Here is a 576716-nt window from a genome sequence, read left to right as displayed (position 1 = left end):
ATTTGTAATGAGGTGGGTAGACCTAGAGTCTGTCATACAGAGTGAAGTAAGTCAGAAAGAAAAAGACAAATACCATATGCTAACACATATATACGGAATTTAAGAAAAAAAATGTCATGAAGAACCTAGGGCTAAGACAGGAATAAAGACACAGACCTACTAGAGAATGGACTTGAGGATATGCGGAGGGGGAAGGTTAAGCTGTGACAAAGTGAGAGAAAGGCATGGACATATACACACTAACAAACATAAGGTAGATACCTAGTGGGACGCAGCTGCAAAGCACAGGGATATCAGCTCGGTGCTTTGTGACCGCCTGGAGGGGTGGGATAGGGAGGGTGGGAGGGAGGGAGATGCAAGAGAGAAGAGATATGGGAACATATGTATATGTATAACTGATTCACTTTGTTATAAAGCAGAAACTAACACACCACACCATTGTAAAGCAATTATACTCCAGTAAAGATGTAAAAATAAAGAAAGAAAGAAAGAATATCCAAGCTATTCATCAAAGTAGAATAAAACATGGACATTTTCTTTTATTGAAAATCTGGTTTAAAGACATAATAATTGATGACGCACCTGAATTTTAATCAGTAATATTGAACTTCTTTTCTTACACTTATTTGACTTGTGCATATTTTCTTTGGTGACACGTCTATTTAACTCTTCCCCAGATTTTAGTTAAATTGTTTGCTAATTTTTCAGTTTTAAGAGTTCTTTGTATAATTTGGTTATAAGTCCTTTATCAGATATGTGTCTTGCAAATATTGTCTCCAAATTTGTGGCTTGTCTTTTATTCTATTAACAGAGGCTTTCACAGAGTAGAAAATTTTCATTTGAATAAAATCCAATTTATCTATTTTTTTTCTTTTGGGCATTATGCTTTCGTTCTCTTGCTCTATATATAAACTTATGACCAAACCAAGGACACTTAATTTTCTCCTTTCTTTGGTAGGAGGTTTATAATTTTGCATACTAGATTTATCTCTGTATCCACTTAGTTTATTTTTTGTGAAAGGTGTAAATTTTAGGTTGTGCTTCATTGTTTTTGCTTATAAATGTCTAATTTTTTCTAACACAATTTGTTGAAAAGATTACCTTTCTCCCATAAAAGGGATATGCCCCATAATTAAAGATCAGTTATCTCTTTTGTTTGGTTCTATTTCTTGGATCTCTATTCTGTTCCATTGATCATTGTCTATTCTTTTGTCAATACCACACTGTCTTGCTTAATGTAGCTTTACAGTCATCCTTGAAATCAGGGGTAAGACATCCATTTGCTTCTCTTTCTTCAGTATATTTTTTAGCTATTCTAGATAGTTTGACTTTTCATATAAACCTTAAAATCCATTTGTAGAAATCCATGATAAACCTTGCTGAGATTCAGACTGGGAATGCAGTGAATCATACATCAACTGGGGAAGAATTGAGATTTCAACACTGTTGAGTCTTCCAGACCATGAACATAAAATAACACTAAAATTATTTGGATATCTAATTTTTTATCACAGTTTTTAGTTTTCCATGTATAGATCCTATATGTATTTTACTAGATTTATATCTAAGTATTTCATTTTTTGGTTGGTGCTGTAACAAATGATATTTTTTAAAATTTCATATTCTAATTGTACCTTGCTATTATTTAGTAAATAAATGGGTTTTGTATATTATCCTTTATCCTTGGGCCTTTTTATAATCTCTTATTAGTTCCAGGATATTTTTCATCAATTTTTGGATTTTTCAGTCAATTGACTTACACAATATTTTTTGTTATTTCCTTTATCCTGATAGCTTTAATATTAAATAATTTTTTTAACATTTATTTTAAATTATTGATTTTAGCTCTTTGTTAATTTCTAAAATAAGAATTTGGTACAATAAGTTTCCCTATAAGCACTTCTTTTGATGTATTCCACAGATCTTGATAAGTTGTATTTTCATTTTCATTCAGTTCCATTTTTAAATATTTCCTTAAGATTCTTCTTTGATCCATGTATTATTTAGAAACATGTTGTTTACTCTCAAATTATGTGGGAATATTACACATATCTTTTTTTTTTATTTCTAGTTTAATTCCATTTATCCTGAGAATATGTTTTATACAATTACAATTCTTTAAATTTTTAAGGTGTTTTCAAGAGTCAATCAATATAATCCACCACATAAACAGTTGAAAGAAGAAAAATCATGTATCTATATCAATTGATACAGAATAAGCAACTGAGGAAAATCAATACTAATTCATGACAAAAACTTCTACCAAATTGGAATACATTAAATTTGATAAAGAACATAATCATAGCAGTATAACTCATGACAGCCAAGATTTGAAATAAGTTAGTGTACATAGATAGATGACTAGATAAAGAAAATATAAGATATATCTATATCTGTATCTACATCTATATTTATTCAGCCATAAAAAGAAGGAAATCTTGTCATTTGTGACAGCATGGATGAAACTGGTGGACATTATGCTAAGTGAAATAAAGAAAGACAGAGAAAGACAAATACTGTGGAATTTTATTTTTTTTTTAATGTTGAACACGTGGAAACAGAGAGGAGAAAGGTAGTTGCCAAGGATCAGGGGGTGGAGGAAATAGGGAGAAGCCAGTAAAGGGTACAAACTTTCCATTATGAAGTGACTGAGGTCTGAGGGCCTAACGTATAACATGATGCATAACATGATAACATGATGACTATAACTGATAATACTACATTGTATAACTGAAATATTTTAAGAGAGCAGAACTTGTGTTCTCATACACACACACACAAGTAAATATGTGAGGTGATGGATAAGTCATCTTGATGTAGGAAATCCTTTCACAGTGTATACTATATCAAATCATCACATTATACACTTTAAATATCATAATTTTGTTTGTTGAATATTACCTCAATAAAGTTGAAAGAAAAAGAATATCTTCAAAAAGAAAGCCTACATCTAATATCACACTTAATGGTGAGAAGTGAAACACCTTCCCACCAAATTGCGAATAAAGCAATTTTATCCTTTCTCAGCAGTCTTTTTCAACGTTGTTCTAAGAAGTCCTACTTGTTGAAATAAGACAAGAAAGGAAAGAAGGTATACAGATTGAGCCAAAAAATAAGACTGTCTATTTTTACAAATTACTTGATAATCTATGTAGAAAATTCTAAAGAATCTAGGAAAAAACACTTCTGGAAAAAAGTGATCATAGAAAAATCACTTATACTCCAAACTCCTTTGTTGAATCTATGTTTTCCTGTTGTAATATTGTCCTTCTGCTAAAAGAACATCATTTTTATAGTACAGTTCTGCTGCAGTTGAATTATCTCAGCCTCGTTATGGGTGAAATACCTTTATTTCACCATTACTTTTTAAATTTTGGGTTATTTAGTTGTTTATTTTAAACTCAAAGGATTGTATCTGTATTAGCATAGTTTATGCTATTTATGGTGTGTTGAACTTCTTGGAGAAATGTGTATTTATATTTTGCATTGAATTTCGATAATTTTTAGCAATATGACTTATTTATTCTGACTTCTCCTTGACCCTATTCCTACTCTCATCTCTTTTTGGTGATCCAATTGAATGAGTCTAAAACCACTTGATATTTTCCCATAGGAAAATTTCTTCACAAAAAGAGGAAAGATATTTGGAAGATAGTATAGGGGAACAGGGATATATGAAACAGTTGAGAATTTGAAAACTAATGTCTAATAATATTAAGTGATTATTAATTATGTTGTGTGATAATATTATGGATAAGATTTTTAAGGAACATTTATATTTTTAAAGAAAAGTGCAAAATATGTATAAAGCTAATAAACAGATCTGGGTTTTGCCTCAAATATTCTTCAGTATGAGCAGTGGATGAAAGTATAGAGAAAAAAAATATTGCCTATGATTTGACACCTGTTGAAGTTGTCATATGAATTCATTATTCTATTACTTGTATATCTGTATATGTTTAGGTTTTCTTTATTGAAGTAAAATGAATAAAATAAGCGAAAATAAACAGACTATTTCATTAGCCATGAATTCATTAATGTTTAAATAACAACTACAAAAACAAAGTCAACAACAAAACAAGTAATATTTGGAAAAATTAGAGATAATGGGAGGAGAGACATTACTGATGATCAGTGGAGTTTGCAAAATTTATCTTCTGTAACTAGCCAGAGATACCACTTCCTATCTTTGCTGACACTTTTTCAACTATTGTTTTCAATTCTGTCATTGAAACTTTTGTCATAACTTTACATTATAATCCTTGAGCACACGAAATCTCTTACTACTATTCAGGATACCAGTTAGTCTTGATGCATGGATATTATTCTAAATATATGGCAAAAGCTTTATACATTGCATCCCTCTCTATTCCTTCTCCACCCACATAATCTAAGTTACTATATTATCTGTTAGTAACTAACAATTTCTTGTATTTGTTTTAGCCTTTTTAACATTTCTTTAATATGCATGAAGTTTCATTTAATTTACAGTATAAATGGAAAATACTAGTTTACTTTCTTCTATGTGGTTGGCTCATTGTATAATTTATTTTCTTCTGAATAGAAATAACTAAATGTTCTCATCTAAAATCCAGTATACATTAAGACTATAACTAGATATTTTGATTTGGTCCACTGTTTTATTTGTCTTCACTGTACAAAGCCATGTTAATTTTTTAACAATGAGGTTTTTTGTTTTTTTTTTTTTGCGGTACGCGGGCCTCTCACTGCTGTGGCCTCTCCCGTTGCGGAGCACAGGCTCCGGACGCCCAGGCCCAGCAGCCATGGCCCACAGGCCCAGCCGCTCCGCGGCACGTGGGATCCCCCCAGACCGGGGCACGAACCCATGCCCCCTGCACCAGAAGGCAGACTCCCAACCACTGCGCCACCAGGGAAGCCCAACAATGAGGTTTTATAAATCTTCTGCTACACCATAAAAATAATCCATCTCTCACTATGTTTTTAAAACATTTTCAAAATATTCTTGGGCATTTATACTCCTGCATAAATCATTAGATCATTTTATCCAATTATAATTCTGTTTGCAAAACTGGAAATGAATAAATGAAGTAGAGAGGACATAAAACATTCTGTACTTTATGGAGTATTACACAAAAACTTTGAACCACAATCAGGTAGACCATTATTGGCTTTGGGACTATTTTAGCTCTTCCTAAAAGTCTTATAATGTTGTAAGGTGTCATTAAGGAAAGCCACTCTTGCCCCAAACAATGGTTTCAAATAATGTTTCTTTATTTCCTTATTGAGCAGCTTGAAGGATAAGTTGAATCCTCAGGAATAATGTCTCAAAACCCCTTTAAATATGTTCATCACGCTTTCTACAGTTTCTGTGTGTGTGTGTGTGTGTGTGTGTGTGTGTGTGTGTGAAAGAAAGAGTGAGAGAAACAGAGAATGGGCAATCATATGTGAACTTAAAAGAATAAGACATAAGCTTCTATTGAAATTGCATGGTACTGAATCAGTTAAGTTAAATACAGTTTTCATGCTATATAAACAGTAAAAAAATACATTAGTGTAACTAATGCTTTAGATATTGAATCCTGCATCAAACAAAATTTGTAGTACAAATGTTACAATTCTCTTGAATTTATCTGATAGCAAATACATGTGAAAACATTTTTAAGGGCAGTTTAGTCAACTAAAATAAGAAGATATTTCCATTCATGTGGTTAAAACAAAAGATTAAAGACTAAGTACTGCATGCTTATATTCATGAAATAATTATGTACTTGGTATTCATCATCTTTTCCAAAGTTTAATATCAAATTATATATTGGCCCATAGCCATAATCATGTTTTTTACATAAATTAATTGATGCACCAGTTACACCATGACTAAGATACAAATACAGGAAATTTAAAATGACCATTTCTAAATCAAAATATTTCTCTTAGCATATTTAATGCTGGAGACTATAAAGTCATTTTGAAGAGGGGACTTATAAGTCAAATATTTACTTGATAGGGGAAGCATATTTTAAATATATTCCAACAAAGTAGACTTTAAAATTAGTAATGCTTTATAAAATAAATATGAATAAAAAATAATTGTTCAAGACAGCTAGGCATTCTGAGATATCATGCAAAATATTTTTCATATACATGTACTTATACATTATTCAATTTTAATGTACTATAATTTTTTATGAAAATGTTCACATCCTACAGTTCCTTTGTAAAAAGTAAGATTTTGTTTGATTTTGTAAACTTTTGATATTTAAATCCAATAAAGCATATGAAAAGAACATCAAAATTAGTGCTATTTTGAGTGACATCAGCATCATGGCAGCATAAGACATCGTTTGTTTTTTTTCCCCTCCTCAACAACAGAAATTCATCATCCATCCACAGACAAAAGTGCCTTTGAGGGAGCTGAGGGATAAAACACCATATACCAAGAGACTCAGGATGAGTCCCAACTACCTATGAGTCAGGTAATAGACAGACAAACCTAGGCCCTGACTCTGCCCCCCACCCCAAGTGGCCCATGAACTGGCTCCAGCCCATCTTGGTCATGGTTCAGGAGCCCGAGGAGAACTCTGCCTTAGACAACTACCAACAGATGAGAGACAGCCTATGTGGAAGTCTAGGATTTCAGACGAGAAGTTCTAGCACACCATTGGAGAGAAAGAATGAGTTTGGGTGGATTGGGGTGAGTACAGAATCATGAGCTGTATGACTGGGGGGTGGGGAAAGACAGAGAGAGTGACAGATATAACTGTCAAAGGATATTAAAAGGAGATGCTAGAAGCATCACACTTCCTAATTTTAAACTACATTATGCAGCTATGGTAATCAAAAAAGTGTGGTGCTGGCATAAATATAGACATATAGACCAATGAAACAGAATTAGAGCCCAGAAATAAACCCCCACATATACAGTCAATAAATATTTGACAAGGAAGACAAGAATAGTCAATGGGGAATAGATATTTACATAAAAGGTTTTGGGAAAACTGGATAACCACATGCAGAATAATGAATTGGACTCCTATCTAACACCACTCACAAAAATGAAGTTGAATTCAATTAAAGACTTAAACATAATACCTGAAACCATAAAACTCCTAGGAGAGAATTTAAGGAAGAAGTTCCTGACATTGGTCTGGACAGCAGCTTTCTGGGAATGATACCAAAGTCACAAGCAACAAAAGCAAAAATAAATAAGTTGAAGTAATCAAGCTAAAAAAATTATGCACAGAAAAAGAAACTTAGTATCAACAAACTAAAACGGCAGTCTATAGAACAAAAGAAAATATTTGTAAGTCATATACCTGACAAGGAGTTAATATTCAAAATATATAAATAACTCATACAACTCAGTAGAAAAAATAGAATAAAATGGACATAGGATCTGAAGAAACATTTTTTCAGTGAAGATATACGAATGGACAAGTACATGAAAAGATGTTCAATATCACTAAATATCAGGAAAATGCAAATAAGATATCACATCACACCTATTAAACTGGCTAATATCAAAAAATACAAGAGATAATAAGAGTTGATGAGGATGTGAGAAATGTGATCATTTATGCACTGTCAATGGAAATGTAAATTGGTGGAGGCATTATGGAAAACAATATGCAGTTTCCTCAAAAATTAAAACAAGAAAGAGCATATGATTCAGCAATCTCTCTTCTGAGTATATACCCAAAGAAAATGTAAATAGTATCTCCAAAAGATATCTGCACTTCCATATTCATTGCAGCATTATTAACAAAAGAAAATATGGGAAGACCTTAAGGGCAATTTGCTAAATGAAATGTCAGAAAGAAATACAAATACTATGTGATATGACATATATGCAGAATCCAAAAGAGCTGAACTCATAGAAACAGAGAATAGAATGCCGGTTACCAGGGCTGGGGAGTGTGGGAATGGGGAGATGTTGGTCAAAGGGTACAAAGTTCCAAACTATGTGATAAATTCCGGGGATTTAATGTATAACATGGTGGTACATTTGTAATATGCATATATATTAGATAAATACACTGTACACCTTAAACTTATTGCTTTGTGTCAATTATGTCTCAATAAAGCTGGAAAAAATTAGAGGTAACTCAAGACAAATTATAATAGTATACATGTTATTATATATTTTAGTTTTATTGTAGTTATTGAAAAACCAACATTACAATCTGTAAAAATGATTTAGTTATCTTTATCTTACTGCTTACTATTACTAGAATCACATGAAAGTCATTGGAATCACATGAAAATCATTATGTGATATTAGAATCACATAAAAACCACATACATAAAGGTAAAATAATCATTGTGTAATGAATGTTTTTTAATTTAAAATGTTCATTATTTTAAGCACCTATATTTACTGAAGTATACTTGATTTACAATGTTGTGTTAGTTTCAGGTGTATAGCAAAGTAATTCAGCTATACATACATCTAAAAGAATACATACATATATATATTCTTTTTCAGATTCTTTTCCCTTATAGGTTATTACACATATTGAGTATAGTTCCCTATATTATACAGTAGGTATTTTTTGGTTATATATCTTATATATACTAGTGTGTATATTTTAATTCTAGATTCCTAATTTATTCCTCTCCCATCCTCTTTGGTAACCATAAGTTTGTTTTATATGTCTGTGGATCTATTTCTGTTTTGTACATAAGTTCATTTGTATCCTTTTTATTAGATTCCACATATAAGAGATATAATATGATATTTGTCCTCTTTAGGTCCATCCATGTTGCTGTGAATTGTATACCACATCTAGCACCTATATTTTTTATAGCATACTTTTCGTTGTTCTGCAGAACAGAAAATAAATTTATTAAATATTGTATTTATTATCAAATTTAAAAATAATTCTTTAGAGAGTACCATAGATATTTTACCATGATACATTATATATGCCTAGTGATTATTAAAAATTGACAGTACTTCAATTGTCCCAAAAGTTTAGTGAACTCACATGTTTGATTGTCATTTCTAACAATGATTTAAGTAGGTAAAAATCACATTTGTGTGTGTGTGTGTGTGGTACATGGGCCTCTCACTAATGTGGCCTCTCCTGTTATGGAGCACAGGCTCCGAACATGCAGGCCCAGTGGCCATGGCTCACGGGCCTAGCCGCTCCACAGCATGTGGGATCTTCCCAGATCAGGGCACAAATCCACATCCCCTGCATTGGCAGGCAGACTCTCAATCACTGTGCCACCAGGGAAGCCCTAAAAATCACATTTTTATAATTAAAATAGTATCTTGTGCAAATATTTATAAAATGGAATATAATAGTAATGAGCGTGAAGTTTCCAATAACAGAAAAATGAAAAAATTTTAGAGACTTATTTAAAGTGTTTCTCATCACTGGGGAAATATTAAAATATATCATTAAAAATTGAATTGTTCATTTATACTTAGAAAAATACCTCCAAATAAAAGTAATGTAATTATTTATTTGCATATTTTGATGAATGACAAACTATATTTTTTTTCTCTGAATTGTGAATATGGTGTTTACATTGGTTAGACAAACCAGTATTCTAATAATTAAATATGGACATTAAAATGAACATTACCCAATGCTAATAAAGTCCTGTGTAAGCACATATGAGGTAGAACATTTTAAATGTTTATATATATACATGGTGCTTAGTAGAGTACAAGGCACCACAGTATAACAGCAGAGAGTATGTTGATACTGCCCTCTCGAAATTCAAATTAATAGTAAGACATGTAAGTAAATAATTGCAATATACTGAGTCTAATTAAATAAAAACTTTGAAGAAAGTGATAATGTAAAAAAGAAAATAAAAATGTAGAGATGGATAAAGTTTTAGGGAAGGGATTTTGAGAAGGTGCTGGTTTTATCCACTCCCTTTTCCCAATTATCTACATCTCCTGAGTGAAACTCCTACTGTACCTGGAAGGGAGGTGAGTGAGAATGAAGTTTCGGGCTCTGTAGGTATCTGACCATACACAAGCTACTATGCTTTCTCTCCTGTGAACTGATCCCAGTGTTAGAGAACTTGTGGAGGAGGAACAGAAAGCAACAGGAGCAGATGAGATTTGTCAACAGATATTGTACAACCCAGAGAAGTCATTTTGCTGATCCATGTGGAACAAGAAAAAAACAGGGTATCATTGAAATTAGTATGAAGAGCCTATCTAATTCTGAGGATAAGAGTTCAGGTAGAGCAGGGAGCAGATAGAATTCTTCCTGAATCTTTAAAAGTCTCACAGTGGCCCCTGTACAAGGACGTAAGTGGGAGAATCTACTTCATTTTCTGTGAATTGTAATAAGATAATCCAACAACTGAATTCCTTGAGAAACTGAGAAAAAAACAATCAGTCTACACTCATACAGATTAAGAATTGATCAAATTATCAGAAGAGGACACAAAATAAAAATAAAACTGAGAAAAACAAAACTGAGAATATTTAAATACAATACTTTTGTTTGGTGTGTGGAATCAAAGCATGTAATTTCTTTTTTTAATTCAATACATAAAGTGAAGGAAACTATGGTATTCACTTTGAGATCGTAATCAGTGACCATGAAGATCAAGAAGATATGTTAGGTCTTCCCTGGTGGCACAGTGGTTGAGAGTCTGCCTGCCAATGCAGGGGACACGGGTTCGTGCCCTGGTCCGGGAAGATCCCACATGCCGTGGAGCGGCTGGGCCTGTAAGCCATGGCTGCTGAGACTGCGCATCCGGAGCCTGTGCTCCGCAACAGGAGAGGCCACAACAGTGAGAGAGGCCTGTGTTCCACACACGCAAAAAAAAAAAAAAAAAAAAAAAGATATGTTAGAGCATAGAGCCAAAATAAAATAAGGTGTAAATTATGAGGGAAAGGGGTTTCCCTGGTGGCACAGGGGTTGGGAGTCCGCCTGCCGATGCAGGGGACGCAGGTTTGTGCCTTGGTCTGGGAAGATCCCACATACCGTGGAGCGGCTAGGCCCGTGAGCCATAGCTGCTGAGCCTGTGTGTCTGGAGCCTGTGTTCCATAATGGGAGAGGCCACAACAGTGTGCTTACCACAAAAAAAAAAAAAAAAAATTATGAGGGAAATCATAGAAGAATTAGACAATAGATACAAAAGATTCTTGAAAAGATGAGTACCAAGAATTTCAAAAGCAGAAATTTAAAAACAAGAGAGAAAAGAGAGGAGAATACTATGTAAGAATTAGAAGAATATATCTCAACTGAAAATAGTTTTAAATCTGAAGGTGAATGTCTCACTGAGATTCTAGGGGACTATTTGAAAAACATACAAAGAATATACAATAGAAATCTCCAATTCAAAAGAAAGTGAGAAAAATATGATTCCTGGGAATCTTGTACTTCAAATATAAGTTATCAGACTTGGTTTTTGTTTTCTGTTTTGTTGTTTTTTTTCAAAACCAGAACATGGAAGACAGTGAAAGAAAATCTTAAGACTTCTGTGAGAAATATATTGCTTCTCAACAGTCAAAAATCCTACAAACATATGGAGGATGGGAAGGGGAGAAAAATTAGTTTCCATAATAGCCTGTCCTATACAAAGTCAGATTTAAGAGTGGGCGTGGAGGGCTGGGTTACAGTGTCTTGGTGGGAGAACAAGTGCAACTTACTGGAGAAAATAGTGGAAATGTTGTGTGTAAAGATAGTAGAGAAATTTTTGTCTAATTATAAGTAACCAGAAAGGAAAGGTAATCATGAATGAAATGAGAAGTTGTATTAGAGTTTTACAAAGTAACAAAGAGGAAAAAATGAATATCTATTTCAACAACAAATAGAAACGATGAAGAGTGAAAATGACTAAAATAGTTTTAAAAATAAAACAGGAAAAAATAAATATTTTAAAATCACCCATCATTACATCAAGCATGATTAAATAGTGCTGTTAAAATACAGAGGCTGCCAGATTGCTCATAAATAAAAATACAAAAATTATATGTATTTAACATAATGTATACATAAAGTTATTTAAAAAGTGTTTTAAAAAATTTCACGGAAAGTGATGCCAGATAACTAAAAAAGCAGTAGTGACAATAATAATATTAGAACAATATAGATTTTGAGTTTAACATGACATTGAATTGATAGGTATACTGTATAAGGCAGTTTCAATTTGCAATAAGTTGCTGTATATGACAGAAATTTAATGTCTAGTTATGAAAAAGCAGAAAAGATGAGACCACATTTATGATTGTAAGTTAAAATAAATTGCTAGGAATATGAAATATCTAATAGATATAAAATGCATTTTTAAAGTTTAAGAAATGAATAACAGAGTCATTAACCTCTTAAGGATTACACTTTCAAATATGTGTGTATGTATATTCAGGTATGTATATACATTCATATTAATATATGATGTTAAAAATCTACCAAGTACTCAGCCACAAATACCTGTAATCTACATCACAAGTAATGCATTGTTTCCTAGAAAACAACAATTACATTAATTGGCTTGTATTAAATGCATTACTAGAAGATATTAATTAAAATGGAGGCTGTAAAGCTGGTTAGAGATATACATATAAAAATTTATCAGCCCAAATGGCTCACAAATAACCTTGAAAGAACTTATAATACAAATACCATTAAATTATTTTAAGACTAAGAAATAGAAAATCAGTATAATTTCTTAGAGCAGCACAGTGCTACCATAACCTTATATGCATAATTAAAATCAAACTAAGAACCAGATATAAATATTGATGCAAAAACTCTAAACAAAATCTTAGTAAAAATCCAGTGAAAAAACAAAGATACAGAACCTAAGAATACAGACAACTTTTTTTTTTTTTAATGTGGTACGCGGGCCTCTCACCACTTTGGCCTCTCCCGCTGCGGAGCACAGGCTCCAGACGTGCAGGCTCAGAGGCCATGGCTCACGGGCCTAGCTTCTCTGCAGCATGTGGGATCTTCCAGGACCGGGGCACGAACCCGTGTCCCCTGCATCGGCAGGCAGACTCTCAACCGCTGTGCCACCAGGGAAGCCCCCTACAGACAACTTTTGCCATTACAAATTATCAAAACAATTTACTATATTAAAATTTAAGGGAATGAATCATATGCTTCTATCAATAGATGCTAAAAGTCTGTTAGTTAAGACCCAGCATTAAATGATAAATAAAACTCCAAGGTAAGTTAGAATATTATAGAGGGCAATGGCATTCAAGAAAAATCTACTTAAGGGGAAAAAAAGCAATTATTTAATTTATCAAGTTGTAAAAGTCTTATTACTTGAAAACAAGAATGTTATGGATAGGAGTTATGGCAAAAACCTGGGAATCTGGAGACAAGAAAAATGGAAATAACCAAAATGTTTCTTTAAAACACCTCATGTAATACATGATCCCCTTAGGTGTTTATGCGGTATGCATATGTGTCTGTATATATATGTGAATATATTACTGAAATCTTTCTGGATTTTAAAGATTTTTTTTAGAAGGACAACATTTGGTTTCCATGTTATTGCATAAGTAGAATTTTGCCAGGCAGAGAAAGATTTGAAGATACTGCAAGATGAAGAAATTTAATTTTAAGGATAGCCAGTTTATTTATTCAGTAGTACCTGCATAGTGACCTTGTGAATGACTTATTGTTCTAGGTACAGGGATTACAATGACCACATGTATCTCTTGTTTAGGAAGAAATTTAAGCATGCAAAAGTGCTAGCATACAAGAATACTGGTAGCACAATGTGTAAGGCCCTCTAACTCCCATATTTACTCACTGAAAGAGAAAGAATATTGAGCAAATAGGACCAAATTCCTAGAATATAATTGGTAGGTTCATTTCTAAGCCTGGATATGACTACGTTTTTGGACGTCTCTGTTTTGCACCAGTGGCAGCTGATTTAGGGCGCACACAGTGGCACTCTTAACCATTTGCTTCTAAGGGGGTTCCTTAAGGTGTCATTTGGTCTCACTCATGTGTTTCTTTCAAATATGTGTTGAGTGTCTATTCTGCCAGACAACATGCTGAGAAAAATTATTTAAAATCAGAGATTAGTTACTCTTGATTTTAGTTTTCATTTTAACAATATAGTGTTCTGTCAGGAAAACAAACCAGAAAACAAATAAATAAGCAACAAATTGATAACACAAGGATGTATAAATATAAAAAAAATGGTGATGGCTATAGGATGGTAGTAGATTAAATATCTACTGTGGAGATATTTAAACTGAGAAATGAACAATGTTATGTAGCAATGGTAGTTGAGAGTGCTTGAAAGGATACTTCAGGAGGAGAGAGCACATGCTCTGTGGTAGGAAAGAGTTGCTGTGCTAGATAATTGAGAGAGCAGAGTATGTAGAGTAGGGTAATTAAGAGAAAGAGGAAAATATGAGATGTAGAGATAGGCAGGATATTAAATTATGCATGGTCGCACAGGCCTTTCTTTACAAAATGGTTTAAGTGTTTAAGTTTTCACATCAAGCACAATAGGCAGTAATTAGAAGAAATTAGATTTATTTTATGAGAGGGACTTTTGTTTGGTTTTGACCACATGTTAGACCCTCCAATTAGATGAAATGTCTGCATTTAATTTCATAGAACAAGCTGATCTAAAATTAAAATATCCTTCTTTTGAGATGTCTTTGAGTGATCCAGTGAAAAACTGAATATATTAGGCCCAAGGCCATGAATGCAACCTCTGGATACAAATGTAAACATGAATTGTTTAGTAATCCATTTGATTTTTTTTCCACTGATTTTCAGCAACCTAGATACAAATGGGGTAACTAAGAGTTGGGATAATATTTATCCAATGGTTAATGTAAAAAATATTATGGAAATTTTGCTACACTTGGCAAGAGATTGAATGAAGTAATAGGCTGCAGAAGCAGATAATATCAACTAGAATATGAAATAAGTGAAGACAGGAAAGAATGGAAGTTGCTGTAAAATCAAGGATAAATGTAGTGAATACAGGTAAGGCAAATGATGGATCACAGGAGTTTGTGTTTTAAACATAGGATATTCAAATTTACAGTCAGCTGTGGAACAAGTCTGAGTGATGAGAAACATTTATCATGGGTCATGAAGGAGCACTGATAAAGCAAGATGAAGGTGATATCTCCCAAAATGAAGGTATGGAGAATATCAAAACTGCAGTGTCTCCAACATTGAATGTAAGATTTAGAAGAGGAAAGAACATGCCTATCCTAGTGATAAATATAGAATTATAGTCAAAAGCAGAATCTAGATCCAAACAATGTAGATTTGAATCTAAATCTCACCACACATTAATTGGTGATCTTGGGAAATTTACTTAACCTATTCTGAGCTTAACTTTCCCATCTGTAAAATAGGGATAATAATAGTATATATTGCATACTGTTGCTCTGAGAATTATGGATTTTTATATGGCACCTAGAAGAGTTCCCAGTATATAAGAAACACCATAGAGTGTTAGATAGATTAAAAGAAAAAAAAAAAAAAAAAACCTTTCAATGAAAGGTTTTGGGAAGAGTGATTAGTCGTGCTGCAGCATAGTGAACAAATGAGCCAGGTCATTAAGTTGACTAGGAAATATAGTCAGGCTAGTCCTGGAAGAAGCTCTTGATTGCTATTAAGAAACATGGGAGAGAGCTAGAGAGAGGGAACATGAAGAGGACAGAAAAGAAAATACAGTGTCATACAGCCAAGGGCAAAGAGCTTTTCAAGGCTGTGGGGTTTGCTTTTTCACTTCTGCTGTGTTGTGAGAAATCATAGAAGCAGCAACTCTGAAACATATTTGTCTCCTTTGCTGTTAAAAGCTGCTCTAAGATTTGATGCCAAATGCTGCAGCTTTCAAGCTGATGCTTCATAAGTTGTTTACTCCATTAGCTGAATTGTGAAACTTAAAACAAAATTGTATTGAGAATATGCTTCTCTGAAATACAAGCCACTTTAAGGTAGGTGAGCATGTGTGTGTTACCGGTTAAACTAACTTCTCTGTTGACCCTTATCAAATAATACTGAACTTTGTTTTGTTACCTAGGTGATAGATAAAACAAGAATTAACATCCAGATGGAAAGCTAATATTTTTAAAAACATAGTTGCTTTGTTGAAGGAAAAATATAATACAGAAAGACAAATTTTGGCAATAAACTAGGTGAGAATGAGGGAGACATGGAATTTTTAAAAATAGACTCCCAGCTATGTCTTGGGATATGATATGGTATCTAGGGGTCTGTATATTAGCAAGTAACAACAGAAAAGAAAACATCAAATAATTAGAGTACAAGATTAGAAAGCTTTTAGAAGTTAGTGAATTGGCCTTACTGATTCACAGGACCCATTTCTATTTACCAGGAGAGGCATATGACTCTGCTAACAACACTGTGCAATAATTTGATATTCCTGTTACACACAGAAAACTATCTGAAGATGAAAGAACATTCCACTTTGTCTAAATCTATTCAAAATGTTCATTAAGATGATGATGGAGAAATATTCATAGGAGCTTATAATACAGTAGACACATCTTTGCTGATAAATATTGATTTTCCTCATACTTTTCAAAACTGTGCTGTTCTGTATTTTTTAGACCATTGATTATTTTAAGTCCTGGTGTTTTTAAGTGTGAGGGAACCACATTAAGTGTGAGTATCACTGGATATTGGTGATGTATACCAAGCTATCTATATATTATCATTTCTCGCTACCTGCTTATTTATTCATTAGAGAATAAATGCTAGTTCAGTCTAATTAATTAAATATATGGTTGTTAAGGATTTACAGGTAGAAAGCATATAGGGATAAGCTGAATTCCCCTTTTTTCTTCTAAATTGATTTAGTTATATCCCTCATGTCCTACAGTAACTTTTTTCTTCTGTCTCTTATATGATAACTCTTGATTTCTCCTGTTCTATTTAAAACACAACTTTAAAAGTCTGTGACATTCCAGGGACTTCCCTGTTGGTCCAGTGGTAAAGAATCCACCTTCCAATGCAGGGAACGTGGGTTATATCCTTGGTCACGGAACTAAGATCCCACATGCCACGGGGCAACTAAGCCAACGTGCCACAACTACTGAGCTCACACGCCTCAGCGAGAGAGCCTGTATGCTGCAAACTACAGAGCCCACACAACACAACAACAAAGCCCACGCACCTTGGAGCCTGCACGCCACAGCTAGAGAGGGAAAACCCGCACGCCACAACAAAAAGCCTGCAAGCACAATGAAAAGATCCAGCATGCTGCAACTAAGACCCGACTCAGCCAAAAAAATAAATAAAACAAAGTTTGTGACATTCCCCTATGAGAATAGAATGAGAATGACTTGTACCTGAAAATTGCAGGTGTATTATAGTAAGTGAAAGAAGTCCATCACAAAATACCACGTATGGTATTCTTCCATTTATATGAAATATCCAGAATAGACAAATCCATAGATTCATGAATGCTTGTGACTGGGATGATAGGAAAATTGGGAGCAACTGCTGATGTGTATGATGTCTCCTTTTAGGGTAATGAAAATATCCTGATATTAGATATAAATGTTTGCACAACTCTGTGACTACAATAACTGACTTCTATACTTTAAAAAGATGTATTTTGCAGAATGTGAATTATACCTCAATAAAGTTATTTGAAAATTAAAACTGCTAGCCAAGACTAACCTCATTAATATCATTTTTATATCTTTATAGTGAACATCCAAACTGACATTTTGCTTGTTTTTCCTGTGCTTTAAAAATATTTTTGTGCAAGAGGGAAGACATATGGGAACATATGTATGTGTGTAGCTGATTCACTTTGTTGTAGAGCAGAAACTAACACACCATTGTAAAGCAATTATACCCTAATAAAGATGTTTAAAAAATAAATAAATAAATAAAAATATTTTTGCAATGTCAAAGAAAAATTGCACTGCCTGCACAGTCAAGTGAGATTAATCAAGACTGTTTCAGTAGAGGACAGAAGTTGAACTCAACTTCAATGAAACAAAAAGCAGGAAAGTTTTTCAGCACTGGGGTCAGGTATTAGAAAAGTACTGGAGGATGTCAGGGCAAAACTGTTCAATGTGATTAGGTCACCTGTGTTCCTACTAGTGATACTTGCCTTTTTCCTCTGCATGTAAAGTTTGTTTATTCAACATTTGTTTTAGTATTACCTGTTTACAGCTGGTTTAAAAAGTTGATTATAATATGCTCTGTTACTCCATGCTTCCTGTGCTTGGGTGTTAGTGAGTTCTTTGTAACTATGGATTTAGAGTTTTATTTATTTATTTATTTTTAAACTATTTAGCTTAACTGTCTCACAGCTCACTGATGCTCTGTTCTTTTTTGATATTGTTTTTTTATTTTGTATTACTTCTTCCTGTATTTTATTTTACATAATCTAATTGTTCTCTTCATGTTCACTAAACATTTCTTCTGCATGTGTTTAGAACTTTTCCTTTTGCCTTTCTGTTATTTATTTCCAGTTTGAATATATCATGAGCAGATAATATACTATGTATCATTCAATTTCTTAAAATTTTCAAGGTTTGTTTTATGAATTAGGATAGCGTAATTTCATATATGTTCCATGGGCACAAAAAAGAAATGTATATTCTGCTGTTGTTGGCTGCAGTGTTCTATAAATGTCAGTTCATATTGGTTGATTGATTGTGTTGATGATTTATTATATACCTTGCTGATTTCTAGTTGTTCTGGAAATTTCTGACTGATGGGTGTTGAAGTATGCACATATAATTTTGGATCTGTCCTGTAAAGTCTGTCAGTTTTCCATTACAAATTCTTTTGTTTGATGCATACAATTTTAGGCTTGTTATGTCTTCTTGAAGACTGAAGTGTTTATTGTAATTTGTTCTCCTCTCCTTTCCTGGAAATTTTCTTTATTCTGAAGCCTACTTTATCTGATATTAATATATCCACCCTCTTCTTCCTTTTGATTATATTTTACACAATATATATTTTCTAATCTTCTAATTTCAACCAGTCTATATCATTAGATATGAAAAGAATTTCTTGTGGACATGATATTGCTGGGTCATTTTTAGAATCAACTCTACTACCTCTGTCTTTAAATTTGTGCTCATATTTTAGGATAGATGATGGTTGTTGGATGAGATATTTGGAAATCCAATGTTTTAAAAAAAACAACTGGAGATTTTGTTGTGTTGAGCTTGTGTTGTGTTTCTTGGTCTATTTTCCTTGAACTTAAGAACTTCAGTGCCAGTTTATTAGGATAGACTAGTTTTCTGTGTCACTTTCTTTTCTTTTTTTTTTGTGGTACACGGGCCTCTCACCGTTGTGGCCTCTCCCATTGAGGAGCACAGGCTCCAGAAGCACAGGCTCAGCAGCCATGGCTCACGGGCCCAGCCGCTCCGCGGCATGTGGGATCCTCTTGGACCGGGGCACGAACCCGTGTCCCTTGTATCGGCAGGCGGACTCTCAACCACTGCGTCACCAGGGAAGCCCTGTGTTAATTTCTTATATATATAAAGTTTAAGCTAAAAATGATATCTTAAATACCTTAAATAAAAAGTATTTTATCAATCTTTTAGTATTTTAGGCAGAAATGAGATTTTAGCAATACCTGTGTCATCTGAACTAGATTAAGATATGCAGTGTTAACCACAATTTAACTTGGAAAAAAAGAATGATTTTCCTTTAGAGTTTAATCAAATATATTTTATATACACATTGTATACTATATTCCATTGTTATTAGCTCACTTATTATAATCATCATTTTCATCATAAATTGTCTAATTTATTTTAATGTTAAAAATAAACAAATTGAAACAAAATTTATTTTGAGTCTACATTTCCTTCCAAATAGCATTTTCTTTTATCACCTTCAGAACAAAAGTACGAGTGTGTGTCTGTGTGTGTGTATACATTTACATACACTGCATTTTGTATCTCCTTGTGTTAGGTATTATTTTGTGTTTGTTAAAATACGTTTGTTTCTTGACTTCTGAATCACTAATAATTATGATTCACTAACAATCCCACCTCAGTAGACACCTCTTCTTAATATCCTTCTGACCACCTCTTTTTTCTACTTGATCTATTTTGTTTCAGGATATAGCATGGGTTTTCTTCTATCATTAAACATTTTCTTTAAATTAGGAAAATTGAAATTTTATTTTAAAATATTAAAATTTTCTTTTTTTTTTAATTACTAAATTTAAATCCCCATACATATACATCCTCATTCTAAAATGCATACTAGCTCCTTTTTCAGTATCACAATTAGATATTAATTTAAAAAGCTCTTAGCCTTCTGTGTTACTTCATTCTCAAGGTCAAACAGGACTTTCATTAAAACAGTTTTATAATCCAGTTCAAAATTTTAATCTCATTAGAGACTTTAAGATTGACAATAAAATGTTGAGGCCTATCACAGATTTTAGATTTTTATGCATTTAAAATATTGTTATTTTTCCCTAAGTAATTAGTTAATAGATGTAATTATTTAATAGCCACATTTGACATATCCAAATAGGAATTATTTGTTTCTTCCATAAATTTGCATCCTCAAGTCACAACCCAATCTTCTCCATTACATTAAATGTCCAGGTCATGTACAAAGACTAAATTATTTTTAATTCAGAAATACAGAAATTATTCTTGATTACTTATTTCATTCACCACCCTTCCTTGTATCTGATCCAACAGCATGACACAGTTATTACGCATCTAAAGTATATTTATAATCATTATTTTTTCATATGTTTATCTCCATTCCCTTAGTTCTGATGATTATCTTATATTGTTCCACCTCCAAAACCATTTTTACCACAGCATTAAAAGTGATCTTAAAATACCATCGACCTAATTTCAAGAAGGTGGCCTAGAAGGATGTGCATTCACTCCCTCTTGCAAGAGCACCAGAATCAAAAGTAGCTGCTGAACAATCTTTGACAGGAAGACATTGGAACTCACTGTAACAGATACCCCACATTCAAAGAAAAGGAGAAGCCACAATGAGATGATAGGAGGGGTACAATCACAATCAAATCCCATAATCTCTGGGTGGGTGACTCACAAAGTGTAGAACAGTTATACCAAAGAAGTATACCTACTGGAGTGAAGGTTCTGTGCCTGATGTCAGGCTTCCCAACCAGGGGGTCTGGCAATGGGAGGAGGAGTTCCCAGAGAAACAGACTTTGAAGGCTAGTGAGATTTGTTTGCAGGATTTTTACAGAACTGGGGGAAAGAGACTCCACTCTTGGAGGACACACACAATGTAGTGTGTGCATCAGGGCACAAGGGGGAGGAGGAATGACCCCATAGGAGATTGAACCAGACCTACCTGGTAGTGTTGGAGGGTCTCCTGCAGAGGTGGAGGGTGGCTGTGGCTCACCACATGGACAAGGACACTGGCAGAAGAAATTCTGGGAGGTACGCCAGGCATGAGCTCTCCTGGAGTCTGCCATTAGTTACACCAAAGAGCCTGTAGTCTCTAATGCTGGGTCACCTCAAACCAAAAAAACAACAGGAAGGGAAGTCAGCCACACCCATCAACAGACAAGTGGATTAAAGTTTTACTGAGCTCTGCCCACCAGAGCAACACCCAGCTCTACCCACCACCAGTACTTCCCATCAGGAAGCTTGCACAAGCGTCTTAGATAACCTCATCCACCAGAGGGCAGACAGCAGAATCAAGAAGAACTACAATCCTGAAGCTTGTAGAACAGAAAAACATATTCACAGAGAGTTAGATAAAATGAAAAGGCAGAAAACTACATACCAGATGAAGGAACAAGAAAAACCCAGAAAAACAACTAAATGAAGGGGAGATAGGCAACCTTCCAGAAAAAGAATTCAAACTAATGATAGTGAAGATGATCCAAGAATGGAGAATGGAGACAAAGATCAAGAAGATGCAAGAAATGGTTTACAAAGACCTGGAAGAATTAAAGAACAAACACCTGGAAGAATTGAAGAACAAACAAACAGAGATGAACAAAAAAATAACTGAAATGAAAAATACATTAGAAGGAATCAATAGCAGAATAACTGAGGCAGAAGAACAGATAAGTGACCTGGAAGAGAGAATGGTAAATTCACTGCTATGGAACAGAATAAAGAGAAAAGAATGAAAGAAGTGAAGACAGGCTAAAAGACCTCTGGGACAAAATTAAACGCACCAACGTTCACATTATAGCAGGCCCAGAAGAAGAAAAAAGAGAGAAAGGATGCAAGAAAATATTTGAAGAGATTATAGTTGAAAACTTCCCTAACATGAGAAAGGAAACAGCCACACAAGTCCAGGAAATGCAGAGAGTCCCAGGCAGGATAAACCCAGGAGAAACATGCTGAGACACACATTAATCAAATTGACAAAATTAAAGACAAAGAAAAATTATTAAAACAACAAGGGAAAAATGATAAATAACATACAAGGCAACTCCCGTAAGGTTAACAGCTGTTTTCTCATAGAGACTCTACAAGCCAGAAAGGAGTGGCATGATATATTTAAAGTGTTGAAAGAGAAGAAACTACAAGCAAGATTACTCTACCTGGCAAGGTTCTCATTCGGATTCAATGGAGAAATCAGAAGCTTCATAGATGAACAAAAGCTGAGAGTTCACCACCACAAAACCAGTTCTACAATAAATACCAAAGGAATTTCTCTAAGTGGGAAACACAAGAGAAGAAAAGGACTTACAAAAATAAACCCCAAACAATTAAGAAAATGGTAATAGGAATATACATATTGATAATCACCTTAAATGTGAATGGATTAAATGTTCCAACCAAAAGACACAGGCTTGTTGAACGGATACAAAATAACACCTGTATATATGCTGTCTACAAGAGACCCACTTCAGAACTAGGGACACATACAGACTGAAAGTGAGGGATGGAAAAAGATATTCCAGCCAAATGGAAATCAAAAGAAAGCTGGAGTACCAATTCTCATACAGAAAAAAATAGACTTTAAAATAAAATCTGTTACAAGAGACAAGTAAAGGCACTACATAATGATCAAGGGATCAATCAAAGAAGAAGATATAACAATTATAAATATATATGCACCCAACATAAAAGCACCTCAATACATAAGGCAACTACTAACATTTATAAAAGAGGAAATCCACAGTAATACAATAATACTGTAGGACTTTAACACCTCACATACACCAATGGACAGATCATCTGGACAGAAAATTAATAAAGGATCACAAGCTTTAAATGACACAATAGACCAGATAGATTTAATTGATATTTAATGGATATTCCATCCAAAAACAGCAGATTATACCACTTTCTTCTCAAGTGCACACAGAACATTCTCCAGGATAGATCACATATTGGGTCACAAGTCAAGCCTCAGTAAATTTTTAAAAAGTGAAGTTGTATCAAGCATCTTTTCCAACCACAATGCTATGAGATTAGAAATAAATTACAGGGAAAAAATGTAAAAAAATGCAAAAACATGGAGGCTAAACAATACATTACTAAATAATCAAGAGATCACTGAAGAAACCAAAGAGGAAATGAAAAAATACCTAGAGACAAATGACAAGAGAAACACGAGAATACAAAACCTATGGGCTGCAGCAAAAGCAGTTCTAAGAGGGAAGTTTATAGCAATACAATCCTACCTCAAGAAAGAAGAAAAATCTCAAACAAACAAGCTAAACTTACACCTAAAAGAGCCAGAGAAAGAAGAACAAACAAAACCCAAACTTAGTAAAAGAAAAGAAATCATAAATATCAGAGCAGAAATAAATGAAATAGAAACAATGAAAAGAATAACAACGATCAATAAAACTAAAAGTTTGTTCTTTAAGAAGATAAACAAAATTGATAAGCCTTTAGCCAGACTCATCAAGAAAAATAAGGGAGAGGACTCAAATCAATAAAATTAGAAATGAAAAAGGAGAAGTTACAACAGATACTCAGAAATACAAACCACCATAAGAGACTACTATAAACAACTCTATGCCGAGAAAATGGACAACCTGGAAGTAATGGACAATTTCTTAGAAATGTATAACCTTCCAAGACGGAACCAGGAAGAAATAGAAAATATGAACAGACAAATCACAAGTAATGAAATTGAAACTGTGATTAAAAATCTTTCAACAAATAAAGGTCCAAGACCATTTGGCTGCACAGGTGAATTCTATCACACATTTAGAGAAGAGCTAACACCCATCCTTTTCAAACTCTTCCCAAAATTTGCAGAGGAAGGAGCACTCCCAAAGTCATTCTACAAGGCCACCATCACCCTGATACCAAAACCAGACAAAGATACTACAAAAGAGAAAAATTACAGACCAATATCACTGATGAATATAGTTGCAAAAAACCTTAACGAAATATAAGCAAACATAATCCAACAACACATTAAAAGGATCATATGCCATGATCAAGTTGGATTTATCCCAGGGATGCAAAGATTCTTCAATATATGCAAATCAATCACTGTGATATACCATATTAACAAACTGAAGAAAAAAAAATATGGTCATCTCAATAGATGCAGAAAATCTTTTGACAAATTCAACACTGATTTATGATAAAAACTCTCCAGAAAGTGGGCATAGAGGGAACCAACCTCAACATAATAAAGGCCATATATGACAAACCCACAGCAAACATCATTCTCAATGGTGAAAAACTGAAAACATTATTTTTTAAGATCAGGAACAAGAAAAGCATGTCCAAACTCGTTGTTTTATTGAACATAGTTTTGGAAGTCCTAGCTATGGCAATCGGACAAGAAAAAGAAAAAAAAAATGTATACAAATTGGAAAAGAAGAAGTAAAACTGTCACTGTTTGCAGATGACAAGATACTATACATAGAGAATCCTAAAGATGCCACCAGAAAACTACTAGCACTAATCAATGAATTCGGTAAAGTTGCAGGATACAAAATTAATGCACAGACATCTCTTGCATTCCTATACACTAACAATGAAAGATCAAGAAAGATAAATTAAGAAAACAATCCCATTTACCACTGCACCAAAAAGAGTAAAATACTCAGGAATAAATCTACCTAAGGAGGTAAAAGACCTGTACTCAGAAAACTATAAGACACTGATGAAAGAAATCAAAGATGACACAGGGCTTCTCTGGTGGCGCAGTGGTTGAGAGTCTGCCTGCCGATGCAGGGGACACGGGTTCATGCCCTGGTCTGGGAAGATCCCACATGCTGCAGAGTGGCTAGGCCCATAAGCCATGGTTGCTGAGCCTGCGCACCCAGAGCCTGTGCTCCGCAACGGGAGAGGCCACAACAGTGAGAGGCCCACGTAGCAAAGGAAAAAAAAAAAAGATGATACAAACAGATGGAGAGATATACAGTGTTCTTGGATTGGAAGAATCCAAGTTGTCAAAATTACTATACTTTCGAAAGCAATCTACAGTTTTAATGCAATCCTTATCAAATTACCAAAGACATTTTTAAGAGAACTAGAACAATTTTTTTTTTTTAATTTGTATGGAGACAAACAAAAAACCCCGAGTAGCCCAAGCAATCTTGAGGGAGAAAAAATGGAGCTGGAGGAATGAAGGTCCCTGACTTCAGACTATATTACAAAGCTACAGTAATCAAGACAATATGGTACTGCACAAAAAACAGAAATATAGATCAAGGGAACAGGATAGAAAGCCCAGAGATAAAACCACACAAATATGGTGAAGTAATCTATGACAATGGAGGCAAGGATATACAATGGAGAAAAGACAGTTTCTTCAATAAGTGGTGCTGGGAAAACTGGACAGCTACATATAAAAGAATGAAATTAGAACACTCCCTAACACCATACACAAAAGTAAACTTAAAATGATTAAACACCTAAATGTAAGACTGGACACTATAAAATTCTTAGAGAAAAACACAGGAAGAACACTCTTTGACATAAATCACAGCAAGATCTTTTTTGATCCACCTCCTAGAGTAATGGAAATAAAAATAAACAAATGGGACCTAATGAAACTTAAAAGCTTTTGCACAGCAAAGGAAAATATAAACAATACGAGAAGACAGCACTCAAAATGGGAGAAAATATTTGCAAATGACTCAATGGACAAAGGATTAATCTCCAAAATTTACAAGTAGCTCATGCAGCTCAATATCAAAAAAACAATCCATTCCAAAAATGGGCAGAAGACCCAAATATACATTTCTCCAAAGAAGACAGCAGATAGATGACCAAGAGTCACATGAAAAGCTTCTCAACATCACTAATTATTAGAGAAATGCAAATCAAAACTGCATTGAGGCATCACCTCCCACCAGTTAGAATGGGCATCACCAGGAAATCTACAAACACCAAATGCTGGAGAGGGTGTGAAGAAAAGGGAACCCTCCTGTGGAGATGTAAATTCATACAGCAACTATGGATAACAGTATGGAGGTTCCTTTAAAAACTAAAAATAGAATTACCATATGACCCAGAAATCCCACTACTGGGCATATACCCAGAGAAAACCATAATTCAAAAAGACACATGCACTCCAATGTTCATTGCAGCACTATTTACAATATCCAGGTCATGGAAGCAACTTAAATGCCCATCGACAGACGAATGGATAAAGAATATGTGGTACATATATACAATGGAATGTTACTCAGCCATAAAAAGGAATGAAATTGGATCATTTGTAGAGACGAGGATGCACCTACAGACTGTCATACAGAGTGAAGTAAGTCAGAAAGATAAAAACAAATATTGCATATTAATGCATATATGTGGAATCTTGTAAAATGGTAGAGATGAACTGGTTTGCAAGACAGAAACAGAGACACAGATTTAGAGAACAAATGTATGGACACCAAAGGGGGAAAGGGAATGTGGGATGAATTGGGAGATTGTGATTGACATATATACACTAATACATGTAAAATAGATAACTAATAAGAACCTGCTGTATAAAAAAATTAATTAAAACTCAAGGAAAAATCATTGACCTCTGAAATCACTTTAATAACTTTGTTACACAGAAAAATAAGTTTATAGTCTTTCTTATTCATTTAATATATGCATCAGGTACTTGGGGTGAGTGAAATGAGTGAAGGTGGTTAAAAGGCGCAAATTTCCAGTCATGAAACGTATAAGCCTTGGAAATGTAATGTACAGCTTAGTGATTATAGTTAACAATACTGTACTGTATTTTTCAAAGTTGCTAAGATAGTAGATCTTAAATGTTCTAATCACAAGAAAAAATCTTGTAACTATGTGTGGTGATGAAAAGTTCAAGATAAAATATCATATAAAATCTAATATTCAAAACTATATTCTGTATGATCCCAACTTGATAAATATATGTATATAAATATCCAGTGGGAAAAAGAGTAATGATATTGTTTCCTCCATGACTAAATGGCTTAAGAATAATTTGCATAAATGACACATGTTTCCCTGAAAAACCAAGAAAGCACAGGTTAGACTGCCTACTTATATTGGAAATTCTAATACATTATTGAAGTTGTATCAAAGAGTTCTTGTGCTTAGTTTTAAGGTGTTTGTAGACCAGGTTACACTCATTTATTTTTTTTTTTAAATTTTACTGAAGCTAGTATAAAACATATCTTAAATATATATATATATATATATATATATATATATATATTCATCAGACATTGCATATGTATTGGTGCTAATTTTAACAATCAAATCAGATATATTCCTTATATCATGAATTTTTCAATATACAATATATAATATACACATACAAAAACTACTATTTTTCTTTTATCTGACAATACTGAGTATAAAATTCAAAGTTGATTTAATGACTGAGGAAATAAAATACTGTCTTAACTGCAGCTCATTTATTTTGTTGTTTTTAATCAAAATTATGCACTTACGCATACAATTACATACTAGCTCCTTTTTCAGTATCACAATTAGATTTTGATTTCAAGAGTTCTTAGCCTTTTGTGTTACTTCATTTTCAAGGTCAAATAGAACTTTCTTTTTTTAAAATTATATACAATTTATTTGAAATTATGTACTATTATGTACATAACATGCAATATATATTCACATGTATTTTTATTCTATATATTCATGTTTTTTTGGTTTTTTACTTTTATTTTATTTTTTTCAACATCTTTATTGGGGTATAATTGCTTTACAATGGTGTGTTAGTTTCTGCTTTATAACAAAGTGAATCAGTGATACATATGTTCCCATATCTCTTCCCTCTTGCGTCTCCCTCCCTACCACCCTCCCTATCCCACCCCTCTAGGCAGTCACAAAGCACTGAGCCGATATCCCTGTGCCATGCGGCTGCTTCCCACTAGCTATCTACCTTACATTTGATAGTGTATATATGTCCATGCCTCTCTCTCGCCCTGTCACAGCTCACCCTTCCCCCTCCCCATATCCTCAAGTCCATTCTCCAGTAGGTCTGTGTCTTTATTCCTGTCTTAACCCTAGGTTCTTCATGACATTTTTTCCCCTTAAATTCCATATATATGTGTTAGCATACGGTATTTGTCTTTTTCTTTCTGACTTACTTCACTCTGTATGACAGACTCTAGGCCTATCCATCTCATTACAAATAGCTCAATTTCATTGCTTTTTAAGGCTGAGTAATATTCCATTGTGTATATGTGCCACATCTTCTTTACCCATTCATCCAATGATGGAAACTTAGGTTGTTTCCATCTCCGGGATATTGTAAATAGAGCTGCAATGAACATTTTGGTACATGACTCTTTTTGAATTTTGGTTTTCTCAGGGTATATGCTCAGTAGTGGGATGGCTGGGTCATATGGGAGTTCTATTTGTAGTTTTTTAAGGAACCTCCATACTGTTCTCCATAGTGGCTGAACCAATTCACATTCCCACCAGCAGTGCAAGAGTGTTCCCTTTTCTCCACACCCTCTACAGCATTTATTGTTTCTAGATTTTTTTTTTTTTTTTTTTTTTTTGCGGTACGTGGGCCTCTCACTGTTGTGGCCTCTCCCGTTGCGGAGCACAGGCTCCGGACGCGCAGGCTCAGCGGCCATGGCTCACGGGCCCAGCCGTTCCGCGGCATGTGGGATCTTCCCGGACCGGGGCACGAACCCATGTCCCCTGCATCAGCAGGCGGACTCTCAACCACTGCGCCACCAGGGAAGCCCCTAGATTTTTTGATGATGGCCATTCTGACAGGTGTGAGATGATATCTCATGGTAGTTTTGATTTGCATTTCTCTAATGATTAATGCTGTTGAGCATTCTTTCATGTGTTTGTTGGCAGTCTGTATATCTTCTTTGAAGAAATGTCTATTTAGGTCTTCTGCCCATTTTTGGATTGGGTTGTTTGTTTTTTTGTTATTGCGCTGCATGAGTTGCTTGTAAATTTTGGAGATTAATCCTTTAACAGTTGCTTCATTTGTAAATATTTTCTCCCATTCTGAGGGTTGTCTTTTGGTCTTGTTTATGGTTTCCTTTGCTGTGCAAAAGCTTTGAAGTTTCATTAGGTCCTGTTTGTTTATTTTTGGTTTTATTTCCATTTCTCTAGGAGGTGGTCAGAAAGGATCTTGCAGTGATTTATGTCATAGAGTGTCCTGCCTATGGTTTCCTCTAAGAGTTTGATAGTTTCTGGCCTTACATTTAGGTCTTTAATCCATTTTGAGCTTATTTTTGTGTATGGTGTTAGGGAGTGATCTAATCTCATACTTTTACATGTGCCTGTCCAGTTTTCCAAGCACCACTTATTGAAGAGGCTGTCCTTTCTCCACTGAACATTCCTTCCTCCTTTATCAAAGATAATGTGACCATATGTCTGTGGGTTTATCTCTGGGCATTCTATCCTGTTCCATTGATCTATCTTTCTGTTTTGCTGCCAGTACCATACTGTCTTGATTACTGTAGCTTTGTAGTATCGTCTGAAGTCAAGGAGCCTGGTTCCTCCAGCTCTGTTTTTCGTTCTCAAGATTCCTTTGGCTATTCGGGGTCTCTTCTGTTTCCATACAAATTGTGAAAATTTTTGTTCTAGTTCTGTGAAAAATGCCAGTGGTAGTTTGATGGGGATTACATTGAATCTATAGATTGCTTTGGCTAGTAGAGTCATTTTCACAATGTTGATTCTTCCCATCCAAGAACATGGTATATCTCTCCACCTATTTGTATCACCTTTAATTTCTTTCATCAGTGTCTTATAATTTTCTGCTTACAGGTCTTTTTTCTCCTTAGGTAGGTTTGTTCCCAGATATTTTCTTCTTTTTGTTGCAATGGTAAATGGGAGTGTTTTCTTGATTTCACTTTCAGATTTTTCATCATTAGTATATAGGAATGCCAGAGATTTCTGTGCATTAATTTTGTATCCTGCTACTTTACCAAATTCATTGATTAGCTCTAGTAGTTTTTTGGTAGCATCTTTGGGATTCTCTATGTATAGTATCATGTCATCTGCAAAGAGTGACAGGTTTACTTCTTTTCCGATTTGGATTCCTTTTATTTCCTTTTCTTCTGTGATTGCTGTAGCTAAAACTTCCAAAACTATGCTTCATAATAGTGGTGAGAGTGGGCAACCTTGTCTTGTTCCTGAACTTAGTGGGAATGCTTTCAGTTTTTCACTATTGAGGATGATGTTGGCTGTGGGCTTGTCATATATGGCCTTTATTATGTTGAGGAAAGTTCCCTCTATGCCTACTTTCTGGAGGGTTTTTATCATAAATGGGTGTTGAATTTTGTCAAAAGCTTTCTCTGCATCTATTGAGATGATCATATGGCTTTTCTCCTTCAATTTGTTAATATGGTTTATCACACTGATAGATTTGCATATATTGAAGAATCCTTGCATTCCTGGAATAAACCTCACTTGATCATGGTGTGTTATCCTTTTAATGTGATGTTGGATTCTGTTTGCTAGTATTTTGTTGAGGACTTTTGCATCTATGTTCATCAGTGATATTGGCCTGTAGTTTTCTTTCTTTGTGACATCCTTGTCTGGTTTTGGTATCAAGGTGGTGGTGGCCTCGAAAAAGGAATTTGGGAGTGTTCCTCCCTCTGCTATATTTTGGAACAGTTTGAGAAGGATAGGTGTTAGCTCTTCCCTAAATGTTTGATAGAATTCGCCCGTGAAGCCATGTGGTCCTGGGCTTTTGTTTGTTTGAAGATTTTTAATCATAGTTTCAATTTCAGTTCTTGTGATTGGTCTGTTCATATTTTCTACTTTTTCCTGATTCAGTATTGGCAGGCTGTGCATTTCTAAGAATTTGTCCATTTCTTCCAGGTTGTCCATTTTATTGGCATAGAGTTGCTTGTAGTAATCTCTCATGATCTTTTTTATTTCTGCAGTGTCAGTTGTTACTTCTCTTATTTCATTTCTAATTCTATTTATTTGAGTCTTCTCCCTTTTTTTCTTGATGAGTCTGGCTAATGGTTTACCTATTTTGTTTATCTTTTCAAAGAACCAGCTTGTAGTTTTATTGATCTTTGCTATTGTTTCCTTCATTTCTTTTTCATTTATTTGTGATCTGAATTTTATAATTTCTTTCCTTCTGCTAGCTTTGGGTTTTTTTTTTTTTTTTTTTTTTTTTTTTTTTTTTTGTTCTTCTTTCTCTAATTGCTTGAGGTGCAAGGTTGGGTTGTTTATTCGAGATGTTTCCTGCTTCTTAAGGTGGGCTTGTATTGCTATAAACTTCCGCCTTAGAACTGCTTTTGCTGCATCCCATAGGTTTTGGGTTGTCGTGTCTCCATTGTCATTTGTTTCTACGTATTTTTTTATTTTCTCTTTGATTTCTTCAGTGATCACTTCGTTATTCAGTAGTGTATTGTTTAGCCTCCATGTGTTTGTATTTTTTACAGATCTTTTCCTGTAATTGATATCTAGTCTCATGGCGTTGTGGTTGGAAAAGTTACTTGATACAATTTCACTTTTCTTAAATTTACCAAGGCTTGATTTGTGACCCACGATATGATCTATCCTGGAGAATGTTCCATGAGCACTTGAGAAAAATGTGTATTCTGTTGTTCTTAGATGGAATGTCCTATAAATATCAATTAAGTCCATCTTGTTTAATGTATCATTTAAAGCTTCTGTTTCCTTATTTATTTTCATTCTGGATGATCTGTCCATTGGTGAAACTGGGGTGTTAAAGTCCCCTACTATGATTGTGTTACTGTCGATTTCCCCTTTTACGGTTGTTAGTATTTGCCTCATGTATTGAGGTTCTCCTATGTTCGGTGCATAAATATTTACAATTGTTATATCTTCTTCTTAGATCGATCCCTTGATCATTATGTAGTGTCCTTCTTTGTCTCTTCTAATAGTCTTTATTTTAATGTCTATTTTTTCTGCTATGAGAATTGCTACTCCAGCTTTCTTTTGGTTTCCATTTGCATGGAATATCTTTTTCCATCCCGTTACTTTCAGTCTGTATGTGTCTCTAGGTCTGAAGTTGGTCTCTTGTAGACAGCATATTTAAGGGTCTTGTTTTTGTATCCATTCAAGCAAATCTTTGTCTTTTGGTGGGAGTATTTAGTCCATTTATATTTAAGGTAATTATCAATATGTATGTTCCTATTCCAATTTTCTAAATTGTTTTGGGTTAGTTTTTATAGTTCTTTTCCTTCTCTTGTGTTTCTTGTCTAGAGAAGTTCCTTTAGCATCTGTTGTAAAGCTGGTTTGGTGGTGCTGAACCCTCTCAGCTTTTCCTTGTCTGTAAAGTTTTCAATTTCTCCATCAAATTGGAATGAGATCCTTGCTGGGTAGAGTAATCTTGGTTACAGGTTTTTCTCCTTCATCACTTTCAGTATGTCCTGCCACTCCCTTCTGGCTTGCAGGGTTTCTGCTGAGAGATCAGCTGTTAACCTTATGGGGATTCCCTTGTGTGTTATTTGTTGTTTTTCCCTTGCTGCTTTTAATATGTTTTCTTTGTATTTAATTTTTGACAGTTTGATTAATATGTGTCTTGGCGTATTTCTCCTTAGATTTATCCTGTAGGGAACTCTCTGTGCTTCCTGGACTTGATTAACTATTTCCTTTCCCACATTAGGGAAGTTTTCAACTATAATCTCTTCAAATATTTTCTCAGTCCCTTTCTTTTTCTCTTCTTCTTCTGGAACTCCTATAATTCGAATGTTGGTGCATTTAATGTTGTCCCAGAGGTCTCTGAGACTGTCTTCAGTTCTTTTCATTATTTTTTCTTTATTCTGCTCTGCAGTAGTTATTTCTACTATTTTTTCTTCCAGGTCACTTATCAGTTCTTCTGCCTCAGTTATTCTGCTATTGATCCCATCTAGAGTACTTTTAATTTCATTTATTGTGTTGTTCATCATTGCTTGTTTCATCTTTATTTCTTCTAGGTCCTTGTGAAATGTTTCTTACATTTTGGCCATTCTATTTCCAAGATTTTGGATCATCCTTACTATCATTATTCTGAAATCTTTTTCAGGTAGACTGCCTATTTCCTCTTCATTTGTTAGGTCTGGTGCATTTTTATCTTGCTCCTTCATATGCTGTGTGTTTTTCGATCTTCTCATTTTGCTTATCTTACTGTGTTTGGAGTCTCCTTTTCACAGGCTGTAGGTTTGTAGTTCCTGTTGTTTTTGATGTCTGTCTCCAGTGGCTAAGGTTGGTTCAGTGCGTTGTGTAGGCTTCCTGGTGGAGGGGACTACTGCCTGTGTTCTGGTGGATGAGGCCAGATCTCGTCTTTCTGGTGGGCATGTCCACATCTGGTGGTGTGTTTTGGGGTGTCTATGGACTTATTCTGATTTTAGGCAGCCTCTCTGCTAATGGATGGGGTTGTGTTCCTGTGTTGCTAGTTGTTTGGCATAGGTTGTCCAGCACCGTAACTTGCTGGTCGTTGAGTGAAGCTGGGTGCTGTTGTTAAGATGGAGGTCTCTGGGAGATTTTCGCCATTTGATATTATGTGGAGCTGGGAGGTCTCTTGTGGACCAGTGTCCTGAAGTTGGCTCTCTCACCTCAGAGGCAGAGGCCTGACTCCTGGCTGGAGCAGCAAGAGCCTTTCATCCACACAGCTCAGAATAAAAGGGAGAAAAAGTAGAGAGAATTAGTAGAAGTATGAAGAAAGAAAGAAAGAAAGAAAGAAAGAAAGAAAGAAAGAAAGAAAGAAAGAAAGAAAGGAGGGAAAGAAGGATGGAAGGAAGGAAGGAAGAAGAAAAGAAGGAAAGAAAGGAGGGAGGGAAGGAGGGAAGAAGGAAAGAAGGAAGGAGGGAATAAGGAAAAAAGACAGAAAGAAAGAAGTTACAGTAAAATTAAATAAAGTATAATAAAGTTATTGAATTAAAAAATAATTATTTAGAAAAAAAAAGGGATGGATAGAACCTTAGAACAAATGTTGGAAACAAAGCTATACAGACAAAATCTTACACAAAGCATACACATACACCCTCACAAAAAGAGGTAAAGGAGAAAAAATCATAAATCTTGCTCTCCAAGTCCACCTCCTCAATTTGGGATGATTCTTTGTCTAAAGGAGGGAAGGAAGGAAGGAAGGAAGGAAGGAAGGAAGGAAGGAAGGAAGGAAGGAAAGAAAGAAAGAAAGAAAGAAAGAAAGAAAGAAAGAAAGAAAGAAAGAAGGTAAAGTATAACAAAGTTATTAAAATTAAAATTAATTATTAAGACAAAAATTAAAAAAAAAAAATGGACGGATAGAACCCTAAGAAAAATGGTGGAAGCAAAGCTATACATACAAGATCTCACACAGAAGCATACACATACACATTCATAAAAAGAGGAAAAGGGGAAAAAATCATAGATCTTGCTCTCGAGGTCCACCTCCTCAATTTGGGATGATTCATTGTCTATTCATTCATTCCACAGATGCAGGGTACATCAAGTTGATTGGGGAGCTTTAATCCACTGTTTCTGAGGCTGCTGGGAGAGATTTCTCTTTCTCTTCTTTGTTCTCACAGCTCACAGGGACTCAGCTTTGGATTTGTCCCTGCCTCTGCATGTAGGTCGCTGGAGAGCGTCTGTTTTTTGCTCAGACAAGATGGGGTTAAAGGAGCCACTGATTTAGGGGCTCTGGCACACTCAGGCCAGCGGGAGGGAGAGGCACGGTGTGCGGGGTGGGCCTGCTGTGGCAGAGGCTGGCATGACTTTGCACCAGCCTGAGGCCCACCATGCGTTCTCCCGGGGAAGTTATCCCTGGATCCTGGGAACCTGGCAGTGGCGGGCTGCACAGGCTCCCTGGAAGAGGGGTGTGGATAGTGTCCTGTGCTCGCACACAGGGACCTTGGTGGCAGCAGCAGCAGCCTTAGCGTCTCCAGCCCGTCTCTGGGGTCCGTGCTTTTAGCCGTGGCTCGCGCCCGTCTCTGGAGTTCCTTTAAGCAGCGCTCTTAAACCCCTCTCCTCGCGCACCAGGAAACAAAGAAGGAAGAAAAAGTTTCTTGCCTCTTCGGCAGGTGCAGACTTTTCCCCGGACTCCCTCCCGGCTAGCCGTGGTGCACTAACCTCTTCAGGCTATATTCAAGCCGCCAACCCCAGTCCTCTCCCTGAGCTCCAACCGAAACCCAAATAGGACTTATTGAAACAACTTCATAATCCAATTCAAAATTTTATTGTCATTAGAGCCTTTAATATTGACAATAAAAAGTTGAGGCTTATCACAGATTTTAGATTTTTATGCATTTAAAATATTATTTTTCCCTAAGTAATTATTTAATAGACATATTTAAACAAAGGCACTTAAACAGAATTTCTGACATATTGAAGTTCCTTTGGTTCTTAAATTATAGTTTAAAAATATGTAAATGATGCACACACAATGCTGAGACATTTTGCACTATGTACTACTCTCAAATTTTCTTACATTGACAATCAGCCTTCTATTGTATGTACCAACAAATTGTCCTAACATAACATTGACAATAATAATTTTTCAAAATTACCAAGCAATATTTAGGACCCTAAGTTGAAACTCCGCTGGATGCTGGATCATAACACCAAAAATATAAGGAGATGAACTTTCCATGTATGGCTCAGCATTGTTTAGAGTAATCAGGAACAGCTCTGTCTCAGCATACTCCTCTGCCTGGAAGCTGGATGTTGTTTTGTTCATATTTATTGTTAAGTGCATTCAATTTAAAAAATTTGAATGGTGAAACATGTCTATAATATTATCAAGAATTTATTATAAATGTGATCAATGTTTCTAAAGTTATGTGCAAGCTGCTATAGAAATGCATATTCAACTTAATGTTGTCTAAAGTTCATGCTGTCTATTTCATGACAGTAGTGCTTAGACCTTCACAAAATTAAAGTTATAATTAAATAGGATTTTACTATAGTTCTTTAGCATGAAATGAAGGAAAATTATAAAACCAGTAGCAGGTTAGTGTTAATTTTCTTAACAAATGACACAAGTTAACACAAGCAGAGCCTTCAAACACAGTACTCATTTAGCTAAGCCAAGTTTGTACATGAATAAATGAAAGGTCTTGTAACTCTGAGCCATATTCAAACTTAAGTGTTTCTTGACCTATAAAAACAGAGATTTTTTGTTATGTTTTATTTATTATTATTATTATACTTGCTACTAATTACTTAGGTTTTATTATGTTACAAGTTATATGTGAATGTTTTTCATTCTAAAAAGAATATGAGCAAAGACCCATTTTACAGAAATTAAGGGTTAAAGTGGTTAAGTTCCTTCCCCAATGACACACTGCTAGAAAGTGATATACCTAAGTTCAAGCACATGTTTCTATCTATTTCCAAGTCAGTGCAGTTTAAATGGTATAATATGCCTCCAAGTTTGACCTTATACAAACTTCCTCTGTGTATTATTATGTAATAAAATATACTTAAGCTAAAAACTAAAGCAAAATATATATTTATGATTATTTATATATTTGTCAATATTATAAACTTTCCTAAATATTATTGGGAAATGTTTGTTTTATTATTACAAAGATGAAACAAAACACTGTCACCCAAATGTTTGAAATTTTAAATACTCAAAATAATTTTAATGGATTTAATGTGTGAATTTAATATATGAATAATATGTAGAAAGATATGCTAAATTTATCTGGACCTCAACTCTACCACATAAAACTAAAGCATAAATTATTTTTATTTCATACCAAGCCATTATAAACTAGCCTGCTAAAAATATATGAATTTGAATTTTAATAATTTATGTATTCAAGGGACATAATAAATGCATGAGAGCAGGATGGGAATACATTTGTTTATTCCCATCCCCCCCTCAGGGATTGAGTCCTCTCTGTGTCCTTAAATTAAAACAAGGTATTTTCTATTTTCTTCAATTATTGCTTGATACTACTTAACCAATTAAGAAGCAGTGGAAAAAAGAAGAAGAAGAAGAAGAAGCAGTGAATCTAGGTGCCAATCAACTCAGTGGGAAATTGCTTTCACAGTATAATTTTTCTAGATGTTATGCAGTAATTACCACTGTAACATCAGCATTAATGGCAGGGATAATTTAGTTCTCTTACTGGCCCTAGATCAGGATAACCCTTTATACTACCTTCTTGTGTACATAGGAAGATATTTTCATGATTTTACATTTATACCAAATATAAGAAGTAAGCTGTTTAAAGTATAAAGCAATTTAATTTTTACAAAATAATTGACTGGAAATATGATGAGTTAAAGTTACTGATTGATAAATATAGTCTTGGGAAATACAGAGATTATATCTTTAGAGCAGAGATTTAACCTTCAATTTACAAAACATGGAGTTATAAAACTACATTTTAATCTCAGATAAAAAGGGGCTAGTGTTACAGATAAGCTATAGGCAAGTTCATTTTTATCATTATAAGTTACAGGACCATTTGCTACTTAGAAGAAAGAAGCAATGTATAAAAATATTCTATTAAATCTGTGGTATGACTCCAAATCAATTTTTGAAGGGATTTTCAAGACACAGTAACATACTCTACATTAAAATGACATGCTAGGGGACTTCCCTGGTGGCACAGTGATTGTAAATCTGCCTGGCAATGCAGGGGACAAAGGTTTGAGCCCTGGTCCGGGAAGATCCCACATGCTGCAGAACAACTAAGCCCATAAGCCACAACTACTGAGACTGTGTGCCGCAACTACTGAAGCCTGCATACCTAGAGTCTGTGCTCTGCAACAAAAGAAGCCACCGAGATGAGAACCCCACACACTGCAACAAAGAGTAGTCCCCGCTCACTGCGACTAGAGAAAGCCCGTGCACAACAAGGAAGACCCAACACAACCAAAAATAAATAAATAAAATACATATTTTTTAAATAAATAAAATGACACACTAAACAATATATTTTGAAGGAAAAAATTATATTTGAAACAAAGATATTTATTGCTTAAATTTGGCAGAGGAATGGAGCATTTAATCGTTTCTTCTTCATCCTTAACTTGGTTTTCCTTCCCATGTGAAAATTTTGGATAATTTATTTACTAGCCTTTTTTCTAAAAACTTGAAATTTAGGGGAAAAATTGTGCAGACAGTCAAAAATAATACTGCTTAGTGAGAAATCTACATCTAATGTAGGTTTCATTCCTACATATTTTCCACTATTTGCATTATATATCTTACTTCACCATCTATATCTATGAGGCTGATTAGTTAATTTCTCTTTATTTTTACTATCTCTGTTTTAGTCTGTGTCTTAACGGTCTTCCTTAGAGTTGCTAAGATTTCTTCTTCCTTGCCTCACTATTTTATTAACCTATCTGTATCCCCTCTTAGCTTATGATTGTCCTACAGTGCTTAAGCCTTGTCTGGCTACATTCTCTCTGCTTTTCCCAGTATTACTAGCAATTATGTAGATCTATGCCAGGATTTCCAAACATTGACAATGTTGACATTTTGGTCTTGATAATTCTTTGTGTGTGTGTGTGTGTGTGTGTGTGTGTGCAAGGAAAAAGGGAATACTATCTTGTGCATCATAGGATGTTTAGCAGCATCCCCTGTCTCTACCACTAAACGACAGTCACGCTTCCAAGTCAATATGACAACCAAAAATGTCTCAAGAAGCTACCAAATATCTCCAGGGAGAAAAAAGTCACCTCCAGTTGAGAACCACCGATGTATATGGTGTTATTCTTTTCTTGAAGTTCTTCTAGACTCTCGCTATGTTTGGTAGATATAAAGTTTTTTTCTTACTAAAATTAATTTTTAATCTGGAAATTCTAGTATTATTTTCTGCATGTTTAAATTATAGTGCTCAGCTAAAATACTTAGTTAAAAATTAGGTTAAAATAAACAGCTCTGTTTATGTAATAAGTAGCAATCATATATGAAAATATATCAGGCATTTCTTTAAGACTTACCATGTGTCATCCACTGTTCTGATACAGAAGCCAGAAGAAGAAATATCACACATTAAACCAGAAACAACTAATGAAATAGAGCTACTGAATGATACTTATTACAGTTTCACAAAAAAAATTAATACAGGTAATTAAGTGTATTTAAGCAAATTAGAAGATAAAAATGAGTTTCTGTCTTCCATTTCTGGCAGTTTGGCTGATTAGGTTTACTGAACATTTCCAATTGCAACAGCTAAAATGCATGATATAATATTTTAAAACCCCCTTTAAAATCCAATTGTGATTTTTCATAAAATTAAGAAAGGCACAGATACTAAAAATAAAGTGAAAGCATGAATCTTTGACAGTAAGAGAGCACCAACACAAATTCATGCTCTGAGTATTTCTGTTTAGTGCTTGAGAACTGGAGCTGCTTTTAACAATTGCACTAGCATCCAGAACATGTAATAAAGGTTATGCCCATATCACAAGAATGGAATAGGAGATTGCCAAATAAAATTGAGACTGTAATGCCTACAAGGAACCTAATGAGGATAAGAATTAAACTCTGATATGAGGTGGTTTAAACTTTAGAACTGTGGGAAAGGAAAAAGATATATATAAATCAGACAAATAAAAATCCACCATGAGCAAAGTTTAGAAGACTAATGTCTCCTTTTTTTCTATTTATTACCTGTTTCAGTTATTCAAGCTTTAGACATTTTTCCTACAAGACCAGTGATAACAGCAGCCTTGCTAACACTTCTCCTTAACACCATATATGCAATTCAATGCTGTGGTGATGTCCTTTACACTTAGAAATGGGACCACATCATGGTTAACTCTAATTTGGCTCCATGTGTTAGAGTGACCCACCCTAAAATTTCTTTAGGAATATACACTATCAATTTAATGGTATCAGTATTGTATATGGAGCATTGATATCTTTTTCCTTTAGTACATTTAAGTTTCAGTCTTTGCCTGAGCCCATTGAATTAGAGGGAAGTAAATGGTCATGAGAAAGATATAACCTGCTGAGTTGTGAACTTTTATCTTCAACCCTTAATTCCTACATACTTCAAAATCTTCCCAGTGAAACCCCAAACTTATTTCCCTTTCATATCTATTTTGAGGTCTATATCAGTTAAATGACTCAGCTATTCCTTGAAGGTTTTATTTATTTATTTTATTTGTTTAATATCCCTGGATATGGTGTGTGCTTCTTTCAACTACCAGCTATCCTAAGCCTTCTTTATTGGTGCATCCCCTGGGTGGCAGCCTAACCAAATATGGTTTAAGTGGTTCACATTTACCTATGATTGTATAAATAATTTTGTCTCTCTTGCACTTGATTCTTCGGGACAAAAAGTCTGAATGTGAACAAAGAATGATTTGGGAAAAGAAAAAGTGAAGTTATAGCCTTTGGAAAGGGACACCACTATTTTGTGGAAGTGGAGGAAGAACAACCACCAGGGCCCTGACGGGTGGAGTGGTGAATACTTTTGACCAGGGCACTATGTGTGTGGGGGTAAACGATCTTTGTTGGTCAGAGGTTATAAACTTCCAGCTATGAGATGAATAACTTTGGGGATCTATTATACATCATGGTGACTATAATTAACAATACTGTATTGTATATTTAACCATTGTTAAGAGAACGAATCTTAAATGTTATCATCACACACAAACATATACAAAGGAGATTTGGGGAGGGAAGGGAGGTGTTAATTAACCTTATTGTGTTAAACATTTCTAAAACATACGTTTATGAAGTCATCACGATGTACAATTTACACTACAAGTTATATGTCAATATTATCTCAATAAAGCTGCAAAAAAGAAAAAAAACAAACAACAAACAAACAAACAATCTTTGTCTTTCAGAACTTCCCTGGGAGTGTTCTTCCTAAAGGCAAGCACTTGGGCATGGCTATCCCTATCTTCCCATTTGGCTTCTGTCTCTGCCATCTTCTATCAGATAGTCCTGACAACTGTACAGCTCCTGCCTTCTGATGCTGTTGTGCCCTCCTACACCATCCTCTTTTCTAGACGTCAAATGAATGCAACCAGATTGTACTGACTGTCCTGATAGCTCTTCTCAAAACAAGAACAGAACCAAGTAATTTTAACTGAACTGAGAACTCCTAAATTTAACATTACTACCATCACCTACAACAACAACAGTTTTACATGGATTAAAAGGTTTTGTGAAATTCATAAAAATATTTCTTTATAGGAATTACTTTGTAAAATATGAGAACATTATGATATATATCATATACACAATCAAACATACATGTAAAAAGTTTTAAAGCACCAAAAACCCTTATGTGTCTTTTTTATTCTTCTATTAACTTTTTGGTGTGAGGTATAGAGAAAGTCACATTAACATAATAGAATGTATTTTCTTGCATTTTCCCACTCCCTTTCCTTTGGGGTTACCTGATAGTTATAAAATTATTTATGCAATATTATTACAGTATCAATGTTTAAATGTTTGCAACATTTTATTCTCTTTTGTAGCTATTATTTTATTAGTTGATAGGTCTTAATTATATATTTAAGTGTATTAAACATTCACTTCCTGTGTTTTTTTTATTTTTTCATTCATAAATTTACTGATTACATTTTATCACCAAGTTATCTTTTTCAAAAATGCCTCATGATTTATATATTTCTAGAACTTATTGTCCATGGGATCACTCTCTAATTAATAAGGAAATAATGGCTTTTCAAAAATTTGTGAAGAAAGTCTTATCATGCTGATGGGATGGCTTCTAAAGCATGGATGCATTTATGGCTATAGTAAATGAGAGGTAACTGCCTGAAAGGCATTGGCAGGAAATTTAGGAAGGGAATCAGAGTCTTATGGAGATAGGCAGAAGAGAATAAATGTGTTATGTGAGAACAGAAAACCCACCCTCTGCCTATGTTCCCCAAGAAGATTTAAAGGACTTTATTAATGAATTTTTAAATGTTATGATAAAAAATTAAGACCCTTGAGAAGTTCAGTGATGATTACTCTGTGTAAGCCACAATCGACAATAGAAATTGCTACTACTGAACTTGGCTCATTAGTGTCATAGGCAAAGGTAAGAATTTGTTATAGCAGAAGCCATGTATATATAAAATGTATTTTTGCACGTGTAAAACCTGTGTATATGTATAATTCTTAATATATATTTATTATACTTATTTAAATATATACCTATATAGATATAGGGATATAGTCAACTAAAGTAACAAAAGAGTAACAGAAATAAAATGTATCATTCTGGGCTTCCTTGGTGGCTCAGTGGTTGAGAGTCCGCCTGCCGATGCAGCGGACATGAGTTCATGCCCCTGTCTGGGAAGATCCCACATGCCGTGGAGTGGTTGGGCCTGTGAGCCATGGCCGCTGAGCCTGCGTGTCCAGAGCCTGTGCTCTGCAGCAGGACAGACCACAACACTGAGAGGCCCACGTACCACACACACACAAAAAAAGTATCATTCTATTTTTAAAATATGGCATACATTCTATGAAAATTTTCAACAAAGAATGCTCAAATAGCATTCAGACATTAATAACTAAAAATGAGATAATAATCTGTTTGATTTTGTTGTTGTTGTTAGAAATATTTTGTTCATCAAAGCTTTGTACTAAGCCTTGCTCTTATGGTGGATGATGCCAAGAAAAGAATGTGTCAGACACCTACTATACTGTAAAGACGTTCAACGTCTTTGAAAAGAGAGATAACTGAGTGTATATTTTCTCATTGCTATAGCAATGTTTCAATAAATAAAAATACTGAACTCATAAATTGTATATTTTTTATAGCCAAACACTATTATAATAATTACAACTGTGTTTATAAAACCTGATGAACTTTCAAATACAACCTATAGATTTATGTTGTTATTTAAATTCTCATCATTATGAGGGAGTCACAGTGTAGGGAAAAATATATATCCATTTTATTTTCTGTAATTGATTTATTATTGATTGAAAGCCGAATGCTTCCTGGCTTTGGAAACCCCATGTATCTCAAGCTCTAATGATCCTTTCTTATGCTGTAGAAATGATGTTATGAGTAAGTAAAATGGCAGGTACACAACATAATTATATCTGATAAAGATCATCATACGTGCATACCTGCATATACACCTGACATAATGATATATATTTTTAAAAATAATAGCTTAATTCATAACTAATTTATTGGAAGTAGTATTTTCTATAATTCATAGAAAGGATTATAAAACTGTTCCCATTTAGTCTGAGTAATTGAATATATTTTGCCTTCAGTTGTAACTATACTCATACTTCAATTTTCTAGGTGCTATTATTTTTTATTTCAATGCCAAAAATATTTATTTCTTCTACTTATACACTATTTTTCTTCAGAAATATTGCTGTTGCTACTCCTCAACAAACAGTAGTGTGACTTTTCTTACTATGCAAATATTTTAAGATGTTGAAATTTAGCATTCTTTATATAAGATTAAATTCAACTTCATATGGTAACATCAGCATGTAACTGCATGAATTAATGACTGAGGTTTATATAATAAATTATTTTCATTTTTAATCAACATACTTAATTATTTAAATATTTATACAGTGGCTAAAATGTATTTCTAAGCAGAGATAGAAATGAAATATGAAGTCTGAATAAGAAAGAATTTGAATCTTAGTTTCATTTACATACACATTGTATAGACTTGAATAGGTTGTCAACATTTTCTAGTATTGTTTTAATACCTAAATATGGAAATGATAATAGTGCTTCATTCAATAATTGTTGTGATGATTACATAAGGTAGGTATGCAATGTTATCAGAGCGTTAATGAAAGAAATGTTTATAATGCCTATCACATTGTCAAGAATATAAAGGACAGATACATTCTCCATTTGGAGAAAGTGATAATCAGGAGTGCAGGCAAATAAAAGAAAAAAATTCCCCAAATGTGGGTGAAATTTTTACAAGCATTCTTATTAATACACTTGAAAAAATATTGAGGCTAGCCATATATTTATATAAAAGTTGCATAATTTCTACACAACTTCACTTTAAATAATATATATATCTTAAAATAGGAATATATATAAATGAACATGTAGTTGACTCTTATTTTTATCATCTTTATATCTCTTATCTTTTACTGCTTTCATTATTTTCATATTAGTGTGGATCTTGTCCTTTTACTTATGTTTCTCCTGGATTTTGTTTTGCCATTTTTCTTTCACTTGACATTACGATATCATTTCCAGCTGATTCTGAAATCAACACTTACTTTCCAGAAGCTGTTTTATTCTATGAATCTAATTTTTAAATGTTATTTGCTAGTGCAATTGCTATGGAGAACAGTAAGGAGTTTCCTACAAATATAAAGTAGAATTAACATAAGATCCAGCAACTCCACTTCTGGGTATATTCCTAAAAGAATTTGAAACAAAATTGAATGTCAGCATGATGGTGGTGTGATATGCTTCTTTTGTCTCTCCCATTCAACCTACAACCTGTAAAACATCCTTAACTCAACAAAAGTATCTCTTCCCAAAACACAAGGATGGCAGAGAATTCCACACATCTGTACATCTAAATGTGGGTGGACTGGAACACATAGAAGAAGCGGAACCTAGGAATAAGTGGAGGCAGTGCATGTGATCCCAGAACCTAAGCTGAACCTGCAGCCCCAGAGAAACAGGTAGTTTCAGGAAAGATGATTCACACAACTCTGGCCTCCAGGCTGCAGGGCCACCCTTGGCCATAGGGAACCAGGCAGCAGTGAAAGTGTCTGCAACTTTAGCCTACCCTCAGCCCTCAGCAGTGAGGCATGCAAACTCATTCTCCCCAGGCATGTTAGGGACACCTGAAACCCCAGTTCTATCCTTTCCATCCCCCTACAACAACCAAGCCTGAAACCCAGGAGACAACAGACACAGTGGAGGCACTTGCTATCTTGGTGTCCAAGGTGGTGACATCAGAGACACTGGCAGTAGCAAGACACCAACAGTCACAGAGACACAAGTAGTGACAATGAGAGCACAAGGTGACACCTCTAACAGAGGCAGTGGAAAGTAGAAAGTACCTATTTTCAAATATAACCAGAGGCAAATCAGGTAAGAGGAACGAAAAATATGTACCTCTTACTGAAAAACAAAAGGAAGGCTGCTAAATACTAATATGCTGAATCATCAAAATCAATTTAATTTTTTTTTTCTCAAAAAGAAAGGTGTTCAGTACTTCAAATATGCTACCAGAGAAATAATTCATCAAGCACCATGAAGAACCATGGTAACACAATATCACACACGAAATGACAATTCTTCAGAAACCAAACTTAAAGTCACAGAATATTGTGATCTAACTGATAGAAAATTTAAAACAGTTGTCATAAACACAACAGGCTATAATAAAACTCAGAAAGACAGTTCAATACACTCAGAAATAAAATTAATGAACAGAAGAAATACTTTACCAAAGAAATTAAAACTCAAAAAAAAAAAAAAACCAAAAACAAAAACAGAAACTCTGGAGCATAAAACTCAAAAAAAAATTAGAAATCATTACAAATAGAGCATACCATACAGAAGAGAGAATTAGGGAGCTTCAGGATAGAAATTTAGAAATGATACAGGTAGAAGGGGAGAGAGAGAAGAAATTCAATGAGAACTATCTAACTCTATTAGGAAGGGCACTGTTAGGATAAAAAGTATCCCAGAAGGAGAAGAAAGGAAAAAGGGAGCAGAGAGTATATTTAAAGAAATAATAGCTGATAACTCCCAAATCTGGAAAAGGAACTGGATATACAAGTTCATGAAGTCACAAGAATACTTAATACCTCAATGTAAAAAGGCCTTCTCCAAAACACATTATAATAAAATTGTCAAAAGTCAATGACAAACAAAGAATTTTAAAGGTGACCAAGGAAAAAAGGATGATAACCTACAAAGGAACCCCATTAGGCTATCAGCAGATTTCTCAGCAGAAACTCTACAGTCCAGGAGAGAGTGGAATGACATTCTTTAAATATTGAAGTATAAAACTGTTATATAAGAATATTCTATCAAGCAAAGTTATCATTCAGATATAATGATAAATAAAGGCTTTCCCATACAAACATAAGCTGAGGGAATCTATCAACACTAGACTTACCTTACAAGATAAGTTGAAAGGTGCTCTACAACCTTAAACAAAAAGACTGTAGTACACAAAACTTGGTGTAAGATGACAAATAGACATACAGAATCAGAAAATTGATATTCTATAACATAATAGATTGTTAAACAATTATAACATAAAAGTTAAAGGGGAAAATAGCAGTAAAAACAATTATAGGTACATCAATTTGGTAACAAACTCCAAAATTAAAAGGGATAATCTGAGATAACAAAAATATAAAATGAGAAGAGGAAAAGGATGGAACCCAGGCAAACAAATGAAGATAAGATGCTAACAGCAGAAAAAAGACAATTTTATCTATGACATTTTATCAAATTTCATGTTAACCACAAAACATAAATCAAAAGCAAAGACCCAAAACATAAAAAAGAGGAGACTCAGAAAAAAATTACAGCAAACCACCTTACTAAAATGGCAGACAAAAACACAAGGAAAAATAAACAATGGAGATACAGAACAATCAGAAAACAAAAGGTAAAATTGTAGTACTAATGTCCTCATTCATCAATAATCACCATAAATATAAATGGATTAAAATCACAAATCAAAAGACACAGAATTGCTGGATGGATTAAAAAAAAAAAAAAAAAAACTATACCCTGCAGTCAGGAAACTTACCTCAGCTCTAAAGACAAATATAAGATAAGAGTGAAGGATTAGAAATTGATACTCCAAGCAAATGGCAGCCAAAATAAAGTGGGTATAACCATATTCATATCAGCCAAAATAGATTTCAAGACAAAAAACGGTAACAAGACAAAGATGGACATTATATAATGATAATAGAGATAGTTCATCAAGGAGACATAATAGGTATTAATATATACATATATACCAAATATAGGAACTTGAAAATATATAAAGAAATTATTAATAGACTTAAAGGGAGAAGCTGACAGCAACACAATAATAGTAGGAGACTTTAACCACTCAAAACAATAAATGAATTATCCAAACAGAAAGTCAACAAGAAAAGAGTCACCTTAAAAACACATTAGACACTGTGGACTTGATAGGTTTATACAGAACATTCCATCCAAATGCAGCAGAATACATATCCTTCTCAAATGCACATAGAATATTCTCAAGGATAGTCCATATGTTGGGTAAACAAGTCAATAAATTTAAAGGTTGAAATCCCCAAGCTTCAATTCTTACTGCAATAGTATAAAACTAGAAATCAACTACAAGAATAAAACTGGAAAAATCACAAAGATATGGAGACTGAATAACATGTTACTGAACAGCTATTGGGTCAATGAAGAAATCAAAGTAGAAATCAAAAAGTTCCTGAAGGCAAATGAACATATGACATATCAAAATCTACAGGACACAACAAAAGTAGTACTAAGAGAGAAGTTTATAGCAATAGAGTCCTACCTCAAGAAACAAGAAAAATCTCAAATAAACAATTTAACTTTATACCTAAAAGAACTAGAAAAAAAAGAATAAACAAAACCTTAAGTTGGTAGAAGGAAAGATATAATAAAATCAGACCAGAAAAATTAAAAATAGAGAATAAGAAGACAATAGAAAAGATCAACAAAACTAAGAAAGAGTTTGTTGAAAAGAAAATCAAAACTGTCAAACCTTTAGCAAAACTTACTAAGAAAAAAGGAGAGAAGACACTGATAAATGGAATAAGAAACAAATAAAGGAAAAATAACAGTGGATACCACAGAGAAACAAAGGATTATAAGAGAATGTTATGAAGAGCTATACACCAGCAAATTGGATGACCTACAAGAAATGGATAAATTCTTAGAATAATACAACCTTCAAAGACTGAATCATGAAGAAATAGAAAATCTGAATAGACCAATCACTAGTAAGGAGAATAAGACAGTAATCAAAAACTTCACCAAAAACAAAAGTCCAGGACCAGATGGCTTCATATGTGAATTCTACCAAATATTCAAAGAAGATTTAATACTTATTCTTCTCAAACTTTTCCAAAAAATGGAAGGAGAGGAAATTCTTCCTAATTCTTTTTACAAGGCCAATATTACTCTGACACCAAAACCAGAGAAAGACAGCACACACACAAAAATTATAGGCCAATATCTCTGATGAACATGAATGAAAATATCCCCAACAAAATATCAACAAACCAAACACAACAGTACATTTAAAAAAATCATGCAACATGATCAAGTAGGATTTATTCCAGGAATGCAAGTATGGTTCAACATCTGTGAATTAATCAATATGATACATCATATTAACAAAATGAAAGATAAAAAATAAGATCATCTTGATAGATGTAGAAAAAGCATTTGACAAGATTCAACACACATTTATGATAAAAACTCAATAAAATGGGTATAGAAAGAATGTACCTCATAATAAATAAAGGGTATATATGATACCCTTAATACCCATAATAAAGGGTATATATGACAAATATGTAGCTAGCATCATACTCAGTGGTGAAAAGCTCAACCTTTTCCCTAAGATCAAGAACAAGACAAAAATGTCCACTCTTGCACCTCTTATTCAACATAGTATTGGAAGTCCTAGCCAGAAAAATTAGGCAAGAAAAATAAGTAAGACATCCAAATTGGAAAGAAAGAAGTAAAACTATCAGTATTTGCAGATGACAGGACTTTATATATAGAAAATCCTAAAGATCACCAAAAAAATATTAGAAATAATAAACAAATTCAGTAAAGTTGTAGGGTATAAAATCAATGTACAAAAGTCTGTTGCATTTCCATATACTAACAATAAACTAACAGAAAGATAAATTAAGAAAACAATCCCTTTACAATCTCAAGAAAAAGAAAACTAACTGGGAATAAATTTAACATAGGAAGTGAAAGACCTGTATACTAAAAACTATAAGCCGTTGAAAGAAACTGAAGAAGACACAAATAAATAAAAAGATATTCTATGCTCATAGACTGAACAAATTAACTTTGTTAAAATGCCCATATTACCTAAAGCAACCTACAAATTCAGTGCAATCCTTATCAAAATGCCTATGACATTTTTCATGGAAATTGAACAAAATAATCCTAAAATTTATATGGAACTTCAAAGAACCCCAAATAGCCAAAGCAATCCTAAGAGTAAAGAACAAAGCTGTTGCACCACACTCTCTGATTTCAAATTTTATTACAAAGCTATAGTAATCAAACAGTATAGTATCAGCAGAAAAACGGATACATAGATCTGCGAAATAGAATTGAGAGCCCAATTATATGGCTACAGATTTATAGACAATTAATTTATGAAAATGAGCAAAGGACATTCAATGGAGAAAGAATAGTCTCTTCAATAAATGGTGTTGGAAAAACTGGACAGCCACAAGCAAAAGAATGGAACTAGAACACTATTCACACAGTACACAAATATCAACTCAAAATAGATTAAAGGCTTGAATATAAAACTTGAAACCATAAAACTCATAGAAGAAAACATAGACAGTATGCTCTTTGACATGGGTCTTAGCAAAATCTTTCTGGATATGTCTCCACAGCTAAGGGAAACAAAAGCAAAAATAAGCAAATGCACAACATTAGACTGAAAATCTTCTGCACAGCAAAAGAAACTATCAACAAAACAAAAAGACAACATACCAAAAGGGAAAACATATTTGCAAATCATATTCAGTAAGGGGTTAAAAGTCAAAATACATAAAGAACTCATTAAACTCTATAATAAAAAATAAACAACCAGATTTAAAAATGGGCAGAGGGCTGAATAGACTTTTTTCCAAAGAAGACATATGCAGGGAAAATAAGCACATGAAAAGTTGTTTAACGTCACTAATAATTAAATAATTGTAAATAGAAATCACAGTGAGATATCACCCCACACCTGTTAAAATGGTTAGTATCAAAAAGGCAAGGCATAACATGTATTGGAGAGGATGTGGAGAAAAGGGAGCATTGTGCACTGTTGGTGGAAATGTAAACTGTTGCCATCACTATTGAAAAAATTATGAGACACCTCAAAAATTAAGAACTACCATATGATTCAACTATTCCACTTCTGGGAATTTATCCAAACAGTACAAAAACACTAATTCAAAAGTATATGCACTCTTGTGTTCATCACAGCATTATTTACAGTATGGAAAACCTAAGTGTCAATCTACAGATGAATGTATAAAGAAGATGTGGTGTATATATATATATATATATATATATATATATATATATATATACACACACACACACACACATATGATTGAATACTACTCAGTCATAAAAAGATGAAATCTTATCATTTATGACAACATCGATGGACTTTGTGGGTATTACACTAAGTGAAATAAGTTAGATGGAGAAAGACAAATATGATCTCACTCACATGTGGGAAAAAAAACTAACAAAAACAAACACATAGGTACAAAAACAAGAGTAGTGTTACAGAGGAGAGGGAGAGGAGGGAGGGCAAAATGAGTAAAGGCGGTCAACTGTACCATGACTGATGGAAACTATAAGTAGTGAGCACACTGTAGTGTATACAGAAGTCAAAATATAATGTTGTACACATAAAACTTATGTAATGTTATAAACCTGTATTAGCTCAATAAGTACACATATAAAAATAGTAGTTAATTATTTGACTTTAAAAGAATCAAGCCTCATACAGTCTTAAGAAATATCTATGCTTTTCTTTGTATTTAATTTCAACTCAAAGGTTTGTTTGCTTTCTTGCTTTAAGAAAGTGGGGTATTGTAGATTCAAACAAGGAACTTTTTTCCAATCTTATAATTCTACTGAAAATTTTAATATTAAAATTTTACCTTTATAGACATATAAGCTAATATTTTTAAGTGTACAAAAAGAGATCTTAAAAAATAAAAACATTTTGAAACATCATTTTAAAAAAATGAAAGCAGGGCTTAAACAGGTATTTCTACATAAAAAAACATTATTCAAAATAGCCCAAAGGTGGAGGTAACCTAAATGTCCACTGATGAATAAATGAATGAACAAAATGTGGTATACACATACAATGGACTATTACTCAACTTTTAAAAGGAAGGAAATTCTGAACCATACTACAGCATGGATGAACCTTGAGAACATTATACTAAGGGAAATAAACTATTGAACAAGTACTGTATGACTCCATTTATGTGAGGTACCTAGAAGAGGCAAATTCATAGAGACAGAGGTCAAATGTTGGTTGCTAGAGGTTGGAGGATGGGGAAAAGGAGGATTTATTATTTAATGGGTACAGTTTCAGTTTTGCAAGATGAAATAATTCTGAAGATGAACGGTGATGACATTTGCACAACAATGTGGATGCAATTAATGCCACTGAACTTCACCCTTAAAAATGGTTAAGATGACAAATTTTATTTTATAAGAATTTTACTACAGGTACAAAAATAATAAAAAGTACTTAAAATAAAAAGACATTATTTTTTCATTATTTTAATTTTTCCAGTTGCTACTTGAACTGATTGATGAGAGTGACCATGACAAAGACTGCATTTTTTTTTTTTTTTTTTTTTTTTTGCGGTACATGGGCCTCTCAATGTTGTGACCTCTCCCGCTGCAGAGCACAGGCTCTGGGCACACAGGCTCAGCGGACATGGCTCATGGGCCTAGCCGCTCCATGGCATGTGGGATCTTCCCAGACTGGGGCACGAACCCGTGTCCCCTGCATCGGCAGGCAGACTCTCAACCAATGCGCCACCAGGGAAGCCCTAGACTGTATTTTATGTACTAATTAATTATAAGAATTGGAAAATCACAAAATTAAAAATTAAATTATACAATAAGAATCCAATTTCAATGTTTAGAGTACAATTGTAATTTGTTTCAAGAACAAGACAAAAAATATATAGTTGATTTGAAATATAGTACCAAAATAACGGATCTGAGATTCTATAAGGTAATTAAAAGTTTATGTTATTGCCTGAAAGATATGTAAACATCTCCATTTTATGTACATGATGGTGTCTAGGAGTCACGGAGCTCATTTCACTTCCTCTTTGTGCAATGCATCACAATGAAGAATTAATAGAATAAATATTTCAAAACTATCAATGACTGCCAGTGATTTTCCATGCATGTTGGGCATTTTGCTGTTCTGTACAAATTTGATGAAGATAACACCAAAGAGCAAATGATTTAAGTAGTTATGGCAAAAACTATGGGAGGCTTAAGTAGGGTAAAGGTAATCAACTGTAATACTATAGCATATAATTCTGCCTGACAGATAAAATATACATTAAGTTGCTATTTAATTGGTTCTCAATCTGATTTCTTCCTTACTAAGACTTTACCAGGTATATATTTTGTAGAGGAAATTTTCCTTTTATTTACTTTATAAAATTTTTATTAGAAACATATTTAGATTTTGCATCATCTTCTTTTAAAATAATATAAAAATATTCCTTATTATTTTGGGTTCTGGGGCCCAATTTCAACCTGTATGTTGGGGGAATATGAGATCTCTCCAAACTAATAAGCAATGCTCCATACACCAGCTGGGTGTCCTATAATTCAACTCAATTCTGATACTATCTACCTGGATATAGCCTCAGATGCCACAGGTTAAGGGCTCAGTCCCAGAAGAATGCCTCCCCCCATAATTTTTTATGCCCATTGCAAAGCTAGGTTATTACATGTGCTTCTGACCCCAACAGCTGCAAATTGGAAGTTTTAATGACCCCGTTCAACTCAGAATGCCAACTGCAAGTTCTGGTTGTTACCTGTACTTATGACTAACTGAGTATAAGTTACCATGATCTTCCCCCTGCTTGGGTTCTATTAATTTGCTAGAGCATCTCACAGAACTCAGAGAACATTTTACTTACTAGATTATTGGTTTGTTATCTAAGGATATAACTCAAGAACAGCCAGATAGAAGAGATGCCAAGGGCAAAGTATTTGGAAAGGGGAGCAGAGCTTCCACACCCTCTCCAGGTACACCACTCTTCCCAAAGATTCACATATTCACCAACGAGGAAGCTTTCTGAACTCATCCTTCTTGGGTTTTTATGGAGTTTTCCTTATATTGTCATGATTGACTAAATCATGTGCAGTTGGTGATTTAACTCAATTTCAGGCTTCTCCCTTCTCCCTGGAGGTTGGTGGGGGAGGGTGGTGCTGAATTCTAATCACCTGATTGGCTTCATTGGCAACCAGCCCCCCATTTTTAGGTGCTTTCAAAAAGTCACCTCAAAAGATACATAACAAAAGATTTCATTTTTGGCATTTAGGAAATTCTAAGGTTTTGGGAGCTATGTGCCAGGAACCTTCGGTGAAGACCAAACAGATGTGAAAAATATATTTTGGTCATCTGAATGATCAAATATGTATTTGTCTTTAAATCACTTATTATTCTATTCATATAATACATATCATTGTTTGTAGCATGAAACTATGATTAATTAAGGACTACTCAGATAAGATTCACTTTCTTTGGGTGGCTATATAATATCAGAAAGCATTTACTTATTTTTTCTTTTATAAACCATCTATGTACATTTATACTGATAATCTTATTTCAGGGAATTGTGGGTTAAAATGGAGTTTATCATCATGAAATTATCCCATTCTTTTTACTTATAATTTGATTTTAAATAAATTTAATAATTTGAAAGAAGAACCTCATTAACAAATGTTTACCTTACCTAATGATGTGATAGTTTTGTGTAAATTTAATATTTCTGAAATAATTAAGTTCAAAGACAGTATGTATAGAAATTTTCTATTTTACTGAAGAATAGTCACTCTACATTAATATACTCTTTACCACATTTCCCATCAACGCCTTTTGCATGAACTCATTTTTAGAGGATGATGGGCCTTCACTTTTCCTGTGAGATTGCTAATATTGTCAAGAAGAACAAAGAACTTTCACGTTCTGAGACCTCCTGGGACTACCTCTCTCTCCTTGTTTCATCAGAGGTGAGAACTTGTCAGTAACCACATTTAATCACAGGCCATATCAGGAATATCTTCTGGGACTAAAGTGAACCTAAAGTCTCACTCTGAACTCTTAAATAGGTTACTGGACTTTAGTGGTTGGTAAAGAAATGTGACATTCCTTCTTATTGTGGGAGTATTGAGCCATTATACGATATAGTTTTAAAATAGAACAGCATAGAAAAAAGGCTACCTTTTGAAAACTAAATATAAAATAAGTCAATTACATTACATTTTTAAAACCATACTAAATTATTCACTATACTAAAATATTTACATAAGGTGAGTCATTTAATTATCATAATAGTCAATGAGGAAGATTAAAAGTAAATGGAGAAAAATTGAGCCTAAAGAAAAGATTAAAAGTTATTTCCAACTTTTCAGGTAGCAAATGATCCAGTGTTTAAAACCAGGTCATTTAAACTGTATGGACATTAAATTTCTACTCTGCAGTATGGCTTTCTTATTTTCATGAATTTGGTAACAAATCTGAAAGTAATTAAAATTTGAATTAAACACAACTAATTTAAAATGTGACTTTAAAATATGAATTTTGATATGTTCAAAAGGGGTCCAAAATACAAAATCTAATTGTCTCAGGGCAAATTTTTTTGTCACCTTGGATTTAGTTTAATAAAAGGAGAGTGCTCTAAGATTAATTTTGGCCCAAAATACTCTTCAGATTATACCTCATTGTACAATTAAAAAAAAAATCACTTAGAAATATTCAAAGAGAGAAGCTAGAATACAAATCCCCTCTCCAAAAGGCAAAAATGATTAATTTAAAACTAATAAAATAAATTTCAGGACAAAAACTCAAACAAAAACTGAGATCTTATACTAGAAAAATAATAGCTTCATAAAATATTTTAAAAAATAAACATGTGAATTAGGATTTGAAACAAATTAGCTGGGAATGGATATGTCTATTTTTTCTTAGGTTTTATTTACCATTTTGTATACATGAATTACACATTCATTGTGGAATACATTTCCCAATTTCTCCCTCTTATTACAGTTATTATTTTAAATAAAAAACTGAGAATATTTTTAAGTTCCATTGCATACCTTGATATCAATGTGTTTTGATCTTTTGATCTATCAATTTCTATTTTCTTTTAACCTGATTATATTACCAATTGTTTATCTAGTTGTTGTTGCTTTAAAATTACTAGTCAAATATCTTCTTTAAAATTATTTGTGAAATCTGCAGATTTTCTTCTCCCCCAATTCACTGCATGTTTTTTAAAACTTACTAATACCTTCCTTCTGATTTGCTTTTTACTGTTTCTTTTTCTAATTTATTTAAATGCTTTAATTTGCTGAAAATGAAACAGGAAGAAGGGGGTAGGGCACAACCTTTAAAAGAATGAAATACCCATAGGACGAGACAAAAACTGGTTAGAACTAACTAGGTCCAAGATGGCAGAAGATTTGACCTTGAGCCTCATTGTACACTCATTGTAATACATTAGCATAAGCTAAGTGACATGCTGACCAGTGCTGTGACAGTTCTGAGGCCGAGGCTGACCATCAAAGATCAAAAACTGGGTGATGGCCCAATTCCTGGAAATCTCCACCCCTTCCCCAAAATAGTTGGAATAATCCTCTCACCCATTAGCCTACTAAATTACCCAGCCCATAAAAACTAACCAACCCAGATTTCGAGGCCTCTCACCTTCTGAGATGGCCCACACTCTATCTGTGGAATTTGTTTCTCTCTAAATAAATTAATTTCTTACCTATCACTTTGTCTCTCACTGAATTCTTTCTGCTATGAGACATCAAGAACTTGAGCTTCATTAAGTTCTAAGACCAGGGGTGTGATCTCATTAAAAAGACCATTGGGTTCAAGTCCCAGTCTGGGTTGCATGGTTTCAAAATGATTTAAGTACTTAACTAATTTAAGTCCCTAAGTCAAACCTAAGTAGAGCTAAGTATAAGTCAGTCCGTGATGAATATTATAATTTTCATTTTTTCCATTTACTTTTATCCACATTTCTCAAGATTTTTTGCATGCCTACAAGTCTCAAGTGGCTTTTTAAAATGTTTCTATCTTCCCTAATGCCTTTTTCTGTTATTTCCAGTACACCCTTACTTTTCTTGTACCTTTCTTTCCTTACTGGTGCCAGCTGAATTTTACCTTAAGCTGTGATTTTCTTTCTCATGTTACATCTAAATTCAAAAATGCAATGATTATTAATTAGGTCCTTTGATTTCATGGAAAACTTTTGTCACATTTTTACCAAAGATATGGTCATTAAAAAAAAATGATACTGGTTATTTAAATGTATTTACTTCTTACTAATTCCCTTCTTTATTTTACATATTCCTTTAGTGCCCATTACCTCTTCACTGCCAATCATTCATATTCCAAAGAGCAGTTTTCTTCCTGAACACATAATTTGCAAATTTTATATATTTGGATGAGCCAGGAGAATGCTCTAGAATAGGTAGGTGATCTCCAGGAATAAAAGGATGTGTGGGTCTCTCAGCCTCTATCTGTCTCTGTCTCTTGTCTCTCTTTTCCTGTCTCTCTCCATGTCTTTCTCTGTCTCTGTCACTCTCTGTCAGCATGAGTGTATGTGTGTTATTTAGCCTTACTTTCTGTTGATGACAAATATCAGCAAGAGAATTTATCAGCCACAATTATCTCTGTGCCCCATCATATGCATAATCCTCTGATTTCCTCTTTCACCAGCTCCTCCCTGCTCTTCCTCCAGTCAATCCATTCACTTTTATGTATGTGTTCAAATAACAGACCTTTGATTTTGTTTTTTAGGGTATGTATCTACCTTGGAGAATTCCCTACCCTCTCAATGTTTCATTATTTCTGAAGTGAAAAGTATCCACCCTGCATCATCTTGCATTCTCTAGTATGTTTTCTCTTCTTCATTGAACTTGGCACTTTTCTTCTTATTCTTATGTTCAGAACGAGAGCTTACCCTACTTTCCATTAATATGGAATTACCATTTCATGTTCCCCTCAGTTTCATTGGATTCAAAGAGGAGGAGGTAATGCTGTCTTTGTGGCATTATTTTAAACACAGAACTTTTTGTAACATTTAATTGCATCTTGGAATCACATTAATTCTACACTATTATTTTTGTATGTAAATATTCAAAATATATTGAACCCTTTTCATATAAAAAGTACTGTGATGTGAAAACTGAGTAAGACATTTCCTTAAGTTGCTCACAATTTACTCAGAGAGAAGAACATGTATTCTTCTAATCAGAATACATGACAGGGTGTGATAAGGTCTAAAATCATAATTGATTAAGACATAATGTGATTTGGTAAAATAAAAAGATGACTGCTGAAACTATCATTTTTTTCTGAGTTATGAAATTATGACAGCATACCATAAATATTCTTTTCAAGTTATACTCATTAGGTCTTAATATTTTTCACTATAGATTTACAGTGGCATGAAAAGACCTGCAGTTATATCTCTCCAAATACTGTAAATTATTCATGAATCAGCATTGTTCATGTTAAACTAAAGTGGTGAAATTGTCTGAAATGGCAATAATTAATACCTTACAAATCACAGACTTTTTTCTCTAGTCCTTTCAGTGTCATCTCTTTTACGTCTCAGTTACATTTTAATAAACCAATATGACATATTTGTGCTTTTACAAACAAAGGACAATGATCAATAATTGTTGACATTTTATGCTTCTCATATAATAACTAAATAGTATTAATTTTAACGAATGAAATTTTAAGTCACTTCATTTCATGTTACAGTATTTTTTTAAAAAGTATTTCTCAATTCTGTTCCCAGTGAAGGTTCCCATGAGCAAATGTCTATGTGTGGATCTTGCTTATAATCTTATTCTTTCATATGCTTGCATTACTGTCAAAAATGTATTTAACTGTCCTCTCTGAAGACATGTCCTATTACATACAAAAATGTGGATGTTTCCCCTGTTCAGCTAGTAAACATTTCTTTGTCTCACATAGCTTCATATTTCTGGCTAAATTTACATTTTTTTCCTAGGCAACATAGAAAATATCATGTATTGTTTTCTCAGTTTTCTATTACACACATCAAGAAATCACATACTTAGTTTCCAAGGTATTTTACATCATGTTTTATGTTAAATGGTACAAATTACTTTCTAGTTACATTATTATAGGAAACAAATTCTGATAAATTTTTTAAAATTTAATGTCAAAAAAATGAGGTGACTATAGAGAACAATACTTTTTAGTTAATAACAGCAGTTTCCAGAAGCCAATTCAGGGCTCCCAAGACACATTTTATCTTGATCAGTAACAATAATAAAAAAACAAACTAACAAAAACTAACAAAAAAACAAAAAAAACAAAAAAATATAAAACTATAGAGCGTTTCTCACATACTATACTTAAATGCTCAGGAGAGATTAGAGAAAAAAGCAGAAACTTTCCATGTCTTAGGAAAGTGTGGAAAATAAACACTAAAGTAAATATTACGTATAGTTAATCACATATTTACAATTGTGTAAAGAAGTGTCTTTTAAGCTGAAGCTGGAAGGATAACTAGGATTGAATGAGCAAAGATTTGGGGATTAGAGGGAATAAGCATTCTAGACATAAAACATATGAGAAAGTTGAGAACTGAATGAGAACATCAATTTCAAAGACCAGAAAGAAATTTAAAAACAGTGAATCTTAGATCAAGGAAGGTGATTGTTATAAAATTAGTTTAGATCAGATAGCCAAGGCCATTAACATGTGATACATATATTCATGGTTTTGGATTCTACCTGAATCATTTTAAGTGGGGAAGAGTAACATAATTCACTGTGCATCACTTCAATATTGTTTTATTTACTATGTGAATTATAAATTAGTAGGTGTCTTGGCAATAGTGTGGGCAAGCAGGTGGATACTAGAAAGTAGAATTTCTAAAAGTTCATGCATAAGTATAAATTTAGCAAGATGGAGATATTGAGATAAATATTCTAGTTTCTGTTATTATCAAACTTGGAGGAACTGCTTTACTGAATTGAGGAACACTAGAAAAGAATCAAATATTTTTGTACAGAAAAAAGGTCTTGGATTTTTCCAGGGACATTGCTATTCTTAGAAACAAATGAGATACTCAAGGAGAGATTTATTAAATAAAAATATTTATTGATTAGCCTTTGAATGTTGGCATTAATAAGATACAAAAAACGTAGAAAATAGTTATCATGCAGGTTATATTGAAGTAAGGGTAAAAAAACAACAAAAAAAAATATTAGTAGGGTAGAAGTCCTGTGAAGAAAAATTAGATAAGAGATTCAAGGGAATAAAAGATGATAGTAATAGCTATTTTAGAGAAGGTAGGGCAGAGAGGGTCTCTAAAAAGGCAGCTCAGTAATAGGCTGTGAGTCTGAAGGAGATGAGCATTCCAGGGAGCAATGTAAATTCCTTAAGATGGTAAGTTTGTGGATGGATAATAGCTGACTTCCAAATAAAGTTGATTTGGGAATTATTGGGTCATCCCTGATGAATTAAGTTTGGGGATTAAATGATATAACCCAAGGATGAAACCTAAAAACAGAATCCTGATAAGTTTTCCTATTTAATGCCATAATTAGTCTCAAAAACTGTTAAAGGTCTTTAGGATATGGATAAATATTATAGTTACCATCTCATTTAGGGTCCTGTAAGACAATTATGACACACTGAAAAAGAAGAGCTTTTTAGAATGTTATGAGCCAGGTTATTAGGGCACACTTTTCCTAAGTCATGATATGCTAAGTTTGATGTTAATTACTGATGTTATTTTGTCATGATGGTTGGTGATGTCCTGAGGCTGTCATGTATTGGTTTAAGACATGAGCACAGTTGAGATTCTAAACAGTTTTTCAGTCTCTTACCTTCTAGCAAGATGGAGGTCTCATTTCTATGAGACTAAAGGGTTTGGTTGGTTTTGAATTTCAGAGATCTTGAGCACACTGACCAGTACCACCATCAAAAGTCTCACAGCCCCAATCTGAACATTAACTATGGTAAAGAGGTTTTCCTATGCTGCTCTTTCAACATTATCTGAAATCTGGCTCTCATATAGTTAGATCTGGTCTTGATGTTCATCACAGTCTGAATATCTCACTGGTACTCTAACAACTGCATTTTTTATAGTCAGTTGCTTGGGTTTAGTCTCTAGCAATATTTTCTCTGAAATTCTAAGCAATCTGAGTCTCCTTCAAAACTGCCATAAAATAGATTTATCTGATGTTTCCAGTTCTCTTATCTAAGAGCCCATAAAAAATAAGTCAGAATTCTACCACCACCTCAAAATCCAGCTGCAGGACTGAGCTGTGGGGGCATGATATAGACAGAAACAAATGTTTACCCACATGTTCACATTCATTTCAAAGTCTCTCCTACTAAACAATTTGGATGTGTATTTTCTTTGGGGTCTTGGAAGATTTTGTTCAGAAAATAATTCTACATCTGTCGTCTACTTTTTAAATACTTTCCCTTAATCATTGATCTTTGATTCTAATTTTAGATTAATGTCAAGAAAAATATTATGAAATCATTACATGATATTTCCTTTCTTTCTTTATCTTCTTTATTTCTCCCACTCTTACTTCTGAATAAGATAATTACAGGTGTTAGACAAAATTTGCAGTTTTTTTCCAGGGCAGTGTTGTCAGAAAATATCAGCAAACAAATATGGTACATATTTTAGTTTCAAAAGTCACCATCCAAGTTTAACATAATGATGCGACATGCATGTAAGAAGGCAAAATACAATATGTGGTTTAGCATGGTTATAAAACAATATTCTCAAAATTGAAGAAGTAAATTAATTTTCATAAAAAAATAAGAGTAAGATATGAACATGTGGGCACTCTTTCCTGTCAATATTTGGCCTAAGTGTGACAGCCAGAGGTCACTAAGGAACACTCTTAAAGGCTATTAACTTGAGGGCCAAGAGAATTTGTACCCTGATTCTAAGTGAGGCCCAGGTAACCAGTAAAAATTATAGCAAACTCTCCCTGGGTATCATTGTGTAGCAACCTACACCAGATTGGTGTAGTGTATATTGATGTGAGTTCAGCTGTGAGAAAATTCAATATTCTCAAGCTATATTCCCAAGCTGTATTAAGCTCCAGAATGACATAGTAGAGCATCCAGAATTTCCTGTGACTCCAATTGTATTTAAAAATAGCTGAGAATTATGGGGGAATGTGTTATTAGGCATGTTAAAAGTCCTAAAGATAGAAGAAGAGTCTGTGCCAAGGATGAAGGAAGAAACTTGTTTTCAGAGGATCCACACCTCTACAAAGCTAGGACAGTGCTGAATTTCTACCTGCAGATAGTCCAGCTGCCATTTTAATTAGAATTATACTTATCTATGGTGAAGAGCATACAGAATGGATTTCACTTGAAATTAAGGGATAGCATAGCACTGGGACTAAATAGGACAAAATCTTGGCTTTCCCATTTCAATCACTATGCAGTGAAATTGCATAATATATCATTGTCTTTGATGAGCCTTTTATTCAATCACTCCTGAGACATTTCTAACATAGATCATATGTTGTATTAGGTTACAAAATCTAGAATACTTTCAAACAATAGAAATTAATTAGACTAAATTTATAAAATATCAAACAACTAAAACAACACATTGCAAAGCACAAGAAATGCAACATCTAGGAGCATATAAAAGCAATGATGTAAATATCAATATATATACTTTTATTATACTCATTTATATATGTAATCTATCTATCTAAATATTCATAATAAAGTAAATCTTCATGCAAATTGTAGTTACAGATTTTACAGATTATCTGGAAAATAATTTTAACACTGTGTTGAAATCCACATTCTTTAAAAACAACTTTACTCGCTAGAAAATGACCACTAAAACTTTTATTTAATCATAACAAATAGTAACATTGCTGATAGTAATAAGGTCAACCAGTTATTTAAAAGAAGGCTTGAGAAAGAGAATAGCAAAATAATTCTAAGAAAACAAAACATTTTAGATATTATTGGGTACATACAGAACCTTCATTCTTTACTATCACATTAGGTACTGTACCATAATAACAGATGCTTCAGCTACCTCTTTCCTCCTCAAGGAATTCTGTGTTTTAGAAAAAATGATTTCAATACCAATTTCAAGGGTGGAATTAATATGAAGTTATTCCCATTGCTTTCACCACTTATTGGTTGCAGAATGGATATGTGGCAGTTCTAGCCAATAAAATGCTCAGAAAAGTCATAGGGAAGTATGATTATTTTCTTTGTCAGAATGCCATTGATTCTGTTTGCGTTGTTTGGAAGTGTCCTTATCATTCTCCTACTATGTAGGGAGTTAAGGGAACATTGATAATGGCAAGAAGGGAAATAGCTCAGTTTCTTGATTAAAGATTTGAGTCAGTGAATCAATCAACCTGAATGTCACTAATTATCTGGAATTCTTAGGAGATATAGTATATTTTCCTTAGAATCTAAAAATTTTGGAAACATTGTTTATTTTTCAGCCAAAAATGTTCTAACTAGTTATCATCAAGGAGAAAATAAAGACCAAGGTAAAATTAGAGACCAGAAAAAGGTGATGAATATACACAACAGCCAAAGATGTATAATAAACAATACAAATGAACAATTAATTAGAATAATATGGAAATTGAAGTATACTACTTAAATCCCTAAAATTGAGATGAAGGGAAGAAAATAATCAGATATAGGAGGAATAAAAGAAAATTTAAATTTGATCATGAATGGATAGAAAAGATAAAATATTTAAACCCATAGAGGACATAATACCTTATATTGAAGAAATAACCATCACAAAATAATATGGTACATAGTTTTCAAGATAGTTGCCTTGAACTTATCATGTGATAGATAATACTGCTGTTATTTGAACTGCAGCAGAACATAAAAAAAATAAGTATTGTTTTCTGATATTTTATTCAGAATAGCATAATGAACTTACCATTCTATGAGTAACAACCTTAACATGTAACATCTGGGTTGGCAAGAACAAACGCCTTACAGAAGGAGGCAGAAAAGGAGCCAAGAAGAAAGTAGTTCTTCATTTTTCAATATTGGTATGATGTGAAAGCACCAGCTATGTTCAATATAAGAAATACTGAAAAAAACATTAGTCACAAGTACTAAAACAAACAAAATTATATTTGATTGCCTCAAGGATTTTTTTTTTTTTGAGTAAGCCTTACTGATCTGTAGACTGATGAAGTTTAATTTAGAAATTTCTTAGGATTTGCTAGCAAAAAAAGTTTGAACAATTTCCATGGCATGAATCTTACCCATGAAAAAAATGTGTTTCATGGTCAGAAATTGGCAGACTATGATTGAAGGTCATGTTGTGGTCTAACTACCTATGACTATTTTCTTTGTCTGTTCTTTGTTGTTTTAACAAAAACAAAAAAAATGCAAGCAGATTCAGAAGACTTCTTATACTCAGGATCACAATTCCACTAAATCACCTGATGGAAATTATGACCTGAATGGTGCAGGCAGTATGGTGATTATGGATAAAGCTGCAATGAGCTTCTACCTGGAGTTTTTCGTGTTTTCAATTCCTTGGGTAAATACCAGAGATCATGATTGCTGGATTGTATAGTAAGAGTGTGTTTAATCTTGTAAGAAACTGCCAAATTATTTTCCAAAGTGGCTGTATCACTCTGTATTCCCACCATCAATAAATGAGAGTTCTTGCTGCTCCACACTCTCACCAGCATCTAGTGTTGTCACTGTTTTGTATTTTGGCTATTCTAATAGATTTGTAGTGACATCTCATTGTTGTTTTAATTTGCATTTCCCTAATGACATATGATATGGGGCATCATCATATGCTTATTTACAATCTGTACATGTTCTTTGGTGAGGTTTTCGTTAAGATCTTTGGTCCATTTTTTAATTGCATTGTTTGTTTTCTTACTGTTGAGTTTTAATAGTTCTTTATCAATTTTGGATATCAAATGTGTCTTTTGCAAGTATTTTCTCTCATTCTGTGGTTTGTCTTTTCATTCTTATAAACAATGTGTTTGGCAGAGGAGAAGGTTTTAATTTTTTAATTTTAATGAAGTCCAGCTTATCAATAATTTCTCTCATAAATCATACCTTTGGTGTTGTATGTAAAAAGTAATCACCATACCCAAGGTCATCTAGGTTTTCTCTTATGTTATCTTCTAGGAGTTTTACAGTTTTGTCTTTTACACTTAGGTCTATTTTCCATTTTGAGTTAATTTTGTGAAAGGAGTAAGGTCTGTGTCTAGATTTATTCATTTATTTTTGCAAGTGAATGTCTACTTGTTCCAGCATCATTTGTTGAAAAGTTGTCTTTTTTCCATTATATAAATTTGATTCTTTGTCAAATATGTTTACTATATTTATATGTGTCTATTTCTGTACTCTGTATTCTGTTTCTTTGATCTATTTATCTATTCTTTCACCAATACCACACTGTATTTCTGCAGCTTTATATTTAGTCTTGAAGTTGAGTAATGGCCACCACTAACATGGTTTTTCTTCAACATTTTGTTGTCAATTCTGGGTCTTTTGCCTCTCCACATAAACATTAGAATCAATTTGTCCATATCCACAAAATAACTTGCTAGTATTTTGGTGGAGATTGCATTGAATTTACAGATCAAGTTGGGAAGAAATGACATCTTGAACATGGACTATATCCCTATTTATTTAGTTCTTCTTGATTTCATTCATCAGAGTTTTGTAGTTTTCCTCACATATATCTTGTACATATTTTGTTAGATTTAAGCCTAATTATTTCACTTTTGGGTGCTACTTACTGTATTTTTTAAAATTTCAAATTGTGTTTATTCATGGCTGGTGTACAGGCAAGCAATTGGCTTTTGTATAATTTGTGTATTAACCTTGCATCCTGCAACCTTGTTATAATTGCATATTAGTTCCAGGAATTGTTGTTGATGATGCTTTTATATGTTCTACATAGATAATCATGTCACCTGTGAACAATTTTATTTCTTCCTTCTCTATTATTATACATTTTTTTCTTGTCTTGTTGCATTAGCTAGTACTTCTAGTACAATGTTGGAAAGAAATGGTGAGAGGGGACATTCTTGCTTTATTCCTGTCATTAGTGGGAAGGCTTCTATTTTCCCACTTTTTTTTTTTTTTTTTTTAAGTCTAGAAATCGGTAATCACTCTTCTGGTTAAGCTAAATTTATTTTTTCCTGTTTAAACTTCAAACCACATAATTTATTTCAAAGAGTAAAATAATCCACATTTTATTTTGAACTATTTATTCTCTATATTGACTATTTAAGTCAGATTATCTCTTAAACTTTCACTTATTTTTACTTTAGACATGCACTAATATTAAGAAAGTTGAAGTCAACTAAGACACAATTTCATTTGTATACTAATGACTTAATAAAAGTGTATATGTTCTAGGAGGAGATCAACTGAAATATAGTTAGAAATTCATTTAAATGTCTCTTTTTATTAAAGATTATTGTCTGTAAACTAGAATCTCATACATTATTTTTACTTTAAATTTTTATTATTTCTCTATACCAAAAGAGTTTTTGGTATTTAAGTATGCTTTTTATATTTTCTTAAGATATTTAGCATAGGTTTGGTACTAGAAAGACATAAAAATGTAGGTTTTTAAGTACTTTAATTTTCTCCATTATGCTACCTAAGTGAAAGAGATTTAAGAGATTAAAATATACCTCCAGATCATTGAACAGACATACATACATGCACACACACAGGAAAAATCAGTTCTCTTTAATAAAAAATAGGAGGCCAGTGTTTGAATTTGATGAGATTTAAACATTAAAAAAAGGAAAAACTGGATTGAAGATCAAAGAACCGAGTCTAATACTCTATATCTGAGAACATATTTAAAAAAATGGTTCAGTGAGATCTAGTATAAAATAAGAAATTAGTTTCAGTTACGAGTAATCCTGGAAAGAAAAAAAAAAAAGAAACATATGTATCAGACTGACTACCATAGCTGGAGTGACATAACATTAAATGTTAAAATATCAAGTTCTGTAAAATTAAATAAATCAAAGCTCAAAGGTTTAGCTTCAAAATCCTCGTATATTGAGGCTGTTAAATTTGGGTAGTATTACAAAAAAACAGAGTTTTTTACAGTAGTGTTCAGAATTTCAATTTTTCTTTAGTAAGTTCAACATTTTTTGCTAATTTAAGCTAATGAATGTACCCTGCCGTATGAATCAATATCATCAAAATATTTTTTTAAAGCAACATTCTATTTAAAATTTAAGGAGATAAAACTAAGTCAATTGCATGAATCTGAGAACGTAATTCTTAAAAAGTAACAACAGAACATATTACTAAAGATTTATATATCCTCTGTGTAATTAATTTTTAAATTGTTAATGTGGCATTTAATGCCTGCAATTATGTAATTCTTCATGAAGGAGTGAAAAACTTTAAATAAGATTTCCTGGAAAGGGATTACTATAATGGCTAATATGAACTTTAATATAGAATTGGCCTAGTGGTCTATGAGACTAAACCCCTTTGAACTTGAAAAATATATTTTTCTTTAGTTTTATTATTTTTTTTTCTTATTTTTAATAATTAAAATGTAGCAGATATCATAGTACATGTGAGACACTGAATTTATATTTGTTAAGCAAGTTATTGAATCAACAAAGATATTAGTTATTTAGTATTTAATTTGTAACAATAAAGATGCCAATATTAGTTCATGGTAAAATTTTTACTAGGGAAAAAAAAAGATATCTGATGGAATTTACACATGTAAGAAACTCACAATATTTTTCTGAGTTATATCACATCCATTGCTTATTAAGATATCTTTTTTCTTATGGAATGATGTTTGATAACATTTATTTTTATTTTCCCTCCTTTTTGTCTTATTCACTATCCTAGAGCATAGTTTTACAAAGTATTTGGGAAGTATTTGTTAAGTTAGTAAAAAGTTAATAATTATGCTGAGCAGTAAAAGGAAATGGCAACGAAGAGATGGCCACTGGATTTCATCATGGAAATTTTCATTGACATTGGTAAGGGCAGGTTCAAGGGAGGTTTAAGGATGGATACCTAAAAAGAGTGGTTCTAAAAGTGGAGGTGAATATGAAAGGACAGAAATAGTAAATACCATTGTTAATAAATTTTTCTCTAATCGGATGTTATCTAGGAATAATATATCACTCTAAACTAATAGCATTAGAGAATAGCATATCACTCATATGTCTAAGTCTATATCTTGTGTTTTCTGCATAGCACATATTTTTTTAAAAAATATGTTTGAAAACTATTAATTCATCAATATGTCATGTTTCTCAGAATACTATAAATGAATCTCCTCTATGTTAATTTTTTCTGAATCTATAATAATATTCTCATTTAAACTTATAATGTGGAATATACATCTCCCTTTTGCTAATGGATTTGGGGAAATTAGTGGATCACTTACATAATTTTCTGTCTATATTTTTTCATTTTTTATAAATTCATTTATTTATTTATTTTATTTTTTGGCTGTGTTGGGTCTTCATTCCTGCACACAGGCTTTCTCTAGTTGTGGCCAGCGGGGGCTAGTCTTTGTTGCAGTGTGTGGGTTTCTCATTGCAGTGGCTTCTCTTGTTACAGAGCATAGGCTCTAGGCAGCAGGCTTCAGTAGTTGTGGCACGCAGGCTCAATTGTGGTGGCTTGTGGGCTCTACAGCACAGGCTCAGTAGTTGTGATGCACAGGCTTAGTTTTTCCACGGCATGTGGGATCTTCATGGACCAGGAATTGAACCCTCACTGGCATGTGCATTCTTAACCACTTCATCATAGAGGAAGTCCTCTGTTTATGTTTTTAAAAGCTATTCCTAGCAATGCATATTGAATATTTCAAGGGTCTTCATATTCCTTCATTTATCATTACATTCCTTTTCTCATGCCTATTGTCCTGTATTTTTATTATATTACACAGTTTCGTCTATTGTTAAGTGCATTATTAAATATTAGTATTTATATATAATCTATATATGTATACATTTTTAAATTTCCTATATATTTTTCTCTCTTATTCTCTTTACTATGTCTTCCCACTTTTTACATTTATTGTGCTACACATTTTTTAGTTTTATATATTTAATCTGAACATGAAAAAACAAATTTAAGGCTATTCATTATTTCTGAGCACAGCTAGTGACACATTCTAATAATTCTATTATGTAATATGATCAATAGTTCAATAATAATTAGAGCTTCATAGTATTTTTTCCTCCAGGGACTTATTTCTGAATAATTAATGATTTATTATCTCTTTTTCATTAAAATCAAAATGTTTTTGGAAGTATCAATTGACTATATTGAGATTTCTGTTGTAGAAATACATGTAACGTTTTTACCTATTCTATATCCATGAAAGAAGATATATATCTGTTTATATACCTATATATATCTTGAATTTTATAATATTCAAAATAAAATAAAACTTTGAAAAGTTTGATTTTATAATCATGAATTTCAAAGGCTTTTTGTAAACAAGGATGATATTATAAAGCAATCAGATAATATGCTATTACCTGGAGTCTATGGAAAGATTACTAGCTGCATAGGTAAACTATAGTGATGATTTCCAGTGATATTTTTATTCTATGAAGACCTTTAGTGCACTAATATACTCACTATAATCTCAGGGAATATGCTAAATTTAAATTGAAGTATTCAAATATTTTTGCTCAAATGAAAATATCTATTAGTCAGATATCAAGTGAAGTTAAATTTGTGGTTTTCTCAGTTGCAAAAACATTAACTTTAAAAATACACAAGAGCATGAGCAAAGTAATACTTTTTTATGTTATGGTTTGGTTTTGAGTTTTTGCTGTTTTATTGACTAAATGTTGAAGGACATCCAAGTGACAACAGTGAATAGTTTTTCAGTAACTAAAAGCCATTCTATAATATCTTTTTTCTGCCAAAAATTTTAAAAATCAACAATATGCCTTGAATACAAAATCAATAAGGAACCAATACACCAAGTAATATTTATGTATATTCACAATACATAATTCTGTTAAAATTTGTTTTAAGGATATTTTAATATAGATTTTTGTTCCCTGTTGAATCTCCCTGTCAAACTTTATCAAAATAAAGAGACTATGTATTGCAGCTGATAAGAAGAGTAGTTGAATAATTATATGATGACAAAGTTAATTTCTGTCATTTATCAGAGAGGTCTCAATATTTACCTTCATCTTGTTAACAGATGGCTGATGGGTCAAGAATGACGAGAACTGAGAACTGACTGTTGGTATAACAGCAGTGATATCACTGGTGACTTAACTGAGCAGTATCAGTTCAGTGCTGAATGTGCCAACCTCATTTGAATTGGTCAAAAATGAAACAATAAGAGAAAAAATAAAAGTAAGATAGCAGCTTTAAGAAGGGTTGATGTTATTTGTTTGTTTGCAAAGACAAGGAGAAAACAATGGTGTAGAGAATGACAAGGCTTGATTATGAGGTGATTTTTAATAATTTTAAGATATATACACAATGGAATATTATTCAGCCTTAAAATAAAGGAAATCCCACCATTTGTGATAACATGGATGAACCTGGAGGACATTATGCCACACACATTATGCCACACACAGAAAGATACTGCATGATCTCACTTAATTGTGGAATATTAAAAAGTCAAACTCATAAAACCAGGGAGTAGAATGGTGGTTACTGGGTGCTGGGGGATGGGAGAAACGGGGAGATGCTGGTGAAAATGTATAAATATTCAGTTTTAAGATGAATAAGTTCTGGGGATCTAATGTACAGCATGGTGGCTACAGTTAATAATACTGTACTGTATACTTGCAATTGGCTAAGAGAGTAGATGTGAAGTGTTCTCACCACATGCACGCAAATTAACTGCATGAGGTGATAGATGTGTTAATTAACTTGATTATGAAAATCATTTCACAATGTATACATATATTAAATCATCATGTTCTTTACCTTAACAAATCACATTGTACACCTAAAAATATACAATTTTTTTATTTTTCAATCATGCCTCAGTATAAGAAGGAAAACTTTTTAAATTAAACAACTTTTTATTGAGTAAGATTGAAAGTGCAAGTGGAATGAATAAAATGATGCTGCAGGAGACTACCTGGAGAATTGTCAAAGTGAAGTCCTTGAGCTGTATAAAGGAGATGCAGTTTTTACATACACATGATGGTAAAGAATTTTGTAGAAAAATAAAGATAATTTGGAGAAATATAGTAACAGGAGAAAAGTCAGAGTGTGGGCTCAGATGCAGGTGGACAGGTGTAGTGAATGAAGATTGCAGATGCTGTCTGCCGAGTCTTTTGCTTCTATGTAAAATAGAGGGTGAGGTCATCAGCAGAAGGTCAGAATGAGAACAAGGTGGAGATTTAAGGAAAGGAGATAATCCCTTAAAATATCCAGAAGAGTAAGGTAATAAAGAGAAGTATAATCGTAAACAGAAGTAGGATAGAAAACAAACTAGGAAAATTCTAGTCAAATATCTAGTTTGTTAATTAGAAAACAAACGAGGAAAATTCTAGTTAAATATTAAGGCCTCAACTTAGATTAGCTATTGTGATTTTAAAATTTGGCCATTACTATGGATTTACATTTTACTCTAGCCATATTCACCTCTATGGATTCAGGCATAGAGTTGTCTCTAATTGGATATTGGTCTAGCCAAAATAGTAAAATGAAGTGAAAGGTGACAAGGAACTCACAGTTGTATGCAAGTTTCTAATAGGGTTATAGGTTTCTGTGGTTGACATATCAGATAAGTAAGCTGGAGCCTTAAGATACAGTGTTCAGAGGTTAAAGTGACCAGAACTGAAATTATGAGAGACTGCTAGCATATAAGGTATCAACCTGGGAGTGAATAACCAAGGTAATCTAAAAAACAAGTGCAAAGGAAACAAACAAACAAAAAAACAAGGAACTGAGATGCCAAGTCATTGGCAATCTTATTTATGTGACTACAATCAAAACAGAGAATTATGATGGGAATGGTGTTAAAGAGAAATATTTTATTGTAAAATCTATTTATAATGGGATAAAATAGCATTTTTTTTCTAAATTACTTTTCTGGTATTAGTGTATCCAACTCTTGAAATATGGTAAACGTACTATGCTTTGACTATATTTTGCTGCAATATTTACAGTTAGATTGTAGTTGCCTTGTGGTAATGCAGTGAGAAAAGAAGCAAAAACAATGGTGATTTCCTCCTTCTTTTTTGGACACATGGTGTCCCTTTTCCTATGTCCTTAGCATTGAGACATGGCTTTTTCTCTTGGGGTGTTTGGTGACAGCTCTGTCACTGACCTCTCAGAAGTATAGTTTTTTGACTGTAAAAGGAACTCCTCATATTTCTGCTTACAATACTCAATTTTTTCAGTGCTCTGGATGAAAATAGATGAATTCTTCTGGATTTGTACTGTTCTTGCATTCTGAATATTTCCAGGACTCAGGCCAATTTTTGGATCAAATCTGGAGGTAAATAACAACAACAAGAACCTCATTGCTATACAGAACTTTCTTAGTTTTGACTTCCATTTTAATCTGCCTGAAATTATTTATTTTTCACAATCCTCAGATAGCTGTTCTTTGTACTCTGTCCAGAGCTTTCAATTGTCATTTGTGGGGAAACAAGACCCTGGTGCGTTTAAACCATCTTTACCAGCATAAGAATTCCAAGACTACAGTATATAATTGATAAAAAGAAACTTGTTAGTATTCAAAGGAAAAAAAATACAACCAATATTGGAAAGCAATCTAAGTTTTCAGAAAACAACTTTATTGATAAATAAAGTTATGCTATCTATGGTTAAAAAATGGACAGTGTTAGTAGTATAATTTCAGAATAGATTATGAATATGTATTATAGTTACAGTAAATTGTGATAAATAAAATGCAATAACACAATAAATGCAATTATCTCTGAAATTTAAACAATCAACATTTACTTATACTTGTTTTTGTATCACTATGTGCAAGATTCTAATATTTTCTTTACCCAAAATATTCATTAGACATTCAATCCATGTTTTTGGATCTTTATATTATTTCATAAGATCAATAAATAAAAGAAAATAGAAATATCCCATAATCATTTCTATAGAAAAAAAATATAACACAACAAAAATGTTTTACAATGTTGTGAGTAAAATTCTACAAAGGTCTCAGTAGAATGAAAGGAAAATAATACCTTTTGTGAAATAAAATGTTATTTATGTTGTATACCAATATTCATTTATTTCAGCACCTGATAATTTTATAATACATTTTTAATTAAAATATTGTGACTATACAGTTTAAATAAAAACAGCCAACTCTATTACTCATTTAGTGTCTAACTGCCAAGAGAATGCATATGTTCTGTTTGGGTATGTGTGTATTGTATGTGCATCCTCACACATGAAAAGGGAATACTTTGATGTTACAACAAAAATGTCCAATTGCCTCAAGGCAAAGATAAACAGTACAGTGACAGGACTTCTGTATCATTCAATGCCATATTTGCCTTGGCTGCAGCACCTCATTAAAAGTCATATAAATTATTGTCCACTTTTACTTCAGTGGTTGGAAATAAATTACTTGCACATCTCTTGTGGATTAAGTTATCTCTATGCATACATATAAATCACACAGAAAGAAACCAAATTACCCCTAAATGCTCATAGACTCATATTCCTCATTCATAATAACACTTATTTCATCTCTAGACATTTAATAGTGTAGTACAGTTAATATGTTTCAAAGATGAGCCTGTAACACTCAGGATTATTAACTACAAAAAACCTGAACAGCAATTCAAGTCTGCCAGTTTCCTGGCAGTACATTAGATCATTTTAATACAAGATATACCTGATAAGTTTCAGGCACTCTCTACTTTTGAAAGCAATTTTCTCTATCCCCTCTATCCAGGCCAATAAAAGAGTCAGAATTTTACCATAACTTTATTTTAGTTACTCTAGAGCTATCATGGTTAAATCTGCCTTGGTTCAAATATATCTTTAGCTGCTTAAAACTTCTGGTACATTTTCCAACTTTAAAACCCACCAAGTTCATTTTGAAAAAGTAATAGCAAAGATTTTTATTTGAAAAGTACCTCAAGCCATGACTTTGCAATTGAATTTCTGGCAGAATTATCAAAATTAAATTTAACATTAGAGGAGGAAAATTAAAAACTAAAACCACTTTTGAACATAATGCATGCATCCATTTTAAGTTATATCAAATGTAGAGAAATTAAATGTATTTAAACATATTTTCATTTTTCAAAATAGGCAAAGTAAAAAAGAAGATTGTTATGGAAGTTCATATTTATTGTCTATAGAACTGCTTAAATAACAAAGAATTAAGATAATAATAAAAATAATATTGATTTAATAGGCTTCTATAACTAGCACAGAGTTTGGTGAAGAGATGTCTCATATTGTATTCCAAACATTTCCTACTGTAAAAATAAAGTATAATTTTGAAAATCATATGCAATCAAAATAATTTATTATATAATGAGAAAAAGGCTTGAAATATCAATTCAGACTCAGGCACACTATAGATCTCACACAATACCAACATTTACTAATTCCCATAAGCATATATTGTAAAATGTTTCATTTTTCGAGGTGCTAATATTGGAAGTTATGGTCATTATACTCTTTATAAGTTTATCCTTTATCCACTATTTTTTAAACCTCTATATATAGAAATTATATTATGTGAACTTCCATAGTGTAACACCTAGTTATACTAGTCGTATATAAGATCACTGAATATATCTTATAAATATATCTTAACATATATATTTGTCTGTAATTAAACATACCCTATTTCACAGGTTCAGAAGCAGGTTTTTTGTATTTTACTAATTATGAAAATTATTGTGATTTTATGTTTGCCAGCCACTAAAAAGAAGAATAAGTTGTGAGGAGGGGTGTAACATTGTTAAGGTGGTGGGAGCAATCTGCTCTCAAATGTAAGCAATAATTGTGTGCACTATATAGAAAGACTTTAAAGTCATCGTTATAAAAACTAAAAGTGAGTATTTTTTGTTTGTTTTCACCATATATGGGTAACTCTAAACAATATCAATGATAAAATATTCCTCTATGACAAGACAGATTACTCTTGCCAAAAATGTAAAAAATATGTTTTTAAATTTCCTTTGTGGTATTTAAATGAATTTTTAAATAACATTTGCAATAAATCAATTTAAATATGAATGTGATATTAACCTGGAAGTGTAGATGAAATGCCAATATCCAAAATGATACTAACATTCATCAAGGCTGTAAAAGGCCTATCAGGGTTGTAAAGATCCAAATCAGTAGTACCTAATGCTGATAATTAAAGATGAATCAGTAAAATCTGTGCACATGAAGAAGACTGACTCAAGCTCTGCTTTTGACACTTAAGAAAACATGGGGGGGCTTCCCTGGTGGCGCAGTGGTTGAGAGTCCGCCTGCCAATGCAGGGGACACGGGTTCGTGCCCCGGTCCAGAAAGATCCCACATGCCACAGAGCGGCTAGGCCCGTGAGCCATGGCCGCTGAGCCTGTGCGCCAGGAGCCTGTGCTCCGCAACGGGAGAAGCAACAACAGTGAGAGGCCCGCGTACCACACACACACAAAAAAAGGGGTATTTCAGGGTTTGGATAAATATATGCCTTGGACTGTTACTAAAAATTTTGTCACTGTGTAGTATAATGTCCTTTTTATTATTATAGCAAAAGGCTGTTATAAATCTGTGTATTTCTCCAAAAGTTTAGGAGAAATTTTCCCTAATTGCTTAACATGCTATTCATAATAAATGTAATAAATAATTTATTATATGGTATCTTGGTCTTGAAATTCTGTTTCACACAGGGAAATACTTGGATAACATAAAGACTGAAAACCTGAGAGGTTTATAGTTTTGTGACTCCGAGGCTTTTGTACATCAATTTTTTTGTATCAAATAATGCTATTATAAAACATGGAAATACAATTACTTGTATTGTTGCTACAATAACTCACAAAGACAAGTTGAAGAAAAATTATAGCATATCCTCCTGTGATGATATTCTGACAAAATGGACACTCCTATGTGAAAAAACAGTCATCTTATAGAAATAAAGTTACATACAACTTCCAAATGTGATTCATAAAATTCCAAGAAGTAAATAGTATTTCCCAAATGAATTCAAATGGTAAAATCTCTCATGAAAAGCATTGAATATTCAAGAATATTTCTAAATATTTTCTGAGTAAGCAAGCACAATCAAGCATCACCGTTTTCCCACACCTTACTTCTAAACTCCTAGATCCTAACTCAAGCAATCTGAAGAAAAAATAAAATTATAAAATAATGGATATAATACCTAATTAATGCTAAAATCTTGTCAGAGGTCTCATATATTTGGTCAGAGTATTCAAATAATATTTGTTATATATGAAAAAGCACAAAAATTGGGGTAAAAATCTGTAGGTGGAAAACTAAGATGTCAAATCACAAAGTTTACAAACATGTTGACACACACACACACACACACACACACACACACACTAGAAGTAAGGTTTTTTAAAATGGACATAGTATTCTACATACCTTTAAGTACAACTGTGAAATCACAAAGCTTTGAAAAAGTTGACTTTTTAAAAACTAATTTTTAATATTTGCTACTTTTCTAATAAGTTCCTTATAATTCACAGAAAACTTAAAGAAAGAAGGTGTGTAAAGCATAGGTCAACCCAGTGTAGAAAAAGAGAGTGAGAAGATCCACAAAGTTGTCTTTGGAGGAGAAAATCAGAGTCAGACACACTCTATTTCCCAACACATACACGATATCAGTAATATATCCTGGACATAATTCTAAATTACTTTTTATTAATAACTCTAAGCTTCCACAATGTGGCACAGCATCAACACTTATATCTTTATTAATGGATATTAATGAATTAACAGTTTGATTTTTCTTTTTTTCACTTTTCATGTAGCAAAAGTGGCTGTGATGATCTTTACCTGGCTACATCTTTTACCTCTTTACCTTTTACCTGTTTCCCTGGCTACTTCCTAGGATACTTCCTGGAAGCAGAATTGGTGAGTTACATGGAATGTACTATTTTAATATTTGAAGAACATGTTGCCCAAATCATCCTCACCACTGAGCTTTTGGTAGTAATTTTATATCTAGCCTATCTGGAATGAACAGGAAGAATAATGAAGTTTGAATTATTTCACAACCTAATTCTGGAAGAATTATTTGACATTACTAATACTTATATCTTATTTTTGAACCATTTAACTATATTTTATTTTCAAATTGGAAATTATCATGAATATTCAGATCATTTTGCTGTACATTTTAATATAGTATAATAATTATTACAAGCAAAAGATTATGTGTAAAATGCATGTAAGTTATAAAACACTATATTGTATGAACACTCATGTACACACTACTCAGTTCAAGAACCATATGGCACCAATAGCTTATACCTGCCTGTAGGTACTCTCCATCATATCACTTCTCCCCAGATGAAACTATGTTCTTGAATTTTGTGTTTATCATTTCATTGCTTATAAAAATAATTTCATCACATTTTTATATAATCAGTGTATTGTTTTGTTTTGCTTTTTTTGAACTTTATAAACATATCAGACTGTACATAATATTCTGGGAGTGTTTTTCACTCAACATTATGTTTCTAAACACCCATATTGCTCTGTTTGACTGTAGTTCATTCATTTGCACTGCTATATTGTATTCCATTGTGAGAATAAGTTATTGGGGTTGTTCCCACTTATATTCATCTTATGGAGAAATTCTAAAAATATTTGAAAAATGGCTTCATCCTGCATATTTAAAATTTATATTTAAAAATTCAGAGATTAGCAAATTTTATTTTTTCTATGATAACTCATTTTCCATTCTGAAGTTTTTTTTTCTGAGAAAATTGGAATTATTCATAGAATTTCCATTTAAAACAATAATATCCTTGCTGAGTTAGAAGGTTTCTTGAAAAATAGCAGTCATTATGTGGTCCATAATATATACATCTCACAGATGTTCACATATTCCTTCCAAAGATGAGAGAAAAATGTATCTACTAATAGGCAGGCAAACTGATGTTTTTTGATTCTAAAGAGTAATTGGGATGTCTTCTTAGAATACAAAAATGTAAGAGAAATGGTGTCACACAAATAAGTAATATAACCCCTGCTAACTGGAGCAGTTAGAGGTAGGCAGAAATGAGGGCAGTGAGATTGATGGGCAGGCAGTGGGTTAAGTTAATAATGACATTATAGAATATGTTGGGTTTTGAGTTTTAATGAAAGAGCAAAGCAAACTAATTAGCTCAGTTAAAACTAGGGAGTGCCATGATCACAGTTCTGTAAAAAAACAAAACAAAATAAAACAAAACTATGTTTTATGTAAAATTGAATGGATTCGTACATTAAAAGACATAGGTACAGCTGTTAGGAAGATTTTGTAATGTTCAAAGTGGAGGATGATGATAGGGTGATACTGACAGAGAATCTCAATATCAGAAATATGCAAATCAAGTAAAATTACTTTTTAATTTATGCTTTAACTGAAAAAATATTACTGAGCAAGACCTTTTAATTTCACAGCAGGAGAATATTAGAAAGTATTATTTTCAAGACACGCTCTGATTTAGAAGTGCATTGCAGATCATTACATGGAGGATTGCTTCTCCATGGTCATTTTCAATTTTTAAAAAGAGGATCTGAAATATATATACAATAAAAGAAGTCTCATGATATTATAGTATTTCAGTATTCATTTTTTCTTGTGGAATATAGAAAAAATGTCTCAATGTTAGAAAGCCTAAAAGCTATAGTACAGCCACACAGATTAAAGAATCTGAGGTCCAATTTATGAGAATTAATGTTCCTCAGAAAAAAATTTATTTCTTAGTTTTCTCCCAATCTTCTTGAAGTATAATTGACAAAACTATACATTAAAGTGTACAACCTGATGATTTAATATATGTTTACATTGTGAAATGATCACCACAATCAAGTTAATTAACAGCCCTCAGAAGAAAAACTACAAGTTGCAGTTGTTTTTATCTTCAGAATTTATAATGATATCATGAAAAAACATAACAAATGAAATTATCCAATCATTTCTCACAGCAAAAGGGTATTATTGATGAGAGTAGTTATATATTCCAGTGATAAGTAAAGAATAAATAATGATTTGCACATATGTGTGTTGTTTTGGGGGAAATATGTCAATTTTTTGAACATTTGATTTAATGTTAGTTTTATTTTAAATAAGCTTTAACTACAAATGTTCAGTAGTCTAGTGCAGTATTTTCACTTGCTCCTTTTTCCTTTTTTTTTTTTTTTTGAAATCTTTTGGAAATATCCAAAATGGCTTTACACTCAAAAGCCAATGTTAAAATTACCATTAGGAATGTTCCTTCTCCTTCACCTAGGGCCTTGTCATGCTGAGACCATAGAGAAGGCAGAAACAGATCAAAGGCCAAGTGATCATGTTCAAAGGTTGATTTTTCTGCTAAGATGGAACCCCTTGTTTAAACGTATAATTTTTTTCTCCATACAAAAATCTGACTTATTATTTTTATCCTAAAAAACAAAAGAACATATATTCCCAATATGTTCAAACCTCCACATTCTGAAAAACTCTCTTTACATAACATCAGCAGCAACATCATTCTTTATTTCTTATTCATCCAATTTTTAGAATGATTGCTTACCTTTATTTTATTTACCTTTGAAAAAAAATATTAGAATTTATTTGATAAAATAAACATTTACTGATGTTTAGTTTTAAATGCTTGATAAAATTTGGGGATTTGATCAATTAAATATCACTGTCTATCAGTGAAGCATTCATGTTTTTTGAAAATGAAAACAAAATCATATTTTTGAAAACACCCTCAGCATAGCTGTAGGCTTAGAGAACATTTTATAATAATATTAATAATAAATGTAAAGCATATACGTAAAGCCTTATGGTTCTCTAGACAGACTATATTTATATGTTCTTATTTGTTTGTATACCATAAAATGTTAATTCTATTGCTTTGTTTGTGCATATTTTCTTTTCCATAAAACATAATTGTGTGCTGAGATTCTGATGGCAGAAGACTCTTATTTATATTAATACTTATTTTCCACGAGTATATGTGCTAGTCTATCACAATTTTACATTTATCTTTCCTCTCCCATTAAAAATACAGGATTTAATAATTATATTTTGATCCGATGCTTTAATAGTATTGCAAATTTCTGCCATGTGATAAATTTACTTTGCAACTTTCTTCCTTAAATTTACCAATATCTCATTTATTAGAGTATTTCACCTAGTTTAAAAAAAACATTTCACTTTCTTCCTTTTTCTTTTTGTTTTGTTGTTTCTTTTTAACATGATTTTCAAAGTTTTAAAATGAGACAACAATATTTCTTAAAGCACACATAGGATAGTTTCTGGTATCAGAGGTACTTTTACAACTTTAAATAATATAGTTAAACCTATTGATCCTTTAATTTTATAGAGTATTTCTTTACTCAGCACTTCACTTTCCTCCTTCTTTCTCCCAGCAAATACACTGAGAACATTATAATTAAGTAAATAATATTTCTTTCAGTATTTTTAATTAGTGTGCTTGAACTCATAGGGAAAGACATGCAGTCCTACAGCACATAGTCTATGCCACACTCTCCTACTCTTTAACCTGCCTTGCACTCCTGTTACCCCTTTCCCTGCTCTGATTTTTGCAGGGTTTTTTGGTTTTGTTTGCTTTGTGGCCTATTATAATTATCCTATTTGTTGTGACTATTGCTTATTTCCTTTCTGTGCCAATGGGATTGCAAATTCTGTGAAGACAAAATCTTAGTTGTTTTATTTGACTAACACATAGTTTGTGCTCAGTATTTTCTGAGTTAATGAAAGCATGAGTGCTCCTCAGACCTTCATCAAGTACCCTAAAATGTTCCTTTCACACTCATTTTCATCTGAACTTAAAAATGTACAGTGTTTAGGCTCAAGATATGGCTCTATTATACATTATTTAATCAATTGCATCTTAACGGCCACACACTAATTCAATCAATTATATATGAAATTGAATTCCTAATAATTTTCAAGCATTTAGGTAGATGCTGCCTCTACAACATAAGATGGCGTAATGTCCCTGTATTTATGGAATTTATATCAAATATGTAAACAAATTAATACAACTAATTACAATTGAAACTACAGCCACAGAGGATTTATATTGGATAGTGCGATGAAGAAAGGGAGGGGACCCCCTTAGAGGGAAGGTTGATATTAAATGGCCTCTCAGACATGTGAGACAAATTGATCTCGGGTGACTGCAGCCTGCAGAGGCTTGAAGCAGGGTTTCAGTTCCCACCCAGAGATTGAGGTCAGAGTGTGGCAGTGAGAGTGCTGAATACTAGCCAGTAGACCAGTGGTCAGTGACAAGACCCTGGCCCTTTGGTTTTACAGAAAAGAATTCAAACAAAGACGGAAAGTAGTGAAACAAGTAAGGTGTTTATTAAGAAGAAAAAGAGGATGGATGGATAGACACGCAGGCGGACTCAGAGAGAGAGTCATGCCCTTGTGGTAGTTTGAATCACTTTTACAGAGCATTTCCTCTGGGTTTCCTTTGACCAATCATTTTGATTTGCCTGGTTCTGAGGCCGTATTTGGTATATCTCAGGGTCCTCCAATGTATGTGTGCGCATCTCTCAGCTAAGATGGATTCTAGTGAAGAGGCCTATGGGTATCTTGGCATCACTCCCCTTTTGACCTCTAAGGAGCTTTATAGTTGGGAAGGTCTCCTTCACCTTAAGAATGAGAAATCTGTGGTCTCTTATCTCTTATCTGGGCAGGACTTACCTTCTCCTCCCTCCTACTATTATGGAGCTTCTGTCCACAGGGAACGAACTCCAGTGGCTCACCCTGAAACCTATCTATCTCCTGTCTCAACATGATTATGGGATTGAAGAGGTAGAGTGTAACAAAAAGAGGTTACAGATATGGGTAGGGCCAAATATTTAAGAATAGGACTCTTCAGATACCAACCAATAGTAAATGAAGCTGAACTGACAGAGAACCACTTTTTAATCTATATTTTTCAGAGTGTGTTGAACATCAACATTTCAATAAGATAAAAACAAAATATACAGGAAAAATCTAAAGTTAGTCCTATTTATATTAATTTAAATATTTTAATCTTAATGATATACAGTGCCACATGATGTTGAAAATTAAGGAGATATGAAACTTTTTCAAAATATTTATACTGTGCTGCTGTCCTTCGCTAAACCCAGTAAGTGTTATTTTTAAGAGATTTATTTTTAAGAGATCTACAGTCAGAGTCTTGCATGGAAAATATTTTCCCCAAAACACTACTATTATTTTATCTATGGTTACTTTTTATCTGGCAACTATAAACTGTCTCCATAGTACACAACATGAGTTAAAAACTGACATTTGTCAGCAAAATGTGATTTCACAGGGTCCATACTGTTGAATTATTATGATAAATGGAAAGCAATTACATTATTAATGGCTAGTGAATAGTAACTAGATTCAGAATAAACACTTCTTAAGTTATTAACAGATATTATATATGAATCCATTTGCTATAGAATTGTTTATCTGATATTTAGTCAAAGATATAAGCCTCTGGATGTCCAACAAATTAATAAAGTTTTATAAAATAATTCAAAGTCTTCCCAATAAATATATATCCTAATTTTTTTTTTTTTTTTTTTTTTGCTTTTTAAAGATGTTTCTCACAAATTAGTGAAAAGCTTTTTTACCAGTAAGAGAAAAATCCTTATTTTACAACAATTGAAAAAAACACCAGTGAGAATTTGGCAATACAACTGTGATAAACTCCAGAGTTCCTGGTTTCCAGATCTTTCAACTACACTCTAAAGTAGTACTCAAAGCTTTCAGAAAGAATATCAAACCTAGCCACTCCTAAAATGATACATAATGCCATTAAGATTGCTCCTGTAACTTCTCCTGTGCTCACACATGTACACTAATATAACTCAATCAAACATAAATCTTACCTTTCATGTAAAAAGAGATTAAGATTAAATACTATATATGAAATATTTTTTTTGAAACAAGATTACTAGTACCAAAGAAAGCAGGGTAGAACAAAAATGTTACCAATTAAAGAACAAATAATTCCTTTTTTACTTCAGATAACTTCAAATGTTCAAACAATATTTTATATATAGGCTTTATATAAGCCTATATATATAAAATATATATAGGCTTATATATAAGACTTTTATATATAGGCAACATATAGCCTATTTTTCTTTTATGAGAGAAATGTACAAACAATACTCTTAATTATACCCCTGCAAATAGGACATTTTCTTAGAGAAGGGGCACATTCCTGGCACACTGCCAGATGACCACAAGGAATGAACACAATTGAAACTTCTTTGTCCATACACACTTTACAAGTTCTTTCTTCTTGCAGTCTTCTCAGTTGTTCTTCCAGTGACAGACCTGAAACATCTGTTGGAATATACTTCATGTTCTTTTCCACAAATAAGTTCTTATGTAATGTAGAGTCAATTTCTTTAAGACAGTTCTTGAAGAAGTTGGCAGCACCATTTCCTTTAACTAAAATGGTATCAATCAGTTCTCTTGCATGCAAAGGTATCTGTGTTTTTTGTTTAATGATATCATGTTCCTGTTTATTAATTAGATTGGCCTTTAAAAGGTTATCCAGGATATGAAGCACAACCATCAATTGTTGAAAGAGAGCCATTCTATTTCTCCGAATAAAGGACAAATCATCTGATGCTGTTTCTTCAGTTTATCTTTCCTTCTCTTCTCTTTTTTTCATCTTCAGCATTAATAAGTGCTGACACAATATCATTAACTGTTTTGTAATTCTCTCCAGTTGCCCTAAACATTTTTTAAAAGAAAGTTTGCAAATATAAGTCCAAGTGATACACTTCCACTGATTTATGTTGATGTTAGAAGAGATTATAGAAGGCACAAGTCCATTTCTAGGAGAAATCAGTGGATGGAATGTAGTTTTGTTACATTTCTGATTTGAGTTCCAGTATCATGCAGTACAAAACCTGTGAAGAAAATATCAGAATTAAAAAAACTAATGAAATATCGGCTGTCTGGAATAGGTGCTCTAAGGAATTATATGAAGACAAGAAAAATATGTTTTACAAATACCAAATATCAGGATTGGCTTTCATTTCTAATAATAAATGTATTAGCAATAAAAGAATGTCTTTTTTTATTAAAAGTAAGAGAAAATAAAAGTAAGAGAAATTCTCATATCTAAACCCACTGTTATTATATTCTGTATAAACTTTGACTATAGACTGTATGAAAGATTATTTGGGGATTTGTTTTAGTGATTAAAATATTTCTGATTATCTATAATGATTTACTGTGACAGCAAAGTAATAACTATGTATTTCTTTTTTGAGTAGAATAGAAATTAGTGTTCTGTTAATGCTGTTATTGTTTAATATTTTGTCAAAAGTGTAAAATTACTTTGTTTATATCTCTAGAGCTGCATTTTGTCTTTGCTTTATTTCTGTAATTGTCTTATTTTAGTTCTGCTTCATTTTTTAAAAACCAGTGTGACTGGCATAACTATCTGAACTCTTTATAACATATTTGCTTACTGTCAAGATTTAGGGTATACAATATAGTAGTTGTTATTTATCATGATATTAGATGACAACTTCAGGGAAGAAAAACAACTAAGAATTAGTCTTGCCACACATTTAATATAAGCCTTGAGTTCTTTATGCTTTTCCTCCATCAATTCAGTATATGAACTACAGCAAGCTTTCTCACATAGCATAATGTGACAATAAGAATTATAGAAACTTTCAAGTTGTGGGTTCAATTTGAAATGTCTGAATCAGTGTCCCTGTGGGCCTAATTTTCTTTTCTACCTTCCCTTTTCTCTGCTTACATGCTTCCCCTAGACTAAGACATTTACAAAGTACATTTACTTGGTGAAAAGTAGCCCAAGAACACCACAAACTACACACATAAGGAATCACCATAAAGAGTTTTGTTTGTTCTCTGAGTGTCATGGGGCTCGAAAACTGTGGTCACATCAAAGTGAATATACCTAAACCACTAGTTTATCTTCCTGCACTACAGAAGGACTCACATTTTAAGAGTCATTGTCTTCCTTAGTTTGAATGAGCACTACATGTTGGAGATAAAGTCAAGAGATGTACACTCTACTCAAAGTTCTGTAATAACCTATGTGGGAAAAGAATCTTAAGAAGAATGGATATATGTATATGTAGACCTCAATCACTTTGCTGTACACTTGAAACTAACACAACATTGTAAATCAACTGTACTCCAATATAAAATAAAAATTAAATTTAAAAAAGAAAGAGATGTACACTTGAAAATTATTAGTGAGAAAATTTTAAATTTTATTTCCACTTTGATTTGTTTTCACATGTGTTCACTTTAGTAAGAACCATTGATATGGATGCTACTGATGAGGTTAAAATTTGACATGAATGTTGACCTCATTCATGAGTGTTGGCTACAGGTCTAACCTGTGTTCATACTGTGGAACTTTAACTGGGAGCAAAGCAGTGGATATTACCCTGAAAAGAACACAGTGTTCTCCTACCACCAACGTATTATTGGGCAAGGGTGGTCATAAGAAGGTACCACAATCTGGGTGTCTTAAACAATATACATTTATTTTCCCGTAATTCTGGAGGCTAAAATTCAAGGTATCAGCAGGGTTGGTTTCTTCTGCTGTCTCTCTCCTTGGCTTGCAGATGCCATCTTTCCCTGTATCTTCAGTGAAGACCTGTATTGTCTTCCCTCTTTGGCCTGTGTCCTTGTATCCTCTCATTATAAGGAGACCAGTCAGATTGGATTAGGACCCACCCTAATGACCTCATTTTAAATAAATTAACTGAAAAAATTATACTTTCAAAAGTAGTCACATTATGAGGTAGTGGGACCTAGGACATCAACATATGAATTTTGGTGGGAGTGGGGGCACAATTCAGCCCATAACACCCAACATTGGCTTATCATCCTATATGTATGGCCAGTATTAAATTATCCATTGAGTAAAGGTGTTGTAAGAATCGGAAAAGAAAGGATGGGTCCAGGAATTCAGAAAGGGAGAGACTTTTTGTTGAATTCTAGGAATAGAAGCAGAGTGTAGAAGTTCACTGGCATTTCTTCTATTTCCAAAAAATATATATAAATTCTGCATGACTGCTAAAATATTCTAGAGAAAATTGAAAGTAGTTCAGGTTTTCTAGGAAATTATAGTGATTTTCAATTATTATGATGAGACAAATATAATAATTGATAAGGCTGAAGATCATAGCCCATATGTTATAGGTCAAGCTTTTTGAACGGTGAACAAGGATACTTCTCAGAGTGGATGTGGAATTCAGAATTCAGAGGCTCTTTACAGAGGTCAAAAATACCACAGGGAGGGTTTCCCTGGTTGTGCAGAGTTTGAGAGTCCGCCTGTCGATGTAGGGGATGCGGGTTTGTGTCCCAGTCCATGAAGATCCCACATGTCGTGGAGCGGCTAGGCCCGTGAGCCATGGCCACTGAGCCTGCGCGTCCGGAGCCTGTGCTCCGCAAGAGGAGAGGCCACAAAAGTGAGAGGCCTACGTACCGAAAAAAAAAAAAAAACACAGGGAACAGTGGCTCTGACAGTCATATTAAATTGAAGAACTTAAGGTTAACTAGTTTACACAATTTTTGGTTTATAAACTTCCCTCCTTTAAGAGAAGAGTAAGCTATCCTTGCATACTTACCCTTAAATGTCCTGTTGGGGAAGTAAAATAAATATGAACACTTACAAGCACTGCTAAATATAAATAAAGTAATTTCGGAATAGCAAAACACACTCAAGATTAATAAAATGGGGACTTCCCTGGTGGCACAGTGGTTAAGAATCTGCCTGCCAGTGCAGGGGATATGGTTTCGATCCTTTGTCCGGGATGATCCCACATGCCGTGGAGCAACTAAGCCCGTGCACCACAACTACTGAGCCTGCACACTAGAGATTACAAGCCACAACTACTGAGCCCGCATGCTGCAACTACTGAAGCCTGTGTGCTTAGAGCCCTTGCTCCTCAACAAGAGAAGCCACCACAATGAGAAGCCCGCAACGAAGAGTAGCCCCCACTCGCTGCAACTAGAGAAAGCCTGCATGCAGCAACGAAGACCCAATGCAACCAAAAATAAATAAATATATTTATTTAAAAAAGATTAATATATTCTGACCTACCTATTTGTAATCAGTTGAAAATACCTAGTCTAAGGGATAAAAGTAATTTGAATGGAATGTGAATATTTGTAATGAGAATAGAAATAAATGTCAATATCTGTAATCAGAATAATTTTTGTATGTATATATAGATAATTCACTGAATATCTAGATGTGTTATACTGTATCACTATTCTTTTCTAGTGCTTTGCTGGTTGGTGAGAAAAAGTAAGGACTCTGGAACTAGACTGTCCTGGCTGAGCCTCCAGACTATTATTTAGGAGCTATGAGATCTTCTGTATGTTGGTCAAAGTCTCTGTGCCTTATGTGTAAATGGAGGATATAAGGATGAGTATACAGACATTATCTATTTCTCAGTGTATTTCTCAGTGTTTTATGAAGAATGGTTTTCTGTGTTCTCAAAACATTCTGTCCCAAAAGGCAGACACTTTTTTTTCTACGTTTAGCAATTTCCTCAAGGAAGGTTTGCTGACTGCCATTTCCCACTTCCCACTAAATCTGTGCTCATAACCACTGCATTTTCCTCATAGAGTATTTATCAGATTGAGTTGAAGTTACCTACTAACATGTTCATTTCCCTTATTCCCACAAGGGGAATAAGGCTGAGGAAGATAGACCCTGTGCCTATGTGAATTGGCTTTGTATCTGCAGTGATTTGCCACATGGTAGGCATTCAATACATAGGTGGTGAATAAAATCATGAGTGTTTGAAATACATTATAAAATAATTAAAAAATTAATAATTAAATAATAGCCTGAAGAAAGCAATTAATTTTACAGTCTAATGGTGTATATGTATACAGTACCTAAGGAGCAGTATGATTATTATCTTTCCCTCAAGCTGGAGATATTCTTAATGTGTTATTTTATTACTCAACTGAGTAAAATATTTCATGATCAAAGACATTAAATCATTACAGAATTTGGTTTATTGACTATGACTCAAAGATAATTAAATAGTTGACGGGTCTTACTAATTGAATATATTATTAAAAATACAACTGTAGTTATTTCTGGGTTATAACTGTCAGTTGCATTTCTATGTTAATGGTCTAGTCTGTTTTTTCTTTCCAAAAACCAGAGAAAACAAAAGCCTGATGGATAAGGATTATTTAAAATAGAACTCTCAATTGTTGTCAGCCCTCGTAATTATTTCAAATAATAACAAAATGACATTTTGTCATTTAACTAAGGTTTAAGGAACCCAGCACCATGAAGCAGGGACGAGGCTCTAATCCCTAGTCTTCCATCAAGTGGCTAGTAGACGTTTGTTGTCACAAAGCTGCTTCAGTTAACTACTCTAAATAAAGGTCCTCAGATTCTTAGCACAGCTATAAGTCATGGACTGAGATCACTGGTTTTTCAATATTTTAATAGTGGAAATCATTTTTAAAAGACAATTTTTGAGACATTTTATTTATAAAATAAACTGGAAATCTTCTTGTTAAATTGTGGTGGGTTCTAGAATTTATACAGTGCCTACATCCTCCAAAATGTCCTCTATGGAACTTCACATGTCTTCAAGAGGTGTAGTTTGCAAAACGGTGAATAGTTTACATTTGATATGCTTTTCATTATAAAATTCTATTATTTTATCCCCCTCTGTTCTTTAGATACATCTAACACCTTATAATGATTTAAACCAGATTATGCTAAGTATGTCCTGAAATTTTATATTTTCTGAAAAATATACCATGTTGTACCATGCACCATTATGTATATATCTTATGAATAAATTTATGTTTAATATATTATGGCTTATACTTTTATATACTTTATTTTGAGTAACTAGTATAAGCCTAGATGTAATTTAAATAGAATATTTTAAAATTTAATATGGAAATTTATAGGCATTTTTGAGCCTTATATAACAGAATATTATTTGGAGCTTTACATGTCAGAATTTGGCCTAAAGTCCAAAACTGATAACTATATACAATTATGCTCACATTTTTAAGAAGAGCTACAAGAGCAATCATCATATGATTTACTAAAAATGAAAAAACAAGGCCAGTGTCCATTATCTCAATAGCTTCTGTAAAGACAAGACCAGAGATTCCAAGGAAAAACTCATTGGTGATAATTTGTAGGAAAAGGTAATTCTGCAGTGTTTTCCCTCCTCTTCTATTGGAGTTTGGAATTTGAGGGTGTTATGAGAGGTCAATCTGACACAACATTGTTAATATCAGGCAATGTGGTGTGGCATAATTTGCCATGAAGACTACATAAATATGCCCACAGAACAGAATCACATGTTTGGATGCATAGAGATGGAGAATTTGGATCTAATCGGAGCTGTAAAAAGTGGTAGCTGAGTAAAAGATGCTAAGGCCCCATTTCTCCTCATCTGTAGCCCTAGAGAAGGCAGAGCAGTTTTTGTGCATGTTGAGTGTGGGGTGGGGCTTATCATTTTTCATATTATTCAACTAGGATCCGTTTATTGACTGATTGACTAACAAGTGTCCGTCAGTTTTCTACGAGCTGAAACTACAGCAGTTTTACTTTTTAACCAAGATTTTTACTTGGTTATGTATGATTACACATATACTTTGATATGAAGTGTTATATTTTCTTTCTTAATTTCATTATACATTTCCAGGAGGACTCTCATACTGTCTTTAATATATTTTTATGTTGACTTGCTTTATCCATATTCAATTATATGATTTCCAAGTAAGTATTCTGCCTTAAAATTGATAAGTTTATATCTTTTTCATTCACTTAGATTAATTCTATAGAAGAATAAAATAATGCCATTTGCAGCTACATGGATGGACCTAGAGATTATCATACTAACTCAGAAAGAGAAAGATAAATACCGTATGACATCACCTATAGGTGGAATCTAAAATATGACAAAAATGAACTTATCTATGAAAGAGAAACAGCCTCACAGACATAGAGAACAGACTTGCGGTTGCCAAGGGATGGGGGAGTGGTGCAGAGGAAGGATGAATTGGGCATTTGGGACAAGCAAAAGCAAACTATCATATATAGAATGAATAAACAATAGCACAGGGAGCTATATTCAATATCCTATAATAAAGCATAATAGAAAAGAGTATGAAAAAGAATATATATATGTATAACTGAACCACTTTGCTGTACACCAGAAACTAACACAACATTGTAAATCAACTATACTTCAATTAAAAATTTATACAAAATATAAACAATAATCTGAAACAAAAAATAAAATAAAATATCTTTGGTCTTCCCTGGTGGCGCAATTGTTGGGAGTCCGCCTGCCGATGCAGGGGACGTGGGTTCGTGCCCCGGTCCGGGAGGGTCCCGCATGCTGCGGAGCGGCTGGGCCTGTGGGCCATGGCCACTGAGCCTGCGCCTCCGGAGCCTGTGCTCCGCAACGGGAGAGGCCACAACAGTGAGATGCCCGCGTACAGAAAAAAAAAAAAAAAAAAAAATCTTTGCTTGCTAGGAATTTTATTTGATAGGATAAATTGTGTTTATTAACCTTTTGTTTGACTTTAAAATGAAGTAGATATGAAGTTCTTCATTGGAGAAGGTTTATTCTAGAAAGAAGAAGCTTTTGCTTCTCAATATGTCAATACCTAGCGATTACCACCAACCTAAAGCCCCCTCCTTGAAAACAGAGCCTAGAATATAAAGCTTAGGCTAAAATCTTACTACATATACAAGCATCCCAGCACTTAACAGTACTGTTGCAAAATTCTATCATCTGTGCAATACTGACTCTCCGAGTGACCACAACTTAATTTCATAATATCTTTCCCAAATTCCTTTTTTTTTTTATCTTGCTTTGAAGAGGAAAAGTTTGGAAGATTTCTCTATATTTTATAAGGCAAGAAAAGCCTCAAAAATTGTGTCATATCCAAAATCTAGATTTATACTTCCAGTCAGGGTGACCCTTAGAGATTTTACCTTCCACAAGGATAGAAGAGAACACACTGACTAAGCACTCAGTCATTCTAACTCATGGTTCAATTTTGATTAACTACCAGAAACAACTAGGAAAACTATGTTTTCATATAAAGTATTTTTTTATAATTAAAAATAGTGATATATTTCTTATTTTATATTTCTTTTTCTATAATGGTAATTTTTAAGAATTTTTAAGAACATAGTCTCATTCAATTTCAGTTAGAAATGGGTCTCATTTAGAAACTTCAAGCGTGATATGTGAAACTTCCCTACTACTTGGCAATTACTTCTATCTAATTTTATATAAAGTAGTCAATTTTATATACAAATATAATTTGAAGGTGTGGGCACAAAGTGAGTGGCAATTACTGATCCTCCCTCTTGGTCTGCCAATAAATGTTTACTTCAAAGCCTTGACCAAGAATCAACAGTAGGGCACCTCAAGACCAAGGTAAGCTTTAAAAGAAATTTCCAAAAGTAGGAAGATAGGTAAATGCACCTTAAGAAAAAATGAACAAGCTTCATATATAATTATTTTAAAATGCCATTTGCTTTAATATAAGCTATAAACCATATTAAAATGATAAAGGAAGATTCTGATGCAGTAATTGGCAGTCATTTAAGGAGATCACATCACATAGTAGGTAGCAAACACTAGAACAAGCCAAAACAAATAAAATAAAGCTAAACATTAAACTTCCACCATAATTTTGATGACATTAGAATCTGATTTAGAGCTTGTTTTAACTGCCTTCTACTTTTTAATTTGAGAGCTCAGACCCATTCTTCCCAGGATTCAATACAGCCTCTCCACTTTATTTTAGAGTCCATTTCTGACCCTTCTTTCTGGATAACACAAATTCTTCTCTGTTTATTATGTTATGCAATTTGGTTATTCTCAAGGCCAAAGCAAAATTTGCATGCCAAACCTCTAATCACTGGGAAAACAGAATTCTTCTCACTTAAAATCAGTTTTGTTCCTGTTAGTTTAAAAGTAATAGTAACAATTCCAATGATGCATACTGGCATTTCCTAACTCCTGTCTTAGGACTCATCCTATAATCAAAAGAGGCCCTGGTATAAAGAGGTAATCTTTTACTACACATGGTTCTCTAAGATACACCTTGTATGAAACTGAATCTTAACTCATTAACCCATTCTTATTCAAGCATAGAAATTCATGTTTGGTACCTAAGATGGTTTCCTCTTAGGTAAGGAAATAATTTCCTTACCTAAGGAAATTAGGTTTGTGTTTCACCAAATAATTCAAATATTTACTTAGTATGCTGTGAAATTATTATTGTGATAATCAAAATCTAAGCTTCAAATTCTGACTTTAGTTATAAAATTCTAAATTTTGTAAGAAATTAGTTTATAATCAAATCAACTTATCCATCGTATCCAGCATATTTTAGGATTTGGGTATTCTGATTAATCAGACATGGTTATTAATATAGCGTTAATATACAATCTTGTTTTTTTCAATCAAAGTGCAAAATAAACCACTAAAAATAAAATTTACTGCTCATAATATTCCTTTAATAATTAAGAGAATATCTAAAACCTTCAAGGTAAGCAAGATCAAGTTTAACACAACATTGATGAAAGATGTACATGTATAAAGGTTTTCACATGAAGAATGTCTGGCAATGAATTTCAGTTTTAAAATAAATGTAAAATTCATTTGGATTGTTAAAGGTGACTATAAGGGTGGGATATTACAGTATGACAATTTTTCAAGTGTCTGGAAAGATTTTTCAAATTAAGAAATGAATAATGGTTATTTTTATTTTCTATTTTAACTTTGAATCTTCTTTGCATTAAATTTATTAGGAGCATTCCCCTTATATATATGATCATGAGTAGAATGGTTTTCCTTTAATAGATATAAAATATCTACTTTATACCTATAATGATTTTAGGATGCTGAGGTTGCATTCAAGGAAATTAAATTATGGTGATAATTCAATTGAATTTGCCCTTAATATCAGTGATATGATATGATAAAAATAAGAAAAACCGACGGTTGCTTTCATTGTCCCAGCTCCATCAGCTTAGTAGTTCTTGGATATTTGGGCAAACAATGCAAACCAAAACTGGCAACTTGTTATCAGTAAGGAGTTGCCTGATTTAGAGCAGAGAATGGGAAAAAAACAGATGTCCCTGGGTTTTGTCAGAAGCAGTTGAAATTTCAGCATCAGGTGAACTGGGAAGACCCAAATCTCACCAAACTTGAAGCTGCAATCCTGTTTAAGACAAGCAGTAGACTGGCAGAAAAGTTAGCAGGAAAATGAGGGCAATGAAACAGCCACAGTAGTCTTGATAAACTCACTCATAGCCTGCCTGTCTACAGGCAAATTTAGAAGAGAACAGAAAGTGCCCTAGGAATCCACAAATGCTTTCAGAATGTGAGATCATATACACATGCAAAGGAGACAGGAGAAAAACTGGGAAAGTTAAAACCTGACAATGAAATTACCCCTTGGAAGGAGTGGGCTTAAAATATGATATCCACACACTCATACACACACATACAAATATAAAATTAAAACTGAAAAGATATCAAAGACTATCACAGGATAAACAGGCTTCATAAACAAGTTGCTAAAAAAACAAGCAAACAAACAAAATATCAACAGCAAACCCTGGTGGGGATCATAATCCAGAGTTTAAATATGTATTATCTAAATTGTCTACTTTTCAACAAAAAATATTGGAAAAATGAAAAGATATAGGAGATTTGTAACATACTCAAGAAAAAAAGCAGCTAGCAGCTAACAGAAATTATTTTAGAGCACAGTAGGCATATGCTGCATTTAAAAAAGAGTTTAAAGCAGATTTTACAAATATTTACAAGGAGATAAAGGATATAAAGGTTAAAAATTAAAGAAAATATAGTGACAATGGGACATCAAAGGAGAATCTCAAAGAAAAGAAGGAAATTTTAGAAAATGAACCAATAGAAGTCATGTAGTTAAAAAGCACAGTAAATAAAAATTTTAAAAGGTCAGATTTAAAGATGGCAAAAGAAATAATTAATAAACTTAATGATAGATCAAGATAAATTGTTCTATCAGAAGAACGAAGGATAAAACAACAATGAATGAAAGACTAGAGATTTGAGAGCTGTTTTCAAGTATATCAACATATGAATAATGGGGCATTCAGAAGAAGAAGAGAAAAAGAATGGAAAATAAAAATATTTGAATAAATAATGGCTGAACACTTCCTAAATTTGAAGAAAAACATTAATCTACAGATCTCAGAGCTTAAAAAAATCTAAATATTATAAGCAGAAAGTAATTCACATCTAGGCGCAACATAGCCAAACTATCAAAAACCAAAACCAAAAATAAAATCTTGAATAAAGCAAGAGAAAATTGACACATAAAGTACAGGGACACAAAACATGATTAATACCTGATTTCTTATTTTAAAAAATGAAGGCCAGAGGCATAACATGATATATTCAAAGTGTGATTGGATTGAATACTCTACCCACAAAGAAGAGGGAGCCATAATAAATAAAACAAAAACAAGATCCAACTCTGAGATCTGCAAGAGACACACTGTTGACTCAGGTACACAAATAGACTGAATGTTTTCGGATGGAAAAAAGTATACTAGGCAAACCAGCATTAAGAATGGCTGTAGAAGATAAAGACCAATTTTCCTCATTAATATAGATAAAAACTACAAGAAAATATTATCAAGCCTTATATAGCAATATATAAAAAGGAGTATATATCTTATACCTTTTTTTGTATATGTGACCGTGTATATAAATAAATGATGTTATCCCAGGAATGCAAGATTCCTTTAACATCCAAAAACCAATTAATGTAACGCATCATATTGATAATATAAAATGACAAAGTACATGATCATCTCAACAGGTGCACAAAACCATTTTCCAAAATCCATTCATAAGAAAAATTTGCAGCAAACTAGGAATAGAAGGGAATTTTTTATTCCTGATACAGAGCAGTATGGAGAAACCTACAGTTAACAACACCTTTGGTGAAAGAATGATTTTCTCCCCCCAGATTGGGAATAAGGCAAGTATTTCACTCTTGTCACCTCTAGCATTGGAGGTTCTCCAGTACAATAAGACCAAAAAAATTAAAGAGAGAGAGAAAATTAAAGAAACAAATTAAAATCATTCAGATCAGAAAGGAATAAATAAAGCTGTTTTTATTCACAACCAACATGACCCTGGATATCCAAAATTGTAGAGTTGTCATAAAACACTACTAGAAGTAATGATTTTCTTGTATCAGGAAGGTGTCAGGATACAGGATAGACATACAAAAATTAATATTTCTATATATGTGACAAAATATTTGAAATAAAGTTTTAAAAAGTAAAGTTATTACCATAGTATCAAATATGCTTAGCAATAAATTTAACCAAAGAAGTGTAAGGCTTATAGACTGAAAACTACACAAAAATTGTTGAAAGATATTAGAAGTGATCTAAATAAGTGGAGAGGCACTCCATGTCAATAAATTGGAAAACTTGGTGTTGAACTCACTTCTACAATAATGAATTCGGTAAATATTATTATATATACATCTTGTTCTAGAGCTTGCTTTTCTTCTTAATGTAGTGTAGATATTCAAATGTTAAAAATTAAGATCTGTAAAATATACATAAATATTGTATATTTGAAAATATATCATGTTTATTTAATTGGACATTTAAATTTGTTTTATTAATTGTGTGCACTTCTGATTTTATCTAAGTTATCTACGTGGATATATTATATCTATATGTATAGTAGAAATATAATATTTCTCTTGGGGCATATTATATATATATCAACATATATGTATATGTTCCATTATGACTTAAATATGTTTAGGATGTAAACTCTTGTTGGCAACTTGTTGCAACATATTTCCCCAGAATGTTTATTGCCTGTGAAAACAAATTTGGTGTTTTACCCACATACATTTTCAATATTTATTTGCATTCTGTTTTATCAATTTTTGTCTAAAATTTGTGTTTTGTACATCTAGTACTAAAAGACCTTCTTAGATCAAGACTGAAAGTATATGCATTGTATTTTCTTTCCTCTGGCATTGATATGCTTATATTTAACACATACATATATTTACTATTTTGGAAGCTACACATATATTAAAGATGTTCAAGATTTATTGCTTTGCTATTAGCCTTTTCCCCATTTTTATTTCCTACTGTAATTTACTGATTGGCTTTTAGCCAATTCACCTCTCTGCCTCTTCTAATAAAATAATTTAGAATAGTCAAATTATTAAATTTACCCAGCTGGGCAAATATAATACCTCTTATAATATAGATTTCTATTGTTTAGACATTGAATACAAATACCTAGACTTATTCACTTCTTAGGTGTTTCTTTCAATTGTTTCTTTTTTAAAATGATGTTCTACATATAAGGGGTTACTAAATCTCCAAGGTTTTTATTAGAAAATTAATATGGATATGTAGATATTCAGATTGATATATTTTCATATAACAAATCACCTTTCTTATTTTTATCACCAACTCATACATAATTATAATTCACCATTAGGAAAATTATCATAAATTTACTAATCTAAACATAGTTAAAGTCATTATGAATGTCAGCAGTACCCTATACCATGTAATGAGAAAACATTTTGGTTTTCTTTTGGTGACTAATGTTAATAATTCATTCATTTTTAATTTGTACAGCATTTCCCATTTGGCTTTGACATTTTTCATTACTAATTAAGAATTAATGTAAGGTGTGTGGGGAATTAGTAAGTGCTTTCATGATGCTGATGAAATTCATATATTTGCTAGGGAATTAGTTAACATTATTCTATCCACAGCGTGGATACATCCAATCTGCACAATTGTCCTCACTTAGGCACAGTCCTGAAACTTGTTTCCATTGTTTTTTATAAAACACAGTAAATTTGTGTTATAAAATTTACTTTGATTTCAAATTGACCACAATAGGTAGTATACTTCAAGTGTTTAAATATGTTAGTGATCTTTGGAGTTCAAGTATTTCTTCTTATGGCACTATTTTTATTATTTAATTCCAGATTTATTAGACTCAATTGTATTTTACAAAAGAGCATTTTATGAACAATGTAGTATGCAAAAACACCAGCCTATTGTGTATTTAAATGTATGGCTTATAATTAACTATACTTTTTAAAATATGGATGTAATTCCCTTCTATTTTTAAATAAGTTGATTATTCTTAACACGGAATCTCATACAGCTTTGTTTTACAATTAAGAGAATAAAAATTGTTCATGTTTTAATGAAATTTCTGAATACTTCTAAGTAATTTAATTTGATAAATAAATATTAATAAAATAAGCATTTTGAAAAGTACCAAGTTTAGTGTTTATATTGGATACATTTATGAATTCTCACAAATTAAAATACAATATTGTTATATTAATCTTATGAAGTCCTAAATCATGCAATGCCATCTATCTAAATAGAAAGAATTTTATTACATTTTATATTATTGTTTTATTTATTTCCTAGTCAAAAAATAAAATATGAAAGCCTGTCTCAGTGTAAAATTTGGATTCGTCATGATGGTGATTAGTATGTTTTGATAAATGAAAACTAACTCCTCATAAACAGAAAATAGGGCAGACATAATTTAATTATTTTGTTTCTGATATTATTTTAGCAACATTTGCTCACTTAACAAAATGGATCAGTTTCATAAATTGGTATGTTAATTTATGGATCTAAATTTTATATCAGTTCACAAATATAAATAAATATATAAGTATCTCTCTCTTTTTGTGCTTGGGTGTGTGTGTGTATTGTCTGCAAATCTGTAGATAACTAGCCATACCTGTAGCAGAAGACTTATATAAACTTAATACATAAATAGTGGAAAGGCTTTTTTTCAGATTTAGCAGTTTTTAAAACCCTTGAAGAGAGGAAGAATTTACTGACCGTTATGCCCCAAACAAAACAATAATCAAAATAAAGTCATTTGAAATGTCCTCCTTCCCCTTCCCATTTAGAGTATTACAGAAGATTATTAAAAATAACTTTTGCATTCCATATTGTATGATCTTATATATGAGGTATGTTGTGTTAAAAGATAAACTGAGACACATTGAAATTTTCAACAGTTTATTTTAGCAAACAATTCGAATGGGAAAGCACCAAACCGAAAGTGGTTAGGACCACTGAGCTGACAGGAGCTGGGGAAAGTGTTTTATAAAGAAGCAGGTAGGCAAAGCAAGGAGATCCTTTGATTGACTATAGTTTAAGAGATTGCCTTTAAGAGGTAAGTCTAGTTGACTCTTTCTGATTGCTTGTTCTTAGATTTTTTTTTTTAATTGAAATATAGTTGCTGTACAATATTATGTAAGTTACAGGTGTACAATATAATGATTCACAATTTTTAAAGGATATGCTTCATTTGTAATTATTATAAACTATTGACTATATTTTAGTTGAGGTATTCTGGTTTAGGTTTCAATTCGCTTACTTAGGCTTGCAAGGCGTTAGAGCCACCTCAGTCTGTTACTGACAAGTGTTGTTGGCCTTCCCCAATCAATAGAAATTGACAAGAGGCCAGACAAATTCAGGCGAGGCTTTATTGGAACCCCTGCTACAGCAGAACACACAACAGATTCCCTTGCTTGTTCACTCCCTGAGGGGGTGGCAAACTTGTTTCTCATATGGCGTGAGGGTAGGGATGTGTCCAGGGGTCAGGCCGGAGTGGTGGCTTAGGTTGTTTGCCCATCCCTTAGGTGGTGTTGTGTGCAGGAGGCATGCGCAGTACCCTGCTTTTTGCTCTGGGCTCTTCAAAAGTGGCAGTTGGGTTATTTTGGTCTCTTTGTATCTTTTGTCTGGAATTTGTCCCAACTGCTCATGCACGCTGGCTATTTTTTGCTGTATTTTTAAATACAGTTTCTTTGTATTTTGTTGCTGGAGGAGAAGTGTGTCCAGGTGCAAATATTGCAGCACTGCAGCGAAGGGTCCCAGGTTCCAGCCTGTCTCATAACGACTTCCTCATTTAATTACTTGAATTATTGTTATACACCATGACTCCCATGATTACTCCAAACGAGGTTCTTGAGATTGTGTAGTAAACACTGTGATATATGTGCTGCTTGGAATTTGTTTCTATATCTGACTTTTTAAATATTTTAAAAACTAATCTCTGAAAATGCATGAGAAAAAAAAAATTCTATAAGCACAGTGAGGCCACACTAGTAATTCCAGTACAAGTGTCATTGATTAAGAAAATGTGGAGCACGTGAGAGAATATCTAGGCTTAGAAACTAAAACAGGCCCAAAATTAAAGGATGATACTATTTCCTGTTGTTAATTTCTTGCCTGACATTATTATTGAAATAGTCTTTGTCACCTTCAAAAGGTGTTGGTTTGAAAGGTAAGTTCTAATTTTTATCACGAGGTTCTTAATAAGAAAAAATAGGAGTTAGCCACAGAAGTCACTCTATGTACTGTTGTAGTTGTTTTCAGATATTTCTGAGATTAAATTTCATTTTGTATGTTAATGGAGAAGGTGTTTCTCAAGCCAAAATTTTAAGATTCTCTGTTTACTTGTAGGGTTTATATTGAAGGAGAATAGAAAGGAAAATATAAAAGGAGAGGTGAGAGTTGGATAAAAATAATCAGTACAAGCAACCTCTAGTTAAGAATGAATTTAGGAGAGAGGGATAAAAAGCAATCATTTTGGATAAACTTTAATCTGGAAAACTAACCAAAATGAGGAGTGGTCCATAAACTGTTAACAGAGATTTTCAAGTAATGCTTAAGGCATAAACTAGAAATTACTCTGGATTAAGAAGGGGTATATTTAATACTGTTAAGGAAAAGACAAAAATCTGGTGCATATACCTTCCTTCTTTCCGGGATTTAGAAGTAAACATTATCTTATTAGAAATTTGCTTGTTAAAGAAAAGGACAAAGGTAGATAGTTAGGATTAAAATTGAGAGGATGCAATAGAAGACATTTGTAATTATCTACAGCATTTTGAGAAAGGAGTTAGTAACAAATGCAAAGATTGCATTCAGACAGAAGAAAGACACTTCTCCCTGTGGCATGGAGAAATAAAATGGGTATGACCATATAAATTGCATAATTGCAATATAACATGTTTTAGGAGATTACATAGATAATATTCTCCATTTTGTCTGGAAAAAGAAGCCAGGGCTTTCTGTTTTTATGAAAGGGATATGAGTTTAACAGGAAAGTGGCAACAAATAGGAACAGTTGTTCAAGGGCATAAAAGGAAATTGGCAATTGAGAACAAGTAAAACAATGGGAGGATTGAAAGAACATCTGATGTTGGTTTTAGGTAATTACAGTAAATGTTAGGATGCACTGGTAACTTGCAGCTAATTATTTTCCTGAAGATAGAAATTATTTTTCTTTGATCAATCAGTAGAAGTTCATGCCCATGATGTGAAAATTTTTGCATTCATCTATGTTACATGAGAACAGTTATAAAATCATAAAAAAAAACTAATACATTTAAACTATTTTTCTCTTTTTGTTTTTGTCTGGAATAATCCTACATAGTACTTTGTAGATTTTTAATACATATTAACTTTATTGCATAAAATTCTGAGGGAAAGATTTAAAACAATTTTAAAAACAATTTGCTCTTAGAATTTAATATAAGTCCAATTTAACCTACATCTTCCTTTAAACAAGCTTCTTAATATGGAAAGAATTTTCTTTTCCTGCTGTCATTTTGTATCAGGAGGGAAGTTGCATTAATTTAAGAGCAAATCCTTTTGTTCTGTTCAAGCTCCACAATCGAAATCTCAACCTGTGGATTACAACTATTTTTCCCTCCCTGAGACTGTTTTCTTATAATACAGAAAAGGAAATGAAAAGGAAATACAAAATCTCCAGCTGTTTAGAAGTGGAATAAAAAAAGAAAACAAAACTCAATTTGCTTTAGCTTAAAATGTATGTGTTTTCCTTGAGTGAAGATTAGGGCAATTAATTTTGGTTGTTCCCTTACCTGAAGAATCAATCAGGCAGTGAAGATATCATCAAGTACATCAAAGGTTTTAAAGAAAACACAGTAAACAAGATTTAATTATTGCACTCACCACATAGGGGGTGCACTCTAGGAACCTAAACTGTAAGGCAGATTAATTTTCTTTTATTTTTCTTTCCCTGTAGCGATTGCTATAGCAACAAAACTAAATTGCATGTGAGGTCAACATCTACAAACTTTTAAGGCAAACAGCTGCTACACTGTTCTCCCAGTTTGCAGCATGAAAGAAAGAGTAGCCATTAATGATTCTAGCCATAGAATGATTAATTCTACAAAGGGTCCAGTTTAATGTGTTCTCAACAGATCTCTTATTGTTTTGGAGAGAACCTTGGAAATATCCTCTTTGTTTATATGCAATCATGAAAATCATTGTTAGGAATAGTTTTTCTTCTACATAAAAGAGCACAATAAAACCTTCTCTACAAAGTTAATTAGATTTAGTAGATAGGATTATTTGTGTAAGGGATCCTCCTTTTATAAAACGCCCACTCTAACAAAAATAGGGCAATTGAAATTACGTTTTTATTATATGAAGTCTTTTGCTTTTTATCATTTTCTGCATATTTGATGTAGAAAATTAAGGGAAGAATGTCTATGATATAATTCATTTTATGAATGTAGAAAAGGACATAAAAATAATAGACTATAATAATGATACAATGGAAATGCTATAATTAATATGTTTGTGGAGACGAAAAATTAATATTGCCATTTTTATCTAATGCGGTATGTTTATTTTCTCTTACTCTTATCCATAATAGTTTTGAACATACAGAAAATATATGATTTTAATATAAACAAAAAATTTGAGAGAAAATCCAATTTTTATAAGAAACAGCATTCATTTTTATATATACATGTGCTTGTGGGTTAAAACCGATGGGCTTTTTGAAACCAAATGGATTTGAATATTATGGTTGCTTTCCTAATGAAGACCCTATTTAAAACAGATAGCTGTTGCATGTTGGAAAGATCTTTATTTAATATAAATAAACACAGATTTTGCATGTGGTATTTTATTAGATAATTTTTTTTTTTTTTTTTTTTTTTTTTTTTTTTTTGCAGTACACGGGCCACTGCTGTGGCCTCTCCCGTTGCGGAGCACAGGCTCCGGACACGCAGGCTCAGCGGCCATGGCCCACGGACCTAGCCGCTCCGCAGCACGCGGGACCCTCCCAGACCGGGGCACGAACCCACGTCCCCTGCATCGGCAGGCGGACTCCCAACCACTGCGCCACCAGGGAAGCCCAAATTTACCATATTTTTAAATGATTGTGATTTGTTGTAGATAGTCTGATCTCTCCGGGTTTACTTTTTAACATTTTCATATTTACTTCTTCCTTCCTACAACGCTAAGAATTTCTTTCTTTGAAGTGATAACCGTATCATATAGCATTCATATAGTTGGAATTAAATTCATCCCAGCTCAGATCTAAGAGAGGTCTCCACTAGCTTGCAGTAATAAGTATAAATCCACAGCTCTTGTCATGGATTTACCCAGTCAGTCCACAGTTTTCCTTTGAAACACAGTGATTGGTTTAGGTAAGGATGCCTATCTAAATTTAGTCCCATCACAGTGAATCACAGGTCTTTTATTATTATATTATTATTATTATGCGTTAATATTATTATTGATTTGGAAGAATCATCCTCTCTCTCCCTACTGTACTCTCTTCCTCCATCCCTCCTTCCCTCTTTCCCTCTCTCTCTCTTCCTGTCTCCCCGTTTTTCCTCAGGATGAGCAAAGAGGTAATGTCATTGTATTGATGAAAACCTCGTAATAAGTAAGGACAAATTACAGGATAAACCTGACATTGGCAGAAAGAAACAGCCTGGGAGGTAAAGCCCTTGAACTGCTTAGAATAATCTAGAAGCCTGGAGAGTTTTAACTTTCCATTCGAATGTCTTAATTCTAAATATTTTAGTACCATGTGTCATTAAATGCTCTACTTGTTTAATGTAGTTTGAGTTAGACTTTATGGTACTTAAAACATAAAATCCACACTAATATATGGCCCTTTCTGACTAACACATGATAGAGTTAATTCTTTGGTTTGAACTTAAGAAAATTTTTCTTAGATCATTTTTATACCATATGTCATTATGACATGCTATATACAATATTTTTTAAAAAACATGAATATATAGAATCAACACAAGAGATATTTACTCCTAAATTGTTTAACAGTACTTTTTATGTCATAACAAGGTTTATTTATTTTTTTGTTTGTTTAAAGAAAACTGCAGGAAAATGACCGTTTACTCATGGTAAATTGGTATGGACACTAAACATTTCTCTTATTCTCAAGAGCCGTAACATATTTAAACACATGTATTAATTTATTTGTAATATCAACTTATACTCTACAAAATTACTTTAAGTGACAAAATATTCTATACTTCTGTTTTTCCCAGAGAAATACAATACTAATACTTTACCAAAGTACAAAAAGTAATCAGATGTTTAAAATGGACCTGTTAATTAATTTTAATATTAAAAACCTTTATATGCAGATGATTTAAGGCTAGACCTCTGGTCAATCAAACAGACTTTATGATTCTTGTCTTATTGGAACTGACTGGCCACTAATACTTGAGATATTTAAAAACCCACAACATTATGTATCATCATATAATGCTCTGAAGGAAGTGACTGGTAAGCATGAAAGAATAGAATTAGTTGCTTCTCTGGAAGTTGGAGGTTAACACTCTTTCTAAAAGATCCTGTTTAGGCAGAGATATGTCTGATGAATTGCTGTTAGATAGTCAAGGTGAAGAAGGAAGTGGAGGTACTATAGGCAAAGGGACCAACATGATGGGGGCTCCAAGGTTAACAAAGAGAGAGCAAGAGCTTCTCTTAATCTGGAAAATGAACGAAGGAAATTAAAGAGAAAGCCTAGCAAGTAGTAACCAAGAGAGTTGCACTGAGTGAGACCTGAGAAACTGGCAGGAGCCAGATCATATAAGGGGTCATAGCTTCCTTAATTGTTTTACATTTTATTATAAATCCAGTACAAACTTACTGAAAGACTTCAAATTGTATGGTGCTAATATCCAAGTAAAATATGAAAACATTCATCAGCCAGTTGCTTAAAAAATAGAATTAAAGAGAATGAGAGATGAGGCAAAAAAAGATACAAACATCTGTTAGAGGGTACTAGGCAAGAGCTATAGATCATTAAGACTAAAATACTGGTGGTGGAAAATAATTAAATATGTGTGTATATGTGCATGTATGTGTATGTGCATGTGCATATGTATGTGTAATGAGGATAGAACTATGGAGATCTGGCTTTTGATTCAGTGTGAGATGAGAGAGATAGATGCCAAGATGGAGTCACTGTTTCTGCAGTGTGGAAGTGTGTAGTTGGTGCTGCTCTTTACAGAACTGGAGAAGAATGGAGGAAGTGCATAAATGGGGAGTGTAGATTGAGAGTTCAGGGCTCATGTCTTATTTGAATAAATGTGAAACACACCAGTTCCATGACCCCCAGAGATGTCAAATAGACCATTGCCTGCTCAAACATGGAGCACAGAAGAGAGATCCTAGTTGAAATATTAATTTGAAAATTGACAGCCTTTAGATTACTTATGTAATAAACTAATACTATCACTTTACATTATAACTAATATCATTTTACTTTTTAAATTAATATACAGTAAATTTGACTTTATTATAGGATAGTTTTAGGAATTTTTACACAAGTATGTAAACATCATACTTGTAAACATCGTTCATGTAAACATCATCATAATTATGACACAGAACGGTTCCATCACTTCTAAAGTCTCCCTCTTGTTATCTGTAGTCACACACTTGATCCACTCCTAATTTAATTTCTGTGAAAAATGTTCATATTTTTGTTTTAGAAGGCAATCAACAGGGTGGAATTTAGCTGACCCATTCTTTCCATGCTTCTGTGGGTTTTGGTTTTAATGTTAGTTCAGTTTTCTAAGACTTTGCAGTGGTATTCTGACCTGCTCCACATATTCACCAGCCAGTAGCCATTTTTGGGAACTGAGCCGCTCTATCTCTTTGTGCAGCATTAAGAGTATTTGATGCCATTTTAGGATTAGATTCACACATGCACCACTGGAAGTGCACAAGAGTTTACTTTCCCTAGGTCGTCCCTCCCTGTCATCTTCCTGGTACTACCTAGAACCCCTTTTACGTTCTTTGGCTACAAAACTGGGACTCTGTCCACTCCCTTCCTCCACCAACATGCAATTTTCCTTAACTGCATCTGCATCTTGAACAAGTGGCAGGAGAACAGAGAAAGAAAACATCATAGGGACTTGCCTTAATATTTGATACAGCTTTTTGAATTGAAGAGTTTTTTGCATTGAATTGAACTCCCTTAGTACAGTTTTAGGCCCTACAATTCCTGCAGGCTCTGCTGTCCTTGCCAGAAGAATCCTTTCCTATGCATTAAGCCTGAACTAGAGGCTTCTCCTGGCTCTCTGTCTGACAGTACTGGTGTCCAATTCTAGCTTTTAGACTGTCTTAGACCAGATTGAGAAATAACAGAAGGAAAAAACATAGGAGACTCACTGCTACTAGTGATATTTCAAATTCTGACCTTCTCAATCTGCCTGCTACTTTTCAGAGTCATTACTTAGCTCCCCCATTTGCTCTGTTTAGGTTTCATAACTGCATTCATTGGGAGAAAAAGGGTGTACTGTGCCTATTTGATCTTCAAGTTTCCTGAACTAGTAACCTAATTATTTTATTTTTACATCACTAAGCATGCTAGTCTGATATGGGACTCTCTGTGGCAAAGATCAAAACAAATCAGCCTTAATTATAAATATGCAAACCTCTGCACTTATCCTACATAATGCAAAGCCCTAAAGACAATTGAATACTTGCTTGTGAGAGAATATGGACTTAATGAAGGTCTGAACAAAGCAGCATCCTGATTCACTCAGGTATGCTCTAACATCACCAATTTGGAATTATTTGGAAAATGAGTTTTTAATAACAGCTATTTCTAATCCTTAATATATGTACCATTTAATTCAGCCTGTACATAATTCCCCAAACAAATTTGAACCTATCAGCCTGCAGTTAATGGAACACACAGCAGCCAAGAATGAGAATTTAGGCTAACAGAATGCCCCTGTGCTGTTCAGTCTATGAAATGCATAGCAGTTATAGCAGGATTAAAGGGTTTAGGACCCATTCAAAACTGTTTGAATAGCTAGAATTCTCCTATGTGGAAATTTTAAACTTAAAATTTAGTAGTATTAATATATTATACTGATAATATATTTTAAAGAAGAAATGATGAGAGCTATGTTTGTCATAACATAACCACATCCCTAAGGCAGTAAGAGATGCTAAACTTAACCAAGTATCTATAATTCCCTAGAGTAGTTATTATATTATGAGAACTATGCACTAGATTCACTTGCTTCTATAATAAATGTCTGCATTGTGATAGAAAAATGTAGCATAATTTTCTAGAAGATAAAATCAGTTTGACAGCAGTCTCAGTTTGTTTCGCATAAAATAATCTAACATGTAAAATATTTTCTAGCCAGCTAGGGTACCTCTTTTAAATTTTCTTGTTTATAAGTCAGCATCACTTTGGAGAAATAGAGACCTGCCAGTGTGCTTAATCCATGGGGTTCTCTGAACTATCAACCCGTAGTTGACAAGACACTCACATTAATGTGTTATGATATGTATCATTTCACAGACTTTTATAGTACAATGTGAAGCTAGAATAAGCAGAACATCAATTAGCATTTGTCTTTGGAGAATAAAATTGGTCTTTTGTCCTAAAGGTCATGCAATTTTGCTTTTATAGTAATATTTTGTAAAGTTTTTCATTATTTTTGGATTATGTGAGGATTCCTATTTCTAAAATCTATTTTTTTTTAATAAATTTTGAAGGAACGTGCATTTGATTTAGGAAAACACACAGCTTTAGGTATTTCAAATTGCCAGAAATATAATATAGGGAATTAGAGGCTTAAAATAATATCAGAACTGTTGAGGTGAGAAGATCAAAGAATTCATAAATCCTGTTCAGGAAATGCAGATATCACTAGGGACGACTGAGATAAGATGAGCTGCCCACAGCATCCAGCTGAAGGATTTGAAGAGTATGCCCATAGCTAATCAGCAAAACCTCCCGTCTATCATCTGTCAGAGCCAATGTGCTTAGTCACCACTGCTGCAGGGGCAAACCTGGCTTCTATTTAATTTCCCAAATCTTTGCACAAGTGCCTTTTAATGGCAGAATTTAAACTGCAAGTATTCAGGCAAGAGAACATTCCAGCTCCTGTAGTATGGGCAGAAGCTTATAAAGGCAGCAATTTTGATCAGTATCAACAGACCATGACCTACTACTCAGCATTCTTAAATATCCTTTTACTCATAATTAAACTTGAAAAAAATGATACAACATCATGCCTTTGCTGATTGCATTAGCCTCCTAAGGCTCCTGTAACAAAGTACCACATACTGATTGGCTTAAACAACAGCAAATTATTGTCTCACTGATCTAGAAGCCAGAAGTCCAAGATCAAGGTTCAACAGGGTTGGATCATTCCTCCTGAGAACTGTGAGGGAGAATCTATTCCATGTTTCTCTCCTATAATTACCATATAAATAAAACTTGCTCTAAGTCAACAGATGGCATGGTTATCAGAGCCTTCTAGCAACACATCTATGTCCAATCAAAGTATCTTCTTCAGTGAGATCAAAAGCCATTTACTGCTCCCCTGAGAAACAGTGCTATTTTGACCTTCAGTGGTTCTCTGCTTTTGGATATTAAAGTCAGTGTAGCCTTGGAGAGGAAAAATTCATGTAGTTGAGTGAATGCAGATACCTCTATACTTGCCATCATAGTTACTTTGTTCATGAGCTTTTTGAGCATATGCTAGGATAGCTGAGAAAGAGGCTGATCGACTTTCACAGAATAAGTCATTTTTCCTACCTGATTAATAAGGACCTCATCAGTATTAAGTAAGCATTCAAATGGAATACAAATCTCTTTATATGTTGTACCCTTTCTGACAGATCCAGTCACATACATTTTCCAGAACCCACACTTGTGCAATCCTCTGATCTTGTTCCCTCTAAACCCCAGATCATTTAGCCAAGTTATCAGCCATTTCAGATTAAGCAGGTAGATGCACCTATTTAACCATTTCCTCTTTAGGCAAAATGCACACCAGATATACATCTCAAGTTCTGTACTTAGGAGTAAGTTTCTTTCTCACTGTCTTTTACATCCATTCTAGATTGCAGGCATTCTAGATTAGTGCAGCAGTTCACTTCTAGATGATGCTAACAAGTGGATTTTAAATATTTCTCTCAACACCTGAAAATAGGTAAGTCTCTCTAAATGTGTGAATATCTTCTGTTACAGGTATAGGTCTATATATTTCTCCTTCCTTTTCCTGAGGTATCTGCCTTATAGAAATTGTTGTTGTGTTATTGATGCAGAGATATAACTTCACTGGTAATCATAGCTTTTTGCATTATGAAGTATTCTTTTTGTCTCAGGTAACGATTTCAGCCCAAAATCTACCTTATGTGATATTAAAATTATAATCCAAAATTTTAGTTTAATTTACCTCTATATATTTTCATATGTACAATTTAGTCTTTTTAGATTGTTCTCTTCTATAAAGTATCAAAATATGTTTTGCTTTTTTATTGTTGTATTTCTTAAATGTTTATGTTTACTTTCATTTATTTTTATTATCTATATGTTATTGCCTAACGGGGTAATATTTTTGCTATGTTTTCCTTTTAGATTTATGGGTTTATTTTTTTTAATTTTTGGCTGCATTGGGTCTTCGTTGCGGTGTGCGGGCTTCTCATTGCGGTGGCTTATCTTGTTGTGGAACACGGGCTCTAGGCACGCAGGCTTCAGTAGTTGTGGCTCATGGGCTCAGTAGTTGTGGCTTGCGGGTTCTGGAACTCAGGCTCAGTAGTTGTGGCACATGGGCCCAGCCGCTCCATGGCATATGGGATCCTCCCTGACCAGGGCTCAAAACCGTGTTCCCTGCATTGGCAGTCAGATTCCTAACCACTGCACCACCAGGGAAGTCCCTATGGGTTTATTCTGTTTATATTTTCCTCAGTTTTTTTTAGTTTTTACAATATAGCATGTCTTACTGGGGTTTATCACAGGAGAGCAAAGTTGATTTAACATTTGAAAATAAGTAAATATAATTTTACATATTACCAGACTAAAAAAGGAGAAAAGAAAATAAACATATGATATTCTTAGTATATGCTATAATTATTTTGGGTACAATTTAACATCCATTCTTGATAATGATACCAAACCTGGAAGACAAAGAACATCTATGAAAAAACTTAAAGATAACATTATATTAAATGGTGAAGATTAGTGTTTTCACCCTAAAATGGGAAGCAGACAAAGTTGTCCACTCTAACCATTTCAAATATTGTAGTGGAAGCTCTAGGAAGAGTAGAGCAAAATGCAAGAAAAGACTTCTGTTTTCCAGTTCAGCATGTAATGAGCTTGGAAGTTGCCAATTCATCCTAACAACAAGTAAGAAGCTAAACAAACTGAAAAAAATCAGCAAATATTCTAGTATCCATGACAAAGGTGAGGACACAGAACAAATCAAAGATTAGAGGGGCAGTCAGTCCAATATAGGGTGTCATGACTTACTTGAGCAGAGACTATGAGTGGAATTTGCACTAAAACAACAGTGGGGGTAGGAAAACCTGAACTGTAATTGAGGAGTTATTGGAGGCTCAGTGTGGACCACTCTGAGAATTAAAAACTCCAGGAGGACCAAGTCCTAGTGGGTCCCTGACAATTTTGTGAGATTTACCCCCAGGAGGTCTACCATATTCTCATAGTGAATGTCAAATAAAAGTCCCCTCATGCTTTTAGCAGGGAGGGGGGATAAGGAAACATTTTAAAATATACCAGAGTCCTCTTTTCTTAACAAGGCCTGCCCTAGGGAGAAACTAGCTAACTATCACCTAACTTGCTGAGGTATTATCAGAGCCTAACTCACATGCAAAAATGGAAATACCCAGCTCAATCTATTCTAGCCATCTTCTTCTATCTAAACAGAGAGAAAAGAAATGAGAAACACTTGTGAAGTTAATAGTCCAAAGGGAGAGGCTCACTTAAAGACTTAGAGCTAATCATAAGACTATAGATTGCTTTTGCTTCACCCACACCTCCCTGCCCCATGTAAAGGCCTATTGCAGTTATTATTTTTACCCAGTACCTTATGTCTGTTTATCAAGGAAAAAAAATATAAATCAGACATAGCAAAAAGAAAATAAATAAATAAACAAACAAATAAATAAATAAATTTGAAGAGACAGAGCAAACATCAGTGGCATGTGTGTTGGCATTATCAGACTGGGAATTTACAACAGTTATGATTAATATGATAAGGGATCTCATGGATAAAATAAACAGCATGCAAGAAGAGATGGGCAATGTAAGCAGAGGGATCAAAGTCCTAAGAAAGAACAAAAATAATAAAAAGCTAGAGATCAAAAACACAGAAATAGATGGGAAGAATGTCCTTGATGGGTTTATTAGTAGACTGAACAACTGAAGAGTCCCTGAGCATGAGGATATCTCAACAGACCTGCCTCTAAACCTGAAAAGCAGAGAGAACAATGTTGAGAAAAACAGAACAGAATATCCAAGGATGGTAGGACAACTATGAAAACTGTAACATATGCACAATAGGAATACCAGTGGGAGAAGAAAGAGACAAATAAGAAATATTGAGAACAATAATGACTAAGAATTTCCCCAAGTTAATTTCAGGCACCAAACTACAGATTCAGGAAGCTCAGAGAACACCAAGTAGGATAATTGTCAAAAACCTGCAGAGAAGCATATTATTTTCAAACTACAAAAATTTAATGATAAAAAAAATCCTGAAGAAAAAAAAAAAACAAAAAACACTTCAACTATAAAGGAACAAAGACAAGAATTACATCTCAGAAACCATGCAAGCAAGAAGAGAATGGAGTAAAATATTTTAAGTGTTGAGAGAAAAAAAACAACTAATCTAGAATTCTGTGCCCTGTGAAATTATCCTTCCGAAGTAAAGGAGAAATAGAGTTCGACAAACAAAAATTGAGGAAATTTATTGTCAGTAGACCTGCTTCAGGTTAAAGTTAAAAGAATCTCTTTAGAAAGAAGAAAAATTATATATGTCAGAAACTCAGATATACAAAAAGAATAGAAGAAGGAATATGTAAGTGCAAAATAAAAACTTGTATTTTTTTCCTACTCTTAATTTGATCTACAAATACAGTGTGCTCAAAATACTAGCACAACATACTCAATATATATTTTATATTTACATATTTGCTTATGTATGTGGGCATATAAGTGAAAAGATTCACAACAATGATAAAAGGGACAAGAAAGAGGAATTAGGATTATTTTGTTATTATAAGGAACTCACACTACCCATGAAGTGGCCTACTGTCATTTAAAGTGGACTTGAATTAGTTGTCAATGTATGTTACAAACTCTAGGGCAAATACTAAAAAAGTTTAAAAAAATAAGAAGTATAACAGATATGCTAAGAAAGGAGAGAAGTGGAATCTTATAAAATGTTCAATTAAAATGACAAAATGGCATAAAAAGAATGGAAGACAAAAGAAGAACAAAAGGGCAACAGATCCAGCAGGGAGAAAGTCAGTAAGAACATTGTAAAACTCCTCAACACTGTCATTCAAGTGGATATAAAGAACACCAATAGGTTACTTCATTCATCAAGAGCAGAATAAACATTCTTTTCATATGGGACATTTACCATGATAAAACACATTCTGGGCCATAAAACACACCTTAACAAAATTAAAAGAATAGAATCATACAATTCTTGCTTTCAGACCAAAATGGAATTAGGCTAGAAACCAGTAACAACAACAACAAAAACTGGCAAAAGACCCAGAACAACAAAATAATGAAGGAGAAAAACAAAGTTAAAAGACTGACTACTCAACATCAAGACTTACTATATAGCAGCAATAATCAAGACAGTGTGGTATTGACAAAAAATTAGGCAAATATATCAATGGAACAGAATAGAGATCACAGAAATAGAACCATAGAATTATAATCAACTTTGACAAAGGAGCAAAGGCAATACAATGGAAAAAAGATTATCTTTTCCAATAAATGGTGCTGGAACAATTAGATATCCACTTTTGAAAAAAATGAATCTAGAGACAAATCTTACACCTTCACAAAAATTAAGTCAAAATGAATCACAGGGGGCTTCCCTGATGGCACAGTGGTTGAGAGTCCGCCTGCCGATGCAGGGGACACGGGTTTGTGCCCCGGTCTGGGAGGATCCCACATGCCACAAAGTGGCTGGGCCCGTGAGCCATCGCTGCTGAGCCTGCGCGTCTGGAGCCTATGCTCCGGAACGGGAGAGGCCGCAATGGTGAGAGGCCCGCGTACAGCAAAAAATAAAATAAAATAAAATAAAAAGAATCACAGACCTAAATATGAAAAGCAAAACTGTAAAAGTACCAGAAGATAACATAGGAGAAAACCTAAAAGACCTTAGGTAAAATGATAACTTTTTAGATATAATACCAAAGGCATGATCCATCAAAGAAATAATTGATAAGCTAGACTTAAAATTAACAACTGCTGCTCTGCAAAAGTCAATGTCAAGAGAATAAGAAGACAAGCCACAGACTGGAAGAAAATATTTGCAAAAGACACATCTGATAAATGACTTTTATTCAAGTGTTTGTCGAATTCATGAAGGATACATAAGAAAAGCACAATTTGTCTTGAAGAAACTGCAAAAGAGCCTTTCTTGCTTTGTAAATAGCTATGTAGAAATTATAGCAGTTGTTTTATTCTGTTTAGAGATTAGAATATATTTGAAAGAGACATTTGTAGACCCCTACATTCCCAAAACCCCCTCTCCTACTCATATTGATTAAATTGTATTGAGATTTGGGATATTTAAACTGCATATAGAAAAATGAACATACACAAAAGAAAGCATTCAAAAGAAGAGAGAGAAAAAACATTGTGAGAAGAAAACACAAAATCAGAGGTAGAAACAAATTCAAATACATCATTAATCCAAAAAAATGCAAATGGATAAATATGTTAAGTTAAACAAAAGATCCCTGTCTTGCATTATATAAAAGCATCCACTCAATCTGTTATTAACAAACAAATTAAAAATGTTAAAGAAATTTAACTGTGGGAATGGAAAAACCTTGATAAATACTTTTCAAATAACACTATATAATGAAATATGTACAGTCCCTTTGCTCATTTTTAAAATCCAGTTATTTGTTCTTTTGCTTGAGTTTCAGGAGTTGATTTTTTTTTTTTTTTTTTCGGTACGCGGGCCTCTCACTGTTGTGGCCTCTTCCGTTGTGGAGCACAGACTCCGGATGCGCAGACTCAGTGGCCATGGCTCACGGGCCCAGCCACTCCATGGCATGTGGGATCTTCCTGGACCAGGGCACGAACCCGTGTCCCTTGAATCGGCAGGTGGACTCTCAACCACTGTGCCACCAGGGAAGCCCAGGAGTTGATTATTAACCTCTTATTACACATATGGTTTGCAAATATTTTCTCTCACTCCACAGATTTCCTCTTCATTCTGTAGACTATTTCCTTTGCTGTGCAATGGCTTTTTAGTTTGATGTATGTAGTGGTATATACATACATACATACAATGGAATCTTATTCGGCCATAACAAGAAGGAAATCGTGCTATTTGCGACAACATGGATGAACATGAAGGACATTATGCTAAGTGAGATAAGCCAGACAGAGAAGAAAACCAACTTGCATGAGGTATACAAAATAGTCAAACTCATAGTAGCAGAGTAGAATTTTAGTTGCAAAGGGTTGGGGTGAGTGGGAATAGTGAGGTATTAGTCGAAAGGTATAAAGTTTCAGTTCTAGAGATCTACTGTACAGTATAGTGCCTATAGTTAACAATATCGTATTTCATACTTAAAAATTTGCTAGGAGGAGAGATCTTATATTAAGTGTTTCTACCACAAAATAACAATAAAAATAAATAAAGATGGCAGTAGGAGAGCTTAAGAGGTGATATATTTATGTCATAGACTGTAGTAATGGTTTCATATACATATTTTGTAACTCATCAAGTGTGTATATTAAGTGAGTACAGGTTATTATATGTCAATCATATCTCAATAATATAGTTTAAAAAAAGAAACATATATGTATGTACATACCTATATTTTTTACCAAAATAAACATAATTTTTATATAACTGTAAAACAAACTCATAGACAAAAATGTTTTAGACCAACAAAGAATTATTACAAAAAGATAAAAGAAACACTTTATCAAAAAGATGTAATATATATCATATATAAAATAAAATAAAAATAAAATTTTCAGAATTTCAGCAGTAAATTGACAAATCTATAATATTACCATAAAGATAAAATTTAACATACAATTTTAGAAACTTGAATGTTAAACAGATAAAAAAGTATAGTCTTCAGGTGATCTAAACAATATGAGACAAAGAAAAGGGAGCTGAATGAGATCACAAGTTCCAGTAAAAGACAATTATTCCTCCCTTTAAAGGTCAGTCTTGAAGCATGAAGAAATTATGTGTGCCAAAGGAATCTACTTAGTACATACAATTTCTTCTTTCCAGTGGATGCTGAAAAAGGGTAATGAAGTGGACTTTTGAGAAAAGTTTAGAGTATGCCACTAAAAATAATTTATTATGTTGGCACATATGTTATTATATAGACATACTCTCGCTCAGCTTGATTATTCATAAAAAAATTAATTTTAATTGATTTTCCCAAGTATGAAGAACATACAGGAAGTTTAATAAAATGTGTTGAATAAATATATTCCCTATAGCAGAGCAGTGTCAACTGAAAGAGCTATTAATGGCCAAAGCTGATACAATTTGAACAATAATATAAAAATACATGATATTCAATTATAATCCAAAGAATAAAATAGCCATGAGTCCATAGTGATGTAAATAAATGATTGAATAAATAAGTAAATGAGAGAAACAAATATTCCTTATAGAATACAAAGAGGGATGGAATAGCTATTTTAAGTTCAGACAAAATTATTTCAGAACAGGGAATATTTTTATACATAAAAGGGATATACATAAAGATCTTCAAGAAAGCATAACAATTCTAAGTGCATATACATCTAAAAACTAAATTTAAAAATACATGAAGCAAAAAAAAAGATAGACCTGAGAATAAATATTAAAAAAAAATAAATTATAATTTGATACATTAGAAGTCCTTTCTCAGATACTATTTAAACTATTTTTATACTGTGATTTTTAATGAGAAATACATATTTGTTCTTCTTCTCATTTCTGGTAGAAAATACTTGGAATTTCCTAAGAGCAACAGAGTTGTCTCTGTTAACATTAATAAGATGACTTTTGGAAAGTACCTAAGGATGGACACTTGTTGCCAGAAGAACCAATCAGTGATTGGTTGGAACTTTCTGTCCCACCCCTTTGACCTCCAGAGAAGGGAAAAGAGATGGAGCTTAAATCAATTGCCAATGGCTAATAATGTAATCAATCAAGCCTATGCAATGAAGCCTCCATAAAATCAAAAAATGGGGTTCAATGAACTTCTGGGGAGAGTGACACCTTGGGAGAGTGTATGGAAGTTCTAAGCCCTTTCCCCATGCCTTGCCCTGTGCATCTCTTCCATCTGGCTGTTCCTAAGTTATATCCTTTTATAATTAATCAGAAATCTAGGAAATTGAATGTTTCTCTGAGTTCTGTGAGCCATTCTAGCAAATTAATCAAACCCAGGGAGGCATTTTGTTGAAACCTTCAAACTACATGTAGCCACATGGTCAGAAGCATAAGTGATAACCTGAGCTGGTGACTAGCATCTGAAGTGTGTGTGTGTTGGGAGTTGGGGGCAACATTCTTGTGAGACTGAGTCCTTAACCTGTGGAACCTGAGGCCATCTACAGATAGTGACAGAATTGAGTTGAATTGTGGGACACCCAGTTGCTGTCAGAGAATTGCTTGGTGGTATGGGAACCCTCCCCCATCACACACACACGTGCACACACACACACACACACACACACATTGGAATTGAATCCAGAATTATTATACAATTTACCTTGATCAGTGGTGTATATGCATCGATATATATATTTCACTTGAGTTTAAACTCTTGTAGTTTTAATCAGGAAGACCATAATACCAGTGAGATAATTATCCAGCAGCAAGTTGGGCAGAGGAAATGCTTATTTCTCCTACTGTGCCTACCAAGTAAAATGTTTCTGGGTTGCTTTGGAAAGATTATTGTGTGTAACCTAGCTAAATTCTTGAATATATTGGATTTCCTATTTGCCATGAGACCACAAGCCCATTAATTAACCTCTCCGGATTTTATAATTTCAGCTTTAAGTGAAGTATAATTATAACTAGCTCAATTACTTTAATGTGAGTAAAGTAAAATTATGAAGCACTAAAATTTGTAACCATTTGCATTATCAATATGTGAATAATATTGTTTAATAGTTCCTTAAGAGTTGTGAAGATAGTGAAGATAAGAACAATAGCTTTCATTGCAAATTAATAGCTTTATGGTTTTAAGCACCATTTATATGCTAAGAATACCAAATATGTATCTCTAGCTGTTACCCGAAAACTGGGTTTACCTCTTGGTGGGTGTGGAGCCATGAGAAAAAACCAAGTCAAAGAGTGGAAGAGGGAAAGATTAATTTCTTGAAGCAAGGAAGGAGAACACCGGGGATCCTTCCCAAAGCAGTGTCTCCCGAAACAGCAAAATTGGGAGAGTTTTAAGCTAAGGACCGGTGCATGCATATTCATAAAGGGCCTTGAGCAGGGGAAAATATAGCATAGAATTGGGGCAAAGGTTGGACAGAGTCCAGGCTCTAGTTGATTGAAGTCACAATGTCAACAGCATCATTCCTTAAATTCCAGTTAATCTGGTGGTTGAATGCACAAGGGGGATTAGATCCTGCAAAACAGCTCAAGAATGTGATTTGGGCTAATCTTTGAAACAGAACTGAGAGTCTTTACAACTGATATATTGTTTCTGATATGGTGAGTTATCTCCCTGGCTTAGTAATAGCTATTTGTTCTTACATTCTTTTGTTCTCTTGAAATCATGACTACTGAGACCTATTCTTCTGCAAGGGCAAGCTTCCTAGCCAGGCATAGATCACAAAACTACTTAGGCCTAAAATGTCTCTCTTTTGTTAAGAAAGACATGCCTGGTTCTCTTTCTCAGGGACCCCGTACTCTATCTGCCTACAAAACCAGGGGGTCTTCCCTGAACTATTGTCATACCCAAATATCAGCTTACTGTTTCCACCCACGTTTCTAACCTAAGGCTTCCAAACCTAACATGTCTAAAATCCCTCTCAGATCACCTCCCCACAATAGACTTTGCCTATCACAGTAAATGACAACTCCCCCTTTCCAGATTCTAGAGGCTAAATCCTTGGATTTGTCGACTAAAAAATATGCACAACCTAAAAGTTGAGCTACGTTTTATTTGGCAGGAATGCTTAGGACTTCAAGCCTGGGAGACAGCATCTAAAGTAACTCTGAGAGAATTGCTCCTAGGAGGTTAGGGAGGAGCTAGGATATACATTTGCAACAAATGGCAGGTAGCTGGGAACATCAAAAATTATTGTTAATTAAAGAAAACCAGATATCCCAAGTTAAAGAATTTAGCACTTTTCTATGTATGGGAAGATGTAAGAATCTGGGCTCACTGAAATAATTCCTTTGATATTCACCTTAGCTATCTGGGACCAGAATATTGTATTTTCACATCCTGGGTTTCCTCAGGGCTCATGTAGAGGGTGGCTGCAGTTTGATGGCCGCTAGGTGGCTGGTATTCTTTCCTTCCTGAGTTTCCCTTAGGGCTCACCAGCTCACTATCTGTGGTGGCTGCAATTGTTAATGACTGTGATATATTTTGTTTACTGATATAGCAGGAAATATTCCGTTTCTGAGTCATTCTGGAATTTCTCTCTCTTTAGCTCCAATTCCATAATCCTACCACTTCTCATTTCTGTGACACTGAGCAGAACGACTGACCTTCCCATCTGAATTGTTGTAAAAACTCCGTAAAGATACTCCCTAATTTTGTACTTTCTGACCTACTGGGCAGCCAGACAGTCATTTTTTTTTTTTTTTTTGTACGCGGGCCTCTCACTGTTGTGGCCTCTCCCATTGCGAAGCACAGGCTCCGGACGCGCAGGCTCAGTGGCCATGGCTCACGGGCCCAGCAGCTCCGCGGCACGTGGGATCTTCCTGGACCGGGGCACGAACCCGTGTCCCCTGCATCGGCAGGCAGACTCTCAACCACTGCGCCACCAGGGAAGCCCCAGTCAGTCCTTTTAATATGTCATACCTCAAGTCAAAACTCTGCTCCAACGGCCCCACATCACTCAGATAAAAATTTAAAACTTCTCCATGATATACATAGCCTTACACAACCTGGACATCTGTTTTCACTGGGGCATCATTCCTGACGTCTCTCCTTCTAGCTCACCCTCACCACACATTCTAGCCTCTTTTTATGGATCTAGCTCTCCTACCTCTGAGCTTCTGCACTGCTGTTTTCTTTGCCTGGAGTACCCTACCTGCAGATAGCCACATGGCAAATTAAATGTTCACTATCAGTAGGTCCTCCCACTAAATTGTTGAAAATGTCAACACTATCTTTATGGTGCCCCATCTTCAGTCTCTCCATTATTTTTTACTATGGAAGGCACTACCAGTATTGCTCTGAGTTTTCTTAATAAAGTATATTTTACTAAATAGTTTATTTGTTCATTTATTTATCCATTCATTTGTACCCTATTTTCTTCACTGGATTATATCCACAGCATTAAAATAGTGCTTGACACATAAAAGGTGATTAATAAATACCTGTTGAAAAATTAATGAGATAAAGGTCTATTCTATGTGAATATGCCTGAGTTTCATAATGATATTTGAAATTCCTAAAGCCTACATTTCTGACCATAGATTCAGGTAATGAAAATTTTTTTTTTTACTTTTTGAATTTTGTTCATGATGTTCCCAGTGAATTTAAGGTTCTTGCTTTGTTGCTAAAGAATTCAGAGATGAAGTGATAGTAAGAAGTGGATTTATTTAGAGGGAAACACACTCCACAGAGTGTGGGCCATCTCAGAAGGAAAGATAGAGCCTCGAAATTTGACGTGGTTAGTTTTTATGGGCTGAGTAATTTCATAGGCTAATGAGTGGGAGGATTATACCAATTATTTCAGTGAAGGGGCAGAGATTTCCAGGAAATGGGCTACTGCCCACGTTTTGGCTTTTTATGGTTGGCCTCAGAACTGTCACGGTGCTGGTGGGTGTGTCATTTAGCATGCTAATGCATTACAATGAGCGTATAATGAGGCCCGAAGTCTACTGGAAGTCGAATCTTCCACTGTCTTGTACCTAGTTTGTTCTAAACAGTTTTTGTGATGTCCTATGGCTATTTCATTCTTTTGAAGGTTGTGCCCTGTCCCCTTCCCTCCTGTTTCTTTTTCTTTTTTTTTTTTTTTTTAAACATCTTTATTGGGGTATAATTGCTTTACAATGGTGTGTTAGTTTCTGCTTTATAACAAAGTGAATCAGCTATACATATACATATGTTCCCATATGTCTTCCCTCTTGCGTCTCCCTCCCTCCCACTCTCCCCATCCCACCCTTCCAGGCTGTCACAAAGCACCGAGCTAATATCCCTGTGCCTTGCGGCTGCTTCCCCCCAGCTATCTACCTTACTACGTTTGTTAGTGTGTATATGTCCATGACTCTCTCTCGCCCTGTCAAAACCCACCCTTCCCCCTCCCCATATCCTCAAGTCCGTTCTCCAGTAGGTCTGCGTCTTTATTCCTGTCTTACCCCTAGGTTCTTCATGACATTTTTTTTCCCTTAAATTCCATATATATGTGTTAGCATACGGTATTTGTCTTTTTCTTCCTGACTTACTTCACTCTGTATGACAGACTCTAGGTCTATCCATCTCATTACAAATAGCTCAATTTCATTTCTTTTTAAGGCTGAGTAATATTCCATTGTGTATATGTGCCACATCTTCTTTATCCATTCATCCGATGATGGGCGCTTAGGTTGTTTCCATGTCCTGGCTATTGTAAATAGAGCTGCAATGAACATTTTGGTACATGACTCTTTTTGAATTTTGGTTTTCTCAGGGTATATGCCAAGTAGTGGGATTGCTGGGTCATATGGTAATTCTATTTGTAGTTTTTTAAGGAACCTCCATACTGTTCTCCATAGTGGCTGAACCAATTCACATTCCCACCAGCAGTGCAAGAGTGTCCCCTTTTCTCCACACCCTCTCCAGCATTTATTGTTTATAGATTTTTTGATGATGGCCATTCTGACTGGTGTGAGATGATATCTCATTGTAGTTTTGATTTGCATTTCTCTAATGATTAATGATGTTGAGCATTCTTTCATGTGTTTGTTGGCAGTCTGTATATCTTCTTTGGAGAAACGTCTATTTAGGTCTTCTGCCCATTTTTGGATGGGGTTGTTTGTTTTTTTGTTATTGAGCTGCATGAGCTGCTTGTAAATTTTGGAGATTAATCCTTTGTCAGTTGCTTCATTTGCAAATGTTTTCTCCCATTCTGAGGGTTGTCTTTTGGTCTTGGTTATGGTTTCCTTTGCTGTGCAAAAGCTTTGAAGTTTCATTAGGTCCCATTTGTTTATTTTTGTTTTTATTTCCATTACTCTAGGAGGTGGGTCAGAAAGGATCTTGCTGTGATTTATGTCATAGAGTGTTCTTCCTATGTTTTCTTCTAAGAGTTTGATAGTTTCTGGCCTTACATTTAGGTCTTTAATCCATTTTGAGCTTATTTTTGTATATGGTGTTAGGGAGCGATCTAATCTCATACTTTTACATGTACCTGTCCAGTTTTCCTAGCACCATTTATTGAAGAGGCTGTCCTTTCTCCACTGTACATTCCTGCCTCCTTTATCAAAGATAAGGTGTCCATATGTGCGTGGGTTTACCTCTAGGCTTTCTATCCTGTTCCACTGATCTTTCTGTTTTTGTGCCAGTACCATACTGTCTTGATTACTGTTGCTTTGTAATATAGTCTGAAGTCAGGGAGCCTGATTCCTCCAGCTGCTTTTTTCATTCTCAAGATTGCTTTGGCTATTCGGGGTCTTTTGTGTTTCCATACAAATTGCGAAATTTTTTGTTCTAGTTCTGTGAAAAATGCCAGGGGTAGTTTGATAGGGATTGCATTGAATCTGTAGATTGCTTTGGGTAGTAGAGTCATTTTCACAATGTTGATTCTTCCCATCAAAGAACATGGTATATCTCTCCATCTATTTGTATCACCTTTAATTTCTTTCATCAGTGTCTTATAATTTTCTGCATACAGGTCTTTCGTCTCCTTAGGTAGGTTTATTCCTAGATATTTTATTCTTTTTGTTGCAATGGTAAATGGGAGTGCTTCCTTGATTTCACTTTCAGATTTTTCATCATTAGTATATAGGAATGCCAGAGATTTCTGTGCATTAATTTTGTATCCTGCTACTTTACCAAATTCATTGATTAGCTCTAGTAGTTTTCTGGTAGCATCTTTAGGATTCTCTATGTATAGTATCATGTCATCTGCAAATAGTGACAGCTTTACTTCTTCTTTTCCGATTTGGATTCCTTTTATTTCCTTTTCTTCTCTGATTGCTGTGGCTAAAACTTCCAAAACTATATTGAATAAGAGTGGTGAGAGTGGGCAACCTTGTCTTGTTCCTGATCTTAGTGGAAATGCTTTCAGTTTTTCACCATTGAGGATGATGTTTGCTGTGGGCTTGTCATATATGGCCTTTATTATGTTGAGGAAAGTTCCCTCTATGCCTACTTTCTGGAGGGTTTTTATCATAAATGGGTGTTGAATTTTGTCGAAAGCTTTCTCTGCATCTATTGAGATGATCATATCGTTTTTCTCCTTCAATTTGTTAATATGGTTTATCACATTGATAGATTTGCGTATATTGAAGAATCCTGAATTCCTGAATCCAGGAATTGCATTCCTGGAATAAACCCCACTTGATCATGGTGTATGATCCTTTTAATGTGCTGTTGGATTCTGTTTGCTAGTATTTTGTTGAGGATTTTTGCATCTATGTTCATCAGTGATATTGGCCTGTAGTTTTCTTTCTTTGTGACATCCTTGTCTGGTTTTGGTATCAAGGTGATGGTGGCCTCGTAGAAGGAATTTGGGAGTGTTCCTCCCTCTGCTATATTTTGGAAGAGTTCGAGAAGGATAGGTGTTAGCTCTTCTCTAAACGTTTGATAGAATTCACCTGTGAAGCCATCTGGTCCTGGGCTTTTGTTTGTTGGAAGGTTTTTAATCACAGTTTCAATTTCAGTGCTTGTGATTGGTGTGTTCATATTTTCTATTTCTTCCTGATTCATTCTTGGCAGGTTGTGCATTTCTAAGAATTTGTCCATTTCTTCCAGATTGTCCGTTTTATTGGCATAGAGTTGCTTGCAGTAATCTCTCATGATTTTTTTTATTTCTGCAGTGTCATTTGTTACTTCTTTTTCATTTCTAATTCTATTGATTTGAGTCTTCTCCCTTTTTTACTTGATGAGTCTGGCTACTGGTTTATCTATTTTGTTTATCTTCTCAAAGAACAAGCTTTTAGTTTTATTGATCTTTGCTATTGTTTCCTTCATTTCTTTTTCATTTATTTCTGATCTGATTTTTATGATTTCTTTCCTTCTGCTAGCTTTGGGGTTTTTTTGTTCTTCTTTCTCTAATTGCTTGAGGTGCAAGGTTAGGTTGTTTATTCGAGATGTTTCCTGCTTCTTAAGGTGGGCTTGTATTGCTATAAACTTCCCCCTTAGAACTGCTTTTGCTGCATCCCATAGGTTTTGGGTCGTTGTGTCTCCATTGTCATTTGTTTCTAGGTATTTTTTTATTTCCTCCTTGATTTCTTCAGTGATCACTTCATTATTAATTAGTGTATTGTTTAGCCTCCATGTGTTTGTATTTTTTACAGATCTTTTCCTGTAATTGATATCTAGTCTCATGGCGTTGTGGTCAGAAAAGATACTTGATACAATTTCAGTTTTCTTAAATTTACCAAGGCTTGATTTGTGACCCAAGATATGATCTATCCTGGAGAATGTTCCATGAGCACTTGAGAAAAATGTGTATTCTGTTGTTTTTGGATGGAGTGTCCTATAAATATCAATTAAGTCCATCTTGTTTAATGTATCATTTAAAGCTTGTGTTTCCTTATTTATTTTCATTTTGGATGATCTGTCCATGGGTGAAAGTGGGGTGTTAAAGTCCCCTACTATGAATGTGTTACTGTTGATCTCCCCTTTTATGGTTGTTAGTATTTGCCTTATGTATTGAGGTGCTCCTATGTTGGGTGCATAAATATTTACAATTGTTATATCTTCTTCTTGGATCGATCCCTTGATCATTATGTAGTGTCCTTCTTTGTCCCTTTTAATAATCCTTATTTTAAAGTCTATTTTGTCTGATATGAGAATTGCTACTCCAGCCTTCTTTTGGTTTCCATTTGCATGGAATATCTTTTTCCATCCCCTTACTTTCAGTCTGTATGTGTCCCTAGGTCTGAAGTGGGTCTCTTGTAGACAGCATATATAAGGGTCTTGTTTTTGTATCCATTCAGCCAATCTGTGTCTTTTGGTGGGAGCATTTAGTCCATTTACATTTAAGGTAATTATCGATATGTGTGTTCCTATTCCCATTTTCTATATTGTTTTGGGTTCGCTACTATAGGTCGTTTCCTTCCCTTGTGTTTCTTGTTTAGAGAAGTTCCTTTAGCATTTGTTGTAAAGCTGGTTTGGTGGTGCTGAACTCTCTCAGCTTTTGCTTGTCTATAAAGGTTTTAATTTCTCCATTAAATGTGAATGAGATCCTTGCTGGGTAGAGTAGTCTTGGTTGCAGGCTTTTCTCCTTCATCACTTTCAGTATGTCGTGCCACTCCCTTCTGGCTTGTAGGGTTTCTGCTGAGAGATCAGCTGTTAACCTTATGGGGATTCCCTTGTGTGTTATTTGTTGTTTTTCCCTTGCTGCTTTTAATATGCTTTCTTTGTATTTAATTTTTGACAGTTTGATTAATAAGTGTCTTGGCATATTTCTCCTTGTATTTATCCTGTATGGGACTCTCTGTGCTTCCTGGACTTGATTAACTATTTCCTTTCCCATATTAGGGAAGTTTTCAACTATAATCTCTTCAAATATTTTCTCAGTCCCTTTCTTTCTTTCTTCTTCTTCTGGAACCCCTATAATTCGAATGTTGGTGTGTTTCATGTTGTCCCAGAGGTCTCTGAGACTGTCCTCAGTTCTTTTCATTCTTTTTTCTTTATTCTGCTCTGCAGTAGTTATTTCCACTACTTTATCTTCCAGGTCACTTATCCGTTCTTCTGCCTCAGTTATTCTGCTATTGATCCTATCTAGAGTGCTTTTAATTTCATTTATTGCGTTGTTCATCGTTGCTTGTTTCATCTTTAGTTCTTGTAGGTCCTTGTTAACTGTTTCTTGCATTTTGTCCATTCTACTTCCAAGATTTCGGATCATCCTTACTATCATTATTCTGAATTCTTTTTCAGGTAGATTGCCTATTTCCTCTTCATTTGTTAGGTCTGGCGGGTTTTTATCTTGCTCCTTCATCTGTTGTGTGTTTTTCTGTCTTCTCATTTTGCTTATCTTACTGTATTTGGGGTCTCCTTTTTGTAGGCTGCACGTTCGTAGTTTCTGTTGTTTTTGATGTCTGTCTCCTGTGGCTAAGGTTGTTTCAGTGGGTTGTGTAGGCTTCCTGGTGGAGGGGACTAGTGCCTGTGTTGTGCTAGATGAGGCTGGATCTTGTCTCTCTAGTGGGCAGGTTCACGTCTGGTGGTGTGTTTTGGGGTGTCTGTGGCCTTATTATGATTTTAGGCAGCCTCTCTGCTAATGGGTGGGGTTGTGTTCCTCTTTTGCTAGTTGTTTGGCATAGGTTGTCCAGCACTGTGGCTTGCTGGTCGTTGAGTGAAGCTGGGTGCTGGTGTTAAGATGGAGGTCTCTGGGAGATTTCCACCGTTTAATATTATGTGGAGCTGGGAGGTCTCTTGTTGACCAGTGTCCTGAAGTTGGCTCTCCTACCTCAGAGGCAGAGCCCTGACTCCTGGGCTGGAGCACCAAGAGCCTTTCATCCACACGGCTCAGAATAAAAGGGAGAAAAAGTAGAGAGAATTAGTAGAAATATGAGGAAAGAAAGAGGGAAAGGAGGAAAGGAAGGAAGGAAGAAAAGCAAAGAAGGAAAGAAAGGAGGGAGGGAGGGAGGGAGGAAGGAAGGAAGGAAGGAGGGAAAGAAGGAAAAAAGACAGAAAGAAAGAAGATACAGTAAAAATAAAATAAAGTATAATATAGTTATTGAATTAAAAAATATTTAGGAAAAAAAAAAGGGGGGGGACGGATAGAACCTTAGGACAAATGTTGGAAGCAAAGCTATACAGAGAAAATCTTACACAGAAGCATACACATACACCTTCACAAAAAGAGGTAAAGGGGGAAAAATCATAAATCTTGCTCTCAGAGACCACCTCCACAATTTGGGGTGATTCGTTGTCTAAAGGAGGGAAGGAAGGAAGGAAAGAAAGAAAGAACGAAGGTAAAGTATAATAAAGTTATTACAATTAAACTTAATTATTAAGAAAAAGAATTTTTTCAAAAAATCATGGACGGATAGAGCCCTAGGACAAATGGTGGAAGCAAGAGTATACAGACAAGATCTCACACAGAAGCATACACGTACACATTCACAAAAAGAGGAAAAGGGAAAAAAAAATCATAGATCTCGCTCCTGAATTCCACCTCTTCAATTTGGGATCATTCCTTGTCTATTCAGGTATTCCACAGATGCAGGGTATATCAAGTTGATTGTGGAGCTTTAATCCTCTGCTTCTGTGGCTGCTGGGAGAGATTTCCTTTTCTCTTCTTTGTTCTCAGAGCTCACAGGAGCTCAGCTTTGGATTTGGCCCTGCCTCTGCGTGTAGGCCGCTGGAGGGCGTCTGTTTTTTCGCTCAGACAGGACGGGGTTAAAGGAGCCGCTGATTTGGGGGCTCCGGCTCACTCAGGCCGGGGGTTGGGGGATGGGGGAAGGAGAGGCCCTGCGTACGGGGCGGGCCTGCGGCGGCAGAGGCGGCGTGACGTTGCGGCAGAGGCCGGCGTGACGTTGCACCAGCCTGAGGCCCGCCGTGCGTTGTCCCGGGGAAGTTGTCCCTGGATCCCGGGAACCTGGCAGTGGCGGGCTGCACAGGCTCCGCGGAAGAGGGGTGTGGAGAGTGACCTGTGCTGGCACACAGGCCCCTTGGTGGCGGCAGCAGCAGCCTTAGCGTTTCCCGCCCGTCTCTGGGGTCCGCGGTTTTAGCCGCGGCTCGCGCCCGTCCCTGGGGTTCGCGCTTTTAGCCGCGGCTCGCGCCCGTCTCTGGGGTTCGCGCTTTTAACCCGGCTCGCGCCCGTCTCTGGAGATCCTTTAAGCAGCGCTCTTAAACCCCTCTCCTCGCGCACCAGGAAACAAAGAGGGAAGAAAAAGTCTCTTGCCTCTTCGGCCGGTGCAGGCTTTTCCCCGAACTCCCTCCCGGCTAGTCGTGGTGCACTAACCCCTTCAGGCTATGTTCAAGCCGCCAACCCCAGTCCTCTCCCTGAGCTCCGTCCAAAACCAAAACCCGAGCCTCAGCTCGCAGCCCCGCCCGCCCCGGTGGGTGAGCAGACAATCCTCTCGGGTTGGTGAGTGTTGGTCGGCACCTATCGTCTGTGCAGGAATCTCCCCGCTTTGCCCTCCGCACCCGTCGCTGTGCACTACTCCGCGGTCCCGAAACTCCCCCCTCCGCCTCCCGCAGTCTCCGCCCGCGGAGGGGCTTCCTAGTGTGTGGAAACTCTTCCTCCTTCACAGCTCCCTCCCACTGGTGCAGGTGCCGTCCTTATTCTTTTGTCTCTGTTTTTTCTTTTTTTCTTTTGCCCTACCCAGGTACGTGGGGAGTTTCTTGCCTTTTGGGAGGTCTGAGGTCTTCTGCCAGCCTTCAGTAGGAGTTCTGTAGGAGTTGTTCCATGTGTGGATGTATTTCTGGTGTATCCGTGGGGAGGAAGGCGATCTCCGCGTCTTACTCTTCCGCCATCTTCAAGGTCCCCCCTCCCTCCTGTTTCAATGATGTAATTTAAATTATTAAATATGGCACTTATGTTGTTTACTTTGTTTTTAAAACAAAACAGTGTAAGTAGCCATTTTTAAAAATATGTGATTAACAAGACTCTGATTACTATATCAGTAATACAAATATTTGAAGTTAGATTCCAAATTTATCTACCTGGACAAATTAGTGAAGAAAAAGATACTATTAGGAAAACATTGTCAGCAGAAATTAAAGCATGAACTAGAAAAGTTTTGACTGGAATTTTAAAAATATAGAGAAAGGACACTGAGAATAGAAGTTGGTCTGATTATAGGATAATCAGAGTTAGATAAAACTTAGAGCTAAAAACTGAAATAATACAGAGGTATCATTAGCTTCATACTTTGCTCAGTGACCAATGGCCTGAGCAGTCCCCTCAGCTTAACTAAATTTAAATATGTTCTCCCTTACTATAGGTCCATGACTTCCCTTTTCTTAGAGCACTTACTTTAGAAAACTTGCAATTGTAAATTATTTCTTTACCTCTTTGAGATGTAAATATTCTAAAACTCTGTAATGTCTTTCTCAAGCACCTGGGAGATATCCCTTTGAAATGTAATCAACCACAAAAATAGCAACTTGGTTTTCCAGTCTCTGTGGGAGGGTAGGAGCCTAACTTTCCTAAGTGCCAATTAGCAAACACAGATGGCCTCATTACAGTGACCAACCTAACTGTAAGTCCTCTGGTGCTTTTCCAACAGCTCTCCCAATATAGGTATACCCCACTTTTCAAAAGATTGCTTAATACTACTTTCTTTTACAAAAGACCTTCATTAGTATCTATTTTCACTAACAGAAAGTGTCACCTACAAATTGGCACTTGACATCTACCTCCACAAGGACCAAATTATGAGCCACTGCAGCTGCTGACCTTCAACACCCCATGAAAGGAGTTCAGGTTGGGTATCAGGAATGATGCACTCTGTACTCTGGGAAAAATTAACAGAACAGGTCTTCAGATAGTTAAATATTTTCAGGAGATAATTTTATGAACCCAATTCTTGCACCTCCTCGTATCTAGAAAAGCACTAAAATCCTTGATGGTACATCTGCTCCTTGTGACTAGCAGTAACCTTCATGAGACTAACAGAAACGTTCTGCAAAAAAAATATGTATGATTGCATGTACTCCCCCTTCACCAAAATCACATATAATCTGACCTTCCCCTCTACCTCTTTGGAACAGTTTCTCAGAGCTATCTGAAATGCTCTCTCCTGTGCTATAGTTCTCATTTTATCCCAAATAAAATTTAAATCACAACTCTCAGGTTGTGCATTTTTTTTCAGTTGGCAAAAGAAATCTGAAGAGGTTTTTCGCTTTTACAAAAATAGGATAAAAGTGAAAATAGCGTTTAACGTTAGTTTTGCAGGGAGACTTTATAGAGGCATCACGCAACCCAAGGTGAAAAAGTGGCACCGCCAAACTCCTTCCCTGGAAACTACAATCAGCATCAAGCCACCATAGCTTTGAACTGTGTCTGTGAGCATCTGTGCTTTATCTCAACGTATGTATTTTGTGCATTCCTTAGCAAGATGTGTCCTACGGTAATTGCTTTGTCCATTTCAGTTTTAGAAAGGTTTCATAGAAATGCTCTGCTTTCAATAGTGAGGGAAAGCATTACTCAAATTCCCTCTTATCTTTGGTATTTGTTCCTTTTCAATTATTTGATAAACTTCAGTAAAGAAAAAAACATAATTTAATTAATTATTTGATTACCCTGGAGTAGAGATAACTTAGAAATAAGCAGAATAAGGCTTGTTTTTTTAAAATTTTTTGTTCAATAATTTTTTAAAAAAAATGAGTTATCTTGCATTACCCAAAGGTGACTAAAGTACCCCCCACTATGAATTTATGTCACCTAAGCATTTTTTAATGATAGTAATTTGTCATAAAGTTTCTTATTATTTCTAGATGTTGAGACATAATTATAACAAGTTTTTCCTCTTTAATATTATAGAGATTTACTTACATTGTCTGTAATCCTTTTACAACTTACAAGAAAAATAGTATGTCTGTTCCACTTGCAATTATCTTTTGTTAAAAATAGATACACATTTTTTAAACATGGCTTTCTAGTTATATAATATCACTTAATAAAAACTCCATCCTTCCTCCTCAGACGTTAGTCGTTTCTGAAATGAACTTTATGAGTAGATACACTAGCTACGTAAAAATACTTGATGGCATTTTTATTGACACTGCAATTTATAAATTAACCTAGGAAAAACTGACATTTAAGATATTGAGTTTTTTTATTTTTTGAGTTTTATTTTTTATATATATAGCACGTTCTTATTAGTTATCCATTTTATACATATTAGTGCATATATGTCAATTCCAATCTCTCATTTCATCCCACCACCAACCCCACCACCACCACCACTTTTGCCCCTTGGTGTCCATACGTTTGTTCTCTACAACTGTGTCTCTATTTCTGCCCTGAAAATCGGTTCATCTGTACCATTTTTCTAGGTTCCACATGCATGCATTAGTATACGATATTTGTCTTTCTCTTTCTGACTTACTTCACTCTGTATGACAGTCTCTAGATCCATCCACGTCTCTACAAATGACCCAGTTTTGTTCCTTTTTTATGGCTGAGTAATATTCCATTGTATATATGTACAAATCTTCTTTAGCCATTCATCTGTCAATGGACATTTAGGTTGCTTCCATGTCCTGGCTATTGTAAATAGTGCTGCAATGAACATTGTTGTGTATGTGACTTTTTGAATTATGGTTTTTGCTGGGTATATGACCAGTAGTGGGATTGCTGGGTCATATGATAATTCTATTTTTAGATTTTTTTTTTTTTTTTTTTTTTGCTGTACGCGGGCCTCTCACTGTTGTGGCCTCTCCCGTTGCAGAGCACAGGCTCCGGATGCGCAGGCTCAGCGGCCATGGCTCACGGGCCCAGTCGCTCCGCGGCATGTGGGATCTTCCCGGACTGGGGCACGAACCCGTGTCCCCCGCATCGGCAGGTAGACTCTCAACCACTGCGCCACCAGGGAAGCCCTATTTTTAGATTTTTAAGGAACCTCCATACTGTTCTCCATAGTGGCTGTATCAATTTACATTCCTACCAACAGTGCAAGAGGGTTCCCTTTTTGTCAAACCCTCTCCAACATTTGTTGTTTGTAGATTTTCTGATAATGCCCATTCTAATGGGTGTGAGGTGATATCTCACTGTAGTTTTGATTTGTATTTCTCTAATAATTAGTGATGTTGAGCAGCTTTTCATGTGTTTCTTGGCCATCTGAATGTCTTCTTTGGAGAAATGTCTGTTTAGGTCATCTGCCCATTTTCTGATTGGGTTGTTTGCTTTTTTTTAATATTGAGCTGCATGAGCTGTTTATATATTTTGGAGATTAATGCTATGTCCACTGATTTGTTTGCAAATATTTTCTCCCATACTGAGGGTTGTTTCTTGTCTTGTCTGTAGTTTCCTTTGCTTTGCAAAAGTTTTTAAGTTTCATTAGGTACCATTTGTTTATTTTTACTCTAGGAGGTGGATCAAAAAATATCTTGCTGTGATTTATGTCAAAGAGTGTTCTTCCTATGTTTTCCTCTAAGAGTTTTATAGTGTCCAGTCTTACATTTAGGTCTGTAATCCATTTTGAGTATTTTTGAGTACGGTGTTAGGAAGTGTTCTAATTTCATTCTTTTCCATGTAGCTGTCCAGTTTTCTCAGCACCACTTATTGGAGAGACTGTCTTAACTCCATTGTATATACTTGCCTCCTTTGTCATAAATTAGTTGACCATAGGTGTGTGGGTTTATCTCTGGGTTTTCTATCCTGTTCCATTGATCTATATTTCTGTTTTTGTACCATTACCATACTGTCTTGATTACTGTAGTTTTGTAGTATAGTCTGGGGTCAGGGGGTCTGATTCCTCAGGCTCTGTTTTTTTCCCTCAAGAGTGCTTTGGCTATTCGGGGTCTTTTGTGTCTCCATACAAACTTTAAGATTTTTTGTTCTAGTTCTGTAAAAAATGGCATTGGTAATTTGATAAGGAGTGCATTGAATCTGTAGATTGCTTTGAGTAGTATAATCATTTTCACAATGTTGATGCTTCCAATCCAAGAACATGGTATATCTCTCCATTTATTTTTATCATCTTTATTTCATCACTGTCTTATAATTTTCTCCATACAGGTCTTTTGTCTCCTTAGGTAGGTTTATTCCTATATATTTTATTATTTTGTTGCAGTGGTAAATGGGAGTGTTTTCTTAATTTTACTTTCAGATGCGTCATCATTAGTGAATAGGAATGCCAGAGATTTCCGTGCATTAACTTTGTAACTTCAGCTTTACCAAATTCATTGATTAGCTCTAATAATTTTCTGGTAACATATTTAGGATTCTCTATGTATAGTATCATGTCATCTGTAAACAGTGAGAGTTTTACTTCTTTTCCAATTTGGATTCCTTTTATTTCTTTTTCTTCTCTGACTGCCATGGCTAGGGCTTCCAAATCTATGTTGAATAATAGTGGCAAGGGTGGACACCCTTGTCTTGTTCCTGATCGTAGAGGAAATGCTTTCACTTTTTCACCATTGAGAATGATGTTTGCTGTGTGTTTGTCATATATGGCCTTTATTATGTTTAGGTAGATTCCCTCTATGCCCACTTTCTGGAGAGTTTTTAGCATAAATCCATGTTGAATTTTGTTGAAAACTTTTTCTGCATCTATTGAGATGATCATATGGTTTTTATTCTTTAGTTTGTTAATATGGTGTATCACATTGATTGGTTTGCATATATTGAAGAATCCTTGCATCCCTGAGATAAATCCCACTTGATCATGGTGTACGATCCTTTTATTGTGTGGTTGGATTTTGTTTGCCAGTATTTTGTTGAGGATTTTTGCATCTATATTAATCAGTGATATTGGTCTGTAATTTTCTGTTTCTGTAGTATCTTTGTCTGGTTTTGGTATCAGGGTGATGTTGGCCTCATAGAATGAGTTTGGGAGTGTTCCTTCCTCCTCAGTTTTTTGGGAGAGTTTGAGAAGGATAGGTGTTAGCTCTTCTCTAAATGTTTGAAAGATTCACCTTTGAATACATGTGGTCCCGTACTGTTGTCTGTTGGAAGATTTTTAATCACAGTTTCAACTTCATTACTTGTGATTGGTCTGTTCGTATTTTCTATTTCTTTCTGATTCAGTCTTGGAAGGTTATACCTTTCTAAGAATTTGTCCATTGCTTCGTGGCTGTCCATTTTATTGACATATAGTTGTTTGTAGTAGTCTTTTAGGCTGCTTCGTATTTCTGCAGTGTCAGTTGTAACTTCTCCTTTTTCATGTCTAATTATATTGATTTGTGTCCTCTCCCTTTTTCTCTTGATGAGTCTGGCTAACGGTTTATCAATTTTGTTTATCTTCTCAAAGAACTAGCTTTTAGTTTCATTCATCCTTACTATTGTTTTCTTTTTTTCTATTTCATTTATTTCTACTCTGATCTTTATGACTTCTTTCCTTCTACTAACTTTGGGTTTCATTTGTTCTTCTTTCTCTGGTTCCTTTAGGTGTAATGTTAGGTTGTTTACTTGAGATTTTTCTTGTTTATTGAGGTAAGCTTTTATTGCTATAAACTTCCCTCTTAGAACTGTTTTTCCTGCCACCCATAGGTTTTGAATCATCATGTTTTCGTTATAATATGTCTCTAAGTATTTTTTGATTTCCTCTTTGATTTCTTCAGTGATCTCTTGGTTATTTAATCACATGTTGTTTAGCCTCCATGAGTTTGTGTTTTTTTACTTTTCTTTTTCCCTGTAATTGACTTCTAATCTCATAGCATTGTGGTCAGAAAAGATGCTTGATATGATATCAATTTTCTTAAATTTATTGAGGTTTGATTTATCACCCAAGATGCAATCTATCCTTGAGAATATTCTGTGTGCACTTGTAAAGAAAGTGTGATCTGCTGTTTTCGGATGGAATGTCTGATAAATATCAATTATATCTATCTGGTCTACTGTGTCATTTAAAGCTTGTGTTTCCTATTAATATTCTGTTTGGATGATCTGTCTTTTGGTGTAAGTGAACTGTTAAAGTCCCCCACTATTATTGTGTTACTGTTGATTTCCTCTTATGTAGCTGTTAACAGTTGCCTTATGTATTGAAGTGTTCCTATGTTGGGTGCATATATTTTTATAATTGTTATATCTTCTTCTTGGATTGATCCCTTGATCATTGTGTAGTGTCCTTCCTTGTGTCTTGTGCCATTCTTTTTTTTAAAGTCTATTTTATCTGATATGAGTATTGCTACTCCAGCTTTCTTTAGATTTACATTTGCATGGAATATCTTTTTCCATCCCCTCACTTTCAGTCTGTATGTGTCCTTAGGTCTGAAGTGGGTCTCTTGTAGACAGCATATATATGAGTCTTGTTTTTGTATCCATTCAGTGAGCCTGTGTCCTTTGGTTGGAGCATTTAATCCATTCATGTTTAAGGTAATTATCGATATGTATGTCCCTATTACCATTTTCTTAAATGTTATGGGCTTGTTTTTGTAGGTCCTTTTCTTCTCTTGTGTTTCCCACTTAGAGAAGCTCCTTTAGCATTTGTTGTAAAGCTGGTTTGGTGATGTTGGATTCTCTTACCTTTGGCTTGTCTGTAAAGCTTTTGATTTCTCTTTCGAATCTGAGTGAGATCCTTGCCAGGTAGAGTAATCTTGGTTGTAGGTTCTTCCCTTTCATCACTTTAAATATATCATGCCACTCCCCTCTAGCTTGTAGAGTTTCTGCTGAGAAATCAGCTATTAACCTTATGGGAGTTCCCTTGTATATTTTTTGTCATTTTTCCCTTGTTGCTTTCAATAATTTTTCTTTGTCTTTAATTTTTGTCAGTTTGATTGCTATGTGTCTAGGCATGTTTCTCCTTGAGTTTATCCTTCCTGGGACTCTCTGTGTTTCCTGGGCTTGGGTGGCTGTTTCCTTTCCCATGTTAGGGAAATTTTCGACTATAAACCCTTCAAATATTTTCCCAGGTCCTTTCTTTCTCTCTTCTCCTTCTGGGACACCTATGATGCAAACGTTGTTGCTTTTAATGTTATCCCAGAGGTCTCTTAGGCTGTCTTCATTTATTTTCATTCTTTTACCTTTATTCTGTTCCATGGCAGTAAATTCCACCATTCTGTCTTCCAGGTCACTTATCCGTTCTTCTGCCTCAGTTATTCTGCTATTGATTCCTTCTAGTGTAGTTTTCATTTCAGGTTTGTATTGCTTATCTCTGTTTGTTTGTTCTTTAATTCTTCTAGGTGATTATTCCTTAATTCTTCTAGGTCTTTGTTAAACATTTGTCACATCTTCTCGATTTTTGCCTCCATTCTTTTTCCGATGTCCTGGATCATCTCCACTATCATTATTCTGAATTGTTTTTCTGGAAGGTTGCCTATCTCCACTTCATTTAGTTGTTTTTCTGGGGTTTTTTGTTGTTCCTTCATCTGGTACATAGCCCTCTGCCTTTTCATCTTGTCTATCTTTCTGTGAATGTGGTTTTCTTGCCACAGGCTGCAGGATTGTAGTTCTTCTTGCTTCTGCTGTCTGCCCTCTGGTGGATGAGGCTATCTCAAGATATTGCGTTTGATGCAAGGTCATGGTTTGTCTCTTATTCAGTCTAGTACAATGTCTTTTTTTAGTATTTTATAGTTTTTCCATATATATTTTGGAGACTTCCTATAAGGTTAACAGCTCAGTATATTGTTTTCTCATTTGCTCTAGTATATTGAGATTTCTCTTCTATTACATCTAAATTTTTGGTTCTTTGTTTTTTAATTTGTATACATGATGGTTTTTGATTTCTGTATGTTAAATCTATGGCCTGTTACTTTATTTTTTAAAATTTTCATTGGAGTATAGTTGCTTTACAATGTTGTGTTTGTTTCTACTTTATGGCAAAGTGAATCAGCTATAGGTATACACATATCCCCTCTTTTTTGGATTTCCTTCCTATTTATGTCACCACAGAACATTGAGTAGAGTTCCCTGTGCTATGCAGTATGTTCTCATTAGTTATCTGTTTTATACATAGAATCAATAGTGTATATATGTCAATCCCAATCTCCCAATTCATCCCACTGTCTCTTTCCCCCTTGGTATCCACATGTTTTTCTCTATAGCCTGTTATTTTACTAAATTAACTAGTTATTGTAATAATTTTGCCATTACTTCTTGGAATTTTTCTGGATACACATGCATACAAATTGGAAATAGATTGTGTTTTAAATGTGTTATGCTTTTCAAAGTTTATGCATTTACTTGCTTTCTCCTCTTAATTGCATTAGTTTAAATATCCAATAATATTTAAAGTATATGAGAAATCATGAGTATGTTTTATTACTGACAACATAAATTATATTTACTATACGTATATTATATATGATATTACATACTTGGAGATTATTTACCTACACTGATTACAGAATATATATATTTTTTAAACCAGAATATGCACCTTATTTTATCAAATAATTTTTCTATATCTTCGAAGAGATTAAGTGATTTAGCCTTAAATCTATTAATATTGTGGATATTTAAAATGGTTTCTTAATATTGAATCACATGTGTATTTTTAGAAAATATTTTGTTGTCATATTAGATTTTCTTTGCTAATATTGTATTCAATATTTTTGCATTGATATTTACAATTAAGCATCATATATTATTATTTGTTATAGTAGATTTACTGTTCGGCCTTGGGATCTATTTGTTATATGTTTCTTTTGCATCATATTCATAGTGCCTCTCTGTCTTCTGACATTCATGGTTTCTGATGATTAATCTACAAACATTTAATCCCTGTTCCTCATACACAATATTTTGTTTTCTTCTGGCTGTCTTTAAGATTTTTTTCATATCTTTGTTTTCTAGCAGTTTTAATAAAATATATCTAAGTATGGTCTTTGATTTTATTCTATTTGAAGTTTGCTGAGCTTCTTATCTATGTAAATTTTTATTGTTCATTAAAATTTGGATGGTTTTATTAGTTATATCTTTAAATTTCCTATTATTTTTCTTCTATTCCTCTGGGCTTTCAATAGCCTATATGTTAAATATTTTTATATTGTCCCACAGATTCCTGTTATTTTATTTTTTAACATTTTCCCTCTTTATGAATAAATGATTTTCATTAATCTGTCTTAAAGTTCATTTCTTCAAGTTCACTAATTCTTTTGTCATTTCTGTTTTGCTATTCAATACAGTGAGTAATCTTATTCCATATTTTAAGTATTATAATTTTCATTAGAATTATTTTTCTTATATTAAAAATGTTCTTTCAGAACTTTACCTTTCCATTCATTCTAAATGTTGTCCCTTACCTCAGGGAACAGTTACAATGGTGGCTTTAAAGTCTGTTTGGTAATGCCAATATCTGGGTCAGATTTGGGCAAGGTGCCATTATTGTTTTATCCATAGAAATTAGTTAAATGCTACTGGTTCTTTGCTTATTGTGTTTGGATTTTATGTAGACTCTATATCCTGTTATATTTCTTTGAACATGGAGTTTTCTATTTTTATTTATTTATTTTATTTTAGCAGGCAATCAACCAAGTAGGTTCAGATCACTGAACCTATTCTTTGGACTTTGGACTGTGATTTAAAATACTTTCAAGTTCAAAGCTCTACTGCTCTACTGCTTTGGGTCTGTCATTTGCATGACCCACTCAGTGATTTGAGACTTAGGCAGTGATTTAAATCTCAGTTCAGTTTCTGAGGATTTATACAGCTGACTTGGGGTTGCCCATGCAATCATGTGGGGATTAATACACAAAATCAGCGTGTCTCCTTCTCTGGATATCAACATTGTAAAATTTCTGTATATTTTCCAAACACCAAATTCTTTGTGTTAGTATGATGAAAATGTAAGTCTGATCAGGTGAAAGTGTAATGAACTTGGTACATCAGTCATAGTAATATCACTTGCTGGTATACATAAATTAGATAAGTAAAACTGTCTCTTTCAAATATTGCTGTGGATCTCAAAATAGAAGCAACTTAACTCAGTTATTTTCTACTATAAAATGCTGTTATGAGAGACTTTTGATAGATCTCTCATTTATATTCTTAACTTTCTTCATCCTTCAGTTTCAATATTATCAAGACTGAATACTTAGACAACTGAATTAATGTACATCATATTTCAGTCTAAATCTTTGAAATACATTGGCTCATAAAAGAGCAATATGAAAAAATATTTTCTTGAGTAACAATCAAGACTATTATAATATTTACATATTTTTAAGCCCCTTTTGAGATTTTTTCTCTCATATATATATATATATATATATATATATATACATATAGGGAAAATTAAATATTACTAGGTACTAAATGATAATGTTGAATCATGTTATGTCTTTCTATAAAATAATCAAAGTGATATGTATAAAATAATATATACCAAAATATACATAATTTATATATAAATACAAACATATAAATATATATAGATTAGCTTAAGATAAAGACACACAATCACATACACATTTCAGATACAGGTATATATGGTGTGTACTTAAAAGGATTAGTCATGAAATAATAGACAACTCCACTGGTATGGAAAAAAGGCATTTCCTTTTCTTTATTACTATAACAACACATTGAATTAAGAAACAAGACAAATGAGCAACCGTGTACCTTGTTTAGTAATCAAGGGAGAAAATATCTCATTTTTTAAATTATTGTCACCATATGATCCGGCAGTTCCACTCCTGGGTACAATATCCAAAGAAAACATAAACACTAATTCAAAAAAGATATATTTACCCAATGTACATAACAGTGTTATTTACAATAGTCCAGATATGGAAATGACCTAAGTGTCCATATATGGATGAAAGGGTAAAGAAGATGTAGTATATACACACTATGGGACATTACTCAGCCATTAAAAAAGAATGAAATTTTGCCATTTGCAGCAACATGGTTGGACCTAGCTGGGTATCATACTTAGTGAGATAAGTTAAACAGAGAAAGAAAACATCTTCTCTTGAAGGAGGTCTTTGTCTCTATGGTTCAGGCAGATGTTGTGGAACTGAATCATTATCCACATAACCTGCCTGTTAGTTGGTAATCTCTATGGTCATTGTCACCCTGCTGTACTAGATGAGGAAACTGGCATTTACCACATAGCACCAAAAAGAAAAGCTACGTGAATCCATGAAAAATACCCTCCCAGAGGTCCTCAAACATTATTCCAAAGTAATTTAGAGAGGCTTAAGTGCAAGTATAGCCTTTGCAGATCAAGTTAGATAAATATTTTAGCTATTTTGACATCATTACTACAGAAAGATGCGTATGGTCTAGGGAAACACCATATAATGCAAAACAAGTTAATGGATTTTTCAAATGGCTGATAGATGAATAATAATGTGATTTCAAATTATGTTGCCAATGACCTAACTAATTTTACTAGTAAATTATGATTTGTAAATATTTGTATTTTTATAAGTATTAATTATGAGTAATAAACTAAGGTGGCAGAAACAGATTTTATTTTACACCAGCTGCTTAGAATACCAAGAGAAGAGAACTATGGGAACAAATCAGATTTCCCAAAGGTATACAAATAATGAATCTTTTTGTTAAGAATGTCAAGTTTAATTTAACATTGCTGTCATAGTGTACTACTCTTCAAAGCTTATTTATTTGGGGCCTTGTGCCAGCTACCTGGATCTACTCCAATGACTACTGAGCTAAAATCTGGCTTGCCTAAGGAATGATTCCAGTGTATTCAAGTTTGACACACAACATAAACATCCTTCTGAATACAGTTAAACTGTTGAGCGCTATTTGAATGATAAACTTTGGTTCAATTTCTAAGAAGTAATTATGTGCTTTATTTGGGACCTATTGTAGGATTTCAAGTTTCTCTTTCCTCTTCACTGAACCTCTTTTCTCTTCATTGAATATCATCTTTATTCACTCTATAGAAATGACAAACAATGCTTCAAACATCTGGAACTGTACTACCTGATAAAATATGTAGCATCATCTCAAGTTGATTTGTTTCCTCTGTGTATGTTTGACACTACTTTTTCCTATCAATTAAAGGGAAAAAAAACTTTTCTGCACGTAATATAAGTAGAAATCATGAATGCAAACTAATTAATGAACTGAATTAATTTCTCAGAATACATGGGGAAAATTATAGATTTTGTATGTTATCAGAATCTAACTACAAATAAATAATGTGATCAGTAATTCAAAGTTACTGACACTGAAATTCTTTTAACATTAAAATATCATGACATTCAGCCCAACTGTAAAAATTTTCTTTCTTAAAATTTCTTAAAGCTGTTTTAGAAAAAGAAAATGGGGCTTGTTACAGGATATTATGTTTAAAATTATACATTCATCTATATACGATGTGATAATAACCCTATCACAAAGCAAACCTTCTCTCAAACCTTGAAATCTAGACTTATACTGTTACAGTCCATGTAGAGAAATATGGGCTAGGAAAAAGTATTTAGCATTTTAAAAATGTATTTTCCCTTCTGTTTTGACTCTTTTATTGTTGTAATGATACTCAATTCTGACTTGGTGTAGTGCTAGTCATAGAGTTCTCAAGGAGGTTACTCCAAAGGCTTCACACAATGTGAAAAAGGCCAGCTCACTGTTTCAGGGAAACATACTGGAGTCCAGTCTATATTTGAGTAGCAAGATGTTATTCACCCAGGTTCCTTTCAGAATGTCAAAGAAGCACAAATTTAGGGAGCTGATTTTTTGACTTAAAAATATGCCATCACAATAATACCTACCATCCAAAATATTAGAATTCTCAAACTTTAACAAGCATGCATTGAGTTTTACAAATAAGGACATACACTGTAAGTAATGACTTCATTGTGTGATATTGTGGATAATGGGAAATGACTCAATGTCAAATATCTCCCTCATTTTGTAGAAGTTGTATCAAAAGTGAGATCATTTTATTAAAATTTCATACAAGTGATTTCTTAGTTAAGTTTTAGTAAATGCCAAATAGACCAGAAACTACAACAGAACTGGATGTTGAAGAACAGAAAGCATGTGCAGAAAAATACAATAAAACCATTAAAGGTAAACTATTAAAAATATATTTTTACCTCTTTTACTCTTTGCACCAGACTGACCTTATATCCAAATAATAGATATTGTCAACAAGTATGTACAGAAAAAGGGGTATGTTCATGTTGATTTATACTTTACAGCATATTTTTATAAAAATATTGAATCAAGTATTTTAAGCCACAGTATTATGAGAAAATAATAGTTCAGTATTTTCCCTGGTAAAATTATGTTACAATAAACACTTACACATTTTGTGTCCTGGATTCTGAAATGACTTTATTTCCTGCTGCAAAACAGAGAAAATGTGGTTGATGATATCAGGTTTCAGGCTCATATTTTATATTGATTTATCAGAATAAGAAGCAGTAACTACAGTCCTGGGAGACCATGCTGCTCTGCCCTTCTGGCTTTAAATAAACACAAGATGAGGAGAAAATAGTAATATGAAAAAGCAAAAGACTCAGGGATTATATGGAACATTTACCAGATCTTCTCTAGTCTAAGACACATGACTTAGGAATATTTAAGAATGAATAAAGAATGTGAAATGAATTTGAATTTATTGAATATATTTTTCAACATTAGATGTCCTGATACTAGTAATGAAACTCTACAACAAACAAAACCTTTCTCCCTGCTATGCCTCATGCCCTGAGAAATGTAATTTCCTGCATAAGTAATCTTAATCCAGTAAAGATTTAATTTGGTCTTTTTACTTTATAAACGTAATTTACTTACTCAATAAAATGTCACTGAGTTTAAAAAGCAAGGGATATAGCAAAGATGTATTAAAATGTCTTAACTAAGTCTATTTTCTTGGTGCTGCATTATGAAACATTTTTCAAGTCATAAAACTAATCTATATACCTCTACAACTGCAGAAAATATAAGGAAAATATATTCTTCAATGGTTATTTCATTACCCTAATGAATTCAATAAATCAATAGCATGCTTCCAAATACTTAGAGAAATATTATAAACACATTGTAAAAATCATTTCTCTTAATTTGTATAAAACTATTATGTTTCATATATTATTACAAATAAATTTTGTCCCTGTAGCCAATGACAGTAATTATCACGGAAGATTTTTAAACAACAACAGCAAATCATGGATGGGAAAGATTTACACATAAAAATATTGAATAAATGTTTCTGATGTGGTTGATCTTTGTTTCTAAACCAATATTCCTTGATCTTTAGTGAAAGAACAGGAAAATGGAACCATAGTGGAAATTTCATAATTTGCTACATATTTGGCAAGCTTATCTGCTGAGATATAAAATGACCAGGCAGCGATGTTTTATCTGGTATACCTTTGAAGTGATACATTCATAGACATTTCAACAGAATTATACTCTTTGTTGAAAATCCTGTATTTAAAAAGATATAACCTTAGGCTTCTATAAGTGAACAATATAGGAAATGTTGTAAATTGTCACCATTTGTACAACATATTTCTCCAGAAATAGTTAATAAGACCCTTACTTTGGACTTCTGGTGAATTCTCTGTTTTTATAGCCAAACCGTGCTAATTATTATTATTAGTTTTTCAGGTATTTAAACCTAAAGCTGCTACTCTTTAGCCTCTGTTAATGAATATATTACCACAAATACAAAATCAAAGTAATTAGCCAAACTTGCTCTAAATAGCCTTAATAGTACAATAAATTGCCATGAGTTTGCCTTTAAACTAGAAATTTAACTTGAACACCTGCATTTAACTCAGTTTTATTTCAGGATGTTAAGTGCTGCTTATGGGGCGGGTTGGGGGGAAAGCAAAGCAAAGCAGAAGAAAACAAACAAACACACCAAAACACTTCTCCTTGATGATGGGGTTATTATTTATTACAGAAGCAGACTACAAAAAAGGTCAGAAAATCTTAGCTAATTCTCCAGACCAGAGTTAATATCATAAAGAGTTCTCATTCTGAGTGAAAGTGCTAAGCACCTCATTCCCAACGCCTGCTTCTTTCTCTTACCAAGACCAAATCACATTTCAAACTTTAGATATCACCTCCCCCAAAAGCCTATATTAACCTTAGTCACTCACTCAGTTTAGACTTTGATGTCTGCCTCTGCGATCTTAGAACAATGTGTGTGCCACTCTGATGCTACATATCAGTTAGGTCACTGGGATTTGACAGATATCAGACTAGAGCTACTTCAGGTGGTGAATTGTCTTCACTCTCTAGAGTCTAATGACCCAGTCCATTGGTTTTCCACAAATGTTTATTAAATGATTGAATTGTTAGCCAGTCTCTCCATGTACTATTTTAGTCAAGATTGTTTTTCTTTTTGCTTTACATTTTCTTTTGCCAAAGCAAAATAATATGCTCTTTCCTTGGGTTGGATAACTAAGCTGTATTCTTATTTCAAAATAGAATGTTTTTGTGTATTTATAGCTAAGTTTTAAATTTTTTTCAAGAGCTTTATTTCCTGTATTAACATGAAATAACTGCCAATAGGACAGTTTTTTTTTTCTATTAATGCAGAAAAAACCAATAGTCACACAACTGAGACATCACACCATTTATAGCTAACTTAAAATTGAAGACTTTTTACACTGAAAGCTTTCTAAAGGCATATAAGAAATCACGGTGATCTCACCAGAGCTCATTTTACAGTTTACTATTAAGAACTAGTTTTGTGAGATGCCCTCTAGGACAAACTATATTTTTCATTGGTATATATTTTACAGCATGTTTCCTTTTTGAATAACTACAAAATACATGATATATTAAATATTCTGATAATATCAACAGTTAATAAATGTGATTATTTTGTTCATCCACACATTTCTCAAGTTAATATTAACTCTGAACCATTTGTTTTGTGTAATTTCTACCAATAACTTGGAGGCCTCACATTTTGTGAAACAGGCTGAAAAATGTTACTTTATTACAATCAAATCAAAATTTTGGGTAGCATCTGTTAGTTTTAAAGTTACAGAAACAGTTCAGGAGGTCCAATACCTTAAAAAGAGTTATCTCATAGTGAGATAATGGAGAAGGAAACTAAGTCATCCAATTGTTAATTAAGTAAAGTTTGAACAAAATATGGACAATATTTCCAGAATAAAAGAAATTATTACATACTGAGTCATAATACAGTTGTCTAAAATAGGTTCACAAGAAAGCACATCATTGGGTATCAGAATAGTGAGGTAAAAGACAAAATTCTGCAAGCTTCTGGTAAGAAAAACATTACAACAAATATTTTTACATAAAGAATAAAAAACCAGAACTAGGGACATTGGAAGCTATAAGACATTGGAATATTCCTCACAAAATTATGGAGGAAAAATTTTTCCCACATAAAATGTTATACTCAGGCTTATTGATTCAGTGTGAGAGCAAAATAAATGCACTTTCAAATATTAAAAATCTTGAAATTTACTTTACCACCCTTTGTTAGTTTCCCTAACAAAACACCACAGACCGGCTGGCCTAAACAATAGAAATTTATTTCTCCCACTTCTGGAAGATCTCACAGTCTTGGAAGTCCAAGATCAACGTGTGAGCAGGGTCGGTGTCTGGTCAGATCTCTCTGCTTGTGTTGCCGATCTCCTTCTTGCCTTTTCACTCACATGGCCTTTCCTCTGTGTTCTCCTGGGGAGAGTTCTCCCTCTCTTCCTCCTTTTATAGGGTCAGTAATCCCACCATGAGGACCCCACCTTTATGATCTAATTTAACCCTAATTATCTCCTAAATGTCCCATCTCCAAATACTATCACATTGGGGGTTTGGGCTTCAACATATGAATTTATGGAGGACATAAGCATTTCGTTCATAACATCCCCCTCCTTTATTTTCATTAGGTTATTAGAAAATTCACTGAAACAAATGAGAGTTATCAATCATGGACTCTATCTTTTTTACATATCTGTTAATTTCAGTTGCCACTAGATAATTAATCTTATTTGATATTCCACTATGTCCTAGACTTAATGTATTTATTCCTGAAAGTTATTTGAAAATACATAGGCCAGGTCTACCATTGGATAATAATTGGCTTTATGTTGTTTGGGAAGTGTTTGTCAGGTTCCACATTATAACGTTTGTTCATTTTTTTTTTTTTTTTTTTACTCTGTGTACATTTAATTTTAAGAGTCTTTCTGGTGCTATACACAGTGGTATACACCTACATGTTTTCACAGTTTAAAACTTCATCAGTAAGACAGAAGACATGATGTCCTCCTCCTTTGCAATTTTCCAGTGTGTTCCTATTAAGGAGAAAGCATAATCATTTTAATAATCTAAGGGTCCATTGACAGATGAATGGATAAGGAAGATGCAGCACATATATACAATGGAATATTACTCTGCCATAAAAGAAACAAAACTGAGTTATTTGTAATGAAGTGAATGGACCTAGAGTCTGTCATACAGAGTGAAGTAAGTCAGAAAAAACAAATACCATATGCTAACACATATATATGGAATCTAAAAAAGATGCTAAAGAACCTAGGGGCAGGACAGGAATAAAGACACAGATGTAGAGAATGGACTTGAGGACATGGGGAGGGGGAAGGGTAAGCTGGAACAAAGTGAGAGAGTGGCATGGACCTATATACACTACCAAATGTAAAATAGACAACTAGTGGGAAGCGGTCACATAGCACAGGGAAATCAGCTCAGTGCTTTGTGACCACTTAGAGGGGTGGGATAGGGAGGGTGAGAGGGAGACACAAGAGGGAGGGGATATGGGGATATATGTATACGTATAGCTGATTCACTTTGTAATACAGCAGAAACTAACACAACATTGTAAAGCACTTATACTCCAATAAATATGTTAGAAAAACAAACAAAAAAACAAAACAAACAAATAACTGGAAAAATGCACCTTACATTTTTAAATTAAATGAATGTCAGACTATGGAACAAAATACTTCTTTTAAACAGAGTAGGTGAAAATAGAATTGTGATTCCTTCTAAATTTCTTATTTAAATATTTTAGTTTTCTTTTGTCTTTTTTCCTGTGTTCCCAACTCTGTTTTTTGTTAGTGGCATGTTATGTGGATCTGTGTATGCAAATGTAATGTGTATAGGGGAGTAAACAATGTGAGGAAGCAATAAGAAGGTGGAGTGGAAAGGGTGCAAGAAACAGACTGAGAAAAATCTTTTGCTGTAAGGATGCAAGACTGAAGAAAATTCTCTTGGGTCTGATCATAGAATGCCTTGTGGACAATTCATTGTAATCAATCTGCTCTCTCCTTAGACAGGTCCTAAATATGGAGTATTAAGCCTGTCTATGGAAGACACAGTTTACTCTTTTCTATTCTGCTCTCTGCTTAAAGAATACAATAATAGCAAGTTATACAGATATTTACATTTAAATCAATATGGTTACTTACTCTAAAGGTGATTTGTTAAGCATATGAGGTCATTATATGGCTTCAAACACAAGTTATACCACTCACTAGTTGTTTCATAACATCAAGTTATTTAAACTCCATGAGCCACAGTTTTCTCACCTGTATAAAGTGATAGCACTAGCAGTTATCAAATATACAGAGCAATTTAGCACAGTGCATGACATGCCACAGTTAAATATTCTAAGGTTGATTTATTTTAAAATAATATATATAATGACCAAAATGGTGTTTACATAAATAGTGTGCAGTAGAATATATATCCAATACTTATAAAATAGTTTAGAATGTGTAAATCATTGTATAATTTCAGTATTGCCAACAACAGATTTACCATGAAAATAGCAGTCATATTATTTAGCATTCTGGTTTTGTTTTTAAGCAAAAAAGGAACTAAATTATTTTTCTTTTCATCTTAGTGGAATGACATACCTTACATATTGTTATGTTGTTTTGTGCTATTGTGTTCTTTTTATTAACAATATTAAATACCAAATCTTTTTACTGGTGTTCAGGAAGGATAATATGAAGTTTCACTAGAAATTATTCTAAAGCCTGTTAAGCAACATTGCAATTGACATTTTAAGCACCATTTTATAGGTAAAATCAGACTGATAACTGTTTCTTTTGCATATTTCCAAGTGGTAAATGTAGTTTGGGAATATAAAAGCTCTGTCTTGGCTCTGAAATGTTACTAGAGATGAGATAACTGTCCAAATACTACGGTAAATGGAGAAATGCTCTTGAACTTGTTGTACGGCTAGAATTCCCTAATCAAACTTATTTTATCTTTAACCATAATAGAGATTAGTACCTTGAGTTACTTTGATCTTCTTTCATGTCACTAAAAACTTGAAAAGATTTCTGGATAGAGATATTATTGAAATTGAGACTTAATTGGAACTTAATCTCCATAATTATGCATAATTGCCTGTGTTTATTCTCCTATGATGAGGACACATTTTTCTTTAGCTCCCAGGAAGTGTGTGTTAAAGCTTCACATCACATATTAGATAATATGATTGCATACACTTCACTGATTTTATTTGGTTATACAGTATTATTATTCAAAGAGAGACACAAAGAACTTAGAGTACAATAGCCTCTGACTTTTCTACAACTTCAATAAAATCACAAGTAGAATTTCAAAAATAATATCATTTAAATATATTCATAGACTGGACAGAATTAAATTAGATTAACACTATATAAAATACATTGCCTACTACTGTAAGTCTCAGCTCTGAAATGATCAGTAATCAGGTGTTTGGGGAATAGGGATCAAGTGATATTTAATTACATTTTTACTAAATCAAATAAAATTAGTTAAGATATTAATTTCCCTGGAATATCTGGAGTACAAGCAGAGTGAGTGATTAATTTTGAAGCTGTTGTAAATTTATGATGACAGTGACGGCTTACTATCGACATACCAATTTAAAATGATCAATAGGTGCTCATATACATTTTTCCTATTTATGCTACGTCAGTCATTCTGTTAATTACAATTTCAGGTCTTGATATCAGTAGATAGGATGTACTAAATGTCCTAGAATGCCTTAGAACTAAGGGTAAATCGAAGCATTTTGGATAAAAATTTAAATGAAAAGATGTGAAGAGAAGGAGTTCTTAAATGGACCAGAGATAGCCAACTCAAAGATAAATAATAAAGATAAGTCTCAGATGAGCCAAGGAATCATTGTCTGTCCTTTTGGCGTCGTATCAAATAGCGATATCAGAGCAGACTTACTTTGGGTCTCAATTTTCAAATATATAGCATGTATAAATTTGAAATAGAATTTTCTGAAGTATCATTCCTTATAATATTGAATAAATTTGGAATACATTAAATGTTAAATATGTATTAATTGGTTTCTTTATCTTGCAAGCTACATTTTATTAAAATAAATCTTTGTTTTGTAATATGTACTTTAGTCCTGATATAACGAGTAATGGATTTTTTTTTTACTGTAAAATGCAACAGACTTTTTTTCACTGTAATCTCTGAACTCATTTACTACATAAGTAATTCTTAGCCCTGACCTCAATAAATAAAATCTAAGAATCTGTTAAAAAAATACCAATATCTTGATTCCATATATTTTCTTGTAAGATTATGACTTGATCATTGTGATGTAGAAACACTTTTCAGGTCATTCTAATATGCTCACTCCTATGATTATGAATCTCTGCAATAGATTATGAGCTTATTATTTGTTATCCATATGGGCACCAGAACATAGACCAGAGACTGTGAGAACAATATATTTTATTGTATATATGGACTTTTAAGTTCTGAGAAAATAGCTGTTGGTATATAGCTTTTTGAGGGAGCCAACATATCTGTGGTAAATTCCACATTTAAAAGCACACTATTGTGACCTTTACTTGTGAAAAATTAAAGGTGCAATTTTTTTCACCAGATGCATATAGAAAAATCACTTTTCTTTCTGATGATACAGGAAGTAGACAGAATTTAAAGTATCTGGAATAGTTTTACTTTTTCCACAGGCACTATAGATAATTCACTCCTATCAGCTCAAAAATTTTTTAAAAGATCAAAAACTACCTTCAGAATATGTATATAAGCTAGGCAATATACTAACCACTACTCAAATTTTATTTAACATTGGCCAAAATCTTAAAAATTAAGCATTTTTACTGCAGAAGAAACTAAGTTCTAGATACATGCTGTAATTTTCCTAAGCTTGCATATTGGCAAGTGACAGAATTAAATTTGAAAACAAGATCGGTCTGAGCTATTAATAGTATTAAAAATTTACCTACTGTACTTGCTGATACATTTGTAAGATCTTTTCCTATAGAGAAGAGAGTCATGTTCTCCTGCAAATGTCTATAAAATTGTGGTACTTTTAGAAACATGGCTAGAAGACAGTTTGTTCAGAGCAGAGCAAATTGTTCTAAGTTCTTTGTCTGAGAACCTTTTTAGAAAGATTCTTGACAGTTTAGAAGCCAAGAATGCATTTCTCAAGGACCTGGGAGCCATCCTTTCGACATGTTATCATCAAGGAAGATAGTACCTTTATCTCTCACTTTTTGTGGGAGGGCAGAAGCCTAACTTTGGAAGATGCCTTGCTCCAGTTGTAAAACTACCTTTTGTCATAAAGATATGAGAAAGCTTACTTCTTCTTTGGGCAAAGCCAAATATGAAACAAAGATGGCCTATTATCCCCCTACCTCAGGTCATAAGAACCTTCCAGTCCTTTGATTCAAAGCAATAGCCTTGAATAAAGTTTTCTTGCCTATTTAAATTTGTCCAATACAAGTTTTGATTGGATATTGTTTTTGTATTTTCACTTTACTTACACACACACATAGATAGATAAACTTGCCTTGACTAAGAACATACCAGAAACAACATAAAACATTTTCATTTTTGGTAGTGCATGTATTCCTTCTTATGGCCTTTCAATACTTGACTTGCATTCTAGTAAAATTATTTACACAGGACAGCACCTGAATTATAATTAATAATATCAATAGCCACAATTATAATAGTGTTTTAAGAACTGATTTTTAATCTATGAAATTAATTTTTATTTTCATTATGCTAGACTAGGAGTTAACAACCTAGGTTGTGTTTTAAGTTTGACAATATCTTTAAGCTTCCATACACTGCATTACCTCAGTAGATCTTGAAAATTTCAGGGGAGCTTTGCATTTATTTTAGACACAGACTCTATAAGTGATTTCCATTTATCATATATGTGTGATTATGAGACTAACAGACAAGAATTAAGTGTAAGAAAATACAGATAAGAAACAGTCTACTAAGATATAAAGATCCCAAATTTAATCATTTCTCTTATTCTTCAATTAGATCTCTCTCACTAGTAGAACAAATACTTCTTTCTGTGATCTCAGTATTGGTCTCATTGCACATGAAAGATCCTGAACATTTGAGACAAAGTTGTATGACATTCTGACTGCCTCATCATATGCCTGAGTATAGATCCAGGGACAGATAACTAGATGTAAAACACATTAACTGTGATTTGAGGAGGGCCAGGAGAAAATTTAGGCATATTTACCCAGAACAATAATACTTGAAAATGTACAAAAATTGTTAAGTTTTTTAAGCTGGGTGTGGGGAAATAGTTTCTATGGAATGAAATATTAATCCGTAAGATAAGACTCTAAAATGTCTGAAGGCATTAAAAATGGTTTAAAAAATTGTATGGCAAAATAAATCCTGTAAAGAAAGTTATAAGATCATATTAGGAAGGAAGAAAGTATTTTCAATAAAGATGAGAGAAAATGGTTATATTCCAGTATATTTTTTAAAAGTTCAAAAAAGAATAAAATACATATGAGAAAGTGAAACATTCCCCAAAAGAATTCCATACATGAGTATGAACTTATTTGTTCAAAAAATACCTTTGAGAGACTACTATGTGGATGCAATGATGGACAAGCAAATGCACAGGTTTTATCATTGGAAATATTACAGTCTACTGACCTGTTACAAAGAAGCACAGGAGTGAATAATTTTGGTTTATTTACAGGTGGGTAGCTCTTAGGGATTTATTCTTGTACATTCTCTAAGTGACTTCTTAAAAATGGTTTACACCATGAGGAGATATTTTAACAAGAATATAACATATAGGTTTGTTAAAACCAGAATTAAACTAAGTAAATTTTAAAGATCTTATTGGCTTTATTCAATGACTCATGAATCAGGCAGCATACAATCTAGCCAAGAGAAGGGAGCTCTGAGGAGCTGTACAGAATGAAAGACTTTTATAGCCAGAAGGCAACAGGAACAAGGAGGTTATACTAGGCCAAAAAGTGGTTTGGTTATTGCAAGGTTACTTTCCTTCAGGGAATGTCAGAAGTCTACCAGACAGATTTTGTAATAGTGCTGATCAGGTAATTCTTGGCTGACTGGTTTAAGATTCCATTTCTGGGGGAGTTGAAACTGTAATTAAGTTTAGTCTTGGTTTGGTTACATGGGGTTTAGAATAAGTAACTCGATTTTGGGCCTTTTTTTTTTTTTTTTTTAACAGATTGCTTATTCAAAATTACTACAACATTTCTCATTTAATTCATTAGTTATCTATATTCAGAATCAGTATACTTGTTTATTACTTCAGTAGAATCAAGAATAAGGATAGCATAGAAAATGTAATATGATATTTTCTTCCACCAGACTCTTCTCTCATACCTCATGTTATTCTGGGCAAAGACATTCTCCAAACTAAGAAGAATGAGGATGATTAGAAAATGAAAATAAAAGCTTTTGAAGAAAATCTAATACTCTCTACGAAGCTAAAGAATTGTTCAATTATCTTTAAATTTAATGGGGTACTGAATTGTCGTGGAAAGAAAATGGATCTCAGTGTTATTAGACATGCTTCAGAATGTTTGTCCTTGACATTATTACATAAAATAACAATGCAGAAATATAAAGTACATTTATTATCAGCAAATAAAAATTGTTGCCAGAGGTTGAAGTGTCCTGAGGAGGACTGTCTGACCTTCTCTTATAACTGAGGCATATCAGTAAACAACAACGATATAGATAAACAGTATCGTGAATGAATGAAAGTAAGGTATGTGAAGTTAAATGTACCTCTTTCCAATGGAGTTTGTGCAATTAAATATTAAGATATAGTACAATTAAATGCTATTTTTGCTAAGAAATAACCATTATTTCAGTAGGTTTTCAAATGTATCTGACCATTTATGTCTTAGTCACACAGTTTGGCAGCAGCTTTTATTTTATAATAACATGTCTCCTGGTCTTTTCCGTTATTACAGCATAGATATCATGATCAGGATATTATGAGGAACATTATTTGCACATCTTTTGGAATCAGGATCATCTAATATTTGTAGTGATGGCAACTAAGCAATATTAAAAATGGACTCCAGGAAACTGAATCACTAAACATTTTGTTTTAACAATGCAGGCTTACCATTCATGCTATTTATTTTACTGATATGGACACATATCCAGGAATTAGAAGAATGTCCTTTATACCTACTCTAATTTGGCATAAAGTTAGTTAATATAATCAGATTATTACATTTTTATTTTTATAAAGTTTATGACATGCTAAGGCAGGTAAATAAAGGCCTAAGGGCAAAAAATTAATTGTGATAATGCACAAAGATGTCACATATTAGTAATGATGTAGATAAGCCATCTGGCTGGAGTGGGGGTAATTGAATCATAGAGGAAAGCAAATGCAAGCATGTGGTAGACAAACGAACAGCCAGAAATTAAAAGTTTTATAGCTTATATGTTCATTATTTTACTATAGAAAAAATCTTCAGATAAAAGTAGAGAAAATATTTTTCCCTGGTATTGTTGCATATTTTTTCTATCAAAAAATATATATACATTTTATCTTTTCTCCTCTTTTCTTCTGTGACTTGAGCAGTAGTTTTAGGAACAGCACACTGAAAAAGAGCGTTTAGCTTATAAGCTAGAGAGTCCTAAGGAGGAACAACATCCAGAATAAAGCATAAAAGCAGAGAGTCAGGAAATACTGTAAAGCTATGATCTTCTCTTGACCAGAAGGCAAAGAAATAGATGAAGGGTCTGGAAAGGAAGTTTCCTTATCCCTTTACTCAATGAATTTAGCCGTATATTTCAAAACATATATCAAATACCACTCTCGTAGCAGTAGAGACTTAAACTCAACTCCTGTGGACGGCTTGATTTTCATTTATTTCACCATAAATGTCTAAGCTTTTTCTGTTTTGAAAGGCACAATAAAACCAAGGATATTGTGATACTCATTACAGAGTTAAGGGAGGAAGTAAGTTAGCCAGAGGAGGATGTCCAAATTGGCTAATCAAATAAGAAATTAATAATACTACCTTATATTTACTGACTGTTTATTATAAACCAGTCATTGCCTTAGGACATTTGCTAGTACTATCAAAGTTACAATTACACCTACTATAATTAAATATATAGATATATTAGGTATACATATATAATGGTTAATATAATTTTTATCTTTCATTTATAGATAAGGCTACTGAGACATAGACACATTAAACAAGTTACTGATATTTTGATTATGCAATGATGTGATTAAGATTTCAACCCAGAAGACTTATATCAAGGTATAAATTTCTAACTTACCACACATGAAAATAGATAATAAAGGTGCCTAAAAAATTAAAGAGGCAGCAGAAAAGGAAAGAAAATGGGTACTTTGAGAAGACAACTGAGATGATAATTAATTCATCAACATTTAAATGAAAAAGAGATTGTGTAAATGGTATGACCTAAGAGGTACCCAACAGATAACTCATTATAAAGTAAGAGTCAAATAAACACAAGTATTTTATCCATAATATGATCAATGCTTTCAGCCTGGAATGATTGATACAGTGTGTGGCCTCCCAATAAGAAACACCAGCCCAGCTTGTGATTTCATGTTATGACTTCAGAATCTAGGAATCACATGAAGAGCAAGTGATACCAGAAGGGTTGCTCTACTAAATCTCCATAGCTCACTGTGGGCATAATAAACACTTTTTTTTAATATATATATCTTTATTGGAGTATAATTGCTTCACAATGTTGTGTTAGTTTATGCTAACAACAAAATGAATCAGCTGTATGTATACATATATCCCCATATCTCCTCCCTCTTGAGCCTCCTTCCCACCCTCTCTATCCCACCTCTCTAGGTTGTCACAAAGCATCGAGATAATCTCCCTGTGCTATACAGCTGCTTCCCACTAGCCATCCATTTTACATTTAGTCGTGTATATATGTCAATACAACTGTCTCACTTCGTCCCACCTTCCCCTTCCTCCCCTACCCCGTGTCCTCAAGTCCATTCTCTATGCCTGTGTCTTCATTCCTGCCCTGCCACTAGGTTCATCAGTACCATTTTTTTTGATTCCATATATGTACATTAGCATACGGTATTTGTTTTACTCTTTCTGACTTACTTCACTCTGTATGACAGACTCTAAGTCCATCCACCTCATTAAAAATAACACTTATTTTTAAACTATGTAGTAGAAGCAGGTAATGAAGAGAGGTATCTTCCTTTTACAAACTGCTCTGGGAGTAAGAACATTGAATTAGGAATATTACACATTTTATGAGCATAGAGTAAATCAGGCTATGAATGAAGCAGAGAAAAAAGCATTGAAAAGCATCATGCTTTGGTGGTTATATGACAACATCCCAGCAGCTGATGGGTGACTTCAGCATATTTTGGCAAGATTGGATATTTCAGGACAGAAATGTTGGTTAAGATGAGTCATCTCAACAGATTACATCAGGAAAAGAATAAAATTAAGGATCTTTGAACTAACTAACTGAGAAGAAAAATTCATGAGTCCACAGGAACATATGGGACAAAAGTCATTTGGGACAATGCAAAAAAATGTCATTTTCATCCAAAAGCAATAAAGAAAATTCTAATCATATTATCTTCCTCACTAATGAATTTCTGAGTTTGAAAAGACTTTTAATTTTTCTGGACAAATGTCAACTGAAAAAAAAGTACAACTTAAAAGTTGAAAGTTATGTCTTATTCATTTGATTTTCTGAGGACTTCAAGCCCAGGAGACAGGACTCTCAGGTCACTCCAAGGGTCTGCTCCCAAGAGGTGAGGAAGGAGCCACCATATATAGGAGTTTTGTAACATAACCTAGGTAGTCAGAACATCAAAGAATTACTGTTAATTAAAGAAAACCAGACATTTCAAGTTAATTAATTTAGCACTTTTCTATGTATGGGAAGATGCAAAGGTCTGGGCTCATTGAAATCATTCCTTTGATAAATTCACCTCAGTTATCTAGGGCTAGTATCCTGTTGTTTTCCATCCTGAGTCTCCTCAGGTTGCACCCTGGGGGGTTGCTCTACTGTAGTGGCTGCTGGTTTGTTGGCTGCAACATCCTTTGTTTACAGATATGGCAGGTGGCATTCTTAGTCCACTTCTTATTAACTTATAGAAGTGAATGTATTGATATAGACATGGTCATTCTAAAATGTGTGGGCTCATTGATACTTAGGTATATTAGAATACAATTGGATCAGTCTGCTATTGAAGAATTTAAATTAACACCCCATTGAAATGTACTTAACCCATCCTCTTACAGAATTCCGATTTCTTTACTCTGGTGTTTACTTTCTAACAATACTACAATTTTATAAAGTTCATGTTTCATGTCAACTTTTAAATAAAACATAACCTACATATAGCAATATACACAAATCTTAAGTATACAGCTCGATTAATTTTCACAAAGTGATCAAATATGAGTAAATAGCATCCAGGCAAGAAACAAAAAGTACCAGAATCCTTAATGCACTCTAATACTCACAAGAGCAACCATTATTCTGACTTCTGATAGAATAGAAAAGTTTTGTATTGGTTTTGACCTTTATATTAAATAAAATAGTTTATATAAGTAGGATCATTCAGTATATACTCATTTATATCTAGTTCTTTTCACTGAATGTAATGCTTGAAAAATTCATTAAATCTGTTTGTTTGCCTGTATTTTTAATTCTGCATCTAATTGTCATATGGTATGACACTGAATGACCATGCCATAGTTTGTTTATTCCCTGTAGTGATGATGAATTAAGGTTTTTGAAATAGGTAGAGTAATGAGATAAATAAGAATTATTTTTATAGCATATGAGAATTTATAAAATATACATTAATAGATTAAGATCTCATAAATTTTAGGTGGAAAGAAAGAGCAGTATAAAAACTTAGTATCTATTTACTGAGAATTTATATTTTGCCCCTAAGTGTCTTTATACATTATCCTTATAATTCAGTACTTGAGATAATGGAGAGAACAGATTTTATCATAATATCCTATTTTTTAGGTGATAAAACTATGCCTTGAGAATTTTAATAAATTTTCATTGAAAGTGCATGGTATAGATAATATTCAAGCCAGATCCTTTATGTTACAGACAGTACTTTTAACAACTAAAGAATATTACTTGAATATACAGACACCACTTTCTTTTTTGCACAACTTTTGAATAACCTGTGATGTTCTTTATACAAGTCCAATTTCTTTATTAATTATTTCCTCACTAAAAATTAGACCCTGTGTTAGTCCCTAGGATAATTATGATGCAAAAATCATAGTCTCTGAACTATAGAAGCTCCTAATAATTTGAAGAGAACAGACACTTTGACATCCATTTAATTGTATGCATATGGTATTTCAGCATGGGCACAGTTACATCTAAATCAGTTTTTAGCCAATCCTATATGATGGACCAATTCTTTCCCAGTGACCCCCTTAGCATTCAGCATGATAAAATCATCTTTGAGTCTTTCCTCTATCTTCCCCTATACCTTTTGAGAAACCTCTGCTAAATCTATACGTTAAGTGCCTTGTTTTTGCAAGTTTATGTAAACTACTCCACAACACTGCTGCTTTGGGAGCCAGGCACCCATTTGTGTGGTTAAGCAGCCTGCAGGGGCCTTGGGCAGACACTACCCCTCCTGCCAACACATGGCCTAGAAAACACTCACAAGTAAATGTAAGCTCCTGATAGGACTCCCCCACTAGCCCTTGGGATGAGTGCTTTCCCCTGCCTCCCAGGGTCTTCCTCTTGTGTGCCCCTTAGAAAAGACCCCTGTGGAACTTACCAAAATCCAACTCTTTTTGGTCTGAATTGACCAATATCGCCTTAACCAGGAAACCCAGAGCACTCCCCCCACCAACCCTAATAAAGGCATGTACCTGTGCCCTGCCATACTCTCTGCCTTCACTCTGCCTTGACTTCTCCATGTGGCTCCTCCAGGCTTGCCTTGCACCACCTCCAGGACCTGTGAATGATAAACAAGCTTCTCTATTTCACTGTCCCTTGAAGTCTTTTGTTGAACAACAGCTCACCACTGGATATCCAGTGGCTCTACTTAACAAATGTTAATTTAACAAAGTCACAACACTTGTGAATTTTTTTTTTTTATTTTTCTATGTCCAGTTATACTGTCTGATTTATTACCTTATATTTTCCATCTGATATTTTTATATTTTGATAGGTGATAGAAATCTCTGATAAAAACATGGAGTCTGCAAAGAATAAATAGATATTGTGCTAAACCACTAAGTTCAAAGATTGTATTTGTTATCTTATCTCAACTAATACGAGGTCTTATCTCTCTGCACCTTTCCTCTCCCTTCAGAACAAAGGACAAAACAAATTATGTGACATTGAACTCCTTGGTACTCCTTACACAGGTGTCACACTTTTATTCATAATCTTCTATTATTCCATAAAGGCAATGACTTCCTGAAAAAAAATAAAGACAACTCCATTTTAACAAGGATTATTATGTGAACCTTGAAAAATACAGGCCCTTTGTTCTTAACCTTTATTTTAAAGGGAACAGCAGATAAATATATCCTATTGCCTATGGGTTTTGTTTCTCTGGAGATCTTTGACACTACAATAGAACAATTAAGACTTTACAGGATTGTCCCCAAGAGTAGACCAGTAAAAAAATGAAGAAAAAAAAAAGGAGTATATGATATTCGTAATTTATAATATAGACTAGGAATGCACGGTAACTATGTTTCTACTAATATGATTATGTTATTAAGTTAAAAGACTTAGTTTTACAACTAAGTACAACATTTTCTGCATCTCTTGAATGTCAAAAAAAATGATGGTTTTAATCTGTTGTCATTAGTAGCATCAAAAATAAATTAAAATCATTGGGAAATAAAATCATAGTTGATAATTTAATTATTTTTAAGTGCTGATATACATGTTGTTGTTTTTATTTATAATTTTAATAATATTAAATATCCTTTATATATTTGTGATTTTTTTAATAACACTGTAGGTTAAAATATTTGGAATTAATAAATTTGGGAATTGATTTCACGTTAATCTATCAATACTCATGTTAAACGTTTTACATATATTAAGTAATTTACTGTTCACATCAACCTGTAAGATAGAGTCTATTTTTTTCCCATTTTAAGATGGAAATACGTTGGCACAGAGTAGTTAAAACTTGGCTAAGCACTCTGAGCTTGCAAATGATCAAGGCAGAATGTGAGCCAATCAAATATACATAAATAATGCTATCATAAATAGTGTTTTAATATATTTATGTTAGCAAAGAACTTTGCAAATTTCGATATATTTTGGAATGTGAATTAAAACATATTTGAGCTGTTTCCCTTCAGTAGATCCTATCCATGTGATACTATTGTTTCAGGATTAGGACCACTAATCTTTTCACATTTAATTATTTTTTAAATCAATATTGCTTGCCATATGATATTGGATAAAATCTTGTTTAAAATGATCCAAGAGGTGACTGATCAATTAAGATACTAAAAGACAAAATTACATTTGCCAAGAGGAGAAAGTTATTGTTGCACTTTTTCAGATATTTGTTTTGGATTGAAAAATCCTACAAATCCCACTCTTCTTCCTCTGTAAGAATTTTATATACAAGATATTAAATCTGTATGTTAAATAATATATATATCGTTTACTACTTTGTCATATACAAGTATGTAAAATATTTTTCCAATTTCTGCATAAGGATTAGTAAATTTCTAACTAATAAAAGGGACCATTCCTCCACAACTGGATCATAATTCACACCTAGCCATCTGGCTAAAGAAAGTAGACAGAGAAGCTGAAAGCAAATGTAAAATGTTTAGTTTTTTCTTGTTACATTATACCAGTCAGCCTCTGCTAGTTATCTAGATTCTAATATATAAGAACCTAAAGCTCTTTTGGGGGATTCTCCATTCCAGGGGCTAATTGTGATTTTATGCTTATCATAATTGAGCTCCTGATGGGAGATCACCTTATGAAAGTTTATGTCACCAAGAAGTTTCTGTGCATTTGTGTTAATTTCCTAAGGCTGCTGCAAAAAGTACCACAGGCTGGGTGGCTTAAAACAATAGAAATATATTGTCTCACAGTTTTGGAGTTCAGAAGTCTGAAATCAAGATGTTGGCAGGGTTAATGACTTCCTAGGGGCTCAGAGGAATCTGTTTCCATACCTCTTCCTGAGCCTCTGGTAATATATAGTATATACGCCATATATAACCATATATGTGGTCATATAACTCCAATCTCTTCCTTTATTGTCATGTGACACTCTCCTTTATCTATGTCTTTTCTTCTGTTCTTATAAGGGTGCCAGTATGTTGGATTAGGGTTCACCGTATCCCAGAATGACCTAATCTTAATATACTTACATCTCAAAAGACCCTATTTTCAAATAAGATCACATTCACGTGTACTTGAGTGTAGACTTCAACATATTTGAGGGGGACACAATTCAACCAATAATCATCTGCCCACTTGCTCTCCAAAAGCCATGCTTTTCCCAAGTACAAAATACATTCAACCCATCCCAGTATCCCCAAAAGTCTTAACCCACTACAGCATCAAACTACAAAATTTCCTATAAGCATAATCAACTCAAAAAGTCCTGAATCTCACCTTCAAAATCATCTAAATAAGGTATGGATGAGACTCAATATTTTCCAACCAGGGGCAAATCTCTCTCCATCTGTGGACTCGTGAAATTTAGAAAACAGTTAATTTATTTCTAAAATACAATGGTTGGGTAGGCATATATTAGGCATTCCATTCCAAAATGGAGAAATTCAAAGGAAAAAGGGGTTACATGTCCAAAGCAAGTTGAAATCCAGCAGGGAAAATTCCATTAGATCTTGAGGACTGAGAAAAATCTAGGTGGCTCAATGTTCTGTGCTATGCGCAGATTGGGGAGAAGCCCCCACCTCCTCAGTCCTCAGTGGTGACCGTGTCTACTATGCCTGTGGTAGCAGTAGCAACACAGTTGGCCTCTGAACCACCCTCAAAGTCATCGTTTCCTTTTCTTGAAGGATACCACATGTTCACAGCTGAGTACAGTCAGTTTTCCATATCCACAGGTCCTGCATTTGCAGATTCATCCACCTGTGGAACAAAAATATATTTTGAAAAAATTCCAGAAATTTCCAAAAGGCAAAACTTGAATTTGCTGCATACTGGCAACTATTTACATAACACTTAATAGTATTAGGTACTATAAGTAATCTATGGATGATATAAAGTACATAGGAAGATGTGCATAGGTTATGTACAAATACTACACCATTTTACATAAAAGAGTTGAGAATCCACAGATTTTGGTGTCCAAGGGGTCCTTGAACCAAATATCCATTGATACGGAGGAACAGCTGTAGCTCTACTGGATCATTTTGAACTTGTAAAATATCAGAAATCTGACAGTCTTCCTATCATTTTGTCATATTTCTGCCCCCATCAGTCCAAGCTGTGTGTCAATTATATCTCAATAAAACTGGAGTAGAAAATGGCATCACTATTTTCTTTTTCTGAAATAAGAAGAGGGAAGGTTTACAATGCCCATCTGCCAGGTACTTTCCTTGTGTGTTTGTGCACATGTGCATAATATGTGTGGTATTCAGACATAAGCAGATTTTATAAGTGGCTGATTGGTCATTTTTTTTTTTTAATTTATTTATTTTTGGCTGTGTTGGGTCTTCGTTTCTGTGCAAGGGTTTTCTCTAGTTGTGGCAAGCGGGGGCCACTCTTCATCGCGGTGCACGGGCTCCTCACTATCGCGGCCTCTCTTGTTGCGGAGCACAGGCTCCAGACGCGCAGGCTCAGTAGTTGTGGCTCATGGGTCTAGTTGCTCTGTGGCATGTGGGATGTTCCCAGACCAGGGCTCGAACCCATGTCCCCTGCATTAGCAGGCAGATTCTCAACCACTGTGCCACCAGGGAAGCCCAGTCATTCTTTTTTAATTACAAACTAATTTTATAAATTTTAATCTAATTATAAATTCTGTGCAATATCCTTATATGAAAATATTTTACATATTTAATATATAATATAATTTGTGTTTCAATTTTGGTGAGAGTTAGTAAAAATGTCAAAGATCATTATGTACATAGATTTATTTCTTTTGTAATTTTAAAACTATAAATAAAGTAAATCTTGTGAATTATCTTCATGTCTTGTTCAAAATAAATGTAGCTATTTCTATTCTGACTTCAATAACAGTATTTTAAGCTATATTTATTAAAAATAAAGCTTAGTTTTAATTTACAGAATAAAATAATTTGTGAGTTTGTATATTCCATTCTTGGAAAAAAATTAAAAGGTCATAAATTTTTAAGATCATCACAAACATGTTATTTAGTGCTTACTAAGTATCAGGAACTGGGTTAAATAATTTATATGTATTAATTTATTTAATCCATACAACAGTGCTATAGGGTAGGTACTATTAATCTTCTGACCTTAGAAATAAAGAAATGGGAGTAAAAGACATTATGTAACTTAGCCAAGTTACAAGCTAATAAATGTCTGAATGGCAATTTTAATGTAGGAAGTCAGTCTTCATAGTGCATATTTTTAAAACCAAGCTATAAGGCTTTCTGTTAAATTACAATTTAGTTAAATTTAGCATCTATTTTAAGTCTAACTTTCAACCCCTGTTCATTTTCCAACAAAACACCTTTGGAATGAACAAGCTAGAATGTATGCTACTACATAACAGATCTTTTTATTTTTTTTTTTAATCACATTTTAACTGTTGAATCCCTAGTACTGAAAGCAAGGCCTAGTTCACAGATATTTATAGTTCCTTATAAATATCTGAAGAAATAAATGAATGAATGAATAAATGATTTTGGTTTCACTAGTATTCCTTTGCTAAACTCATGGAAACAACAACAAAAAAATGAAATGAAAAAAATCAGAACATGTAGCAGGAATTTTGACCAATGATCTATTAAGTTGTGAATGGAAGTTTTAGCATGCAAAGCAGGGATTGACAAACTATGGCCCACTGATCAAATACAGCTTGCTTTCTATTTTTTTTTTTTAATTAAGTTTCACTGGAACATAGCCACACCTGTAGTTTCATACATTATCTGTCGCTGTTTTTCGCTTCATGGCAGGTTGAGTAGTGATGACAGAAATGACATGGCCTGCAAAGCCCTAAATATTTACTATCTGGCCTCTTACAGAGGAAGTTTGCTGACACCAGATTTAAAACATAGATGAGGCACAATTTAAAACATTCTGAGGCACAATTTCAGAATGCAGCTGACACATTTTTATTCCTTTCTTGGTAACCAAGATCTTGTCAAATAAATGGAGAAAAGTGACCCCTTTGATGCAGAAAAGCTGATATATCAGCTAGGGCCATATATCTTTGTAATGCCCCTGATGTAACTTCCTTGACTGCTTCTAAGGAAAAAAAGAGAGTGAGTGAGAGAGAGAGAGAGAGAGAATTGAGAGAGAGAGGGAGAGAAAGCCTCAAAATGTAATATAATTGGGTATCAAAGTGGATTGAATTATAATGTCAGCAGTAAAATAAGGCTTAAAATGGGAAACAAACACAGAAATGCCCCACTGGCATTTTTACTTTACATAGTAAGGGATGTTAAATACAAAATACTTTCCATAATTAAAAGCTAACACTATGTACTATATGTTTAATGAGGTAGCAAAGTAAGAAGGCCTTCCTACAGTCAGGTAATTACACTGGAGAATACAGTACAAAATCATCATAAGAATTAAGATAAATGGCATAGCAATCATCAGGAAGGTAAAGAGAAATGGTAAGAATATACCCATCCTGGTAACAGACAACCATTGACCTAGAAAGTGTTCTTTTAAGAAGAAGATGCTATAACCAGCATCCAAGATGTCCCACAATGAGCCCTGCTTCCTGATTGTCACACCTTCTTGTTGTCTCCCACATTGTACCAGAGTGTGCCTGAGTGTCACCAGTGGAAGTGATGGTATGTCACAAATGAAGAAACAGGTATAGGTATAGGTTACCTATAGTCTATAAATTAAGTGGAGAATCAATATGAGAATCTTTCTTCAGAAACAGAGTTCTAAACCACTATGGCATCAACTGAAAACAAAACTGTTAATATTTTGTACAATGCTGAATATAATGGAAAGACTGACTTCAGTAATTTGTTGAATTGAAACAACATCACAATTGTTAAAAAGCACTTGCTTTGGTCATTGCAACCACACAGTTGTTTAATTTCACTGTACACATATCTGTGAAACTACAGAAAAATGAATTCTAGAAATGAATAGAACAATTTTCTTGTTGGTTTCTTTTAATATGGTCCATTAATTATAAATTGATAAATTAACTTTGTGATAAATTATAAAATTATAAAAATTAATGTTACTATGTATGTGTTTACAGACAATTCAGAATAAATATAGGGAAATGAAGTCCTAACAGATTGGTACTATTCAGAGACTAGTTCACACAGTTCACCATTTCGCTCATAACCATGTCAGCCATCATAATTGGGATTCAAGTTTGACTTGCTACAGTAATGGTAATATTAAAGATGTTGCCTTATTCCTTTGGAAAAGTAGAGACAAAATTTTTAACTGGAAAATGGCAACAACAAAAAATGTTGGTATGAATATTGGGAGAAGAGGAATGTAAAAATCATTTTCAAGAAATCCCATCTAGTTAATGAAAGTCATAACACAAAGATGGAAACAGAGTGCCAATCTTCAGAAAACAATTTACATAAGCCCTAATAACATTTGTAAGTAGCTGAGGTATTTAAAGTTTGTAGTACATCAGGTTTAAAAAATATGAATCAAATTTTATATGAAGCAGTACCACAGAATAAGTGAATGGAAATAGTTTGTCCTGATGGCTTCGGTTTATATGAATGCATGCACTAAAGTACAATATTCATACAGATTTATTATGAAACAAATTACTGTTACTACAGAACTAAATCCAGCTTAGAATAAAGACATATCTTTATTACATTGTCATATTTTGGCCCAAAGGTTATGGCATAAATTAAAGCTGAAATTAGTACAGCAGGGTCCAATTATTTTTTCTCAGCATGAAACTTTAGTAATATGGCATAGATTGACCTTATTCCACTATTGTTTCAAGATATCTTGTTAATATTCCTATTTGGCATTATCTCTTTCTCTTCAGCCTATTTTTTTTTCCTCTAAAAAGTATATTTTAGCTTCAGCTGCACCTTATTCAGCTTGCCATCTGTTGAACATTTGGATTTCAGCTGTAAATGCTGGCACAGTTATTCTGCAAGGAAATTTTGCCAAATGACCATTCTTTCTCTAGTCATTCCTAAGACCATTGTCATGTGCAGGTGCTCTAATTTTGGAGAAAACAAATTTACTATATTCAGAAAATAATGATCTCAGTAAGCAAATAACTTGTTACAATTAAGAATATTTACTGAATATTTCCAAGTACAAAGTATGTGTTGAAACTAATATAATTGTGGTTTTTCTTCTAACTGAAATCAGAAATAAAATATTCAGAAAAGAAATACTAATAAAATTCCCTAAAACATCAGTTGTGGCAAGACAGCTAATAATTTTCATGAATAAAATATTCGTCTTCATTTTCTGCTATCAAAAGAAACTTACATAAGGATTTTCTTCTCTCTCCCAATTGTACCTGCATATATTTTAGTGGAGGTGAAAAAAATGTACATTCTTTTTTTTTTAAACTTCTTTATTGGAGTACAATTGCTTTACAATGATGTCTTGGTTCCTGCTTTATAACAAAGTGAATCAGCTATACATGTACATATATCCCCATATCTCTTCCCTCTTGCATCTCCCTCCCTCCTACACTACCTATCCCACCCCTCTAGGTGGTCACAGCACCAAGCTGATTTCTCTGTGTTCTGCGGCTGCTTCCCACTAGCTATCTATTTTACATTTGGTAGTGTATATATGTCCATGCCACTCTCTCACTTTGTCTCAGCGTACCCTTACCACTTCCCATGTCCTCAAGTCCATTCTCTAGTAGGTCTGCATCTTTTTTCCCATCCTGCCCCTAGGTTCTTCATAATCTTTTTTTTTTTTTTAGATTCCATATATATGTGTTAGCATATGGTATTTGTTTTTCTCCTTCTGACTTACTTCACTCTGTATGACAGACTCTAGGTCCAACCACTTCACTACAAATAACTCAGTTTCGTTTCTTTATGGCTGAGTAATATTCCATTGTATATATGTGCCACATCTTCTTTAGCCATTCATCTTCCAATGGACCCTTAGGTTGCTTCCATGTCCTGGATATTGTAAATAGAGCTGCAATGAACATTGTGGTACATGACTCTTTTCGAATTATGGTTTTCTCAGGGTATATGCCCAGTAGTGGGATTGCTGGGTTGTATGGTAGTTCTATTTTTAGTTTTTTAAGGAACCCCCATACTGTTCTCCGTAGTGGCTAAAAATGTACATTCTAACTAGTATTTGAAAAAATACCTACTGTTTATGATTAGTTGCTTAATATAAAGGTCCTTTCTTTAAAATACAATTATGTAGTTTTATTTATTTCAGAAAATAATCTGGAGCTGTATTTACTGCTACAAAAAGTGAAATTTGTAAGTAAATAGATGTCAGTCACTACTTAGCCACATAAAAACTCTCCTGAGTCATTCACAATAATTTTAATTCACATTTGATAAAACTTTAAATTATTTAACCAGTGCAGTTTTATTATATGTTTATTCTATATTCATTTGATATTATTATTTAATAATTCAAATGTAAGATTTGTGTAATAAAAGTATTGTTGTGAAATGTAAAATTTTCAATTTATATTTCACGATTTCCTAAACATGTAAGTCTGCATATAATCAGTTTACTAAATTTTATTTAATAAATCCTAATTGTGCAGTAGAATATATGGAACTAATATTTTTTAGATTTTAGTAGCCCCAAATACAGCAGCTACTTCTGATTTTTTTCCTAGTCTGTCCTGTGTTATGCTATTAACCATCACTACGGTCTTCATGGAGACAAAGAACTAGGTCACAGGTGAATTCTATCAACTTGGGAAGCCAAAAAATTTTTATGAAAAACGTTTTTTACATAAAATTTGAAATAATAGATTATTTTATTTTTAAATGGAAACAGATCCCTTATAGGCAACAGCTTATTGTCACATAGAGATGATAAATAATTGAGAACTTGTTTTATCATTGTCCTAAGTACATTCCATCTACTAAGATAAAATTTGATTACAGCACAGTTAGTACTGAGGCATTCTGAGTGGAAAATATACTCTGTTACAAACCTTTTTTCCAGAAAAATAAAATTTCTCATGACACTTGTGAATAACAGCTATTGCTCTTTTGAAATCCAGTGGAAATTAATAGTTGTGCTAAACAGGAAATCAGCTGAGTAAAATGAGTCCTTAGCTGCTAAAAACATCAATTAAAAAGTCAGGGAAGTGATGGATTTAGCTATTAAATGCTGACAAGCACATCGTTTAAAAGTTGGAAGTTAAAAGTGTATTTCGAAATCTATGAAAGCAAGAACATAATGGGCCAAAAAAAATTGGAATGAATTACAAGGGAGAAACATTTAAAGATGAAACTGAGCACCTGTGAATTTGGGACTATTTGGTAAACATATTAGACAATATTGAACTCACATCCATAAAATTGATAAGACTTTGAAAAATAAAATGTGCTTTCCCCAGGATCAGAAATTCTGCTGACTACATGTTTTCATGTATGTTTATATATCAAAGATTAAGTTATGGGTTATGGATAAGAGAATAGACACATTTACTCTACTCTTCTTTATGTGTAAATTTAAAATACAAATACATACACAGAAGTAAAAATTATGAGCAAATGTCTGTAAGGCAGGATATTTTTCCTTCTTTCATCATACTGTATGCATATATTTACATGGAATTTTATTTAAACACTGAAAACTGTATAAACATCTTATTTTCTAACTAAAAGAATAGATCAATAATAATCAAAATATCTGTGTTTATCTTTATATACAGCACCTACAATGAATATTGTAACTTAGAAGAGCTAAATGGTACTAATGAAAATGGAACACATATTTTCTGAGGAACAACAACAAAAAAGAAAAGTTTCACTTACAAGGATATAAATATCAGAAAAATAAGCATTCATTTTCGACAAATTTGTCTCTGATTGCCTATAAAGATATTGTAGAGTTATGATGCTTTTAAATATTAACCAAAGGATTAGTTTTGATGGAAAACTTTATATATTCAAATACTTGGTCTTGGAAGATCAAACTATTTTATTTATACACTTTCCAAAAATACATATATAGTTCTAGCTATTATTTCTAAGAAACTAAGAACATCAAATATATTAACTGCTTTAGAAGAATATTAAAGTATTATTTCTATAAATAAGACAGATATTACATAAGTAATTGGGAGTTTACTCTTTTACGGGACTTTATCTTTGCATTAACTCTCAGTGATTATTTCTACAAATGTAACAAAGAGTGAAACTGCTCATCATTTACATGAGAAAAAATGAAGAATGTATGCTTATAACACTTAAAATAGGAATATAAAAAAAGAATACCTTTAGCAAAAAGCAATTCATGAATTTTTATACATTCATGCATTTTATTGAGAAAAATTTGTATGTAAATGTAAAAACATATAATTGTGCAGTATATTAGAAACTGATCCATAGCTGAGCATATATTTCAACTTATTTGTATATATATGTCCATATATATGTTGTGTGGCCATATATATATATAAGAAAACAAATATTAGCACTCCTCTATACATGGAAATATGCTTTGAATAATTTATATATGTGTATGTAGGCATATATGTATATATGTGATATGTATGTATATATGTTCACACATATCTACATATATGTATTCATGTGTAGATCGTGCGTACGTATGTGTGTGCATGTATAAGTATATAAGGAAAATTATTTTAAATTACATATGATCACAGACTAGTGGTTACCCATGGGAAGAAGGAAGGGGGAGGGGCAAGATAGGCATAGCAGATTAAGAATTACAAAATACTATGTATAAATAAGGTACAAATATATATAGTACAATGCAGGGAATATAGCCAACATTTTATAATAATCTATAAATGGAATATAACCTTTAAAAATTATGAATCACTGTGTTGTATACTTGAAAATTACATAGCAATGTACATCAACCATACCTCAATTAAAAAAAATAAAATAAAATACATATAATCAGTAGGGATATTGTAAATAATAGTAAATAACAAATAGCTTTTGGGAAGGGAACCAAAACAATTTGTCTCATTTGCCAGTTTCTAAATCAATCATCATGGCTGATGTCAAGCTAACAACATGATTTCAACTGACATACCTGATTCGTGAACTTTCAAACAATCAGTTTTTGCAGGGCGGTAAGTTCTTGTTCCAGTACATCACACTATGTAGTGTAGAATAAGAGTGAATAGAGGAATTTAGCTATTGCTTTTTCACTTTGCTTAAAATATTTATTATTATTAATATTAGCACATAAAAATAATATTACCAAGTAAAACACAATTTTAGTCAGCATAAAAAAGTGAATAGTACTTAAAACAACATAGAGAGCTTGTAATAAGTTTTGACTCTATGTTGCTTTGTTACTTGTTATCCATGTGTTTTTATTCTAAAATTGTAATTTTCCATATTTCATGTATTTTGTTTTCATTTCCATTTTCTCCTATATTACATTAATTTTTCCCCCCCAGTTTAAAAATAAAACAAATTTGAAAAAGAGCAATCTGGCTACTCAATTCTGGTGAAATACAAAACAAATAAGCAAAAAAAAAAAACAAAAAACAAAAAAACTTAATCTTAGCAGTGTTTCTTTTGGTGGCCTCATTAAAACACATTTCTCAAAAGATAGAAATTATTTTACATGATATGATTAACAGTATTTTCCTATTTTTCAAAAATACCATATTAATTTTTAGAACTTTAATCAAATTCAGGTTTTTTTCACATAATTTTTTCTTATACTTATCCTGTCCTACAGTTTGTCCATCATACAATTTAGCATAAATATCTTAAATCCTTTACTATGAAATTTCTGCTTAATATGTCCAATAATGAACATGATTCATGAGTCCAATGTTAGTAAAGAAGAATAAAAATTATTCTTTAAATAATCATACAATATCTCAGACTTCCCTGGTGGTGCAGTGGTTAAGAATCCACCTGCCAATGCGGGGACATGGGTTTTAATCCTAGTCCTGGATGATCCCACATGCCACAGAGAAACTAAACCTGTGTGCCACAACTACTGACCCTGTGCTCTAGAGCCTGTGAGGCACAACTACTGAGACTGCATGCCACAGCTACTGAAGCCCAACTTCCTAGAGCTCATCCTCTGCAACAAGAGAAGTCACCACAATGAGAAGCCCATGCACCGCAAAGAGTAGCCCCTGCTCTCCACAACTAGAGAAAGCCCGCACACAACAATGAAGATCCAACGCAGCCAAAAATTAAATAAATAAATAAATAAATAAATAAAATCATTATAAATAAATAAATAATCATACAATATCTCATGTTCACTAATATTTACCACCTTACATATGATAGCAAAAGATAGAAGGTAAATAAAATGTCAATTAAGTCATTCATTGCATTTTTAACTTCCTGCAATGTTTCCCAAATGAAGTGAATTTCTTTCTTCCATATCTTAATGGGAAAGACTATAACTCTTGATTATTCAGAAAATATTTTGTCAACAATTTCTACCTATATATGTTAATAGAAATGACCCCAAAATAGTAACACATATCATAACACAATGCAGCATGTACAAAAATGTGTTCACATGGTGTCAAGATTTATACATAAACTATTCTCAGATAAATTTATTAAAGAATCTGTGTCATTTTGTTCTTCATGATATGACCATGTTTCTTACATTAACTTGGCAAAGGTAGAGCATTCAGGAGTTAAAAAGAATGTTTAAAATATTTCAAATTTTAGTGCAATTAATATATAAATAAGGAAACAATTCAGACAGATTAAGTAATCTTTCCAAAGTCATAGAGATAGAAGTTACTCATACTCTATATTCCTGGTTGAGATCCCTTATCAATATCTTACCATACAAGAGAAATTTTGTATAGTTATGGTAGTACAAAGATTATGGGCATGCTCCCTGCTTTCTGGATCTAAGTTTCAGGTAAAAGAGACATGTAATTTTCATACATTTAAATTGGATAAGTAATGTAATTGAGAGTTGTACAAGATATTTTTTGAACACATGAGAGAGAGGGAAATTAAATCTTCATGAAAGTAAGATTTAAAATGAAAAAAGGCTTAATAGAGGATGTACTATTTTATCTAATTATTTCATATTTGAAAAAGTTCTACAAAAGTAATGTTTTATATGCAAAGGAGAAAAGTCTAAAAACCAAAACCAGGCAAGATGTAGTTGCCACACTTGTCTCAATCTCCCCAACTTAGTACATCTAAAAACTCAGGAAAATCATAAAAGGCTCAGAATGACAGGTGGAAGAAGGCAGTCCAGCCCAAGATCTTGGAACCCAAGGAAAAACAAGTCATTAAGTTCCATGTTTTGTTGTTTTTGCTCTTGTTCATATATTACAGTCTGGATGAAAGAGGTGTTGGAAGCCTGGAAACTCCAGCTGATGCAGAAAATAAAGCCCCAAGAAAAGCCTGTTTACTTTAGCAAAAGGACAAATAAAGGGACAGTCTACCAAACAGAATTTTTTAGACAATAACTTCCTAATGCTAGGCAAAGCCAAATTTCTCTCTCTCATCATAAGGGAATTCAACCAGGTTTATAGAATATGAATAACTTCTGTGTGCATGACTTTGGAAAAGTCCCTTAATCTGTCTAAATTGAGTTTTCTTATTTACATATTACCAATGAAGTTCTAAATAAAATATGGGCCAAAGAAGAAATCTTAAGAGAAATAAATATATTGAATCAGATGAAATTAAAATATAACATATCAAAATTTGTAGGTCACAACAAAGCAGTGCAGAGATGAAAATGTATGCCACACACTGTTTACCATAGCTTAGAAAAGAGGAAAATTCTCAAATCAGTAATTTAAGCTCTTATCTCAAGAAACTAGAAAAAACAAGAGCAAAATGAACGCCAAGAAAGAATTAAAAAAGCACAATATGGATAAGAGAAAAAAAAAAAACATATTTAAGAAAAGACAAAAATCAATGGGAAAAATATCTGGTTCCTCAAAAATAAAATCAACAAAAATTGAAAAATACCTAGTGAAACTGACAATAACTAACTAACTAACTAAATAACACAACTCATCAATATTAGGGGTGAAAGAAGGAATATCACTTTCCATCACCATTAAAAGGGAATATTACAAAAAATTTACAAGCATATGTTTAAGATACTGTGGATTCAGTTCCAGGCCATTTCATATATCACAATAAAGGAAGTCACATTTTTTTTTGGTTTAGCAGTACATAAAAAAGCTATGTTTACACTATACTGTAGTCTACTAAGTGTGTAGAAGCATAATGTCTAAAAAACAAATGTAGGTATCTTAATTTAAAAAATACCATATTGCTAAACAATACTAACCACTATCTGTGCCTTCATTGAGTCACTACACTTCGGCTGGTGGAGGGTCTTGCCTTGATGTCAGTGGCTGCTGACTCATCAGAGTGGTGGTTGCTGAAAGCTGGGGTGGCCATGGAAATTTCTTAAAATAAGACAGCAAGGAAGTTTGCCACATCAGTTGACTCTTCCTTTCACAAACGATTTCTCTGTAGCATGCAATGCAGTTTGACAGCATTTTACCCACAGTAGAACTTCTCTCAAAATTGGAGTCAGTGTCTGAAATGCTGCTGTTGCTTTATCAACTGCATTTAAGTAATATTCTAAATTTTTGTTGCCATTTCAACAGTCTTCACAACGTGTTCACCAGGAATAGATTCCACCTCAAACACTCACTTTCTTTGCTCATCCAAATGAAGCAACTTCTCATCTGTGAAAATTTTAATACGAGATTGCAGCAATTCAGTCACATCTTCAGGATCCACTTCTAATTTTAGTTCTCTTGCTATTTCCACCACATCTGCAGTTACTCCCTCTATTGGAGTCTTGAACACTTTGAAGTCATACGTAAGGGTTGGAATCAGCTTCTTCCAAACTCCTGTTAATGCTCATATTTTGACTTATTTCTATGAACTTAAATGTTCTTAGTGGCATCTAGAATGGTAATTCTCTTCCAGAAGTTTTTAAATTTACTCTGCTCAGATCCATCAGAGGAATCACTATCCATGGCATCTAAAATATATAAGAGTTGAAAGTCAAGATTACTTCTCTATCCATGGACTGCAAAATAGATGTCATGTTAGCAGGCATGAAAGCAACATGAATTTCATAGTACATCTTCATCAGAGCTCTTGGCTGACCAATTGCATTGTCAATAAACAGTAATACCTTGAAAGGAGTCTTTTTTTTTCTGAGCAGTACTTCTCAAGAGTGACTTAAAATATTCAGTACACAATGTGGTAAACAGACTTCTGTCATTCAAGCTTTGTTTTTGCATTTATAGAGCACAAGCAGAGTACATTTAGCATATTTCTCAAGGACACTGGGATTACTGAGATGGTAAATAGGCATTGGCTTTAACTACGAGTCATCAGCTGCACTGGCATCTAACAAGAGAGTCAACCTATCCTTTGAAGATTGAAGCCAGGCACTGACTTCTCCTCTCTAGCTAAGAAAGTCCTAGATGGCATCTTCTTCCAATATAAGACTGTTTCTTCTACATCGTAAATCTGTATTTTAGTGTAGCCACCTTTATTATTATCTTAGCTAAATCGTTTAGATAATTTGCTGCAGCTTCTACAGCAGCACTTGCTACTTTCCCTTGCATTTTATGTTATAGAGAGGGTTTCTTTCCTTCAACCTCATGAACCAACCTCTGTTAACTTCAAACTTTTCTCCTGTAACTTCCTCACCTCTCTCACCTTCCTTCATAGAATTGAAGAGAGTTAGGACCTTACTCTGGATCAGGATTTGGCTTAAGGGAATGTTGTGGCTGGTTTGACGCAGACCACTAAAACTTTTCCATATAGGACTTCTCTTTTGCATTTACAACTTGGCTAAGTTGTATTTGTCATGAGGCCTAATTTTCGGCCTATCATAGCTTTGAGCATGCTTCCTCGCTAAGATTAATCATTTCTAGTTTTTAATTTAAAGTGAGAAATGTATAATTCTTTCTCTCATGTGAACCCTTAGGGAACATTGTATGATTATTAATTGACCTAATTTCAATATTGTTGTGTCTTAGGGAATGGGAGTGGGCAGAGGCCAGCGAGAGAGATGAGAGAATGGCTGGTAGAGAAGCAGTAAGAACACACTTGACATTTATTGATTAAGTTTTCTGTCTTACATAAGCCTGGTCCCTGGGCCTCCCAGACAATTACAACAGTAACATCAAAGATCATTAACCATAGTTCACCACAACAAGCATAATAATAATAATAAACTTGAAATATTGTGAGAATTACCAAAATGTTACACAAAGACACAAAGTGAGCAAAGCTTTTGGAAAAATGGAGCTGAGAGACTTGCTCCATGCAGAGTTGTCACAACCTTCAATTTGTAAAAAAAAGTAATATCTGTGAAGCACAAAAAAAGGAGGTATGCCTGTAATACATTTAACAATTTAAAATAAATGGAATAGTTCATTGAAAACTGAAATCTACTCAAAAAATAGGCCAAACTTATAGTGCTATAGCCACTAAAGTAATATAATTTTTAAGTGAAATTCTTTCAAAAATGAAACCTTCAGTACAAGATAGTTTCACTGGAGAATTCTACCAAATATATAATGACGAATAAGCATCAATTATACACGGTCTCTTTCAGAAAATAAAATAAGATAAAACTCTTTCCAACTCACTTAGTGAATGCTAATATCAGACAGATACTAACTCTGTCAAAGCCAGTACAAAACAAAACTATAAATTTATATATTTAATGAATTTAGACTCAACAATCCTCAACAAAATATTAACAAACTTAATCTAGCAATGTATAAAGAGAATTACACACCACAGAAAAGTGGGATCTATCCAAGAAGTGCATGCCTACATTCATGTACATTCAAAAATCGAAGTAATCCATCATTCAAATGAATAAAGAAAAAAAAAATCATGAGAACCTCTTATTTGACACAAAGTATTTGACCAAATCCAACAACCATTCATGATAAAAACTGTAAGCAAACTAGAAGCATAGCTAACTTTTTAAATTTGATAATGAACATCTACAAAAACCTACAGCTTATATACTTAGCACTGAAAACTAAATGCTTTCTCTTTAACATAAGAAACAAGTTAAGGATGACAGGTTTTCTTAAGGATGACTGCTTTTCTTAAAATAGTACTAGAAATCTAGCCAGTGTAAAAGGTGAGAAAAGGAAATAAAAGGCATTACAATGACAAAGGAAGAAATTAAATTCTGCCTATTTGCAGATGAAATAATAATCTGTGTAATAATTCACAGGGAATCTAACGAAAAAGTTGTTAACTTGTGATTTCAGCAAGATCACAGATACAAGATGAGCATAAAAAAACAATAGCATTTGTACATACTATCAATGAAAAATTAGAAACCAAAATAAAACTATACCATTTTCAATAGTTAAATATGAAATAATTATCTATATGTAACAAAATATGGGCAGTACTTGTATGCTGAAACCTACAAAACACTGATGAGATAAATCAATGAACTTTTAAATAAATGGAGAGACATACTGTATTCAGAGATTATATTAGCTGTTTCCCTCTCAGAAAATTGCCCATTCTTAGAGGAAGATTTCTTGTCCAATGTTGGGTCTCCTCCTTTAGGACAGCAAAGAGAAGGCAATTCAGGGGCACAAAAACCTCTCCTCCTTCCCTCAGGTTAATCGCCTTCAGGACAATTCAGAAAATCCATCCATTATACAGGTTTCCCTCTTGCCATACCATCCTCTTCCAAATCATGCTTTCCTTGTTCCTCAAAGGTGTTCCTAAGAATACGCTTCAATAAACTACTGCAAGCAGGCCTCAGAGTCTCAGAATGTGTTTATCAGGGACCCAGACTGTGACCACAGTTCAATCATTCAGCATATGGAGGTCTGTCTCTGTTTTTGCCTCTGTCTCTCTCTGTATGTATGTGTGTATATTAGGCAGAGATATTAGGAAACATTTTGCAGAGACATTTCACAACGAACACACAATCATTATTGTTTCTCCAAACTTTCTTTGAACTCCTTAAGAAATCCAATATTCCATGATTCTAATATCAAATCAAGAATAAAATACCATTGTGTGATATACATTTACTGGTACTGATTCTAAGTTATGCTATCTAATTAATTAAAGTTGTTTTAAAGCATATTTTATGATACACTTATTTAAAACATTTCCAAAATGCAATACTCCAAACATTGCCCTAATATGAAATTACAACAAATAATATTTCATTTTTCTCTGATAATTGTAAATATATCAGATAATAATTGGATTTATTATTTTAATACAGTGCTCATTTTAGTGCTCTATAAATGTGAACAATTAATATGAAATTCCCATAAACCCTAATGGATCTAGAATATACTCTGATAATTTGTGTTGTTTATGTTGTTTTAAGTTGTAATTGAGAATTTAATTTTATAGTGGTGTCTCATAAAATATTGAAAGCAAAAAAAAAAAAATAATTGTCAGTGTAAGAAAACTAAAAAGTAATTTAATTGGTACTTGCTGACAAAATTATACATCTGTAGGAAAGTGGTCAACCGTAAAATACCTTCAATATTTAATTCTGGTGAGAACTAAATATAATTCTCTATCAGTATTCAAAATATCCAGTTTAAAATAAAATGAGGTAATGTGTCTTTGGGCTGATTATTGTTTATCAGGAAGATTCCACCAACTTGTGGGGCTTTTTTGATGCATTAGTCGTCATTGCTTTCTGGAAAGCTTAATCCCTGAGATGTAAATTTTAGTAAAACTATGTTTTCAAAGTTACTGTGTTTTAATTCTGTAATATGCAATCTGCAATTAATTTCATACAGTGTATTTTCCTCTCTGATCTTGTACTTTGCTTTTATAGAACACATATTCACATGTTCTTTATTTTTTTCATGACTTTGCTTAACCTGTTGGAGTTTTACTCAAGCTCCTTGCCTATAAAGAATGTAGTTATAATAACTCTTTTAACGCCCCCCACCTTTTTTGTTTTCATGTATTCTATCATCTGTTTCATTTCTGGTTCAGTCTTCATCCATTGACTTTTTTCCTGCTTCATTTCTTTTCATTTTTTTCTGCTTCATTGCAAGCCTGGTAATTTGGGGTAGTATGCCATACATTGTCAATTTTACCTAGTCTGGTACTGGACATTTTAATTTTCCTGTAGATATGCATGTGCATTTTTCTGTTTTTCAGTTAAGTAACTTGGAAACACTTTAATCCTTTTCAGTCTGCCAGTTAAGATTATTTTTTTAGGCAAAATCATAGAAGCATTTACTCTAGGTCAAACATCTCACCCTTACTAGCAAAACCCTTCTGACTGCTATACCTGAAAATTATGAGATTTTCCACTCTGGCTGATGAAAATACTAAATATTTCTACCCTTGTGTGGGATATGAGGAGTGTTTCCTTTAGTTCTTTCAGATTGTTCTTTCCCTGACTTTGGATAGATTTCCCACATGAATACACTGATAATCAATTTAAGGGTCCAGGGACCATCTATAGATATGTAGAGGTTTTAGTCTGCACAACACTTTCCTTTCTGTAAATCTATCCTGTGAACTCTAGCTGCCCTTGCTCTCCCCAGATGCCTAACTCCATCTCCTCAACTCATGGGGGAGTGGCAGGCTTTGCTTGTCTTTCCCTAATTTATGGAACAACCTATAAACTCACCAGGCAGTAAAGTAGGATAAATTTAGTGTAATGCTTTGTGGTTTCCTATTTGTAAGGAATTACTTTATTTCTTAATGTCCAATGTCTTGAACTACTATCATGTATTTTGTCTGTTCCATTTTTTCTTTCAAGTGTGTATGTGTGTCGGGGGTGGGGGTAACTTAGTCTTTGTTTTTCCGTCTTTGCCGGAAAAAGAAAACCACCCTTAGAGTGTTGATGCTGTATTTCCATGTTTCCTCTTATTTTTAAGAATTTTGAAATTTTGAATGTAACTCCTTCATAGTGTTTTCTCCACAGTATTTAAAAACTACTAATTTGATGCTACCTATAGTAATATCAATATATTTCTCTACTATTTCTTTAGTACTATCTTTCATATAGTACTAAATGTTGTATCTACAACAGCATTTTCCTGAAAATATAGTCTTTGCTAGCTCTCTCTAATTAGAGCATGTTATAGTTAATGGAATTTTCCTGCAGGAATAAGTAAAGGAAAATAAAATTATATACATTTTTGTTTTGAAAAATAAAATAATTGGTAGTTTATAGATGAGCTTAGCTCTTGCCATAATATAACTAACTCTGAAAAAAAAGGCAAAATAAAAAAGATAAAAATGAGAAGCCAAAAATATTATAAAGTTATATTTTATATATATGTGTATATATATATACATATATATATATGTGTATATATATATATATATATATATATATATATAGAGAGAGAGAGAGAGAGAGAGAGAGAGAGAGTGCATCCGGGTAAAATGCAAGGATAACATACCTTAAGAGTAAGCTCTGGACTGAAGGTTTTGCTGAAGGACAAAGGACATATCTCAACAAGCTTACTTCACAAAACTAAAAGCCAGGCCTCCAGAAGATCAAGATAGTACTCTGGTAATTTACCTGCCAGAAAAATTTCAACATTCTTTAATAAGAAGAAACAAAACTGAAATATAGTGATTAAAGTAAGAATAGTCATTGCCTTTGGTTGAAAAAGAATCATGTTTGGATAAAAGGAAGAAGGAACCTTTCAATGGTAATGAAACTTTCTACATTTGTCCAACATTTGTACACATTTGTCAAAGTTCATCAAACTGTGAATTTAAAAATCTCATCATTTGACATATGTAAATCATAATTCAATCAAAATTGTTTTGTTAAACATAAAACAAACTCAAAAGCAAATTTACAATGGATATGAGATTGACAAATTTACACGTGTCTGTTTGTGTGTGCGTGTTGAGCTAAAAGAATAGTTTGCCAAATCAAAGCCACATGAATCCACAGTCTTAGCCAAGTTAAATTTTACTAATAATTTCAAAGTTTCAAACAATAAGTAGACATAGGCAAAGCAGAGAGGTTTGGTACATCTCAGATGGCCCTTCCTTTTTTACACTGGACTCATGTTCTCTGGTAAAAAACAGTAATGAAGTTTTTTTAATGAGGTCCTAAATCACCACACACTGCAGAGAACATTATGAAACATCTTCATTATTTTTTTTAACCACAGAAAGTTGATTACATCCACAACGTTCACTGTGGAGTGAGGCATCATAAATCCATAGATTGCAGTTGTGTTTACAAGAAACAATCATAAGCTAGCAACATACTTTTAATAGCATTTTATAGATAAATACTATATCCTAGCAAACAGCATTTACCTTGAGCTCCAATCATCATGCTTATGATTATATTATTTGCATTTCATATTTTCGTTTCCCTAGGAGTGCCTCCCCACATGACTGCAAAGAAATGGATCGCAGGGCAGCCAGTTTACCCCCTTCCTTCTAAGTTTTCATACTAAAATAAAGTTTAATAATGCACTCCTCATTATATTGCATTTTTAATTTAGCTTGAAATCAACTTGCAAACCAAAGTTTGTTTATCTTTATCCAGTTTTAGTGACAGAGGAAACATCCACAACAGCTAGAAAGAGATTTCCTGAATAAATGCTGATAAGCAGCATACAGAGTCCTCAAAACAGGTTTGCAACAAAGTCTTTAAGTTGTTGAGATGGCACATGTACCATTTTCTTAAACCTCAAAATGATGCTTAACGAAATCTACTCTTATCTGTAAACAGGTGTCATAGAGATATAGTGTAATATTACACATTTTAATGTACTGAGAAATTAGAAAATATGTATATACGATTCCATAAGAATCGTCTGAAAACATGACTAAATGTAATTACATGTGTTTTCTTAATATGCTCAATTTAAATGCTAACTCCAAAGTTGTATTGTTCTTAATATTCAACACTTTATGTTCAGAATCTTTTTCTTTCAATTATTCTGATAAAGATTTCAACTGGATGTCTCGTTAAAATCATAGACATGGACATATACACTATAAATTTTTTTTGACTGCAGCAATGATACTGAGAAAATATCTTATTCCACAAAGTGGAGAATGCTGGAAGGTGTGCTTCTTAATCAGGTTTCAGATTATTTATTCAACCACAGATTTATTGACCCATATTCTACCACTCTTTTAACTCCAACTGTTCTTTATTCAATTCTCCAACCATTCTATTTCAGAGGCTTTGGAAATGGCATTTCTTCATCTTTATCCTTCAGATCACAATTTTAATGTCACTTCTCCAAGACTGATTGTCCTAGGACCTAGACTAGGTCAAAACTTCCATTTATATACTTTACTAGTACCCTGCACTTTTTCTTATTAGCATTTGCCACTCTTCTAAGTCTTTTATTTGTGTAATCACACAAACATATCACAGCTGTTAGAGTGTAAGCTCCATGAAGTCTTGAATGTGTTTAAGTGGCTCACATTTTTATTCCTATCATTTAACAGTGACCTGGTTTACTGAACTTGTTCAAGAAGCCCTCACTTACAGAGAAAGAAAAAAAAAATAGAAAGAAAGGAAGAAATGAAAGAAGGAAGATGGAAGGAAGGAAGGAAGGGAGGGAGGAAGGGAAATGTGTCCATGTTATTAGTGTCAAAGGATGATGACATAGTTGTCCTCTGTAAGCCACAGCATTCACTAAAACTAAACTCCTAAATGGGAGGAGAAAAAATTTAATTTCTCCAACACTCTTCATTTTACAAATTCTTATATAGAATTAATTCAGGATTATCCACACTTACTGTTATGGGTCAAATTGTGTGCCTCAAAATTCACATGGTGAAGCCTTAACTCCCAGCACCTCAAAATGTAAGCATACTTGGGGATAGGACCTTTAAAGAGGTGATTAATTTAAAATGAGGTCTTTAGGGTAGCCTCTAATCCAATATGACTGGTGTCCTTATAAGAAAAGGAAATTTGGACACATGGAGAGATTCCAGGAATGTGTGTACTCTGAGGAAAGACCATGTGAGGACACAGTGAGAAGGTTGTAGGATCCAAGGCAGAGAGGCCTCAGAAAAAAACTAAACCAGATAAACAAAACTAAACCTTGACCTTTGACTTGCAGCCTCCAGAACTGTGAGAAATAAATTTCTGTTGTTTAAGCCACCCAATCCATGTACTTTGTTCTGGCAGCCTTAGAAAACTAGTATACTTATCCAATCTACTTTAGTCCTCAACATAATCGATGTTCTAATTGTAATTTATATATGGGCCATAGAAAGAAACAAAGAAAAATGATTGAATTCATATTTAAATGGGATTTCAGAGAAAAGTTATTGATAAAAATCTGTTTATTTTTTGTTCATGAAATATTTTGTTTTTCCCTCCATCTTCTTTTGTGTTTTAGAGTGCGTGTGTTTGTGTATGTTTGTGTATTAAAGGAGAAAAATGGCTTTGGGAAAGGAGTATTTTAATGTCAAATAAAATAAATTATAAGTGTGTGTTTGTACCTAAAATATTATGTCTTAAATATTAATAAATTCTACCATTATCAGTGGGAAACATTGGATAAATGTCAAAATCAATCTTCTAATATGCATAAAAAAGAAAAAATAAATAAATAAGTTTGTATGTCTTTCACCTCTAATTCAAAACTTGGTCAGACAGTTTATTATTTTATCAAATTTTCACTTTAGCAAGGCATCAAACCCTTATACTCTGTACGTTTTGAAGTATGCATGTGATTACAACTAAAAATGAGAAAACAATATTGACATCTCAGAATTTCTTGTAATATGAATAAACATAGGGTCATACCATTAGTATGATCCTAAGTAATGGCCTAAAATAATGTAGGAATCTCATGATTTTAGATAACAGTTCATTTATAAATATCTTTTTTCACAAGATTAATTTTAAAATAACAATATCAATTCTTTAATTTTGATTTGTAAGGGCCTGTGATAACTTTTAAGATAACATTATGTAGCTCTATCAAGCAAAGTTGTCAGAGGAATACAGCAAAGAAAACAAAATAGCGGTTCTGAGAACTTATTAGAATTTTCTGGGACATAGAAATGTTAAAGAAATCAGATATGCCAGAGGGACACATCACATTTTAAAATAAATTCTATTTAAGGAAACCAACATATATAGCAGTTTTCATTTTCTTTATTAATTTCTCACAAAAACCTAGCATCTCAATGTACTCTCAGACGAGATTTATTAGCACAGGATTGTAGTTAGCTGTCTAAACCTCAAAATTCTATTTCATAGGATACTAGAAGCTATTCGTTAGCATACTGTGAAGCATGTCATAAGTAATTTAAACTATAGTTGTCAAAATAAATGAAAAAATCAATTTATGTTGCACTGTCCTTAATTTTTTATTATGCATGTATTTGCTTGCTTAATAATCTACAAAATCCAGTAAATCACAGTTCCTGTCATTTTAGTGAATTAATCTGTATCATTTCAACTTGACTGACTATGTTGAGAGAAAATCATCAAGAATCTTAGACTGTCATTTAGATATTGTTTTTAAAATGCATGTAAATACCTAAAGAAATGATGTTTTAAAAGCTCCAAGAAGTACTGAAGAAAAAAATATTCAACAGATGAGCAAGTTTAGTGATTTCTTATCACTCAGGAGATTCTAGAACAACAAACTCAGGACAAGAAATGGAAAAGAGAACATCAAATTAATTCAAAATATATTAACAGGAAAAAATGTAAAGCCATCTATTTTCACTGTTGAGGATTAGCAAGTAGAAAATCTGTACTCCAAAAATACAAATTAGATAATTAAAAAAAAAGATTTTAGCTTAGTGTTTAAAGTTGAGAGCCAATAAGAAGGTCTGGAATTCATTTTTAGTTCTGTAACTTACTCAACATGTGGCCTTGAGTTAATTAACTTGCCCTTTAAAGAAAAGTTATTCCTTATCTTTTATTTCTTGACATAATCTTTTACCACGTTGGATTCTTTGGTGTTAAATTTGGGCTTGACATTCATTTTAAGCTTAATCTCAGGTACTTTGAGTCAATTTGAAACTTATCAGTATATCACTTACTGACTGAGGGACTTTGGGTCTTTAGGTTCCTCTGCTATGGAATTTGTCACTAGAAGTGGTAAATGAGAAACTGCAATGAGTGCCTTTGGGCAAGAACCCATTGGTTGAACACATTTTGGTCTATTTTATTCTACATGAAACATGCCTCTCATGACTAAGACATTGTTTGGCCTCTATAGCTCTCAGTGAATTTAGCATTCCTATTCAGCCATATAGTACTCCATTTTCTTTATTTTAGTTTGTACAGATTTATAACATAGAATTTTTAGGCTCTGACAATTATCTCAGAGATTGATATAATGTGAACCACTGCCAAAAGGCAATTTTCTACTTTGTAAATATCCTACAGAATCATAACCTCAAATTTCACAGAAAGCCAATAGACTGGCTAAAGATGCATTTTAGTGAATAAAGATAACATAACAAATATAATAATATGTAAAGTTCAATATAATTTAAGACAAGATTAGTTGAATATAGTCACTGAAACTGCTAATTAATTGTACTGAATAAATAAGTATAACAAACAAACATATAAAAATCTTTGAAAAGTTAACAGGACAATTTTCTGGTTCTGCATGTAAGGAGTTTAGATATTGCTACTCCATCCTAACAAAAAGTAAAGATCCGAACAGATTGAAAATATTAATTATTTGATCCATAAGAGAGGTGAGAACACAGGGCAAACCATTCCTCCCAAGATTAGAAAGAGAGACAGACAAATACAGGGAGTCACTCTTTACCTCACAGAAGGGAAAGGAACCATCTTTAAATATGCCAGAGCCTCTGTTCTTCTTAATAAGACCTGCCCTCAGTATGCACTAGTTAACAAGATCCTAACATGCTGGGATGATATCAAAGTCTAACTGACCTGAGGAAGGGAAATACCCAACTCCAGACCACTCTAGCCATTCTGTCCCCTTATGAGGGGAGAAAAACATTGAGAAACACTTGTGAAGTTTACAGAGGCTCAGTAAAAACTGAGACCTAATCATAAGACTATAGAGTAATTTCCCCCCCCACACTTCACCACCACATTACTAAAGTCCTCCTTACAGCAGTTTCTTATACCCAGTACACCATATCCACCATCAAGCAAAAATCACAATGCATACCAAAAGGCAAAAAACACAATATGAAGAGACAGAGCAAGCATCAGAATCAGACATGACAGGGATGCTTGAAATTATCAGACCAGAAATTTAAAACAACAATGGTTGATACGCTAAGTACTCTAAATGGAAAAAGCAGATAGCAAGAAACAACAGATGGGCAATATAAACAGAGATGGAAATCCTAAATAACCCAAAAGAAATGCTAGAGATAAAAATCATTATGACAAAAATGAATAATGTCTTTGATGAGCCTATTAGTAGACTGGTCACAGGTAAGGAAGAAATTTCTGAATCTAAGGATATATCAACAGAAACCTCCAAAACTGAAAATCAAAGAGAATAAAGACTAAAAAAACCCAAATAGAATATCCAGGGACAACAATGAAAGGCAAAAGATACTTGTAATGGGAATATCAGAAAGAGAAGAAACAAACAAACAAACAAATATTTGAGACAATAATAACTGAGAATTTCCCCAAATTAATGTCAGACACCAAACCACAGATCCAGGAAGCTCAAGATCACCAAGTAGGGTAAAAGCAAAAAAAAAAAAAAAAAAAAAAAAAAAAAAGGAACAAACAGAACTTCAACTAGGCATATGATTTTCAAACTACAGGAAATCAAAAATAAAGAAAAAATTCTGGAAGAAGCAGGGAGGGAAAAAAGCACTTTACCTATAGAGAAAGAAAGACAAGAATTAAATCCAATCTCTTCTCAGAAACCATGCAAGAAGAGAGTGGAGCAGAAATTTAAAGTGTTGATAGAAAAAAGCAAAAACAAAACACTGAACTAGAATTCTATATCATGAGAAATTATCCTTCAAAAGTGAAAAAGTGAAGAGAAATAAGACTTTCTCAAACAAACAAAAATCGAGAGAATTTGTTGCCAGTAGACCTGCCTTTCAAGAGCTATTAAAAGAAGTTCTTTAGGCAGAAGGAAAATACTATGCAAGAAGCTCAGATTTACATAAAGAAAGGTAGAGCATCACAGAAGAATAAGTGAAGGTAAAATCAAAAACTAGTTGAAAAATATTACCAAATAATAGTAGTAGTTATGGATGTATGGTATTTGTGTCATTTTCTGATTTTTAGACCATGCACATGCATTATTTATTATCAAAGAAAAGGTAGTTGTTTTAAAAATGATACATTAGTCAGGTAGAATTATCACATAGGTAACTTAACTACAGTTAATATATAAGTAATTAGAAACTCTAGCCTAGAACTAGAAAGTGAAATATTGTATTACATATATATCAAGGTATTATTTCTCTAGGATGCTTTATTTCCTGTGTATTTTTGCACTAGGCATATAATTAGGAGAAAATCTTAGTGACCGAATTATTGGATCTATAATTCCATATTAATTCATAGATATTTATTAACCATAATAATTAGAAAACCTCTCATGAATTAGGCCTAGGAAACAATAATATATATCACTCACTTTATTTAATACTAAGAAAGTCATCTCACAGATGCATGTGGAAAACATGCAGATTTTATCCAAATTTCTACAATGTATTTTATTTCATCAGCTCTTGTTATATGTTATACACCTACCTAGTCATTGGGTGTACAGTGGTGGAAAGGAGATCTGGAGTCCCTGCTTTCAAGAAGTTGAATGTGTAGAGGAAGACTCAGACACTAAACCAATAATATACTTAATATATATTACATTGTAAAATGTGTCATAAAATAATAAATCTGTGTTAGGAAATAAAAAGGACATACACAGGTGGGGTACATAAATACATGGGGTGAAGGGCATGATGTAGATAGGGTATTAAGGATGGCTCCTTTGAGGATTTGATAATAGTTGAAAATAAGATGGAATACTTGTCTTAGTTTTCAATAACCAGTAAAACCATGGTGAGTTTGATTAATGAAAGACAAAATAACCACAGTGAACACTCTTATATTAGAAAAATATAATTGTTAAAGTTGGTGAAAGTTTCTTCAATGTTGTCTCTGAGATGAATCTTCCTGGACCATTTTTTGGTCTTCCTTGGTTTCACACTCAAAGTTGTTCTTCACTCTATGTTTTTCTCCATGGCTTCACTTGAAATGAACGTTGGGGAGTATGTTTTCCCTTAAAGACTGTTTACGGGTGTTCAGGTTTTATTAATTCGCTACTTTTGGGACAGAGGGATGAGATTTTGCTTTCTTTGGCTATATAATTGCTTCAAAAATGTGGTAGGCTTCTAATATTCTTGTTTATTGTCAATTCTACTCACCAAGTAACCACACACACAAAGGTTTTATTTGAGCATAGGGGTTAGGCCTTCTGTACTCCTGCTTCTCCTTCATCACATTTTCATCAATTTAATGGCCTTTTTGGAGCCATCTGGAAGGCCATATCCTTAATCTGAAGTTTGACAGAAGGTTGCTTTACTTTATCCAACCAAGATATTTTACAGAGTTTTTGTTTCCCCAGGCTTTTTTAAACTAATATTGCTGCTGTGACAGTTATTATTATGATTTCCACTTTGAGGTCTAGAACGGTCATATTTTTCAAGCTGAAATGCCTTTGACCTTTAAACTTTCTCTATTCCTTCTCTGCACTTAAAAAACATAATTTCTCTCTTGAGTTGACTATCATAATATGTTGCTTAAAGTATCCAATAATAATGAACATATTCGAGCACACTAATACTTACAACCATTTCTCCTAGAGATACAGCCTCAGTAAATATCAATACATCATTTATCTTGAAAAGCATCACAAGAGACGTTTTCTAAAGCATTTCCACCCTTCCATCCAGAAATATCTATTTATTTGCCCTTTCCCTCCTGAATTCTAACCCAATGGCACAAATCTGACAAGAAGCCACCTCAATGTTAGGATCAGTTTCTATACTAATAGGGTTACACAGGTTCTTTCATATGAATATTTCATGATATAAGTGGCTTAACTCCTCAAAAGTTATGAATGGGATTAGTGCCATTATCAGAGTCTAGAGAGAGCTTGCTCCCTTTCTCTGCTCTTGGCCATGTGAGAATACAACAAGAAGTCTGCAGTCTGCAACCTGGAAGAGGATTCTTATCAGAACTCAATCATTTTGGCACTCTGATCTCAGATTTCCAGTCTCTAGAACCAAGAGAAATATTTTTTCTATTGCTTATAAACCACCCAGTCTATGGCATTCTGTTATTGCAGCCTAAACGAAGACAGCAAGCCAGACATTGATTTGAAAGGGCATTAAAACATCACTGGAAATGATGAACTAGAAAGTTGTTTACAAGAATATTTATTGGAATTTGTTGAGCAATTTTTTAATATGGATATGTGAAAAAAATTAGTATCTCCAAGGGTTCCAAGATGGTGTGTGAAAATGATAAATTTTGCTTACCTCAACAGCCTTTCTTTTTCTGAATGAGATAGGCTAAATTACTTGCCCCCATTTGCTAACACCTTTCCCACACAGAATTCAGTCTATTTATCCAAAAATAAATGTTTGCAAGTGTTTCTTAAAAATATGACTTCAGACTTTGCCTAGGGTGTATAAATCTGGAAAGAGCATGAATCCCATTCTAACAATAAGAAAAAGCTTGATCAATAACAAAATCATAACTTTTCTTGAATCTATCAGATAATTGATGTCACTGCACAAATGTTTGATATCTAAGAAAATACAGATTTATTTCAAAGAGAAATGGGATGTAGCACTGACCCACAGTGGCAGAGAAGAGGAGCAAGGGATGTGGATTCCATGCAGATAGGTAATAATTTATAAGAATTCATCTAAATTTTATAACAAATGGCTAAAAGCTGAGTGTATGCTAGATGAATGTATAGAAATCCTGAGAGCTGCAGGAACAAGTGGAGTTTGAACTCATTTTCAGGTGCTTCTCCATAGATATCCACTATTTATTTGCTGGAATGTTTGGAGTTGGGGAGCTAGCTGAGAAATATCTATCTTCTTTGGTGACTTGAACTGCAGTGAAAAATACAGAGAGCCCTGATTGAGCCCTCACTTTCTATGAAATAATAACTTCAAGTTGATGGAGAAAAGAGAGCAAACCTGTCTACCCATGATCAAAATCTACTGTGTCTGGGGAAAATAATGAGGTTTTTACTCTATAGGAAGTGTAGGACAAAGTTCTGGGCCCAATAATCTATTTTACTCTCATAAGAAATCTTCCACCACCAGGTGAAGAGAAGAAAACTCTATCTCCAAAAAGACTCAACAGAGATGTTGTTTGTTTATTTGTTTGTTTTGTTTTGTTTTTTGCAAGTGTGACAACAGGAAGGATCACTGAAAAAGAGACATTTTTGAGAACCCTAAAGCTGGAAAACACAAAACTATCTTTAGCCCCCAAAACATTGTAGCTAACATTGAGTAAATACAGTAACAACTGAACGCTACAGATGGGCATGAGGATGGAGAAGAAACACCTTTGTGGCAGGTCACAAAGTTCAAAATCAGAGAATGGATCAAAAACACTGAGAAAAATTATCTGGTGCCCTTTCCCCTACCTGAATCACAAGGTAATACACAAGAATCTGAAACCTGTTGTGCACTGAGGATAATAAAGACAACAAGAATACCCAAACCCAGCTCAACAACTGCTGAGGAAGAATCAAACTCCCACACTAACAATAAACAGAAGAATAGGCAGGCACACTTCAAGGGATAAATATAACTTACCTCAGTCTCTGCAATGTCAGCATTCTAGCATTCAGTCAAACTGATATCAAACATTCAACCAAAAGTACAACACAAATTTTAAAAAGCAAGAAAGAAGAATCCACTATCAAGAGTAAACTGAGTTGATAGAACCACACTGGATTTACCAATGATCCAGATGTTGGAATAGTCAGACAAAATTCAAAGTAACTGCACATAAATTATGATTTCTGTAACAAGATGAACAACATGCATGAACAGATGTAGAATTTTAGGAGAAAATATATGCTGAACTTGAATTTTGGTCAATAAAAATGACTAATTTTTAATTTATTTCTTCTATTTTTAGGCCTAAATTCCCTTATTTTTTTTTAGTTTCCTAAGTCTGAAACTTAGGTTATTGAATTTAGATCATCCTTTTCTAATATTAGAATTTACTGTGATAAATTTCCCTCTGAGCACCTATTCCACTGCATCTAATACTTTTTGATAAGTTATATTTTCATTTCATTTTATTTAAAATATTTTTATTTTTCCTTTATACTTCTCTCCAATGTGTTATTCAGAAGTGTGCAGTTTAATTTCCAAATATTTGGGAACAATCCTAATATATTTATGGGTTTGGTTTCTAGGTTAATTATATTGTGGTATAAGAAGATACTTTATATGATTTATACTCTTTTGGATTTCTTAAGATATGTTTCATGGCTCCAAATGTATTTTATCTTGATAAATTGTCCATGTGAGTTTGAGAATAATGTGTATTTGGCTGTTGTTGGATGGAGTTTGCAAGAAATGTCAATAAGACCAATTACATTGAGGGTGGTATTCAGGTCAACTTTAGTTTTTTGACAGTTCTATTGGCCTATTTTCTCTCTTGATTTTTTTCCCCACCATTTAGTCTTTTATCCTACAAAACCTGTTGTTTCGATTAACTGAATGTTGATATTGTGTGTTAAACATTTTTGAGGCTCCAGGTGATGTTAAATTCTCCAGACATGGTTTAATTTCCTTTTCACAAACAGTTAGATAAGAAAATTATATCACAGGTCCAAACAAGGATTGAGAAAAATTTGAAACACATTTCAAATGTTTTAGGGATGATTTCACTTCCTCTCTGTTCTTATCTTGTATGTAGACTTTAGAAATCTCAAAGGAAAGAAGCTCAGGTGATTTCTGGTTTTGTTTTGTAATCAAACCCCTTCCTTTTGGTGGAACTTCAACTGCAATTTGTGTTGTTGTTGTTTCCTTAGCTCCATGAGATTGATAAACTAGGTTCTTGGTGGCCTGTTAGTAGCTGCTTTCCTCTTGTTTTTTTTTTTTTTTTTTCTTCTCAGACTCCTGAATAGCTTATAAATTGTAGAAACCTCAGAACGAAAATCTGATGTTCCTTTTTCTTTGTTTCCCATTTTTCCAGGATTTTGTCATCTTAAGTTCTGTCTGATCTGCTAAAGTTCACTTTTTGGTCTTTCCCACACTGCCAGACTGCTGAATGCTCTAGGCTGCTGACTTCTTGACCTTTATACCATGAGACATATTGCAGCAAATAGTGGTAAATAAAAAACGTGGAAGGTAATGTCTATTACATTCCAAAATCACCCTTTTGGGAGGCTTGGTCCTTTATGCCTCCAAATAGATATGTTTAAACATAGTTTTTCATTGTTGTTTGATTTCGTTGTGGCAAAATATTCATAATATAATATTTATTATTTTAACCATTCATAAATGTGCAATATAGTGGCATTAAATACATTCAAAATGTTGTATAACCATCACTACTAGTTATACATAAAACCTTTCATCATCCCTAGCAAAAACTTTATACCCATTAAATAATACTCTGACTTGCCCATCTCCTCAGCCACTGGCAACCTATTTTTTGTCTCTAGGAATTTGCATATCCTGGGTACATCATTTGAGTGGAATTATGCAATATTTGTCTGTTTGTGTCTGGTTTATTTTACTCAACATAATGTTTTCAACGTCTATTCATATTGTCACATATATCAAAATTTTATTACTTTTTATGGACAAATAACTTTTCATTGTATGTATTGTCAAAGATAAACACAGCTGGACACTATTTAAAGCAATAAAAACAGATTTAATTCAATAACTATTGACAATAGTCTGGGAAAGAGCTGAGTTCCATTATGATTTGCATAGAGGTGATTGGGTGTGCAAAGGTAGAATGAGGAAGAGGAGAGATAAGGGGCTCGCGAGAGTCAGAGAAGTGAAAAGGTACAAAGGATTGCTCAGTGTAAATGTGATTAGGTCACCTATGTTTGTGAGCTGGCAGTTATTGAAGTTGGGATTCTAGCCTCCCAAGGAGACTAGGAGATAGAGGCCCTTCTTGGTGATTAGATTTCCAAGAAATGACTCTCAGGCTCTTGAAACAGACACTTTTGAATTGTAAAAATAACATATTCACAATTGCAAGCCCTTTAAAACAAATGCTTAAAAAGGCGAGGTCAAGGGACTATTATCCGGTGTTGGCTAGAACAAGTGGTAAATTTCCTGGCAGCATTGTGCTTCCTCATGGAGTCATTTAGGTGGCAGGCTAGGATCAGTGAGGGCCTTGCGTCATCCTAAGGATATGTCCTTCTACTACTAGAAGCCATGCTAAAGTTTGGTGAAGTTTCTTAATGCAGGGTTTAAGATGGAGTAGTTACATGCTGAGAGTTCATAATTCTCAGTGCAGTTCTCAAAATATGTTTTGTTTATCCATTCATCTGTTGATGGACAATTGAATTATTTTCACCTTTGTGTGATTGTGAGTAATAATCCTATGAACACTGGTGTTCAAATATCTAAGTTCTCCTGGATATATATTTAGGAGTGGAATTACCATGTCGTATGGTAGTTCTGTGTTTAACCTTTTGAGAAACCACCAAATTGGTTTCCAAAGTGTCTGCATCACTTAACATTCCATAAGCAATGCATAAGGAATTCCAATTTCTCCATTGCCTTGGCAATACTTATTATTTTATGTTTTGTTTCTTTTTAATTATAGCCATCATAGTAGGTATAATGTGTATCTCCTGGCTGTGATTTGCATTTCCCTAGTGACTAATGTTGTTGAATATCTTTTCATGTGCTTATTGGCCATCTGCATGTCTTCTTTAGAGAAATGTCTATTCAACTCCTTTGACTCTTTTTGAAACTAAATTCTTCACTCTCATTAACCAAGGAGTAAGAATTGCCCGAGACATTTTTATCTCCTCTTTCCTTCTCTTTTTCTTTCTAAATTTTCCTTTCTTTACAATGTAGTTTGTCTCTATGTTATCTCATTTTTTATTGACATGTTTAACAGTGAGCTCTCTGAAAGAAAAATATGTGTGTGTGTGCATACATAAGTGTTTTATAAATTTTACTGTTATAAATGAAGTGTAGTGAACATATACATATATCAGTAAACTATACAATTATCTTCATTCTAAAACCCTTAGAGCCAATCAGTTATCAAGAGGGCTTTTACAGTGTTTTGTCAAACCTTTGTATCCATGGACACAACTGACTGATGAGAGTAGTTCTGACATGAAATTTGATTGATATTTTTGTTTAAATTAATGATTAAGGCAAAGCAATGATGACTTATAATAGAAATTCTAAAGTTTGTCAATGATGTGTGACTTATTTGCTGAAAAATTAGATAGCTTTCCAATACAGGAAGAACATGATTTTAAATGCTTGTTCTAATCATAATGTAATATCTACAGACATGGCATACACAACACTTTCAACCACTTTCTTACGTCTAGAAAACAAAACAATAAATTGAATGTTGATTTGTAGCTCTTGTCAATTTTCATGGTGTAAATACTCTCACGTAGGCCTTTTGGAGCTACCAATTTAATATCACTTGGGCTTAAGAAAATGTGAATAGTAGCATATACTTAGTGTTTTCACTACACAGCTAAAGTAGACAAGGGACAATAGCAGAATTCATTAGAAGGATTAGAAAGTCATTAGTTTCAAATACTAATTATCTTTGTTTCTAACATAATTTAATCTGTAAAAAATAGATTTGTTCATGGTTGTGGTTAACAAATGGATCTAGTCAGCTGGTGTGATCTGGCTTCTTCACAGCATTATTTGTATACCTAATATACAATATTAGGTATACATATTTGTATATTTGTATACCTAATATACCTAATATACCTAATACCTAATATTACAGCCTGATCTTTATTACCACACATGTGATTATGTGACAGAGATACATCTGGTTTCACAAACCCCTTTCTGTTTGCATGTTTCTCTACTTATTTTCTTCAAACATGTGATTTCCCTAAGATGATATGAGTGTGTGTGGTCTCTCTTTCTTCCACTGTTCTTGGTCAGTGAAAAAATGTGTTGGGAATTTCTGTAATTGTTCTGGAACCATTTTTTTAAAGAAATAATATCGATTTATTTAATTGATTGTTATTTATTTATTATATTAGTTAAATACCCCCATGTTAAGATAACTTAATATTTTAGAAAGGAAATATGTGTATCAGTACTCAGTGCAAGGCTTAGCAGTATTACTCAGTGAATATTCTTGAAAGAATGAATTAAGACACTTAGTTCTGGATATTTTTTCTGAATTTACAATGGGAATAAGAAAACACGTAATTTAGATTGCCAATTAGACCTTCAGGTTTGAAATAAAGTAAACAGATGACACCAAAAAAACCATGAGGAATCTGGTAAATTAAAGACAAAAGTTTTTTTTATATAGTATATGCCATTCTCAATCAAATTTCATTCTAATTCACTACTTTTCATAGTTATAAAAATATCCTTAGACAATTTCCACATCACATTTTTTGTTATGTTGTTTTAGTCCCAGGAAATTTGTGTAAATAAAAAACATAGATTTATTTTTCTCATAAGAATCACCATCATAATAGAGATGGTACACTATATTTTATAATAATGTGTCATCTCAATGCTGCAGGGAGTCCTTGAACACATACTGCCCATATGCCCAAAGAATTTACCCTGTGCAAATCCACCTAAATGACTAACTGACTAAATAAATTCTCTCAAGACATATCCCATCATAATGCTGATCAGCTATGGTTCATTTATTGTTATATAATTGCAAAGGATGTTTATCCTTTCTTGCCCTTGTGTGCTGCACAAGCTGTTGTAATGTTCTGGGTCACAGATAGGATGAAACTGTGACTAAGCTCTTTGATGAATAGTCTATAATTTGGTACTTTGCAAAAACCCAAGCAGATAAAGTCAAGTCTCCTCTTTTGTAAATCCTAATGCTGACATATAATATAGTAAAATTATAAAGAGTGACTTCATTTTGTCATAATGTCATATATGATTTCCTCCCTTTGCTTCTTCATATAATTGTACTTAAAATTCCAATGAATTAAAAAGAGAAAGTACTTTAGAAATTTCCAACATAATATCCTTGTTTAAGAACTGGACAAGTTGAGGATTTAGGGAATATGAATAGATTGTGTAAGGTTACATAGGTTATAAACACATTACAACTGAATGCCTCATCCTCAATGAAAATTCTTGACTTGCTTCATCTGACCAAAAAAAAAAAAAAGGCTTTCCTGTAAATTTCAGAGTGAAAGATGTACTTCTGGCTGCTTAAAACTGTAGAGACAAAGACTTTGTAAATCATGCTTGCTAAAGCTGCCAGTTGTTTTCCATATTTACTGGTACAGTGCTGTTTAATCCAAAGCTATTTCAGTGTTTATTTTGAGGGATTGCTATCAACTATATAGACTTAATAAATATCTTAGAGGCAAGCAAATTTTAGTCCTCATCCAAATGCAGAACAGCTACCTCTCCTATCATATGTGGTACCTTCTCATAAAGTGGAAGGAGATGGTAACCTGAGTCCAGGAGAGCCTTTAGTTACTCATCAATACCCAGTGCCAAGATTCAACACAGAAAAGTGCAAATAAGGTATGATTTTCTTTTTCTGTAATCTGTGTTAAACTTACGCTATATAAAACATTTTCAGTTCATTAAAAAAAATTGGAAAATTTTATAGTTTTCAGTTTATACTTTTTAAATTAAAAGTCCATCTTTTTCATTACATTTCATTTTTTCATTTTATTTTCTGTGCAGTGGGAAGAAAATATCTCCAGGAACTTAAAGTGAGGCAGGTGTATGACTTCCATTTTTACTCTTTCTCTTACTTACTCCAGCGCTTTGAAGTGACGATAAGTGATATGTTTTTGATTCAAAAATGCTCCTGTTTCCTTTTTTCAAGGTATTACTATTCTCCTGAGAGACTGAAAAATAAAAAAAAAGAGGTAAAAAAACAAGGCAAATATTTATTTACTAAACTTTCCTCGATTGTAGAAATTCTTGGTTGGTTATTCCCAAAAGTCTGGCTTAATTTGGCCACCTATTCACTCTGACTGTCAGACATCTATATCTGTTGATTCACAGGTGGGGTACATGTATTTGTTATTAAGGAACACTGTAAATACAATTATAGTAGCACAATTATCTAATGTTGGGCATCCGTCGTCAAAAAGACTTTCCTCTACCTGAGATTCTACCACAAAAATTTTCCCTAGAATTTCTTGCTGGTATTTTTCCCTTTGCTAATGGGTCGCACTCTTGAAATTCTAATAGGACTCAATATCAGACACTTTGCAATGGGGAAGACCTATCTTTGATAGGTCAGTTGGTAAGATTCCAGGGCACTTTACAATCAGGAAACCCTACAACCACCACCATCTACCACCACAATAACTCCAGTTCTCTTCCCAATTATTCACATAGACCTGAGCCACATGATGCAACTCATTCAGTCCACTGCTTAATCAAAATTTGATAGGTAAATATCAGTCTCCGTTTTTCATATGTTGCAAGTGATCATCTTAAAGCCCTCTGTTAGCTGTCATTGCCAGGGTGTGGGGGAATTCTTCACCACAAACATTCTGATGAAGCTCTTCTTTCCTTTATCCTCAGGTTTGTGTAGTAAATCAGTTTCAATAGCTCTTTTTGAATTGATTCAAATACATTATATATTCATGCTTCTTGTCATTTAAGTTGCTGGTATACTTTATAATATTACAGACTAAACAGAAATATTAAATGTGTATTAATAAAATTATTAATTATTTTGATTTCAATATGAACCATAGTATTATATTCCCTTTAAGTATCAGACTAAGAAATATTTAATTATGCTTCCTTTTATCAATTTTGCACAAATTAATTAATTTATTGGTTTATATATTTTGAAGCATAAATATTAATAACTAATTTATATTCTTTACCATAATTTTTCAGCCTAGAAATTATGATTTTACATTTTTTAACTGCTGTTAGATACTTTGATCCAATTTTAATTCTTATCAAAACATCCTATTTAATCCATTATTTTCACTACATAAAAATTTAATGACTAAAATTGCTTTTCTACTTTTAACCCAAACACAGAGATAATGTTTCTGGATCATTTGTAATATTACTTATAGGCTATCACTAACTTTTCCTTTATGATGATTTTTTTTTTCAAGTATGTTTTCTTAACAGATATTCAGAGTGCCATAGCTACCATCAGCCCTTCTAATTACACATGCATTTTCCTTATTCATAATTTATTGTGTTTCTTCTACTACTTATTTTCTCTTGTGATTTTTATGTCTTTTTAATTTTACTTTATGCAGTTTTTTCTTGTAAACTTTCCATAGATGTGGTAAATAGATAATTCATTCACAGAATCTTGGTATGCCCAATAATGTCTTTCTTTTAAATACTGTATAAAATATATATTTGCTGGGTACAGGATTTTTGATTTATTGACCTTTTTCTGCACACATTTTATAAAGTTATTTCTGATATTAACTATTAGCCCTTGTTGCAGTTGAAAATTATTACATTAACTGCTTATCTTTGTTTTGTGACCTGTTTTCTTTGATGTAAATGTGGTAAAAGAAATACCCTTCCTTTTGAGGTCACACATATTCATTTTAATTTTGTGTCCCATTCATTAGCCTGACTTGACACTCATTATGCCATTTCAATATGTAGCTCCAAGTGATTGTTCTGCCAAAGAATGTTTATATCTATTTTTTATTTGTTAATTGCATCTCCTCCATCTGTTCCTGCATGTCCTTCAGGTACTCATATTATTCACATATTAGAAATTCAAAATATGTCACCATTACATTTATATTTTTAAATTTATTTGTTACATTATCTCGTATTGAAAAAGAATTTCCTTTTATGAGGGTTTTGAAAGTTACAGTTGATAGCACTGTACATTTAATTTGTCAGCTTATCTATTGAATTTTTAAAAATACTTATTTAAGTTTTAATGCCTTAGAATGTAAATTATTTTCCTGATGATAAAATATATTCATTATGCTCAAAAATTAGAATTATATAAAAAGGTATTCCCTCAAATTATCCACATCCAAAGCCTTCATATCTGGTATCACCTCTATTGTTTTTTGTTTGTTTGTTTCTTCCTTTATAGTAATACATATATTACTATATACATAATACATATATATTATCATTTCCTAACATTTCTGATTTATTTTCTGCATCTTAAACTTTTTGTAACATCATAATATTGAAATCATTCTATACTGACATAAGGACTCTATTAAATTGAAATTTCTCAATATTTTTTACAGCTGCATATATATTTTATAGGCATACATATTTTTTAATGAGCCACCCATAGATGGACTTTCATATTGTTTTCATTTTGCTATCATAGACAATGCTCAAAATTGCAAACTTTTTACATGTTTTTAAAAAGTGTACCATTTATTTATATATTTAGAATTTAGTCCCAAAAGTGGGATTTCTGGGTCAAATGGAAAACTTGCTATTTATCTCCTCAAAATGTTTTTCAGTTTGCAGTTCCATCACTAATATAGGCTAACACCTGTTCACTACAGAGTGTTGTAGACATTTTTCTGTCAACAGAGTATTGTCTAGTGTTTAATAGTTTGAAATGTTAGGAATGATGCCAATTTGCTTTTAATTCATATTTATGTCATCTTCAGTGGGGTTGTACATATTTTCATATACTTAAGGGCAACTTGTTTTGTTTTTGTGTGAACTCTCAGTTCATTTATTTTGCTATTTATTTTTCCTTGGTGTTACCACATTTCAACTTGCTTTCTGAGTTTCACATCAAGTTTTTTTGTGTGTGTCTTTCAATTCTTTTTTTATTTTAAATAATCATATTTTTGTCTATATTCCTTTTTATTTTATTCCAAGACATGTCTTGATGTTATTTTAAATGAAGTCTCCTTTCACATTACATTTTAACTCTTTATTAAAATTGATTCTACTGATTTATATATTAATTTTATTTTCTATTTTTTTCAATTCTCATTGATTTTAGTAACTTTGATTAGATTATTCTTGTTTTTTAGGCATACAATTACATCATCTGCCATCTGAAAATCATGGTTTTAGTTCCAAATTGTTTTAGCTATAATTCTCTCTATTAGAATATTAAGTTTTACATTTTACTGACTATAGTGGGACTGCTTCCATTATATTTTGTTAAGTTAGATGATTATATTAGATCAATATTGATTTATATACTGTTAACTATTAGCTGACTATTAATTTTTATTTTATTGAGTGGTTTTGTCAAAATTTTGTCCTAATTTTGAAATTCTTTTTAGCATTGAGCAATTTGTTCACATAATTGTATCTCTTAAATCTATCAGAATTTTCACTTAAATTCATAGGTTTCATAATAAGGAAACAGAATTGCATTTTGTGGGGTTTGAGTAAGTCTATCTATCATGTGCTGTTAATAAAATTCTGGATTGTGATTTTTTAAAAAAGATTTTTAAATCATTATTGATTGTGATTATTATTTTCTTTTCAAATTCTGTCTCAGGAGTGGGTATTAATATAATCTTATTTCATGAAAGAATTTGGAAATCTTTCTTCTGTTTTAAATATATGGAACATTTAATAGTGTGAAGTTATCTGCCCTTTAAAAAGTAGATTTCACCCTTTAGTGACTCATGGCTTTGGACAAGAACAATTCTTTTACAGCTTAATTATTTTTATTTTCATTATGTATGTCAGTTTGTTGGATATATATTTCTGGGTCATTTTTGATAAATATTTCTATTAAATTTTTGTTTTATATGCATTTTATTTGCATAAATAGAGTTGAGAAAAGTAGTGCAAATGTACAAAATTGTTCAGAGTTATTTTGCAAACTGTATATATATATTAGTCATTTATTTGTGGCTAGTCATAATAACAATTCTTATTTTATGTATTTGTGATTTCTTTTTTCCTTATTAGGTTAGATAAAGCTTCATAAACTTTTCTGAATACTATAAAGAACTATCTTATATATTGATTCATTTGGGTTAGTTATATATTTTCTTTTTTTGCCATTACATTAATGTACTATCATTTTTAATATTTGTTATTTATTCATTGATTTCTATTATCACCATATGCTTAATACTTCAATTTATAAGGATATTGAAAAATCAGATTATGATTAATTTTACTTTAATTTCAACTTCATCTCTGTCACACTGGCATTTTTACTAATATAGTTTAAATGTTTTCTTCTTTTGGGGGAAGAAGGCACTTAAAATTTTGATGTCAATTTCCTGGATTGTTTATTCATTCATGTATTCAAAGACATCTTGTTTGCTTCCAATGTTTGATAACTATGAAGAAAACTGATATAAACAATCATGTGACTATCTTTTGAACTTTACACACCGGACTTTATCTTTTTTTCAACAAAAATATCTTCTCCATTTGCTGACTTTTTAAAATGTATTATGGCCCTGTCACTTAGTATATCTCATTAACTGTAAAAATATATTCTACTCATTCCATTGATTTTGACTCAATAGAGACTGTTATATTTGCTGAATTTAGTTTCCCTTCTTTAATTTACACATCTAATTTAATCAAATTTTAATCTTTTCCACACTATTGCTGGGCGGTTTTGACCAATAAAAACCATGGCTGTGTTGGTTTGCTGACAATTAAAGACCAAAAATAAAAAGAGCTCATTAAGTTGTTCACTGTCAGTGGATTCCCTCACAGCAACAAAGAGCTCATGGATTGAAACCATTTCTTCTTGTGTAATGCAAGGACTCATTCAACACAGCTGGGTATGTCTCTCAAGGTCCTCACCCCAGAATCTGACTGAGACCTAGGCTAGTCTGCTTTCAAAACTATGATCTGTGTCCTGCCAGCACCATCACAAGGCCTCATAGAAGCCACTCAGTAGCCCAAGTAACTGCAGAGCCTCCTTGGATTTCAAGAAACTTACATGTATTTGAGAGGTCTTCATGCTTCTGGATACGATCACATAATCCCACCTCACCATCACATTAAACACAGACCACTTCTAATGCAGGAGTGCACACACACATGCACACACACACAGTTCACTTACAATTTAATTCACCTAGCAAGCAGCTGAGAGAGGAAAATTGAACTTAAATATACCTTCAGCAAACACAGTCTTGTAAGGAATTTAGTTTGATTTAATGTGTAATGGAAAGTTAGTCGATTTGTATTTTCTAAAAATGCTGGTTTTCACACAAAAATTCTTTGCTTAGTGCAGAGATTTACACTCTGTGGTACCACTTAAGGTATCATGTTTTATTATGAAATTGTTATATTCTACACTTAAATATTCTCTATATTGTGATATTATATTAAAATTATTTTTTATCTTTAAACAAATATTTATTTCAACTTTCAATTAATATCCATTAAGTTATTTTATTGTGAAAAACTATTATAGGTTAATATCAGTATAGATTTGCTATCATAACAATTCTGTATCAAGATATATTTGACATTTAAGTAAATTTATTTTTCTAGATCATATTTAGAATATTTCTACCATGTTTTAAAAAACATATGTTGTAATTTTGATTAAGAAATGTGATCTTCACAATGTATGTAAAGATATTTTAGAAAAAAATTTTAACAATCATTATTTTTTCTCATTTTTTTTTATTATCATGAATATTCCAATTATAATGTGTTCTCTTCATGAACTTAATTATTAGTAGACTGAATAATATTTCTCTACTCTCCAAATAAATCCACATGCTTTCATTTATCTTTCTTTCTTCCTTCTTCCCTCCCTCCCTTTCTCTGTCTCCCTTTCTTTCTCTTTCTTTCTTTCTTTTTCTCTTTCTTTCTTTCTTTCTTTCTTTCTTTCTTTCTTTCTTTCTTTCTTTCTTTCTTTCTTTCTTTCTTTCTTTCTCTTATTCTTTTGCATTCCAAGAGATCAATTCCAATTTGCAATTGTCCACTGCAGCAATTTTACTATTTCATGTTTATGATTTAAATTTTTATTTCTACTATTCAATTTAGAATTTTTAATGATTATTTTTCTTTTTCCTTTTACATTGTTTTACATTTTCATTGTATATGCTTTGTGATGTTCATAAATTTTATGGATCCTGTAATGTTATTAGTTTCATTTCAATCTCCTACATGTTGTTATAATTTTGTCTTTCTGAAAAACAAATGTTTCCTATGTCCCATGTTGGAATTGTACTCATCATTCACAACATAAATCCAAGTAACAACAAAATAACATTCTCAACTGGGACAAATAATGTGCTTTAATGTTTAATTTCAGGTCAGTCAGTAGCCAAAATTATTTGGATTCTAAATATGTTTCTAAGATCAATTTACTAGTCTCCACCTACTTCTAAGAACTTGATAGTGCCCTACCGCATTCCAAAGTTATTAAGAATTTCTACATACTGGTTTATTGATTGTATTCATTTAACTTTCTTTCTTTGTAGCTGTATATTTTCAAAGAAAATGACTTACATTTATCCATCAAAATCCAGTGTCTGCCCAACAATAATAGCATGTTAAACTTAAAGGAAATCTACAAAGGTAACCAAAACATTTCTGGGACACAAAATGTAGTTATACAGTTAATTGAAGTTTGCTTGAGAGAGAAGGTAGATTATTGTGCAGAGATACAATCAATAAAGTTTATTAAATTATCCCTGTATTGATAACATTCTACTCCATTCTATGTTGGATCAGTCTCCTATTAGGACCATCCCCAAATATGTGCAGATTTTCATGAATTCCCTCATGTGATGATTGTGAAGAAGTGTGACCAGGTGTCATATTTTCCTCTCCTGGTACTCCTGAAACTCTCTGCAATGTGAAACTAGCACCAGTTACAGTGCCCTTTAAATATCAGGAAATAATACATTTTAAATGTAAATATTTTTAATGGAAAAGAATACATAGGTAGATTTATATAAATACCAAACCCCAAGGGATTCTTTTTGTGAATAACACTTCAACAAATCTTGAACATATTTTTTTCTTAAAATAAGCATGTGCAAACATAGTGTGTGCTTATTTCTCTATTCATTTTCTGTTTTCCTAAAGCTCCACTGTTTTGCAGAATTTCAAAAATGACCAGAATTACACTGTTTGTACAACTGCAGGCTACTATTCTTTCTTCTTTGTCAATGCTGCCTTGACACCTAACATTAGCAGATGTTAAATTCCTTAATTTCACATCTGGAAATCCAACAGTTCCTGAGCTCACAAATGCCTGCTAACATTCTACTCTACCTGAGCCACACATTTCTCCATATCTCAATGAAATAACTTCTTTCTTGTCACTTTCTTAACAGTTGCCATATCGTCTCTATTTTCTCCATTCACTTTTACTACTTAAGAGTCAGTTCCTATTCTCTCTGGATCTGGTACAAAGATATTTTACCACTGAATATTTCTTCAATCCATCTCATACACTGAAACAGGTATAATAGGGGAAAAGTATGTGTTACCAGTATGCATGTGATACATGTGTGGACCCCTCGTGCTCACCACAACCACTTTACCTGCTTCAAGACAGTGAGTAGATGCTGAATCTATATGCTCTGAATGTTTTGTCATTAGTTGTCCTGGTGACTTTAAGCTCGATTTCCATGATGTTCCATCCATGTCCATCCCTTTAGTTATTACGTTAGTAAAGTTTTCTGTTTCTTTCCATGCCCTCTACTAAGTATTAGAGACAGAATAAATAACAGAATTATTTGATTTGAAAGTTTATATCCAAGTTGTATATCAAAATTATAACCTCAAAGCTAGAAACTGGTGTCAAACCAATCATTATTGTTATGGTTATTTGTATCTATCCTCATCCTCGTCTCTCATTTCAGGCATTCCACTCTTATCTAAAATAAATTCTTCCACTTAAGTTAAGGATTAAAATCTCTCATGAGCTTTTCTTTAAGTTTATCCTTTACTTCATCTGAATATTTCCTTCTCAAGATTCAAATATGAATAACCATTCAAAAAGAACTCTCTAAGCTCCTTGTTCTGCTTGTTCTCCTCTATCAACTGACTCATCCTTTTTTGTACTTTGGGCAGACATTAGACAAAATAGTACATAACCACTCCATTCTTCCATCTTCAGTATCTAATATTTTATTTATTCCTATATATATTATAGTCAGATTTCTAACACCAAGAGCACATAGGATGAGATATTTGTTGCCAACTGACTTATACCTTATCCATCATTTCCTACAATAGATCACCCATTCTCTCCTTATTGAAATACTGTGTTCACTTGGACTATATGAATAAACACTCTCCTAATTTGCTTACTCTCTAGACATCTTGTTATATTGTCAGTTGTGACCTTCTATTTCTGTGCTTTCCCTAAACCCTCCTTTTTTTCTGCTCTTGTATCTCATCATTTTACAAGCCTTTCCATAATAATCTTAAATACTGCAGTGACTTCAAAGAGAATTTCTGTATAGATCTATTTCTTTGTACCAGAACTCACTTCTGAGTGCTAGACTCTTGAATAATACAATGATACTACACATATATAATAATCCAAAATAAAACTTATGGCTGTTTTTTACAAAACCATTAATCTTCTAAGTTTATATATTTTTGTTAATGACAGAGCATCAATCAGTGTTGTGTTTGCACTGGCTCATGTAGCCAATCGTGTGCATTTATTCCCAGTTCCACAGTTAATGAAAATGTGTTGGTGGCTTGAAATCAACCACAGTTGATATATTTATATGATAGAAATTGGCAAAAGCCCTGAATCAGTTTTTCTTTTTTCTCTCTCCTCTTTGGAGAAATGGTTGTTAAATATTTATCAGCACACTACTGGTTGTTATTGTCCAAAACAGAAACATGAGGCATCATTGATATTCGTTTTCTTATTTTGTCCTCATTCATAACCTATCAATCACAATTTCTAGTTAATTACACTTTAGGAAGCTATCTTTGATGTATTTGCTTTTTCTCAAAGTTTCCCTAACACAACAGTAGACAATCTGTATCTCTAAACTAAATCAGTGTCATCAAGCTATCTGTATGAAAGGACAGTTCTCCCTTTTTACCACCACCACTATAGTCACCTCAATACCAATAGTTTTATAAAATTCAATGACAACAGAATGATTTAGAAAATGAAATAAAAAGACAAAACATTTAATTTTACTTACATAACATTTTATTACAGTAAATAAAATTAGAGCAAATATAATATGGAAAAATTATACATTAATACCTGATCGTTAGTACCTGATCACTGAAATTGCATGCAGAGACAGTTAAAATTCTAAATTTCTGTTGTATTCATATTGCTTGTTTTTCTGCTATTTAAGTAAACAAAACAGTATGAAAGAGTGACATATTAATCTCATATATGCCCCCATCCATGAATGCTTTGTATATATTTAAACATGTTTAATGTGACAAATGAACTTGCTTCATGTTTATTGACTTAATTAACACATGCTGGATTCATAACAGCACTATTTGTAAGGGATACTATATAACTAAACAGTTTATCTCTTTTGTTTTAATAAGGATAAAACAGTGTCTTAAAAACACTGTCTCATTAAAAACAATGTCTCAAAGAGATATAAAGACAACAAGTGAACCAAATATTTTAATCAATTTTATCAACCTCAATAAACTTATGCCAAACTTTTTTTCCCAAAAGAGGTAATGCTATATTTTCAAAATGTAAGAAAATGTATCATCAATCCTTCATTCCTAACCAGTTCCAACAATGCATCCTATAAAATTATTGCTAAGTTTAAAAATAATGTTAAAAACTATATTCAGAGTATATTTTTTATCTTTTTTTTGAAAAATAAATGATTTATATTTTGTAGAAAAATAATTTTATTAAAGTGTAAGGTGTTTGGTTATAATCAATTACAGATATGCAATATAAAGATCATCACAAACTTCACTGATAATTAGTGACAATTTACAGAACATGTCATAACATCTGTAGAACCACCATTCCTCAGAACTCAGTTTTTGTCCCTTAAAATTATCTGATCTTCAGAAAAATGTGCATTCTTTTCTTGTAAGCAGTATTACAATCATTAAATGTTGAAAATATTAGATAAATAAGAAAGTATGGCTGTTCATTCTATGAAGTTGAGATCTAATTGATATCTTGCAGAAATACAAAGAGTTCATCCCTTTTTCTCAACAGTGTTCCTTTCAATAACAATAATATATCAATATGCAATATTATCATTTATTAAAACTTCTATATTATTACATAATAAGGGGCATAACATTTAATGTAATGTATTATGTTTTGTGTATCTCACTTTTTAAAACTTATAATATTAAGTAAACTGTTCAGTTTAGTTAAGTTTTATATCAGACTATTTTGAATGGGTCAAATGAAATCTCCTAAATTTAGGAACAAACAATATATTTTAATAACAATTTAAACTTCAGTGTACCCCATATAGGAGCACCTTAATACATAAAGCAAATATAATAAACATAAAGAGAGAAATTGACAATAACACAATAATAGTAGGAGACTTTAACACCCCACTTATGTGAATAGATAGATCATCCAGATAGAATATCAATAATAAGGAAACACTAGCCTTAAAAACACTTAGCACATAATACCTGATGAATTTAATAGATATATCCCTAATATTCCATCCAAAAGCAGAAGAGTACACATTTTCTTCAAGTGCACATGGACCATTGCCCATGATAGTTTACTTGTTAGACCACAAAAAAGTATAAGTAAACTTCAGAAGATTTAAAAAATTAACATATTTCTGACCACAATGTTATGAAACTAGAACACAAACACATGGAGGCTAAACAATATGCTACTGAACAACAAATGGGTCACTGAAGAAATCAAATTGGAAATCAAAAAATACCTAGAAACAAATGAAAATAAAAACACAAGGATCCAAAAATCTATGCAACACAGCAAAAGCAATTCTAAGAGGCAAGTTTATGCAATGCAAACCTACATCAGGAAACAAGAAAAGCTTCAAATAAATAAACTGACCCTACACCTAAACACTAGAAAAAGAACAAAGGAAACCTAAAGTTAGTAGGAGGAAAGAAATAAAGATCAGAGCAGAAATAAAAGATTTAGAGACTAAAATAACTGTAGAAAAGATAAATGAAACTAAAAACTGGTTCTTTGAAAAGATAAATAGAATTGATAAACATTTAGCCAGGATCATTAAGAAAAAGAAAAAGAAGATCTAAATAAGTAAAATTGGAAATGAAAAAGAAATTACAACCAACACCACAGAAATACAAAAGCTTTTAAGAGATTACTATGAAAAACTATATGCCACTAAAGAGGACAACCTAGAAGAAATGGACAAATTTCTAGAAATGTACAATGTGAATGACATGAAACTATACAAAAATCCTGAAGACACCACCAAAAATACTGCTATAACTTATCAGTGAATTTGGTAAAGTTGCAGTGTACAAAATTAATATATAGAAATCTGTTGCATTTCTATACAATAACAATGAAAGATCAGAAAGAGAAATTAAGAAAATAATTCTATTTACAGTAACATCAAGAAAGAAAAAAATACATAGAAAAAATTTAAGTAAAGACATAAAACACCTCTACTTGGAAAACTATAAGATGCTGATGCAAGAAACTGAAGACAACACAAACAGTTGGAAAGATGTACTGTGTTCATAGACTGGAAAAATTAATATAATTAAAATGACCATACTACCCAAAGCAATCTACAGATTCAATGCAATCCCTATGAAAATATCAATGGCATTTTTCACAGAACTAGAACAAATACTTCTAAAATTCTAACAAATAATTCTCAAATTTGTATGAATACACAATAAACCAAGGAGAACACGGAAGATGGCGGAAGAGCAAGACATGGATATCACCTTCCTCCTCACAGATACATCAGAAATACACCTGCATGTGGAATAACTCCTACAGAACACCCACTGAATGCTGGCAGAAGACCTCAGACCTCCCAAAAGGCAAGAAACTCCCCACGTACCTGGGTAGGGCAAAAGAAAAAAGAATAAACAGAGACAAAAGAATAGGGACGGGACCTGCACCAGTGGGAGGGAGCTGTGAAGGAGGAAAGGTTTCCACACACTAGGAAGCCCCTTCGTGGGTGGAGACTGCAGGTGGTGGAGAGGGGAAGCTTCAGGGCCATGGAGGAGAGCGCAGCAACAGGGGTGCAGAGGGCAAAGTGGAGAGATGCCCACTCAGAAGATCGGTGATGGGCACTCACCAGCAAGAGAGGCTTGTCTGCTCACCCGCCGGGGCAGGCAGGGGCTGGGAGCTGAGGCTCGGTCTTCGGTTGGAGTGCAGGGAGAGGACTGGCAGCGTGAACACAGCCTGAAGGGGTTAGTGCACCACGGCTAGCCGGGAGGGATTCCAGGGAAATATGTGGACCTGCTGAAGAGGCAAGATACTTTTTCTTCCCTCTTTGTTTCCTGATGCGCTAGGAGAGGGGAATAAGAGAGCTGCTTAAAGGAGCTACAGAGATGGGCATGAGCTGTGGCTATCAGCGGGAACCCCAGAGCCAGGCATGAGATGCAAAGGCTGCTGCTTCCACCACCAAGAAGCCAGTGTGCGAGCACAGGTCACTATCCACACCTCCCTTCTTGGGAGCCTATGCAGCCCGTCACTGCCAGGGTCCTGGGATCCAGGGACTACTTCCCTGGGAGAACGCACCGTGCGCCTCAGGCTGGTGCAACATCTCACAAGCCTCTGCAGCCGCAGGCTTGACCCACAATCCATACCCCTCCGTCCCCCGTGCCTGAGTGAGCCAGAGCCCTTGAATCGGCTGCTCCTTAAACCCCGTCCTGTCTGAGTGAAGAACAGATGCCCTCCAGCGACCTACACACAGAGGCAGGGCCAAATCCAAAGCTAAGACCAGGAAGCTGTGCAAACAAAGAAGAGAAAGGGAAATCTCTCCCAGCAGCCTCAGGAGTAGTGGATTAAATCTCCACAATCAATTTGATGTACCCTGCATCAGTGGAATACCTGAATAGACAATGAATCATCCCAAATTGAGGAGGTAGACTTTGAGAGCAAGATTTATTATTTTTTCCCCCTTTTTCTCTTTTTGTGAGTTTGTATGTGTATGCTTCTGTGTGAGATTTTGCCTGTATTGCTTTGCTTTCACCATTTGTCCGAGGGTTCTGTCGCTCTGGTATATATATATATATTTTTTACTTAAATTTTTTCTTAATATTTATTTTTTACTTTAATAACTTAATTTTATTTTATCTTACTTTATTTTATTTTATCCTCTTTCTTTCTTTCTTTTTCTTTCTTTCTTTCTTTCTTTCTTTCTACTTTTTCTCACTTTTATTTTGAGCCATGTGGATGAAAGGCTCTTGGTGCTGCAGCCAAGAATCAGTGCTGTGCCTCTGACATGGGAGAGCCAACTTCAGGACACTGGTCCACAAGAGACCTCCCAGCTCCCCATAATATAAAATGGCGAAAATCATCCAGAGATCTCCATCTCAACACCAACATCCAGCTTCACTCAATGACCAGCAAGCTACAGTGCTGGTCACCCTATGCCAAACAACTAGCAAGACAGGAACACACCCCACCCATTAGCAGAGAGGCTGCCTAAAACTAGTAAGGCCACAGATACCCCAAAAACACACCACAAGACGTGGACCTGCCCACCAGAAAGACAAGATCCAGCCTCATCCACCAGAACACAGGCACTAGTCCCCACCACCAGGAAGCCTACAGAACCCACTGAACCAACTTTAGCCACTGGGGACAGACACCAAAAACAATGGGAACTATGAACCTGCAGCCTGCAAAAAGGAGACCCCAAACAAGGTAAGATAAGAAAATGAGAAGACAGAAAAACACACCGCAGATGAAGGAGCAAGATAAAAACCTACCAGAACTAACAAATGAAGAGGAAATAGAGAGTCTACCTGAAAAATAATTCAGAATAATGATAGTAAAGATGATCCAAAATCTTGGAAAGAGAATAGAGAAAATGCAAGAAACATTTAACAAGGACTTAGAAGAACTAAAGATGAAACAAGAAAAAATGAACAATACAATAAATGAAATTAAAACTACTCTAGATGGGATCAATAGCAGAATAACTGAGGTAGAAGAATGGATAAGTGACCTGGAAGGTAAAATAGTGGAAAAAACTACTACAGAGCAGAATAGAGAAAAAAGAATGAAAAGAACTGAGGACAGTCTCAGAGACCTCTGGGACAACATTAAAAACATCAAATTTCGAATTATAGTGGTCCCAGAAGAAGAAGAGGAAAAGAAAGGGACTGAGAAAATATTTGAAGAGATTACAGTTGAAAACTTCCCTTATATGGGAAAGGAAATAGTTAATCAAGTTCAGAGAGCACAGAGAGTCCCATACAGGATAAATCCAAGGATAAATACACCAAGACACATATTAATCAAACTGTCAAAAATTAAACACAACAAAAATATATTAAAAGCAGCAAGGAATAAACAACAAATAACACACAAGGGAATCCCCATAAGGTTAACAGCTGACTTTCAGCAGAAACTCTGCAAGCCAGAAGGGACTGGCAGGACATCTTTAAAGTGATGAAGGAGAAAAATCTACAACCAAGATTACTCTACCCATCAAGGATCTCATTCAGATTTGATGGAGAAATTAAAACCTTTACAGACAAGCAAATGTTGAGAGAGTTCAGCACCACCAAACCAGATTTACAACAAATTCTAAAGGAATTCTCTAGTCAAGAAACACAAGAGAAGGAAAAGACCTACAATAACAAACCCAAAACAATAAATAAAATGGGAATAGGAACATATATATTGATAATTACCTTAAATTTAAATGGATAAAATGCTCCCACCAAAAGACACAGACTGGTTGAATGGATACAAAAACAAGACCCATATATATGCTGTCTACAAGAGTCCCACTTCAGACCTAGGGACACATACAGACTGAAAGTGGGATGGAAAAAGATATTCCATGCAAATGGAAACCAAAAGAAAGCTGGAGTAGTAATTCTCATATCAGACAAAATAGACTTTAAAATAAAGACTATTAGAAGAGACAGAGAAGAACACTACATAATGATAAAGGGATTGATCCAAGAAGATATAACAATTGTAATTATTTATGCACCCAACAAAGGAGCACCTCAATACATAAGGCAAATACTAACAGCCATAAAAGGGGAAATCGACAGTAACACATTCATAGTAGGAGACTTTAACACCACAATTCCACCAAATGGACAGATCATCCAAAATGAAAATAAATAAGAAAACACAAGCTTTAAATTATACCTTAAACAAGATGGACTTAATTGATATTTATAGGACATTCCATCTAAAAACAACAGAATACACATTTTTCTCAAGTGCTCATGGAACATTCTCCAGGATAGATCATATCTTGGGTCACAATTCAAGTCTTGGTAAATTTAAGAAAATTGAAATTGTATCAAGTATCTTTTCTGACCACAACGCTATGAGACTAGACATCAATTACAGGAAAAGATCTTTAAAAAATAGAAACACATGGAGGATAAACAATAAAATAATTAATAACGAAGTGATCACTGAGAAAATCAGAGGAAATCAAAAAATACCTAGAAGCAAATGACAGTGGAGACACAATGACCCAACACCTATGGGATGCAGCAAAAGCAGTTCTAAGAGGGAAGTTTATGGCAATATAATCCTACCTTAAGAAACAGGAACCATCTCAAATAAACAACCTAAACTTGCACCTAAAGCAATTAGGGAAAGAAGAACAAAAAAACCCCAAAGTTAGCAGAAGGAAAGAAATCATAAAGATCAGATCAGAAATAAATGAAAAAGGAAATGAAGGAAATGATAGCAAAGAACAATAAAACTAAAAGCTGATTCTTTGAGAAGATAAACAAAATAGATAAACCATTAGCCAGACTCATCAAGAAAATAGGGAGAAGACTTAAATCAATAGAATTAGAAATGAAAAAGGAGAAGTAACAACTGACACTGCAGAAATACAAAGGATCATGAGAGACTACTACAAACAGCCCTATGCCAACAAAATGGACAACCTGGAAGAAATGGACAAATTCTTAGAAATGCATAACCTGCCAAGACTGAATCAGGAAGAAATAGAAAATATGAACAGACCAATCACAAGCACTGAAATTGAAACTGTGATTAAAAATCTTCCAGCAAACAAAAGCCCAGGACCAGATGGCTTCACAGATGAATTCTATAAAACATTTAGAGAAGAGCTAACACCTATCCTTCTCAAACTCTTCCAAAATATTGCCGAGGGAGGAACAATCGCAAACTCATTATATGAGGCCACCATCACCCTGATACCAAAATCAGACAAGGATGCCACAAAGAAAGAAAACTACAGGCCAATACCACTGATGAACATAGATGCAAAATTTCTCAACAAAATACTAGCAAACAGAATCCAACAGGACATTAAAAGGATCTAACACCATGATCAAGTGGGGTTTATTCCAGGAATGCAATGATTCTTCAGTATATGTAAATCAATCAATGTGATACACCATATTAGCAAATTGAAGGAGAAAAACCGTATGACCAACTCAATAGATGCAGAGAAAGCTCTCAAAAAACTTCAACACCCATTTATGATAAAAACCCTGCAGAAAGTAGGCATAGAGTTTTAGCGACAGCAATCAGAGAAGGAAAGGAAATTAAAGGAATCCAAATCGGAAAAGAAGAAGTAAAGCTGTCCCTGTTTGCAGATGACATGATACTATACATAGGGAATCCTAAAGATGTTACCAGAAAACGACTAGAGCTAATCAATTAATTTGGTAAAGTAGCAGGATACAAAATTAATGCACAGAAATCTCTGACATTCCTATACACTAATGATGAAAAATCTGAAAGTGAAATCAAGAAAACACTCCCATTTACCATTCCAAAAAAAAGAATAAAATATCTAGGAATAAACCTACGTAAGGAGACAAAAGACCTCTATGCAGAAAATTATAAGACACTGATGAAAGAAATTAAAGATGATACAAATAGATGGAGAGATATACCATGTTCGTGGATTGGAAGAATCAACATTGTGAAAATGACTCTACTACCCAAAGCAATCTACAGATTCAGTGCATCCCTATCAAACAACCACTGGCATTTTTCACAGAACTAAAACAAATAATTTGTATGGAAATACAAAAAACCCTGAATAGCAAAAGCAATCTTGAGAACGAAAAACGGAGCTAGAGGAATCAGGTTCCCTGACTTCAGACTATACTACAAAGCTGCAGTAATCAAGACAGTATTGTACTGGCACAAAAACAGAAAGATAGATCAATGGAACAGGATAGAATGCCCAGAGATAAACCCACGCACATATGGTCACCTTATCTTTGATAAAGGAGGCAGGAATGTACAGTGGAGAAAGGACAGCCTCCTCAATAAGTGGTGCTGGGAAAACTGTACAGGTACATGCAAAAGTATGAGATTAGAACACTCCCTAGCACCATACACAAAAATAAGCTCAAAATGGATTAAAGACCTAAATGTAAGGCCAGAAACTATCAAACTCTTAGAAGAAATCATAGGCAGAACACTCTATGACATAAATCACAGCAAGATCCTTTTTGACCCACCTCCTAGAGAAATGGACATGAAAACAAAATTAACAAATGGGACCTAATGGAACTTCAAAGCTTTTGCACAGCAAAGGACACCATAAACAAAACCAAAAGACAACCCTCAGATTGGGAGAAAACATTTGCAAATGAAGCAACTGACAAAGGATTCATCTCCAAAATTTACAAGCAGCTCATGCAGCTCAATAACAAAAAAACAAACAACCCAATACAAAAATGGTCAGAAGACCTAAAAAGACATTTCTCCAAAGAAGATATACAGATTGCCAAGAAACACATGAAAGAATGTTCAACATCATTAATCATTAGAGAATTGCAAATCAAAACTACAATGAGATATCATCTCACACGGGTCAGAATGGCCATCATTAAAAATCTAAAAGCAATAAATCCTGGAGAGGGTGTGAAGAAAAGGGAACACTCTTGCACTGCTGGTGGGAATGTGAATTGGTAGAGCCACTATGGAGATCATTATGGAGGTTCCTTAAAAAACTACAAATAGAACTACCATATAACCCAGCCATCCCACTACTGGGCATATACTCTGAGAAAACCATAATTCAAAAAGCGTCATGTACCAAAATGTTCATTGCAGCTCTATTTACAATAGCCAGGAGATGCAAGCAACCTAAGTGTACATCTTCGGATGAATGGATAAAAAGATGTGGCACCTATATACAATGGAATATTACTCAGCCATAAAAAGAAATGAAATTGAGTTATTTATAGTGAGGTGGATGGACCTAGAGTCTGTCATACAGAGTGAATTAAGTCAGGAAGAGAAAGACAAATATTGTATGCTAACACTTATATATGAAATCTAAGGAAATATATATATATCATGAAGAACCTAGGGGTAAGACAGGAATAAAGACACAGACCTACTAGAGAATGGACTTGGAGATATGGGGAGGGGGAAGGGTAAGCTGTGACAAAGTGAGAGAGTGGCATGGACATATATGCACTACAAAATGTAAAATAGATAGCTAGTGGGAAGCAGCCGCATAGCACAGGGTGATAGCTTGTTGCTTTTTGACCACCTTGAAGGGTGGGATAGGGAGGGTGGGAGGAAGGGGAATGCAAGAGGAGCGAGATATGGGAACATATGTATATGTATAACTGATTCACTTTGTTATAAAGCAGAAAGTAACACACCATTGTAAAGCAATTTTACTCTAATAAAGATTTAAAAAATTAAAATACACAATACACCCTGAATATCTAAAGTAATCTTGAGATAAAAGAAGAAAGCTGAAACTATCATGGTCTCTGATTTCAAACTGTACTACAAAGCTATATCAACAAAACAGTGTGGTACTGGCACAAAACAGACACATAGATCAATGGAACTAAACAGGAAGCCAGAAATGTGCCCACACTTATATGGTCAATTAATGTATGATGAAGAAGGGAAGAATATACAAAAAGGAAAAGACAGCCTCTTCAAAAATGGTGTTGGGAATACTGGACAGGTATATGCAAAATAATCAAACTGGATTACATTCTCACACCATATACAAAAATTAATTCAAAATTTATGAAACACTTAAGTGTAAGATCTGAAACCACAAGAATTCTAGAAGAAAATATAGGCAGTATTGTCTTTGACATTGATCTTAGCAATAGTTTTTGTTGTTGTTTTTGTTGTTTTCGGTACACGGGCATCTCACTCTTGTGGCCTGTCTCATTGCGGAGCAACAGGCTCTGGATGCGCAGGCTCAGCATCCATAGCTCACGGGCCTAGCTTCTCCAGGGCACGAACCCTTATCCCCTGCATCGGCAGGTGGACTCTCAACCACTGCGCCACCAGGGAAGCCCAGCAGTAGTTTTGTAATGTGTCACCTGAGGCAAGGAAAACAAAACCAAAAATAAACAAATGAGACTACTTCAAATTAAAAAGCGTTTGTACAGTGAAGGAAACTATCAACAATGCGAAAAGGTCACCTGCTGAATGGGAAAAGATATTTGCCAACAATATATCCAGTAAAACATTAATATTCAAAATATACAAAGAAACATACAATAAACTTCAAATAAACAAACAACCCAATCAAAAAAATGGGCAGGGGACTGAAATAGGCATTTTTCCAATGAAGACATGCAGATGGTTGACAGACATATGAAGTGACGCTCAGCATCACTAACCATCAGGATAATGCAAATCAAAACCACAATATCACCTCACACATATCAGAATGGCCATTAACAAAAAGATAAGAAATAACAAGTGTTGGTTAGGATGTGGATAAAAAAGAACCCTCATGCACTGCACTGTCAGTGAGAATGTAAATTGGTACAGCCACTATGGAAAACAGTAGGAGATTCCTCAAAATATTAAAAATAGAACTACCATATATTCCAGCAGTACAACTTCTGCATATGTATCTGAATAAAATGAAAACACTAATTTGAATATATATATATATATATATATATATATATATATATATATATATATATATATTCACTCCTATGTTTACTGCAGCATTATTTACGATAACCAAGATATGGAAGTAACCTAAGTGCCCATCAATAGACGAATGGATAAAGAAGATGTGGTACGTATGTATAATGAAATATTATTTATGATATCTTTGATTTTGGTATAACGGTGATGTAGGCCTTGTAGAATGAGCTTCGGAGTGTTCCTTTCTCTGTAATCTTTTGGAAGAGTTTGAGAAGGATGGGCATTATCTCTTCTCTAAATGTTTGATAGAATTCGCCTGTGAAGCCATCTGGTCCTGGACTTTGGTTTGTTGGAATATTTTTAATCACAGTTTCTATTTCTTCCTGGTTCAGTCTTGGAAGGTTATACCTTTTTAACAATTTCTCTATGTCTTCCAGGCTGTCCATTTTATTGCCATATAGTTGCTTGTAGTAGTGTTTCATGATCCTTTGTATTTCTGTGGTGTCTGTTGTAACATCTTTTTCATTTCTAATTTTATTGATTTGAGTTATCTCCCTCTTTTTCTTAAGTCTAGTTAAAGGTTTATCAATTTTGTTTACCTTCTCACAGAAACAACTTTTAGTTTTTTTTTGTTTTTTTTTTTTTAAACATCTTTATTGGGGTATAATTGCTTTACAATGGTGTGTTAGTTTCTGCTTTATAACAAAGTGAATCAGCTATACATATACATATGTTCCCATATGTCTTCCCTCTTGCGTCTCCCTCCCTCCCACTCTCCCCATCCCACCCTTCCAGGCTGTCACAAAGCACCGAGCTAATATCCCTGTGCCTTGCGGCTGCTTCCCCCCAGCTATCTACCTTACTACGTTTGTTAGTGTGTATATGTCCATGACTCTCTCGCCCTGTCAAAACTCACCCTTCCCCCTCCCCATATCCTCAAGTCCGTGCTCCAGTAGGTCTGCGTCTTTATTCCTATCTTACCCCTAGGTTCTTCATGACATTTTTTTCCCTTAAATTCCATATATATATGTTAGCATACGGTATTTGTCTTTTTCTTTCTGACTTACTTCACTCTGTATGACAGACTCTAGGTCTATCCATCTCATTACAAATAGCTCAATTTCATTTCTTTTTAAGGCTGAGTAATATTCCATTGTGTATATGTGCCACATCTTCTTTATCCATTCATCCGATGATGGGCGCTTAGGTTGTTTCCATGTCCTGGCTATTGTAAATAGAGCTGCAATGAACATTTTGGTACATGACTCTTTTTGAATTTTGGTTTTCTCAGGGTATATGCCAAGTAGTGGGATTGCTGGGTCATATGGTAATTCTATTTGTAGTTTTTTAAGGAACCTCCATACTGTTCTCCACAGTGGCTGAACCAATTCACATTCCCACCAGCAGTGCAAGAGTGTCCCCTTTTCTCCACACCCTCTCCAGCATTTATTGTTTCTAGATTTTTTGATGATGGCCATTCTGACTGGTGTGAGATGATATCTCATTGTAGTTTTGATTTGCATTTCTCTAATGATTAATGATGTTGAGCATTCTTTCATGTGTTTGTTGGCAGTCTGTATATCTTCTTTGGAGAAATGTCTATTTAGGTCTTCTGCCCATTTTTGGATGGGGTTGTTTGATTTTTGTTATTGAGCTGCATGAGCTGCTTGTAAATTTTGGAGATTAATCCTTTGTCAGTTGCTTCATTTGCAAATGTTTTCTCCCATTCCGAGGGTTGTCTTTTGGTCTTGGTTTCCTTTGCTGTGCAAAAGCTTTGAAGTTTCATTAGGTCCCATTTGTTTATTTTTGTTTTTATTTCCATTACTCTAGGAGGTGGGTCAGAAAGGATCTTGCTGTGATTTATGTCATAGAGTGTTCTTCCTATGTTTTCTTCTAAGAGTTTGATAGTTTCTGGCCTTACATTTAGGTCTTTAATCCATTTTGAGCTTATTTTTGTGTATGGTGTTAGGGAGTGATCTAATCTCATACTTTTACATGTACCTGTCCAGTTTTCCCAGCACCATTTATTGAAGAGGCTGTCCTTTCTCCACTGTACATTCCTGCCTCCTTTATCAAAGATAAGGTGTCCATATGTGCGTGGGTTTATCTCTGGGCTTTCTATCCTGTTCCACTGATCTATCTTTCTGTTTTTGTGCCAGTACCATACTGTCTTGATTACTGTTGCTCTGTAATATAGTCTAAAGTCAGGGAGCCTTATTCCTCCAGCTCCTTTTTTCGTTCTCAAGATTGCTTTGGCTATTCGGGGTCTTTTGTGTTTCCATACAAATTGCGAATTTTTTTGTTCTAGTTCTGTGAAAAATGCCAGTGGTAGTTTGATAGGGATTGCATTGAATCTGTAGATTGCTTTGGGTAGTAGAGTCATTTTCACAATGTTGATTCTTCCCATCCAAGAACATGGTATATCTCTCCATCTATTTGTATCATCTTTAATTTCTTTCATCAGTGTCTTATAATTTTCTGCATACAGGTCTTTCGTATCCTTAGGTAGGTTTATTCCTAGATATTTTATTCTTTTTGTTGCAATGGTAAATGGGAGTGTTTTCTTGATTTCACTTTCAGATTTTTCATCATTAGTATATAGGAATGCCAGAGATTTCTGTGCATTAATTTTGTATCCTGCTACTTTACCAAATTCATTGATTAGCTCTAGTAGTTTTCTGGTAGCATCTTTAGGATTCTCTATGTATAGTATCATGTCATCTGCAAACAGTGACAGCTTTACTTCTTCTTTTCCGATGTGGATTCCTTTTATTTCCTTTTCTTCTCTGATTGCTGTGGCTAAAACTTCCAAAACTATGTTGAATAAGAGTGGTGAGAGTGGGCAACCTTGTCTTGTTCCTGATCTTAGTGGAAATGCTTTCAGTTTTTCACCATTGAGGATGATGTTTGCTGTGGGCTTGTCATATATGGCTTTTATTATGTTTAGGAAAGTTCCCTCTATGCCTACTTTCTGGAGGGTTTTTATCATAAATGGGTGTTGAATTTTGTCGAAAGCTTTCTCTGCATCTATTGAGATGATCATATGGTTTTTCTCCTTCAATTTGTTAATATGGTTTATCACATTGATAGATTTGCGTATATTGAAGAATCCTTGCATTCCTGGAATAAACCCCACTTGATCATGGTGTATGATCCTTTTAATGTGCTTTTGGATTCTGTTTGCTAGTATTTTGTTGAGGATTTTTGCATCTATGTTCATCAGTGATATTGGCCTGTAGTTTTCTTTCTTTGTGACATCCTTGTCTGGTTTTGGTATCAAGGTGATGGTGGCTTCATAGAAGGAATTTGGGAGTGTTCCTCCCTCTGCTATATTTTGGAAGAGTTTGAGAAGGATAGGTGTTAGCTCTTCTCTAAACGTTTGATAGAATTCACCTGTGAAGCCATCTGGTCCTGGGCTTTTGTTTGTTGGAAGGTTTTTAATCACAGTTTCAATTTCAGTGCTTGTGATTGGTCTGTTCATATTTTCTATTTCTTCCTGATTCAGTCTTGGCAGGTTGTGCATTTCTAAGAATTTGTCCATTTCTTCCAGATTGTCCATTTTATTGGCATAGAGTTGCTTGTAGTAATCTCTCATGATTTTTTTTATTTCTGCAGTGTCAGTTGTTACTTCTCCTTTTTCATTTCTAATTCTATTGATTTGAGTCTTCTCCCTTTTTTTCTTGATGAGTCTGGCTAGTGGTTTATCTATTTTGTTTATCTTCTCAAAGAACCAGCTTTTAGTTTTATTGATCTTTGCTATTGTCTCCTTCATTTCTTTTTCATTTATTTCTGATCTGATTTTTATGATTTCTTTCCTTCTGCTAGCTTTGGGGTTTTTTTGTTCTTCTTTCTCTAATTGCTTGAGGTGCAAGGTTAGGTTGTTTATTCGAGATGTTTCCTGCTTCTTAAGGTGGGCTTGTATTGCTATAAACTTCCCCCTTAGAACTGCTTTTGCTGCATCCCATAGGTTTTGGGTCGTTGTGTCTCCATTGTCATTTGTTTCTAGGTATTTTTTTATTTCCTCTTTGATTTCTTCAGTGATCACTTCATTATTAAGTAGTGTATTGTTTAGCCTCCATGTGTTTGTATTTTTTACAGATCTTTTCCTGTAATTGATATCTAGTCTCATGGCGTTGTGGTCAGAAAAGATACTTGATACAATTTCAGTTTTCTTAAATTTACCAAGGCTTGATTTGTGACCCAAGATATGATCTATCCTGGAGAATGTTCCATGAGCACTTGAGAAAAATGTGTATTCTGTTGTTTTTGGATGGAGTGTCCTATAAATATCAATTAAGTCCATCTTGTTTAATGTATCATTTAAAGCTTGTGTTTCCTTATTTATTTTCATTTTGGATGATCTGTCCATGGGTGAAAGTGGGGTGTTAAAGTCCCCTACTATGAATGTGTTACTGTTGATCTCCCCTTTTATGGTTGTTAGTATTTGCCTTATGTATTGAGGTGCTCCTATGTTGGGTGCATAAATATTTACAATTGTTATATCTTCTTCTTGGATCGATCCCTTGATCATTATGTAGTGTCCTTCTTTGTCCCTTTTAATAGTCCTTATTTTAAAGTCTATTTTGTCTGATATGAGAATTGCTACTCCAGCTTTCTTTTGGTTTCCATTTGCATGGAATATCTTTTTCCATCCCCTTACTTTCAGTCTGTATGTGTCTCTAGTTCTGAAGTGGGTCTCTTGTAGACAGCATATATAAGGGTCTTGTTTTTGTATCCATTCAGCCAATCTGTGTCTTTTGGTGGGAGCATTTAGTCCATTTACATTTAAGGTAATTATCGATATGTATGTTCCTATTTCCATTTTATATATTGTTTTGGGTTCGCTACTATAGGTCATTTCCTTCTCTTGTGTTTCGTGTCTAGAGAAGTTCCTTTAGCATTTGTTGTAAAGCTGGTTTGGTGGTGCTGAACTCTCTCAGCTTTTGCTTGTCTGTAAAGGTTTTAATTTCTCCATCAAATGTGAATGAGATCCTTGCTGGGTAGAGTAGTCTTGGTTGCAGGCTATTCTCCTTCATCACTTTCAGTATGTCCTGCCACTCCCTTCTGGCTTGTAGGGTTTCTGCTGAGAGATCAGCTGTTAACCTTATGGGGATTCCCTTGTGTGTTATTTGTTGTTTTTCCCTTGCTGCTTTTAATATGCTTTCTTTGTATTTAATTTTTGACAGTTTGATTAATATGTGTCTTGGCGTGTTTCTCCTTGTATTTATCCTGTATGGGGCCCTCTGTGCTTCCTGTACTTGATTAACTATTTCCTTTCCCATATTAAGGAAGTTTTCAACTATAATCTCTTCAAATATTTTCTCAGTCCCTTTCTTTCTTTCTTCTTCTTCTGGAACCCCTATAATTCGAATGTTGGTGCGTTTCATGTTGTCCCAGAGGTCTCTGAGACTGTCCTCAGTTCTTTCATTCTTTTTTCTTTATTCTGCTCTGCAGTAGTTATTTCCACTACTTTATCTTCCAGGTCACTTATCCGTTCTTCTGCCTCAGTTATTCTGCTACTGATCCTATCTAGAGTGATTTTAATTTCATTTATTGCATTGTTCATCGTTGCTTGTTTCATCTTTAGTTCTTGTAGGTCCTTGTTAACTGTTTCTTGCATTTTGTCCATTCTACTTCCAAGATTTTGGATCATCCTTACTATCATTATTCTGAATTCTTTTTCAGGTAGATTGCCTATTTCCTCTTCATTTGTTAGGTCTGGTGGGTTTTTATCTTGCTCCTTCATCTGCTGTGTGTTTTTCTGTCTTCTCATTTTGCTTATCTTACTGTGTTTGGGGTCTCCTTTTTGCAGGCTGCACTTTCGTAGTTCCCGTTGTTTTTGATGTCTGTCTCCAGTGGCTAAGGTTGTTTCAGTGGGTTGTGTAGGCTTCCTGGTGGAGGGGACTAGTGCCTGTGTTGTGCTGGATGAGGCTGGATCTTGTCTCTCTAGTGGGCAGGTTCACGTCTGGTGGTGTGTTTTGGGGTGTCTGTGGCCTTATTATGATTTTAGGCAGCCTCTCTGCTAATGGGTGGGGTTGTGTTCCTGTTTTGCTAGTTGTTTGGCATAGGTTGTCCAGCACTGTGGCTTGCTGGTCATTGAGTGAAGCTGGGTGCTGGTGTTAAGATGGAGGTCTCTGGGATATTTCCACCGTTTAATATTATGTGGAGCTGGGAGGTCTCTTGTTGACCAGTGTCCTGAAGTTGGCTCTCCTACCTCAGAGGCAGAGCCCTGACTCCTGGCTGGAGCACCAAGAGCCTTTCATCCACACAGCTCAGAATAAAAGGGAGAAAAAGTAGGGAGAATTAGTAGAAGTATGAGTAAAGAAAGAAGGAAAGGAGGAAAGGAAGGAAGGAAGAAAGAAGCAAAGAAGGAAAGAAAGGAGGGAAGGAGGGAGGGAGGAAGGAAGGAAGGAGGGAAAGAAGGAAAAAAGACAGAAAGAAAGATGATACAGTAAAAATAAAATAAAGTATAATATAGTTATTGAATTAAAAAATATTTAGAAAAAAAAAAGGGACAGATAGAACCTTAGGACAAATGTTGGAAGCAAAGCTATACAGAGAAAATCTTACACAGAAGCATACACATACACCTTCACAAAAAAAGGTAAAGGGGGAAAAATCATAAATCCTGCTCCGTGAGACCACCTCCTCAATTTGGGGTGATTCGTTGTCTAAAGGAGGGAAGGAAGGAAGGAAAGAAAGAAAGAACGAAGGTAAAGTATAATAAAGTTATTACAATTAAACTTAATTATTAAGAAAAAGAATTTAAAAAAAAAAGTCATGGACGGATAGAGCCCTAGGACAAATGGTGGAAGCAAGAGTATACAGACAAGATCTCACACAGAAGCATACACGTACACATTCACAAAAAGAGGAAAAGGGAAAAAAATCATAGATCTCGCTCCTAAATTCCACCTCTTCAATTTGGGATCATTCCTTGTCTATTCAGGTATTCCACAGATGCAGGGTATATCAAGTTGATTGTGGAGCTTTAATCCGCTGCTTCTGTGGCTGCTGGGAGAGATTTCCCTTTCTCTTCTTTGTTCTCACAGCTCACAGGAGCTCAGCTTTGGATTTGGCCCTGCCTCTGCGTGTAGGTCGCTGGAGGGCGTCTGTTTTTTCGCTCAGACAGGACTGGGTTAAAGGAGCCGCTGATTCGGGGCCTCTGGCTCACTCAGGCCGGGGGTTGGGGGATGGGGGAAGGAGGGGCACTGCGTGCGGGGCCGGCCTGTGGCGGCAGAGGCAGCGTGATGTTGCGGCAGAGGCCGGCGTGACGTTGCACCAGCCTGAGGCCCGCTGTGCGTTGTCCCGGGGAAGTTGTCCCTGGATCCCGGGAACCTGGCAGTGGCGGGCTGCACAGGCTCCGCGGAAGAGGGGTGTGGAGAGTGACCTGTGCTCGCACACAGGCCCCTTGGTGGCGGCAGCAGCAGCCTTAGCGTCTCCCGCCCGGCTCTTGGGTCCGCGGTTTTAGCCGCGGCTCGCGCCCGTCTCTGGGGTTTGCGCTTTCAGCTGCGGCTCGTGCCCATCTCGGGGGCTCGCGCCCTCAGCCGCGGCTCGCGCCCGTCTCTGGGGTTTGCGCTTTCAGCTGCGGCTCGTGCCCATCTCGGGGGCTCGCGCCCTCAGCCGCGGCTCGCGCCCGTCTCTGGGGTTCGCGCTTTTAGCCGCGGCTCGCGCCCGTCTCTGGAATTCCTTTAAGCAGCGCTCTTAAACCCCTCTCCTCGCGCACCAGGAAACAAAGAGGGAAGAAAAAGTCTCTTGCCTCTTCGGCAGGTGCAGGCTTTTCCCCGAACTCCCTCCCGGCTAGTCGTGGTGCACTAACCCCTTCAGGCTATGTTCAAGCCACCAACCCCAGTCCTCTCCCTGTGCTCCATCCAAAACCGAAACCCGAGCCTCAGGTCGCAGCCCCGCCCGCCCCAGTGGGTGAGCAGACAAGCCTCTCGGGTTGGTGAGTGCTGGTCGGCACCGATCCTCTGTGCAGGAATCTCCCCGCTTTGCCCTCCGCACCCGTCGCTGTGCACTACTCCGCGGTCCCGAAACTCCCCCCTCTGCCTCCTGCAGTCTCCGCCCGCGGAGGGGCTTCCTAGTGTGTGGAAACTTTTCCTCCTTCACAGCTCCCTCCCACTGGTGCAGGTGCCGTCCTTATTCTTTTGTCTCTGTTTTTTCTTTTGCCCTACCCAGTTACGTGGGGAGTTTCTTGCCTTTTGGGAGGTCTGAGGTCTTCTGCCAGCCTTCAGTAGGAGTTCTGTAGGAGTTGTTCCACGTGTGGATGTATTTCTGGTGTATCCGTGGGGAGGAAGGCGATCTCCACGTCTTACTCTTCCGCCATCTTCAAGGTCCCCCTTCAACTTTTAGTTTTATTGGTCTTTGCTCTTGTGTTCTATTTCATTTATTTCTGCTCTGATCTTTACGGTTTCTTTTTTTCTACTAACTTTGCATTTTTTGTTGTTGTACCTCTTCTTCTTCTTTCTCTAGTTTCTTTAGGTGTAAGGTTAGGTTGTTTATTTGAGATTTTTCTTGTTTCTTGAGGTAAGATTGTATTGTTATAAATTTCCTTCTTAGAACTGCTTTTGCTGGATCCCATAGGTTTTGGTTTGTTGTGTTCAGCCAGGTCATGGAAGCAACCTAAATGTCCATAGACAGATGAATAGATAAAGAAGATATAGTACATATATACAATGGAGTATTACTCAGCCATAAGAAGGAATGAAACTGGGTCATTTGTAGAGACGTGGATGGACCTAGAGTCTATCATAGAGAGTGAAGTAAGTCAAAAAGAGAAAAACAAATATTGTATACTAATGCATATATGTGGAATCTAGAAAAATGGTACAGATGAACCTGTTTGCAAGGCAGAAATAGAGACACAGACATAGAGAGCAAACATATGGACACCAAGGGAGGAAGGAGGGGAAGATATGGGATATTGGGATTGACATACATACACTAATGTGTATAAAATAGATAACTAATGAGAACCTGATGTATAGCATAGGGAACTCTACTTAATGCTCTATGGTGACCTAAATAGGAAGGAAATCCAAAAAAGATGGGATATATTTATACATATAGTTGATTTACTTCACTGTACAGCAGAAACTAGCATAACATTGTAAAGCAACTATACCCCAATAAAAATTTTAAAAACAGAAATATTATTTAGCCATAAAAAATAATTAAATGTTTCCACATGTAACAAGATTGAGAAACCCAGAGGGTATTGTGCTAAGTGAAGTAAGTCAGAGAAAGACAAATACTGTATGATTTCACTTACATATGAAATCTATAAAACAAAACAAATGAACAAACAACTAAAGAGAAATAGTTACAGGTGGATGTAGGAAGAGAAGGGGTTGGTGTGAAGAGAGACATAGGTGAGGAAGATTAAGAGGTACTAACTTCCAGTTGCAAAATAAATGTAACAGGTATGAAATGTACAGTGTGGGAAATATATTCAATAATTATGTAATATCTTTGTATGGTGACATGTTGTAACTAGACTTAGTGTGGTCATCATTTTGAAATGTATAGACATATTAAGTCACTATGTGGTGTACCAGAAATTACTATAGTGTTGTAGGTCAATCACACTTCAAAACAAACAAACATATGGAAAAAAGAAATCAGATTTGTATTTACCAGAGGCAGAGATTGGGGGAAGGAAATTGAATGAAGGTAGTCAAAACAAACTTCCAGTTATAAGATAACTACAGTATGCAATGTACAACCTGGTAAATGTAATTAGCACTGCGTGTGTTATATATGAAAGTTAAGAGAGTGAATACTGAGTTCCCATCAGAAGTTTTTATTTTTTCTCTTATTTTATATCTATACATATTTATCTATATGAGATGATAGATGCTTACTAAACTTGTGGTATTCATTTCATAACGTATGTAAGTCAAGTCATTATGCTCTGCATGTTAAACTTACACAATGCTGTATGTTAATTATATCTCAATAAAACTGTAATGAAAAGAAATCTTAAACCCAATTCGCATATTTGACAATGAAATGCTTCATGCTATATTCACATCAGAATTATTTGAAATTGTAAGTCTTGAATTAAAAACAAAATTCTTCAAATTAAACGTATACAACAAAATTAGGTTAACAATAAGAAAATTAACTAAATTACAAATAAAAATACTTTGCCAACTTCCTTTTTTCTATGAACGGGTCTTCCATGTCATAACTAGTTTCCGAAGCTATGAAGTTAATGGGGTTTTGGGAAGTAACACTTGAGCTACCTTCTTTGTTGCAGAATCACCCAGTATTTTAAACAAATATATTTGATGTAGTCTTCCTGCTATATTTCACAAATTGGATATGTTTCTCTATATCTAGCTAAGCATCTATACATCCATCTTTTATCTATCCATCATCTAGCTAGTTATCATCTTTACCTATCAATCATAATTTATATTCTACTGTTCTAGAATATGATTTTATAAGTTCATAAAACATTCATGTTTGCTTGTGAAATCCTGAATATTTGCTTCAGTCTATTTCTTAGCACAATATTCTTTAATTTTGTATATTCTTTTGGATTTAGTTTTTTCAGGGTTTTGTTAAATAAGTAATGCTTACATTTTGATGGCTTTATTGTTTCGTTAGTCTTTACATGTTTGCAAACATTGAATTGTGCTCTTAGGACTTCACTAAAATTTATGATTACCTAATCAAACAATATATTCAAGATTGTTCTTCTGATTGAAACTAGAAAGAACATTGTAAGTCATTTCTTCTAAATCAGTTTAATCATCAATGTTTACTTGACTACTACATTGGCATTGTAAAAAGCTGATTTATTTTCTTAAAAATATAATACAGTGAAGCCTGTCATCAAAAAAGTAGAGTAAAACATAACAAATTTATGTATTTAATTTAGCAAACAAAATAAATATAAAAATAGGCTTAAATAAAAATAAAATACATGTGAAAATAACAAATACATTCTTCCCAGACATTTGTTCACCTTTGGGTTATAGATGATAAACTAAAATATTTTAAATAACAGCACTATAATTGCATGCATTTTTATGGGGTCTTACTGTAAATGCCTAATATTCATTTTGCCCCAATAATAATGAATATTCTATGTTTTGAATTAGATACGGTTATACTAGTGTAATTATTGGTCATTTTCTCTTATTTTCTTCCATTCCCCTGACACGTAATGTAAGAAGTGTTATTAATGGTTAAACTTAAATCTCAATATTTAAATCAAAGAATATCAGAAGGATATGTGACTTACCTAGAAGAACATGCAAAACCCAAAGATGGTTATAAAAATAGATTTGGGGGGAAATATTTGAGACAGCTTTCAAAACATGCATATTTTTAGTTATATGAAGAAAAGGTGCATTATATTGGGTAGAAGCATGACTCTTCTAGTGTCTTTACTTGGAAGTTAGTTAAACATTGTTAGAAATGGTATATATGGAGGCCCAGATAACAAGAGTTGGACTTTGGTAAGTCTGTAGTATGTCAACATAGCTAAGAATAGAAGCCATATTCTTTTACACTTCCAATTAGGAACAGGATACAGGATAACTGTTTAGTTAACATAGGTTGCCAGTTATCTGCTGGACATTTTTTTGTGGGGTTAGTGGGGAGAAAGAGCGAGTACATCTGCTACAAATCCAGCTCCTCCTGAATATCCTCTGTCAGCTTCTTTGACTATGCAGCCATATGGGTTATGACATCCATGGCGAAAGGTCCAGCCTTTCCGGTGGATCACCCCATAAACAAGGTTGAAGACTTCAGAGTGGGAGTAAATTCTGATTCCTATCTGTCTTCATGGGTCCCACCCATGCTCAATTTACGTTTTCTTTGCCACATCACTTCCATCTTTAGTTCCCGACTGCTTGACTAATAAACAAAATTATATGTCCATAAGAGACACTATTTGATGTCACAAAGATTTCAATTCAAAGGAAAACCTAATAATTTATGAACTGTCTACTTTGTAACTTGCTTCAAACTTTTAATACCTTGATTTCCCTTTCTGAAAAATGAGACTAACAATCTCTAGCTCAAAGAATTATTTTGGCAAATAAATAAAATATTCAAATTTTTTTTTTTTTTTTTTTTGCTGTACGTGGGCCTCTCACTGTTGTGGCCTCTCCCATTGCAGAGCACAGGCTCCGGACACGCAGGCTTAGCGTCCATGATTCACAGGCCCAGCCACTCTGTGGCATGTGGGATCTTCCCAGACCGGGGCACGAACCTGCGTCCCCTGCATCGGCAGGCAGACTCTCAACCACTGTGCCACCAGGGAAGCCCCAAAATGCTTTTTTTTATTATGTAAACTATTCAGGGAGCTCTCAGACAATGTTAAATATAATCTATTAGGCAAAAAATAAATGTAATTTTGCTTTGATTTAAAGAGTGAAAAAAAATCTTCTAGTGATATTTTTCTTGGCAAGTTTCCTGTATGTATATAGCTCAAATACTTACACTTTAAGAATACCTGAATAAGAAATGATACTTCTTACTTTAAATGAAATTAAATTTCTGAGTACCATTTCAAAAGTGTATTTGGCATAAGAAGAACATGAAAAATGTAAGGCACCTTACAAAACAAGCAAATATTTATGCTTATGAATGTAGAGATTGTCTCTTTTAAATCCATAGGTACATTAAAATATAAGTAAATTTTCATTTGGAAGATGAGTATTGTAAGGAAATCCTGGAAATTTCAAAGGAAGACATAAAGCTCTGATAAGGGAACCTACAGTGAAAACAGAAAACGTATTTTAAACTCCAACTATACTCAGGAATAATGAGAAAAATTCACTAAAATAATCCATTTACTTATTGCATTTTCAATTTGTAGAGTACTTTTATTTTAGTATCTTTTTAAAATATTAACAATATTGTCAGATAGATACATCATTCCTATGTTGAACTTTTTAGAGACCCTACAATTTATTAAGGTCAAAGCTATGAATTGTCTGTCCAGGTTCATTTTGATAAAACTGTCTCTCAACATCTATCTGACTACTATGAATTGTAGCACTTTGGAAATTATAAAATGCTAAACTACAATTTATTTTCAAGGTATGCATATAAGATGAGTAGGGGGAAAGCTCTTTACAACCTATACCACAAGGAGAGTAGCCTTGAAATTGAATAATATTCACAGGAATTCCTACACAATTAAGGGAAAACAAAATAAATAGACGCTTTATAAGAGATGCCAAAAATCTATGTTCTACACAGACAGGTATTCTCTGATTTACTAGCAGGCTGTCAAATCTTTTACAAATTGAGTTTGTGCCAAATGTTACGTAAAGAAGTTGTATGTTTCTGAACTTTCCCATAGTTACATCGTTTCTAAACACAAAGTATAACTAACATTACTTAGGTGTGTGGAAAATCACTCTCTCTGCCTAATTTCTCCTAGAAACCAGCATCATTCTTCTCAAGGTACCTAAGTCTACTGCGGCTTGAACTGCTTACCTCTTGTACACCATCTCACTTTAATTGGGCAAGAATAATAACAATAATAAAAAGATAAACATGTCAATCCAATTAATATGCTAAGAAGATTACATCTTGCCTAGAATTTGGGATTTAATATAGTAATAAAATGCCAGAGTTCACAGAAACTAAGCAAAAAGATATTGCAATAGTGTAATAGAAATGATGAGAAGTAAAAGAGAGATGGGGGGTGTCAGTAAGTGAGAAGAGGGTGGACTGAGTGAGCTGAGGAAGCTGTCAAATGGTATAATAATTTAGTGTGGATACATGATTTGGGAACTGCTTTGTGGAGTATACTTTTAATAAGCAGTTTTTAAGTAGTTTTCCTGTGCACTCATTTATTTTGAAAGCAAATGTCTGTTTCTATTTTGTTTTAAAGATAGACATTTTAACAACTGTTATCAAATTTTACTATGCTTCTCTTTCCCTATAAAATATGATGAAATTCTTCCAGTTATCCCATAGTGTACACTAAAACAAGGCTGAAGCAGACTTCTTTAACATGTTTCTGAAATAATTAGATAATCATACATCAAGAGGAATTATATACATTTTTATCATCATCATACCTGGTTTTGTAAAAGATCATTGTACTCTCACCTCTAGTATATTTTAACATTAGAAAATGCTGTACTTTATTGTCTTGCTCCAAGAAAATATAAAATTTTGACAAATAATAAAAATACTGAAATGTAACTCAAAATATACAGCATGTTTTATTGATATAACATGCCAGTTAAAAAAATAGCTTAACTCAGGTATGTATTACTTCCCTAATAAAGTTTGTTAGTGAACATAAGAAACTTACTTATATATAAGTATCTATGGAAAATACATAAAATATTGGCCAGTAGAAAACTAAACCTATATATATGTTATTTTTGTTGTTGTTATTAATCAACTTATTTATTTTCCTCTCTGAGGAGTAGATAGAAATAATCCATTTGAGAGAGCAACTGAAGCAAAATGAAGCAAAATTCTGTGTATGAGTGTGTGTGCATGTGTGTGTAATACATTTGCATGCACACAGCTATGTGTATTAATAAAGCTTTACTAAGTATCAGACAGTCTAGAGGAACTTTCTATCCATTTTCACTTTTAAGCCTTAGGCCACCCAGACAAAGTTCATTGACTGAGTTACACACCAGAAACTGAGGATCAGAGGAGCTGCTTTGTCTTTTCAAGATCACATAGCTAATAAGGAAGTAGAGGAGTGGAAATTTGATACCAACTTTTTATAACAGCAAATTACTGTTATTTTCCCTCTAAACCAAGCTCTATGACCTATATTATTTATGACAATTTGGGGAAGAAAACAATTTAAATAGTCACACTTGAAAATATTTTTGAAAGCAAAGTACACTTTTCAAGTATTATTGTTTTTCACCATTTCTAGTTTTATTTGAACATTTTTATCTACATTACATAGAAGTTATGTTCAATAGAAATTAAAAGAATTAAGATATTAAATATTTATCTAAAATACACTCAAAATTAATTAACATACTGAGGTGGGAGTTAACATGAGTGTTTGATCCTTAGCTGGTGGCTTGTATGAGTTTAATCAAAACTACTTATGATGGAAGAAATGCAACCAACATCTAATTTGCTCAGCTCCATTGTTAAAAAAATGGCATTTCCTCCATTCTCTGGCTTCCAAAATATGAACAACCTTGACTCTAATCAATAATATAAATTTTTCAAAAGGTCCTTGTCTCTCTTCAGAAAATTATTCCTCTACTTTTTTTCTTTACTTTCAATGACAAATATTAATCATAAAGTGAATTCAATTAAAAGCAAAATGAGGTGTTACTATACACATATTAGAATGCCTGAACTAAAATGCCTGACAATAACAAATGCTGGTGAGAAAATTGTTCAACTGGAACTATAATACTTTGTTGGTGACAATGTAAAATTGTAAAACCGCTCTGGAAAAGAACTTGGCCTTATCCTACAAATTTAAACATACATTCTCCTTAAAACCCAGCAATTATATTCCTAGATATTTATTTTTTAAAAAGCAAAAAAATACTTTCTACAATAATATGTATCAGTATGTTCAAGACATCTTCATTCATAATCGCCCAAATGTGTAAGCAAACCAAAATACTCATCAGCTGGTGAATGGGTAAATCATAGGATACATTTGTGTATTATTGGAAAATAAGTAGGAAATAACTATATAGACATGCAACAACATGACTGAATTTCAAACACATTAACCTAAGTGCATTCAAGCCAGACATAAAAGACTGCATGCTGAATGATTGCATTTATATTATTTTCAATAAAATGAAAAAATAATAAATAAAAGAAGAGGAAAAAGCCATGGGAGAACTGGGAAAGAGAGAATGTGATTTATTCAAAAGTTCAGGAAGTATTTTGGGGCCAGTGGAACTATTCTTTATTGTGGTGGTCATTGCATGGTTATATGCATGTCAAAACTCATCAAACAGTACACTTAAAAGGGGTGAATTTTATTGTGTGTATATTACATCTTAATAAACATGAATTCTGCATAGTTTATCCTCTAGGCAACAAGAACATTATAAAAATAATGTCAATCCAATTTATTTACTGTTGGCTTTGGGCAAATTATTTAGCCTCAGATTACCATTGTGTCCCGGTTTTGAAAATATTTATATTAATAAACTCCTTCTTCTGACGTAGAAAATAATAAAGTTGATAATTTTAGGTGAATGCAAACATACCTTAGAACCCGCTGACTTAGTAGATCTCAAACATTTTCATTCTTAATCAAATGTAACGCTTGTTAAAACACAGATCCCGGGCTTCCCTGGTGGCGCAGTGGTTGAGAGTCCACCTGCCGATGCAGGGGACACGGGTTCGTGCCCCGGTCCGGGAAGATCCCACATGCCGCAGAGCGGCTGGGCCCGTGAGCCATGGCTGCTGAGCTTGCGAGTCCGGAGCCTGTGCTCCGCAGCGGAAGAGGCCACAGCAGTGAGAGGCCCGTGAACCACAAAGGGAAAAAAACCAAAAAAACCGCACAGATCCCTGCCTTATGTTCCAAGAGGGTTTGACCCAGTTGGTATGGGTTAGACCATTAATTTGCATTTCTAACAAGATCCCAGGTGAATCCAATGCTGCAGGTACATGAACCATACTTTGACTTGCATTGCACTAGGTAGTTTTTTGACCCTAGATATGATTCCTTAATTTGTAGTCCGTATAGAGTCTGTATACCCCTTCTCTTAATCACCAAGTTCTCAGCCCTTTTTTGTTGTTGTTGCAGAAGGGCTCCAAACAGAAGGTCCCTGCAGTTTTATGGAACTGTGGGTTAAAGGGAGGGAGAAGGGAAAGGACTAGGACTGGAAAACAATGGGCACTGAGTCAGAGTGGAGAAAAATATCTCAAGTTTTCTCCTCTCCCTTTGATAAGGAGGTCTCAGCAGAGACACCTGAGGAAGGCCTCTGCTGAAGCCTCCTGTCACCCACCCTGATAAAAAGATTTTGTGACCACCTAGAGGGGTGGGATAGGGAGGGTGGGAGGGAGACACAAGAGGGAGGATATATTGAGATATATGTATATGTATGGCTGATTCACTTTGTTATAAAGTAGAAACTAACACACCATTGTAGAACAATTATACTCCAATAAAGATGTTTAAGAAAAGAAAAAAAAAAAAGACTACTGAATGGAAGTATCTGGAATGGGGATACAGATATGCCTAAAAGCTTGGGATGGGGGTCCTTGATAATGACAACAACTCCTTCAGAGCCTGCAGTGCCTTGTCTGTGAACCAAGTGTTGTGTAGGGAGGCAGTTTGCTCCTGTGAGGACTGGCCAGGAAAACATTCTTCAGGTCTATGGTCAAGCCTGAAAACACAAACAAACCTCTGCCTGGGTGTAGTCCCTGGCATCTCAGGTGAGTCTAGAAGGGTTACAATGATCTCAATGATGTATCTGGAGCTTTGATATTGGCTGTCTGGTCTTCTCTCTTCAAAGTAAGCTCTTACTGTAGATCATCTACTACAGGCATTGAAAAGGGTATATTGTTTGAAGTTTATCCAAGTAGAGATGAATTGGCTGTGGCCAGTGCTATGGTATCAATTACCTCTCACAAAGATTACTAAAATAGCCTCCTATGTGGCCTTTCTTCTTTCAGTGTTGCTATATCAGAGCCAAACCTAATCCACTAGCCAGATTGTCTTAAAAATTACAAATCAGTTCACTTAATCCCTTGCCTTAAATTTTAGAGCATTTCATCATTTTATTCAGCAGAGTAAGTGGACACATTACTACTTTTTTCTATAAAATACTTAAAGAAAAAGACCCTGCTTACTTATCTGCTTCTTTCTCTTCTCTCTTTCTTATTATGCAGATATATGAGCCCTTGTCTCTACTTTTCAAATTTGACAATGGTGTTCGTTGTAATTTCCTCAGAGGGGCATTATATGACTATTGTTACCTGGCTGTCTCATGTAATTTGAATTTCTCCGAAACACATTGTCCTGTTCTATTTTTTCCATAAATCTTCTCAAAAAAGTACCTGCTAATTAGGTATGCCTCTAATCATACCGGATTATAAATTTTCTGATGGAAGGAAAATTGTCTGTGACCCACTTGAACATAGACTGAAAGTTATATTGCTGTATCATTGCAAATCTGTTATTTATCATTCATCAAGTTACTTTATATATGGAAGTTAATGCCTTACATAGTTCTTTCTCTTTTAATACATTAGAACATATGCTTTCTACTCATAGCCAATGCAACTGTTCATCTTGAAATCTTTGACCATAATCAAACTATGGAAAGTTATATATATATATATTTTAAGTCCTGATTATATATATATAAGATTTTATATAAAATTAGGACTTACATGACTTTTATGAACTGTTATGTAATATTTTTCATGCCTTTGTTTTGTTTATATTTCATAAGGGATAAAATTACATGTGTTTTTACTTTGAGTATTTTATTAACTTGTACCTTTCAAATATGAACGAATTATTTTTAATTGACTAATTTTAAAGTACTATGGAGAAAAATTATTGAAATATAATGGTGATAGTTCTGAGTCATGATTAAGCTATATTCTACTTTTCAGGGTAATAACACAGATTAATAATTCATCTAGGAGGAATTCATGAGTATGAAAGAATAATTAGCTGAAATATACTGAATCAAAATAAAATGAGATAGAGGCTGGACCACAATTAGATACCAGGATATAATAATAAGAACAGGTTCACATAGCACTTTGAAAGCTGAAATAGGGGTGTACAGGTAAGGAAATCAGTCTCCAAAACATTTTTAAGACCCAATCCCTGTCTATCCCCAAAACTTTATAATGTTAGGCTAGCAGAATCCAAAGCAAACAAGCAAGAGACTATAAACAGATAAGAACTTGAGGCAAATATAAAATGAGAAAGAAAATAAGTCTATCTAACATCTGGGACTAAGGATAAGGAGACTACAGAAAGAAAGCTAAAAGTTTTTTATCAACACAGCCAACCCCAGAAAATCAATGGACCCCAGGGAACTATACATGTGTTTTCTTTTGTATCTATCCTTTCTGATTCCCATACTGGGTACTATAAGGACTTGTAATTCAAGTAGGGAATCTGGAATTTAAATGTTATATTTAAAAATATTAATAAGTTATTCAGTATCAACAAAATACAACACAAACAAAATCCTATATACAAAGAAATACAAACATACAATGTATTCATGAATAAGATAATGTGGAGAAAATCAGGACATAATGATTTTTTAATTATCTCAGAGAGTGAAAAGGGTAAGAAACCTTCATACAAGGCAGTATTTTACTATTGCAAATAGCTCTGGAAATTACCATCTTAATCGTTGGATGTATTACTATAGCAATTCAAGTAGCTTCATCAAATAATTTTGAACACAGAATCCTCAACATCTTTATTCCTTTAATATAATAATAACCTAAATGGAAAAATGTTTTAACAATTAAGACTCTATGTTTGTGGTGAACTACTAGATAAAATATAACTGTACCCAAAGAATAGACAGTTTTTCTCATAATTATAAACTGTTAGAAGATATGTTTTCAAATGTATGTGAGGTGCACAGCACACTTTAAAAATAATATAATTTTGTGCCCACTTTTTAAAACATTTTGAAAAAGAAAATGGTACATACATCTTAGGAAATTCTAAGACCTAATATCTATTATTCATACATCTGAATTTAGGAACCCTGCATATTGTAATAACTAGGCATCCTACAAATATCTTAGAGCTTCTATTTATAGGTACACAAGACTGCACTTTCCCACAGACCTTAAAGTTAGATGTGGTTATATTACTTGCAGTGCCATTGGAGTGTGAGGGGAAGTAAATGAAGGCACTCTTATAAGAAGCTGCTGAGGGCCAATGTACAATTCTCTACACCTCTTTCCTGTTACAGGCTTTATCAAAGACCTGTCAAGATCAGATTTGTCTGTCTGAATCCCTGATTCAGAAAAATGAGCAGTCTCTCCTGGTCTAAGGTGGATATGTAGCTGGGAAATTAAACCACTCTGTGATGCATCACTAAGGTTGAGGGATCAGGTTGTAACTTCAACACAACTAGTGTATCCTGACTTACATACCAAACAAGACTGAATTCTCATGCAGATGCCATTAGTTTACATCATTGTGATATACACTGCTATTCCCTTACAAAAAAAAAAAAAAAAAGAAAGGAAGAAAGAAAGAAAAAAGAAAAGAAAAAGAGAAGCAGCATTAAGATCACCTGGGGGGCTTCCCTGGTGGTGCAGTGGTTGAGCATCTGCCTGCTGATGCAGAGGACACGGGTTTGTGCCCCGGTCCGGGAGGATCCCGCATGCCACGGAGCAGCTGGGCCAGTGAGCCATGGCCGCTGACTGCGCATCCGGAGCCTGTGCTCTGCAACGGGAGAGGCCACAACAGTGAGAGGCCTGCATACTGCAAAAACAAACAAAAAAAAGAAAGGTCAGCTGAGGGCTCTTTTGACAAAATGAGGTTTAAAGAAAAAAAAATCTTTTGAGGACCAAAAGCATTAAAGATAAGACCAAGAGGAAATACAGTTTTGTTATATCTAAGAAGAAAAGAGTTAGTGATTTTTTCTTCAGTGTGATCACTGAGAATGAAATCTAATTACATATCTTATAAAACAGGTAACAAAAAGGAAATTCGTGCCAATTTTGGATATATGAAATTTAGAAGAGCTGATTTGATACACACGCAGTTGTACTTATACATATCATCATGTCTTGTATGTAGCTGTATAAACATATTAAATAAATATAACATATATACTGAAAAGTGGGCATTAATGAAATTATCTTACTTTTTGGTAAAACTTGACCATATATTAAAATGCTGTTGTGCAATTTTCTCTGTTTTTTTTTTTTTTCTGTCTTAATACTAAGGAAGTGGAATCATATAGAATGTGTTCTGTGCCTGATTTTTTTAGCACAGCACTTTTTGTCAGCTTCACTTCTGTTTTTGTGTGTAGCTGAAGTTTGCTTATAGATTATTTTCATGACACGTGATGTGTAGTGCTCATTTATATGTATAATACAACACAATTTTATTCATTCTATTGTTGATATTTTCATTTAAATTGGTGCTAAGAACAACACTATACATTTCTCATGATGTACATCATGAGAGTTTTTCATTCGTTTTTTCTGTAAGATGGTTCTAGTAGTGCTTAGTTATCTATAACTTCATTTGAAACAATTTTGTTAGGTTGTATTGTGACAGCTGTTATTTCAGTGTGCATATTTTTAAAAAAGTTGTGTAGCCATTTTAATATTGAAGATGGAAGAGAAAAGCAACATTTTCAGCATATTATGCTTTATTATTTCAAGAAAGGTAAAAACACAACTGAAATGCAAAAAAGGATCTGTGCAGTGTATGGAGAAGGTGCTGTGACTTATCGAATGTGTCAAAGGTGATAGGTGAAGTTTCGTGCTAGAAATTTCTCACTTGATGATGGTCCATGGTCGGGTAGACTGGTTGAGTTGATAGCAATCAAATTGAGACATTAATTGAGAATAATCAATGATATACCACAGGGGAGATAGCCAACATACTCAAAATATCCAAATCAAGCTTTGAAAATCATTTGCACCAGCTTGGTTATGATAATTGCTTTGATGTTTGGGTTCCACATAAGTTAAGAGAGAAAAACCTTCTTGATCATATTTTCACATGAGATTCTCTACTGAAACATAAGAAAATTGTTCTGTTTTTAAAACAAATTGTGACGGGTCATGAAAAGTGGATACTATACAATAATGTGGAATGGAAGAGATCATGGGGCAAGTGAAATGAACCAACACAAACCACACCAAAGACCTGTCTTCATCCAAAGAAGAACATATACATGTTGTGTATATGGTAGGAGTGGAAGGGAGTCCTCTATAATGACCTCCTTCCAGAAAACCAAACGATTAATTCTGCTCCCAATTAGACCAACTGAAAGTAGCACTCAACAAAAAGCGTCCGGAATTAGTCAACAGAAAACACATAATGTTCCATCAGGATAATGCAAGATCGCATGTTTCTTTGATGACCAGGTAATGATTGTTATAGCTTGGCCGGGAAGTTCTGATTCATCCACTGTATTCCCCAGACATTGCACCTTTGGATTTTCATTTATTTCAGTCTTCACAAAATTCTCTTAATGGAAAAAATTTCAACTCCCTGGAAGACTGTTAAAAGGCACCTGGAACAGTTCTTTGCTCAAAAAGATACAAAGTTTTGGCAAGATGGAATTATGAAGTTGCCTGAAAAATGGCAGAAGATAGTGGAACAAAATACTGAATATGTTGTTCAATAAAGTTCTTGGTGAAAATGAAAAACGTGTCTTTCATTTTTACTTAAAAACCGAAGGACTTTTTTTGCCAACCCAATGTATATATAAGATTTGAAATTTTGGAGCACCGGTTGTGCTTCCTTAATTTAGTTAATTCAAAATATCTTCAAGAATGTTTGTAATATACACTTCCACCAGCAAGGCTTGAGAATCCATATTCTTTTCATTTCCATCAAGATTCTCTCTCTCTCTCTCTCTCTCTCTCTCAAGTATCTCTGGAGTGGGAGGCAAGAAGTGATACGTTGTTGTAGTTTGAATTTTAATTTTCTGGTTTATTATGCAATGTGAAAACATTTTCATATGTTCATTGGTCATTTTGATGCACTTTTTTGCTATTATTGTAGCAGTTCTTTATCCAATATTATATTGTGATATCTGTATTTTCTGTTGGTTTGAAGTTCTTAACATGTATTCTGGACTAGACTCCTTATTTGATTCCATATGTTACAAATATATTCTTTTACTCCATGGCCTGATTTTGCACCTTCTTAACAGTGTCAATTTTTAAAACAAATTTTCTTCCTATGAAGACCATTTCTCTTAAAATTTTCCTATATTCTATGAAGAAATTTCCCCTAATTCAAGGACATTTACATAGTATCTTACTTTAAATTTCAGTATATTTGTTGTTTTACATCTTGTGGAGTTTAGTTTTATGAATGATGTAAAATAGGAGTTATGTTCATTTTCTTCTATATGGGCACAGCGTGAATCCTGCCTAGTTCACTGAAAAATGTATCCTTACCCAATTCGTCCATAGTATCAACTTTGTACTAAAACAAGTGACCAAGTATGCATGCATTTGATTCTGGTGTTTCTTACTGTGCTCCATTCCAATCACATGCCACTTCCTCAATTATTGTAAATACAAAATAAGTTTTAATATATGATAATCCTCCAGCTCTGTTTTTCTCGTTTATCTTGAGTAGTTTTGGCCATTTGTTTTTACATAATAGTTCTCAAATTTATAAATCCATTCCTAAAAAAGAAAGATAAGAAACTTAATGACATTTTACTAGAATAACATAGAATCCTAGGTCAATTGCATGTTGTATTGACATATTTACAACATTAAATTTTCCAATAAAATAGCATGGAGTATCTCTCCCTTAATTAGATCTTCTTAAGTTTCTCTCAATAACGTTTCATAGATTTCTACAAAGATGAATTATGTATAATAATAAATGTGTTCCTTAACTATATTCTATTAAGTTTATTCATGCTATTTTAGTGGTGACTTTTATTTTAATTTTATTTTCTATAAATATTTTTTGTCATACACATAAATACAATCGCTTGTTTTAATAAAAAGTACCTTGTATTTAGCGACCCTGTCACATTCATTTATATTCATCTATTAGTTGTACTATTTGTCTGAAAATTATTTTAAATATCTTATATTCACATGTGAGAAATAACAGTTTTACGTTTTCTTTCCAACAATTAAAAATCAGATTTTGCACCCATTTGAACTTCCATCACAATGTGAATACTAATGGTGATAGATATCCTTGTCTGTTTTCACTATTCAGATGAAACTATCAATAATTTACCATTACATATAATATACATTTTATTGTATGTTCTTTATTAAATGAAGAAAGTTCCCTTGTTTTTATCATTCTGCTCTTTTTCTCAAGTTTGGCTGATCTGTATCTATTGAGATAATGATAAGCATCTTCTCTTTGTTTATTAATGTAATGAAATTACATTGGCTGATTTTCAAATTTAAACCAACTTTGCATTTCAATCTGTTTGTGATTACATGAGATTATTGACATGTAAACTTAATTTCTTGTAATGTCCTTGTTGAGTTTTTGTTTGTATGTTTTTTAAACACTTCATTTTCTTAGAAAAACTGAGAGGAAAGTATATTGATTTTTATTTATCTTTTGCCCCCACACAAGTTTAGCCTCTACCTTTATCGACATCAATCACAATAGTGGTGCATTTGTTACAACTGATGAACCTACACTGACACATCATAATCATAGTTTACATTACAGTTCATTCTTTGTGTTGTGCATTATATAGATTTGGACAAAAATATAATGGTATGAATCCATCATTATAGTATCATACAGAGTTTTTTACTGACCTAAAAATCCTCTGTGCTCCACCTATTTATCTTACTAGCAGAAACCACTGCTGTTGTTTTTTTTCTTTCTGTCTCCATAGCTTTGCCTTTTCCAGAATATAATATATTCTGAATCATACAGTATGTACCATTTTCAGATTGACTTTTTTTACTTAGTAATATGCATTTAAGTTTCCTCTATGTCTTTTCATGACTTTACATATACTGCTTTTTAGTACATCCACTGTCTGGATGTACTACAGTTTATTTATCCACTCACCTTATGAAGAACATCTTGGTTGCTTCCAAATTTTAGCAATTATGAATAAAGCTGCTATAAACATCTGTGGGCAGGTTTTTGTGTGGACAAAATTGTTCAGATCTTTTGGTGTATACAAAGGAACACACAATTCCTGGGTCAAAAGGTAAGGGTATGTTTAATTTTGTAAGAAAACACCAAATTGTCTTCCAAAGTGGCTATACCTTTCACATTTCCAACAGCAATGAAAGAGTGTTCCTGTTGCTCCACCTCCTTACCAGCATTTGGTGTTGTCAGTGTTCTGGATTTTGTCCCTTCTAATAGGAAGATAGTGGTATCTCATTGTTTTTCTAGTTTTCATTTCCCTGGTGACATATGATCTGGAGCATCTTTTCATATGATTATTTGCCATCTGTATATCTTCTCTCATGAGATTTCTGTTAAGGTCTGTGGCCCATTTTTTAATCATATTTGGGGGAGGGGTTCTTATACTTGAGTTTTAAGAGTTCTTTGTACATTTTGAATAACAGATTTTTATCAGAGGTGTCTTTTGCAAATATTTTCACCCAGTCTTTGGATTGTATTCCAATTCTCTTGATGTTGTCTCTTGCAGAATTTTATTTTTATTTTAATAAAGTCCAGGTTATTATTTTTCTTTCCATGGATCTGTCTTTGATATTGTATCTAAACAGTCATCATTATACCCAAGTTTATATTTTCTTCAATGTTATCTTTGAGGAGTGTTATAGTTTTTCATCTTACATTTAGGTTCATGATTCATTTTGAGTTAATTCTTTTGACAGGTATAAAATCTGTGTCTAGATTCATTTTTTTTGCTTGTGGATGTCCAGTTTTCTAACACTACTTGTTGAGGAGACTACCTTTGCTCCATTTTGTTCCTTTCCTTCTTTGTCAAAATTTAGTTGTCTATATTTATGTGGGTGTATTTCTGGGTTCTCTATTCTGTTTTTTTGTGAGTTTTAATATTAAAATTTTGTTGCCCACATAAAACAAGTTTTGACATCTTTTTCTCTTACTGATATCACAAAAAAAAATTGTGAAAGAGTCATTTTATTTGTTCCTTAAATGTTTAGAAAGAAATTACACTGTTAGAGTAACTTTTCTGGGAAGATGTTTAATTTTAGGTTTTTTTTGATACATATTATTCTATACATAGTTTTTTGTTGGGTTTTGTTACATTTTTCAAATAATTTATTCTTCTAATGTACATTTAATAAATTATTAGCATAAAATTTTTATTCACATATTTTCATGATCAGTTTATGAAGTGCTGGATCATTCCTGATATACATATATATGTATATATACATATTTACATACATATATATTTGATGAATAGTGGTGAGCTGATTTTTCTATGTTACAATTATTCTTGCTTGATACTTATATTTATTAGTGTTTTATTAATTATCATTTGAATATTTATATGTTACCTCCTCTACAAATTTTTATTTAAGCCATTAATTTTCTATTTTATCTTTAATATTTTTTCTACCTTTTATTTTCCTATGGGTTAAATTTGTTTTGTTTTTTTTAAAAAAATCTGAACAGCATGATAAATAAATTTTACCTACTTAAAAATTTCACCTAGGGCTTCCCTGGTGGTGAATTGGTTAAGAATCCACGTGCCAGTACAGGGAACAATTGTTTGAACTCTGATCTGGGAAGACCCCATATGCCACAGAGCGCCACAGAGCAACACAGAGTTGTGTGCCACAACTACTGAGCCTGTGCTCTAGAGGCTGTGAGCCACAATTACTGAAGTCTGCGCAACTAGAGCCCATGCTCCACAACAAGAGAAGCCACTGCAATGAGAAGCCCATGCACTGCAATGAAGAGTAACCCCCGCTGGACACAACTAGAGAAAGCCCATGTGCAGCAACAAAGACCCAACACAGTCAAAAATTAATTAATCAAAAAAAAAGTTTACCTAAAATTTACCTAAGTAAACCATATGTATTTTTTTTCTTTAATCTCTAGCCTACAAAGGTAATTCACATTTTTCTTTTTTCCTTTAACATCTTTATTAGAGTATAATTGCTTTACAATGTTGTGTTAGTTTCTGCTGTATAACAAAGTGAATCAGCTATATGCATATGTATATCCCCATATCCTGGGCAGGACAGGAATAAAGATACAGATGTAGAGAATGGACTTGAGGACACGGGGAGGGGGAAGGGTAAGCTGGGATGAAGTGAGAGAGTAACATTGACATATATATATATACTACCAAATGTAAAGTAGACAGCTAGTGGGAAGTAGCTGTATAGCACAAGGAGATCAGCTCTGGGCTTTGCGACCACCTAGAGGGGTGGGATAAGGAGGGTGGGAGGGACACCATATGGATTCTTTATCTTCACTTTCCATTTGCCTAAGGGGACATCAAGACAGCATTGTTTAATTAATCTACACTTTGCTGTCAGGTTCCATTGCAGCTGCATCCTCATAAGTGGAGGTATTGCATCTATTGTCAGGTAGAATTGCTTAAAAGAAAATGTGGAGATGATATTTGAGAGATCGGTATTCTTTTATACTCCATATAATTCTCTTCAGCCTCTGGTCTTCCTCTCTGCTCCTATGAACATTACCTTGGTACAGAGAAATCAACTTTCTAAATCTGCTAGGCTCTAGATTATTTGCTTAGTAGTCAAATTTAACATCTAGCTTCATGAAAGAGACCCTTTCTTATCAATGCCATATTGCTCTCTTTTCTCTTATTTAGATAAGTCTTCTTGGTACAAAACTTGCCACATGTGCACACTTACTTATACTCAAGACCCAAAGTGTCCAACACACTTCAACGTTTGAAGATTACTTGCTCAGTTCCTAAATGCAATTCTTATATTCCAATATCAAACAATGTTACAATTTAAATAAGTGTTTTATACATGCTTAGCAAGTGTTGACATCTTCTAAACATAGCATGTATTAGGTTCCTCTCTAATCTTATCACTATCTCTAATTAAAATTAACAAACTAGTACATATTATCTTTCGCTCCCCTCTTCATGGTACTGACTTTTATAAAATCAAAGCTTTTGGCAACAAAGAATCTGCTAACTCAAGGTGAAAACACATTCAATATAAGGCTACTGGATAGATTACAAATTTATCAAATAAAAATACAGGGTGCCCAGTTAAATTGGAAATTCAATTAAATAATAGCAACAAAAAAGAAGTAGTAGAAGTAGCCCCATGTAAAATTCAGAGTATACTTATTAAAAATAGAACTTGAGGTTTACCTTAAATTCAAATTTAACTGTGCATCCTGTATTTTATCTGATAACCACATTTAGGTAAGAAACACAAATACACACTACCATCAACAACACTACCAAAAGAAAATAAATCTCATTTTTTTCTTGCTAGTCATTGCTGCTGCTGGATACAATTGCTACCACCACTGGTCACTCTTGCTGCAGATTTTGGAAATATGGTTCTATAGGTGAGTTCTAAACTACCCTTTTGCTTTCAAGTTATTTAGTGGAGACTTAAATTCTTAGTTAGCATCTTCATTTGTCTGTGACCTTAACACCAGGACAAGGAGAAAAATTAAATGTTCATCTTCAACTCTTTACTAGAAAAATTAGACCCCATCTCACACCAAGACTTCCAAAATTAGATGGAAGGGAGGGCTTTTCCCTCTAAAATAGCACATTTGTATCATTTAGAGCATCGTAAAGAAAAGTGTTTCCTTATTGTATGTTACTGAATGGAGACTACATATCACTCTATTTGTTGCAAAAAATGAACCAAACTTTTTTCTTTAAACTTATTAAGAGCAATTTATTTAGTAAGTGAAATTGAGAACCTTCAGGAAATCCTTTAACCTAAGTCAGCAAATAATTCTAGACAACAGGCTCAGAGTCTAATTTGACTGGAAATGTAAAGTTAAATGAGTTGAGGTGGGGTGGGGTAATCAGAAGGTTGGCATGGGGCCCACAGGGGACTGGAAGTCTTGACAGTGTAGAGTTGGGAAGGGGAGAAACTCTTCCCCTCTGAGGCAAGGCACAGACAATTTGGCAAGGAGAGATGAGGGTGGAACAACAGCTGTCAAGGAACATGTTCAGAGTGGCCAGTTGAAGTGCATGCAATAGGGGATCATTCAGGGAACTTGAGCCATGACTCTAGGCATCAGTGAAATTTGAGGCCTCAGGCTGTTTGCAAGTGCTGGTGGTCTACCTGGGAGCTGCTGACACCTGTGAGTCTCTCCACACTCTCAGGGCAGTGGCTCAGGATGTCCAGTACTTCACAGGTCATTCTGGCCACTCCCATGGCTCCACTTCCACGGGATGCCAGCATGACCTTATTGGCTGATGTCAAAGGACCACTGGTCCTTCCTGCCACCTGTGGCATGTTCTCTAGCAGCATCAGCTGAGCAGCCTCCTGGTACAGCTGGAAAGTTACTGCTTTCTTGGCCACCTGCTTAGATTTGGCCTGGGACTCTGGCCTCTAGGGCAAAGGCCTTGGTCTCCTCATGCATCCATACAGAAACATCTTCTGCCTCTCTCTGTGTTATCAGCTGGGAATTATCTGTATTGACTATGTGCTTCAGGCTTGCAGCACTGGGCTCCCATTGTCTTCTTCTTTTTTTAAATTCTTTATTAGTGTTAATTTCTTTATTTATTGAAGTATGGTTAATGTACAATATTATATAAGTCACAGGTATACAATATAGTGATTCATGATTTTTAAAGGTTATACTCCATTTATAGTTACTATAAAATATTGGCTATATTCCCTGTGTTGTACAATACATACTTGCAGCTTATTTTACACATAATAATGTGTACCTATTACTCACCTACCCCTATCCTGCCCCTGCCCTCTTCTCTCTCCTCACTGGTAACCAGTAGTTTGTTCTCTCTATATATGTCTGTTCCTTTTTGTTATATACACTAGTTTGTTGTAATTTTTAGATTCCTCAAATAACTGATATCATACAGTATTTGCCTTTCTCTGTCTGACTTATTTCACTTAACATAATGTCCTTCAAGTCCATCCCTGATGTTGCAAATGGCAACATTTTATTCTTTTTATGGCTGAGTAGTATTCCATTGTGTGTGTGAGTGTCTATGGGTATGCATGTGTGTATGTGTGTTTGTGTATATATACAATATCTTTTTTTTTATATGGGGCTGAAATTTATTGATTTATTTTTTAATATCTTTATTGGAGTATAATAGCTTTACAACGTTGTGTTAGTTTCTGCTTTATAACAAAGTGAATCAGCTATACATATACATATATCCCTATATCTCCTCCCTCTTACAACTCCCTCCCACCCTCCTTATCCCACCCCGCTAGGTGGTAACAAAGCACCAAGCTGATCTCCCTGTGCTATGTGGCTGTTCCCCACTAGCTATCTATTTTACATTTCGTAGTATATATATGTCCAGGTCACTCTCACTTTGTCCCAGCTTACCCTTCCCCCTCCCCATGTCCTCAAGTCCATTCTCTACCTCTGCGTCTTTATTCCTGTCCTGCCCCTAGACTCTTTAGAACTTTTTTTTTCTTTTTTATAGATTCCATACATATGTGTTAGCATACTGTGTTTGTTTTTCTCTTTCTGACTTTCTTCACTCTGTATGACAGTCTCTAGGTCCATCCACCTCACTGCAAATAACTCAATTTCATTTCTTTTTATGGATGAGTAATATTCCATTGTATATATGTGCCACATCTTCTTTATCCATTGATCTGTCAATGGACACATAGGTTGCTTCCATGTTCTGGCTATTGTACAACTGCAGTGAACATTGTGGTAGATGACTTTTTGAATTATGGTTTTGAAATATGCCCAGTAGTGGGATTGCTGGGTCATATGGTAGTTCTATTTTTAGTTTTTTTAAGGAACCTCCATACTGTTCTCCCTAGTGACTGTATCAATTTACATTCCCACCAACAGTGCAAGAATGTTCCTTTTTCTCCATCGCCTCTCCAGCATTTATTGTTCATAGATTTTTTTATGATGGCCATTCTGACTGATGTGTGGTGATACCTCATTGTATTTTTGATTTGCATTTCTCTAATGATAAGTGATGTTGAACATCCTTTCATGCGTTTGTTGGCAATCTGTATATCTTCTGTGGAGAAGTGTCTATTTAGGTCTCCTGCCCATTTTTGGATTCAGTTGTTTGTTTTTTTGATATTGAGCTGCTGCATGAGCTGCTTGTACATTTTGGAGATGAATCCTTTGTCAGTTGCTTCATTTGCAAATATTTTCTCCAATTCTGAGGGTTGTCTTTTCATCTTATTTATAGTTTCCTTTGCTGTGCAAAAGCTTTTATGTTTCATTAGGCCCCATTTGTTTACTTTTGTTTTTATTTCCATTTCTCTAGGAGGTGGGTCAAAAAGGATCTTGCTGTGATTTATGTGAAAGAGTGTTCTTCCTATGTTTTCCTCTAAGAGTTTTATAGTGTCTGGTCTTATATTTAGGTCTTTAATCCATTTTGACTTTATTTTGGTGTATGGTGTTAGAGAGTGTTCTAATTTCATTCTTTTACAGGTAGCTGTCCAGTTTTCCCAGCACCACTTAATGAAGAGACTGTCTTTTCACCCTTTTATCAAAAATAAGGTGACCATACATGTGTGAGTTTATATCTGGGCTCTCTATCCTGTTTCATTGATCTATATTTCTGTTTTTGTGCCAGTACCATACTGTCTTGATTACTGCAGCTTTGTAGTATAATCTGAAGCCTGGGAGCCTGATTCCTCCTGCTCCATTTTTCTTTTTTCAAGATTGTTTTGACTATTTGGGGTCTTTTGTGTTTCCATACAAATGTGAAAGGTTTTGTTCTACTGTGAAAAATGCCATTGGTAGTTTGATAAGGATTGAATTGAATCTGTAGATTGCTTTGGGTAGTATAGTGATTTTCACTATGTTGATTTTTCCCATCCAAGAACATGGTATATCTATCCATCTATTTGTATCATATTTAATGTCTTTCATCAATGTCATATAGTTTTTTGTATACAGGTCATTTTTCTCCTTAGGTAAGATTATTCCTAGGTATTTTATTCTTTCTGTTGCAGTGGTAAATGGGAGTGTTTCCTTAATTTCACTTTCAGATTTTTCATCATTAGTGTATAGGAATGCCAGAGATTTCTGTGCATTAATTTTGTACCTGCTACATTACAAAATTCATTGATTAGCTCTAGTAGTTTTCTGGTAACATATTTAGGATTCTCTATGTATAGTATCATGTCATCTACAAACCATGACAGCTTTACTTCTTCTTTTCTGATTTGGATTCCTCTTATTTCTTTTTCTTCTTTGATTACTCTGACTAAAACTTCCAAAGCTATGTTGAATAATTGTGGTGAGAGTTGACAACCTTCTCTTGTTCATGATCTTAGAGAAATGGTTTCAGTTTTTCACCACTGAGAATGATGTTGGATGTGGGCTTGTCACATATGGCCTTTATTATGTTGAGGTAAGTTCCCTCTATGCCTACTTTCTGGAGGGTTTTTATCATAAAATGGCGTTGAATTTTGTCGAAAGCTTTTTCTGCATCTATTGAGACTATCATACGGTTTTTCTCCTTCAGTTTGTTAATATAGTGTATCACATTGATTGTTTTGCTTATATTGAAGAATCCTTGCATTCCTGAGTTAAACTCCACTTGACCATGCTGCATGATCCTTTTAATGTGTTGTTGGATTCTGTTTGCTAGTAATTCGTTGAGGATTTTTGCATCTATGTTCATCAATGATATTGGCCTATAGTTTTCTTTCCTTGTGACATCTGTGTCTGGTTTTGGTATCAGGGTGATGGTGGCCTCATAGAATGAGTATGGGTGTGTTCCTCCCTCTGCTATATTTTGGAACAGTTTGAAAAGTATAGGTGTTAGCTCTTCTCTAAATGTTTGATAGAGTTCACCTGTGAAGCCATCTTGTCTGGGGTGTTTGTTTGTTGGAATATTTTTATCACAGTTTCAATTTTGGTGCTTGTGTTTGGTCTATTTATATTTTCTGTTTCTTCCTGGTTCAGTCTCAGAAAGTTTTGCTTTTCTACGAATTTGTCCATTTCTTCCAGGTTGTCCAATTTATTTGTATATAGTTGCTTGTAGTAATCTCTCATGATCCTTTGTATTTCTGCAGTGTCAGTTGTTAGTTTTTCTTTTTCATTCTAATTCTATTGATTTGAGTCTTCTCCTTATTTTCTTGATGAGTCTGGCTAATGGTTTATCAATTTTGTTCATCTTCTCAAAGATCCATCTTTTAGTTTTATTTATAATTGCTATTGTTTTCCTCATTTCTTTTTCATTTATCTCTGATCTGATTTTTACGATTTCTTTCCTTCTGCTAACTTTGGGGATTTTTTGTTCTTTTTTCTCTAATTGCTTTTGGTGTAAAGTTAGGTTGTTTATTTCAGGTATTTCCTGTTTCTTGAGGTAGCATTGTGTTGCTATAAACTTCCTTCATAGAACCTCTTTTGCTGCATCCCATAGGCTTTTCATCATTGTGTTTTCATTGTAATTTGTTTCTAGATATTTTTTGATTTCCTCTTTGATTTTTGCAGTGATCTCTTGGTTATTTAGTAGTGTATTGTTGAGCCTCCATATGTTTATATTTTTCACAGATTTTTTCCTGTAATTAATATCTAGTCTCACAGCATTGTGCTCAGAAAAGATACTTGATATGATTTCAGTTTTCTTAAATTTACCAAGGCTTGATTTGTGACCCAAAATATGATCTATCCTGGAGAATGTTCCATGAGCACTTGAGAAAAATGTGTATTCTGTTTTTTTTGGATGGAGTGTCCTATAAACATCAATTAAGTCCATCTTGTTTAATGTATCATTTAAAGCTTGTGTTTCCTTATTTATTTTAGTTTTGGATGATCTTTCCAATGGTGAAACTGGGATGTTAAAATCCCCTACTATGATGGTGTTACTGTCGATTTCCCCTTTTATGGCTGTAAGCATTTGCCTTATGTATTGAGGTGCTCCTAAATTGGGTGCATAAATATGGGTGTTATATCTTCTTCTTGTATTGATCCCTTGATCATTATGTAGTGTACTTCTTTGTCTCTTGTAATATTCTTTATTTTAAAGTCTATTTTGTCTGATATGAGAATGCTTCTCCAGCTTTCTTTTAATTTCCATTTTCATGGAATATCTTTTTCATCCCCTCACTTTCAGTCTGTATGTGTCCCTAGGTCTGAAGTGGGTCTCTTGTAGACAGCATATATACAGCTCTTGTTTTTGCATCCATTCAGCCAGTCTATGTCTTTTGGCTGGAACATTTAATCCATTTACATTTAAGGTAGTTATCAATAAGTATGTTCCTCTTACAGTTTTCTTAATTGTTTTGGGTTTGTTATTGTACATCTTTTCCTTTTCTTGTGTTTCCTGCCTAGAGAAGTTCCTTTAGCATTTGTTGTAAAGCTGGTCTGGTGGTACTGAATTCTCTTAGCTTTTCTTTTTCTGTAAAGGTTTTAATTTCTCCATTGAATCTGAATGAGATTCTTGCTGGGTAGAGTAATCTTGGTTTTTCCCTTTCATCACTTTAATTATTTCCTGACACTCCCTTCTGGCTTGCAGTGTTTCTGCTGAAAGGTCAGCTGTTAACCTTATGAGGAGTCCCTTGTATGTTATTTGTTGTCTTTTCCTTGCTGTTTTTAATATTTTTTCTTTGTATTTAATTTTTGTAGTTTGATTAGTATGTGTCTTGGCATGTTTCTCCTTGGATTTATCCTGTGTAGGAATCTTTGTAGGTGTTCTGTAGGTGTTCCACATGTAGATGTATTTCTGATGTATTTGTGGGGAGGAAGGTGATCTTCCACATCTTACTTCTCCATCATCTTGAAGGTCTCCCTCACCACATCTTCTTTATTTATCTCTTGATGGACATTTAGCTTGCTTCCATATTTTTGGCTATTGTAAGTAATGCTGCTATGAAAACTGAGGTGCATGTATCTTTTTGAAATAGTATTTTTGTTTTTTTTGGATATATACCCAGGAGTGGAATTACAGGATCATATGGTAGTTCTATTTGTAGTTTTTTAAGAAACCTCCATACTCTTTTCCACACTGGCTGCACCAATTTACATTCCTACCAAGTGTGTACAAAGGTTCCTTTTTCTCCCCTATTTGGCCAACATTTCTTTTCTTATTTGTGTTCTGTCATCATTTGAATTAGCTTCACCAGGTCAATTTCTTTTATCCTATTTGAGTTAACTGGAAGTTTACTTTTTCATTCAAAGACTTTAACTAAGATTCTAGAAGGCATCTTCTGATATTGATTTCTTCCCTGCTTCCTACCTTGTTTTCAGTGTATAGGCCTCTTGTTACAAAAATACATCATGAATTGAAAACAATATAAGGGAATCAATAAAGCACTTAAATGGGGAGAAAAAACCCACAAAAATATACTCTGACCTCGAATCTCTAGCTCTAGCAAGGCCATTTCCTGCTCCTGCACTGCCCCCTACTGGGCTGCTCCATCACCTGCACCTGTGCCTTCTGCTCCTCCAGCTGCTGCTTAGTCTAGGCCACCTGAAGCTGATTGGCCAGGTCACCCTGTGCTCAGAGGGTGTTGACCTAGATGTCATATTTGGCCTTCTTCAGCTAGTTGTCCCTCTGCAACTTGGCCATCTCAATCTCACGCAAGTACTGAGCAGACACATTTTTCTGCCTGGTTTGGCCTTCGGACCACAGTATCTTTTCACCTCCCTTCCTCAATCTGAGCATCTTTCTGGACTTGTGCTGTTCGAGCTTTCACTGAGGAGTGTAAATATCTGATCATCATGAATGACCTTCAGGCTGTAGCTAACCACACTGATAAGTCTTACAGAATTCACAAAAAAATTGTTGTTGTTATTACAATAAAAAATTTTAAATCTTATTCTTCTCATTAAAAGATCTGTGTTCCAGTGAATAAATCCCCCTTTAAACATGTTTCTTAGTTTTTCTATTACCCTGAAACTGAAACAACTTAATTTAACTGATTTCAAATTTTTCCATTAATATGTTTTTCTCTTTAATTCAGTCAAGGTGATTTTTGTATGATAGTTCAGCATATTACTGTTTAATTTAGTGCACTGAATACTCTTTATACTTCTTTTGGGGTGTTCAATTATGTTGAATATGTATTATATTTTGGACATTCTGTGTGATAGATAAACAGCTACATTTTTAGTCTTCTTTATTTCAATTTAGTGTATGAGAAAAACCTTCCCCAATAACACGATCAGCTCTTCATTTTCTCTCTACACCTTGATATAAAATAAACACACATTCCAGAATGAAGAGCCTCCTGTTCCTCCTCTCTGCACTCATCTTGTACAGAGAAAAGTTATAATTTCTGACAATGTATAATAGTAGATTTGAAGGGGCCAGGATAGGTCATTAATTGATAACTACAATGAGCTTTTGTACATAAGTAACACAACTTGATAAAAATCTGGGAGTGAATTACTCCGAACTAGAACACAGAAGTCAAAAAGTACATGAAATTAGTCAATGAGAGAGAAAGAGTATTCTTTTAAGTTTATTGATCTCATATGTAGAGGCTACACTATATATCTTAGAAATAATACTTCAGAAGTAATTAATATAAAATATTGTTCTCTTGTTCATTATTATTTTTGAGGTTTAGAAATTTTTCCTTGGAACAATAAGTGGTGAGATGTCAACAGATACATTTTCTATGCAACATTTTTATCCACTAACTATATCAGAAATACATAATTTATATATATATATATATTACAGTATCTGCTGAAGTGGCCTATATTACTAAAACAAACAGACAAAAACCATGAGTAAGTTCTACAAGTCTAGAATGAAATACTAAGATGTAATATGTAATTGACTTTCCTATACATATATTTACTAATGGAACAATTTTTGGTAATTAATTAAAATGATGAAAACCCTTAGGGGCATTCATTTAAATCAAGAAATTTAAAGTGTATTACTGTATTATGATTTCTCTGGTCTCTGTTATATGAATGTCTATTGATTAAATAACCTGACCATTTAATAAGTATTATTTTGCCTTTTTAGTGACACGTAAAATAGCCACATGTGCTATTTGCTAACACAGAGATGACGCTAATCTGAATAAGTACCCACAAAGATAGCCAGGAACAGAATTCAGGCAAACAAAATTTATCTCCCTATGATAATAATTATGCTATCATAATTTGCAATAGCCCAAGGGCACTTTTTGATAACATGCTGAAATAATTCACTTAAGAATTTCCAAATTAGCCTACAAATCAACTTTTAACAAAAAACCTGCCATCATAATGGATCAGATAATAGCCCACACTGGGAATTTTGTATGCCCCACTTTTAGTCAGAACATATGGATTAAACTTTTCCTGTTGCATGGAAGATGCTGTGAATTTAATTAAGGACCAGCGTATTACAACATAGCAATGTGTTTCAATTCTAATCTAATATGATTTACTTCCAAAAAAAGCTGGACATTTGGTCTAGTGGTTGATTATATTGGATCAAGTGGGAAGGTATTATAATTACTCATTGTTTGATTTGCCTCCTTTCTTGGTGGTCAAAAAGGAATAATTATAATAGTAATAATAATGCAATATGGCTACCTTAGAAAAAATAATTTAAGATGTATTTCAATATTGGTCTTATGTTTTACACAGTGAGAAACTAAAAATAAAATGCACTAGAGACAATAATATTTGAAATAAATAAGAAAAAATAAGAATATATCATTATCTCTTATTAAGAATCAAATGCTAGAATTAAGATAATTAGAATATAAACCTTTATATTTAATAAGACTTTTAGGTAAAATATTCCTGTGAATAATGTTTTCTAATTGAAATAATGTGTATAATATATATTATTATTAGGGAAATCTATATTTACAATCACATAAGATAAAAAATTTATTGCCATTCTTTGAATAGCAGCACCTCAGTTTTTTTTTAATCTAAACACTTTGCTGTTACATATTTTCATCAGAAAAAAAAAAACTACAGAGAAAAACTAAAAGACAAAAACCAAAGCACATGCACAAAAAGGCCCACCTCAGTTGTTTACTTTTGTTATGCACCATGCATTGTATCATTAATAACCATCTAATGCTTGACCGGGCAGCCAGATTGGTCAAAAATTTAAACATATGCTTTCAGTATGTGGATGCTTTTAGGCTCAGTGAAAGACACATTTTTTTACAAACATAATTTAATGGGAAAATAAGATTTCTGTGTCCACTTTTTTCTTATTTTGTTTTCAATTTAACATGTGTGTCTATAACCTATACAGTTTATGTTGTTACATAGTTATTTTATACACAAGTATGCTATTGAGCTCTAACAAGAGATTCTAATGACTTCTAATTTCCTCTAAATGAAAAAAGTCTAATAAACTATGCTTTGAAATATTTCCCAGTTTCGTGAAATAAAGTTTCTGAAAGCCAATCAGTGCTTCTACCTAAAATAACTAGAAAAGCCAACAAAATACAGATCTTACCTGTTTGAAGGAGACAGAAAGCTAACAGTGCAGATAAAAATGAGAGGTGCAAAGGCATAGAGCAGGAGAAATCTTGGAATAGTGACCTGGGTGATATAGCTGCTTCTACTCTAAGAGAATTTCCTAATTCTGATTAAAGCAGGAGGTTGAAGATCCAGATCATAGCCCAGAGGGTAGTACTGTGGCTGGACAAAGATGAAACAAGAATTTCTGGTGAAGACTGGGGGATTTCAAAGACATAACTGCTTCTCTCTTAATACATTTACTAAAGCCTAAAGTTGCTTGAAATCATGACTAAAATCATTAGCAAAATGTCACTGACAAGCAAACAGGATATTTTTGAAAGCTTCATTAGGCATATACTAGAGTTAAAACAACCACTAGAGCAATGGTCCACAAAATATAAGAGGATTATAGTTGAAAACCCTGGAAACCCAAAGACAAATCAAAGGTAAACCTAGATTTATAAGGATTGCAATCCAGACTCAATTCAAGACAGCCCATAGTTAATGAGATTAGTAACCACTCTACTTTCCTGAAAGAAGGAAATGTTAATAATTTCCAAAGGAAGTTAACAGTATCTGAAAAGATACAGAAACAACATGGACCATTTGACTGGAAATGAAAGACAAAAAAATAGAATTATACTCACAGATGATTCAAGTATTGGGGTTACCTAACAAAGACCTAGAATAATTCTGATTAATATGTTCTAGAATATATAAAAATATGAAAAATGGAAAAATGCATAGAGAATTTAACAGGAATCTATAAAGTGAATTTTTAAAAATCTAGATGTTCTAGAACATACAAAATCAAGAACTCTAAAATGAATTTAATAGTAGACTATATACAGCAAAAAATAAAGAGAGAGACAGAGTGGTGAATTGTAAGATAAGTCAATTGAAAGTGTCCAAATGGAAGCATAGAAAAAGAAAGAGAGAGAGAGACCATTTTTTTTTTTTTTTTTTTTTTTTTTTCAAACAACAGAAAAGTTTATTCTTCTTTCATGGAGAAGTCTTAGTGAGTGGTCTAGGACTAACAAGGTGGCTCCTTAATCATTAGGAGCCCAGACTCCTTTTTTTTTTTTTTTTTTTTTTTTAACATCTTTATTGGGGTATAATTGCTTTACAATGGTGTGTTAGTTTCTGATTTATAACAAAGTGAATCAGCTATACATATACATGTGCTCCCATGTGTCTTCCCTCCTGCATCTCCCTCCCTCCCACTCTCCCCCTCCCACCCCTCCAGGCTGTCCCAAAGCCCCGAGCTAATATCCCTGTGCCTTGCGGCTGCTTCCCCCCAGCTATCCACCCCACCACGTTTGTTAGTGTGTATATGTCCATGACTCTCTCTCGCCCTGTCAATACTCACCCTTCCCCCTCCCCATATCCCCAAGTCCGCTCTCCAGTAGGTCTGCGCCTCCATTCCTGTCTTATCCCTAGGTTCTTCATGACATTTTTTCCCCTCAAATTCCATATATATGTGTTAGCATACGGTATCTGTCTTTGTCTTTCTGACTTACTTCACTCTGTATGACAGACTCTAGGTCTATCCATCTCATTACAAATATCTCAATTTCATTTCTTTTTAAGGCTGAGTAATATTCCATTGTGTATATGTGCCACATCTTCTTTATCCATTCGTCCGATGATGGGCGCTTAGGTTCTTTCCATCTCCGGGCTATTGTAAATAGAGCTGCAATGAACATTTTGGTACATGACTCCTTTTGAATTTTGGTTTTCTCAGGGTATATGCCCAGTAGTGGGATTGCTGGGTCATATGGTAATTCTATTTGTAGTTTTTTAAGGAACCTCCATACTGTTCTCCATAGTGGCTGAACCAATTCACATTCCCACCAGCAGTGCAAGAGTGTCCCCTTTTCTCCACACCCTCTCCAGCATTTATTGTTTCTAGATTTTTTGATGATGGCCATTCTGACTGGTGTGAGATGATATCTCATTGTAGTTTTGATTTGCATTTCTCTAATGATTAATGAGGTTGAGCATTCTTTCATGTGTTTGTTGGCATTCTGTATATCTTCTTTGGAGAAATGTCTGTTTAGGTCTTCTGCCCATTTTTGGATGGGGTTGTTTGTTTTTTTGTTATTGAGCTGCATGAGCTGCTTGTAAATTTTGGAGATTAATCCTTTGTCAGTTGCTTCATTTGCAAATGTTTTCTCCCATTCTGAGGGTTGTCTTTTGGTCTTGATTATGGTTTCCTTTGCTGTGCAAAAGCTTTGAAGTTTCATTAGGTCCCATTTGTTTATTTTTGTTTTTATTTCCATTACTCTAGGAGGTGGGTCAGAAAGGATCTTGCTGTGATTTATGTCATAGAGTGTTCTTCCTATGTTTTCCTCTAAGAGTTTGATAGTTTCTGGCCTTACATTTAGGTCTTTAATCCATTTTGAGCTTATTTTTGTGTATGGTGTTAGGGAGTGATCTAATCTCATACTTTTACATGTACCTGTCCAGTTTTCCCAGCACCATTTATTGAAGAGGCTGTCCTTTCTCCACTGTACATTCCTGCCTCCTTTATCAAAGATAAGGTGTCCATATGTGCATGGGTTTATCTCTGGGCTTTCTATCCTGTTCCACTGATCTATCTTTCTGTTTTTGTGCCAGTACCATACTGTCTTGATTACTGTTGCTTTGTAGTATAGTCTGAAGTCAGGGAGCCTGATTCCTCCAGCTCCTTTTTTCGTTCTCAAAATTGCTTTGGCTATTCGGGGTCTTTTGTGTTTCCATACAAATTGCGAAATTTTTTGTTCTAGTTCTGTGAAAAATGCCAGTGGTAGTTTAATAGGGATTGCATTGAATCTGTAGATTGCTTTGGGTAGTAGAGTCATTTTCACAATGTTGATTCTTCCCATCCAAGAACATGGTATATCTCTCCATCTATTTGTATCATCTTTAATTTCTTTCATCAGTGTCTTATAATTTTCTGCATACAGGTCTTTCGTATCCTTAGGTAGGTTTATTCCTAGATATTTTATTCGTTTTGTTGCAATGGTAAATGGGAGTGTTTTCTTGATTTCACTTTCAGATTTTTCATCATTAGTATATAGGAATGCCAGAGATTTCTGTGCATTAATTTTGTATCCTGCTACTTTACCAAAATCATTGATTAGCTCTAGTAGTTTTCTGGTAGCATCTTTAGGATTCTCTATGTATAGTATCATGTCATCTGCAAACAGTGACAGCTTTACTTCTTCTTTTCCGATGTGGATTCCTTTTATTTCCTTTTCTTCTCTGATTGCTGTGGCTAAAACTTCCAAAACTATGTTGAATAAGAGTGGTGAGAGTGGGCAACCTTGTCTTGTTCCTGATCTTAGTGGAAATGCTTTCAGTTTTTCACCATTGAGGATGATGTTTGCTGTGGGCTTGTCATATATGGCCTTTATTATGTTGAGGAAAGTTCCCTCTATGCCCACTTTCTGGAGGGTTTTTATCATAAATGGGTGTTGAATTTTGTCAAAAGCTTTCTCTGCATCTATTGAGATGATCATATGGTTTTTCTCCTTCAATTTGTTAATATGGTTTATCACATTGATAGATTTGCGTATATTGAAGAATCCTTGCATTCCTGGAATAAACCCCACTTGATCATGGTGTATGATCCTTTTAATGTGCTGTTGGATTCTGTTTGCTAGTATTTTGTTGAGGATTTTTGCATCTATGTTCATCAGTGATATTGGCCTGTAGTTTTCTTTCTTTGTGACATCCTTGTCTGGTTTTGGTATCAAGGTGATGGTGGCCTCGTAGAAGGAATTTGGGAGTGTTCCTCCCTCTGCTATATTTTGGAAGAGTTCGAGAAGGATAGGTGTTAGCTCTTCTCTAAACGTTTGATAGAATTCACCTGTGAAGCCATCTGGTCCTGGGCTTTTGTTTGTTGGAAGATTTTTAATCACACTTTCAATTTCAGTGCTTGTGATTGGTCTGTTCATATTTTCTATTTCTTCCTGATTCAGTCTTGGCAGGTTGTGCATTTCTAAGAATTTGTCCATTTCTTCCAGATTGTCCATTTTATTGGCATAGAGTTGCTTGTAGTAATCTCTCATGATTTTTTTTTATTTCTGCAGTGTCAGTTGTTATTTCTCCTTTCTCATTTCTAATTCTATTGATTTGAGTCTTCTCCCTTTTTTTCTTGATGAGTCTAGCTAGTGGTTTATCTATTTTGTTTATCTTCTCAAAGAACCAGCTTTTAGTTTTATTGATCTTTGCTATCGTTTCCTTCATTTCTTTTTCATTTATTTCTGATCTGATTTTTATGATTTCTTTCCTTCTGTTAGCTTTGGGGCTTTTTTGTTCTTCTTTCTCTAATTGCTTGAGGTGCAAGGTTAGGTTGTTTATTCGAGATGTTTCCTGCTTCTTAAGGTGGGCTTGTATTGCTATAAACTTCCCCCTTAGAACTGCTTTTGCTGCATCCCATAGGTTTTGGGTCGTTGTGTCTCCATTGTCATTTGTTTCTAGGTATTTTTTTATTTCCTCTTTAATTTCTTCAGTGATCACTTCATTATTAAGTAGTGTATTGTTTAGCCTCCATGTGCTTGTATATTTTACAGATCTTTTCCTGTAATTGATATCTAGTCTCATGGCGTTGTGGTCAGAAAAGATACTTGATACAATTTCAATTTTCTTAAATTTACCAAGGCTTGATTTGTGACCCAAGATATGATCTATCCTGGAGAATGTTCCATGAGCACTTGAGAAAAATGTGTAATCTGTTGTTTTTGGATGGAGTGTCCTATAAATATCAATTAAGTCCATCTTGTTTAATGTATCATTTAAAGCTTGTGTTTCCTTATTTATTTTCATTTTGGATGATCTGTCCATGGGTGAAAGTGGGGTGTTAAAGTCCCCTACTATGAATGTGTTACTGTCTATTTCCCCTTTTATGGCTGTTAGTATTTGCCTTATGTATTGAGGTGCTCCTATGTTGGGTGCATAAATATTTACAATTGTTATATCTTCTTCTTGGATCGATCCCTTGATCATTATGTAGTGTCCTTCTTTATCCCTTTTAATAGTCCTTATTTTAAAGTCTATTTTGTCTGATATGAGAATTGCTACTCCAGCTTTCTTTTGGTTTCCATTTGCATGGAATATCTTTTTCCATCCCCTTACTTTCAGTCTGTATGTGTCTCTAGGTCTGAGGTGGGTCTCTTGTAGACAGCATATATAAGGGTCTTGTTTTTGTATCCATTCAGCCAATCTGTGTCTTTTGGTGGGAGCATTTAGTCCATTTACATTTAAGGTAATTATCGATATGTATGTTCCTATTCCCATTTTCTATATTGTTTTGGGTTCGTTATTATAGGTCGTTTCCTTCTTTTGCATTTCTTATCTAGAGGAGTTCCTTTAGCATTTGTTGTAAAGCTGGTTTGGTGGTGCTGAACTCTCTCAGCTTTTGCTTGTCTGTAAAGGTTTTAATTTCTCCATCAAATCTGAATGAGATCCTTGCTGGGTAGAGTAGTCTTGGTTGCAGGTTTTTCTCCTTCATCACTTTCAGTATGTCCTGCCACTCCCTTCTGGCTTGTAGGGTTTCTGCTGAGAGATCAGCTGTTAACCTTATGGGGATTCCCTTGTGTGTTATTTGTTGTTTTTCCCTTGCTGCTTTTAATATGCTTTCTTTGTATTTAATTTTTGATAGTTTGATTAATATGTGTCTTGGCGTATTTCTCCTTGTATTTATCCTGTATGGGACTCTCTGTGCTTCCTGGACTTGATTAACTATTTCCTTTCCCATATTAGGGAAGTTTTCAACTATAATCTCTTCAAATATTTTCTCAGTCCCTTTCTTTTTTTCTTCTTCTTCTGGAACCCCTATAATTCGAATGTTGGTGCGTTTAATGTTGTCCCAGAGCTCTCTGAGACTGTCCTCAGTTCTTTTCATTCTTTTTTCTTTATTCTGCTCTGCAGTAGTTATTTCCACTACTTTATCTTCCAGGTCACTTATCCGTTCTTCTGCCTCAGTTATTCTGCTATTGATCCTATCTAGAGTACTTTTAATTTCATTTATTGCGTTGTTCATCGTTGCTTGTTTCATCTTTATGTCTTCTAGGTCCTTGTTAACTGTTTCTTGCATTTTGTCTATTCTACTTCCAAGATTTCGGATCATCCTTACTATCATTATTCTGAATTCTTTTTCAGGTAGATTGCCTATTTCCTCTTCATTTGTTAGGTCTGGTGGGTTTTTATCTTGCTCCTTCATCTGCTGTGTGTTTTTCTGTCTTCTCATTTTGCTTATCTTACTGTGTTTGGGGTCTCCTTTTTGCAGGCTGCACGCTCGTAGTTCCCGTTGTTTTTGATGTCTGTCTCCAGTGGCTAAGGTTGTTTCAGCGGGTTGTGTAGGCTTCCTGGTGGAGGGGACTAGTGCCTGTGTTGTGCTGGATGAGGCTCGGTCTTGTCTCTCTAGTGGGCAGATTCACGTCTGGTGGTGTGTTTTGGGGTGTCTGTGGCCTTGTTATGATTTTAGGCAGCCTCTCTGCTAATGGGTGGGGTTGTGTTCCTGTTTTGCTAGTTGTTTGGCATAGGTTGTCCAGCACTGTGGCTTGCTGGTCGTTGAGTGAAGCTGGGTGCTGGTGTTAAGATGGAGGTCTCTGGGAGATGTCCACCGTTTAATATTATGTGGAGCTGGGAGGTCTCTTGTTGATCAGTTTCCTGAAGTTGGCTCTCCTACCTCAGAGGCAGAGCCCTGCCTCCTGGGCTGGAGCACCAAGAGCCTTTCATCCACACGGCTCAGAATAAAAGGGAGGAAAAGTAGAGAGAATTATTAGAAGTATGAGGAAAGAAAGAAGGAAAGGAGGAAAGGAAGGAAGGAAGAAAGAAGCAAAGAAGGAAAGAAAGGAGGGAGGGAGGGAGGAAGGAAGGAAGGAAGGAGGGAAAGAAGGGGAAAATGTAGAGAGAATTATTAGAAGTTTGAGGAAAGAAAGAGGGAAAGGAGGAAAGGAAGGAAGGAAGAAAGAAGCAAAGAAGGAAAGAAAGGAGGGAGGGAGGGAGGGAGGAAGGAAGGAAAGAAGGAGGGAAAGAAGGAGAAAATGTAGAGAGAATTAGTAGAAGTTTGAGGAAAGAGAGAAGGAAAGGAGGAAAGGAAGGAAGGAAGAAAGAAGCAAAGAAGGAAAGAAAGGAGGGAGGGAGGGAGGAAGGAAGGAAGGTAGGAGGGAAAGAAGGAGAAAATGTAGAGAGAATTAGTAGAAGTTTGAGGAAAGAAAGAAGGAAAGGAGGAAAGGAGGAAAGGAAGGAAGGAAGAAAGAAGCAAAGAAGGAAAGAAAGGAGGGAGGGAGGGAGGAAGGGAGGAAGGAAGGAAGGAAAGAAGGAAAAAAGACAGAAAGAAAGAAGATACAGTAAAAATAAAATAAAGTATAATATAGTTATTGTACTAAAAAATATTTAGAACAAAAAAAAAAAAAAAGAAAAAGAAAAAAAAAAAAAAAAAGAACAGATAGAACCCTAGGACAAATGCTGGAAACAAAGCTATACAGAGAAAATCTTACACAGAAGCATACACATACGTGTTCACAAAGAGAGGCAAAGTGGGAAAAATCATAAATCCTGCTCCCAGAGACCACCTCCTCAACCTGGGGTGATTCGCTGTCTAAAGGAGGGAAGGAAGGAAGGAAAGAAAGAAAGAACGAAGGTAAAGTACAATAAAGTTATTACAATTAAAATTAATTATTAAGAAAAAAAATTTTTTTTTTTTTTAAAAAAAAAAAAACATGGACGGATAGAGCCCTAGGACAAATGTTGGAAGCAAAGCTATACAGAGAAAATCTTACACAGAAGCATACACATACACGTTCACAAAGAGAGGCAAAGGGGGAAAAATCCTAAATCCTGCTCCCAGAGACCACCTCCTCAACCTGGGGTGATTTGCTGTCTAAAGGAGGGAAGGAAGGAAGGAAAGAAAGAAAGAAAGAATGAAGGTAAAGTACAATAAAGTTATTGCAATTAAAATTAATTATTAAGAAAGAAAAAAAAATTTTTTTTTTTTTTTTAAAAAAAAAACCATGGACGGATAGAGCCCTAGGACAAATGTTGGAAGCAAAGCTATACAGAGAAAATCTTACACAGAAGCATACACATACACGTTCACAAAGAGAGGCAAAGGGGGAAAAATCCTAAATCCTGCTCCCAGAGACCACCTCCTCAACCTGGGGTGATTTGCTGTCTAAAGGAGGGAAGGAAGGAAGGAAAGAAAGAAAGAAAGAACGAAGGTAAAGTACAATAAAGTTATTGCAATTAAAATTAATTATTAAGAAAGAAAAAAAATTTTTTTTTTTTTTTTTAAAAAACCATGGAAGGATAGAGCCCTAGGACAACTATTGGGAGCAAAGCTATACAGAGAAAATCTTACACAGAAGCATACACCTACACGTTCACAAAGAGAGGCAAAGGGGGAAAAATCATAAATCCTGCTCCCAGAGACCACCTCCTCAATTTGGGGTGATTAGTTGTCTAAAGGAGGGAAGGAAGGAAGGAAAGAAAGAAAGAAAGAACGAAGGTAAAGTTCAATAAAGTTATTACAATTAAAATTAATTATTAAAAAAAATTTTTTTTTTTTTTTTTTTAAAAAAAAAAAAACCCATGGACGGATAGAGCCCTAGGACAAATGGTGGAAACAAGAGTATACAGACAAAATCTCACACAGAAGCATACATGCCCACATTCACAAAAAGAGGAAAAGGGAAAAAAATCACCGATCTCGCTCCTAAATTCCCCCTCTTCAATTTGGGCTCACTCCCTGTCTATTCAGGTATTCCACAATGCAGGGCACATCAAGTTGATTGTGGAGCTTCAATCCGCCGCCTCCGCGGCTGCCGGGAGAGACCTCCCCCTCTCCTCCCTGCTCTCACAGCTCACAGGAGCTCAGCTTTGTACCCGGCCCTGCCCCTGCGCGCTGATCGCTGGAGGGCGTCTGTTTTTTTTGCTCAGACAGGACGGGGTTAAAGGAGCCGCTGATTCGGGAGCTCCGGCTCACTCAGGCCGGGGGTTGGGGGATGGGGGAAGGCGGGGCACTGCGTGCGGGGCGGGCCTGCGGCGGCAGAGGCGGCGTGACGCTGCGGCAGAGGCCGGCGTGACGCTGCACCAGCCTGAGACCCGCCGTGCGGGAAGCTGTCCCCAGATCCCGGGAACCCGGCAGTGGCGGCCTGCACAGGCTCCGCGGAAGAGGGGCGCGGAGAGTGACCTGTGCTCGCACACAGCCCCCCTGGTGGCGGCAGCAGCAGCCCCAGCGTCTCCCGCCCGTCTCTGGGCTCCGCAGTTTCAGCCGCGGCTCGCGCCCGTCTCTGGGGCTCGCGCTTCCCGCCGCGGCTCGCGCCCGTCTCGGGGGCTCGCGCTTCCCGCCGCGGCTCGCGCCCGTCTCGGGGGCTCGCGCCCTCAGCCGAGGCTCGCGCCCGTCTCTGGGGTTTGCGCTTTTTAGCCGCGGCTCGCGCCCTTCTCTGGAGTTCCTTTAAGCAGCGCTCTTAAACCCCTCTCCTCGCGCGCCAGGAAACAAAGAGGGAAGAAAAAGTCTCTTGCCTCTTCGGCCGGTGCAGGCTTTTCCCCGAACTCCCTCCCGGCTAGTCGTGGCGCACCAACCCCTCCAGGCTATGCTCAAGCCGCCAACCCCAGTCCTCTCCCCGCGCTCCGTCCAAAACCGAAACCCGAGCCTCAGCTCGCAGACCCGCCCGCCCCGGCGGGTAAGCAGACAAGCCTCTCGGGTTGGTGAGTGCCGGTCGGCACCGATCGTCTGTGCAGGAATCCCCCCGCTTTGCCCTCCGCACCCGTCGCTGTGCTCCACTCCGCGGTCCCGAAGCTCCCCCCTCCGCCTCCCGCAGTCTCCGCCCGCGGAGGGGCTTCCTAGTGTGTGGAAACTTTTCCTCCTTTACAGCTCCCTCCCACTGGTGCAGGTGCCGTCCTTATTCTTTTGTCTCTGTTTTTTCTTTTTTCTTTTGCCCTACCCAGGTACGTGGGGAGTTTCTTGCCTTTTGGGAGCTCTGAGGTCTTCTGCCAGCCTTCAGTAGGTGTTCGGTAGGAGTTGTTCCACGTGTATATGTATTTCTGGTGTATCCGTGAGGAGGAAGGCGATCTCCACGTCTTACTCTTCCGCCATCTTCCCGCCCACCCCCATTTTTTTGAAGAATATAATCTACTACTCTTCAGCTAAATTTCTGTTAACAGGTGTTTTATTTCCTCATCCAACTCTCAATTTAACTGATACTTGGGGGTAATAAGGCATCTCCTAGATCTGTACAACAGTTTTGTTTTTTGTCAAATTGCCTCCAGTGGAATGACTATATTAATATAAAGACATAACCCAATGAATTGCTTTGAGGTACAATACTTTGTTCTAAACGCTTACTTCTTTTGTTAGATGTTATTTTGATCAGAGGATAAGCAGCACCTGATGTGGAGCTGTATTTTCTCAGGATCCATTTGCAGCCACTTCAGGCTATGGTTAACTATTTCCTGATTCATCTTTACATCATTTCTTTATTATTTCTGAACAGCATTTTACTGCATCAGCATCTTTAGTTGTGACCAAGCCCACAAACATACCACAAACATATAGCCCAAGAACCACTGTGCCTTCTCATTTCATATATCCAAATAGCGACTTCCAAGGATCAGTAGGAAAACCACCTTTGAATTCTAAACCCCAACTGAATAAGCAACAGTTTTTTTTTTTTTTTTTCCTGGGGTTGGAAGAAGCTACATGATCAATTATTTTAGTTGGGTACCTAGGCTAACTCTGCTGGACTTACGAACAAATGGAACTTACAAACGTGCTCTCGGAATGGAACTCATTCATATGTAGGGGACTTACTGTATTCCTTCAGGAAGATCTAGGAGAGAATCTATTTACTTCCCTTTTCTAGCACTGGAAGCTGCCTGCATTCCTTAGCTCATGGCCACTTCACTCCAATTGACAGCTTCTTCTATCATCATATTTCTTTCTCTGATTCTGATCCCCCTGCCTTCCTCTAATAAAAACCCTTGTGATGACATTATTTCCACTCAGATAATTCAGGAAAATCTCAAGATTCTTAACTTAATCTGCAGATGCTTTTGCCATACAAGGTAACATATCCACAGATATAGGAAACTATAGAAAAGGCATCTTGTGGGGGAGGAATGTTATTCTTCTTGTCACAGTTTCAAATATGTCTCAACATTCTCTTTGTTTGATTTTGTTTACTTTGCCTTCCATGTCAGTGGATGTATTACCTCTTAAGAGATTGGCAGCACCAAAAAATAATATCTCAGAGCCATTTTCTACTTTCTATGCCCCCCTTTATTTACAATCTACCTGCAATGCCCATTCTGCTTTTTAAGGAGAAGTGGTCATAGGTTTGGATGGGCAGTCAGATTCATGAGAGTAAATAGGCTTCTCTTCATATCAAGTGTACTTAGCTAAAAGCTAAGAGTATCAATATTCTCTGAGGGCGAGGTAACCAACATAGAATAGCTAAAGTCTAAGACCTATAGTCACTATTTCCAAAGGCCCAGATATCCTACAGTCTAGATGTGTGTAATTATGAGAGATTAACATAACTTGAGGAAGAGGTCCACTCAAAGAAACCATGGTTTCCTTGCAGCGATTTTCCTTAGCAGCTCACATTATTCCCTCAAGGCTATGTTACTAGCTAGGTGCAAAATTCTCAAGGGATACATAATAATGTCCATTTTCTAGTGCAGCTGCATCTAACCATATCTAGTTATTCATTACTTGATAAACAACATTGACATTGAGATACAGATGCTAATTCAGTACATAGCCCTGGGCTGAATTCTCATTTATCATTGAGCCAATACAATCAAATTCCTAATAGTTCCCTGAGGTGATGTTTTAAGGTAGATTTAATCAAGAATTGACTCCTCAGGTATCCTTGATGCTGGAGTAAAGACTACCAAAACAGTTATACCTTTCCCTTCTAGTATCTTTCAGCAGATTTTGGAAACGTGTGTTCATTATCATTTCAAATATTGGCTTTCTGTATTCTCTCTCCTTACATTCTTGAATTTCAATTACCCATGTTTTAGACTTTCACTGATTTCCACAATTCTCTAGTGTCCTCTCTCTTCTCTCTCCTATCTTACATGTTTTACATTTAAAAAAATATTTTAAATATTTTATTGAAGTTAGTTGATTTACAATGTTGTGTTAGTTTCTGCTGTACAGCAAGGTGATTCAGATATAGATATTTATTTATTTATTTATTTATTTATTTATTTATTGTTTTTCATATTCTTTTCCATTATGGTTTATCACAAGATATTGAATATAGTTCCCTGTGCTACACAGTAGGACCCTGTTGCTTATCTATCCTATATATACTAGTTTGGATCTGCTAAGCCCAAACTCCCACTCCATCCTTCCCCCACAACCCCTTATAAGTTCTACTTTTGCTGTTACTGACACTCCTTTCACTGAGAGGTGGGGTCTATATCCCCCTCAACTGAATCTGAGGTTGACCTTGTGGATTGCTTAGCACAGCAGTCCCCATCTTTTTTGGCACCAGGGACCGGTTTTGTGGAAGACAATTTTTCCACGGACTGGGGACAAGTGTTTCAGGTGGTAATGCTAGCGATAGGGCAGATGGTTCAGGCGGTAATGGGAGCGATGGGGGGAATGGTTCAGGTGGTAATGGCAGCGATGGGGAAGAGCAGATGAAACTTCGCTTGCTCACCCGCCTGCTGCTACTCTCCTGCTGTGTGGCCTGGCTCCTAACAGGCCATTGACCACTACTTGTCTTCAGCCCTGTGGCCAACCACTAAACCAGTGGTTGGCGACCCCTGGAGTATGGCAAAAGGGATACTCTGTGGCTTTTGAGGACAAATCCTAAAAAGTACATAGATTCTACCTTCCTCACTCTAAAGATATTTGTCCTGGGAACCCAACCACCATCCTATGAGGAAGACAACTTGGGGAGTCTACATGTATAGGCCCAGGTGGTAAGTTAACAAGGTCCTTCTCACTGTCAGCCAACATCTTCCTTCAAACATGTGACTTAGAGAGCCTTCAGATTATTTCAGCCTCCAGGCTTGGAGTCTTCCCTCTCAGGCCTCAGATTTAATGGAGCAGTGATAAATGATCTCCATTATGGCCTTTCTGAATTCTTAACCAGTGTTATTCAGGTGCATAATAGATAATGGTTTTATGCTGAAATTTGCTCACAGTCTTGAGGTAAACTTTGAACTAATTTGCTACACAGCCATAGTAACTAGAATAGGAGACGGTAAGAGAATGAAGGGCTGGCTGCCTCATCTGTGTGAATGTGTACTTCATCTGAATGTGAGTGAATAGCAAATTCTTTGGAAAGGTGTCATAAGTGTTGGTGGGAGTGGGGGCCTGTGTTGGGGGAATCATGCGATGATAAAATTTTCTCTGTCTCCTACATCACAAAATGTTTTCCATTACCTTGACAGATACAATTACACCAGGAGAGGGACTGCACTTATTAACCAGCAGAAGAAGACTTTTTCTCAGGACACTATTTTAATTTCTCAGAATAAAACAAGAGTAGGCTGAAGAGTGACCTTTCTTCAGAGCTTAAACTAGAATTGATGATATGTACACCCAACTTCCTAGTGGTAAACGCAGTCGCATTATATTTTAATTTCCTAATACTACACCTTCCAGAGGCAAAACCAAAAAGAAAACTCTGGTAGGTCTATTCCTGAAACTTGCCCTGTGGATAGCCAGTATAGATGGCTTAACCAGAGACTCTCATTCAGAATGCCAAGTCTGTATAATGATAGGTAAAAAACAGAAAATTAGGGGAAGTTGTCACAGAAAGTACGGAAGCCCATAAATGGAGAATGATGCTGAGAAAGATACCATCACTCTCTTCAAAGAGCTCATATCAGAATAAGAGAATATTCAGAGTTGTTTCTCTCAGTTTTGGTGCCAATTCATGGCCAGTTCTCAAAGACACCCTTGATTTGTTATCCTTTTAGAAGAATTGAATGGATGCAAGCTATGAAATTTACCCAACAACTATACTTTGATGATCTGAAGGAAAGACATCAATCTGTGTCCAGCGATATTCCGCTTGAATATAGCAGTGTAGAAATTATCATTTAGGTTACATTTTTATTATTTTTATAATATTGGTTCTTATTCAGCCTGGAGATAAATTTTCCCTCTAAGCTTGACTGGATTTACTCTGACTGGCAGATGACATCTGATGCATGTGTTGCTGTGAATCAGAATGACATTCTGTTCAGACAATTTTATAGGTATGAAGGACAACACATTTTCTGGGGGACATAATTCTAATAGGCAAATACATTATACTTAAATTGCTTTAATGCCACAAGTATTCAATGGACACAGAACTTGTAGAGGCTTAATCAACACAGGCCCTGATACATAAGAGGGCCTTACGGATCTTGGGAACTAGGCTGAATATGTGGATCCGAAGGACAATTTATTATCTAGAGGTTTGAACACAATGAAGATGACAAGGTAAGTCCAGGAAGAAGACCTCAATGTCATTCACTTCTAGAAAATTGAACATGTTTGGTAGTTAACCTAGTAAGCTGATAAAGCTAAATGCAACTATTTCAAATTTAATAAGACATTAATCTCATTGAAAATCTTGGAGAGGGTGTATATCTTCATTAAAAAAATATTTTTTTAACAAGCATGTTAACTTCAACATGCTCTGATGTGTTTAAAAGACATGGCTGGGAGGGCTGGAGGCTCAGGATAATGAGGTCAATGTTGGGGAATCCTATGGTCTTATGGTCTTATCTATCATTAGATAATGCAAAATCATCACTACCATTGTTTTATTTACTGCTACATCTTCTTGGCCACTGTGCCTGGAACTTCTATTTTCTCTGGTACAATTATTTGGAACAGTCAGATTAAGGAACAACATGTTGACTCCATTTAAGGTAGGTGGGTGACTTTGGAAACATGCATCAAAGAAAATATTGTCTTTGTAGCTTGGTTATAGTTATATCCCAGATAGGAAGGAACTTAGAGTCTACAAAGCAGTGATCTCTAAGGTTTAAAGTTAGGAAAAATAGAGTATATGGCAAAGAATATTTTTGCTTAGTTTTTTCTCCAAGAAGAAATAAAACAATGACATTAATAGTAAATAATATGTGGTATGTTAATCATTATATTAATACTTATTCAACAGCTCTATAGGGTAACAAAATTATTTATTGTCCAAATGTAGAGTCAAATAAGAATAAAATCTAGAGAAAATGATCCTCCAGAAAAACATATATTTTAAATAATTCACTTAAAATTCAAACTGATATATTATACATGGAGACTAATAATAGAAGGAGGAAGAAATAAATTTAGCTTTGGGAAAGTAACATACAGTTAAATGTTTCTATCAACATCTGTAGAAATTTGCAAATAATAGTAGGTAAAATTTTATGGAAAATAGACCAGCTAGTAAAGGAATATCAGAAATCTCATCAGGGATATCTTTAATGTGTTTGAGGCTAAAATTCTAACTTTGTAGACTTTTTTTCCTTTAAGAATTGTTTTTAACTGTCTGGATAAACTATAACAAGGATAGCAAGGTTTGGGGTGGAGGTAAACTGGAAAAAATGGATTAAAAGAAGGTTCTAAGATCTTTATTCTAGTTTCAGATGTGAGAAGATTTTGTCCATGTTTGTATACATTGTATAACCTTTACTCATGGAATTACTCAGGGTTGACCTAAATCTACCTTATCCAAGACAAGGGAAACTCTGAACAAAGACTGTATGCAAATTCAACCATTGTTAATTCCTTGTTGATATTATTTATTGAGTAATGCGTAACTGGGAAGGATGAGATGCAGCTTGCCTGGGGAAAGGAAGCAAGTCAGAGTTCCCCGAGTGGGCTATGTGACTAAGCCCAAAGAGCTTTTGTTTAAACATACACTCTGTGCCGTTATCATTCACGAAATTACTAAAATAATTTGTTAATATCATCAACATCCAGTTCATAATCACAGCTCTTACTATATAAAAAATTGTATGTCTGAATTAGGATACCAGAAAGAAGTCTACATATTAAAATTAAATGATATATATATAAAATCATTTTTATTTTCTAATAATCCCTCTTCTTTTATTTTCCAAAGCTATTAATTGTTGAATAATCAGGCCATTGATATTGTAAAATTCCCCACTTTATTAATAATAGGCCAATTAAAAAGTAAAATTTTTTTTGAAAGATGTAAATATCCATTATACAATGTATATCTAAAGATGTCACAGGGCTTTAAAATACTAAAATTATAAAAAAAAGAATCTACTGAATTTTAGTACAGAATGTTTTATAAAGTAGCAATAATGTACTAATAGTCTCTGAGGAGCAAAAAGAAGCTCACATGTAAAACTAAGCTACTGAGATTCAACTATTTGCAGTTATTGTCATTACCCAACCAAATAAGAAATAATTGTCAACACTGCCAAAACTTAAAAATATTATATGAATTAATAAGGGAAACATATTACTATCATTCACAAAGAAAGGATTATTAGTTACTTTTACTGTACAAATTCTGTTTAAATTCAATATAAAAATCAGATTAATGAAAGCAGAGAAATTAGAAGATTTCACATAACATTGGAGGTAATATTTAGAAGATCTGTAGAATTCTAATTATGACAATATAAAATGTCAGCTTCATGCTAAATATTTATATAAATTAGGGGTCCTTCAAGTGTTCTGAAAATATTGAATTTTTCCTTGTATAAAGAAGTAGAAATATTTTAAGAATATAGCTTAGTACCTAACTATTTTATGGACTTTAAATATGGTAGCCATATATTTTATTGTCCAAATCAAGATAAACTATCATTTTATAAAGTTTTATAAGATGACCATATGGTTTGTTATCTAGTGATTGATTGTGGAAGGGAATATTCCCTTAGATTTAAGACAAAACTATAAATTATATTCTTAATTTGTTTTCAGTCTTTTAAATTGAGCTAAATTTTCACATTCCTAAATTTTAACAAGAACAATTCAGTGATACTTAATACACTCAAAATGGTGTGTAACTACCATTTCTACCTAATCTCAAAACAGTTTTATCATCTCAAAAGAAAATCCTATACCCATTAAGCACTTGATCACAAGCCCCTTCCTCCAGCCCCCAGATGTCACCATTTGAACATGTGGAAATAGTATGAATACTTGTAGAAATTATTTCCTAACATAGGAAATGTTTGAAAGAATATTATACATTTAAAATAATTACATGATAACAAGGAAAATAAAAATTTTGCAAACTGTGTAAAAGATACCACATAATGATATGCATTATGATGCTTAACAAGGTGAGAAAACTCTAAGAATTTTGCCTGAGTTTTATAAAAATGCACCATTATGTGATAAATGATTTAGGTAAGCATCCACATTAATGTATTTGTTATAAAATTATTAATTGGAATATATATGTATATCTATAAATATGCTATAATTTACCAATTGTTTTCATTAATATTCTCTTACTTTATGTCCACAGTAATCATCTGTGGTAGTTGTGACACTTTCATTTTTGATATCAAAAGTTTATTGGGGGACATATCCAAGGACACACATATAGGGGGTGGTGAAATAGGGACTGAATTCTAGATATCCTGCCTTAAATTTAGTGATCTTTGACTATAGTATATTATACTTGGTATGTGCATATGTAGTATACTTGTGTGTGTTTTCCAGCAGTTTAAACTGGAAAGTTAAGCTTCATATGCATATTGATGCATATGAAATATGCAAATAACTACAACAAATGCATCAGTACAGGGAGCTTCCTAAGTTATCACCTCACCACTTTGTGAAATACTTGGAAAAAAATGAAAATCTGGGTCATTATTTTGTGTCACAGTGTTATATTTAAGTGTTTCCTTTAAAAATTATATGGAACTTCTGAAAAATAAATTTGAAAAGATTTAACGCTTAGTGGGTATGAAATTGTTAGAATTTACTTCTTAAACATATAATCCAGTAAAAAATCATGTCCTTAGAGAAATGACCTTTGGATGGCCAAAGTCCAAAGCAAGAATAGTATATGTGGATGAGCACTGGAGTGGAATGACCCGGGAAACTGAAAAAATTTTGGGACTCAACAGAGTCATCTATACTTGTCATAATCAATTCCTCTTATTAATTTCATCTCTAAATCTTCTCTCATTCAGATTTCACAATAATACCATTGAAATTGCAACTCTAAAAATCACAAAAGATCTCCATGTTGCTAAGTCCAATAATCAGTTGTCCTTGTGTCCTCATCATGATTTAACTATTAACCATATATGAACAGGGTGGTCAGAAGGGTCTTTTTAGAAAACTTAATTATATAATGTAACTTATTGCTTAATTTCTTGCAATGGCTTTACATTTTACTGAGCGTAGTAAAAAAACCATATTAGGCCCTACATAATTTAGCCCATGTTTACCATTCTGGTCTCATTTCCTAATACTTTCTTCCCTTGTTCACTCAATTCCAGACACAGTACACTCTGTTTTCCCTTGAATGGAGCAGGCATACCCTATAAAAAGTGCTGAACTTGGTGAACACTTAGTATGGAACACATTTCCCGTATGTATCTGCATGGCTGATCTCTCACTTCCTTCAGTCTTTGCTGGGGTTTAATATTCTCTACAGAACCTTCCCTCCCCAGTCACAGAATTTAAAAGGACACTCTGTTTCTTAACCATCAATATTATTTATTACCTTTTTCAGATGAGTTTTTTTCCATGGTACTTGTCACCACCTAACATTTTCTGTATTTTACTCACTTGTGTATTGTCTGTCTCTCTCTGCTAGAATGTAATCATCATGAAAACAAGAATAAGCTTCAATATGCAGTGCTCTATCCCCAGAACCTGTAACTATTTTGACATATAATATGCATCAATTTATGTTAATTAAATAATGAATAAACTGGGCCTGTGAATAAGGAGTGAAGAAAGAAAGAAAACAACATAAAAGCCATCTGCTACAATCATAATCTTGTCTAGAATTGATCCATTGTTCAATGAGAATTTTTAATATCTTCTTTTGAATTAATTGCCTAAAAATATAACTAAAAAGTAGTGAATGTTCTTACACGAAAGTGTCTCATAATAAATCATAAAGGTGTTTTAAACAATGACAATGTCAGTAGAAAATCATTAACTTTACTAATGAAAAAATGTAAAACTAGTTTGAATGATTCAGCTTATTTCTTAAGTCTCACAATTTCATAGACATCATGCAACACAATGTTAAATAAAGAGTAATAACACTTCCACTATATCAAAATAAAAGCAGTAATAATCACAAATATAGAATTTTGGACAATGGCATAAATATATGATTATGGCATTGTCTTCCCTCTTGTTATCTTCTCACACAAAGCTTTAAAAACATATAAAGCTTAAGAGAATTTTTAATATTTTCATTATTCCTATGAAGTCATTTTCAATAATTGACATATAAGCAGATTATTATGAATTAATTTTTTTTTTTTTAAACATCTTTATTGGGGTATAATTGCTTTACAATGGTGTGTTAGTTTCTGCTTTATAACAAAGTGAATCAGCTATACATATACATATGTTCCCATATGTCTTCCCTCTTGCGTCTCCCTCCCTCCCACTCTCCCCATCCCACCCTTCCAGGCTGTCACAAAGCACCGAACTAATATCCCTGTGCCTTGCGGCTGCTTCCCCCCAGCTATCTACCTTACTACGTTTGTTAGTGTGTATATGTCCATGACTCTCTCTCGCCCTGTCAAAACTCACCCTTCCCCCTCCCCATATCCTCAAGTCCGTTCTCCGGTAGGTCTGTGTCTTTATTCCTATCTTACCCCTAGGTTCTTCATGACATTTTTTTCCCTTAAATTCCATATATATGTGTTAGCATACGGTATTTGTCTTTTTCTTTCTGACTTACTTCACTCTGTATGACAGACTCTAGGTCTATCCATCTCATTACAAATAGCTCAATTTCATTTCTTTTTAAGGCTGAGTGATATTCCATTGTGTATATGTGCCACATCTTCTTTATCCATTCATCCGATGATGGGCGCTTAGGTTGTTTCCATGTCCTGGCTATTGTAAATAGAGCTGCAATGAACATTTTGGTACATGACTCTTTTTGAATTTTGGTTTTCTCAGGGTATATGCCAAGTAGTGGGATTGCTGGGTCATATGGTAATTCTATTTGTAGTTTTTTAAGGAACCTCCATACTGTTCTCCACAGTGGCTGAACCAATTCACATTCCCACCAGCAGTGCAAGAGTGTCCCCTTTTCTCCACACCCTCTCCAGCATTTATTGTTTCTAGATTTTTTGATGATGGCCATTCTGACTGGTGTGAGATGATATCTCATTGTAGTTTTGATTTGCATTTCTCTAATGATTAATGATGTTGAGCATTCTTTCATGTGTTTGTTGGCATTCTGTATATCTTCTTTGGAGAAATGTCTATTTAGGTCTTCAGCCCATTTTTGGATGGGGTTGTTTGTTTTTTTGTTATTGAGCTGCATGAGCTGCTTGTAAATTTTGGAGATTAATCCTTTGTCAGTTGCTTCATTTGCAAATGTTTTCTCCCATTCTGAGGGTTGTCTTTTGGTCTTGGTTATGGTTTCCTTTGCTGTGCAAAAGCTTTGAAGTTTCATTAGGTCCCATTTGTTTATTTTTGTTTTTATTTCCATTACTCTAGGAGGTGGGTCAGAAAGGATCTTGCTGTGATTTATGTCATAGAGTGTTCTTCCTATGTTTTCTTCTAAGAGTTTGATAGTTTCTGGCCTTACATTTAGGTCTTTAATCCATTTTGAGCTTATTTTTGTGTATGGTGTTAGGGAGTGATCTAATCTCATACTTTTACATGTACCTGTCCAGTTTTCCCAGCACCATTTATTGAAGAGGCTGTCCTTTCTCCACTGTACATTCCTGCCTCCTTTATCAAAGATAAGGTGTCCATATGTGCGTGGGTTTATCTCTGGGCTTTCTATCCTGTTCCACTGATCTATCTTTCTGTTTTTGTGCCAGTACCATACTGTCTTGATTACTGTTGCTTTGTAATATAGTCTAAAGTCAGGGAGCCTTATTCCTCCAGCTCCTTTTTTCGTTCTCAAGATTGCTTTGGCTATTCGGGGTCTTTTGTGTTTCCATACAAATTGCGAAATTTTTTGTTCTAGTTCTGTGAAAAATGCCAGTGGTAGTTTGATAGGGATTGCATTGAATCTGTAGATTGCTTTGGGTAGTAGAGTCATTTTCACAATGTTGATTCTTCCCATCCAAGAACATGGTATATCTCTCCATCTATTTGTATCATCTTTAATTTCTTTCATCAGTGTCTTATAATTTTCTGCATACAGGTCTTTCGTATCCTTAGGTAGGTTTATTCCTAGATATTTTATTATTTTTGTTGCAATGGTAAATGGGAGTGTTTTCTTGATTTCACTTTCAGATTTTTCATCATTAGTATATAGGAATGCCAGAGATTTCTGTGCATTAATTTTGTATCCTGCTACTTTACCAAATTCATTGATTAGCTCTAGTAGTTTTCTGGTAGCATCTTTAGGATTCTCTATGTATAGTATCATGTCATCTGCAAACAGTGACAGCTTTACTTCTTCTTTTCCGATGTGGATTCCTTTTATTTCCTTTTCTTCTCTGATTGCTGTGGCTAAAACTTCCAAAACTATGTTGAATAAGAGTGGTGAGAGTGGGCAACCTTGTCTTGTTCCTGATCTTAGTGGAAATGCTTTCAGTTTTTCACCATTGAGGATGATGTTTGCTGTGGGCTTGTCATATATGGCTTTTATTATGTTTAGGAAAGTTCCCTCTATGCCTACTTTCTGGAGGGTTTTTATCATAAATGGGTGTTGAATTTTGTCGAAAGCTTTCTCTGCATCTATTGAGATGATCATATGGTTTTTCTCCTTCAATTTGTTAATATGGTTTATCACATTGATAGATTTGCGTATATTGAAGAATCCTTGCATTCCTGGAATAAACCCCACTTGATCATGGTGTATGATCCTTTTAATGTGCTTTTGGATTCTGTTTGCTAGTATTTTGTTGAGGATTTTTGCATCTATGTTCATCAGTGATATTGGCCTGTAGTTTTCTTTCTTTGTGACATCCTTGTCTGGTTTTGGTATCAAGGTGATGGTGGCTTCGTAGAAGGAATTTGGGAGTGTTCCTCCCTCTGCTATATTTTGGAAGAGTTTGAGAAGGATAGGTGTTAGCTCTTCTCTAAACGTTTGATAGAATTCACCTGTGAAGCCATCTGGTCCTGGGCTTTTGTTTGTTGGAAGGTTTTTAATCACAGTTTCAATTTCAGTGCTTGTGATTGGTCTGTTCATATTTTCTATTTCTTCCTGATTCAGTCTTGGCAGGTTGTGCATTTCTAAGAATTTGTCCATTTCTTCCAGATTGTCCATTTTATTGGCATAGAGTTGCTTGTAGTAATCTCTCATGATTTTTTTTATTTCTGCAGTGTCAGTTGTTACTTCTCCTTTTTCATTTCTAATTCTATTGATTTGAGTCTTCTCCCTTTTTTTCTTGATGAGTCTGGCTAGTGGTTTATCTATTTTGTTTATCTTCTCAAAGAACCAGCTTTTAGTTTTATTGATCTTTGCTATTGTTTCCTTCATTTCTTTTTCATTTATTTCTGATCTGATTTTTATGATTTCTTTCCTTCTGCTAGCTTTGGGGTTTTTTTGTTCTTCTTTCTCTAATTGCTTGAGGTGCAAGGTTAGGCTGTTTATTCGAGATGTTTCCTGCTTCTTAAGGTGGGCTTGTATTGCTATAAACTTCCCCCTTAGAAGTGCTTTTGCTGCATCCCATAGGTTTTGGGTCGTTGTGTCTCCATTGTCATTTGTTTCTAGGTATTTTTTTATTTCCTCTTTGATTTCTTCAGTGATCACTTCATTATTAAGTAGTGTATTGTTTAGCCTCCATGTGTTTGTATTTTTTACAGATCTTTTCCTCTAATTGATATGTAGTCTCATGGCGTTGTGGTCGGAAAAGATACTTGATACAATTTCAGTTTTCTTAAATTTACCAAGGCTTGATTTGTGACCCAAGATATGATCTATCCTGGAGAATGTTCCATGAGCACTTGAGAAAAATGTGTATTCTGTTGTTTTTGGATGAAGTGTCCTATAAATATCAATTAAGTCCATCTTGTTTAATGTATCATTTAAAGCTTGTGTTTCCTTATTTAGTTTCATTTTGGATGATCTGTCCATGGGTGAAAGTGGGGTGTTAAAGTCCCCTACTATGAATGTGTTACTGTTGATCTCCCCTTTTATGGTTGTTAGTATTTGCCTTATGTATTGAGGTGCTCCTATGTTGGGTGCATAAATATTTACAATTGTTATATCTTCTTCTTGGATCGATCCCTTGATCATTATGTAGTGTCCTTCTTTGTCCCTTTTAATAGTCCTTATTTTAAAGTCTATTTTGTCTGATATGAGAATTGCTACTCCAGCTTTCTTTTGGTTTCCATTTGCATGGAATATCTTTTTCCATCCCCTTACTTTCAGTCTGTATGTGTCTCTAGTTCTGAAGTGGGTCTCTTGTAGACAGCATATATAAGGGTCTTGTTTTTGTATCCATTCAGCCAATCTGTGTCTTTTGGTGGGAGCATTTAGTCCATTTACATTTAAGGTAATTATCGATATGTATGTTCCTATTTCCATTTTATATATTGTTTTGGGTTCGCTACTATAGGTCATTTCCTTCTCTTGTGTTTCGTGTCTAGAGAAGTTCCTTTAGCATTTGTTGTAAAGCTGGTTTGGTGGTGCTGAACTCTCTCAGCTTTTGCTTGTCTGTAAAGGTTTTAATTTCTCCATCAAATGTGAATGAGATCCTTGCTGGGTAGAGTAGTCTTGGTTGCAGGCTATTCTCCTTCATCACTTTCAGTATGTCCTGCCACTCCCTTCTGGCTTGTAGGGTTTCTGCTGAGAGATCAGCTGTTAACCTTATGGGGATTCCCTTGTGTGTTATTTGTTGTTTTTCCCTTGCTGCTTTTAATATGCTTTCTTTGTATTTAATTTTTGACAGTTTGATTAATATGTGTCTTGGCGTGTTTCTCCTTGTATTTATCCTGTATGGGACCCTCTGTGCTTCCTGGACTTGATTAACTATTTCCTTTCCCATATTAGGGAAGTTTTCAACTATAATCTCTTCAAATATTTTCTCAGTCCCTTTCTTTCTTTCTTCTTCTTCTGGGACCCCTATAATTCGAATGTTGGTGCGTTTCATGTTGTCCCAGAGGTCTCTGAGACTGTCCTCAGTTCTTTTCATTCTTTTTTCTTTATTCTGCTCTGCAGTAGTTATTTCCACTACTTTATCTTCCAGGTCACTTATCCGTTCTTCTGCCTCAGTTATTCTGCTATTGATCCTATCTAGAGTGATTTTAATTTCATTTATTGCATTGTTCATCGTTGCTTGTTTCATCTTTAGTTCTTGTAGGTCCTTGTTAACTGTTTCTTGCATTTTGTCCATTCTACTTCCAAGATTTTGGATCATCCTTACTATCATTATTCTGAATTCTTTTTCAGGTAGATTGCCTATTTCCTCTTCATTTGTTAGGTCTGGTGGGTTTTTATCTTGCTCCTTCATCTGCTGTGTGTTTTTCTGTCTTCTCATTTTGCTTATCTTACTGTGTTTGGGGTCTCCTTTTTGCAGGCTGCACTTTCGTAGTTCCCGTTGTTTTTGATGTCTGTCTCCAGTGGCTAAGGTTGTTTCAGTGGGTTGTGTAGGCTTCCTGGTGGAGGGGACTAGTGCCTGTGTTGTGCTGGATGAGGCTGGATCTTGTCTCTCTAGTGGGCAGGTTCACGTCTGGTGGTGTGTTTTGGGGTGTCTGTGGCCTTATTATGATTTTAGGCAGCCTCTCTGCTAATGGGTGGGGTTGTGTTCCTGTTTTGCTAGTTGTTTGGCATAGGTTGTCCAGCACTGTGGCTTGCTGGTCGTTGAGTGAAGCTGGGTGCTGGTGTTAAGATGGAGGTCTCTGGGATATTTCCACCATTTAATATTATGTGGAGCTGGGAGGTCTCTTGTTGACCAGTGTCCTGAAGTTGGCTCTCCTACCTCAGAGGCAGAGCCCTGACTCCTGGCTGGAGCACCAAGAGCCTTTCATCCACACAGCTCAGAATAAAAGGGAGAAAAAGTAGGGAGAATTAGTAGAAGTATGAGTAAAGAAAGAAGGAAAGGAGGAAAGGAAGGAAGGAAGAAAGAAGCAAAGAAGGACAGAAAGGAGGGAGGGAGGAGGGAGGAAGGAAGGAAGGAAGGAGGGAAAGAAGGAAAAAAGACAGAAAGAAAGAAGATACAGTAAAAATAAAATAAAGTATAATATAGTTATTGAATTAAAAATATTTAGAAAAAAAAAAAAAAGGGACGGATAGAACCTTAGGACAAATGTTGGAAGCAAAGCTATACAGAGAAAATCTTACACAGAAGCACACACATACACCTTCACAAAAAGAGGTAAAGGGGGAAAAATCATAAATCCTGCTCCGTGAGACCACCTCCTCAATTTGGGGTGATTCGTTGTCTAAAGGAGGGAAGGAAGGAAGGAAAGAAGGAAAGAACGAAGGTAAAGTATAATAAAGTTATTACAATTAAACTTAATTATTAAGAAAAAGAATTTTTTTTTAAAAAAGTCATGGACGGATAGAGCCCTAGGACAAATGGTGGAAGCAAGAGTATACAGACCAGATCTCACACAGAAGCATACACGTACACATTCACAAAAAGAGGAAAAGGGAAAAAAATCATAGATCTCGCTCCTAAATTCCACCTCTTCAATTTGGGATCATTCCTTGTCTATTCAGGTATTCCACAGATGCAGGGTATATCAAGTTGATTGTGGAGCTTTAATCCGCTGCTTCTGTGGCTGCTGGGAGAGATTTCCCTTTCTCTTCTTTGTTCTCACACCTCACAGGAGCTCAGCTTTGGATTTGGCCCTGCCTCTGCGTGTAGGTCGCTGGAGGGCGTCTGTTTTTTCGCTCAGACAGGACGGGGTTAAAAGAGCCGCTGGTTCGGGGCCTCCGGCTCACTCAGGCCGGGGGTTGGGGGATGGGGGAAGGAGGGGCACTGCGTGCGGGGCGGGCCTGCGGTGGCAGAGGCGGCGTGACGTTGTGGCAGAGGCCGGCGTGACGTTGCACCAGCCTGAGGCCCGCCGTGCGTTGTCCCGGGGAAGTTGTCCCTGGATCCCGGGAACCTGGCAGTGGCGGGCTGCACAGGCTCCGCGGAAGAGGGGTGTGGAAAGTGACCTGTGCTCGCACACAGGCCCCTTGGTGGCGGCAGCAGCAGCCTTAGCGTCTCCCGCCCGGCTCTTGGGTCCGCGGTTTTAGCCGCGGCTCGCGCCCGTCTCTGGGGTTTGCGCTTTTAGCCGCGGCTCGCGCCCGTCTCTGGGGTTTGCGCTTTTAGCCGCGGCTCGCGCCCGTCTCTGGAGTTCCTTTAAGCAGCGCTCTTAAACCCCTCTCCTCGCGCACCAGGAAACAAAGAGGGAAGAAAAAGTCTCTTGCCTCTTTGGCCGGTGCAGGCTTTTCCCCGAACTCCCTCCCGGCTAGTCGTGGTGCACTAACCCCTTCAGGCTATGTTCAAGCCTCCAACCCCAGTCCTCTCCCTGAGCTCCGTCCAAAACCAAAACCCGAGCCTCAGCTCGCAGCCCCGCCCGCCCCGGCGGGTGAGCAGACAAGCCTCTCGGGTTGGTGAGTGCTGGTCGGCACCGATCGTCTGTGCAGGAATCTCCCCGCTTTGCCCTCCGCACCCGTCGCTGTGCACTACTCCGCGGTCCCGAAACTCCCCCCTCTGCCTCCCGCAGTCTCCGCCCGCGGAGGGGCTTCCTAGTGTGTGGAAACTTTTCCTCCTTCACAGCTCCCTCCCACTGGTGCAGGTGCCGTCCTTATTCTTTTGTCTCTGTTTTTTCTTTTGCCCTACCCAGTTACGTGGGGAGTTTCTTGCCTTTTGGGAGGTCTGAGGTCTTCTGCCAGCCTTCAGTAGGAGTTCTGTAGGAGTTGTTCCACGTGTGGATGTATTTCTGGTGTATCCGTGGGGAGGAAGGCGATCTCCGCGTCTTACTCTTCCGCCATCTTCAAGGTCCCCCATGAATTAATTTTAAATGCATAACTTTTTGTGGGTGAAGTCCTGAGGGTCACATTATCTGGGTGGTCATTTTTGTTACAGTGTAAACTTTCATTTCTTTACTGAATACTTGTATATTCCAGGAACTCCTCTGGGTGCTATGTAAACAGTTATATACAAAATAGATATGTTTGCTTTTTTTTTTTTGCCAGTCTAAAATTTACAAAGTACTAGAGAAAATAAATTAATGAAGAATAAATATGCAATTATTAGTTGAGACAAAATACACAGTGTTATAAAAGAGAAATATGCAGTGATCAAATTATAATTAGTAAGTGAAGAAGGCCTGTCTGTGGCACTCACATATAAGATAAGACCTAAAGGATGAGCCTAATTAGGATGATAAGATATGAAGTGTGTGGAATGCAGGCACAGAATGCCAAATATTTGAAAATAGATTGTCAACAATGATCTTAATGTTTTGGAAAAAATAAAATAGGCCTGAATGAATAAATGGAACTATGTGCATGAACAAATGCATATAAAAGAAGAGTTTGGAGAGGTGGGTAAGTTCTAGATTATGTGAAATATTATAAGTAGGGACACCATAAAACTTATCATTAAAACCCACAGCAATATTGAAAACATAATTAATCACCCTAAATAAATATGCTTGAATCATAAATGTAAACCAAGATTGACCAGGTTAAATAAGAGGTCATTATTTAATTTTTAAAGCAGAAAATTTCTTTTTAGGCTTATATTTAAGGTTTTAGGTTAACTATAGAGATCTAACATCACATGAATAAAACTATGTCAGCAGACCAGAAGCAAAAAGGTAGGAGGCAGAAAAGTTAAGTGGTCTCAGGAAGAATGTAAAAAAAGACAATGACACTTAGGTAATATGAATAGGGCATGCCAGTGGCACAAAAACAGACTTTGATGAGAAGTCATCTATACTTCAAATGAGAAGTATAGAAATTATATTTATATATAATTATTTATATTTTATATTTATATTCAATGAAATTCCTTTCTCATTATGTCACCACCACCTTCCCTTTCAGATTTTAAGCAAGCAAACCCATGCATTAGATGGAGGATGGGAAACTTGAGCAACCTTGAAAATCTTGAATACAAAGATCACAAGACTGTAATAACAGTAGTGTTAAATGTCTTGCAAATTTTAAATCTAGATATACTGAAATAAAAATAATAAAATCTTTCAAAATATTCTAACATTCCTAGAAATTTCCACAAAATATTAACGTTCTTATGGCATAAATGCATTATAACATGGCAAACATTCAGAAAATAAATATGAAATCATTAAAATAATAATCCCAACAAAAAACTGTCAAAACATATTAACTCATTTGTATTGCTTGTAAACAAGTATGAATTATCTGGCTTTCACTTAGTACCAACATGAGTCTATCAGACAGTTTTGTTAAGGAAATACAAAATCACCCAAATGTAGTATCACCAAAAAGGAAATCGATAAATTAAATGACTACAAAACTTTTGGAAGGACTGAGAAGTGGGTTATTGCTAAGCTTTCAGGAATGATATAAGAACAATGCAGAACTGAACCAGTAGGAAACAATTACCTCTGAAGACATAAATGAAACTAAGAGTTCAAGAATACTCACCTTCTTGCTCTCCTCTACCTGACTTGATGGTGTGATGTAAAATAGCTGGAATAAGGGTGAAATCCCACTGCTGCTAACAGGACTTCACCTCAACAGCTTGTGGGCTGAAGAATAAACAATGGATTCATGTTCCTGAAAGATCTGGGCATGGCTTCCCCGGTGAAAAATGTTTATGTGCTTACTAAATTGATTTACTTGTTAAAAGGTCTATTAAGATAAACTCCAATTGATCATGGGCATATCAACCTTTTTATATATTGCTGGATTTGATTTAACCAATATTTATTATGACTTTTTGTGTCTATGTTCGTGAAAGATATTTGTGTGTTTGTGTGTGCCTCTGTGTGTGAGTGTGTGTGTTTCTTGTAATGTCAGTATCCCATTTTTGTATTTGATAACACTTCTTTCCTGTAGTAAACTGTTAAGAACCCCTTCTTCTCTTTTCTGAAAGTATGTGTATATATTACAGTGGTGTTATTTATTATTAAAGAGTTTGGGGCTTCCCTGGTGGTGTGGTTGAGAGTCCGCCTGCCGATGCAGGGGACATGGGTTCGTGCCCCGGTCTGGGAAGATCCCACATGCCGTGGAGCGGCTGGGCCCGTGAGCCATGCCGCTGAGCCTGCGCGTCCGGAGCCTGCGCGTCCGGAGCCTGTGCTCCGCAACGGAAGTTTGATAGAGTTTTTCCAGTGAAATCATTCATGCCTCAAGATTTATTTGGGGAAAAGATTTTCAATCAAAAATCATTTTTTAACTGTAAAGAATGCTGTTTGGATTTTTATTTCTTCTTCTTTCTGTTTTGGTAAGGCAAATTATTTTATAATAGTTTCCACTTAATTTTTAAATTTTATGTTGTTAGACAATGTAATATTAATTTTTATTTTTCCTGTGTTTTCTGAATTAGTATTGCTCGGGGTATAGTCTATCAATTTTATTAATATTTTTAAAGACCAAACTTTTGACTTCAACTTTCTGAAATATTTGTCCTTGTTCTATATGATTGCTTTTTTTCTCTTATCACTCCCTTCTTTTCACTTTCTGTAGCTTTAATATGCTCTTTTATTTTCCTAGTGTATTAATTTTGAGGCTTAGAAAAATGATGTTATATAGTTCTTATTTCTAATGTGGACATTTAAAGTTATAAATTTCCATCTAATCACTGCACTGTCTTCATCCCACACATGTTAATATGTTGTGGCTTTATTAATATTCGGTTTGAAATATCTTTCAAGTTCTTTGACTTCTGGGTTCTTAGAAGTATCATGCTTAATTTTCAAATATTTGGTAATTTTCTAGGTGTATGCTTTTTGTTGATTAAAATTTAATGTAATTATAATAAGAGAACATATTTGGTATATTTACAACCCTCTGAAATTTATTGTGGGTGTCTTATGGCCCAAAATTTGTGTTTTACCTTGGTAAACATACTTTGTACACTTCAAGTAATGTGTATTCTTGTGTTGTTGGGTGTGTTAAATATATATCAATGATTGGATTTGATTGATAGTATTGTCCAAATATTTAACATCTTTAATGATTTTCTGTCTGTGGTTTTCTTAATTACTGGAGGAGTATTCAAACATTGATAGCATTTATATGGGCTTTCACCATGTTATTATTTCAATGTTTCTGTATGTTTAAAATACTTTGTAATGAAATATCTGAGTAAAAAGGAAGACTTCAGTTCTAAAAATGTTTAACTTTGTTAATGTACAACTTCATTGATCACTGACCTCTTTTAAAATAGCAAAACTATTTTTAAAATAAACAAAACCAGCAGCATATAGCAAATAAAGATAAAGCCAAAAAGAAAAGTAAAACATTGGGCTGGTGGTATCTGGGGTATCTTCAAATCATTAGCAGGAGATCACCAACAGATGATTTGGAGATGACTTCTAAGATAATTTTGTGACACCTCTGTAATAGCACTACACAATAATAAATTCTTTAATGATGGAAATGTTCTATATGTTACCAAATATGTTAGCCATCAGCTACATGTGACTATGTAATGTAGCTGGTAGAGCTCAAGAACTGAATTTTTAATTTGACTTCATTTAATTAGTTGATATTTAAACCTAAATAACCACAAGTGGCTAATGGTTATCTTATTTGACAGTAGAGTTCTATAGCTTTTATTAACTTTCTGTTTAAAACAAATGCACAAAATAATAGAAGTAATTTAGATATTTTATTGGCTAGCTATTCCTTTGTATTTAAGTAATAAACAGGTGATCACAGAAGCACAATCTTGTTATTTTTTGCATGTCTGTTTATGTATTTGCATATATACCTTATGAATATATATACATGTGCATTCGCTTTATATAGAGAATGAAATCCATAGCTCTATTCATAGTGAGCAATTTTTTAAAGTCATTACTATTTATGAATTTCAATTATTCCACATATATTAGCTGAAGTAAAAATTTGTAAGTAATGTGTTTACTTCAAAACATTATCATTTACATGTCTATTACAACAATGAGAAACACTGTTTCTTCTAATTATCTAAAGCTCTCAAATAGGCTTAAATCTTATCTGATAAAGATTAAAAAATAAAACCTATGTAATTGATTTACATAATTTAATATGTGATTTTCAATGGGAAGTGTGCCTATGGGTGAATCTTTGAGCTCCCATTACTAATACACCATCTTGAACACCATTAACTGAAATGTTAAATTTTCATTAACCTGTTTAGAGTTTGAAGAACATGAGTATAGCATTTTAATAGATTTTTATATAAAAAATAATAAAAGTTTGTAACCTGTATAATATATTGGAATACAAATGGAGATTTAAAATGGTGAAATTATGTGACTATCAACTAATTTTCCCTATCTTTCTGAGTAAAAAAAAAATGATTATACTTGAAATATTTTTATAACTAAAATTGGGTGGAATAATAGTATTTTAAGATGGTGAATCAATATATTCTTTCTGAAAAAAATTTATATTTAACTTTGTTTTGTAAATCTCAACACCTTAATACCTCGAAGTGCTTTCTTTTTTTGAAGAGAGTATTTAATAATGTGTTCAGATTTTTCATCAATTTTTTTATACATAAGAAAAGATTTCTAGAAATTAATGAACTGTAAACTACAGGGCCCTTCACAGCATGAGCCACTTCTAAGCTCTGTACAGAATTTTGTATTAGAAATTTGATATTCCTTTTCTTAAATAGGACATGCAGATACTATAATCTCCAGTTCCAAAAACACTAGTATAGAAACTGAGGAATAAATGATTAATAGCTCACCTTTCTTAAGAACTGGAAAAAGATGTCTGAAATATCCACTATCAGTTCTCATCATCAGGTTCAAAGACATCCAGTTGGTTTGTTTAATTTAAAGCAACAGTCGCATTACTTTTGTTTAATTTTAAAGATTTATAACTAGAGATAAAGGTTTAAATATAAAGGTGAGATATTACCGTCTTCTCCAGACCTCTCCTTTTCCCCATCTTGTTTTTATTTTTTCTTCTGGTGGAAATTTCAGGCTAGCACAAAAACACTCTGACACTTGTTAGAAAGAACACTGACAAGGTGAAATTGATTCGTCATTTCTTCTTAGAAGACAATCAATAGCTTATGAGAATTCTACGCTTGTAGTTCTATAGAAAAATCAATTTCAGATATAAATCACTGAACATTACAAATAAAGATATTACCATCCCAAAATGAAACACTATCATTACCAAATTTAAATTTAAAAGTTCAAATATGCTAAATGTTGCAATGATTTTGCAAATAGTATATTCTTTTAGTATTGAAAATTGTATGGCTGGTTAGTTTTTGCATGTCTGTTTATGTATTTGCATATACACCTTATGAATATATATACATGTGCGTTTACTTTATATAGAGAATGAAATCTATAGCTCTATTCATTGTGAGCAATTTTATAAAGTGTACTAGCTGGACAAGTAGATTAGTAAGGAGGAAAATAAAAGGGAAATGCAGAATCTGCTGAAGAATTTTTTTTTTTTGTATAGAGTTAAGAATAAAATGTATATAATTTGAAAAATGTATCTGCGATTTATCTGTTAAATTCAAATGATTCAGCTAAATGAGAGAAACTCTTACTTTGAAAATGCACTGTGGTAACTGGAGTTCACTGATGTGTATTTTCAATTGAAGGAGGTAGATGTACACTGATCATTATGACTTTCATCTCAGAAGCATTTTAGTCTAATGTTTGTAAAGCCAAAGAAATATTGCACATTTTGTACCTTTCAAGTATTGTACTGTGGATAGCAGGTCACTCACAACAGCACTTTTAATTTGACAGGGGATTACAAAAACATTTGGTGCTCTTTAACTGTTGTCATAGCCATCTATTACATTAAGAACAAGCTGATTTTAATATTAGTCAAATTAAAAAGCATTGTGTCATGCTAACCTTGGGCATTCATTTACATAATTGGCTCTCTGCTTGCTGTGTATTATGTGACACCCTCATTTGATTACTGTTCATTTTTCTGAAACTCTGAAGCAGCATCTAACATAAACTGCATATTAATATTTCGTTTTCATCAGGCCTTACTTTATATAGTCAAGCTGCAGCAGATGCTACCTTTTAAGCTTGTTATAAGTCACTAGTTCCAGAGTTTTCAAGGAGACAAAATTCAAGTCATTGTTCCACAGTAGAACAATAAACTCCACAAGTTTAATTTAAGCAGGTAAAGGATTTTCTTGCTGGAGTTGGCCTTCAGGAAATTTCTGAAGCTTGGATAAGAAAAAATGTAATGTTTATTGGTGCCTATATTAGTCAACCAAAAAATGAAATGAAATCTTAGAGCCTTATAAAAAGTTTTTAATCATTTTCTTAGATCCACAGGTTATCTGTGGCTCTGCTGGGTTATGTGCCATGTTACAGGTCAGGTTCAAGTCCACTCTACCTCTCTCTCACTCTAGGATCCAGATTGATAAAGTTAGTTCTTAGGCATGTTCTCATCATGGAGGGCAGACATGTAAGTGTGGAAGCCAAACTTCTCGCACATTTAAAGCCTCTACTCAAAACATAATTGTCATTGCCACTCACATCCATTGACAAAATACTCATGATCAGGATGGACATCAATGGTCCAACAAAATGTAGAATTTTCATTGACAATAGAAGATATAACCTATCCCAATCCTTCAAGAAAAGGATCCAATATATTAGGTAATCCGTACATGGAGTGTTACTTGATTCTCATCGCAACCTTGTTAGGCAGACTTTTTGTTTCTTTTGTGGATTATGAAAGCAAAGCACACCAATGTTAAGAGAGGACATTTATAAGGTTGAGCTGTTTACTGAGCCAGGAATGGAATGTAGAGCTATTTAATCCAAAAGCTCTTTAGGAATATATCCCAGATAGGCTTTCTTCCATCTACTCTACTCAGTACATCTCCATCTCTAATTTTATGAACTCAACTTTTAAAGATTGAAACTCTACAAAAAAAATCATCTTTTTTTTGGCGGGGATTGGGGGGGGGCGGGTATATTCCTTTCTTTTGTTTCCACAGCCTAACACACATCTTTCTCCACCATAGAAATGTATGTTCCTGAATATGTTTATGGTAGCATCTTGTTAATTTAGATCAGGGAGAACTCAAAGAAGTAGCCTAAAGTTTTGTTCTCCTATACTGTCCCTGCATAACTAATTTGGGATATAGACCTAAAAAGAGAAAAGAAGAAAACACTATAGCAAGTCTATGTGAAAGAGATGTGGAATAAAATGAGGATTTCCTACAACATTCAAATGTCAAATTGTCTATAAATCTATTTGTCAAATACCAGGTCCCAAGATCAGCAACAAAGGATTGTAATGCTTATACATTTGTTTGATTTACATATGCCAAGAGAAAGTCATTTATCTTGGGGAATGGCTGAGAAGCTCTTGGTAGACAGGAAGCTCAGTGTAGGAGAACCCCTAATTCTACGAACCTGCTAGAGAATAAAAGCTTCAGTTCTGTATATATGTCTTGAATTCTCATTGTCCAACCTAAACCCCACTTTTTAAATCCTCGATTACACTGACAAATTATATTCTGCAGAAATTTGAAGAACGGAAACATATATGCACCTGAGCTCATGTATATATGTAACAACAACATTTTAATATGTGCTTTTTCATATATTATCTCCACAAAAAAATCTTCCTTTCCATTCTCACAATATATTTTCCCAGAAATCCATGGATGAAAAGATGATATAGCAGTGCTAAGTAATTCTAAATAAATTCAGAAAGAGCTGTAAAAACATGTGTGACTCATCTGGATTAAAAAATGGATGAGTTTGAATAGATTACTACACCTATGAATATAAATATTTAGAAATTTTCTTCAATATGTTTATTTGTGTTTTAGATGATATACTGTGATTTACCACAAAATGCAAGTGTTTTAAATAAGTTATATTCTGTGGTATGATTAACAGAAACTGATTCTGGAAGATAAAGCACAAAAGGTGTAAAATGTTAATCTCAGAATTGTGGAGAATGCTAGAAGACTAGGTTTGAGCCTAAGCTTTCCTGGTCTGAAAAGAAAACAGTTGCTGCCAGCAAGAAACGCTAGATGATGCTGTCTACCACTTATGTTTCTGCAGTCAAAATCCAACCTGTAAGTCACCACTACTGCCACTGGAACAGCACTAACTATCTTCTCTTTATTTTTTACTAACCCGAATTCAACAAAGAAACTGACACATATGTTTCTGGTGCCAGAGAAGCAGAGCTAGTTGATACCACCATTTCTAGCTCCTCTCGGTAGTGGAGACCAAGTACCAGTCTAAAATAGATGTAACATTTTTAAAATTAATTTTATTGGAGTATTGTTGATTTACAATGTTGTGTTAGTTTCAGGTGTGCAGCTTAGTGATACAGTTATACACATATGTATATTCATTCTTTTTCAGGTTCTTTTCCCATATAGGTTATTACAGAATATTGAGTAGAGTTCCCTGTGCTATACAGTAGGTCACCGTTAGTTATATATTTTATATATAGTAGTGTGTGTATGTTAATCCCAAGCTCCTAATTTATTTCCCCCCAATATTTCCCCTTTGGTAACCATAAGTTTGTTTTCAAAATCTGTAAGTCTGTTTCTGTTCTCTAAATAAATAATCATTTATATCATTTTTTTAAAATTAGATTCCATATATGAGTGATATCGTATGTTATTTGTCTTTCTCTGTCTGACTTACTTTACTTAGTATGATAATCTCTAGGTCCATCCACGTTGCTGCAAATGGCATTATTTCATTCTTTTTTATGGCTAAGTAATAGTTCATTGTCAATATGTACTACATCTTCTTTATCCTTTCCTCTGTGGATGGAGGTTTAGGTTGCTTCCATGTCTTGGCTTTTGTAAATAGTACTGCAATGAATATTGGGGTGCAGGTATATTTCTGAATTATGGTTTTCTCTGGATATATGCCCAGGAGTGGGATTGCTGGATCATATGGTAGCTCTATTTTTAGTTTTTTTAAGGAACCTCCATGCTGTTCTCCATAATGGCTGTACCAATTTACATTCCCACCAACTGTGTAAGAGTGTTCCCTTTTCTCCACACCCTCTCCAGCATTTATTGTTTGATGGTAGCCATTCTGTCCAGTGTGAGGTGATACCTCATTGCAGTTTTGATTTGCCTTTAAAAATGATGAATATAGTTAATCTTGCTGCATTGCACAGTTGAAAAATGCTAAGAGGGTCAACCTTCAAAGTTCTCACCACAAGAAAAAATCTGTATCATCTGTGAAGATGGAAGGATGGTAAGTAGACTTATTGTGATCTTTTTTGCAACATATACAAATACCCATTAATTATATTATATATCTGAAACTAATATAATGTTATATGTTAATTATACTTAAATAAAAAATTGGTACTGAGTAAAAAAAATAATAATAAAGATGGATGTACCATAAGAAAATGGTCAAATAATAACAAAAATGGGTTACAGTAGTGTAGGTAAAGTTATTCATCATTGATCTGTAATTTTTAAAGAAAATTACCTGCATGAATTAAAAGACTAAAAGCAAGTGCATACAGTTTATTTTAACCCAATTATAATTTTTACATTATTTGTGGCTGTTACCTATTAATGCAGTTTCTCGGCATACAAGGTACTTAAGTATACCATATGAATAACAAATATGAAATATACTTCACTGGATGCAATTAAATCTGCCTCATATTAACAGCCTTAGGGAAGTTTGCCATATATGTGCAGAAAAGTTTTTTGTAGTCTTATGAAAGATATAGCATGCATGTGCCTGCACTGATATTTTCACTCATATTTAAAAGTGCTGATCTATGGAATGGAGAACAAAGTGTCTATGTGTAAATATCAAACAGAATACCGTATTATTTAAAACAAAACTTGTGCTATTGATAAAATAATGTAACACTGGAATTTGAAATTTAGTGTGAAATCAAGTATATTATAACTCAATATTGTCAGTGTTTGCATAGCTAAAATGGTAAACCTTACTACATTTCTCCTTGTAAAAATACATAATCAATTCTTTTATTTAATTTTCTTTGTTAAGCAACAATAATCAAATGCCAGTGTACATGTCTCCTGTGTTTATGTATTGTGGTCAATAAATTTTATAATTTTGTGTTTCCTTAAGGATGAAGAACTGGTTTTCCACAAGCTATATCAAAGAAGGTCACCAATGGTAATGTAGCTTTTTATGCTATGTAATATTCTGGGTATTTCATTCACAATTTCTTTGACATCAGTGAAATCATAAGTCAATGTATTTACAGTTCTGATAAAATATGAAGACATTTATGTTTTTTAAACTTAAATTTAGTTGTTATACTTCTGAATTTTAGCATAGTTATCACAGAAATGCACCAGTGATATTGAATAAATAATTCAATTTACTAAATTCATCCACAATAATTCAATTTTATTTATGCTAGAAGAGAAGGAAAAATTCAAAAGAATAAAATAGAACTGGTAGGATAAAAAAACTTCTTGGAAAAAAGTCTTATAAATTTATTAGCTATATGAATAGAAAGTAAATTACCCTTCCATACCAAAATTAAGGAATATTTAGATTATGCAAATACCTATATTTTATAGTTGAACATCTTGGGGTGATTATTTGCCTAACAAACATCAATTCTCCTCTCTTCCTTAATCAGAACCTTGATTTTATGCAAGGCAAAAACAGCCTCAAATAAAATATGCTTTCTTATTCTCCTTTGAAGATAGATGGCATCAAGATGATAAATTCTAGCAAGAGAATATAAAAATAATTTGATTACTGAGTTTTTATGAAAGTTTCTTTAAACAGAACTGACCATTTCAAATCATGAAGTGATGCTAAAGATTGAAACCATTTCTATGGATGGTTGATATCAAATAGAAGATTGGGTTGCTGTGATGTGCCTACCTCAAGTCTCTTTCAAAGAGAGAAATAAACCACTACCTTGTTTAATTTTTTAATTCCAGACAGGGTTTCCAGAAACCAAAAAGATTCCAAGTCTTCAGATGCACACTAGAGAATCATCAATTACATAGATTCACTTACCTTTATTTTTTAATTTAAAAAATCTCAAAAAAAAATCTCATACAACAGTTTTATTGCTCTAAAATACCATTCATACGATCTCTATAAAAATCATCTTAATAATTGGAATTTTATTTTTTTATTTTTTTTTAAATTTCAATTAAAACAGTAGAGAGTCCCAAACTAAATCCATGCATGTATGGTCAATTAATTTTTGACAAAGGAGCCAGGAATATACAATGGAAAAAGGATAGTCTCTTCAGTAAATGGTGTTAGGAAAACGTTTTCCTTAGTTAATTATAGTTTTGGTTTTTTTTAACATCTTTATTGGGGTATAATTGCTTTACAATGGTGTGTTAGTTTCTGCTTTATAACAAAGTGAATCAGTGATACATATGTTCCCATATCTCTTCCCTCTTGCGTCTCCCTCCCTACCACCCTCCCTATCCCACCCCTCCAGGTGGTCACAAAGCACCGAGCTGATCTCCCTGTGCTATGTGGCTGCTTCCCACTAGCTATCTACCTTACGTTTGGTAGTGTGTATATGTCCATGCCTCTCTCTCGCTTTGTCACAGCTCATCCTTCCTCCTCCCCATATCCTCAAGTCTGTTCTCTAGGTCTGTGTCTTTATTCCTGTCTTACCCCTAGGTTCTTCATGACATTTTTTTCTCTTAAATTCCATATATATGTATTAGCATACGGTATTTGTCTTTCTCTTTCTGAATTACTTCACTCTGTATGACAGACTCTAGGTCTATGCACCTCATTATAGTTTTACTCATTTTACTAGTTATCCTTTTAACACTTTTAGATAACATTTTATACACTGTTGTCTTTTCCAGAAAGCAGAATTGTATAGACTAAAACAATAGTCTCTTGTTTTCCAGCTTTTGGCTACATTCCTGTCAATGCAGTCCTCTCCACGCAAAAATCTCCAACCTGCTCAAGTTTTCCCCCTCCCACTCCTCATAGCTTGGAAGGTAGTAGTCAAGATGTTATTAGTTTTTTTTATTTCCCTGCGTGCTACTTACACCTTTAAGCCCAACTTGAATTGCCCTAATTTAAGTGTGCAATCTGTTTGCTGTTGGGAACTCAGACAAGATAGTCAAGGTTTAAAGCAATGGCTGCATATTCAAAAACCTGGTGGAGACAAGCAATTGAACATGTAATAAATTTGATAAAAGATTGCTAATATTTTTACTTAGAAAAACATCTGCCTCATCAGGGCACCTGCAATGTCTTCAGGCAATATACTTCCCACTTGTGGCTCATAGTCTAAAGGAATGGTTCCTTTTATATTACAAATTGTAGTTACAAACACAGCAGAGGTTCATCCCCTATATTCCTATAGGATTTTAGGATGTAAAGATGTACTGTACATCTTACTATATTTTATAGAACCACCTGCTATATTCCTACACCTCTCCAAAGACTATGAGCACCTGGAGATACAATGGTCTTACCTATCTCTGAATTCAAAGACAGTGTTTGGATCCATGTAACCACTAAACAAAGTACTTACTGACTTTCACTGATAATGATTTTGTATAGGAAGCTGTCGTATAGGGGCTGAATATGCATCTGAGGACAAAGGATCCTGGAGAATTCTTGCAGGCAGAAATTCCACATATTTACCTTCTGTTATGAGTACATGCTCAGCATTCTACATAGAATAGGCTGTGTGAAGCTGTAGTTTATTTACTTTCTCATAGAAATGAACAAATTGATCTGCACACATTGTATATTCCTTGAGTGAATGTGGGCTTATTTATAGAATATTTGAGTTGTGAATTTAAATCTTATTTTTAATATTATTTCTGACAGTTTGTAATCATCTCAATTGAGCAATTAAGAACAAGTTTCTATTACCCGCCTTAGTCTCATTCATCAGAATAAACTTGTGTGATGTTGTAAAAACTTAGTCTATGTTACACAAAGACATCTAGATATTGTGGAGGTTATGATGATTTTCAAAGGAATTTAATCCTAAAGTAGTTAATAAAATCACTAATGAAAAATGCTAAAGATCATTTAAAAATGAAACACTAAAGAGAAAATTAATAGATCTTTAGCCTTTTTACAATATGTTTTATCCATTAAAAATTGTTATTTGAAAGATTTTTCAGGGGTCTTGTAACTTTCAACTATTGATAGAAATCCATGATAATGAATAAAGATAAAATGAGTATGTAACTCTATAAAGCACAATAATTTCCGCAAGCAAATTATTTGGTTTTGCATTCCTATAAATGCCCTCTCATCAAGATACTAACAAACAGTCATGAATAACTAAGTGGTCAGAAAAGAAAATAGAAAAGAAGTCTATTAAAAGCAGATAGCATAAAAATAACGCAACCAGGAAACATCTTATCAGCAACTAGCATATGTGTGCCACCAGGGAGGCCTTTTCTTTCACTTAATACAACAATCTCATCAGTCATGAACACAAAACCCAATTCTTGCAGTAGACAATCTTTGCTTCTCTAAGAGTTAGATTATGCAGTTATACTAATGTTTTGTTAACTCCCCACTGCATGAGTCATAGCACCTGTATATTCAGGCTTAAGGAAATTCTTGGCTTTTAAAAATCTTGCACCCAGCTAATATAGCACAAATGGTCTTATCCCTGAGCTATGAGAATTAAAAATAAAATGCATCAGAGAATTAACTAAAATTATTTTCTACCTCTATTGTTTTTTTTAAACAGTTGGATATTAAATCATTAAAATGCCAACAAGACTAGACAGCAAGATACTGTAACTCATTACATTCTAACTCTCTTTTAGGTCATTTTTAAAAACATAGAACTGCTTGAAAGTTGAAGAAGTTTTCTGTTCCTGTGGTCAAAAATTTCTAAGTGCATGCAATATTTAGTTAGACAAATTAACATTCTAGCATTTAGTTGAATTGTTAACGTATTTAGCATATTTTCAAGGATGATCTGATTTACATCCTAAATGAAAGGAATTATGGTCATTACAATATGAAATTTAATTTATTAATTCATGGCATAAAAGTATGAAGGAAGCAATGCTAGAATTTAATATGGAGCTGGAGATCTGATTTCTCCTTTCATCTTTGAGTCTTCCTTGACTTTTCATAAATATGTTAACAATTCATTCTAATTAATTTTACAACTTTGAATACCTATTATGTTGTGGAAATTGTAGTAGAACTGTCTTACAAAACAGTATAAACCACAGCCTTTGCAATCAATAGTACTTACAATACATATGTGCTTACAATACATAGATAATTTTATGTAAAGTGTAAATGAATGGTTCAGCTGTTAAATTCTGTGGGTCCTGGGAGGTGGGAGAAATCACTAAGGGCTTACAGAGATTGGAAGATATTCTAGAAGAGAACAGCAATCATAACATTTTAAGCTTTTAATTTCTCCAAAGTTTAAATAAAAGTTCTCTTAAAAAAATTAAATTATTTTTTACATTTATTTTTTAAATAAATGTAAAAAAATAATTAAATTATTTTTTACATTTATTTTCCAATTTTATGCATTTTTCTTGATTTTATTGAGGTTTTCTTTTTCCTCCCTTCATTTTCACCATTAACCAAGATACTTTTCTACTCTAAAAACAAAAGTAAAGGCAATTCCTTATAATGACTTTATTTACTCATTCATTTATATATTTATATCAATCAAATACAAGTATTGAGGCTTAATAATATGAGATTTAAGCTGCAGCTGAAGTGGATATATAGGAACTTGAGAAAAGTGTTCCACTTTGAAGAAACAACCTTGATGTTCATTAAAGATTGTTTACTCATTCATACAGTTATTCTATTCATGCTTTTAGTAATTCTCCAGTTTTTCTCTCATTTATGAATTTATTCAATGATTATAGAGCATTCAATCTAGAAAATTGAATTGATCACTTCAATTTAATGAAAACTGACCACTTCAGCTCTGTCAACAAAATATTCCCAGAGACAGAGGCAACTGTACTGTGATCTGAAATATGAATAGTAGTTAATGGAATAAATGACTGTGTGCCTGGATATACAAAAGTTGAGATATGGGGTATGGTTGTTCTGGATTCCAGATATTGGCAGCAGCAAAGACACAGAAGAAGCAACACACATTGTATTAACTAAAAGGCATTGAGACCTGATATAAACAATTCATCATGAACACTGTAGCAGTTCCCAAATATGTTTGCAGCTTATTTTTATATTTTTTAGTCAGAGTTTGTACAACAAAGAGTAGTTGAAAACCATGCAATATTGTCCTGAAAAAACAGAGAACAGGGTTTAGATCACAATTTCTGAAAAGTGAGGAAAGTCAAAAAATTCAGTCATAATTTCTGTGTGTAATCTCTGCTCACTCCATTGATGCTCTCTAAATTACATATATGTGATCCAGATTTCATGAAGGCAAGCTAAATTAAAAAAAAAATCAAACAAATTGAAATTTGGACTACCACTGGTTGTTAAAGTAATAGAATTTATAGTATGAACCCAGGCAGAATAATTGCCCCTTAAAAATGTAATATTCTTTAGAGGAATGTGGCAGAATCCACAATTTCTACAATATATCAAATTATTCACAGTGTTGAAGAAACAGGAAAAGAAGAAACATTCTCAAGAGAAAAGATAACCAGAGAACAAGCCTGAAATAACCCAGAAGTTGTAACTATCAGAAAAGAGTTTTAAAACAGTTAATACATATAAGCTCAAGGATGTAGAGAAAATATTATGATAATGAATAAAAAGATAAGGATTCTCAGCAAAGAAAAAAAAATAATTTCTAGATGTAAAAATGCAGTATATAAAATAAGATGTTCACTAAATAGCCTTGTGAATAAAGTAGAAATGGCAAAGGAAAGAGACAGCTTAAAACTTGATCAATAGAAATCATCTATTTTTTTTTTTTTTTTTTTTTTTTTTTTGCGCTACGCGGGCCTCTCACTGTTGCGGAGCACAGGCTCCGGACGCGCAGGCTCAGCCTCTCCGCGGCATGTGGGATCTTCCCAGACCGGGGCACAAACCCGCGTCCCCTACATCGGCAGGCAGACTCTCAACCACTGCACCACCAGGGAAGCCCCATCTATTTTTGTAAAAAAAGAGAAAGATTATTGAGAAAAAAATTGTCTCAGGGATCTCTTGGGCAGTATCAAAATGTCTACTGTATGTGTATTGTAGCTCCTATGGAAAGAGGAGAGTGGTACAGAAAACAAACAAAAAAAAAAGTGAAAACATCGTAGCTGTTTGGGAAAAGACATACATTTACATAAAGTTAGAAATTTAGAACCTCTGAGAACACCAATCTGGAAGAATAAAAACAAAATAGCCACTTAAGTACATCACAACCAAATAGCTAAGAAAGATAAAGTGAATAACTTGAAAGAAGCCAGAGAAAAATGACACATTGCACAAATATTATGGAACTTGATTGGATATTCAGAAAACGGGATGGCCAATTTTCTAACTATTCAGAAAAATAGAGGCCAAAGGCAGTAAGAAAACTATTTTAAATGCTGAAAAAAGGTTAACCTAGTATTCTAAATCAGGCAAAAATATACTATAAATATACTAAATAAAGACATTTGGAATGAAAAAAAACCTCATTTCAGAATAAAGAAAGAAAAAGATTTTTTTTTTTCACCAACGGACACGCAATACAAGGAATGCTACAGTAAATTTTTGGCCTGATGTGAAATGCAAACAAAAGAAACAGGTAGTCAAGACACATTGGAAATACTAATACGGGTGAAATATAAGAGTATTTTCCCTTGATTTTTCTGAAAATATGGTTTTAAGACAAACTTATAGCACTGTATTCTGAGGTTTATAATGTACATATATGAAATACATATTATAAGTAAAAATCAAAGGCTTATACAGTTTCAAGATTTCCTTGTTTTAAGAGAAGTGGTGAAATATTAAGTCTAAGTCAGCCCTCTGATGTTCAATGTATATATAACATAATTCTTAAGAGATATGAGGTCAAAAAATATTTTTTTGTGAATTTCTCACATTCAGATAGAATATCTCATGAGGGTCAAAAATCAAATTAAATAACTATTAAAATTCAGGAAAACCTATGAAGGGAAAACACTAATATGTGATTCCCTTTTTTTAAGATAGTACTATTAGTGGCTTTTTTCCAGCATTCCCATTGATATGTAAATATGTGTAAAACCCTAATTAAAGTCTAATATCTTACTAAAAAACAACTGAAGATAATTTTAAAGAGAGGAAAAATATAAATAAAAGAGCAAACATGGTGTTTAATTTGCTGAATTACATCATATTCAATTTTATAGCAATACCTGAGAAGGTAATTTATATTAGTTTAAATAATTCCACCCCCTGCTGTAAGACCTGATAATTAATGAAGTCTCCTTATTGCTTTGATATTGTGGGCATTTGCTGTTTACTATGGTTCATCTAATATATTTATCAATGGTAAAATTAATTCTATATTTTTCTATGGATTTGTTTTATCTTTTAACAGCCTTTATCTGTTATTAAATAGATCTAAAATCTCTATCTTCTCTTTATATTCTCCATGAAACATCCGAAAGTGCTTTATTCTGAGAGAGGTCTGTGATTAATTGTTTTATTTTTTAATACACCTGGTCTCGTTATTTTCGGCAGCGTTTGTCAAGCATCTGCCTAAGGGTGGATGGTGCACAATAGGGTCTCATTCCAGATGGTTTTACTATGCATTTTTAATACGAAATCTTCATTTTCTTTGCCAGTGCAATCAAATTGTAGTTGTAATATTGGACTATTGATTAATAGAGATCTTTGATGTCTGGATCATAGATCATAATATCAATGTAATTTTCTACAACAAATTGTCCCCCTTTTATTCCACCTTGAGCATCTGCTGTCTTGAAGGGATTGCATTAAGTTTTAGCTTGGATTTCATGTTCCAGTTTTCTGGGTAAAATTTTCACTGCTTTGAACAGCTGGCTATCACTTTTACTTTCCCATTTCCCTCACAGTTGAAATGATTTGCCACCTGTGGATACATCCTGCTTTTTCTGTGTTCATTTTTTAGGTTAATTAACTTATAACTTTTTTTAAAAAAATACAAGTCTTAATAGTTAATTCAACCATAAACAGCTAAAGGGTGTGCATTTTTCTACTAAAAAACAACTGCATTGAGAATTCTGTAAATTGAATGTGTGAATTTTTCTGAAAAGAAAACTAGTTTTTCCAACTAACAAATATTATATTAAAGGTCAGTCATTTCATAGACTATTTGATATTAGAACATCTAGACTATAAGTAAACTATAATCTTTGGTCAGAAAACAACTTTTGGCTTTCATAATTTCATTTTCCCACAGTAATATCTGCTTTATTACTCCTAATAAATCTCGACACAATTTTATTTCCAATATACCCTTAAGTGGTGATATTTTCCTGGTGGCTGTATGTTCAGTTTCAGCTAAAAATGCTTTTCCCCAATTTCCCTTGCCACTTTTATTGACATACCTCAATTAACATGGTAATTTTTCCTTTTAGAACAAGATAGAAACTCTAAAATGGTAGAGGTAAGATCATGAAAAATAAAAATTATTTTATATTTTATTTTCAGTTCCAGTAGATTTTACCACAGTAATATGGATATAAAAATCATATTTTTTTAACCAAAGTAATTTACGGCATTAGTTCTGCTTTAGTTGACACTCCAATAGAGCAGCACTCACGATGACAAGTCCTATGGGGAATAATTTGTGTGCCACGATAGAATCTTTTGGCTCCAACTCTATCTAGAGCTCTTCCATCAGTAACCATTTCATGATGACTCTGAGCAAGTCTTGTTCAAGTATGTCTGGTCAGCCTCCTGACCCAAATCTTGCTATAGAACTTTCACTTCCTTCTTTAAAAAAAAAAAAAAAAAAAAAAAAACTTCTTTTTTTCAAAAAATTTTTTGATGTGAAACATTTTTTAAAGTCTTTATAGAATTTGTTACAATATTGCTTCTGTTTTATGTTTTGGCTTTTTGGCCACAAGGAATGTGAGATCTTATCTCCCGGACCAGGGATGGAACCTACACATCCCGCATTGGAAAGCAAAGTCTTAACCACTGGACCGCCAGAGAAGTCCCTTCACTTCCTCTTTTAGGGACTTCTCTAATGCCATGGAAGGTGATTTCTGTTATAATAACGCATGCACACCTAGGCAAAGGGAAACTCAGCACAGCAGGGCCAATCTTGACCATTTGGGGGTAGCAGCTTGAAGATAACTGCTTCCCACTTTTATCTGTGGGCAGCAGATTTGGGAGAGAGGAGGTTCACTTTCTTAATTCTGATTTCAGAAATGGCCTGAAGTCCAGATGTTGACCTTGAAGCTTTCCAAAGTCAGTGGGAAGCTATGGAGCTTCCCTTGATGCTCTCTGGTCAAACCCCTGGCATTCCCAGTGATCTTGGCAGAATTTAATTTCAGTTTGTGGAGTCTCTGTTCAGGCTTGTGTTGATGGCAAGTAAACGTTGCTAAAAGGGAAATGCTGGTATAAACTGTCCCCCGCCCCCTTGCCATTTGTGCCTGATTTGTTTTTCCAAGGGTACTTTGTTATTCTACTTTTTGTTTTCGTTGTTATACCTGTGTAAGCAGAGTTGAATACACGAGAATTTAGGATTGGACTTTCAGGAGTGCAGGCTATGATGACACAAAATGAATTATCCTTTCTGGACTCATCCTTGATTAGAGAGACCATTGTGGGAAATATTTTCATTTGAAACCACTTTTGACCTATTTTTCTTCCCAAGGTGTGCCTTAGAGTCAGTGGCAAACTCTTAAGAGTCTACTACTTGTTGAAGGACCCAGGAATGCATTTAATTTGGAGACTTAAAATCTCTAGAAATTTAACAAGAGTCTTAAAAACCGCTTTGAAGCTTAGATTTCTCCTTAAAAATATAAATGATTTTCTTTAATCTTTTATGCTCAAAATCAGAAAATGAACTCTAGCTCATCAAAAGGAGTCAGTGAGCATGTAAACCTGTCATCCTTAGCAGTGGTCACCTTGAAGATGCTTCTTGGATTAAGTTTCCTTCTTTCCTTGGTCCATTCATCTGACTTCCAATTTTTGCACTCAGGGATCATTTTCCAAATCAATCATTGACACTAAGTTTTTTATTCTAGTTGTGCTTTCAAGGAGATCCAGGTTAATATACAGTTAATATCATCAATATGTCTTATTTTATGCTTTCCTTTTATTTTTTGATACTTGAAAAATCCAATTCTCTCTGAAAGAAAAGATTATATGATTATGACTTACATAACCAAGGTGAAATAATGAAAAACTCTATACTTTCTAAAAATAGGACATGTGAGGGACATATATTTGGATATTCATTTCTGTTTTAGCTCTTCAGCTACAACTGAAAAGTTTTCATGGAGATAAAGACAGAACCTCAAATATTGTAAAACTAGGGATAGTGCAACCTGGGGGTATTATTATCTAACAAAATATATATTAAGTAGCCTGCTTAAGACACACTGAAATCTTCCCTTTATTCAACTATCCATATATGAATATCAACTCCCACATTAAATATATTTTCTTTTCCATTAATGGAAAATATGATAGACTGATAGGATTGTATGATCACATGTTCCTGTCAGTGAGGGTGAACTATGGGTGAGGTGTGAACTGCTTTTATTCTGCACAATTTAAAGCAGTACCATTACTTATCTCTGAGCTCTAGGGGAAAATGTAAGAACAGGAGAACAAAACTTTGAAATGCACAGATCTTTAACAAAGGAAACACACATACACCCAATGCTTAACACATATATTCACCTCCATTTCTTTGTTATATTGTCAACTTTATAAACATTTCTGTTATTAGATCAGTCTGAATGAATACTACTGGTGCCAAAGTTATGCAATCTCTCCCCCAAAGGAGACATCTTGATTCAAGGAGAGGTATTGTGTTTCTTAGCATTCCTTTGCTCTGTGTCAGTTTTCAGATTTTCATTGATGTGCAAAGTAGAAGAAAAAATAGGGAGCCCTGTATTTGTCTTCACATATCTCCTGTTCTTATTGTTTTGAATATAGAATTTACCTTCGGAACATGGACAAAGTAAAAAAGAAGTATAAAATTTGAGGGCAATTTAAAAATAGCTAATGGTTTTACAGTACCATTGTTGAAATCTATAGGTGCAAGAGATCATTTCAGCTAAAATATGAATATACAAGTGAAGGAACTAGAAGATTCTAAATCTGGGAGGGATAAAAATCCATTTAATATTCTATAATAGGAAATCCAATAGCTAATTTATGGAAAAGCTCTTTTTAGGAATTAAGTATTAGCATGATGTAGGAAAGTATTTATCTGCCATTTTTCTTTTTTTAGTAAACAATATTAAAGCTCAAAACATCTATAGTGATTACCTAATCTAGCCACCTAATTTTGCAGAGAGAAATTACTCAAAAATTTAAATGATTTATTTAATTTCATTTAGTAATTGACAAAAATAAGAGTATAGGATATATTTTCTGACATAGGACAATATGGACTAGTGGCATCATAAATAGCAAAAATGAAATTAATTTCATGGTTAATTTCTATATAAAAGCAACAACAATAATAATAATAATCTACCAACTAACACATTTAATTGCAGTAATAAGGTACATAAGAGTAAACTAGACAATTAAAAATATATTTGTAGGCCCAGATGTCTTAGGTTCAAGATATTAAGGACAGCCCTTGTCATTGTCACTGTATATACTGTAAATTAGAGTGAATTTTCATTAGGACTAAATTTCCAGAAGCCCTGCTTGTATCAAATCCTATCATCCACTATAAGATACCTTAAGAATTTTACATAATTATTATTACATAAAACTGGGTCATGTTGAATAAACTAATCTTAGCAAATACTTAGTTCCACTCATATATACTTTCTTGCTTTTATTATTCATGTATTATACTGATTTCATGAAGTGACTGAAATGGATTAGACAGGGATAGAGAAAAATAAGGATGATTTACAAAGTTCTGTCATGGGACACCAGAGAAATAATAGTTTTGTTAAAACTAGGAGAGGGGGCTTCCCTGGTGGTGCAGTGTTAAGAATCCGCCTGCCAATGCAGGGGACACAGGTTCGAGCCCTGGTCTAGGAAGATCCCACATGCCATGGAGCAACTAAGCCCGTGGGCCACAACTACTGAGCCTGCACTCTAGAGCTCGGAAGCCACAACTACTGAAGCCCACGTGCCTAGAGCTCGTGCTCTAAAACAGAAGCCACTGCAATGAGAAGCCTGCACACCATAATGAAGAGTAGCCCCCGCTCGCAGCAACTAGAGAAAGCCCACATTCAGCAACAAAGATCCAATGCAGCCAAAAATAAATAAATAAAATAAATAAATTTTAAAAAGCCAAAAAAAACCTAGGAAAGAGTATAGAAGAGGAAACATCATTTTATTCTATATTTTCAGAAGATTCAGCTCAAATATTATGTAAGTTATGATGTCTTCTCCAACAGTCAATCACCCATCTATCCATTCATCTGTTTATCCAACCATCTAAGTCCACTGGGCATTGAGCATCTATATGTTGTTTTTGCTGATGGTATTTAATCTTGTGTATATGCTTGACGTTTAAGTTTTACAATATCAATTTTTTTTTATCAATCATTACATGGTTATTTTAATATCATTTGAAATGTGGCATTGTGATATTTCAAACACTCCTTTTACATTTTCATGTAATTTCATTCATATATACATATTGTCCTAACATAAGGAATCCAGAAGATCCAGGCCCTCTGGAAAGTCTCCTCAAGTGAACAGAGGTAATCAACTTTATATTAGCATGTATTATAAAAACTCAGGATTTTTTTTTTTTTGAAAATAGTTTATGTTGAATATAGCACTATATAAAGCAAAATTCTCATTTTCTTCAAGATATGGGTTTATTTTATACAGTTTATAGAAAATTGTGCTTTTCTTATTTATCATAAACATGTTTACAAATGTTGAATAAAATTGATTCATATTTCAGTCCAAAAAATATTTGAAGTTTTTGATACTAATAAATTAAGAATACTTGTATCACATAATGAATAACCTGTATTCTACGAGGAATCTTTAGAAAGTTTAGAAAACTAAGGTCGATATTGTTAGCTCATAAAATTAAAAAATATATATTTTCAACTTCAATTTTTTTGACTTTAGCATAATGGCTATATATTTGTGCATATTTTTTGTTGAGTTATTCCTTTTGAGCCAATTTTTACTTATTCTATCTTTATAATTTTTTTTTCTCCTTAGTACAAAGATCCTTGTGATGTGAGAATAAAGAAAGCTATGCTATCAGAACAAAGTGGATTAAGTTTTTAACTCAACTTGATATCTCCTCCATTTATAAACCTCCTTAGCTATTGACTTTGCATGCACCGATTATAGTGGATATTCATTTTCCAAACTGGAATATAAGGCCATAGGATGCCTTTAACGGAGTTTTGTTTTTTCCTTTTGGGTTCTTGTTAATGAGTCCTATGCCTCAAAGAAAAAGTCATAACAAATTCCTTTCCCCTACTTATGGAAGCAGGCAAACATTGCTGCACCAATTATACACACCCACTCAGGACTGCTTTAGAAGAGAGAAATGATGGAGAAGCCATAGGTGTTGATGACATCAAGGACTCAGTGCCTAAGGGTTTCAGTTGTAGCAAGGTTGATTTTCTATTGTAGAATGAATGGCAACATTAGATATGAAAATGAAATTAAGGAACTTAAAACATTAAAACTCTATTTCTAGGCCTTATTGACATTACTAATTTTAATTTTCAATTTTTTTTTTGTAAATGACTTTAGGAGGAGTGGGGGACTCCATCTTACAAAATACTTTGCATTCAGTCAAATTGGGAAAGGATAATATGTTTGGTGACTTCTCATACCTACTCTCTGTAAAACCTGGGCTATAATGTGCTTGTCAATAATACTTGCAGGAATATTATATATTAATATATTATATATTAATTGTCTATCATCATATTATATATTAATTGTCTATCATCATCTCTCCTGGAAGATAAAAGGATTTCAATTAACACTAGTTTACTGTTTCTTTAACAATATTTGTTTTTCCTTATGTGTCAGATTAGTTCATGGGTAATATTTTCTCTTTTAATAGTTCCTGTCATTTCTGGAAAAAATCTAAATAGCGCATTCTTTCACATTACTATAGTTTATTGTCTAATATATATCTTGGGACTCCAGTTTCTCCATGAGTCCAAAGATAAAAGTTTCTGTCTATCTTTAACGTCTAACTAAATTATTTTCTCCTTTGTGATATCTCCCCTAATTTTTTCAATTAGTTGGTCATTGTTTTCTTCATTACCACTTATGTAAGTGCCACAAAAATAAAGTTATGTTACTTTTCAGGCATTTCTTTGCAAACTCATGTTCCTTATAGATTGTGAGCTTATGAAATATTATATGGGAAGTATTCAATAAGTGTTGGTTTAATGGCTGTGATGTCATTTCCCTCACTTTCTCCATAATTTGTGCTTGATGTTTTAAGTTTGTATCTGCCTTCTTGTTTTTGATATAACAGAGACAAATATCTTATAAATATACATTATATTCTAATGTCACAGTTGTATATTTTTAACTCTCTATATAACATTTCCATCTACACATTCCATTTTCAGTTAAAATTTATCATGAAATTTATTTCATAAAGTTTTATGTATTTTCTGGCTTCTGTGGACTGCTTGGATTGAAAGTAATTGGACACACTTATGTTTTGCAGCCTCATGTATCTGCTGTTCAGCTGTCCAGTTCATTTGACAGATTTCTCCCTTTTAGGCTTTATTTGAATTCCCAGAATTAAAGTACATATTAACAACATGAGGAAAATTTGCTTCACATTACTTTCTTATGTGTCCACATGAAAAATTAAGTCCTCTGAACATTAACTTGGTAAGAAGTAGAGAATTATCTGTTTTAAGGGAATAACTATAAAACTGGAGTTGAATGCTGTCTTTATTCTCAAGATTTTTTTTCCTTTGTTTTCTTCTAGGGGTTTTATAGTTTCAGGTTTTAAAGTATTTTATTGAGTTTCATGTATAGTGTAGGATAAATGTCCAATTTTATTCTTTTACATGTTGTATTGGAAAAACCTACAGTTCTCCTCCTCCAGTATATTTCTGTCCTGTGTGTCTTTCTCCTCTACCTTCACAAGGAACACGCCACTTCTCAGACTTCTGGTAACCAAATATGTGGGGATTTTTTCCCCTAACAAACAATTCTCTGCAACACCAGCTGGGTGTCCTACAATTTAACTCAATTCTAAACACTATTTACCTGGAGTTAGTGTCCACTCCCACGTTAGGGACTCAGTCCCACAAGACTGCTCCTCCCCCGCATTCAGATGCCAAGTGCAAGTAGTAGGTCCCCAGGTTACCCACAATTTCTGTCTGACTTGGCTACAAATTAGAGATTCCCATGACCCCCTCCTTGAGTTTGATTAATTTGCTAGAGTGGCTAATAGAACTCAGGAAAATATTTATATTTATTTTTTAAAGGATACAATATAGGACAAAGAAAAACAGCCAGATGAGATGCACAGGGTGAGATCTGGAAGTGTCCTAAGTGCAGGAGCTTCTGCTCCTGTGGAGTTGGGGTGTATCACCTTCCTGGTACATGAATGTATTTGCCAACCTAAAAGCACTCTGAACCCCATGCTTCTGGGATTCTTATAAACGCCTCATCACATAGGCATAATTCCATTTTCAGCCCTTCTCAAGGAATGAGGAGCAGGGCTGAAAATTCCAAGCTTCTAATCGTGGCTTGTTCTTTCTGGTTGACCAGCCCTCATCCAGAAGCCATCCAGGAGCCCACCTGAAAGTTGCCTCATTAGAAGGAAAGACACTCATCATCCAGGAGATTTACCAGGGTTTCAGGAGCCCTGTGTCAGAGACTGGGGTCAAAGGCCAAATATTAGAACAAAAGATGTTCCTAGTGCTCTTATCACCCAGGAAATTACAAAGGTTGCAGGAGCTCTGTGCCAGGTACTGGGGACAGAGATGAATATATATTTTCTATGATCTCATACATGTGGATACCCAGTCTTCCCTGCACCATTTGTTGAACTGTCCTTTCCCCATGTATATTATTGATACCCTTGATGAAAATTAGTTAACTGTATATTCTTGAGTTCATTTCTGGTCTCACTATCCTGTTCCGTTGATCTGTGTGTTTGTTTTTATGCCAATATCATTAAGTTTTGATTACTATAGCTTTGAACAATAATTTGAAATCAGAGAGTGTAGTGCCTCCAGCTTTGTTCTGTCTTAAGTTTGCTTTATTTATTCAGAGACTTTGTTGTTCCACATGAATTTTAGGATTTTTTTTCTATTTCTGTGAAGCAGACATTGGAATTTAGATAAAGATTGCATTGAATCTGTATATCATTTAGGATTGTATGGATATTTCAGCAATATTAATTCTTTCAATCCATGAAAGAAAACTATATTTTCATTTACTTGTGTCTTCTTCAATTGCTTTCACCAATATTTCATAGTTTTTAGTGTACATATTTTTCACCTTATTGGTTAAATTTATTCCTAATTATTTTATTCTTTTTGATGCTATCATAAATTGAATTGTTTTCTTGATTTAATTTTGATATAGATCATTGAGATAAGTTTGGACTGGAAAGATTATAGGTCTATAGACCATGAAGGGCCAAAGATTTCAAATTTAATTGTATAAGTTCTGCAGTGAGTGTCCTGATAAGTAAATGTTTGCTATCTTTATATTTTAAATCACTTAAGACTCATTTTGCAATATTTCAGAAAAAAATTGTTTTTGGATTTTTTTGGACTTAAGCAACAAGTCTATGATAAGAATAAAAGCAGTTAATTACAAGAAACAGTTGATTTGAATTGAGCTTAAAACTTTCTAAAACAAACCACTTTTCCTTGGAATAATCAATTCTTACTGGAGGGTCAGGTATTATTATAGTATGTATCAAAAAGAAAAAAAAAAACCTGGTAAATACATTGCATCTTTAAATTCAGAGACTATATATATACACATCAGTATAGAACATTTATATCAATGTATAACATATATGTACTTATGTATATATTAGTGGTTAAAGTCATAATGACAGCATATCAAAATTACAGTGATAGTGTTCAAAAATGACTGTGTTCAAATGTGAGAAATAATGCACATATTTATCACAGATTCATTTATGCATTCTCATGGTTGGGGAAATAGTTTATTTCTTGTGTGTGTGTGTGTGTGTGTGTGTGTGTTTGTGTGTGTGCGTTTGTGTGTGTTTGTTGGAAGACATGGAAAAAAGAATGTTGTGGATTTGAGAAACCAAGTAGGTAGATGACCTTTAGCTATTATTATATGTTATCAAATAGAGATTAGTTTTTAAGAATACTGTTTAATATAATACTTCTCTCTAAATGTGTAAACTAACAATTTTATAAAATTTGAGCCTTCAAATAACTGAAAAATGCATTTAAGTAGAATAATCCTTTCTTACCCAATTAATATATATTTAGAGTGTTAACTTCAGTATAAGAGTAATGACTTTAAATGCATTTCAAAAATAATGGCAAAAGTGTATCTTTTATTGAGAACATAAAGAAAATTATCTATTATTTTAAAACTTTAAATGAATAAAGTCACTAAGTCATTTTATTCCACTTAAAAAAATTATTCCACAATAATCTGGATTTTTTAAACCAAATATAGTATGGAATATATACCCATATATACCCACTGCCACTACTTTAAAATATTATGAATAATTTTACAAATACAACTTTTATGAAACTATAATTTCCATACTTTTTTTATAGTTGTTGATAGCTTTTTTCCTAGGAAACCGTTAAATAAACAGACTTTGGCACTCTGAAGCAAGATCAATTATTATTTATTTTTCATTATTGATGATATTTCTCATGTTAAAATATAAAGAGCTGGGCTTCCCTGGTTGTGCAGTGGTTGAGAGTCCTCCTGCCGATGCAGGGGACACGGGTTTGTGCCCCGGTCCGGGAAGATACCACATGCCACGGAGCGGCTGAGCCCGTGAGCCATGGCCATTGAGCCTGCGCATCCGGAGCCTGTGCTCCGCAACGGGAGAGGCCACAGCAGTGAGAGGCCCGCGTACTGAAAAAAATTAAAAATTAAAAAAAAATATATATATATATATAGAGAGAGAGAGAGACAGAGAGAGAGAGCTTAGAGAGAACTCAGGAGGAACAGTCGTTTAAAAAGTTTATGAAAGATGCATTTTAAGAAGTTAATAAAATTTGTATGTCATATAATTACATTTTGTTAAAATAAAAATAAAATAAAGACCAGGCTTGAAAATTCCCTTTCAAGCCATGTAAACAAAACCAAGTCTAACTTATTTCATTAACATAAGCAAAATCTAACTTAGGTTATTTCTTGTAAATGCCTCTGTTGATCATAACAGAAAATTAAACCATCTTCCTAAAATGGTTTAGGATAATTGCTTTTAACCAATCCTCTATCACCTGGAATCCCAATTTTGATAGCTTATCATTGTAAAAGTTAAAAAACTTCCTTATTTTCAGTTACACAAGACAGTCTGTAAATACATGCCTTTGAGCTTCATATGAGTTTGGGGATTGAAAGTTCCCAGTTTGCAAATTTTTTACCTTCAAAGTAAGCTACTATTTTTGTGATCTGGCTTTAATTTTTACTGTTTCTAGACTTTTGCCAATTTAGTGTTTGTTCTTTTCAGGATGCACTTATTAACAGTGATAAACTGCTATCTATGCCAAGGTTATGGAATGCTTACAATATAATATTTCTGTTGCATCATCCAAAATAAGTTAAATTCTTATTTCCTGACATCATGCTCTTGTTCCTTTCTAAACATTAATGTCTGGAGACTTTTTAGAAGTAGAAAAGGAACACATTGTTTTTATATGTATATATATATATATATATACATGCATATACTCACATATATGCATATGTATTTATATAAAATTAAATATAACTTCTATTCAATTTTCTACAGCAATTTGTTGTCCTTTCTTTGAAGATTTTCTCATTTTCTGTAAAGAAATTGTTTTTTGTTTTTTAAGTGACCATACTTTAGGTGTGAAAATTTTAATGGTTATATGTAGTTACCATGGACTTTGACAGCATTTGTAAGAACCATTTCCTAATAGTCTTTAAACCACAACTATGCTTTCAGTACAAATTAATTCATCACACATAAACATCACTGAGATGAAAATTAGTTTTGTTCAGTCATTTGTTATTTAATTTTAAAAGATGAAATCTGATGGGGCTTCCCTGGTGGCGCAGTGGTTGAGAGTCCTCCTGCCGATGCAGGGGACACGGGTTCGTGTCCTGGTCAGGGAAGATCCCACATGCCGCGGAGCGGCTGGGCCCGTGAGCCATGGCCGCTGAGCCTGCGCATCCGGAGCCCATGCTCCACAACGGGAAAGGCCACAGCAGTGAGAGGCCCGTGTACTGCATGAAATCTGATGAGAGAAAATGAATAGTTACTTAAATTATTAAATGTATTGAGAAAATATAGCCATATGTATTTAATAATGTTTAGAAAAATAAATATCTAGATATAATTAAATCAGAAAAGGTTTTATATTTATAAAACAAGCAGATCGAAGTTTTATATGCTGGCAAAAGAGAAATATTTTATTCATAGTGTTTTCACAAAATTTTATTTACCATGAGATAATATGTAGATGAATAAAAACAACTAAAATTTATAATTATATTAGCCAATGAACTTCATTTAAATTCAATAAAATAGCTATGAATTGCCTGTAAATAATATCATCTATAGTTTTATCGATTTTTAAATAATCATATTCATGAAACTTTATTAAAAGTTAAAAGTCACATTTTGCCTATCATAAAATATACCTGCTTATTTAAAAAAAATTTTTCTGTCCTTTGCTTTCTTTCTCACTATTGGGCTATATTTTTTAAAACATAAATTGACCATACAAACATTTTTGACCAGATGCAGCTAGGTCATGAGGTAGGTCATAGGAAATTATTTTTAGAAATAATTATGGTAGAAATAATCTACAACTATCAAGGAAAACATTTAATTACACTATTTTTGTACAGATTGGAAAATATCTTTAATCTATTGTTAGTTAATAATAACATGATCTTTATTTTTGACAAACATTTTTAATCACAAATTATGATTAAAAATAATCTTTTGAGGAAACATAAATTGATTTAATCTTATTTGCATTTGAAATGACAGTATGTAATAGGTTGAATATGACCATAAAAATCTATTTCTTATTTTCTGGAATTTGTGAAAATTACCTTAAATGGGAAAAGATGTGATTAAATTAAGGAACCTTATCCTGGATTATGCTGGTGGACCCTAAATCTAATGACAAGTATCCTTTAAAAAAATGAGAAAGAGGAAGATTAGATAGATATAGTTAACATGAAAGTGATGGCAGAGATTGTATTAATGCAGCCACAAAACAAGAAATACCGACAGGCACAAAAACTGAGAGGGTCAAGGAGTTGATTCTCCCCTAATGTGTCTAGAGGAAGGGCAGCCATGTCAGAACTTTGATTTCAGATTTTTGGCATCCATACTGTGAGAAAACAAATTTCTGTTGTTTTAAGTGCAAAGTTTCTAATAAATTGTTACCCCAGCCTTAAGAAACTAATACAGACAGTAAACTAGCATTTTAGCTGATAATTTGAAATTGAATGATGATGTGGGTTATAAAACATATAAAAGTGTTTGAAACAACCATGAGATAGAAGATAAATGGTGGTCTAATCAGGGTACTTATATCAGTTTATTTTACTGATAAAATAAAAATTAATTAGTAGGAATTAAACCTTTTGTCTATAAGTTTTACAAAAATTTAGAAGTTTTAAAATTATGAATAGTAGTTTGACTATAAACCTAACCTGCTGCTATTTTCCCTCCATTGTGAAAATATGAAAACTAAGGCTTTAAACTTTAATCATTCAAGAAATGATAAACACAAATTTAATTGATATCAAGAATGAGACTTTTTACTTAATAGTATCTTAACTTCATGCTGTAGATGTGAAGTCTCAAGTGGTTACACTATATTTCCTACTTACTTATATCGGTCACTCTAAATTTTTGCCAGTTTTTCATGAATTCAGGACAAGTTTTACTATTTATAGCTCTATCAAATCTTTCTACTTCTTTTGACAAACTTAAATATGGTGGTTTAAAATTAGGTGGTTAATAGAATGCTTTTGTATTTTCACTATGTCCGTAATATTTGCACGACTAGACACATGGGTTTGTGAATCTGGTCAAGGTCTGAATATTAAAAATAAAGAAAGATCCAGTCACTTTTCTACAAGGTTGTTGAATAGCCTGAACATGACTCAGTGAGACAGGTCAATCATCCCTGATATTCATTTCTCCTTGAGTCCCTTTCACTTCATTTGTCAGACTTGTCTCAGTGGAAGTAGGTCCCATTCATTTTCAATAGGTTTATATTACTTCTCTCACTGGGAGCCATCTAGAATTCTTTCTATCTGTGCTGTGCTATAGACTCTTCTATATTTGTGTTATCATTATTTTAAATTTTTCAAAGGATAAGCAAGGAAAAAGTACTAGTATTTTCCTTGATCTGGCTCCCTCTTTATTTTTATTCAATAATATGAGATAGGTTAAGTGAATTTCAAGGTTAAAAAACACATATACAATATATCATGTCTAGTGATTGCTGTGTGACTAAAGGAAATTTCAGAGCACAAAAGCTTGTTTGTTTTGTGACAGATAGTTTACAGGCTGACAGAACATAGAATTCCTGTTCTGCAACTTAATAAGCTGAGCAATAAAACAGAGAGCAATAATGTTGGTTGCTTTTATCACCCCTCTAAGAGAGATTTTTAGTTTGATTTTGACCTCATAGTATCATTATTAACAACTTTTCAAATGTGCCACTAAAATAGAAAGCATGGTACATTATTTTTTTCTAAAATTTCATCTCATTGTTTTTTTTCCATATATGTCTCCACAGCATTTATTTATGTCTAAGCTGTTTTAATCACTTCTTAAACATTTAAAAAATCATTTAAAGCACCATTGTAGAAATAATTAAGGAGGCAGAGCAATGGAAGGCAAAAGATCTGGCCATAAATAAGCTAAACTAAAAAAGTAAAAATAAAAAAAGACAAAGATCTAAGACATACCAGGGGAAATAAGAGGATATTAACATCAGAGGCATTATACAGAGTGTACAGAAGTATAAAATAATATTATTTCACAGTATCAATAAAATATGGAATTTAAGAAAAGGAAGAGGTTATTTGTCTGTAATAGAACTTGGATTTCTTTCTGCCTAAAAATTATTTCACACTGTCTTAAAAACTTTCCTTAATCCTCCATTTCCCTTACTTCTTCCCTCACTTCCTTATCCTATTAATTCAAATTAAAATGGAATGCATCAAATAAGAACTTCCTCAACTTTTTAATACTAAAATATCAAACTTACTTTAATATAATACCACCTGCCTGTTATCATAGCACAATGGTTTTCAAAATTCTGTGTTCATCAGATTCACCTTGAAGACTCATTAAAATACAGATTTCTGGGCCCTAGGCCTGAGATGGACCCTCAAATTTGTATTTCTATCAAGTTCCTATAATATCTTTGGTTGTAAACAGACTTTAACTTTTAAGCTATGCAATGATTTTTGTATCCTTTATATATAATAAAATGTACAATGGTATATCTCATTTGTTGCTATTGCTAAAATAACACCTAATATTGTCAAAATTATCTTAATCACTGCAAAATTTATCATTTTTAGATAAAAAATTAAATTATTTTTAATGTGAATATATTTTTAATTTTTCCCAGAAAATGAATTTTTCTTGATTATCATACTGCTGTCCTAGCTTGGTTGCTTATGATTTTTTGCATGGAATAATTGTCTAACTAGAAAGTATTCTACATATGTCTTTGCTACTGCATACAATCTAAAAGTGCCAATAGAAAGAATTACCTCAAAGTATACAAAAACAAAGGCAATCCTACAATCGATCTTTTAAGATAAACCTTTGTTATTTCTCCAATGTCACCAAGATAAAATCCCAAATTACTTGAGGGCAGTTCAGCCCATTTTATCATGCAGCACAGACTTAACTTACCCATCCCTTGTATTCTATTTGGGGTTCTTTAATTGCCAAGCATATATTTCATATCATATGTTTCATTCATATTATCTGGAATACCTAAAATATTTTCCCACCTGAAAAATTTACTTATATTTAAGTGATAGCCCAAGCTTTGCTTCCACTATAAAGAATTTTTGCTTTGCAGTGAGAACTAATAACACCCACTCTGAATTTCCATATGACTTTGTTAAAAAAACTAATTCAACAATTTCATTCATTCTATCAGAAATGGTGTTTACCTATCATACTGATTGCACTGTGAGCTTCTTTAAGGCAAAATATGTGTCATATCCTTGTCTTTATTCTAGGTGTATAACACAGCTACTCCATGTAGTAGGCATCGATACATTATTGATGGGTTAATGAGTGAATCGATGAGTGAACAATGAGATAGTATTTACAGAAGATCCTAGAAAGGAACTTGAGTAAGTGGATGGTAAAAACTTGTCGAATGGTTGTTGTTTCAGTACCAGGGAGCCAAAGGACTTGAAAGTTACTTGTGTTGCTTTAATTATAGAGAAACAGTATCAAAAATTGATTAAAAATATATAAGTTTATGTATTAAAGTAGCTAACAGAAAGTCTGTATTTTAGCACACATTTTAAATATTCATGTTTGCTGACTTGTTATTTTTATTACAACTTTTAATATTCAGATACAAAGACTATTATGAAAACAAGTTACATTTAGTTGCCTTGGAAATATATTGATAATACTGTTGGGGAGGGAAAAAAAAAAAACATTTTCTTTACCCTCCTAAGTCCTTGTAGCTGTTCTAAGAATTAAATTGACATGAGACAGATTAACAGGAGAAAAACCAATTTAATTTTATATGCATGGGAGATTATGAAATTGATGCTCAGGAGCAATCAAAAACAGGCAGTTTTTATGTATCTTTTTACATACAGAAATAATAAATTTGTGAGGATTTGACAGAACAAAGAAGCTTAGATCTGGATGCTTAATTGGTAAGAAATTTAAGCGAAGCTTAGGCTTGGATAGTAAATAAGTGAAAAAGTAACAAGTCTTGTTTATGCAGGCTTCTGGGCCCTGAATTTCCTATCTGTGGTCATAAGGCTGTCTCTCACTAGCTTCCTAGCACAGGGAGGGTAAACATCACATGATATATTTATTTCCTGCATTGAAGGATGCAAAAGAGTGTCAAAGTATCCTTCTTGTACCTACTGCTTTTCAAGTAACTTCAATTTGAAATAATCCATATGCCTTTGAGACATATTTTGGAGTAGCCTGTCCTTGGCCCCAAAACGGTTCCTCCTCTGAAACTTTCTTGGAAGTGTTACAAATTAAAATTGAGTTGTTAGATTGTTCCATCTCATTGAACCAGTCTCTTAGTCTTGAAAATACGTCAGTTCAGTTAAACTCATTTCAGGAGATGGTGATGTAGGTGGGCTCCCAAAGTTAGACCTATAGTGCAAGCCATCAGGTATTTAATAAGAAGCATTTCCATGGAGATAAAAGAAAAACACTGACTAATAACTGGAGCAAATTATAAATCAGCATTTGATTTCTCAGTGTAACCAGTTCAGAAGAGGTCCAGATGTCAAGTTTAAAGTATCTTTTGCAATTTGAATGTCTCTGATGATGTCATCAGATATTCAGGTAAACTTTCTGAGCAGCCCACATAGCAACAGGCATAAAGAAGATGGTCTAAACATGAGCTATTGTGGTGATTTCTCTGAACTTTATGTCAAGTCTTCTAGCTTCAGTTTGGGGAAAAAAGGAAGTTTTTGTTCTCACTGATTCCAAGTCAAAAGGATAAGAGAAAATTGTAAATGTTAGTTTGGAGAGTTGTAGCCAAATATTGGAGGAAACTAAAAGAAAATCAGGATCCAGTCCTGTTTTTAGGTAAATAACAAAAAGTCAAAGAAAATTAATAACACTAGAATTTAATATCCACAATTGCATATTATAGTTTTCAGTGAAACATATTTTTTCTAAAATTACCCATTTTTACCAAAGGTAGTCAGAATAAGACTAAGTTGTTTGCAAAATGTCTAGTATCAATAAGCATAGCCTAGTTATTTATGTAAAAGCAGAAAAAATAGTGATTGGCTATATAAGCTTTTTAAATCTGTTTTGAAGGAACTTTTCATAAGGACTCTCCAGATGGAAATTTTAATACCCTCTTGAGGCTAAGAGGTCAAGCCAAATACTTGCCATTAGATTTCACCTGCAATGCTTACAGATTTGGGTGAATTCTTCTCTTCCAGAAGTCCCCAAAATATCCTGAGGTCACCTTTCAGGAAGTGACCACCCTTACTCACCTGTTAAGGTTACTGGGAAATCTGTAAACAAGGTACCAGGCCAATATTTCCAAGGGGCATTATTTGGTTCCATAAAGTCGACCTGAGTTCCTTAAAACTGTCTGGTCATATCTGAGTCTATATATGTCTCTCTCAAATGCATTTCAGTCAAAGCCTTGGTAATAGAATCACTTTCCAATTGTGTCCTATTACAAGGGTAACAGATTCTTACTGAACTTATGTAAATAATTATATTGCAATGAAAATATGAATATTCAAGTTTCCAAATTCTGGATGGATCAGGTAGGGAGAAAAAAATTAAATGTTTCAATTCCGTTGAAAAGGCGTAATTTACCAAATTGCTGTAAGTCAGAGTTAGCTTAAGAGGAAAGGTTTTCTTATGTCTAGGAAACAAAAGATTAAAGAACTAAAAATAAATTTTTTAAAAAATATAATCATCCTTTTCAGTTCATCAGTCCCATGTTATTAATTCATGTTGATCTTGATGTTAGCAGTTTTGTGAAACCAACAATTTCTCTGAGTTCTGCAAATTCTTACCCAGTTCAGTGGTATAATATGAAAGTTTATCAGAATCATGTATTCAGAGTGTTAGAGGCCTTTCCAAAAATCTCTTTGAGGATAAAATATATTAGCAAAAGCATGGGAGTAAAACATTAACTCTCTTTAAGTAAAAAAGACTTAAAAATGCCCATGATTAAAAGTCAGATGTAATTAATAAGGAAATTTAGTCATTTTTGTGGCATAAAACATTTAAGATAATAACTAGAATTAAAAGTGATAATATTCTACTAGTAGTGATCAGAATTTTAGAAATTTTATATAATTTCTGGAACAATATTAATATCTACACAAATGTAATCTAAGAAAGTTTAGCATTACTTCTCATTTGACCATGTTTCTCATGTAATTTAACATGTCAATAAACCTAATGAGTTTAAATATCTCTCTTTTTATAAAGAGAAGAAACAAAATCTTTGAAATATCCCAGGGACCCTCTGAAAAATTTCAAAGTGTGAAGTGAAAAAGAATTAACTTGATCTCATATGTGAGGTCAAAAAGAATTTATTTAGAATTTAAGTTGGGGTAGTTTGTCAAAATATCAAAAGCTTTACACATTTGATTAAATAGGATCATGGTCCATTGTAAAATAATACTTATTATCTATTTAACAAAAGTTACAATAAAAGACTGCAAGAAAATCCAAAAAATTGAGTAGTTGTAAAATGGAAAAATTTAGCTCTTTTAAAAAGGCTCAGCTTTCTTAAATAATTAAAGACATGGTGTTAGAGAGAGCAAACACAGAAAATTATTTTGGGAAAAACATAAAATCTGTGTTTTGGCAGATTATGTAAAAGGTAAAAAACACTTGCATAATCTGTTCTCAAAAGCACAATAGTCCAGGAAGACCTTATTTACCCAGCAGATGAAAGAAAATTAAGTTTAAGTCTTACCTAAGTACACTATTAATAGCAAAGTTTATTTTTTAAACCCTTAAAACTAATTCATTCAGTCTTATTCAGCTTAACCATACCTAAAAGCGTATTTCCAAGATTCTTTTTTCAGAAACCTTCTATAATTTTTTGTCCTTGATTTTCCCTTTTCCTATTCTGAAACATCAGCTGTATTTCAAGTCAAAATTACTTTATTTTTCTTTAACAGAATTGCATCACCATATTTTATGCCTTTTCTTAGCCAAAAACATATCCTACCTTCTTTGCATACAGTTATGTTTTTCTTATTATTTTTAGTAGCCTTAATTATGTATATTATTTAGAATTTTTAACCCTTAAAAACCTCAACTTCCTGTGAAAACTAAGAAATAAACAACTGTGAACTATCTGTCATGCCAGCATTTTTTGATTGGCAAATTTATGAATACATTTCATAATTTCTAGAAAAACATATTTTTATGGTAAAATTTTTTCAGATTGACACAGAACATGTTTACCAATAGACCCAAATATCTCTAGCTCCTCTGTAATAGGAAGTCAAAAATAAATAGACTCATATTTAGTAACCAATATTTGTTTTATCATATTTGGAAATGATCTAGATATTTAATAAATTTTCATCATTTAATTTAACTCTAAGGGTGTAAGTTACCAGACAGATTTGGGAAACTATTTGAGGAGACATATCACAACACAATGGCTGCTAAAAAGTTCACCTAAAAACTCTTATCGCATTTCCATCTATTTAACTTTATTTGCTCTTCATCAATATTTAGATTTTTCCTGAAAACTTCATGAGACCTTAAAGTAGATAGACATCATTTTAGATTATTATATATTTTTTTGGCTGACAAACTTTGCAACAGAGACAATATGAGCCATTTCACTAGCAAACCTAAATTGAAAAACTATTCTTTATCTGCATTATATTAAATGCTGATATCTCTGAGCATATACCTGTTAATTAAACCAATAAGCTTAAAATTAGCTTTAATTTACAAAAGATTATCATAGGTCACATAAAGCTGAAATGAAGTTGGGTTAGTTTTGATTATAAATCTCTCTTATAAATACTTAATCTATAAGCACTTATTTTTAAGCCAGGTAAATAAAGCTTTTACAAATTAATTTTGGCAATAGCATCTGAAGGTACAAAATTATCATATCTACAAAATACATGCATAAACAGACACACATACAGATAGACACAGATCTCATGGTTTTCATTTTAAAACTTTAGTCATGAATAAGGCACAATATAAAACTCACTAGTCTATAAATAACAGGTGGAATAAGTTAAGTTTATCTACTCTGAGGGTTAAGACATTTTTACTATTTGTGAAGACTTAAGATTTGTATTTGTCCCTGGAAGTATTCTTAAGGAAATTGTGCTCTAGTGTTTGGGCAAGAGAATTCTTTTTTTAATTTTTATTTTAAAGGTTTTTTTTTTTTTTTTTTTTAGTTTTAGATTCTACCAATTAAGCTAGCTGGGCTCACTTTCAGGTGATTGTGGGCTATTATCTGCTGAGCTGTTCACATTTTAAAGACATTGTAAAGTTTATAACTTCAAGGGACAGAAAAGGAAAGTAAGATATTCCTAGGAGTTTTGGGAGTAATTACTGTTTAAAATTTTCCTGTCTTTTTAAAAATATAGGACAATTGTTTTTAATATCTTGATCTTTTACAATATCTATAAGCATTTCCAAAAGAATAGGTAAGGACTTGGGGCTGTTAAAGTTAGCTGGATTTTGACTTACTTTTAGAGTTGTACTTCTGGTTTTGTAGGGATTTGCAAGATAAAGATGATTGTTTTTATTCACCCTTGATTATTGATCTACAGCTGATTTATTTCCTGATTATTTGTAGGAAGGCCTGAGAATTTGCTGAGGAAATGGGGAGGTTTTTTTTTTTTTCCGGTACGCGGGCCTCTCACTGTTGTGACCTCTCCCGTTACAGACTCCGGATGCGCAGGCTCAGCGGCCATGGCTCACGGGCTCAGCCGCTCCGCGGCATGTGGGATCTTCCCGGACCAGGACACGAACCTGTGTCCCCTGCACCGGCAGGAGGACTCTCAACCACTGTGTCACCAGGGAAGCCCAATGGGGAGGTTTTTAAGAAGGGGAATTTATGTTGTGTTTTTTGTTATAAATTTTATTTTTTGTTCTTTCATTTTGTTAGGGTGTCCCTAAGTATAGCTGTGTGTGTGTGTGTGTGTGTGTGTGTGTGTGTGTGTGTACACATACATTTATATATCATTCCTCCTTTTTCTCTTAAAGTGCAGGACAATTGTATTTCTAATGCGCTGATTTTTTATAATATCTGCAAATATCTGAAGGCAAACAGGAAGGTTTAAGTAGACTTTGATTTTTTTTTCTAATTTCTTTTCTTCTATCTTATTAAGGGAGTCAATGGCTAGCAATTATATCAATATGACGACTCTCTAATTTTTTTTTTTTTAATATAAGTTTTTTTTTCTAATTCACAGGTTCCATATTCTGGCTGTGGATGACTAGGATTTATTAATCTCAATAGTGACTCAAACAAATGGTCCTTTTTATGATTTAACCAAAGATGCAAGAGGCATCTCACAGAGAGTGGAAAAAAATTGCCCTCATAAAATCCAGAAAGTCCACTCCCAGAGTTAACCTAAGAAAGCAAAGGCAATCACTATGAGGGGTCCTGTTATAAACAGCTTCTTTAAAACATAGGAAATCACTTATTTCCCTCCCCTCATGAACAGAATAGGGTGACTTTTTTCCCAGATTCCTAAACTTGGATCCACAGCCTACTCAGCTCTGTAAGAGAGAGAATATGCTCATTGGTCATGAAAAGAAAAGACAAAGAAAAATAGTGACCATCTCTGGGAGAAAAAGAATCAATAAATCAAGAATACTCTACCAGATTTACCAGAGTCAATGTGTCTTAAGATAGTAGTTCCACAAATATTTCCTCTTGCTAATCTAAATTTAGGAAGACAGAGAAAAGACTCTTAATCATTCTTATTCCTAATAGACCCTGCAGGCAGAGATATGGGAGACCGACATGCTAAGAAATCTTACTCTCTGCTGGTGTTTCTCAGATGTCCCAGGATCTCTCAGCTGCAGCAGTTAGAAAGGAGCAGAGTCCAACCAAGGAAGTTTGTCTCTTTGCGGTTGCTAACTGTTGGGGAGGAAAACATTTTTTCTACCCTCCCATGTTCTTATGGTTGGACTAAAACTTAAGTTGGCATGAGACAGATTAACAGGAGAAAAACTAATTTAATTGTATATGCAAGGGAGGTTATGAAAATTATGCTCAGAGAACAACCAAAAGCAGGTAGTTTTTATTTTTATTTTTAAATTTTTTTTACATAAAAACACAATAAATTTGTGAGGATTTGACAGGACAAAACAGCTTAGGTTCAGGTGCTTAATTAGGAGGGAATTTAAACAAAGTTTGGGCTTGGATAGTAAATTAGAAGTACAGGTTTGTTTATAAAGGCTTTTGGGCCCTGAATTACTATCTCTAGTGTTAAGAATGTCTCTCACTAGCCTCCTGGTGCATGGAGGGTATTCTTCACATGGGAGATTTATTTCCCACATTGAGGGAGACAAAGGAGTGTCAAAATGCCCTTTTTATACCTGCTGCTTTTCCAGAAACTTTAATTTAAAATAATCAATATGAGATTGAGGCAAAGTTTTGAGTGGTCTGCCCTGGGCCCCATCAATAAAAACATAATTTTAATTCTGAGTATTTTCTTTTATTAATGAACATTTTCTGTATGTGACATTTGTGACCTTTCCTAATAGGAATGGTTGTTGAGTTTTGTGCTCAAGTTGAGGACACAGTCCTTAGAACTCTTTTTAAGGCAAGGAAAGTTGTACTTTTCTTATAAATTATTTTCTTCTCAGTGTGAGAGATGCAAGAGCTCTCTCTAAGCTAAATACTTGACAGAGTGTATTTCTAAAGGTTGGACCTAGTCTCTTCTGCTCATTAAAGTCCTACTGCCTACAGTGAGCATCCATTTCACAACTGTTTTCTGTTTTTTTTTCCTAAGGGACCTCTTTTCAAAAAATAATATTTGTGAGTAGGATGACCTGCAATATGTCTTCTACTCCTTATTCTCCACCCTGTGGGAAATACTGAACAAACTTTTACCTCGAATATTATTTCTAAAGAGTATAAACACTTAAACTTATTTCATAAAACAAGTACATTTAAATAACATTCTTTGAATGAATACATTTAAATAAAAAAGCTTGTCATGTTTGGAAACAAAGTGGTTGCACTTGACACTCATTTGAATTTACATGTCAGATGTCTTGGAATGACATGTTTTTTTTTTTTTTTTTTTTTTTTTAGCGGTACGCGGGCCTCTCACTGTTGTGGCCCCTCCCTTTGCGGAGCACAGGCTCCAGACGCGCAGGCTCAGCAGCCATGGCTCACGGGCCCAGCCGCTCCACGGCATGTGGGATCTTCCCAGACTGGGGCACGAACCCGTGTCCCCTGCATCGGCAGGCGGACTCTCAACCACTGCGCCACCAGGGAAGCCCGGAATGACATGTTTTTAAGTAGAAAGTGGGATTATGTCATAAGAATAAAATTATCTAATGACAAAGTATTTTTATAGTTTTTAATTTTACTATGAAATAAGATTAATGAAAAGTAAAAATCATAAAGAAACTTCCTATTATAGTTTCCCATGGTTTTGCTAAGTAGACTCCCATAGGAAAATTATATTCCCTAAATATTGATAAACATAAAGATTTTGAAAACTGAGTAACCATACCACTTTTAAAGATTTAATATTTATCTTAAACTGATTGAAATTTCATGCAAATATTTGTTCAATAAAAAAAAATTTACTAAACAATTAAATATTAGAGACACTATTCTAGCTGCCAAAACTGAAAAATGATGCAACAAAAATGCTAATTTCAAAAATTTTGTAATCAAATAAAGAAAATATAAATGTGGAGGCAACATTGATTGAAGAAATGAATTATTTGCACTGATAAATTTTTATAGAATAAAAGCCAATTTGAACTAAATGTTTTCATTTAATTTTCCTTTCAGTTTTCTAAAGGATGATTCTGCAAGCCATTTATTTTGATGTCATAAGCTACTCCCCATTTTGTTTGTAAGACTAGGTATGAAATATAGGTTAAAATACCATTTATAGTTTTATACCTATTCAAGTTGGATTTTTAGTCATCTCTACCTGATCACTAAAATTTTGTTTCTGATCTAAATCTTGTTTCTCCCTAGTCAAAAACAAAACTTCCATCCATGATTCAAAGATGATCCTTAGAATCCTCAGTATTCTGAGAATCCAAGATTGTACTATAAAGGAAATGAAAGAACAAAAATGTCAAAAACATAGTCAATAATACATAAAGTTTATTTCATTTTTAATACCCAAGAGTATTAACAGAAAGATGGCAGCTTAATAGGTAAATAAATGGATATAGACATATGGACACATATATAGATAGGTGTGGATAACACATATTTCTTGACAGTTTGATTCAATAAATATATTTTATTTTGTTAATACTCTTATTAAACTGGCATATGTCTTTGGAAACTTTAATTTTAGAAGTTAAATTTGATATTTAATATGTCAACTAGTAAAGTTAATATTTAATATGGCTTATCACAATCTTCCCCCACTGCAAAAGGTACCTTATAAACAAAATTTTCCTCATATTGCCACATACTCATGTGAATTCATAAAATACTAACATAAAAAGCTAACATAGTTATTATTTTTTATTTCTATAGAGTGTTATTTCATATAGAGGTCATACAAAATAAAATAATTTCCATTAGTTGAAATTAACTTTAACTTTCTTAAAAATAATTCTGTAGCTTTAGACTATAATTTATGAGCATTCAGTTTATAATACTGCATTTCTCTGGGGAAAATATAATCCACATTTTAATAAGCTCTTCCTCTACTTCCAATTTTAAGTATGGCAACATCTACTTGCACAGATCAAATGCCAGGTGTCTTTCTTTCTCATGGCTGAATAGTATTCTATTGTGTATATATACCACATCTTCTTTATCCATTCACCTGTTGATAGATGCTTATGTTGATTTCATAACTTCTCTATTTTAAATAATGCTGTAATAAATGTGAGAGTGCAGATATCTCTTCAATATCTTGTTTTCATTTCCTTTAGGTATATGCCCAGAAGTGGAATTGCTGGAACATATAGTAAACCAATTGGTGGAGAGGATAAAGCAAACTAAGGGAAAGTAAATTTCCATGGTTTACTCAAATTTGGGTAAAACGTTGACATGAGTAGATTGATATAACTCATGTATGTATATTATAAAAGCCCAACCAACCACTACAAAAAGTATAAAAAGATACAAGCTCAAAATACTATAAATAAATCAAGACTGAGTCCAAAATATTATTCAGATTTTTCAAGTAATCTTCAGTAAAGCAAGAACAGAGAAGTAGAGAGAAAAAAAAGCCAAGAAACAAATTGTAAACAAATAATATAATAGAAGATATGTGACACCAATTAATAGATACCTTAAATATAAACAATCTATGTAAACAATTAAAAGACAGAGATTGGCAGAGTGACTGAGAAAAAAATACGACCACATTATAAACTGTTTACAAGAAACTCACTTCCAATTCAATGAAATAGGTAGAATGAAAAGATGAAAAATTTTGTAACATGTACACATTAAAATTTAGGAGCATTTTTAAACCAAACAATAGAGTCTCAAAGTACATAAACCAAAAGCTGATAGAGTTGTAGGAAAAAAAAAATAGTAGATCATTCTAAAATTATAGCTGGAACTTCAGCTGACCCCTTACCCTTGGCAACTTGGCAGCTACTAGACACAAAGTAAGCAAAAAAAGAAAAGAAAAAAATACAGATTTACTTATGTACAACTCTCCACTGAACAACAGAATACACATTTTTTCCAAATGTCTGTGGAATATTCATCATAATAGAGCATATCGTAGGTCATAGAACAATGGCAATAACAGTAAGACAAGAGGAAAATATATAAGTGAAAACTAAACAATACACTTATAAATAATTTGTGGTTCAAAGAGGTAGCCACAAATAAATGTTTTAAAAATACATAAAACTTGGGCTTCCCTGGTGGTGCAGTGGTTGAGAGTCCGCCTGCTGATGCAGGGGACACGGGTTCATGTCCCAGTCTGGAAAGATCCCACATGCCACAGAGTGGCTGGGCCCGTGAGCCATGGCCGCTGAGCCTGTGTGTCCGGAGTCTGTGCTCTGTAATGGGAGAGGCCACAACAGTGAGAGGCCCGTATACCACACACACACAAAAAAAAAACAAACATAAAACTCAAGAAAAACAAAAGACAACATATAAAAATATCAGAGATATCATTAAAACTGTCCTTAGAGAACTTAATAGTACTTAATGCTTATGTTAGAAGTAAGTAAAAGCTGCAAATCAATAACCTAAATTCCTATGTCAAGAAGATAGCAAAAGAAAAGTAAAATAAACACAAAGCAAACAGAAAGACAGGTATAAATGATAAGGGAAGAGGTCAATGCAAGTGAAATTAAGAAAATTATAGGAAATATCAATGAAACAAAATTGTGCTTCTTTGGAAAATTAATAAAATTATAAAGCTTTAGCAACATTGACAAAAAAAATAAGAAGAGGATGCACAAATCACCAATATCATAAGTGAAATAGGTAATAACACTACAGATCCTTCAGTCATTAAAATATAATAAGAGAATACTGAAAACATCTTTGTTTTAATAAATTAAACCACATAAAATAAGTGGACTACTTTTTTGAACTTGACAAACTACCAAAACTTAAATAAGATGAAAAACATTATGAATAAACATGTAACCAAAAAATGTATGGAATCTGTAATTGTACAGCTCCAAAAAAAAAAGAAATCTACAGACACAGAAGAATATTACCAAACACTTAGTGGTGAATTAAGAAAATTTTACATTCTCACGCAGAAAACAGAAGTAGAAGAATCATTTCCCTATTCAATTTATGAGATCTGTATTACACTGATACTCAACCCAAACAGAAACAATATCCAAAAAGACTACAGACAACTACCTCTCGTGAACTTAGGTGCAAAAAGTCCTCAACCATTAATGAGGTCATCTATTGAAAATGGAAGGGAGGTGTGAATCAAAATAATTTGAAAAACATTGTCAAGTGAAAATATAGACTCAGGATTGATGATCACACATTACTCATACAGATGGAACTAATTCCTGTGATGTGACTAATTTTTTTCCAGCAGCACTCAGGTTCTCAAATTGGAAGTGAAGAAGATGTATTTTTGGATTGAGCCATAGAAAAAGGTTTACAAGTAGAATGGGAAACCAACAAACTGTTTCCTTATCCAAACCCCACAGTTTGATTAACCCAAGCACAACAGGAAGATGAAAACTTGTCTCATTCATCACAGCAAAATAAACCTAATGCTTCATTGTTCTATATTTTCAATCTCCATCAAAAAATAATGGTGATTTTGTAACAATATAAATATTCCTCACTGTACAACAAATAGTGGCATAATATGATGCTGATATCAAATCTATAAATCAAAAAGGAATAAATAAAAGCCTACATTTATCAGCATAAATCTTGAATAAAGATAGTAATACTTTCTACAAAAAGACTAAGACTTTCTAAGATTTATGATAGTTTAATTTATATCTATTTACAATGAATTAGTATCCAAATAATAATATGCTGATATTCAATATAATTATTTGTAAAACATACATGGAAAAATATCATTTTAAATGTTAGTTAGCATTTTGCTCTGGAAACAATGTCATTCAGGCTAAACACTTTATTGGTCTACAGTTTCACCTTCCATTTTTAGAATTTGTGTGCAATAAATCATGTAAGTGTGTGTGAACTTCTTCAAATTCTTCCAACAACATCAAAGGCAGACTACAGACACTTCTTTCCACCTTCCTTATTACTGTTAACACTTACCTAATCTCATTGCCAACTAACTGTTCTACTGACTTCCACAATACCCATCACTCGTTCTACCCCTAATCTGTCAAACAGAATTTCCCCAATCTTTTCTAATTATTGATCATTTGAAAATAATAATGTGACACATCACCTTACTTTTACTGACTATTTTTCAAAGACTTCCCTTATACTTAGTGCACATTCATAAATTTCACATATCCCGCAGAGATCTGTATGACTGAGCTATCTATTACACATCTGTTGTTTGGCAGGCCTAGGAACAATTTTCCTTTTCTCTGATAACAGTTGCCTAATTTTTCGTAAAGAATACAGAGACCTGTCATCATAGCAGTTCATATGATTTAAGCGGAAAACATCATATGTGATTTAGACTAGGGAATCCATCGTAGTCCACCCTTCCAGCTACAGGCATTATTGCAAAAGTAGGCAAAAGGGTCAAGTTGGTCCAATTCAAGAAAATCCTGAGGTTTTTGTTATAATCTTAGTGAAAGAAGAGTATTGTTGCTGTAGTTCAGAGATGATGGAAACTAGATAGTATGGAAGTGGACTTGTCTGAATGAGAAAGGAGTCTATTAAGAATGAAAACAATAGAATAAAATTCTAAACCAAGCAATTGCAAGAAAGACAGTTCCTGTATTATTGAAATCCTGAATGCAATCATGTCTGAATTTTTCAATTGTGTAAGTTAGATAAATTTAATTCTCTGATTAGAGAAGTTTGATTCTATTCCCATGACTAACAATTAAAGATTCTGCCTATTCTTTATTTCTCTACTCTCACCTGGCACACTCACTTTTTTTTTTTTTTTTTTTTTTACTTTTATAAGGCCTTTTAAAAATCTGTTCCAAATTTCTAGGTACTTTTATCTCTAAAATGTGCCTAGTGAGTCATCAATTTCAGTTAAATTATTATTTCCTCAGGGAGGAAATCCCTTAGACTCTCTATGTGGAATGTGTTCTGATTCTACACCTGATTGGATCCATGTTCCACTCATTCAGAAGACTTCAGGCTTACTATTTTACATTTTATGTTGTATTTATCTGAATAATATCTGACACACACACTAAAATATAATCAATCTGGTTTTGGTTTTTATTATTTTTCTAGCATGGCTCATAATGGTTGCTCAAAAATCAATAATAAATTTCATGTTTCGTTTTTCCCTGACCTATTCATTCTACTTGTTATGATGACTTTTCTTGCAATATGTCTGTGATCATATTTGACAAGTAAAACAAGTTATCTGTCTAATTGAAACAGTGCTTATTTCCGTCAATGAGTTTGTTTAAAGCAAAACATTGTGCTGGTCATTGTTTTACCCATGCAAACCCAATATTCTTTCTCTTTCCCCACGTTGGCAATTCTTTGTGTACATCATCCCATGTAAAATAATAAATGTTTCCTTGTACCTGATCTAGCTTCTCTCTACCTTCTAAACACAAACCATATTATTGTACTCCCAAAACCTTCCATCCCATTACCATTTTGTCTCTCTTTTCTGTATGTTCACTGTACAATAAAAATTATGTTGATTGCAGCCAGTTGTGTGTTGGAGCTGACGTATATTGAGTGCTGATTATTAAACTTTAAAAAGTTTTCCAAGCTCAGCATTATATTTGGTCAGTGTTAAAAAATTACACACAGGATTCTTGGAAGATGGTTAAGTAGTAAGCACCAGGAATCTGCCTTCCCACACAGACAACTACACAGACAGAATCTGCCTGTTGTAAATTTTTGGGAGCTCTAGAGTTTATTGAAGGCTTGCAACTTCCAGAGAAAGACTTTAATGGTAAATTGTTATTAATTATGATCAATTTCAGCTCTTAGTTTGATATTGGTAGCACCAATATCTCACCCCATTCCTAATAAAGAAAAATGCTGGACATGATGGTTTTACCATGATTTATACCAAAATTTTGAAAAACTAACACCAATAGTTCTAAAATGTTTCCAAAAAATTCAACAGGAGGGAATACTTCCTATTGCATTCTATGAAGCCAGTATTACAAAGCCTGAAGCCCTGACACAAAGCCTGATAAAGTTACTACAAGAAAAGAAAATTACAGACAAATATAGCTTATAGATATTGTTGCAAAAATCCTCAACAAAATATTAGTAAATGAACTTAGCAGCATATTAAAAAAATTATACAACATAATCATGTGAGATTTATTTCTCTAATGCAAGGATGGTCTAACACACAAAGCTGATAAATGTAATACATCATTTTTACAGAATGAAGGAAAAAAAACACATGATCATCTCAACTGATGCAGAAAAAATTATTTGTAAAAATTCTACACCTCTTTATGATAACAACACTCAGCAAACTTGGAATAGTACAAAAATACCTCAACATAATAAAAGCTGCCTATGAAAAGCCCATGGATGATATCTTATCTGTGAAAAACAATGAAGAATTCCACAAAAAATTGTTAGAACTAATAAACATACTCATCAAAATAACAGAATACAAATTCAACACACAAAATCAGTTTCATCTTTCTGTACTAACAATAAACAAGCCAAAAAGAAAATTAAGAAAATAATTCCATTTACAACAGCATCAAAAAGCATAAACTATTTAGGAATCAACCAAGGTGATAAAAGACTTATAAAATGAAAATACAAAACTTTGCTGTAAGATATTAAGGAAGACATAAATAATGAAAAGACATCACATATACATGGATTGGGAGACTTAATATTGCTAGGATGTTAAAGTGATCTACAGAGTCAACACAATCTGTATCAAAATCTGAATGACATTTTTTTTGCAGAAAGAAAAAATGCGTACTAAAATTCATGTGTAATCTCAGAGACTCTGAATATGCAAAAATGTCATGGTAAAGAAGAACATACCCGGGGGACTCACACTTCCTGATTTTAATACTCATTACAAACCTACAGAAGTCATTTCAGTGTGGTAGTAATATAAAGACAGACTAATAGATCAGTGGAGTAGAATAGTGAGTTCCCAAGTAAACCCTGACATGTTAGTCAAAAGATTTCCCACAGGGTACCCAAAACTACTAAGTGGGTCAAGGGCTGTCTTTTCAACAAATGTTGCTGGGAAAACTGGATATCTACATGCAAAAAACTTTAACTCAAATTGGATCGAATACCTAAATGTAAGACCTAAAACTATAAAATTCTTAGAAGAAAACATAGGGTAAACACTTTACAACATTGAATTTGGTAATGATTTATTGGTTATGTTAACAAACACGTAGACAACAACAAAAAAATGGACACATTGGACTTTGTGAAAATTTTAAAAATTGTACATCAAAAGATATTATCAGCAGAATAAAATGGCAGTCTACAATGGAAGAAAATATTTGCAAAATATATGTATAAGGGATTAATAACCAGAATATATAGAGAATTCTTCAATGACAACAACAAACAAACAAACACAATTAAAACATGAGCAAATGTATTTCTCCAGAGAAGATAAGCAGATGACCGTTAAGCACATGAGAAGATACTCAATATCACTAATCACTAGGGAAATTCAACTCAAAACTTCAATGAGATGCTACCTCACATCCATTAGGATGACTATTATCCAAGAAACAGAAAATAACAAATGTTGGCAAGGATGTGGAGAAATTGAAACCCTTGTACACTGTTAGTAGAAATGTAAAATGGTTCAGCCACAATGGTAAATCAATGGTGTTTCCTCAAAATACTTAAATAGAATTAAGCTATGATCCAGCAATTTCACTTCTGCGTGTATAGCCAAAATAATTGAAAGCAGGGTCTCAAAAACATATTTGTATACTAATGTTCATAGCAGCATTATTCACAAAAACTAAAAATGGAAACAACAAATATTTTTCCTTAAGTGCTCATTGGTGAATGAATGGATAAGCAAAATGTGGTATACACATATAATGGAAAATTATTTAGGAAGGAAATTCTGATATACACTACAGCATGGATGAAACTGAAGGACATTATGTTCAGTGAAATAATCCAATTACTAAAAGACAAATACTGTATGATTCTACTCATATGAGGTACTTAGAAAAGTCAAAATTATAAAGACATAAACTAGAAAGGGGATTTAGAGTGGCTACAGGGAGGAAAGAATAGAGAGTGATTGTTCACATGTATAGAATTTCAGTTTTGCAAGATGAAAAGAGTTCTGAAGATGGATGGCAGTGATAGTTGCACAGCAATATAAATGTGCTTAAAATTACAGAACCATACACTTAGAAATGATTTAAATAGTAAATTATATATGTATTTTACTGCAATAAAAATTTCAAAAATTAAGCTTACAATTAAAGTATATAAAAAGCAAAGATAATAAATACTCAAAACTCATAATTTACTAATTATTACATTTTTATTTTTTATGCTCTTATGCACATTTATGACTCTTACAGTTATGTGATGAAAATACCACATAACAGCATGTTACTGCTCTTTTCTTCCCAACAATGCATTCAGTGACATTGTATTAGCAGCTTTAAATCAGCCCTGGTGAAAGTATTTACACCATGGAAATTGGCAAACACTACAGATCAGGGCTTGATATTATTGATTTTCTAAATGAGAAAGTAATGGAAAAATCTAAATAATAATTATTAAATCATAAAATATGTCACAGTAGGCATTGCATTGTAAATTGGACAAAAAATTAGAAAATATTTTCCTGTATTCAAAACTTATTATTCAACTCAACAAAAAATCACTCAGATCATTGAAAATTAAGTGACAGTCCAACATATGTAGTGTTGAAGCTAAAATAAGCCTCTATTTAATAATAATTTGTACAATGGAGAAAAATATATCAGATTTGAATATATTGTTATTTTGAAATAAGTTTATTAGATAGAATGTAAATCCAGGTGTCAAATCATAATTTATTTGCAACCATAGCTTGGCTCTATATGCAAGAGTTTAACAAGTAATTTTGAGAACTTTGGCTATAAGGAAGTTACATTCAAAAATATTATGTATTTTATTAATTTTTATTTTAAGTTTTTACTACACATCATTTATATCAAGAAAATGTATACAACATACATGTAACTCTATGTATATATATAAAACTATATCCTATAACTAATAATAATAAACATATGTTATAATTATATACATTGCTATATATACAATGTATGTAATTATAATGTGATATAAAATATATATACACAATAAGTTATATATGATATACCACATATAACACTAGGTATAATATATAATACAATATATAATGCTATATATAATGTATATTGCATATATCATGATATATTATATATATATATATATATATATATATATATAATTTTTATTTGGAGACTGTTTTGGTAAACATTTACCAGAACATCACTACTTTCACCATCTCTCTGGTCTTGTGGACGTTTATTCTGTCTTCTGTCACAACCTGCCCCAGGGTGAAGTTCTCTTTGCTGCCCACTGATTTTCCCATATTATCTTTATCACTTTCTCTGACACTTAGCTTCTTTGTAATTCATAACACTTATAATTTTTTTTCTTTCCTTATTACTATCACTTGTTTATTTTTAATTACTCTTGCTCATTTATTAGAGTTTAGACTCCTGGTACAGAATCTTTTACTCCATCCAATATTCATAATCATCCTAGGTGTTACCAACATAAAAAGCAGAAAATTCTTTCAGAATTCTTTCATAATCATCCTAGATGTCATCAACATAAAAAGTGGGATATTCTTTCAATGTAACACTAAAGATTTAGTCCTACTTTGCCAAAGTATCTTTATTATCTCATTCATTAAATAAGATATCTGCTCTTGACTCAGTAGAGATAAACTTTAGGTTAGGAAATTACCTTCTGTTTCTAAAAGTTTTCATTATGAATAGATAGAGATTTTTACTTCTCTGCTGAAATTTTTTTATATATCTTTTTGTTTTTCAAGAATAAGCTGGCTTGACTATTAATCCAGATACAACATTATACCTAGTACATAGCGGCTTGGGGCTTAGTGAGAAGACACTTGGTACAGAAAGGAACTCCACATATGCACACAAACATGTACATAGATGCTAAGTATTACAGAATTATTTTTCTGTAATTCTATCATTTATTTAACACTATTTTATTTGTTATTATATTTTTATACAAAATAAATTGCAGTGAACATGCATGCTATTTGTACACATCATCCATAGTTTATGTCATATTCCTTTTAAATCCTATGAAATAGTTTTACAGAGGTAATTTTATTACTTTTGAAAAAGCAACCAAAACATTAGAAAATTTTGATCTATAGATGTCTTTTGACCACTTACTTAATGTAATTGATTAATAATTGCTAATACTAAAGTTTTACCTCAGGGAAAACTGTATTCTCTGAATTGGGCTATAATTATTTAACTTAATTTACTACAGCACCTTCTTATATGGAAAATAATCATCAAATATTCGTATGAAGACTGAAATTTCAAAGATTCCAAATTAGTGCAACTATGCTGTCTTTCTTTTTCAAAATCAAGTATCTATCCAACTTCTTGCTTTTCTCCTGTCTAATGAGGATCTGCTCTGCTGATAGGTGATTTCATGGCCTCAAATTATAAGCATAAGTTCATGATTTACAAATTAAATATGTTATGTATTTATCCTGGATTATCTGAACTGAGCTCCATAACAGTGCATCCTACTTTCTACTTGCTACCTCTAGGTAGAATGTTAATAGAAATCACCAATCAAAGTATAGCTGTAGGAAATCTTAATTATTTCTTACCACAATCCACATTTTTTCACTAAATGTGCCACATCTGAGAATACAGTGTCATATGTTACCAGGTTTTGTATTGTAAATATAGAGAAATCGCCTTTGATTCTAATCTTAATATTCACCTAATTAATGTGTAGGAAGTATTGAATCCATCTCCACAATATGTTTCAACTGTCTACACCTTTCCATCATTTCTGCCTGCCTCTATCAAGTTACCATATCTTTTCTGGTTTACTGTGTGTAAGTCCTTACTATTGCATGTTTTCCTTATTTTACTCTCCTACTATTAGTTCTCCTCACAGAAGCTAGAGGAACTTTTGAAAATAAAAATCAAATATGACTTCTTGAAACCCTCCCGTGAGCTTATCTGATCTGACTTCCCACAACTTCCATCCTCATCTTAGTCACTTTCCTTCCACACACTTAACTACATCTCAGCCATATGAACTTTATTTAGATGACTTAAACACAGTTCTTTCCTAGATCAAGAGTTTTGAATGTTCTCTAGTCCCTAATGAAATACTTCTCCTCCTTCTTTTCCCAAGGCTGCTCTTTCACATAATTTAAAATTTTGCTTAAATCTTTCTTCTTTACAGAATTTTCCTGACAATAATACCCAAAGGAGCCATACACAACAGTCGTTCTAGCACTTTATAACATTTAAATTATCATCTTTATTTGTCTATTATACCCTTCCCTTATTTAAACTTGAACTGCAGAATAACAGGAGTTATATCTTTTTTTCTTCAAGTATATATAGCAAATGTGTAGAATAGCTCCTCACTAGTATTAGATAATCAATAAATAATTGAAGAAAAAATGAATATATTTTGTATTTGATAAATCAATAATTTCTACAGATGTATTTATAAATCTATGTAGGGAAGGAGCTTCATCACCATTTTTTTATTTATTTAATTTCTATCTTTTGGGTTCTCTGTTCTTAGCACCATTTTTATTTATTTAGTTATTTAATATTTTTGCCTGCGTTGAGTCTTCGTTTCCGTGCAAGGGCTTTCTCTAGTTGAGGCGAGTGGGGACCACTCTTCATCGCAGTACATGGGTCTCTCACTGTCGTGGCCTCTCATGTTGTGGAGCACAAGCTCCAGATGTGCAGGCTCAGTAGTTGTGGTGCACGGGCCTAGTTGCTCAGTGGCATGTGGGATCTTCCCAGACCAGGGCTCGAACCTGTGTCCCCTGCATTGGCAGGCAGATTCTCAGCCACTGCACCACCAGGGAAGCCCCTTGATCACCATTTTAACCCCATCCTGCCTGCCTGTTGCAGCTAAAGGAAAGAATAACCATTTTTTTCTGGGGTCAAGTCACCAAGAAAAGGATTGGGAATGCTGAAATCAAGAAAATTGATAGGGAAGGGGGAGGGGCATTGGCAAACCCTTATAAATGTCATGGTTCCAGAAAACAGGCACATTATAAGACTGAAATCTAATCATAAAACTATAGAAAACTCCAACTCCCCTACACCTTACTTCCATATCAACAGGACTTCAGTATGGTAGCATTTTACTGCAGAGAGTTGCAAGACATAGCCTCTTAAGAGAAGGACTCAGGAAACACAAGGTAAAGAGGGAGGAGAAAAACAAAGGCATTAGGAGACTGTAAATCCTTTGACAATTATTATTTCAATAGACATAAAACACAGCTAAAATCCTAGTGAGATTTACTTAAATACTCATACTAAAGACCTATTTATCTATTTTTCTATTACATGATACATATCTTCCAAAAAATAAAAGAAATTTTAAAAAGAAAAAATATCATACTCTGAAGAGACAAAGCAATCATCATAACCAGAGACAGTTATCACAGAGATGTTGGTATTATCATAAAGAATTAAAGTCACTATGATCAGTATGTTAATGGCTGTCATAGAAATAGTAGACAGCATTTAAGAACATATGGGTAATATAAGCACAGAGATGAAACATCTAAGAAAGAATCAGAAGAAAATCCTAGAAATTAAAAAAAAAATAGATACGGAAATTAAGAATGCCTCTGAAGGAATGTCAGTAGAATGAATACACAGGTGAGGAAAGAATCTATGATTGTGATAGATTAATGGAAACATCTAAAACTAAAATGCAAAGAGAAACAAGAATGACAAAAAGAAAACACAAAAAACCCAATAATTGTGGGACAACAAATGTGCAAAAAATGTATAACTGGAATATGAGAAGTGGAAGAAAAGGAGAAGAGATCAGATAAAGTTTCAAATCATAACAACTGAGAAATTTATTTAAAAAAAAATGACAGACAACAGATCCATGGAGTCCAGAGAATTCCAACAGGACTAACACAAACAAGCAAAAAACACCTAGCCATATTTCATTCATACTGCAGAAAATCAAAGACAAACCAGAAATTTTGAAAGAAACCAGAGGAAGACTATCAGGGATAAAGAAAGAAGAGTACTACATAATGTTAAAGTGGTGAATTCTCAAAAATGATACAACAATCTTGACTGGGTATGTACTGAATAACTGAGTGTCAATATATGTGAGGTAGGGCTTCCCTGGTGGCACAGTACTTAAGAGTCCACCTGCCAATGCAGGGAACATGGGTTCGATCCCTGGTCCAGGAAGATCCCACATGCCACAGAGCAACAAAGCCCATGCACCACAACTACCAAGCCTGCACTCTAGAGCCCAAGTGCCACAAGTACTGAAGCCCTTGAGCCTAGAGCCCGTGCTCTGCAACAAGAGAAGCCACGAAAATGAGAGGCCCACGCACCGCAACGAAAACCCAATACAGCCCCAATTAAGAAACAAATAATAAATAAATATTAAACAAAAAATATATGAGGTAAAAACTGATAAGATTGTAAAAAGAAAAATCAATATTTGAAGAAGTAAATGCTCCTTTTTTAATAGTTGATAGGTTAAGTAATAAGAAAACCAATAAGAGTATGGTTAACCTGAATAGGACTATCAATCAAGTTAATCGAATTGACATTTATAAAATACTCCCTCCAAAATGTATTCTTCTCAAGCTCACATGGAGTATCCTCCACCAAGATGTACTATAAAACACACCCTGACAAATTTAAAAGAATACAATCATACAAAGTATGTTATTGACCACAATGGAAATAAACTGAAAGTCAATGGCAGAAAGTTAGATAGAAATTCCCAAGTATCTGAAAATTAAATAACACACTACTATATAAATCTTGGAGAAAAGAAGTGTCAAGAATTTCTTTTTCAATTTTGATTAAAAACGATTATGAAAATATAACTTACCTAAATATTTGGATTCATTCAAAGCAGTGCCTAAGGAAATATTTATAGATATAAATGCATATATGAGAAAGAGGAGGAAGTAATTAAATCAATAACCTGAATTTCCATCTTAGGGAATTAAAGAAAAGCAATTAAAACATAAAGCTAGTAGAAGTTAAGTAACAAAATTTAAGCAGAAATCAATGTAATTGAAAACAGTTAAATAATAGAGAAAATTAAAAATATCAGAAACTGGTTCATTGAAAAGGTCTATAAAATTGATAAAACTTTAGTCAGGCTGACCAGGAGAAACAGAGGAGAGGTGAAGGCTGGTGCACAAAGTACTGACAACAGGAAAAAATGTAGCATCACTACCGATACTATTGATTCCATGGACATTAAAAGATAATCAAGGAATGCTAAGAAAAACTCCATCTTCACATATTTGATAACTTAGATTAAACTGACTACTTCTTTAAGAGATGCAAACTACCCAAAACTTACACAAGGAAAAGTAGATAACCTGAATTACACTATATCCATTAAGGAAATTTAAGGAAGGAATCATTAAAATTCTTCCAAAAAGTAGCAGTCCCAGATGGTTTCAATGTTGAGTTTCATGAAACATTTAAGAAGAAACATTACCAATTTTCATAATCTCTTCCAGAATGTAGAATCAGAGAGAAAATGTCACAAATTATTTGATAGGTCAACATTATGTCAATACCATAAACAGATAAAAATATTACAAGAATGGAAATACCCAGACACAAAAATCTTCAACAAAATATTTCAAATTCAGCCACAAAAGGAATTATACAACACTACCAAATGGAATTTATGCAAGACAGATTCAACATTCAAAATTCAATGTATTCTATTATATCAAACCTTAAAGAAGAAAAAAAAATTAAAAATCATATTAACTGACACAGAAAATTTAGCATAATACAATAGCAAACAAGGTAATTGGGCAAAACATCAACACACAATTGCCTATTTCTTTCCTGTATACCGGTAATGAATAAATATAACTTGAATAGAATGAATAAAAAATAAATAGTATTTCCAATAATAACAACAAAACCTTGAAGTATTTAGATATAAACTAACAAAATACAGAGAGGGTCTATATGCAGAAAACTACAAAACACTGATGAAAGAAATCAAAACAATTCTAGATAAATGACAAGATATTTCCAACTCTATCTATAGATTCAGTGAAATCCAAACAAAATCCCAGCAAGATATTTTGTAGATATTTCAAAAAAAAAATGGATATAAAATTACATGGAAAGGCAAAGGACACAGAATAATCTATGCATTACTGGAGAAAAACAAATTTGGAAGACTCACACTACCAAATTTTAAGACTTACTTGAAAGCTACAGTAATCGAGAGTTTAGTATAGTCAAGTACCAATGAAATATCAAATTGAATACTATATGTCAATGAAATAACCCAGATATAGACCACATAAATATAGCCAACTGATTTTGGCAAAATAATAAACACAGTTCTATGAAGAAAGAATAGATTTTTTCCAGAAATGCTTCTGGAACCATCAGACAATCATATAAAAAAAGCAAAACTAAAACTACAATGAAAAAAGAACAAAAACAGAAACCGCTAGACATAGATTACACTTTTCACACACTCAATACACATTCTCCCCTACACACATACACACACACACACACACACACACACACACACACACTAAAGATCATTCATAGTCTTAAATGTAAAATGGAAAACTACAATACTTCTACAAGAAAGCATGGGAGAAAATCTATATGACTTCGGGTTTTGTGATGAGGTTTTTAATACAGCAAAAATCTATGAAATTAATTATAGAAAATTTGGAGCTTATACAATTATGAAATTAATTATAGATAATAATTATATATGAAAATTAAATTAATTATCTATAATTAATTTATGAAATTAATTATAGATAATTTATAGCTTATCAAATTTAAAACTTCTGGAAAATAGCTATACAGAACTCCAATAACTGATGTGGATACTTCTCGTTCAGGGAGGTGAATATTCATTACTCACCACTCCTTTAGTGTGGACTTCACATAAGTGGTTTCCTTTCAAGTAGTACAGTATGGAAAGTGGGGGAAAAAAATTTACAGTGAAGAAACCTGACAAACAAAACCTAAGCCAGGTTATCAAGGTCAACATCAACAGTGATAAGTCATGTTGATAGAAAGTACCCTGATATGATGTGAAGAGAATGGCACTTCATCAGACCTATCCTTATAGTGCTATATTCTACAAACCACCTGAACATTCATCCACAAAACTGTCAAGGTCCTCAAAAACCAGGAGAGTCAGAGAAACTGTCACAACCAAAAGTAGCCAAAAGTGACATGTCTAAATTTAGTGTGGTGTCTTGGTTAGGTCTTGGAAGAGATAAAGAAGGAAAATGGATTTTGATCAGTAATAATGTAAAAATGTTGGTTTGTTAATTATGACAAATGTACCATATGAACGTAAGTTGTTAACAATAGGAGAAACTGGATGTGAGATGCGTGCAAACTCTCTGTGCATAATCTTTTTATAAATATAAAACTATTTTAAAATAAAATGTTTATTTTAAAAAGTTAATAATTTCAAATATTTAATTTTTATTCCTATCTAGATTAGAGAATGTTGAAAGGACAAGCAGCCCTTCATGCCAGGTATGTAAAGCCCCAAATCTCCCTACGCAGCAATGTCTAAATTTCTTCCCGAATGCCCTATACAGATCATCATACATTTAGAGAGGTGAAGACATCAATCCAGAAGAATGGTCCAGCCCCACAAATAATAAAGTTCTAACACAGCTGATATTTGTTGAGAAATTTTATATACCAGGCACTAAATCCTATGCACATTGACATTTTTAATGCTCAAACTAAATTCAGTATAGGGAGCAAGAGGAAAAGAAGGACCATAAAAATAACTGGAAAAATAAACAAAATGTGACAGTATGCTACAAAGGCAAAAAATAGGGAGTTATAGGAATAAGTAAGACTCTGTTAATTTTATATAATGCAGACTGATTATTGGCAGTAAGATGGAATCATTGATTTAGATATCATAAAGCCAATAATACAATATTTCCACTCTGCTTGAGAAGCAATAGACTTTGCAATAAATTTTCTACTTTCATGTAATGTTTTCTACCAGTAATAAAATTATGTCTGATACTTATATCTCAGAAGTGTCTCATAAAATTTATTCCTCTTCTAGCTTCTTACCTCCACATTTTAAATTCAGGTCCTCAGCCTCTATCACTTCCTAGAACCCCCTGGGTTGTTTTCTGATATCTGTAATCTAACTCATTGCTCAACATTGATTCAAGAATGGCATACTTAAAGGGACCAACAGGGAATGCCTAATTGAGGTGACAGATGTAAGTTATCAATTCTCATGTGAAGCACTCAGAATTATGTGTATACCATAAATTTGAGGAGGAATGTATCAGTTAAATTTTATTTTAAAATATCTGATTTGGAAATAATCTGGATGTGCAGAAAAAATGCAGGACAGAATGTTCTCACATACTTTCTTTTTTAATTGGGTTATAGTTGTTTTACAATACTTTGTTAGTTTCTGCTGTACAATGAAGTGAATCAGCTATATGTATACATATATCCCATCCCTCTTGGACCTCCCTCCCACTCCCCAATCCAACCCATCTAGGTCATCACAGAGCAACAAGCTTAGTTTCCTGCACTATGCAGCAGGTTCCCACTAGCTATCAGTTTTACACATGGCAGTGTATATATGTCAATCCCAATCTCTCAATTCATCCCATCCCAGCCCCTTTAACTCCTGTGTCCACATGTCCATTCTCTGTCTGTGTCTCTATACCTCCCCTGCAAATAGGTTCATCCATACCATTCTTCTACACTGCACTAATATATGATATTTGTTTTTCTCTTTCTGACTTACCTCACTCTGTATGACAGACTCAAGATCCATCCATGTCTTTACAAATGACCCAGTTTCATTCTATTTTATGGCCGAGCAATATTCCATTGTATATATGTACCGCATCTTCTTTACCCATTCATCTGTTGATGGACACTTAGGTTGCTTCCATGTCCTGGCTATTGCAAATAGTGCTGCAATGAACATTGGGATGCATGTGCCTTTTTGAATTATGGTTTTCTCAGGGTATATGCCCAGTAGTGGGATTGCTTGATCATATGGTATTTCTATTCTTAGTTTTTTAGGTAACATCTATACTGTTCTCCATAGTGGCTGTATCAATTTACATTACCATCAACAGTGTAGGAGGGTTACCTTTTCCCCACACCCTCTCCACCATTTATGTTTTGTAAATTTTTTTGATGATGGCCATTCTGACAAGTGTGAGGTGATACCTCATTGTAGTTTTGATCTGCCTTTCTCTAATAATTAGTGATTTTGAGCATCTTTTCATGTTCCTCTTGGCCATCTGTATGCTTTCTTTGGAGAAATGTTTATTTAAGTCTTCTGTCCATTTTTGGATTGGGTTGTATGTTTTTTTTGATATTGAGCTGTATAAGCTATTGGTATATTTTAGAAATGAATCACTTGTCAGTTGCTTCTCTTGCAAATATTTTCTCCCATTCTGAGGGCTGTCTGTTTGTCTTGTTTATGGTTTCTTTGTTGTGTAAAAGCTTTTAAGATTAATTAGGTTCGGGCTTCCCTGGTGGCGCAGTGGTTGAGAGTCCACCTGCCGATGCAGGGAGACACAGGTTCGTGCCCCGGTCTGGGAAAATCCCACATGCTGCGGAGCAGCTGGGCCCGTGAGCCATGGCCACTGAGCCTGCGCGTGTGCTCTGCAACAGGAGAGGCCACAACAGTGAGAGGTCCACATAACACTAAAAAAAAAAAAAAAAAAAAAAAAAAAAAAAAGATTAATTAGGTCCCATTTGTTTACTTTTGTTTTATTTTCATTACTCTAGGAGGTGGATCAAAAAAGATCTTGCTGTGATTTATGTCAAAGATTGTTCTTTCTATTGAAATCTTTAATCCATATTGAGTTTATTTTTGTGTATGGTGTTAGGGAATGATCTAATTTATTCTTTTACATGTAGCTGTCCAGTTCCCCATCACCACTTATTGAAGAGACTGTCTTTTCTCCATTGTATATTCTTGCCTCATTTATCATAGTTTAGGTGACTGTAGGTGTGTGGGTTTATCTCTGGGCTTTCTATCCTGTTCCATTATTCTATATTTCTATTTTGTGCCAGTACCATACTGTCTTGATTACTGTAGCTTTGTAGTATAGTTTGAAGTCAGGAATCCTGATTTCTCCTGCTCTGTTTTGCTTTCTCAAGCTTGCTTTGGCTATTCGGGGTCTTTTCTGTTTCCATACAAATTGTAAAAATTTTTTGCTTTAGTTCTGTGAAAAATGCCATTGGTAATTTGATAGGGATTGCCTTGAATCTGTAGTTTTCTTTGGGTGGTATAGTTATTTTCACAATATTCATTCTTCCAATCCAGGAACATGGTATATCTCTCCATCTGTATATGGCATCTTTGAATTATTTCATCAGCCTCTTAGAGTTTTCTCACTACAGGTCTTTTACTTCCTGAGGTAGGTTGGTTTATTCCTAGGCATTTTATTATTTTTGTTTCTATGGTAAATGGGATTGTTTCCTTAATTTCTCTTTCTAATGTTTTGTTGTTAGTGTATAGAATGCAAGAAATTTCTCTCCATTAAGTTCCTATCCTGCAACTTTACCAAATTCATTGATTAGCTTTAGTAGTTTTCTGGTGGCATCTTTAGGATTTTCTATGTATAGTATCATGTCATCTGCAAATAGTGATGGTTTTACTTCTTCTTTTCCAATTTGGATTCCTTTTATTTCTTTTTCTTCTCTGATTGCTGTGGCTATAACTTCCAAAACTGTTGAATAATTGGGTGAGAGAGGACATCCTTTTCTTGTTCCTCATCTTAAAGGAAATGCTTTCAGTTTTTCACCATTGAGAATGATGTTTGCTGTGGGTTTGCTGTAGATGGCCTTTATTATGATAAGGTAGTTTCCCTCTCTGTCCACTTAAAAACACAAACACATGGAGGCTAAACAAAATGCTACTACATAACTAAGAGATCACTGAAGAAATCAAAGAGGAAATTTAAAAAATACATAGAAAGATATGACAATGAAAACATGATGACCCAAAACCTATGGGATGCAGCAAAAGCAGTAGTAAAAGGGAGGTTTATAACAATTTAATCCTACCTCAAAAAACAAGAAAAATCACAAATAAACAACCTAACTGGGAGAGGACCTTCAGATGGGGGAGGAATAAAACGTGATCACCTTCCTCCCCACAAATACATCAGAAATCTACATGTGGAACAACTCCTACAGAACACCTACTGAGTGCTGGTAGAAGATCTCAGACTTCCCAAAAGCCAAGAAATTTCCCATGTACCTGGGTAGGGCAAAAGAAAAAAGGAAAAACAGAGACAAAAAAATAGCGAAGGGATCTGCACCAGTGGGAGGGAGCTGTGAAGGAGGAAAAGTTTCTTCACAAGGAAGCCCCTTCACTGGCAGAGACATGGGGTGGACGGGGCAAAGCATCAGAGCCACAGAGGAGAGTGCAGCAATAGGGTTGCAGAGGGCAAAGTGGAGAGACTCCCACGCAGAGGATCAGTGTCGACCAGCACTCGCCAGCCAGAGATGGTTGTCTGTTCACCCACCAGTGCAGATGGGGGTTTGGAGCTGAGGCTCTGGCTTCGGAGGTCAGATCCCAGGAAGAGGAGTGTTGTTAGCTGAGTGAAAACAGCCTGAAGGGTGTCAGTGCACTACTGGTGGCAGGGCGGGAGTCCAGGAAAAGGTCTGGAACTGCCTCAGAGGCAACAGACCATTGTTTTGGGGTGCACAAGGAAAGGGGATTCAGAACACTGCCTAAACGAGCTCCAGAAATGGGCACGGGTCATGGCTATCAGCATGGACATCAGAGATGGGCATGAAACACTAAGGTTGTTGCTGCAGCCACCAAGAACCCTGTGTGCAGGCACAGGTCACTATCCACACATCCACTTCTCTGAGCCTGTGCAGCCCGTAACTGCCAGGGTCCCATGATCCAGGGACAGCTTCCCTGGAGAACACACAGCATGCCTCAGGCTCTTGCAACATCATGACGGCCTCTGCAGCCGCAGGCTCATCCCGCATTCCATACCCCTCCTTCCCCCCCGCCTGAGGGAGCCAGAACACCCTAACCAGCTGCTACTTTAACCCCGTCCTGTCTCAGTGAAGAAGAGATGCCAGAGGGTGACCTACATGCAGAGGTGGGGTCAAATCTAAGCTAAACCTCAGCAGATGTGCGAACAAAGAAGAGAAAGGGAAATTTCTCCCAGCAGCCTCAGAAGCAGTGGATTAAATCTCCACAATCAACTTCATGGAGCCAGCAAGCATCTGTGGAATACATGAACAGACAATGAATCATCCCAAAATTGAGACAGTGTAGTTTGGGAGCAACTGTAGACTTGGGGATTGCTTTCTGTATTTAATTTGTTTCTGGTTTTATGTTTATCTTAGTTTAGTATTTAGAGATTACTATCATTGGTAGGTTTGTTTATTGATGTGGTTGCTCTCCCCCTTTATAAAAAATTATATATATATATATATATATATATATATATATATATATATATATATATTTGCTTGTTCTCTTTTTGTGAGTGTGTATGTGTATGCTTCTTTGTGTAATTTTGTCTGTATAGCTTTGTTTTAACATTAGTCCTAGGATTCTGTCTTTCAGTTTATTTTTATTTCTTTGTTTTTTATACTTTAAAAATTTTTACTTTTAACAATTTATTTTTTTAATTTTATTTTAATAACTTTATTTTATTTTATTCTATTGTTTCTTTCTTTTTTTCTCCCTTTTCTTCTGAGCCCTGTGGCTGACAAGGTCTTGGTACTCCGGCCAGGTGTCAGGCCTGTGCTTCTGAGGTGGGAGAGCCGAGTTCAGGACATTGGTCTACCAGAGACATCCCAGCTCCATGTAATATCAAATGGTGAAAGCTCTCCCAGAGATCTCCATCTCAACAATAACACCCAGCTCCACTCAACGACCAGCAAGGTCCAGTGCTGGACAACCTATACCAAACAAGTAGGAAGACAGAAACACAACCCCTACCAACAGCAGAGAGGCTGCCTAAAATCTTAATAAGGTCATAGACACCCCAAAACACACCACCAGTCACAGTTCTGCCAACCACAAACACTAGATCCAGGCTCATCCACCAGAACACAGGCACCAGTCCCCACCACCAGGAAGCCTACACAACCCACTGAAGAACTATAGCCACTGGGGGCAGACACCAAAAACAATGGGAACTACAAACCTGCAGCCGATGAAAAGGAGACCCCCAAACACAGTAAGTTAAGCAAAATGAGAAGACAGAGAAACACACAGCAGATGAAGGAGCAATGTAAAAACCCATCAGACCAAACAAATAAAAAGGAAATAGGAAGTCTACCTGAAAAAAAATTCAGAGTAATGACAGTAAAGGTGTTGCAAAATCTTGGAAATAGAATGGAGAAAATATAGGAAATGTTTAACAAGAACCTAGAAGAACTAAAGAGCAAACAAACATGATGAACAACATAATAAAATTTAAAATTCTCTGGAAGGAATCAATAGCAGATAACTGAGGCAGAAGAACGGATAAGTGACCTGGAAGATAAAATAGTGGAAATAACTACCACAGGGAAGAATAAAGAAAAAGGAATGAAAAGAATTGAGGACAGTATCAGAGACCTCTGGGACAACCTTAAATGCACCAACATTCGAATTATAGCAGTCCCAGAAGAAGAAAGGAGAAAGAAAGGGACTGACACAATATTTGAAGAGATTTTACTTGAAAAGTCCCTAATTTGAGAAAGGAAATAGTCAATCAAGTTCAGGGGTGCAGAGAGCCCCGTACAGGATAAATCCAAGGAGAAACACACCAAGACACATATTAATCAAACAATAAAAAATTATACAAAGAAAAAACATTAAAAGCAACAAGGACAAAACAAATAGCATACAAGGAACTCTCCATATGATTAACAGATGGCCTTTCAGCAGAAACTCTGCAAGCCAGAAGGGAGTGGCAGGACATATTTAAAGTGATGAAAGGGAAAATGCTACAACAAAGAATACTCTACCCAGAAAGGATCTCATTAAGATTTGATGGAGAAATTAAAACCTTTACAGACAAGCAAAAGCTAAGAGAATTCAGCATGACCAAAACAGGTTTACAACAAATGCTAAAGGTACTTCCCTAGGCAGAAACACAAGAGAAGGAAAAGGCCTATAATAACAAACCCAAAACAATTAAGAAAATGATAATAAGAAAATATATATTGATAATTACCTTAAAGGTAAATAGATTAAATGCTCCTACCAAAAGTCACAGACTAGCTGAATGGATACAAAAATAAGACCTACATACATGCTGTCTACAAGAAACCCACTTCAGACCAAGGGATACATACAGATTGAAGGAGAGGGGATGGAGAAAGATATACCATGCAAATGGAAATCAAAAGAAAGCTGGAGAAGCAATTCTCATTTCAGACAAAATAGAGTTTAAAATAAACACTACTACAAGAGACATAGAATGACACTACATAATGATAAAGGGATCAAACTAAGAAAAAGATATAACAATTGTAAATATTTCTGCACCTAACATAGGAGTACCTCAATAGTTAAGGCAAATGCTAACAGCCATAAAAGGGGAAATCAACAGTAACACAATCATAGTAGTGGACTTTAACACTCGACGTCCACCAATGGACAGATCATCCAAAAAGAAAATAAATAAGGAAAAACAAACATTAAATGATAAGTTAAACAAGATAGACTTTATTGATATTTATAGGACAATCCATCCGAAAACAATAAAATACACTTTCTTCTCCAGTGCTCATGGAACATTCTCCAGGATAGATGATATCTTGCACCACAAGTCAAGCCCTGGTAAATTTAAGAAAATTGAAATTGTATCAAGTATCTTTTAAGACCACAACACTATGAGACTAGGTATCAATTACAGGAAAAAAATCTGTAAAAAATAGAAACACATGGAGCCTAAACAATACACTACTTAATAACCAAGAGATCACTGAAGAAATCAAAGAGGAAATCAGAAACTACCTAGAGACAATTGACAATGAAAACATGATGACCCAAAACCTATGAGATGCAGCAAAAGCAATCTTAAGAGGGAAGTTTATAGCAATACAATCCTACCTCAGGAAACAAGAAATATCTCAAATAAACAACCTAACCTTACACCTAAAGCAATTAGAGAAAGAAGAATAAAAACCCCCCAAAGTTAACAGAAGGAAAGGAATCATAAAGATCAGATCAGGAATAAATGAAAAAGAAATGAAGGAAACAATAGCAAAGATAAGTAAAACTAAAAGCTGGTTCCTTGAGAAGATAAACAAAATTGATAAATGATTAGCCAGACTCAGCAAGAAAAAAGGAGAAGACTCAAATCAATAGAATTAGGAATGAAAAAGGAGAAGTAACAACTGACACTGCAGAAATACAAAGAATCATGAGACATTACTAAATGTAACTATATGCCAATAAAATTGACAACCTGGAAGAAATGGACAAGTTCTTAGAAAATCAAGAACTTCAGAGATGAACCAGGAAGAAATAGAAAATATAAACAGACCAATCACAAGCCCTGAAATTGAGACAGTGATTAAAAATCTTCCAACAATCAAAAGCCCAGGGCCAGATGGCTTTACAGGGGAATTGTATCAAACATTTAGAGAATAGTTAACACCTATCCTTCTCAAACTCTTCCAAACTATAGCAGAGAGAGGAAAACCCCCAAACTCATTCTATGGGGCTGCAATCACCCTGATACCAAAACCAGACAAATATGTCACAAGGAAAGAAAACTACAGGCCAATATCAGTGATGAACATAGATGCAAAAATCTTCAACAAAATACAAGCAAACAGAATCCAACAGCACATTAAAAGGATCATACACCATGGTCAAGTGGGTTTTATCTCAGGGATGCAAGGATTCTTCAATATATGCAAATCAATCAATGTGATAAACCGTATTAGCAAACTAAAGGGTAAAACCATAAGTTCTTCTCAATAGATGCAGAAAAATCTTTCAACAAAATTCAACACCAATTTATGATAAAACCCTCCAGAAGGTAAGCACAGAGGGAACTTACTTCAACCTATTAATGGCCATATACGACAAACCTACAGCCAACATCTTTCTCAATGGTGAAAAACTGAAACCATTTCCACTAAGGTCAGGAACAAGACAAGGTTGTCCACTCTCAGCACTATTATTCAACATAGTTTTGGAAGTTTCAGCCACAGCAATCAAGGAAGAAAGAGAAATAAACGGAATCCAAATCAGAGAAGAAGAAGTAAAGCTGTCACTGTTTGCAGATGTGATGGTACTATACACAGAGATTCCTAAAGAAGCTACCAGACACCTACTAGAAGTAATCAATGAATTATGTAAGGTAGCAAGATACAAAATTAATGCACAGAAATCACTTGCATTCCTATAGAGGAATGCTGAAAAATCTGAAAGAGAAATTAATGAAACACTCCCATTAACCATTGCAACAACAACAAAAATATACCTAGGAATAAACCTACCTAAGGAGGCAAAAGACCTGTATGCAGAAAACTATAAGACACTGATGAAAGAAATTAAAGATGATAAAAGAGATGTAGGGATATACCATGTTTTTGGATTTGAAGAATCAGAAAATGACTATACTACCCAAAGCAATCTACAGATTCAATGCAATCCCTATCAAACTACCAACAGCATTTTTTACAGAAATAGAACAAAAAATTTGTATGGAAACAAAAGACCCTGAAGAGCCAAAGCAATCTTGAGAAAGCAAAATGGAGCTGGAGGAATCAGGCTCCCAGATTTTGGAATATGCTAGAAATCTACAGTAATCAACACAGTATGGTTCTGGCACAAAAACAGAAATATAGATCAATGGAACAGGATAGAAAGCTCAGAGAAAAACCCACACACATATGGTCACCTTATTTTTGATAAAGGAGGCAAGAATATACAATGGAGAAAAGACAGCCTCTTCAATAAGTAGCGGTGGAAAAACTGGACAGCTACATGTAAAAGAATGAAATTAGAACACCTCCTAACACCATACAAAAAAGTAAACTCAAAATGGCTTAAAGACCCAAATGTAAGGCCACTATACAACTCTTAGAGGAAACATAGGCAGAACACTCTCTGACATAAATCACTGCAAGATCTTTTTTGACCCACCTCCTAGAAAATGGAAATAAAAACAAAAATACACAATTTGGAGCTAATGCAATTAAAAGCTTTGCACAGCAAAGGAAACCATAAAAAAGAGGAAAAGACAACCCTCAGAATGAGAGAAAATATTTAAATGAGGCAACTGACAAAGGATTAATCTCCAAAATTTACAAGCAGCATATGCAGTTCAATATCAAAAAAGCAAACAACCCAATTCAAAAATGGACAGAAGACCTAAATAGACATTTCTCCAAAGAAGATATAGAGATTTTCAACAAACATCTGAGAGGATGCTCAACGTTACTAATCATTAGAGAAATGCAAATCAAAACTACAATGAGGTATCACCTCACACTGGTCAGAATGGCCATCATCAAAAAATCGTCAAACAATAAGTGCTGGAGACTGTGTGGAGAAGAGGGAACCCTCTTGCACTGTTGGTGGGAATGTAAATTGCTACATCCACTATTAAGAACAGTTTGGAGATTCCTTAAAGAACTAAAATTAGAACTACCATATGACCCAGCCATTCCACTACTGGACATCTACCCTGAGAAAACCATTAATCAAAAAGAATCATGTACCACAATGTTCACTGCAGCTCTATTTACAATAACCAGGACATGGAAGCTACCTAAGTGTCCAATGACAGATGAATGGATAAAGAAGATGTGGCACATATATACAGTGGAATATCACTCAGCCATAAAAAGAAATGAAATTATTTGTAGTGTGGCAGACGGACCTAGAATCTGTCGTACAAAGTGAAGTAAGTCAGAAAGAGAAAAACAAATATTGTGTGCTAAGACATATATATGGAACATAAAAAATAAAAGAAAAATAAAAAAGGTTCTGAAGATCCTAGGGGCAGGATAGAGATAAAGACGCAGATGTATAGAATGGACTTGAGGACATGGGGAGTTGGACGGGTAAGCTGGGACGAAGTGAGAGTGGCATGGACATATATACACTACCAAATATAAAATAGATAGCTAGTGGAAAGCAGCTGCATAGCACAGGGAGATCAGCTCAGTGCTCTGTGACCACTTAGAGGTGCGGGATAGGGAGGGTGGGAGGGAGACACAAGAGGGAGGAGATATAGGGATGTATGTATATGTATAGCAGATTCACTTTCTTATAAAGCAGAAATTAACACAGCAATGTAAAGCAATTATACTTTAATAATGATGTTAAAAAAAAAACCTAACCTTAGACCTAAAGCAGCTAGAGAACAAAGAATAAACAAAACCCAAATTTAGTAGAAGGAAAGAAATCATAAAAATCAAACAGAAATAAATGAAATAAAAACAAAGAAAAGAATAGCAAAAATGAATGAAACTAAAATTTGGTTCTTTGATAACGTAAGCAAGACTGATAAACCTTTAACCAGGCTCATCACGCAAAAAAAGGAAAGGAATAAAATCAATAAAATTAAAAAGGAAAAGTTACAGCTGACACAGAAATACAAAGGATCACAAGAAACAAATACAAGCAACTTAGGCTAATAAAGTGGACAAGCTGGAAGAAATGGACAATTCTTAGAAAGGTACAACCTTCCAAAACTGAACCAGGAAGAAATAGAAAATATAAATGGGCCAATCACAAATAACGAAATTGAAACTGCAATTAAAGTCTTCCAACAAGCATAAGTCCAGGACCAGATGGTTTCAGAGGTGAATTCTATCAAACATTTAGAGAAGAGCTAACACCCATCTTTCTCAAACTCTTCCAAAAAATTGCAGAGGAAGGAACACTCTCAAGCTCATTTTATGAGGCCACCATCAGTCTGACACCAAAACCAGACAAAGATATCACAAAAAAAGAAAATTACAGACCAATATCACAGATGAACATAGATGCAAAAATCCTCAAGAAAGTACTAGCAAACAGAATCCAAGAACACATTAAAAGGATCATACACCATGATCAAGTGGGATTTATCTCAGGGATGCAAGGATTCTTCAATATACACAAATCAATCAAAGTGATGCTCCATATTAAATTAAAGAATAAAAACCATATGATCATCTCAATAGATGCATAAAAAGCTTTTGACAAAATTCAACACCCATTTATGTTCTTGCATACTTTTGAACTAGCTTGTATAATGTTAACATTTTAAGTAACCACTGAATATTTATTAAAACTAGGAATTAGCATAGGTAAAATACTCTTAACTATACTTGACTTTTTTCCTTATCACTAATTTTCCCACTAATGCCCTTTCTCTATTTCACAGTGTAGTCCAAGATACCAAATTGTATTTAATTATCTGTGATTAAATGTCTTTGTAGTCATCTTCAATGTGTGACAGTTTCTCAGTCTTTCCTTGTTTGTGATGATTGTTTCTTTTTGAGAAATATTGATCTGATGTTTTGTACTATGTCCTAACATACAAGTTCCCCTCAAGTTTTCTTATGATTACTTGGGTTTTAGCCTTTGGGGTTGAATATCTCAGAGGTGAAGTGTGACTTTTACCATCACATGCCAGGGAATACAGCACATCAACGTGCTATCAACATGACTTAATATTGCTGTTATTAACATACATCTCATATTTAAGGTGGTGCCTGACAGTTTATTTCACTGTAAATCTACATTTTTCATCTTCTGTAATCTGTTTGGTAGAATTAATTCCTTAAATCCTTCCAATCTACACTCAAGTGGAGGGGATTAGTACTCCATCCTGGAGAAAGTGTATCAAAGAATTTGTGGACATGTGTTGTTATGGACTGAATGTTTGTACCCCTCCCACAAATTTATACGTAGAATCCCTAACCCCAAGTGGTATGGTGTTTGGAGATGAGGGGCTTTTTGGAGGTAATTAAGATCATGTGAGGTCATGAAGGCAGAGCCCTTATAATGGGTTTAGTGAGCTTGTAAGAAGAGACACCACCAAACTCATCAACTCATATACATTAAATATGTACAATTCTTGGTATAGCAATTATACATCAATAAATCTGTTTAAAATGACACCAGTTTGCTCCCTTTTGTTCTTTCTCTCTCTCTCTCACTCTCTCTCTCTCTCTCTCTTTCTTCCTTCCTCTCTCTGATCATATACCAGTGAAGGGCCAAACGAGCACACACAGTGAGCTGGTGGTGATCTTCAATGCAGAAAGAGAGCTCTAACCAGGAACATTGACTATGTGTGTGTGTGTGTGTGTGTGTGTGTGTGTGTGTGTGTGTGTGTGTGTGTGTATCACTATGTACTGATGGATATACATTTTTTTTTGTTTTTAATGTTATAATCTCCTTATTTATTTTGTTTCTCAGATTGTCCTAGGTTTGGCTCTTAGGAGCTCTTATTAGTTGGCTCCTGGGTCCTTTGACATACTCCAGAGTAGTATTTTTGTTTTGAATTTTTTGTTTGTTTTTGTTTTGTTATTATTAGTTAATTTCTTTGAAAGGTGTTCATGCTCATCTTCCTTTCCCTTACGAGCCTTGAGTCAGCTATTTCTCCAAGGACACTTAGCTTCTTTTACTGGAGAATGGTATTAGAAACTAACATCAGGGCACTATATGTGTTCATTGTTATCATAACAGAACTAGAAATTGTATGCAATATGTTTTGGTACAAATTTTGTAATATGCGTTTCTGTATAATTATATTAATATGAATTTATAAATCTCAGTGTCTGATTCAGTACACAGGGTACATTCCAGCTTCTCTCTCTTGCTTATTTGGGTCTGTTTTTGACAATGAGAAACCTGACTTTGACTACCTATCATTTGTTTACTTATCTGTTTAACCCTAGTGTACATAGAAAGTAGTTTCAGAAGTGCTAGCCTATGCCTCTGAGGTGAAAAACAAAACAAAACAGTTTAGAGTATATATGTATAGCTATTTTTGTTTAGCCTTACAGATTACAGTCAAAACACTTATTGAGTCTCAGGAGTTATTTTAATAGACCAAAATAAGTTGCATGTACTTAATTGGGTTAAGAGCTGAATTTAAGGGTTTCAGGAGTGGGCCCAGAAATATGTGTAATTCTGGGAAAAATGGGAAGAAAAATTGAAATTATCTTGTGAGAATATTTTATGTACCATATATTTGTTTCCTTCAATGACCTTTGAGGAATATTGATAAAGAATAGGGCTTATTTTAAATCTGCATATTCTTCTCACTTGTGCTTTTTGATGATGATCAGAGTTTATACTCTATGGGTCCCAGTTTTATCAGTGTTAAAACTCATATCACATTTTATTATAATTTATACCTTCACATGTTAATCTCACCTGCTGTATTGTAAGATTCTAAAAAATTGACACTATGTTTTTCTTATAATCCTGTTGCTAGCACTTGCCATAATGTTTATGAGTGTGAAATAAAATACATTTATTTATTTAGGTATTTTTAAAACATACAACATTTTTATTATATTTTCATTGTGGCAAACAGTTATCATCACCACTAGTACCAGGGTTCAATATAACACTAGCCTCGCAACAATGCATTTCAATTCTTAAAAATGTGTTTGCTTCTCATTTTTCTAGAAGTCTATGCTGCAAATCAAGTAGGCTTGCAGTGCTGATTAAAAGCTGGCCACTGCTAAAAGAAGTCTTCCTGTCTTAACACAGAAGTTTTTTAAACTTACTGCTAGAGAAACTGACTTAACCTTTATGTGCCTGTTTTGTTTTTGTTTATATATATATATATATATATATATATATATATATATATATATATATATATATATATATATATAAAATGGGAATACCAATGATACCAATGACAGGACATGATCCTTTAATTCTGTGACAAATATTTCTCAGTATAAGTCTGAGAAGATGAATCTGTAAAATGTAAACACTTCATAAGTATCTTTCTTCTTTTTCCTTTTCCTCTTCTTATTTTTCTCCTTCTTCTTTTTATTGTTATTATTGCTCACTTCTCTCAAGTTCACTAGTACACTATATTATGAAGAGATTACTGAAACATTCCATTGACCTGATATATCTTCAGAACAAATCTGCACTCAAGCGAACTTTGTTAATACAGGAAATCATTAACCAATTTTTGGCTATATTAGTTAGTCTTCATTTAAATCCATGTAATAGAAGCCAATTGTAATTTGGCTCAGACTAAGCAAAAAAGAAAGAAAAGAGAGAAAATCAGATTTTACCATAAGCATAAAAGAGACAAGAATATGGACTTTGTTTCTGATATACCAGGTACAGGGACACAAAAATCATAAGATTTTTTTTCTGAAGTGCACATGTCTAAATGAAACAGGTACTGCTTCAGTTTTGAGATTATAGACCACATGTCATGATGACATCCATCTTTCTCTTGATACTAATGCTCTATACTGGAAAAAAAATTTTTAGGTCACAAGACAGATGTTTATATACTTCTTATAAAACACATGTACTCAACAGGTTTCTATCCTTGGTTTGATTTTTAGTATAAAGAATTCCCTACATGTGAATTAGATGCTCAATTATGTTACACATTTATGCAAGGTATAAACATATAAAACATGTTTATATATGCTATATAGTAATCCTATTTAAACAAATATTTTAATCCTTGGATATATTTTCTCATGTTTTCAAGATATTACTGTTTCAAGATAATGTAATAGTTTGAAGACTTCTTCAAAAATAACAGAGTTTTAATTGAAATAAATTATCTTTACTCTTGTTGCTTTGTTTAAGTGTATACTCCAAAATCACAAATGTGGTAGAAGATTGCGGATATGTGTTTTAAAGGACCTGAAGATTTTACAGTTATGGGAATCATCTTAATTTAAAAATAGTAGTAAATTAAATTAAATGCAATGATGGCTATATATTTAGAAAGTAACTAAATTACAAATTATAAAATGTTGACAAAGACCACAAAATCCATAAAAGAGCACAAAATCTAGAAAAACGATTAAGGAATGTTTTGTAAAACTGCCTGACTGTATCAATAATCCTTCCTTTTCTGCATGAGTCAGCTTTTCATTCTGATTAAAAAAAAAAAAAATATATATATATATATATATATATATATATCTTAGTAATAGTCATCTGCTCATGATATTTATACAATTATATTGATTATTTATTTATCAAGTGATAACTGTGTATGTGTGAGTCTGAAAAGTATATTGCAAACATAATGTCTCATCTTCTCTCCTTAGCATCCTCATCTCTGTCTGGACACCCGCAAGAAACCTTCTAACACATTTCTCAGCTTTCTCTCTTATTCTAGTCCAAATGTCTCTCTCTGTGGTTGCCAAAGTGGTCTTTTAAAAATTAAAATGAAATCATATGACTTGTCCACTTAAACGTATTATTATCTTCACTCTTAGTACTTAGAATCAAACTTTTTGTACATTCTACAAGTTTGTATATGAACTGACCTTTATCCTTACAACGACTTCTTCCACGCTTCTTTCCTTTTGTTCAGTATAAACTCAACACACTGGTCATTTTCAATTCTTTCTCACCTTATAGAATTTCACCATGTAGGTTCCAAGGCTTAGAGTTTCCCTCTCCTCAGCCTTTCATATAGCACTTAAACAAAAGCTTTCCTCTTTTACTATAAATGTTGTTTCCTCAAGGATGATTGTCTGTGATCATCTCATATAAGCAATTCACAGCTCTTCTGAAAGCATCATTAATCTCTGTCATAATGTCATTCTGTATTATTATTTTAAGTATAATTAAGTATATATTAAGTATTTTAACACTTGGTAATTTTTGTCTGATATGATAACAATTAGACATTAACTGTTTTACCTCTATACTTTGTTTTTTGTTTTTTGGTTTTTTTTTTTTGCAGTACGCAGACCTCTCACTGCTGTGGCATCTCCTGCTGCAGAGCACAGGCTCCTGAAGTGCAGGCTCAGCGGCCATGGCTCACGGGCCTAGCCGCTCCACAGCATGTGGGATCTTCTCGGACCGGGACACGAACCTGTGTCCCCTTCATCGGCAGGTGGACTCTCAACCACTGCACCACCAGGGAAGCCCTTTTTTTCTATTTTTAAGTAAACCAACAAGAGACTTGTGTTCCATCCTTAACTCGGTTGTGTTTCTCCTTATGAATGATGTGGGGTGTGAATAGCAGAGAAGAAAATAAAAAGACTCATAGAAGATGAGATCTTAGATTTTGGTCTCTGCAAATTTAAGTGTTTTAAGAATTATGGGAATAAAGAACAGAGACAGGTGAGTGCCTATGAGGAGAAAAGCATTGAAACAGGAGAATCACTAGTGACACATTCCAGGTCTAGTAGAAGATGGTTTTCTAAAGACAGTAGTGCCCCTATGACCCTACCTTGCAGAGCCATGGGGATGTGGTTTCAAATCCAGATACACCATTTCATGGTTTAACTTGAAATGTTCTAGAAAAGATAAGTGAGTGTTGGCTTATCAGTAGCAGATCATAACCTCAAGACACTACTGAGCATAGATAAGGACATCTTCAAAAGTAGCCATGATGGGATAAAGATACAGACAACTAACCTGACTTTTTATCACTGCAGTTGAATCTTGTTGTTGCATAACCCTAGAGAAAGGAACATGGGCCAAACCCTACATTATATTTAATTTCCTGCCCTCATTATAAAATAGAACTTCAGAGTCAATTTTAATAAGATTTTAAGCAAATAAGGAAAAATGGATTTTTGTTCACACATCTGGATTTTTGTGTAACATTCACATGGAAAATATAAGTATTTGTTTTTTTAATTGTTGTTTATTATCTATGTGTTTAAAGTTTACATCTCCTGCAATGAATATTACATACCCAAACTCTAACAATAGCCTTACTGATACAGAATAGAGTATGATACATACTTTTATTAATCAATTAATAAAACGTGATCCAATTTTTGCAAGAGACAAAAGAGTAGCTCAGTGAGATAAAATAACTTGGCCAAAGTGAACGATTTAATGCATGAGTTTGTATTTGCTTATAAATCTTGAGCTCTTAGCCACTGTGCTGAAGAATCCCTCTGCATAGGAAGTTAACAACAGCAACAAAAATCTGTGGCTCAGGCATCTATAGCATTTATAAAAACAATGCAACATGAGAAAAAATAGAAAATGAGTTAAGATGAGTGTCCAGAAGAGTGAGAAATTTAAAATATCATAAAACACACTTGGGAAGGTTAATTGGAGATTAGTTTTTCTTTCCTGAAAAATGTTCTTTACTAACTATTTTAAGAAAATATTGGTAAATTTAAGTAGCATGAATCACACAGCAAATTGTAGAGACATAAGTTGTGTTTGTGAGTTAGCTACCCTTGTTTAGAAGTTTGGACTTGACAGGATGGTGAGGAGAAATAATTGGGGGCTAAAGTCATGCAAAATTCACAGTGTAAATCATTTAGTTTTTCAGGTTGTATATACCATCATTTTCTGTTGTTTTCTAGACCTCATATATTTATGTTCATTTATAGTTTATATCAATAATTGTTAAAATATTTTATTTTTGAACAGTTATTTGCAGAATTGCACTGCAAATATACTTGTCACTTCATTCCTATAAAATAAACTTTACCATGTGTAAAACAAACCCTTCTAATAATTACTGTTAGATTATTTCCTGTTAGATATTTTATTAGGTATTCATTTTATTATTGATGAATACAGTTAACATTTGTTTTACATCTTTAAACATAATTACCTGTAAAAATTAGCCAGAGCATCATTTTCTTCTGAGATTTCTTTATCACCATTTTGAATATAGATATAATAGTAAAAATAATTTATTATAAAAAAAGAACTTTTCTTCCTTATGTTGAAGAAGTCAATAATGATAAAGTAGAAGAAAAAAACCCAGCTATTATGAAGCAGCATAATAATGATTAATAGTTCCAATAGGCCACAAGATGATTAAAAAGATTAAAAATGACAAATATGTTATATATCAAGAATAGAAAATGCAACCTCTGTCTTAGAATCAGAGATTTGATATAGTTTCTTGAGGCAGAAACTCACTTTCATATCATTAGTCTGTCTCAAACGGGTGGGAGAGCTGTTGAAGTGATAAATGTGAGGCAAGACAGAAGCAACACTTTTTTACAGATCCAAATAGGTATAACCAAAAATTCTGAAATAAGTTTGGTTTAAGAAGCAGTTTTAAATATCTTCTACAGAGTAGTGAAACCTCTGTGGTTAGTAGAAAATTGGTGACAGAATTTCTGGAAGTAAAGTAACAATCAACAACCTTCGAGCTTCTTGTGGACCCATAAGCTCCTTGTGAGGCTTACCTAATTATCTGCAAGTGTCCCTAATAAGGAGAATTATTACTACAATTAAGGGAGAAACCATGTCTTCAGATTTAATTTAGTCCCATGGAAATGGTGTCAATTAAGTGCATGACGTCTTGAAAAGCACATTCCAATTAATGCAGGGTACTCTATTTAACAAGAACGTGTAGAATTTTTAAAAAGGAATGAAAGTTATGATAATTTTGTGCTAACACAAACTAAGTGGAAAGCATCATCCCGTGAAATAAACTTTAATATTATTATTATTATTTAAATGAATTGCTTAATTTAAACAAAATCAATACTGTGTTCAATTAACTTTGTTCAGATTATATATGTAAAACATAATGTTAAATAATAAACCTCGGGTTTCCCTGGTGGCGCAGTGGTTGAGAGTCCGCCTGCCGATGCAGGGGATGCGGGTTCATGCCCCAGTCCGGGAATGTCTCACATGCCACGGAGCGGCTGGACCCGTGAGCCATGGCTGATGAGCCTGCGCTTCCGGAGCCTGTGCTCCACAATGGGAGAGGCCACAACAGTGAGAGGCCCACGTACCGCAAATAATAATAATAATAATAAACCTAAATTCTAAATAATGTAGTATATTAATCTGGCTTTAAACAAGAGAAAAACACAGTATATCATATATAGTCTTCCCCATGTATTGTTTTCTTCACACACACACACACACACACGCAGATTATAAATTGACTGGACTACTAAAAGTGCTTTTTGTAATCTCATTCATTTTTCAATATGAAAGTTTTATTATTCATATACCATCACTTTCTAAAGTATTTTTCCAGTTTAAGTAATAGAGACTAAAATCACAAAAATTCTTTCATAACTTAGAGGTTTCTATTAGGAAATCTAATCTTCCTCACAATCCAAATGTAATGTTGCCATTCTTATATAAAATGGAGTATTTACCTAAATTTATCAAAAGAAAACAGCGTGTTTTTTTTGCGGTACACGGGCCTCTCACTATTTTGGCCTCTCCCGCTGCAGAGCACAGGCTCCAGACGCGCAGGCTCAGTGGCCATGGCTCACGGGCCTAGCCGCTCTGTGGCATGTGGGATCTTCCCGGACTGGGGCAAGAACCCGTGTCCCCTGCATCGGCAAGTGGACTCTCAACAACTGCACCACAAGGGAAGCCCTGCATAAAGATCTTTAACAAATCACGAGCCATAATCAGCATTTCCAAAAAGAGGATATTTGGATGGTTAGTAAACATATTAATATGTAGGTACCTTAAAAGTAATCAGCTAAATAGAAAATAAAACCACAATGAAATATAATGATGGACATAACTAAGTGTTGATGAAGATGTGATTCAATAAGAACCCTCTTACATTTCTGGTGGATGTCTAAATTGCTACAACAAATTTGGAAAACATCATGGCATTATTTACCAGGTAATTGAATTGGTGCATAGCATATGACAGCTATTCCAAACTCAAATGTGTTTGTGTATTTAACTATGCATTTCTACAGTAATCATCATTAATTGTAATTGCCAAGATGTAACGAAACCCAAATGCCCTTCAACAGTATGACACATAATAGATTTTGGATATCCTTTTAATGAAATGCAATAAATAAACCTACTTTAACTTCATGCAACAAAATGATTGAATCTCACATACACCATGCTGAAAAAATATTGTAGTCATATTAAAAAATTCAAATGTTATGATTCATTTATACAAGTTTCAAATGAACCAAAAAACCATAGTGCTACCAGTCAAGAAGTTAGAAGAAAGAGGAGGAGGAAACAATGAATAAGAAATACATCATGAAAGGGGTTCTAGAATGCTGGCAATGTTTCTTTTCTTGATCTATGTGGAGATTACATGAAAAAATATTTTGATAGATCACTGACATGACATTATAGTTCTGTGCATATATAAGAACAGTGTGTAATTCAATCATTTACACAGGCACAGAGATAAGGCGGGAGCAGGGACAGAGAGAAGAAAATAAATATCTTGGCATTTGGAGGGTGTGAATTTGAATTAATCCTGAACTTGGCAGGCAGATGTCCAGAATGAGTCTAGAGAACTAGAGATGCACATTATGGTGAGCTTTACATGGTGTGTTAAAAGATTTGGACTTTGTCTAAACTAAGTCAGAAAAGCATTAAGGAGGAGCAGGATGTATTTTAGATATTGAAGTTGGAAATACTAACTGGGAGGCTGTGTTTGAGTCAATAGAATTTACATTGAATAAAGGACTGGTAGAGTGCATAATTATTAACTATTTTCTGGAAGGCAAAAAGAAAAACAGAGAAGGGGAGAAGAAAAGTGAGGCAAATGCTCTTGAAAAACAGAAGGATAAATGCCTAGAATCTGAGGAAAAAAACAGAATCATTTTAGGGAAAATATGTAAACTAAAACCACAGACTTATTAAAAGATTTTGCTTAGTGATACATTTGCCAAATATCTGTGATAGAAAAATTCTAGGTCATATCAAGATTCAAGGTATGAATGTATCAGTGAAGGTAACAGTATGGACTGGTGTGTGTATGTGTGTGTGTGTGTGTGAGATAGATAGGTATAAAAATAATTAAAATTTGTGTATATAAGGCTTCCCTGGTGGCGCAGTGGTTGAGAGTCCGCCTGCCAATTCAGGGGACGCGGGTTCGTGGCCCGGTTCGGGAAGATCCCACATGCCATGGAGCTGCTGAGCCCGTGAGCCATGGCTGCTGAGCCTGTGCGTACAGAGCCTGTGCTCCGCAACGGGAGAGGCCATAACAGTGAGGGGCCCACATACCACAAAAAAAAAAAAAAATTTGTATATAAACAGATTTCTAAACATACATATATCTTCTAACTTTGTTTTTTGAGAAGGACTAGAAGCATTGACACCCCAGAAGAAATGAACAAACTTTGCAACGAGATCTTGGTTTTTAAATAAAAGGAAAATAGAGTGTTTGGATTAATGTTTGATTCAAGGGCTAAGAAAGGGGATCTACAACATTGTCCATAAAATAAGGAAGGTTAAAAAGAAAAAAAAAAAAGACAAGCACCAACGTGAAAGAGCTTTCAATACCCAAAGCTGAAAAATTTTGAGCAGCAAAGTTAAATAGCAATATTGGATGGTGATAAAAAGAATAAAGGAAATATCTTTAAATTCATCCTGATATAAACAAATAAATAAAAATTATGAGATAAAGAATTATTTCTTTCTGAAGAATGCCAAATAATAAATGTATAAGCAATGAGAGAAACTGATCATCAGGACACAATAGTAATAATTGTTGTAGCCAAGATTCAGCAATTTAGTGGAATATTGAGTGAAAATTTAAGAAACAATATATGCATACCCTCAAAGAATTTCAACAAAAATAATTATAATTACTGTGATGGTTTTAACATATGCCTATAAATTATAGGATAATTCTCCCTTCATGAGGTGGAGATTAATTTCCTTCTCTTGAGTTGAGCTGGACTTAGTGACTTGCCTCCTATACTTGAGTATGGCAATGGAAACAAGTAATTTTGGTTAGGGCATAACCAAGTGATTAAGGTTAATGTCACCAGGGTTAAGTCATGTCAATAGCAGGTACTCCCTGATATGGTGTGATGAGGTTATCTATAGTATTCCTTTAATCTATAACTACAATCTATGAATGAGATAATATTAAATAAACCCAAATTGAGGAGTAATCTACAAAACATCTGAGCAATAATTTCAAAAAAGTCAAGGTCAGGAGAACAAGATAAAAATGAAAACATTCACAGATTAGAGGAGACCAAGATGTCACAACCAATAAGTGCAATGAACTATTCTAGATTGGATCCTGTAATGGTAAAAATAGTAGAATATTTAGGGAAATATGAGTCTGTTATTTAGTAAGTGTACTTTGGTTGTATAGGATGTTATCATCATGGGAAGGTGGGTGAAGAGTATAGAAGACTCTATGTTTGTACATCTCCTATAAATCAAAAATTATTTCAAAATAAATTAACAGAAAAATTATTTTTAAAATATATTTTATTTAAGAAAGATTTATTTTAAATATAAATACTTTTTCAAAAATATCTTAAAAACATTTATGCTAGTGCTGGTCATCAAGGTGTCTATACATAGTTAATACTTTTGCAAACAAATTAATAATGCAAAAACATTCATTGAAATACTTTTCACAGTAAGATTTTACATATACTTTAGTTTTCTTCATTTAAATAGATTCTATCTGGTACTTATATTTCTTCAAATTAAATAGAAAACTGTTACTTTAAAAATGTTTAGACTAAGGTATATCCAACAGAAAATCTTCACTGTAGTTAGAGGATGATTTGTAATAGTATTACCCAGAGGTATTAGAATTTGCACTAACGTTTGAAAGTTGTACAATAACACACAATAGTCTAGAGGAAAAACACATTTTTCATACACTTAGAAGGCAGAATTTTCACATTTAAAGGACAGAGCAGGAGGTGACACTTAAAGGTGATTAATGAAATCCCTTTTATTGTAGTACTATATAACATACCTTCTAAAAGGAGACAATTTTAAGAATGAAATGGGATACTATCAATTATTTTGTCAGAGCTTTAGGCATCAAATTAGAACTTTCTCAGGGAGACTAAGAAGTTTATCCTGATACAAACAAATAATTGAATAAATAAATGTGAGAGAAGGGGAAATTTTCCTTTGCATTTTATCGGCCAGAACATAATTTTTAATTGACTTGCTTATTCTGACCTAATCTAGAAGACAGTGTAAACCAAGAAAATATTGTAAATTATTACATGCATCCCATTTCAATCTAGCATTAATGGGGTTTACAGAACAATTAGCTCATAATACATAATTCTATATGTGATATACTATATACATCACATATAACTCTCTCTCTCTCTCTCTCTCTCTATATATATATATAACATATATAACATTACTCAAAAGCAAGTTGACTCTTTTCTCATTTATCTTTAGAATTAGAAAATAATCACAAAAGTCATTATAAAGGAAAATTATAAAATAAAGAAGAAAAAATATATGATAAAAAACTAAAGAATTGGGCAAAATTTGGGATTATAGATTATAGAATAAAGTTAAACTGGAAACAAATTAGATGTAAGTGGAAAATCAAGATATACCAAAGCCATGCTTGTCATCTTTGTTACAACTGACATTCTTACTAGATATTTACAGGTATATAATAAAGGTACAAATAAAATAGGTTTTATTAAAAGAAGAAAATTTAAAGAAAAACTGACATACTTCTTTTTTCTGTAACAATAACCAAAATCTATTTAGTGCTACATCTAGCTCTGACTGAGACTGACACTAATCATAGTGGAAAACAAAACATTGAGTATCTGAATTCATCCCACAGAGATTTGTAAGTTGCTTTTATTTTTAAGAATAAATATTGCATAGTGTAGAATTTATTTAAGAAAAAAATCACCTACATCATTCAATCCAAGATAAATGTATGCTCATCATTTGACAACCAAAGTGAAAGTAATGGTAGTTACTTACAGCATGAAAACTTGTGGTCTATTTCTAAGTAATAACAACATTACATATAGCATTCCCTTTCTATTTTCTACCCCGTCCTCTGACAATGAGTGAAGAAGAATAAGACAGCTTTACAAGTATCGGACAGGAATTTTCTGGTGAAGAAGCAACAGGAAATTTCTATGAAAGGACTGTCATTTCTGGCTCTGGGGGAGAAAGTACATAAACAAAGAAAACAACCGAATATATAAACACAAATTTCAACCTTAAGGCAACTATTTGTGCAGTCTTTAAGTTTATTTATTTATATATCTTGGCAAAAGAACTTCAACAGCATCTGACATTTACTAACATAGTATGTGAGACTTCTGCTGACATTTCCAAGTACCATAAGCATTTCTTTTTATTTTAGACCTTTGTAAGTTTAGAAATATCTGTAACTTTGTTATCCCAATTAGAAGAATGTATGTGAACACACGAGTACAAGAGTGTGAGTGTGTAGAAAGCTAAAATATTGCTACATTCATTTAATTAAATGCAATGTTTTAACAATAATTTATTCACACCTTTATAAACCTGCATGCATTTCTTAGATATGTGGAAATTTGACCAAATCTCTGAGAAGCATTTTATGAAGATATTAAATTTGTTTTTTAATAGCTATATTTTTATGTTTGCATTTTATAGAGAAATTGAAAAGGTAGTACAGAGGTTTCCTAATAATTTGTGCCAAGTTTGTCCTGTTATTAGCACCTTATATTAGAATGGCACATTTGATACAAATAATGAACCAATATTGTTACATAAAGTCCATAGTTTATTCCAATTGTTTTTATTTATAACTAATCTTCTTCCTCTTACAGGATCACACTCAGGATAAAACATTCTATTTAGTGTCATGTCTCTGGAGTTCCCTTTGCTGTGACAGTTCTTAGAGTTTCTTTGTTTTTTATTACCTTGAGAGTTATTTGGACTGGTATTTTGTAAGGATGTCCCTCTATTTGAATTTCTGTATTGTTTTTCTCAGATTACACTAGGGTTATGTGTTTTGCAGAGAAAGACCACACAAGCAAAATTCCATTTTCATCATATGCTATTCAGAATACATACTATCAACAGGCTTATCACCATTGAAGTTGACCTAGATTTCATGGTTGAGGTAGCGTTTGTCAGGTTTCTTCATTATAAAGTTCCTTCCCCACCTCCTTTCTATACTATACTCTTAGGAGTCACTATGCAAAGTGTACACTTAAGAGCTAGGAATTTATGTATCTCTTCAGTTAGGGCAAGAGTATCTACATTATATGGAATTCTACAGAATAATGTCTATCTACATTATTTGGAATTCTACACAGAATAATGTCTATCTTCTCCCCCATTAGTTTTTTATTCACACATTTCTTTATAACAGTATGGACTCAAATATACTTATTTTGTACCACATTCTTACTCTTAAATTGAGCCTTTTACAGAATGTCATATAATTTGAATCAAAGAATATATAGTCATTTTTTACATTGACTTCCTTCTCTTAAAAATATTAATTTTAGGTTCATCAATTTATACTGTGATTTGATTACTCTTTTCTTTTTATTGCTGAATAATATTCCTTTATGTGAATGTAATATAGTTTGTTCATCCATTCACTTATTGAAATTCACTTTTTGGATTCTTCTATTTGGAATTATTATGAATAATAAATATATAATAGATATTCACATACAAGTTGTATGTAGACATAACCTTTACATTAGTTAATAAATATCTAGGAATATGATTTCTGGATATTTTTTGTAAGAAATCTCCAAAATGTCTTTCAAAGTGCCTGTACCATCTTGCATTCCCAACAGCAACAAATCAGAGTTCCTTGTATTTCATGTCTTCACCAGCATTTAGTGTTGTCAGTTTTTGGATTTTGACTTTTCTAATCAGTGTGTAGTTCTCTCATTGTCACTTTAATTTACAATTCTCTAATCACAAATGATGTTGTTTTTCCCACGATTATTACTGCCTGTATATCTTCTTTGGTGAAGTGTCTGTTCATATGTCTTGCCCATTTTTAAATTGTGCTGCTTATTTTTTATTGTTGAGCTTTAGAGTTCTTGGTATAAGTTAGAGACAAATATTTTATCAGATGTATGTTTTGCAAGTGTTTGCTTCCTGTCAGTGGCTTGCCTCCTAATTCTCTTAACACATTGGCCCCCAAGCTTTTTGGCACCAGGGGCCGGTTTCATAGAGGACAATTTTTCCATGGATGTGGGTGGGGGGATTGTTCAGGTGGTCATGCGAGCGATGGGGAACAATGGGGAACAATGGGAGTGGAAGATGAATCTTCACTCAGATCACCTACCGCTCACCTCCTGCTGTGCAGCCTGGTTCCTAACAGGGGACAGACCAGTACCCGTCCATGATCCCAGGGGTTGTGGACCCCTGCCTTAACAGTTTCTTTCACAGAAGTTTTAATTTTAATAAAGTTTAACATTGTTTTTTCTTTTCTGTGTTTTGTTTTATCTATAATTCATCACCAAACCTATGATCAACATGTTTTTTCTACCTATATTTTCTTCTAGAAATTTTACATTTAGATCGATGATCTGATTTTTGTTTGTTTTTGTGAAAGGTATAAAGCATCTAGATTTTTATTTTTTTTAACATAAGGAAAATTTTCCAGTTTTTCTAACATTATTCTTAAAAAGTCGTTTTTCTCATTGAATTACCTATAGATCAGTTCACTATATTGATATGAATCTACTTCTCAGTTATCTATTCTGTTCCATTGATCTATGTCTCTATGCTTTTACCAATACCATGCTGATCTCAATTACTTTAGCTTTCTAATAAGTGTTATTCTCCAAGTAAAGTGATCTCAGCTGTGATTCTTTGTCTTATATTGCTCCAGGTTTAGAGGGGAGGGACTTCTATGTGACCTCATGTATCTGATAGGTCCAAGAAAATTAATTGACTGACTTTTCCAGTTTGTTTGTCTCTTTTTGTCATAAAATTGGGGATAACTTATATGTGAGAGTTAAACTTAAACTGGAGAAATATATCTATATTATATATATACATATAATTTTAACACAAAAGTTATAGATCCCAATGTTTTTCATTGAATTACTCTATCATTAAATTTAATAAAGGTAACATAGTAACAATGGGAGAAACATTGTCTACCACATCCTCACTGACTCAATAGAGAAAGCTTGAAGGAACAAATCTTTCTTCCCCACTATTAGAATTTCTAAATTAATTAGGATAAACAGATAGTATGTTATCTTGTAATTTAATCTACGCCAAATTTTCTGTAGCTACATAAATGACATATTTTCAAATTTATATTGATATTTTAAAGTATCTGCTATGGTGATTCATGTACTGATAAAAAAGGATATTGCTTAATTTATAATATATAAAAAAGGACAGGTTAGGTTTAAAAACTACATCTCATTTTAAACAAGCAAGTTGGAAAACAGGACTATCTTTTCCTTTTGCCTTACTGATATAAAACTTATAGAATTAATTTCAAGAGAGTCAATAAGGTAAGCTGGTCTTACATTATGTTCCTTATGGAAATATATATTCAGAGTAGTTTTTTAACATACAGATATTGTTTTGATTAATTTATTAGAGACAGTAACAATTGCTATTATCATAGAGATACACAGGCTAGTGTATAAATACTTTCTTTACTGAATATAAATATAGGTTTATATTTACTACCATAGATGGAAAATAATATTTTTTAATTTAGTTCATATTTTGACTCAAATTTCTCTTTTTTTTTCCAGCAGCAGCAAAAAACACAGAGTATTTGCTTTTCGTTTTTCTCTAAGACTTTAACTTGTAGAATTTTAATTTAGTTTAACCTTTTCTATGTTATTTTGGTCTTTGAAATATCCCTGAAAATATAATTTTACTCTCTGTATTGAATTTGTTCACCCTATTTATTGTGGCTGCTTTGGATGTTTATTTACAATATATTTTAGAAATTAAATTTCATATTCTTTTCTATCTTAAAGACTTGAAGGCTTAGTTATTCAATAATGCAACTGGAAGGCAGTTTTGCTGTTAATCATTTTGGTCATAAATAAATCAAATATATGGCTCTTCCTTTTAATAGACATTTAATATTAAGGCCAATATGTTTATGAGTAATGAAAAGATGGCTTTATAAAATGGTGACCAACACTTTTGTTGTTGCTGTTGAAGTAACTTAAATTTAATATATGTTTAAGCATTTTTAAACCACTACTACCTAATTTTATACATTTAGTGGACACTTTTAATTAAAGTTAATGTTCAAATAAAATGTATAGAACCATAAGAATATTTTTTAAAAAATAAAATTTGAAAGTGTCCAATTGACTCTTTAGCTTATTTCCCCAGATAATTGTCAGTAGTGCGTTATACAGGCCAACTGGAAACCTTTCTCAAACCACAGGAATGTCACTATTCATGAGTCATTCTCTGTGAATTCATTTTGCTTTTGGATCACCATAGGGGTGAGAGGTCTTGAAACAGAACGAATGAATGAATGAATGAACAAACACACTCTAAAGAACCTAGACCTTTGTGTCTTTCCATGACACAAATGACTGCCTTTTAAATTTGTCTCTCTACATGAATATTCTGATTGGTTTTTGTATGCTAATACGTTACAGCATGGCTTTCTTGTAACAAAGCACTTCTGTCTTTAGAAATTTATAATAGTCTCTGTTATATGTAGTGAATTAACATTCTTATTTTGAAGTCAAACTAAAGTGATTGTTATCAATAGATACTTTTCCCCTTTTAATATTTCTATAATAGTGTAGGCTGTATTGACACTTGAACCAAAATATCTATCTCTGGCCTGTGAATGTGCCATTTATTTTTGTTCCAAAGCTAATGACAACGAAATGCCCAATATACATGAAACTGCAATTCCCATAAAATGACTTGAAAATAGATGGCTGAGGATTTATAGCTCTCCTATGACTCTTATTTGAGGACCTATTCCAATAACCACATATATGTAATCAGATGGACTTTATACAACCTCCTCTTGTAAATGGACCATGCAAATGTTTCCCTATTATTGCTGCCATAGCTCACAGACTGTATAAGACAGAGTTGCTAGTCATTCTGCACTGAAACAAATTACTATTCTAACACTCAAAATTACAATGACCTTCACATAAGTCATGCTTCTATAATGTAGAGACTGATATAAAAACTACTTAGGAGACATAGAATTCACCCATTAAACTGTCTTCTCTGTTAAATTTTCCACTGAGATATTTTCTGTAGATAAAACAATAAGGGAAATTACTACAGAAACTAGTTTTGGCCCACCTCATAAGTCATGGCGTATGCTATGCTAACTACTATTCTTTTTAACGTATTTGTGAAATATGAATATTAAATTAAATAACAGTCCCCAAACAGGTCATAGTTTTGTTTACTCAGTTCTAGATATAATTTGTTTTGTCTGTGCTTTGTTTCAGTAATGATATCTAAAGCTCCTCATCATTTGATGGTTTAAGATGAAATAAACATCTAAATCTAAGAATTTTAAAAAATCAAGAAATTGAGAGATTTTTCTTTATTGTCAAGCATTTATTTAAAATCATGAGATAAAAAGTATTGAATAAAATCTACATAAGTACTTTTTTGTTAAATTTGAGAAGAAACAACTGTCCCATTAGTATTATATATAAAATGGAGAGTAACATCTAAAACAATAAGATAAATGCATATACAGGAACATATATGGAATATATTTTGTAAAAGATATGATAAATATGTCTTTATTGACATGGTGAAATCACACATTAGATAATCTAAAGAACTATTGTAAAACAGGTATGGATAATAAAGAGTTCAACAAAATAGGCACAAAAAATTCTTAAAAATATTTCTCAACATGACTCAGATTTCTTAATACATGTGTAAATTACCAATTGCACACATGTGATCTAAATAAGATTATTCTATATTTAACCAGCATCACAAAAACTTTTCTCCCATGGCCTTTAACAATGTCTAAAATTGAATGACTTCTCTTTAGGAGAATAATGTTACCAATTTAATTTTGTCTAGACCAGCATCATAACTTGGATATCAGTGAGAAGATTTAAGTGTTTGCTTTTTGATCATTTTGACAGCTGATTACTTTTGAGATTTTATATAATTTTTTTTAGATTCTTTATCTTGGAATACAAGAAATGCCTTCCCACTTGAAAATAATCAATGGCAATGAATACATCACCTATAGTTTATGAGTACCCATGGTACTTTGGAATTTCATAAATGAGAGATCCAGTAGTCTATTTAAATTTTTGTACTTGGCTTAAGTGATCAAGTTTGTGAGCAGAGAAGAGTTTATTGGTAAATTAAGGGCAAAAATCTTTATGTACTTAAAGATGAAACTTGTCCTCTTGAGGCAAAAGAGACATTTTTGCTTTCTTAATTCTTTTAGAATTTAGAGAGAAGAAACTAATATTAAGAGTGGAAAATCAATGCCTAACAGGAAACAATAAAAACATTAATTAGGGCAACAGTACTAATGCTTATTATCATATACAACGTAAGTATGTGTTTAAAAATTCTGGCTAAGATATTTTTGTTTTGTTTTGTTTTTACATTGTGATCCAAATTCCTTTGAATATTCCTACACTGAAATTTTTAATTGATGGGGCTAGGACTAAAAATGTTTGCCCTCAGCAATAGTCCAGGTTTCATTTTCACATATCAAAAAGGATTCAAGACTTATATAGCAATAACTATTTGTGAATAATATCATTTTCATGCACTTTTTCCATTCTTATTTGATGTTAATGTGTGTGCATGTGCATGTGTAGACATGCATAAAGACATAGACAAAGAATTGTTGAGCCAGTATCACTTGACATTTCATAATTCTCAGAGGCTTTCTTCACTCTTTTTCATTCTTTTTTGCTTTTTGTTTCTCAATCTAGTTCATTTCAAGTAGCCTGTCTTAAAGTACACTGATTCTTCTTTCTGTATGATTGAGTGTACTTTGTAAGCTCTCTTATTAATTTTTAAGTTCTAAAATTTATTCTTCTCCAGGATTTTTGTTTGGTTCTTTTTATATGGTTTCTATTTATTTATCAAAATTTTTGTTTTGTTCATGCATTGTTTTCCTGATTTTGTTTAGTTATCTATCTGTGTTCTCTTACATTTCATTATACATCTTTAAGATTATTATTTTTAATTCTTTGTCAAGCAATCTATAGATCTCTATTTCTTTGGGGTCAGTTACTGGGGTTTTATTAGTTTCCTTTGGTAGTGTTGTATTTACCTGATTATTTGTGATCCTTGTAGCCATGTGTTGCTGTCTGTGTATTTTAAGGAGCAAACACCTCTTCCAGTTTTTACCAAGTGGTTTAGCAGGTAAGGGCCTTCTTTTGTCAGTTTTATAGCTGATGAGATCACCTCCAGAAACAGTTGGATTGGAGCTGGTTTGGAGCCAGATACAGGGTATTTCAGAACTTACATTTGGAACAAGTTTGGAAGGCTTGTCAGAAGACTTGCTCCAGAAAGGCTGGGACACTTCAGGGTCCACAGCTAAGGCTGAGGTCTCTGGGCTTATGACATGACACATTGGAGAGTATGACTCCTCCCAGGCCCCTTGATGTATGATACTGGTAGCAAGACCAAAGTTAAACAGGGCTGTAGCCCTGTCCACAAGACATGGAGCTGTTTCCAGGTCTGTAGCTGGGATTACAGTGGATGAGTCAGCCACCTGGACATGAGTTGGCCTTTACAAAATGGGCTCTTGGATCTTTGATTTCACTGGGTTTTCACGACGTCTTACCTGAATCCCAAAGTTCCAACAGCAGCACTTTTGTCTGTGAATGGCTGCCAAAATATTGTTGCTGAGGGGGGATATAAGCAAAGGAATTCCTTTTCTGGCATCTTATTGACATCACTCCTAGACAGATTAATAAATTACTTTAATGAGGTGATACACTGGCAAATTTATCCTCAATTTAAAGAAAAATAAATAGAATCAATTAAAAATAGCATGATTATAGAAAGCTGGCACTCCAAAAAATGAAAGTGTACAATAAGTCATCATTATTTGAAACAAAATAATACTGGCTTAGCAAGTGCCTTGGTATATCTTTGTATGTGTTTACACACATGTGTGCCTGTGTGCACACACATACATTGAATAAATATATGCAGAAAAATACAGAATATTTTCTGTTAACTAATATTTATCATTCAATAGGTCCTCACTCTCAGAATCATAAGAAATATATTGCCATTTATAAATTCATTTGTTTTCACACCAGTCATTTTACTAGAACTTATTTATTATTTCAAAAAGAGCTTACAGATTTACTTAGATTTTCTGAATAAAAATAATTAAGTACATTATAGCCATACAATCCTACCTCAAGAAACAAGAAAAGTCTCAAATAAACGACCTAACCTTACACCTAAAACATTTAGAGAAAAAGGACAACAACAAAAAAAAACCCCTAAAGTTAGCAGAAGGAAAGAAATCATAAAGATCAGATCAGAAATAAATGAAAAAGAAATGAAGGAAACAGTAGCAAACATCAATAAAACTAAAAGTGGGTTCTTTGAGAAGATAAACAAAATTGATAAACCATTAGCCAGACTCATCAAGAAAAAAAGGGAGAAGACTCAAATCAACAGAATTAGGAATGAAAAAGAAGTAACAACTGCACTGCAGAAATACAAAGGATCATGAGAGACTACCACAAACAACTTTATGTCAATTAAATGGACAACCTGGAAGAAACAGACAAAAATCTTAGAAAAGTACAAGCTTCCAAATCTGAACCAGGAAGAAATAGAAAATGTGAACAGATCAATCACAGGCACTGAAGTTGAAATGGTGATTTAAAATCTTCCAAAAAGCAAAAACCCAGGGTCAGATGGCTTCACAGGCAAATTCTATCAAACATTAAGAGAAAAGCTAACATCTATTCTTCTCAAACTCTACCAAAATATAGCAGAGGGAGGAACACTCCCAAACACATTCTACGAGGCCACCATCACTATGATACCAAAACCAGACAAAGATGTCACAAAAGAAGAAAGCTACAGGCCAATATCACTGATGAACAGAGATGCAAAATCCTCAACCAAATACAAGCAAACAGAATCCAAAAGCACATTGAACGGATCATATCCCATGATCAAGTGGGGTTTAACTCAGGAATGCAAGAATTCTTCAATACAAGCAAATCAATCAATGTGATACACCATATTAACAAATTGAAGGATAAAAACAATATGATAATCTCAATAGATGCAGGAAAAGCTTTCAACAAAATTCAACACCCATTTATGATACAAACTCTCCAGATATTGGGCATAGAGGGAGCCTACCTCAACATAATAAAGGTCATATATGACAAACCCAGAGCCAACATCATTCTCAATTGTGAAAAACTGAAACTATTTCCTCTAAGATCAGGAACAAAGCAAGGATGTCTACTCTCACCACTATTATTCAACAGAGCTGTGGAAGTTTTAGCCATGGCGATCAGAAATAAAAGGAATACAAATTGGAAGAGAAGACGTAAAACTGTCACTGTTCACAGATGACATGATACTATATGTAGAAAATGCTAAAGATGCCACCAGAAAACTACTAGAGACTATCAATGAATGTGGTAAAGTATCAGGATACAAAATTAATGTACAGAAATCTCTTCCATTCCTATACACTAATAACAAAAGATCAGAAAGAGAAATTAAGGAAATAACCTTACTTACCATTGCAACAAAAAGAATAAAATACCTAGGAATAAACCTACATAAGGAGGCAAAAGACCTGTATGCAGAAAATTATAAGACACAGATGAAAGAAATCAAAGATGAGACAAACAAATGGAGAGATATACCATGTTCTTGGATTGGAAAAATCAACATTGTGAAAATGATTATACTACCCAAAACAATCTACAGATTCAATGAAATCTCTATCAAATTACCGGTGACATTTTTCACAGAATTAGAACAAAATATTTCACAATTTGTATGGAAACACCAAGGACCCAGAATAGCCAAAGCAATCTTGAGAAAGAAAAACGGAGCTGGAGGATTCTGGCTCCCTGATTTCAGACTATATTACAAAGCTACAGTAATCAAGACAGTATGGTACTGACACAAAAACAGAAATATAGATCAATGGAACAGGACAGAAAGCCCAGAGATAAACTCATACACATATAATCACCTTATTTTTGATAAAGGAGGCAAGAGTATACAATGGGGAAAAGACAGCCTCTTCAATAAGTGGTGGTGGGAACACTGGACAGCTACACATAAAAGAATGAAATTAGAACACCTCCTAGCACCATACATAAAAATAAACTCAAAATGTATTAAAGACCAAAATGTAAGGTCAGACACTATAAAACTCTTAGAGGAAAACATAGGCAGAACACTCTATGACATAAATCACAGAAAGATCCTTTTTGACCCATCTCCTAGAGTAATGGAAATAAAAATAAACAAATGGGACCTAATTAAAAACGTTTTCACAGCAATAGAAGCCATATAAAAGACAAAAAGACTACTCTCGAAATGGAAGAAAACATTTGCAAAAGAAGAAACTGACAAAGGATTACTCTCCAAAATATATAAGCAGGTCATGCAGCTCAATATCAAAAAAAACAAACAACCCAATCCAAAAATGGGCAGAAGACCTAAATAGACATTTCTCCAAAGAAGACAGACAGATTGCCAACAAACATATGAAAAGATGCTCAACATCACTAATCATTAGAGAAATGCAAATCAAGACAACAGTGAGGTATCACCTCACACCAGTCAGAATGGGCATCATCAAAAATCTACAAAATATAAATGCTAGAGAGGGTGTGGAGAAAAGGGAACCCTTTTACACTGTTGGTGGGAATGTAAACTGATACAGCCACTTTTGAGAACAGTAAGGAGGTTCCTTTAAAAACTAAAAATACAACTACCATATGACCCAGCAATCCCAGTACTGGGCATATACCCTGAGAAAACCATAATTCAAAAAGAGACATGTACTACAATGTCCATTGAAGCACTGTTTACAATAGCCAGGACATCGAAGCAACCTAAATGTCCATTGACAGAGGAATGGATAAAGAAGATGTGGCACATAGGTACAATGGAATATTACTCGGCCATAAAAGGGAACGAAATTGGGTCATTTGTAGAGACGTGGATGGAGCTAGAGACTGTCATACAGAGTGAAGTAAGTCAGAAAGAGAAAAACAAATACTGTATGCTAACACATATATATGGAATCTAAAAAAAAAAAAAAGGTTCTGATGAACCTAGGAGCAGGACAGCAATAAAGATGTAGATGTAGAGAATGGACCTTAGGAGACTGGGGTGGAGAAGGGGAAGCTGGGGCGAAGTGAGAGAGTGACACAGACATATATACACTACCAAATGTAAGATAGGTAGGTAGTGGGAAGCAGTTGCATAGCACAGGGAGATCAGCTCCATGCTTTGTGACCACACAGAGGGGTGGGATAGGGAGGGTGGGAGGGAGGCTCATGTGGGAGGGGATATGGGGATATATGTATACATATAGCTGATTCACTTTGTTATGCAGCAGAAACTAACACAACATTGTAAAGCGATTATACTCCAAATATGATGTAAAAATATAGTTTTAATAATGAAGTTCAAGATATAATGTGTTTTTTTGTACTTTTTTTATAATTCCCAGAATTATATTGAACAAAACTTCTGATGTCTGTTGTTTTGAAGGCCATTATATTAAAGGCATATATCTGTTTATTTCACAAATAACCATAATGTAATTTTCTGAAATTAGATATATATTATTTTTCAAGATGTCTCCTCCTTTTTTCCCTAGGTTACAAAGAGTTTTTAATTGACAAAATTGTTTTTGAACACTTGTCTTTCTAAATATTTGATTATTTTTCTTTGACCAACAGTTTATGAATTATTTTAATAATTGTGTAACATTGAGCTTTCTAGCAGGTCTGAGATTGCCTCTTCACATTGAAGAATTGAAAAGGAAGCAAGAACTTCACTTTTGCACAGACCCAAACCAAAACCCCACTGTTAGCTCACACTGCACCTGACACTTACCTGTGGGTAAAGACATAAGTCCAGTTGGCCAGACCTGGGTCAAATATTTTCCCATCAGCTGAGAGTGAAGTCAACTCCACCTGAAATAGATTGAACTTGTGCTGAATTACCAGTTTGAGATCATTATCCCTACTTCTGAGGTCACTTCTTTCTCATAGAGAATAAGCCATATATTACATTTTCCAGATTTCTTTGCCCTCCTAGTCCTATGTTTTTGCACAAGAGTTTTCTAATGGAAATAAATCATATGAGGATTGAACAGGAGAAGGGAAGAAAAATCAATTATTCTCTGTGGAAGGTTGCAGACAGTTTCATGGGTGTATGTGAGAAACCTCCATCCTTGTATTCATCAAGAATATGCAGATAGATCAACTGAACAGCCAGATGAAAAGTAAAATAAATTTAGAATATTTTAAAGACTAATTCATTCATTCAAAAATAGTTCTTGAGCTCCTACTATATGTCAGACAAGAATGTAGGCACTGAGGGTGCAAGTTAAAACAAAATGATACAAATTCCTTCTCCAGTAGAACTTACATTCTCATAGTATGGAGAGTTAGGTAGAAATAAAGCATAGATAGAGAGAGATGCATTCTATTTTCCTACCTCTTGAGTTTAGACTGATGTTTCATTGTGTTGGCCAAGAGACTACAGCAGGAGCAACACTGAGCAGCTACTGAGCCTGGTTCACAAAATGTTTGAATATTTCTGTTCTCACTCTGGGAATCTGTGGTTCTATATAGACAAGCCCATTCTAGCCTGCTGGAAGATGACATATTATATATATGCAGCACTTAATTCAACCATGCTAATGAGGTCATAATAACTGATATATTGCCTGACTGCAGAATCATGAGCAAGCCCAAGCAGGATAATTTGAGTCTACTGTGTCAAAAAAAACTGGCCAGATGAGCCTGGTCGAAATTGTCAGTCTGCAATATGAGACAATGAATAAATGATTGTTTTTATAATCCACTAAAGCTAAAGTAGTTGGTTATAGGGCAAGAACATACTGATACAATGTTTAATCATTATAGAGAAAATAAAGCAGGCCAGAGGCACAAGAAGCAGGCCCAGGGAAAGAAGATAGGAGACTAAGAGTAATTATTCAAGAATGATGAAGAAATATTAGGCTACTGATTAGAAAATTTACAGTAGATCATCATTCTTATTTTATCTATTGCAGTAATTTACCAGCTAACTCAACAATTAAATAATTAAAAATCGGTAAAACTTATCAATGAGTATGAATCAATACTTAGAATAAATAAAGATCTTTTAATTATTTATTTAAGCAATATGTTTGTTAGTTGATTGGAGAGCTATAACACTTCTCAGAAAAATACTTTATGACTGAGTATTATAAACGCTTATAAATTTCAACATAGTATCAAAGGATTAAAAGTAATAGTGAAAGAAGAAAGGACATGAAAGTTTTAAATTACCATTAAGATTTTACCTTGGTGTTGGGGATAGCCATTATAAAGTAAAAATTATATGTTTTATGGAGATGTTTATTTATTGTATCAATCTGATGATGATGGCAAACAGAAGTCAATTCCTTCACTGATAACTGTGCTTTTCTATGATTAGTGTCATTATAGTATAATTCTTAACTATCTGGCTTGAACAGGGAGTACAAATTTGGAGCTCTATGGAGAAATGGGTGGGATGTATACCTATAAACAAGCATTCAAACACTTTTCCCCCTAATTTCTAACAGGCTCTGTAAATGAGAAGCAAGGGGTTTATGGTTCCAACAGGACAGCAGTCTTAATAGATAACCATGGTCAAGGAAAACATTTCTCAGCATAGAAGTCATGCCTGTGTAAAATTGAAAAGTATATGTTTGTAGGTTGATTACATGAAATAGAAAACTCTGTAAGTCACATCTACATAAAGAATAGGTGGAGAGAAATATGAAAAAATTTAAATGTTTCTGACATATATGGTGAATAAAGCATTCATATCTTAAATATGTAAAATATTTTCTTCAAATTAAAATGGAATGAATTATCAGTCTAATAGAAAAATGGAGAATGGACATTTGAAATTCATTTAAAAATATATGAAAATAAAATTTCGGAAAATGGATGTTAAAAGAAAATAACCTTTTACTCATATCAAATTAGCAAGTTTTTTGTTTGTTTTAATTTGGTTATGTCAGGTATTAGTTGCAGCACACAGGATCTTTCGTTGTAGTGCAGGGGGGTCTCTTTGTTGCAGTTCACGGGCTTCCCTCTAGTTGCAGCTAGCAGGCTTAGTCGCCCCGTGGCATGTGGGATCTTAGTTCCCCAACCAGGGATCAAACCCTGCATTGGAAGGCGGATTCATAACCACTCGACCACCTGGGAAGTTCTGGCAATATTTTAAAAATATTATTTTCTACTGGAAATTGAAATATAAATCAAGCTTTCTATATCTGAATTCTAGACTGTAAAACTATTCTAGAGCACAATATACCTTATAAGTGTGAATATATTTTGAGTTGGTAACTATGGCAAAAAAGATACATATATACCAATAAAGTGTCCAATGATGTAGAAAATGTACTATATTTTATCTATGATACAAATGTAAAAAATTTAATTTCTATGCATGATCAAATGGTCAAATAAAGCATACTATTTGATATATTAACAAATTGTTTGCTATTATTATCTTCATCATTATTATTATTAGGATAGAATTTTTCAGTTGTTACTATGTTACAAGAAAAATTCAATGTTATACACATACACCAGCCAAGTATGTGTGTATGTATGTAGTATATGTAATATGTTAAATATATTTATATGATTATGTATGTATAAAACCTCTGTTAATTCTTATAACAGATGTATGAAACATGCTCTTCTTTAGTCATTTTGCAAATGAGGAATGTGAGAAACAGAGAGATTAGCTTGCTCAAATCATATAGAAATTTGTGACGTAGCAAATATTTAAACTCATACTCTGAGGCCATGCCTTTAATTTAGTACTTTGAATTGCATAATGAGAAACTTATAATAGATGTCCTGTAATATACTTTATACCATTAAAACTAATAATTGTATAATCCCATCCACTAAATATTCTTGCCTGCTTTGGAAATCAGCAGGCATATGACCTTTGGTACTGAATTTGACTAATCAGTCATTCAATTATACTTTAATATGTTATAAAATGGTAACACATTTTTTTCATTTATTTCATATTTTGTTCACATTTTGTCCATGCTGAAGGTGACTGCTTTCTCTGTTTTGGAGGGTTTATCTGTTTGTTTGCTTCTCTTTTCCTTTCAAGAGTCTTTAAACTTAATTGTAGAAAAATGATAGATTGCAAAGTTTATTGTTAGAAATAATATAAGCTTAGGTACTAGTTCTTTATATGTTGCATGTAATGAAAATTTAAGCTATGCCAAATAAGTATAAGAAATTACAAGCTAAAATAATAATTATTTAACTGTAAATACTTATACAATATTAGTTTAAATATTGGCTACTCATTAATCAGTAATAAAGTCAAAGAATAATATTTATTTACTTTCTTCCCTCACTTGAATATTTGTAAAATAAACTTACCTGACTCATAGGATAGGAATGCCTAGAGTATAGTAACAACTTCATCACAGCCACAGCATATTTAAGAAAATAAGATGTCAGCAAACACAAATTTTAATTGGAAGTTAATTATTTTGGTAATAACGGGGTTGCCTTAGTGAGTATGTATAATTGGTATTGTTCATATTGGTTAATTCCAGAATGTGTTGGAGATACTGATACTATTGCTTTAATATTTTTTTCATAATGTACATAATTGATTTTAGAAAAAAAATTTTCTACTGTATTGAAATCAAAACCCTATTTCAGAAAACTCAGAATTGTGATTTAACAAAATTTCAAATATATGTATAAGGCAAGTTGTTGCTTTTCCTGTAATAAAATTCACATCATAAAAACATTTCAAAAACATTATCTCATATACATTATAATCCCCTTTAGAATTATTATTTTTGGAGGAACAGATTAATTATAATTTTATACTAGTTTTAATTCAAATTTTATTTTTCAAGTTGTAAAAGTATAGTCATAGCTTGAACTTTTTTTTTTTTTTTTGCAAAGGAGTATTTTTCAATTTCTTTTTTTAATCAGTGTTAGTTTCATTGTCATTTCTTGGGATAGCAATACTGGTCAAGGCAGTCTTACTGTTTTTGTAGAACAAGATGAACTCATTCTTGCAAAATTTGACTAATATTACATGAAATAATTATGTAAGCCATTAAAACAATCTATTGGAACAACTACAAAAGAGCAATGAAACAATAATAAAAGATGTTATTATTCAAAGACCAAAAGCAAAATTGCTTATTAAATTGTGCACAATATTAAATTACACCTCTTAATATTTTTGTGAGCAAATCTTGTTTCATTAGAATCAGTTTTCTTTACATTAAAGGTGAATGCTTTTCTTACAGACTCTGTTACCTAAGTGAATTGAAAAAATAGGGAGAAAATTAGTAAAACTTGGCTGCCATAGTAAATGAAATCACATCAAACTAGAGGTGTGAAAAATGCACAACTCAATACAATCTCAGTATTCACATATCTATTGTTTTCTCCATTGCTACAGAGAACTGCTGTGCACCAAACTTTCTTGTGAAGAGAAAAAAACAAAAATATGAGTCAACTTACTAACAAGAAATGTAAAATTAAAATTTCTGATTCAATTACCCAGATAATGCTAGGACAGAAGAGGGATATTACCAAAATTAGAATTTCTATTTCTATTTTATTATAAGCAATATATTTTGTTTCCTGAGTAAACATGTGGTAGTAAAAGAAATATTGGATTGGAATTATTTTCATTGGATTAAAAACATATGCTATCAAAAGTTTTCAGTGAGGGAAACCTATAAATAACCAGTTCATATTTTCTGTCTTGTATATATTTACTAAGAAAGAAGTTTTCTTTAAAATTATGAGTAAAATACTCTGATTGAAAAGCTTGACAAAAGAAAAAATTAGAGGAAAATGTATTTACTTTATGTCAACCTTGAATTGCAGCCTCTGTGAATAACATTTCCAAAGAGATAGAGGTCAATTCTGGCTGAATATTTTGCTATTATTGATAATTAACAGTTACTGAGAGTTTAGGATGCAATTAGGTACCATAATAAACATCAGCTAATCTGATAGCTATCTAGTCTAAAGTGATTATATAAATAGATTAAGTTTAGGTTAAGGTAAAAGAGAGCAGAACTCTGAAGGACTAGGTGCTAACAAAGTAAATACAGGAAATTCTGTGAGAGAAAGACTTCCTTGACTTATTTTCAAGACAAATAGGCCTACACAAAATTAGAGGTCATTTATTTATTCCATAAATAATTAATGGACTTCCCACTGTGTTCCAGTCCATGATCTAAGCACTAAGCACTAAGCAGTAAGGAAATATTATTTCTCTTTGTTCATTGAGTTTATATTTAAGTAGAAGACATAGGAAGTAAACTATTCACTTTCATTTGGACCAATAGGACCAAGAATACACACTTGGGATGACAAAAGATGGAAAGTATGAGGACGTCTGAGGACTTACCAGAACACAGCCACCATTCCGTTGATGGGTTGCTTACCCCAAGACCTTTGGGGGAGATATTTTTCCATTGTTTAAGGTACTATTATTTTTATTTTCGTGTATCAACAGAGATTTCATAGAATCCATAAAGAACCAAACTCAGAAACATGTAGAGAGCCAGGGGAGGCTGGACATTGAAGGGCAGAACCCAGCACAAACAGGGACGGTCCCCTTAGGAAACAGCTGCTAGCTCCACTGACAGTGGAATGCCAGTGCCACCGCTGTAAGGAATAATTTCATAGCTGTTCTTGGTATTTTATTCACTCGAAATCCAAAGTCCCAGATTAGAGCATCTGATTGTCAAAAACCTAGATTCCATGCTCAGGATCTCATTCTTAGCAGAAATAATACATATTTCTGGCCCTTTTCTATTTCCATACTGCATTATTGCAGTATGGGGCTGTGCATCACACTCAGATTTGTGCAATGGGGCATTGTATGAATAAATAAAAGGCTTTCTGAAAGCTTGGATACAAAATAACAAACTGACATACTTACAGTTTTATTATATAGCCTCTAAAGTTATGTGTATGTCCATATTATTTCCTTGGAGTAACAGAAGTCACCCACAAAATTTAACTTGTTTGTTGATTTAAATAACAAATGAATAATTGAATGAATGATTATAAATAATCCCAAGTTACGTGGAATTTTTCAATTTTAAATGCAAATTTTTAGTTTTAAACTTAATTTAACTTGATTTTCACTTTCCTTGCACTAAGTAGCTAGACTCTCATATTAAATGATTGGTAAAGATATTTTTAGAATGAACAGTGAAATGTAAGACATATTATTGGGAGACACCATAAAAAACATGAATGGAGAAAATATACATTTCGTTATCCAGGAGATCTTGTCTTTTAAAATATATCTTTCTGCAAGGAATAAAAGTTAATTTTCATTGCTAGTTATTCCCTAAATCATATGCCACATGGATTACAAAGAAATCACCATTTTTGTATATTGGTTTATGATTGAAAAGGTTACAATTTTTTAGGAATGAGAAACAAAAAGATACCTATGAATGACAATTATGCTTTGAAGTTAGATGGCATGGGAGGATTAAGTAGGCAGAGATAGTAGTTACCAATATAAAAGAAAGCTGGGATCTGCAAGGATTTAATCAGATCTAGAGTAGCTTCCTTAGTGCTACTGATATATCCTTATTATTTGAAATGTGACAGAGAAATGAAATGTAATTCTCCTTAGCTATAGCACTAGGAAGTGAAGCAAAAAATAACAACCAAAAGATCCTTGATGCTAAATAGTGTTCTTAGAATAGAGCAACACAATTTTAAATACTCATTAATGTTATTAAATAAATCTGAATTACATTTAAAATATTCTGTTAGTACTACCCCTAAATCTAGGGTCTTTCACACCAAATCAAATGACTAGCAATCATTAGTGCCAACCAGTTATGCTAAGACTGAAGACCATCCAAATTCCCCAAAGATTTTGACAATAGGAAAGGAAGTATTATTACAGAATATTAAAAGCAGCCACAAATCTCTACTTTTTAAATTGGAAAATATCCTGATAAATTAAGTATTAAAAACATAAAACATGCTCTGAAATCCAGAGATATAACATTGTATTTATGGTTTAAGAGATTTATTTTAAAGGAAGTTATTCTTCTGAAAAGTAACGATTTATATAGATATTTGAAAAGAGAACATTAACAGCAAAGGAGATAGCAATCAAACATCAGTATACATATAAAGGAATTAGTATTTCAGTAATAAATCACATAAACAGCATCATGCCAATAGTTATTAAAATAACCTCAACAAAGATACCGCTGTTACTGGGAAGATGAAATATTAAATAAGGTCCAAAATATAGTGGTGTGATCTAAATTTTAAAAAAGAGTTAACTTGTCTTGGAGAAAAAAAATTGCATTTTGGGATATAACAAGAGATAATATGGAGTCCTGTGTGTAATACTAACACCTGTGAATGCTTTGGCATAGCACTATTCAAATCATAATCCACAGACTCATTTCATTTCATAAGCTGTTTATTACAGTCCACAAAAAGCATAGAAATTGATGCCATACACTGAGAAAATTTTGTAAGCAATTTGCCAGAGTAATTTTATGTCTGTTGAATCTAATGAGAAAAATATGGAAATTTTATTTCATGTATTTTTTAGAAATTTCAGTTTTCTGAATAACTGATTTGTATTGTATTGTAAAAATACAATTATGAGAGGTAAGAGATGGAGTCCTCTGAATACTTCCCCCAAATTGTTTATTTCTGACCTTTACCTTTTTGTGAGAGAACTCAGCATATTTATGAAGAACTCACAATCTGCCATCACACACATCTGGATGTGAATCTGAGCTCAGCCACATATTAGATGTTCTTATATTGTAAGGAATTGACAGTGGTCTCAAAGCAGAGGATAATTGAGAGTTAAGTGCAAGATAAGACACATGCCAACAGGACTTGCAAAAGGAAGACAAAACCTGTTAGTGACCAATTCTTTCAATAGCTAAGAGAAGAAAAAATGAAAGATAGAATGAAAAAAAAATAATTCCTTGAAAGGACTTCTTAGAGAGTAGAAAACTCCAGTGTATTTTTTCATTTCCCAGAAAGGAAAGAGGATGATTCTACATAACTAGTGTATAAGGGGAAGAGACAAAGAAAATGCAGTATTATCAATATTCCTCCTACCAACTGTGGGATGAGGAGTTTGCACCTCATCCCACAGAACATAAAGAAACTCCATCACCAAGCATACTATTTAATTCAGCTGACTTTTTTTTTTCACAACAAAATGTTTACAATGACAGAAGCAGTACAGAGATTTGCAGTTTGTTATAAGTTATTACCTCATGAATCCGTAGCACATAAATTGACTCGTTACTTTAAGTACGCTCATTAAATAGATTAGGATCAATGTAAAAGCAAATACCAGCACCTCTGAACAGCTGGATGTTGTCTGAACAGCAGTTTTTCAATAATTTCCCAATGCTGCAATAAAACACAGCATAAAATCGTTCCTGGGAGAACCTTGACATGTGCTTCATAGAGATCCAGGGTTACAGAACTAGTGCCGATTTTTATCTACATCTTCTAAATCTGAAGGTGGGACACCCAATGCCTTTATGGCTGGGTAAAAAGAGAAGCAGTGAGGTGCTGGTTTCAAAGGAGGAAAAAGACTTGCTGCTGAACATCAATTTACTCACGGTGGGAAGTTGCCATTAAAGCTACACTGCTTACGAGCAATTGGGCATGTGTCCTGAGGTAGCACTCATATGGGAGAGGAATATCAACTTTGTAAGAAAAATTGCTAAGAAAAAGGCTTTCTAATTCCATACTGCCTGTCAACTCAAGACTGCAATGTAAACTCTTCTCTGAGTGTCCAGACTGCCAGCCTACTTTGAAGATTTTGGACTTTTCAGCCCTATGATAACATATATATTCAAGTAAAGGGGCAGAAAAGAAGTAAGAAAAACTATAATCCTGCAGCCTGCGGAACGGAAACCACAATCACAGAAAATTAGATAAAATGAAATGGCAGAGGAATATGTCTCAGATGAAGGAACAAGATAAAACCCCAGAAAAAAAAGTAAGTGAAGTGGAGATAGACAACCTTCCAGAAAATGAATTCAGAATAATGATTGTGAAGGTGATCCAGGATCTTGGAAAAAGAATGGAGGCAAGGATTGAGAAGATACAGGAAATGATTAACAAAGACCTAGAAGAACTAAAGAATAAACAAACAGAAATGACCAACACAATAACTGCAAAGAAAAATACACTAGAAGAATCAATAGCAGAATAACTGAGGCAGAAAAATGGATAAGTGACCTGGAAGACAAAATGGTGGAAATCTCTGCCGCAGAACAGAAAAAGAAAAAAAAAAAAAAAAAAAAGGAATGAAAAGAAATGAAGACATTCTAAGAGACCTCTGGGACAACACTAAATTTACCAAAATTCACATTATAGGGGTCCAAGAAGGAAAAGAAAGAGAGAAAGGACCCGAGAAAATATTTGAAAAAATAATTGCTGAAAACTTCCCTAACATGGGAAAGGAAACAGTCACCCAAGTGCAGGAAGCACAGAGACTCTCAGGCAGGATAAACTCAAGGAGGAACATGCTAAGACACATAGTAATCAACCTAACAAAAATTAAATGCAAGAAAAAATATTAAAAGCAACAAGGGAAAAACAACAAATAACATACAAGGGAACTCCCATAAGGTTATCAGCAGGTTTTTCACAGACACTCTGCAGGCCAGAAGGAAGTGGCAAGTTATATTTTAAGGGATGAAAGGGAAGAACCTGCAACTAATAATACTCTACCCAGCAAGGCTTTAATTCAGATTTGACGGAGAAATCAAAAAACTTCACAGACAAGGAAAAGCTAAGAGGATTGAGCACCACCAGACCAGCTTTGCAACAAATACTAAAGGAACATCACTAGGCGGGAAAGAGACCAGCAAATTAAAACAAGCTTGTACATATATAGATGTCTCTATCAAAACCTCATGGGAATAGTAAACCCAAAAACTACAATAGATACACACACAAGAAAAGAAAGAAAACAATGCAAACACAATAAAGATGCTCATCAAACCACAGGAGAAGAGAACAAGAGAAGAAGGGAGGAAAAAGGACCTATAAAACAAACCCAAAACAATTAAAAAATGACAATAGGAACTTACATAAAGATAATTACCTTAAGGGCTTCCCTGGTGGCGCAGTGGTTGAGAGTCCACCTGCTGATGCAGGGGACATGGGTTCGTGCCCCAGTCTGGGAAGATCCCACATGCTGCGGAGCGGCTGGGCCCATGAGCCATGGCTGCTGAGCCTGCACATCCAGAGCCTGTGCTCCACAATGGGAGAGGCCACAACAGTGAGAGGCCCGTGTACCACAAAAAAAAAAAAAAAAAAAAAAAAATTACCTTAAATGTAAATGGATAAAATGCTCCATCCAAAAGACATAGACTGGATGAATGGAAGCAAAAACAAGACATGTATATACATGTTATATACAAGAGACCCACTTGAGACCTAGGAATATACAGACTGAAAGTGAGAGGATGGAGAAAGGTATTCCATGCAAATGAAGATCAAAAGAAAGCTAGAATAGAAATACTCATATCAGACAAAATAGACTTTAAAATAAGGACTGTTATAAGTGACAAAGAAGGACACTACATAATTATCAAGTGATCAATCCAAGAAGAAGATATAACAATTGTAAATATACATGTACCCTATATATATATATATATATATATATATATATATATATATATATATATATATATATATATATTGAGCATTTCAATATATAAGGAAAATACTAACAGCCATAAAAGGAGAAATCAACAGTAACACAATAATAGGAGAGGACTTTAACACCACACTTTCATCAATGGACAGATCACCCAGACAGAAAATCAATAAGGAAAAACAGGCCTTAAATGACACATTTGATCAGATGAATATAAATGATATTTGTAGAGCATTCCATTCAAAAGCAGCAGAATACACATTCTTCCTATGTGCACATGGAACATTCTCCAGGACTGACCACATGCTGGTCCACAAAGCGAGCCTCAGTAAATTTAAGAAAATTGAAATCATATCAAGCACCTTATCTGACCACAAAGTTATGAGATTAGAAATAAACTACAAGAAAAGAAACTGTAAAAAACACAAACATGTGGAGACTAAACAATATGCTACTGAACAACCAATGGATCACTGAAAAAATCAAAAAGGAAATCAAAAAAATACTAGAGACAAATGAAAATGAAAGCATAATGATCCAAAACCTATGGGATGCAGCAAAAGCACTTCTAAGAGGGAAGTTTACAGCAATAGAATCTTACCTCAAGAAACAAAAAAATCTCAAATAAACAACTTAAACTTATACCTAAAGCAACTAGAGAAAGAAGAAAACACAAAACCTGAAGTTAGTAGAAGGAAATAAATCATAAATATCAGAGCAGAAATAAATGAAATAAAGACGAAGTAAACAAATACCATAGATCAAGGAAACTAAAGCTGGTTCTTTGAAAAGATAAGCAAAACTGATAACCCTTTAACCAGACTCATGAAGCAAAAAAGGGTGAGGACTCAAATCATTAAATTAGAAATAAAGAAGGATAAGTTACAACTGACACCACAGAAATACATAGGATCATAAGAGACTACTACAAACAACTATATGCCAATAAAATGGATGACCTGGAAGAAATGAACAAATTCTTAGAAAGGTACAATCTCCCAAGACTGAACCAGGAAAAAATAGAAACTATGAACAGACCAAGCACTGAAATTGAAACTGTGACTAAAAATTTTCCAACAAACAATAGTCCAGTATCAGATGGCTTCACAGGCAAATTCTATTAAACATTTAGAGAAGAGGTAACACTTATCCTTCTCAAACTCTTCTAAAATATAGCAGAGGGAAGAACACTCCCAAGTTTCTTCTATGAGGCCACCATCACCCTGATACAAAAAGCAGACAACGATACCACAAAAAACAAACCTACAGACCAATATCACTGATGAACATAGACACAAAAATCCTCAAAAAAATACTAGCATCCAAATCCAACAATACATTAAAAGGATCATACAACATGATCAAGTGGGATTTATCCCAGGAATGCAAGGATTTTTAATATCCACAAATCAATCAGTGTGATACACCACATCAAGAAACTGAAGAATAAAAAACCATACAATCATCTCAATAGATGCAGAAAAAGCTTTTGACAAAATTCAACACTCATTTATGATAAAAACACTCCAGAAAGTGGACATAGAGGGAACATACCTCAACATAATAAAGGCAATATATGACAAACCTCCAGTTAACATTATATGTAATGGTGAAAAGTTGAAAACATTTTTTCTATGATTTGGAAAAAGAAAAGTATATCCACATACACCACTCTTATTCAACAAAGTTTTGGAGGTCCTAGCCATGGCAATCAGAGAAGAAAAATAAATAAAAAGAATCCAAATTGTAAAAGAAGAAGTTAAACTCTTACTGTTTACAGATGACATGATACTATACATAGAAAATCCTAAATATGCTACAAGAAAACTACTAGAGCTCATCAGTGAATTTTGTAAATTAGCAGGTTATAAAATTAATACACAGAAATATGTTGCATTTCTATACACTAACAAAAAGAACAATAAGGGAAATTTAAGAAACAGTCCCATTTACCATCACATCAAAAAAGAATAAAATACCTAGGAATAAACCAACTTAAGGAGAATTAACAATAGCCAGGATGTGGAAGCAACCTAATTATTCATTGATAGATGAATGGATAAAGAAGATGTGGCACATATATACAATGGAATATTACTCAGCCATAAAAAGAAATGAAATTGAGTTATTTGTAGTGAGGTGGTTGGACCTAGAGTTTGTCATACATACAGAGTGAAGTAAGACAGAAAGAGAAAAACAAATATTGTATGGTAACACATATATATGGAATCTAAAAAAAAAAAGAAATATGGTTCTGATGAACCTAGAGGCATGACAGCAATAAAGACACAGGTGTAGAGAATGGACTTGAGGACATGGGGAGTGGGAAGGGTAAGCTGGGATGAAGTGAGACAATGGCATGGACATATATACACTACCAAATGTAAAATAGATAGCTAGTGTGAAGCAGCCACATAGTGTAGGGAGATTAGCTCGTTGCTTTGTGACCACGTAGAGGGGTGGGATAGGGAGGGTGGGAGGGAGACACAAGAGGGAAAAGATATGGGGGTATATATATATATATATATATATATATATATATATATATATCTGATTCATTTTATTATAAAGCAGAAACTAACACACCATTGTGAAGCAAGTATACACCAATAAAGATGTTAAAAAAAAAAAAAAAAGAAACTACCTAAGGAGACAAATACCTGTACCCTGAAAACTATAAGATGTTGATGAAAGAAACTGAAGACAACATAAACACATGGAAAGATATACCATGTTCTTGGATTGGAAGAATCAACATTGTCAAAATGACTATATTACCCAAGGCAATCGGCAGATTAAATACAATTCTTATCAATTTACCAAAGGTATTTTTCACAGAACTAGAACAACAAATCTTAAAATTTGTATGAAGACAGAAAAGACCCCAAATAGCTAAAGCAATCTTGAGAAAGAAAAACTGAGCTGGAGGAATCAGGCTCCCTGACTTTAGACTATACTACAAAGCTCTAGCTATCAAAATAGTATGTTACTGGCACCAAAAGAGAAATATAGATCAATGGAACAGGCTAGAAAGCCTAGAAATAAACCCAAAAACCTATGGTCAATTAACCTACAACAAAGGAGGCAAGACTATACAATGGAGGAAAGACATCTCTTCAATAAATGGTGCTGGGAAACCTGGATAGCTACATGGAAAAGAATGAAATTAGAACACTCTTTAACACCATACACAGAAATAAACTCAAAATGGATTTAAGACCTAAGTGTAAGTCCTGATACTATAAAACTCTTAGAGGAAAACATAGGCAGAACACTCTCTGACATAAATCACAGCAATTTCTTTCTCAATCTGTCTCCCAGAGTAATGGAAATAAAAACAAAAACAAACAAATGGGACCTAATTAAACTCAAAAGCTTTGCACAGCAAAGGAAACCATATACAAATGAAAAGACAAACCACAGAATGGAAGAAAATATTTGCAGGTGGTGTGACAGACAAAGGATTAGTCTCCAAAATTTACAAATAGCTTATGTAGCTTAATATCATCAAAACAAATAACCCAATCAAAAAAAGCACAGAAGAGTTAAATAGACATATCTCCAAAGACATACATGTGGCCAAGAGGTACATGAAAAGATGTTCAACATCGCTAATTATTAGAGAAATGCAATTCTAAAGTACAATGAGATATCACCTCATACCAGTCAGAATGGCTATCATCAAAAAATCCATAAACAAGAAATGCTGGAGAGGGAGTGGAGAGAACAGAACTCTCCTACACTGCTGTCAGAATGTAAACTGAAAACAGTATGGAGGTTCCTTAAGAAACTAAAAATAGAGCTACCATATGATCCTGCAATCCCACTCCTGTGCATATATCCAGAATAAAACATGGTCTGAAAGGATACATGCATGCCGATGTTCATTGTAGTGCTGTTTACAATAACCAAGACATGAAAGCAACCTACATATCCATGAGCAGAAGAATGGATAAAGAAGATGTAGTACATATATACAATGGAATATTATTTAACCAATAAAAATAATGAAATAATGACTTCTGTAGCAACATGGATGGACCTAGAGATTGTCATACTGAGTGAAGTAAGTCAGATAAAGATAAATGATATCACTTATATGAGGAATCTAAAAAATATATACAAATGAACTTATTTACAAAACAGAAACAGACTCACAGACTTAGAGAACAAACTTATGGTTACTTGAGGGGAAGGGTGGGGTGGGAGAGATAGTTAGGGAGTTTGGGATGGACATGTACACACTGCTATATTTAAAATGTATAACCAACAAGGACCTACTATATAGCTCAATCACTTTGCTGTACACCTGAAACTAACACAAGATTGTTAATCTACTATACTTCAGTATAAAATAAAAAGTTAAACATAAATAAATAAATAAAATTACTTCTAAATAATAGTAAATACCTCATTGGGTTATTGTAAGGAGTAAATGTTATTATATGAGTATTTAAAGGTCTTAGTAAATCCCTGATATATTATAAGCCCTTAATAAATTTTGGCTACTAGTACTTAATGCAAAAAAAAAAAAAAAAAAAAATACCAGAGTTTTGTGCGACTGACTTTTCCCTTGGGTCAAATGACTTGAGAAAAGTAACAGGAATTGTATTTTTTCTGAAAGAACCTGCCCAAGCATGGCTCTTTCCAGAGGTGTATCAGTGAGGAAGGACTTTGTGAAGAATTGTTAAACGGCTGAATTTTTACTCTTGTTGCAAACTAACAAGTTAGCCTGCAATGATTTCCTAGACGCAGGCAGATAAAAAACTCCTTAGTCAATAATAAAGTGATTTATTTATCATGACAAGCAGACAGAATGAGCTTTATTTTCACATCAGTTTCCCTTGTCTCTACCTCCTGTGGAAGCAATGCAGAAGGAGATTCAAGTATATGGAAGACACATGGAAGGTTTGTGTCACATCTGAGAACCCCAAGTCTAGGAAACTCCTATGTTAAAGGGTGCTTCTAGCAAACTTGTCCAAACTTGCCCTAAGGGAAACATTTCCTTTATTATGCTGGACATTAAAGTCTGGACTTTGACCTAGAGGGAAACACCATATCTTAACAGCTGTTTGCTATGCAAACATTCTTGAAAAGATAGTTCAGAACAAAAGCTGATGCAAGATGTGTTGAAATACTATGGAGAATTTCTTTCCAACAGATCTGAGAAAGCTGTAAGATCTTACATAAAGTTATGTTAAAATGGCCAGTGACAGTTATTGTACCTTGCTGTGAGAGACAAGAGAGAACTAATTATAAATGCAACTAAATATCTAATACAGAGGCTTCGTTAGTTGAATATTTTGAATGTTTCACAACACCCATTTCCTGCCATCGGATCAGAAGAGACAGAAGGAGCAAAGCAAGAATAGCATAGTCACCTACCAACACCCTCCCCTGACCTCCATGCATGTACACACTATCAGAATATGGAATGAAATACTCAGATATCATACCTAAGATAAGGAGAACATACAGGAAGGTTTGAATAGAGTCAGAAATTAAAGTTTGATATTATTTTGGACTAAATCTTTAAATAAATAGGTTACACATTTATGACTTTGAATATATAATTTGATATTAAGTCTAAGTTTTCTCACTGACAAATGGGGTTAATATTAATGCCTAGACCAGAAGGACAGTGTGAGGATTGTATAAAAACATATTTACAAGCATATTGTTGTGATTGTTGAAAACAGTCAATGTAACTGTTCAGTAAATGAGATTATTGTTTTTGTCAATTAGGTAATGGTATATGATTACATTTACTTAACACATTTACAGGTTTTTTGCTAGGAAAGTTAGTACTGCTTTTGACATTGGAAACAGAATAGATTGCATTTAAAACTAACATATGAAACAGAAAATACTTTGTTGCTAATTTATCTGTTTCTTGGTGTGTTTAATCTAATATGATTTATATAATGAAGTAAAGTAAATAGTAGCAAAAGTTTGTACTACATATGGAGAGAGGGAAGGAAACATTTGGCATTGCCTAGAAACAAGCCATCATATATTTTTAAATGAATAATTAAAATTTCACTAGATTAAACTGAAGATACACTTGTTAAAATGTTGAAAACACATTCCACTCCTGTCCTGGACCTCAAGGTTGAATACTCATGAAATTTCATGTTCTAAAATCCAGATTTATTTTTATGAAATTAGAGTGCCATCATGTTAATTGAGAAAAAAATGTGCTGAGATGTATGTTAAATATTGACATTTTAATTTGGATATAAATTGGTTTGAAGCTTATAAAAGACAAAACACAAAAAATTTGGATCCATAAGAGCATTATAATCCAGAAAAGAAAAAAAAATTACTAAAAAGGATGAATACATAAAGATATTTAGATATAATCAAGACTAAATCATGAATACATTTTTATTGCTGCAGGTCATAACATAGAATCAAAAAAGCTATATTTTCTCTATTATGAAGTCTCTCTGAATATAAGAAAAAAAAGTGATTCATTAGGTGTTTAGGAAGAGAATAAGGTGTTTAGAGAGAGTAAAGTACTTTATTTTAACTTAATTGATGGTAATTTCTATGTCCTCTAGCCAAAGACTACCAGGAACAAAACTGTCATTGAACAAAGTTGAGTTCAACTTTTTGCAACAAGGTGTGAAGCATACATACATAAATGCAATAAAAACAATAAACTTGCTGATAAGAGAAACAGATGATTACATTGGATTTTTTTGTTTGTTTGTTTTTTTGTGGTACGCGGGCCTCTCACTGTTGTGGCCTCTCCTGTTGCGGAGCACAGGCTCTGGACTCTCAGGTTCAGCAGCCATGGCTCACGGGCCCAGCCGCTCCTCGGCATATGGGATCTTCCCGGACCGGGGCACGAACCTGCGTCCCCTGCATCGGCAGGCGGACTCTCAACCACTGCGCCACCAGGGAAGCCCTACATTGGATTTTTAAAAATGCAGCTATGCAGGTTTTTCAATGATTATATCTATTATAACTGAGCAGGACACTATGGTGCCTTCCCAGGACAGACTTCATCATATTCTCTGTCTGCCTCTTGTTTGTAGAAAAGCTTTAGTCTCCCAGGTCTCCTCTGAGCCACAAAAGGCTGGCTCAAGAATTAATGATTGAAAAAATGTAGTAACAAAAAATAGCAGTTGGACCAAGAGAACTGGTAACAATTTAAATAATAGATCAGCCATATAACTGTCACAGAATCTTTAGTGCCTCCTTCAAGGCCATAGATGTCAATGTCTGATGCACATTCCTGAGTTGTTCACAGATGCTAAAACCCCTACCAGATGGGAGAAGTTAACTGCATGATGTCCATGAGCACAGAGCCCTGAGCCCAGCTGGAGCCTGGTGATGGATGATGTTAACCCGTGTAACACCACCCTCTTCCCTCACCATCAACCAGAGAATTGTGCATGAGCTGATCACACATCTTGCAATTCCCCTCTCTCATCTTGCCTTTAAAATCTCTTCCCTGAAATCCATTAGGGAGTTTGGGTCTTTTGAGTATTAGCTGCCCATATTCCTTTCTTGCTACTTGCGACACACTCTGCACTTTCCTTCACTACAACCCAGTATTTGTAGATTAGCTTCACATGTGGGTTTGGTAACAGTAGGGCCACAGAGTATTTAAAACTAAAAGGAAAAAAATGTTAATTGCATTACTGTTTTTAATAGCTAAAAATGAGGAAACCAAAAAATAAATTATGACATATTTATATGATGTAATATTAAATATAGCTATGAATGGAGCATATCTTCACAGATTAATATGAATGTAAATTACTAACAATGCTGTTATGATTGAGAAAGGAATAAGCAAGTCCTGGAAGATAACTGTTCATACAATCTTCAAAAACATATATGAAAAGCTAAATAAGAATTTTACAGACATTAACACATATGTAATAACACTATTTTTAAAAAATGCAAGCAAACAATGAAAACAAAATTCAGGATATGTATTATTTCTGGATGGAAACAGGAAGATTGAACATGAAAGGATCAACAGTAGCTGAAAAGAGTAGATAGAAATAGATATTGTTACATTTCTAGCTTTTACATTTGTGTTGATTTCATGGTTGTTCATTATATAATAAAAACAAACACCCACCCATATTCATACATACATGAATACATACACATAGAGTTATTCACAGGCAGAAAAATCATGTCTTCAAATAAAGATTACCATTAATCCAATCCTCTTCCCCTAGTGGGCAGATTTTTTTAAAAGTCAAAATCCATTCCGTGTACTGAATTAATAATTCTTACTATAGTGATCCATGGAGTGTTAAAGCATCGTCACACACTAGGTGATTAAACGACAACACTGTCTGTATGAAATAATGGAGACATTCTTTCTGAATGATAAGCCTGAAAACTTATCTTGACAATAGTCATTAACATCACTGTTTATGTGCAAATCCTCCAATTGCTGTTTAAATAAATTTTAGAAATAATGAAAGAACAATATTAACTCTTTTCCCTTAATAGACTCACTTGATTGCTTTCGTTCAAATAAAGATGTAAAAGTTTGAACAGAAAATTTTGTCATTTGGGGGTTATTCACTCTTAGGAGAAAAGAAGCTACAAATTAAGAAACATAAAATAGTATAAAAACAAAAGTAGAGAAAATGGCTTGTAACCATAGAATGTTGGCTTCTATTTCCCATGCTTAACTGATTTTGAGGTCATCAGCATGTTGTTGCTAGGAGATTGCAGACATCTATTGTTCATGATTTCTGTGTTATCCCCCACCAAAGACCCATTCGAGTGTGCTTTATTTCCCACTGTTTGTTTTTTTTTTTGTTTTTTTTTTTTTAATATTCCCCAACACCCTACTTAAAGTTAACATCCAATACCAGGGAAAAGGTTATTTAACTATCTCTGAGCTTTTTCATTATTCTTAGAAAAGTCATTTTAAAGAACTGACTTCATTAGAGAGATAGATGATAAATGGACAGGTGAAGAGACAGGTAGATAAATAGGATGTAAAATCTCAACTATTAAGAAATCCTCAGATTATTTTAAAACCGGTTGCTGTTAAAAAATAAGTTTTCTTGAATTTGTTGGTATATCATATGTTGCCTTACATTTATTTTACAATATTTCCCATAAAATGAACTGAAATGTAAGGTCCATAAGTCGTTTGATTAAACTTAGATCCAAACAAGTATATTTTAATATCATTTGCACTTATAAAGAGTGCCTTATTTGAAAAATAATTACTTATGTTTTATTATACCCTGATAATATTGTGTGTGTATGCATATAGGTTTGTATGTTAAATAATGAATTAATGTTATATATTATATAGTGCATCATCAGATAGAGGCAGATAATTTTGAAAATTAGGAGACACTAATTTTAAAATTTAAGTTGACTATCCCTGAGATATTATATGAACTACTTACTATCTGTATATGTCACTGGTTAAAATCTGGATTACTTTGCATTCTTGACAAGCAGTAAGATAAAGATTAACAAGAGAAAGAATAAAAGCAAGTTTGACCCACCAATATTAAATAAAATATATAGTTTCCTACCATCATGATGCACACCTGTGCCTTTCAATCCATTTTCAAATATGGAAGAGATTGCTTTGCTCATCAGTGGCCAGTCTATATCCCGGAGTTTGTTTTGAGGTTTGGACTTTGGTTGATTCTTTCTAACTTGGCAACCAACTTATATGTTGGAACTGCTCTGTGAAATCTGGTATGTTTAGTTGTTAACATTGCTATTGAGATCCAGACAACATTAAAACTTGAAAGTCAAGAACACAAAATATTGTAAACAGAAAGATGTTATCATTTACTGACAACATGGCAGAACTCTTTTCCTTGTATTAAAATGATTTAGGCATGACAATATTCTTCAACGTTATCAGTGGGACAGAGTCAACTGTGGCTTAACCGCAGTAAAAATAAATATGAAAATCTCAAGTCCATTAAAATTTAAAAGCATTTTTATTGATCAGGCTTAAATATTATTTTGGTATTCATAATCTCCCTTGCATTTCCATTTCCATACTATTGGTGATAAAGACTTCTTATACAGTGGGCCAATCTATATCCATGCTCTTCAGCAAAACAGATAATCTTTTTTTCCTGTCCAAACATTTAATTATGAAGTTGTTCCTGTTAGTTAAGAAGTAAATCATTTAAAGGGTAAAAAAGATTAAATGTAATCTTGAAAGAAAACTGCTTAGAGATAAAAAGGAGAAAAACTTGTAGTCAAAGAAAGAAAGTAATTTGTCATTTCGAGATAGTTAATGAGCTACAGATATTCTTTGATGATGAGAAAGAGTATGATATACACAAAAGAGCTTTAATGAAGTATAAAATTATAACAGATAATGAAGTTCTTTTTTTTAGAATATGCAATTAGTAACTGTTGGATTTTTTATTTCTTAAATATATTGACAACACTGCATACATGTAAAACCATTTTGAAGAAGCGTTATTAATTGTAACTCAAGATGATCAAAATCAAACCTTTTATCTTCCAACTCAATTCTCCTTTCTGAAGGATCAGGGGGAAAAACAATCTATGTTCAGCACACAGGATTTCAGAAAGTCTTGTATTAAACAGCTTGGGTCATAATAGTATAAGAATTAGCTGAGGACATTTTGTGTTTCCATGCAAATTGTAATTTTTTTTTTTCTGATTCTGTGAAGAATGCCATTGGTATTTTGAGGGATTGCATTGAATCTGTAGATTGCTTTGGGTAGTGTAGTCATTTTGACAATATCGATTCTTCCAATCCAAAATCATGGTATATTTCTCCATCTGTTTATGTAATCTTTGATTTTTTTCATCAGTGTTTTAGATTTTTCTGAGTACAAGTCTTTAACCACCTTAGGTATTTTATTATTTTAGTTGTGATGGTAAATGGGATTGTTTCCTTAATTTCTCTTTCTGATTTTTCATTGTTAGTGTATAGGAAAGCCAGAGATTTCATTAATTTTGTATCCTGATATTTTACTACATTCATTGACTAGTTCTAGTAGCTTTCTGGTGGCATCTTTAGGATTTTCTATGTATAGTATCATATCATCTGCAAACAGTGACAGTTTTACTTCTTGTTTTCCAATTTGTATTTCCTTTTATTTCTTTCTCTTCTCTGATCATTGTGGCTAAGACTTCCAAAACTATGTTGAATAAGAGTGGTGAGATTGGACATACTTGTCTTTTTCCTCATCTTAGTGGAAATGATCTCAGTTTTTCACAATTGAGTATGATGCTTGCTGTGGGTTTGTCATGTATGGTCTTTATTATGTTGGTAGGGTCCCTCTATGCCCATTTTCTGGAGAGTTTTTATCATAAAGCAGTGTTGAATTTGTTGAAAGTTTTTTCTACATCTACTAAGATGATTATAAGGTTTTTTTCCTTAATTTGTTAATATGGTGTATCACATTGATTAATTTGCGTATATTGAAGAATCCTTGCATCACTGGGAAAAATTCCACTTGATCATGATGTATGATCCTTTCAATATGTTGTTGGATTCCATTTGATAGTATTTTGTTCATGGAAACACAAAAGACCCCAAATAGCCAAAGCAATCTTGAGAAAGATAAACGGAGCTGAAGGAATCAGGCTACCTGACTTCAAACTATGCTACAAAGCTACAGTAATCAAGACAGTATGGAAAATGCACAAGAACAGAAATATAGATCAATGGTACAGGATAGAAATCCCAGAGATAAACACATGCACATATGGTCACCTAATTTACGACAAAGGAGGCAAGAACATACAATGGAGAAAAGACATCCTCTTCAATAAGTGGTTCTGGGGAAACTGGACAGCTACATGTAAAAAAATGAAATAAGAACACTACCTAATGCCATACACAAAAGTAAACTCCAAATGGATTAAAAACCTGAATTTAAGACCAGACACTATAAAACTCTTAGAGGAAAACATAGGAAAAACACTCTTTGATATAAACCACAGCAAGATCTTTTCTGACCCACCTCCTAGAGTAATGAAAATAAAAGCAAAAATAAATAAATGAGACATAATTAATGTTAAAAGCTTTTGCACAGCAAAGGAAACCCATAAACAAGATGAAAAAACAACCCTCAGAATGGGACAAAATACCTTCAAATGAAACAATGGGCAAAGGATTAATCTCAAAAATATACAAACAGCTCATTGAGCTCAATATTAAAAAAACAAAAACAGAGTAAAAAATGGGTGTAAAACCCAAACATTTCACCAAAGAAAACATACAGTTGGTTAAGAGACACATGAAAAGATGCCCAACATCCTTAATTATTAGAGAAATGCAAATCAAAAATACAATGAGTTATCACCTCACACCAGTCAGAATGGCCATTATCAAAAAATCTAGAAATAATAAATGCTGGAAAGGGTATTGTTAAAAAGACAACCCTCCTGCACTGTTGGTGGGAATGTAAATTGATACAACCACTATGGAGAACAGTATGGAGGTTCCTTAAAAATCTAAAAATAGAGCTACCAGAGCCAGCAATCCCACTACTGGGCATATATCCTGAGAAAATCATAATTCAAAAAGAGGCATGCACCACAATGTTAATTGCAGAACTATTTACAGTAGCCAGGACATGAAAGCAAACTAAATGTCTATTGACAGATGAGTGGCTAAAGAAGATGTGGTTCATATATACAATGAAATATTACTCAACTATAAAAGTAAATGAAATTGTTTGATAGAATTCACCTGTGAAGCCATCTGGTCCTGAGCTTTTTGTTGGAAGATTTTTAATCACAGTCTCAATTTTAGTGCTTGTGATTGGTCTGTTTATATTTTCTATTTTTTCCTGATTCAGTGTTGGAAAGTTGTACTTTTCTAAGAATTTTTCCATTTCTTCAAGGTTGTCCATTTTATTGGCATAGAGTTGCTTGTAGTAATCTCTCATGATGCTTTGTTTTTCTGCAGTGTCAGTTGTTACTCTTCCTTTTTCATTTCTAATTATATTGTTTTGAGTCTTCTCCCTTTTTTTCTTGATAAGTCTGGCTAATGGTTTATCAATTTTGTTTATCTTCTCAAAGAACCAGCTTTTAGTTTTATTGATCTTTGCTATCGTTTCCTTCATTTCTTTTACATTTATTTCTGATCTGATCTTTATGATTTCTTTCCTTGTTCTAACTTCGGGGTTTTTTGTTCTTCTTTCTCTAATTGATTTAGGTGTAAAGTTAGTTGTTTATTTGAGGTGTTTCGTGTTTCTTAAGGTAGGATGGTATTGCTATAAACTTCCCTCTTAGAACTGCTTTTGCTGCATCTCATAGGTTTTGGGTCATCATGTTTTCATTGTCATTTGTTTCTCGGTATTTTTTGACTTCCTCTTTGATTTCTTAAGTGATCTCTTGGTTATTAAGTAGTGTATTGTTTAGCCTCCACGTGTTTGTATTTTGACAGATTTTTTCTGGTAATTGATATCTAGTCTCATAGCATTGTGGTTGGAAAAGATACTTGATACGATTTCAATTTTCTCAACTTACCAAGGTTTGATTTGTGACCCAAGATGTGATCTATCCTGGAGGATGTTCCATGAGCACTTGAGAAGAAAGTGTATTCTGTTGTTTTTGGATGAAATGTACTATAAATATCAGTTATGTCCATCTTGTTTAACGTATCATTTAAAGCTTGTTTTTCCCTATTTATTTTCATTTTGGCTGATCTGTCCATTGATGAAAGAAGGGTGCTAAAGTCCCTTACTATTATTGTGTTATTGCCAATTTCCCCTTTTATGGCTGTTAGCATTTGCCTTACTTACTGAGGTACTCCTATGTTGGGTGCATAAATATTTACAATTGTTATATCTTCTTCTTGGATTGATCCCTTGATCATTATATAGTGTCCTTCATTGTCTCTTGTAACAGTCTTTATTTTAAAATCGATTTTTTCTGATATGAGAATTGCTACTCCAGTATTCTTTTGATTTCCATTTGCATGGAATATCTTTTTCCATCCCCTCACTTTCAGTCTGTATGTATCCCTAGGTCTGAAGTGGGTCTCTTGAAAGCAGCATATATACAGGTCTTGTTTTTGTATCCATTCAGCAGTTGAAAGTTTCTGGCAATACTACACACAATTTCACCATATGATCCAGTAATCATGCTCCTTGGTATTTACCCAAAGGAGCTGAAAAATTATGTCCACACAATAACCTGCCCATGGATGTTATGGAAGCTTCATTTGTAATTGCCAAAACTTGGAAGCAACCAAGATGTCCATCCATAGGTGAATGGATAAATAAACTCTGGTATTCCTAGACAGTGGAATATTGTTTAGCACTAAAATGAAATAAACTATGAGGCCATGAAAAGAGGAGAGAAAAAAGCCAAACTGGAAAAGACTACATAATGTTAGATTTCAACTGTATAACTTTTTGGATAAGCAAAAATATGGAGAAAGTGAAAAGGTCATGGCTGCCAGGGGTTGGGGATAGTGGGTATGAATAGGTGAAGCATAGAGGATTTTAGGGCAGTGAAAATACTCTATGATAACATAATGATGAACACATATCATACTTTTGTCTGAACACACAGAATGTACAACACCAAGGGTAATTATAATGTAACCTTGGACTCTGGGTGGTTATGATGTGTTAATGTAGGTTCATCATTTCTAACAGTTGTAACACTTTGTGAGTGGTTTTGATAATGATGAAGCTATGCACGTATCAGGATAGGGGATATGTGAGAAATATATGCACGTTACCCTCAATTTTCTATGAACCTAAAACTGCTGTAAAAAAATAAAATCTTAATTTAAATAAATAAATGGACAAGTAGTAAACAATTCTATGAGGAATCGATGAGGAAAAATTTCAATGGAAAGAGAAAAAAACAATACTATATACACTTTTAGTGTTGTTACAGTAAGTTTACTCTGAATTTAAGGGTAATTTGGTGATCAGCTCTAAACATGCCATAGTAAGCAACCCTACTGCATTCTTCTTTTCCCTTATTTCTTGCTGTACAATTTATTAGGCTCATCTCAACTTTTATTCATCCCCTCTCTAACATTTAGGTGGAGATGAAAGAATATACCTATGTTTTTTAATGAATAAAGCTGCAGTGGTATATGAAAAAAATAAACAAAATTGAATTTTTGGTAGTGACGTGGATGGATCTCGAGTCTGTCATACAGAGTGAAGTAAGTCAGAAAGAGAAAAGCAAATACCTTATGCTAATGCATAGATATTGAATCTAAAAAAAAAAAATATTATACTGATGAACTTAATGGCAAGGCAGGAATAAAGATATAGACATAGAGAATGGACTTGAGGACACAGGGTGGGAGGGGGAAGCTGGGGTGAAGTGAGAGTAGCGTGGACATATATACACTACCAAATGTAAAATAGCTAGTGGGAAGCAGCTGTATAGCACAGGGAGATCAGCTCAGTGCTTTGCGATGACCTAGAGGGGTGGGATAGAGAGGGTGGGAGGGAGACTCAAGAGGGAGGGGATATGGGGATATATGTATGCATGTGGCTGATTCACTTTGTTGTACAACAGAAACTAACACAGTATTGTGAAGCAATTATACTCCAATAAATATCTATTTAAAAAAAAGAATTAGCTGAGGAAGTTTATTTAATCAAAGGTGAAGAGGTTTTATGTTTGTATGGAAAGAAAATTTATGAATTACATGAACAGAAAAGTTGAATAGACTGATAATTTGGAAAACTAGAATAGGTAGAATTTTATGTAGCTATTTTACAATTATAATACCAGCAACAGTGTAAGAAACAATAAGTGGTTTGCCAGTAAATATGTCAAAGTTAATTTGAACCTTCAAGTAGCATAACATTGCCTTTCCAAAACTTCTATTTTGTGATGAATTGTTATTTTCCATACTAAACACATATAATGAAATAACTTGTACAATTGCAAAATTCATATGTAAAATTATGCTGCTTGCAGATATATGCATAAGGATGTTATTTGCAATACTGTCTGCAAAGACACAATATGTAGATGACTGAAATGTTCAATAATGAAAATGGTCTAAATTTAACTTAATTCTCAAAAAAGTCACATGCAGCTATTAAAAAAGTAGATATATATCTTATGGCAAGAAGGATGTTAATCACCTACCAATTGAAAAATGAAGTATAAAACAATACATATACTCTGGCATTGTTTACAATACAGATGTGTATTGGCTTAGTTGTGTATTTCTCAGTACAATCCGTCTGTTAAGAATCTGTACTAACTGGATAACGTTGGTTTGGGGGGATACGCCTTGGGGATTAAGTAGGATTTTCACTATTAGATATAGTGCTATGATGTTTACAATATTTTCAAGAAAAAATATACAGACAAAAAAAGTAAAATATGATATTCACTAGTAAGCTATTAATGTTTTACACACCTTGCTTTTGAAAAGTTGACAAGAACCTTTTGTTAGTTTGAATTTTTGACTCTCTTTTTAAATTAATTGCATTGAAAATTATTGTTTTAATAAACACTATTTTTAGATGTTCAAGATTCTAAGTGGCCTTAATTTTATTTATACCGTATGTAATCAATTTTCCTAGAGGATAGCATTAGATAATTGCCTTTATTAATGATCTCCAAGTAAAGCAGAATATGCTCCATAATGTGGGTAGGCCTTATGCAGTCAATTGAAGTTCTTAAGGGGAAAGACAGGTCTCCTGAAGAGAAAAGAATCCTCCTCTAGTCTGCCTTCAGACTCAAAAGAGTTCAAGATCAAATTCTGCCTGAAATTCCACCCTGCTGGTCTGCTCTACACATTTTGGTCTTGTCATAACTGTATGAGTCAATTCCTTAAAATAGATATTTTTCTCTTTATATAAACAGACAATTGATTCCATTTCTCTGTAAAACCCTGAATAATATAGCAACTAACAACGCTAAAAGTATTAAAGCTCAAGTGAATTGCCGTGGTTTTAAATTCAAATGCCTTTAGGGACATAGCAGATGATTGAAATTAGGAAATCAGATGGTTATAAAATATTAAGTACTGGTGGGAATGATTGCGAACTTGAGATTCCATTCCTGTTGAAAGAAATTCTAACTAAAATATTTTAAACAATGTACCCCAATCAAAAATTATTGTAAGCTCTTTCAGCATGTGGAATACAACTGTGACTTAGTTCCAAGACTGATAGAAGGGAAAGAATTGTGGGTTAGAATGATTAGATAAAATTTCACAGGGGTAAAGAGATTTTGAATGTTCCTTGACCAAGATTGGCTTAATGTTCCCCACAACTTAAGTAAATTTTGGACAGGACTCTGACACCAGGCCCCCTACATTCTTTTTCTTAGAGCCTTTGCTTTAGGAAACCTATACTTGGAAATTCTTTCTCTGCTACTTTGAGACTAGCAAGAAGCTAGTTTACAAAATAGGAATGTCTTTCTCAAGGAGCATAACTTTGGTAGGCTAACACCAAATTGTAAAACTACCTCCTGATATGAAGATATGAGAGAAAATTTACTTTTCATTTTGGTAAAGACAATTCAGAAACACAAATAGCCTAAAATCCCCTAACTCCAGGTCTTAAAACCTCTCCAGGCTTTTGTTTCAGTGGAGTTGAGCTCAGACTGAGTTCTGACCTCTCTCTTTTATTTCAGTGACCTTGGAAAAAGACTTCCTTGCCTCTGTAATCTGTCCAGTGCAATTTTTTCATTGATTTTGTTTTCATATTTTAATTTCAGTTAACTTATAGTTACAAATAGATATAGGTACTTGAAAGTTTGCCTTTGTCTAAGAAAATGGCAAAAAAACCCACCACTTTATTTCAGTAGTGTATGTATTCCTTATGACTATTTTACTCCTTTTTCCCTCTAAATCATCAGTAAGCCAATATAATAGAGACATAATTCAAAATAAAACAAAGAAACATGATTTTAACATGTTTAACATAAAGATGCTTTATTTCTAGAAAATTTAGGTCACCTTTTCACCCTGGTTGATTGATGAGACAGACCCATGATTATGTAGTCCATTTGTACTTATTAAATCATTGAAATTGTAGGTATTCCCTCCTTTTTGCCAACTAATTAAAGTCAAATGATCATTTAGCAACTGTGATACGTATACTCTCTCATAATCAGTTGAAAATTTATTCTACTTTACAGAGATACAAATATAGATATAGATACACAGATGAAAGAATATATATATATGTGTGTGTGTGTGTGTGTGTGTACACATATATATGGAAAGAGAGAGAGAGAAGTAAAGACATTAAATTGAAATGAAAATCTCAATGAAAAACATCCCTCACTAAATCAGCAAATATCTTACCAACTCCACATTATAATAAAGAATTCTTTGGAAGAAATTAAAATTCAAGTTGTTTGTTTTTTTCTTTCTTTTTTTTTTTCTGTATGTTTAGTGAGCAAGAATCATGACTTTTAGCCACTGACCTGTTTATTTTTTATTTATTTATTTTTCCATTCAAAGGGGCCTTAACTACTAAATTATAACAGGAGTCTAATAATGTCACTCTCATATATTAATCAGCAGGAATCCTGAAATATCTATCTTTAAAGTTTACAATACCTGTGAGATATACATATGACATATATATGTACCTTTCCTCTATTTAGTTAATATAGGCCATTGCATTTTATTAGTATGATATCTAGCATTGAAACATTTTCATAAAAATGTGAAAATATTTATTTTGAAAACCCAAGTTCTAATAAGCATTACTTTAGGAGTAAAAGAAAGATGTTTGACAGAACAGTAAAGTAAAAAATCATGCACAAGTTTTAAGAATAGCAGTTTCAGAATTCTCAATGTGAGTTTTCCTCAGATGAAAGGCAGTCAGAGGTGTGGAAACTATTGCAAACTTCAATCTTTGTCACACAAATTTCTTAAAGGAAACAGAAGAGTCACCAGATAATTGAACAGTTTAGCAAGGTCAAGGTCCATATTTTCAATGCCTGGTAAAGCAAAAGCAGAAGTGAAGTATTTAGTGGCTCAGCATACTACATACCTTTCATGATTGCAGCAATAGAAAAAAAAAAAAAAAAAGAACTGTGAAGGAACACTATATTCAAAATTCAACAAGTATCACTGGATGCCTTTAGAGTAGAAAACAAGAGCAGCAATATTAGCTACTGGCAATATTGAATAATTCATTTCCTAATTTATTGCTGAACTTAAATTCAGGAACCAAATGCAAACTACAGGACAGGTGAGTTGTGAATTTCTAACAGTTTAAGTGAAATAGACCTGGAGTTTAAGTTTATTACAAGTGGAATATATGTCAATAGCATGACAGGGCTGTCAGAAAGGCAATTTTGACTTAGAATTAATACAACCACAGTGTCCATATTAAAATAGAGAACCCTTCATAGCTGTCAAGCCTGCTCAGATAACATGGGATCTAGTAAGATCAGCTCTGAGCACCACAAGTTACAAAGTCCCCACAATCTAACATATTCAAGTGAATTATGTGTATTTTTTTTAAATTTAGCTAAAGGAAATGAAAACATTTTCTTTAAAGAGTTAGACATACAGCTGGGGAGTACTATTAGCTTACATACTGAATGCTTGTGTTCTCTCAAAATGCATATCTTGAAAGACTAACCCTTAATGTTATGGTGTTAGTAGGTGGGCCTTTTAGCTGTAATTAAGTCACAAGGGAGGAGCCCCCATGAATGAGATTAGTGCCTTTATGAGACTGGAGAGCTTGTTTCACTCTCTGCTCTTTGCTATGTGTAGCTAAAAGGAAAAGATGGCCATCTGCAAACCAGGAAGCCAGACATCAAATCTGTTATCACCTTAATCTTGGAGTTGCCAGTCTCCAGGAATGTGAGAAATATTTTTTGTGTGTGTGTAAGCCACCTAGTCTGTGGTATTCTGTTAGGGCAGTCCAAGCAAACTAAGAAATTTCTTTCATTTTTCTATTAACTCAACAAATATCCATTAAGTGTTGAATTTCTGCTACACACTGAGCTGGACATAGAAGATTTACAGTGAAATAATAAAATATAGTCAATATACATAAAGAGACTTTAGTCTTTTAAAGATGAGGCATTGATACATTGACTGTAATGCAACCAACAGTAATTAGTGTTATGACAGGGGAACAAAGACTATTACATAAAAAGGTCACCTAAACTAGACAGTAAACAAGAGAAACACATTGCTATCAGGAAGTGAATAAATACTGAAGGATGTGGGAGAGTTAGAAAACTATGGTGATAAGAGAAATGCAGATAGATCCAAGGAGAGAATAAGATTGCATAAAGACTTGGGGCTAGTGAAAGAGGTTCTACTTTGGAGGATTTGAAAATAATTGTGCAGGGATGAATTATAGAGTCTCTGAGGGGGTATGGCAAAATCTGTTGCAAATAAGAAGAAAAAGCCTCAAATGATGGTAGGTCTTGTAAGGCATGTATAGGAATTGGAGTTTATCCTAAAGGTGAGGGACGACTATTAAATGGTGGGGAAAAAAAAAGTTTTTGTTTTTTTTTTTTTTACATGACTGTCTTAGTTAAAATAGAGGAAGAAGAACAACAATGAGGAGAGTGATAACAGTTAAAAGCTGTAAAATTTTTCAGGAGATGAAGATGACCTGAAGGATGGAAAAGTCTGTGGTGATGAGGCCAAAGTATACTGTCAAGAGAGATTTTGGAACTGGAAACTAAAGTGGGTGACATGCAAAGGGAAAGGCAGTGGGAAAAGGGAATACAACAAGGTAATGTAGGAAATGAATTCTTCCGCCCAGCAGGCTGTGCTCAGCTAAAACTATTAATATGGAGAAATGGGAGACAGATATTGGGGGCAGGGGTTGCAACTAGGAGCCTGTCACTTGATGTCCTAGCCATAGCAAAGTAAAAATTCCCATCTAGTCTGTAGCATCAGAGAGAGATTTTGTCAAAACATGTATGATTGATATATTTTTTATAAAAGCAAGTAGACGTTAGTAGAATCAGTGGAAGTAGAAGCTTTCTATGACCAGTTCAGATTCAGAAAAATCACGTGGTATAATTTGTAAGATCTTTAGGCTTGCATTTTATTCCCAGCCTTGACATTTGATAATGTTTAGCCTTGTGAAAAATCAATAATTCTTTACAGGACTAATTTCCTGAACTGTGCAGTAGAGATAATTTCCCAGGATTCCTCAGTTCAAGAGAAGGCTGAATTAAATAGGGTATCATCTATGTAGTGTTTAGCAACTCCAGTGTGTTATACAAGTTTCGGCTACTGTTATCAATATCCAGATTTATGAAAAATAGACTAAATGAGAAGTAATGCTTGCAAGGAATATTACAGAGGTATTACTGAATTAGGCTGAAGGTTAGGCAAGATATCTGGGTTACAAATAATTCCATTGAATTTTGCATGTTCCATGCTATGTGACAATGGCTTTTAATGGAGACAAGAAAGGATATGGCTTACCTGTAAGTATTTTGATATTATAAACAACCCTGGATGATTGTATCTGAAGGGTTTGAGGAAAGTACCTGAAATATTTATTTATTTTCCCCCATAATATTTATCTTAGGGGAAAAATTCTATATACTTTTATACTTGAATAAAATCCACTGCAATTAAGTTTCTCAGTAGTCAGAATATGAAAAATAGTATTGCCATTTACAAAATATCCTAGAGTCTGAGGAGCAATCTTTTGATAAATACAAAGTCTGGAACTGTACAAAGAGTCAGCATTCATTAATTTCTTATTAAGTAACTGCTTTCTCTAAAGAGTAAGTAGTACAGTGTTTCATGCAGAGAAAGAAATAATCATTAAATTCAAATTAAAGCATTTTATGCCCTGCATGTCTAAGAGCAGATAACTAATACACAATTGTTTTTATCAAAAGAATGTATTATAAAATTTGGATTTCTGCATCATGAAAAAGCATCTTATTTATTAAAGAAGTCATATTTTTTTGAGGGACTAAATTAGTTCATGATAATTAGGTACTTGGAAAGGGTATTGACTTTTCAAACCAAGATAACAAGATAACTTTTTATATATGGAGAAGGAAAATATGGAAATATGTAACTCTCAGGACTGATTATGAACCAGCTAAATGAATCTAGAATTCCATCAAAAAAAAATTGTTATTCTATATACTTTCACTGTTTGTTCTTATGACAACTTTGCCCTCACTTACTCAATATCATTCTTTCTACTATCTTATGGACCACTGATAACAATAAAAATGAGAAGAATTAACTGAGATACAAGTATGACTTATCAAGGGACAAATATTTCATGAAGATCTAAAAAAATAGTTCATGGGAAATTTTGAAATCCTGACATCATTTTTTAAAATGACAGTTTTAATATGAGTTCCCACTGGTGTTTTGGGAAAACAACCTTTACTTAACATATACTTATGCCAAAAATTTTATTTTTTCTTAGAATAAAAAATGTTAGTTCGAATAGATTAAATAAATACATAATATTTAAGTCACCATAAATCAGGCACCAGATGTTCAGGGACCAGATATCCATTCAGCTCAGAGATGCTGAGACAGGTTAGGTCCATAAATTGGGTCATGGAAGAATGTAAAACTAAGATTAATTATGACATTTAATTTTAAAAATATAGAATATAGTTCCAGATCAGATGATTCAAACATAACAGTATTTACAAGTCCATGGCAATTATTACAATATCAAACATCTGTTCATAAAATCATGTTATGATTTTTGCAAGGAAAGCTTTCCTAACACTCTATCTAATATGGAGAAAAATAATGCCACATCTAAACATTTTTTCTTTAACATAGATTTTCTATTGAAATATTTTCAAAAATGAACTTGCCTGAGAAAAATAATACAATTAGGATGTTAAAAAGTGGTTGTTATATTGGATGCGTACTTCTGTAACATTCTTCTGGAGAAGACAAAGCAACAAACAAGAGGCAAGCAAGTAAGCTTGCCTAAGTATGTGTAGGAAAAAAACAGCAAGCAAGTAAGCTTACCTAATGATGTGCAGGTAAAAAACAGCATTGATAAGCACAATAATCGTTATCATGTTTCTTGAGTAACTGTCATAATTGCAAGGTAGGGTCATCAGAGTGTTTTGCAGGTTTTATCATTTACAGAATATGTACATTTGAATGTGAAGAGGATTGGCATAACACTTGGTGCCTCGTATCATTTTAACTTGTAATGAACAAGTTGATGTGAGAATATAAAGGAAAATAAATGTCAGTTTGTTATTAAGGAACCCCAAGAAATATAAAATTAACAATAATAAATGTTTGGTTTTCTTTTATTTATATGTGTCAAGCATAGGTTATACCATCTACTATGACATGTCAGTTAAAATGAGTTTAACTGTATCAACCTTTTACCAACACAGTTATATCTCAAAAATACTTTGCTCAGATGTGATCAACTTGCAGAAAAATGATACATTATGTGTATATGACTTTAAATATATACACTTACATAGAAACATTATTTACAAAAGCACACAAGCATCATAAAAAGTTTTATAATGCATGTATCATTAAAAAATGGATAGCAAAGATGCAAAGAAACACCCAGAAAGCAGTAGTGAGAATATAGAGAGAGCAAACGTGCTTCAATAGTACATAATATACTATTGCTTTATAAAAAAAAGCATCTAAAGGAAATATGACATAATATTAATTAATGAAACAAATATAATCTAATTTGAGTGGTTGATACATGGTTCTATTGTTTTATTTTTCTATATATTAAATAGTTAATATTAAAATTCATGAAATATAGCAAATTAAAATATGTTTAAATAAGAAAGAGCAAAAAAAAAGAGGGAAAAAGAAAAGACAACATTAAGTTTAGTAATCTAAATGCACATCACAGAATACTAAAGACTTGCTACAGAAGGCTCATAGGTAAGATTTTAAGCACTCAAGCTTTCCATTAAGAAATATGCAAGATTCAATTATCCATAAGATTTTACAAAACAGATTCTAGAAATAGCAAAACAATACTGGATTCTGACACCAGAAAAAGTTCATTTTTGAAAGTAAAATAATTACAAACTTTAATTTTGAAAGTGCATATGATAAACATGAATTAAAACCAATATTTTAATGTTTTCAAGAACAAAGTATTTTTTACATATTTAGCAAAATAGAAAAATTGTCTTGCAAATTGTTCCCTTATTCCTTTTCAATTAATTTTGTCCTTCAAAACTGAAACAGCATGATAGTTAAATTATCGAGAAAAGTCCAATCTGAGCTTCATAAATCTATACTGTAGGGCTTCCCTGGTGGCGCAGTGGTTGAGAGTCCGCCTGCCGAGGCAGGGGACATGGGTTCATGCTCCGGTCCAGGAGGATCCCACATGCCGTGGAGCGGCTGGGCCCGTGAGCCATGCCCGCTGAGCCTGTGCGTCCAGAGCCTGTGCTCCACAACAGGAGAGGCCATAACAGTGAGAGGCCCGTGTACCACAAAAAAAAAAAAAAAAAAAAAAAAAAATCTATACTGTACTGTACCTATTATTACTACTAAAGGTAGTATGGTATTTGTAGAAACTTTATAAAATCCAGAATAGGCAAAAAAACAAAAACAAAAGCAAAATCTACAAATAACCTTTTTGAAATCCCTGGAAAATTCTATAACCAGCTTTTTGCTCTATAGGGTGAATTATAAAATATTTCTTATTTATAAATTTATTTCAAGGTATAATACACATAACTCCCCATAGCCAGATTTTTATAATAATATATAAGAAATTCCTGAGACATAGTTTTGTGCATATTCCTTTATTTTACACCCAGAACTCTATTGTTATTTCGCCATTTCCATATTATATAACATTTAAGTTGCTTCAATTTTTCATTATTTCAATTAATACTTCTGTTATGTGAATAGAATATTAAAACTCATGTGAATACATCCTCATATTAAACTCTAGAAGAATGATTATACTAAAGAGTATGTACACTTTGAATAATTTGACATATCTGGACAATTACTCTCTAGAAAATTTTACTAAGATACATTTTATGACTTTGCCTCTCTTCAAAACAGACTTTCTGGCTTCATTCAATTCTCATTCTATTTTTTTAGGAGTTGCTCTTCATATATTAACCACACTCAGACCTGTACCTTCCCAAGATACACATTAACTTCTTTATGTACTTCCAAAATCCCTTCAAACTGATTTGACGTAATTATTATAAATCTAATCAAAATGTACTAATTCACTGTCTGAGACTCAAAAAATTGTCAATTCCTTCAAAAAAGAAGTTCGTTGGATATCTTTCAGTTTGTACTAAATTTAAAGATCAATTTGGGGAAAATTACTAGTATAAAAATCCAATCCAGGGACATAGCATAGCTTTGTATTTATTTATATCTTTATTTTTCTTTCAGCAATATATTGCAGTTTTAGGAATACCAAACTTGTAAACATTTTTTAATTGAATTTTATTTTATTTATTTTTTATACAGCAGGTTCTTATTAGTTATCCATTTTATATATATTAGTGTATATATGTCATACCCAATCTCCCAATGCAGCACACAACCAACCCCCCCACCACGTTCCCCCCTAAGTGTTCATACGTTATTTCTCTACATCTGTGTCTCTATTTCTGCCCTGCAAACCAAAATATCCATACCATTTTTCTAGGTTCCACATATATGTGTTAATATACCATATTTGTTTTTCTCTTTCTGACTTACTTCACTCTGTATGAGAGTCTCTAGATCCATCCACATCTCTACAAATGACCCAATTCTGTTCCTTTTTATGGCTGAGTAATAATCCATTGTATACATGTACCACAACTTCTTTATCCATTCGTCTGCCAATGGGCATTTAGGTTACTTCCATGTCCTGCCTATTGTAAATAGTGCTGCAATGAACATTGGGGTGCATATGTCTTTTGGAATTATGGTTTCCTCTGGGTATATGCCCAGTAGTGGGAGTGCTGGGTCATACGGTGATTCTATTTTTACTTCTTTAAGAAACCTCCACAGTGTTCTCCATAGTAGCTGTATCAATTTACATTCCCACCAACAGTGGAAGAGGGTTCCCTTTTCTCCAGACCCTCTCCAGCATTTGTTGTTTGTAGATTTTCTGATGATGCCCATTCTAACTGGTGTGAGGTGATACCTCATTGTAGTTTTGATTTACATTTCTCTAATAATTAGTGATGTTGAGCAGCTTTTCATGTGCTTCTTGGCAATCTGTATGTCTTCTTTGGAGAAATGTCTATTTAGGTCTTCTGCCCATTTTTGGATTGGGGTGCTTGTTTATTTAATATTGAGCTGCAGGGGCTGTTTCTATATTTTGGAGATTATTCCTTTGCCCATTGATTCATTTACAAATATTTTCTCCCATTCTGAGGGTTGCCTTTTCATCTTGCTTGTAGTTTCCTTTGCTGTGCAAGAACTTTCAAGTTTCATTAGGTTCCATTTGCTTATTTTTGTTTTTATTTCCATTACTCTAGGAGGTGGATCAAAAACGATCTTGCTGTGATTTATGTCAAAGAGTGTTCTTCCTATGTTTTCTTCTAAAAGTTTTATAGTGTACTGTTTTACATTTAGGTCTCTAATCCATTTTGAGTTTATTTTTGTGTATGATGTTAGGGAGTGTACTAATTTCATTCTTTTACATGTAGTTGTCCAGCTTTCCCAGCACCACTTATTGAAGAGACAGTCTTTTCTCCATTGAATATCCATGCCACCTTTGTCATAGATTAGATGACCATATGTGCATGGTTTTATCTCTGGGCTTTCTATCCTGTTCTGTTTTTGTGTCAGTACCATATTATCTTCATCATTGTAACTTTGTAGTATAGTCTAAAGTCAGGGAGTCTGATACCTCCAGCTCTGTTTTTTTCCCTCAAGACTGCTTTGGCTATTCGGGGTCTTTTGAGTATCCATACAAATTTTAAGATTTTTTTGCTCTAGTTCTGTAAAAAATGCCATTGGTAATTTGATAGGGATTGCACTGAATCTGTAGATTGCTTTTGGTAGTGGAGTCATTTTCACGATATTGATCCTTCCAATCCAAGAACATGGTATATCTCTCCATCCGTTTGTATCATCTTTAATTTCTTTCATCACTGTCTTACAGTTTTCTGCATACAGGTCTTTTGTCTCTGTAGGTACGTTTATTCCTAGATATTTTATTCCTTTTTTGCAATGGTAAATGGGAGTGTTTCCTTAATTTCTCTTTCAGATTTTTCATCATTAGTGTATAGGAATGCAACAGTTTTCTGTGCATTAATTTTTGTAATTTTCTAAATCCTGCTACTTTACCATATTCATTGATTAGCTCTAGTAGTTTTCTGGTGGCATCTTTAGGGTTCTCTATTTATAGTATCATGTCATCTGCAAACAGTGACAGTTTTACTTCTTCTTTTCCAATTTGTATTCCTTTTATTTCTTTTTCTTTCCTGATTGACGTGGCAAGGACTTCCAAAGTTATGCTGAATAATAGTGGCGAGAGAGGACATCCTTGTCTTGTTCCTGATCTTCGAGGAAGTCCTTTCAGTTTTTGACCATTGAAAATGCTGCTTGTTGTGGGTTTCTTGTATATGTCCTTAATTACGTTGAGGTAGTTTCCCTCTGTGCCCACTTTCTGGTGAGTTTTTATCATAAATCGGTATTGAATTTTGTCAAAAGCTTTTTCTGCATCTATTGAGATGATCATATGGTTTTTCTTCCTCAGTATGTTAATATGGTGTATAACACTAATTGATTTACTTATATTGAAGAATCCTTGCATCCCTGGATAAATCCCACTTGATCATGGTGTATAATTCTTTTAATGCGTTATTGGATTCTGTTTGATAGTATTTTATTGAGGATATTTGCATATATATTCATGAGTGACATTGGTCTGTAATTTTCCTATTTTGTAGTATTGTTCTCTGGGTTTGGTATCAGGATGATGGTGGCCTCATAGAATGAGTGTGGCAGGGTTCCTTCGTCTGAAATTTTTTGGAAGAGTTTGAGAAGGATGGGGGTTGCTCTTCTCTAAATTTTTGGTAGAATTCACCTGTGAAGATATCTGGTCCTGGACTTTTTTTGTTGGAAGACTTTTAATCACAGTTTCAATTTAATTGTTTGTGATTCGTCTATTCATATTTTCTGTTTCTTCCTGATTCAGTCTTGGAAGGTTATACCTTTCTAAGAATTTGTCCATTTATTCCAGCTTGTCCATTTTACTGGCATAGAGTTGCTTCTAGTAATCTCTTAGGCTGATTTGTATTTCTGTGGTGTCTGTTGTACTTCTCTCTTCTCATTTCTAATTTTATTGAATTGAGTCCTCTCCCTCTTTTTACTTGATGAGTCTGGCTAATTGTCTATCAACTTTGTTTATCTTCTCAAAGAACCAGCTTTTAGTTTTATTGATCTTTGCTATTACTTCATTTTTCTATTGCATTTATTTCTGTTCTGATCTTTATGATGTCTTTCCTTCTAGTAACTTTGGGTTTTGTTTGTTCTCCTTTCTCTAGTTCCTTTAGCTATAAGGTTAGATTTTCTAATTGAGATTTTTTTTTTTTTCTTGAGGTAGGATAGTATTGCTATAAACTTCCCTCTTAGAAATGCTTTTGTTGCATCCCGTAGGTTTTGGATCATTGTGTTTTTATTGTCATTTGTCTCTAGGTATTTTTTGATTTCCTCTGATTTCTTCAGTGATGTCTTCGTTATTTAATAACATATTGTTTAGCCTCCATGTGTTTGTGGTTTTTTTATGTTTTTTGCCTGTAATTGACTTCTAATCTCATAGTGTTGTGGTCAGAAAAGATTATTGATATGATTTCAATTTTCATAAATTTACTGAGGCTTGATTTGTGACCCAAGATGTGATCTAACCTGGAGAATGTTCTGTGGGCCCTTGAGAAGAAATTGTAATCTGCTATTTTTGGATGGAATGTCCTATAAATATGAATGAAATCTATGTGGTCTATTGTGTCTTTTAAAGCTCATATTTCCTTATTAATTTTCTGTTTGGATGATCTGTCCATTGGTGTAAGTGAGGTATTAAAGTCCCCCACCATTATTGTGTTACTGTCGATTTTCTCTTTTATAGCTGTTAGCAGTTCCCTTATGCGTTGAAGTGCTCCTATGTTGGATGCATATATATTTATAATTTTTATATCTTCTTCTTGGATTGATTGCTTGATCATTATGTAGTGTCTGTCTTGTCTCTTGTAACATTCTTTATTTTAAAGTCTATTTTATCTGATATGAGTACTGTTACTCCAGCTTTCTGTTGATTTCCATTTGCATGGAATATCTTTTTCCATCCCCTCACTTTCAGTTTATATGTGTCCCTAGATCTGAATTGGGTCTCTTGTAGACAGCATATATATGGGTCTTGTTTTTGTATCCATTCAGTAAGCCTGTGTCTTTTGGTTGGAGCATTTAATCCTTTCACTTTTAAGATAATTACCAATATGTGTGTTCCTATTACCATTTTCTTAATTGTTTTGGGTTTATTTTTGTAGATCTTTTTCTTCTTTTGTGTTTCCCACTTAGAGAAGTTCCTTTAGCATTTTTTATAGAGCTAGTTTTGTGGTGCTGAATTCTTTTAGCTTTTGTTTGTCTGTAAAGCTTTTGATTTCTCCATCAAATTTGAATGAGATCCTTGCCAGATAGAGTAATATTGGTTACAATTTCTTTCCTTTCATCACTTTAAATATGTCATGCCACTCCCTTCTGGGTTGTAGAGTTTCCTGCTGAGAAATCTGCTGTTAACCTTATGGGAGTTCCCTTGTATGTTATTTGTCATTTTCCCATGCTTTTTTCAATAAGTTTTCTTTGTCTTTAATTTTTGCCAGTTTGATTACTATGTGTCTCTGCATGTTTCTCCTTTGGTTATCCTGCCTGGGGCTCTCTGTGCTTCCTGGACTTTGGTGGCTATATCCTTACCCATGTTAGGGAAGTTTTCAACTCTAATCTCTTCAGATATTTTCTTGGGTCCTTTCTCTCTGTCTTCTCCTTCTGTGACCCCTATAATGCAAATGTTGTTGCATTTAATGTTGTCCCAGAAGTCTCATAGGCTGTCTTTATTTATTCTCATTCTTTTTTCTTTATCCTGTCCTGCAGCAGTAAATTCCACCATTCTGTGTTCCAGGTCACTTATCCGTTCCTCTGCCTCAGTTATTCTGCTATTGATTCCTTCTAGTGTATTTTTCATTTCAGTTATTTTGTTTTTCATCTCTGTTTTCTTTTTTGCTTTTTTTAAAAAATTCTTCTAGGTCTTTGTTAAACATTTCTTGCATTTTCTTGACCTTTGCCACTATTCTTTTTCTGAGGTCCTGGATCATCTTCACTATCATTATTCTGAATTCCTTTTATGGAAGGTTGTCTATCTCCACTGCATTTAGTTGTTTTTCTGGGGTTTTATCTTGTTCCCTCATCTGGTATATAGCACTCTGCCTTTTCATCTTGTATATCTTTCTATGAATGTGGTTTTTGTTCCACAGGCTGCAGGATTGTAGTTCTTCTTGCTTCTGCTGTGTGTCCTCTTTAGGATGAAGCTATCTGAGAGGCTTGTTGTAAATATTTTTAAATTGATGCCTAAACATATTTTGATGTATACTACTGTGAATAGACTTTCTGATTTCAAATTCAATTGTTATTAAATGTTCATAAATATAACTTTTAAAATTAATTAATTAATTAAAATATCTCTATTGGAGTAAAATTACTTTCCAATGTTGTGTTAGTATTTCCTATACAACAAAGTGAATCAGCTACATGTATATATATATATCCCCATATACCATCCCTCTTGAGCCTCCCTCCCACCCTTCTTATCCCACCCCTCTAGGTCATCACAAAGCATCAAGCTGATCTCCCTGTGCATCAGCTTCTCACCAGCCATCCATTTTACATTTGGTAGTGTACATATGTCAATTCTTCTCTCTCACTTCACCACAGCTTCCCCTTCTCCTTGCTCTGTCCTCAAGTCCATTCTCTATATCTGCATCTTTATTCCTGCCCTGCCACTAGGTTCATCATTATTGTTCTTTTAGATTCCATATATGCCTGTTAGCATCCAGTATTTGTTTTTCTCTTTCTAACTTGCTTCACTCTGTATGACATACTCTAAGTCCATCCACCTCATTACAAATAATTCAATTTTGTACCTTTTTGTGGCTGAGTAATATTCAATTGTATATATGTGCCACATCTTCTTTATCCATTCATCTGTCAATGATCATTTAGGTTTCTTCCATGTCCTGGCTATTGTAAATAGTGCTGAAATAAACATTGTGGTACACGTTTCTTTTTGAATTATGGTTTTCTCTGGGTATATGTCCAGTAGTGTTATTCCTGGGTCATATGGTAGTTCTAATTTTAGTTTTTTAAGCAACCTCCTTACTGTTCTCCATAGTGGCTGTGTCAATTTACATTCCCACCAACAGGGCAGGAGGGTTCCCTTTTTCCACACCCTCTCCAGCATTTATTTTTTTCTAGATTTTTTGATGATGGCCATTCTGTCCAGTGTGTGGAGATACCTCATTGAGGTTTTGATTTGCATTTCTCTAAGGATTAGGGATGTTGAGCATCTTTTCATATGTTTGTTGGCAATCTGTATGTCTTCTTTGGAGAAATGTCTATTTAGGTGTTCTGCCCAGTTTTGGATTGGGTTGTTTGTTTTTTTGATATTGAGGTACATGAGCTGCTGTATATTTTGGAGATTAATCCTTTGTTAATTTTTTGCTTGCAAATATTTTCTCCCATTCTGAGGGTTGTCTTTTACTCTTGTTTATTGTTTCCTTTGCTGTGCAAAAGCTTTTAAGTGTCACTAGGTCTCATTTTTTTATTTTTGGTTTTATTTCCATTATTCTAGGAGGCATTCAAAAAGGATTTGGCTGTGATTTATGTCAGAGAGTTTTCTGTCTATGTTTTCTGCTAAGAGTTTTATAATGTCTGATCTTACACTTAGGTCTTTAATCCATTTTGAGTTTATTTTTTGTATGGTTTTAGGGAATGTTCTAATTTCATTCTTTTACATGTAGCTTTCCAGTTTTCCCAACACCACCTATTGAAGAGGCTGTCTTTTCTCCATTGTATGTTCTTGTCTCCTTTGTCATAAATTAGTTCACAATATGTACATGGGTTTATCTCTGGGCTCTCTATCCTCTTCCATTTATCTATATTTTTGTTTTTGTGCCAGTACCATATTGTCTTGATTACTGTAACTTTGTAGCATAGTCTGAACTTAGGGAGCCTGGTTACTTTAGCTCTGTTTTTCTTTCTCAAGATTGCTTTGGCTATTCAGGATCTTTTGTTTTTCCATACAAATTGTAAACTTTTGTTCTAGTTATGTGAAAAATGCCATTGGTAGTTTACTAGGAATTGCATTGAATCTGTAGATTACTTTGCATAGTATAGTCATTTTCACAATGTTAATTCTTAAAATCCAAGAACATGGTATATCTCTCCATTTGTTTGTATCATCTATTATTTATTTCATCAGTCTCTTATACTTTTCTGCATACATTTCTTTTGCTTCCTTATGTAGGTTTATTCTTAGGTAGTTTTTGTTGTTGTTGTTGCAGGTAAATTGGAGTGTTTCCTTAATTTCTCTTTCGGATCTTTCATTGTTAGTGTATAGGAATGCAAGAGATTTCTGGGCATTAATTTTGTATCCTGATACCTTACCAGATTCATTAATTAACTCTAGTGGCTTTCTGGTGGCATCTTTAGGATTTTCTATGTTTAGGATCATGTCATCTGCAAACAGTGATTGCATTACTTCTTCTTTTCCAATTTGGGTTCATTTTGTTTCTTTTTGTTTTCTGATTGCCATGGCTAAAATTTCCAAAACTATGTTGAATAATATTGGTGAGATTGGGCACTCTTGTCTTCTTCCTGATCATAGAGAAATGCTTTCAATTTTTCACCATTGAGAATGATGTTGGCTGTGGGTTTGTCATATATGGATCTTATTATGTTGAGGTAGTTCCCTCTATACCCACTTTCTGGAGAGTTTTTTTTATCATAAATCAGTGTTGAATTTTGTTGAAAGCTTTTTCTCCATCTTTTGAGAATCTCATATAATTTTTACCCTTCAGTTTGTTAATATCGTGTATCACATTGATTGATTTGCATATATTGAAGAATCCTTGCATTCCTGGAATAAACCCCACTTGATCATTCTGTATGATCCTTTTAATATGCTGTTGGATTCTGTTTGCTTGTATTTTGTTGAGGAATTTTGTGTCTATGTTCATCAGTGATATTGGCCTGTAGTTTTCTATTTTTGTGACATCTTTGTCTGTTTTTGGTATGATGATGAAGGTGGCCTGGTAGAATGAGTTCAGGAGTATTCCTCACTCTGCTATGTTTTGAAGAGTTTGAGAAGTATAGGTTTAGCTCTTCTCTAAATGTTTCATAGAGTTCGCTGTGAAGCCATCCGGCCCTGGGCAGTTTTTTGCTGGAAGATTTTTTAATCACTATTTCAATTTCAGTGTTTGTGATTGGTCTTTTCATATTTTCTATTTCTTCCTGGTTCAGTCTTGGAAGGTACTTTTCTAAGAATTTGTCCTTTTCTTCCAGGTTGTCCATTTAATTGGCATATTGTTGCTTGTAGTAGTCTCTCATGATCCTTTGTATTTCTGTATTGTCATTTGTAACTTCTCCTTTTTCATTTCTAATTCTGTTGATTTGAGTCCTCTCCCTTTTTTCTTTGATGAGTCTGGCTAATGGTTTATCAATTTTGTTTATCTTCTCAAAGAACCAGCTTTTAGTCTTATTGATCTTTGCTATTGTTTCCTTTATTTCTTTTCATTTATTTCTGATCTGATCTTTATGATTTCTTTCCTTCTGCTAACTTTGGACTTTTTTTGTTCTTTATCTAATTGCTTTAGGTGTAATGTTAGGTTGTTTATTTGAGATATTTCTTTTTCTTGAGGTAGGAATTATTGTTATAAACTTCCCTCTTAGACCTGCTTTTGCTCCATCTCATAAATTTAGGGTCATCATGTTTTCATTGTTGTTTGTTTCTAAGTATTTTAAAATTTCCTCTTTGATTTCTTCAGTGATCCCTTGGTTGTTTAGTAGCATATTGTTTAGCTTCCCTGCATTTTTATTTGTGACTTTTTTTTTTTTTGGCTATAATTGAAATGTAGGCTCATAGCATTGTGTTCAGAAAAGATGCTTGATGCGATTTCAATTATCTTAAATTTACCAATGCTTGATTTGTGACCCAAGGTGCAATCTATCCTGGAGAATATTCCATGTGCACTTGAAAAGAAAATATATTCTCTTGTTTTTGGATATAATGTTCCGTAAATATCAATTAGGTCCATTTGTTCTAATGTGTCATTTAAAGCTTTTGTTTCCTTATTTATTTTCTGTTTGGATGATCTGTCCATTGGTGTAAGTAGGGTGTTGAATTGCCTACTATTATTGTTTTACTGTCGATTTCCCCTTTATGGCTGTTAGCATTTGCCTTGTGTATTGAGGTGTTCCAATGTTGGGTGCATAATATTTAAAATTGTTATATCTTCTTCTTGGATTGATCCCTTGATCTTTACGTAGTGTCTTTTCTTTTCTCTTGTAATAGTCTTTATTTTAAAGTCTATTTTTCTTTTCTGATATGAATATTGTTACTCCAGCTTTCGTTAGATTTCCAGTTGCATGGAATATCTTTTTCCATCACCTCACTTTCAGTCTGTATGTGTCCCTAGTTCTAAAGTGTGTCTCCTGTAGACAACATATATATGGGTCTTGTTTTTGTATCCATTCTGCCAGACTGTGTCTTTTGGTTGGGGTGTTTAATACATTTATATTCAAGGGTATTATTGATATGTATGTTTGTATTGGTATTTTCTTAATTGTTTTCCATTTGTTTTTGTACTTCTTTTCTTTCTCTTGTATTTCCTGCCTAGAGAACTTCCTTTAGAATTTGTTATAAAGCTGGTTTGGTGGTTTTGAATTCTCTTTACTTTTGCTTTCTGTAAAGCTTTTGATTTCTCCATTGAACCTGAATGAGATCTTTCCTGGGTAGAGTAATCTTGGTTTTAAGTTTTTCCCTTTCATCACTTTAAATATATCTTGCCACTCCCTTCTGGCCTGTGAACTTGCTGCTGAAAGATCAGCTGTTAACCATATTGGGATTCACTTGTTTGTTATTTTTTGCTTTTCCCTTGCTTCTTTTAATATTTTTCATTTATGTTTATTTTTTGTTAGTTTGTTTAATATGTTTCTCAGCTTGTTTCTCCTTGGGTTTATCCTGTATGGGATTGTCTGCACTTCCTGGACTTGATTGACTCTTTCCTTTCCCATGTTGAGGAAGTTTTCGACAATTATCTCTGCAAATATTTTCTCAGACCCTTTCTTTTATTCTTCTTCTGGGACACCTATAATTTGAATGTTGCTCTGCTTAATGTTGTCCCAGAGGTCTCTGAAATTGTCCTCCATTCTTTTCATTCTTTTTACTTTATTCTGCTCTTCAGAAGTTTTTTCCACCATTCTGTCTTCCAGCTCACTTATACGTTCTTCTGCCTCAGGTATTCTGCTATTGATTCATTCTAGAGGTTTTTGTTTTTTTTTTTTTTCAGTATGCGGGCCTCTCACTGTTGTGGCCTCTCCCATTGTGGAGCACAGGCTCCAGACACGCAGGATAAGCAGCCATGGCTCACGGGCTCAGCTGCTCCACAGCATGTGGGATCTTCCTGGACCAGGGCACGAACCCATATCCCCTGCATTGGCAGGTGGACTCTCAACCACTGTGTCACCAAGGAAGCCCTATTCTAGCATATTTTTAATTTCAGTTATTGTGGTGTTCATTGCTGTTCATTTGCTCTTTTGTTCTTCTTGGTTCTTGGTAAATTTTTCTTGTGTTTTCTCTATTCTTTTTCTGAGATTTTGTAACATTGTTATTATCATTACTTTGAATTCTTTTTCAGGTAGTTTGCCTATTTCCTCCTCACTTATTTGGTCTTGTGGGTTTTTATATTTCTCCTTTGCCTGAAAGATATTTTTGTCTTCTCTTTTTTTCTGATTCATAGTATTTGAGGTCTCCTTTCCCTAGGCTGCAGAGTCATAGTTCCTCTTGCTTCCATTCTCTGTCCCTGTTGGTAAGTTTCAACCAGTTCCTTGTATACAATTCCTGATGGGAGGGACTGGTGCCTGTGTTCTGGTGGTTGGAGTTGAGTCTTTTCTCTCTGATGTGCAGGACCATGTCAGATGGTGTGTTTTGGGGTGTCTGTGAGGTTAACAGGACTTTAGACAGTCAGTGTGCTTATGGGTGGGTTTGTGTTCTTGTCTTATTTGTTGTTTTTTGTGAGGCATCCAGTGCTGGGAGCTGCTGGCAGTTAGGTGGAGCTGGGTCTTGGATTCAAATAGAGGCCTCTGTGAGAGCTCTGGGTGATTTATCTTCCCTAGGGCTGGGAATTCTTTAGTGGTCTAGCATCCTAGACTTTGTTCTTCCACCCCAGACCCTCAGGCCCGACTTCTGGTTGAGGAACCAAGATCCTGCAAGTTGCTCCTCCAAGCAATAAAGGACATTAAAAAAAAATGACTAACAAAACCCCAGACAAATGGTAAACAGTAAAATCAAACAAACAGAAACAAGAAATGACACACAGACACACAAATGAAAGAGAAACAGAACCAAATAAATGCAAAAGCAAGAGAACAACCAGAGAAATAAAAGAACACAACAACGAAATCAAACAATTAAAAAGAAAACTGACAAAAAAACAAAACAAAAGCAACACAGAGCACCAACTAAAGGATGAAGCAGCAAAACAAAACAACCTGACAAAAATGATACAAAAAAGAAAAGGAGTAAGGGGAGAGAAAACAAAACAACAGAAAAGCAATGTAGAAATATAAAAATATAAAATATATTTTTAAAACAGATGAGCAAAATCACAGAGAAAGGTGAAAACAAAATCAAACGAAGAAAAACAGAAACAAGGAAACACACACACATGTAAAAGAAACAAAAACAGAACAAAATGAAACAAAAAGCAAGAGAACAACCAGAGATATAGAATAACTCAAAAACGAAATCAAACAATTAGGATTAAAAGTAAGAAAAACACATAACCTAAAAACAAAACTAAAGCAGTGTGCCAACTGAAGAATTAAGCAAGGAAACAGAAAAAACTGATAAAAGTAATTAGAAAATAATAAAATTAAAAAGAAAGGGAAAATACACAGGACAACAGAAAAGCCATGTAGAAATGGAAGTGTATAAAAACTGAAAAATATTAAAGAATAAAAAGAAAAAATAAGGGCAAAGAACATAGAACAACAGAAAACAATTTAAGAAAAGAAATATATAAAAAATAAAAATATGTAATAAAACACAGAGATACCAACAGACTAAATTAAAAAAAAAAAAAAACCCACAATAAGAAACAAATTTAATAGAAAGAAATAAAGAAACAACAACATCAAAAGCCAGAACCAACAACACAATGATTCAAAGCATAATAAAATTAATAGTAATAATATGTTTCTCTGGGGTCTCTGCTGTAAGTGTCCTTACACATATCATGAGCCACAGGCTACCTCTGCCTCCCCAAGAGGCTCTTCTCTCTCTGTGCTGGTCTCTGGACTTGCTGTGAGCCCTGTGGGGAGCACTCAGGCTCTGATCTGGCCCAATTCCTGCTTGTGCTTGCCCCCTATGTCCACAGCTGCCAGAGCTAGACCATTTTCATTTGTGGGAACACTTGTCAACCCAGATATTCCATAGATGCCAGGTCTACCTAGCTGATCATGGGAATTTAATCTGCAGCTTGTACAGCTGATGGAAAGATTTTTGATCTTCTTCCTTAGTTACCCCATTCCTGGGGTTCAGCTTTGGTTTTACCTCCACCTCTGCGTGTGGTCCACCCACAAAAGTCTCGTCCCAAGGCTTCCTTGGTCCTCTTGGGTCTGCCCCAGTGAGGACAGGGTACAGAGGTCATATGACTTCTTGGATCACAGTATCCCCAGCAGTGCCAAATGTGCAGGGAAACCAGTGGCCACATGCACAACAGATATGGCCTTAGTGAGTGCCTTTTCTGGTGCCTGGCATAAGGCACATGAGGGCCAACACTAGCCAGGCTTTTTCTGGTACCTGACAGCAGATGTGTGAAGAGCAGTCCTGAAAGGTTTTTTTTTTTTTTTTTTTTTTTTTTTAATCCCTGAAGTCAGCACATGAGGGCCAGCTGTGAGGGTTTTTTTTAATATCTCAGTGGCCAGCGCTGGTGTGTAGGGAGAGAGAGGTTACAATAGTGACCTCTCTCCCTGCGTGTGACTCAGCAGTAACACCTTGCTTCCATGGCAACCCAGTGTTCTCTGTAGGCATTCCCTGCTGCGGATTTCTTCTTTCCCATCCCCTCAGTCCGTCTCCCCACAGCCAACAGCAGCTCTCGCTCTGAGCCTGTTCTCTAATCCCCACACTCCGTCTCTCAGCCCCCTTCCATACCCGTGAACACATGTCCCACTCTGGGGCATGTAAGGCTGAGGTATGGACTGTCTGTTTATTTCTCACTTTGTCCCCTCTGCCACAAATCAGCTGCCTTCACTCTCTTCCGACAGCCTTCTGTCCTAATAGATTTCCCTGATGGAGAAGGGGGGTGTTCCCCAGATTTTGGAATCTCTCCTCTGCTTCAGCCTTACTGCCCCAGTGTGCAGTTCCCATCCCCCTTCCTCTCCTTCTTTTTTCCATCCTACCCAGTTATGCAGGGATCTATATAGTCCTTTCTGGTGTCCAAGACCTTCTGCTAGCTTTCAGCTGGTGTTCTCTGAGAATTGTTGCATCTATAGTTGTACTCCTGAGTGATCCATGGAGAAAGATGAACTCCACGTCCTCCTGCTCCTCCTCCATCTTGAATATCTGCTCATTTATTTTTATATTGTCATCATGTTCTGTAATCTTGTTAACTACTTTCAATTTGCTAGAAGCATTTTCTTTCCATTGGATGTCATAGTGATATTCACATACACAAATATTGTGTCATCTAAAAATTAAGATAATTTTATTCTATGTGTTTTCTCTTTTTTATTTCTTTCTCTTGCCTTATTGTACTAGCTAGAACTTACAGTTCATTGTTGATTAGAGTTGATAAAAGCAGACAGATTTTTGGTTGTTATTTTCTTTCTTTCAAGGAAAACATTTAGTCCATAGCCATTAAGTATGATGCTGCTCATTTATTTTTAATATATAGCTTTTATAATACTGAGAAAGTTTCTTCCTGAATTTCTGAGGGTTTCTGTTGTAAATGGTGCTGAATTTTGTTAAATGGTTTTTCTGCATGTGTTGAGAAGATAAGCTTTCTTAATTTTATTTTAAATTTTATTAATATTGAAAATTATATCAATTAATTTTTAAAGCTTAACAAATTCACATTACTACTAAACCATACTTGATCATATATTCTCTCTTTATATAATATTGGGTTTGATTTACTGCTAATATGTCTGAGTCTACGACCCCAAAGATTATAGCTCTATAGATTGCTTTCTCCTAATGTTTTAGATTTGCTATCAGAGTTTTGATTTTAGCTTTAGAGTTTTGGTTTCAGCTAACAAAGTTTAGATTTTGCAATAATCATATGATTAAGAAAGTATTTTCTGATTGTCTATATGCTAACATAGTTTGCATAGGATTGAAGATATTTCTTTTATAAGACTTCGTATAGTTCATTATTAAAGTTTTCAGGGTCCAGGATTTTCTTCATTTCAAGGTTTATAATAACAAATTCAGTTGAAATTAAATACATGTTTATTAATCTTTTTATTTTTAAGTCCATTTTGGTAATATGTGACTTTCTAGGAAGCTGTTCATTTTTTATTTAAATTTCCAAATTTATTATCATAAAGGTTTTAAATAATATATCCCTGTTACCATATAATGTTGTAGGGTCTACATTGATGTCCCCTTGTTCAATCTTGATTTCATCAGACTGTTTCATTTCTCTTTTTAGTCTGCTGTGTCAAATTGCAGTTTGTTATTTTTTTAATTGGTTGAGAATTTTTCTGATATTAGCTCTTTATTTCCTCTTTCCCTTTCCTCAGTTCATGTTCTTTGTTTTTCTTTTCTCTGTGTATTAAATGAAAAGCTTAAGTTATTGATTTTAGACTATTTGAATTCTTAGGTTATTGATTTTAGAATTTTTGTTTTTTCTGATGAAATTATTTAAAGCCACATTTTATTCTTAAACACTACTTTAGCTAAACCACAAAAAATGTGTTAGGTTGTGTACCCTTTACCTTTGTAATTTATTTTTGATTGACCAGTTATTTAGAAATGTGTGGTTTAATTAGCAAATATGTTGGGATTTTCAATATATCTTTCTATTATTGACTTCTAATTTAATTCATTTTAGTCAAATAGCATCTACTATATAATTTCAATTCTTTGAGCTTTGTTTAAATTTTGTTTCAGATTTATTTAAATTTGTTTTATGGTGTGTCTTTCTTGGTAAATATTTCATGTGAACTTAAAAAAATATTTATTTTTCCTTTATTGGACAGAGTGTCCCAAAAATATCAATTAGGATAAAACATTTAAACGGATTGCTCAATGTCTTTTATACCTTTAATGATTCTCCATATATGTTTCCTATCAATTAAAGAGAGGAATGCTGAACCCTCCAAATATGATTAAAAATTTCTCTGTAACTCTTTTTTTCTTACTTTATGAATTATTAAACTGTGTGGTTGAGTACAGCCATTATGCTTTCTTGATATACTGGCATTTAATCATTATGAAATGTTCCACTTTATCTCTGGTAATATTTACTTGTTTTGAAGTCCACATTTTCTTTATCAATATAAAGTGACTCAAACTTTGTTCTGCTTAGAAAGTTCATAGTATGTCATTTTTATCCTTTTACTTTTAAATTTAAAGTAAGAATTTTGTTAAAAAAAAACATTGAATTGTGTCTTGCGTTTGTATCTCATCTGACTTTAAATGTGTCTTTAAATTAAATAATTTATCATTATTAAATTAATTTAATTAATTTAATTTAATTATTGGATTCCAACCTACCTTCTTGCTTTTTGTTTACTCTATGACCCTCTGTTCTTAGCTTTCTGTTTTTTTTTCAATTTTTCATATATATTTTTGGATTAAGTGAATAGTTTTTAGTACTCTCTTTATTCTCTATTATTAGGTTACCCTGCATACCAGATGGTGTTTTTTATTATTGTTTACTTGTTGCTCTAGGGTTTAAAACACACATCTCTAATTTATCATACTCTATTTTTTAATAATACTACAGAAATGTAAATAACATTAAACCCTTAAAATGATATACTTTCACTTTCATCTCTTAACCCTTTTCCTATTATGGTTATATGATCTACTTCTAAACGTATTGCGGACTCTAAAAGGAATTGTCAATATTTTGCTTTAATCTGTCAATTATCCTTTAAAGCCTTAAAAATTAAAAAAGAAAAAAGGGATTTTTTTTTAATGCTGTGTAACAAATTGCCACAAATTTAGAAGCTTAAAATAAAACACACTTATTATCTTATAATTTCTGTGGGTCAGGAATATGGGCATGGCTTGGCAGGATCCTCTCCTTTCTAGTTCCTCACAGGCTGCAATTTAGTTAACGTACAGGGCTGACGTCTTATCTCAAAGCTTGGATGGGGAAACCTATATCATATGGCTGTTGGAATATTTCAATTCTTCAAATGTTGTCAGACTGAGGGCCTCAATTTCTAGCTGACTGTTGGCCAGACATCTTCAGTTCCTTTTTATATGGCTTCTTCAACATGAAAGCTCACTTCATCAAACTGTGCAAGGTGTTAATGCAATTGAGTGTCTGCTAACATGAAATAAGTAGTGATATTAATGTAACCTAGACATGGAAGTGACTTCTCATCCCCTTTTCTATCTATTGGAAGCAAATTTCTGGTTTGCACATTCTCAAAGAAAGATTACACAAATACATGGATATCAAGTGATGGGGACCATTGAAAGATATCATGGAGTTGTCTACTAGAATAACGTTTACGTTTCTCTACAAATTATAGAGATTTTTATTGTCTTGTGGAGGTGCAGTTTTCTATTTACATAATTTTCTTTCCATGGGAAAAATTTCCCATAACATTACTTGTAGTTCTGTTCTGCTGACAATATTTTTTTCCTTTTTTCTTTTATTTTCTCCAAAAATTTTATTTCATTCTCAATTTTAATGAAATGTTCATTAACGTAGAATGTTATGTTTTTCTCTTTTGTTTAGCACTTGCAGTCATCATTTCAACATATACATGTTTTTTTCTTTAAATACTTGAAAATGGTTCGACTACTATCTTTAAATTTGGTCTTCTACTTTTTATCACCTCTGCCATTTCTGTAATTATAGCACACTGAATTTTCTTAATTATGGGTCATAATTAAGACTTTTAAAAACTATTGGATTCTGAATATTGTGAATATTACATGTATTGTACCTGAAATTTGTTGTCTCTATTTTCAGTGGTGCTAGGCTTTTTCTGGCAGGCAGTTAGATTACTTTTCGATTAGTTTGATCTCCTTAAAGCTTGCTTCACTTTGTGGGATAATATTTAAGGATGGGTCTATATCACATTTCACTCCATAGCGAATTCAGCCCTTCTAGTAAGATATATCACTGTCTGCGGTCTCCATTTTATGCCTCAGATAATGGTCAAGTACATTCTACTCTGGCTTCTCAGAGCTCAGATGCACACTGCTTTGTGTCATCTCTAGGAATAATTCAGTTTAAAACTATCCAGTCATTCTTTGACCCTCCTCAACACTTTCAATTTGTACCTGGGGAGTGTAGACCTCAGCAATGATTAATATTGATCCCCATCATATTTCTGGAGTGTTTACATCTGAAATCTTCCTAGCAGCTTCCATTTGCCTCATTCTCCATGAGTTTCTATTTCCATCTCCTCATCTCATCAAGTTTATCAATATCTGTTTGTGTTTTCTTTCCCTGTGTCTGCATTCCAGATGTTGTCTCCAAGTAGAAAGCTGAGGAAATGATAAGACTCACCTTATTATTTCCTATCCTCAAAGATCATATTCCTGCACTTTTTCCATTATCTGAATATATTATTTTCATGTATTTATTTAGTTTTCTAGTTGTATAAAGAGGGATTAATTGTTGTCCTTATTGTATCTATTGTATCATTGCTACCACGAACAGATATCCAAAAATAGATTTTGATACAGTCTTTTTGAATACGTTTGTTACTATATTATTGAATTATGTTAGGTGAGTTTTAAGTGTGCACACAGGTGTATTTTATACAAGGAAATAGAAATTTTGCACTCTAAAAAAGGTCACCATTTCTTTGAAAATGGCATATTTTATGATTGGAATAGATAAGCCTGAATGATCTTTTTGTAGATATAGAGCAAAAATTATTTTAGAGCTATCCAGAGATAGTGTTTATTAAGAGATCAGTTTGAAGAGAAGACTACTATTCTTTATATAATGAGAATTTTAATACCTATAAAATTATTAGTTTTAACAGGAAAGAGTTGTGTTGGCATTTTTATCTTGAAAAAAATGTTGAAGTAGAATAGAAAACAATTCACTTAGATAAGAGATGTGGAATACTTTTAGTTGTTCAAATTGTACACCTCACCTTATCATTACTGAGAATTTTTGTAGTCAGTGTTCATCATAATGAACATTTGTTTGGTTTTCTACCACATATACAAGGAATATTTTTAAAAGACTGAAATGATGAGAACAACTACCTTGAGAGTGAGGTAAGAGAGTGGACTTCAACAACTACTCTTAAGTTGGCTTGAATTATAGGTCTACGAATGGACCTTATATATGAAAAATTTATCCTTGGTTCATCCAGCACTCTGTAAACACTTAGAATCATTTGAGGTTGTTACCTTTTCTTTCTACTTGTGAGCAAGTAAGACCCTCCTAGCTGGAGCCTCCAGAACAGTTAGAATAATCTCTGGGAACTGAAAATTGAGCAAGCTTCTTGGAGAGCCTGATTGTTTCTTAACTTTCATCAGATTGTATGTTTGGCCATTGTGTGCATTTGTAACTGGAAGGACTGTGTAAGCTTCTCTGATGGAAGTGTTATGGCATTCTCTGAGTTAGTAGGTCTCTGTTAACAAATAAGTGGCATTTTTTACTATATTATAAGAACTCTGATTATTTGCCTGTTCTGTTAAACTGTATTTCCTTCAACCATGTCACTCTTGAGACTGCCACAAAAACACCTAGTTGAAAATCCGTTACACAAGATTTCTCTACTTAGTTTACTGAGAAAAGTACATTGATATAAATGAAAGGTCTAAATGAAATGCATGTCATATGTTCTATAATAGAGTAATATTCAGAAATAAGGAAGCAAAGGCATTAATGGTGATTTTGTGTAACTCTGATAGTGCTATTTAAGATCAAATATCATCCTTTCAATCAAAGATCTTTTCTTCTACAATGTAGTTTAGTGTGAAACACAAAACTCAATACTTCATATGACTGAAATTAGAACTTACTGAAATAGTGTTTGAAGAGCACAAAGAATTGCAAAACAAAATTAATTTATTAGGTATGAAAGAAAATTAACATTTTGGTGATTTGAGCTTTAGAGAGGTACATTAAAAGTTTTTTCATGATTCACATAAAGTACACTATTGACTAATTTCTCCAAGACTAATATTGATTACATAGAATTTGGTTGATACAAATGCAAGTATATATCTGTTACCATCATGTATAGAGAATGGTTCAGTACACCTGGATAAGGTAAAGTAGTGGCTATGGGCTGAAATGAGCACCACCCCCCCCCCACATTCATATATTGTAGCTCTAAACCCTAGTATCTCAGAATGTATCTATATTTGGAGATAGACCCTTTCAAGCGGTAATTAAGTTAAAATGGAAACTTAGGGTGGGGATTGATATAATCTGACTGGTGTCCTTATAAGAAGAGATATCTCAGGGATACATGCTCACAGAAGAAAGACCACACGAGGACAGAGCAAGAAGGCAGCCATCTGCAAGCGTAGGAGAGAGGAGTCAGAAGCAATCAAAACTGCCAATACCTTGAACTTAGACTTCCAGCCTCCAAAACTGTGAGAAAATAAATTTCTGCTGCTTAAGCCACCTAGTCTGTGGTATTTTGTTATGGGTGCCCTAACAAACAAATACAGTAATTGCTTTTTTAAAATCTTCAATAATTTGTTTATAATTCATTGCTATAGTTATGAGTAAACACTTTTTGGCATGGATTCTGTGTGAAATATTCATTCTAACATTTGCTCAGTGTTTAGTATGAACTGTATTTTTACTAGGATCTGACTTCTCAACATAAATTAACATGGAAACATTCATTTTTAAAATCATTTTCCTTGACTGTGTGAGAAATAAGCCCATTCTAACCTCTCTCCCCACAGCAAAAAAATAAAAATAAAAAAGTGTTGTGACCGACAAAAATACCTTTAAAGCATCAGATCAAATTTGAATACATTCAAATCCAAGTACAATATATGAAGAGCACATTTCTCACCTCTTTGTCATGCAGAGGACATTACACTTTTTTCCCATATTAATTAATTTTTTGGATAATATGACTAACATAATATGTTAGCTAATATGACTAACATAATGGACAATGGACTGTGACTAGATGTCCTTATAAACATTGTAATGCTATTTACTATCTGGTAGACAATCCAGAACCATTTTATCTAAGGATATTTTAACAGTATTTACTTATTTGGTTTAGAATGGTTGCTGTAAGTAATCCTGGAATTTTGGATTTTGAAAAATAGCTGGCTGTAGAGTAGAAGTTAGTTACATAGATCCTTTTCCTCTGTATGACAAATCAAGTGAAAAAAAGAAGGTCTTCATGTTATATAATTTCCTCCGAGATGATGTATTATGCTCTTTTTGTTAGCACTAATCTGTTGGTCCTAAACCAATTTGTGTCACAGTGTAGAAAACGGGAATTTAGGGAACTAATAGGGAACTAAATCTAAATAGGTCAGATTTCCTGCAGAAAGGAATATTACATTCTTTTCCAGATTCTTCTTGTGTCTTTCATTTCATAGATAGATGTCTGCTTCAAGTGAATTAACAATTTAATCCTTTGTAATATTACAGATTAATTTAGCCATAAGATTGACCCGCAAATCATAATTTATAAAGCATATACATTTTTAATATGAAAATGAAAAAAGATGTAAAAAAAAAAAAAAGAGAAAGAAGAGGAAGTTCTGCTAAAAGGTCTTCATCTCCATCCTTGGCAAGAAGTTGCAAAATCCTTAGAAAAATTTAAATAGTCATAGCTTGCCAATAGAATTTGGAGGAAATAAATGTAAAACTAGAAAATTAGAATAGCTTATAGATAGAGGATTCCAAGCACACACACACACACACAAAAAAAAAATATTAGCAAAAATTACAATTGGAGATGGTTATATGGCTTTCAAAGAACAGAATGGAAAAGGAAGAAATGATAGCACATAACCTAACTCTTAAAGGTGAGACAACCTGCTGTGACAAACGTACCTTTAAAAAGTCAGGGCAAATTTGGATATATTCAAATCCAGTTATAAGGATCCAAATTTAGAATGAAAAATACTTGAAAAGAAGTCTGAATTGACACCTCAGTTAAAAATATTTTATATTCTCTATAAAAATGATTGACTGAGGTAGGCCCAGCCAACCTTCAGTGTGTGTGGCATCTAAGGCCCTTTCCAAAGATATAGGCCAGAGGGCATAGGACATTATTAGATATGCGCTGGCAATGTACATTGATCTCCATGAGAAATAGAGAAGATTTTACAGAGTAAGCTTGGGAGATACAGTGATGGTGTGGTGATAATCTCATGGACTTAGTTAAATCAGGAACTGGAATATGTCACTTGAGAAAATATTCTGTGGTTGTGTTGCCTAGTCAGAATGCATAATTGAGATGGCTGTTAGGTGTACATGGGGCTTCTGCCTCCATTGCTCTCTAGATGGTGTTGAGCCAAATCTATTCAGTTTAATTAGGCATGTCAGACGTGAACTTGTGGAAATTCTCAATCCCTTCTCTGTAACAAACATTAAGCAACACAGAAATCTAGGAAGGGTGCAAGAGTTCCCTACTATGATCAAGGTAATGGTGGAAGTGGGAGCTTTATGTAGGCAAGGCAGATGTGCATGGAGGCTGGGAGTGGATTAAAGGCTTGAAGATTTATTTTTTATAAATTTATTTATTTATTTTTGGCTGTGTTGGGTCTTTGTTGCTGCATGCAGATTTTATCTAGTTGCAGTGAATGGGGGTTACTCTGTTGTGGTGCACAGGTTTCTCATTGTGGTGGCTTCTCTAGTTGCGGAGCATGGGCTCTATGTACATGGGCTTCAGTAGTTGTGGCATGCGGGCTCAGTAGTTGTGGCCCATGGGCTTAGTTGCTCCACAACATATGGGATTTTCCTGGACCAGGGCTCAAACCCGATTCCCTTGCATTGGCAGATGGATTCTTAACCACTGACTGTACCACCAGGAAAGCCCAGGCTTGGAGATTAAAGGAAGTGGTTTCCTTAATAGTTTTAGCCATGCTAAATATGAAAATTCATCATGGTAAATAATGTACAATAAAGTTATAGACAAAGGTGATTGGTAATTTTATTAAACTTATTACATATTTTCCATTTTTATTTCTGAATTCAACTAAGAAAACTTGTTATTTGTGTGGACTAGCCTCCATTATATATTACACTTTTACAAAGGGATATTTAAATTTACTGTCATACTGTCTCAATCTAGTAAGGTAAGACCTGGACTTGAGAACAATTAAGAATAAGTGTGGGTACTCTGTGAACAATAGCATAATAATTTTCATTCGAAAAAGAAACAATGGACTATCTGGGGTCTTTAAGCCCCCATAGGACAAATAGAGACTGGTTTATAAAACTGGCCATCTTTCTCATCTCATCTCATAATTTTTTTCTTCTTTCTTATTCAGTCTTGGAACTGGGGCTGTACTTAGCTTGCCAATAAAATGACATATTGCTGCACAACACTTGAAAGCCAACCACTGAATTTGACTAAATACACGACAGAGCCTGGGGACAACAAGGAGCAGATTTTCACTGTCTCTGGTTATGTCAGTGTGTTTGATCTTTCTGCTCTAGTACATGTGAAAATAGATGGAATTTCTTTTTAAAAAGCAACAAAAGAACCCAGATGGCATAAAGGGAAGTGGACATAGAGGTGGTAATAGTGACTGCAGATCAGTACTGCCTCTCCTTAGGAGCCCTGAAGGGACAACTTAGGGAAATCCTTATGACACAATCAGACCTTGCTGTAGTTAGGGTAAAATGTGCTGAAATTAGTATTATGAAGCCTGAATACTATTCACTAAAGCTGTGTCCATGGTATGAATTTTGGCCCTTTCCTTTTAAAAACAGTTATTTTTTGTCACGTATATTATTTCTTGATTTGCATTTTACTTTGTGTAAGGATCACGTTTTTTATTACTATTCTTTCCATATGCCTAATATTAATATTCCATCTCCTGTCTCTTTCCTAATATTACTAAATAATTTTATTTTAGGAGAGTTTTTTTGTTTGTTTTCATTTTTTTCAAAGTATGTAATTGGTTCCCAGAGACGATGACATCAGCCAGAGGCCTTGTTTCTCTCTCTCCAAACTGTATTCATCCAGCCCAGTTAGCCAAGCTACCAAAAGAAGAAAGTTAAAGAGGTTTTTCTTTTATCACACTGAATGCACAAAAATGTGTCACATTCAAAATCCTTCTGAAATATTCAAAATGAAAAAGTACTTTGTTTTCAATAATAATTTGTTTAAGAAAATCTTTGGATAAGCAAATTGAAGGAATAAAATGCTAAAGTATTCAGTAGTTGAGTAAGTAATTTGATAATTACCCCTCAACATTCCCTAGGTCCCATCTCATTTCTTTGTCTACAGTTACCTCTCCTTCACCAGAAAAGAACTTAGTCACTTACACATAAAAATAAATGTCTTCTCTTAAGGCAATAAAAATGTAAAAAATGTAACCTTTCTCTGTCAATAAAGAGATCTAGCAAACTTAGACACAGCAACAAAAGTAATTATTTCACATAAAAATTTCTGACTATAGGTCACTAATTTCTACTGTGGTTCTCTAGTATGGTGTGATAATTAGATTTTTATTTTACCATAGCAAGGTGTTGTCATTCCAGAGTGCAGACGATTGGCTCCTACAGAACAAGTCTAAGTGAATATGAATGATGTGATTTTACTATAAATGGCATTATACTAATAACTCACAGTATACAAAAGATGAAAACATTTCTATAATCTGGATCTGTGCTCCTAATTCTCATAGTTTCAAAATAGTGTCCCCGTGTGGTTAATCTATTTATCTGAAAAAAACATAGGCAAATAGAAACTTATAGGTAAAACCCACTTGAATGTGTTGAGTGTGGTCCTAAGTATTCTATATGAACAAATAGATGATCACCATTCTTGGATAAAATAATTACAGAGATTGTCACTATTAGTATTATGGTTTCACAAAATCACACATTTGTCAAATTGAGTATTTAAACAAAGGAGCATTATATCCTCATTAGTAAAGAGTAATCATTCTATATAAATAAAAATTATTTATAAATTGGTCACATACTTAAAAATAGAATACAAGATTACACTAGACCAAAAATTAGAACTTGGATTCTTTGGCAAGTAATACATTATAAAACTGCAAACTAAATATTATCAAGGCCATATTCTATTTAAAATAATTGATCATTTATATGTGATAATGCAAATTTATATAGTGAATTAGTTTGTACCATACAGCTGTAGAAATGCAAAAAGTCTTAAATGGCAGTTCATAAGGCAACAAATGAAGATGTGTGAATCAGAAAATTCAGTCTTGAATATTTGGGCTGAACTCAGTTATGCAAAAAATAGTGGTTGCAATATTTTCAAGAACCACAAGCTTCATGAAATATAATCATGGTGTTAAAATTGGCTGTCTTAATCAGATAAAATAGAATAAAATTAGAGAAAAATGTTTATTTTGGTGACCTCAGAGGCACTAAAATTTTAAAACAAGGTGGGTTATCAAAATAATAAACAAAATGCTCTCTATATATGTGTTAGCATTAAATAAGAACAAAAATTATAAATGTAATTGTTACTAGGCTCTTATAATTATTGTAAGTGTAGGTCCTTAAAATTGGTTTGTTATGGGAGATTGATTATGCCACTTTGAGCTAGAAAATGATTTTCCTATCTTTCCTTGTACACACTCATGTAAACTCTGTGTAGAATCCCTCACTAGGCAAAGCGTATTCAGAACCTAGGTTCTTATTTTTCTCTAGCAAAGTGATAATTTATAAAGCTTAACTTCAACAAGTTCTTATTTAAACACACAAAAAATTGTTGTTTTATAAAACCAGAAACCAACTAATAAACACAACATTTGAAGAAGTATAGAACGCTTGGGAAAGTCTTTACTTTTTCTTTCTTTCCTTTCTTCTTTCCTGTAGTTAGTATTAAAGATAATTTCAATTTACACCTGTGTACTTACAGATAAGATTCAGTCCAGAAGTCTCAGGAATCATCAGCTCAGGTCAAGGAGTCACACAGGTCAATCACCTAATTTGCTATTAAGCTCTGCATCATGTTCCGTTGCCTTCACGATCCTCAGGGTTCATAATGTGTGATGAAGGGCACTGAGGAGTAGGGAAAGTATGTCTATTGCAAATTCAATAGTCACATTCAAGGAACTTCCAACTATGGTGATATGAAGATACTGGTGAAATCCTCTTTGCAAAAAACTGGACCAAATTTACCAAAACTATCATTTCCAGGCTCTAGAAATAGATCGGTGGCAGACAGCAAATTGAGAAGCACTTATTCCTGGAAAACTAATAGACCTTCATAAAATAACAGCACTAGTCTATGGCTTTCTTGCCTAAAGTTGCTCCTATTCCTCCATAGTTGATATAAGTTGCAATTTTAAGAAAGTGGCAGACAACTAAAATAATCAGCTTTGCCCCCAGAGGGGGCAGAGTGAATCTGGGACCAGGGCAAAACCTCAGAGCTTTGCTCTTTAATAGTAGTAAACTTGGTAGGAAACAAATGGGCACAACATGTGCCTTTATAGTCTGAGGTCATGGTCCTGGTTGGGTTGAGTGCAGACAAGCCAGCAATTTAACCAGGACATCCTGAAATAAAAGAGCCATAAGATGGCTATCTATGTATTCCACACATACCTAGTTACTAGGAAACTACATGCAAGCTCAGGCAAGACCCGAGAGGCCCTGATGGAAAGTAAAAGCCATGGAAGACTTGTCAAGTGGCTGGCCTTTGAATGTGCTTTCCAGCCTAACCCCAGGTCAATCAGCAGAGACTGGTAGCCTTACAGGCTTGCGGTGTTGGAGTACTAACTCTGCTCAAATCATTGATGAATATTTAACTGCACAGATACAGAAACGGCCTCTTGGAAATTAAACTAAAAATAAAAAGAAGAATACAGACATCAAACAGAAACCTCAGTGTGCATGCACAAAGGTGAAAACAGAGTCCAGAGATCCAGAATAAGAGAGAACATGCAACTCTCACTCAGTGAATGCAAAGGGACACTGCAGGGACCTAGATGTTTATCACACAAAAGCTCACAAATGTCTATTATAAATATGCTCAAAGAATTAAAAGAAGCTATGCCTAAAGAATAACTTATGCTAAACATATGTTTTTCAAAAGTTCTGCTTGAAACAACAGGTAAAGCTACATGGACTTTATTAGAACAATAAATAAAGTGGATTTAAAATATGAATATATCTTTAAAAGTTAAAGTGATAATGATAAAGAGAAAAGACATTAAACATGTTTTGGGTGAATTGTTTACATTTCATGTCATTTTCCAATGGCATAATATTAGACTAGACACTGGCAAAATTATTATTTTTATAATATTTAAACTCTTCCTTTATGGGTTTTAAAAATGACTTCTAAATTATATGAAAAAATAGCTGGTATTAAAATTAGGTCACTGTATTTATGATGACCACATTCCCATTATTTTTAGTACTAATTATATTTTACTTAAGCAAATTTCTTTTTGGTTATTTTACCAAAAATTACATTCAGGGAACTTACTTGATAAGAAATATTATATAGATTAGTACAGACACATGCCATTAAATGAAAGGCTAAAAAGTAGAACAACCTCTGTGGAATTAAAATTGGAAATGAGTAATTCACCAGCTGTTATTACAGATCAAATACATGTATTTCAGTGGAAACACTTGGGATTTCTAATTGTTCACAGTCAAATTCCATTTGATTTCCTTAATCTATTTTTCTTCTTTGATCTCCCATAATCTGTAGTACTGTATTAGTGGCTTTTATTAATGGAATTTTTTTTTCTACTAAGGGGAATTAATATCTGAACATCTGAGCTTTGCATATAATTGTATAAAATTATCATAACTCTGAATGAAAGCCCTTTCTTTTTCATAGGTGTTATTCTTATAAACAAGGTTACAGTACTTAAAAATACACCATTTACGTTTAAGAGACAGAGTTTCATATTCTGCAAGGACACATCTGCTTGAAATTTATTTGATCAGTAACATATATTTTAACATCTTATAATCATTCAATAATTGTGGTTTCTAAAATTGATGTATATGAACAGGTCCTAGGTTTTTCTGAATTTATGTAAAAAGTAACAAAAAAGTATAAATAATTGTGTCTGTCTCTCAGGAGTGAGAGATATGCAGATTCTTAGGGGAGTCCATGAAGGCAAAGTAACAACAAAACCTAAATACCTATTGAGGGGTGAACTTGTGTGTGTGTAATTAAAATAATAAATTTAAATATAATGAGAAGCCCTAGAAAGCATAATCTATGTGTTAGTAATTACCCTCTATCATCAGTCAAGGGGAGGTTTAGTATTTTAAGTAGAAATAGGATTGGAATTGTTAGGTTGTATGCTAATAAAACACTAATGTCAATATACCTCAAGGTATATGGTATATTAAATTTACCATGATCATGGCTTGTACAAATTCACTTCATTGAAAAGTCTCTGAATACATATAGTCAGAAATGTTTGCTTTCTGTGTAAAAAGAAATTAGAATACATGGAGAGTGCAACTTAAGACTGAACACAATTCTTTATTGTTCTTTGGTTTTATTAAGGTATCCTGGACTTCATTAAATTCACTGATACAATATAATGTAATTTTCACAAGAATGCATAAATTTCATATTGGTCCAGAAAAAATAGTCAAAGTATGCCAGTACTTTCAGAAATTGGCAATGAACTCAAACTTTAAGACTATATTAAATGGTAAATTATTTTTAAATTTATTGAATATAAGCCTAGTGGTATTGTTCACCAAAAGTCAGTAGATGGTGATTTTTCTTTAGCTATAACAATTCTACTACATGAATTAATGGCTTTTGTATGTGTCTTAGCTTTGATTGCTCCCATACTATTAGTATGATAAAGGCATATGTCCTGTTAATGAGAAACTATGAGACTATTTTATTTAAGAGACAAGTTTGGACTAGGTAAAAGGTAGATTTCCTACATACAAGTTGGTTTAAGTAGGGCTTGGGTTTAGAGTGTGAGCATATTATAAACCAGAAAACAACACTTTAATGAAGGTGATTGTTCGATGAGAAGCATATAGAAGAGCAGGTTTTTCAAGAATAAACTTTGCAAATAGTAGCTTTTCTATACTGGGCAGCTAAGAGATATTCAATCAAGGAACAAGGAACACATTGGAAAAATGAAAAAAAAATGTGAATTGTGCTGTATTGCAGACCCAAGCTGAAACTTCTGTTTTACCACCTTTGTAACATAGTTTCATATTTCTAAAAAGTAGATTAAGATAAAGTTTCTGGAAATCCGATGAGTTGACTTGTGTAAAACCAGGGCTTAAGAGTAGAAGTTATTTACCCTTTATAAGTGAAGTAAAAAATCTGTTCTAAGGAGCGAAGTCTTCAGTTTTGGTAACAAGAATGTACTTTCTCTAGTCCAGTCATGAGCCTTTAGGGTAATTCTCAGAAGAAAATACTTTACGTTTGCTTTGGAAGATTAGCTGGGATGTTTTAAATCTCTTCTGGACAGATATTCAATATGATGAATACCCGATGCAATATGAAGGAATCCTCCAGAAGGGTTTTATATTGTTTAAGACTAAGCATCCAGTTCCAGCAGTGGAATCTTTATGTATCAAGGTAGATTTACATCTTCAAAAGGATTGTAGAAACTTCCTTTGGAATCTTAAAATATACTCCCATTTTTTTTTAGTTAAATACCCTCCTAATAACAGTTCCAAACTTTGAGTGCTAACTCAATTCTCCTTTCTTCCCAGTGCCTATCATTACTTCCAGATTTGTATTGCATTGTTATTCAAACAATTAATTCAAAAGGTATACACATTTTCTTTTAAATTATGTGTCTCTTTAATTCCCTCCCTTTTATTTGAAAACTAGCAAATTGCTTTTAGAAATCTGCATGTGATATCATTGATTACTATAATGATCTTGTCACCTGGGAAGGTTAGGCAATGAAATTTACTTATAGGAATAACATGATCCCACACTTAAAACCTGCATTCTGACTACACAATTGAAATGATCTGATGCAAAATTCAAACATCACTTGAACTATTCAAATAAAAATAATTTCCCAGCATTTGTTATTTATCTTATAGGTGGATTCTTTTAGCCAGGAATACCAAGGAATTTGAGGTAGCTCTATATATAATTCTGTGTTCAGACTTTATGATTTAGAAAGTCTCAACCTATCCAGATAACAAAACATGCTATTAGGAGATTCACTTTTATGAATGTGTGCTCTAGAAAGCAGACAAGGATGTTACTGGAAACCATTTACTGAAGAAATTAGGCATGATGTTGGCCAGAAAAAAACATTACATTTTTTTTGGCATCCTTGGAGTTTTCTCAATCAGACACTTAAGAGGAACTGAGGTCATCTTAGGGATGTGGCTTGTAGCTTTTAGACACTATGTTAGTGTTTGTTCAAGTCTTCACTGGCCAAGGTTGAAGTGTAGTTGAGAGGAAATTTCAGAGGAAGCTAGCTAGAGTTTGGTCTAGGAGATAATCTTTGTTAATACTCAAAGTCTAATCCATATTTGATTCATATCACTTAAGTAGTGATATTTGAGGCTTTTGAGCTGATAATACTTATATAAGATTTTTTTCTTAGAGTTGAAGCTGTAATAGGATGAGACTTGTAGGCAAACTGGGGTTGAATGAGTAACTTTTGTATGTGGTACAGACAGGAAAGCTTGGAGCTAAAGGTCAGATTGTGGTGACCATAATGATGACATTAAAAAGACATGTTTACATTCTAATCCCTGGAAACTGTGAATCTAATCTTGTACAGTAAAAAAGAAAAAAAAAAGACTATTATTTCATATGAAAAATATATGTGTGATTAAGTGAGGGATTTTGAGAGGAGATGCTAGCTATGGATTATCCAGTGGGCCATAAATCCAAGGGCACATCTTTATAAGAGTGAAGCAGTGTAAGATTTGATTAAAAAAAAAAAAAAAGAGGAGAAGATACACACCCACAGAGGAGGAGGCCACAGAGAAAAACAAGTAAAAAAATATAGTGATGTTAATAAAAGCTTAATGAATAGCAAGAAATGCTAAGGAATGCCAACAACCACCAGAAGCCAGGAAATTGATTCTTCCTTAGAGCCATTGGAGGGAGTGCATCAAAGACAACACTTTTATTTCATACTTCTGGCCTCTAGAACTATGAGAGAATAAATATATGTTGTTTAAAGACAACAATTCAGTAGTAATTTGTTACAGCAGCCACAGGGAACTAATGTAAATCATCTTGCTAGCACAAGATATGACTAGGCTAGCTTTTTCACTATTAACCCTTAGAAAGTGTGTCCAGAAATGCTTTGTCATCTATAAATAGCTCTATTTGTTTCTAAAAGCAATCACACATGCATGCTCATACACACCCATCCACAGGTGTACATACATGCACACACACACACACTTATGTGAATGTACATTTCTAATTGTAATAGAAAATGGGAACAAGTACGAGTTGTGAGAAATCCAAAAATTATTGTGATAAATAAAAAAATATATATTTTTGTAGTTGCAAAGAAAAATCATTCTTGGCTCCGATGTTTCTAATACTGATTAAGATTATTTTTTTTGAGATTTTACAATTGTTCTTATATTAAATTGTTTTCTAAATGAAAACATAAATAGGATTTTTTTCTTAGAATTCACTAGCATTTTATTAAATTATGCACAAATCTCATTTTATGTAGTTATATTAATGTGTATTTGAGAAATTTTAAACTTTTTAATCCTAAATTATTTTAAAAAGTAATCTTTATTTTAATACAGAGGGGGAAAGAAATCAAACACACTACATAGTCATTAAAGGTCTTTTACTCTCTTTTCCAACCTTTTCACCATCCAAGTTGGTCTTTTGCCCAATGTTATCATTTCTCACTTATTGGCAATAAATTAACATACTTGAATATGATTGACAAAAATGGCATTAACAGTCAACTTGATCTAATTAATATTTTAAACATTCTCCATCCAACAAAAAACAGGACACCTATTCTTCTCATGCTCACATGGAACAATCACCAAGATAGAACACATTCTGACTTATAAAACACACCACAACAAACTTGTTAGAATGGAAATCACACAAAGTTTGTTCTAAGACCACAATACAATTAAACTAGAACTCAACAACAGAAAGATAGTTGGGAAATCCCCAGGTATTTGGAAACTAAGCAATACATGTCTAAATGATGCATGAGTCAAAGAAGTTTCTCAAGTAGAACTAAGTGAAAATGAAAATAGAACTTAACAAAACTGTGGAATGTGGTAAAAGCAGTGCTTAAAGGGAAATTTACAGCATTAAATGCATATTTTAAAAATAAAGGATGATCTAAACTCAACAGTCTAAGTTTCAACTTTAGGAATTAGGAACAGAAGAACAATTTAAACCCGAATCAAGGACAGGAAAAAAATTTAAATCCAAGAATTACTGTAATTGAAGACACAAATACATTGATAAAGTTAAGGAAACTAAAATCTAAAACTCTTTGGAAATATCAATAAAACTGTTAAGCTCTAGCCAGGCCACCTAGAAAGAAAGAGAGAAGATACAAACTACCAGTATTAGAAAGGAAAGAAGGATCATCACTATTGTGCCATAATCATTAAAATTATAATAAAGGCATGTTATAAATAATTCTAGCTCACATATTTGATAACTAAGATGAAATGGTCCAGTTCCCTGAAATACATAAGCTATCAAAATTTGCATGAGAAGAAAGAGATAATAAGAATAGGTTCATATCTATTGAACAAATTAAATAAATAATCAATAACCTTTCAAATAAGGAAGCACCAAACTAAAGCATTTCACTGCTGAATTCTAACAAATATTTAATGGAAAATAATACCAACTCTCTCCAATCTATTCCAGAAAATAGAAGTAGGGAGAATACTTTTAAACTCATTCTATAAAACCGGTATTACCTGAATACCAAAACCAGATAAAATTTTTAAAAGAAGGAAAAACAGTAGACTAATAACTCTCATGAATATAGATGCAAGTCCTTAGTAAAATGTAGTTAACCAAATACAACAACAGATTAAAAGAATTATATACCATAACCAGGTTTTGAAGACTATTACAATATTTGAAAATCAATCAATACAAACCACTATATTAACAGGCTAAAAAATAAAAATCATATGATTATATTTATTATGCAAAACAAAAACTGAAACTCCAAAATGTATTCCTGAAAAAATGTCTTAGCACACTAGAAAGAGAGGGACCTTCATGAAAATGACAAACACCGATAAAAAATGTATAGCTAACATCATAGTTAATCTTGAAAAACTGTACACTTTCCTTCTAAGACTGGGAATGGGATAAGATGTCCTCCCAAACAATCCTATTAAACAAAGGTACTGCAAGACTGAGCTAGTTTAAAAAGATAAAAAAGGGAAAACATAAGCTATGTAAATAAGAAAGAAGAAATAAAACTATCTCTATTCGAAAGTGACAAAATTGACTATTTAGAAGATACCAAAGAATGCCAAAAAATTATAAAATTTCTGTAGCTAATAAAAGAGTAAGGTCTCAAGATGCAAGGTTAGAGGAGATCAAAATGGCAGAGTAGGGAGATGTGGAACACAGCCCCCTAATCATAAACACATCAAAAATATATGTACATGCAGAAATGTTCTTACCAAAAGCTAACTGGAAATTAGAAGAAAGACTCCTATACAACAAGGTTGTAAGAAATATCCACACAGAATTTGGTAAGAAGGGAAGAAAACTGGCAGGTTGAGACCCATGCCTCTGGGAGGGGACTCAGAGGAAAAGGAAGATTACACAGGTGGAGATTCTCCCTGCAGAGTGAGTGGTCTGAGCCACACTTTGGGCACCCCAGTCCTGGTGTCTGACACAGGGAATGTGCGTCCCCTTGGCTGGTTGGAGAGCTTGTAGGACTAACATGAGACTCCCCTTATGAGGAGCATATATGTGCTTGTTTGCTCCTGAATCAGGGTGGAGAGGGCAGATTGACATTGCACGAGTGGCTGACTGGTTTCCCACAAACACCCTGGTGTATGCCCCAGCCTGAGCCAAGCAAACATTCCAATCCTACTTGCTTCATGCTCCACACTGGACAAGGGCTGCCAAGACTGAGAAAAGAGCTCAGCTGTGATACACAGAGGTAGCTTAAACCTGAAGTGACATCTGAGCAGGGCAGGGGAAGCCATTACTGGTACTTACACAGGAAGTGCATCAAAAGAAGCCCTGACTTCTCTCTACAGCTGGACCACTACAACCTACACCCCCCACACACACCAACAGCCTACATGGGTAATTCCTGCCCTGTGACAAAGCTCCACACCAGGGCAGGCAAATGTGACAGAGGTTGAGGGGAGAGATCAACTCTGATGGGCAAAGGAGGCTCAGATCTAAAGTGGCCTCCAAATGGAACCAAGGCAGCCATTACTGGTGCTTGCACAGGCAGCACATAAGAAGTGACTCCAACAGAGGTCCCCAAAGCCTGTGCCTCTCACATGCCAAGAGCCCACATAGGCAATTCTTGGTTAAGCACTGCTCACCTCTGGGGCAAGAGTGCACAGAACACGTACTTAAAGGGAAGAGAGCCAGCTTAGAACTGACCCTTAGGGCTCCAGCTACAGCAACCAGAAACAAAACCCTGCCTCTAATATGGTAGTGATGGCCACTGAACACAGGTGAAGCTCCAGCTCTTACCAAGGTGATAGCTGCCAGCACACTCTGAAGAAAGATGTGACTCATATTCACATCAAATCCAGCTCTCTTAACAAAGTGAGTAAGTACACTTAGACTACATAGTGATGTTCAGACATAAAGACACCCTTTTAGAACTGCAGTAGATAATAGTTTCACCTAATACATAGAGACAGCAAAAGTTAAGCAAAATAAAAAGACAGAGTTTGTCTCAATTGAAAGAGCAAGAGAAAACCCCTGAAGAAACAAATAATGGAACAAATTAAAAAAACAAAAAGCAAAACAAAACAACAACAAAAAAAAACAACTTACCAGATAAAGAATTCAAAGCATCAGTAAAAAGAATGCTAACTGAATTAATGAAAAGAATAAATGAAGAAAGTGAGAATTTTAATGAGGAACTAAAAAATAAGTCAGAAATAAAAACACAATAACTGAAATAGAAAACACACTAGAAGGAATTAATAGCAGACTTGGAGATACAGAAGAATGCATAAGTGATCTGCAAGATAGAGAAATGGAAATCATCCAATCAGAAAAGCTAAAATAATAATAAATGAGAACAGTTTAAGAGATCTCTGGGATAGCATCAATGTAACAACATTCCCATTATAGGGGCCCCAGAAGGAGAAGAAAGAAAGAAGGGGGTCAAAATATATTTGAGGAAATTAAGTGAAAACTTCCCACACATGAAGAATGAAACAGTTATCCAAATACAGGAAGCACAGAGCCCCAAGCAAGATGAACCCAAACATACCCACACTTAGGCATATCATAAATAAAATGGCAAAAGTTAAAGATAAAGAGAAAATTCTAATGGAAACAAAAGAAAAATGAAGTCTTCTTAAGGGAGTCTCCATAAGGCTATCTGATTTCTCTGCAGAAACTTTGCAGGCCAGAAGAGAGTGGCATAATATTTTCAAAGTGCTTAGAGGGAAAAACTTGCAACCTAGGATACTCTACCCAGCAAGATTATCATTTAGAATAGAAGAAGAGATAAAGAATTTCTCAGACAAGCAGAAACTAAAAGAATACAAAACCTACCCTAAAAGAAATGTTAAAGGGTCTTCTCCAAGTGGAAAAGAAAAGGTTTTAATAAGAAGAATCTTTAGGAAAGAAAAAAATCCCACTAGTAGAGGTAAATATATAGTAAAGGCTGAGGATAAACTAATTACTAGTACACAGGTTAAAAGACAAAACATTGAAAAATCATCTACGACTATAATGATCAGTAAAGAGATGAAATGAAGATGTAAAATAGGACACTAGAAACACAAAATGTGGGAGAGGTGAGTAAAAAATGTAAATCTTTTATAATGTGATTGAACTTAGAAGGACTACCTGTTTAAAACAAGTAGATAGAGGTATAGGTCAACATATATGAACTCTATGATAACCACAAATCAAAAACCTACAATAGATACACAAAAACTAGAGAGAAAGTAACAAAAGCATACCACTAAAGAAAATTATCAAATCACAAAAGAAGAAACAAAAAGAAGAAATGAACAGAGAAGAACTACAAAAACAACTGGTAAGCAAGTAAAACAAATGGCAATAAGTACATACTTATCAGTAGTTACTTTAAATATCAATGGGCGAAATTTTCCAGTTAAAATATATAGAGTGGCTGATTGGATAAAAAAGCAAGATCCATTCTACATGTTGCCTACAAGAGACTCACATCAAGAGCTAAAGACACATACATACTGTAAGTGAGGGGAGGGAAAAAGATATTTTATGCAAACAGAACCAACAAGAAAATTGTGGTACCAACACCCATATTAGAAAAAAAATAGACTTTAAAACAAAATATATAACAAAATTCAAAGTAGGGCATTATATAATGATAAAGGGATCAATATAAAAAGAGGATATTTGAGAAGTAAGAAGAACTACAATCCTGCAGCCTGTGGAACAAAAACCACATTCACAGAAAGATAGACAAGATGAAAAGGCAGAGGGTTATGCACCAGATGAAGGAACAAGATAAAACCCCAGAAAAACAACTAAATGAAGTGGAGATAGGCAACCTTCCAGAAAAATAATTCAGAATAATGATAGTGAAGATGATCCAGGACCTCGGAAAAAGAATAGAGGGAAAGATCAAGAAGATGCAAGAAATGTTTAAGACCTACAAGAATTAAAGAATAAACAAACAGAGATGAACAATACAATAACTGAAATGAAAAATAAACTAGAAGGAATCAATAGCAGAAAAACTGAAGCAGAAGAACGGATAAGTGACCTGAAAGACAGAATGGTGGAATTCACTGCTTCAGAACAGAATAAAGAAAAAATAATGAAAAGAAATGAAGACAGCCTAAGAGACCTCTGGGACAACATTAAATGCAACAACATTCGCATTATAGGGGTCCTAGAAGGAGAAGAGAGATAGAAAGGACCCAAAAAAAATCTGAAGAGATTAGAGTTGAAAACTTCCGTAACATGGGAAAGGAAATAACCACCCAAGTGCAGGAAGTGCAGAGAGTCTCATACAGGATAAACCCAAGGAGAAACATGCTGAGACACATAGTAATCAAATTGGCAAAAATTAAAGACAAAGAAAAATTATTGAAAGCAGCAAGGGGAAAAAGGACAAATAACATACAAGGGAACTCCCATAAGGTTAACAGCTGATTTCTCAACAGAAACTCTGCAAGCCAGAAGGGAGTGGAATGATACACTTAAAGTAATGAAAGGGAAGAACCTACAACCAAGATTACTCTACCCATCAAGGATCTCACTCAGATTCTATGGAGAAATCAAAAGCTTTACAGACAAACAAAAGCTGAGAGAATTCAGCACCACCAAACCAGCTCTACAACAAATGCTAAAGGAACTTCTCTAAGTGGGAAACACAAAAGAAGAAAAGGACCTACAAAATCAAACCCAAAACAATTAAGAAGATGGTAATAGGAACATACATATTGGTAATTACCTTAAAAGTGAATGGGTTAAATGCTCCAACCAATAGACAAAGTCTTGCTGAATGAATACAAAAACAAGACCCATATATAAGCTGTCTACAAGAGACCCACTTCAGACCTAGGGACACATACAGACTGAAAATGAGGGGATGGAAAAAGATATTCCATGCAAATGGAAATTAAAAGAAAGCTGGAGTAGCAATACACATATCAGATAAAATAGACTTTAAAATAAATAATGTTACAAGAGACAAGGACGGACACTACATAATGATCAAGGGAGCAATCCAAGAAGAAGATATAACAATTATAAATATATATGCACCCAACATAGGAGCACATCAATACATAAGGCAACTGCTAACAGCTATTAACAAGGAAATCAACAGTAACACAATAATAGTGGGGGACCTTAACACCTCACGTACACCAATGGACAGATCATCCAAACAGAAAATTAATAAGGAAACACAAGCTTTAAAATGATACAATAGACCAGATAGATTTAACTGATATTTATAAGGCATTCCATCCAAAAACAGGAGATTACATTTTCTTCTCAAGTGCACATGGAACATTCTCCAGGTTAGATTACATCTTGGGTCACAAATCAAGCCTCAGTTAATTTAAGAAAATTGAAGTCATATCAAGCATCTTTTCTGACCAAAATGCTATGAGATTAGAAATCAATTACAGGGAAAAAAACGTAGAAAACAGAACCACATGGAGAATAAACAGAACACTACTAAATAACCAAGAGATCACTGAAGAAATCAAAGGGGATATCAAAAAATACCTAAAGACAAATGGTAATGAAAACAGGATGATCCAAAACCTATGGGATGCAGCAAAAGCAGTTCTAAGAGGGAAGTTTATAGCTATACAAGCTTACCTCAAGAAACAAGAAAAATCTCAAATAAAGAATCTAACCTTACACCTAGAGGAGCTAGAGAAAGAAGAACAAGCAAAACCCAAAATTAGCAGAAAGAAAGAAATCATAAAGATCAGAGTAGAAATAAATGAAATAGAAACAAAGAAAACAATAGCAAAGATCAATAAAACTAAAAGATGGTTCTTTGAGAAGATAAATAAAATTGATAAACCATTAGCCAGACTCATCAAGAAAAAGAGGGAGAGGATTCAAATCAATAAAATTAGAAATGAAAAAGGAGAAGTTACAACAGACACTGCCGAAATACAAAGCATCCTAAGAGACTACTACAAGCAACTCAATGCCAATAAAATGGACAACCTGGAAGAAATGGACCAATTCTTAGAAAGGTATAACCTTCCAAGACTGAGCCAGGAAGAAACAGAAAATATGAACAGACCTAAATGTCCATCGACAGACAAATGGATAAAGAAGATGTGATACATATATACAATGGAATATTGCTCAGCCATAAAAGGGAACGAAATTAGGTCATTTGTAGAAACGTGGATGAATCTAGAGACTGTCATACAGAGTGAAGTAAGTCAGAAAGAGAAAAACAAATATTGCATATTAACGCATATATGTGGAACCTAGAAAAATGATACAGATGAACCAGTTAGCAGGGCAGAAATAGGGACACTGATGTAGAGAATATATGTATGGACACCAAGGGGGAAAAGCAGTGGCAGGTGGTGGTGGTGGTGGTGGTGTGATGAATTGGGAGATTGGGATTGACATGTTTACACTGATGTGTTAAAATGGATGACTAATAAGAACCTGCTGTATAAAAAAAAAATAAAATTCATAAAAAATAAATAAAATAAAATAAAATGTATAAAAAGAGAAAAAAAGGAGGATATTACAGTTGTTAACATATATGTACCCAATACAGGAGCACCTGAATATGTAAAACAAATATTACAAACATAAAGGGAGAAATTGATATCAATAAAATAATAATAAGGGACTTTAACATACCACTTATATCAATGGACAGATCATCCAGACAGAAAATCAATAAGGCAACAATGGTCTTAAATGACACAGTAGACCAGCTGAACTTAATACATAGCTACAGGACATCCATCAAAAAGTAACACAATACACATTCGTTTCAAGGACACATGGAACATTCTCCAGGATAGATCATATGCTAGACCACAAAACAAGTCTCAACACATTTAAGAGGATAGAGATAATAGCAAGCATTTTTTTCCGACCACAATGGTATGAAACTAGAAATCAAGAAGAAAAATGGAAAAAGCTGAAATACAGGGAAACTAAACAACACGTTACTAAAAAACAATGGGTCAATTAGGAAACAAAAGAAGAAACCAGAAAACACCTTGAGACAAATGAAAATGGAAACATAATTTTCCAAAATCTATGGGATGCAGCAAAAGCAGTTCTAAGAGGGATGTTTATAGCAATATTGGCCTACATCAAGAAACAAGAAAAATCTCAAATAAGCTAACCTACCATCTAAAGGAATTAGAAAAAGAAGCCAAAAAATAGTCCAAAGTCAGCAGAAGGAAAGAAATAATAAAGTTATGAGTAAATAAATAAAATAGAGATAAAAAAATAGAAAAGGTCAATGAAACCAAGAGCTGTTTTTTTTGTTTTTCTGTTTTTTTTTTAAGATATACAAAATAGAGAAACCTCTGGACAGGTTCATCAAGCAGAAAAGAGAAAGGAGCCAAATAAACAAAATAAGAAATGAAAGAAGGGAAATGAGAACCAATATAACAGATATACAAAAAAATCATAAGGGAATATTATGGACAGTTATATGCCAAGAAACTGGACAATCTAGAGGAAATGACAAATATCTAGCAACACACAACCTGTCAAGGGTCAGGAAGAAATAGATAATCTGAATACAGTGATCACTAGTAGTGAAATTGTATTTGTATTTAAAAAACAAACAAATTCTCCCAGAAAATAAATTATAGAACCAGAAGGCTTCACAGGGAAATTCTAACAACATATAATTAAAAGGTAATGCCTATCCTTCTCAAACCATTCCAAAAAGTTGAAGAGGATGGAATACTCCCAAATTCATTATACAAGACCACCATTACCCTGATACCAAAACCAGACAAAAAAATACAGGCCAATATTTCTGATGATCAACCAAATATTAGCATACCCTATCCAACTATATTTAAAAAGGATCATACACCATAATCAAGTGGGATTTATTATGGGGATACAAGGATGGTTCACTATTAGCAAATCAATCATTGTGGTATGCCACATCAGCAGAAGGCAGGATAAAAATCACACAATCATCTCAATAGATGCAGAGAAAGCATTTGACAAAATTCAGCATCCATTCATGATAAAAGCTTCATTAAAGTTCATATAGAGGGAACATAGCATAATAAAGGCCATTTATGGCAAACACATAGCTAACATTATAGTCAAGAGAGAGAAGCTGAAAGCCTTTTCTCTAAAGTCAGTAACAAGAAAAGAATGCCTACTATCACCACTTCTATTTAACAAAATATTGGAATTCCTAGCCACAGCAATAAGATAAGAAAAAGAAACAAAAGGCATACAAATTGGAAGGAAAGAAGTAAAATTGTCACTGTTTGCAGATGACATGATACTATATATGTAAAATCCAAAAGTCTCCACCAAAAATTTACTGGAAATAATAAATGAATTCAGTAAGTTGTGGGATACTTGATTAATATACAGAAATCTGTTGATTTTCTATAAATTAATAATGAACTATCAGAAAGAAAATACAGTAAAAGTATCCCATTTAAAATTACATCAAAAAGAATCAAATAACTAGGAATAAACTTAACCAAAGTGGTGAAAAACCTGTACTCTGCAAACTATAAAACACTGATGAAGGACTTTGAAAATAATGTAAAAAAATGGAAAGAGATCTCATGTTCTTAGACTAGAAGAATTAATATTGTTAAAATGCCAATACTACCCAAGCAATCTACAGATTTAATGCAATCCCTATTAAAATACCCATGGCATTTTTCACAGAACAAGAAAAAATTATCCTAAAAATTATATGGAACCACACAAGAGCTCAAATTTTCAAAGCAATTTTGAGAAAAAAAGAGCAAAGTTAGAGGTATCACACTCCCTGATTTCAAACTATATTACAAAGCTACAGTAATCAAAACATAATGACACTGGCTTGAAAGCAGACACATAGACAAATAGAACAGAATGGAGAGACCAGAAATAAGTCCACTCACCTATGGTCAATTAATTTACCACAAATGTGGTAAGAATATACAATGGAAAAAGACAGTATCTTCAATAGGTGATGCTGGGAAAACTGAACAGCTACTTGTAAAACAATGAAATTAGAACATTTCCTCATATCATATACAAAAATAAACTCAAAATTGATTAAAGGCCTAAATGTAAGACTTTAAGCCATAAAACTCCTAGAAGAAAATATAGGTAGAGCACTCTTTAACATAAATGTTAAGGCAAAAGAAATAAAAGCAAAAATAAACCAATGGGACCTAATTAAACTTAAAATCATTGGCACAGCAAAAGAAACCATTGACAAAAAAAAGATGACCTACTGAATGGGAGAAAATATTTGCAAATGATATGACAAATAAGGAGTTAATATCCAAAATACATAAACAGCACATACAACTCAATATAAAAAAAAACCCAAAACAAACAAAAAAACACCCCAACCGATTAAAAAAGACCAGACAACCTGAATGGACTATCATCAAAAAGTCTACAAATAACAAATGTTGACAAGGATGTGAAGAAAAGGGAACCCTTGTACATTGCTGGTGGGAATGTAAATTGGTGCCGCCACTATGGAAAACAGTAAGGAAGTTTCTCAAAAAAACAAAACTAGAACTACCATTAGATCCAGCAATCCTACTCCTGTGCCTATATCTGAAAAAAAAAACAAAAACAAAAAACCCTCTAATTTAAAAAGATATATTGTCCCCAGTGTTCATAGCAGCATTACTTACAATTGCCAAGGTATGGAAGCAACCTAAGTGGAAAATTACAATTATCTGATGAAAAAATCAGATGAACTGTAAATAAAGAAATATTCTGTGTTCACATACTGGAAGCCTCAATAATTCTTCAGTTGTAGATTCATTCCCATATAGTGGATCAATAGTGGATCCCATATAGTATCAATAGATCCATAGTTTCAATAGCATCCCAATCACAATACCAGCAAGCAATTTTGTAGGTTTGAAAACAAAATGGCTCTTAAGTTTATATAGGAGGAAAAAGACACAGAGTAGTTAACACCATACTAAAGAAGAAGAAAAGTTGGAAAACTGATACTGATTTCAATTTTAATTGATAAAAATGTATCAATATCAATTCATTAATTGTGACATATATAACATAGTAACCTAAGATGCTAACAACTGGGGAAATTGGTTTGGGATATATGTGAATTTTCAATACTATCTTCTCAATTTTTCTATAAATCCAAAATGTTTTGAAATAATAAAGCCTAAACAACAAATCTATAGAGACATAATAACTTAATGATTTCTTGGGGCTGGATATGAGAACAGGGAGTTACTAATAATGCCCATGAGGAGCCTTTTGGGGACACCAGAAATGTTCTAAAATAGGATTGTGGTAATGGTTGCATGACTTTTAAATTGATTAAAATTCAATTTACTAAAAATCAATCAGATTTACTTAAAATGGTAAATTTATTATATGTGAATTATTTCTCAAGATCTGTTTAGAAAGAAAAACATGTAACATAAAAACTAAGAAACAGTACAAATGTATAATATAAAAAGACAGAAACCATTGAGAGTCATATACATAGAAGTAAATATATTTTGGCTGAAACTGAAGCAGGCAGAGTAGAGAAAGAAATACTTGAGTAAAAAAAGGAATACAAAATATTGACATTTAGAGGCAGAGAAAGAAGAGAAACTCAACATCAGTTTATTTTACTATCAGTAGCTGTCTTTTATTAATATTATCACTCTATTATTTTAATTTTAACTAAGAAGATACATGCAATCTAACATAGCTTAGTCACTAAATATATTTTTCTTGGATGTATCACAATTATCTCCTCGAACCAGCTGAATACCAAAGAAGCTTTCTTTTGGTCCAAGACAAGACACAGGTAGCCTATTACATGTTCTCTTTCTGTGAATTTCAAATTCCTCAGGGTATCTCTCACACTTATTCCCCTGGTTTATTTTGTTGAATAGGCTTGTACAACTGCTCCTAAATTTTTCAGGACTGAAAGCAAGAACATAGCACTTTTAGGGAATTCTGAGTTTGGTCACATGTACCCAAAGCAGGCCTTGAAGAAGTGTTCAAGTATGGGTTCTGAGTTTACTCATCTCATTGACCTTACTGATCCTTGACCCTGTGTGTAGCAGAATTGTCTCAGCAAGCCCTTGAAAGCATGGGGCCAGGGTGAGGCCACAGTTATGTGAGGTAAAGATAAATATGACCCTTTGCTGTTCTAGATTCTTTGCTATAGAAAAAATTTTGGAATCATTTTCTTATCTTACTTGGAAATAAATCTTGACCATTTGCTTAAGAGAGGATATTTGAACAAGCTGCACCTCCTCCACTAGCTTTATTGGATTTTTGTTTTTGTATTATATTCTTTACTTGTCTATTTATTTGTCTATTTTTAGAAAAGCAGAGAGTATAAAAGCATACTAGTTTGTAAAACAGCATTAGAAAAGAAACTCAGAAATGACCAATGTATGTATTTGAATAGAATACAAACATTTGACAATGACAACGTGTTCATGTCAATAAGGAAAAGAGTTTTCTTTGCAGGCCCTTTTTCTTTAGGCCAAAGCTCTAATGTTGGTGTTATGCCAGGTTGTTCTCTACTAGAAACCATTATTAGGAAGCATCACTAGAAAGCATTACTAACTAGATTCAATTGAAGAGGACACCATATAATTGACATGCTTGCATGTCACATAAAATTTTAATCTACTGAGAAAAAACGATGTCGACTTATAGAGGACAAAATATCATTTTCTTTCTGGTAAAGTCTAAGTTGGGGGCCCTAATTCATATATGTAGGCAAGTATTCTCCTAATCCTGAAACCCTGAATTAAACAGATTAAATATAGACATACATTTCTGACATGGAGAACAGAGGAAATATGGACTTTAAGTGCCAACATTTTTCCCAAGAGGAAGAATTTGATGAACATATCATCAAATTCTTATGAAAACTCAACTTTTTATTCACTCCACTTTCCCAAGCATGGAGTTAAATGAGGAAGCCCCAAGAAGACATGTATGTTTGATTACTGGAACTTTCTTCCCATGGAAGGGGATATGAGGAATAGGGAAATAAAGTTCTTCATCTAAGAAATGTGGAAGGAATTGGTTTATTTTAGAGTTAGAAAAATGAGTCCACTTGACTTTCCCTAGACGAAAAGAGATGTATTAGGACAATCATGATGCAATAAAAGAAGATGATATGTCTGGGGAAACCATGTTTTCTGAACATGGGTGAGAGGCCTAGAGATAGATGTGATTGCATACTGATATTAATAGGCAGAAAAGGAAAATTTATTTAAACCAAAAAAAGAAATGAAATACACACACAGAAAGAGTTGTGCCAGATATAAACTTATTTCACTTCATAATTTTTCACAGGCTCTTATTGGTCACACAAGACATTTTTGGAGAATGGAGTGATACATTCTACAGAGCCAGTTTTATGTCATTGTTTACAGTCTTAACTAGGTCACATTTGACTATCTGGAAGAGTTTTCTTCAAATCACTTTGAAGATTTTACCTCTGGGTTTTGACTGGCTGTACATTTGACAGGGAGTTTCTCTGTAATTACTGTTCCATAGATTTGACTCTCTACCTCTTGCAGGTTAGTTTTCTTGCTACCAGATCTTTCTCCATCAAAAATTTATTAGAGTTCGTGCTGTGTACATGGCAAGGTACTATGAAGTGAAGAAGAAGTTAAGAAGAAGTCAAAGAGATGTGTTCCCTGATCCCATCAGGTTAGCAGTTTGAAGTAGTCACAGGGCTCATTGCAAAGAAAAAATAAAACAAAACAACAGCTACATATACAACTGGATGTTTCAGACAATTCCAAAACAAGTTATAACATCTTCTATTTCTTTTTCTCAAAGCTTTCATATAGTCATCATTCCCCCCCTCGTTTTCTTTGGCAATTCTTAAGATTTGCAACAAACACAAAATTTGAATAATTTATCATGTGTTAATTTAATCTGTTTTCAGTCCAAGTGACTGACTTTGTCCAGTATTGTTTCACTGTTTTTAAAGAAAATAAGAGACTTGTTAGTGGAATAAATAAGGCTCATATAATGTGCTCCTCTTTCTTATTCCTTGAAAACAACCTCACAGACCTCAGGCAATTTAATAATTTTAATATATTCTAAATCAAATAGAAAAAAACCAAAGATAAAGTGGCAGGAGACAGGATTATGGAAACGTTTCCTACACACAGCCTGTTTTGCAAAATAAATTATTATCTACAAGTTAGTTTGAATATGACATACTATGTTTTTTCCCCAAATTATTGGTTAATGAAATTGAAATTTGATAAATATATGAAGTATGTGGTAGAAACTGTTTAAAAAATTATATGTTCAATACCTGTTTGAGGCATGTATTAAAAACCACTGTGCTGAAAACTAACTAGTGTGGAGTAACATCACAAAAAATATATACTTGAAGTATTTTCTCTTTTCATTTTAGTGTAGGAGGAAAAAACTTCATACATTGCAAACAAATAAAGAAATGAGAATAACCGGTGATATCTCTCATCTCACTATTAAAATTGTTTAAATTAGCCTGTCCCATGAATTGTAGAGTCCTTCCCTTTTTCCTCCATATCTCCCCCTTTGGAAGCTATGTGTATGATCAAAGGCTTATTTATTTTATGAGAGAAAAATACAGTGAGAATCGATATAGAGTAAATAATTTCCTAACCAAAGAGAGGGTGTAAAGCGATGCAATAAAATATTTATCAAATGCTTACAAAGTACTCAACACAGTTAGATGAGAGTAGGGACTTGGAGAATTCTCAAAATAGGGAATTCACAAATTAAACAATATCCATCAAACATAAATTGGACGGGCTTCAGTGGCAGGCATAACTGCTTTGCAACTCTGGATAATAGAGAGGAAACCCACAGTGAGAGGCAGAAGAGGGGGATAAAAGCTCAAAACAAATTATCATCCTGAAAAAAAAACAACTGGTAGACCATGCACTGCTCATTTTAATTTTAGCAGTGTTTAATAAAAGTGTAAATATAGAAGAAGAGCAGTAAAACTAAGCAGCAGTCAAACTCAAGATTAAGAAAACTGGTGGTTAACACAAAATTGTAAATCAACTATACACCAATAAAAATTAAAAAAAAAGAAAAGAAAAGAAAAGAAAAGAAAACTGGTGGGTTCAGCTATGAGAACCTGCCAAGATGAAATAGGAAGCTTTTATAAGTCTCTCTCGTTATATGTCTTATTATCAACAACAAGAAAATTGTAAATTCTGTAATTAATTGAGTACTGTTAAAACTCTTACTTGTGTAATAGAGGCAAAACTTTACATCTGTCTTCTCAGGATTTTCAGCTGGGCCTGAGAATTAAATTGGCATTAGACAGATTAACAAGAGAAAAGCATGTACAGTTATTTAGTACAAGTGACACTGGAGACTTTATAAGGAATAAAGACCTAAATAAGTTGCAAAACCTAAATATTTTGTATTGGGTTGAGCAAAGGAAGGCAATTGTAGAAAAGTAACTAAACTATGTGTTATGCTGAAAGAAGATAATATTTATTTTAACAAGGTCATTTGTACAGAATTCTCTTGGTTTCAGCTTCCTGTCCTTGATAATAAGAGTGTTTCTTTACTTCTGGGGTGGAGAGGACATTTTTCATTTGGAGGTTTTGTCTCTTGCTTTCAGAAAGAAAAAGGCTAGAGTGAGAGTACCTTTCTTACACCTGCTGTCTTTTTTTTTTTTTTTTTTGCAGTACACGGGCCTCTCACTGTTGTGGCCTCTCCCGTTGTGGAGCACAGGCTCCGGATGGGCAGGCTCAGCAGCCATGGCTCACAGGCCCAGCCACTCCGCGGCATGTGGGATCCTCCCGGACTGGGGCGCAAACCCGTGTCCTCTGCATCAGCAGGCGGACTGTCAACCACTGCGACACTAGGGAAGCCCACACCTGCTGTCTTTTTAAGTGCCTTTCACACAAAACAATTTTTATGTTGTAAAGGCATATTTTGTGGTGAGGCAGTCTGATATCCTTCAGTTGTGAATATGTGTGTTGTGGAATTCTGAAGATGATTAAATATGTTATTTTAAAGATTGTGTTTTGAAATCACCATCTATTGTCACCTGTTGGTCTGTTTCAACTTTTTTCCCTCACTTTGGCCTGTTTCTTGGTGTGCTTAATGATTTTTGATTGAAAACCAACCAGATATTATATAAAGTATAGATATATTGACATTTGACTGATTGCATTAGTTTGGGTTTCCCCATTAACAAAACCTGGGATAAGAATTTAAGCACAGTGGTTAGTGTATTTGAGATATTCCAAAAATGCCAGTGGGGGAGTGAGGAAGTCAAAGAAGGAAAGGAAGAAAATCCAGTAAAATATGCACTATTAAATTAGTCACCACTATGGGAAAATACCATGGAGAAAGTTGGGGAAATACTCCAGAGCAGTCATGTTAGAGATATCTCACACAAAGAGCAACAGAGCAGAAGTCTGTGTCACCAGGTAAGGGCTGCTTATGGTGCGTGGAGAATAATTAATTCCCCACTACTGCTGGACCACTGGGCTCTGGCAGACAGAGAAAGCCCTAAGACACAGTTCTGGCATTTGGAAATGGGACTGGCTTAAAGTAAAATAGTAAATGTCCAGGGAGTTTTGTGGGGAACTGACCGCATCAGCTACTGTGATGTTACCCCTTCCTGAGAAGATGCACTTTATCCCGTGAGAGAGTTAGGAGTGGAGTAACTTATTTCAATCCAATCAGGAACTGAGGCTGGTTTTCAGTCTTTCAAGCTTCAGTTTATCTTGAAAAGTCACCTACACGGGGCATAGCCTTGCAGTCATACCTACTGAGCCTCAGGGGCCATTGTTTCCTAAGATTTGCCTTGTTGCTTTTTGAACTCCAACTCTAGGCTCCATAGTACAGTGAGACTTCTGAAAACTCTGCTCTGCTTTTCAGCCACTTTCAATTGACACTTTTGGCTTGTAGAGAATAATGTGCAAATGCCTCGAGTAACAAACTAATGCTAAGTTTTAGTCACATGTCTCTGTATCTCCCCTTTTTAGGGATCTTGAATCTTTGAAACCTCTTTCTCTTGGCATCCTTAATCTTCATCTTTTTTTTTTTTTTTTTTTTTCCTCCTCAGTCCTGTAAGGAAGCCTAAAGCTCTGCCAGCTTTTCTGATTTTTAGCAGCATCTCACTGCCTGGCTTCTCAGCAAATGCTTTGAGAAGAAAAGCAGAACAGATGATCTGGGAAGAGAAGATGGGCTCACCATTGCTAAGCTCCTTCTTTCTCTGGGACCCCACTGCTCAATGTTAGCTCAATGTCATACAAAATTTTTTTTTTCCATTTTTTCCTGGCCTTAAATTCTTACAAGCAATTCTATTATATCTGGAGCAGAAGTCAAAGAGAGTAGAAGATAAATTGAAGAACAATTTTGAACCAAAAATTAAACAGCAGATAAACTACATACTGGGACAAAGAAAGCATAAGAGATTCCCCATTTTGCTATGCAAAATAAGTATTTATCATATTGTAAGTTATCAAGGTGCACACACAAATCTATGTAAGTTTATTTTTGACAAAGACTAACAACTTCCTCTATGCAAAGTTTGAAATGAACTTCATGTTGCAATAGAGCTCAAAAGCACTATAACATTATTTTTGAAATAATATGCAAACACATACAGTCTTCTCTCTAAGGAGTATTTCTCAGAGCATATTTGGGAACTCTGTCTTTTTCCAAGGTTAAGAAATCAATAGAAAAAAAAATCAGTTGCTTTTGTGATGTTTTGCTGACATATTAGCTTACATGCTTTTTTCTGTCAAGAGACTCCAATCAATATTTTTTAGTTTTCATGACAATTTTTGAAGGCACATAGATAACTACAGTTTTCACATTGAAAGTTGAAGTATATAAAAAACTGACAGGAGGAGTTAATTGTGACAAAATTTAGAAGTGTATATATTTTCCTGCTTGTGACATTGAATTGTTATGCCTGCTTCAGTACTTGTGTTTGTTTAATTTCCATTATCATGATTCACAAGGGGACATTGCTATTTTACCAGCCTCATACACACAATAACTAAAATCAGCCTTCATGAAAAAGGTTAAGGGTAGGGCAATTGAATTTCTGCAATACTGATTCAAGGACATATGATAGGGCAAAGTCAGTACAATTCAGCCTAAAAAGAATCAATACTGACTGTCTAGGTACTATCTATTCTGAACTGATAGAATTCTAAATATATCAGAACTTAATTTTATAATATATTTTTCGTAAGAACCTAGCTTGATAAAAAATGAGATTAGTAAAAAAAAAAAACTCTAAGTGGATAAGTTTTCTGTCTAACCCATGAAAGTCTTCAGTGCTTGTTCACATTGTTATAGGAAAACTAAACAGTTTAAGAATGGAAATTTTCTTGAGTTGGCAGATAGGATTAGAAAAGACATCTGTGGTTCTATTACTTGTACAGCCATTCCACTGATGAGTTCTATGACCTCTAGCTAGTCGCTTAGCCCTTCTCTGGACTTATTTTCCTTCCTGTGTATAAAGCAGGAACAACACTTGTTGTAGACATTGCTATATTCATGGAAGAAAACTACCCTTAGGGTGAAGAAGTATAATTAAACCGTGGCATTGTTCCTTTAAAAATTAAAATCACATTAAAAATTAAGAAAGTCTTAAATATCTTCATCAGTGCTGGGTTGGAAGCAATTAAGTATATTGTTTTGCCCCTAAAATCATCCCCAGAATGTTAGTTGTACTCCTTACTGGAAATGATATTTATTAATTTAATTGATAGTGGATGTTTGCTGATTAGTTTCTCTCAGTCTTTAGTTTCCATTTTAAATATTATTCCTAAAATGGACATGGATTATTTGGCTAAGCAAGAAGTTGAAACATGGAAGTTATTAAAAACCCAAACGAATTTATGAAAAGAAATAAATAGTATGTAGATGAAAAAAAAGCTATATTCCTAATAACCTAGGAGCACACAATTAGCTATATTTACCAATTATTTTAAAGTTTATTAAGCTAAATATTTATTTTATTGTTATATTATTCCTAATGCATACATACTTTGGGCTTTTTCAGACTTGAAATTTCTTTGAAAGAAAAAGAATATTTTACTTTTGTGGATTATCTTGCTTGCATTTCTAATTTAGAGAAGTAAAGCATTTATCTTTGTTTTTATAAAAAAAATCTTTTCAATCAGTAGTAATTTCTGAAGCTTATTTCCTATATTTCTATTTCTTATACTTTCTGGGTTACTATAAAAACATTAATATCTCCCTATGAAAGTTCACACCTTAAAACCACATTAAGTTTAAATAAAACTTCACCGGGTTTTTGGGAAGATGGCGGAAGAGTAAGACGCGGAGATCGCCTTCCTCCCCACGGATACACCAGAAATACTTCTACACGTGGAACAACTCCTACAGAACACCTACTGAAGGCAGGCAGAAGACCTCAGACCTCCCAAAAGGCAAGAAACTCCCCATGTAACTGGGTAGGGCAAAAGAAAAAAAGAAAAAACAGAGACAAAAGGATAAGGACGGCACCTGCACCAGTGGGAGGCAGCCGTGAAGGAGGAAAAGTTTCCACACACTAGGAAGCCCCTCCGCGGGCGGAGACTGTGGGAGGCGGAGGGAGGAGCTTCAGCACCGCGGAGTGGGGCACAGCGACGGGTGTGGAGGGCAAAGCGGGGAGATTCCCGCACAGAGGATCGGTGCCGACCGGCACTCACCAGCCCGAGAGGCTTGTCTGCTCGACCGCCAGGGCGGGCAGGGCTGCGAGCTGAGGCTCGGGTTTCGGTTTTGGATGGAGCGCAGGGAGAGGACTGGGGTTGGCGGCTTGAACATAGCCTGAAGGGGTTAGTGCACCACGACTAGCTGGGAGGGAGTTCGGGGAAAAGCCTGCACCTGCCGAAGAGGCAAGAGACTTTTTCTTCCCTCTTTGTTTCCTGGTGCACGAGGAGAGGGGTTTAAGAGCACTGCTTAAAGGAACTCCAGAGACGGGCGCGAGCCATGGCTAAAAGCGCAAACCCCAGAGACAGGAGGGAGACGCTAAGGCTGCTGCTGCCGCCACCAAGGGGCCTGTGTGCAAGCATAGGTCACTCTCCGCGCCCCTCTTCCGCGGAGCCTGTGCAGCCTGCCACTGCCGGGTTCCCGGGATCCAGGGACAACTTCCCCGGAAGAACGCACAGCGGGCCTCAGGCTGGTGCAACGTCACGCCGGCCTCTGCCACAACGTCACGCTGCCTCTGACGCTGCAGGCCCGCCCTGCACGCAGTGCCCCTCCTTCCCCCCCCCACCCCCGGCCTGAGTGAGCCGGAGCCCCCGAATCAGCGGCGCCTTTAACCCCGTCCTGTCTGAGCAAAAAACAGACACCCTCCAGCGACCTACACGCAGAGGCAGGGCCAAATCCAAAGCTGGGCTCCTCTGAGCTCTGAGAACAAAGAAGAGAAAGGGAAATCTCTCCCAGCAGCCTCAGAAGCAGTGGATTAAAGCTCCACAATCAACTTGATATACCCTGCATCTGTGGAATACCTGAATAGACAAGGAATGATCCCAAATTGAAGAGGTGAAATTTAGGAGCGAGATCTATGATTTTTCTGCCTTTTCCTCTTTTTGTGAATGTGTACGTGTATGCTTCTGTGTGAGATCTTGTCTGTATACTCTTGCTTCCACCATTTGTCCTAGGGCTCTATCCGTCCATGTTTGTTGTTTTTTTTAATTTTTTTCTTAATAATTAATTTTAATTGTAATAACATTATACTTTACCTTCATTCTTTCTTTCTTTCTTTCCTTCCTTCCTTCCCTCCTTTAGACAACAAATCAACCCAAATTGAGGAGGTGGTCTCTGAGAGCAAGATTTATGATTTTTCCCCCATTACCTCTTTTTGTGAAGGTGTATGTGTATGCTTCTGTGTAAGATTTTCTCTGTATAGCTTTGCTTCCAACATTTGTCCTAAGGTTCTATCCGTCCCCTTTTTTTTTCTTTCTAAATACTTTTTAATTCAATAACTATATTATACTTTATTTTATTTTTACTGTATCTACTTTCTGTCTTTTTTCCTTCTTTCCCTCATTCCTTCCTTCCTTCCTTCCTCCCTCCCTCCCTCCCTCCTTTCTTTCCTTCTTCCTTCCTTCCTTTCCTCCTTTCCTTCTTTCTTTACTCATACTTCTACTAATTCTCTCTAATTTTTCTCCCTTTTATTCTGAGCTGTGTGAATGAAAGGCTCTTGGTGCTCCAGCCAGGAGTCAGGGCTCTGCCTCTGAGGTAGGAGAGCCAACTTCAGGACACTGGTCAACAAGAGACCTCCCAGCTCCACATAATATTAAATGGCGGGAACCTCCCAGAGACCTCCATCTTAACACCAGCACCTAGCTTCACTCAACGACCAGCAAGCCACAGTACTGGACAACCTACACCAAACAACTAGCAAAACAGGAACACAACCCCACCCTTTAGCAGAGAGGCTGCCTAAAATCAGAATAAGGCCACAGACACCCCAAAACACACCACAAGATGTGAACCAGCCCACTAGAGAGACAAGATCCAGCCTCATCCACCACAACACAGGCACTAGTCCCCTCCACCAGGAAGTCTACACAACTCACTGAAACAACCTAAGCCACTGGAGACAAACATCAAAAACAACGGGAACTACGAATGTGCAGCCTGCAAAAAGGAGACCCCAAACACAGTAAGATAAGCAAAATGAGAAGACAGAAAAACACACAGCAGATGAAGGAGCAAGATAAAAATGCACCACACCTAACAAATGAAGAGGAAATAGGCAATCTACCTGAAAAATAATTCAGAATAATGATAGTAAAGATGATCCGAAATCTTGGAAGTAGAATGGACAAAATGCAAGAAACAGTTAACAAGGACCTAGAAGAAATAAAGATGAAACAAGCAACGATGGACAATACAATAAATGAAATTAAAAGTACTCTAGATAGGATCAATAGCAGAATAACTGAGGCAGAAGAACGGATAAGTGACCTGGAAGATAAAGTAGTGGAAATAACTACTGCAGAGCAGAATAAAGAAAAAAGAATGAAAAGAACTGAGGACAGTCTCAGAGACCTCTGTGACAACATGAAACGCACCAACATTCGAATTATAGGGTTTCCAGAAGAAGAGAAAAAGAAAGGGACTGAGAAAATATTTGAAGAGATTATAGTTGAAAACTTCCCTTATATGGGAAAGGAAATAGTTAATCAAGTCCAAGAAGCACAGAGAGTCCCATACAGGATAAATACAAGGAGAAATATGCCAAGACACATATTAATCAAACTATCAAAAATTAAATACAAAGAAAGCATATTAAAAGCAGCAAGGGAAAAACAACAAATAACACACAAGGGAATCCCCATAAGGTTAACAGCTGATCTCTCAGCAGAAACCCTACAAGCCAGAAGGGAGTGGCAGGACATACTGAAAGTGATGAAGGAGAAAAACCTGCAACCAAGACTACTCTACCCAGCAAGGATCTCATTCAGATTTGATGGGGAAATTAAAACCTTTACAGACTAGCAAAAGCTGAGAGAGTTCAGCACTACCAAACCAGCTTTACAGCAAATGCTAAAGGAACTTCTCTAGACAAGAAACACAAGAGAAGGAAACGACCTATAATAACGAACCCAAAACAATATAGAAAATGAGAGTAGGAACATACATATCGACAATTACCTTAAATGTAAATGGACTAAATGGTCCCACCAAAAGACACAAATTGGCTGAATGGATACAAAAACAAGACCCTTATATATGCTGTCTACAAGAGACCCACTTCAGACCTAGAGACACATACAGACTGAAAGTAAGGGGATGGAAAAAGATATTCCATGCAAATGGAAACCAAAAGAAAGCTGGAGTAGCAATCCTCATATGAGACAAAATAGATTTAAAAATAAAGACTATTAAAAGAGACAAAGAAGGACGCTACATAATGATCAAGGGATCGATCCAAGAAGAAGACATAACAATTGTAAATATTTATGCACCCAACATAGGAGCAACTCAATACACAAGGCAAATATTAACAGCCATAAAAGGGGAGGTTGACAGTAACACATTCATAGTAGGGGACTTTAACACCCCACTTTCACCCATGGACAGATCATCCAAAATGAAAATAAATAAGGAAACACAAGCTTTAAATGATACAATAAACATGATAGCCTTAATTGATATTTATAGGACACTCCATCCAAAAACAACAGAATACACATTTTTCTCAAGTGCTCATGGAACATTTTCCAGGATAGATCATATCTTGGGTCACAAATCAAGCCTTGGAAAATTTAAGAAAATTGAAATTGTATCAAGTATCTTTTCTGACCACAACACCATGAGACTAGATATCAATTACAGGAAAAGATCTGTAAAATATACAAACACATGGAAGCTAAACAATACACTACTTAATAATGAAGTGATCACTGAAGAAATCAAAGAGGAAATAAAAATATGCCTAGAAACAAATGGCAATGGAGACACACGACCCAAAACCTATGGGATGCAGCAAAAGCAGTTCTAAGGGGGAAGTTTATAGCAATACAAGCCCATCTTAAGAAGTAGGAAACATCTCAAATAAACAACCTAACCTTGCACCTCAAGCAATTAGAGAAAGAAGAACAAAAAAACCCCAAAGCTAGCAGAAGGAAAGAAATCATAAAAATCAGATCAGAAATAAATGGAAAAGAAATGAAGGAAACGATAGCAAAGATCAATAAAAATAAAAGCTGGTTCTTTGAGAAGATAAACAAAATAGATAAACCACTAGCCAGACTCATCAAGAAAAAAAGGGAGAAGACTCAAATCAATAGAATTAGAAATGAGAAAGGAGAAGTAACAACTGACACTGCAGAAATAAAAAAAATCATGAGAGATTACTACAAGCAACTCTATGCCAATAAAATGGACAATCTGGAAGAAATGGACAAATTCTTAGAAATGCACAACCTGCCAAGACTGAATCAGGAAGAAATAGAAAATATGAACAGACCAATCACAAGCACTGAAAGTGAAACTGTGATTAAAAATCTTCCAACAAACAAAAGCCCAGGACCAGATGGCTTCACAGGTGAATTCTATCAAACGTTTAGAGAAGAGCTAACACCTATCCTTCTCGAACTCTTCCAAAATATAGCAGAGGGAGGAACACTCCCAAATTCCTTCTACGAGGCCACCATCACCTTGATACCAAAACCAGACAAGGATGTCACAAAGAAAGAAAACTACAGGCCAATATCATTGATGAACATAGATGCAAATATCCTCAACAAAATACTAGCAAACAGAATCCAACAGCACATTAAAAGGATCATACACCATGATCAAGTGGGGTTTATTCCAGGAATGCAAGGATTCTTCAATATACACAAATCTATCAATGTGATAAACCATATTAACAAATTGAAGGAGAAAAACCATATGATCATCTCAATAGATGCAGAGAAAGCTTTCGACAAAATTCAACACCCATTTATGATAAAAACCCTCCAGAAAGTAGGCATAGAGGGAACTTTCCTCAACATAATAAAGGCCATATATGACAAGCCCACAGCAAACATCATCCTCAATGGTGAAAAACTGAAAGCATTTCCACTAAGATCAGGAACAAGACAAGGTTGCCCACTCTCACCACTCTTATTCAACATAGTTTTGGAAGTTTTAGCCACAGCAATCAGAGAAGAAAAGGAAATAAAAAGAATGCAAATCAGAAAAGAAGAAGTAAAGCTGTCACTCTTTGCAGATGACATGATACTATACATAGAGAATCCTAAAGATGCTACCAGAAACTACTAGAGCTAATCAATGAATTTAGTAAAATAGCAGGATACAAAATTAATGCACAGAAATCTCTGGCATTCCTATATACTAATGATGAAAAATCTGAAAGTGAAATCAAGAAAACACTCCCATTTACCATTGCAACAAAAAGCATAAAATATCTAGGAATAAACCTACCTAAGGAGACGAAAGACCTGTATGCAGAAAATTATAAGACACTGATGAAAGAAATTAAAGATGATACAAATAGATGGAGAGATATACCATGTTCTTGGATGGGAAGAATCAACATTGTGAAAATGACTCTACTACCCAAAGCAATCTACAGATTCAATGCAATCCCTATCAAACTACCACTGGCATTTTTCACAGAACTAGAACAAAAATTTTCACAGTTTGTATGGAAACACAAAAGACCCCAAATAGCCAAAGCAATCTTGAGAACAAAAAAAGGAGCTGGAGGAATCAGGCTCCCTGACTTCAGACTATACTACAAAGCTACAGTAATCAAGACAGTATGGTACTGGCACAAAAACAGAAAGATAGATCAATGGAACAGGATAGAAAGCCCAGAGATAAACCCACGCACATATGGACACCTTATCTTTGATTAAGGTGGCAGGAATGTACAGTGGAGAAAGGACAGCCTCTTCAATAAATGGTGCTGGGAAAACTGGACAGGTACATGGAAAAGTATGAGATTAGATCACTCCCTAACACCATACACAAAAATAAGCTCAAAATGGATTAAATACCTAAATGTAAGGCCAGAAACTATCAAACTCTTAGAGGAAAACATAGGCAGAACACTCTATGACATAAATCACAGCAAGATCCTTTCTGACCCACCTCCTAGAGTAATGGAAATAAAAACAAAAATAAACAAATGGGACCTAATGAAACTTCAAAGCTTTTGCACAGCAAAGGAAACCATAATCAAGACCAAAAGACAACCATCAGAATGGGAGAAAATATTTGCAGATGAAACAACTGACAAAGGATTAATCTCCAAAATTTACAAGCAGCTCATGCAGGTCAATAACAAAAAAACAAACAACCCCATCCAAAAATGGGCAGAAGACCTAAATAGACATTTCTCCAAAGAAGATATACAGAATGCCAACAAACACATGAAAGAATGCTCAACATCATTAATCATTAGAGAAATGCAAATCAAAACTACAATGAGATATCATCTCACACCAGTCAGAATGGCCATCATCAAAAATTCTACAAACAATAAATGCTGGAGAGGGTGTGGAGAAAAGGGGACACTCTTGCACTGCTGGTAAGAATGTGAATTGGTTCAGCCACTATGGAGAACAGTATGGAGGTTCTTTAAAAAACTACAAATAGAATTACCATATGACCCAGCAATACCACTACTGGGCATATACCCTGAGAAAACCAAAATTCAAAAAGAGTCATGTACCAAAATGTTCATTGCAGCTCTATTTACAATAGCCTGGAGATGGAAACAACCTAAGCGCCCATCATCGGATGAATGGATAAAGAAGATGTGGCACATATATACAATGGAATATTACTCAGCCTTAAAAAGAAATGAAATTGAGCTATTTGTAATGAGATGGATAGACCTAGACTCTGTCATTCAGAGTGAAGTAAGTCAGAAAGAAAAAGACAAATACCGTATGCTAACACATATATATGGAATTTAAGGAAAAAAAAATGTCATGAAGAACCTAGGGGTAAGACAGGAAAAAAGACGCCGACCTACTGGAGAACGGACTTGAGTATATGGGGAGGGGGAAGGGTGAGCTTTGACAGGGTGAGAGAGAGTCATGGACATATACACACTAACAAACGTAATAAGGTAGATAGCTAGGGGGAAGCAGCCGCAAGGCACAGGATATTAGCTCGGTGCTTTGTGACAGCCTGGAAGGGTGGGATAGGGAGAGTGGGAGGGAGGGAGACACAAGAGGGAAGACATATGGGAACATATGTATATGTATAACTGATTCACTTTGTTATAAAGCAGAAACTAACACATCATTGTAAAGCAATTATACCCCAATAAAGATGTTTAGAAAAAAAAAAAAAAAAAACTTCACCTCCTACAACCATGTTAGTTTTAAATGAAGTGAAATAAAGAAGTTTATTTCATAAATGTCTTTTACTCACAAACCTTTTCTTCAATGTACATAATCTAAAGAATATGATATACAACTGAGGGAACAATCAAGGATATGCCTGATTTGGATTTAATTCAATGAATATCTATTGAGAATTTATTCTATTTTATTGAATCTAAGACATCATTAATTTTAAAATGCATCATTTTGTATTTCACTAAGAAAGAAAACACTGGAAAACTGCAGCAAAATGTTTCATATCACGTAGAATATTTGTATTTTGCTTAACTACTGAGCTCTTTACACTTACCAAACTAGATTTCTAGACATAGAGTTTGATAATAATGTTTGCCCAATGTTTTTTTATGCATGCATATAAATAATAAACCAAATTATCTTCTTTTCTTTCTAATTTTGACTCCTCTGCATCACTCTTCAACTCAGAGTCAGTTTCTGTGCTTTCCTACACAATAAAATCTCTACTTTCAAAAGTATTAAGAATTGATATTTTCCAGAATTTCATTTTGAGAGATCGATTTCTACTTCTTTTATACCAATCTACATGTGCATAGAATAGAAAATAAATGTCTACATTAACAATGGAATAATTTTTAAGGTTAATAGTTGCTTTATAATTGTTTATATATATATATGTATATATATATATATATATATATATATATATATATATATATATATATATATATATATATATATACCCCACCACCCAAAGTAAGTCTGACAAACTGGATAGAAAGGAAAATATTTTTTTCAAAATATCATTGAATTTATTTCACAGGATAGAGAATTAGGTAAGGTTACTCAAATATTGTGGCAGTGTTGTTTTTTAAGTCCAAGAAAATATAATACAACAGACACTTTGTCTCTTAATAAGCACAGTTTTAGGCATCCAGCTTCTTTAATAAATGGTAACCTATGTTTGCTTCCTCTCTAGAATTCCTCAAAAGATTTTATTTGTGTTGAGACATATAACATACTTAAATCTAGGCAGTGCCTAGCTTTTATGTAGTCATAGTTCTAACATTTGGCATTTTCTAATATATGTCTTTCCCTCATATGGGCAATTTATTTCTTATTTCAGTTTCATCAAAAGACATGGCTTACACACTGAAATTTTTTTCTTTCATGTTTTATACTATACATACTTTCTTAATACAGTGAGAATTAGGCATAGATTTTCACTTGTAGCTATATTCTGTTTCACATTAGAACTTTAATCTTTTATAGGAAATCCTTCTGCTTAGCCACTTTACTTATCCCATGTGGATAAGTATATATATATATATATATATATATATATATATATATATATATATATATATATATATATATATATTTCTTCTGTAAACCCTTCTTGCATAAAAGAAGATCTTTGGTTTGCTTCCTGTTTCTTCATATTCTTACTCAGCTTTCTGCTATTAGCACTTCACAGCTATGTATTCTGTGTAATATAACTCACCCTAACAATAGATAAAGCCATATTTATTAGATGTACTTAGAATATTATGAATTCTGCCTCAACTTGAGTGAGATGTCCTACCCAAAAGAGAGTGTTAAACCCCTGTTTCCCTAGTGTTTTGAACAGCCAGTCAATTGTGTTGGGTGCTAATAACTGGCAATAAATAAATAGATCTGTGAAATGCTTTGTTAAACAAAGTTAAACATATTTCTACTGCTCAGACATTTGAATATGTGACTCTGTATTGCACATTTTTAAATGACTACATCCAGTATTTGTCATTCATCCTCTTATAGAGAGAACGCACGTTTTTCTTTTTTTAATCAAGTATACAAATTTAGCACAGCAATGAAGCCATAACATAGTCAAGGAGAGAGTTTTCTCTAAAATGCTCTTCAAAATAAACTCATCTACATTATAGAAATGCTAAGCACCAGTTGAAACACCAACAACAATCCTCTCAAGCAGAAAAGAATATAAAATTGAAGGAATAAGAATAATTGAAAAAGTCACTGGTTTGAAACTGAGTGTTGTCGAAAGTAAAGAGCTAGTTTGTAGCACTAACATATTCAAGGAAATGATGTTCAATTGTTTTCAGTGACAATCAGCAGGAGGGAATAGAGCACCTCACAGCAATTACTTTATTTCTGCCAGAATCTGTTATAACATTGCCTCAGGGAAGGCAAGATAAAGAAGATTCTAGCTAAGAAGCCGCATCAAGGAAAGTAGGGAAATGAGAAAGACCATAACAGCTTTAACTTGTGAAGTTACCTAATGATAAAAGGTGTTGTGCTTTGAGAGAGAGGGAGGGTTGATGGAATATTTCATACTGGGTAATTAAAAGCAGAATGATTTTTCTTACAAAAAATACCATAAATTATATAATTTTTAATTCAAAGTCAAAGGTTATATTACATTTAACATATTTTTTAACACCTTTATTAGAGTATAATTGCTTTAAAATGTTGTGTTAGTTGCTGCTGTATAACAAAGTGAATCAGCTATATATATATATATATATATATATATATATATATATACACATATATATATACGTATATACATATATATATACATATATATATATATATATATATATATATATATATATATATATACCCATATCTCCTCCCTCTTGCTTCTCAGTCCCACCCTCCCTATCCCATCCCACTAGGTGGACTCAGAGCACCGAGCTGATCTCCCTGTGCTATGCGACTGCTTCCCACTAGCTATCTATTTTACATTTGGTAGTGTATATATGTCCATGCCATGCTCTCACTTCGTCCCAGGTTACCCTTCTCCCTCCCCGTGTCCTCAAGACTTTTCTCTATGACTGCATCTTTATTCCTGTCTTGCCCCTAGGTTCTTCAGAACCATTTTTTTTTTATTCCATATATATGTGTTAGCATACGGTATTTGTTTTGCTCTTTCTGACTAACTTCACTCTGTATGACAGTATCTAGGTCCATCCACCTCACTACAAATAACTCAATTTCATTTCTTTTTACGGCTGAGTATCATTCCAATGTGCCACATCTTCTTTATCCATTCCTCTGTCAATGGACACTTAGTTTGCTTCCATGTCCTGGCTATTGTAAATAGTGCTGCAATGAATATTGTGGTACATGACCCCTTTTGAATTATGGTTTTCTTAGGGTATATGCCCAGTAGTGAGATTGCTGGGTCATATGGTAGTTCTATTGTCAGTTTTTAAAGGAACCTCCATACTGTTCTCCATAGTGGCTGTATCAATTTACATTCCCACCAACACTGCAGGAAGGCTCCCTTTTCTTTACACCCTGTCCAGCATTTATTGTTTGTAGAATTTTTTGATGATGGCCATTCTGACTGGTGTGAGGAGATATCTCATTGTAGTTTTGATTTGCATTTCTTTAATGATTAGTAATGCTGACCATCCTTTCATGTGTTTGCTGGCAATCTGTATATCTTCTTTGGAGAAATGTCTGTTTAGGTCTTCTGCCCATTTTTGGATTGGGTTGTTTGTTTTTTTGATATTGAGCTGCATGAGCTGCTTATATATTTTGGAGATTAATCCTTTGTCACTTGCTTCATTTGCAAATATTTTCTCCCATTCTGAGGGCTGTCTTTTTGTCTTGTTTATGGTTTCCTTTACTGTGCAAAAGCTTTTAAGTTTCATTAGGTTCCATTTGTTTATTTTTATTTCTATTTCTCTAAGAGGTGGGTCATAAAGGATCTTGATCTGATTTATGTCATAAAGTGTTCTGCTTATGTTTTCCTCTAAGAGTTTTATAGTGTCTGGCCTTACATTTAGATCTTTAGTCCATTTTGAGTTTATTTTTGTGTATGGTGTTAGGGAGTGTTCTAATTTCATTCTTTTACATTTAGCTGCCCAATTTTCCCAGCACCACATATTGAAGAGGCTGTCTTTTCTCCATTGTATATTCTTGCCTCCTTTATCATAAATAAGGTGACCATATGGACATGAGTTTATCTCTGGGCTTTCTGTCCTGTTCCATTTATCCATAGTTTTGTTTTTGTGCCAGTACCATACTGTCTTTATTACTGTAGCTTTGTAGTATAGTCTGAAGTACAGAAGCCTGATTCATCCAGCTCCTTTTATCCTTCATAAGATTGCTTTGGCTATTCGGGGTCTTTTGTGTTTCCATACAAATTGTGAAATTTTTGTTCTAGTTCTGTGAAAAATGTCATTGGTAGTTTGATAGGGATTTCATTTAATCTGTAGATTACTTTAGGTAGTATAGTCATTTTCACAATGTTGATTCTTCCAATCCAAGAATACGGTATATCTCTCTATCAGTTTGTGTCCTCTTTAATTTTTTTCATCAGTATCTTATAGTTTTCTGCATACAAGTCTTTTGTCTCCTTAGGTAGGTTTATTCCTGGGCATTTTATTATTTTTGTTGCAATGGTAAATGGAAGTATTTCCTTAATTTCTCTTTCAGATTTTTCATCATTAGTGTATAGGAATGCCAGAGATTTCTGTGCATTAATTTTGTATCCTGCTACTTTACCATATTCATTGATTAGCTCTAGTAGTTTTCTTGTAGCATCTTTAGGTTTCTCTGTGTATAGTATCATGTCATCTTCAGACACTGACAGGTTTACTTTTTCTTTTCCATACACTTAATATTTTATGGTTTTGGAATTTTAGCAAATAATAAAAAATTTACCCAGTGTCAAGAATTTACATACAAATGGTGGAAAAATCAAGTAAAACTTTCAAATTATCTGATTTTAATGAATGTGCTATGTCATTAGATGTAGAGAGTGAAAATTTAATAATAGAAAAAACATTTGAATTCTGTAGCAAGAAACTAAGTAAATAAATATAAATTACAGTATACTTTGCTAGGTTTAGAATTGGATTGCTATGGCTTTTAAATTAAGGGTATATAACTTAAAATGCAAGGAAGATATTACAATCATCAAAGATTTAGAGTATGTAAAATATGTATAATTTTAAAACCAACTTGATGACTCAAAGTAATTCACGATTGTAAAGTTCCCATAAATCATCATTTGAAAATTTTGATTATACTGAAAATTAATGGTATCTATACATAACAATTTATTAATCCATAAGTTTATAAATATATACTGAAAATGTAAATAATAATTTTTTTTGCAAGTAAGGTAATTGGAATGATGTTTGATGTAGATTATAGAAGATTAAGCTTTTGGGTTGCAACTTCCTTTGGAGTTTCCCAGGTGTAAACTGAAACTGGCTCCCACAAGAGTAGGGCAGGGAGAGTCTTAAGAAAAAGGTAGAACACACAAGATTGCTAGGTGGTAGATTTAATAACTAAGGAAACATACTTAAGAGGTTTGTGGTGGGCGGTCTCAAGATGAATAGATTTCTGCAATGGCCCACCAAATCTTAAAAGTTAATACAGTATAGAGGCTTTAACTGCGTTCAGCCATGTACACAGTCCAGATGGTCTCAACAGCAAATTACTATTTCAATTCTGTGTCTTAGGTAGCTTCTAACTCTGGGAAGGCAAGCAGAGTGCACATTCCAAGGACAGGGGAGGGCATGAACAGCCTTCAAAGATCTGGGTCCAGCTCTCAGGTCAAACCAGCAGTCACATCTTCCTGATGACCTTCCCCACTAATTCACCCTTGTGACCAGCTCTTACAATCTCACATGACCCCCCCCCCCACCATCTGCAGTGTGTTCTGAGTGGTCAGCAAGCCACTTCATTAGCATGGAGATGGCTCATTTGGTGGCTATCTGACTACATTGGAGGAAGGTACCATAGCAACAATATAGGACATGCAAGAGGAAACTCAGGTTAAGACAATAATTGTGAAAATCAGCAACAACTTTTTCCACCAAGGCCCTCTTGATCTGAACCTCTTTAGTCCCCTAGGCTGGGGGTTGATCATTCACGGAGTTTACTTGTGGCCTCATATGATTTAATAAAAATGGGGCTTCCCTGGTGGCACAGTGGTTGAGAGTCCGCCTGTCGATGTAGGGGACACGGGTTCGTTCCCCAGTCCGGGAAGATCCCACATGCCACGGAGCGGCTAGGCCCATGAGCCATGGCCACTGAGCCTGCACGTCCAGAGCCTGTGCTCTGCAACAGGAGAGGCCACAACAGTGAGAGGCCCGCTTACCGCAAAAAACAAACAAACAAACAAATAACACATTAGCAGACTCATCAGGTATGAACAGACAATGTTTTTTGGATAATGGCACAGGTGCATCCTTTGGAGACAGTAATAATTTCCAAGCCTACTCTGTTTTTGAGAACAGCTTTTCTCATTAGAGACATTTCAGTGTTCAGTAAAGACAGGCTTTTTTGATTTTCATTCAAGGTTTGCTGTTTGAGTTTACTAAGGGCTATAATGTCCTCCATGTCAATGGAGGAAACAAAGATGGCAGCCAAATAATCTTGCCAGTGGAAAATAGAACATGTTTAGGAAGTTGACTTGGTTGTACATATCATATATGTTGGGTGAGGAAGGCAGCACTGTCAAGAATAAGGAAATGGACTGAGGACAGAAATGCCAGACCAGGACCCTCACCTTCTCCCCTCTTTCTGTGGTCTGCATTTCATTTTAGGCATAGTGTGTTTCAACAGGTATGACTTGCAGCAGGACAATGGGATTCCAGTGAAATTGAGTAGGTCCTTTTTACCCAGGAGGGTGAGGTAATTAACTCATTCTGGTGGGACCATCAAATTGCATATTCCAGTTGATAAATCCTTTCCCAGGTATGATGGGGCTTGGTGGTCTCAGCAGCATAGCATATTGATCCATGGTGAGAGTCAGGGCAATGGCTCTTTCCCACAACTTTCATTCCTTTACAGTGTTGGGTGTGTTGGCAGGTGCTTCCTGTCTGGCACATGGGGTAACAAGCCCTAATGGTTGATCATTCAAATGTATTAAAGCCTAGAGCAGTACTCTAGTCCAGCAGTTCCCAACCTTTTTGGCACCAGTGACCAGTTTCATGGAAGACATTCTTTCCACTGAACTGGAGGTGGGGTGGGGGTGGTGTTGGGATGATTCAAGCACATTACATTTATTGTGCACTTTATTTCTATTATTATTACTTTATAATATATAATGAAATAATTATACAACTCACCATAATTCAGAATCATTGGGAGCCCTGAGCTTGTTTTCCTGCAACTAGATGGTCCCATCTGGGGGTGATGGAAGACAGTGGCACCCAAAGTGTGTTGCTTACATCCAGTCTATTCTGTAAGATGCAGCTTAATTGTCACTTGCCACTCACTGATAGTGTTTTGATATGAGTCTGCAAGCAATTGATGTTCTCTGTGCAGTCAAACCTCCCTGCTAATGATAATCTGTATTTGCAGCCACTCCCCAGCACTAGCATCACCGCCTCAGCTCTACCCCAGATCATCTGGTATTAGATTCTCATAAGGAGCACACCATCTAGATCACTCACATGCGCAGTTCACAGTAGGGTTCATGCTCCTATGAGAATCTAATGCTGCTACTGATCTGACAGGAGGTGGAACTCAGGCGGTAATGCAAGTGATGGGGAGCGGCTGTAAATACAGATGAAGCTTTTCTCGCTTGCCCGCCAGCCACTCACCTCCTGCTGTTCAGATGGTTTCTTAACAGGTCACAGACTGGTATAGGTCCTTGGCCCGGAGGTTGGGGACATCTACTCTAGTTCACTAGCCTAAAGTGGTTTTACCTCTTGGTAGTTTAATCTGCTGCTTTTATATTCCAATCTTCCTTTCTATTAAACCTGATGCTTACAGGTTATAGGGGAGATGGGACCTCCATTCAATGGCATGTCTTTTGCTCAGTTTTGCATATCCTGACCTTTGCAATGTGACCCCCTAATCATTGTCTATTCAATGCGGGTATCCATACATGGTACTCACGTTCTCTAATCCCTGAATAATGACAGCCTGATTTGCACTGCAAATCAGAAAAGCTTGGTTAGGTCAGACAATGATCACACAAACCAAGACATATTTAGAACCCTCACTTAGAGGGAGGGGGGCAAGAGAATCAATGTGTCAATCCTTCACTGGTTGGGAACTCCAATGGATGGCAGTTACCTTGGGCATCATTTAGAACACACAGGACATGCTCTTACTGCTTTAGCCAAGTCACTGTCTTTCAAGTACAATCCAGCATCCTTGGCAATATGTGATCCCACCTGTGTACTGTGGTGGCCATTCTTTCTATGCACCCAATCTGCTGTATGTTCTGAAGGGTTAGTAGCTAGGGCTCATATCCATCAGCTTCCTTATTGCTAAGGGCTGTTAGCACCTTATAAACTGGAATGTGAAAGACAATGAGGCTTTTTCAGGCAAATCCAAAAGTTCCTCCACACATTCTGACAACATAATGGCACACTCACGAGTCATCTATCCTTTGGCTTCTCATTGCCCTAGCCATAGGGTTAACCTCTTTAGAAAAGCCCAACATCAGTGCAAAGGGTTAATGACAGGTCTCATGACTGATCACCAGCCAAGCTGCTCTCAGTGTAGCCCACTGGCTGCTGCAGTTCATTTTCTCCCTGAGAGTCTTCACTTGGTGGGGTGTTGTGTACTCTGCTAAGAACTGTTACTCTGTGAGTCTATATTGGGTTTCTGTCCTTTTCCAGAGATGGGACCAAAATTCTAGGGGATCTTTCCTTTCCTCTTCTGTTGTCTCTGCTACAGTGTCTGACTCATACTTTCTGGAGTCACAGGTACATCTAACATAAATGGTAACCCTGCCTGGGAGACACCCAGAGCTTTAATTTGCTTCACTAGTACTTTTGTCCTTTCAAAGATATTTGCTGCTTTGATCCCCAGTCCTGCACGTGCCCTTTCTTTATCAGGTGATGTGGTGGATGGAGTCACTGTTCTAGGTGGGGAATAAAGTCCTCTAAAATCCCCAGATCCCTACAAAGCCTGGCAGCTCCTCTGCATTCTTAAGGATTGGAAAGGCTTCTATCTTATCAACCACAGCTTCTGGAGTAACACACGTCATACCCGGCCAAATAACTCCTCAAACCTTATGGCAGTACCTGGGTCTTTAATTTCCTATGAGTTCACCATCCATCTCCCTTGCAGATGTACCAACAAGACCTGCAAAGTGTCCTGCAGCAGAGGTAAGATCTCACATTGTTGACATTGGGCCATCAATGTAAAGGGTCCATTTTACCGATGTGGGGAAGGAGAACAGGAGCAGGTCTCAGGTTACCTCCCATTTGGGGATGCACTGGAAAGGTCCATTGTTGCCCCTCCCATATGAAAGCAAATTGGTCTTATAACTCAGTTGCCAAGTGTATACTGAAAAAAAAATTTTTTTGTATGAATGCTCTTACAAATGCTTCAGAGTAAATCAATGACTTCAAATAACAAAAGACTTCAAAAAACAGACATGGTTAAAGATCCAATAAAGACAAACACAGAATATTTATTTTCTAGGCAGATTACATTAAAGGTAAAGAAAAACCTTTGTTTACAATTTCTTAATAAGAACAGTCCAATTATATAAGAAAATGTTTGCCCTTTTAACAGGGAAAAAAACAAATTCTCATTTTGTACCAGTGGATTTTTGATATTAACTCTTTTTTTCCCCTTTAACTTAAATAATTCTATTCCAACTTTAGTCAGCCTGACCACACATAAAATTTATTTCTCAATATTCCTCCTCCATAGAACTTCTGTGACTTCCACAAAACTGCAACTTCCTATATCTAATTAAAATTTGTCGTATTTTTTCTTTTCTTATTCTAAAACAGTTATTTTATTTTAAAACAAAATTACTTTCTTTTTATTTTACCAAAAATAAAACATGTGCTTTATAACTTTTATTATTAAAAATCTATTTTCTTTACCCCAAATGCATCTCCATTCCTCATACCTGTGTTCCCGGTGAATTTGTGGTTCTTGATGTCTCCTTTCAAAAGTATTCAGTGAGACACAAAGTGATAGGTAAGAAGTGGATTTATTTAGAGAGAAACACACCCTACAGACAGAGTATGAGCCATCTCAGAAGGTGAGAGAGCCTCAAAATGTGGTGTGGTTAGTTTTTATTGGCTGGGTAATTTCATAGGCTAATGAGTGGGGAGATTATTCCAATTATTTCCGGGAAGGGGTGGGTGTTTCCAGGAATTTGGCCACTGCCCACTTTTTGACCTTTTATGGTTGGTCACAGAACTGTCATGATGCTGGTTGGGTATGTCACTTAGCTAATGCGTTACAATGAGCTTATAACGAGGCTCAAGGTGTAGTGGATGTCGAATCTTCTGCCATCTTGGCCCCAGTTGGTTCTAACCAGTCTTTGTCATGTCCTGTGGCTGCACCATTCTTTTAAAGCTTGTGCCCTGTCCCCTTCTCTCCTGTTTCACCTACTTTTATTACCTAAAACACACATTCTACTTTTCATATACAGTCATTTTCTTTCATCTTTATTATTACTAGTTTTGTAAAAACAAACAAACAAAAACTCTTAGCTCTCATACAAATCAATTTAGACAAGGGAACTGCTACAGCAGTCTGTATTTTAAAAGGCTACGTTTCTCACCCCCCCTTTTTTTTTCCTTTAGTTTCTGTAGGCAATGTTTTTGTTAATTCCTGGAGTATTTAAATTTCAAAAATATGGTAAGATTTACAAACTTCAAGGCACAGAGAAAAATGTAAGTTTTCTCATAAATGTTTCTCTTTAAATGCTACTTAAATTTATTCTTTGTATTAGTGGCCACTGGGCCTGGGGCATTTTGTCAGTTTTCTCATCAGCTACCATCACATCCTCCTCTCCATTCCCATCACTCTTCCAGAGATTTTACCTCTCACCTTCTAATCACAATTCGTCACAAACACCTGAATCATAGTCTTTGGCATCTTGTGCCCTCCTAGCTTTGCAAAATGGCATGCCAAGGTCTCTAACTTCTTATCCTGCTCTCCCACATTGTCTGCCAGCCCTGAAGTAAGCAGAGTAGTGGAAAAACACACGTTCTAACCTCAGCTCTTCTTCCAACTTTCTAACTTGAATCTCAGCCTCTGCTTGAGCGTCGGTGTCCAGCTGAATTGCTCACCAATGGCTAGCTCACAATGTTGGCCATTTATTTTCCTTCTTGGCCACAGTGCACAGTGCAAGGTTCCTCAAACAAACTCATTAAAGCAGCCAGCATTTTCAGGGCATCTCTGTACTCTTGGGACAGGCCACAAGTGTCTGACATATGGGCCAAGCAGGATTTCCACCTCAGACACCTCTTTCCCAAAGCCTATTTCTTCATTCTCTGACAGGCTCACCAGTTGTTGGGTGGCTACCTCCTCAGGAGCCTCCCTCAGGGGCTTCCTGGGTATAATCTGAGGATTATAATCCTCTCCCAAGGAGGACAGGGAGAAACCAAAGAAAATGTAGACCATGCCAGATTGATAAGTAACAGATTTAATGATCAAGGGAAATTGCTTATGAAGCTTGTCTCTGGAAGTCTTAAAATGAGTGGACATCCAAAACTACCCCCTAAAACTTAAAAGTTATACAGAGGCTTTAACTGGGTTCAGTCACATACACAGTCCATCATATTACTGTCTCAGTGCTGTGTCCTTGGGTAGCTTCTAACTTCAGGAAGGCAAGAAGAGTGCACATTCCAAGGACAGGGAAGGGCATAAGCAGATTTTGAATAGTGGGTACAGCTCACAGGTCAAATCAATGTTACATCTTCTTGATAAGCTTCCCAAACAGAATTTTCACAAAACACAGATATAGATGTAATTTTATATAGTGGTAACTTTATGTGGTAGTTGACCCTTGAACAACACGGGTTTCAACTTGCGCAAGTCCATATATACATGGAATTTCTTCAGTAAATACCTGCTATAGTACTGTGCAATCTAAAGTTGGCTGAATCTGCAGATGCAGAGCTATGGATATTGAGTGCCCACTTTAAGGTTATTTGCAGGTTTTTATTGTGTGTGTGTGTAGATATGTATATGTATATAAGTATATATGTGTATATATATATAGAGAGAGAGACAGAGAGGCAGAGAGACAGAGAAAGTTAATGGGAATAACTTCATTGAGATAAGAAGTTAAGATATAAAGTAAAAAAATGCAAAAAATTGAATTTGACGGGTTTAGGCATTCAAATAATTATTTACCTTAATTGAAGAAAGTCTTTCTCTTGTTTTGGTAGGCAACACAAAGCAAAACTACTGTATTTTCTTGAAAATGAAAATGAATTATGTAATGTAGAACTGTGACTAAAAGGTTTCTTAAAATCTTGCCTGTCAATTTTGTAAATGTAGTGATTGTTTCATTGGAGGTACATTACATAATCTTGAAAAATATTTCTCCTGCTGTATTACACCCCTTCCCGCCCCAGAAATTAAAGACCTCTATAAAACTGGTGAACTCTAGAATGTTGGAGAGTGTTAGGGCATAGAGATGCTTTGGTATAATCTAATTATTTCACAAATCAGAGAGTTGAGGTCAAGAAGAATTAAATTATTTACTTAAAATTGCCTGTTTAGTATGTGATTCTGTCCAAACCCCTCATATCTTAAGAGATCTGTCCACATTTCAAATTCTCCATGAAGCCTTCTTATTGAGTAAAAAAGTCTTTTCTTCTAAATATCTCACATTACCTGTTTTGAAACTTGAGAAATCTACTTTTCATCACAACAATTTGAATTTTTTACCTTGTGTCATATTCTGTCAGTTCTTAAATATACAAATTAAGTTATATATACATATATATATATATATATATATATATATATATTATTTCTTCTCTATGCCTTCCCTACTTGTATGAATTGACCTGCATTGGACAGGTAGCCACTTTCACTTGTTTTGTAATATCACTTTCCTCAATTTTTATGGATTCACAAATAATATATTGTTACATTTAAATTTTTGAATAATAGAAATATGCATATTAGATATTATTAATAATTATATCTTACTAGATGTAGCATTTTGTAACTTTTTTCCTAAATATTATATGTTTGCATCTAATCCATGCTTATCTTTATAGCAGCACTTCCTTTCTTTTTCTCTATTTGATAGAATCCCTTTGTATGTTTTACCATGATCCATATGCCATTCCCCATTGATGATATTCAGATTATATCTCTCTTCGTAGTGTTACAAACATTGCTCCTCTGAATAATATTATAACTGTTTCAATATTACATATAGAAGAATTCCCCAAGGATATACACCTTGCAATGGAAATATAGTCATTAGTGCAGACACCTATCTACTCATATCTATAACTGCAACAAAGATTTTGACAATTTACAATTCCCCTCAAATGATTACAGAATTCTTTGCACAACTTTTCAATGCACAATATTGTGAGATGCAAAGTTTGCTCAACTTTTGTACTAAAAATATTGCCCTAAATTGACAGAATTTCTCTAATAAATAATGAGGTTTAGCATAATTCCTAGGTGATTTTTATATAAACTAATACACTTTTTTACATTATTTAGGGTTATTCTCAATGGTGAAAAACTGAAAGCATTTCCTCAAAGATCAGGAAAAGACAAGGGTTTCCACTCTCACCACTATTATTCAACATAGTTTTGTAAGCCCTAGCCACAGCAATCAGGGAAGAAAAAGAAATAAAAGGGATACTAATTGGAAAAGAAGAAATAAAGCTGTCACTGTTTGCAGATGACATGATACTATACATAGAAAATCCTAAAGATGCCACTAGAAAACTACTACAGCTAATCAATGAATTTAGCAAAGTTGCAGGATACAAAATTAATACACAGAAATCTCTTGCATTCCTATACACTAGCAATGAAAGAGCAGAAAGAGAAATTAAGGAAACAATCCCACTCACCACTGCAATAAAATAAAGAATAAAATACCTAGGAATAAACCTATCTAAGGAGGCAAAAGACCTGTATGCAGAAAACGATAAGATACTGATGAAAGAAATCAAAGATGTAGAGGTATACCATGTTCTTGGATTGGAAAAATCAATATTATGAAAATGATTATACTACCCAAAGCGGTCTACAGATTCAACGCAATCCCTATCAAACTACCAATGGCATTTTTCTCAGAACTAGAACAAAATATTTTACTATTTGTATGGCAACTCACAAGAGACCCTGAATAGCCAAAGCAATCTTGAGAAAGAAAAATGGAGGTGGATGAATCAGGCTCCCTGATTTCAGACAATACTACAGTTACAATAATCTACAAAGTATGGTACTGGCACAAAAACAGAAATATAGATCAATGGAACAGTATAGAAAGTCCAGAGATAAACCCATGCAACTATGGTCACCTAATATATGACAAAGGAGGCAAAAGTGTACAATGGAGAAAAGACAGCTTCTTCAAGTGGTGCTGGGAAAACTGGACAGCTACATGTAAGTGAATGAAATTAGAACACTCCTTAATACCATACACAAACATAAAATCAAAATGGATTAAAAACCTAAATGTAAGGCCAGACACTATAAAATTTGAGAGGAAGACATAGAACACTCTATGATGTAAATTACAGCAAGATATTTTTTGACCCACCTCCTAGAGTAATGAAAATAAAAACAAAAATAAACAAATGGGACCTAATTAAACATAAAAGCTTTTGCACAGCAAAGGAAACCATAAACAAGATGAAAAGACAACCCTCAGAATAGGAGAAAATATTTGCAAATGAAGCAACTGACACAGGATTAATCTCCAAAATATACAAGCAGCTCATGCAGCTCATATCAGAAAAGCAAACAACCCAATCCAAACATGGACAGAAGACCTATAAATAGACATTTCTCCAAAGAAGACATACAGATGGCCAACACACACATGAAAAGCTGTTCAACATAACTAATTATTAGAGAAATGAAAATCAAAATTACAAAGAGATATCACCTCACACCAGTCAGAATGGCCATCATTTTAAAAATCTACAAATGATAAATGCTAGAGAGAGTATGGTGAAAAGGAAACCCTCATGCACTCTTGGTGAGAATGTAAATTGATACAGCCACTATGGAAAACAGTATGGATGTTCCTTAAAAAACTAAAAATAGAACTACCATACGACCCAGCAATCCCACTACTGGGCATATAACAAGAGAAAACCATAATTCAAAATGGTACCTGCACCCCAATGTTCACAGCAGCACTATTTACAAGAGCCAGGACACGAAAGCCACTTAAATGTCCATCAACAGAGGAATAGATAAGGAAGATGTGGTACATATATACAAGGGAATATTACTCAGCCATAAAAATGAAAGAAATTGGGTCATTTATATACACATAGATGGACCTAGAGAGTGTCATACAGAGTGATGTAAGTCAGAAAGAGAAAAACAAATATATATTAATGCATATATGTGGAATCTAGAAAAATTTTATAGTTGACCTTATTTGCAAAGCGGAAATAGAGACACAGATATAATGAACAAATATATGGATACCAAGGGGGAGAGGGGTGAGATGGGAGGAATTGGGAGATTGAGATTGACACATATACAGTATTGATACTATGTATAAAATATACAACTGATGGGAACATAGAGTATTACACAGGGAACTCTACTTAATGCTCTGTGGTGCCCTAAATGGGAGGGAAACCCAGAAGTGAGGGGATATATGTATATGTATGGCTGATTCATTTTGCTGTGCAGTAGAAGCTACACAACATTGTAAAACAACTGTACTCCAATAAAATTAATTAAAAAATAATTGCTTCTCTGAATAAGTGTATAGCTATTTTAATGTTACATATAGAAGAATTTTCTAAGGATATACACCTTGTCATGGGAATACAAAGTCATTAGTGCAGGCACCTACATACTCATATCTATAACTACAACTTATTTCCCAGAAAGGTTTTGTCAATTTACAATTTCCCCCAAAAGATTATAGAATTCTTTGCACAATTTTTTCAGTGTACAATATTGTGAGATGCAAAGTTTGCTCACCTTTTGTGCTAAAACTATTGCCCTAGGGCTTCCCTGACGGCGCGGTGGTTGGGAGTCCGCCTGCCGATGCGGGGGGCATGGTTTCGTGCCCCAGTCTGGGAGGATACTGCGTGCCACGGAGCAGCTGGGCCCATGGGCCGTGGCCGCTGGGCCTGCGCGTCCAGGGCCTGTTCTCCACGGCAGGAGGGGCCACAGCGGTGAGAGGCCCGCGTACCGCAAAAAAAAAAATAAATAAAATTAAAAAAATAAAACAAAAACTATTGCCCTAAATTGATGGAATTTCTCTAATAAATAATGAGATTTAGCATAATTCCTAGGTGATTTTTATGTAAACTAATACACTTTTTTACATTATTTAGGGTTCAAATATATCGGTTTGTAGTTTTAATTTTTAATTTAATTTAATTAATTTGCTTGGTACTGGAGTATACAGATATTCTTTATCTTACAGCAGTCAAGTTTATTAAATAAAACGTTTTTCACTTTTGGAAGTTTTTTCCTTCCTGTTGAAGAAATCTTTTCCCTTTCAAATTTTATGAAGACATTCTTTCATATTGCCTTTTAAATAGTTTCTTTTACATATTATTTTTAATCTGTCTGAAATTTACTTCTTTCCAAATGAATGACCAATTATTTCAGTATTCTTTTTTGAGTTGTCCATCCTTTCCTCCCTGGTATATAATGCAACTTCTCTCATACATCAACTATTTATTTATGTGTAACTCTGTTTCTAAATTCTATTTTGTGTCCCACTGATTTATTTTTCTATAGTTGCTGAACACTTTAAATCGTGATAACTACATAGTTCTGGATTTTTATTAATTTATCTTGCTCATTATGCACTAGGATTTCAATATCTGGTAATTTGTCATTTTACTCACTTCCAAAAAATATTATCCAGTATATATGTAATATATTTTCCCATTTTCATTATTTTTTATGTATGTCTAATTAGAAGTATGTCAGAACTATTCATTATTGTTAACTCTATTCAATATATTTATCAACATGTTGTTCATGTACTTTTATATCCTTGTTGCATTCTGTTTCTTGACTAATATTTTCCATTTTACTAATTTCACCTTCAGCTGGGTCTGTTCTATTATGTTACCAACACATCCATTGGATATATTATTTTAGTCGTTATATTTTTTTTCCTAAAATTTCTATTTAATTATATTTCCTGTTTGTTTTGCATTTAGATCATTTTTTCTTATCCAGTTTTAAAACTCCTTCAATTTAAAATATCTATCCATTGTCATTTTATATTTTATATTGGATAATTCCAGCATTAATAGTACTTTGTGTCACAATCCATAAGAGGAAGACATTTTTGGAGAGAATATTGAGAGTTTTGCTTTTTTCTAAAACAAATTTTATTTTTATTGGAACTAGGGTCTTCTACTTAACAGAGTTCAATGAGATTTAAATTTTATGCTTGGAATTTCCAAGATCATGTAGGGTTTATTATTTCAGTCATAGGACACATTTGAGTGAAGATTTATGTCAACAATTTTCTGAATAATTCATTTTATTAATATTTTTCCACTTAATACCAGCCCAAGCAATTACATTTTCTTATTTTTTTTTTCATTTACAGGTGAAATGCTTTTTGTAAGCCTACATTTTACTGAAGCTATAATCTCTGCAGTCCCAACTTAATTCAGAGGACTCAGCATCACTTTTACTACTTTCTAAACATTCAAGTCTTAAAAATCAGCTTCACTGCATAAAGCTATTCTATCCCAATGCACAGGAAGAATCTGGCCTCAGGACCCATGCTTACTTTCCATTCTGTTCTCAGCTTTACTAAATTACTTTGGGGTTTTGCTTATTCCCTTATTTTCTTATGATCTCATTAGTATACTTTAATGTATGTTTGTTATATTTCTAAGATCTATGTGTTTTGTGCTGAGATAGTATATCAGTCAGGGTGGCCTACATTATACTTAGAAAACAGAATATCCTAGTGTGATCTTAACATAACTAGGCTTTATTTTTCCATGTGAAACATCTTGGTGTGCTAATTCATAAGGACAGAGTGCCCAAGGTTCTTGCGCAGCAATTAAATGCTGGTTTTCATGCTACTTCTACCAATAAGTCATAGTTAGAGTCATATGGCCCTGTCATTTGTGCAATTTTGTAATTGCAAGCCTCCCATATACCTAAGGAGAAGTTAAACCAGATATAGAAGAACATTAAAAGACTTTACCATAAATCACGTTTGGTTCTCTTTTCTTTCTATGTATAAAACATACTAAATACCTTCGCCAAGGAGGCAGTTTATAACATCTTCCATTCATGAGACAGCTCAAAATTTAGTACCTCTGGGTTATGAGACTTAGTCTCTATTAGAACAGTTGCATCCACATCAGCTTCACTTGTGACTTTTCTTGATGCAGGAACTTACACACTAACAGGACAAATTATCTTCTCACCACAAATGCAACATAGAGAGGTAGATTGTGTTCTGCAGAACTACTAGATCTCCAATCTGGAAAAAGAAACAAACGGAAATTTGCATTGGTCCCTGGTCTATATTAATCCTTAAATCCCTCTGAACAAACACTCTCATGGTTTCTACCTCAGGACTGGACAACATTCCTTAATTAGACTGTTCCTGCTCCCTGAAAATGGCCCTGAATGCCATTCTTCCTGGGCCCCTCTGAGAGATTCTCCTCTGCCTTTAGCCACTTTGCCTTCTGTGAAATAAGCATTGGGCAATGTCAATCTTTTGAGAGCAAAGCATGTCTCAGACAACGTTCTGCCTTTAAGTAGTTAGAAGTCCAAGAATTATTTTGTGCCTTAGAGTATTTATTAAGTTTTTAGGAATTTTACATATTTGATCTCAGTTATCTATATATGAAAAGAGCTAAAAGAAGAAAGTTCTTTGAGATAATTCTCAAATTTGCTATATTGCTTTACTTCTTGCTGCCTCTACAATAGACCCAAATATAGGTACCCTGAGCTTAATTAAATGTCTTTGATTTGGGGATTTTACCACTAGCCTCAATCTTCTGAGTCAACTTATGCAGTTAAAAGTACTAGATCCTACACAATAGTAAGGTCATGCTTGTACTGAGGCATCTTAATCCATTCAGGTTTTAAGCATGGGTAATAAAATACTAATATTTTTTTCATATTGCTAAATTTTAATAAATATTTATAGTTCAAATCTTCTTTCGTTTCTTCTTTCTTTCTGGAATAATGAGAGGGTAAGGTAAAATATAATTTCTTCTTATGAACCTACAGAACTTCAATTATCTTGTCTGTCTATTCTTAATTCTTGTTCTTAATTCTGATAAGCTGAGGTTTCTATTGTTTTTTTGTTTTGTTTTGTTTTTCCTGAGCTCTTTTTTTTCTGGCAGTACCTTATCAAATACAACAAACAACAACAAATGTGTTCTATTAATAGTGTTTTCAGACTTCTTGTCCCAGAGTTAAAATTTCATGAGATATGTGATATTTTAGTATATTGCTAGGGATAGTTTTATTTTTTTCTGCTACTGTATAACATTTATCATTATTTTCCAGATTCCAATATTCATATCTTCTGTGCAAACTGATGAACCATGCCCATGGACAACCTGCTTCAGGTACAAATATCTATTTCCATCAGGAGAGAGTTATTCTGTGATGATAATCAGCCTCAAAATCTCAGTGGCATATAGCAGCAAAGTTTTATTTCTTGGCCAATACTTATTAATGGTGCAGGTGTTGGGTACTACTGTAAAAGTCCATCTTCTTCTTGTCACCATGGCCAGTGATATCCCACATGGTATGACACTAACTAGCTTGGATCCCAGAACAAATTTAAAATGTAGAAAAGAAATAAACTCTTGTTGCTTCAAGGCATGGAGGTTTGGGAAATGTTTGTTAACACATCATCAATTAGACTACTCTTACTTATTTTATACAGAGTAAAATTTGATGTATCTAATTTTTCCTATAGCTGGAAAGGGAAAATATTTCGGTGTCCTTTCATATTGCTTTTCTGCCTCTCTTAATATTGGCAATATCAGTTTAGTTTTCTATAAATGTTAAGACTTTGATACTATTATATTTTAAATCACCCCAGCTCCAATTCAAATAAATATTATCTATAATTGTTATTTCTCATAGGCAATAAGCTATATAATCACTTCCATCTTCAAGCACAGATAGAAACACATTCATAGGCAGAATTCCTAACCATACATTCTACACTGACAGCGCTAGCTATAGTATCTCTATAAATTTGCACTGGTACAGGGCTGCCTGCAGTGTGGGTGAAGAAGATGGGTGAGATGGGCTTCAGGGTCCAGATGCTATTGACATAGTCAGCCGAGAGGAATGTTTTGTCAGACATCTACAATGAACAGCTTGCTGATGCTCTAAGCTTTAATCCAAATCTGATAGAGCTGCTTTTGTATTGCAATGCCCTGAGAAGCTGGGGGGTGAAGCTTCTCTGTCAAAGACTCAGATACCCCAAATGCAAACTGCAGAATTGAGGTTGAAGAGGTGCTGAGTTTCTAGCCCTGCATATCAAGACCTCACAGGAGCTGATATCCAATAAGAATTTAATAAGGATGGACCTAAGGAGCAATGACTTGGGGTTGTCAGGCATGGAACTGCTCTGTGAGGGGCTCCAGCAACCCAAATGCAGGATGCAGATGATTCAGTTGAGGAAGTGTCCTCTGGAGGTTATGGCTTGACAGGACACTGACTCCTTGCTCAGCACCAAGGAGGATTTGGATCTGAGGCTTTTCTGTTAGGCTTGAGGTACCCAGTCATTGGCTGAGGATCTTGCAGTTGAAGATTTGCCAAGTCACTGCTGCTGCCTGTGAAGATCTGACTCCCACCCTCAGTGTGAATCAGAGCCTGGCAGAGTTGGATCTAAACTTGAATGACCTGGGGAACATAAGTGCTGCTGCTCTATGAGGGTTTCAGGCATCCAAGTAAACTCCAGACCCTCTGGTTAGGCATTTGATGGCTCAGTTCTACAGCCTTTGAGTGTCTCTCTGCTGTGCCTTAGGCCAACCACCACCTCTGGGAGTTGGATCTGAGTTTGAATGACCTGGGAAACTGGAGCATGTGTTTGTTGTGTGAGGGCCTGTGACACCCCACCTGTGGACTCCAGAAACTATGGCTGGATAGCTGTGGGCTCATAAGCAGAGATTTGACGTTTCTCTTCTAGCCTGGGGGTTACCCAGAAAATGACAGAGTTTATCTGACTAACAACGTGCTGGGAAACACAGGTACCAGGCTGCTATGATAGAGCCTGAGTCATCCCAGCTGCAAACTTCAAGTCCTCTGGTTATTTGGAACAAGCCACGGAGGACTGGCAGCACTTCACCAAACAAAATCTTACTTAGATATTGGGTGCCGAATGGTTCTATCTACTGCTTCTTCTCTTGCAGTAAGGAGGGAGGAAGATCATCCCAGGACCTGCCAATCAACATAATGATAAGGCCTTTCATTTCCTCAAGAGACAAATTTATATGCAGAATAAATCCTTTCTGCTTGGGGTTTATGTAATCATCATGTGACTGAGCTTGGAGTTTTAGTCTGAAGAATGTTGGTGCCATGAAGAGAATTTAGAGAATTGTCCCAGATGATTCTAGAGCAGAAGCTTACAACTGAGAGTGATTTTGCTCCACCAGGGGACACTTGGCAATGACAGAAGACATTGGGGTGGGGGAACCTACTGGCATCTAGTGGGTAGAGGCCAGGAATCCTGCAAATATCCTAAAATGCACAAGGCAACTCCTACAACAAAGTATTTGGCATACATGTCAATTGTGTCAAAGTTGAAAAACCCTATTCTCAAAGATTAATGGTGCAATAAAGATACTACAGAGTCTGGAACACTGGTGAACCTCAGAATGCTTGTTATGGCAACAGCCCCAATAATAAACCTTGCAATTTTGTTTTTCACTATGATTCTGTCCCCTGGCTGGAGCCAAATGGACCATGGTTGGACACCTGCCATTGTTAGCCAACTATGGGCCAGCCAATAACTTATACCATGCTTTGGATGAAAACATGAATTAAATCAACCAGGATTTTACTATCGGGGATTTGAGCTAGGAAACTTCAGACAAACTAATGATTGTTGGGAAACTTCACAAGAATGCCGTGAGCATGCCATGCTGAATCCATAGTGAAGATGTCTAGAAAGACCAAAATTTACTGGTCAGTGGAAGAAATTTGTAGAGATAAAAAATTTAGTGACCTTGTAACTTATGAAATGTTGAAAAGGAAGTAACTCAGATTCTGAAGACATCATTCCTGTGGATATCAATAAATGTTCCATGATTACTCACATTAAATAAATAAAGTATGTTGATATTGAAATATGTAAATTAGCTATTTGAGTAAGACATTTATTAGGTTCTTAAAACTGGGTGTATATTTTTTTTAGAAGAAACTGAACAGAATCTTCAAAATGCAAAGAAATTTAATTAGCTACGAAGGTGAAAAGCGAGTTTTGTATTTACCATTTGTGTGACAGAAGTCACTGTTTCTGTTTATTTCTTCACAAGGGAAGTAGATTTTCTTGTTACTGACAGTACAAGAGATTTTTCCATATTTAATTTATATTTTTCCCTTATCTTCATCTGATACATTTTAAAGTTATTTAAAGTGCATGTATAACTTTTGTCCTTTCAAAGGTTTTAATAAAAGTGTGGTGACATATTCTGAATGTTTAATTTCCTTAGAATACACTGACTAATGATTGGTTCTAAGAAGCAATTTGGTTCAAGAAATGGCCAACTATTCAACACTTATAGCACCTTTAAATTAGAAAATTTGCTAATTGGATTTGTGCTTTTCTAAATCTAAGTAAAATGTGTGAATCATTTCTTGTAAAATTAAAATTATAATTATTTTGTCTTAGAAAAATGATGTAGGCGATGTACCTTGTGCACATTCTGAAAATTACATACTACCATATGAAGTACAAATAAAGCTGTATATTTGTATGTACACTTACAATTTTGTAGATGATAGTAATGATTTGAAAATATTAACTTGACTTCAATTTTGGCAAATTCTAATTTTGACAAACACTAAGTCTGGCAAATTATGCTAGCATTTCATCAAAAGATTTCCTCCTTCATCCATAGTTATAGCACTATAGTCAAGCACAAGATAGAGAACATTTCTTAGCCTCTCTTGCACTGAGATGTGACATTGTGACTAAGTCATCTCTTATAGAATGGGAACAGAAATGATGTATTTTTAACAGAATGTATTTGACTCCTTCACCCTCTCTTTTCCCCTCTCCTGAAAGAATGCAAACTATAGCAAAGCTTATGAATAAAGGAGACAAAGATGGGAGGATCTGAGTCTGTTGAGAAGAGATACTTGCTGCCCTTGATCACCTTTCCTGTATTGTTAAATGAATGATAAATAAAATTAAGGATGTTTGTGCCATACTTTTGTTATTTTTGAGTATTTTAATGTAACCTAACTGATTTCTTATATTAATTTCCTGAAACTGCTGTAACAAATTACCACAAATGGGGTTGTTTAACATGTCAGAAATATATTCTCTCACAATTCTGCAGAATAGAAGTCCAAAATCAGGTTTTAGCATTCCTTTTCCAGTTTCTGGTCTCGTGATGCATCACTCCAATTCTGCCTCCATCTTGAACGTGACCTTCTTTTCTTTTTCCCTATCTCACTGTTGTGTGCTTCTTTATAAGGATTCTTATCATTGAATTTAGGAGAATAATCTCACCTCAAAATCTTAATCTAATTACATCTGCAAAGTATGCTTTTTTCTGAATAATATTATTCAGATTTTCTTGGGGTTAGGATGTAGACAATCTACTACAGTACCTTTAAGAAATGTTATGGGATTTTGTATTTTTTTCCACTCTGTAGTTGCACTATCTATAATGTATTGTATAGATCATATAAACATTCAATAAAGAATACTTAAGTCTTTAAGTGGAGCCTTTCACAATTTTGTGTATCAGTTACAAATGGGAGTTCATAGTTTCTAATTTAACTGACATTAAAGTAAGATTTATCTGTAATGAATGGAATTAGAAAAATAGCAAATGAAAAAAATTGAATTATAAGTCTGTTTTTTACTTTCTTTTCTTTCTAGTAATGAGAGATTTACATAAAAAGAGATTAAAATGCCAACAATTCCACTGCAGAAGTGGATCACTATAACATGATATTAGAATGGAACTCTTTGTACCTCAGTTTCAGCTGAAGCATAAACACAATAAGAACCAAGAATTCTCGAGACAGAAAATGAAAAATTTTTTAAAGGAGGGGAATTGCTAAAGAGGATTTAATTTGAAAAGAAGTCTTTGTGGCTTTCTCCAGAATAAGAACAGGAGATAGGGATGAAAGAATGCAATTTGTAATTCAACTATAATGAATAGGCTTTAACAGAGCAATTCGGAGCCTGTGCTATGTGCTCTGGAAATTGAAGGACAAGAAGGACTATTTCCTGACCCATGCTTGGGAAAAATCAAATTACCTGTAGGGTAGCAGGGTAAAAGATGCATCTGCCAAATAACTGTTCTTCCTTCTGGGAGTGATTAATAAGTGCATGAATCCCAGTGAGTTCTTGCAGTAGTGTCAGCCTGACCTCATTTTAGAACGGAGTCTGCCCAAGAGGGAAGTCTGACATGGTAAAGAATCCCAGGAGTAAGAGAGTTACTGAGGAATGAGCTGCAGAGGAAGCAGAGGCACGGCCCACACAATCAGAAGGTTCTGGAGGGGTCAGACTCTGAAGAACCCACAAAAATATCCACAGGGCAAAGTCATTCTTAAACATCTGTCACATCTAGAGTGCATCAAGCTTCTTACAGGATTTCAAGTAGATTAAGAATTGCCTGTGTGTCAATCTAATTTCTCCTCCTCCTGCTCTGAGAAAGGGGATGGGAGCTGTGAATGAGAAAGAAAAGCAAAGGTCCATGGCCCTTCCCAGGAAGGAGGTGACAACCCTACAATAAGCACCAACTGGGAAATGAGGGTGGGGTGGGGGATTTACTGTAAATGAATACAGTTTTCTGTTAAAAAGTTTATTTATAATGCAAGAATTTGTTCATGCACATTTGATAATCAGGTGAATAAAACCACAAAAATGAAAATCATGTTAGCTGTTAATTTTCTCTAAGCTACCAAGCAACACTAGATGTAGGGAAGTGAATACTTCCTAGTCCTTCTCTTGCCCCTTCACTGACTTATCTGTAACCATCCACTCCAACAGTGAGAAAATCTAGCTTCCACCTTCCACCATGAATTTACTTAGTTGTGTAAACCTAGTATGACGTATAATTATTTCAGAATGGTTAATTCATACCCCCATGGAAAACACCTTTCTCAACCAGACTGCAGTACTGATGTGGAGTTCCGTTTGCTTTTTTTTTTTTTTTTTTTTTTTTTTTTTCTTTTCTTATTCTTTATTTTTTTAATTCTTTTTTTTTTTTTTTTTAAACATCTTTATTGGGGTATAATTGCTTTACAATGGTGTGTTAGTTTCTGCTTTACAACAAAGTGAATCAGCTATACATATACATATGTTCCCATATGTCTTCCCTCTTGCGTCTCCCTCCCTCCCACTCTCCCCATCCCACCCTTCCAGGCTGTCACAAAGCACCGAGCTAATATCCCTGTGCCTTGCGGCTGCTTCCCCCCAGCTATCTACCTTACTACGTTTGTTAGTGTGTATATGTCCATGACTCTCTCTCGCCCTGTCAAAACTCACCCTTCCCCCTCCCCATATCCTTAAGTCCGTTCTCCAGTAGGTCTGCGTCTTTATTCCTATCTTACCCCTAGGTTCTTCATGACATTTTTTTCCCTTAAATTCCATATATATGTGTTAGCATACGGTATTTGTCTTTTTCTTTCTGACTTACTTCACTCTGTATGACAGATTCTAGGTCTATCCATCTCATTACAAATAGCTCAATTTCATTTCTTTTTAAGGCTGAGTAATATTCCATTGTGTATATGTGCCACATCTTCTTTATCCATTCATCCGATGATGGGCGCTTAGGTTGTTTCCATGTCCTGGCTATTGTAAATAGAGCTGCAATGAACATTTTGGTACATGACTCTTTTTGAATTTTGGTTTTCTCAGGGTATATGCCAAGTAGTGGGGTTGCTGGGTCATATGGTAATTCTATTTATAGTTTTTTAAGGAACCTCCATACTGTTCTCCACAGTGGCTGAACCAATTCACATTCCCACCAGCAGTGCAAGAGTGTCCCCTTTTCTCCACACCCTCTCCAGCATTTATTGTTTCTAGATTTTTTGATGATGGCCATTCTGACTGGTGTGAGATGATATCTCATTGTAGTTTTGATTTGCATTTCTCTAATGATTAATGATGTTGAGCATTCTTTCATGTGTTTGTTGGCATTCTGTATATCTTCTTTGGAGAAATGTCTATTTAGGTCTTCTGCGCATTTTTGGATGGGGTTGTTTGTTTTTTTGTTATTGAGCTGCATGAGCTGCTTGTAAATTTTGGAGATTAATCCTTTGTCAGTTGCTTCATTTGCAAATGTTTTCTCCCATTCTGAGGGTTGTCTTTTGGTCTTGGTTATCGTTTCCTTTGCTGTGCAAAAGCTTTGAAGTTTCATTAAGTCCCATTTGTTTATTTTTGTTTTTATTTCCATTACTCTAGGAGGTGGGTCAGAAAGGATCTTGCTGTGATTTATGTCATAGAGTGTTCTTCCTATGTTTTCTTCTAAGAGTTTGATAGTTTCTGGCCTTACATTTAGGTCTTTAATCCATTTTGAGCTTATTTTTGTGTATGGTGTTAGGGAGTGATCTAATCTCATACTTTTACATGTACCTGTCCAGTTTTCCCAGCACCATTTATTGAAGAGGCTGTCCTTTCTCCACTGTACATTCCTGCCTCCTTTATCAAAGATGAGGTGTCCATATGTGCGTGGGTTTATCTCTGGGCTTTCTATCCTGTTCCACTGATCTATCTTTCTGTTTTTGTGCCAGTACCATACTGTCTTGATTACTGTTGCTTTGTAATATAGTCTGAAGTCAGGGAGCCTTATTCCTCCAGCTCCTTTTTTCGTTCTCAAGATTGCTTTGGCTATTCGGGGTCTTTTGTGTTTCCATACAAATTGCGAAATTTTTTGTTCTAGTTCTGTGAAAAATGCCAGTGGTAGTTTGATAGGGATTGCATTGAATCTGTAGATTGCTTTGGGTAGTAGAGTCATTTTCACAATGTTGATTCTTCCCATCCAAGAACATGGTATATCTCTCCATCTATTTGTATCATCTTTAATTTCTTTCATCAGTGTCTTATAATTTTCTGCATACAGGTCTTTCGTATCCTTAGGTAGGTTTATTCCTAGATATTTTATTCTTTTTGTTGCAATGGTAAATGGGAGTGTTTTCTTGATTTCACTTTCAGATTTTTCATCATTAGTATATAGGAATGCCAGAGATTTCTGTGCATTAATTTTGTATCCTGCTACTTTACCAAATTCATTGATTAGCTCTAGTAGTTTTCTGGTAGCATCTTTAGGATTCTCTACGTATAGTATCATGTCATCTGCAAACAGTGACAGCTTTACTTCTTCTTTTCCGATTTGGATTCCTTTTATTTCCTTTTCTTCTCTGATTGCTGTGGCTAAAACTTCCAAAACTATGTTGAATAAGAGTGGTGAGAGTGGGCAACCTTGTCTTGTTCCTGATCTTAGTGGAAATGCTTTCAGTTTTTCACCATTGAGGATGATGTTTGCTGTGGGCTTGTCATATATGGCTTTTATTATGTTTAGGAAAGTTCCCTCTATGCCTACTTTCTGGAGGGTTTTTATCATAAATGGGTGTTGAATTTTGTCGAAAGCTTTCTCTGCATCTATTGAGATGATCATATGGTTTTTCTCCTTCAATTTGTTAATATGGTTTATCACATTGATAGATTTGCGTATATTGAAGAATCCTTGCATTCCTGGAATAAACCCCACTTGATCATGGTGTATGATCCTTTTAATGTGCTGTTGGATTCTGTTTGCTAGTATTTTGTTGAGGATTTTTGCATCTATGTTCATCAGTGATATTGGCCTGTAGTTTTCTTTCTTTGTGACATCCTTGTCTGGTTTTGGTATCAAGGTGATGGTGGCTTCGTAGAAGGAATTTGGGAGTGTTCCTCCCTCTGCTATATTTTGGAAGAGTTTGAGAAGGATACGTGTTAGCTCTTCTCTAAACGTTTGATAGAATTCACCTGTGAAGCCATCTGGTCCTGGGCTTTTGTTTGTTGGAAGGTTTTTAATCACAGTTTCAATTTCAGTGCTTGTGATTGGTCTGTTCATATTTTCTATTTCTTCCTGATTCAGTCTTGGCAGGTTGTGCATTTCTAAGAATTTGTCCATTTCTTCCAGATTGTCCATTTTATTGGCATAGAGTTGCTTGTAGTAATCTCTCATGATTTTTTTTATTTCTGCAGTGTCAGTTGTTACTTCTCCTTTTTCATTTCTAATTCTATTGATTTGAGTCTTCTCCCTTTTCTTCTTGATGAGTCTGGCTAGTGGTTTATCTATTTTGTTTATCTTCTCAAAGAACCAGCTTTAAGTTTTATTGATCTTTGCTATTGTTTCCTTCATTTCTTTTTCATTTATTTCTGATCTGATTTTTATGATTTCTTTCCTTCTGCTAGCTTTGGGGTTTTTTTGTTCTTCTTTCTCTAATTGCTTGAGGTGCAAGGTTAGGTTGTTTTTTCGAGATGTTTCCTGCTTCTTAAGGTGGGCTTGTATTGCTATAAACTTCCCCCTTAGGACTGCTTTTGCTGCATCCCATAGGTTTTGGGTCGTTGTGTCTCCATTGTCATTTGTTTCTAGGTATTTTTTTATTTCCTCTTTGATTTCTTCAGTGATCACTTCATTGTTAAGTAGTGTATTGTTTAGCCTCCATGTGTTTGTATTTTTTACAGATCTTTTCCTGTAATTGATATCTAGTCTCATGGCGTTGTGGTCGGAAAAGATACTTGATACAATTTCAGTTTTCTTAAATTTACCAAGGCTTGATTTGTGACCCAAGATATGATCTATCCTGGAGAATGTTCCATGAGCACTTGAGAAAAATGTGTATTCTGTTGTTTTTGGATGGAGTGTCCTATAAATATCAATTAAGTCCATCTTGTTTAATGTATCATTTAAAGCTTGTGTTTCCTTATTTATTTTCATTTTGGATGATCTGTCCATGGGTGAAAGTGGGGTGTTAAAGTCCCCTACTATGAATGTGTTACTGTTGATCTCCCCTTTTATGGTTGTTAGTATTTGCCTTATGTATTGAGGTGCTCCTATGTTGGATGCATAAATATTTACAATTGTTATATCTTCTTCTTGGATCGATCCCTTGATCATTATGTAGTGTCCTTCTTTGTCTCTTTTAATAGTCCTTATTTTAAAGTCTATTTTGTCTGATATGAGAATTGCTACTCCAGCTTTCTTTTGGTTTCCATTTGCATGGAATATCTTTTTCCATACCCTTACTTTCAGTCTGTATGTGTCTCTAGTTCTGAAGTGGGTCTCTTGTAGACAGCATATATAAGGGTCTTGTTTTTGTATCCATTCAGCCAATCTGTGTCTTTTGGTGGGAGCATTTAGTCCATTTACATTTAAGGTAATTATCGATATGTATGTTCCTATTTCCATTTTATATATTGTTTTGGGTTCGCTACTATAGGTCATTTCCTTCTCTTGTGTTTCGTGTCTAGAGAAGTTCCTTTAGCATTTGTTGTAAAGCTGGTTTGGTGGTGCTGAACTCTCTCAGCTTTTGCTTGTCTGTAAAGGTTTTATTTTCTCCATCAAATGTGAATGAGATCCTTGCTGGGTAGAGTAGTCTTGGTTTCAGGCTATTCTCCTTCATCACTTTCAGTATGTCCTGCCACTCCCTTCTGGCTTGTAGGGTTTCTGCTGAGAGATCAGCTGTTAACCTTATGGGGATTCCCTTGTGTGTTATTTGTTGTTTTTCCCTTGCTGCTTTTAATATGCTTTCTTTGTATTTAATTTTTGACAGTTTGATTAATATGTGTCTTGGCGTGTTTCTCCTTGTATTTATCCTGTATGGGACCCTCTGTGCTTCCTGGACTTGATTAACTATTTCCTTTCCCATATTAGGGAAGTTTTCAACTATAATCTCTTCAAATATTTTCTCAGTCCCTTTCTTTCTTTCTTCTTCTTCTGGAACCCCTATAATTCGAATGTTGGTGCGTTTCATGTTGTCCCAGAGGTCTCTGAGACTGTCCTCAGTTCTTTTCATTCTTTTTTCTTTATTCTGCTCTGCAGTAGTTATTTCCACTACTTTATCTTCCAGGTCACTTATCCGTTCTTCTGCCTCAGTTATTCTGCTATTGATCCTATCTAGAGTGATTTTAATTTCATTTATTGCATTGTTCATCGTTGCTTGTTTCATCTTTAGTTCTTGTAGGTCCTTGTTAACTGTTTCTTGCATTTTGTCCATTCTACTTCCAAGATTTTGGATCATCCTTACTATCATTATTCTGAATTCTTTTTCAGGTAGATTGCCTATTTCCTCTTCATTTGTTAGGTCTGGTGGGTTTTTATCTTGCTCCTTCATCTGCTGTGTGTTTTTCTGTCTTCTCATTTTGCTTATCTTACTGTGTTTGGGGTCTCCTTTTTGCAGGCTGCAGGTGCGTAGTTCCCATTGTTTTTGATGTCTGTCTCCAGTGGCTAAGGTTGTTTCAGTGGGTTGTGTAGGCTTCCTGGTGGAGGGGACTAGTGCCTGTGTTGTGCTGGATGAGGCTGGATCTTGTCTCTCTAGTGGGCAGGTTCACGTCTGGTGGTGTGTTTTGGGGTGTCTGTGGCCTTATTATGATTTTAGGCAGCCTCTCTGCTAATGGGTGGGGTTGTGTTCCTGTTTTGCTAGTTGTTTGGCATAGGTTGTCCAGCACTGTGGCTTGCTGGTCGTTGAGTGAAGCTGGGTGCTGGTGTTAAGATGGAGGTCTCTGGGATATTTCCACCGTTTAATATTATGTGGAGCTGGGAGGTCTCTTGTTGACCAGTGTCCTGAAGTTGGCTCTCCTACCTCAGAGGCAGAGCCCTGACTCCTGGCTGGAGCACCAAGAGCCTTTCATCCACACAGCTCAGAATAAAAGGAAGAAAAAGTAGGGAGAATTAGTAGAAGTATGAGTAAAGAAAGAGGGAAAGGAGGAAAGGAAGGAAGGAAGAAAGAAGCAAAGAAGGAAAGAAAGGAGGGAGGGAGGGAGGGAGGAAGGAAGGAAGGAGGGAAAGAAGGAAAAAAAAAGACAGAAAGAAAGATGATACAGTAAAAATAAAATAAAGTGTAATATAGTTATTGAATTAAAAAATATTTAAAAAAAAAAAAAAGGGATGGATAGAACCTTAGGACAAATGTTGGAAGCAAAGCTATACAGAGAAAATCTTACACAGAAGCATACACATACACCTTCACAAAAAGAGGTAAAGGGGGAAAAATCATAAATCCTGCTCCCTGAGACCACCTCCTCAATTTGGGGTGATTCGTTGTCTAAAGGAGGGAGGGAAGGAAGGAAAGAAAGAAAGAACGAAGGTAAAGTATAATAAAGTTATTACAATTAAACTTAATTATTAAGAAAAGGAATTTTTTAAAAAAAGTCATGGACGGATAGAGCCCTAGGACAAATGGTGGAAGCTAGAGTATACAGACTGGATGTCACACAGAAGCATACACGTACACATTCACCAAAAGAGGAAAAGGGAAAAAAATCATAGATCTCGCTCCTAAATTCCACCTCTTCAATTTGGGATCATTCCTTGTCTATTCAGGTATTCCACAGATGCAGGGTATATCAAGTTGATTGTGGAGCTTTAATCCGCTGCTTCTGTGGCTGCTGGGAGAGATTTCCCTTTCTCTTCTTTGTTCTCACAGCTCACAGGAGCTCAGCTTTGGATTTGGCCCTGCCTCTGCGTGTAGGTCGCTGGAGGGCGTCTGTTTTTTCGCTCAGACAGGACGGGGTTAAAAGAGCCGCTGGTTCGGGGCCTCCGGCTCACTCAGGCCGGGGGTTGGGGGATGGCGGAAGGAGGGGCACTGCGTGCGGGGCCGGCCTGCGGCGGCAGAGGCAGCGTGATGTTGCGGCAGAGGCCGGCGTGATGTTGCACCAGCCTGAGGCCCGCCGTGCGCTGTCCCGGGGAAGTTGTCCCTGGATCCCGGGAACCTGGCAGTGGCGGGCTGCACAGGCTCCGCGGAAGAGGGGTGTGGAGAGTGACCTGTGCTCGCACACAGGCCCCTTGGTGGCGGCAGCAGCAGTCTTAGCGTCTCCCGCCCGTCTCTGGGCTCCGCGGTTTTAGCCGCGGCTCGCGCCCGTCTCTGGGGTTTGCGCTTTCAGCCGCGGCTCGCGCCCGTCTCGGGGGCTCGCGCCCTCAGCCGCGGCTCGCGCCCGTCTCTGGGGTTCGCGCTTTTAGCCGCTGCTCGCACCCGTCTCTGGAGTTCCTTTCAGCAGCGCTCTTAAACCCCTCTCCTCGCGCACCAGGAAACAAAGAGGGAAGAAAAAGTCTCTTGCCTCTTCGGCAGGTGCAGGCTTTTTCCCGAACTCCCTCCCGGCTAGTCGTGGTGCACTAACCCCTTCAGGCTATGTTCAAGCCGCCAACCCCAGTCCTCTCCCTGAGCTCCGTCCAAAACCAAAACCCGAGCCTCAGCTCTCAGCCCCGCCCGCCCCGGTGGGTGAGCAGCAAGCCTCTCGGGTTGGTGAGTGCTGGTCGGCACCGATCGTCTGTGCAGGAATCTCCCCGCTTTGCCCTCCGCACCCGTCGCTGTGCACTACTCCGCGGTCCCGAAACTCCCCCCTCTGCCTCCCGCAGTCTCCGCCCGCGGAGGGGCTTCCTAGTGTGTGGAAACTTTTCCTCCTTCACAGCTCCCTCCCACTGGTGCAGGTGCCGTCCTTATTCTTTTGTCTCTGTTTTTTCTTTTGCCCTACCCAGTTACGTGGGGAGTTTCTTGCCTTTTGGGAGGTCTGAGGTCTTCTGCCAGCCTTCAGTAGGAGTTCTGTAGGAGTTGTTCCACGTGTGGATGTATTTCTGGTGTATCCGTGGGGAGGAAGGCGATCTCCGCGTCTTACTCTTCCGCCATCTTCAAGGTCCCCCCCCGTTTGCTTTTGTTTTTTTTATATTCCACTCAATTCCAAAGTTAATTAAATTGGCTCCTTTTTATCTCACCCTATTTGGTGAGATTGTTTCATACATTTATGAGGCAGTTAGGTTTTTCTTTTTGGTCACATTCTTTATTCCATTCTGGAATCCTCTGACTTCCTTAATAATAAAAAAAAAAAATACACACATTGAAGTCCATTCTTTGTGCTTTAAATTTCTGTAGATGGGTTAGGGTCATGTATATCCAGTTACAATATCATACACAATATTTTAAAATAAAATTCCTTTTCACTGTCTTATAAACAGAATTCCTCTTTGCTTTACCTATTTAATATATTCCTTCCAACTCCTGGCAACCACTGATGTGTTTACTATCCCAGCAGTTTTTAATTTTTCCGTAATGCTATATAAATGGAATCATACAGTATTCAGCCTTTCAGACTGGTTTCTTTCAGTTAGCAGTGAACATTTAAGATTAACCCAAATCCTTGTGTGGGTTTATTAAGTTAACCTTTTTTTAATTGCTGAGTAATACTGCACTATACATATGTACTCCTGTTTCATTTTTGTTGTTGTTTTTTAAGTTATTCACCTATTGAAGGGCATCTTGGTTTATTCCAACTACTGATAATTATGATTTAAATTGTTATAAACTTTCAGATTTTTGTGTGGGCATACATTTTCAAATCAGTTGGATAAATATCTACAAGCATGATTGCTGGAACACATGTTAAGACAAAATTTAGCCTTCTAAGAAACTTCCAAACTGCCAAAGTGGGCAAATGACTTTGCATTCCCAGTGAATGAGAGTTTCTGTTACTTCACATTCATGTCAGAAACTAATATTGTCAGATTTAGGAAGTTATCAATTCTAGTTGGTCTATACCAGTATCTCATTGTTTTAATTTGGAATTTAATGACAAATGATATTGAGCATCTTTTCATATGCTTCTTTGTCATCTGCATATCTTTGACATTTTGGTGAGGTTTATTTCCAGTGATTTGTCCATTTTTAACTAGAATTTTAAATTTCTTATTGTGGAATATTAAGAATTGTTTCTGTATTTTGAATAGTTGCCTGTATTAAAGTTTTTCAGAGAAATAGACCTGTAGAATATAGGAGATAATGATAGATAATAGATGGATGGATAGGTAGATAGATAGATATAAAGATATAAAGGAGATTTATTATCAGGAATTTATCTCATGCGATTATGGAGACTGAGGACTCCTACAATATGCCAAGTTCAAGCTCGATACCCAGGAAAACTGGGAGGTTGTAATTCAATACGAATTTGAAGGTCTGAGAACCAGGGGAGCAACTGGTATGATACCCACTCCAAGGGACAGAGAAGAAATGAGATGCCCCATCTCAAACACCAAGGCAGAAAAAAAGGGATGAATTTCTCCTTCCCCATTTTGATCTATTCAGGCCCTCATCTGATTGGATGAGGCCTCACTGGGGAGGTCAATATACTGAGTCTACCAATTCAAATAACAATCTCATCTGAAAACACCCTCACAGACATTCCCAGATATAATGTTTAATCTGAGCACTACTGGGCAGTTGAATTGACACATAAAATTAACCATCACAGTGTTCTTTAGATATGTGTTTTACATATATCTTCTCCCAGTTCGTGGCTTGCCTTTTCATTCTCTTAACATACTCTTTCATAAAGCAGAAACTTTCATTCTTATATAGTCCAATTTATCAATTTTTTAATGTATCATGTTTTTGGTGTCATATCTAAAACCTCATCAACAAGATTATGTAGAGTTTCCCCTTGTTTTTTTCTAGAAATTTTATAGTTTTTCCTTTGACATTTATATCTCAGGTGCATTTTGAGACAATTTTTTGAAAGGTGTAAGGTCTGTATCTAAGGTTTGTTTTTTTTTTAGATATTGACTTACAATTAATTGTTCCAGCATCATTTGTTGAAATGACTATTCTTCTCCCATTGATTTGCTTTTGTGTCTTTATAAGAAATCAGTTTTAGCTATATGTTCATGAGTTTATTTTCTTTACTCTCCATTATCTTGCACTCATCTATATGTCTATCATTTTGCCAATACCACACATTTTATTACTAAGTTTTATGGGAATAATTGAAAGTATTGTGGCTTCTCAAACTTTTTTCATCTACTTCAGTATTGTTTTGGTTATTCCAAGTCTTTTGACTTACCATAGAATTAAATGTATTGAAATAGAGAATCTATTTGCCAGGTAAAACAGTTTCTTAGGAATCATTAGAGAGTTTGAAAGGGAAAGAAATTATATATATATATATATATATATATATATATAGACATGTATATTTGGAGTCTGGAATAGGATTTTATGCAAAATATTTTGGCAAACTTATCTAACCACTTAACACTAAGTATGAAAAAAAAACCATAATAGATTCTTGTAATCTATGATAAAGCTAAAAGTACATGCTAAAATTAATACAATACCATCATTACTCTGAAACATATTCCCTTAGTTGATTTGCTAGAGTGTGTCCTGTAACAGCCAGGGACTTTGGAAGTAAATATATTTACTGTCCTGACTTAGTCATCATGGCACTGGGAGAACTTGGAGACATTTACTTCTGAGTTCCCCATCTTTAAATGCAATTAATATTGCACACACTCAGCCAAATGTTTTAAGCATAATTTAGTTATATTTTACATTTTAATACTAAAGAAAATTAAAACTATATCTTAATGTACAAATTAATACGGACATCATACTCTCATGAATTTACAAGTAGATAAATTAAATCTCAGTTTTGGTTCTACCCCAAGAAAGTAAATTAATAAATGACTAAAAATTATTAGAGATAATTCCTACACAAGAACTGTGAATTTCCTTAACTTGAATCTGGGATTCTTAAATTAATGTTTTCTTTTGGGAAATACTCAATACATTTTCTTATGTTAAATTGATGCAGTCATCAGTGTGAATAGTCATTTTTCATGCCTGCTCTTTAACCACTAGTATGATACACACCCATGAATTATTTCACATTTTCTCCATACTCAGTAAACAACTGCCTCAAATGTTCACTTCTGCAAACTAAGATAAATTGTAATGTCAGAAGTACCTCCCTTTCCTTTAATTTAGTGTGGTTAGAATCTGTGTCTCTTTCTAAAATTCTTATTTTTTGAACTTTAAATTTGTGTACCCTTTTGAAAAGAATAGAATCAGCTAACTTGATAGAAATGAATATTTCTCAAGTAAAAGCTGAAATTGCCCAGAGATAGTTAATCTCATTCTCAAAGATTTTCTAGTATATTAGTTGACACTATGTTCCATTAAGTATGCACTCTGAGGAGTTGAATGAATTCATGTATTAATAGCTTTACTTCGTTAGTAAATCTATATTCATACTTACCACAAGATTTCATAAAATTGCCATTTTAGTATGAAGAACAAGAGCAATTGTGTAACAAGGACATTAAGCTGTCTAGTGAACTGGAATACTGAAGTTAAATTAATAGGTTAGCATGTTTACATATCAGGAAAAATATGAAAATTAAGTCCAAATAAACACTAAGAGAATGGCAGATGGATCAACAAACTATCAGTAAATGAATGTCTGTATGTTGCATAATGCAAAACTGTTTTCAGTGATACATTTAACTATTGCACAACTAATTCATGAATCTACGTTATGTATATCCTATAATATTAGAGCTATAAGCATTTAATGTCAAATTTGTGCAGAATATATTAACTATGCACTTCAAAAAATTAAATAGCTTATCAAAACATGAAATACTTTACTTCATTTCTTTTTGTCAGCAGAGAAGTTATTAGTTAGCATTTTTGCTTAAAAGAATGAACATTCTATGCAAAGCCACAAATTTGCTTTTGCTAAGGCAATTATAACTCTTAGACATTCCTGTCAATCTAAGTGGAGTGTATGGCTGCAATTTAAAGTTTGCAGTAAAGATTCAAATTTTGATAAGTTATATAATTGGACTAGTTGCTTGTGATTGCACATTTTAAATCACATCCAGTCCTCCGTTGGAAATAGACTAGCATCCATACTTGGAAAACTGGGAAATCAGCTCTCTTCAAAGGGATTTGGATCATGGAAGTAACAATTAAGTGATCACTGCATAAAAGATATATTTAGAAGTAGTGTACAGGGAGTTGAGATACCTGTAGATGTAATCAAATCTGACAAAGTTTGTATTTCATCTCCTTACGTAGCATAATTAACTATCAGGGAAACCACAATGTAGGTGATTGTTTTTCAATCTTGACCAAAGGTTACAGTCCCCTGGGACATTAAAACAAAACAAAACTCACAATGATTATTCAGAATATTTTACTGTGGGCCCCAGATAATTGTTTTTTTCTAGGAAAAAAAAATGCTATCTAGTTTATTTCATCATTCTTATTTCCAATACCTAAATGCTGACACCTGTGTAATCCTAGAAATTAAAAGAGTAATAGTACATCAATCATACCAATTTTCTCTTCTGATATTGAGGATATTAATGAAAATAATAGAGATTAAAGTTCTAACAAATACATGCTAGCAGTGTAAATTGAAGTAAATTTTCAACTTTCTTATCCTGAGTACAACTGGGAATGGGAAAGTAGAGACTTGGCTGCATTTTTTTTTTGTTTGTTTGTTTTTTTGTTTTCTTTTTTGCAGTAAGCGGGCCTCTCACTGTCGTGGCCTCTCCCATTGCGGAGCACAGGCTCTGGACGCGCAGGCTCCGCGGCCATGGCTCATGCGCCCAGCTGCTCCGCGGCATGTGGGATCTTCCCGGACCGGGGCACGAACCCGTGTCCCCTCCGTCAGCAGGCGGACTCTCAGTCACTGCGCCACCAGGGAAGCCCTTGGCTGCATTTTAATGCTTAAAAATACCCTTCCTCAACAGAGTGAAATGAGAATGAAAAAGAGGGAGAAAATCCTATCACCAAAAATATCTATGTATATTGTTATTTTCCCTCACAAAATTCCTTCTACTATATTGGGGCTAATGTAAAAATTGAGGGACATGTTGTCCTGAGATTTTATAAACGTTTTGAACTTGCTCCAGACAAAACAAATGTGACAGTCAGACCCTTGATGCCATGAGCATGCCTGATTTGTGTCAAACAGTAAAGATGCATGATATCAGGTGTCTATGTGATTGAATTGTTTCAAATCCAATTACCTTCAAAGTCTAATAAAAATTTCAAATTCAAATCTAAAGACCAATGAATAATCATTTAAAATATAATTATCTATTAATAACTACTTAACAATTGTTTTCCATTTTTTGAATACCTGTAACAAAGAATATTTGGGCGGTAATCAAGAAGGTTAGCTCTAAGTTGCAATGACATTATTCGAGATTTCCCTATGTCCCTGGTTATTGTTATATGTAATCTTTGTAAAACTATTATTTAGGTTTGGTGCTCTTTTCCCTTGTCTTTTTTCCATTCAAATTAGAACAAAAACGGAGACTCAATTTCACATCTGTGGGAATGAGTTAACCCTATCTTTGACTGTTTAATTTGAGCATTTAAATGTCATGGGGCAGAGCATGGGACAGAGCATCCATTTAAAAATAATACACTGTCTCTTTAGAGATAGCACTGTCATTTATTTTCATTTTACTGAGGCGTCTCTCTTTAAATTGAAATACTTATTAAAGGGAAAAGTGCAACTCCCTGAGACATGTAACCAAAGGATAAGATTTCTAAATTCACATCTTATCTGAAACACATTCTCCCACCTATTTCAGTGTGGTAGGTTATAAGCTACATTTTAAAACACAGTGCCTTGATCAAACTATTGAGCCTCTAGAGAAAGAGGTTCTCATTTAAGCTAAAACTTTATTATTCACTGTTCATCTTCCCATACATTATGCATTCTATTCATTGGTCATGTTCACTGTGCTTCTTTAAAAAATAATCCATAACAAGAGTATACTAGACTAGTATATAAAATTTGTTTCTGCTTCTTCAGGTCAAAGCTATGGGAAAGTGATATGAAATGATTATCTCTTGAAACAATTTTTATGAAGAAGCACTCTTGCTTTTTGCTTTACTAAGTAAACCTAGCTTTAGATTATATTGCTTCAAAATGTCTTCAGTGGCAGTATAGAATATGTTTCCATGTAAGTGTTAGAATTAGACTGAATAACAACTATTATCTTATGTGAGCATGTATATCTTTTGTTTATTGATATTAGGGGGGAGGGGTGAGTGTTGAAAGGATATTTGTGTACCTGGAAGAAATGTAGATATATGATGCTTTGTATAGGTAGATACTAAAAGCATTGTTAATTTTCAATAAGAATTTTATTAATGACAAAACAGGTACATAAGGGCGATTAGACTATATATGTCTGAGTTATAAAAAAAGGAATTCTACAACAGGAGGAATTCCTGCTATGTTAAGAAGAGCTATTTAAAAAGTTACATAATTGAAGGAAATCATGAATTAAAGGCAGAGTAAGATTTTTTGATGCTGTTCACATACCTTCAGTGAAGGAGGAAAATAGTCTCATGCAAAGGACAGAATTTTAAGTGTTTTTTCTTTAATTTTAGAGAAATGAAAAGACAAATATCAGTTGTTATTCAGAAATGACATCTGCTCTGTCAAAAGTAATATTAATAAAAGCTAAATTTTCCAGCTAGAGTTACAGTAGATATAACAATTTTTTAGCAAAGAACTTATTTGCTTAATTTTAAAAACATTTAATAAATTTTGTTAGAGTGGTTTTTAATGCTATATTGTCCTTAATGTGTTTTCTTTCTTGCAGAAGGTAAACTAGAAATTATTGTCATCATGATTTATGGGAAAATATCAGGTGTCTGATATTTTCAGAAATGTCACCTTTATTAGAATTTAAATTTATGAATAAAATATTCCAACAAAATTATGATGGAAGATAATATAACTTTTACTTTTGCCTTCAACAAGAACCACAAGTAAACATACTAATTAACTCTTCCTATTAGTTTATCTATTTGAAAGGTTTTCTTTGAATATTTAACAATGTCATATGATCAGAGGCTTTATGAGTGACTGAACAGGCTCATAATTATATTCGGTATTTGATCAATGAGTGAATTAATTACACAGAAGCAATTTGAATCTCTTGGTTCCTAGTTAAAATAGCAACTCTTACCTGTTTTATTGTAGATTTTTTTTAATCTAGAAGAAATTAAGAGAAGAGAACTCTCCTATATGGGAATATAATTGGTAGCTTTGATTTAAGTTGTATCAAATACTATTCTATAATTTCCTCTATATTGAAATATTTTGTTTATATAGCAGTAGAAGCAGATATCCAACTTAAAAATGATCCTGTATTACCAGAGATGATCAACTTTAAGATTTGATTTTAAGATACTATCTAATTGTTGTTTTAATTTTCATGGTTTTTTCTACCAGGAATTTCTCAGATTTAGTGTCTTTTGGAACATTTTCCTTTTTTTAATTACCTAGTTTATTTTCTGAAAATTACCATTACATGATCTTTTCTATCTCTTTTTTTCTTAATGCCTTATAAGTACTCATTGTTTATAATGAAGCCCCTTCTTCATATAATTTTTATTTTTTTTCTTTAGTCTGACATTTTAATTTTATTTTTAAAGGATTTTAAATATATATTTTCATATACAAATTTTAAAAAATTCATAGAGTTCAGTATCTCCATCTTTTTTATATAGATTCTAAAGCATGATTAATTCTTATTAATGAACTGAAGGCACTATTTTTCCTCCTTTTTGAGAATTATGTATCAGAGTGAATAATAATATCCTCAAGGCCCATCCATGTTGTCACAAATGGCAAGATTTCGTTTTTTTCTAAGTAGTATTCCACTGTGTATATATATCAAATCTTCTTTATCCATTAATCCATTGATGGGCTTTTAGTTTGCTTCTGTTTCTTGGCTATTGTGAATAATGCTGCAATGAACATAGGGGTGCTTATATCTTTTCAAATTAGTGTTTTATTTGTCTTCGGTTAAATACCCAGTAGCAAAAATGTTGGATCAGATGGTAGCTGTTTTTTTTAAAGTTTTTGAGGACCCTCCATACTGTTTTCCATAGTGGCTGTACCAATTTTACCACCAATAGTGCACGAAAGTTTCCTTTTCTCTACGTCATGGCCAACATGTACCTGTAATGCATTCTGATGGGTGTGAGGTGATATCTTACTGTATTCTTAATTTGCATTTCTCTGATGGTTAGTGATGTTGAGCATCTTTTCATGTGCTTATTGACCATCCGTATGTCTTTTGAAAAATGTCTATTCAGATCCTCTGCCCATTTTTAATCAGAAAGCATCAGACTTAATGCATGTCAATTTTATTTATAAATTAAAGCATCCTTTACTCAGAAACTTCTAAATCTAACATTGTCATGTATTAGGATCCTGAGCATATTGGCTTTATTTCTGAATGGTAAATCTGTTTCACTTATATATGTTTGTATTCATTTGTTAACCTTTTACATTTTGGTTGTAATAACAGAATAATAAGATTTGAAAACCTAAGACAAAACTCTCATTTTCAAATAATCTTTTTATTCATAAAAAGCTACTTTTTCTTTGTGAGATACGAATTTCTTTGAAAATATATTTTACCTCACTGATTGTGAACTTCTTTGTTGACATATGGTAAGAATGCTTTTTAAATTTTCCTACTTGATTATAATTACTATTACAAACATCAGTAAAATAATAAAAACAGTAGATCCACCAGAAATATAGATCCATTCAGAAATTAACTTTAACCATCAAAATCAGTCTGCTACTTTCACTGGTGACATTTTTAATCAATTAATATTGATTTCTACGCAGTATGACTCAAGAATAAAATCAATAAGATTGAAGGACAATCACAATAATCAGACACACTGATAATAGCAAAAATATATTCAAGCAGTTTTTCTATGCTGTGGTTTATTTAAAGAGCATATGTAGATAAGCATGAAGTTTAAGGCATGAGGAGAAAACTCTCTACAACAACATTCATTTTAAGAAATTATATGCACCCTTCAAAAAAGAATATCAAAAAGAAAATTTCATTTTAAGTAACTATTTTGATGAAGCATTCACATAAATGTATGATCTATTTAGGGAATTACGAGACTAAGATATGAAGGGACACATTGATCTTAGTAACATTGTAAATATTAACTGATATTAAATCTGAGAAGACAGAATTTCTAAATGAAACTAACACATCAGGATAATTTTCAGAATTTGGGAATATTTTGAGTCGATGACCTTAATAAAATTAATTTATAATGGATAGTATTTGTTATTCACAAAGTAATATAAGGCAAGGTAAAACAAATGTATGTCTGATGGCATTGTACCAAAAATACATTGTAAATATATGATGAATTCATATGTAAAAACACAGAACATAATCATAAGCAATGTATTCTTTGATTCAGTACATTTATCCTGATGAGTAATTATGCATTCATTGTTAAAACACTCTGAATGATGCATGACCATCACAGTAATCTGTAAGCACCAAAAGAGCAGGGACATTATATCAAATTTGTGCCATAATCCCAGACAGAATGCTGAAACACTTACTAGCTGCAAGTCATTCCTTGAGCAAAAATGTAACTTCTTTCACTTTCAAAATATCATCTGTAAAACTGAAATACTAGTAGTATCTACCTTGTTGTGTTCTTTAGATCAGTAATGAAATAATCCATGTAAGATATTTAGCAGAGTTCCTGGAGCTTAGTAAGCAGTCAATACATGCTAGCTCTTTATTGAATTCCTTCCACGTTCCTTGTTCAAAATTGATCATTTTTAAATGTTGATAAAATATTGTTTCCACTCTAAAGTATCTCATGACCTATGTTGTGCAGTAGGAAAGACGTACAGATAAACAATAATTGCATTAGTCTTCCAAGACAAGCTTGCACTTTATTGTTAAATAAGACAAAGAAGGAGTAACACTTTTTGCAGATCAAGGAGCTGTAGAATATTTTAATACTTATCTAATTAGATCTTTGAATCAATCCTGAAATGATAGCGTGAATTTTGTAAAAGAAAGTTAGTTAAGAAATTTTTCCTTGGTTTTGTTTCTAGAAACTAACTAGATGGTAGCAATACTAGATAACAGTGTATATTTAGAAAAGCTGTATTGAACAGAAACAGATCTGTGACCAGAGCAGTGGTATTGGGTTGTGTTGAAGGTAGGAAATCATAAGCTTTGTTAATCAACCTTCTCTTACTCAGTGATCTGGCTTCTATGTTTTTCCTCTTCTGTGAAAAATGACTGATGTTTATGTAATGAAAGGCTTCTGATAATAAGCTGCATTGTAACACGTTCTGAAAGTTTTCCATCTACAAGTTGAGTTGTGCTTCTACCAAAAGTCAATTAAACTCATTATTAAATGTGCTTTATGCTAGTTTTAATAATTTTTAATTGACTAATGTAATAGAGTATCAGTAAAATGATGGAATATAAATATTGAAAGTAAGGGGCTATGCTTTTATAGGAAGTAAATAGAGTCAGTTGTGAAGATTATATCAAGAGAAGTGGAGAGCTACCAAAACAAATACTGAGTGCTATAAATATAAAAGAAATGAAAAATTATTTTTAAAATGGTATGCATGTAGATTTATCTGCAAATATCTATAAGTTTTTACTTCTTTATAAGTAGTATGAAATTACAAAAGTAGATGGTGCTATGCTGAATGTGTTCTATTTACTTTTTGATTACAGGAATTTTACAGAAGTTGATTGATTGATTAGAAACTTAGATCAATGAACCATACACAATAAAAAGCCTGAGACTTAAATCAGAAAATTGGAGAATGGAAGAATATATATTGTTCAGCTAGGCTAAATATTGTGGCAAACAACACTAGAATTTCAGTAGAGTATCACAATAAAGTGTATTTCTAACAGAAGATACAGTTGGTTAGAGATCAATGGGTCACTTTCATGCAATCATTCTGGTGTCCAGTTTTCTTCCATTAATTCACTCCACTAAACCCTGCGGCCTCCAAATCTTCTGATGCCTCCTCTCTCTTGCTGGCAGCAGAGGAAAGAGAACAAGATGAGTCCTCCTTCTCTCTTATCCACTTCAACTAGAAGTGACCACCATCACTTCCACATATATTCCAAGTACAAGAACGACTCAAAACAAAGGCCTTGTGAAACCTTGTTTCGTGGTGTACTCATAAGGAAAAGGAGAGACCTGATATTAGCTTGGACCAGCAGTCTCTATCACAGTATATTAAATTTGTCTTCGAAATAATTAGTCCACCTATTGGGTATGTGGTCAAGGTGAGACGAATCATTTTTCTTTCTCCAGAATTTTTTTTGGAAATTCAGCTGAGTTGAAGGAATCTACTCATATCAAGAGGTAACAAAATAAACATGTAACTTAGAGTTTCACGGACCTTTGTTTCTAGCATCTGGAATAAGCAGGTTAAGAGAAAGTGGACACCTAGAGATAAACTGAGGCATGAGAATAAGATTTAGTGGTGACAGAATATATATTATCAGTTTCCTCCTTTCTCTCCTTCCTCCAGGGTATTATATTTATTTGTGCTATATTGAATGAGGACTAACCAATTGTCAGGCATTGTTTCCTTAGTGTGGAGAATGCAACTGTGAACAAATGGTATCCTTTCTCTAATCTGTTTTATATTCTTATGTGGCGATACACAAAATAAATACATATAAATTCATAAATAATATAACATAATGGTAGAGTAAAATGCATGGCAAAAATTTAAAAAACAGAATGAAGTGATTGAGAGTAAGTTGATATTGGGAGTAATTTAGATTGGACAGTTAGAATGTAAGAGTTTGAGTCAACATCTGAACAACGTATTCAGCCAACCAAAGGGAGGTCAGGGAGCAAAGCAAGGAGTAAAGAAAGGAAACAACTAGTCTAAGACTAAGAATTGGGGGGATCTCAATGAATTGAAGAAACATAAAAATGATCTGTATGCTGGAATTCAGGAAGGTAGGGAGATAAGAATAGGCTACATGTCCAATGAGGTCAGCATTACTGAAATCACATTGGACCTTATGGGCAATCAAAGACCACTAGGAAGATTTATATTAGGATACTGTAGTTATCTGATTAAGTTTTACAAAGATCTCAGTAGTCACCAAATGGAGGGGGAGAAAGGAAACTAGTTAGAAAGCTACTTTAATATTCCAGGCAACAAATGACAGTAGTTCAAACTGGAATTATGAAGAAAGATTAAAAATTAAAAAGAATGAAATTTAAGCTCTAATAAATTCCTCTTTTGTCCTAAACTATGGTGAATTGAATTTTGCCTATTGCAACCAAGAGTGTTAACTAATCAAGTAGTATCTGCTTCTGCTGTGAAGTCGTGTAAGATAATAGATGAAAATGTCCATTGATTTTGGAAGTAAATAGAAGGGAGTTGATGTCAGTTGTAGACATGATATATTTATTTTAGCAAACCACTAAAAACCACCTTTGATATTGTTGTGAAAATGTTCAAAATTTGAGTTACAGTAGATGACAAATATTTATATAAAAATTCTCCAAAATTATCAATATGGAAATTAGGTGAGGTCTTTGGTGTTTCATTTTATGATAGTCTCATATCATGTGTAAATTAATCAAATTAAAATATTAGATGTTGTTTACAAAATTATGGATAAAGGAAAATAGAAAGGATGTCTAATGTGTTAGATATAATAACTGGAATTTAAAATTTCTTAACAATATCAGAATGAACTAATAGTATTTTAAAAGAAACTTTAAAAATACTACATTAATTTATATGATATGACAGGGCATGAACTTGGATTAATAGCTTATTTGAATAATACTTGATGTTCTAGAAGTTGATGAGCTCAATATGAGCTCTAACTATCCCATTGACTGATAGAATAAAAGTGAAATTAGTTAAAGTTAACAGACGTACGTGTTTAAATAAATTACTCAAAATTATCTGTGGAGTACTAGACCATTTATGTTTGCCACAATTTAAAATGGACATAGATAACAGTCAAAACATCTCCTATAGTGTGTGAAATTAAGATTTATGAGAAATTGAGGATTAAGAGATTTGCAGAGATAGTATAAGAACATGGTATCTGAGTTAAGTTGACTTAAAATTTTTCCATGTTAAATACTTTTTACATATTGTTCCAGAAAAAAACCTAGAGTAGTTGGTAGGAAAAGTAAAATGGTGAAATACGAAAGGAGAACAATTCAGTTGAATATAGGGAAGCACCTAGTAGGATTCTTAATTCTCTGTCTCAATTACTTTCAAGAGTAGGCTGCTCTCTCATTATAAATATTTAAAGCCAGGGCAGTTATCTGTTCAAGAGAATGGAGAAAACATGTAAAAATGAAGTTGGATGGTTAAGTAGAACCTCAGGTCTTTTCAAATCTTAACCTTCCACGTTTCTCTAATACCATGTGGTACATAGATAGATAGATAGATAGATAGACACTGAGATAAACTGGTTGATCAAATGGAAGAAATATTACACAACCCAGAATAAAATACAACAAAGATGAAAAAAGATATTGAAGAAGCTGGATTTACAATGCATTTAAACCACACTGTATTGACTTCTCACCATTCCTTTCATTCATTGAGTGAAATCATGTTTCCTGTCCCTATATTAAAAAAAAAAAAAAAAAAAAAAAAGCAAGTCTTATCTAGATAAGAATTCTGGCAACCTATGTAGGTCATCTAATTAATCTTATGAGGCAGACATTCTGTTGACAAGTTTTAAAGACAGATTCAATTCAACCTTTATAATGCCAGACCAATATATTAATCAAGATTCTGAATTGATCCAGTGATAAATTTATACCCCTCTTGCAGCTCAAGCAGCTTCAGGTGGGGCACCCAAAGTGGGAAAGAGCATTATTGGATCCTATAATCTCCTACTGGTTGCTTCTCTTCTTACTGCTATCTCTTGCCAGCCGTTCCATTGATTTTTTTTAAAAATTAATTAATTAATTAATTAATTAATTTTTGGCTGTGTTGGGTCCGCGTTGCTGCACGTGGGCTTTCTCTAGTTGCAGCGAGCGGGGGCGACTCTTCATTGCAGTGCACGTGCTTCTCACTGCAGTGGCATCTCTTGTTGTGGAGCACAGGCTCTAGGTGTGTGGGCTTCAGAAGTTGTGGCATGCAGGCTCAGTAGTTGTGGCTCAGAGGCTCTAGAACTCAGGTCCAGTAGTTGTGTCACATGGGCTTAATTGTTCCGTGGCCTGTGGGTCTTCCCGGATCAGGGCTTGAATCCGTGTCCCCTGCATTGGCAGGTGATTCTTAACCGCTGTGCCACCAGGAAGTCCCAGTTCCATTGATTTTTATGAAATGAGAGGCACAGAAATATGACAGTTTCATTTAATACTTTAATTAAGTACTTTCATTAGTACTGTCCTAAGCTTACTTCATTCTATATGACCCTCACTGTTTAAGATGACACTTTGTCTCCTGGGACATAATTTTGAGGCTATTCAGACGTTTCTGCCAGACTGGTCCAAGTGCCTTTCCCTTCACTCTTGCAGATTCTTCTGTATTCTAGGGAGTCAGTTGATAATTCATCCTCAGTTTCAGCTCGCTTACTTCCAGTTTCTTGCTACTGGGTTCTTTATACCCATCTGTGTGGCCCTGTAGGCCCTGTCGCTTCTCTTTCTTGTGAGGACCACACCTCAACTTCTGGAAACATATATTTAACCCTTGCCCAATAAACCATGGGAAAGTTGACAAATCCCATAATAATGATGTTTCTCAGCTTTGGCACCAAAACTGTCAGAGAAACTCTTGTCCTCAATGCTTGTCAGGCTGAAGTCAAATTCTAGACCACTCTGAACCCAACTAGTGTTTGTCAACTATTAAGCTTTTTTAGGTCCCTCTCAAAGCCCGGCTCTTTACTAGGTTTGAGGTAAGAGGACTAGCACTAGGTTTCCCATGGTGGGATGTGGAAGGAACACAGTGAAGCCTTCTCCTAAAATACCATCCTCACAAAATGATCTCACTCATTCTCTCAAAACTTTTGTACTTTCAAAGTATACGAGGGTGTTCAAGATCAAAGAAATAGTTCATAGTGAAATTATTCAAAAATCAGTACATGGTTATTTGGTAAGTTATTTTCAAATATTGTGTCTATTTTATCTTGGTGCCCAGTATAAACTTCTGATATAAAATCCTGTTTTAAAGAGAATCACTGAGAGAAAAGCTAGCTTCATGTAGGTAGATCTACAATCTTAAAATGAGGATAATAGACATTATAAAAGGAGAAAACAGAATCAGGAAAATGAAATAATTCCTATTTGAAGATTATTCACCTGCAAAATTGAATGCTCAGATTGGAAGGGTACATTACATCAAGGATAACACACAGAAAATGATCATATTCATGTATCCCTTGGTAAAATTCCTATAATAGAAAAATAAATAGAAAAGTATTATGGGTTTCTAGATGTAGAGAAAATATTGCTTAGAGAGTCTGAAATAGGTGACCAAACCAGTTACTTCTTTCAAAATTACTGCATTAAATAATCTGTCATATCTTTTTTTTTTTTTTTTTTTTTTTTGCATTAGAGACACACCTTTAGAACATTCTCTCTACCTTTTCCTATCAGGGTTTATTTGAATTTCAGTTGACTGCACATGTGTTATTTGGAGCTTTCCTTAAACATGATTCTAAGTATGCATTTTGCCTTACTTCTGTTTTGAACTACCAGTTCACTAGATCTTTTTTTTGGTCTTATCTCTTTATTTTTTTGGATCAAGTCCCAGTACCTCCCTGACAAGAAGAGTGTATAAAAAACAGTCGTAGAAAACAAACTTATGGTTGCCAAAGGGGAAAGCAGGGGAAGAGCTAAATTAAGGGCATGGGATTAACGAATACACACCACTACATGTAAAATAGATAAACGACAAGGATTTACTGTGCAGCACAGGGAATTATGTTCAATATTTTGTAATAGCTTATAATGGAGAAGAATCTGAATATATATATATATATATATATATAATATATATATATTATATATATAATATATATATATAACTGAATTAATTTGTTGTACACCTGAATCTAACAAAATACTGGAAATCAAATATGCTTCAATGAAAAAGGGAAAAAAGGTATCTCACTTACTGAAAAAAAATGTTTTAAAGCTTAATTATGTTATAGTCAAATATGAAATGTTTTCATGTTGCCTCAAGTGGGGCTAAAGAGAAAATATAAAAAATAAATCAACCAGAGGCTCCTTGATGACTCGTCTATGGATAATATTTATTGTGAGGATATCATGATGATAGAAGAGAATAATTCCCATCTCTCTGTTGTCTCTTACAATTCCAGCTAACAAGGATCACTTGCAAATGGATGACATTTCAAATGGGTGATGATTTACTAGTATATACATACACTTGTTTTGAGTTTTTTTCATTTTGTTTTTCACTCTTGAAAATCTGCTGTTGAAGACATTCTTTAACTTAGTTTTAGTAAGACTGTATTAGATTACATTATGCTGTAGATGGAATGTCTGTGCAACCTCCCAGATTCATATATTGAAATCCCAGGCCCCAATGTATTGGTATTAGGAGGTGGAGCCCTTGGTAGGTGATATGAGGGCAGAGCCTTCATGAAAGAGATTAGTGCCCTTACAAAAGAAATCTGGAAAAATTTCCTTGTCCCATCAACCATGTGAGGATACAGTGAAAAGATGGCTGGCTGTGAATGAGAAATCAAGCTTTCACCAGACACCGAATCTGCTGATGCCTTGATCTTGGACTTCCTAGCCTCCAGAACTGTAAAAAATAAATTTCTGTTGTCTATGTCTATTCTGGTATCTAACACCCCATCTATGGTTTTCTGTTACAACAGCCTGAACAGACAAAGATATGTTAGTATTGAAAAATAGTAACTCCTTTTACCTGAACTCCATGAGAAGAGTGCATTCATTACTAGTTGAACTTGGGCTCAACCACGTTCCTTTTTGGCCAATGGGATGTTAGCAGGTGTGACATTAACAGGGCTTTTAATGTGTCTGTGTGCTAGGGTGTGTCATCTCACTCATCTGTGACTTTTAGGAGAGTTGTAACTGAGTAGCCCTTGTCCTTCAGCCTTGGCCCCAGGAGGAACACTTTGGAGCAGAGATTCCTAAACTAAACTGCAGAGACATGAAAAAAATATATCTATTGCTAGAAGCTAGAAGATTTTAAGTTTTGCTTCTCTTTTCTTATGTAGTAAAAGCTGATACAAAAAATTGACACTAGAAATAGGAGGACTGGCTTGTGTAAAAATAACCTAGAATATATGGTTCTTGGATTTTAGACCAAGTGCTTGAAGTGAAAAAACTGATAACAGAGGTAGGAAAAGTAGCAATGTATTTTCTTTAGGGCTAAATAATTTGGTGAAATTTTCTTATGATCTTCTAAAAGGCAGAAAATATTCCTGATATATTTTAAATGTAGGGTTTGGTGGTCTTGAGGCAAATGTTGAAATAATGAGCTGGTTGTTACTAGCTGTATTTCATAGTTTACTAAAAGACAGAGATAAGGTCACAGAAAGTACTTTCCAGTTTGCAAACAGAATTTAGAGCAAATATAGCAAAACCATAACTCATAGGTTTTTGAAAATAAAGCTCCTTTCACCAAGTAAAATATAAGTGTTATTGTCTATGATAAGAAAAAAACCCAAATTAGGTGTGTTGCTCAAATACTTTTATTTACAATTTCTGAAAATAATTAGTTAGTGTCAAGTATACCCTTTAAGTTGGATAAAAGGACCCAAGGAAAAATGTGGTCTCACAACAGCCTAAGTTGCTCAAAGAAACTTCAATCTAGTCTAGAGACAGAAATAATTGAGAGTGTGGCTCTTGGCACATGGAACTGACTGGATGAATTGGGAGATTGGAATTGACATATATACACTATTGATACTATGTATAAAATAAATAACTAATGAGAACCTACTGTATAGCACAGGGAACTCTACTCAGTTCTCTGTGGTGACCTAAACAGGAAGGAAATCCAAAAAAGAGGGGCTATATATGTATTTATAGCTGATTCAATTTGCTGCACACTAGAAACTAACACAGTATTGTAAAGCAACTATGCTCCAATAAAATTTTTTAAAAAAGATAAATGAATAAGTAAAAAGTGAAAAAAAATTATGAAAACTATATTGTCAAAAGTTCTGTCAGCCAGATTGCAAGAAACTGAAATTATTCAAATTATAAGTCTATCAGTCCCTAAATTTCCAAATACAGGAGTCAGGTTGAGAGAGATTATCAAACTCCCCAAAGGGCATATTCTTTACTTTTTAAAATTATTTTATTCTTAACCAATTTTCCAGAATTGTCAATGGTCATACTGCAAAAAGAAGAAACTTCCAGAGGGCAAAGGGAACAGCTGTGGTAACAAAACCTGTGCCTAAAGAGGAAATATTATTTTCCTTCAGAGTATGGATACCTCATATCATTTGTCCGGAATTATTAAGGATGGAAGACTTCTATGTGCCTTGGGAAAATACCAGCTCCCTGTACTACACATTAATGTTGAGTGTGGGTAATATTTGATTTTTTATTATTTGTTTGTTTCTTTTGGTTCAGAGGATCCCAGATAAGTGGAGCTGCATCAAGATTTCACCGAGATTTCAAAAACCTGGACTTCAAACCTGATACCATGATTTTCACAAACATATGACATTCTTATATTTTGCATACTAGGGAGACTTGAAGTAGACAGATCATGAGAATTTGAATATTATTTTTAAATATGTATTTTCTCTACTTTACTTCCACTGGCAGAATATTCTCCCTAAATTTTGTCTTTGGTCTCAGTCATATAACTTGTTTTGAACAATGAGCCCCTTAATAGGTGTTAAACAACCAAGGACTTAAAATTTGCTTGCATGGCATGTTCTCTTGTGTTCCCATCATTTTTGTGAAAATAGATGTTCCTGAATATGTGTTTTCCTGTAAGTTAAAACCCTAGAATGAACACGTATGTGGCAGAACATTTTAGTAGATCTGTGGACTTGAATCATGAACAATAGCCGTTACAGCCAGAGGCAGAGTGATTGAGCCAATTCCAGAATGAGTGATCAAAAGTAAAAATTATTGTCATTTAAATAAATATGTTCATATCTAAGAAAATTAAATATGCAGTTAAATATCTTAAAAATTAATTACTTGGTAAAATGGCATAATTGAGTATCTTTCTTTTTCCCGAAACTGTACTTCAGTCAAATAATGTAAAATTGTGTTTCCATTTACATACTTAATAACGGATTTTTAGAGAAATGTCTTAAAAATATTTCAACCATTTAAAAGTTCAAAGCAATCATCAAGTCAGTGTAAAAAGGAGAGATATGTTGATCAAAGGAAGAGAATAGGATCCCGACTTGGACCCACATAAGCATAGTCAATTGATTCTTCAAAAACTTTAGACGTTTGGGAGGGGTATTTTTAAAACTGTGGCAGTTTCTATATGTAGTTCTAAACCCACCCTCTCTGGATCATGTCTATTCCTCCTTTAAATTTTTTTTTTTCATAATAATATCACAACTTTAACAAATGGGCTAAACTTTAATGTTACCAAAACCACACCAAATATATTTTTTATGAAAATAATTTAAATACTTATATCATTCATATACATCTATGTATTTCTATGTATTTTATATTTATGCATATGTACTGAACTATCCGGAGAATCTCTCTTTTTATTCTCCTTTCTGGGTTCACCACAAGGTCCCGGAAGCATCCTGTTTTTAAATAAATACATTCATCATCCAATCCATTGCTTCTGAAGGTTGGGTGGCAGAGTTGCCTGTTTCCCATTTGGGACAGTCTGACAAGCCTTCTCTTCTGGGTTAACAATGAAGGCATCTTAGCAACACAGAAAATTGTCAACACAATTCATCTAAATGTGTCTTGTTTTTTCTAAAACCAAAAGTGGCTTTGCTTATATTTTTTCTGAATAGACAGAAATCCAACACATAAACCTATTTTTATTTTTTAGGGATATCTCAATGTATCCAGGTCACTGAACTTCCAAAAATATTCCCTGAGTAAAGAAACCATTTATTTTTATGGAATTTCACAAACTGTCATGGAACAATATGCTGCTTTCTAAATCTTATAAGAATAAGGTCCTTATTTGGTGGGCAAGTGTCATGTTCTTTTGGACAGTACTATGATCAATATACCTGCAAATTAAAATGTATTAAAACTTAAAAGCAAGATGGAGAAGATGTATTACTCTCCTGCCACATGGAAGCAAACTATTTCTGAGTATTCGGGGGAAAGAAAATGAGGAGAGAGAGAAATCCTACCTAAATATTTGATAAAACAAAAACTAGTTTTACAACTAGTTGTAAAATAAGTGTTTAGAATTTGATCTGTGACTTCCTCAAGTAAGGAGACAACATCTACATGAATAGTTGAAATCAAAGTCATTTCCTGCTAAAACTTAAAATAATCCACTTTCATATTGCAAGGTCACTCTCTCTTGAGCATTAGGTTAATAGGTGAAGTAAAGGAGATGGGATGGTAACCACCCATGATAGTTAGCTACTAATTCAATAAAATTGCATATCCAGATGCAATATTTAACTGGCCTAAAACAAAAATCCTATTGTTTCTCTTGAGTCTCAGTCCCATTGGGTGGTTTTGCTGACCTGAACCAGCTTTGCATACTTTCTGTTAGTCTCATTTACACATCTGTGATCAAGTGGGCCTCACAGGGGATGACTTAGCTCTCCACCTTCTCCACACATTTTATCCTCCTTCAGGCTCCAGGACATGTTGTCAAGGTTAGTTAGAAGAAAGAAATGGGTTAAAGAGCCAGCCCTACTGTGCAATTGCTTTCCCAATCTCAGCTTTCATCCCATTTGCTAACATATCATTTGTCAAAGCAAGTTATGTGTGTAGAACAGAGTACCCCTCTCCCAATGCAGCCATTGATGAAATCCATCTGTGCGTTACTACTCACATATCTTTTGTAAATTCAGCATATTACTAGTATTTTTGTCTCTATCACAAATGTGTTTCTGGTTTTGGTTTACTCATTTGTTGGAATGTGGGAAATACAGAAACTTCCACTTACTATTTCTGCCCAAATGACCCTCATACTTCAAGTCAGGGAGCCATTATGGGGATAAGATAAAAGGCATTTATATCTTAATTAATGCACAAGAATTTGGGAAATGACATGAGTATGAATTTGTTATCCCACTGAACCCATTTTAAAATATAATTAGGTTAAAATGCCAATTTCAACCTAAATTCCATAAACCTTCACTCTAACTGGTAGATCACATACACATCCTGTATTCCCAGGGATTGGTTCAGAGCCATTCATTAATTCCTAATAGGGATGAATAGTTTCTCTTTCCAAGCACACAGTTCCCATTTCCCCTGTTCCAAATGCTGGGAGGAAGATATTGCATAGACTTGTGTTGTTATTGCAAAGTCCTTCCTCAAGATAGGACTTTACATAGGACCAAACATACTTCACTCCAAGGTCTTTAGGATTATCAGCTGAGTCATATCTCAGAAGTAAAAGCTCCTGACATTTTATTGTGGTAAGCCAAACCAAGCCTTTGTTTACCAGATCTATTATGTTTAATAATTAAATGGGTCAAGTAAGTCTTTACTAATCAGTATTGCCATCCACATGATTCTGAGTGATTGATTATGTATTTGGTATCACCAAAGATCTCTGTAGATCAAATTTTTCTGATTACCAGTCTAGCTTTTCTGCTTGTAATGATAACTATGGACACCTCCCCTTTGGAAGTTAAAAGCAATGACTTGGCCTGTGATCCCAGTATTCCATCATTCCTGTTGGAATCAGGCAGATATTTTAATGGCACTGTCTCCCACTTTTACCTTCATTTTATAGAAGCCAATCACTGTTGCACTTTCCACTGATGCTCTGCTCTCATCACCAAAGTATTTATCAAAGCCATGACAAAAGGAATGCCATAGTCCTCTATCTCTATGTTTATTACTTCCTCACTCTCTCTAACCATATCTGTACCTCTGTATCTCTGTTTCAGTCTGTTTATCTCTTGCATTTCTATTGCCAGACTGTGATTTCTCCCCTTTACTCCAGCACTCCAGATTTATGTATTCAACTCTTTATTGCACAACTTGACTTAGATGTCTTATATGTGCCTTAAACCATTGCAGAATTTCAATTTTCTATTACATGCCCCATTAAAAAGTGAATTCGCTATAATACCATTGAATCCCAACTTCTGCAGCAGGCTTAAGCTTGGATGCGTTACACTGACCTGAAAATTTATGTAATAGAAATGTTGGACCCATTTATGCCATTATGATGATATGCTACTGCATTTTCAAAACAACAGTTTTTTCTCATGTCTTTATTATAAAAATCTTCAAATATATGGAAAAGTTGAAATAAAAGTGTGATAAACACCTCAAAATGACTCTTAATATTTCCTCCTGTTTCCTTTCTAATCCAAGTCTCACCGTCATTTCGAAAGGCAACCATTGGTCAGTTTTCAGTTCAAAAGTAGGATTCACACATGCATCCTTTCTTTCTTTATATCTGATATCTTCTCCCTGTACGAACTCTTTTGGTTTGATCCTCCAAATATAGTCCTGGTCCAGTTAACCCTCAAGCCCTATAACTAGCCATAACACTATAGGATGATAATCTTTCACCTGGGCTATTGAAGTAGCCTCTGACTAGTCTCCTTATTCTGCACTGGATTCCTTCACACCAAGTCAGAGATATTGCTGATACATAAATATAAAACATATTTCCTACTCAAAATCCTTTCATTCCTTCACCATAATCCTAGAAAAAAATGTAAACTCCTTGTCTTTCCCATTCTGGCCCTAAATAATTTAAATACTGCATAATTGACTTTATCTTCATCCTCTTTATGCTTGTCCTTCCATTGTAGAACAGTGGTCCTAACTCAGAGAGAAAAATCAGGACTCCTTAATTCAATTTCTACCCCTGTTTCCTAAATTGTGTAAATTTGAGTATGCTCATCAATATATAAAATGTTGGACAGGAGCACTTTCATGATGGTGGAGGAGGAAGACACGGAGATCACATTCCTCCCCACAAATACATCAAAAATACATCTACACGTGGAACAGGTCCTACAGAACACCTACTGAACACTGGCAGAAGACTTCAAACTTCCCAAAAGGCAGGAAAATACTCACGTACCTGGGTAGGGCAAAAGAAAAAACAGAGACAAAAGAATAGAGATGGGATCTGTCCATCAGGGAGGGAGCTGTGAAGGAGGAAAAGTTCCTATGCACTAGGAAGCCCCTTCATTGGTGGAGATGGGGTGGGGGGGTGGGCAGTGGGGAAGCTTCAGAGCCATGGAGGATAGCTCAGCAACAAGGGTGAAGAAGGCAAAGCAGAGTGATTCCTGCACAGAGGATTGGTGCCTACCAGCACTCACCACACTGAGAGGCTTGTCTTTTCACCCACCAGGGTGGGTGGGGCCTGGGAGCTGAGTCTCAGGTATCGGAGGTCAGATCCCAAGGAGAGGACTGGAGATGGCTGTGTGAACACAGCCTGAACGGGGCTAGTATGCCACAACTAACAGGGAGGGAATCTGGGAGAAGTCTGGAACTGCCTAAGAGTCAAGAGACCATTGTTTAGGAGTGTGTGAGGAGAGGGGATTCAGAGCACCGCTTAAATGAGCTTCAGAGAAGGGCATGAGCTGTGGCTATCAGTGCAGACACCAGAGATGGGCATGAAATGCTAAAGCTGTTGCTACAGCCACCAAGAATCCTGTGTGCAAGCACAGGTCACTATCCACTCCTCCCCTCCTGAAGCCTGTACAGCCCACCACTGCCAGGGTCCTGTGATCCAAGACCAATTTCCCCAGGAGAACACGTGTTGTGTCTCAGACTGTTGTAACATGATGCTGGTCTCTGCTGCTGCAGGCTCACCCCGCATTCCATAGCCTTTCCTCTCCCCAGCCTGAGTGAGCCAGAGTCCCCTAATCAACCATTACTTTAACACCCTCCAGTCTGGGTGAAAACCAGACACCAGAGAATGACCTACAAGCAGAGGCAGGGCCAGATCCAATGCTTGACCAGAGAAGCTGTGGGAAAAAAGAAGAGAAAGGGAAATTATTCCATGCAGACTCAGAAGCCGTGGATTAAATCTCTGCAATCAACTTGTTGTATCCTGCATCTCTGGAATACCTGAATAGACAACAAAACATCCCAAAATTGAGGCAGTGGACTTTGGGAGTAACTATCGACTTAGAGTTTGCTGTATGCGACTGAGTAGTTTCTGATTTATATGTTTATCTTAGTTTAGTTTTTAGTGCTTGTTATCATTGGTGGATTTGTTTGTTGGTTTTGTTGCTCTCTTCTTTTTTTATTTTTACTTTTTAATTTTGATATTTTTTTATTTTAATAACTTTATTTATTATTTTCTTTCTTTTTTTCTCCCTTTTCTTCTGAGCTGGATAGCTGACAGGGTCTTGGTGCTCTGGCTGGGTGTCAGGACTGAGCCTCTGAGGTGGAAGAGCCGAGTTCAGGACAGTGGTCCACCAGAGACCTCCCAGCCCCATGTAACATCAATAGGCAATAGTTCTCTCAGAGATCTCTGTCTCAATGCCAGGACCCAGGTCCACTCAATGACCAGCAAGCTGCAGTGCTGGACACACCATGCCAAACAACTAACAAGAGAGGAACACAACCCCACCCATTAGCTGAGAGGCTGCCTAAAATCATAATAAGTTCACAGGCACCCCAAAACACACCACTGGATGTGGTCTTGCCAACCAGAAAGAAGGATCCAGCCGCATCCACCAGAACAGAGGCACCAGCCCCATCCACCAGGAAGCCCACACAACCCACTGAACCAACCTTAGCCACTGGGGGCAGACACCAAAAACCGTGGGAACTACAAACCAGCAGCCCATGAAAAGGAGACCCAAAACACAGTGAGTTAAGCAAAATGAGAAGACAAACACACAGCAAATGAAGGAGCAAGTTAAAACCCACCAGACCTAACAAATGAAGAGGAAATAGGCAGTCTACCTGAAAAAGGATTCAGAGTAATGATAATAAAGATGATCTAATATCTTGGAAATTGAATGCAGAAAAGACAAGAAATGTTTAACAAAGACCTGCAATAACTAAAGAGCAAATAAACAATGATGAATAACACAATAAATGAAATTAAAAATTCTCTAGAAGGAGTCAATAGTAGGTAACTGAGGCAGAAGAAAGGATAAGTGACCTGGAAGATAAAATAGTGGAAATAACTACTGCAGGGCAGAATAAAGAAAAAAGAAAGACAAGAATTGAGGACAGTCTCAGAGACTTCTGGGACAACATTAAACACACCAACATTCAAATTATAGGGGTCCAAGAAGAAGAAAAGGAAAATAAAGAGACCAAGAAAATATTTGAAGAGATTTTAGTTGAAAGCTTCCCTAATATGGTAAAGGAAATTGTCAATCAAGTCCAGGAATTGCAGAGAGTCTCATACAGGATAAATCCAAGGAGAAACATACTAAGACACATTAATCAAACTATCAAAAATTAATACAGAGCTTCCCTGGTGGCACAGTGGTTGAGAGTCTGCCTGCCGATGCAGGAGACACAGGTTCGTGCCCCAGTCTGGGAGAATCCCACATGCCGCAGAGCGGCTAGGCCCATGAGCCATGGCTGTTGATCCTGCGTGTCCAGAGCCTGTGCTCCACAGTGAGAGAGACCACAAAAGTGAGAGGCCCATGTAACACACACACACCAAAATAATAATAATACAAAGAAAAAATATTAAAAGCAGCAAGGGAAATACAACAAATGACATAAAAGGGAATCCTCATAAGGTTAACAGCTGATCTTTCAGCAGAAACTCTGCAAGCCAGAAGGAAGTGGCAGGACATATTTAAATTGATGAAAGGGAAAGACCTACAACCAAGATTACTCTACACAGCAAGAATCTCATTCAGATTTGATGGAGAAATTTAAATCTTTACAGACAAGCAAATGCTAAGAGAATTTAGCAGCACCAAATCAGCATTGCAACAAATGCTAAAGGGACTCCTCTAAGCAGGAAACACAAGAGAAGGAAAAGACCTACAAAAACAAAGCCAATACAATTAAGAAAATGGTAATAGGAACACACATATCAATAATTACCTTAAATGTAAACGAGTTAAATGCTCCAACCAAAAGGCATAGACTGGCTGAATGCATACAAAAACAAGACTCACATATATGCTGTCTATAAGAGACCCATTTCAGACCTAGGGACACATACAGACTGAAAGTGAGGGAATGGGAAAAGATATTCCATGCAAATGGAAATCAAAAGAAAGCTGGAGTAGCAATTCTCATATCAGACAAAATAGATTTTAAAATAAAAATTATTACAAGAGACAAAGAAGGACACTACATAATGATCAAGGGATCAATCGAAGAAGAAGATATAACAATTGAAAATATTTATGCACCCAACATAGGAGCACCTCAATACATAAGGCAAATGCTAACAGCCATAAAAGGGGAAATCAACAGTAACACAATCATAATAGGGGATTTTAACACCCCACTTTCACCAATGGACAGTTCAACCAAACTAAAAATAAATAAGGAAACACGTTTTAAATTATACATTAAACAAGATAGAGTTAATTGATATTTATAGGACATTCCATCCAAAAACAACAGAATACAATTTCTTCTCAAGTGCTCGTGGATCATTCTCCAGGATAGATCATATCTTGGGTCACAAATCAAGCCTTTCTAAATTTAAGATAATTGAAATTGTGTCAAGTATCTCTTCCAACCACAATGCTATGAGACTAGATATCAATTACAGGAAAAAAATCATCAAAAATACAAACATATGGAAGCTAAACAATACACTACTAAATAACCAAGAGCTCTGTGAAGAAATCAAAGAGGAAATTTAAAAAAACGTAGAAACAAATAACAATAAATATACAACAGCCCAAAGCCTATGAGATGTAGCAAAAGCAGTTCTAAGAGGAAAGTTTAGAGCAATGCAATCCTACCTCAGGAAACAATAAATATCTCAAATAAACAACCTAACCTTACACCTAAAGCAATTTGAGAAAGAAGAACCAAAAAACCCAAAAGTTAGCAGAAGGAAAGAAATCATAAAGATCATCAGAAATAAATGAAAGAGAAATGAAGAAAATGATAGTAAACATCAATAAAACTAAAAGCTGGTTCTTTGAAAAGATAAACAAACTTGATAAACCATTAACCAGACCCATTAAGAAAAAAAGGGATTAGACTCAAATCAACAAAACTAAAAATGAAAAAGGAGAAGTAACAAGTGACACTACAGAAACACAGAGGTTCATGAGAAATTACTACAATCAACTATATGCCAATAAAATGGACAACCAGGAAGAAATGGACAAATTCTTAGAAAAGCACACATTCTGAGACTGAACCAGGAAGAAATAGAAATTTGAACAGACCAATCACAAGCACTGAAATTGAAACTGTGATAAAAAATCTTCCAACAAACAAAAGCCCACAACCAGATGGTTTCACAGGCAAATTCTACCAAACATTTAGAGAATGGTTAACACCTATCCTTCTCAAACTCGTTCAGAACATAGCTGAGGGAGGAACACTCCAAAACTCATTCGACGAGGCCACCATCACCCTGATACCAAAAGCAGACAAAGATACTACAAAGAAAGAAAATTGCAGACCAATATCACTGATAAACATGGACACAAAAATTGTCGACAAAATACTAGCAAACAGAATCCAGCAATGTATTAAAAGAATCAAACACCATGATCAAGTGAGGTTAATCCAAGTAATGCAAGGATTCTTCAGTATAGGCAAATCAATAATGTGATACACCATATTAACAAACTGAAGGATAAAATTCATATGATAATCTCAATAGATGCAGAAAAAACTTTTGACAAAATTCAACCCCCAATTATGATAAAAACTTTCCAGAAAGTACATATAGAGAGAACCTATGTCAACATAGTAAAGGTCATATATGACAAACCCACAGCCAACATCATTCTCTATGGTGAAAAACTGAAACCATTTTCTCTAAAATCAGGAAAAAGACAAGGTTGCTAACTATCATGACTACTATTCAACATAGTGTTGGAAGTTTTAGCCACAACAGAGATGAAAAAGAAATAAAAGGAATTCAAATAGGAAGAAAAGTAAAACTGTCACTGTTTGCAGATGACATGAAATTATACACAGAGAATCCTAAAGATGCTACCAGGTAACGACTAGAGCTAATCAATGAATTTGGTAAAGTAGCAGGATACAAAATTAATGCACAGAAATTTCTTGCATTCTTATACACTAATGATGAAAAATCTGACAGAGAAATCAAGGAAACACTCCCATTTACCACTGCAAAAAAAAGAATAATATTCCTAAGAATAAACCTACCTAAGAAGTCAAAAGACCTGTACGCAGAAAACTATAAGAAACTGATGAAAGAAATTAAAGATGATGCAAACAGATGGAGAGATATACCATGCTCTTGGATTGGAAGAATCAGCATTGTGAAAATGACTTTACTACCCAAAGCAATCTACAGATTCAATGCAATCCCTATCAAACTACCAATGGCATTTTTCATAGAACTAGAACAAAAAAATTTACAATTTCTATGGAAATACAAAAGGCCCTTAATAGCCAAAGCAATCTTGAGAAAGAAAAATGGAGCTGGAGAAATCAGCCTCCCTGACTACAAACTATGCTACAAAGCTACAATAATCCAGACAGTATGGTACTGGCATAAAAACAAAAATATAGATTGATAGATTAGGAGAGAAAACCCAGACATAAACCCACTCACATATGGTCACCTTATCTTTGATAAAGGAGTCAAGAATATACAATGGAGAAAAGACTGCCTCTTCAATAAGTGGTGCTGGGAAAACTGGACATCTACATGTAAAAGAATAAAATTAGAACACTCCCTAACACCATACACAAAAAATAAACTCTAAAAGGATTAAAGACCTAAATGTAAGCTCAGACACTATCAAACTCTTAGAGTAAAACATAGGCAGAACACTCTATGACATAAATCACAGCAAGATCCTTTTGACCCACCTCCTAGAGAAATGGAAATAAAAATAAACAACTGGGACCTAAAGAAATCTAAAAGTTTTGCGGAGCAAAGGAAACCATAAACAAGGAGAATGGACAACCCTCAGAATGGGAGAAAATATTTGCAAACGAATCAGTTGACAAAGGCTTAATATCCAAAATTTACAAGTAGCTCATGCAGCTCAATATCAACAAAACAAACAACACAATCCAAAAATAGGGCAGAAGTCCTAAATAGACATTTCTCCACAGAAGATACACAGATTGCCGACAAACACCTGAGAGGATGCTCAACATCACTAATCATTAAAAAAATGCAAACTTGGGCTTCCTTGGTGGTGCAGTGGTTGGGAGTCCACCTGCCGATGCAGGGGACGCGGGTTTGTGCTCCAGTCCGGGAGGATCCCACATGCCATGGAGCGGCTGGGCCCGTGAGCCATGACTGATGAGCCTGCACGTCCGGAGCCTGTGCTCCGCAATGGGAGAGTCCACAACAGTGAGAGGCCCATATACCACAAAAAAAAAAAAAAAATGCAAACAAAACTGCAATGAGGAATCACCTCACACATGTCAGAATGGCCATCATCAAAATATCTACAAGCAATAAATGCTGGAGAGGGTGTGGAGAAAAGGGAACCCATTTGCACTGTTTGTGGGAATGTAAATTGATACAGCCACTATGAAGAACACTCTGGAAGTTCCTTAAAAAACTAAAAATAGAACTACCATATGACCCAGCAATCCTACTACTGGACATATACCCTGAGAAGACCATAATTCAAAAAAAGTCATGTACCACAATATTCATTGCAGCACTATTTACAATAGACAGGACATAGAAGCAACGTAAGTGTCCATTGACAGATGAATGGATAGAGAATATGTGGCACATATCTACAATGGAATATTACTCACCATAAAAAGAAATGAAATTGAGTTATTTGTAGTGAGGTGGATGAACAGAGTCTGTCATACAGAGTGAAGTAAGTCAGAAAGAGAAAATTGAATACTGTATGCTAACACATATATATGGAATCTAAAAAAAAAAAAAAAAGTGGTTCTGAAGAACCTAGTTGCAGGACAGGAATAAAGAAATGAACATAGAGAATGGACCTGGGAACACAGGGAAGGGGAACAGTAAGCTGGGATGAAGTGAGAGAATGGCATTGACATATATACACTACCAAATGTAAAATAGCTAGCTAGTGGGAAGCAGCTGCATAGCACAGAGAGATCAACTCCGTGCTTTGTGACCACCTAGAGAGGTGGGCTAGGGAGGGTGGGAGGGAGACAGAAGAGGGAGGAGATATGGGGATATATGTATACATATAGCTGCTTCACTTTGTTATACAGCAGCAAGTAACACAACAATGTACAGTAATTATACCCCAATGAAGAGGTTAAAAAAAAATGTTGGACATATTTGTTTTTATAAAATGAAGGGCTTTTAGCAAAGTATTTCTAAGGCCTATCTATAAGGGATGAGCACGTTTCTTTTTTTGCGGTATGTGGGCCTCTCACCACTGTGGCCCCTCCCGCTGCAGAGCACAAGCTCTGGACGCGCAGGCCCAGTGGCCACGGCTCACAGCCTCAGTCGCTCTGCGGCACGTGGGACCCTCCTGGACTGGGGCACGAACCCGCGTCCCCTGCATCAGCAGGCGGGCGCTCAATCACTGTGCCACTAGGGAAGCCCGAGCAGGTTTTTAAATTTATAAATGTAAAGATTTATGAATAAAGACCTCAAATCCTTGAAAAAAGGAACAATGGAGAAATTGTTTGGGTTTTTTGTTTTGTTTTGTAGAATTGTTTCCTTTTGGTAATGACATTAATCAGAGTAAATGATATTCAGCTAGGCAGTGGGTTTTATCTGCCTTATTTATCACTCATATTTATTATGTATCTTTGTATGTATTCTTCTTGCGTGGCAGATAGGTTCAAGCTTAGTATGCGATGACCATACAAAATGATTCTGTGGAAATAAAAGGTTTTAACTAGGCATGGCATCCTGATGAAAAGTTTTGCAAAGCTAAGAAAATCTGGATGGAAGAGTTCAGTTCCAGTTTTTTTCCTTCAGTCTCTTCTTCTCTCTTCCTTCTTTTTTTTTTTTTTTCCTGGCCTTCAACTTCAATTCCTAACTCTATTCTCAAATCCTCTCACACATGTATGCTACCTCACATTGGTTATTTTAAAATATAACAGCCCTAACATTCAACAACAACCAAAGTTATTCTCCAACTAAAACCTCATATTTATATTTTTGTTTAGGCTTCTTAAGCACATTTTTGTTCTTTCTTTTACTTTTTGCTGTTGTTGTTGTTTCCTAAATGTTTTCTTGAGAATTTGGCTTTCATTTAAACTTCCTGATAAACTCATACTGCTAAGAATAATCTCCTTCCAATATTTTCTCATGTAAACACAGAGTAACAGTTCTATTTTCCAATTTGTTTTGTATTTAGTGAAATCTTATTCTTAAGATAAACTCCATTTTCTTATTTATTATGTGACTGAATTAGTTAACTATTCAAACAGAAGTTAAGTTTTAACTTATTTCACTATTGTTGAAGCTGTCTAACAAGGTGACTCACACAACCACTTCTTGTAGATGAGTGAATTATTTTATTATTTTTAATAGATCTTTATTGGAGTATAATTGCTTCACAATACTGTTAGTTTCTGTTGTACAACAAAGTGAATCAGCCATATGCATACATATATCCCCATATCCCCTCCCTCTTGAGGCTCCGTGCCACCCTATCCCATGTCCCTAGCTCATCGTAGAGCACTGAGCTGATCTCCCTGTGCTATGCTGCTGCTTCCCACAAGCTATTTTACATTTGGTAGTATATATATGTTGATGGTACTCTCACTTTGCCCCAGCTTCCCTCTCCCTGCCCCATGTCCTCAAGTCCATTCTCTATGTCTACATCTTTATTCCTGCCCTGCCACTAGGTTCATCACTACCTCTTTTTTTTTTTTTTTTTAGATTCTAAATATACGTGTTAGCATATGGAAGGGGAAACATAGGAAAAACACTCTTTGACAAAAACCACAGCAAGATCTTTTTTGACCCACCTCCTAGGGTAATGAAAGTAAAAACAAAAAGTGGCATGGACATATATACACTACCAAACGTAGAATAGATAGCTAGTGGGAAGCAGCTGCATAGCACAGGGAGATCAGCTCAGTGTTTTGTGACCACCTAGAGGGGTGATAGGGAGGGTGGGAAGGAGGGAGATGCAAGAGGGAAGACATGTGGGAACATATGTATATGTATAGCTGATTCACTTTGTTATAAAGCAGAAACTAACACACCATTGTAAAGCAATTATACTCCAATAAAGATGTTAAATAAATAAGTAAATAAATAAATAAATGGGACCTAATTAAACTTCAGAGCTTTTGCACAGCAAAGGAAATCATAAACAAGACTAAAAGGCAACCCTCAGAATGGGAGAAAATATTTGCAAATGAAACAATGAGCAAAGGATCAATCTCCAGAATTATTTTTAATTTTTATTAGTGTACCACTTTTGTACAATTTTCTCAGGGAAAACAACAATAAAAGCAAAAGAAAAGTAAACAAAAAATTATAACTTTTTCATGAAAATATTTTCAAGTCCCACATTTTTGTCTATGGAGTAAGTCATACAAATTCAGTTTTAAAAAAGAAAAAAAATCAATGGATTTAATGTCAAAAAAATAAAAATTATGTCACATAATTGCACATTGATTAACTGGGGCTATACAACTTCTTTGTCATATTTACCTTGGCAAAGCCTGCTAGATATTGATTGAAAGTGAGTATAGCTTTCTTAATGGCACATGGCTAAACAATGTTACCTATCCATCTTTGCTTTTAGGTGCAGAACTAGCTACATGATTTGCATGGCTCAGTAAAGAACGTATGTGCAGGGCCCCTTGCCAAAAAAAATTAGTAAGAATTTCAAGATTGCAAGGACAGAATATTAAAACAAACATGGCCCCTTGTAAGCATGGGGCCCTAAGAAACTGCATAGGTCATATGATTGTGAAACAAGTTTTGGTTAAGTGTGGCTATCTGTGCCTAAATCATTAAGGGAATACAAGCCAAAGTGGTGTGTGCATTGTTTGGTTCTGGGCTTCAAAACCTCGGCACCCTAACCCTAGCCCTAACAATAAACATAACCCTAACCCATGTGCTTCATCTGACATTACAATCAAATAGTCTATCAGTTTTTTAGAAAAGAGCATTCTATTTTCTCTTTGTGCTACTTTTTCATGTAATTCCTTTTGCACTGAATGTCGTCTCCCCTTTCTTCTCATGCTGAACTTCTATTCTTACTTCAAGACCTTTTTTAAATGTCATGCCCTCTGAAAACCTCAGTTCATTAGGCAGTCTCTCACAGCTCTCTTTCTCCACAGCATGATGTACATGCCTCTAGTGTAATATTGCTCCCTTGAAATTAGAATTATACTTGTCTTCTGGACTATGAGTTCTCAATAGATTAAGTATCATTCTTATTAACCTTTGTATCCCCTTGACCTATCACATAGGTATGAAATGTTTAATGACTTTACCTTTGCTAAATTATTAAAAGTCTGTATTAATATTTAGTAAGTATAAAGTCCTTTGATATTATCTTCTGTTCTCTTAAATACTTCAAATGTAAAACATTAGAGATGAGGGATTTCCCTGGTGGTGCTGTGGTTAAGAACCCACCTGCAAATGCAAGGAACATGGGTTTGAGCCCTGGTCTGGGAAGATCCCACATGCTGTGGAGTAACTAAGCCTGTGTGCCACAACTACCGAGCCTGTGCTCTAGAGCTGCAAGCCACAACTACAGAGTCTGCTTGCCATGAATACTGAAGCCTGCACACCTAGAGCCTGTGGTCTGCAACAAGAGAAGCCACCACAGTGAGAAGCCTGCACACTGCAATGAAGAGTAGCCTTCACTCACCTCAACTAGAGAAAGCCTGTACTAGGCAACAAAAACCCAACACAGCCAAAAATAAATAAATTAATTAAATAAATTAAAAAAGAAAATCTAGACATGGGTTCTCTTTCCTCTCTCCGAAAATGTCCATTTGTTGCATTCTAGGATAATTTGCAGAAATTTAATTCTCTGAATAAGTTTAATTTATAGTGCTTTATTAAGTAGAATGCTGAGAAGACAATTATATTATTTATGTTTAAGTTAAGGAAGAAAAATAATAACTCATTAAGTAACTTTCAAGCTCAACAAATCCTGGCATAAGCTAAGTATAACAGGCAATTGTAATAGAGGAAATTAATGTAATGCACTGACATTTCATTCCACAAACAATGAGCATAAATGATTATAAAATGTTGAATTTGTGCATTCAGCATGTAAGAGTGTTCAATTATACTCTGTGTAATAGGCCATACCTGTTATACTCAGTTTCTGGAAGGAATACTTTCAAATAAGTGATTAAAAATAACTGATAAAAACGTATTTATGTTGGAAAATAACTTAAATTTAACACTCATGGGTCTTTTATGTTTTATGTGCTACAGTAAATATGTTCAACTTGCTGTGTCATTTTGGCATTAACTATGGTTCAGAACAAGATAACATTCATATCATGGGATAATGTGAAGCAGTGGAAAGAACAAGACTAAGCAAGAACTTAGTAGTTGTGGCTCTCGGGCTCTAGAGTGCAGGCTCATTAGTTGTGGTGCATGGGCTTAGTTATTCTGCAGCATGTGAGATCTTCTGGGCCAGGGCTCAAACCTGTGTCCCCTGCATTGGCAGGTGGATTCTTAACCACTGCGACCCCAGGGAAGTGGGTTATAGATACTGTGTTTGCTTTTCTCTCTCCAATTTGTAGTTAGTTTTTCATTTAAACTTCAACCTTCTGACATTAACATAAGTAGGTTGCATCACACAATTTCTAGGAGAGAAATTTTAAACTCATATTCCATCAAAATGGGAATAAATTTCAGGATAAATCTATGTATCTATTTATAAAGCCTTTTTTTTTTTCTTTAGGAAGAGCTTCCATAAATTTCAGAATTTCTAAAATAGAAATTTCAGTCATACAAAAAGAATCTAGTCTCTTTAACATTCTTTAGAGACTAGATTTTTCTATAATTTCATTACTAGTTTTATTACCAAAATGGATTTGATTCTTTAAATGTGATTTAGAGAGAAAACTTCCTCCTTTTAATATAAATTTAAATACAGTAAATCCCCTACATATGAAGGAGTTCCATTCTGAGAGCACGTTCATAAGTCCAATTTGTTCATAAGTCCAACATAGTTAGCCTAGGCACCCAACTAACACAATAGGCTATATAGTACTGTAGGGTAATAGATTTATAATACTTTTCACACAAATAATACATAAAAATAAACAAAAAAATAAAGAAAACATTTTAAATCTTACAGTACAGTACCTTGAAAAATACAGTAGTACCAGTTACATCACCGCTGCTTTTACGCTTGCTTCCAGACATCCTGGGCTTGAAATAGAAATACTTTATAACTGTACTCTATATAGTAAAGTACACAAAGTACACCACTTGTAGAGGATGTACGCATGTGAAAATGTATGCTAGACACATGAACTAACTTAGGTGATTGGACATGTGAACGCATGTTTGCATCTTTGAAAGTTCGCAACTTAAAGCTTTGTATGTAGGGGACTTACTGTACTCACAAAGCCTTAGAGCCAAATTATTAACATCCATTAAAGTCATACTTATTCAAATATAACAGAAACCAGTTATCTGTTGACAAAATTCAGATCACTTTCCTTCTGAACTCAGACCTAGGTTCCATTTCTCAATGTGCCTTGAACTTAAAGGTGGAAATGTGACAGAGACATAGCCAATGGCTGTAGGCAAAATTCATCCACCAATTTCAGGAATGACAACTAAAAGCCTCTTTTTCTCCAATTGCTGGAGAGTTGTTAATCACAAGGGAGATGTGGGCAGCACTAGACTGAAGATGACAGAATCTCTGTTAGACTAAAACTACCACTCCCACACCACCACCAGTTATATTCTACCTAAGGGATAAATAAATATTTGTTAAATTAATGAGATACCAAGTTTTATTAGTTACAGCAACCCCTTAACTAACTCAATGATGCACTTGAAAGAACAATTTGTAGATCCACGCATTTATGATGCAAAACTGTACCCTCTTTTATATTTTGCAGAAGCAGAATCATTAATATTTTTTCACTTTTATTCTTTTTGAAATTGCATTATATTTTACCATCTTTTTAGGTAGATTACCGTATCTGTTATTGACCAGAAAGTCATGATAATAAGCGTATAATATACAATATGTACTATGTCACATGGCTTATTCATATATGTATTACATATTTTACATTAACTAAAATACCATCATTCACAAAATTTCACTGTATGTGAATTGAGCTTCAGAAAAGAAGACATTTTATTTCATTTTTATATTATTTTATATTTTCAGTTTGCTACAAATATGTTACTATGCTGTTTTAACCTTCTGATTTTATTATTGTACCTTTTGTTTTTTTGCAGTTTTAAAATTTATTTGTAATATATTCTTGCTTAAATATTTAGGTATAAAGTTATGGTCAGAGAGCATTGCCAAACTTATATAACATAATTTACATACTTATAGAACATAAAATAAATATTCTCTAATCACTTTTTTTACTTTTTATTGAAAGAATATGTCTTTGACAATTTGAAAAAAAAAATTCCACATTTTTATAATAACAATACCTTGGGATACTTATTAAACAGTCACCTTCCCAGATGAAAACTCTGATTATGTGGTTCTTTGCCTGGAGCCTAGGAATTTACAAGTTAAAAAAGAAACTCCAGAGTTTTCATTATCAAAAATATTTGAGGGGGGACCTTGAAGATGGCGGAAGAGTAAGACGCGGAGATCGCCTTCCTCCTCACGGATACACCAGAAATACATCCACACGTGGAACAACTCCTACAGAACTCCTACTGAAGGCTGGCAGACGACCTCAGACCTACCAAAAGGCAAGAAACTCCCCACGTAACTGGGTAGGGCAAAAGAAAAAAACAGAGACAAAAGAATAAGGACGGCACCTGCACCAGTGGGAGGGAGCTGTGAAGGAGGAAAAGTTTCCACACACTAGGAAGCCCCTCCGCGGGCGGAGACTGCGGGAGGCAGAGGGGGGAGTTTCGGGACCGCGGAGTAGTGCACAGCGACGGGTGCGGAGGGCAAAGCGGGGAGATTCCTGCACAGACGATCGGTGCCGACCAGCACTCACCAACCCGAGAGGCTTGCTGCTCACCCACCGGGGCGGGCGGGGCTGCGAGCTGAGGCTCGGGTTTTGGTTTTGGACGGAGCTCAGGGAGAGGACTGGGGTTGGCGGCTTGAACATAGCCTGAAGGGGTTAGTGCACCACGACTAGCCGGGAGGGAGTTCGGGAAAAAGCCTGCACCGGCCGAAGAGGCAAGAGACTTTTTCTTCCCTCTTTGTCTCCTGGTGCGCGAGGAGAGGGGTTTAAGAGCGCTGCTTAAAGGAACTCCAGAGACGGGCGCGAGCCGCGGCTAAAAGCGCGAACCCCAGAGACGGGCGCGAGCCGCGGCAGAGGGCGCGAGCCCCCGAGACGGGCGCGAGCCGCGGCTGACAGCGCAAACCCCAGAGACGGGCGCGAGCCGTGGCTGAAAGCGCAAACCCCAGAGACGGGTGCGAGCCGCGGCTAAAACCGCGGACCCCAGAGACGGGCGGGAGACGCTAAGGCTGCTGCTGCCGCCACCAAGGGGCCTGTGTGCGAGCACAGGTCACTCTCCACACCCCTCTTCCGCGGAGCCTGTGCAGCCCGCCACTGCCAGGTTCCCGGGATCCAGGGACAACTTCCCCGGGACAGCGCACGGCGGGCCTCAGGCTGGTGCAACATCACGCCGGCCTCTGCCGCAACGTCACGCTGCCTCTGCCGCCGCAGGCCGGCCCCGCACGCAGTGCCCCTCCTTCCCCCATCCCCCAACCCCCGGCCTGAGTGAGCCGGAGGCCCCGAATCAGCGGCTCCTTTAACCCCGTCCTGTCTGAGCGAAAAAACAGACGCCCTCCAGCGACCTACACGCAGAGGCAGGGCCAAATCCAAAGCTGAGCTCCTGTGAGCTGTGAGAACAGAGAAGAGAAAGGGAAATCTCTCCCAGCAGCCACAGAAGCAGCGGATTAAAGCTCCACAATCAACTTGATGTACCCTGCATCTGTGGAATACCTGAATAGACAAGGAATGATCCCAAATTGAAGAGGTGGAATTTAGGAGCGAAATCTATGATTTTTTTCCCTTTTCCTCTTTTTGTGAAGGTGTACGTGTATGCTCCTGTGTGACATCTAGTCTGTATACTCTTGCTTCCACCATTTGTCCTAGGGCTCTATCCGTCCATGACTTTTTTTTAAAAATTCTTTTTCTTAATAATTAAGTTTAATTGTAATAACTTTATTATACTTTACCTTCGTTCTTTCTTTCTTTCCTTCCTTCCCTCCCTCCTTTAGACAACGAATCACCCCAAATTGAGGAGGTGGTCTCAGGGAGCAGGATTTATGATTTTTCCCCCTTTACCTCTTTTTGTGAAGGTGTATGTGTATGCTTCTGTGTAAGATTTTCTCTGTATAGCTTTGCTTCCAACATTTGTCCTAAGGTTCTATCCGTCCCTTTTTTTTTTCTAAATATTGTTTAATTCAATAACTATATTATACTTTATTTTATTTTTACTGTATCATCTTTCTTTCTGTCTTTTTTTCCTTCTTTCCCTCCTTCCTTCCTTCCTCCCTCCCTCCCTCCCTCCCTCCTTTCTTTCCTTCTTTGCTTCTTTCTTCCTTCCTTCCTTTCCTCCTTTCCTTCTTTCTTTCCTCATACCTCTACTAATTCTCTCTACTTTTTCTCCCTTTTATTCTGAGCCGTGTGGATGAAAGGCTCGTGGTGCTCCAGCCAGGAGTCAGGGCTCTGCCTCTGAGGTAGGAGAGCCAACTTCAGGTCACTGGTCAACAAGAGACCTCCCAGCTCCACATAATATTAAACAGCGGAAATCTCCCAGAGACCTCCATCTTAACACCAGCACCCAGCTTCACTCAACGACCAGCAAGCCACAGTGCTGGACAACCTATGCCAAACAACTAGCAAAACAGGAACACAACCCCACCCATTAGCAGAGAGGCTGCCTAAAATCATAATAAGGCCACAGACACCCCAAAACACACCACCAGACGTGAACCTGCCCACTAGAGAGACAAGATCCAGCCTCATCCACCACAACACAGGCACTAGTCCCCTCCACCAGGAAGCCTACACAACCCACTGAAACAACCTTAGCCACTGGAGACAGACATCAAAAACAACGGGAACTATGAAAGTGCAGCCTGCAAAAAGGAGACCCCAAACACAGTAAGATAAGCAAAATGAGAAGACAGAAAAACACACAGCAGATGAAGGAGCAAGATAAAAACCCACCAGACCTAACAAATGAAGAGGAAATAGGCAATCTACCTGAAAAAGAATTCAGAATAATGATAGTAAGGATGATCCGAAATCTTGGAAGTAGAATGGACAAAATGCAAGAAACAGTTAACAAGGACCTACAAGAACTAAAGATGAAACAAGCAACGATGAACAATGCAATAAATGAAATTAAAATCACTCTAGATAGGATCAATAGCAGAATAACTGAGGCAGAAGAACGGATAAGTGACCTGGAAGATAAAGTAGTGGAAATAACTACTGCAGAGCAGAATAAAGAAAAAAGAATGAAAAGAACTGAGGACAGTCTCAGAGACCTCTGGGACAACATGAAACGCACCAACATTCGAATTATAGGGGTTCCAGAAGAAGAAGAAAGAAAGAAAGGGACTGAGAAAATATTTGAAGAGATTATAGTTGAAAACTTCCCTAATATGGGAAAGGAAATAGTTAATCAAGTCCAGGAAGCACAGAGGGTCCCATACAGGATAAATACAAGGAGAAACACGCCAAGACACATATTAATCAAACTGTCAAAAATTAAATACAAAGAAAGCATATTAAAAGCAGCAAGGGAAAAACAACAAATAACACACAAGGGAATCCCCATAAGGTTAACAGCTGATCTCTCAGCAGAAACCCTACAAGCCAGAAGGGAGTGGCAGGACATACTGAAAGTGATGAAGGAGAATAGCCTGAAACCAAGACTACTCTACCCAGCAAGGATCTCATTCAGATTTGATGGAGAAATTAAAACCTTTACAGACAAGCAAAAGCTGAGAGAGTTCAGCACCACCAAACCAGCTTTACAACAAATGCTAAAGGAACTTCTCTAGACGCGAAACACAAGAGAAGGAAATGACCTATAGTAGCGAACCCAAAACAATATATAAAATGGAAATAGGAACATACATATCAATGATTACCTTAAATGTAAATGGACTAAATGCTCCCACCAAAAGACACAGATTGGCTGAATGGATACAAAAACAAGACCCTTATATATGCTGTCTACAAGAGACCCACTTCAGAACTAGAGACACATACAGACTGAAAGTAAGGGGATGGAAAAAGATATTCCATGCAAATGGAAACCAAAACAAAGCTGGAGTAGCAATTCTCATATCAGACAAAATAGACTTTAAAATAAGGACTATTAAAAGGGACAAAGAAGGACACTACATAATGATCAAGGGATCGATCCAAGAAGAAGATATAACAATTGTAAATATTTATGCACCCAACATAGGAGCACCTCAATACATAAGGCAAATTCTAACAACCATAAAAGGGGAGATCAACAGTAACACATTCATAGTAGGGGACTTTAACACCCCACTTTCACCCATGGACAGATCATCCAAAATGAAAATAAATAAGGAAACACAAGCTTTAAATGATACATTAAACAAGATGGACTTAATTGATATTTATAGGACACTCCATCCAAAAACAGCAGAATACACATTTTTCTCAAGTGCTCATGGAACATTCTCCAGGATAGATCATATCTTGGGTCACAAATCAAGCCTTGGTAAATTTAAGAAAATTGAAATTGTATCAAGTATCTTTTCCGACCACAACGCCATGAGACTAGATATCAATTACAGGAAAAGATCTGTAAAAAATACAAACACATGGAGGCTAAACAACACACTACTTAATAATGAAGTGATCACTGAAGAAATCAAAGAGGAAATAAAAAAATACCTAGAAACAAATGACAATGGAGACACAACGACCCAAAACCTATGGGATGCAGCAAAAGCAGTTCTAAGGGGGAAGTTTATAGCAATACAAGCCCACCTTAAGAAGCAGGAAACATCTCGAATAAACAACCTAACCTTGCACCTCAAGCAATTAGAGAAAGAAGAACAAAAAAACCCCAAAGCTAGCAGAAGGAAAGAAATCATAAAAATCAGATCAGAAATAAATGAAAAAGAAATGAAGGAAACAATAACAAAGATCAATAAAACTAAAAGCTGGTTCTTTGAGAAGATAAACAAAATAGATAAACCACTAGCCAGACTCATCAAGAAAAAAAGGGAGAAGACTCAAATCAATAGAATTAGAAATGAAAAAGGAGAAGTAACAACTGACACTGCAGAAATAAAAAAAATCATGAGAGATTACTACAAGCAACTCTATGCCAATAAAATGGACAATCTGGAAGAAATGGACAAATTCTTAGAAATGCACAACCTGCCAAGACTGAATCAGGAAGAAATAGAAAATATGAACAGACCAATCACAAGCACTGAAATTGAAACTGTGATTAAAAACCTTCCAACAAACAAAAGCCCAGGACCAGATGGCTTCACAGGTGAATTCTATCAAACGTTTAGAGAAGAGCTAACACCTATCCTTCTCAAACTCTTCCAAAATATAGCAGAGGGAGGAACACTCCCAAATTCCTTCTACGAAGCCACCATCACCTTGATACCAAAACCAGACAAGGATGTCACAAAGAAAGAAAACTACAGGCCAATATCACTGATGAACATAGATGCAAAAATCCTCAACAAAATACTAGCAAACAGAATCCAACAGCACATTAAAAGGATCATACACCATGATCAAGTGGGGTTTATTCCAGGAATGCAAGGATTCTTCAATATACGCAAATCTATCAATGTGATAAACCATATTAACAAATTGAAGGAGAAAAAACATATGATCATCTCAATAGATGCAGAGAAAGCTTTCGACAAAATTCAACACCCATTTATGATAAAAACCCTCCAGAAAGTAGGCATAGAGGGAACTTTCCTAAACATAATAAAAGCCATATATGACAAGCCCACAGCAAACATCATCCTCAATGGTGAAAAACTGAAAGCATTTCCACTAAGATCAGGAACAAGACAAGGTTGCCCACTCTCACCACTCTTATTCAACATAGTTTTGGAAGTTTTAGCCACAGCAATCAGAGAAGAAAAGGAAATAAAAGGAATCCAAATCGGAAAAGAAGAAGTAAAGCTATCACTGTTTGCAGATGACATGATACTATACATAGAGAATCCTAAAGATGCTACCAGAAAACTACTAGAGCTAATCAATGAATTTGGTAAAGTAGCAGGATACAAAATTAATGCACAGAAATCTCTGGCATTCCTATATACTAATGATGAAAAATCTGAAAGTGAAATCAAGAAAACACTCCCATTTACCATTGCAACAAAAAGAATAAAATATCTAGGAATAAACCTACCTAAGGATACGAAAGACCTGTATGCAGAAAATTATAAGACACTGATGAAAGAAATTAAAGATGATACAAATAGATGGAGAGATATACCATGTTCTTGGATGGGAAGAATCAACATTGTGAAAATGACTCTACTGCCCAAAGCAATCTACAGATTCAATGCAATCCCTATCAAACTACTGCTGGCATTTTTCACAGAACTAGAACAAAAAATTTCGCAATTTGTATGGAAACACAAAAGACCCCGAATAGCCAAAGCAATCTTGAGAACGAAAAAAGGAGCTGGAGGAATAAGGCTCCCTGACTTCAGACTATATTACAAAGCAACAGTAATCAAGACAGTATGGTACTGGCACAAAAACAGAAAGATAGATCAGTGGAACAGGATAGAAAGCCCAGAGATAAACCCACGCACATATGGACACCTTATCTTTGATAAAGGAGGCAGGAATGTACAGTGGAGAAAGGACAGCCTCTTCAATAAATGGTGCTGGGAAAACTGGACAGGTACATGTAAAAGTATGAGATTAGATCACTCCCTAACACCATACACAAAAATAAGCTCAAAATGGATTAAAGACCTAAATGTAAGGCCAGAAACTATCAAACTCTTAGAAGAAAACATAGGAAGAACACTCTATGACATAAATCACAGCAAGATCCTTTCTGACCCACCTCCTAGAGTAATGGAAATAAAAACAAAAATAAACAAATGGGACCTAATGAAACTTCAAAGCTTTTGCACAGCAAAGGAAACCATAACCAAGACCAAAAGACAACCCTCAGAATGGGAGAAAACATTTGCAAATGAAGCAACTGACAAAGGATTAATCTCCAAAATTTACAAGCAGCTCATGCAGCTCAATAACAAAAAAACAAACAACCCCATCCAAAAATGGGCAGAAGACCTAAATAGACATTTCTCCAAAGAAGATATACAGAATGCCAACAAACACATGAAAGAATGCTCAACATCATTTATCATTAGAGAAATGCAAATCAAAACTACAATGAGATATCATCTCACACCAGTCAGAATGGCCATCATCAAAAAATCTAGAAACAATAAATGCTGGAGAGGGTGTGGAGAAAAGGGGACACTCTTGCACTGCTGGTGGGAATGTGAATTGGTTCAGCCACTGTGGAGAACAGTATGGAGGTTCCTTAAAAAACTACAAATAGAATTACCATATGACCCAGCAATCCCACTACTTGGCATATACCCTGAGAAAACCAAAATTCAAAGAGAGTCATGTACCAAAATGTTCATTGCAGCTCTATTTACAATAGCCAGTACATGGAAACAACCTAAGCGCCCATCATCGGATGAATGGATAAAGAAGATGTGGCACATATACACAATGGAATATTACTCAGCCTTAAAAAGAAATGAAATTGAGCTATTTGTAATGAGATGGATAGACCTAGAATCTGTCATACAGAGTGAAGTAAGTCAGAAAGAAAAAGACAAATACCGTATGCTAACACATATATATGGAATTTAAGGGAAAAAAATGTCATGAAGAACCTAGGGGTAAGATAGGAATAAAGACGCAGACCTACTGGAGAATGGACTTAAGGATATGGGGAGGGGGAAGGGTGAGTTTTGACAGGGCGAGAGAGAGTCATGGACATATACACACTAACAAACGTAGTAAGGTAGATAGCTGGGGGGAAGCAGCCGCAAGGCACAGGGATATTAGCTCGGTGCTTTGTGACAGCCTGGAAGGGTGGGATGGGGAGAGTGGGAGGGAGGGAGACGCAAGAGGGAAGACATATGGGAACATATGTATATGTATAGCTGATTCACTTTGTTGTAAAGCAGAAACTAACACACCATTGTAAAGCAATTATACCCCAATAAAGATGTTTAAAAAAAAATAAAAATAAAAAAAAAAATAAAATTAAAAAAAAAATATTTGAGTAACTATGCTGAAATTTATTTCTTTATTTTTAAAAATTGATCGTTACTACATTTAAAAAATTCAAAATCACTTAAAATAAAATGCTGCCAATTCAATGGAGGAAGGATAATATTTCAGCAAAGCGTGCTATGATTATTGGACATCAACAGGAAAAATTAAAAAAAGTGATACACTGGGAAACCATATACCTGACAAATGACTAGTATCTGGAAAAATGTAAAAAATCTCAAAACTTAATAGTAAAAACAATCAGCAATCTATTGAACAAAAAAGGAAAATATATGAAAATACATTTCACCAAAGTTGAAATATAGGTGACAAACAACTATATGGAAAGATGTTGAACATCATTAACCACTAGACAAATATAAATTAAAATCACAGTGAGCTATCACTATACACCTGTAACAATGGTTAAAATAAAAATAGTGGCAACAACATACGCTGGTAAGAATGTGAAGAAGCTGGATTTCTCACACTTTCCTGGTAGGACTTTAAAATGGTACAAAGACAACCCACAGAATGGGAGAAAATATTAGCAAATGATGTGACTGACAAGGGATTAGTCTCCAAATTTACAAACATCTCACATGGCTCAATATTCAAAACACAAACAACCCAATCAAAAAATGGGCAGAAGACCTAAATAGACATGTCTCCAAAGAACACATGTAGGTGGCCAAGAGACACATTAAAAGATACTCAACATGGCTAATTATTAGAGAAACGCAAATCAAAACTACAATGAGTTATCACATCACACCAGTCAGAATAGCCATCATCAAAAAATCTACAGACAGTAAACGCTGGAGAAGGTGTGGAGAAGAGGGAACCCTCCTACACTGTTGGTGGGAATATAAATTGGTACAGCCACTATGGAGAACAGTATGGAGTTTCCTGAAGAAACTAAAATAGAGCTAACATATGATCCAGCACTACCACTCCTGGGCATATATCCAGAGAAAATCATGGTTCGAAAGGATACATGCACCCCAATGTTTACTGCAGCACTGTTTACAATAACCAAGACATGAGAGAAGCCTAAATGTCCATCGACAGAAGAAAGGATAAAGAAGATGTGGTACATATGTGCAATGGGATATTACTCAGCCACTGAAAAGAGTGAAATAATGCCATTTACAGCAACATGGATGGAAATATTTACAAAACAGACTCACAAACTCACAGACTTAGAGAATGAACTTACAGTTACCAGGGGAGAATGGTGCAGGGTAGGATAGATTGAGAGTTTGGGATTGACATGTACTCACTGCTATATTTAAAATAGATAACCAACAGGGACCTACTGTAAAAAAATAAATAAGTAAATAACAGGTGTTTCTCAGAATATGAATACAAAAATAAAATGGTACACTGTGGAAAACAGTTTGAGAATTTGTTATAAAACTAAACATACAACAACTATAAAACCTAGGAATTGCACTCTTGGGCATTTATCTTAGAAAAATGAAAACATTGTCACATAAAAAGTCTGTACAGAAATGTTCATAGCAATAACAATCTAGATGTCCTTCAATAAATGAAGATACAACTATACCACGGTATATATATCCAGGAATAACTCCTCATCAATAAAAATGAATACATTTTTGATACACAAAATGCCTTGTGAAAATTCAATTGGTGTAATCCATCACATCAACAGTTAAAAAGGAGAAATCACAGGATCATATCAGTAGATGCAGAAAAAGCATTTGATAAAATCCAAAACCCAATCATGATGCAAAACTCTCAGTAAACTAGAAATAGAAGAGAACATCCTCAACTTTACAAAGGGTATCTGCATAAAATATACAGAGAGCATAATACTTAATGGTGAGAAACTCAGATCTTTCCCACTAAGAACAGGTACAATGTCAGCCTGTCCCCTCACACTCCTTTTCAACATCATAGTGGAATTTCTAACTAATATAATAAGTCAAGAAAAGAAATTAAAGCTGCACAGATTTAGAAAGAAGAAATAAAACTGTCTTTATTTCCATTTGACATAATCATCTATGTAGAAAATCTGAAAGAACTGACAAAAAAAAAAACCTCTTAACAATTATAGCAAGGTTTTAAGATATAAGGTTAATATACAAAAGTCTATTTCTTTCCTATCTGTCAGCAATAAACAAGTGAAATCTGAAATTAAAAATAATACTATTTACATTAGCACTCCCCAAAATTAAATACTTAGGCATAAATCTAACAAAATATGTATAAGATATATAGGAGGAAAACTAAAAATTCTTATGAATGAAATCAAAGAACTGAAGAGATAGAGATATTTCATGTTCATTGGTAATAATGCTCAATATTGTCAAGATGTCAGTTCTTCCCAGCTTGTTCTATAGATTCAATGAATCTCAATAAAAATCTCAGGAAATTATTTTATGGATATTAAAAAACTAATTCTAAAGTTTACATGAAGAGGTAAAAGACCCAGAATAGCCAACACAATACTGGAGGAGAAGAACAAAGTTGGAAGACTGACACTACCTGACCTCAAGACATGCTATAAATCTACAGTAATCAAGACAGTGTGATATTGGTAGAGAAATGGACAAATAGCTCAGTGGAACAGAATAGAGAGCCCATAACCAGGCTCTCATAAATATAGTCAACGTATCTTTAACAAAAGAGCAAGGTCAGAATAATGGAGCAAAGAGTCTCTTCAACAAATGGTGCAGGAACAACTGGACATACAAATGCAAAAAAGTGAATCTAGACACAGACTTTTTACTCCTCATAAAAATTAACTCAAAATAGCTAATAGGCCAAAACGTAAAGTGCAAAACTATAAAACACTTATAAGATAGCGTAGGAGAAAATATAGTGGACCTTGGGTGTGGTGATGCCAATTAGGTATAATACCAAAGACATAATCCATGAGTGCCATAATTGATAAGCTAGACTTCACTAAAATTAAAAACTTCTGCTCTGTGAATGACAGTATCAAGAGAATTAGAAAACAAGCCATAGACTGAGAGAAAATGTTTGCAAAAGACATATCTGATAAAGGACTCTTGTCCAAAATATACAAACAACTTTTAAAACTCAACAATAGGAAAACAAAAGAGCCATTTAAAAAATGAGCCAAAGACTTTAACAGACACTTCACCGAAGATGATATAAAGACTGTAAGTAAGCATATGAAAAGATGTTCCATATCATATGTCATCAGGGAAATTCAAATTAAAGTGACAATGAGATACCATTGTGCAACCATTAGAATGGTCAAAATCTGGAACACTGATAATACATAATTTTAGAGATAATGTGGCACAATAGGACCTCTCATTCATTGCTGGTGGTATGCAGAATTGTATAGCAACTTTAGGGGACAATTTGTTAGTTTCTTACAAAACTAAACATACTCTTTTTCATAAAATCTAGCAATTGTTCTCCTTGATATTTGCACAAAGAAGCTGAAAACATATGTCCACACAAAAATCTGCACCCAGATGATTATAGCACCTTTTTTCATCATTGCAAATCTTGGAAGCAATCAAAATGTCTTTCAGTAAGTGAGTGGATATATAAAGTGTGGTACATCCAAACAAAGGCATGCTATTCAGCTCTAAAAAAAAAAAGGGAAAAGAATCTAAAAAAGAATGTATATATATATGTATATATATATATATATATATATATATATATATATATACACACACACATATCTATATATATGTACAAACACACACCCCATTGTAAATCAACTACACTCTCATAAAAAATTCTTTTTAATTTAAAAAATTTAAAAAGCTAAGAAAAAAAAAGAAATGAGCCATCAAGCCATAGAAAAACCTGGAAGAACCTTAAATGCATGTTATTAAGTGAAAGAAGCCAAGCGGAATGACTACATACTGTATTATTCCAACTATATGACATTATGGAAAAGGCAAAACTATGAAAACAAACAAACAAACAAAAAAATGGTGTTTCCCCGAGGAGCAAAAGTGGTAGAACAAATAAGCAGAGTACAGAGGATTTTTAGAGCAGTGAAATACTCTGTATGATGCCATAACGATGAATATATGTCATTATACATACATTTGTTGAAACTTATTGAATAAACAAAATCAAGAGTGAACCCTAATATAAACTATGGACTTCAGGTAATTATGATATGTTAATGTAGATTCATCAGTTTTAACAAATGTACCACTCTGATGAAGGATGTTGATAATGTGTGAGGGCAGGGGTACATGAGAAATCTCTGCATCTTCCCTTCAATTTTGCTATGAACCTTAAACTCTAAGTAATAAAGTCTTAATAAAAATATTTTAATTAAAAAATAAAACACTTGGATGAATCTTCAGGAGATTAGACTGACTCAAAAAAATGCCAATCCTAAAATGTTGCATACTATATGATTGCATTTATATATTATTGAAAAAATAATAATATACAAATGCAGACTAGATTACCAGGTGTCAGTGATGGAGGGAGTGTAAAGTAGAAGGGCTATAAAAAGGCAACACAGTAGATTTTTATGGTGCTGAAATTGTTCTGTTTTTTGAACTTATCCATGCCAATAACCTGACTGTGATATTTAACTATAGTTTTGCAAGATGCTACTGTGCAACCCAGTGAGAACTGGATAAAGATTAAATGGAATATCTGTATTTTATATATAAAATAAATATATATTTTAAATGATGCATAACAATCTAAACTCAAACCCTTTGTGATTCTTGCATTCAATTGATTTAAAACTTCATTTATTTAAAAAGTATCATCTAGTCATATGAAAATAGTTTATATATAAGAAAGCAAATTTATTTTATTTTTTGTCTATCATTTGTATAATAGTATAATGGTATTACATTGCATACTAAACAGCACTTTTAATCAAAAGTAGACATTTGAGTGTTGTGGGACAGCAGTGAGAAGGAAACAATTTAACTCCAATAAAAGCCATATACTTATTAACTAATGATCCAAGGAAAGCAAAACATAAGTCAGTGAAAGTAACTACACTGTAATTATCAATATAGAATTTGAACACATTATTGGTATGTGTAGATGGAGATTTTCCAATCATTCATGTATTGTTGGGAAAAGAAGAGAGGCAACAGTGGCTGAACTCCAGGAGTAGTACCAGGACTTTATCCCTATTATCTCATTTAATACTCATACAGTCCTATAATTTGGGGACTATTATCTCCATATGAATGAGGAATCTCAGAAAGAAAGGATGAATAAATTGTCTGAGAAAACCAGCCAATAGGTGAAAGATCTAAGATTGAAGCACAGATGAATTGATTCTAAAGTGTGTGTTCTTTCTACTACACAACCATTTAAGGCCAATGGGATCATACTTGTTGGAGATAATGAAAAGGAATTTCATGTATAAGAAATTAATTTGGATGACATGATTTCTAGCTTTGATTTTGTTCTCAGATTCAGAGATATGACAGCATAGATATCATATGTGCTACAAACATACTAATTTTCTCATAATGACTACAAGTGAAGTAATATGAATATAGTCCCCCTATAATAAAATAGAGAATATTACACAGAGTAATAAAACCTGGTGTTTAAGAAATTATATTAATTTTTAAATATTAAGAACATTGGATTGTTGAAATAAGGTTGCAAAATCACTGAAGATGATCATTAGTTCTTGCAAGGAAATTTAAACAAATTCTTTATATTACTAAAACGTTACAGATGCATTTATATACGTATTTATATATAAATATAAGTATATTTATAAATACATATATTTAACTGTCCTATTGTTACATGGATTTGTTTTGAGGCAAAGGGATGATTTTGTCCGAAACCAGGAGGCATAAGTTACAATAGAGTTTCAGGGATTGATAATTAATGACTAAATGTATCAAAATATTTAAATCTGTAATGTCTATGTCTATCAATATATCTATATCTAATTTAGTGGGCCTCAAATAGTGTATGTGGAGTTATAAATTAAACAAGTAATTTATAAATGGATTGTAAAGTTTACAATATGCATGTACAAACATAGCCTATGGCTGTAAAATAGCTTTTACCTTGCTTTATTTGCTACTTACCTATATGAAATCTGCTGAGTGATAAGAATGGAGCTAAGTCACTTAATTCGAGAGGTTTTGGATAAATAATTATTTAGGAATGGTGATCATTTGTAACTGAGGATGCTAAAAGAAGGAATATTTAAAGAATGATAGTCATGTCTTGGATAACTAATCATTTATGTATCCTGTTACCGAGATAAATATTCAGGAAAATGAGCAGTTTTAGGAATAGGGGTGTGAACGTGGACAAAGATGATAAACTCTTATTTTTCACACAGAAAATCTATATTTTAGTACTGACTTCTTGTTTTGTATAACATTTTTATGTGGAGCTGACAGATAAAATGTGAGTCTAATTCTCAAGAAGTATTTGGATAATGGATGGACCTAGAAATTATCATACTAAATGAAATAAATCAGAAAGAGAAAGATAAATACAATATGATATCACTTCTTATGTAGAATCTAAAATATGACACACATGAACCTATCTATGAAACAAAAACAGTCACAGACATAGAGAACAGACTTGTGGTTGCCAAGGGGGAGGGGGGAGGGGAGGGATGGATTGGGAGTTTGGGGTTAGTAAATGCAAGCTATTATATATAGAATGGATAAACAACAAGGTCCTAGTGTATAGCACAGGGAATTTTTTCAATATACTGTGATAAACCATAATGGAAAAGAATATTAAAAAGAATGTATATATATGTTTAAATGAATCACTCTGCTATATAGCAGAAATTAATGCAATATTGTAAATCAACTATACTTCCCTAAAAAAGGAAGTATTTGGATAACGAAATTTGAGGTAAACGTTTACAAAATAACTCCTACTTCTCCCAAAGTAAGAAAGAGTATAAACACAAAGTTCCAAAAGTAAAGTTAACAGGCACACAATTCTTCGGTAATGAGACACTTTTACAGTCCATACCTGTAAAGAACCTTATTCAGTACCCTACCAAGCTTGTCATCCTTCAGTAACTCTTATCTTTTAGTAATGTTCTCTTTTATTAACACCAACTTGGGAACCTCCAGTTCAGTGATTGAATTACCTGTGAAGAATTCATAGTTCTGATGCTGATGATTTTGTTCTGCTTCTGTTTTAGCTCGAATTCTTCAAAGATCCTGCTGCTTTTTAACACAAAATGATTTTCTGGACTCCAAAGCATGTATAGTGACATTGTTGTTGTCCCTTATGCATTAGTTTTCAAAAAAGTAGAAATGAACCTTTAAAAATTATTAAAATATTTATATGTTATATCCTACTGTTGGGTAAAAAAAATTCCCAATCATAATGCACTATATTTTAACCTCTGATTATATGTGTCATACACACTATTTCTGGTTATGTCTAAATACTGATTTGCAATCTCAAAAAAGTAGGCATTTGGATTGTAAGTAGTTAGTAACATAAACCATGAAAATTACAAATCACCAGAATGAAGATGGATTTTCTTTGCCTTATGTATTTATTTTAGCTAAGCAAAATAATTGCTAAATTTTCTAGCTTGTATCTCTAATTAACTTCATATTCAACAAATCAGTAATTTAGTTAAACCTTCATACAGGGTATTTTAGTTGAGCTTTATCAGATTTCCATAACACCCACATATGAAATATCTCTGTGACTAACCCTTCTGTCCCACCAATCTACCACACATCACCAGCAGCATAATCACCACAGAAATACAAACCTATGTACATGTTATGTAACAAAGACACACTATTTCTCATAAATGAGCTATTCTAAACTAAAACTGAGAAAGGAGAGGCAAAACTTACCAGTGAGGCTTTTTGGTCTGTGATCTAAGATTATATTTTCTAATAGACTGTATCGTTGATAAAGCTTATTACTTTAATTTTCTTTACCCTATTCCAATTATTTCCAAATTCAGGTGAGAAAGAAAAAAGTCATTTTATTAAATCTTTGAAATCACAAAATTACAAAAAGTATAGATTTATTTAAATGCTAGATTATTATGCATATACAAATATAAATTTTATCCATAAGCCAAAATTTATAAATATTAAGTGAAAAAATATACAATAATAATATCAAGATAAGTATTCAGTAAATAATACTTGCATTAATTTTAAATTCATCTTCATTGTTCTATAATAAATTGGAACCATTATACAATATTAAATATTAATATAAGTAAAACATTTTCCCTGAAACTGATTTTTATTCTAATTTTTTTATATATTAACATTTTATTTCTCTCTTTACTTGATCACTTTTAAACATAAAAGTTCTATACTATTACTCTTGTTTTTTTACTCTAGAATGTAAAATCATTGTTCCTTTTATGAAATTATACTTTTAATATATTTTAAATATATCTGATATATTTACACATTATATACATTTATATAATATATATTACACTTATATGTATATACATACATTTTCTTCAATATTTTTACAGCAAAAAATTTGTGACTGTATCCTACTTTTTCACCAATAAAAGTAAAGGGCTAAAGACATGTATTTCAACTTATACTTTCTGCCAATATAAGGAAACAATATTTGCTACACAGCCAATTGTCTAGTGTTGAAAGAAAATTCTTGAGAGATAAAATTATTTCTTCTTTGCTACTCCCACTTTCAGACCTCTAAGTGCGGTACCTGCCCTTATATTCTCTTATATATTATACTAACAGCAAAAGTTTTATATTTGGCCAAACTGAATTTTGTCTGAAACTTGTAAGTTTCAGGATTTTGTTTCAGTAGTGAAGCAAATATTTTTCTAACACAAATATGATCATATCAATTTTATGTTTAGTTTTATTTCCAGTTCTTTCTTATATAACTTTCTGTGTTCCCCTTATTTCATGCACTGCTTCTTTTTATCCCTGTGCCCCCATAACTTAGAATACTGAGAGATATTTTCATACTTTGCTTTGATAAGTGACTATTAATTTACAAAATAAAAACATGTTTACTTGTAAACCAATTTTAATTGATTGGCTCTTCTGAGAATATGTCATTACTTGTGAAATTTTAAAGCATTACTAAATTATATCAAAAGGAAAAAAATATATTTTCATAAAGTTGGAAAATTTGTAAAATACATTATTTCTGAATATTCTAGTCCCAAAGTTTCCCTCAAAGAATTTATAAAGGAGTACATCTTCAATGTAAATTCCACAGACACACAGTGAAATTACAATGTTAGGATAAAGGGTGGAGGAAGCTAATTAATTCCTCCCCAGATAGTAATCACTCTGAAAATCACAAATTTTAAATGCTGATAAAATTTTTGACACCACTAATTAACACTTTAAACTCCTAGGAGAAAAATACAGCATTTGGACTACATTTAAATTCTTTCCCTTTTTACCTTCATTTATACAGTATTGGTCAGGGCTGTATCCCAAAGCAATCTACAGATTCAATGCAATCCCTATCAAATTACCAATGGCATTTTTCACAGAATTAGAACAAAAAATTTCACAATCTGTATGGAAACAATAAAGACACTGAATAGCAAAAACAACCTTGAGAAAGAAAAATGAAACTGGAGGAATCAGGCTCCCTGACTTCAGACTATACTACAAAGCTACTGTAATCAAAACAATATGGTACTGGCACAAAAACAGAAATACATATCAATAAAACAGGATAGAAAATCCAGAGATAAACCCACACACTTATGTTCACCTAATCTATGACAAAGGAGGCAAGAATATACAATGGAGAAAAGACAGCCTCTTCAATAAGTGGTGCTGGGCAAACTGAACAGCTACAGCTAAAAAAATGAAATTAGAACATTCCATAACACCATACACAAAAATAAACTCAAAATAGATTAAAGACTTAAATGTAAAACCGGACTTTATAAAACTCCCAGAGAAAAACATAAGCAGAACACCTTTTGACATAAATTGCAGCAAGATATTTTTATCCACCTCTTAGAGTAATGAAAATAAAAGCAAAAATAAACAAATGAAATCTAATTAAACTTAAAAGCGTTTGCACAGCAAAGGAAACCATAAATAAAAGGAAAGGCATCACTTAGAATGGGAGAAAATATTTGCAAATGAAGCAAAAGACAAGGGATTAATCTCCAAAATATAAAAAGAGTTCATGCAGCTCAATATCAAAGAACAAACAACCTAATCAAAAAATGGGTGGAAGACCTAAATAGACATTTGTCCAAAGAAGACATACAGATGGTTAAAAAAAAAAATGCTCAACATCACTAATTATTAGAGAAATGCAAATCAAAACTACAATGAGGTATCATCTAACACCAGTCAGAATGGCCATCATAAAAAAATCTGCCAATGATAAATGCTGGGAGAGGGTGTGGAGAAAAGAGAACCCACTTACACTGTTTGTGGGAGTGTATAGTGGTACAGCCACTATAAAGAGCAGTATTGAGTTTCCTTAAAAAACTAAAAATAGAACTACCATACAACCCAGGATTCCCACTCCTAGGCATATACCCGGAGAAAACCATAATTCGAAAAGATACATGCACCCCAATGTTCATTGCAGCACTATTTACAATAGCCAGGATATGAAAGCAACCTAAATGTCCATCAACAGATGAATGGATAAAGAAGATGTGGTACATATATACAATGGAATATTACTCAGCCATAAGAAATAATGCCCTTTTCAGTGACATGGATAGACCTAGAGATTGTCTTAGTGTGTGAAGTCAGACAGAAAGACAAATATCATATGATATTACTTATATGTGGAATCTAAAAAAAAAGGTACGAATGAACTTTGAAGTAGAGTCACAGATGTAGAAAACAACCTTATGGTTGCCAGGACATAAGAGAGGGGGGAGGGATAAATTGGGAGATTGAGATTCATGAATACACAATACTATATAGAGAACAGATAATTAATAAGGGCCTACTGTATAGCACAGAGAACTCTACTCAATGCTCTGTAATGGCCTATATGGGAAAAGAATCTAAAAAAAAGAGTGGCTATATGTATAACTGATTCATTTTGCTGTACACCTCAAACTAACACAACATTATACATCAAATATACTTCAATAAAAATGTTTTAAAAGGATATTTAATACAAATTTATCCAAGAAAGCATATATGTATACATGAATTAGGAAGTGCACTTGAAATGGAAAGCTATAAATTTGAAGAGAGCATTTATTTCCACTATCATTCAAACAAATATTGTCCTCTTCCTAAAAGGATATCTAATCTATATTTTGCCTTGGTCCATTTATCTGAACATCATATTTATTGCAATATATTGAATTCAAGTATTTATGTGAATGTAATAGAATCCTGGAAGAAAATATATTTGCCATGGAAAATGGATTAGTATTGGTCATTAATTAGGTGTTAATTTTAGTATAGGAGTTGATGGATGGGTAGATAAATGAATTGATATTTAGATTGATGGGCAAAAGATTTCACTTGTGCTGTTCAAATATTTTGTATGGGGCATAGTGAGGGACAATCTCAGGACAAGAAAATTCCCTGCAAGCCCATTGGCTTTAGTAGTCACCTATACACAGTGACTTTATTAAGCAATGTAGATGGCAAGAGAGAAAGAACAGTAATCAAGGTCTTGGAGATCCTCCTACACACCTAGTAGTCTTACTGATTCTCACTCCAACTTCCCATTTGCTATGAAGGAGATTTACAAGGGGAAGTAGAAATTAAGTAAGGATCCAGTGTGGAATTTATATTAAGATTCAGCACCCTACCTGGAACAAAGTTTTAACACACCTTCTCTATAGTCTGGACAATTAACCAGAATGGTTCAACAGTGATTTTATTTTCAATATATTCTATTAAAATCAAAGATGTGTGTGTGTGTGTGTGTGTGTGTGTGTGTGTGTGTGTGTGTGTGAAGAGAAACAGGGAATTTAATTTCAGTCTTTAGAATTTAGGCTAATTTTCAAATGAATAAAAATTTGCTGGAAAGTCCTTATTAAAATGAAGGCAGATCTCTGTTTCAAAATGTATGAAATAGAGCTCAGGGACTGAGTTTTAAAGAAACACTTAAGTGATTCTCTTATGGTTGAGAATTTGCTAACCACCTAGTGTAACTCAGGTGAATTTTTTATATACTCTTATTAAAACGTGTTTTATTAAGTCAATCCACATCATTTATACTAATAAATATAATACTATGATTAATATATTACGTCTTTCTATATCATAGTATTATGCAATCATACACAGAGTGCCGTCTTCTATGTAGGTATTGTCTGGAGTATAAGAGAAGAAAAATCGCAAAGACAATGGCAAGATTTTTTTTTCTTTGATATAATGTTTTACAAAAAAGAAGACCTGAAAATAAGCTCTTTCTTGGTTAGTACATATATCATTAGAGACTCAAAGGTCATACTTTCAACTATCATAATGTTCAAATTTAGTAAACACAGAAATGAATTTTCAAAAATTTATAATCTAGTACTAAATAAATTGCACACATGTTGTCAAAAGGAAGCATTAAATTGGAATACACTTATGAGAAAGAAATAGTTGCTAAAGAATCCTGTCATGGGCTTCCCTGGTGGCGCAGTGGTTGAGAGTCCGCCTGCCGATGCAGGGGACACGGGTTCGTGCCCCGGTCTGGGAAGATCCCACATGCCGCGGAGCGGCTGGGCCCGTGAGCCATGGCCGCTGAGCCTGCGCGTCCGGAGCCTGTCCTCCGCAACGGGAGAGGCCACAACAGTGAGAGGCCCGCGTAACGCATAAAAAAAAAAAAAAAAAAAAAAAAAAAAAAAAAGAATCCTGTCATATTTAAAAAGTAATTGAGCACAAAATCATAAGAATATGCACAATCTGTGGTGTTTTATTTTTATTTATTCTAAAGTACCATATTTTTCAGTACTTAAATGTAATAAATATATTTTCATTATAATATGAATATATTTTAAAGTATTTAACATCAAAATGTCAATGTGTTTACAAAATCTCAGTATATCTCATTTAAATAATAGTCATAAATAAATAGTAAAAACATTCTGTTTCATAAACAATTGAAAGGGATATTAACATTGTCCATAGCTAATGAAATTCGTTTGGGCAATATTAGCATAATTTATACATTATACAGAAATAAGCCTTCCTTTTATTTATTTTTTATTTTTTTAAAAAATATTTATTTTAATTTTGGCTGCATTGGGTCTTTGTTGCTGTGCGCAGGCTTTCTCTAGTTGTGCTGAATGGGGGCTACTCTTCTTGCAGTGTGTGGGCTTCTCATTGCGGTGGCTACTCTTGTTGCGGAGCACAGACTATAGGCTCATGGGATTCAGTAGTTGTAGCACTCAGGCTCAGTAGTTGTGGTACATGGGATTAGTTGTTCCATGGTATATGGGATCTTCCTGGACCAGGGCTCGAGCCCATGTCCCCTGCACTGGCAGGCAGATTCTTAACCACTGCACCACCAAGGAAGCCCAACCCTTCCTTTTAACTTAACTATTTGATATAAAAAATTGCACAGTATTTAGTTAATAAGATATTACCTAATTTCTGATTTCTAGCTATTTTAACTCTTTTATTTCCTTTATATTGCTGGGCCCTAGAATTTTATAAAATTATTCAGAACATATAAATAAAAAATAAAGTTTCCTGAAATCCATCAATGACCTTAATTTTCCAATCCATTTTATACACTTGCAAATATTTTAAATTTATTTTTCAGAGCAGCATCAATAGATTTACATTTATAATATCAACTAAAGATATTTTTACTTTCTCTAGTTTTATTAAGATATAACTAAGATACAACATTGTATTAATTTAAGGCATACAATGTAATGATTTGATAAATGTATATGTCATGAAATGAATACCACAAAATTTAGTTAATATCCATTACTTCACATACTTAGAAATATTTTTCTTGTAATGAGAGTTTTTAAGATTTACTTTCCTAACAACTTTCAAATATACAATAGAGTGTTAACTATAGTCACCATGCTGTTACATTACATCCCCAAAATTTATTTCTTCTATAACTGGAAGTTGGTCCCTTTGGCCACCTATACTCATTTCCCCCACTCCACACTCCTGGCCTCTGGCAAGCACCAATACATTCTCTGTTTATATGAGTTTGTTTGTTTTTAGGTTCCGCATATAGTGATATCACACAGAATTTGCATTTCTCTCTCTCTCTCACTTATTTTATTACCAAAATTCCATAAAGTCCATCCATGTTGTTGTAAAAGACAGTTTCTGTCTTTTTTATAGTATGTACATATACATACACATATCTGAGGCTTTTGGCATGTATGTTCATCAGGGATATTCACCTATAATTTTCTTTTCTGGTAGTCTCCTTGTTTGGATTTAGGTTAGGGTAATGGGGTCCTTGTATTATAGAATGAGTTTGGGAGTGTTTCTTCTTCTGCTTTATTTCAGAAGAGTTTGAGAAATGTTGGTGTTAATTATTCTTTCAATGTTTTGTATAATTCACCAGTGAAGCCATCTGGTCCTAGACTTTTCTTTGTGGGAAAATTTTTGATTACTGACTCAGCCTCCTTACTAGCTATTCTTACTAGCTATTCTATTCATATTTTATATTTCTTCATGATTCAGTCTGGATAGGTTGTATATTTCTACAAATTTATCCATTTCTTCTAGGTTGTCCAATTTATTGATATGTAATTGTTCATACTAGTATATTATGATCCTTTATATTTGTGTGGTATCAGCTGTAATGTCTCCTCTTTCATTTATACATTTATTTATTTGAAACTTCTGTTTCAAATGACAGAAGAGGCAAAAGAGTGGTAGACATACCTGAGAAGCGAGGGACCTCACATTAGCCAACAAGTTCACATTGGAAAATGCAACAGGCTAAATGAATACAGCTAACACTGGGTTACATCCAGCTACAGATGAGTGCAAGTGTCCACTAGTGACAATAAGCATTACATTTCAATAATTACATTAATTGTAAGTGGACTGAATGCACTAATAAAAAGATATAGAGGAGCTTAATGGACACAAAACCAAGAACCCTATATATGCTGCATGCACGATACTCACATGAGGTCGAAATACACACACAGATTGAATGTGAGCGGATGGAAGAAGATATTCCATGTCACTGGAAAATAAAAGATGGCTGGATAGAAATACATATATCAGAAAAAGTAGCCTGATAAAAATTAAAACAATGACTGCTACAAGAGACAAAGAAGGATATTACATATGATCAAGGGATCAGTTAAAGAAGAAGATATAACAATTGTAAATATATATGCATCCAACATAAGATGACCTAAATAAATAAAACAAACATTAACAGAAATAAAAAGAGAAATTGACAGTAACACAGTAAAAGCAGTGGAAATTAACACCTTATTTAGATCAATTAACAAATCATTCAGACAGAAAATGAATAAGGATAACTGGCTGTAATTGACACATTACAGCAAATGTACCAGATATATATATCCATATATATACATAAATGTACAGATAAATATATTAATATGTTATATATTATAGTATTATATATAGTAATATATATTATATTATATAAAATATATTATATATTATATTGTTATATATAATATCATTTTGTTATGTTATGTTAATTTATAATATATATTATGTCATTGCATTATATATAATAATTATATATGATATATATTCATATTATTAAATTACATATATTAATGATCAAATTATAATTATTAAATTATTATATATAACCATAATGTCATTATATAATATAATACGATTAATTATATATATTAATTATGTTATATATTATTATTATGTACATATTATTTTATATCCATATTTTATTATATATTATACATATATAATATATATAATATATAACATGTACATATATAATACAAATAATATATAATATAAAACAATATAACATATAGTAGAATATATATACTTATGTTATATAATATAATAATATAATTATACTATTTATTATATTGATATCTACTATATTATTATATATTATATTTATATTATACATATAATACATATATTATATACTATAATATGTATATTATATATTATATTATTTATAATATAATTGATTTAAGTATATATAATACAGTATTACATATTACAAGTATGTTCAGCAGAATGAACTTTCTTTTCGAGTGCACATAGAACATTCTCCAGGATAGATCCCATTCTAGGCCATAAGACAAGCCTCTGTCAATTTAAGAAAATTGAAATAATAACAAGCATCATTTATGACCACAACACTATGAGACTAGAAATCAATGATAAGAAGAAAAATGCATAAAACACAAACATGTGGAGCTAAACATTATGCTACTTAACTAGCAGTGAATCATTGAAGAAGTTAAAGAAAAATTCAAATAAAACTTGGAGACAAATGAAAATGAAAATATAATGATCGAAAACGTTTTTGACACAGAAAAATCAGTTCTAAGAGGGAAGTTTATAGCAATACAAACTTACCTCAGGAAACAGGAAAGATCTCAAAAATAAACAACCTAACCTTATAGCTAAAGGAGCTAGAAAAAGAAAGAACTAAACCCAAAGTTAGTAGAGGGAAAGAAATCATAAAGATCAGAGAAAAAATAAATGAAATGGAAACAAAAAATAAATAAACAGAAAAGATAATTGATATAAGAGCTGGTTCTTTGAAGAGATAAACAAAATTGATAAAACTATAGACAGATACATCAAGCAACAGGGAGAGCCCCAAACAAAATCAGAAATGAAAATGGAGAAATTACAACTCACACCACATAAATGCAAGGGTCATAATAGACTATTTCAAACAACTACATGCAAATGAAATGGGAAACCTAGAAGAATTGGACAAATTCCTAGAAATGTACAATTTCCCAGGACTGAACCAGGAAGAAATAGAAAATATAAGCAGATCAATTTTCAGTAATGACATTGAATCAGTAATAATGATAATAATAATGAATTCCCAACAAAGAAAATTCCAGGATCTGATGGTTTTACAGGTGAATTCTACCAAACACTGAGAGAAGATTTAACACCTATCCTCAAAGTATTCTGAAATATTGGAGAAGAAATTATTAAAAAATCCTTTGATGAGGCCAACATCATCCTGATTCCAAAACCAGAAGCAGATATTAGAAAAAAGGAATATTACAGTCCAATGTCACTGATAAACATAGATGCAAAAATTCTCAACAAAATTTTATCAAACCAAATCCAACAATACATTAAAATGTTATACACTATGATCAAGTGGGATGTACCCAGGGATGCAAAGATGGTTCAATATACTCAAATCAATCAATGTGATACATCACAGTAGCCAAGTTGAAGAATAAAAACAATTTGTTCATCTCAATAGATGCAGAAAATAAACTTTTGACAAAATTCAACATCCATTTATGATAAAAACTCTCCAGAAAGTGAGTATAGAGGGAACATGCCACAACATAATAAAGGCCATATATGATAAACCCATACCTAGCATCATATTCAATGGTATAAAGCAGAAAGTATTTTCTCTAAGATCAGAAACAAGACAAGGATACCCACTCTCATCAATTTTGTTCAATATAATATTGGAAGTCTTATCCATAGCAATCAGAAAAAAAAAAAAAAGAAATAAAATACATCCAAATTGGAAAGGAAAAACTGTTTGCAGGTGACATGATACTATACATAGTGGATTCTAAAGAAGCAACCAAAAAACTAGTAGAACACTTCAGTGATTTCAGTAAATTTGCAGGATACAAATTTTATATGCAGAAATCTGTTGCATTGATATATGCTAAAAACAAACTATCAGAAAGAGAGATTAAGGAAACAGTCCTATTTACAATCACATGAAAAAGAATAAAATATCTAGGAATAAACCCACCTAAGGAGACAAAAGACCTGTACCACAAAAACTATAAGTTTAGGAGAAAACAAATTGAAGATCACACAAATGTAAAGATATGCCATGTTCACGGATTAGAAGAATTAATATTATTAAAATGAACAGCTACTCAAAGTAATCTAAACATTCAATGCAATTCCTATCAAAATACCAAGGGCATTTTACACAGAAGTAGAACAAATAATTTTAAAAATTGTATGGAAACACAGAAGACACTGAATAGCCAAAATAATCTTGAGAAAGAACAAAGCTCAATATTCCATGCTCCCTGACTTTAGACTATACAACAAAGATACAGTATCAAAACAGTATGACACTGGCACAGAATTAGACATATAGATCAATGGAACACGATAAAGAGCCCAGAACTAAACCCACACACTCAGGTCAATTAACCTAAAAGTAAGTAGGCAAGAACATACACTGGAGGAAAAACAGTGTGATGCTGGTATAACAGCATAGACATGAAAAAAATGAAATTAGAATACTTTCACATACAATATACAATAATAAACTCAAAATAGATTAAAGGCCCAAATGTAAGACCAGAAAGCATAAAACTTCTAGAAGAAAGCATAGGCAGAACACTCTATGACCTAAATTGTAGAATTATTTTTTGGATCTGGCTTCTAAGGTAAAAACAAACAAACAAACAAAAAATAAACAAATGGAACCTAATTAAACTTAAAAGATTTTTTACAGTAAATGAAATCAACAACAAAATGAAAGGACAAATTAAGTGCAAATGATATGACCAATAAGGGGTTAATATCCAACATATATAATCAACACAAAGAACTCAATAATGGAAAAAACAAACAACCCAATTAAAAAGTTGACAGAAGATCTGGAGAGAATTTTTTTTTTTTTTTTTTGCGGTACACGGGCCTCTAACTGTTGTGGCCTCTCCCATTGCAAAGCACAGGTTCCAGACTCGCAGGCTCAGTGGCCATGGCTCACGGGCCTAGCTGCTCCGCGGCATGTGGGATCTTCCTGGACTGGGGCACGAACCAGTGTCCCCTGCATCGGCAGGTGGGCTCTCAACCACTGCGACACCAGAGAAGCCCTGGAGAGACATTTTTCCAAAGTTCCTGGTCAACAGAAACATGAAAATTATTGCTAAATAATTACTGCTAATTATTTGAAACCATAATGAGATATCACTTCATACCTGTCAGAATTGCTATTATCAAGACCACAAATAACAAATGTTGGCTTGTATGTGGAGAAAAGGGAACACTTCTACCTTGCTGGTGGAAATGGAAGTTGCTGCAGCCATTGTGGAAAACATTAGGGAGGTTCCTCAAAGGACTAAAAATAGAAGTACAATATGATCAAACAATTCCACTTCTGTGTATATATCTGAAGGAAGCAAAAACATTAATGCGAAAAGATACATGCACTCCAATGTTCATAGCAACATTATTTACAATAGCCAAGATATAGAAACAACCTAAGTGTCCATCAACAGATGAATGGATAAAGAAGATGTGATATGTGTGTGTGTGCATGTTTGTGTGTGTTCCACATACACAATGGAATATTACTCAGCCATGAAAAGGAATGAAAATTTTCCATTTGCAACACATGGATGGTATTTTTCTTAGTGAAATAAGTCATACAGAGAAAGACAAATGATGTATGTTATCACTTATATGTGGAACATACAAAATAAAATAAACGAGTAAATATAATAAAAATGAGACTCACAGATATAGAGAACAAACCAGTGGTTACCACTGGGGAGCAGAAAAGGAGGAAGGGCAAATTAGGGGTAGGGAATTAAGAGGTACAAACACAGTACTATGAATAAAATAGATAAGTTACAAGGATATATTGTTCAGGACAGGGAATTCAGCCAATATTTTATAATAACTATAAATGGAGTATAATCTATACAACTTTTGAATCAAAAAATAAGTAAAAAATAAAATAATGGCAAAACTGACATCGATGTAGTAAAAAGAATTTATATACTTACTTTTTGCTGTTAACATTTTATTACTAAAATTTCCTAATATAAAATAGTTGAAACAATTTTGCAGTGAACATCCATATATTCTCCATCTAGACTGTACAAGTAGAATTTTACTGATTACTGTATACAAAAAGTTCATCTCACTTTCTATGACTCATTTTTCCACAAATGCTTCAGCATGCCTATCAATAGTTCAATATATGATAATAACCCATACATATGTATATGTACTATTTGATATAAAATTTATAAACTTTTGAATACACAAGTCTTGAGAGTACCTATCCAGTGAGTGTTGACAAGTGCATACGCTTTTTTTTTATATATCTTTATTGGAGTATAATTCTTTAAAATGTTAGTTTCTGCTGTACAACAAAGTGAATCAGCTATATGTATACATATATCCCCCTATACCCTCTCTCTTGAGCCTCCTTCCCACCCTCTCTATCCCACTCCTCTAGGTCATCATAAAGTATCTAGCTGATCTCCCTGTGTTATACAGCAGCTTCCCACTAGCCATCCATTTTACATTTGGTAGTGTATATATAACAATGTTACTCTCTCCCTTCATCTCAGCTTCCCCTTCCACCCCTATGTCCTCAAGTCTGTTTTGTACATCTGCATCTTTATTCCTGAATTGCCACTAGGCTGATCAGTCCTTAGTTTTTAGATTCCATATATTTGCATTAGCATATGGTATTTGTTTTCCTCTTTGACTTACTTCACTCTGTATGACAGACTCTAGGTCCAAGCAACTCATTACAAATAACTCAATTTTTTTCCTTTTTATAGCTGACTAATATTCCATTGTACATATGTGCCACATCTTCTTTATCCATTCATCTGTCGATGGAACTTAGTTTGTTTCCATGTCCTGGCTATTGTAAATTGTGTTGCAATGAACATTGCGGTACATGTACCTCTGTGAATTGTGGTTTTCTTAGTGTATATGCCAAGTAGTGGGATTACTGGGTCATATGGTAGTTCTAACAAATGCATACACTTTTATCTTAAAGCTTTATCAAGATATAAAACATTACCAGCACCTCTGAAATTTCCTTATGCATCTTTAATCCTTACTCCTCAAACCTCAGAAGCAACAGTTATTTCAATCACTTTTTTTAACACAGATTATTTTTGCCAATTCCAAGTATCATGTATTATCTACTCTTTTGTGTGTCTTATACCACTGTATGCTATTTTCCCAGACTTTTCCATGTTGTGTGTATATGAGAATGTTACTTTTTATGGTTTAACTGTATTTTATTGAAAGAATATGTCCCAGTCTGTGAAAGCATTCTAAACAAAATTGTTTCTAGATTTTGACAATTATAAATAAGGGAAGTATGAAAATTATACAAACCTTTGTAAATATTCATATTTTTTACTTCTTTTGAATAAAAGTATATTGGTGGAATTAGTGGTCATAGGGTAGGTATGTGTTAAGGAAATGGCCTTTATAAGGCATGGCAGAATTTCCCAAAATTTTTGTTTTATTTTACATTTTCATTATCAATTTATAAGAGTTCCAGTTTTTCCACATCCTTGTCCATATTTAGTACCAGTAGTCTTTATTCTTAAATTTTCTGTCATACTAGTAGGTAAGTGGTGCCATTTTATTGTGGAAAGATAGATGAATATAGATATAGAAATAGATGAATCTAAATTTTTTCTCTCTATAAAAATATCTACTATCTCTACATATAGACAAATCAATCAATATCTATCCATCTATCTACCTATCAAGAGACAGAGAAAGACAGATTGAGAGATGTAGGTATATATATGTATGGAGAGAGAGAGAGAGAGGGAGAGAGAGAGAGAGAGAGAGAGAGAGAGAGAGAGAGAGAGAGAGAAAGTGGGAGAGAAGAGAGATAATATTTTTCTGAAGAGAAATTCTAAATTGAGAATGCTAACATATTTTTTGTTTCTTCAAACTTTTAAGAAAGTCTCATTCATATATTGAATTTAAATTGAATTGAATTCAGTGAATTGAATTGAATTCATGTATTGAATTCGTATACCTAAATGTATCTGTAATCAGAAATTTGGAAAAGTAATTGTGATATTCTTATTTAGATTAATATCCTGATGCAAACTAGTATGTATATACAAATACAAACTCACATAATCACATAAATACTTATCACTAACATTGTGGGGGAAAACTTTGGAGTATAAAATATATTAAAATGCTTTGATTATTTAATTTGCTTTTTGTGGTTAATCACATAAACTTTTCAAAAATCTCTTTAAATAAATTTGATTACTAAAGGCAACAGTAATGCAAAGACATGATGAGGGTGAATCTTTCAAATTATGTTTTAACAACAACAAAAACCTCAAAAATGTTAAATTCTGAATACAAAAGTGGAATGAATAGGTAATTAACAGGCTAGTATGGAAACAAGCATTTTATAGTCCCAGTGTCCATTCCTGTTTTTATTACCATTAGTATTCCACTGTTACTTGAAATTTATAACAAAAAATATATTTTTTTACCAATAAGTGACTGAAGAAAAAATAGGTAATTTGGTGGAGATAAAATAGAAGACAAAATGCTATTTACATCTAAATTCATGCTGACAATAATGACGAGACTGCATGTTTACCCCTTTTCACCTCTATTTCAGGTCCTTCCATCAAATTGTATCATTAAAACTTCAGGAATGACATTAATCTTACCATGTACAGTATAATAGGCAATTTCATTCTTAGCTTTGTGTGCCTATATTATTTCATGGAATTTTTGTGTTTAATTTACAAGTGATATCTGCTAAAATACTTTATTTAAATAAAGTTGCTACTGTTGACTTTGACAGCTTGCATTGTTAATTGCAGCTGCCAGCTTTCTGCCAGTTTAAATGTTCACTGCTATGGAACATTAAATGGACCATTAGTAAAATTCCTGAGAATTTGACTTAGAGAAAATGTGTCATATTCATTTTGTCATGAATTGTGGTAAGATTAAACTGTCACAAAGATTATTTTTAACTGGGGAAAATCTATGTTTGGCAGATTAAGAATAGTTTATTTCTTTATGTGGACTGCTATGCAATAAAAGAACAAATATGCAAAAAAGAGGCCTGAGAGAGCACATTAATTTTTCAAATTATGCTATCACATCTAGGTGGTTACCTGCACTAACTGTAGGTGGTTCCTGTGACATTACCTCCATTACATCATCATGCAGGTACATTAACACTGTGTAGAAAAGTACCCCACTGAGCATCACATACTTTATTTAACTGGAAAACCCAGATGAACTGAGATGATTTATAATAAAATGGGACAAGATTAATAGGAAGGTATTAATAATTCAGTACAACCAATCAGTGACTGAAGAAAATGACTTTAAATTGTGAATTCAAAGAATCACCATTAAATAAAACTCATTAGTCACTTAAGTACTCTGGATTTAATATTAAATATCACAAATAAATTACTGTAGTCTCTTGAAGTTTACAAAAGTGATTCAAACATACTTCAAAGAATATGTCTTAAAAAGTGATGTCAACTTTGTGGATAAAGCATCAACAATTTTTGATGAAATTAAACTTGAGAAAGCATTATACCTAATGATCTATTCAGAGAACTTCAAATGGTTAATTTAATTGTCAATATAATATTTTGCTAGATTCTGTGTAGTATATATATTTATATTTAAATATATTAGTACAAGTTATATGTATATATAGAGTTAGGTAGAAAAGCAAAGGAAATAGTTCTTATTCTTACTCATTTCAAAAGATTCTCAAACTTTTGTAATTTTAAAAATACAAATTAAAATTATGAAAACCTAGATGTTACATTTTTGGTTAAAAAATGTATTAAAAAGGTAAGAATATTTTGTGTTGCAGCCATGTGGAAAATAATAGGCATTACCATGAATTCCAGGTGATAATAAAAAGTATTAAACATCTTTGGAGAAAAATTTGGCAACATCTACTAAAAAACATTTATTTGAACTATGTAAAATTTTATTTTACCTATAAACTTGCAAATATTAGAAAAGATGTATTAAGAAAAGATTAATTATAGCATTATTTGACAAAGTAATTGAAAACTGTACACTAAGATTAATTAGGTATATTAACTTCCTCCCATGTAAAGTTATAGTGGTCTACAGTTTGATTAAATGGATGCACTATATAGTCTGTCAGTGAATCATAATAAATTTTTTAAAAAATGTAGTTAAATAAAGCAAGGGAAAAACAGGTAATGTAGTATTTAGCCCACAACCAGTTATACATTCCCTCCCCAAATAACTGGATAGATGATCTCTGGGAAACTCAGAAGGAAATATTAAGCCCCTGTTAGAATGGTTATCTCTGGGGTGGGAAATTGTGTACTTAATGAATACTGGTAATGTTTCCTTTACATTATTTTCCTTTTTTTCCCTCATTTTGTGTGTGTGTGTGTGTGTGTGTGTGTGTGTTTATATTTGTATTTAACGAGGGAGGAGTGTTAGTTATTTCAAAAATAGAAAATTATAACCATGTTAAACTTTTTTGTATTATCTCTGTTTTTTGTGGAATGTTGTACTAATATGAATCTTTTACATTAAATATAATAGACCACTTTGACATTTTTGTGCATGTCATGAATTCTTAAAAGCAGGCATACTATTAAATATATCAGCAGAAATGACATTTTTTTGTTAAATTAAAACTGCATTTTTGTATACATGGTAAACAATTACAGAAACTAATATGATTTTTTAATGAAATAAATCAAAACAATTACATCAAAAGTTTACAGAGTTCTAAATTACCTTTTTAACTCAGTAGTATATAAAATGCAATATTTTATATACAATAACCATTTATTTAACATTTGATCTATATTCTAATGTTCAAATGACTTAGCTTGTCTAAATAACAGAGACAAATGATAATGTAATTAGTGATTACTGTGAGAACATGGCCTTAATTAGAAATAAAATTAAATTGCATATGTATAATCATCAGTAAATCCATATTGTTTAATAAAAGACAAAAGGCAATATCAAGTCATTCTGGCTGACATATTTCAAATGATTATGGTGGAATAACTTGATAACATGAATTTAAATAGTCAATTTGCTTTGCTTATAAAAAAGATTAATTAGTTGGTTGAAGGAAAATTGTACACTATTAGAATCAAGGATATATACATATATATTTTTTCTAACAATTTACTGATAATGTTAAAGTTGTTTTTGTAAGGCACATAGTCATTTGTCTAATCTAAGAAAGTCATATTTATTGAAATAAGTCCCATTTGTACAGAATGTTTATGATCACTTCAAATCTGAATATATTTTAGATAAGTAGTGACTTGGATATTTGAGTCCTTCATTGTAAAGGTAAATGAATGAGAACCAATACATTTCAATGAAGTTAATTAATTTTTCCTATAAATAATAAAAACAAACTACAGGTGAACAATATTTTGTTTACTTTATCTTCAATTATGATATCATTATTCGGTTTTCTGAATCATACACTACATGATACATTGATATCTTTGTTCAGTAAATATATTTTTTCAGTGTGTAAAATAAGTCAGAAACTGTGATGAGTACTGGAGACAAAAATATAAATTAAGCACAATTCCTGAACTCAACAAGAGATAAGAACATTTAAATTATTTGAAAAAAAAAAAGCCATTAAATTTAGCTTGCCAAAAACTTCATAAAAGAGTAGTCTTTGAAGGATGAAGAAAGGTTGGAAAAGCAAGAAGTAGCCCGAGATTTCAAAGGGAATGGCAAATATGTAACCCAGACCCATAAAACAGAATTGAAGTACATATATGAAAAAAGAATGATTTCTAAGAAATGACGTTGAAGAGATTGTCAGGAGTCATGTCATTGATAAATTATCCTAGAGGCAAACATAAATAAATAAACATTAAGAATGGGCAGTTACTGAAGTGAATTTGAGCAAGAAAATGAAAATTATATTTGCAATAAAAGAAGACTGGAACTTGGAGAGCTAAGGTTATTCTCATGCTTTAGGTTTGGACACTCAAATTATGGACAAAAATAAATATATCATTAATAATTTCAATACATCTCTGAGCTCAAAGAAAGAAAGCCATAGTAAATATGGCCATGATTTAGGGAAATGGTAGTGCAATCAGATTCAAGAAAAACTAAGTTCTAAGGGCTGTGATCTAGGATTTAATAGCCAAGTGAACCTAGCTGTAATAGCATTTGAACTTCATACAGTGAAAAGTTTGATATGAGATTCCTACCTAAGAATGAGCCCTGTGCAAAAGGAAATCAAAATAACACCATCCCTGAGTTCAGGGGAGTGCCTTGTATTCACCCCAGATTTAGTAAAAAAGCAAAATCAAAAATCTATATATGTATGCATTGAATACAACTTAAACTATTCCCTTGTTATGGTTATTATCAAACCTAAAACCCCTTTCATAAAACGAAGTTTGAAGGGGATACAAGGTGAGGAAAAGCAAGGTAGAAAAAATAGTTTCACAGTGGCAGAAATATCACAAAATAAAATTTGCCTCTTTATTTCACAGTTTAAACGGTGTGAAAGAGACAGTTAATAGAATAAAACTATGATTTAAAATAAAATAATATTTGTATGACTGATAAAATGGTGGAATGAAGACCTCTGTAATCTATTCCTCCAAGGAAGAAAAGAAAACAGGCAAAAATAACCAAAATCGGCATTTTCAGAACTCTGCAAATAAAACAAAGGTTTAAAAAAGTCTGTTTATTCAAGAATATCTGCAGAATCTCGGTAAGAATAACAGGATTTGTAGTGTCATGAATCAATCTCCTCCCAGCACCAACCCACCACTTTACAAATACAACTGATGTGAAACCAGCAATCTTGAAACTGCCAGAGGGAACAGATAATGTATGGAGTTACTAAAAGTTCCTGTTTCTGGAGCACTGCTACTTCTTGACCTGCCTTGCAACACCATGAAAAAGATTCATTCACAGGGCATTGTTGTTATCTGTCTGGATTTGTGTTCCATTGTGGGAAATGCCTTATTTCCAAAGCATTTGTTGGAAACTATCAGTGGCATTTGTTTAACACTGCAGATGACTGAGGCTGTGATAATTGGTGGTATAAACAGAAGCATGGATAAAAGTGAAAAAGAAGATCTGAGAAACGAGTTGTTCACTTAGAGAGTTCAAAATGCTTTCCTGGGGAATCTAGAAAGTCACACTCATTTGCAGGACTATATGCTTGCCCAGGAAATACCTGAGTGGGCTCCAGTCACTCAATGTGGTAACACTGAGGCCTTTCACAAGCTATAAGTGAAAGCTGATGCATAGTTGTAAACTGCCTAAGAATTGAAGCCTGCTCCAATTCGTACACAGTCTTTCACTGAAGGGTGGAAGATTTAATGGTTCAATGAATTTAAGGAAATCTCTAGCCATCATTAGCTGAACACTTAGCTAACAAAACACTGACATCAGCGGCCACAAACTATAGAGGAAACAAACTTCAAGAATTAGCCCAAGGAGTCACTAAACAAACAAATAACTACAATTGTAGCTACAGCAACAACAACAAAACAGCCATAACAATAAACCTTGAGGAGTAGGACCATATAATAGGCAGAGTTACCATGTTGTATTAAGTAAAGTGTCCAGTTTTTATCAGAAAATAAAAACCATGAAAATAAACAGGAAATTATGGTCTCAACATAGAAAGAGTCAATAGAAATTGTCCCCAGGGGAAGACAGATATTAAATTTACCAAAGAAAGATTTAAAATTAGCTATTGTAAATGCATTCAATGGACTAAAGGAAATCATGTCTAAGAATTAAATGAAAGTATGGTAACAATACCTCATCAAATAGAGAATTAAAAATAAACAAATAGAAATTTTAGAGCTTAAGAGTACAGTAAGCAAAATATAAAATTTACTAGAGGTGTTTGAGAGCAAATTTTAACTGACAGAATAAATAATCAGTGAAATTCAAAATAGGTCAATGGAGATTATACAGTCTGAGTAAGAGAAAGAAAAAGATATGAAGAAAAATGAACAGAACCTATCAGATGCCATCAAGTGCAACAATATATGTCTAATGAGATTCCCAGAAAAAGTAGAGTGAAGTTGGAAGAAAAACTATTTGAAGAAATAATGTCTGAAGACTGAAAATTTCATGAACAGTTTTAATCTACACACACTCAAGAAACTCAAATTTTAAGTAGCATTAAATGAAACAGATCTACTGCTAATCTCATAAAAGGGACAAGACTGAAAATCTTGAAAGAAACAAGGGAAAAAGGTGGCATCATATAAAACAAAACAAAACAAAACTTGGAGGCTGGAAGTCAGTAGGGACCCATATTCAAAGGGGTGCAGGAAAAATACTGCAAAAAAAGAAATCTTTAGCCAGAAACTATGTTTCAAAAATGGAGACATTAAGATATATCAAGATAAACAAAAAAATGAGAAAATCTGTGGTTGGTAGACCTGCCCTTCAAGAGGGAGTTTTTAGGCTGAAATAAAAAGACAATTCAACTCAAATTAGCACAACGAGATGAAGAAAAATTACAAAGTTTACTACATAAGTAAATATAGATGACAGCATAAAGGTATTTTTGTAACAATTTTCTTCTCCTTTATTATTAAAATACAACATTATAAAACAATAATTAGAAAATCATGTTGATGGGCTAACCATGTATAAAAATGTTATTATTATAATAAAGTATCACAAATTAGGGTGCTACTTTAGAGCACTGTTTCTGTATGCTATTTAATTAAATTAATAATAATCTGATCTCTGTTATTTTACATGATGATGTAAGCCCCTTAGTGGCCACAAGGAAAATATCTCAAAAGGTTTATTAAAGGAAACAACAATGGAATTAGAAGGACACACTGAATATATCTATTTAACATGAAGGAAGGCAATAGAGGAAAAAAGTAGCAAATACATAAGACAGAGCAAATAGAAAACAAATAGTGAAATGAAAAACAAATTTCTTAAATTAGTAATCACATCAAATTAAACAGATTAAACACTTTAAAAGGCAGAGATGGATGGATATAAAAATATGATCCTACTCTATGCTATAAGATGGGAAGATAAATATATATCTTATTATTATGTATATAATACAAACTATAACCAAAAGAGAAATAAATGACCCCATTAATATAAGACAAAATAGACTTTCAGACAAGAAATAATTTTACTAGAGATGAAGACAGGTATTTTATAAAGATAAAATAGTAAATTCATTCTGCAGATATAATTATAACCACATATGATCATAACAATATCACTCCAAATTACATGAGGAAATAACTGAAAAAAATCTAAAGGAGCAATAGAGAATTTAACAATAATAATTGGGGACTTCCATAACTCACTTTCAATAGTGGATAGACAGAAGATTACGAAGGAAATAGAATCCTTGAGCAACATGATAAAACAACTAATTTTATTAGGCATTTATAAAACACTAGACTCAACAGTAACAGAATGTATGTTCTTCTCAAGCACACATAGAACATAATCTAGGATAGACCATATGCTAGACCATAAAGCAAGACTGGAAAATTTTCAAAAGTTTGACATCATATGAAATATATTCTCAAATCAAAATAGATTTAAATTAGAAATCAAAAACCAAATGAAATATGGGAAATTCACAAAGAAGTAAATATTAAAAAAACACCTGTCCATATAACGAGTGAGTCAAGGAGACATCATGTGAGAAATTACAAGATACTTTGAGATAAATGGAAAAGAAAGCAATAAATAAACACACAAACAAATAAACCAAAAAAAAAAAATCCCAGTGATGTTATCATTAACTAGTATCAGGATAAAAGTAGAGACAGCTGATACCTACCATAAAGAAATGAAAAGGAATATAATGGAATGCTATAAACAGCTGTGTGGCAACAAATTAGATACTTATGATACTAAGATGAGATGAATAAATTCCCAGTAAAATGCACTCTACCAGAACTTACTCAAAAAGAAATAGAAAATATGAATAGACCTTTAACAACTAAAAATAATAAATTATTAATTTAAAAATTCCCCCTAAATGAAACAAAACAACCAAACAAACAAAACATAGTCTTAGATGGCTTCACTGACAAACTACCAAAAACTTAGGTAAGAATTAATACCAATCCTTCACAAACTCTTCCAAAAAATAGAAGAGGAGCAAACAATTTCCAAGTGATCTAAGAGGCTGGTTTGAGCTCGATACTAAAATTAGACACAGGTATCACAAAAAATAAAATCTACTGACTTACATACCTTATGATTATAGACAAAAAAAAAAATCCTCAAAAAATTACTAGCAAAACAAATCCAGCAACTTATAAAATGATAAAAAGACAACCCAATTTTAAAATGAGAAAGTTATTTGAAGAGGTATTTCTCCAAAGAAACACAAATGGCTAATAAGCCCAAGAAAAATTTGCTAATATTTGTTAATCATTAAATAAATGCAAAGCAAAACTATACTGAGAAACAACTTGAAACACATTAAAATGGCAAACAGGCAATAACAACTGTTGAAGATAGAAAGAAATTGAAATCCTCATGCACTGCAGGTGGGAATGTGAAATGGTGCAGTGACTTTAGAAAACAATTTATTAGTTACAAAATATTAAATCCAGTTATTATATGGCTTGGCAATTACTCTGCTAAGCTTATACCCAAGACAACTGTAAACATATCTATACAGATGTTTCTTCAGAAATGTTCATGACAGTTTTATCCATAATAGCCAAAAAGTAGAAGAAATGCAAATGTCAATCAGTTGATGGATAGATAATTGAACTACAGTATATCTATTAAGTAGAATATTATTCAGAAATATAAAAGAGTGGACACGGATATATTTTTCAACAAGGATGAAACTTGAAAACGTTAGCTCATTGAAATGTCAGTCCCAAATAAATTTATTTTATGATGTCATTCATATGAAACGTCCAGAATAAGCAACTCTATAAACATATACAATAGAATAGTGGTTTCAGAGGCTGGGGAAAAAGGGGAATGAGGGTGACTGCTAATAATTAAATTTCTATTTGGAGAGATGAAATGTTCTAACCATAGACCATGGTGTGGTTGTGCAAATCTATGAGTATACTAAAAACATTGAAGTGTGCATTTTAAATGGATGGATTTTATAGTTTATGATTTATATATCAATAAATTTATTTGTCAATACAGTTGTTAGTAAAACAGAATTATCTCCATCTACCTTTCCTCATAGAAAAAGATCAAAGGAAATATTAGATGTAAAAGATGTAAGGTGTAAACTGCTTCGTAATGTGTACAGTTACATTAAAACTATATGATCCAAAAAAATAGACTCTTACACAACTTACTTTTTTTTTTTTTTTGCAGTACACGGGCCTCTCACTGTCGCGGCCTCTCCCATTGCAGAGCACAGGCTCCGGACAGGCAGGCTCAGTGGCCATGGCTCACGGGCCCAGCCACTCTGCGGAATGTGGGATCCTCCAGGACCGGGGCATGAATCCGTGTCCCCTGCATTGGCAGGCAGACTCTCAACCACTGCGCCACCAGGGAAGACCCACAATTTACTTTTTAAAAAAGCTAATTTCATGCATACTCACAATCCGTAAACATAAACATTAAAGGCAGAACAATATTGTTTATAAAAGAGATAAAAACATAAAGA

The 576716-nt window shown here is 34.1% G+C and overlaps 1 pseudogene; it reads left to right on the top strand.

The window, feature by feature from the left end:
- Positions 1–487974: 487974 nt before the first annotated feature.
- On the top strand, positions 487975–488946 carry LOC136137541 (NACHT, LRR and PYD domains-containing protein 12 pseudogene; annotated as a pseudogene).
- Positions 488947–576716: the final 87770 nt, after the last annotated feature.

The sequence above is a fragment of the Phocoena phocoena genome, chromosome 18 (genome assembly GCF_963924675.1).
Source record: "Phocoena phocoena chromosome 18, mPhoPho1.1, whole genome shotgun sequence".
Taxonomy (NCBI): Eukaryota; Metazoa; Chordata; class Mammalia; order Artiodactyla; family Phocoenidae; genus Phocoena; species Phocoena phocoena.
Note: the sequence above shows the minus strand (reverse complement) of the source record. Positions and strands in the feature narration are given on the sequence as shown.